At 53.1% G+C, this 438,436-nt stretch overlaps 158 protein-coding genes across 158 annotated transcripts; 85 read left to right on the top strand and 73 right to left on the bottom strand.

Moving 5' to 3' along the window:
• Positions 1-1,797: 1,797 nt before the first annotated feature.
• On the top strand, positions 1,798-3,590 carry CGGC5_v009897 (Non-reducing end alpha-L-arabinofuranosidase BoGH43A; the record flags this gene model as incomplete). The annotated part of the gene is made up of 2 exons (XM_032025544.1): positions 1,798-3,400; positions 3,463-3,590. 2 exons carry the CDS (start codon positions 1,798-1,800, stop codon positions 3,588-3,590), a joined length of 1,731 nt encoding a protein of 576 aa, XP_031877975.1.
• A 473-nt stretch (positions 3,591-4,063) lies between these two features.
• On the top strand, positions 4,064-4,990 carry GSTO1 (Glutathione S-transferase omega-1; the record flags this gene model as incomplete). Its single annotated transcript, XM_032025543.1, has 2 exons — positions 4,064-4,889; positions 4,953-4,990. 2 exons carry the CDS (start codon positions 4,064-4,066, stop codon positions 4,988-4,990), a joined length of 864 nt encoding a protein of 287 aa, XP_031877974.1.
• Positions 4,991-6,063: 1,073 nt separating this feature from the next.
• CGGC5_v009895 (putative proline dehydrogenase) lies at positions 6,064-7,162 on the top strand (the record flags this gene model as incomplete). Its single annotated transcript, XM_032025542.1, has 2 exons — positions 6,064-6,275; positions 6,340-7,162. 2 exons carry the CDS (start codon positions 6,064-6,066, stop codon positions 7,160-7,162), a joined length of 1,035 nt encoding a protein of 344 aa, XP_031877977.1.
• Positions 7,163-7,524: 362 nt separating this feature from the next.
• On the top strand, positions 7,525-8,493 carry P5CR-3 (Pyrroline-5-carboxylate reductase; the record flags this gene model as incomplete). The annotated part of the gene is made up of 2 exons (XM_032025541.1): positions 7,525-7,567; positions 7,622-8,493. The coding sequence occupies 2 exons, from the start codon at positions 7,525-7,527 to the stop codon at positions 8,491-8,493; spliced, it is 915 nt and encodes a 304-aa protein (XP_031877976.1).
• A 183-nt stretch (positions 8,494-8,676) lies between these two features.
• CGGC5_v009893 (uncharacterized protein) lies at positions 8,677-9,673 on the bottom strand (the record flags this gene model as incomplete). The annotated part of the gene is made up of 3 exons (XM_032025540.2): positions 8,677-9,388; positions 9,440-9,557; positions 9,658-9,673. 3 exons carry the CDS (start codon positions 9,671-9,673, stop codon positions 8,677-8,679), a joined length of 846 nt encoding a protein of 281 aa, XP_031877885.2.
• Positions 9,674-10,373: 700 nt separating this feature from the next.
• On the top strand, positions 10,374-12,291 carry CGGC5_v009892 (Delta-1-pyrroline-5-carboxylate dehydrogenase; the record flags this gene model as incomplete). Its single annotated transcript, XM_032025539.1, has 4 exons — positions 10,374-10,517; positions 10,575-11,047; positions 11,106-12,055; positions 12,119-12,291. The coding sequence occupies 4 exons, from the start codon at positions 10,374-10,376 to the stop codon at positions 12,289-12,291; spliced, it is 1,740 nt and encodes a 579-aa protein (XP_031877978.1).
• A 1,013-nt stretch (positions 12,292-13,304) lies between these two features.
• On the top strand, positions 13,305-14,670 carry fap2-4 (L-saccharopine oxidase; the record flags this gene model as incomplete). Its single annotated transcript, XM_032025537.1, has 2 exons — positions 13,305-13,514; positions 13,573-14,670. The coding sequence occupies 2 exons, from the start codon at positions 13,305-13,307 to the stop codon at positions 14,668-14,670; spliced, it is 1,308 nt and encodes a 435-aa protein (XP_031877938.1).
• A 327-nt stretch (positions 14,671-14,997) lies between these two features.
• CGGC5_v009890 (putative transcriptional regulatory protein) lies at positions 14,998-17,556 on the bottom strand (the record flags this gene model as incomplete). The annotated part of the gene is made up of 8 exons (XM_066152232.1): positions 14,998-15,506; positions 15,562-15,745; positions 15,807-15,982; positions 16,038-16,853; positions 16,906-17,088; positions 17,140-17,252; positions 17,312-17,434; positions 17,507-17,556. The coding sequence occupies 8 exons, from the start codon at positions 17,554-17,556 to the stop codon at positions 14,998-15,000; spliced, it is 2,154 nt and encodes a 717-aa protein (XP_066008503.1).
• Positions 17,557-20,199: 2,643 nt separating this feature from the next.
• Positions 20,200-21,853, top strand: mtr-15 (N amino acid transport system protein; the record flags this gene model as incomplete). The annotated part of the gene is made up of 5 exons (XM_032025535.2): positions 20,200-20,343; positions 20,408-20,669; positions 20,729-20,920; positions 20,979-21,370; positions 21,425-21,853. The coding sequence occupies 5 exons, from the start codon at positions 20,200-20,202 to the stop codon at positions 21,851-21,853; spliced, it is 1,419 nt and encodes a 472-aa protein (XP_031877898.2).
• A 588-nt stretch (positions 21,854-22,441) lies between these two features.
• CGGC5_v009888 (uncharacterized protein) lies at positions 22,442-23,928 on the bottom strand (the record flags this gene model as incomplete). The annotated part of the gene is made up of 2 exons (XM_032025534.1): positions 22,442-23,210; positions 23,276-23,928. The coding sequence occupies 2 exons, from the start codon at positions 23,926-23,928 to the stop codon at positions 22,442-22,444; spliced, it is 1,422 nt and encodes a 473-aa protein (XP_031877899.1).
• Positions 23,929-26,311: 2,383 nt separating this feature from the next.
• On the bottom strand, positions 26,312-28,557 carry rnf19b (E3 ubiquitin-protein ligase RNF19B; the record flags this gene model as incomplete). Its single annotated transcript, XM_066152231.1, has 6 exons — positions 26,312-26,324; positions 26,381-26,513; positions 26,859-26,872; positions 26,925-27,434; positions 27,485-27,799; positions 27,929-28,557. The coding sequence occupies 6 exons, from the start codon at positions 28,555-28,557 to the stop codon at positions 26,312-26,314; spliced, it is 1,614 nt and encodes a 537-aa protein (XP_066008370.1).
• Positions 28,558-30,255: 1,698 nt separating this feature from the next.
• On the bottom strand, positions 30,256-32,147 carry CGGC5_v009886 (uncharacterized protein; the record flags this gene model as incomplete). The annotated part of the gene is made up of 3 exons (XM_032025531.1): positions 30,256-30,908; positions 30,961-31,297; positions 31,350-32,147. The coding sequence occupies 3 exons, from the start codon at positions 32,145-32,147 to the stop codon at positions 30,256-30,258; spliced, it is 1,788 nt and encodes a 595-aa protein (XP_031877936.1).
• A 1,962-nt stretch (positions 32,148-34,109) lies between these two features.
• On the top strand, positions 34,110-36,003 carry HSPA12A-2 (Heat shock 70 kDa protein 12A; the record flags this gene model as incomplete). Its single annotated transcript, XM_032025530.1, has 4 exons — positions 34,110-34,384; positions 34,446-35,028; positions 35,076-35,913; positions 35,966-36,003. The coding sequence occupies 4 exons, from the start codon at positions 34,110-34,112 to the stop codon at positions 36,001-36,003; spliced, it is 1,734 nt and encodes a 577-aa protein (XP_031877901.1).
• Positions 36,004-37,675: 1,672 nt separating this feature from the next.
• Positions 37,676-37,966, top strand: CGGC5_v009884 (uncharacterized protein; the record flags this gene model as incomplete). Its single annotated transcript, XM_032025529.1, has 2 exons — positions 37,676-37,729; positions 37,781-37,966. The coding sequence occupies 2 exons, from the start codon at positions 37,676-37,678 to the stop codon at positions 37,964-37,966; spliced, it is 240 nt and encodes a 79-aa protein (XP_031877908.1).
• Positions 37,967-39,581: 1,615 nt separating this feature from the next.
• Positions 39,582-40,528, top strand: RTA1-8 (Protein RTA1; the record flags this gene model as incomplete). The annotated part of the gene is made up of 2 exons (XM_032025528.1): positions 39,582-39,750; positions 39,822-40,528. The coding sequence occupies 2 exons, from the start codon at positions 39,582-39,584 to the stop codon at positions 40,526-40,528; spliced, it is 876 nt and encodes a 291-aa protein (XP_031877937.1).
• An 807-nt stretch (positions 40,529-41,335) lies between these two features.
• On the top strand, positions 41,336-42,697 carry CGGC5_v009882 (Lysine biosynthesis regulatory protein LYS14; the record flags this gene model as incomplete). Its single annotated transcript, XM_032025526.1, has 1 exon — positions 41,336-42,697. The coding sequence occupies one exon, from the start codon at positions 41,336-41,338 to the stop codon at positions 42,695-42,697; it is 1,362 nt and encodes a 453-aa protein (XP_031877971.1).
• A 920-nt stretch (positions 42,698-43,617) lies between these two features.
• On the top strand, positions 43,618-44,100 carry CGGC5_v009881 (uncharacterized protein; the record flags this gene model as incomplete). The annotated part of the gene is made up of 1 exon (XM_032025525.1): positions 43,618-44,100. One exon carries the CDS (start codon positions 43,618-43,620, stop codon positions 44,098-44,100), a length of 483 nt encoding a protein of 160 aa, XP_031877956.1.
• Positions 44,101-45,054: 954 nt separating this feature from the next.
• Positions 45,055-45,841, bottom strand: CGGC5_v009880 (Frataxin-like protein; the record flags this gene model as incomplete). Its single annotated transcript, XM_032025524.1, has 2 exons — positions 45,055-45,327; positions 45,476-45,841. The coding sequence occupies 2 exons, from the start codon at positions 45,839-45,841 to the stop codon at positions 45,055-45,057; spliced, it is 639 nt and encodes a 212-aa protein (XP_031877963.1).
• Positions 45,842-46,312: 471 nt separating this feature from the next.
• Positions 46,313-46,948, top strand: aps3 (AP-3 complex subunit sigma; the record flags this gene model as incomplete). Its single annotated transcript, XM_032025523.1, has 2 exons — positions 46,313-46,381; positions 46,451-46,948. 2 exons carry the CDS (start codon positions 46,313-46,315, stop codon positions 46,946-46,948), a joined length of 567 nt encoding a protein of 188 aa, XP_031877962.1.
• A 139-nt stretch (positions 46,949-47,087) lies between these two features.
• On the bottom strand, positions 47,088-47,590 carry CGGC5_v009878 (uncharacterized protein; the record flags this gene model as incomplete). Its single annotated transcript, XM_032025522.1, has 3 exons — positions 47,088-47,192; positions 47,242-47,312; positions 47,365-47,590. 3 exons carry the CDS (start codon positions 47,588-47,590, stop codon positions 47,088-47,090), a joined length of 402 nt encoding a protein of 133 aa, XP_031877961.1.
• A 599-nt stretch (positions 47,591-48,189) lies between these two features.
• On the top strand, positions 48,190-51,752 carry CGGC5_v009877 (Leucine--tRNA ligase; the record flags this gene model as incomplete). Its single annotated transcript, XM_032025521.1, has 5 exons — positions 48,190-48,407; positions 48,465-48,552; positions 48,611-48,992; positions 49,041-50,940; positions 50,987-51,752. 5 exons carry the CDS (start codon positions 48,190-48,192, stop codon positions 51,750-51,752), a joined length of 3,354 nt encoding a protein of 1,117 aa, XP_031877960.1.
• Positions 51,753-54,372: 2,620 nt separating this feature from the next.
• On the top strand, positions 54,373-54,970 carry CGGC5_v009876 (uncharacterized protein; the record flags this gene model as incomplete). The annotated part of the gene is made up of 2 exons (XM_032025520.1): positions 54,373-54,742; positions 54,804-54,970. 2 exons carry the CDS (start codon positions 54,373-54,375, stop codon positions 54,968-54,970), a joined length of 537 nt encoding a protein of 178 aa, XP_031877959.1.
• Positions 54,971-55,892: 922 nt separating this feature from the next.
• Positions 55,893-56,234, bottom strand: dph3 (Diphthamide biosynthesis protein 3; the record flags this gene model as incomplete). The annotated part of the gene is made up of 2 exons (XM_032025519.1): positions 55,893-55,973; positions 56,040-56,234. The coding sequence occupies 2 exons, from the start codon at positions 56,232-56,234 to the stop codon at positions 55,893-55,895; spliced, it is 276 nt and encodes a 91-aa protein (XP_031877958.1).
• A 942-nt stretch (positions 56,235-57,176) lies between these two features.
• Abcd2 (ATP-binding cassette sub-family D member 2) lies at positions 57,177-59,480 on the top strand (the record flags this gene model as incomplete). Its single annotated transcript, XM_032025518.1, has 4 exons — positions 57,177-57,704; positions 57,758-57,973; positions 58,032-58,705; positions 58,754-59,480. The coding sequence occupies 4 exons, from the start codon at positions 57,177-57,179 to the stop codon at positions 59,478-59,480; spliced, it is 2,145 nt and encodes a 714-aa protein (XP_031877957.1).
• A 2,038-nt stretch (positions 59,481-61,518) lies between these two features.
• Positions 61,519-62,079, top strand: CGGC5_v009873 (Extracellular serine-rich protein; the record flags this gene model as incomplete). The annotated part of the gene is made up of 1 exon (XM_032025517.1): positions 61,519-62,079. One exon carries the CDS (start codon positions 61,519-61,521, stop codon positions 62,077-62,079), a length of 561 nt encoding a protein of 186 aa, XP_031877943.1.
• A 3,070-nt stretch (positions 62,080-65,149) lies between these two features.
• Positions 65,150-68,654, bottom strand: lacA-1 (putative beta-galactosidase A; the record flags this gene model as incomplete). Its single annotated transcript, XM_032025514.1, has 10 exons — positions 65,150-66,450; positions 66,504-66,727; positions 66,783-66,974; positions 67,029-67,285; positions 67,341-67,475; positions 67,528-67,903; positions 67,953-68,068; positions 68,130-68,316; positions 68,370-68,446; positions 68,538-68,654. 10 exons carry the CDS (start codon positions 68,652-68,654, stop codon positions 65,150-65,152), a joined length of 2,982 nt encoding a protein of 993 aa, XP_031877893.1.
• A 1,144-nt stretch (positions 68,655-69,798) lies between these two features.
• CGGC5_v009871 (uncharacterized protein) lies at positions 69,799-70,994 on the bottom strand (the record flags this gene model as incomplete). Its single annotated transcript, XM_032025513.1, has 2 exons — positions 69,799-70,417; positions 70,474-70,994. 2 exons carry the CDS (start codon positions 70,992-70,994, stop codon positions 69,799-69,801), a joined length of 1,140 nt encoding a protein of 379 aa, XP_031877892.1.
• Positions 70,995-73,786: 2,792 nt separating this feature from the next.
• Positions 73,787-75,477, top strand: CGGC5_v009870 (Uncharacterized protein; the record flags this gene model as incomplete). The annotated part of the gene is made up of 2 exons (XM_032025512.1): positions 73,787-73,840; positions 73,921-75,477. The coding sequence occupies 2 exons, from the start codon at positions 73,787-73,789 to the stop codon at positions 75,475-75,477; spliced, it is 1,611 nt and encodes a 536-aa protein (XP_031877941.1).
• A 307-nt stretch (positions 75,478-75,784) lies between these two features.
• CGGC5_v009869 (uncharacterized protein) lies at positions 75,785-76,060 on the bottom strand (the record flags this gene model as incomplete). Its single annotated transcript, XM_032025511.1, has 2 exons — positions 75,785-75,870; positions 75,937-76,060. The coding sequence occupies 2 exons, from the start codon at positions 76,058-76,060 to the stop codon at positions 75,785-75,787; spliced, it is 210 nt and encodes a 69-aa protein (XP_031877940.1).
• Positions 76,061-77,559: 1,499 nt separating this feature from the next.
• Positions 77,560-78,793, bottom strand: CGGC5_v009868 (putative secreted lipase; the record flags this gene model as incomplete). Its single annotated transcript, XM_032025510.1, has 2 exons — positions 77,560-78,542; positions 78,610-78,793. 2 exons carry the CDS (start codon positions 78,791-78,793, stop codon positions 77,560-77,562), a joined length of 1,167 nt encoding a protein of 388 aa, XP_031877926.1.
• Positions 78,794-79,790: 997 nt separating this feature from the next.
• Positions 79,791-81,084, top strand: CGGC5_v009867 (uncharacterized protein; the record flags this gene model as incomplete). The annotated part of the gene is made up of 2 exons (XM_032025509.1): positions 79,791-80,096; positions 80,167-81,084. The coding sequence occupies 2 exons, from the start codon at positions 79,791-79,793 to the stop codon at positions 81,082-81,084; spliced, it is 1,224 nt and encodes a 407-aa protein (XP_031877925.1).
• A 2,499-nt stretch (positions 81,085-83,583) lies between these two features.
• Positions 83,584-84,431, top strand: CGGC5_v009866 (uncharacterized protein; the record flags this gene model as incomplete). Its single annotated transcript, XM_032025508.1, has 2 exons — positions 83,584-83,962; positions 84,028-84,431. 2 exons carry the CDS (start codon positions 83,584-83,586, stop codon positions 84,429-84,431), a joined length of 783 nt encoding a protein of 260 aa, XP_031877923.1.
• A 335-nt stretch (positions 84,432-84,766) lies between these two features.
• CGGC5_v009865 (Arginine metabolism regulation protein II) lies at positions 84,767-86,423 on the bottom strand (the record flags this gene model as incomplete). The annotated part of the gene is made up of 4 exons (XM_032025507.1): positions 84,767-85,519; positions 85,613-85,741; positions 85,794-86,287; positions 86,363-86,423. 4 exons carry the CDS (start codon positions 86,421-86,423, stop codon positions 84,767-84,769), a joined length of 1,437 nt encoding a protein of 478 aa, XP_031877922.1.
• Positions 86,424-89,101: 2,678 nt separating this feature from the next.
• On the top strand, positions 89,102-90,643 carry DAL1-0 (Allantoinase; the record flags this gene model as incomplete). Its single annotated transcript, XM_032025506.1, has 1 exon — positions 89,102-90,643. One exon carries the CDS (start codon positions 89,102-89,104, stop codon positions 90,641-90,643), a length of 1,542 nt encoding a protein of 513 aa, XP_031877924.1.
• Positions 90,644-90,936: 293 nt separating this feature from the next.
• CGGC5_v009863 (uncharacterized protein) lies at positions 90,937-91,351 on the bottom strand (the record flags this gene model as incomplete). The annotated part of the gene is made up of 2 exons (XM_032025505.1): positions 90,937-90,992; positions 91,066-91,351. 2 exons carry the CDS (start codon positions 91,349-91,351, stop codon positions 90,937-90,939), a joined length of 342 nt encoding a protein of 113 aa, XP_031877939.1.
• Positions 91,352-94,044: 2,693 nt separating this feature from the next.
• On the bottom strand, positions 94,045-94,644 carry het-6-0 (Heterokaryon incompatibility protein 6, OR allele; the record flags this gene model as incomplete). Its single annotated transcript, XM_032025503.2, has 1 exon — positions 94,045-94,644. The coding sequence occupies one exon, from the start codon at positions 94,642-94,644 to the stop codon at positions 94,045-94,047; it is 600 nt and encodes a 199-aa protein (XP_031877944.2).
• Positions 94,645-96,273: 1,629 nt separating this feature from the next.
• Positions 96,274-98,258, top strand: betA-0 (Oxygen-dependent choline dehydrogenase; the record flags this gene model as incomplete). The annotated part of the gene is made up of 8 exons (XM_066152230.1): positions 96,274-96,525; positions 96,585-96,711; positions 96,955-97,010; positions 97,069-97,198; positions 97,335-97,421; positions 97,518-98,039; positions 98,159-98,163; positions 98,214-98,258. 8 exons carry the CDS (start codon positions 96,274-96,276, stop codon positions 98,256-98,258), a joined length of 1,224 nt encoding a protein of 407 aa, XP_066008577.1.
• Positions 98,259-99,355: 1,097 nt separating this feature from the next.
• On the top strand, positions 99,356-101,445 carry CGGC5_v009860 (uncharacterized protein; the record flags this gene model as incomplete). The annotated part of the gene is made up of 2 exons (XM_032025501.1): positions 99,356-100,457; positions 100,514-101,445. 2 exons carry the CDS (start codon positions 99,356-99,358, stop codon positions 101,443-101,445), a joined length of 2,034 nt encoding a protein of 677 aa, XP_031877942.1.
• A 230-nt stretch (positions 101,446-101,675) lies between these two features.
• On the bottom strand, positions 101,676-102,782 carry ssuD (Alkanesulfonate monooxygenase; the record flags this gene model as incomplete). The annotated part of the gene is made up of 1 exon (XM_032025500.1): positions 101,676-102,782. The coding sequence occupies one exon, from the start codon at positions 102,780-102,782 to the stop codon at positions 101,676-101,678; it is 1,107 nt and encodes a 368-aa protein (XP_031877952.1).
• A 1,188-nt stretch (positions 102,783-103,970) lies between these two features.
• On the bottom strand, positions 103,971-106,466 carry CGGC5_v009858 (uncharacterized protein; the record flags this gene model as incomplete). The annotated part of the gene is made up of 2 exons (XM_066152229.1): positions 103,971-105,392; positions 105,465-106,466. The coding sequence occupies 2 exons, from the start codon at positions 106,464-106,466 to the stop codon at positions 103,971-103,973; spliced, it is 2,424 nt and encodes an 807-aa protein (XP_066008570.1).
• A 705-nt stretch (positions 106,467-107,171) lies between these two features.
• On the top strand, positions 107,172-108,479 carry CGGC5_v009857 (D-serine dehydratase; the record flags this gene model as incomplete). The annotated part of the gene is made up of 3 exons (XM_032025498.1): positions 107,172-107,342; positions 107,395-107,995; positions 108,049-108,479. The coding sequence occupies 3 exons, from the start codon at positions 107,172-107,174 to the stop codon at positions 108,477-108,479; spliced, it is 1,203 nt and encodes a 400-aa protein (XP_031877951.1).
• A 112-nt stretch (positions 108,480-108,591) lies between these two features.
• On the bottom strand, positions 108,592-110,536 carry CZF1-0 (Zinc finger protein 1; the record flags this gene model as incomplete). Its single annotated transcript, XM_066152228.1, has 3 exons — positions 108,592-108,621; positions 108,909-109,499; positions 109,580-110,536. The coding sequence occupies 3 exons, from the start codon at positions 110,534-110,536 to the stop codon at positions 108,592-108,594; spliced, it is 1,578 nt and encodes a 525-aa protein (XP_066008571.1).
• Positions 110,537-111,408: 872 nt separating this feature from the next.
• Positions 111,409-112,063, top strand: CGGC5_v009855 (uncharacterized protein; the record flags this gene model as incomplete). Its single annotated transcript, XM_066152227.1, has 2 exons — positions 111,409-111,493; positions 111,609-112,063. The coding sequence occupies 2 exons, from the start codon at positions 111,409-111,411 to the stop codon at positions 112,061-112,063; spliced, it is 540 nt and encodes a 179-aa protein (XP_066008572.1).
• Positions 112,064-112,850: 787 nt separating this feature from the next.
• CGGC5_v009854 (uncharacterized protein) lies at positions 112,851-113,758 on the top strand (the record flags this gene model as incomplete). The annotated part of the gene is made up of 3 exons (XM_032025495.1): positions 112,851-113,041; positions 113,101-113,670; positions 113,722-113,758. The coding sequence occupies 3 exons, from the start codon at positions 112,851-112,853 to the stop codon at positions 113,756-113,758; spliced, it is 798 nt and encodes a 265-aa protein (XP_031877946.1).
• Positions 113,759-113,794: 36 nt separating this feature from the next.
• CGGC5_v009853 (uncharacterized protein) lies at positions 113,795-114,438 on the top strand (the record flags this gene model as incomplete). Its single annotated transcript, XM_032025494.1, has 3 exons — positions 113,795-113,830; positions 113,895-114,257; positions 114,307-114,438. The coding sequence occupies 3 exons, from the start codon at positions 113,795-113,797 to the stop codon at positions 114,436-114,438; spliced, it is 531 nt and encodes a 176-aa protein (XP_031877947.1).
• A 188-nt stretch (positions 114,439-114,626) lies between these two features.
• Positions 114,627-116,365, bottom strand: glnA2-0 (Type-1 glutamine synthetase 2; the record flags this gene model as incomplete). Its single annotated transcript, XM_032025492.1, has 5 exons — positions 114,627-114,657; positions 114,703-115,383; positions 115,434-115,486; positions 115,561-115,820; positions 115,900-116,365. 5 exons carry the CDS (start codon positions 116,363-116,365, stop codon positions 114,627-114,629), a joined length of 1,491 nt encoding a protein of 496 aa, XP_031877934.1.
• Positions 116,366-117,112: 747 nt separating this feature from the next.
• CGGC5_v009851 (Succinate-semialdehyde dehydrogenase) lies at positions 117,113-118,679 on the top strand (the record flags this gene model as incomplete). The annotated part of the gene is made up of 4 exons (XM_032025491.1): positions 117,113-117,517; positions 117,580-118,052; positions 118,103-118,514; positions 118,566-118,679. 4 exons carry the CDS (start codon positions 117,113-117,115, stop codon positions 118,677-118,679), a joined length of 1,404 nt encoding a protein of 467 aa, XP_031877910.1.
• A 722-nt stretch (positions 118,680-119,401) lies between these two features.
• yxbG (putative oxidoreductase YxbG) lies at positions 119,402-120,422 on the top strand (the record flags this gene model as incomplete). The annotated part of the gene is made up of 4 exons (XM_032025490.1): positions 119,402-119,451; positions 119,516-120,021; positions 120,085-120,121; positions 120,179-120,422. 4 exons carry the CDS (start codon positions 119,402-119,404, stop codon positions 120,420-120,422), a joined length of 837 nt encoding a protein of 278 aa, XP_031877891.1.
• Positions 120,423-122,152: 1,730 nt separating this feature from the next.
• CGGC5_v009849 (uncharacterized protein) lies at positions 122,153-122,607 on the bottom strand (the record flags this gene model as incomplete). Its single annotated transcript, XM_066152226.1, has 2 exons — positions 122,153-122,197; positions 122,260-122,607. The coding sequence occupies 2 exons, from the start codon at positions 122,605-122,607 to the stop codon at positions 122,153-122,155; spliced, it is 393 nt and encodes a 130-aa protein (XP_066008528.1).
• Positions 122,608-124,679: 2,072 nt separating this feature from the next.
• Positions 124,680-126,134, top strand: FLACCA (Molybdenum cofactor sulfurase; the record flags this gene model as incomplete). The annotated part of the gene is made up of 1 exon (XM_032025489.1): positions 124,680-126,134. One exon carries the CDS (start codon positions 124,680-124,682, stop codon positions 126,132-126,134), a length of 1,455 nt encoding a protein of 484 aa, XP_031877890.1.
• Positions 126,135-126,930: 796 nt separating this feature from the next.
• Positions 126,931-128,743, top strand: CGGC5_v009847 (Cytochrome P450 monooxygenase FUM15; the record flags this gene model as incomplete). The annotated part of the gene is made up of 4 exons (XM_032025488.1): positions 126,931-127,140; positions 127,191-127,488; positions 127,544-127,657; positions 127,824-128,743. The coding sequence occupies 4 exons, from the start codon at positions 126,931-126,933 to the stop codon at positions 128,741-128,743; spliced, it is 1,542 nt and encodes a 513-aa protein (XP_031877914.1).
• A 120-nt stretch (positions 128,744-128,863) lies between these two features.
• Positions 128,864-129,853, bottom strand: roqN-1 (Glandicoline B O-methyltransferase roqN; the record flags this gene model as incomplete). The annotated part of the gene is made up of 1 exon (XM_032025487.1): positions 128,864-129,853. The coding sequence occupies one exon, from the start codon at positions 129,851-129,853 to the stop codon at positions 128,864-128,866; it is 990 nt and encodes a 329-aa protein (XP_031877913.1).
• An 848-nt stretch (positions 129,854-130,701) lies between these two features.
• On the top strand, positions 130,702-131,295 carry atnD-5 (Short chain dehydrogenase atnD; the record flags this gene model as incomplete). The annotated part of the gene is made up of 1 exon (XM_032025486.2): positions 130,702-131,295. One exon carries the CDS (start codon positions 130,702-130,704, stop codon positions 131,293-131,295), a length of 594 nt encoding a protein of 197 aa, XP_031877912.2.
• A 624-nt stretch (positions 131,296-131,919) lies between these two features.
• On the bottom strand, positions 131,920-133,512 carry Mutanase-4 (Mutanase; the record flags this gene model as incomplete). The annotated part of the gene is made up of 4 exons (XM_032025485.1): positions 131,920-132,534; positions 132,588-132,992; positions 133,046-133,279; positions 133,336-133,512. The coding sequence occupies 4 exons, from the start codon at positions 133,510-133,512 to the stop codon at positions 131,920-131,922; spliced, it is 1,431 nt and encodes a 476-aa protein (XP_031877889.1).
• Positions 133,513-134,655: 1,143 nt separating this feature from the next.
• On the bottom strand, positions 134,656-136,108 carry CGGC5_v009843 (uncharacterized protein; the record flags this gene model as incomplete). Its single annotated transcript, XM_032025484.1, has 5 exons — positions 134,656-135,098; positions 135,153-135,217; positions 135,279-135,396; positions 135,451-135,820; positions 135,872-136,108. 5 exons carry the CDS (start codon positions 136,106-136,108, stop codon positions 134,656-134,658), a joined length of 1,233 nt encoding a protein of 410 aa, XP_031877888.1.
• Positions 136,109-138,106: 1,998 nt separating this feature from the next.
• uaY-11 (Positive regulator of purine utilization) lies at positions 138,107-140,562 on the top strand (the record flags this gene model as incomplete). Its single annotated transcript, XM_032025483.1, has 6 exons — positions 138,107-138,205; positions 138,259-138,307; positions 138,367-139,067; positions 139,119-139,297; positions 139,357-139,555; positions 139,624-140,562. The coding sequence occupies 6 exons, from the start codon at positions 138,107-138,109 to the stop codon at positions 140,560-140,562; spliced, it is 2,166 nt and encodes a 721-aa protein (XP_031877911.1).
• A 54-nt stretch (positions 140,563-140,616) lies between these two features.
• Positions 140,617-142,361, bottom strand: qa-y-6 (Quinate permease; the record flags this gene model as incomplete). Its single annotated transcript, XM_032025481.1, has 3 exons — positions 140,617-141,863; positions 141,921-142,197; positions 142,263-142,361. 3 exons carry the CDS (start codon positions 142,359-142,361, stop codon positions 140,617-140,619), a joined length of 1,623 nt encoding a protein of 540 aa, XP_031877905.1.
• An 863-nt stretch (positions 142,362-143,224) lies between these two features.
• On the top strand, positions 143,225-144,100 carry lvr-4 (Levodione reductase; the record flags this gene model as incomplete). Its single annotated transcript, XM_032025480.1, has 3 exons — positions 143,225-143,293; positions 143,354-143,642; positions 143,700-144,100. 3 exons carry the CDS (start codon positions 143,225-143,227, stop codon positions 144,098-144,100), a joined length of 759 nt encoding a protein of 252 aa, XP_031877906.1.
• A 131-nt stretch (positions 144,101-144,231) lies between these two features.
• qa-4-3 (3-dehydroshikimate dehydratase) lies at positions 144,232-145,239 on the bottom strand (the record flags this gene model as incomplete). The annotated part of the gene is made up of 1 exon (XM_032025479.2): positions 144,232-145,239. The coding sequence occupies one exon, from the start codon at positions 145,237-145,239 to the stop codon at positions 144,232-144,234; it is 1,008 nt and encodes a 335-aa protein (XP_031877904.2).
• A 522-nt stretch (positions 145,240-145,761) lies between these two features.
• Positions 145,762-147,279, bottom strand: ydcJ-1 (Uncharacterized protein; the record flags this gene model as incomplete). The annotated part of the gene is made up of 1 exon (XM_032025478.1): positions 145,762-147,279. One exon carries the CDS (start codon positions 147,277-147,279, stop codon positions 145,762-145,764), a length of 1,518 nt encoding a protein of 505 aa, XP_031877917.1.
• Positions 147,280-148,007: 728 nt separating this feature from the next.
• On the top strand, positions 148,008-148,999 carry CGGC5_v009837 (Meiotically up-regulated gene 14 protein; the record flags this gene model as incomplete). The annotated part of the gene is made up of 3 exons (XM_032025477.1): positions 148,008-148,239; positions 148,292-148,549; positions 148,602-148,999. 3 exons carry the CDS (start codon positions 148,008-148,010, stop codon positions 148,997-148,999), a joined length of 888 nt encoding a protein of 295 aa, XP_031877918.1.
• Positions 149,000-149,674: 675 nt separating this feature from the next.
• Positions 149,675-150,096, bottom strand: CGGC5_v009836 (uncharacterized protein; the record flags this gene model as incomplete). Its single annotated transcript, XM_032025476.1, has 3 exons — positions 149,675-149,758; positions 149,816-149,845; positions 149,899-150,096. The coding sequence occupies 3 exons, from the start codon at positions 150,094-150,096 to the stop codon at positions 149,675-149,677; spliced, it is 312 nt and encodes a 103-aa protein (XP_031877980.1).
• Positions 150,097-150,861: 765 nt separating this feature from the next.
• On the top strand, positions 150,862-151,987 carry CGGC5_v009835 (putative 2-hydroxyacid dehydrogenase; the record flags this gene model as incomplete). Its single annotated transcript, XM_032025475.1, has 2 exons — positions 150,862-151,404; positions 151,466-151,987. 2 exons carry the CDS (start codon positions 150,862-150,864, stop codon positions 151,985-151,987), a joined length of 1,065 nt encoding a protein of 354 aa, XP_031877981.1.
• A 555-nt stretch (positions 151,988-152,542) lies between these two features.
• On the bottom strand, positions 152,543-154,341 carry qutD-18 (Quinate permease; the record flags this gene model as incomplete). The annotated part of the gene is made up of 4 exons (XM_032025474.1): positions 152,543-152,603; positions 152,656-153,001; positions 153,051-154,145; positions 154,203-154,341. The coding sequence occupies 4 exons, from the start codon at positions 154,339-154,341 to the stop codon at positions 152,543-152,545; spliced, it is 1,641 nt and encodes a 546-aa protein (XP_031877955.1).
• Positions 154,342-155,736: 1,395 nt separating this feature from the next.
• CGGC5_v009833 (L-pipecolate oxidase) lies at positions 155,737-157,274 on the top strand (the record flags this gene model as incomplete). The annotated part of the gene is made up of 2 exons (XM_066152225.1): positions 155,737-155,926; positions 155,971-157,274. The coding sequence occupies 2 exons, from the start codon at positions 155,737-155,739 to the stop codon at positions 157,272-157,274; spliced, it is 1,494 nt and encodes a 497-aa protein (XP_066008364.1).
• A 213-nt stretch (positions 157,275-157,487) lies between these two features.
• On the top strand, positions 157,488-157,768 carry CGGC5_v009832 (uncharacterized protein; the record flags this gene model as incomplete). The annotated part of the gene is made up of 2 exons (XM_032025471.1): positions 157,488-157,690; positions 157,744-157,768. The coding sequence occupies 2 exons, from the start codon at positions 157,488-157,490 to the stop codon at positions 157,766-157,768; spliced, it is 228 nt and encodes a 75-aa protein (XP_031877983.1).
• Positions 157,769-165,403: 7,635 nt separating this feature from the next.
• Positions 165,404-171,634, top strand: DOCK1 (Dedicator of cytokinesis protein 1; the record flags this gene model as incomplete). The annotated part of the gene is made up of 2 exons (XM_032025469.1): positions 165,404-170,954; positions 171,003-171,634. 2 exons carry the CDS (start codon positions 165,404-165,406, stop codon positions 171,632-171,634), a joined length of 6,183 nt encoding a protein of 2,060 aa, XP_031877928.1.
• A 1,428-nt stretch (positions 171,635-173,062) lies between these two features.
• CGGC5_v009830 (uncharacterized protein) lies at positions 173,063-173,347 on the top strand (the record flags this gene model as incomplete). Its single annotated transcript, XM_032025468.1, has 1 exon — positions 173,063-173,347. One exon carries the CDS (start codon positions 173,063-173,065, stop codon positions 173,345-173,347), a length of 285 nt encoding a protein of 94 aa, XP_031877927.1.
• A 961-nt stretch (positions 173,348-174,308) lies between these two features.
• Positions 174,309-175,178, top strand: CGGC5_v009829 (uncharacterized protein; the record flags this gene model as incomplete). The annotated part of the gene is made up of 1 exon (XM_032025467.1): positions 174,309-175,178. One exon carries the CDS (start codon positions 174,309-174,311, stop codon positions 175,176-175,178), a length of 870 nt encoding a protein of 289 aa, XP_031877929.1.
• A 1,180-nt stretch (positions 175,179-176,358) lies between these two features.
• Positions 176,359-177,540, top strand: COP6-2 (Alpha-cuprenene synthase COP6; the record flags this gene model as incomplete). Its single annotated transcript, XM_032025466.1, has 3 exons — positions 176,359-176,688; positions 176,753-177,216; positions 177,279-177,540. 3 exons carry the CDS (start codon positions 176,359-176,361, stop codon positions 177,538-177,540), a joined length of 1,056 nt encoding a protein of 351 aa, XP_031877982.1.
• A 533-nt stretch (positions 177,541-178,073) lies between these two features.
• CGGC5_v009827 (putative transporter) lies at positions 178,074-179,864 on the bottom strand (the record flags this gene model as incomplete). The annotated part of the gene is made up of 4 exons (XM_032025465.1): positions 178,074-179,089; positions 179,184-179,485; positions 179,551-179,606; positions 179,709-179,864. 4 exons carry the CDS (start codon positions 179,862-179,864, stop codon positions 178,074-178,076), a joined length of 1,530 nt encoding a protein of 509 aa, XP_031877931.1.
• Positions 179,865-187,714: 7,850 nt separating this feature from the next.
• Positions 187,715-189,409, bottom strand: fcyB-3 (Purine-cytosine permease fcyB; the record flags this gene model as incomplete). The annotated part of the gene is made up of 4 exons (XM_032025464.1): positions 187,715-188,408; positions 188,460-188,858; positions 188,909-189,073; positions 189,144-189,409. 4 exons carry the CDS (start codon positions 189,407-189,409, stop codon positions 187,715-187,717), a joined length of 1,524 nt encoding a protein of 507 aa, XP_031877930.1.
• An 883-nt stretch (positions 189,410-190,292) lies between these two features.
• Positions 190,293-192,151, top strand: ITP1-8 (Itaconate transport protein; the record flags this gene model as incomplete). The annotated part of the gene is made up of 8 exons (XM_032025463.1): positions 190,293-190,456; positions 190,509-190,624; positions 190,680-190,859; positions 190,914-190,990; positions 191,046-191,161; positions 191,223-191,767; positions 191,819-191,907; positions 191,957-192,151. 8 exons carry the CDS (start codon positions 190,293-190,295, stop codon positions 192,149-192,151), a joined length of 1,482 nt encoding a protein of 493 aa, XP_031877932.1.
• A 61-nt stretch (positions 192,152-192,212) lies between these two features.
• nicF (Maleamate amidohydrolase) lies at positions 192,213-192,952 on the bottom strand (the record flags this gene model as incomplete). The annotated part of the gene is made up of 3 exons (XM_066152224.1): positions 192,213-192,350; positions 192,407-192,424; positions 192,473-192,952. 3 exons carry the CDS (start codon positions 192,950-192,952, stop codon positions 192,213-192,215), a joined length of 636 nt encoding a protein of 211 aa, XP_066008390.1.
• A 250-nt stretch (positions 192,953-193,202) lies between these two features.
• CGGC5_v009823 (putative transcriptional regulatory protein) lies at positions 193,203-194,531 on the bottom strand (the record flags this gene model as incomplete). The annotated part of the gene is made up of 1 exon (XM_032025461.1): positions 193,203-194,531. The coding sequence occupies one exon, from the start codon at positions 194,529-194,531 to the stop codon at positions 193,203-193,205; it is 1,329 nt and encodes a 442-aa protein (XP_031877933.1).
• Positions 194,532-195,642: 1,111 nt separating this feature from the next.
• Positions 195,643-197,154, bottom strand: hgo-1 (Homogentisate 1,2-dioxygenase; the record flags this gene model as incomplete). Its single annotated transcript, XM_032025460.1, has 1 exon — positions 195,643-197,154. The coding sequence occupies one exon, from the start codon at positions 197,152-197,154 to the stop codon at positions 195,643-195,645; it is 1,512 nt and encodes a 503-aa protein (XP_031877953.1).
• An 820-nt stretch (positions 197,155-197,974) lies between these two features.
• COX2-5 (Cytochrome P450 monooxygenase COX2) lies at positions 197,975-199,525 on the top strand (the record flags this gene model as incomplete). The annotated part of the gene is made up of 1 exon (XM_032025458.1): positions 197,975-199,525. The coding sequence occupies one exon, from the start codon at positions 197,975-197,977 to the stop codon at positions 199,523-199,525; it is 1,551 nt and encodes a 516-aa protein (XP_031877979.1).
• A 2,413-nt stretch (positions 199,526-201,938) lies between these two features.
• CGGC5_v009820 (Satratoxin biosynthesis SC1 cluster protein 4) lies at positions 201,939-203,590 on the bottom strand (the record flags this gene model as incomplete). Its single annotated transcript, XM_066152223.1, has 8 exons — positions 201,939-202,165; positions 202,222-202,292; positions 202,342-202,724; positions 202,798-202,865; positions 202,931-202,967; positions 203,049-203,233; positions 203,299-203,434; positions 203,498-203,590. 8 exons carry the CDS (start codon positions 203,588-203,590, stop codon positions 201,939-201,941), a joined length of 1,200 nt encoding a protein of 399 aa, XP_066008516.1.
• Positions 203,591-205,587: 1,997 nt separating this feature from the next.
• CGGC5_v009819 (uncharacterized protein) lies at positions 205,588-207,004 on the bottom strand (the record flags this gene model as incomplete). Its single annotated transcript, XM_032025455.2, has 3 exons — positions 205,588-205,949; positions 206,007-206,541; positions 206,603-207,004. 3 exons carry the CDS (start codon positions 207,002-207,004, stop codon positions 205,588-205,590), a joined length of 1,299 nt encoding a protein of 432 aa, XP_031877909.1.
• Positions 207,005-210,294: 3,290 nt separating this feature from the next.
• Positions 210,295-210,679, top strand: CGGC5_v009818 (uncharacterized protein; the record flags this gene model as incomplete). The annotated part of the gene is made up of 4 exons (XM_066152222.1): positions 210,295-210,331; positions 210,414-210,484; positions 210,535-210,607; positions 210,648-210,679. The coding sequence occupies 4 exons, from the start codon at positions 210,295-210,297 to the stop codon at positions 210,677-210,679; spliced, it is 213 nt and encodes a 70-aa protein (XP_066008432.1).
• Positions 210,680-210,687: 8 nt separating this feature from the next.
• COL4A2 (Collagen alpha-2(IV) chain) lies at positions 210,688-211,547 on the bottom strand (the record flags this gene model as incomplete). The annotated part of the gene is made up of 2 exons (XM_066152221.1): positions 210,688-211,011; positions 211,515-211,547. The coding sequence occupies 2 exons, from the start codon at positions 211,545-211,547 to the stop codon at positions 210,688-210,690; spliced, it is 357 nt and encodes a 118-aa protein (XP_066008366.1).
• Positions 211,548-217,680: 6,133 nt separating this feature from the next.
• On the bottom strand, positions 217,681-218,121 carry coaA (Coactosin; the record flags this gene model as incomplete). Its single annotated transcript, XM_032025451.1, has 1 exon — positions 217,681-218,121. The coding sequence occupies one exon, from the start codon at positions 218,119-218,121 to the stop codon at positions 217,681-217,683; it is 441 nt and encodes a 146-aa protein (XP_031877968.1).
• A 1,499-nt stretch (positions 218,122-219,620) lies between these two features.
• yanD-2 (Short chain dehydrogenase yanD) lies at positions 219,621-221,021 on the top strand (the record flags this gene model as incomplete). Its single annotated transcript, XM_032025450.1, has 4 exons — positions 219,621-220,522; positions 220,581-220,677; positions 220,796-220,833; positions 220,901-221,021. 4 exons carry the CDS (start codon positions 219,621-219,623, stop codon positions 221,019-221,021), a joined length of 1,158 nt encoding a protein of 385 aa, XP_031877966.1.
• Positions 221,022-222,338: 1,317 nt separating this feature from the next.
• CGGC5_v009814 (uncharacterized protein) lies at positions 222,339-223,549 on the bottom strand (the record flags this gene model as incomplete). Its single annotated transcript, XM_066152220.1, has 4 exons — positions 222,339-222,595; positions 222,658-223,010; positions 223,071-223,144; positions 223,220-223,549. 4 exons carry the CDS (start codon positions 223,547-223,549, stop codon positions 222,339-222,341), a joined length of 1,014 nt encoding a protein of 337 aa, XP_066008367.1.
• A 742-nt stretch (positions 223,550-224,291) lies between these two features.
• On the top strand, positions 224,292-225,029 carry CGGC5_v009813 (uncharacterized protein; the record flags this gene model as incomplete). The annotated part of the gene is made up of 2 exons (XM_032025446.1): positions 224,292-224,326; positions 224,396-225,029. The coding sequence occupies 2 exons, from the start codon at positions 224,292-224,294 to the stop codon at positions 225,027-225,029; spliced, it is 669 nt and encodes a 222-aa protein (XP_031877920.1).
• Positions 225,030-225,466: 437 nt separating this feature from the next.
• On the top strand, positions 225,467-225,903 carry CGGC5_v009812 (uncharacterized protein; the record flags this gene model as incomplete). The annotated part of the gene is made up of 2 exons (XM_032025445.2): positions 225,467-225,654; positions 225,711-225,903. 2 exons carry the CDS (start codon positions 225,467-225,469, stop codon positions 225,901-225,903), a joined length of 381 nt encoding a protein of 126 aa, XP_031877919.2.
• A 2,871-nt stretch (positions 225,904-228,774) lies between these two features.
• CGGC5_v009811 (uncharacterized protein) lies at positions 228,775-231,261 on the top strand (the record flags this gene model as incomplete). Its single annotated transcript, XM_066152219.1, has 9 exons — positions 228,775-228,797; positions 228,857-229,230; positions 229,279-229,499; positions 229,549-229,624; positions 229,722-230,181; positions 230,260-230,455; positions 230,512-231,093; positions 231,155-231,174; positions 231,237-231,261. The coding sequence occupies 9 exons, from the start codon at positions 228,775-228,777 to the stop codon at positions 231,259-231,261; spliced, it is 1,977 nt and encodes a 658-aa protein (XP_066008477.1).
• Positions 231,262-233,141: 1,880 nt separating this feature from the next.
• On the top strand, positions 233,142-234,813 carry CGGC5_v009810 (Retrotransposon-derived protein PEG10; the record flags this gene model as incomplete). The annotated part of the gene is made up of 2 exons (XM_066152218.1): positions 233,142-234,674; positions 234,745-234,813. The coding sequence occupies 2 exons, from the start codon at positions 233,142-233,144 to the stop codon at positions 234,811-234,813; spliced, it is 1,602 nt and encodes a 533-aa protein (XP_066008345.1).
• Positions 234,814-234,833: 20 nt separating this feature from the next.
• CGGC5_v009809 (uncharacterized protein) lies at positions 234,834-235,784 on the top strand (the record flags this gene model as incomplete). Its single annotated transcript, XM_066152217.1, has 4 exons — positions 234,834-235,301; positions 235,440-235,470; positions 235,633-235,672; positions 235,748-235,784. The coding sequence occupies 4 exons, from the start codon at positions 234,834-234,836 to the stop codon at positions 235,782-235,784; spliced, it is 576 nt and encodes a 191-aa protein (XP_066008451.1).
• Positions 235,785-236,366: 582 nt separating this feature from the next.
• Positions 236,367-239,825, bottom strand: CGGC5_v009808 (Transposon Tf2-9 polyprotein; the record flags this gene model as incomplete). The annotated part of the gene is made up of 2 exons (XM_066152216.1): positions 236,367-239,737; positions 239,807-239,825. 2 exons carry the CDS (start codon positions 239,823-239,825, stop codon positions 236,367-236,369), a joined length of 3,390 nt encoding a protein of 1,129 aa, XP_066008450.1.
• A 394-nt stretch (positions 239,826-240,219) lies between these two features.
• CGGC5_v009807 (Transposon Tf2-6 polyprotein) lies at positions 240,220-243,678 on the top strand (the record flags this gene model as incomplete). The annotated part of the gene is made up of 1 exon (XM_032021932.2): positions 240,220-243,678. The coding sequence occupies one exon, from the start codon at positions 240,220-240,222 to the stop codon at positions 243,676-243,678; it is 3,459 nt and encodes a 1,152-aa protein (XP_031881202.2).
• Positions 243,679-248,434: 4,756 nt separating this feature from the next.
• On the bottom strand, positions 248,435-249,384 carry lxr4-5 (L-xylo-3-hexulose reductase; the record flags this gene model as incomplete). Its single annotated transcript, XM_032021931.1, has 2 exons — positions 248,435-249,234; positions 249,291-249,384. The coding sequence occupies 2 exons, from the start codon at positions 249,382-249,384 to the stop codon at positions 248,435-248,437; spliced, it is 894 nt and encodes a 297-aa protein (XP_031881201.1).
• Positions 249,385-250,516: 1,132 nt separating this feature from the next.
• On the top strand, positions 250,517-251,840 carry CGGC5_v009805 (uncharacterized protein; the record flags this gene model as incomplete). Its single annotated transcript, XM_032021930.1, has 4 exons — positions 250,517-250,696; positions 250,762-251,264; positions 251,320-251,390; positions 251,449-251,840. The coding sequence occupies 4 exons, from the start codon at positions 250,517-250,519 to the stop codon at positions 251,838-251,840; spliced, it is 1,146 nt and encodes a 381-aa protein (XP_031881179.1).
• Positions 251,841-252,594: 754 nt separating this feature from the next.
• On the top strand, positions 252,595-254,587 carry pdh3 (Pyranose dehydrogenase 3; the record flags this gene model as incomplete). Its single annotated transcript, XM_032021928.1, has 5 exons — positions 252,595-252,613; positions 252,829-253,077; positions 253,131-253,655; positions 253,709-254,348; positions 254,398-254,587. The coding sequence occupies 5 exons, from the start codon at positions 252,595-252,597 to the stop codon at positions 254,585-254,587; spliced, it is 1,623 nt and encodes a 540-aa protein (XP_031881290.1).
• Positions 254,588-257,819: 3,232 nt separating this feature from the next.
• YUC10 (putative indole-3-pyruvate monooxygenase YUCCA10) lies at positions 257,820-260,019 on the bottom strand (the record flags this gene model as incomplete). The annotated part of the gene is made up of 7 exons (XM_032021926.1): positions 257,820-258,387; positions 258,442-258,698; positions 258,751-258,854; positions 258,912-259,091; positions 259,158-259,306; positions 259,355-259,593; positions 259,654-260,019. The coding sequence occupies 7 exons, from the start codon at positions 260,017-260,019 to the stop codon at positions 257,820-257,822; spliced, it is 1,863 nt and encodes a 620-aa protein (XP_031881285.1).
• A 4,814-nt stretch (positions 260,020-264,833) lies between these two features.
• On the top strand, positions 264,834-266,438 carry yjoB (putative ATPase YjoB; the record flags this gene model as incomplete). The annotated part of the gene is made up of 2 exons (XM_032021924.1): positions 264,834-265,991; positions 266,046-266,438. 2 exons carry the CDS (start codon positions 264,834-264,836, stop codon positions 266,436-266,438), a joined length of 1,551 nt encoding a protein of 516 aa, XP_031881286.1.
• A 102-nt stretch (positions 266,439-266,540) lies between these two features.
• CGGC5_v009801 (Transcriptional activator protein DAL81) lies at positions 266,541-268,821 on the bottom strand (the record flags this gene model as incomplete). Its single annotated transcript, XM_032021923.2, has 5 exons — positions 266,541-266,833; positions 266,898-267,095; positions 267,154-267,308; positions 267,375-268,614; positions 268,665-268,821. The coding sequence occupies 5 exons, from the start codon at positions 268,819-268,821 to the stop codon at positions 266,541-266,543; spliced, it is 2,043 nt and encodes a 680-aa protein (XP_031881211.2).
• A 743-nt stretch (positions 268,822-269,564) lies between these two features.
• On the bottom strand, positions 269,565-271,620 carry aclS-3 (Transporter aclS; the record flags this gene model as incomplete). Its single annotated transcript, XM_066152215.1, has 8 exons — positions 269,565-269,894; positions 269,942-270,928; positions 270,969-270,979; positions 271,033-271,116; positions 271,169-271,240; positions 271,291-271,377; positions 271,427-271,493; positions 271,573-271,620. The coding sequence occupies 8 exons, from the start codon at positions 271,618-271,620 to the stop codon at positions 269,565-269,567; spliced, it is 1,686 nt and encodes a 561-aa protein (XP_066008496.1).
• A 581-nt stretch (positions 271,621-272,201) lies between these two features.
• On the top strand, positions 272,202-275,426 carry hyuA-4 (putative D-/L-hydantoinase subunit A; the record flags this gene model as incomplete). The annotated part of the gene is made up of 5 exons (XM_032021921.1): positions 272,202-274,333; positions 274,382-274,485; positions 274,555-274,631; positions 274,683-274,886; positions 274,947-275,426. 5 exons carry the CDS (start codon positions 272,202-272,204, stop codon positions 275,424-275,426), a joined length of 2,997 nt encoding a protein of 998 aa, XP_031881288.1.
• A 269-nt stretch (positions 275,427-275,695) lies between these two features.
• CGGC5_v009798 (uncharacterized protein) lies at positions 275,696-277,396 on the bottom strand (the record flags this gene model as incomplete). The annotated part of the gene is made up of 3 exons (XM_032021920.1): positions 275,696-275,737; positions 275,797-277,235; positions 277,297-277,396. 3 exons carry the CDS (start codon positions 277,394-277,396, stop codon positions 275,696-275,698), a joined length of 1,581 nt encoding a protein of 526 aa, XP_031881289.1.
• A 1,154-nt stretch (positions 277,397-278,550) lies between these two features.
• Positions 278,551-280,166, bottom strand: CGGC5_v009797 (Heterokaryon incompatibility protein 6, OR allele; the record flags this gene model as incomplete). The annotated part of the gene is made up of 2 exons (XM_066152214.1): positions 278,551-278,611; positions 278,668-280,166. The coding sequence occupies 2 exons, from the start codon at positions 280,164-280,166 to the stop codon at positions 278,551-278,553; spliced, it is 1,560 nt and encodes a 519-aa protein (XP_066008468.1).
• A 1,658-nt stretch (positions 280,167-281,824) lies between these two features.
• ecdC-5 (Major facilitator-type transporter ecdC) lies at positions 281,825-283,611 on the bottom strand (the record flags this gene model as incomplete). The annotated part of the gene is made up of 5 exons (XM_032021916.1): positions 281,825-281,991; positions 282,044-282,467; positions 282,525-283,230; positions 283,303-283,365; positions 283,430-283,611. The coding sequence occupies 5 exons, from the start codon at positions 283,609-283,611 to the stop codon at positions 281,825-281,827; spliced, it is 1,542 nt and encodes a 513-aa protein (XP_031881168.1).
• Positions 283,612-284,761: 1,150 nt separating this feature from the next.
• CGGC5_v009795 (uncharacterized protein) lies at positions 284,762-285,927 on the top strand (the record flags this gene model as incomplete). The annotated part of the gene is made up of 2 exons (XM_066152213.1): positions 284,762-285,799; positions 285,883-285,927. The coding sequence occupies 2 exons, from the start codon at positions 284,762-284,764 to the stop codon at positions 285,925-285,927; spliced, it is 1,083 nt and encodes a 360-aa protein (XP_066008466.1).
• Positions 285,928-286,797: 870 nt separating this feature from the next.
• Positions 286,798-288,246, top strand: Xyl5-1 (Beta-xylosidase; the record flags this gene model as incomplete). The annotated part of the gene is made up of 1 exon (XM_032021914.1): positions 286,798-288,246. One exon carries the CDS (start codon positions 286,798-286,800, stop codon positions 288,244-288,246), a length of 1,449 nt encoding a protein of 482 aa, XP_031881309.1.
• A 386-nt stretch (positions 288,247-288,632) lies between these two features.
• On the top strand, positions 288,633-290,139 carry CGGC5_v009793 (Carnosine N-methyltransferase; the record flags this gene model as incomplete). Its single annotated transcript, XM_032021913.1, has 3 exons — positions 288,633-288,782; positions 288,863-289,126; positions 289,186-290,139. 3 exons carry the CDS (start codon positions 288,633-288,635, stop codon positions 290,137-290,139), a joined length of 1,368 nt encoding a protein of 455 aa, XP_031881310.1.
• Positions 290,140-292,339: 2,200 nt separating this feature from the next.
• Positions 292,340-292,825, top strand: CGGC5_v009792 (uncharacterized protein; the record flags this gene model as incomplete). The annotated part of the gene is made up of 5 exons (XM_066152212.1): positions 292,340-292,498; positions 292,549-292,580; positions 292,639-292,715; positions 292,758-292,767; positions 292,822-292,825. The coding sequence occupies 5 exons, from the start codon at positions 292,340-292,342 to the stop codon at positions 292,823-292,825; spliced, it is 282 nt and encodes a 93-aa protein (XP_066008344.1).
• Positions 292,826-295,151: 2,326 nt separating this feature from the next.
• CGGC5_v009791 (uncharacterized protein) lies at positions 295,152-297,111 on the top strand (the record flags this gene model as incomplete). Its single annotated transcript, XM_066152211.1, has 8 exons — positions 295,152-295,238; positions 295,294-295,337; positions 295,411-295,543; positions 295,604-295,655; positions 295,812-296,092; positions 296,258-296,587; positions 296,652-296,717; positions 296,800-297,111. The coding sequence occupies 8 exons, from the start codon at positions 295,152-295,154 to the stop codon at positions 297,109-297,111; spliced, it is 1,305 nt and encodes a 434-aa protein (XP_066008438.1).
• Positions 297,112-298,509: 1,398 nt separating this feature from the next.
• On the bottom strand, positions 298,510-299,758 carry GNT1-1 (Glucose N-acetyltransferase 1; the record flags this gene model as incomplete). The annotated part of the gene is made up of 3 exons (XM_032021910.1): positions 298,510-299,250; positions 299,313-299,393; positions 299,450-299,758. 3 exons carry the CDS (start codon positions 299,756-299,758, stop codon positions 298,510-298,512), a joined length of 1,131 nt encoding a protein of 376 aa, XP_031881312.1.
• A 1,690-nt stretch (positions 299,759-301,448) lies between these two features.
• Positions 301,449-302,674, top strand: gms1-1 (UDP-galactose transporter; the record flags this gene model as incomplete). The annotated part of the gene is made up of 4 exons (XM_032021909.1): positions 301,449-301,514; positions 301,566-301,595; positions 301,653-302,489; positions 302,540-302,674. 4 exons carry the CDS (start codon positions 301,449-301,451, stop codon positions 302,672-302,674), a joined length of 1,068 nt encoding a protein of 355 aa, XP_031881224.1.
• Positions 302,675-304,139: 1,465 nt separating this feature from the next.
• On the top strand, positions 304,140-304,613 carry CGGC5_v009788 (uncharacterized protein; the record flags this gene model as incomplete). Its single annotated transcript, XM_066152210.1, has 3 exons — positions 304,140-304,297; positions 304,436-304,459; positions 304,517-304,613. 3 exons carry the CDS (start codon positions 304,140-304,142, stop codon positions 304,611-304,613), a joined length of 279 nt encoding a protein of 92 aa, XP_066008472.1.
• Positions 304,614-308,875: 4,262 nt separating this feature from the next.
• On the bottom strand, positions 308,876-310,118 carry CGGC5_v009787 (uncharacterized protein; the record flags this gene model as incomplete). Its single annotated transcript, XM_032021908.2, has 5 exons — positions 308,876-309,176; positions 309,228-309,287; positions 309,349-309,731; positions 309,798-309,865; positions 309,920-310,118. The coding sequence occupies 5 exons, from the start codon at positions 310,116-310,118 to the stop codon at positions 308,876-308,878; spliced, it is 1,011 nt and encodes a 336-aa protein (XP_031881311.2).
• A 2,744-nt stretch (positions 310,119-312,862) lies between these two features.
• betA-10 (Oxygen-dependent choline dehydrogenase) lies at positions 312,863-315,408 on the top strand (the record flags this gene model as incomplete). The annotated part of the gene is made up of 5 exons (XM_032021907.1): positions 312,863-312,912; positions 313,270-313,669; positions 313,732-313,812; positions 313,865-313,922; positions 313,979-315,408. The coding sequence occupies 5 exons, from the start codon at positions 312,863-312,865 to the stop codon at positions 315,406-315,408; spliced, it is 2,019 nt and encodes a 672-aa protein (XP_031881223.1).
• A 734-nt stretch (positions 315,409-316,142) lies between these two features.
• On the top strand, positions 316,143-318,076 carry CGGC5_v009785 (putative acyl-coenzyme A synthetase; the record flags this gene model as incomplete). Its single annotated transcript, XM_032021905.1, has 3 exons — positions 316,143-316,206; positions 316,269-317,608; positions 317,756-318,076. 3 exons carry the CDS (start codon positions 316,143-316,145, stop codon positions 318,074-318,076), a joined length of 1,725 nt encoding a protein of 574 aa, XP_031881235.1.
• A 294-nt stretch (positions 318,077-318,370) lies between these two features.
• On the top strand, positions 318,371-319,048 carry CGGC5_v009784 (uncharacterized protein; the record flags this gene model as incomplete). Its single annotated transcript, XM_032021904.1, has 1 exon — positions 318,371-319,048. The coding sequence occupies one exon, from the start codon at positions 318,371-318,373 to the stop codon at positions 319,046-319,048; it is 678 nt and encodes a 225-aa protein (XP_031881234.1).
• Positions 319,049-319,124: 76 nt separating this feature from the next.
• CGGC5_v009783 (uncharacterized protein) lies at positions 319,125-319,716 on the bottom strand (the record flags this gene model as incomplete). The annotated part of the gene is made up of 3 exons (XM_032021903.1): positions 319,125-319,354; positions 319,415-319,589; positions 319,654-319,716. The coding sequence occupies 3 exons, from the start codon at positions 319,714-319,716 to the stop codon at positions 319,125-319,127; spliced, it is 468 nt and encodes a 155-aa protein (XP_031881228.1).
• Positions 319,717-320,030: 314 nt separating this feature from the next.
• On the bottom strand, positions 320,031-321,719 carry CGGC5_v009782 (uncharacterized protein; the record flags this gene model as incomplete). The annotated part of the gene is made up of 1 exon (XM_032021902.1): positions 320,031-321,719. The coding sequence occupies one exon, from the start codon at positions 321,717-321,719 to the stop codon at positions 320,031-320,033; it is 1,689 nt and encodes a 562-aa protein (XP_031881227.1).
• A 779-nt stretch (positions 321,720-322,498) lies between these two features.
• ltnD-2 (L-threonate dehydrogenase) lies at positions 322,499-326,010 on the bottom strand (the record flags this gene model as incomplete). Its single annotated transcript, XM_032021901.1, has 3 exons — positions 322,499-325,135; positions 325,192-325,676; positions 325,734-326,010. 3 exons carry the CDS (start codon positions 326,008-326,010, stop codon positions 322,499-322,501), a joined length of 3,399 nt encoding a protein of 1,132 aa, XP_031881238.1.
• A 605-nt stretch (positions 326,011-326,615) lies between these two features.
• Positions 326,616-328,763, top strand: prtT-6 (Transcriptional activator of proteases prtT; the record flags this gene model as incomplete). The annotated part of the gene is made up of 3 exons (XM_032021900.1): positions 326,616-326,718; positions 326,819-328,048; positions 328,102-328,763. The coding sequence occupies 3 exons, from the start codon at positions 326,616-326,618 to the stop codon at positions 328,761-328,763; spliced, it is 1,995 nt and encodes a 664-aa protein (XP_031881229.1).
• Positions 328,764-329,624: 861 nt separating this feature from the next.
• On the top strand, positions 329,625-331,426 carry prlL-0 (MFS transporter prlL; the record flags this gene model as incomplete). The annotated part of the gene is made up of 4 exons (XM_032021899.1): positions 329,625-329,801; positions 329,871-329,906; positions 330,123-330,480; positions 330,534-331,426. 4 exons carry the CDS (start codon positions 329,625-329,627, stop codon positions 331,424-331,426), a joined length of 1,464 nt encoding a protein of 487 aa, XP_031881231.1.
• Positions 331,427-331,959: 533 nt separating this feature from the next.
• On the bottom strand, positions 331,960-332,510 carry CGGC5_v009778 (uncharacterized protein; the record flags this gene model as incomplete). The annotated part of the gene is made up of 2 exons (XM_032021898.1): positions 331,960-331,966; positions 332,044-332,510. The coding sequence occupies 2 exons, from the start codon at positions 332,508-332,510 to the stop codon at positions 331,960-331,962; spliced, it is 474 nt and encodes a 157-aa protein (XP_031881230.1).
• A 1,629-nt stretch (positions 332,511-334,139) lies between these two features.
• On the top strand, positions 334,140-335,641 carry CGGC5_v009777 (uncharacterized protein; the record flags this gene model as incomplete). Its single annotated transcript, XM_032021897.1, has 3 exons — positions 334,140-334,343; positions 334,608-334,752; positions 334,815-335,641. The coding sequence occupies 3 exons, from the start codon at positions 334,140-334,142 to the stop codon at positions 335,639-335,641; spliced, it is 1,176 nt and encodes a 391-aa protein (XP_031881233.1).
• Positions 335,642-336,034: 393 nt separating this feature from the next.
• On the bottom strand, positions 336,035-336,994 carry nlhH-0 (Carboxylesterase NlhH; the record flags this gene model as incomplete). Its single annotated transcript, XM_032021896.1, has 1 exon — positions 336,035-336,994. One exon carries the CDS (start codon positions 336,992-336,994, stop codon positions 336,035-336,037), a length of 960 nt encoding a protein of 319 aa, XP_031881232.1.
• A 998-nt stretch (positions 336,995-337,992) lies between these two features.
• Positions 337,993-341,712, bottom strand: CGGC5_v009775 (Bifunctional cytochrome P450/NADPH--P450 reductase; the record flags this gene model as incomplete). Its single annotated transcript, XM_032021894.1, has 7 exons — positions 337,993-338,671; positions 338,734-339,508; positions 339,561-340,395; positions 340,447-341,139; positions 341,202-341,237; positions 341,291-341,409; positions 341,475-341,712. 7 exons carry the CDS (start codon positions 341,710-341,712, stop codon positions 337,993-337,995), a joined length of 3,375 nt encoding a protein of 1,124 aa, XP_031881193.1.
• A 4,153-nt stretch (positions 341,713-345,865) lies between these two features.
• HNM1-0 (Choline transport protein) lies at positions 345,866-347,687 on the bottom strand (the record flags this gene model as incomplete). The annotated part of the gene is made up of 6 exons (XM_032021891.1): positions 345,866-346,285; positions 346,348-346,667; positions 346,721-347,125; positions 347,189-347,268; positions 347,323-347,507; positions 347,577-347,687. The coding sequence occupies 6 exons, from the start codon at positions 347,685-347,687 to the stop codon at positions 345,866-345,868; spliced, it is 1,521 nt and encodes a 506-aa protein (XP_031881264.1).
• A 1,763-nt stretch (positions 347,688-349,450) lies between these two features.
• On the top strand, positions 349,451-349,921 carry CGGC5_v009773 (uncharacterized protein; the record flags this gene model as incomplete). Its single annotated transcript, XM_032021890.1, has 2 exons — positions 349,451-349,548; positions 349,675-349,921. 2 exons carry the CDS (start codon positions 349,451-349,453, stop codon positions 349,919-349,921), a joined length of 345 nt encoding a protein of 114 aa, XP_031881183.1.
• Positions 349,922-350,215: 294 nt separating this feature from the next.
• yesW (Rhamnogalacturonan endolyase YesW) lies at positions 350,216-351,991 on the bottom strand (the record flags this gene model as incomplete). Its single annotated transcript, XM_032021889.1, has 1 exon — positions 350,216-351,991. The coding sequence occupies one exon, from the start codon at positions 351,989-351,991 to the stop codon at positions 350,216-350,218; it is 1,776 nt and encodes a 591-aa protein (XP_031881185.1).
• Positions 351,992-352,947: 956 nt separating this feature from the next.
• CGGC5_v009771 (uncharacterized protein) lies at positions 352,948-353,604 on the bottom strand (the record flags this gene model as incomplete). The annotated part of the gene is made up of 3 exons (XM_032021887.2): positions 352,948-353,288; positions 353,346-353,405; positions 353,565-353,604. 3 exons carry the CDS (start codon positions 353,602-353,604, stop codon positions 352,948-352,950), a joined length of 441 nt encoding a protein of 146 aa, XP_031881237.2.
• A 909-nt stretch (positions 353,605-354,513) lies between these two features.
• CGGC5_v009770 (1-phosphatidylinositol 4,5-bisphosphate phosphodiesterase 1) lies at positions 354,514-356,079 on the bottom strand (the record flags this gene model as incomplete). The annotated part of the gene is made up of 1 exon (XM_032021886.1): positions 354,514-356,079. One exon carries the CDS (start codon positions 356,077-356,079, stop codon positions 354,514-354,516), a length of 1,566 nt encoding a protein of 521 aa, XP_031881180.1.
• Positions 356,080-358,717: 2,638 nt separating this feature from the next.
• Positions 358,718-359,790, top strand: CGGC5_v009769 (uncharacterized protein; the record flags this gene model as incomplete). The annotated part of the gene is made up of 4 exons (XM_032021885.1): positions 358,718-358,747; positions 358,827-358,855; positions 358,921-359,419; positions 359,476-359,790. 4 exons carry the CDS (start codon positions 358,718-358,720, stop codon positions 359,788-359,790), a joined length of 873 nt encoding a protein of 290 aa, XP_031881181.1.
• A 233-nt stretch (positions 359,791-360,023) lies between these two features.
• CGGC5_v009768 (2-dehydro-3,6-dideoxy-6-sulfogluconate aldolase) lies at positions 360,024-361,221 on the bottom strand (the record flags this gene model as incomplete). The annotated part of the gene is made up of 6 exons (XM_032021884.1): positions 360,024-360,117; positions 360,172-360,345; positions 360,395-360,457; positions 360,524-360,663; positions 360,736-360,883; positions 360,977-361,221. 6 exons carry the CDS (start codon positions 361,219-361,221, stop codon positions 360,024-360,026), a joined length of 864 nt encoding a protein of 287 aa, XP_031881182.1.
• A 642-nt stretch (positions 361,222-361,863) lies between these two features.
• On the top strand, positions 361,864-364,050 carry CGGC5_v009767 (Pantothenate transporter liz1; the record flags this gene model as incomplete). The annotated part of the gene is made up of 12 exons (XM_032021882.1): positions 361,864-362,076; positions 362,133-362,172; positions 362,224-362,283; positions 362,342-362,453; positions 362,512-362,646; positions 362,706-363,057; positions 363,126-363,171; positions 363,223-363,359; positions 363,413-363,526; positions 363,579-363,663; positions 363,717-363,821; positions 363,878-364,050. 12 exons carry the CDS (start codon positions 361,864-361,866, stop codon positions 364,048-364,050), a joined length of 1,572 nt encoding a protein of 523 aa, XP_031881266.1.
• Positions 364,051-364,400: 350 nt separating this feature from the next.
• Positions 364,401-365,890, bottom strand: CGGC5_v009766 (Uncharacterized protein; the record flags this gene model as incomplete). Its single annotated transcript, XM_032021881.1, has 2 exons — positions 364,401-364,935; positions 364,998-365,890. 2 exons carry the CDS (start codon positions 365,888-365,890, stop codon positions 364,401-364,403), a joined length of 1,428 nt encoding a protein of 475 aa, XP_031881265.1.
• A 545-nt stretch (positions 365,891-366,435) lies between these two features.
• On the top strand, positions 366,436-368,499 carry icl2 (Mitochondrial 2-methylisocitrate lyase; the record flags this gene model as incomplete). The annotated part of the gene is made up of 6 exons (XM_032021880.1): positions 366,436-366,542; positions 366,708-366,886; positions 366,949-367,375; positions 367,429-367,485; positions 367,584-367,984; positions 368,111-368,499. 6 exons carry the CDS (start codon positions 366,436-366,438, stop codon positions 368,497-368,499), a joined length of 1,560 nt encoding a protein of 519 aa, XP_031881269.1.
• Positions 368,500-369,113: 614 nt separating this feature from the next.
• On the top strand, positions 369,114-370,811 carry COX2-4 (Cytochrome P450 monooxygenase COX2; the record flags this gene model as incomplete). Its single annotated transcript, XM_032021879.1, has 1 exon — positions 369,114-370,811. The coding sequence occupies one exon, from the start codon at positions 369,114-369,116 to the stop codon at positions 370,809-370,811; it is 1,698 nt and encodes a 565-aa protein (XP_031881268.1).
• Positions 370,812-371,488: 677 nt separating this feature from the next.
• On the top strand, positions 371,489-373,697 carry PRD1-3 (Saccharolysin; the record flags this gene model as incomplete). The annotated part of the gene is made up of 3 exons (XM_032021878.1): positions 371,489-373,197; positions 373,247-373,450; positions 373,508-373,697. 3 exons carry the CDS (start codon positions 371,489-371,491, stop codon positions 373,695-373,697), a joined length of 2,103 nt encoding a protein of 700 aa, XP_031881267.1.
• A 225-nt stretch (positions 373,698-373,922) lies between these two features.
• On the bottom strand, positions 373,923-374,410 carry CGGC5_v009762 (uncharacterized protein; the record flags this gene model as incomplete). The annotated part of the gene is made up of 3 exons (XM_032021877.1): positions 373,923-374,024; positions 374,088-374,295; positions 374,364-374,410. The coding sequence occupies 3 exons, from the start codon at positions 374,408-374,410 to the stop codon at positions 373,923-373,925; spliced, it is 357 nt and encodes a 118-aa protein (XP_031881275.1).
• Positions 374,411-375,523: 1,113 nt separating this feature from the next.
• Positions 375,524-376,386, top strand: CGGC5_v009761 (uncharacterized protein; the record flags this gene model as incomplete). The annotated part of the gene is made up of 2 exons (XM_032021876.1): positions 375,524-375,671; positions 375,731-376,386. 2 exons carry the CDS (start codon positions 375,524-375,526, stop codon positions 376,384-376,386), a joined length of 804 nt encoding a protein of 267 aa, XP_031881274.1.
• A 1,441-nt stretch (positions 376,387-377,827) lies between these two features.
• On the top strand, positions 377,828-379,034 carry CGGC5_v009760 (uncharacterized protein; the record flags this gene model as incomplete). The annotated part of the gene is made up of 2 exons (XM_032021875.1): positions 377,828-378,942; positions 378,998-379,034. 2 exons carry the CDS (start codon positions 377,828-377,830, stop codon positions 379,032-379,034), a joined length of 1,152 nt encoding a protein of 383 aa, XP_031881273.1.
• Positions 379,035-379,115: 81 nt separating this feature from the next.
• On the bottom strand, positions 379,116-379,958 carry CGGC5_v009759 (UPF0659 protein; the record flags this gene model as incomplete). Its single annotated transcript, XM_032021874.1, has 2 exons — positions 379,116-379,642; positions 379,703-379,958. 2 exons carry the CDS (start codon positions 379,956-379,958, stop codon positions 379,116-379,118), a joined length of 783 nt encoding a protein of 260 aa, XP_031881272.1.
• A 706-nt stretch (positions 379,959-380,664) lies between these two features.
• On the bottom strand, positions 380,665-383,166 carry PPR1-0 (Pyrimidine pathway regulatory protein 1; the record flags this gene model as incomplete). Its single annotated transcript, XM_066152209.1, has 3 exons — positions 380,665-382,669; positions 382,828-382,922; positions 383,041-383,166. The coding sequence occupies 3 exons, from the start codon at positions 383,164-383,166 to the stop codon at positions 380,665-380,667; spliced, it is 2,226 nt and encodes a 741-aa protein (XP_066008554.1).
• Positions 383,167-387,199: 4,033 nt separating this feature from the next.
• Positions 387,200-388,069, top strand: trio (Triple functional domain protein; the record flags this gene model as incomplete). Its single annotated transcript, XM_032021870.1, has 1 exon — positions 387,200-388,069. One exon carries the CDS (start codon positions 387,200-387,202, stop codon positions 388,067-388,069), a length of 870 nt encoding a protein of 289 aa, XP_031881177.1.
• A 1,269-nt stretch (positions 388,070-389,338) lies between these two features.
• On the bottom strand, positions 389,339-390,817 carry swnT-0 (Swainsonine transporter swnT; the record flags this gene model as incomplete). Its single annotated transcript, XM_032021869.1, has 1 exon — positions 389,339-390,817. The coding sequence occupies one exon, from the start codon at positions 390,815-390,817 to the stop codon at positions 389,339-389,341; it is 1,479 nt and encodes a 492-aa protein (XP_031881178.1).
• A 638-nt stretch (positions 390,818-391,455) lies between these two features.
• Positions 391,456-393,130, top strand: puuB-0 (Gamma-glutamylputrescine oxidoreductase; the record flags this gene model as incomplete). Its single annotated transcript, XM_032021868.1, has 3 exons — positions 391,456-391,519; positions 391,567-392,153; positions 392,213-393,130. The coding sequence occupies 3 exons, from the start codon at positions 391,456-391,458 to the stop codon at positions 393,128-393,130; spliced, it is 1,569 nt and encodes a 522-aa protein (XP_031881176.1).
• A 25-nt stretch (positions 393,131-393,155) lies between these two features.
• BEA4-5 (Beauvericin cluster-specific repressor BEA4) lies at positions 393,156-394,754 on the bottom strand (the record flags this gene model as incomplete). Its single annotated transcript, XM_032021867.2, has 1 exon — positions 393,156-394,754. One exon carries the CDS (start codon positions 394,752-394,754, stop codon positions 393,156-393,158), a length of 1,599 nt encoding a protein of 532 aa, XP_031881250.2.
• A 1,395-nt stretch (positions 394,755-396,149) lies between these two features.
• CGGC5_v009753 (uncharacterized protein) lies at positions 396,150-398,525 on the top strand (the record flags this gene model as incomplete). The annotated part of the gene is made up of 2 exons (XM_032021866.1): positions 396,150-396,759; positions 396,826-398,525. 2 exons carry the CDS (start codon positions 396,150-396,152, stop codon positions 398,523-398,525), a joined length of 2,310 nt encoding a protein of 769 aa, XP_031881174.1.
• Positions 398,526-398,634: 109 nt separating this feature from the next.
• On the bottom strand, positions 398,635-399,500 carry CGGC5_v009752 (putative N-acetyltransferase; the record flags this gene model as incomplete). The annotated part of the gene is made up of 4 exons (XM_032021865.1): positions 398,635-398,967; positions 399,030-399,269; positions 399,328-399,379; positions 399,439-399,500. The coding sequence occupies 4 exons, from the start codon at positions 399,498-399,500 to the stop codon at positions 398,635-398,637; spliced, it is 687 nt and encodes a 228-aa protein (XP_031881175.1).
• A 2,250-nt stretch (positions 399,501-401,750) lies between these two features.
• CGGC5_v009751 (uncharacterized protein) lies at positions 401,751-403,661 on the top strand (the record flags this gene model as incomplete). Its single annotated transcript, XM_032021864.1, has 1 exon — positions 401,751-403,661. One exon carries the CDS (start codon positions 401,751-401,753, stop codon positions 403,659-403,661), a length of 1,911 nt encoding a protein of 636 aa, XP_031881172.1.
• A 420-nt stretch (positions 403,662-404,081) lies between these two features.
• On the bottom strand, positions 404,082-404,701 carry CGGC5_v009750 (uncharacterized protein; the record flags this gene model as incomplete). Its single annotated transcript, XM_032021863.1, has 2 exons — positions 404,082-404,226; positions 404,283-404,701. The coding sequence occupies 2 exons, from the start codon at positions 404,699-404,701 to the stop codon at positions 404,082-404,084; spliced, it is 564 nt and encodes a 187-aa protein (XP_031881173.1).
• A 2,504-nt stretch (positions 404,702-407,205) lies between these two features.
• Positions 407,206-407,589, top strand: CGGC5_v009749 (uncharacterized protein; the record flags this gene model as incomplete). The annotated part of the gene is made up of 2 exons (XM_032021862.1): positions 407,206-407,419; positions 407,483-407,589. 2 exons carry the CDS (start codon positions 407,206-407,208, stop codon positions 407,587-407,589), a joined length of 321 nt encoding a protein of 106 aa, XP_031881170.1.
• Positions 407,590-409,286: 1,697 nt separating this feature from the next.
• On the bottom strand, positions 409,287-410,856 carry CGGC5_v009748 (UNC93-like protein 2; the record flags this gene model as incomplete). Its single annotated transcript, XM_032021861.1, has 4 exons — positions 409,287-409,918; positions 409,974-410,320; positions 410,384-410,664; positions 410,725-410,856. The coding sequence occupies 4 exons, from the start codon at positions 410,854-410,856 to the stop codon at positions 409,287-409,289; spliced, it is 1,392 nt and encodes a 463-aa protein (XP_031881171.1).
• A 1,758-nt stretch (positions 410,857-412,614) lies between these two features.
• CGGC5_v009747 (uncharacterized protein) lies at positions 412,615-413,385 on the top strand (the record flags this gene model as incomplete). Its single annotated transcript, XM_032021859.1, has 2 exons — positions 412,615-413,074; positions 413,129-413,385. The coding sequence occupies 2 exons, from the start codon at positions 412,615-412,617 to the stop codon at positions 413,383-413,385; spliced, it is 717 nt and encodes a 238-aa protein (XP_031881263.1).
• An 83-nt stretch (positions 413,386-413,468) lies between these two features.
• Positions 413,469-414,854, bottom strand: CGGC5_v009746 (Non-specific lipid-transfer protein; the record flags this gene model as incomplete). The annotated part of the gene is made up of 1 exon (XM_032021858.1): positions 413,469-414,854. One exon carries the CDS (start codon positions 414,852-414,854, stop codon positions 413,469-413,471), a length of 1,386 nt encoding a protein of 461 aa, XP_031881262.1.
• Positions 414,855-415,594: 740 nt separating this feature from the next.
• Positions 415,595-416,869, bottom strand: CGGC5_v009745 (6-hydroxynicotinate 3-monooxygenase; the record flags this gene model as incomplete). Its single annotated transcript, XM_032021857.1, has 1 exon — positions 415,595-416,869. The coding sequence occupies one exon, from the start codon at positions 416,867-416,869 to the stop codon at positions 415,595-415,597; it is 1,275 nt and encodes a 424-aa protein (XP_031881260.1).
• A 1,867-nt stretch (positions 416,870-418,736) lies between these two features.
• Positions 418,737-419,426, top strand: CGGC5_v009744 (Flavin reductase; the record flags this gene model as incomplete). The annotated part of the gene is made up of 1 exon (XM_032021856.1): positions 418,737-419,426. The coding sequence occupies one exon, from the start codon at positions 418,737-418,739 to the stop codon at positions 419,424-419,426; it is 690 nt and encodes a 229-aa protein (XP_031881259.1).
• A 609-nt stretch (positions 419,427-420,035) lies between these two features.
• Positions 420,036-422,694, bottom strand: lepB-10 (Transcription factor lepE; the record flags this gene model as incomplete). Its single annotated transcript, XM_032021855.1, has 3 exons — positions 420,036-420,101; positions 420,166-421,872; positions 421,933-422,694. 3 exons carry the CDS (start codon positions 422,692-422,694, stop codon positions 420,036-420,038), a joined length of 2,535 nt encoding a protein of 844 aa, XP_031881222.1.
• A 3,340-nt stretch (positions 422,695-426,034) lies between these two features.
• On the bottom strand, positions 426,035-426,337 carry CGGC5_v009742 (uncharacterized protein; the record flags this gene model as incomplete). The annotated part of the gene is made up of 2 exons (XM_032021854.1): positions 426,035-426,209; positions 426,285-426,337. 2 exons carry the CDS (start codon positions 426,335-426,337, stop codon positions 426,035-426,037), a joined length of 228 nt encoding a protein of 75 aa, XP_031881261.1.
• Positions 426,338-431,681: 5,344 nt separating this feature from the next.
• Positions 431,682-433,866, top strand: CGGC5_v009741 (Uncharacterized protein; the record flags this gene model as incomplete). Its single annotated transcript, XM_032021853.2, has 4 exons — positions 431,682-431,733; positions 431,839-432,282; positions 432,424-432,633; positions 432,695-433,866. The coding sequence occupies 4 exons, from the start codon at positions 431,682-431,684 to the stop codon at positions 433,864-433,866; spliced, it is 1,878 nt and encodes a 625-aa protein (XP_031881157.2).
• A 1,418-nt stretch (positions 433,867-435,284) lies between these two features.
• Positions 435,285-437,240, bottom strand: CGGC5_v009740 (uncharacterized protein; the record flags this gene model as incomplete). Its single annotated transcript, XM_032021852.1, has 2 exons — positions 435,285-436,817; positions 436,881-437,240. 2 exons carry the CDS (start codon positions 437,238-437,240, stop codon positions 435,285-435,287), a joined length of 1,893 nt encoding a protein of 630 aa, XP_031881257.1.
• Positions 437,241-438,436: the final 1,196 nt, after the last annotated feature.

Here is a 438,436-nt window from a genome sequence, read left to right as displayed (position 1 = left end):
ATTAAAACGCGGGACGAGCTCGGATGGTAGATCCCGTGGCATTTTTCCGCACGTACGTCGCACCCTTCCAGCAAGTGCCGTCGTTACGAGCCACGCAGCGTGGCTGCAATTTACGCAGGGCAGCAGCTAGGTTATCCTTGGCAGTTCAAAGCGAACACGGGGTTGTGGGACCTGAGTCGCTAGCATGTTATATGACGATTGATGAGCCATATGCGATTTTGACGATGATAGTTTGATTTTGAAGATGATAGTTTGATTTTGACGATGATGTTGTGGACAACACCATCAACGTCGCAGTGAGATGATGACCTTCACCGCCGCTAATCAAATCAGATTGCTAGAGTTATTGATATGAAGACTCCTACACGGGACATCCTCTTTGGAAGCGGCAAAGCATTCGATTCAGTGGCGAATTAAGCGGCTTGCGCGTGTCAATGGAGCGGTGAGCGAGGTTTTGAGCACTTCCCAGGGATTTTTTCCACATTCCAAGACGCAGGTGTCATCGCCTGACAGCTTACTGGGTTCATGGGATTCGGACGCGTCATACCTTGTGTAACCGGCTGGCAGCAAACAAAAGGCACTTGGAACGTTACTTCCAAATCTCTCGCCCGTGATAGGCTGCATCCGCCGTTATTAGAGTGCATTCACTCGCTTCCAATTGAGAAGTGTTTGTTGATTCAGATGTGCATGAGATAGAGACGTATCAATAGAGAGGCATATCATTGGCCCACGGCTGATTCGTGTAACCTCGTCGATCATGATCGTTGAGTAAGTGCAATGAAACACGATCGGTGAACAGCATTGGCTGTTTCGCACTATGAACACCGCATGGTGAGTATGCAGAGTCTGCGGATGAAGGTAAAAGCCAAGCATAATTATGTTGAAGGATTGAAGAAGGCGAAACTGTCCACCAGCTACCTCAGAACCTTTGCAAAGATGAGAGTGATGCCTGAGACCAGCCTGGCTGTCTCTATCCCAATACTGCAAGACGCAATAGCGGACGGCCCCGATCAACGCGTGGGAGATCAGACGATGGTGTGCCTTCAGCGGAGAAAAGCTCTAGGCAGTATTATGTATAACACTCAAGAGTCTGATCATGAGAAGGCAACCCTTCAACTATGGTCATTGCGTTGACACAATTGAATCGCCTATTCACAGCGATTGGGCAGGGCATGTTTATAGGGCTCAAAGGGTCGCTTCGATGAGACAACAAACAACTCAGTTTTCAACTTTGGGTTGATTGGTGCTCTCAATTCAGCCTGGTCTAAGCAGGAGCGACGATGGGTTTGTCGGTTACTGTACATACATTCTCTTCGTCGAAAATGCGAGTCTCCATAAATATTCGAAGCTTGTTTAGATCCGAGGACGCGGACATTAAGTGCGATGGATGAGGTCATTGGGTGGCATTCCGGTACGCGACGGTCCAGCGGCACGCCATCCGGCGGGTTTTCCGGGGGTGGATGCGGGGTTTCGATCGATTTTCCGACCATTTCACCTACAACCCCGCTCGCCAACCATGAACTGCCGTCGAAGTTTTGCCGGTCTGGCGGTGGAATTGGCGGAATATCTTCTTGTCTCGTTCTCGGGTTCGTATGTACTTAGAAAGATAACCGACAAGCGGTACTTTGAGCGGCATATCCAGCGTCTCATTGGAGCGACTCAATGGACCACGGTAGGATAAGAAACGTATTTAAATGACGGATGATGCAGAAATAGCTAGGTTTTGAAAAAAAAAAAAAAACACTTGATAGGTTTGAAAACATTAATTCCACGGGTTACGTTTCCAATCTCAACTCAATGCGATTCTTCAGCCTCGCAGGGCTGTTCGTAGTCACGCTGGCGACTCACGGCCAGGCGGAGGTCAACCAGACCTTCCACAATCCAATCTTGCCAGGTTGGAACTCCGATCCCAGTTGCACATTCGTCAAAGAGCTAGATAATACCTTTTTCTGTACGACGTCGTCTTTCTTGGCCTTCCCTGGTGTGCCCGTCTACGCGAGCAAAGACTTAGTCAACTGGAAGCATGCGAGCAACGCTTTGACGAAGGCGGATCAGCTGCCGGAACTGTACAGAAACTCGGGCCAGTCAGAGGGCATATGGGCTTCAACTATCAGATATCATGAGGGAACCTTCTACCTGATCACATCATACGTCTCGTGGTTTGAAGGCTGGGGGCCGAAGATTCTCTTGTTCACGACCAAGGAACCGTACGACGACTCCGCTTGGACTGGTCCCCTTCACATCGAGAATCCGGCAAACGACATCGATCCAGACATCTTTTGGGATTCTGGCAAGGTGTATATGTCCGTTGCTGCGGGAATCTACATTAGCGAGATTGATCTCACGACAGGCTCTGCGACGGAACCACTCAAGGTCTGGAATGGAACTGGAGACCGTAATCCGGAAGGACCTCATTTGTACAGCAAAGATGGCTACTATTACCTCTTGATCGGAGAGGGCGGTACAGAGACAAATCACTCCGTCACTATTGCTCGCGGAAAGGAGATCGGAGGGCCTTACGAAGGTTTTGAAGGTAATCCGATCCTCACTGCCAAAAACACAGACGAGTATTTCCAGACGGTTGGACATGCCGACCTGTTCCAGGATGCGTCTGGAAACTGGTGGGGCGTTGCTCTTGCCACTAGATCTGGACCAGCATGGGAGATCTATCCTATGGGGCGAGAGACAGTCCTTTTCGCCGTCACTTGGGACGAGGGCGAGTGGCCAGTCTTGGACAGGGTGCGAGGCACGATGACTGGACCACTACCTCCAACAAACAAGAATATCCTAGGGGATGGACATTGGGCAGACGAGCCCGATGTTGTCGACTTCGCACCTGGCTCAGATATCCCCAGGCACTTCGTCTTCTGGCGCCCTCCCAAAGAGTCCCTATTTGCCATTTCTCCCGATGGACATCCGAATACACTTGAAATATCGCCTTCGCCCGTCAATCTTTTGGGGACACCAGACTTCAATCCTCAAGAGGATGGCCTCGGCTTCATCGCACGCAAACAGAGTGCCACGTTGTTCAACTACACCGTCGATGTTGACTTCAAGCCGGAGGTAGAAGAGGAAGAGGCAGGCGTCACAGTGTTCCTGACCCAGGTTCAGCACATTGATCTTGGAATCGTCAATATGCCAGGTTGCTCCAACACAACTTTGATTCCGCACTTTAGATTCCGTGTCGAAGCATCTGGAAAGCCCAGCATCACCGTGCCAGAGGAGGTAGTTCTCCCAGTTCCAAAAGCCTGGCGGTCTGATCCGGTGCGTCTATTCGCCTCGGCTGTTAGCGACTCTGAATACGTTTTCGGAGCTGCTCCAATCTCTAAGCCCGAAGAGTACGTTCAAATCGGATCTGCAAGCGGTTTGATCGTCTCTGGAGGTAGCGGTCCATTCACTGGTGAGTACAGCTGCTTCTGGTTCGAATTTTCACGGTTGCTATACTTATCCTTTTTACTACAGGCACAATCGTCGGAGCATATGCGACGAACAATGGCGGAGAGGGCAAGACACCGGCGTACTTCAGCCGATGGAGATACACTCAGGTTGCGCAGAAGATAGACAATGACGAAGTTGTACCAGTCAACTGAGTCTAGTAAGCCAAGTCAAGTCAGTCAAAAGGCCAGCAATTGCATAATCTAGCCTACTATTTCTAGTTCTACATAGCAGCGCCTTAGATGTAGTCTTATTAGATACATAGGCTAAGGTACTGTTGTAACTAGCTCTCATATTGAGCTTTAATTACTACTGGTTATTGTTCTGCTATTGCTGGTCGTAACTATCTTTCGACAACATATAACGGACGGTAAGCCTTTGATTATACAAAGAGTTGTGCTATTTGGGCGATAGTGGATCAGACTGCATCAGTCGGAGCCGAAACTGGACCGACAGCTGCCGCTCGGCCCCCACTAACTCGGCGCTGCCAAATCACCATCACGTCATGATTGGTGTCACGTCATACACCATAACCAACTCCTCTTCATTACATAGGTAGGGACGGAACTCTTCATAGACATCACCGGATCTCAACTGATAACGCAGTCTGAACAGAGCATCAGGTAAAATGCCGAGCGTTGACACATCAATCTACCCGAACGCCACAGGTGCAGCCGCCCAACTCGTCGCCAAGCATTCAGACGAACATGCACTGAAACTCTACGCTGGCTGGTTCTGCCCATTTGTGCAGCGCACGTGGATTGTGCTGCATGAGAAGCAAATTCCATACCAGTACATCGAGATCAACCCTTACAAGGAAGACCCAGAATTCCTCAGATTGAACCCGCGTGGGCTCGTTCCGACTCTGGCTGTCCCGGTTGACGTTAAGGGCAACGAGCAGAAGCCGCTGTACGACAGCACGGTTCTCTGCGAGTACCTAGAAGAGGCTTATGCGGGCAACAACTACGGACCGCATCTTCTCCCGGAGGAGCCTTACGAACGGGCGAGATGCCGATTGTGGATCGATCACATCAACTCGCGCATTGTGCCAGCCTTCTACAAGTTCATCCAGCATACTCCTAAGAAGGAGTTCACCATCGACGAAGCCCGCAGCGAGTTCCTGGGTCATCTCAAAACTTTCGCTAAGGAGCTTGACCCTGAAGGCCCTTGGTTCTTAGGGAAGACGTTTGGTCTCGTCGACATTATGCTGGCACCATGGGCGATGCGTTTGTTTCTGTTTGACCACTACAAGCCCGGTGGGCTTGGACTGCCACACGAAGGAAAGGGTGGCGAAGATGATGCGGTTTGGAAGCGCTGGCGCCAATGGTATGATGCTGTTGAAGGGAAACAAACCATCAAAGACACGCTGAGCGACAGAGACGCCTACATTGATGTGTACAAGCGGTATGCAGAGGACAAGACAAATTCAGAAGTAGGACAGGCAACCAGAGGTGGTAAGAGAATGCCTTAGACAACCAACTCAGAGGCATGGCTTATCAACTCGAAACCCCTGTCAGTCGCCGTTGTCGGAACGGACCATGTTCATACACAATGAATCATGCATCGAACTATAGTCTCTATGCCGGCCCGGTCTAAGTGATATTCGTGACTAAACAACAACAGAGCAATCCCTTCCTTTACTGAATTCGTCACGGAAGGATCGAGATAAGCCTTGGATCCTGCTGCTGCGCCGCTTGCAGTATCTCAGATCCGAGTCAACTGACAACGGGAGATACTTCCAGATACTCGTCGGTCTCGTCTCCCGGTCGTGCCCAGCACCAACGGAGGCGCTACCGGCCACACCCAAACGCCAACCTACCCCACACTGAAGACCATCGGATTTAGGGGCCGATTGGTTTTGGGGGTCTAGATCTCAGCTCAGCGTTTGGCATCATGCTGCATGCACCCCTATCTTGTGATACGAAGACCCAAGACAGATGGGCTATCTTACCCCGCGTTAAAGAGCGGGGTATCGATAAGCTGGCAGCCCAACTACCGCCCTGTTCAAGGCTCGAGTTTCCTGGATCAGTCAGTATACGCATTGGGTACCGGCGGACGTGTAAGAGAAGGGGGGGTAGTGATCATGTGTTCGTAATGGATGAGGAGTTCCGAATCGGATGGCTGGGTTGTCAGGTTGTCACGATACACTTTATGATAAAGAAGGCGCACCTTCTTTGAACCAAGAAGTTGCAAGTCTAGTCAGTATACCCAAATCATCAGCGAGAGTTTGTCTTTGAGATGTCTTCCCGCGCACCACTTATCAACACATGGACTCGTTCCAACCGCCATGCCTCTATTGCCTTCTCAAGGAGACCAGTCTTGACCCCTATGAGGGTAAGGCATGCCTCTGCCACTTCTCTAGTTGCTGAGAAGACGCTCTCCCCAAGCAAGCCCGCCACACTATCAGCTCTTCCAACACCAGTCCTTTTGAGATCACTGCTGGTCTCTGCGATATCCTCTAAGCCATACCTCCTCGGCCCATCTCTATCAGTTCTCTCCTTCCTCACAAGACCAAACAGAAGCCTCCTGTTTGATGTCGACCGAAATCCCGTACTACACTCCGTCCTGAAAACGCTCTTCTACAGACAATTCTGTGCAGGAGAGTCACCAGCAGAGACAAAGGACACTATGCGGCATCTGAGATTTATGGGCTTCCGTGGCACAATTCTCACATATGCGAAAGAGACTGTTTTTGATCACAAGACCGGCACCGAGCATGGCCTCGGTATCGATGCGGAAAAGGACACAAAGTCAGGGAACTGCTCCAACATTGAAGTATGGAGGAAAGGAGCGTTGGAGACGGTGGATTTGCTTGGCGAGGGTGATCAGCTGGCGTTAAAGTGAGTCCCTACCACCTTCTGGATTTTACTTTCCCGAAACAGCCCGCTAACATCGCGAAAACAGACTTACTGGCGGTGGACCGAGAGTGACGGCCGCTTTTGCAGCAGACGAGCTTCCTCCCCAGCAAATGATGGATGCTCTTGACGAGGTCTCTATCCGCTGCAAGGAGAGGGGTATCCGTCTCCTGCTCGACGCCGAATCTCAAAAGTTCCAGTGGGGCATCTTCAGAGCTGGTCTCGAACTGATGCGCAAGTACAACCGCGACGGCTACGCAACCATCTACCAGACCTACCAAGCATACCTGAAGAGCACCCCGGCGACCCTCGCCAAGCATCTTGAGCTCGCCAACAACGAAGGCTTCACCCTTGGCTTGAAGCTCGTCAGAGGCGCCTACATCGGCTCGGACGAGCGATCCCTGATCCACGATACCAAGCAGGACACAGATGACGCCTACAACATGATTGCCCAGGGAGCCCTCAGGCGGCAGATTGGGGAATACGGTGCACCGGGAGGCAAGCCGTTCCCGTCCCTGAACCTGTTCCTCGCCAGCCACAACAAGCACAGCGTCGTCACGGCCCACAAGCTGCACCAACAAAGAATGAAGGATGGTCTCCCGACGGTGCCGGTCGGTTTCGCGCAGCTCCAGGGCATGTCGGATGAAGTCAGCTTTGCGTTGCTGCAGCTGAAGAACGGCCAGGACCCGTCGCCGCAGGTGTGGAAGTGCTCGACGTGGGGGACCATGGGAGAGTGCGTGGCGTATCTTTTGCGGAGAGCGGTGGAGAACAGGGATGCGGTTTCGAGGACGGTGGACGAGTATGCCGCGCTCAAGGCGGAGCTGGGCAGACGGTTGCGATCTAGATCGTTCCGGTCTCGGCCTGTTGGCTAGAGATAAAAAGATATGTCCCTCTTTTTTCGTTAATCGGAGATTTTTGACAGATCAAGTGGATCACTGTTGCCTTGTGACTATCTTTGGAATGCTATCTTTGAATTGTGTAGCACGACCGGGAGTGCTCCCGTTGCTTCTCCACTTCCCCCACATCCTTGAGCCGGGAGGCTCCCGAGTGTGTTGCCTCTGGTGAGGGGAAGTTAGGGTGGCTTGTGATAGTCGTGAACGACAAAACTCAAATCTCGATGCGTAGGCGAGGATTTGAAGTTTGACCCTTGCATTTTGTTATTACTGTGACTCTGGTCAAACTGCTCGCTGAGCCATCGTCAATCACAAATTTGGCACAGCAACTACCGACAATCATGGCGGAATTGAAAGACGTCACCCTTTGCATCTTGGGCTGCGGTAAGTCTAAATCACCAAGAAGCGGTATACCAGTCACTGATGTAGATACATTAGGGAATCTTGGAATTCCAATTCTCAAGGCGCTGTTTGACGCCTCAAAAAGCGAGAATTACACGCTCCCCATCACCAAGTTCATTGCTTGTGTCCGAAGTGAGCAATCAGAGAGTGCTCTGAAGGGCAGATTCCCCGATGCGGGAGACAAACTCAAGGTCACGAGGGGTGACAACATTGCCGCCTTGAGAGCATCTCAAGTCGTCATTCTTGGTGTAGACCCCGGCGACGTGGAGTCCGTTCTTTCCCAGCCGGGCACAGCGGATGCATTGAAGGACAAGCTCCTTATCAGTGTTGCTGCTGGGTGGACGAGAGGGAAGCTGGAGTCGACTCTGTACGGAAGCGAGACAACGGCCGATAACACCGAGGGTCGAGCCTGGGTTGTGCGAACCCTTCCCAACATTGCCGCCATGGTCTCTCAGTCTCTCACCGCAATCGAGATCTCGGACCCTCCGGTCCCAGCCCCCTACATGGAGCTCACGGAGGCCATTTTTGAAAAGATTGGAAAGGCGGTGAAGATTGCTCCCAAGTTGATGAACGCTACGACGGCTGTTGGAGGGTCAACGCCCGCTTTCTGGGGCGTCATTTGTGACGCGATGATTGATGCTGCGGTTGCGGTGGGCGTGCCTAGAAACCTGGCTTCTACCATGATCTTTCAATCCATGCTTGGAAGCGCAACTTTGATGCAGAATGGCCTTCATCCGTCTTTGCTTAGAGACCAGGGCACTTCACCTGAAGGATGCACGATTGGAGGCCTGATGGTTTTGGAGGAAGGGGCGGTTAGAGGTCACATCGGCAAGGCACTGAGAGAGGCTGTCACCATAGCTCGATTGATGGAGACGACGCCTCATCTCAACGACACAAGGCGTTCATAGAGATATAGAATCAATGCTAAACAAACATTTCTTTTGACCATTTACTTTGGTTATTTCCTGCTCAACGCATAGCCGAGAGATGAAGCCGTCTAGCCCAAATAGCAGCCATGGCATCGACTTTTCATCGACATCTCATCAACCTGGATTGGTCCAGCAGTCTCGTGTAGCCAAGAAATGCACATTCTATTGTACCATTGAACCTATCCAATTTTGGAAAAAGGACCTGAACTCTAAGTTGGCCACGCAGCCAATACTGAATGCAGGAATGATCCTGATGCACCGCATGACTATCGTCGACGGCACATGCTCCTTCGTTTTCGCAACCCGGTTGGAGAATGGCATCTTTCCCTGCCTCTCATAATAGTCCAACGCGATCAAGTGTATTGGAGACGCCACCAGCTGAGACATCACCGGCACGGTCAACTGCGTGATAGTCGCCTTGGCATGTGGAGAAGCCGTCACGCTGTCCGGGATACCAGCCGATACCCACGTCGGGAGCGTAAACGACCCAAAGATCGTCACGGCATCTCTCACCAGGAATGTCGCCGTCGCGGCCCTCGGGAGCACTCGCGGCGTTGTCGACACAGCCGTCGCCCCGGAAGCAGCGGCGGACCCAAAGATCTCAGCGAAGCGGAGGTCCTTCCACACGCCGAGGGGTACGTTGACGAGGAACGTGGACGCGAAGGTCGCCGTGCTCACGGCTGCGGCTCCGTCGTACCTCTCCGCCAGCGTCGTTGCGGCGTTTGCTGTGACGTACGTCGCTGCGTACAGGGTCCAGACTATGCCCAGCGGCTTGCCCAGGAAGAAGGCCCGTGGGTGGCGGAGGGCGGACGATAGCTGCGAGCGGAGACCTCGGATGAGGGGCCGTCCGGTCGAGGTTCTCTCCACCACCGCCCTTGCTTTTTGTTAGTCAAAGGTTTCAGGGTCCGTGATCTATGTGTCTTACCGATCTAGTATCGTGACGGCCGGGGAGATCAGAATTGCGGAGAAGGCCCCGGCTGTGAGGTCCCCTGTCAACTGACCCAGGAGAGGGCAAGGGTCGTGTGCCGCGCCCTTCTTGGCCTCTGTGTGTCATTGGCCGAGATTCTGACGTTCGCAGGTCGAATATGCTTCAGGCGGTTCATCTCACGGGACGTGGGCAATGTGCTACTTATCTGCGAACACCTCTACGGATCCGCATTTCATGATATCGATACTCTAGGTCTATCAAGCAACACCAACAAGACCATTCAACTTAAGACGAACTCTACAGTTGGTGCACTCGTGTGACTATGAATTATACAGCTGGCAGACATTTCACATCGTTGCTCAAGCTCATCTGCAAGCTTTTTACAGATCAAGAGCGCAAGTATGAATGGCCGTGAGTACGAAGTTGGTACATCGGCGGCTGGGCAAGCGGTCCCTCTCTGACAGCCGGTCTCATGAGGCCGGCTCACGATACGATGGCTATCATCGGCCTGTAATCGGGCGTCACAAGACGCCGGAGCTGATTCAAGATCCCAGCCCCCGGTGTTTGCGGGGAAATGTAACACACGCGCCGCACGGCGGGGAAGCTGCATGTAAAGATATCGGCTAGGTGCCCGTCGAGCACCCCGCTCGGAGATCCGCCCCGTCCGATCTCGGCATCACGCACGGAATGACATCGATCTTAGACGTGATTGGTCAATGGCACTCGACGACAGTCGGGAGCATGGCCGGCATTATTGCTATCAAATAGAGCTCTCAGACGGCGAAAGTATGGGAGGTGGTGTATCTTCAGTATCTCAATCAGCTTCAGAGGAACGGCTTGTCGTGCTTGCGAATCATCCTTAGTCTGGTATTACGAACCTTTTCGCCCCCTCACCGCGAACCTCATACATTTTTATATCACACACTCGACAATGCAAGTCGCCAGCGTCATCGCAAGACCCGCGCGGTCTATGAGGGGTGCCCTCCGTCCTTTCGCAGTTCCCGTCGGCCTGCAACAAACAAGAACTAAGGCCACCGTGCCATTTAGACTACCAGACCCCAGAAATGAGCCTAACGTAAGTTTCCCACTCGCCCAAAGCAATACCTGAACAAATAGCTGACAATCGACGCAGCCTGAATACAGGAAAGGCTCGCCTGAGCGCGCCAAGTTGGAGGAGGCCCTGAACAAGCTCAAGTCTGAACTCCCCGCACGCAGCGACCTTTTCTACAATGGCCAGGTTCACTCCGCCTCCAAGTCTTTCAACACCGTTATGCCCCACGCCCACGGAAAGAAGTTCTCCAACTTCCCTCTCGCGTCCAAGGAGCAGGTTGCTGCCGCCATCGACTCCGCGCTGGAGGCTAAGAAGAGCTGGGAGAACACACCTTTCGTCGACAGGGCGGCGATCTTCCTGAAGGCCGCCGAGCTGGTCGTCACCAAGTACAGATATGAGCTTATTGCCGCTACTATGCTCGGCCAGGGCAAGAACATGTGGCAGGGAGAGATTGACGCGGCTGCGGAGTTGGCCGACTTCTTCAGACTTAACTGCAACTTTGCTGCTGAGATCCTCGAGAAGCAGCCTGAGCGTGGATCTGACGGCATGTGGAGGTAAACGACTACGCACACATGAACCTTTTTCTGCCTACCATAACTAACTCATAATTAGTCGTCTGGAGTGGCGCCCTCTCGAGGGATTCGTCTACGCCGTATCCCCCTTTAACTTCACCGCTATCGGTGGCAACCTGATTTCCGGCCCCGCGCTCCTGGGTAACGTTGTGCTCTGGAAGCCTTCGCCCAGCAACATCTACGCCAGCCAGCTTGTCTACAACATCCTCCTCGAGGCCGGTCTTCCTCCCAACGTTATCCAGTTCGTCCCCGGTGACGCCGAGGAGGTCACCGATGTCGTCCTCAAGCACCGCGAATTCGCTGGCCTGAACTTCGTCGGCTCCTCTGACGTCTTCCGCTCCTTGTACGCCAAGATCGGCGAGGGCATCGGCAACAAGACCTACCGCGACTTCCCCAAGATCGTCGGCGAGACCAGCGGCAAGAACTTCCACCTCATCCACCCCTCCGCCGACATCGACAGCGCCGCCCTCCACACCCTCCGCGGCGCCTTCGAGTACCAGGGCCAGAAGTGCTCTGCCACTTCCCGCGTCTACATCCCCCAGTCCCGCGCCGACGAGTTCCTGTCCAAGTTGACCGAGAACGTCAAGAAGATCACCATCGGCAGCCCCGACGGCAACCTCAACGCCTTCATGGGCCCCGTCATCCACGACCGCTCTTTCGAGAAGATCAAGCGCATCATCGACGAGAGCAACAAGGACCCCTCTCTGAAGCTGCTCGTTGGCGGCACCTACGACGGCTCCAACGGATACTACGTCAACCCGACCGTCTACCTCGCCGACTCCGCCGAGCACCGTCTCTTCAACGAGGAGATCTTCGGCCCCGTCCTGGCCGTCAACATCTACCCCGACGCCGAGTGGTCCTCCACTCTGAAGAAGGTCGACCAGGGTGGCGGCGGCTTCGCCCTCACCGGCGCCGTGTTCGCCAAGGACCGCACCGCCATCCGCGAGGCGGAGGACACCCTCCGCTACTCTGCCGGCAACTTCTACATCAGTAAGTCCAACCTTCCCAAGCTTGATTGCTTTTCTCCAGAGTATTAAACCATTTCTTCTCCAGACTGCAAGACCACCGCCGCCCTCATCGGCCAACAGTCCTTCGGCGGTGCCCGTAGCTCCGGAACCAACGACAAGGCCGGCAGCGCTGACGTCATGAGACGCTTCACGAGCCCGAGGTTGATCAAGGAGGAGTTCTTCCCCCTGACCGACTTCGAGTACCCCAGCAACAAATAAAAATCGCGCACGGGTGGTCGAAAAAAAATGGCGTGACGGGGCCTGGTGGCATGTGCATTCGGGATAGGCGAAATATGTAATTTAGAGAGTTATTCAGTAGTCCAATGACATTGATGATTACCGACCCATCACAAGCATCACCCTCGAGTTTCATAATGCTCCATTCTTCAAGTTTCAACTGGGCTCATCCGAGTGTTGACATACTTAGTCGGGCGCTGTGCAGGGTAGGGTGAACACACTGTACTCAGTCAAATTGTCATTGGCAGCACGTTTATGCCGGAGAGTCATGTAAACTACGGACGAAAATAGCCCGCGATTATGCGTTAGTTAAGCCTTATTGGGCGACAGGGACCACACCAACAGATGCAGCCTTCGTTTGCTGAAGAATTCCCTCCGGAATGTTCGTCTCTATTTCCTCGTAATTGCTGTCTTCTGCAAAGGACCACGCGGACCGAACTCTGCCATCGCTTGTCTCCGGACTTGACAGTACGTACCGTGATCCCATCTTCAAGCAAACACCTGGTCATCAGGTCTGGGGTCTGGGGAAGAGGGCCTGCCTTGGACGACGAAAACACGGGTGAGGGTCCCGATGCCGATACTCCAGCCCCACATCGGCCCGTTCAGCCAATGACGATGATTTCAATAAGTCGGAAGTGCTTCCGACTGTGTTCATGACGATTGTGAAGATATGCGGTTCAACACCCGTCTCGAGCAACCGGTTCGATAAGCGTGGTCTCGACCGCCACATGGGAGACCAGCCGACGTGGTCAGCATCGTAAGATCACGTTGGCCCGTCACTCGGTCCCCCGCATTGTCCGGGAATAGCTTCACCGCAACACCGCAACCATGGGTCCGAAGCCGGTCCATTTCCCGAACGGAACCGGCGGTGGACTGAACGGCTTAGACGGCCGCTGGACGTTACATACATCATAAGGAGCAAATTTCACTCGTAGCAAAGATTCCCTTGGAGTCTAGTACATCAGCTTCAACACGAGTCTCTCAGAACTATCACCATGGGTATCAGCAAGTCCGATCCTATCATCATCGTCGGCGCCGGTGCCTTCGGCCTGTCAACGGCCTATCATCTCACCCTGGCGGGATACACGGACATTTCTGTTTATGACAAGCACGAGACAATACCCCCGCAAGACTCTGCCGCCAATGACATCAACAAGATTCTGAGGGCGGAATATGAGGACCCGTTCTACACCGATCTTACCCTCGTAAGTTGCATCCTCCGAAATGAGCTGATACACTAAAAGGCTTACTCTCAGGCAATAGGAAGCTATCAAGGCCTGGAAGACGCCACTTTTTGCGCCGCATTTCCACCAGGTCGGCTTTCTTCACTGTGTCTCGGGTAAGGCCCCTGACAGGGCCATTGAGACGCTCAAGAGATTCCAAAAGGCCGCGGAAATCAACCCGGTCTTGGCTAAGCATGTTATCCCAATCGAAGGTGGCAAGGACATTGAGGAGAACGTCTGGCAGTACAAGGCCGGGCACTGTTCCGGCTGGAAGGGCTATCTCAACACGTTTGACGGTTACGTCCATTCTGGGAACGCCCTGATCGCCCTGTACAAGGCGACGCAGGTACGAGGCGTCAAGTACTTCCTCGGCCAGCACGGCGGCGTGAGGGAGATTGTTTACCAGAACACCCCGGGAGGCAGGAAAGCCACCGGTATCAGGACGCAGCAGGGCCGCCATGTACCGGCGAAGCTCGTTATCGTCGCAGTCGGCGCTGCTGCCGCGCGGCTGGTGCCAGAGTGCGGCAAGCAGGTGGTCGCCAAGTCGTGGTCCGTCGCACACGTCCATCTCACTGAAGACGAGACATCCGCCCTGCGTGGCATCCCCGTCACCTATGCCCGCGACTACGGCTTCTACTTCGAGCCTGACCCGAAGACCAACCTCCTCAAGCTGTGCCCCATGGGCGGTGGGTACGTGAACACGGATCCCAAGACCGGTGTCTCACTCCCGCCTTCGCATGCCGAGAGCGCCTTCATGCCCCTGCACGACCAGGAGAAGGTGCGGCAGCTGCTCCGAGAGACGCTGCCAGAGCTTGCCGACAGGCCTCTGGTGAAGCAGTCGCTCTGCTGGTTTGCCGACACTAATGACTCGGACTTCATCATCGACTACGTCCCCAAGTCGAGCTCGTCCGTGGTGTTGATGTCTGGTGATTCCGGGCACGCCGCTAAGCTTATTCCCCTGATCGGAGACTGGGTGAAGAACCTGCTCGAGGCCGCGGACGGGAAGCAACCCGTTGACAAATGGCGCTGGAAGGACGTCGGCGGCGATGACGGCAAGTGGGGAGACACTGTCAGCTGGCGTCTCGGAAACACCATGGAGTTTGCAGAGCTGCAGAACCCCAAGGCCTCCAAGTTGTAGAAGATATGTAGTTAATAATAGCATTGTGTACTTTGATACTTCCAACCTGTCAAGCTGAGAATGAGGTGTGATCGCCCGTCTGCTGTTGATGCTGCATATGTATCCGAGCCTCGGGGTCGCCGAGGAGCCGAAACGAGTCGTGACTTCCGAGGCCCACAGAGGTTGAGCAATCAGGAGGCAGCTGAGAGACAGAAACGGAAGGTCTCGATGGGGTTGGGAGACTTTGAGGTGATCCCGTACGTTATGCAAAGTCCTATCCTGCAGACATCATGCATATTGTGTTCTTCATGTGGGAGAGAAAAGTCAAATCGCTGTTGTTCAACCAGACTACCAAATGCTATGCTCGACAATTGTTTGGGACATCCATTCCGTATCCTCGTGCTCTATCGAATTCGCCATATCCAGCAATTGAGTCATGGTCAGGCCGCTATCAAAAGTCATTTCCTCCAGATTTCCCGGCAGCGACGAGGTATAGCTCTCGTTCTGGGACAAATCCGTAGCCAACGAGGAAATCACAGTATCGTGAGGGCTCGTGTCGTCAGCTATTTGCTGCTGCTGTTGTTGACATGGCGCCTCATTCACCGCGCCGGAGTCATCTGTTGCTGGCTGTGGGTGTGTTTGTGTCAACTGTTGCAACATGATTTCGAGTTGTTGCAGCTCTGCCTTCTGAAAATTTGCCACCGCATTCCCAGCGGCGATCATTTCATCAAAAACAGCATACGCCTTTTCAAGCGAGGGAACCACGCCTTCGAAGGCCTGCGGGTCGATTGCGGGTCCCAGCAATAGACTTCCCGTAGAGACGAAGATCGCCTCCAAGTCAAATGGAAGGAAGGTTTCTGGAGGTCCGTGTCAGAGAACAATGTAGAAATACTCGATTGTGATAAAGCTCACCCAAAAGACCCTGCGACTGTAGACAGTCGAGGATAGCAATCATCTGTTGGGAAGAGTCCATGCACATTTGTATCAAATTTCGCACCGTCTGAGATGATCCCAGTAGCTCGGTGCATTTACTCTCGGATTCGAATCGGATCTTCAAGAAGCAAAATAGCAGCGGTCTTGTAGCAAGGACGATGCACTGAAAAAGAGGATTGGTTAGCTTACGTTATGACCAGCAAATGGCTTTTAGAGCGACTTACCTGATGATGTAGTAGGTGTAAATGGGCCGATGTTCTGGAGATGCAACTTGTATCCCTCTCGAGTGGAAGCGCAAAGGACTGTTGAAGATCGTTGGCAACATGGGCCATACTTTCCAGGACGGTTTTAGTCCCCAGCATGAACTTGTTGTTGAGCCTCCCATCTCGACCGTATACCTCTGTTGAGTAACTTGGTTAGCCCGACTTCTGATAGTTATCGAGTTGGCACCTTACTTCTGTTAATACTGCCGATAACCTCAGACAGCTTTATCCTCATCCGCAAGGCCGCAGTCCTTTGCGATGAACCAGAATAGGTTGGCAGTTGGCACTGCACGTAATCATCGTGGATTGAAGGCGGAAGGCCAAAGAGGGACGTCATCTCTCGATCTAGAATATGTGCTGTGTACCAGATCCTTCGACACCTCTCGACATATGCCTCTCCCAGCACTTGCGTCGGCATGTCTGTGTGCATGCCCTCACCCAAGGCCATGCGTATGGCTTGGCCGATGAAGTTGTGGGAGGCATGCCGAAAGTCGACGCATTGCATGTACAGTGCAAGTGAGCAGAGAATCTCTATCGAGAGAGCAGCTTGCTTCAGCAAAACGCTAAGGTCGGGGAGAAGCTGCACAGCTTTTATAAAGTAGTCATGGCCTGGGGGCTTTCGGCTTCTGTTGGCCTTCGTCGTGAATGCCTTTCCAAAAGCGAGTATCAAAAGGAAATGGATGAACCAAAGGTCCGTAGGGTCAGCCCTTGGATTTGGGTCTGAGTAAAAGTGGTATAGGGATTTCATAAAGGACTCTTCATCGAAGAGGTGGAACATCTGGCTGCAGTGAAACTTCACTGCGTTGACCAGGTAGATGGCATAGTCCTGCGTTGGGAGGGCCGGCATCTCGGGGCCCTCCCCAATGCGGTAGCCATCCCAATCGAGGGTGTAGGCCGCGGCATCGAAGATGAGTGCGCTCGTGGGTAGAGGTGTTTTGTTGATGTATTGGTGCGTGATGTTGAGGACGCGACGTGTGAAGGACCAATTGGATGATGTTCCCAAGTAGACTGCATGGCTGTCAATGACCTATAAAGTCGATGTGCTTTGGGAATAACTCACATATCCTTCCTGTCGGCGCTGTCATAAACTCTGACTGCCCAGTAGACAATGGGTTGATGAGCGTCGAGGCCACCGGGTCCATGGGCGGCTTGGGGCGGGCGTCCTGCTGCTTCTCAGTGCCTCTCGAAGGTTGGGTTGAGTCTGGACCTTCCGCCCCTGCCATGCTTACATCGCTCTCAGACCCTGCAAGGAGTTAGTTTGCTCATTTCGGATGCGAAGCCAGAGATAACAGACCACTCTCGACTTTGTCGGCAGCCTGGCCGCCTTCGATCGAGTCCCGCGCCGGCTCATTGGTGCTCTTGCTGCGTTCCCATCGTTCGATCCGCTGCTGTAAGTCGATGATATAACTGGAGCGGCCGTGTAAGTGGGTGTTTAATTCTTCAGCGGACGGTGAGATGAGATTTACCCTCTGGTGACCACTATCCTCTGGTCGCGCTCATCGAATGTGCAGGACTGTTTGCGCTTGCCGCATGCATCGCATGGCTGCGACCCCGAACACTTGATCTTTTGCCTCCGACATCTTACACACCTGTCCAAGAGAGGGTCAGCGGAGCGGCCCAGAAAGTTGGCCGGCAGGCGCGCCGAAGAACGCCGAACTCACGCGTTTGAAGATCTTTTCGTAACCTTGTTGCGTCCAGTCCCGGGTTCCATTGCGCCGTTCCAATAACACAAGGCAGAAAAAACCTGTTCCCAAAGAAAGAAAATTCAATCAAACCGAGATATTGATACAGTCTTTGGACACGCGACGGTGGTGCGAGCCTCAAAGGGTGACGTGACGACTATCGTGGAACCAGAAACGCGGGGTAGCGATTCCGTGGTGGAGAACTAATTTTTTTTTCCTTCTGCTGGGCACTGACTAGGGGGCTTATCTGCACTAAGTTCCGCATGCTATCTAGTCTCTTAGACTGCGTCGGTGATAAAGCACGATGTGCACTATGTATGTGTTAACTGTCCGGCCGTTATGCCCGATAACGGACGCAGCTAAGAGGTATCAGTTGCCTGCAAGATACCCCTTTGAAGATAACAGTCAATGTTCCTCTTGTTGACGAGCACGACGATGCATCCGGAGGGCCGGTCGTATGTCGGTTTTCGGGGGCTAAAGACACGCACCCATGTTGTCAGAGTGCAAAAGTAGTGATAGGTATCTCTCCGACGGTGGAAACAACAAGAGTCTCTGCCAATGAAGCGAAACAACTGACAGACGCCTCGGCCGGTCGAATGCGGGGGAAGAGAACGAACGGCTTCGTTCTCGGTGCTCCGTGTTGGCATCTGCCATGTACATGACAAGTCAGTCTGCCACACTCAAACTAGCGTAGTGTCTCATTAGAGCCGCCGCGGCTCATCCGATATCAGTAGCGAGCCATTACAACCCTCCCAGCACTGCGTTAGTAGAAGGCTAAGAAAGGCCAATCGCGTCTTCCCTTATAGAAGTATCTGTTTATCATGTCTAGAGACAGCCCACGCCACTCACGCAGGCTTTCCTCTGGAAGAAAAAAGGCCGCGGACATGTGCTCCTGCACAACAATGCGCGGCGGCCTCTGCATTAGAGTCCGTATTTTTCGCCGACTAATCTGGCGACACTGGTGGCACACGCTCTGGTCGCTTAGACCGGGCAAGGTGGCAGCGCATTCTTCTTTGTACGTAACAGTTTCTCCACGACCACGCCGTCATCTCAACTGTCTCTGCGCTCCCCATGGGGAAGCGGAAAATAAGCGTCACCACTGCATTCCAAGTTCACACGTTCCCACCGGTCTCCAGACACGCGGGAAGCATCCGACAGTGACATCAGTGAGTCTGGCGCTTGGGCTAACTGTTGTCATCGTGGTGGTCACGCGGCGGCTCTCCAGACTCATGCGCCGCCGTTGATGCTGTTCGCGGTGGCGCAGAAACGGCGGGCCAGGTTTTTTTTGCGTCGGAGGAGGTCGGAACCGCTTCCGTTGGTACGGGCAGAAGACCGGATCCTCACCCGATGGTGTTTTACTTCGAGACACCCCAGGGAGGGTCCCGCAGCAACAGGGATTCGCGCAGAGCGAGACCCTGAGATAGACCAATGCCAGACGAGTCATAGAGCCGATCTCCGCTTTCGACGCACTGCGCCTGGAAGACCGGCTGACCGACCGCCTCATAATTCTTTCGTGGTGAGAAAACGGGTACAGCCGACCCGCAAAAGGCTGCCGGCTCGACCAGGGCAGAGAGGCCAAATAACCCTCTGCTATCTGCGCGTTTTAACGGTTGCCTGCTATCCGTACGCGTTATTGCCGATGGGAGGGATGTGAACTCAGCGCGCGCTGTATCCGTGTTTGCCCACGGAAAACCTCGCGGACCAGGAAGTTTTCGTAATCTGGTCCCGGCTGATCCGTGGACCGTGGGAGTTCCTTGTCATCCGTCAAGGGGTTGAGCTGAAGGGGGCTATCAGATGAATGTCGCCTCAAGTGCCTCCAGTATTCATTCGTACCTCCAGTAAGAGTTGTGTGTGCGTCGGAACGGGTCCCGACTGCATATTTTATCAAAATTATCGAAGCTTTTGACAATTGCCGGACAAAGGCCGAATGTGCACCACTGCGCGCGACCCTGAAAAGGAAGTGCCATTGCGAGTCATTTCTCCCTAGCATCCTTGAACATCGTCCCGCTGTGACGTATCTCCCAGTCGATGAAGTCCGGGGAAAATATGGGGTTTCTCTCAGAAATAGGTGCGTAATTTACCTCATGCAGTGGGTTGTGTCCTATCTGACCTATCTGGTCTTGTCCTCTTGTTGGAGGAACCTGTCTGTCTGATAGAAGCGTGAACCTTGCGTCGCTACCTTGGCACGCCATGCCCCTGACGGCATTGGCCTTGAGCTGGGCGAAGCTGAAGAGAAGCGGCTCCAGCGCTAGACCAAATCTTGTTCAAAAGCGCGTCGTTCCCAACTCCAAAATCTCGAACGCCTGGATGTTTGAATTATCCATCTTCTCGCAGTTCACCTCGAGTCGCTCAATTGCACTGGGCTTTCGATCCCTTGTCGTCTTGACACACTCATTTTGGTCGCACTCTATCTTTGTTGTCCTCCAAGGTTCACCTCAGCCTTCAATGTCTCACGGCAATTCATTAAACCTCTTCACCTCCTAACCGCCAACATCGGATCTCTCCTAGAGATTTGAAAAACTTCGACAATCGCACCCTCGACGCTTCAAAGTGACTGCTTTTCAAAAGACTTGAAAGATATTCTCCTGCGGTGACTTTGACGTTGTCCTTAGAATCGATCACATATCCACACTCCATCGACCGACAATAAAAACAAAAAAATGGCTACCACCATGCATAAGAGCAAGGAAAGCCACCTCGACGAGTTGGGCCAGGTCTCAACCCAGTCCCAGGTCGGCGTCGTCTACGACGACCCGAACGCTAGCTACGATGCAGTTTTCGGTGAAATCGGTGAAGATGGTCCCAACTACCGCAATGTAAGAAAAATTCGGGAAAAGAGACGACGAACCCCCGTACAGCGACTAATCTTCCGACCAACAGGTTGGGTGGCTTGGAACAGCCGCTCTCATGATGAAGACCCAGATCGGACTCGGAGTCTTGTCCATCCCGGGAACCTTCCACGTTTTGGGAATCGTGCCGGGCGTGATTGCGTTGTGCCTCGTGTCGGGCGTGACAACCTGGTCCGACTACATTGTCGGAGTCTTCAAGTTGAACCACCCCGATGTGTACAGCATTGACGACGTTGGTCGCAAGCTCTTCGGCCCCATCGGTCGTGAATTCTTTGCCGTGGTTTTCTGTCTCTGTAAGTCGCCGCGCACATGTGAAGCGTTAAAACGCTCAGCCCGCTAATATCTACAACAGACTGGATCTTCGTTGCCGGCTCTGGTATGCTTGGTGCCTCCATTGCGCTCAACTCGGTTTCCACCCACGGTGCCTGCACTGCAATCTTTGTTGCTGTGGCTGCATTTGTTGGTTTCTGCTTCGGTAGCATCCAAACGCTTGGCAAGATCACTTGGTTTGCTTGGATCGGTCTCGTCGCTATTCTCAGCTCAAGTACGCATAACCCCTGAATCAGCAACTCTCCATACGCACTTAGCTAACAACTAAAAAGTCTTGACTCTCACCATTGCGGTCGGCATTCAGGACAGGCCTGCGGCAGCCCCTCAGGGCGGTGTCTGGGTCTCCGACTATGTCATCGTTGGCAAGCCGACCTTCGCTGAGGCGTCCTCCGCTCTCTCTACCCTCGTCTTCGCCTTCGCTGGTACCCCGGCCTTCTTCTCCATCGTCTCCGAGATGCGCGAGCCCCGCCACTACTCCCGATCTCTCTTCATCTGCCAGGGTGTTGTTACCGGCACTTACATCGCCATTGGCGTCATCGTCTACTACTTCTGCGGCTCCTACGTTGCCTCCCCGGCTCTTGGATCTGCCGGAACCACGATGAAGAAGGTCTGCTACGGCCTGGCTCTTCCCGGTCTCATTGTGACTACCACTCTCGTCATTCACGTAAGCTACAACACACTCCTTGGCGTGCCGCAACACCAACTAACAATTCTCCAGCTCCCCGCCAAGTACGTCTTCATCCGCATGCTCCGCGGCACCAAGCACCTCACTGCCAACACCGCGAAGCATTGGATCACCTGGCTCGGCTGCACCTTCAGCGTCGCCGTCATCGCCTACATCATCGCCAGCTCCATCCCCGTCTTCGACGGCCTGGTCTCGCTCGTCGGCGCCCTCTTCGGCACCCTCCTCTCCTTCCAGCCCATGGGCTGCATGTGGCTCTACGACAACTGGAGCGCCGGCAAGCTCGACAAGAACCCGCGCTGGATCGCCATGGTGTGCTTCAGCGTCTTCGTCGTCGTCAGCGGCTCGTTCCTCATGATCGCCGGCGCCTACGGCTCCATCGTGGGCATCATGGCTACCTACAAGGAGTCTGGAGGCTCCAGCGCGTTCTCTTGCGCTGACAACTCCAACTCCGTGTCGCATTAGAAGGAGTTTTTGTGGTGGTGAAGTTAGATACCAATTTGCATTTATCAAAGTCAATCGTTACCAAAACAAACGAACCACAGCCTCGTGATTTGCTCGTGATGTGTTAAGGCGATACGAGTCAAGAATCGCTGTAAAGAGAGGCTCATGACCGTCTGTGGATAACACACCGAGTCAGCTTGAGGAGGTAGTCCGAATAATCCCGCTGTGCATGTTTACGACTCTTGCCAAGAGTCTCAGCGTCCAAGACGGGTCCAACCGGCACGGCGTAAGCTGTTCAACAGGCGACCTGCATATCTGCGTTCGAAGACGGCAATGATTTTCGCGAATCTCCACACTTGGCTTCGACAATCTTGAACCTCGCGGGAGTGATCGGGTACCTGCCGGCCATGTCGCATTGTCCGAAATGCCGCGCAAGAGCCGCAGATGCTTTCTGCCCATCTACAAACAACAGATAGCTTCTTCTCCAACAACGAATACACTTGAACAACCAAATCGAACGACCTCAGCAACCCACCCCAAATCCCAACCACAGGATCTTTCGTTTTCGCCCCTCCTGTCATCCCGGCCGGGCACACGTTGAGCGCGCACTTATTTCCAGACAATGTTCATAGAGCTGTGGGCGTGGCGCAGATCAGGAATATCCGCGGCCGAGAGCGTCATCATTCCTGCGCCCGAAGCCTTGACGATCACCTTGTTGTCGTCCTCGGACCAGCAGGCCCCCTCGTCGATATCCTCGCAGAACTTGTACAGCGTCTTGGTGGGCATGTAGCAGAACATCTTCTCCGCGTACGAGACGAAGGAATGCCCCATGGCGCCGGCGTTCCGGTCGCAGAGCTCGCTGGCCAGGTGCCCGGGCTTGTGGCTCTTGTAGACCGAGGGGTCCATCGCGATCTGCTCCACGAGGTCTGGGGAGCTGATCCATCTCCGGGCGAGACGGGCGTAGCGGTTCCTGTTTCTCTCCTTGACGGCGGCGTCGCCAAAAGTCCCCATAGCAGTGACTGTTGGGAGACCTTCCGTGACGAGGGTTTCGCTCTCTTCCATGTCTTCGGTCTCAGTTGCCCACTGTGGATCGAGAAAGGGGCCAGTCGGTGCTTTCGTTCCAGCCAACAAAGGGTCTATTGCCCACTTCTGGACTACGTGAGGATACGTCTCAGTGCGAAAGTTGAGGACCGGGTAGTTACGACAGTAGTAATCCATTTTCCGTATAGGGGCTTCGTTGGAGCGGAACTCTCTCATACGAAGCTGCATTCCGCTGAGATATTTTGGCTTTTGATTATCCTTGCCTCTGCCGATCCAGACGCATTTGCTCACGTCATTGACAGCACTCTTCAGGGGTAAGTCTTGGTTGGCGTAGTACCTGTTTCACTCTTAGAAAGCTGAAAAACATAACAACGAAAAGACACATCGGGGAAGTAAACAAACCATGGATTCTTCCTGCCGGAGATCTTCTCGCAAGGTGCTGCCCAGTTTCCCAGGGCGAACCCAAACTTCCTCTCAACACCCGGTATCTCCACAGTCATGAGCGCAATACAAGTTGGATTCATGTTGCCGCTGAGAAGGACGTATGAAGCATAACCCTCAGTATCAACCCCTGCGTAGCAGTGGATGCTGCCGGATGGGCAAAACCCCGGTCGGTATCTGGAGCCGATGTGATTTCCTCCGTCGCCAAACAAATGGACATCTGGCGCGTCGCCACCAGCGTTGATCATGGGCGGCTTAGTGGGGTCGAACGGGTGCGGCCCATCATTACCGATCCAGAAGTTAACCTTCGTGTAAATCGGCACGTCGTCCGGCGTTTCGCCCGGCGTGTAGTGCGGCCGGGTTTTCGGTTTCTCTTGCTGACTATCAGGCCACCAGCCGAAGATGACACCAAGACCCTTGACGAAATTAAAGAGACTCGACCAGGCATTGAATCTTTCTAGCCATCCCGGCGTGGTTCTTAATGCTACGGCTCCGGTGGGCTGGGCGGTGGGGGGGTCAGCGTTGAGCCACACAGTTGCCGGGGTTGTTAAACCCGACACATTGAATGGGATTGATAGACCCGGCACATTGGATGGGACGGATAGACCCGACATGACTTGTCTCCTGTTCTGAAGATCGGGGCTGACGAAAAACGGGGTTGAAAAGATTGGCCTGAGCCGACTTAGAAGAGGATTCTCCACGAGGAGCTGGAGAGTGTTTGGCAGGAGCACCTGGCGTGAGTGGCGAATGGTTGATCAATAAATCTTTTGTCTTCTCGTATTCAAAATCTTGCGCTGTTCGTCCAACGACTTTATCAATTCCCAAGCTTCCCTGCCTTCACGTGGTCATTATCGAAAGGGGCGTCACCCGATATCAAACTCGCATCAGACGAGGAGTCTGCGTAGTCCCTTTTCGTTTGTCGTCAGACAATTACTAAGCACCCGGTCTAGCTAAGAATCACAAGTCTAGTGAATTTGAACTTTCGATATATTGATATTGTGTATCATGTTGACATGTTGGAGGAGCGTCGTCGTTCAATATTGATGTGATGCCGACAGAAGTGTGGCCGACAAGGTGCGATCCAGATCAACAGCAATGGCAGCCAGCCCCCTGGTCTGTAGAACTACCGAAAACTCTAGGTAGACCTGAATCTTCGCTGGGCCTTCCCCGGAATAAGCCATGCATAGTGGCTGCGTATACCTTACGGCACGTGTATTTAAGATGGGGATATTCTCGTCTTTTTGTTCCCGGGATGTCAAAAGCATCAGACGAACCCTTGGCTTTGGCCAAAACATCCTACTTGCCATGATATGGTCCCACATGCACCCAAAAGCCTCCCCATGGAGATGGCCCTCCGCATCTAGACGTCGGCAATTCTGGGGGGCGGGGGAAAGCACTCAAGGTGTCGTCGAACAAAAGCCGGAATGGCGTTGTGCAGGTCCAAAACGTCTCTGGATGGATAGATTCGGCACGGCGTCTTGTGATGAATGGCACAGGCGCCAAACCTTTTGGCAATCTTCCGGAACACGGATGAATCCAGAAACAAAAAAAGTCAAATTGTACTTCGTCTGCAATCCGGGCTCATCCCCTGATGAACAGACGAAAATATCTTCCACCCCTCCGTGAGGGCCTGCGGCAACGCCCACCATCTGTCCCGTTACCTTAAATATAATCGGGCTGCATGGCTCCATATAAGCTCTCGCCTCGGTCCACAGATAGAGGGCACTCAGCAATGGCCGTCTCGATTGCTCTATTGGAAGAAAAATAGAACACTTGATTCTGCAGAGCCTACCCCCCGTTTCCTCAAAGGATACATGGCTTCGCGAGATCTTCACTTTACTCGGCCGCGGCCACTTGGCTCTGACAATGCGCGAAGCGCTTGCGGACTTCACCGCGCTTTATGACGGCTAGATCTAGATGTCTCCTATACAGCACGGCATCGCGTCCAGAAACTCTGGTTCCCTCTCGTGGATTTGTCTTGAAGATGGGCTGTGCCAAGAGGTGTATGACACAGGGCGAAGGCTCAAAGAGGCCAACTACATTTAGGAGTCAAAAGATGATTGCCGAAATATGTCTGCCTCCCTTCTGAATAATGCGTGATCTGGTTTTTATGTATAACCAATCTGCTCTTCCGTTGCTTTCTCCCTCCTTCTAGCGTCTTCTGGAAGGGTTACGACAGGCTGCGCGTTGTCCTTGGTCCTTGAACGAGCCTCGGTCTGTCAACACCTTCATGAGTACCAGTCTGCACACTCCCCGTCGTCCTCATCGTCCCTGTCGTCCCCGCTACTACTAGCAATTCATGGCGACACGGAAGGAGACGGCCCAGTTCGCGGGGCAGTGAGCTCGGCCCTGACGAAGTGATGTTAAACGTGACCACGTTATACTGCCTAATATTCGTGATATTCGTAGGCTTCCGGTATAATGCTTTGACGATGCAAAGAAACTTGAGGGCCGTTGAAATTAAAGTTATACTTACGGCTGCGATGAAGCAGACAGTGGAGGGATTCACCCCATAAATATCCATCTGATCCACGCGCCGTGGAGGTGTTCCTCTTCACATATCCCATAGGTGGCCATAGAGGTTTCCGCTGTGAGCCATCCTTGCCCTCGCATATTTCCTCGTCAGAGTCTTACAGCAAAGACATGCCAGTAGGCCAACCTACTGGACAAATGTATCTATAAAAGGATGGAAGGAAAAAGAGAAATGGAAAGCGAGGGTTGTAGATTTGGAGTCGCTGCTGTCGCCAAGGAGCTAGGCATTCAAGCTGCAGATCTGGACGATATCAGGCAAAGACGACAAGGGGTGACAGAGGTGAAAGGAGACGAGAGGGGACGACGGAGACGAATGGGCGGGCGGGGAACAGAATCAGCAACGGGTCAGTAATTAGCTCAAAGTAGGTATTGTATCTAGAACTGGGGGCTACATGAAAGCTACTGCAATCCCGGCCCAGATATCATGGGCTGCCGATGAAAAAGAATCCGGGGGATGGAGTTCTGTCAACTTCCCTGGCTGTTCGCAAATTCAGATGAAATCAAAAAGAGCCTTGCTGTGCGGAATAAAAGTACATTACTGTGTGTGTCAAAATATCATCGCCTTCCCACGCGCCTAGATGCACCTGGCCTTCTGCCTGCTCTTGACCCCCTCTCTCCCGCAGGAACAAAATCCTCAAGGTTGCTCGGATGAAACCGGCAGTGTGGGCTGTGTATGCTGTTATCCTCCAACAAGATGCGCCTGTGGTCTGCCCCGCACTCGTAGCAGAACTCATGCTTGCAACGTGAACCTGGGAATAGGTCATCCGGGTTAGACATTATTCTATCCGTCTCTGGTGCTTGGGGGCGCATCGTCACGTCAAATAGTCGCAAAGCCACGACATCGGACGTTGTGGCCGCGCTGCCAGACGGTGTAGCATCCCCAGCAGAACTGGAAGCGGCACTTGATGCCTGCGAATTTTGTTGGCTTCAGTATGGAGGGCTCCTCAGGGGCTGACGTGAAGAAGGATGGAAAAGGGTGCTAGGATCATGGAAAAGAACCAAGTTTACTTACAAGTCATGTGCGAACTGGCGTATAAGGGTTAATATGTGTCTTCTAGTTAAGCACGGGATCACTTACCATCCTGCGTTCTTTTCTATCGCCCACCCACAACCGGGGCAAGGTTTCGTCGTCCTACTCACAGTGACCTTGCTTTGGTCCTCTTCTTCTTTGCGCCGGGCCGCGACCTTTCGTGCCAGTGCCGTGGCTCTTAATGCCCTCTCTCGCTCGGCTCGCTCTCGTGCTTCCTGCTCTTGAATCTCTGCCTGTTGTTCAGCCATGAGACCCTGAGCCATGGCGCGGTCGGCGTCTTCCTGGATACGCTTTGCAGCATCCATCTGCTCGCGCTCCATTTCAATCCTCGATCGAAAGTTCTCGGGATCGCGAAGCAGCGAGTCATACTCCTCGCATGTCAGGTTCTCGTGCCACGTGACGTTGTGAGTAAAGCAAGATCTCTGGCCGCAGTGCAGGCAGGAAACAATCGGCTGCTCGGTGCCCGTGTCGTGAAGCTGACCGGAGCCGCAGTTAGCAGTGCACCAGATGAAGTTCTCAGCTTCAGCCATGGCTGCGCGTAGAGCCAAGGCTTCATATCTATGGACTCGTCAGTTTGGCTCCGTCAGGGTGTCTCAGGCATGGCCTACCGGGCGAACGTTTCCTCGTCTGCGTACTTCTGAATGTCGACGTATTCGAGGAGCTCTCGACACTCGGGACATCGGATCTCGGTCCAGAGTTTGCTATTCAAGTCTGATCTGATTGACATTTGGAGACATTCCAGGCATGCCTCTGGTGGGTGAGTACACATCGAAGTAACGCTAAGGATCGGGAAATCCGAAGCCTCTCTAATCTCTGCGCAGATAGGACACTCTCTTGATCCGCCCAGGTCATTCGCTGGTAGCCTTTGCCTCGTAACTACGACGTCTGTCGTGTCAGCGGCTCTCTGGTAGCGCTGACCGAAACTGTACTGGGTTAGCAGCAACGTCAAGCAAGACTGGACACCCTTCAACTGGCATGGAGCTCATCACTTTCTGGCCAAAAGGGCAGAGCAGGGGGTGATGGATGGAAGTATAAACCATGACTAGGCTTACCTGAAATCGTCGGCAGCGAGATCTGTCGAGCGGGATCCAGTGGCGACGTCATGGGTGCGCAGAAAAGCGACCGTCATCGCCTGCTCCTTCTGCTCGAGGAGGGCGATGTACGGGTTGTTTGTTCCCAGAAGCGAGGCCGATCTGGGGCGAATGGGAGGAGACATCATGGGGGGCGTGCTTGCAGCGGTGCTGTTGCTGCCGCCAGTTGTTTGGGGAGAGAAAGGCGTAGGATCAAAGCCATCTAGAATGGATGCCGCTGTCGGTCGATAGCCTCTCTGAGGAGTAGAAGACGACGAAGATGCTACCGCGAGGTCCCTGACCGCGGCCGTCGTCTTTGGTGGTGGTTGAGGAAAGTCGAAGTCGGCCATGATGTCAGCGCTAATGGTACCATAGGAGAAAGCTCTCTGCGAGGCTTCAGAGGCGATGATCGACGACGTTGCTTGGTCGTCGACATCTTGCCGTGGTGGAGTTGGCTGCTGTTCCTCCTGCTGGTCTCTGTCCCCCATCATCACTGCCCAGTCGTATAGAGGGGGCGGATCGAGGACATCTTCGACAAAGCTGTCCAAATGAGAGGGGTTCGGGTGCGCGTAGTAGCTGGGCGGCAGCCCGGCGTCTTGCGTGGCAAACATTCTCGTCACGGGAGTAGAATCAACGTAAGGGACATATCTTGGGGCTGGCGCCCTTTCTGCAACCACTGGCCGAGTCTGATTGTTGTTCGTTGCTCGCGGGCTTTCGTCTCCTCGACGTCTGGGTGCGCTGGTGTTTGCGTCGGTGGTGAAGTCTCCAGGTGGAAGATTCACGGCGGGAGAAGTTATCGTGGAATCTGTCGACGCCGCAGCTGTTGTTGCCAAGACTGGCTCTCGAAACAGACGAGATGCGTGAAACTCTTCGAGAGATCCTTGATCAAATCCATTGGCTGATCGCTCTCCCCTGGAGGGCAATGGCCCGTTGGACGACGTAGAGGACACTCTCTGTCGCGACGAATCGTCTGTGATGCCGGGATGCTGCTGGAACGAATAGCGCAATATTTGTGCCGGTGACGGAAACATGGTGGGAATGTGGCAGCAGGTTCCTGGGATGATCCTACTCGATGCTTGAAGGCGTCACTCGGGCCCTCAACCTTGCATCACCGTCCGAGCATGTAGTTGATGCAGACGGGCCACAAGGCAGAGTACCTTGTTACTGGTCGTTCTTGGATGGTGTTGAAGCCAACGGTTGGTCTGAAGGAGGGACGACGGATAAGTAAGGTGGCAAGCAGTAGGTAAATCTGGGTAATTCCAGGTGGTTAGCGATATTCGAAGTGTGCTCTGCTTGCCTACCTTATTCAACGGCCGATGTAGTTTGCGATTGGCAGACGCCGGGCCGTTGCGCGTCTGCAAGGTTGACTGTCAACTGACTCCTCTTCAGCAGGCAGGTTCTCTTCAGCAGGCACCTTTGCTGTATTGAGATGCAGCGGAAACTTTTGGTGGCTGAAAGATGACGGCGGGCGCATAGCAAACGAACCATAAAAGGCATCAGATGAAGCTGTTTGGGGCAACCTTGACGGTAAAAGCAGTTCCAATTCTGAGTCCAAGTGGTTCAAGGCCTGGCAAGTGGCACTGGACGTGCCTTCCGCACTGTTCTGATGTCGCAGGTGCCTGCCCCTGCCCGTTTGAGGGACCGACCTTTCAGGCGGCTTCCGCAGGTACCGGGCACCTTCCACGAGAACCCCGCCACTTGGGCGCCACAGTGAGGGGTTCGTTCGGTGTGTCCATCCGCTGTAGCTTGTCTGTTAGCGCCCGCCCCTTGCCTGGAAGGCCTAGGTTACAACCCCGGAAAGCCTGAACTGTGGCAATGACAACCACAATTTACACTTTGGAGTGATGTATGGGTTGGCCCAGGTGGCATTCATATCAGATACATACGTTATGTTAATTGGGTTGTCGCTGGAGTCTAGAACACCAAGCGACCAAGCTAAAGTACCGATACATCATGCGCATCGCAGGCCTCAGTGAAGGGTGATGTGGGTTGACAACGAGAGCGAGCTTCGTTGGACCACCATCCACCAGCTCCATTTCATTCCACTCCAGCTGAGCAAGCAGAGCAGCGCAAAATAGTCTTATTTGATGACACGATTTTCATTTGAAAGAGCCCGTCTAATCCTCGTCAGGAGCACCCTCGGCTCTGGCCATGGCTACTCCATTGGCTTCCGCTGGATATATCTCAAGCACCAACACCGATGGGAAATGTTCAGCCTTATGTCTTCCCTTCTGCAAACGCCCTCAAATCGAAGCTCAATACAGTGATCATGGGACTCCCAATTTCATCAATGACTGTCTGCGATGCATCTAGCCTGGCCAACGGAAAGTCGCCCATCCACCTGCCTCTGCCTTCTCGCGCTCGTTCCTGGCAGTGTATAGGTGGTTGAGTAGCGTTTGATCCCCATCTCGAATGAAGGCCTCCTTCTTGTCTTGGAGACCCCATGCCACCAACATTTGTTGACGCCGGACAATCTGAGGCTCTCTGATAGAATCCTTGCGCCCGATCTGACGCATGTAGAGTGCAGGGGTGATCGTGCAGACGTTGAGTAGGCGGTGGTAGAGCTCCTTTTTGGAAGGAGGCGGGTCCATCTTGGACATGCTGAACGCCTTGCGGTTCTGCAGAATGTTCTTGCAGTCCAGGTCTGACACGCTGTCGAGAAAGTCCGTGGATGTCTGGAACTCGCCTTCGGATCCCCACAGGATGTACGGATTGATGTCAAAGTAGAAGTGGTGGGTCGAAATCTGAATCTTCTCGTAGAGTTGCATGGCAGGCCTAACGCAGTTCTCTTCAAAGTTCTTGTAGAACACATCGAGCTGGTCCTTTTTGCAGAGAATTTTGAAAATGCCTGCAAGCTCAATCGTCATCTCACGCATCCTCTTCTCTCGCACGCCTCTGAATTCGCGAGAGCTCACGATGGCATTGTAGGCCTCCGCGGTCCATGTCCGAATGGCGAATAGATCTGGCGACTTGGTCAGCTACACAAATGGTTATCACAGCGGTATATCTCTCACCTCGCTTGGGCTCGACAGTGTTCTGCAGCGCCATCTCTATGAAACTGAGAGACTCCACAAATGACGCGCAGGAGCCGTACAGAATCTTTTGGAAAATGCTGTCGTTGAGGAATCTCATAATGATGGAAATGATCACATCCTCATCTGTTTCGGGGAACATTGTGCCGTGGACTAGATCCGCGTGGGTTTGGATTGCGTGCTTCAGCTTGTGCGCCTCAGTCGGCCGCTTGCGCGAGTTGGTTAGGAGTTCATCGACGCCTTTGGCATGATTGTCGAGGAGCGGTGCCATGAACTTGGCAACCCAATCGGTGATGCCCTCAACGAGATCGTCGTATTGCTACCATTCTGTCAGACTGGTGAGTTTACGGAAAGGTTTGGGATTCACCTACGCGACCAACCTCCTCCGGCGTGAGCTCCTTGCGATAAGGCTGCAGGCTGAAGATGTGCGACTGGGCGTCCCTCAACTGCTCTTTCAAGGCCGAGTTCTCCGTCTTGAGCTCATTGACACTTGAGTACAGCGAATTGATATCTCTCTCCGCGTCCGTGAGCTTGGGAGCCTTGACGCTCTTGATCTCCTGAATCCTCTTCTCCATTCTGTCTGCTCTTTCCTCGGCGATCTCTGCCTGAGCTTTCGAGGACCTGAGCTTCTGGCGTAGGTCGTCGATATCGCGGTGCAAACGCAGCTCCAAAGCCGAGGCAGGAACGTTCTCGTCACACCGAGCTTGCAGAACCGAGTCCTGCGACGAGGTATCTCTTGTAGATTGCGAATTGTCGGTTTCGAAGTTGATCAAGTCTTCGCACTCGAGAAAGGAGGCCGAGGTGGTGGTTGACGGGGGTGACAGCGCGCGCTGAGGGGGAGGAACGTTGGCATTGGCAAAACGAGTGGCAACGAGACCTTTGGGCAGAGCTTGTCTTGGTCCCTTGCTCTGACCTCCGTTCTCGAGAACGGTGGCAGGCATCTCAACCTTTGTGAATCCCATGGCGTCGGACTCTGAGCAGAGATATGGGCTCGGAGGCTCTGCGTTGACGGATGGCGGGTTCTTGAGGGCTGAGCTGTAGGTAGGTTTGATACCCTCGAGTGGTATGGAAGCAGAGTCAGCTTCAATGGGCTTCTTGTCCGGGACCGGGGGGGTTTGGTTGTCGCGATGGTGCGGGAGGGTCGGGTCCAGTTGTTTGAGGTCGTCCATGATGTCGACCGGGGATGCTGGGCGGCGGAAACAACGGAGGGGGTGTTCGGACGAAAGATCTAAGGCCCGAAATCGCATTTGGGGTTGGGAGGAAAGTGCGCCAAGATAAGATGAAGTGCAGGAAGTCTGCCTAGGCTGGCAGCAGTGCAGGTAGGCTGGAAGCTGCTGGCGCTTCACGACTGCCATTCTTTCACGTTCGGTGAGAGAAATGATTCAAAGGAAGAAACAACAGACAAGCCGGATGCAAACTTCAAAAACCTCCATTTGGCATTCACCATAGCTACCTATGGTTACTATCCACCTCTAAGGGTCGCTCCTGCCGCCGATAGTGTAGGGCATCGTTGAGGGAAGCTGCCCTCGGTCACAGTGGTGCTTCCATTGAGACACACCTTGGTGGGGCGAGGAGAAGCGTTTGAAGGCAGTGACGGCGACACTGTGCACTGGTGGAAGATGGCCCCTCGACAGCCTGGTACTACCTTATTCGTACTGATACAATGGAATGCAGAGCTGAAATGCGTTAAATGCGTGTCCGCCTATCCGTTTTCTTCTGTCTGCCAATGGCATAATTCGGCGACGTTAGACATGCATCAAACACCCTGAGCTACGGAGCTTCAAGCTAGCACGGGCTTCGCTAACGGACAGGTTCGCGCCTGATCCAGAGTCAACCCTGCACTGAGTGAACCCCGCTATGCTGCCTATCCCCGTGGCGATCACCAAACCTTGGAACAATCCATCTCTTCTGGCAAACGGTGAGTAGCCTGCTCACCCAATGTCATTGAGGTGAGTTCATGACAGAGCAGTAGACGTAGTTAGGGAGAGCATGCTTTAGGTCGGAAATCAACATTCTTATCCCCGGATTTCCTCATTCTTGTCGGCGGAGGCCGACGCAGCGTGAGCCATGAAGGTAAGCTGTCTTGCGTTGAAGTTGACAAGGATCAAGCCTGCTTGAGCAGCGTGTCCTGGGGTAGTGGGGTTCTGGAAAACTGGCCCCGATACGTACCGAATATCAAGCTTGCATGCTCAGTGTCCCGGTCGAAAGCCTAAGCATACCGTTGTCGGGCGGCACTAGCGTCTAGGTAGTCTTTGGCGTGTGACTTAACCTTCACTTGTCGATATCCCGTCCTCATCGATGGGATACTTGATAGGGTGGCCTCATTACTAGAAAGCGCACCGCCTGATCTCGGTGACCTCATCCTGGCCACGTTCGCCATAATGGGCTTTGGTTCGTTGAAACAAGACGAGATGCCTCAGTGCCACCTAAGCGGGAGGCTCTCTCCAGCCCCACATCCATGTCACGGAACCGTCCGGTCATGGCAAGAACCCAGGGCCACTGATGTCCCTGCCCTCCCAGGTCCTTCCTTCCACATCTGCTTCAACCAGGAAGGCGCCTTGGAAGGCGCCTTCCATGCAGAATGCTAGCTGTTCCTGCCTTGCCTGCCAGCCAGCCTCATATGTACCGAGTACCTTACCTTACCTGAGGCTTTACTCTTCCAAAAATGTACCTGCTTGAAGAAGTCCAGCTTATGCCTGCTGCTGGTCACGCCGCTTGCTTATCCCCACCAGAGCTTCTTCTCTCTTTTTCGAGGCAGATTTCCATGACCTTGCGGACTTTCAACCTGACAACCTTTGCTCTTTCAAACAGTCCCGTCGTTATTCTCACTCGGACATCACCGGCGCCTCTTCATCCTCACTCCGCAGTCCACACTGGTCACGATCGCAAGATTCCGCGTCTTTCGAGCGCCTCCCGAGTGCAATTCGCCAAGTCAGGCACACCAGTCCTACAGCCACCAAAACGAGGCCCTCTCTCCTGGGTCCTGGAACGTGGCAATTTCTTAGCCGGCTTCTTCTGCCTGCCTTTCTGCATATTTCATTTGCCATATCGCTGGTGCTACACCATTCCTCCTCTCCGCGGTCCCCGTTTCTTTCCTGTCTTTGTGATACCCAACAACAACGCGCACCACAATGGTCGACACCTTTGACAAGCTCGCTATCAGCGAGCGCAAGATCATCGTAGGCATCGATTTCGGCACCACCTATTCCGGCGTCGCCTGGGCGGAGACACAGCGCGCCGATCGACGGACGGCCATTACTATCTGGCCCATCAGCAAGACGGTCCGCGAGGGCGAATCTTCAGACAAGGTCCCAACCAAGCTCAGATATGCCGGCGACGAGATCCAATGGGGCTTTTCCATTCCCATCACTGCGCCGCAGGATGAAGTTGTCGAGTGGTTCAAGCTGTAAGTCAACTGGTTCTGGAGACGTTGACACTCGTCAGCAGGATGTGCTAACGTTTTGCAGCGATCTTGACCCCTCCCTCCAGAGCATGGGACAGGCCGTCTCTTCGGAGGCTAGGGGTGGTCGAAACGTCGACAAACTAGTCACTGACTACATATCTGCTCTTGGCGAGCACCTCATGTACACATTGAGGGAGAAGCTTGGCGAACAAGTCGTCACAACAACCCCCCTCGAGTTCGTTGTCACTGTCCCCGCCATTTGGTCCGACTTGGCCAAAGAGAAGACGAAGCAAGCGTGCCAGAAGGCCTCGGGTCTGTCCAGCTCCAAGTCACCCATTCACCTCGTCTCTGAGCCCGAAGCGGCAGCCATCTACGCTCTGCACGGTCTCGACCCTCATGGCCTCAAGGTCGGCGACACTGTCGTGGTAGTCGACGCTGGCGGTGGTACGGTGGACTTGATCTCCTACACAATCACCGGCCTAAAGCCTATCCTGGAGGTCCAAGAGGCTGCTCCAGGATCGGGTGCGTTGTGTGGCTCGACCTTCCTGAACATGCGCTTCGCGAAGTTTCTCAAGGCGAAGCTAGGCAAGGAAGAGGGCTTCGACGACGAGGTAATGGCAGAGGCCATGGAGCAGTTCGAGAAGAAGGTAGGTTCTTTTGCTCCACTAGAGCAGCTGATACTGACAACACGCAGGTCAAGCGCCAGTTCACCCTGGGTGCTGCCCCGGACGAAACCTATACGATCCCCGTCGGCGGTCTCAACAACAACCGAGAGCTTGGGATCAACCGTGGTCGTTTCGCCCTAAAGGCATCTGATCTGCAGACCATCTTTGAGCCCGTGGTTCTCGAGTGTATCAAATTGGTGAAGGACCAGATCACAACCAGCGGCGTGCCCATCCGGGCCGTGCTTCTGGTCGGTGGTTTCGGCGCCTCCAATTACCTCAAGGAACGCTTGCGCAACGCTATTGACAGGAACATTCAGATTATGCAGCCTCCGAACGCCTGGCAAGCTGTCGTCCAAGGTGCCGTCATGAAGGGACTTGCTCAAGTATCTCCCGACCGCCTTACTCAGGTCAGAGTTCAGAACCGGAAGGCCCGCAAGCACTACGGAACCGAATGGCGCACCAAGTACGACCCCAAGATCCATGGCCATGTCGAAAGCAAGCGTCACTGGTGTGGCCTTGATGGCTGCTACAAAGTGTACACAATGGAATGGTTCATCCAGCGTGGAGACAATGTCTCGGAGAACGAGCCATTTTACACTTCTTTCGTGTGGACTGGTCTCGTCAGCCAGGGTCGCATCAAGAAGATCAAGATGGACATCTACGCCGATCGCACACCTCGAACGGCTCCTGTGGCCCGCGACGATAACGTTTCCATGCTCGTGCACGTTGAGGCTGACGTCAGTCACATCCCCGAGAATATGCTCGCGCGTCGCCAGGGGTCTGATGGACAATGGTACTACGAGCTGAGCTGCAAGATCGAGGCGATGTATCTGTCCGCCTCGACAACCTACACACTACTGTACAACAGTAAGTCTCGCTTGCCCTTAACACTTGACACACGGTCACTAATAGTCCGCAGACTCTCGTTACAACACAGTTACTGCAGAATATGTTTGATTGCTTGGAGACGGATGTTATGTTGGAACTGAAAATGGACTGTAGTGCTGCAGAGGGCGTAATTCGTAATCAGCAACTGGGGTCTTTTATGTCTTCTGCGTGACGCAGAGAGACTCTGGTGAAGTATTTTCCTCCCTGGCACCATGACACATAGCTATAGTGGAATGTAACTGTCAATGTCTCCTGCGTGACGCAGAGAGACTCTGGTGAAGTATTTTCCTCCCTGGCACCATGACACATAGCTATAGTGGAATGTAACTGTCAATTGTTATGGTTATTCTTGTGTGAAGGTTTGTTGCTCGATATGTTTTCCTGTTAGTGTTTTCGTCTCGAGACATTGCCTCGGACCACGACGGCATCGTGCAAGGACATTTGTGCTCACAAATTACCGTGTAAACAATCAATCCCCATAACAAGAACATCAATAAGATCAAGAACCATGTCCTTGATCATTTTCATCATACATACGAATACTGAATGTTCCATGCCGCTGGTGATTGGCTTCAAGGCGAATGTGGTCCTTTCACCGCCCGTCACTAGTAAGACTCAGGCATTCGAAACCTGTCAAGATCAACTATTCCTCCTCTGACTGGCGCCTTGGCAGCTGCTACATTCATGTCCCCCGGCATGGACAAGACTCGCACATTCACAACATTTCAAGGCCGGGCATCGTGTGCGATGTCTTCGGAAACCGAGACGTCTGCCCACCCCGCCATCAATCTGGGGACGCTCGAACCTGGGGCAGCAGGGTTGCGTGACCTCGGTGTTTACTTTTTATAATTGGTGCTGTTGAGGATCTTGGACCGGTAGATACAGTAATGCTTTCCTTTAGAAGTATGGTGCCTATTCGGCAGGCTGTCGTGATTATGGATGTGCATAGTAAGCTGGAATGTCGAAATAAGCACACGCAGGGGGCCAAAGGTCGATTTGCAGGCCGCGGTCAATATATACCATCACAATGAATGGTCAGGGAACAGGTTGGAGGACTGGAGTCTGGACTTTTGAGCGCTGAAGCAAGCATCGTTCATGGTGGTGCGTAGAACTACGTTCCTGGATGCTATCTTGTCGGTGTTTCCTTTTTTGTTTATTACTCTTTACATCCCGTACACAAGTTTCAGACGGCCTTATAGCAATGTTCACAGTGATTCAAAGTCTAAGACTCGGAGATATCGATGGTAACGCCTTATATCGAAATACGAGGCTCCCAGTTATCGAGTCATTTGTGCAGGGTTATTCTACTGTGGTTTGTGTCACTAGGACGTTGATAACGGACAATGTTTCAGTAAACGCAAACCTTAGCAACTAGAGCGCTCTGGAGAACACTGCTATGTAAGATCCCACCGGCTTCTGCCCATCGGTCTTCGCAAGAAGGCCCCTTCTTCAAACGGCCTCATGACTCTACGATTTTATCGCAGTAAGGGTTTCTCTATGTGAGATATAGAGTTCTTGCAGTCCACCTGAAACTTTCTGAGTTTAGGGCGGACAGATCGGACTCGGAGCATTATCCAGCTGATCATAAGAAGGCATACTAGATATCTTGGGTATAAATGGCCATTGTTTCCTCCGTGTAATTAGGCTCAGATGCATTAAACTCAGCCTTTTGTTATCTGCACAACTTTGCTGATTCCAAGACCCTATCTTTACAAACCCTACCGTACGAAAAGCCTTCACCATGCGTCCCGCCTTGATTCTATCTCTCTTCCTCGGCGCCGTCATGGCTGTCGATGTAAGTCTCCTCTCTCAATGGAGTCATGACGAACACTACTGACATCCTTAGGACGTCTCGCGCGCTCCGCACGCTGTCCAGGCCAGAGCCGGACCAGGCGCCGGCCACGCCCTCCTCCATGAGGCATTCGTATACAAACGAGAGGGCAAGGGGAAAAAGAGCCAGCCGAAACAACCAAGCCCGAAGCCCGGCCAACGTCCTGATCCCCCACGTTTCCCCGGCGGCGGCCGTAGTTGAGATTCTGGTTGGCTCACCCGCTCCATCTTCGTTGTGCTTTGTAAGGACAAGACATCTGAGCGGACCCCATTTATCTAGGTTCGGGTGGTCTGTAGAGAACATATTTGCACCTCGGGAAGCGTTTCCTTTGGCCAGTGATCTAGTCGGGAATAGACCTGAACAGCGGAAGAAACAGGGGAGAAGGGAAGTGGTGAACAGGATGACCCGTGCTACACAAACGTTTCTAGATCATAGATTGACGATGGCAAAGCAATTCATCGCGAGGATTGCCCAGGGACCAATCGTCCAGGACCAAAAGTCCGGTCTTGTACTTATAATACCGTTTGTAAAGAACAGCCTGAGTTTGGCTCGAGGGCAACCTATCATTGGCTTTTGATAACCAGTTGTGATGTCAAATACAAATATTTTCATTGGGCAGACGATCAAAACCTGTATTAAGTCTATACTATATTATCGTCTTAATTAATAAAAGGTTTACGCTTAATTTGAACAGCAACTTAGTCGTAAAGGGCACTTTTTGATGTGACTGGTCGGAGATTATAACCGAATGGTTTTTCTCCAACCGAGTCAGTTTCGTAGCGACAACGGCGGCCATAACAGCTGGCTTCCCTGACCCATTTGTAAAAGAATGCTCATGATCAGACAATTTCGGAGGCGATGACAAGGAGAATATCGTATGCCGAGATATAGTCGTTACCCACGGAGGGGCGGCATCTTGACGGGGCAGATTGGGGTTCGTCCCAACAATCAGGCTGACCACGAGGGTAGCAGAAGCATACGAAGCGTGGGCCGATACTGTTGCATACTGCGGACTATCCCAACGGGCATGGTTCCCCGGAATCAAACACCAAAAATATGTCTAAGCCGTACGTCCAGGTGCTCTACGCGTGTATCCGCCCCGATCGACGTGCGTGGGGTGTTTGTTTCGTAGCAGACCCTAGCAATACTCGTAAAAAAGAGCTGCAGTAGAGAATAAGAATGGCTAAGCGGGCTTGCGTCAGCCCGTCAAAGGGGGGTGATCCTTATCATGGCCCTATGCCCAGCACCAAACGAATCAGAAAAAAAAAGGCTTGTTTTGAGTCGGGCCTGTTGGGCCACAGCCCTCCCGCTGCGGATACGCGTATGGGCGGAGCCGTGATTGGCGAGCCGAGACTGAAAGCCGGCAACAACACCCGAAGGGCTAGCAGGGATCAGACATCTTTACGAGTGTCGTCCAATCACGGGCGATTCCATCCACGTATACGTCCATATGGGGAAGCCGGGCGGGGCCTCGTTGAACGTCCAAAGCTTCGCCCGTCGAATGTTGCCTGGGCGAAAAACGCGTATGGAAGAGATGGCGACAGCCTCTCCAGACTCCGGTACACGGATCCGGCCTCGCGGACGGGAGACCAAATTTCCTTTCGTTTCCCAGACACCTGGGATTCCGCTATAAAGATGGCTGTACTCGATTCCCCTGTGCCTTGGCGAATGCAACAGCTGCAACACGAACACGAAAGGGAGAAGGAGTATCATCACCATCAGCAACGAGACGACTTGATCGAGAGACGCTGACGAGAGTCCTGTACCCCGAAACACCAAGAATCACCACACGGGAGGAAGCTGAGATTTATCCAATATGCCGGAGCTCCAGTCGCACAATGGTTACTACCTCTGGCACTATGTGCCCAGCATGGTGGCTGCCATCATCTTCGAGGTGCTCTTCGTCCTGGTTACCCTCTACCACGCGTGGATGATTGCGAGGACCAAGACGTGGTTCTGCATCGTGTTTGTCATTGGCGGCATTCGTAAGTCCCAGGCGGGATTCCTCGTCAATGTTTGACATTTGCCATGGGTACTAACAAGCGTCCTCTCGCAGTTGAAATCATCGGATACGCAGGCCGAGCCATCGCCCGCGAGCGCACCGCTGAGATCGGCCCCTACGTCATGCAGAGCATCACGATCCTCGTCGCGCCCGCGCTCTTCGCCGCCTCGGTCTACATGACGCTGGGAAGAATCATCCGCTCCGTCCACGGCGAGTCGCTCTCGGTGATCCGCGTCAACTGGCTCACGCGCATTTTTGTCGCGGGCGACTGCTTCTCCTTCCTGGTGCAGGCCAGCGGTGGCGGTCTTATGGTCAAGGACGGCAGTCAGAAGATGGGCCAGAACCTGATCGTGGCTGGTCTCGTCATCCAGATAGTGCTGTTCGGCATCTTCTGGCTGACGTCCATCATCTTCCACTCGCGCCTGGCCAAGTACCCGACCGAGGCCTCTGCGAGCGGCAACTCGCCATGGAAATCTGGCCTGTGGATGCTGTACACCGTGAGCTGTCTCATCATGGTGCGATCCATCTTCCGCCTGATCGAGTACCTCATGGGCGGAGACGGATACCCTCTGCAGCACGAGTGGACGCTCTACGTCTTTGACGCGACGCTCATGTTCCTCGTCATGGTCGTCTTCGGCTGGCGCTTCCCCAGTGCGTTCCAGATTCGTAAGAACGGCAGCCAGTCGACCTCGGACGTCGAGGGCTTCGACATGACGGAGCAGGACACGCAGCAGCGGTCGATGCGCAAGTCGATGAGGTGAAGGGCAAGAGCCAGCGAGGCAGACGTCCCATGTGGAGGACGGAGTAGTCCGGAGAGATTGTAATCATTGCCGGTGGATCACGGAGGTGGTGTAACGTCGGAGAGCGGCCAGGACGAGACAGGAAAGACTGGAGACTATCGGACAGTTCCTGAATAATAATCAAGGTGGCAGAGAAGGGAACATGGAAGGGCGGGAATAGGACGGCAGAACTGCGGTGTAATGGGTTTCGCCGTGTTCTTCATTGGCTCCAGGCAGGATTAGAGATGCAGTAACGACAGCAGGGAACGCACATTAGAGCAGGCGGCACTTTCCATTTAGGGCATTGATAGGGGGGGAAGGGACGCGTGGACAGGGCGCAGCGCGGGCTGATTCAGGGGCGGCCTTCGGTGCATTGAGCCCCAGAGGGGCCCTTTGGTAGCAGAGGTAGCACCCAACAAACGGGTTGGATTAGGGATACGGTCCACTAACAGGGATCGCTGTATTCTAGCGGCATCTGCCGAACCGCCTGGGCGCCTTCTTCAGGTGAGGTGGGCGGGGTTCACCTACTGCCTCCCTAAGCCTGTAGACTAAGCATATTCTTCCCCCACCAAAAAAAGGCTGAAGCAAAGAAAGTCCGCTTCGCATTCGCATTCTTGAAAAACATCACCACCTCATAGTCCACCTTTAAAAGAACCACCTGTCGCCGCACCCGCACGACCTCCTCTTGTCGCCGCGCCCTCTCAATGGCTTGTGTCCGGCCATTGACCCCCCGTCGACCGGTCCTCTAACCCCTCCTCCCCCCGTCCCGCTCTCTATACGCGCGTGAGGATGGCCCCCCAGACGCGCAACCACTCCCCGGCCATGGGCTCAACCAACGGCGACGAGGCTGCTACGCCAGCGGCAACCGCAGCCGGTGACGTCAAGCTTCGCCGGGCGCACAGAAAGTCTCGCAACGGCTGCAAGGAATGCAAGCGCCGCCATGTCAAGTGCGACGAGACGCGTCCGACATGCGTCAACTGCGCTACCGCCGAGCGGCACTGCTCCTACCTCGACTCCCTCCCGGCATCGGCCCGCTCAGCCGTCCCGGCCAAGCGAGTGCTCGTCGCCGGCGGCTACAGCCCGGCCCAGAGCCCCGGGAGCACGAGCGCGAGCGGGAGCCAGGTGCCCATGCTCGGCAACTACACCTCCGCCTCCTCGCCCTCCATCACCGCCGTCGTCAACGACTTCGTCACCCGCTCCGGCGAGTCCAATGAGGTCCTGCGCCCGGCTAACGGCCAGTTCTTCACCCTCGACCACCTGCGCCTCTTCCGCCACCTCCAGGTCGGCATGCCCACCTTCGTCGGCGAGGAGAAGTTCCTGAGGCCCATGCTGGACATGAGCATGGAGGCCGCCCTCGGCGCCCCTTACCTCATGGACATCATGCTCTCCCACGCAGCCATGCACCTGGCCGACACCGAGACAGACCCGGCGCGCGCAGAAGTCTACCACCAGCACGCCGCCCAGCTCCAAACACGCGGCCTCATGCTCTTCAACGAGGCCAAGGAGGAGGTCTCGGAGGACACCTGCATCCCCATGTTTCTCTTCTCTTCCACCGTTGGCACCCAGGTCCTCTGTGAGACTCTCCGCACCAACCGCGACGACTTCAACGCCTTCCTCGACCAGTTCGCCTGGTATCTCAGCCTCCACCGCGGCGTCAGCGCCGTCACCGGCCGCTCCTGGCACATCATCCGACAGTCCGGCGCCAAGGAGTTCATCGACTTCCTCGAGGCCAGGCAGCCCCACGCCCAGGTTCCCGAGATGGATGCCGTTCACCGCATGCTCGACCAGGCCGACCTGGGCCCGGCATCCCTCGAGGCCTGCCGGGCCGCCGCCGAGGTCCTCCGCCACGCCTACGCCATCTACCGCAGCATCTCCGAGCGGAGCAGCCACCAGTCCTCCGGCGTCATGGCCTTTGGCGTCCGCATCACCACCGGCTTCATCGACGTCCTCAAGCAGCGTCGCCCCGAGGCACTTGTCATCCTAGCTTACTACGCCGTGCTCCTCCATTGGTGCCGCGGGTATTGGGTGTTTTGCGATGCGGGTCAGTTCATGATCCGCTCCATCTCGGCGCATCTTGGCGATTACTGGTCGGAATGGCTCGCCTTTCCCAACTCTGTGCTCGAGGACTGCCAGCAGCAACATGCAGGTTGAAAGCCAAAAGCAAATCTCAGTGACACCTCCTGCATGGGCAGGGTGCAAAAAAGCAAACAAGTTTGACAGCTTTCGGCCACCTGATTCGCCAGACCCTCCCATCTGACGAACTCCTGGGGGAAAAAGACGGCGCACGGCGGCGGCGGGGTGGGGTGGTCTCATCCCATCCTCGGGCTTTGCGCCGCCGTGCTAGTCTCCGCCAGAAAGGTCCGAAACACCCCCTACCACCGAACGGCCTACTGACAGCCAGCCCGATCGATCATCAACGACGCTAACAACCCTCGCTCTTGTCTCTGCGCCAGCACTCCCAAGCCGGTCTTGCCGGTCTTGGAAACTTGACAGGTGCCCTAGAGCCTGTTTATAATCTTTCTGGCAGCACGCCACAGCAAAGAGACAGCAAGTCAGCAGCACCCAAGGAACCGGGAGAGGGGAAAAACAACAGACACACGGCCTGCGATCTGACGTGTTGGCTTCGTCTCAGTACGCCAGAGGCCCGAGAGCTTTTTGCTCCTGCATTTCGTTCCTTCTTTTCCTTCTTCCCTCTCTCTCCCCCCTCCTCCCAAGGAAAAGCCCAACCCAAACGCCGCCATGGTCGCCGGACATCACATGGGGGGAGGGGAGGCAAACACTCTATCAAAAGGCATGTGCCCCCCCGTCATCTTCCGCCGGCTGGATGGAGAAAGGAAGAAGGGAGGGTCGAAGCTGGTTCTTCCTGGATTCCTGGTTGTTTCCCACCCGACCTACACCACACATCCACCACCACTCTACTACTCCGGCCGGCCCTTAGCATGACTTCGCTTCCAGTCTCGTCTTTATAGTAAACAAATACCCAGACAGTAAGAAGACCATTACTCAGATACCCACCTCATCTCGGCGCTTCCCACAGCAGCAGCCCATCCTTCTCCCTGGGCACCGAGTAAATGTCGCTGCCCTTCCCAACCAACCGGTTCGGGCCCAGCTTCACGCTGGGCCCCTCGGCCACCGCCTCGACAGAAGCCACCCGCACGCCCGAGGCCACCTCCTTCCCCACAGGCAGCTCCTCCAACGACGGGCCCGCGTTCCCGAACAACATCCTCCAGCAGTCGGGCCTCACGCCCGGCCAGGTCATCGGCATCTCCGTCGGCGCGACCGCGGGGCTCGTCTTCTTCGTCGTCGCCCTCGGGTGGTTCTGGAACTGGAGGCGCGAGAGGCAGCTCAGGAAGCGCGACGCCGCGCTCGTTACCGCGATGCACAACGCCGACCCGGAGAAGCCCGAGGGCACGATGGGCGCGGCGCAGAGTGCGGGTGCTGGCGAGATGCTGGAGATGCCTGCGCCGAGAGGGTTGCATGAGATGCCGGAGACGCAGCAGGGCCCGGCGATTGAATTGCCTGCGCCGGTGGAGAGGTCGGAGTTGCCGGGGTAATGAGACGGACGAAGAGGAAACGAAAGATGGGGAAAAAGAGAGCAGGTCCTGACGACTGGCATACACGAACCGCCACAACGATACCCTCGCTAAGCAATACCTGTCGCTTTAGCACACATTTTTATGGACGCAACGGTCAGCAGTTGGACTCTGTCGTCGCTGGGAGGCGGGGTTATGTGAATGGGTGGGCGGATGTGGTGATGTGCCCGTGAGCAAAAGTATGGAATCGGGCTGGGCAGGTTTAATATAAAGAACATTGGGAGGAAAGGTGGCGACAGTCGCTGATTCATATCCCACGACGGCATGGCATCTGAAGCGAAAAGAAAGGCTCGCTTAGATTCGTAGATAGAGTAACAAAAAAAGACTCTACTATTTCAGGACACAAAACCTTCACGATCCTTAAGAGACGGTCACTGTGCTCCCACCCGGTGGATCAGTAAGAAATGCCAAAACTGTCACGCCATGAGGCGGATGATCCGGTCCGGTAGACCCAGACCTGCGGATTTGAATTTGGCGCAATGTTAGCGCTAGAATAGTTGTTTGTATACACGGCTAGAAATGCCATTTCCTCGAGCTTTGGTCAACTCCCCTCGTTTTCCCAGCGGAGGGGATGCTCCCAGCTTCCTCCAGAACACCCATGAAACTCCCTCCAATTGCCATGTTAAAGTACACACATACGGACACACACACAAACACACCGAGCTCGATACTATCCCGCCCGTGCAGACGGACGGACGCATGTTGAGCCGTCAAAGAGCCATCACGTCATGTCCGCGCTTGCAGCTCGACGAAAGTCCGCGCGGGGTCGCCCCCCGGGGCTCGGGAGGGGAAAGAAGAAAAGAAATACCGTCCCCGTCACCCAAGCTCCCACTCTCCCATGAGCTGATAGTACTGGATGCAGAGACGGGTCTAGACCTTAGGGCCACCCTTTTCGAGACCGTCTTGTTCGTCGTACTAGGACTGATCCTCGCCGTAGGTCGACGGGGCTATGCTAAGGTCCACGTCGAGCTCCTTGAGGAAGAGGTCGTCGAGAGTGCTGCCGTCGCGGGCGTAGACCCAGGCACCGGCGGCGGTGCCCTCCTTGTCGTTCTGGGAGTCGCCGACGACGACCCAGTCGTAGCGCTTGGGGCCGGAGATGGGGGAGGAGAGCCAGATCTGCTTGTTGGGGGGCTGCTTGTTGATTACGTAGGTTCCTGCGCCGGGGAAGGTGACGTTGAGAACGCCGGCCTGGATGTTGGAGGTGAGTTAGCGTCTTGTTTATGGTTGAATATCATGAGAAGAAGCCCGGGCCATTTTGGGGCATCAGTTTCGGGGGTATATGAAGGGATTTGGGAAAAGGTTTTCTGCGCAAGAAAGGTGGATGTCTGCAACGTACCGCATACTCGACGTCAACGCCCTCGCGAGCATCCTGTAGCTCCTCGAGCTTGGTGAGGACGGTCTCGAGGTAGGTGTCGGCGAGCTCGTGGTAGTCGGCGTCAGAGAGCTCGACGACGCTCGTCTTGACCTCCTCCTTGGGTGTATCAGGGACCTTCGGGTCATCCGTGTCAGGCATGATGCCGCGGGTCGCGACGGCGGAGGTGGTGAAGAGCTTGCGGGCCGGAACCACGAGGCCGGCGGCGGCAGCCGGTTTTGTGGCGTTGAGGAGGGCGGCAGAGGAGCGGCGCGGGAGGACGGAGGTGGTGGAGGTGCGGAGGGAGCGGGATGCCGCCCGGGAGAGCTTGGCGATGCTGCTGCGGGCCATTGTTGCGCGGTCTGTGGATTGCAATGATCGATGTCGCAAGATTCGTGGGTTGAGTGACGAATTGAGTCGGCGTTGATGTTCTGTTGAAGATCGAGAGTCGTTTCGATGCGAACGGAGGGAAGTGATGAAAGAGGTAGCTGCCGTTTGCTTCCCCACGTCACTGCAGCTTGACGACTGCAGCTTCGGTAAAGCGGTTGAGGGGATGCGCGAGCTTGGGACGGTAACTGATCCGTGCGCATTACCAGATTACATCAGAAAGTCATGTGCCAGGCACCGCGGCGCACCTCCGATTTTTGGGAGGCAGGTTCTGGAGCGCAGGGAACTCGAAGCAGCGAGCGGCTGGCAACGGCCACCCCACCAAGAGACTCAACCTCGAAGCTGTCGACAAGCAGCCCGCGGCACAACAACGGTGGCAGCAGCAGCAACACCTCAACATCGTAGAGACGGGATGCGCAGGCAGGATTGATTACAATGATCAACGCATTTCTGGTCTTCAACGGCCAGGGTCAGCCTCGCCTGACCAAATTCTATACACAGCTGGTATGCAATGCCGGCATCTTGCGGCAGGCGATCATCGTTCAGCTTCACCCAGTGCTAACGGAGTCACAGGAAACGAGCATGCAACAGCGCCTGATTTCAGAAATCTTCACCCTCGTATCAAATCGTCCCGCCGGCTCCTGCAACTTCCTCCCCCTCCCGCCCCTGCTCGCCGCATCAGGCACCTCCCACTCCTCCTCCGAAGAGCAGAACGACGTGCCCTCCCTTGTCACATACCGCAACTACGCGACGCTCTACTTCATCGTCATCTCGACGTCCACCGAGTCCCCACTCGCCCTCATCGACCTGATACAAGTCTACGTCGAGGCGCTGGACAAGCTGTTCGAGAACGTGTGCGAGCTGGACCTGATCTTCAACTTTGAGTCGCTGCACGCAACGCTGGGCGAGATGATCAACGGAGGAGTCGTCATCGAGACAAATCTGGACAGGATAGTGGCGGGCGTCAGGGCGCAAGGTACGGTGGCCAAGCGGCCTGTCAACGAGGGTCGCAGTGCGGGTATTGGCGGCGGCTTGGGTATGGGAGGCAACTTTGTCTGGCACGGAAGGTAGGAGTGGCCAGGTCTTCATGAGAGGAACGTAATACCATTATTGTTTTTGCGGAGGATGATGTTGTACATGGGCCCCTTTGCGTGCCGGGTATTCAAAACGCCGTGAACTCCTTCCGATGCATGCGACCTAGATATCTGCCTTATTTGGGGGACTCGGCGGACCCGGGTTCGGGTGCGTCTCTGCGACGCTCGTATCGTTTTTCGGCGTCGATGGTGCCAAACAGGTTTCGGAAGTGCTTCCGGATCTATGGCAGGTCAGCATAGGCTAGAGGCTGAGTGTAAAGAACATCGTACCTCCTCAGAAGGGCGATACTGCTTGCCCCAAAACTCGAACTCTGAAAACAAGAACGTCCAGCCCAGGAAACCTGCTGCTCGTCAGCCACAAATGTCGGGAACGCCTCTATGCTCTGCACCAACCTGTCACGGTCACCAGCTGAATAAGCTTGATAGCCTTGTCCCATCTTGGCCGCGCATAAACCAATGCCAGGCGGCGCTTGTACTTCTTCTCAAACCGGAGCTGTGCTTGAGGCGAGAGGCCTGTGAAATCGGGAGGCCAGACTTTTTTCGCGCGGTACGGGTTGGTGAAGACGTCGAACTTGCGGCCGGCCGATTCGGCGGTGCGCCGCAGTAACGTGGGAAGCATATTCAATGTTCTTTCACGGGGAATCGACGGCGAAAGCGGCTCAATGGCTGGAGTTGCGCATCCGGGCGTCTGAAAGACGTGGAGATCTCGGTGGTGCGGCGGCTGGATCTGCGACTGGGGAAGCTCTGCAATGAACCGAGCCACATGCGCCACACTTCGAGGCTTTCACTAGCCACATCTACAGTGACTCCCGACCGTCGGGGGGTTCGGTACGTACCTTTTACTCTTTGAGGGGACCGTTGAAACGAGACAGTGCTCCAACAGTGACTGGACAGTGACCAGTGGCCCGATGGTACCCCGCCATTACCGCACCGGCGCCAGCAAGCAGCGAGACCCCCTCCAAAGTCGAATCGCGGGGCACACTCAGCCTCGAAAAAAACATCGGAGCTGCGACGAAATCTGTGTGTGGCCGGTTGTGACTCAAGATCCTGCGATCGAACAGCAACCTCCCGTTCCGAACAGACTTACGCCGCAACGAGAGTGACTCCCTCCGCCTCGACGAGCAGAGTCACACTCGGTCCTTAAAACAAGCGATTGGATCGACCGGGTTCGTCCCTGTGTCTCCCCTCTCTCGATAAGTCAAATCGTCAGCCGCAACGATGGCGAACGAAGCAGCCAAGGCCCTCGAGGCCCTCCAGGTCTCCAAGACCAAGGAGCTCAAGGGAACCGAGAAGCGCGACTTTCTCATCTCCCTCGAGAAGAAGTACCAGCAGAAGTGGGCTGAGGAGAAGATCTTCGAGGTCGATGCCCCCTCCACCAAGGAGGTGCCCCTGCACTCCGTTTCCGCCGAGGAGCTGCGCAAGCAACAGCCCAAGTGGTATGGCGCATCGAGATAGATATGTGACGTGGGGGATTGTTGTTGACGAGGATACAGGATGGGATGCATGGCCTTCCCCTACATGAACGGCCGTCTCCACGCCGGTCACTTGTTCTCCGTGTCCAAGGTTGAGTTCAGCGCCGGTGTAAGAGAACCCCCAAAATATTAACGATTGATGGAATGGAAGCTGAGTAGATATCTAGGTCGCCCGAATGCAAGGAAAGCGCGCCCTGTTCCCCATGGGATGGCACGCGACCGGCATGCCCATCAAGGCCGTCGCCGATAAGCTGAAGAACGAGGTCGAGTGGTTCGGCCGCGACTTTGAGGGATACAAGGAGGAGGAGGAGGTCCTCGTCGACGACAAGCCCGCCGACGCCAAGGCGACCCGCGAGGACATCACCAAGTTCTCGACCAAGAAGAGCAAGGCGAATGCCAAGACCGTCAAGGCCAAGTACCAGTTCCAGATCATGGAGGCCATGGGAATTCCCAGGCAAGAGATTCACCTCTTCGCCGATGCTTCCTACTGGTTGACCTTCTTCCCTCCTCTTGCCCAGGAGGATCTTACCAGCCTTGGTTTCAGAATCGGTTCGTTCTGATGTTGTCTAAGTGCTGGTGCATTACTAACAGCCACAGATTGGCGCAGATCGTTTATCACCACCGAGGCCAACCCCTACTTCGACGCTTTTGTCCGTTGGCAGATGATCCGCCTCAAGGAGCTCAACAAGATCAAGTTCGGCAAGAGATACACCATTTACTCCATCAAGGATGGCCAGCCCTGCATGGACCACGACCGTGCCGAGGGTGAGGGTGTCGGTCCTCAGGAGTACACCGGCCTCAAGATGAAGGTCCTCGAGTGGGCTCCCAAGGCCGCGGAGGCCCTGAAGTCTAAGCTACCCGCCGACGCCAACGTTTTCCTCATCCCCGCCACTCTGCGTCCCGAGACCATGTACGGCCAGAACGCCGTGTTTGTTTCCCCCAAGATCACCTACGGTGTCTTCAAGGCTTCCGAGAAGGACTACTACGTTATGACTCTGCGTGCTGCCCGCAACATGGCCTACCAGGGTCTCTTCCTCCAGGAGGGCGTCGTCGACCAGACGGCCGATATCGATGGATCTGCCATGATCGGTACACGTGTCCATGCTCCCTTCTCTATTCACGAGGCCGGTGTCCGCGTCCTTCCCATGGACTCCATTCTGCCGACCAAGGGTACTGGTGTCGTCACCTCTGTTCCCTCAGACTCTCCCGCCGATTGGGTTATGACCATGGACCTCCGCAAGAAGGCCGCTTACTACGGCATTGAGCAGGAGTGGGCCGAGCTTGAAATCATCCCCATCATTGACACCCCCTCTGGTGACATGATCGCCAAGACTCTCGTCGAGCAGCTCAAGATCGCTTCCCCTAAGGACACCGTCCAGCTCGACAAGGCCAAGGAGACGGCGTACTCTGAGGGCTACTACAAGGGTAAGATGAAGATTGGCGAGTTCAAGGGCGAGTCCGTCGAGGCTGCCAAGCCCAAGGTCCGCCAGTCCCTCATCGACCAGGGTCTTGCCTTTGCCTACTCCGAGCCCGAGCGCAAGGTCGTGAGTCGCTCTGCCGATGACTGTATCGTTTCCCTGATGGACCAGTGGTACCTCGACTACGGAGAAGAGTCCTGGAAGAAGACTGCTCTTGACTGGGTCGAGAACACCGACGGCAAGGGTCTCAACACTTTCAGCCACGAGACCAAGAACGCCTTCCAGGGTGTCCTCAACTGGCTGAACCAGTGGGCGTGCGCGAGATCGTACGGTCTCGGCTCCAAGCTGCCTTGGGATCCTCAGTTCCTTGTCGAGTCTCTGAGTGACAGTACCATCTACATGGCGTACTACACCATCGCTCCTTACCTGCACAAGGACATCTTTGGCAGAGAGAAGGGCACTGGTGACATCTCCGCTGAGCAGATGATTGACGAGGTCTGGGATTACGTCTTCTGTCGCCGCGAGCTCGACGACAAGCTCCTTTCCGAGTGCAAGATCTCCAAGGACACTCTTGAGAGTATGCGCCGCTCGTTCGAGTACTTCTATCCCCTCGATCTCCGTTCTTCCGGAAAGGACCTGATCGGCAACCACTTGACCTTCTTCCTGTACATCCATCTCGCCATCTTCACTCCCGAGTACTGGCCCAGAGGTATCCGTACCAACGGCCACTTGATGCTGAACGGTGAGAAGATGAGCAAGTCTACCGGCAACTTCCTTACCATGCAGGATGTCGCCCGCAAGTTCGGTGCCGACGCTGCTCGTATCGGTCTTGCTGACGCCGGTGACACCAACGGTGACAGCAACTTTGAGGAGGACGTTGCCAACCAGGCCATTCTGCGTCTCTACACCCTGAGAGAGTGGTGCGACGATGTCGTCAAGAACAAGAGTGAGCTCCGCACTGGCGAGTTCAACTTCTTTGACAAGGTGTTCAACAACGAGATGAACGTCATCGCCAAGGAGGCCATCCAGCAGTACACCGACACTTCCTACAAGCTGGCCCTTAAGGCCTCCTTCTACGAGTAAGTTTCACGTCAATGACACACGATGCGAGCTAACACTACACAGCTTCAACAACGCCCTGTCCTTCTACCGCGAGAGCTGTTCGTCGATCAAGATGCACCACGACCTGGTCATCCGCTTCATCGAGCTCCAGTGTCTCCTCATCGCCGTCGTCGCGCCCCACTGGGCCGAGTCCGTGTGGGTCGAGATCCTCGGCAAGCCGACGTCCATCCAGCAGGCGACCTTCCCCGAGATTCCCGAGACGGACGCTGCCCTCACCGCGGCGCGTAAGTACATCTCCGTCACGGCGTCCAACGTCAACTCGGCCGAGTCTCTGCAGCTCAAGAAGAAGGCCAAGGGCAAGGAGACGTCGTTCGACCCCAAGAAGCCCAAGAAGCTCACCGTCTTCATGAGCGAGAGTTTCCCGCAGTGGCAGCAGGCCTACATTGACCTGCTCAAGGAGATGTGGAACCCCGAGACCAACTCGGTTGACGACAAGGCGCTCAACGGCAAGATTGCCAAGATGGGCGAGATGAAGAAGGCGATGCCGTTCGTGCAGGGCCTCAAGAGGCGTCTGCAGGCGGGCGAGCCGGCCAACGCGGTGCTCGAGCGCAAGCTCGCGTTCGACGAGAAGGCGGTGCTGGTGGACATGGTGGACGGCCTGAAGCGCAGCGCGAACCTCGTCGAGGTGTCGATCGTGGCGGTCGAGGAGGGCAGCAAGAAGGGCACGGATCTGATTTCCGGGGCGACGGTGGAGAACCTGCCGCCCAACGCCGAGGGAGCGGTTCCCGGCGCGCCCAACTTTTTGTTTGCGAATGTGGAGTCGTCATAAACGGGGGTTAGAATGTGTGGATGCCGAGGATGAAAGGACCAAAAAAAGAAGATACAAGATGAGTTAGATATCAATGTCCATGTGCTTTATCGTTATCTTGCTTTTGCTTTTTGCAATGCGTGTTTTGATGTGAGGCCAGAGATGTGCTTAGATCCGGACTTGGTGCTGTTTGGACCAATGTTTCTGATGGCTTTCTAGAAGGCCTGCCCTTTGCATGGTGTTTCTGTCTCTGGATTGATCTATCCTAGTTCCATTCACTCGCTCAACTCTGATGATACAAGGAGACGACAAGATTCATCGGCCTAAGCTGGGCTGGACATGGGTCACCCAGGCGGTCTCGGTTCCTTGCGAGAGAGGGCACTAGCGAGCAAGGCGGGAAGGGAAACGGCAGCTTGGCCCACGGAGGGAACCTGCTAGACAAGCTCCCGCTGCATCGGCATCGCGACCTGAGAGCAAGGCTCAGGTGCAGCTGCCAAAATCAGGGAATGCGGTGCGTCCTTTTCTTCTGCCCGCTCCGTGAAGCTGAGAGCCGGCCCCATCATCGTCACCGCATGGGCTAGCTCGCCTTGCCGGGCCTGCCAAACGGGCCTGACGTGACGACGATGTCCAGCGGTGTCTGCGGCTCTCATTCGTGGGGTTGTCTGGAAAAATGATGTGGCTTGCAGGCCGGGGTTGTGCAGCTGTTGTACGGAGACGTCGGGATGAAGAGGAGGCTGGTGTGTCGTTCTCGCGGGTTCATTGGATGGAGTTCGTTGAAGCGTGGCTGGGGTGCTGCTGGCAGCGGCGGTGACAGGGGAAGGGCAGAGCAACAAAACCTGGTTGGGATCCTTGCAAAAGATGGGCGGGACACGGCGCCCCTGTACCCTGCCACCCTCTTTTTTGTTTCCGTCACCGCGCTCGTGGCCAGTCAGGTTCAGGTCCCAGGAACCTGTGAAGTCAATTCGGGCATGATGTGATGCATGGGAAGAAGGTGAGGTGTCTGTGGGAGGGAGAGAAAGGGAAATGCCATGGCATTGGGCCTGAGGGGATGGGCCAGTTAGCGAACGGGCTGAGAGCCGATGCAGCCGCCCTCCAAGGCCTTTCGATCCTGGCAGAGTGTTGTTTTCTTTGCTGTTTACACTACCGGTGCACTTCGCTGGCAGGTCTTCTCGTCCGGGTATGACGCAACAGAGCACGACATCGGGTATCGCCAACTTTTTTTCTGGTGTCCGGAGCGCTGTGCCTGGTCGCTTGCGCGGCGCGACGATCGAATCTTAGCAGCAAAGGAAACAAGCAATCTGGGTTTCTGTGAGGGAGGGGATTTTCCCATTCGTTTGCTCATTCATGATTTGCCGTGTCACACACAAACCCCTCAATCTACCCTGGGCCCGAGATGACGAGATGAATGCTGAATAGTTTCGAGGTTTGCGGTGCGAGGACGGGATTTCGGCAGGGTGGGAGAGTGTTGGCAGGCGTCACTTCTTCGATCTGCTGATTTGCGCTTGAGGTGAGGTTCATCCCCATGCCTCTCCGTCCGGGCTGGGCTTCCTGGCTTTCAAATGGCAGAGTTTCTCGGTGTTCGTCAGAACTCTGTCACCCAGAATTAAGCTGATGTGCATCGTGGTTCTGCCAATGAGATGGGATGGCAGCTACATGAAACGTTCGGATGGGAGAAGCGCAAAAAAAAAAAGAGGTGGTGGGCGTCCATCACTTCTCGATTTTGTTCATACCGAACTTTGTCTTCTGCGGTTCCTGTTCGCTGGGTGCAAGTTTGAAGCAATCCCATCCCACCCCATCCCCAGCCATCGGGTAAATCCCGCTCCCATCACGACCACCACTTCACATCCCAGCCATCTCGCGTCGACCTCTTTCGAGGTTGTGCAAACTTTCGACGTAGGTAGCCCACCGGGTCGACCAGCAGGGGGGTTATGGTAAGGCGGGCTCAAGGCAAAACAGGGTTCCTGGTTCGTCGGGGCCGGGGGGAGGGGAGGTCGCCGGCCTTGCAACCCGTGGTCCAGAACCAGGAACCCAGGCGGTAGACATCACCGAGTCTTGCCTTGCTCGTCGTCGAATCGACCGTTGGAAAAAACAACCTGCTTCCTGCATGCACGGGAAACGGCTGCCCCCTCCCCCCTCCCCCCCCCCACACCTGGAAGACAGAGCCCAACCCTTCTCTTTACGGATACCCATGATGTATGGTGCCGGACGGATACCTGTTCGCCTTGCTGCGGCCAACCAAACACCACCCAGCTGGCAGAGTTCCATCCTGTCAGTCCCAAAGATGATGTCGTGCAAGCCTGGAGAGGAGGGGGAAACGCGCAGAAATCGCCATTCTTGGCATTGCTGCTGTCACCGACTCGCACAATGCGCAAACATACGTAGTCGTCGTACGGGGGGTGGTCTCTACTCTCTTTCTCTGCTCTCGCTCGTCACACCATCTGAGAAGTCTTGGTATTTGTGTGATTCTTGCTAGTATATATCCATCCCCATCCCGTCGTGATCATTCCATCCTCTCTTGTGCCTCATCCCCAACAACAACATCAACAACCTCGCTCTCCATAAGCCCAGCAGTCGCTTCCTTTTCACCTCACCTCACCACACCCACACTCCCACCAACCCCCCCAAAACAAACACAGCCAAAATGCGCTCCGCCTCCATCCTCGCCGCCGCCGCCGCCACCCTGGCCGCCGCCCAGGACATCACCTCCATCGTCCTCACCAACGGCGTCACCACCACAATCACCCTCCCCGTCTTCCCGGAGCCCACTCCCTCCGTGACCGTGACCGCCACCGTCCCCGAGACGACGTTGACCGTCACCCCGGGCGCCTCCTCCTCCGCGGCCGACGCCACCCCGGAGCCGAGCACCACCGTCACCGTCTCCGCCGGCACCTCCACCGTCGAGAGCGGCGTCACCACCACCACCATCGCCGTGCCCCCCGTCCCCTTCCCCTCCGTCTCGTCCGTCTCCGACCCCGTCGTGACGCTGCCTACCTTCACCGCCCCCATCAACAGTGAGTTTATTTCAGCCTTCCGTGCATTGTAGTGGAAGACGGAAGACTAACAAGTCAACAGCCACCCTCGCCACCTCCACCGCCACCCAGACCTACTACACCTCGGCCCCCAACGCGACCACCTCCGGCCCCGTGACGGTCCCCACCGCCGCCGCCGACAAGGTCGCGCTCAAGGGCTCCGCCGCGGGTCTCCTCGCCTTTGGTGTCGCCGGTCTCTTCTTGCTGTAAACGCAAAGCAAACTGCATAATGGGTTTCACGGGTTTCACGCTTTTAATGACGAGCGCAAAAATGTGTATGATGAAATTTCAAGGGACGGGACACACGGCGTTGGAACTTTTAATCATTTCTTGCATATGAATATTATGAAGGGGAGCGGTTTGATGAGGATTAATGAATGAGGGATTTGGGGTTAATTGTGGTAATTAATAGAATACCTGTTCAAAACACTTTAAGACTCCCGAATGCTTGAGCTTGGTGTTGATGCGATGACAATTTCACCTGGCTTTGGGCTTCTCCTAATGCATCCCCAAGGGCTTCCTGGCTGCCCATCCCAAGGTCACACCGGATCTGCGCCCAGTAAATGCCAAAACCCATACCAATCGACGTAATCCAGTTCGACGCAGAGTATATCTGCCCAAGTCTAGGTTTAAGTTTGAGCCAGGCGTCCTCGTCACGGGACACCGCTCTTACGATCCCCTCCAAGGCCCCAGATCAGACTTCAGCGACAGTCGTTCTTCCACAGCCTGCGGTCGAGTGCATGTTTCCCAGGTGCGACCATCTCATTACGGCGTAATCTCCCCGCCAACGAATCGAAGACGGGCTCAGCGTACGGAGAGTAACCCACGTGCGCCGTTCCACCCCGACCTTGTGCCACCGAACGGGTGTATCGTCCGATCAGGGCTTGCGGAGGCTGTACGGGAGCGTGCCGGTGTCATTTGGCCTGGCGGCCTCCCTTTTGCGGCATTCAGTGTGCGTTGTTGTCCCAGAGGACGGCGTGCTGTGGGTGCACGTCGCAGCCGTGAGCAGACGACGCCGGCTACCGTATGTGTGGTCTGTATCTCCATATAACCCCTTTTTCCTGTGCTTCCAGCGGAATAACCCAGCGGTTTAACACCCTTCAGGACGGAATGAACCATGTCGGTTCATACCTTAGGCGGCGACGGGGATCTGGGCGGAAGCCTCCTCGAGGGCCGGCTCGGGATCGTCTTCGGGGTCCTTCGGAAGGTCGTCCTGCTCTCCTGTTAGTCTCGACAATTTCCCCGCCTCCCGCGGTTGTCGCGTGATGCGGTATCCTACCTTGTCAAAGATGACGCGGATCATGAGGCTGCAGCTGGGGCACACGGCAATGTCCTCGTCGTCGCGCAGGTCGGCCAGCGCAATCTGGAACTTGTCGCCACACGGGCAGGGGTAGTGATAGATTTGCATGTCCTCGTCAAAGGTCATGTCCTCGATTTCGATCTCGTCGTAGATGGAAATGTTGTCGTCGGCCATGGTGTCGGTGTTGTTTGGCTGTATGGCAGTTGCGGATTGTAGGGGTGTGTGTCATTCGAAGTTGGTGATGGAGTCAGTCAGTTAGGTACGCTTTGCGCTGGGCAGTTGAGGGGAACCAAAAAAAAAAAAGTCATCGGAGGTGTTTGCCCCGCGGTGTGGCTGAACACTGTTATCCAGCAGCACCGCCACATGTGGTAGCCACACATTGTTGCCGCTGACATAAGCCAAGTTCCCTCTTCCCCAGGCACCAAATCACATGCAACCGGCATCCGATTCACATGGGAAGTTGGGGACGGGCCACAGCAGCATTTTCCGGGGTTCGCCAATCACAACGCCGGCTTTGCTGGAGCGGGCCCCTTTCGCACCAAAGGTGTCCACTGCAACTCCGGGGCCGAGGGACAGAGAAGCCACTGAAGGAAGCCAACCCCAGCCGGTTCCACTGCTGGACAAAGACGCGCGCAAAGGAAACACCCGAACCGAGTCGTGGGGGAACCTAACCTGGAAGTCTACTGGGTCTTGCTGCCACTGTCTGTAGGGCCGCTAGGTACCTACCTTCAACGCTGCTACCGGCCAGCGCCTCGTCGTCCGAAGAGAGCCGTGTGACCAGCCATGCTCCTTCGGCCGCCATTGTCAACAACGTCCTCCTTTTGCTGCTGACAGCGAACCCGTTTCTTTCAAATCTACACCTCCGAATTTCCTACCCACGATAACCCTGGACGACGGGCCGTTCAATCGACATCACCGCCGAATGCGCTGACCTCTCCAATTCCCCAGTCGCTGCCGGTGACGTAGCCGAGTAGCCGTTCGCCGTTTGCCGTCGCTCTCCCTCCACCAGTCCGCGACCAAAACACCCGATCCGAACCACGATAATCGCCTCTCCGGACCTCCCTCCCACGATCACAAACACCAGCTCCCCATCCCGGGGGCCCCCCTCGCCCAGCCATGGCCGCCCAATCCAAAGTCTCCCTCCTCCTGCCGTCCGGCGACCGCAGCGTCCGCAACATCATCGCCCAGCTCACCCAGCTCTACCTCTCCAACCGCACGCGCATCTCCCGCGCCGTCTGGATCACCCTCTTCGTCGCCCTCGCGAACCGCATCCGCCATGCAATCTCCGAACAGAAGGCCGCCTCCGTCCGCGACGCCGCCGCCCGCGAGTCCCGCCCCACCCTCGCCGCCCCCTCCGACGAGGACGTGACCAAGAAGCGCAGAAAGGTCGAGCTCAACCGCGAGTTCTTCCGCTCGCTGCTGCGCCTGCTCAAGATTGTCATACCCGGCTGGAGGAGCAAGGAGGCCCGCCTGCTCATCAGCCACTCCTTCTTCCTCGTCGTGAGGACGTTGATCAGTCTCAAGGTCGCGGCGATGGACGGTGCGATTGTCAAGAGTTTGGTCAAGGGTAACGGCCGGGAGTTCCTGATGCGCATCGTGTGGTGGATGCTGATTGCCATCCCGGCGACGTTTACAAACTCAATGGTATGCCATCAATTCTATGCCCGGCGATGGAGGCAGTCTACTGACCAACGCAGTTGTCCTACCACCAAGCAGAGCTGTCGCTCAAGTACCGCACACGGTTAACACAGCACATTCACGACAAGTATCTCTCCAAATTGACCTTTTACGGTATCTCCGCTCTCGACGACAGGATAAACAATCCCGACCAACTCATCGCGGTCGACGTCGCGAAGTTCTCCAATAGCTTGGCCGAGTTGTACAGTAATTTGGCAAAGCCTATCCTGGATATGGTACAAGACATCCACATCTTGTTATCGACTCTGATCCCCAGTACTGACTGACCTCCAGACCATCTACACCCACTCCCTCTCCCGCAGCGTTGGTGGAGAAGGCGTTGTCTCAATGGCTCTCCTCGTCCAGCTCTCCGCCAACGTCATGCGCGCCCTCACGCCCCCCTTTGGCAAGTACGTCGCCGACGAAGCCCGTCTCGAGGGCGAGTTCCGCTTCCAGCACTCCCGCCTCATCGACCACTCCGAAGAAGTCGCCCTGTATCACGGCCACGAGGCCGAAAAGGACACTCTTGACAAGGGCTACTTCACCCTCATCAAGCACGTCAACTACATCCTGCGACGCCGCTTCTACCACGGCTTCATGGAGGACTTCGTCATCAAGTACTTCTGGGGTGCCCTCGGCCTGCTGCTCTGCTCCGTCCCGGTTTTCGTCAAGATGCCCGGCCACATCTCAATGAACATGGGTGACCGCACCGAGAGCTTCGTCACCAACCGTCGCATGCTGCTCTCCGCGTCAGACGCCTTTGGCCGTATTATGTTTTCCTACCGCGAGATCATGGAGTTGGCCGGCTACACTTCCCGCGTCGACTCCCTCCTCGAGGTTATGAACGACATCCGCGCCGGCCGCTTCGAGAAGAAACTCGTCTCGAGCTTCGGCACCGACGACAACGAGGCCATCCTCAAGGGCCGTGGCACCGTCGTCGAGAGCAAGGACATTGAGTTCATCAACGTGTAAGTTATCCAGCTCCTTTCCCCGATTCTCATCACTAACTCCTCTAGCCCAATCATCTCTCCCAACGGAGACGTCCTTGTCAGAGCCCTCTCCTTCTCCCTCAAGCAAGGCGACCATCTCCTCGTCTTCGGCCCCAACGGCTGCGGCAAGTCTTCCCTTTTCCGCATTCTCGGCGGCCTCTGGCCTGTCTACGGCGGCACCGTCTACAAGCCCCCTTTCTCCGACATCTTCTACATCCCCCAACGACCTTACCTGTCCCGCGGCTCCCTCCGCCAGCAGATCACCTACCCGGACTCCCTCCGCCAAATGCGCGCCAAGGGTGTTACCGACGCCGACCTCATGTCCATCCTCTCCATCCTCGGCCTCGAGCACCTTCCCGAGCTCTACGATTCGGGTTGGGACGCCGAGGCCGAGTGGCGCGACGTACTGTCTGGCGGCCTCCAACAGCGTGTCGCCATGGCCCGTCTCTTCTACCACCGCCCCCGCTACGCCATCCTCGACGAGTGTACCTCCTCCGTCACCCTCGAGACCGAGAAGGTCATGTACGACAATGCCAAGGCCCTGGGCATCACCCTCATGACCGTCAGCCATCGCCGTAGTCTGTGGAAGTACCACTCCCGCATCCTGCAGTTCGACGGACAGGGCAACTATGTCTTCACAAAGCTCGACGCCGACAGGCGGCTGAAGCTCGAGGACGAGAAAGAGGACCTCGAGGTGTTGTTGCGACAGGTGCCTGAGATTGAGAGGCGCATTGCCGAGCTTACGGCCGCGTAGACGCGTAGGATAGATACATATTTGAAGGCGATTTAAACACGATGTTGGAAATCAAATACGAGAGGCGGCATCACTGTCGGCGCGAACGGTGTCAGGTCGGGTCGGATGGGAATCAATTTTTGCTGGGGATTCATGTACCACCGGTTTTGCAATTTACGTACATATGAAGAATAAGATCTACCTCTACTACTACGCAGGGCACTTGCGCTCAACAAAACTTGCCGTTTTGACACTGGCGATGTTCACTAGAAGTTGCTCGTATTGCATGAAGAAGATGATGCTGCCCTTGGTGCTGCGTCTTGAGGCATTGTATCATATTGTTATAGAAGCCCGTGATAACGACCGGCCAGTCGACAGTTCTTGATACACGGTGGATTAATACATACCTAAATAAGACAGTTTTCAGAACATAACTTTGCAAAAAGCCACGACAATGATGACCGACGGTTGAGGTCCACGAATCTGAGCGCCATGTAGCGAGACAATCGCAGGAATCAGAGAACGTGGAGCAGTTTGACTATGAACATGGGATAATTACAGATAACAGCAATGCATGGTAGACCAACAACAATGGCCACGTGCCAAGAGTTGGCTGGAGGTATCGAGGTCTAGCTATCGTCGTGTGTGGACTTGGCGCATCCTGCGGACACCGAGTCTCTGTGTACCCAACAGGAGTTCTGCTGCCTAAGGCAAGGAGAACCAGCTTCCGTCCAGTCTGGATATTTCTGTCGCCACACTTATACACCAAAGAGCCCGCAGCCCCGGAGATGAAATGAAGCAGCATTGTCTAGGGCACGTACACCCAGATGATATGTTCTCGCCCCGGTACCACGCGCGGGTGAGAATAGGAGACCTACGCAAAGCTGATCACGTTTGGTCAAGTTTTATTACAAGCGGATATGTGCAGCCGACCAGAGGTTTGCTTAAGTTTACTATGAGAGACGGGACTTTTGCCGAACTGCTTTCCCCCCAGACATATAGAAATACAAGTTGTCGCACAATAGCATTGTCCAGCCCTGGCCATAGTAGTGCCGGGATATGATTCCTTCCGGCATTCCGGCCTAGGGCTTACTGTCGAGAGCTGAGGGCTGAGAGCCAAGATCTGGACTGACTACGCTGTAGCACTCCAGACATAATATCAGGTAGCCAAGGTAGCCAGTAGCAAGGTATTCTTATGCATTGGAGTCTCATTAAGGCCTATTTCAAGGTCTTGATTTAGGTCATGAATCTCTGAATGTAGACCTCTAGTCATGTGGCCAGTTCATTCGAGCATCATTCACGGCAATAAGTAAAGTTCCAAGAATGGATTCGAAAGAAACAAAGTTGCACATGCCATGTTGATCCCGCGCTACGTCTTAACATCCGTAGGAATTAAAATTAGACTTGTTCATGCCACCCTGACTACCAACGTTCTTCCGCTTCTATTACTGCGCTACCGTGGCGGAGCGGTTGACAGCTGCTCCGCCACACGCCAGCGCCGTTCATCTGGTCAGACGCGGTCAGCACTCTCTCTTCCAAAGCTGCGTCTTGCGCGGCAAACGACCAATCACAGCGGTTGACGTTTTCTTCTGGGCAAGAACATGGCGTTGAGAAGGAATTAGTGCAAGTTGGAACCCCCGGATTATTGGCCATCCGGCGGGGTGTTTCGGCAGTGCGACTATGTAAATGGCACTTTTCGGGGACTGTGGGTATTGGTGCTGCTGACAATTACAGGCTAATACACGCAAAGCTGGAGAAGCATGGCTGATTCCTCAAGTGTGTACCGGAAGGACGTGATGCGGTGGAACAGGATCATTCCGGTGGGCTGTACAACAGGACTTGGGATATTGGCAAAACTGACCATAGCAAAGTATAGTTGAGATGCTGTATATAATTGAACAAGAAGCCCTCGAGATGAACTTTCTCTTCTCTCATCACACAGAAAACACAACACCCAATTCCAATATCCCAACTTTTCCTTTCATCTTTCCTATCTCATTTCCTTATTTCCTTAAGTCTCTATTCAAATCTCCAAACCAACCAAACAAAACCCGCAAACATGTTCTCCATCAAGACCCTCACCACCATCCTCCTGGCCTCCGCCGCCGCCGTCTCCGCCGCGCCCACCACCACCACCGGCAGCACCAAAGCCACCCGCACCACCCACCTCACCGGCGTAACCCACTCCGTCGTCGCCGGCCTCGGCGGCCTGCGCTTCGACCCGGACAACGTCGTGGCGGAAATCGGCGACGTCGTCGAGTGGCACTTCCTCCCGCGCAACCACACCGTCGCGCAGTCGAGCTTCGGCAACCCGTGCCAGCCGCTCGCCGACGGCAGCGGCTTCTTCCCGGGCTTCGAGTTCTTCACGCCCGAGGGCCAGGCCCCGGACGTGTTCCAGATTGTGGTGGAGGACAAGAAGCCCATCTGGTACTACTGCGCGCAGCCCGCCATGACGCACTGCAACGCGGGCATGGTCGGCGTGGTGAACCAGAACTTTGACAACCAGGACTTCTCGCTGGCGAAGCACAAGGAGCTCGCGGCCAAGGCGACGCTGGTGATTCCGCCGGTTAAGCATGTTGGCAAGGTTATTCCTAACCCCAACCCCCTTGGCGGCTTCTAAGCGCTCAGGTGATGGGGCACTCCAAGAGAGGGGTTTTCATGCTTCGCGGTGGTGATATATGCATGGCGAGGGATAGGGTTGCATTGAATTTGGTGGTATTGCGTCTTGGTCTGCGGGATTTATGTCTTACTTTGCTCTTTTACTTTGGATCTTGTTTGGGTAGATGATCACTCACTTCTGGTATATAGTAAACAAACTGTTGTCTTTGAAACCGAGTTCAACTGTCATGACAAGACTATGCTTAATTATTCGAACCAACAGGTACAACTTTCTAGTTGAGACATCGTATGCCCTTGATTAATCCTTGGTCAAAACATCAAGGATGCTCGTTTTTCTCGTTGGCGGTTCTTAATACCATGACCACAGAGCTCACCGGCCGAGCTGAGCGCGTGGAAGACAATCAAGGTCCGCAGCATCGGAGTTGCCAAAATGATGGCTCTACTGAAGGGTACGGGATAGCAGCCGAAGTGATTCTGAATAAGAACGAATTGAATATTGATTGTGGCGGTTATCGAACACCATGATTGTGCTCTCTTGACGAAGCCAATGATTGCATATCAGCTGTAAACAAACTACAAGGATGATAAAAACCTATGTTAGCCTGCCTATCGTTTCAAAATCCCAGATCAATCACCATATCTAAGCTCATTCACCCGACCGAACAAAAGAACTTCGTGTCATGGCTCGTCTTCCCTGTTGCATGCCAACCATGCTCGTACTGCCCTGGACCTAAGTAGCCTGCAATCATTGTCGGCAGGGTCAGTTGCCCAAGCATATTGTCGAAAATTATTGAGCTCGTAAACGAAGCCGTCAAAATCATTCACCTCGATGAGATCTTTGATATCAATCATCAAGTTCTGTGGCAAAATGCAGTCGAGCTCCTTCTCTGCAGACCACGTATCATGAACCAGTGTTAGCAGTGTCTCTATATGAACATTAAAGTGTGAGGGCAGTTAGCGCGGTAGTATCTTCTTACCTGAGAACATGCCAGTGATGGCTGAAAACAGGACCCGACTAACTTTTTTGATTGGCGATAAGGCCAGTATCATCAGGGCGAAAGGTAAAGCAAATTTCTCGCCTAAGCAGGATTGCGCCATGACGACAGCCCCGCGGCCTACAGTCCGCTCGTTTCTTCGGAAGCATCTTGTGGGCAATTCGTCGTTAAAGTGCTCCCGACGTATTTCGACAACTCTTGACGCTAGGGCAGCCCAATGTCTTTTCTCTATGAAGTAAGGACAGAACCGAAAAAGGCCGTGGTCGATCAATTTCTGGAGAGAAGTTTGGCTGCAATTTCCCTTCACCGAAAATTGTCCCTGGGATAGGTATTCGCCGAAGTAGAAGTCGGTCTCCGTCCTTGTTTGATATAATGCCTCAAAATCGGAAGTCCATGAACTACTGGTGTCACGGAAGAATTCCATGGCATCTCTGTCTCGAATAAAAGTTCCTCGAGGAAACTTTGTGGTATCGATCATGAGGACAAAGATTTTCGACAAGTCGTTCTCGTTTTTCGAAACAGGTCGGGTGCTGTGCTTGTAGAGGCCTAGTTGAATAGCGGACAGCAGCGAGCTCGTCCATGATACCAGATTACTGTCGCAATCCCTCATCTTGAACCATTTCAAATGATCGTAGAGTTCCATGATGCCGAATCTGGATCTACCGCTAAAGAGATCCTTCTCGCAACTCGACGTGTGATGACTCCAGTAGCTTGATGAGACCACCGATGTCGATGTGATCCCGCGCGAGTTGGCGTCATAAACACGAAATAGGTATCGTGGCGTGCGGGAAAAACCGACAGAGAGCCGTCGACTCCATCCAGGCTTTGTCGTCTTGAAAACCGTGGGGCGCGGTTCCATCTTCTTGGACTTAACTGAACAGTTCGGCACGTTAAACTAAGCGTAGAGGTGACGGTGTTGTATCGATTATGATGATGTGGACATTGTGTGCAGAACGCCCCTTGCTTCGCTTTCTGTGTCTGTATAAGGCATACTGCAGAGTGAATAAGAGGGAGCTTGACCAAGAAACAAGATTGTCTTCGTCTTGTTGCGATTTCTTCCAGTTCAGGTGTCGATTCAAGATAATCGCGGCCTCTTTGGTGGTCTGGTCGAGCATGTTGTGGCGACAGTCGAGGCTACCCAGGTCGGCGAGACGAGAAGAAACATAATCTGCGTTTGTAGTGCCGGAGGAAGCCTCATCGTACACTAGGAAGAGATAGCGCGGGGTCTGGTCGAATGAGGGTTTCAGCCTTTCTCCCCAGGCTTCGTGATTGGGCCCGGGGGCGAAGTTGAGGATTTCCCCTACACCGGGTCGCCACGGCGGCATGATAGAACGGGCTTGATGATCAAACCTTTGAGGCGGGATAGAATGTGCGGCAAAAGGTGTACCGATCAGTCTTCTTGAAGCAATTAAATGTCAGGAGAGATGCCTAGAAATCTCAAAGGATGACGAGGTTGGGCGCGCCTAGTCTGTCCTCAAATCTGCGGAAAAAGAAACGTTGAGGAGAATTGGAACGCCGACGGGCGTCCCTTGCTTGTCGCTGAGTTCGGCGGGGTAAGAGAATGACAGCGAACACAATCGAAACGAGAACGCTTTTTGACCAATGCTCCAACCCGAAACTCAGAAGATGTAGATGGATTTGTGCTTTGGATGGAGGCTTGGGCGGATTTGGGGCCAGAGTCTGACAAACCGCCTTTGCGGCCTACACGGAAGTCAGGGACGAAACGGCAAGGACGTGCTTGCTGCAGGGTAAATCCTGGCCGTTCGGGCTCCAATTACTCGCTCAACTCCAAGGCCAACGTCTTTTCACCGACGCCTAAGACAATAATAAGATAGCTTATCGCCGATCTTTCAATCGCCAAATAGTATCTCATTCGTGTGAAAACTCCCACTGTTGGACTATCATCGCTCTCAGCGACTGGTTCACCCGTACTGTTGTCTGCAATCACTCCATTTCGCAACCACGATTGAGAAATCAGAGCCATAATGAGGCAGGCGCAAGAAGGGTTCTCAAATTAAGTATGATGAAGCTCGCGCTATGGCATTACGGAGTGACAATACTTATACCGGCATATGGCTAATATGCGCCCTTTCTCTCCTGCCACTTCGGCTGAGGCGCCGCTTCAACCTTTCCAAAGCTTGTGGCACTAACCATGCCCACCTCCCACTTCAGTCCCTCAACCTTGGCGCCGTCCTTCTCATGGGCCCAAAGTGTGACGCCGAGGTGGTTGGATCCCTGATAGTTGAGAATACCTTCGGGAACAGGGAAGCGCGTCTGAGGACCAATATGGTGCACGAACTTGCCAAACTGATATCCATTGACAAACAGCTGAGCGCGGTAGGCGGTGGTAGTAGTGTTAGCAAAGGTCAGGGAGATCGGAATATCGTATCCTGTAGGAAGGTCAAGGTCAAAGGAAGCCGAGTAGTACGCAACGCCAGCCTTGGAAATGCCCTCAGTGGGGCCCTTGCTGTCCTCCCAAGAGCTTGAAGGGGGCTCAGGCCAGTGGTATCCTTGACGCTCAACGAAAAGTCCGCCCTCGTTGAGAGGACCACGCTCTCTGTCAGCATAGTCTTCGCCGCCGAGATTGCCGGTGATCTTCCACTTGATGTCAGACTGCTCGTGGCCGGCGAGGTTGTAATTGAGAATTCCGCGGGGGTTCTTCTGTTGCTCCTCATTGATGACCCAGTTGCCGTTCAGACCCATGTGATCAACAACAACGGTGAAGACGTATTCCTTGTCCTTGGTAAGCTTAGGCAACGTGAAGGTGCTGTTGTAGCCACCAGTGACAGCATTGCCGGGCCAGGAGCCGACGAACTCATCGTTCAGCCACACCGAAGCACCATAGGCGTTTCCACCCTGAGTGGTGAGGTTGAAGACATTCTCTTCGCCGTTGGCAGTGAAGTGCCCTCGGTACAGCAACGAACCAGTATGGTACCCGTAGTCGCCACCGTACAGACTGACTGGAGTTTTGAGCGGGTTCGCCGTGTTGTAGGTTTCCTCCAAGTCGGCGTTGGTCCAAAGATCGTCAGAGTAGTCGGACTTGATCTCTGGAAGCGAGTCAATGTACTTCCAACCCAGCTGGCTGATGCAAGGAAGCTTGATCTCGGGGACTTTGAAGTCAACGCTGGCAGTAACGACGCCTCGGTCGTTTTGCTTGAAGTCTAGTGCCTTGCCATTGAAGTTCAAGGTCTTGAGAGAGGACGGGGCGCCGCCAATGACCTCGATCGGGGTCGTGGCGTTGACGTCTCCAAAGATGTTGAGCGTGTCGCCGTCAACTGCAACGGTTCGGACCAGGTATCCAGCCTTGAGAATGACGTCTGAAGTAGCGTAGTTGCCTTCGGTAGGGGGAACCCAGAAGTTGTAGGCCTCGTTGCGGGCTGAAAGTCTGTCAGCAAAGCTTGCTCGGAGTATGAGGCTTGATGAGTCTCACTCAATAGGTATACGTAAAGGTCCCTGTGGACACGGACAACCTTGCGCTCGTCGGAGACGGCCCAACCAAGAACAGTGTAGCCGTCCTTCTGCTCAATGGTCACATCCGAGCCCTCGATCACATCATCGTCGGTAACATCACCCTGGTCACCCTCGACGGCCAGTTCATGGTGCTCATCAGCCCCACCGTAGACAACCAAAACGGTCTTATCCTCGTACTTCTTCCTGAATTGTTGTTAGTCATGTAGTTCATGCTATTCTTTCCAGATATGGAACCTACCAGGTGAAGACCTCGGCGGAGGAGTACACGATATTCTTGTCGCCAACAGGGTAGTCGCTGACATGAATCTTGGAGTCTCTCCTGGTCAGGTAAAGACTGTCGCTGAGCTGGGGAATCTCAAGCTGGCCGTACTTGACAGTGTCGACCTTCAGCTTGTAAGCCACAGTCTCAAGGGTGTCGTATTGAGTGTGTCTGTTTTCCGTCAGTCCAATGTCAATGACATGGAAGTAGATTTTCAGGAAGTACCTAGCAATGTAGAACTTGGTCGTGTTGGTAGTCGCAGGCGTGACTGTAATGGCATCATTGTTCGTGAACTCGAGGGAGGAATTGAAACGGTCGGCCTCAAGATACGCGGGGGAAACGTGGAAGAAGTTAGCTTGAAGTTTCGACTCGCTGTACTTCTCGCGAGTGAGGAGACGCTCCTCTGTGATTTGCGCGCCGTAGTCGTAAGAGGTGTAGCCATCGGAGTGGCCGAGGTTGCCCCAGTTGGTACCGCCCCAGGTCTACAGCCAGTCAGCTCTGCAACTAAGGTGTTGAAGATACTAGAAAATAACGTACCATGTAGATGTTCATGATGGTGACTCCGACAGCATAGTTATTCTTGTAGAGAACTCGTTCGAACTCGTGGTTCAGCAGACCAGCGCATGATTCGAAACCGGCACCGCCCCAGGGCTGGAAACCACCGCCTTGGAACTGCTTACTGTTAGTGCTTGACCTTTGGTCGCAGAGAATAATCATGTCATACTTCGACAATAGTGTAAGGGCTATCAGGAGCAATCTTGTTGTTCGTCGCGAGCCAGTCTGTGGGCAGGCCGTTCTCAGGCCACACAGTCGGGTTCCAGCAGTCGAAGCCAAGGGGGTAGGCATCGTGACCGTAGATATCGACCTTGGCGGGAGTCGAGGTCGTGATAGCACCAAGCTGCCAGGCCTCGTTGTTGACGTACGGTACCACAACACCGGCTGTTTTGAACTGGTTCTCAACGTAATTCCAGTAGTCGTAGTCCGGGAAGGGATAGGGCTCAATCGCTGCGTTGTACTCGTTCTCCATCTGGAATAGGCTGACTGGGCCTCCGTTCGTGATCTGAGCACCGGCAATGATCTTGCCAATCGCGGCGGTGTAGCTGATATCGTCAGCTATCTATGTCGACTCCTCTTTGCTAGTAGACTTACTTGTCGGTAGCCTTAAGGTAGGCCTCGTCGGCTGATCGAAGGACTCCTTGGACTCTTTGCAGCCATCCTGGAAAGCCTCCTCCGGACACCTCGGCATTGATGTATGGTCCCGGTCGCTATTCTGGTGTTAGGAGAATACTTTTGAAGAGAGAGAAAAGAGAGAGAAGACCAGCTTACGGCAAACAGATACAGACCAGCCTTTTGAGCGGCCTCGAAGAGAGGCTCCAAGGCGAAGATACCCTCAGCACGGACTTCACCTGGCTTTGCTTCCAGCAGTCCCCAGTTGACGTAGAACGAGATGGAGTTGTATCCGGCCGCTTTGATCTTCTGGAGGATGTCGAACCAAAGGTCTGGAACTGGCATTCTACATAAGGAATTAGAAACCGAGCTGGAACTCAATTGAAAAAGGAACTGTACCTAAAGGCATGGAACTCGGCGCTGAAGATCATCAGTCTCTCACCATTGATGAAAAGGCTCTTGTCGTCCCATGTCACCTACATCCGAAAGTCAGCCCCATTTTGCCAATTGAGTGATTTGAGGCTTCGGCAAGTGCCAACCGCACCAGTTAGCCGTGGCTTGACTCACAACATCTTGCTGCCTCCCATTGAGGAGGTGCATGTCTCGCGCCACAGCCCTACCACTGACTCCATTGAGCCAGCCCAGGGCCAAAAGCGAAAGGATCTTGACGCGTGAGAGCAACATTGTCAATCAATGCAGCAGTCTCTACACCGATCGCAGCTGGACACTGACGAGTGGGTGAAGGAGATACTGCATTTTTCATAAAGGAGCAGATTTGTTTATTATTACACGGAAATGCGCACATCCGCCTTCTCCACGCGAAGATCGGAATGTCACCATCCCCAACCTTATCCCGATGTAGCGGCGGAGGCGGCGGAATTGGAAGCTCATTAGTGGCCGGCAGATGTCAGGGACAGCCCTTCTCACACTCACAACCAGTCGACTGAGCTGGTGCAGACGCAGCTGTTCGCCCACTTCCCCTCTTTTACTCCAACTCTGCAAGTCCAAAGTCCGCAGAGGGCGACGAACATGACATGGCGTGCATGTCGTACATCATGAATCCATGGAGGACGGGAGCCGGGCTGGCACTACGAACCAAGCAAGAAACAAACACATTCGGTATGCCCCGGAGCTTTCACCGCATCCCCCAACCACAACCCCTGTCTTCCCCCGCTCGTTGCCCCGCGTTTGTCGGTTAGCCATTGCTTGGAGGGTGTTCGTCCCTCGTCTTTCAAGGCGGTTTTTACGCGATTGAGGCAAGGTGCTCCCTGCGGGCAGTCGCGCCACCTACAACGGCCCGCATGCCCGGGGCGTTCAGGAACACGTTGGAACTTCCGTCCATACAGAGCCCTGGAAGCAACTTAAGCAGAATAATCAAGACGGAAAAATTCCAGAGCTTCCCAACCTGGTGGTTTCACTGATTCACAGGGGCGGATCTGTTTAAAAACGCTCTATTCGCGTATGTGGAATTTCCCCTCTGCTCGGGGAAGTTGCCAAGCATGGCCAACCGAAGGGCGGCTGGTCACATGCAGGTTGAATTCGGGCACGCATTGAAAGACCCCGAGCATGATGCCCCAGTGACATTGCGTCAGGGACTCCTACACGCGCTCTTCCTTGGCGAGACAGTGGGCAAATCAGCGGACTCAATTGAGTGCCGGCCTTAAGAAGCACACGCATTGCATTTTGGGTGCATTTGTTACTAACATTTCATTACGGCGTAGTCTGTGTGCGTGTATGTCCCGCAATCGCGCGAGAAGATTTCTCTAGGTGCGAAATTCTGGCGTTCAAAGACATCAAACATTATATACATGAATCTTTCTGCAATCATTTATGCCTGCTTGAGTCCTAACAACTCAGTCAACTTCAACATGCTAACGGTGACCTTGTTCGTCGTGCTGGGAGGCAGAACACCAGCACCCATAATGAGCAGATAGTCGGGGTCCTCCTCCATGATGCGGAGATTGCGGGTGTAGGCACCGGCTTCCGGAGAGTCGTACGCAACCCAGGCGTTCGGGTCACCACCGCGACGGTTGATGAAGAGAGGCGCGCTGTTGCTGCTAACGACGATGGTGCCGTTGCAACCACCGACGGGGGACCAGACAACGTTGGGGCTGTTGATGGGGAAGACGCCGCCGTTGGTGCTGTTGATGTAGTAGTCGGGCGCGTCGGCGAACTTGCGAGGGTCCTTTGCGATGCGGTAGTAGATGGGGAACGAGTAGGGTTCGATGATGGGCGCGCCACCCCATTCGAACGTGTACATGTAGTCGCCGTTGCCGAGCTGGGTGACGAAGGGCATGCCGGGGCGGTCGGTGTAGGTCGGGTAAGAGACGTCCTTGACGACCTCGGACCAGTTCTTGAGGTCCTTGGTGGTCTGGTGGGAGATCTCCTGGCCGTGCTCGGCGGAGCGCTGATCGGCGTAGTAGAGAATCAGGTCATCCTCGAAGATGCTGCGACAGATATTAGTTATTGCGACAATATGGATGCATCGTTGCCGTAGACTTACAGAATAAAGGGCTCCCAGACGGGGGTCTCCTCGTTGTTGGGGATGGCCCGGCCGCCAGCAGCGACGTGGGACAAGAACTCCCAGGTGCGGCCCTTGTCCGTAGACGCGTAGAGGTCGATTTGCGTCTGGCTGAGATCCATGGGAATACTGTTGCCAGCCAGGAGAACAGTTCCGACGGGGTACCCGCCGAACTCCTCGCGGAGCTCATACAGGAAGGGTTGGTAGCGCAGACCCCAGTTGTTGACCTCATCGTGAACTTGGCCAACCTCTTCCCATGTGACGCCACCATCGAGAGACTCGTAGATGGGGAACCAAACCAGAGGAGGCTCGGGGGAGTAGTTCTCCCAAGTGCCCAGCAGGCGGCCGTCCAACAGTTGGACGGTGCGGGGATACAGGACCCGAGGGTCCGTGTAGTTCTCGGGCGGCTGGAAGATAAGATTCCGCTCAAAGGTCTCGAGGGCAGAAGCGATGCCGCAGGTGAGAGCGCCGACAGCGGCGAAGAGGGCGGACCGGAGCATCATGGCTGCGACTCGACGATCTCTGCGGGAGGCGATCGACTGAAGGACGAGATGCGGAGGGAGAGCAGATCGTTCCCCAGACCGATGCAATGGGGCCTTTTATATGGGTGACATCGAGAGCATCATATCCAGTGCTGGGCCCATGGCAACGGTACCAGAGACGCAGTCGCGCCGGGGATCGTGGCCGCAGACGAACACACGATGCGACATGGCCCGAGCTGTAAGCTGCCTCTCGGTAACCTCGGCCATGTGGCGAGATCCATAATCTTGTTGCTCCCCAGTCTGGAGTGGCCTGAATAGACTCAATGATTGCTGCAAGGACTGGACAGCTTGAGTGAGGAGAAATTCTGGGGACGCCAACGTGAATTCACGTTGGCGTTGCTAACAAGCGTGAGTGACTGGGGTGACCACTGCGAAGACAAGTTGTATGCGCTCCAAACAAATAGCTACCGGCCCAGGAAAACATCAGAAAACGCGGCAAAACATGCAAGTTTATGCCGAGCCTGCAGGAAACAAATTGGAGATGAGATGCGAGAACCGGGCCAATGTTCTCTCGAGCTATGCCACGATTAGCTGCTCATTTGGTGTACCCCAAGAGTTGAGTATGGGGATCGTGCGGGGGAATGGGTCAAGTACCGAAGAGCGGTGGCTGGCAGACCGAGATGCGCACCAATCAAATTTGGAAATGGTGAAAGTGGTGTGAGCCTGGCATCCCTGTCCCGGCGCAGCTGTGTGGAAGGATGTCGGTGATGTCGCGTTCGATGTAGGGCAAGGTAGCTGATGACGTTCGTCTCTATTATCAATGAGGTCCATTGCTTTCTCACTCGAATAGAGCTTGCCGAGATTGATATGATTGCAATCAACTTACTAGCTGGAGTCTTGAAAAGAGAATGGCTCTCTGCTGGGGTCTTCAGTTATCATGTGGGATACAGATGAACTGAAAGCATGGGCGGAAAAACAGAAGGCACATATATGGATAAATGGCTGGCCTGGAACATAGGACAGCCAAGCTTGGTATACATGGAGCGGATGGTGTATTGAAGATGTTGCATCCTTTTGAAATGGTGCCAAAAAGAAATAATGTCAAGTATGCACTCTAAAGAGGTAGTGTGTCGAGGTGAATGTTTCCTCCAGACCGTCCCATCCAAAGGAGCTGGAGAATTGCGGGTGCAAGGCAAATCTGAAGATACTGCAAACCGACTCGACTGTTGGGTTGTGAGTTCTCAGTTGTTGCGGAAAACAAATCTTCAGCAGCATCGTCGAGCAAGGCAACTATTGAAAGTCATCAAAGCTGTGGGATTCACCAAGTTCATGTCAAGCGACGGTATATATGTTGATTGACGTGTCTGACAGTTCAGCGTGCTTTTCACAGCGTAGCGAGGAATTGAACTCTCATGGAGTTGTTTTTCTTAAAAGTAAATCAACAGGTAGAGTTGATGCACGCTCCCTGCGTCGCTGAGAGAGAGGCGATGTACTGGGTGTCATGAGCAAGTAGAACTGCAAAAGTTGATTCACCTTGAAATGTATGTAATGAGAAGATGTATGCAGTGGTCTCGACCTATGACTGCAGTTGTAATTCACTAGGTACAGTCTGCTGCCGTGCAGCAGTAGTTTGAAACGATCAAGACGCAATCGGATGGGCTTGCAAGATGCTGAATGCGCTTGAATTACTGGCAGCATTGTCGCTTTGTCTTCGTCGCCTTTCTATCCACATCAGACTCTGATACACTAGGCTTGCATGGAGCAAGGAGAGTGATGCATTGGGCATTATAAGACTCCTGTGTCACGGGCTAGAGCCCGGATTGATATCTCCGGCTTTGCCGGAGCAGTCTCCGAGATCCGGCTCCGTTGGACCCACTATTCTGCCGGGGTACACCGCCTAACCCGGTCTGCTTCACCGCTGTTAGGCGCCTATCCCTGTAAAGTCTTTTCTTCCTTCTTCAGCTTAGAATAGTCAATCGACGGCACCTCTACGTTGAACAAGCCTAGGGGCCAGCCCCTTACATCCTGAAACCCATCGAATTCGGCATAAGAGCTGCGGCTTGGGACCGTTGCGTCTTTTTTGCGAAGTAGTGGTCGTCGAAGGTCACAATGAGAACCATTTGAACTTAGAGGATGTGAGTTGACTGATCTATGAGTGGAATAGGAGGGTCTTATCGACAACATACCTTGTTGTGAGATTGCTAAGTACCTTACGTGTTGATGCTATTGGCAACGGGTCGCTGAACCAACCCGTGACGCCGGGCGGACGACAAAAGGTCCGATCAACGAGCTCCATTTGGGCTATGTCTTGGATAGCTCACGAATGGGCCTATTCAAGATCCATGTAGGCAGTGTTGATGTCAGGATGTCCAATCGGAAGTAGTGGGGCAAAACACCGCCCCCTAGGAAACCCGAGAAATCTCGGATGCTCAGGACCAATTGCCAAGCTCCGATTCAGGGGATTGACATTACGATTGGGATGGTGAGATTCTATGACCAGAGCTAGGCAGATTGAAACGCGATCCTCTTTTCGAGTTATTTGCAACCCAGGTGGTCTGTGGTGATGCTTCCTAATGACAAAGGGGATACTCGTATGTGACCCGCAGCGTCGATCTTCTCGTTCCATGGAGCAGTGCCTGAATCCGAGGATAGACTATCTTAGATGAAGTCAGCCTCAAGTATCACAGCGTTTGCAAAAAGTTCAAAAGCCGAATGTTGTCCTCTGCCTCAAAGCAGTCATGAAACAACACTTTCATTCACTCAAATCGGTTTCATTCAGTCACTCACTTTATCTCCAATCCTTCCTTATCAAAATGCGCCTCAAAAGTCTTGGGCTCTTGCTGTTCCACAGCGTCTTGGCCATAGCAGTAAGTCTCTATGTTTGCACTAATGCATCATGGCTCTCTTTATAACCTGTTATGACAGCTAATCTGTGTTGTTCCTCCAGCAGGGCACCATCCCCAACACCCAGCCCATTAATGAATCAACCGCCTTCATAGGTCAACCAGCTACGCCGAATACCCTTACTGTGAAGATTCCCTTCTTTCCATCTGCATCTCTCATGCACGAAGACAGCGGCAACACCGGGTCGACCGACTACCCAGGACCCTTGGGAGGCAGCAACATGAGTCTGTTCAGCCAGCAGATCGTTACTGGTGTCATGACCTGGGGCACGAACAATACCATGACGATTGGTTATGCCAATTCAACAACGCTCGCCCGTGGAATCGCAGCCATTGACCCACAGACAATGGAGATCTTGGCTACTTGGACCCCTCCGGACTCCAACCAGACCCTCAGCCTGGGATACCTCGAGTATCTGCTCGAGACCGACGAAATACTCTTCACCAGCCAGGAAGGCCATGTATACCTGATTCGTCGTGATGACGACGCCGAAAAGGGAACCGCATTCACGACCGTTCGCAACATTGACTTGACCACAATTCCGGCGGCAATTGCTGATGGCGAGTCCTTGCTGAACGCGATGATGGATACGGCTGGGAATATTTGGTATACTACCGGTGGCATCCCGGGAATCGGTTCGCTGTATGCTGCGCAGACTTCTGTTACGCTCGGCTACATCACACCCGATAATCAGGTACATTCGATTCAGATGGATGGCCAGACTATCGAGAACGGCATTGCTGTCAGCAACACCACTGCCTACGTCGTCACAGGTCCCACGACCATTGGCACAGAAGGGGTGCCTCAAGTCGGATACATGCTCGCCTTGACGTCGCTTCCATTCTCTGGAGATGCTGGCTCTAATGGTGGAGTGCGAACTCTCTGGAATGCCACGTACGATGCTGGCAGTACTACAAAGCTGGGCGCCATCACTCGCGGTTCGGGGTCTACGCCGGCGCTTCTTGGAGACGATTATGTGGTTATTACAGACAACGCCGACGGCCGAATCAACCTCGCAGTCTACTATCAAGGGGCCATAGAGAAAGATCAGTTGCTTTGCACCGTCCCCCTCTTCGGAGAGAACGCAAGTGCCAACGATCTAGCGGCGACAACACACTACGATGTCACAACCGGATTTTACACAGTCGTGGTGGAAAACACATTCAACGGCACCACGATGTTCTGGCCGAATGCCTCCTCGACTTTGGACGATATCAACGGTGGGTGGAACAACATGGCTGGCATGCCAGGTGGCACATTTGCGGTTCAAGTCTCGGCCGATGCTTCCGGTAATTCCACAGCAGCCCCATGCTCTGTTCGCTGGACGTCTCCTATGACGGTTAAAGCCAACCCAGTGCTGAGCACGAAGACGGGATTATTGTACTTTTACACCCAGGACGAAAAGCTTGCTGACGAGGGTATGTATGTGTGGTATGTCGTAGCTTTGGACTGGCGATCTGGTGCGGAAGTCTGGAGAGCACGCATGGGCTCCGGTGGAGCGTACAATGATAACTGGCTTCTTGGTGGCTTGGGGCCCGACGGCACTTATTATCAGGCGATGCTTGGTGGGCTCGCCGCGATGAAAGATGGCTCCAACTGATACACCCTCCCACGGTCCCGGGTTGTTAGAGGACCGCACCGTAGTCAAGGTTTGTGGCACTGGTATTGGCTTCCCAGATACTCGGATGGTACTATCACTTGTCCTATAATTCAAAACTTCTTCCGCCCGGCCGTCATGGTGATGCCAAGCTCCATGTCTGCAGCATATACTGTGTATTAATGAATGGTATTATATACTGCGCATGATAGAAGGATCTCCTATCAATCAAATGTTCTTTTCCAATAGCAATTGACGTCGCTTCACAATCTCTCCGATGGACATAGGAGTTGTCATTGAGTCGAGGCTCTTAATCGCAGTCGTCGCACAGCGCCAGGCACTGCGCCATGCAACCAGCACGCTGCAAGTTGGTCTGGCGGTCAGGCGCGTTGTAAGCTGTAGGACATGGTGTTAGGATGGTCTCATTGATCGCTCAAACTCAGGGATTTGTGTTCAACTCACTGTCCCAGCACTCAGAGGTGCACGACAAGCAAGACCCTTGGAAGGGAGCTCCGGGGCTGCATGCGGCCATGACTGAAGGCATCACAGCCGCAGCAATGACGATGAAGGCCTTGGAGAACTGCATTATGGCGGTAGAAAAGTTGATGTGCTGGTTGATACAAATTTGCAAAGCGTCGAGTTGAGAGCAGATTGGTTGATGCGAGTGAAAACCAATGTGAGAGTGAAGCTGATGAGGATAAAATTCAAGAGGGTAGGAAGAAATCGTCTTGTATATATACACATTCCTCAAAATCAGTTTTCATGATGCTTCTGCTTGAGCGGCCGATGCCTGCTTGTCGGGCGGCCGATGCCTGCTATGGCTTTGTTCTTGGCGTGTGGTCTAACATCGTGTAGCCTTACTGGCAGGATCACGAAAGTCCCAAAGGACGTCAAATGATAGCTCAAGTTCCCAGACAGTGGATATCGTGAAGGATTAGGTCGTCCTGTTTCGTTAGCGATCCGCTGTCTAGCTCTATTGGGGTCTTGGCAAAGTCTGAGGACTGATCATCTAGCAGGATAAGATGTTACGCGGTTGAGCTGAGTCTCGTTCCGGATATCGGCGGATAGGAGGGACTGCTCTCAGCGGGCTTGAATGCGAATGCACGAATGAGAACCAAAGTTCATTTCAGCCGTCTAAACTGAGAGAGCATTTCGCTTGATATTTTAGCTCCATGCCGATCTTCTGTGCCTCGCCAGGCAGCCAAATGATCCACAGTCCCCGATGTAGGCGACGGACGGCTCACCGGGCCATCCCGCAGGATGCAGGCTCCATGTAGCCTTAAATGTGGCTGTGATGATCCTTTGAGGCAAATTAATCTTATCAGATCGAATGTCTTCAGCTGATCAGTCTGTCGTATGCAGCCATTTGTAAGACTCAACCATGATCACCGCTCTCACTAGCGTGGCTAGGCAACCGGCAGCAGCGAGATGACGTGGAGGAAGAGGCTGAGTGAGGGCAATGTGTAGACTGCAGCTGCGGTCGGGTTGAGCTATCCCTTCATACATAGACATACATCTAGGAGTGCGCTTATAAACTGTATGTGACATAGACAATTACTGTAAAGACCAAATGATCATGCGTTCCGTTTTCTTCAACTCATAAGCCGCTGATACCAAGTGCGTCGCATGATAGAGCTACTTGACACACCTAAAATAGTGAGATAGTGCGAGAGCGCAGTGGCACTACGTGGGGTGATCTACCTACGAGCAAGGAAATTTCCTATTCGGAGAACATTGTCAAAATTGTCAAATGTTATCAACCGATGGTTAACCCAAAAATAAATGCCCAATGCGTAGCATGTTAACGCATAGGCTGAAACGTCTGGACCATGCGAAGAAGTAGTATAAAATATTAAGTTGGCAGAAGGCCGGCCTGGATGACCAACGCGATCGGCCAAACTGAATTTTTGCCGATACTACGTTCAAGGCCACCTTCATGATTCGACGTCCCACTCTCTTGGCCTTGTGATCTGCATTCCACCACGACAAGCGTTTCAATATTGCTAACATAGGGGAATATTAAGATTACGTGCTAGACGTATGTACAGTATGGGAATATGTACAGAGAAATAGGGCTGACCCGAATTACCACCACCAGCCTTGCTTCTTCTTGACCCATCCGTGAACGACAGATGCAATGTCGAGGTTGTTCATCTCAAGGTGACCAAAGTGGCCGTTGCCCTTGATACCAATGTCACCCAACTTGATCCACTCGGGATTCCCTCCGACTTGCTTCAGATAGTCGATGATACAGTGATCGTAGGTGACGTGCACACTGGCCTCTCCCGTCAATGCCACATAAGGCACGCTGGAGATCTTGGGAAGCTGGCGCGCCGGTTCCTTCTGGCGGTAGCAGTTGCGAAGCGCCAACGTCTCATTACCCACAGACTCGATCTCATCTGCGAGCTCGGCCGAGTCCGTAACGGCGGGCTCGTAATCGACTTGAGTGTTGGTGAGACCCCACGGATTGGCAGAGCGGCCTCCAAGCCCATAGCCGTAGGCCCAGAAGGGAATTGTCGATGGCTCGAGGTTGATGCTGCCGGCGAGATATTGAGGGCAGTCATTGGAGATTACGAGAGCAAGCTTGGAACCCAGGGAATGTGACACCAGGTACGACTTGACGCCGATGAGAGATAGTAACTCGCAGCCAGCGGTGCGGATGGCCAGCTCCTGAGAAACATAACTACTTGTGTATGGGATGAAGCTTTGCTGGAACTGGTCGAAAGTAGGGTCGCCCCTCAAGCCGGTGCCAGGCCACTGTGTATGCAGTTGGGATTGAGGATAGGTGTTGTATTCCTTGACACCTGTGAAACCCATCTCGACGTACTCCACCGACATGCCCACATTCATTGTGAAGTTCGCCGGGTTGTTGGCGGTGGACCGTCCGATGCTGTTCGCGTCGATCAGATAAATCTGATATCCCTTCTGCAGGAAGTAAGTCGCCCACCCCGGGCGGTTGTCAGGGGTGTTGAGCCATGTGGTGGCGGAGATGCCACCGCCGTGAAGGAAGACAAGAGGGGTCGACCGAACTTTAATAATGGGCGTAAGCTTCTCGACATAGATCTGGCCTATGACGATGAAAAGGTTAGAAAAACGTGGATGGAGCTTCCTATCCCAAAGGCTGCGTTCTCCTACCAATTGTGATGTTGCCTGTCGGGTCCGGTGCGCTTTGGCCTCCCACGTAGAAGAACTCTCGATGATGCAGACTTTCCTGAGGGCTGCACTTTGAGCTGACAGCGTTCACGCCGGTGCAGTCGGCACCTGCAGCGGCGCCAGCGGCAGCCAATGCGACCGCGGAGAGTGCCGAAAGTCGGACCATGGCTCCTGATTGTTGTGGGCGAGCGTCGAGTTTGAAGAAGAGTTGACACGCGCCAAAGGGGGCCAGAAGTCGCACTAAGAGCGCGCACAGAATGAGGCGCGCGGAGACACGACCGGCGGCAAACACATCAGCAGGTTTTTCCCCCTCTTTCTTTTCTTCATGTTTCTGGGGCTCTTACGAACGAGAACGACTGTTAATATACGCTAAACGCTGGGACTTGTTCGTTTCTGTGTTGGTCCGAATCGAGGCAGACCGATCCCCCCAAATTGCGGTCCCCAGGCCAAGAACCTCGTGCAGGGCAATTTCGGGGAACGAGACGGCACCGGGGGAACGCCGGTCGGAGGTGTTACCCAACCGAACATCGCCAAGAGGAAAACCCCTGCCTGCCGTCCTCGCAAGGCGGAGTGACATGCCGGGAAGAACCAAGAGAACCTCTTTTCAAAGTTCCCCAGTGCATGCTGGGTCTTGTCCGATCTTTGACGCCATCACACTGTTTTTGGCTGTGCCTCCCACTTGCAGAGGCGAGGGGCCGAGGCCTGCGGTTCTCTGCGATGTTTGCGAGCGCCGACTGGCATTCATGACTCGCCATCGACTCATTCTCACCACACCTGCCCGCACCAGAGCCAACCTTGTCCTTGTAGCTTAATCTGCACGGCATGGCAGCTGAATGGTTATCGCGGGCTTTTCCAAGAATGCCCAAACATCGGCTCTTCCCCCATGCTGATCCCGCAGTTGCGAAATTCTTGTCGATACGACCCTCCCACGATCCCGGGACCTCGCACCCGGTAAGCGATGCTGAAGATCAAAGAAGGCCGGGTTTCCCACGATGTGAAACCATGCTAGCCCGCGCGTCTGGCCTTGATACACTGAAAATAATTTGGAGTGGTTCAGCCCATCTCGAAAGAAAGCTGCATAAAGCGGACCAGCCGCCCGCTCCCGTCGCGGGTCTCCTCTTTGCATGTTGAGCTCGGTTAGTTGGACGACTTGTTTTCTCGCCATGTCGAGCAGCAGCACGGCCTCCGCGAAGATCGGGAAGCCGCCCAACAACACCCGGGATTACAATGTCATTAGGGGGATCTACCGGCAATATGGAGTCACGACGCTCGACCCTGCTCTGGGTTACATCTTCGCCGCCCAGGAGCCAGCGAACGCCGTTCACGAATCGAAACAGGGCGCCATCATTGCCGGCATGGTGATAGTGATGCTTGCTATAGTGGTACCGACGACTGGAAGGTTGATTGTGAAATGGAGAGGAACGCAGACGAAGTTTGGATGGGATGACTGGGTGATTGTTGCAGCTTCGGTAAGTTGAAATTCTTTCAACTGTGGCTCGAGTGTATGATGAGGAGGGACCAATACTGATGAGCTGCCAGATACTCGCATTAGTCTACCCGATTCTTCAAATTCTCGTTGTCGTCGATGCTGGCGGCGGCCTTCACACCTGGGAGAACACCTACGACGACTACCAATTTTATTCATACTACCTCACCATCTGCAAGATCATCTACTATCCGACGGTCGGCATTATCAAAATCTCGATCACGCTCTTCATCCGCCGACTCGTCGACACAGCTTTCAAGACCTGGAGGATCCTAGCGGACATCTTCCTCGGCACTTTGGTGGCATTTGTCATCGCCTCCATATTCTGGAACATTTTCCTCTGCAACCCTCCTCGAGCTGTGTGGGACAGAGAGTATGCAGGATCTCTCGCAACAGCAGCTACTTGTGGGGACCAGTTCCTGGCAGCCAAAGTTCTCAGCATTATTCACGTGGTGCAGAGTGTGCTTCTTCTTGCCACGCCAATTATTATTCTGTGGCGTGTCCGCATTGATACGGGCAAGAAGGTCAGGCTCTTCATCATTTGGGCGGCGGGTGGCCTCACTGTTGCTGGAGGCCTGCTCCAGCAGACACAGCCCTTCACATCCACCGACATCTTCTGGGACTACACCATTATCCTTCGATGGACCGTGCTTGATATTTCAATGGGCATTGTCACGGCGTCATTGCCGGTATTGGACGCTGCGATCATGGGATCATGGCACGCAGCCAAGTCCACGCTTGGTCTTTCCAACGCAGATAGGCAGGGCACCAGCAAGAACACCACAAATCCGGAGCATACGAATCATTCCAGACGGAAGACGTATGCCAGTTCATCTGAGAACATTATTGGAAAGGAGGACGGGGTCGAGCTGGGCGTAGTTCAGCACAACAGACCCGACGAGCCCAGGGAAAGCTCGGATGCAGATACTACAGCCCCCGGCAGAAAGCACGGGGTGAACAACATGGTATGATGAGATGACGATAATTGCAACGTATTAGCGTAATAAATAAAGCATGACGCAGTAGATATTCTGCCATCAACACTCCAAATCTCAAAACTCTGCTCCCTCAGTTCACGGCGTGTGGCAATACTTGGTCACAGTGGCACAAATTAAGCGCCATTCAGTGGAGTGTTGACGATCTTTTGGCAAGTCTACCCCTTCGTGATGGTCAACAAGGACACCACGTTGGCCCGAGGGCTGACGACCGAGTTCTCGGAATATCCCTGTTATCCGAGCAGATTGACGATCCCCGCGTCCGTGCATTGTCTGTCTGAAGCCCGTGATGTGGGTGCCTGTCCCACCGGATGGCACTCTGTTGACCCATATCCAATTTGGGGTCCTGACTCAAGTCATAGCTTTCGACGGCAAAGAAAGAACTGCCGGCCGGTAAAACATCGCTTGCTCGCCTTGTTTGCCGTGGAGATAAGGGGGTTTCCAGATATTGAAAGGGTAATCGGCAACCCGATGAAAAATTCATCAGTATTAAAGGGTTCATGCTCGTTGGCGGAACAGCCGTCATGGGCTGGGATCATCCCGATGCAAAGGCTAAGAATACTGCTCTGTAGTTGCTTAGATAACCTCTCGGATTCCGCAGCTCTCCACTCATGACGGCGCAGGAAACATCACAGTCGGTTCGCTATCGGCTTTCCGCTGTAGTGAGTTGTTGATGGCTGTTCCACGTCGCTGAGGTAATCATTATGAGATGGGCCTCAGAGTATAGGTAGACTTCGGCCCCATGTATGCGACAAATTCTTAACAACGATGGAGGTTTTATGTCTGGTTTGACCGTAGCATCGGCGTTTGTAGCTGTGATACCCACCTTATTTAGTCGACCACTAAGCTTATTCACTCCAGCATTTTCCTGAACTGAATTTCAGGTCGCACACCGATGAAGTATGACTTTGCGAGATTAGAGTCACACGATGGGAAGTCTTTGGGGCTAATGAGTTTGTGCCTCTCGAAGCAGGACTACTGGCAAAGCAACGAACATAGCTGGACAAATTCTCGCATACTAGTCAATCACATTCGATCGCAAACCCAAAAGCCCCTCGACCATAGATTCAACTCATGTCAAGTAAGCCCGCCGAAAGGTGGTGTGAAATAATCAATAGATTGTTGCTGATGGTGGTCAGATGGGCACTGGGGTTACAACTCCCAAATAGTTCAAAGCCCACGCGCCGCCACAGCAACTAAGTGTGTCACTCAAATCATCGGTTGCTCCTGCCCTACTATCCAACCTTTCTGCGCCAGGCGGTAGAACCGATGTCATTGGACTTATGATCAAGTTTTGGCTGATGGTCAATTTGATCGGTGACGTCAATGCATCCTTTACTACGAATGAGTATGGCCTGCTGAGATGTTCCCGGTGTAAGTCTTCTTCAGCTCAGCCATGTCCTCCCTTCACACTCAATTCGTTACCCATCATCCCAAGACAACATTGAGGTTATTGCCGCCGAGAGCCGACTAAAGCTCGATGATCAGTCAAACTGACATCATTCCATCACTCCAGTGCGCACGAGGTTCTCCTACGGCCGATGGCAAGCGTCGACCGAAGCTTCGATTCAGGAACCCTCATCGCACGCCAAGGGCGCCTACAATGCTCATGGGTCTTAGAAGCCTCGTTGGGGAAGCGAGTAAAGTGCAATGGTGCGCGATTTACCAGAAATGCAAATGTCTGACATGTCGTAATGTTAACTTGTCATCGCCCCCAAAGTAAGACAGCCTGGAAGGGTTCGTGTCTGCAGCTCTTGCAGGCAGAGTCGACAGCTGGGGAACCAGAAGAGGAATTTGGCCACCTTCCTATTCTAGACAGTGTTGTCTGACCATCACGTACTTGGCAATCCTTCTGCGGCATGGAATGCGGGACCAACCGTTGCGAACTGTCCACTAAAGGGAGAAGGAAAATGCATACCGGAAAAGCGGCGTGCGTTCGTCGACTTTCTTGGGCCTTTCAGGTTTAACGATGCAACGATCCGATCCATTCGGCTCCGGCACATTGCGGGCTGGACCGCCGGAAAATATCCCATTGGGGCTGGGAAGCCTTGGCCTCTGCCTGATCACACTTTGCAGGGGCAATCTCCATGGTTAACTCAGCTCTTCAATTGGCTGTCTCGCACTTCCGCCCTGATGTGTGTGATGACGACGCAAGGGAGGCTCTGTGCCTCCTCGAGTGAGGCCATCACGAGAAAGTCTGGATTCTATAGTATCAATGATCAGTAGGCCCGATCAAGGTCCTACCATCCAGAAGGAGGCAACCCTCGTCCTTCCACACCTGATGTGACTTGGCGAAGGATGCTCATCGTGGCATGGCCATCGGCCTTTCCGCAATCCTTCAGGTCTAGGCTAGGGACTTGATGGCAACTATAAGTAGTTGGACTTCTCTACTCACGAACATAACTGAATATCTTAGCTCGGCATCAAAGCTCAGGCATTACAGACAAGCTCATCATCCTTTCGACCGTCCGCATCATGCGATTTTCTACCATTGCAACTATTTCTTTCGCCGTAGGGCAGGCCTACGCTCTGGTCAGGTCCCCGACCCCGACTGTCAGCGGCTCATCATATGTCGTTGACGGGCAGTACACGTTTGCCAACAGAGCCGTCTTCAACTTTGCGACCGGAACTAGTCTTCCGAGTGGGCTGTACAGAAGCACGTACTCTGTTGGGACACACACTTACGAAGCTGCCAATGCCGTCGTATCTGGTGGTTATCTTAACTTGATAGTTCCTGGTGGCCAAACTGCCCAGCCTTACAAATGTGGCGAGGTCGTCACTACTGTTGCGAACATCAAGTACGCTTCTGTTCGAACCGTCGCCATTTTCAGTGAACCTGCTGGTGTTTGCAATGGTAAAAACATCTCAGCTATTATTTCAACTCAAATTGTCTGAACCCATCAACTGAAAACGACTTAGGCATCTTCTACTACAAGAATGACACTCAGGAGACCGATATTGAATGGCTTTCGGATCCCAACTCGCTAAGCAACCAAGGCACCCGGAAGCTCTGGTTCACCAACCAGGATGCAGACCAAAACGGCGTCAAGACCTACAACGCAGTCACTCCACCCTCGGATGCTACAAGCGCCGAGCACGAGTACCGTCTTGATTGGACCCCGGGCCTGGTTCGATGGTTTGTAGATGGTGTGCAAATATGGAACACCACTAGTGATGTGCCCAACTCTGCTGCCCCGTGGGTGTTTAACAACTGGGCCAACGGAGACCCTGGCTGGAGTGTTGGCCCCCCCAAACAGACTGCAAACTTCCGCATTAAGGACGTCTACATGTACTACAACACCTGTTCCGGAAGCAACTGCTGAGTTTCAGTCGGGAGATAGTGGTGGATTGGCATTGTAAACGCTGTGGAGGAGGGACTGTTGATCGCTTTGTTTGTATTTCAACTTCCACTATGCTTCAATCTTATAGGCGTACCACCGAAATAACACTGTCTCTATCTCAACTATCACGGTTGTTTCTGTGCATCAGATCTAATTAAACAAGTGAATCATCTTTCATGGACAGGTCAAAGTCTTTTTTCGAACGAAGAAAAGAATTGGTTACGATCAAGTACGCTAATTCTCACACTCATTGCGTATGCATGAAAAGGTATGCATGGTTTTGTGGTGACCATTTGAAAGACACCCCCCACCTAAACCTACTCTGGGATGCGAAAGACAGAAAGCTCAAGACCCGCCATTTCATAATCCTCGGGATTATTCATTGTGGACAACAGTACACGTCCAAGCCCCTCGTTCCCAAGCAGAGAGTTGTAGATGATGCCGATGGGCGAGACAGGGACCATGACTGAGCAGTCGCTGATAGACAACAATCCTGGAGCAAGCCGCATCAGCCTCAACGCCTCGATTGCTGGCTGCCATTGATACTTCAACTCGTCCGGTATGTAAAGCGGGTCTCTAGCGGTCTTTTGCACAGTGGCGTCCATATCCATTGGGAATGGCTGCGGCCGACGGTCACCCGTCCGCAGAGCGTAAAGCATATGCATGAGGTAAATCAAGGCAGAGTTATAGACCAAGAGATCGGTCACCTGATCCGCCGTCTGAACCTCCAACGCTTTCGACAAAAGATCCTTCACCCAAGCCTGTGGTACGTCGTCTGCAGTTATTGGAAGCCACACTTCTGCTGCCGCTTGAGGGTTGGCAAGCTCCCAATTCCTTCGCCACTCGTAGAACCGTGCGAGCAGATCTCGAGTCCCCATTTCTACCTCGATTTTGTCGTCCTCTGAGAGAGTAGCAGAAGATGGACCCAGCGAGGCCCCCAAGCCCGGTAGTTCGATGTACAGATCTATCAAGATGTCGTACGAAGTCTTGCGAGTTTTCATCCAAGGGATAGTCTTCCATTTCTCTATGTTGAAGAAGGAGGGTTTCTTGTTGTTGAAGGAACTGCAGGACTGGCCATCATATGACCTCGTGAGCTTGCGCCGGGTTTTGTGGGGGGTTTCCAAGTTTCTTTCAACAGATATATCGTAATATGTGACACTTACATGCTGAGCCCTAATCTGGCGGTAAATTGTCAACATGGGCTCCTGCTGGAAGTACTCTGGCCCGCAATACTCGATGACCCGGACAACACCATAGTAGTGAGGAAGATTGGCATTCCCTTCAACGGCATACTGGGCAAATTGTCAGATCTTGTTGAAAGGCCGCGGGGAGTCTTGTACTCACTTGATACATGCACAGTACTATGATCGTAAAAGCCCAGCGCGCCATCTCCGACTTCGACTGTTGAAGCAGAGCCCCATGCAAGCCTCTGATGACCTCGCCATTCATCTCGTACCCATCTGAAAGCATCTTCGGCTCATTTACGGCTTTCCCCATAAAGGCAAGAGCAGTAGCCAGACAGGCTCGATAATGGGCCCTTTCGGCTGGCGTGGACGCTTCGGACATGGATGTTCGCAGTAACGGCTTCCAGAACGGGCCCCAGCGGTAGTTAGCGAGCAGGTGTGAGAATGCCATGGTGTCGCGGAACGCAGTCAAAGGCAGCTCCCTTGTCGTGTCAGACCGGACTAGCGCCGTCACCGCCGGCTTGGGCACCGGGACTAATTGCTGGCTGCCGCTGCTCTCGCCGACTGTCAGGTTCTGCATACGCAGGGGCAGCTCATACCCCTGGCATCTGTGGCCAGACTTAAGGCAGCGATCACACTCGGGACGGCCCTTATCTGCGGTAATGGTGTGGTAAGTTTTATGTTCTTAGGTCACAGTAGAGGGACTTTAGTCTGGAATGGATTGCCTACCACACTTTACTCGTCGTCGTCGGCAAGTGTGACAATAACCGCTGGTTGGCGCGCGTCCCATGATTCCCACGTGCCGTTGGACGTCAAAACAACGGAAGAAAGGGGGAAAATAAAGCCTCGAATCAACGCGAGGACAAGCAATGCCAGAACCAATTTCAGAAGATTGATGGTGAGCGTACGAAGGGCGACAAAGTGGTCGGTGGTCAAGTGTGAGATGCGGACAACTGGCTAATTCTCGACCAAACTTTCCCAATGAACAAGTTAAGCGCTTTTAAAGCAGTTGTTGACATTCAAGGTGGTGGTTTTGGACGTGCACCATGTGTTGAGATTCAGCTCGAGGCGCGCGCAGCTCCATCGGAGGCTTTTGTAATCATGTTGCAAAAGAACCGCGCGGCCCGAAGCGATTGGTAGCGTGTCAGCACTAAACCACTCTGAAATGGCAATTCGAGCTGACTTCGCTTATTGGGTATAGAAGCCGGCTAAGTTGAATACGATGGTAAGTTCTGCAACCATGATTGGCTGAGCGTTTGGGACGAGCCTCCCGATGCGGTAAGTTAGGTCGAGGTGCATGATGCTGCTGATGCCATTGGACACGCTTCTGAAGAGAATTGCTCGAATGTCCAACTGGTTTTGGATTGATGTCATTGACGCAAAAGTTCTTGATATCGTACATCCTGGAATGCCGTAAAACATGCTATTCGGGCGAAGTGTAATTAAGGCGTTTGGGGTCTCAAGGCTGCCACGGAGTGGTCCACTGTTCATGATCATGCATGCGGATGAGGACTTATCCGCCTTATTGACAACTCGGAGAGACATAATCACTGATCCTCGCGGACCAGAAACGTGATTGTGTTGATTCAACATTGTGAAATATTTCCGAGAATATCAAAAGTGCCGGTTCTACATGCGAGGTCTCAGCATAAAAATTGAAGGGCACGTTTTCCATTCTTTAGTACCGTGATTTGACTGTGTTCAAAACCAGTTGAAAGAATTCTCAGTTCCCCATACGGACACGTCCGCGGAGATACCCGATTTGCCAAGTCCTCCCAGCCATGCCTTGATGGGGTCGCTCGTATGCGATACAACGCCTTAAAGATCTCATGCTCACCGGCAGCTTGGAATCCAGTTCCACGGTGGGTACACAGCCTGCAGGCCTGGTCTACTAGATACTGAAACATCGGCTTGGTTGACATGACTGAAGTGCAGAACGAATCGTCACATAATGCTTACTACCCATAAGGTACCTATTAGGTCAGTCATGCTTTGGCTTCGGGTTTAACAATTGCTGCCCGCAACGAAAACGAGGGATCATCGGAGAACATAGAGAGAATGTCTGACTTGGTTAAGATTGTATCAGTCAGATTTAGTAGAGCTCCAGGCTATTCAGCCTGTTGGTGCGTAGCTCTCATCTCGTTGACTGGTAATGCGATGAGTTTCACACAGATTGTATCTTACTGTTAATCCTGACCGTGTACGTTTTTTGACAGCGTGTGTGCAATAAGTCCGGACGTCTCTCCTTTCTCTCTTTTTTTTTCATGCTGCTTGAGCTCAGTATCATTAACCCAAGTCCACCGGCGCCAATTATGCGGGACCCAGTTAGCCCCGTCGTCCCCATTGCGGCTTACTCGATAGAATAAGCTTCTTGTTACTCGATCGAATCGCGATCCGAAAGCTGATTGGCTGCACCCCGCACACTCGACGGACGTCAATATCTGAGCAACCGACGGGATATCAAAGCCAAGCCGACAAAGGGAATGTTAGGCTACCTGCAAGGAACGGACATTCCTTGGAAAATCGCGATCTGCAATGCAGCTGCGGGAAGGATTGCCCAAATAGTTGAATAAGCAAGTTGATGCCGCTCAGCGATCCTCGGCGCCTCCCGACTCGATCGTTTTTGTGGCACTGAAGCCATCCCACTTGAGCTACGCAGCAGCCCATACAAACGGACCTTGACCGAAAAGAAATAGGAGTTGGTAGAATATTGAGCCCCCAGTTGCGGAAAAATTAGGAGTGCTACGTGATTTCCCTGTCTGCTGATCAGCAGCCACTGCGCAGTTGCTCTCTACTTACTCTGCAGTGAGGCCTGCAGTGAAGCCTGCAGTGAAGCCTGCAGTGAAGCCTGCAGTGAAGCCTGCAGTGAAGCCTGCAGTGAAGCCTGCAGTTGAACCTCCCATGTGTCATGCCAAGTCTTTAGCTAGCATCCGAGCGAAGCTACAGACATCATGTCCCACACCTTCCGCGTATGCAACTAGAGTTCATCATGCGTGGATGTCGCAGGAAGACGACTAGAGCAGTTACTATACACGATCAACTGTGACAAAATGTAAATCTGCGCGGAATGCTAGAAGAACATGAAGAGAATGAAGACAAGAAAGCTCATGCCCTGCCAAGAAGAGAATAGACCTGAACGGAAGATAGATCATTCAAATCCAGATACAAGAAGAGTCCACCTCAAGCCGCCGACACACACATTACTGGCACACCTCCATTCAAATACCTACCTTAGAGTGCCAAGCCTGCCAGGAGACCCTAAGATCCTGGTCGGGAGATTCCATGCTTTCAACCTGTCTTTTCGGGAACATCGGACCAGAATATAGCTCAACCTTCTCACGATCCCCATGTGGGACCCAGATCTGATAGATATAAAGGCCGGTCCGGCCACGCTGATTTAGGCCACTCTCATCTTACCGTCGTTGTCAAGAAGACAACAGCAGCAACCGATATAGATCTCCCCCCATCATGGTTTTACCCCGGCTCTCCGGAGTGCTCCTCTTTGCGACATGCATTCAGGCCCTGCTCCCGAACAACTCTTCGTCAGACCTCCTCGTGTTTGCGTCGTCCCGCGTCGTCCTAAGCGGATCTGTGAGCGAGGCAACTCTTGTGGTCAACACGACAACCGGCAAAATCATCTCAGTCGACAATTCCGTCAGATCACCCTCCGAATTCCCTCCAGGCACCGCCTACACAGACTATTCACCAAAGCTCCTGCTCCCTGGCCTACTAGACGCCCATGTCCATCTCAATGAGCCCGGACGGACGGAATGGGAAGGCTTCTGGACCGGCTCTAGAGCGGCCGCATCGGGTGGTGTCACGACGCTGATCGACATGCCTCTTAACTCTCTTCCGCCAACAACCACTGTCGAGAACCTCATGACCAAAGTCAAGGCGGCCGATGGCCAGTGCTGGGTTGATGTCGGCTTTCATGGTGGTCTGATACCCAACAATACGCAGCACCTAAAGTCTCTAGTCGATGCGGGTGTACGCTCGTTCAAGGGGTTTCTCATTGAAAGTGGCGTGGACGAATTCCCAGCCATCGGTCCCAACGATATCGAAGCAGCTATGCATGCCCTTGCCGGCTCGCCTACCACGGTTATGTTCCATGCGGAGATGGTACCTCCCAACGTGACACTCGTCGGCTCTGGCGCACCATATACCGGTCCTCTCACGAGCTACCAAACCTATCTGGACTCTCGACCTCCAACGCTGGAGACCTACGCCATCAGTCAGATTCTGTCCAAAGCCCATATTGCACCCGATCTGGACTTGCACATTGTGCATCTGTCTGCCGCTGAGGGCATCCCTATGTTGCGTGAGGCAAGGGACCGTGGCATTCAAATCACCGCCGAGACGTGCTTCCACTATCTCAGTCTGGCCTCCGAGGAGGTTCCCGAGGGAGACACACGCTACAAGTCAGCCCCTCCAGCTCGCGACCTATCCAACCAGGCCCTTCTATGGGAGGAGCTCTCGCGTGAGAATGGCGACGGTGTCATCAAGACCGTAGTGTCAGACCATTCGCCCTGCACACCGGACCTGAAGTTGATTCCCGAGTCACTGCCTGTTGCCCCGCACAGCCACCAGGGCGAGGATGGTGACTTCTTCAGTGCGTGGGGAGGTGTCAGCAGTCTCGGCCTGGGTCTCTCCATTCTTTGGACACAGGCCGATTCTCGAGGTATCACCATCGAGGATATCGTCCGATGGACGAGTACGAATACGGCACGTCAAGTTGGCTTGGAACAGGAGAAGGGTGACCTGGGCGTGGGATTCGACGCTGACGTGGTGGTCTTTGATGATACAGCTTTTTTTGAGGTCAACACCGACACCATGTTCTTCCGAAACGAGGTCTCCCCCTTCGAAGGAAAGACACTCAAGGGAGCCGTGGACGAGACTTGGCTGCGCGGGCGAAAGATATTTGATCGTACAACGGGATTCGATGAGGAGCAGGGCCCGGTCGGAAGAACTATCCTGGAACCGCGGCGGCGAAAGGCTGTGAGAATGGTCTAGATCACAATGTGATCTGCCATTGGTATACCTTGTCGAGTATTTCGACCATTGCTAGAGGCGCCTGAATACGTTTTGCCGTATGTTTGTAGCATTGAATTCACCTTAGCTCCAAGTGGGTTGCCTGGAGTGACATTCGCGTTTGTACAGTGAACTATCGTCGGTGGGAAACCTTGCAACTTCAACGTATGTAGAGTAGTGTTATAAATGATATCATCGCTATGCTAATCCTCCCGAAAGATGTTCAAAAAGCCTCCATCAAGGTGGCCAGAAACAGAAATATCAAACGGTGGGTATCAGGCCTGAAATGGCCTCATTTCGCTGGACGTAATCGCTCGCTTGCTGTTCGTTCCTGCGTGAAACCCACGGATCAGTTCTTGCCTTGACCTTTTGATTCGCATTTCGTCGGGAGGTTGGCTACTAACCTGCGGGACAAGAAGTAACACAAGTATTTGTCAAGCCAGTGAGAGGCCCTTTGCAGCAGTAGCTGCCGCCGAGCGGACGAATGGTGTCTGTAGAAACGGATTGGCTGCAGCCGTTACATGACCCGCTACCATCGGGGAAGGTGCAAGCCTTGAAGCAACCAAAGTTTCTGCATTGGCTGGTTCCGTCGGTGACCTGAAGGTCGAAGAGCTCGGATTCGCCGTTACCACACGCCGCGAAAGCCTGAGCTGCGAACAGAGCAACGAGCGGCAAGAGTTGAACCTTCATGTTGGAAACGTTGACGAAGAGCGAGAGAGTACTGGTGGCAACGAGAGTGGTGTAAAGATTGCAGCGAAAGGGATGCGATGATCAACATCGCTGACATGAACCGAGGAGACACAAATCTTTATATGGAGTGCGTTGATAAACAATAGAAGCTGGATATTACGAGACTCTGGGAAAGTCTAACAAGTGTACCCCTGTCTGGAACCATGCTACATTTGGTAGCACATTCGTATCAAGGCATTTTCAAATCCCGTTCACTGTGGAGATATTCCGACGTACGGCTTCGGCAGACTAATCAGTCCGAATAGCGACTGGTCATTCTGATCATAAAGTTCTTTTCTACTCATAAGAGGCTGTGCAGATGATGCGTCCATGTTCCTAAGATGTCAAACAAATGGTCCGGGCGTCGTGATTGAGTCGCGCAAAGACGCCCTGTCTTGAGTAACCTGGCGGTCTTTACGTCGGCACAGGCGAGGGGAAAGGCAGATGAAGCGTCCGTAGGGCGTAAAAAGAACTAGCTGTAGAGTGCAGGTCGGTATATTCGCTAAGTGGTAAGGTTCAACCCCCAGGCAACTGTTTCGCCAGACTCCTTGATACTGGCGGCAACAGGGAGCCGTTACGGATACACGCTCACGGGCGCATAACCGGCCTGATCACACTCAGTATCACGACTCATGACGGCCCCCAACAGGCCCCGGGGGAGCCGACTATCCCAAACCTCCAATCCCTTGGCCTAATCATGCCGATCGTATTCTAGAATCTTTCATGGGGCGACCCTCCGCACCAGATTCATCCAGCATAATATCTACCAGATGAACCAGTACATCCTCAAGCATCCCGGCTATTGTTAGTGAGAATAGACTTTACGCGTATCCGGGTGTACGTGCGTTACCGGTAAAACGGCTCGCTTTCGAAATATGGCAACAGTCGTCTGGGGTACTTGCAAATGAGAAAGCACTATTCTCCGTGCCGATTCCGAGCGGCATAGGACATGATAAACGTCACGGACTGAAAAATTGATTCGCTCGATGAAGAGTTTGAAGATGTCGATTTATTGAAGCTGTCGATCTCATACCTTACTAAGCTTTTCTAGTGAACTGTAGTCTGATAAGTATGTGAAATGTTTCCTTTCCGATGAACAACCCGCACAGCCTGCGATGAGGTCCTGACCCAACGTTCAATTACCTGCAGTTCGATCGGCCACAATCGGCGAAAGTCCGATCACTGAAAGACACTGACAAGCGAGAAGCAAGCTCTCCCCAGCCCACGGAAGTCGCCCGTGCCCGCATTGCCAGCCGGCGAAATCTGATTTCCCGTCTCCCAGCCCCAAGACACCACGAGCTCAACCTAACGAGAAACTTAAATCGGTTTTGAATCCTTGGCTTGGATGAACAGGGTTCGAGGACGCCAGAAATCGCCTTCCTTCTCGAATAATGGTAACGTCTCCCGACGGTCAACGATGCTCCACTTCCACCAATACCGACTATTTGGTCATACAAATTCCCACTCAGTTAGCTGGCCCCTGTCAATCGGCCACACCTCGCCTCGCATTTTTCCGTGGACAAGTGCAGGAGATACCATTTCGAAATATGGCCCCTGGGGTCGGACAACTAATGGCACCGAAAGCCCCGCAAAAACGCAGATTAAATCGCCCTCAAGTATCTCACTGTTCGCTTTTCCAAGCCTGCCCGACTCAGTAACGAACAGCGCTCCGCCAGCTGAGCTGACTATGAGCTCTGTAGCAACGTTCTCGTTGTATTTGGTGAGTTCCCATATTTCTTCCGGGCTTGTCTGCTTGTCAAGTAGTCTCCAAGCCTCTTCCGAAGCGGGTCGCTTCAATTCGTCATTCACCAATTCAATCTTGAACAGTTCTTTGAACCCAGCTGCAAACCCATCTCTACTGATCGCGTTTGTGCTCAAAGACTTGGTAATAAAATCCGGAAATGAGTATCCGAACTTGGCCCTCACTTCTTCATTGGCTCGATCCACGGGATGGAGTTCTTGACTGATGCATGGACCGACGTTGTCGATTTTTGTTCCCTTCATGACCAGTCTCAGGCCGTCGGCACTGAAGTTGATTGACGGTTCAGCGCCATTGCAAGCATTGACCTCCGACGCCGCTGATTCCCAAAGTCTCCGACGAGACAAGACGCTAGTTGGTTCTGCAACCCAGTTGACTGCCCAAGATGGCAGCGTCGGGGAATTAGGCTGGACAAATCCATGCAGCAGAACCTTAAGATTCTGGTGCTTTGTGATGAGCAGTCTAGTCGCTTCGGAACATAGCTCTTCGGGCGAACGGTCGTAAGATACACGGATTTCTTGAAGAACACCGTGGAATAGTTCTCGCAGGGCGAATATCTTATCCCGCGGATCCGACGCCTTCATTCGAAGCATGTTTTGCAGTGAGATGGCCAACATCCACGGGGGCGGCTGCGACGTGTTGACGTACTGCAGGGATTGAAGAAGACTGAAATGGAGATACAATCGGTTGCTGACCTGATGATCAAAAATGTTCGGATATGCAATGGCGCGGACGGTCGAGAGTGGGCACAGCTGGCCAGTGACACAAAGGAAGGCGGAAGTAGTGTGTGTGCACTCTTGTAAAGTCCACATTCGAGACCAGTACGGTGCGCGAGAGATGTTGGATATGATTTCTTTTCTGTGACCTACATCCATGATCAATAGTCAGTCATGTCTTAATCAAGTGCGAAGATAATTTGGTGAAATTCCTTGCCTTTGGCAACTAGATTACCAACAATTGGGTGCAGCCACTTCATGAGTGGGACAAGCCACTCAGGCTCGTAGCCATTAGTCGTGAGGAAGCGAAGTAGCTGGATCATCCAAAGGCTCTTGAGATCAGGCGGTGCGCAGCTCATCCCGAGCCATAAGATGACCCGTGAGGCACGGCTATAGATCTCGGCCATCATCCCGACTTGTGTGCTTTTCTCTGCATTGGATGACTGATTGATACATATCGCATCGACCCAAAGTCCAATCTGAGCTACCGTTCCGCCGACGATGCGCTTCCGTAGAACTCTCAAGGCGGATGCACAGTTGGGCGTAAGAAGCAAAGTCTGGCAATTGTAGCTCGTAGACATGACTGTCATGCTTTCCGAAGGTGACTCATCATTCCAGGTGTAAGACAGAGTTTCATACTCAGGCGGACTGTCTAAGTTGACCTCAATCAAGTCGCACACAAGAGGTGCATCGGCATTCGTGCTGGAATGAAGTATGACCAAGCGGATGGATCGAGCGCTTGCGAGGGAACCATAGCGGTAGCTGTTGTTGGTGTTCATGGCAAACAGACTCGAGGCCTGCCTTAATTTTTCGATGCCGATGGTTGTTCTTGCGAGCGAAGGGAAGGGTTTGGATGAAGGTCTTTGATTCAGCTCTAGTCGGTAGTCTACTCGTGATGTTCACGACAAAGTGTAAGATCAGGTGAGAATGGCTCAGCCGCAGCTGAATTGTAGAAACATACGAACGTGGTGTAAAGCGCAATTATTGGATAAGACGAACCATGTTTGCACTGAGTCCTTTCATTGGTTGGAAAGGGGCGACGCACCTCGCCTTCGGACTAACTACTTTCAGACTGTCCTTCGACGAGCCTGGTCATGTAGCGATCATAAGGCGGTACGCGGTGCATTCTGAGTAGGTTCAAGAAGTCCGTCTATTCTGGCACGTAGCAGCTGAATATTCGACATTGATATCGACAGGATCATCAGTACAACTACTCGTTTGATAGGCTTGTCGAGCACAAAAGCTGTTTCATGGGGTTTAGTGTGGCTGTCTATTCAATGGAAAGAATATGGTACATCTCTCATTGACCACCCATTCACTCATGCGCCCGAGTGGGAGAAAACTGAAACACAATTTTATGTACGTAGAGGTACAATGTATGGTGATGAAGCCGCAGACACCATCGTAGCATGCTCAGCAGCCAACGCACACCTCGTAACTTAGGGAGGCAATGAGAATCACCCCAACCCCGGATGATTTACCAATACTTATAAATCCTTATCTATTTTTGGAGTAATTACTTGTCGTCTCTACTATCTCAGAGCTACCTCAGGACTACCAGCATCCTCATTGAATGTAGATAGCTTGGAAGAGCGATGGACTGCGACCTGGAACAGCAGCATTGTTATGAGAAATGTACGAAAATTCTGTGCGTTGAATCGTCGCGTGCCTATACAAACTTAATGTATTTAAAATCCGACGATCAGTCTACCGTTCAAAAGATTTCTTTGTGCCATGCTGAAGCCACGTGAACTCGAGAGGGGGACGAAGGGGGTAATCAGAATTTCATTTCCAAGCCGTTGTCGGAACGGACCAATGATACTCTGATGTTTCCTGAAAGTTTTATGAACCCGTGCCGGTCCAATCGCAGTCTAGAAAATGAGCAAGAATGGCAAGGGGGATAGTTCTTACCCCAGTTCCGCCAGGCTTTAAGGTTTGGTAAGGTTACTTCGCACGAACTCAAGGTCCGGATTGGTCCCGCGTCATCCGACCTTCGCTCACTTGAGCTTCTTAAAAACACCCGGTCTGGAACTTTTCAGGTGTGATGGTACTAGGTGTTCATCACGTCCGTCAATATGTCGCCAAGTTCCCAATGGCTTTGGATGGCCCTCGCGATGGCAACTGCCTCTGCGGCACAAGCCTCCAGTGTCATGGACACATATGACTATATAATGATAGGTGGCGGAACCGCGGGCATGACTCTAGCTTCAAGATTATCTGCAGTTCCGGAGAGTGGGGTTGATCTAAGTTCAAGCTGAAGCTGATGTTTGACAGCTAACCGTGCCCGATCATAGATACTGTGCTTGTTATTGAAGCTGGGTCCCTGTTCGTGTGCCCTGTTTATTGAAGCAAACTGTCAGAGCGTTTCTGACAGCTATGAGTACAGAGACAATTACGAAGCTGCAGTCATGATTCCTCGATTTTATCCAGGAGCATCTGGCTTCGCCCCTGGAACTAGATACGACTGGAACTTGACGACGGTGCCCCAAACATTTCTCCAAGGGCAGACTGTCAATCTGACTCAAGGGCATATCATCGGAGGCAGCAGTACTGTGAACGCGATGATCTTCGACAGAGGGATGCCGTCGAACTATGATTCTTGGGCTGCACTTGGTAACGAAGGCTGGGGTTTCGAGAACCTATTACCGTACTTCAAGAAGGTTGAACTCATGTCTTCAAATCATCAATCCTACTTCGTTTGCTAATGACGCAATGCCAGAGCGAGACCTTCACAGCAGCGACTCCAGAGCATGCCTCACTCTACGGCCTGACGCACGACCCAGCTTGCCATGGATACGAAGGGCCAGTGCAGTTAAGCTATCTCGCATGGTCGCATCCAAACAACAGTGAGTAGCATCTTCGACCTCATGTCGCGGATAGTACAAAACTTAATGATGCAGCCAACTTCCTCGATGCGATGCATGGCCTTGGCATAACCTCGCCGATTGATCAAGGATGTGATCCTCTTGGGGCCTACCTTACGACGCACTCGGTTGACCATCGAAATCAGTCGCGATCAAGTGCCCGAACAGCTCACTTTGACGCTACATCAACCAGGGCCAATTTGAAAGTGCTGACTGGACATCAAGTCACCAAGATAATTCTTGATACGACAGAGGGGAAAATGATTGCGAAGGGAGTCGAGGTAAGTTTATTCGCCAATCAACCCAGTAAGGCTAATCTTTGAAACGTCGCGCAAACAGTTTTCCTCGACCACCAGTGGCTCTCTCCAGAGTGCTGTTGCTACCCAGGAGATTATTGTGTCAGCAGGTGCTCTGAACTCCCCAAAGATTCTGCAGCTGTCCGGGATTGGCCCAGCTTCTTTATTGACTAGTAGTTATCGGGATTAATGTTACGGTCGACTTGCCTGGGGTAGGCGAGAACCTCCAGGACCACCCGTTTGGGCTGACTCTCGCGTCACGTCGGTTTACTCACCTGCTGTAAGCTGTTCTCACTAACTTTAAGACAGTGAACCCCGGTATTTCTGCAAACTCTGACCTTGACAATGCAACCTTTGACGCTGAGCAACGGGACCTCTACTATGCTGAGAGAAAAGGTAAGCTGCTCGATGACCACTTGTACTGCATGTTCTCGAAAGGCGCTGACTAAACGCAAACGTTGCTAGGTCGTTGGACTGACACTATTGCGGAAGCGCTCGCTTTCATCCCGCTTTACAACTTCACTGAAGCCGATTTGTCTAACAACCTCATTTCGTCTATTGAGGTGAATTCTACACAATGTCTACATGACAGTATCGACAGTACGGTGGTTGCTGGCTATGAGAAGCAGACAGGGTTGATTGCGTCGATGCATTCGAAAGGCTCCACCGCCGCAATGGAACTGCTCTACGTTGACGGAGGTCGCTCAGTCGTCAATATCCTAATGCATCCACTCAGCAGAGGAACGGTATCAATCACGTCATCAGACCCCTTTGCACCTCCCGCCATCGACCCCAGGTACTTTTCCCATCCTTACGATGGGCAGGTCCTTGTCGAGTCATTGCGGTTTAACAGGAAACTGTTGGCGACTGCGCCCATTCAAGCTCTAGGCGCAACCGAGACGCTTCCGGGAACGGCCACCGAAAGCGATGCGGACATACTGAGCTTCATCAAAGGGGTCACCTCAACGGAGTACCACTATGTAGGAACTTGCGCAATGCTCCCGAAGGCTCTGGGTGCGTCGTGGACGCTGAGTTGAAAGTCTATGGTGTTGATGGTTTGCGAGTCGTTGATGCGAGTATCATGCCCCTGTTGCCATCGGCGCATACCCAAGCGACGGTGTACGCAATTGCAGAGAAGGTGAGTATTTTCTAGTCCGAATCAACAGATTTTGCTAACACCCAGTCTAGGCTGCAGATATTATTTTGGGACATTCGGTAGAAGGTCGTGAATAATCAATCCTAGATTGTGGGACCACACTGCCTGAACCTCAAGAGTTGAGCATGCTGCCTCATCGCGCACGCGCCTTTGGTTACAGAGAGGTTTAATAGACTTAGGTTGTGTGACCTGGCTGTTGTTTAGATGCCACGGTGGCTGGCTTAGACCTGGCACAGGATCAGGAGGCTTGCCAATTATTGAACACATTCGTAATTCCAGTTTTCGCAATTGAGTCCCGAAACTTTGTTCAATCTTTGACAACGAATGTCTCTAGATCTCGGTGCGAAGATCTTATTCTGCATCACGTGTGTGCAGCCATTCACATTGCCGGATGTCGGCATTCGTAGAAATAGTTGGGGCTGGAAGCCGAAAAACCGCTCTAGCCAATGGTGTGTCGCTCGCAAAAGGGCCACGATCGATGAAGGATTCAATCCTGGTGTGAACACAACCAACCAACAACCGTCACAAACCACCAACAGACCAGTCCTTTGCATAAGCGCTGACTTATTCCCATCCAACAGCTCACAAGGCTGTTGCCGCCATGCCACTGCCGCCGCGATTCGGTGACGGCGGCGGGAAGAGTCTACGCGAAAAGAATTTGGACGCCTCTGTGAACCGATCGCTGACGCTAGTAAGTCGATATGGAAGACTAAATACACTTAGTTAACAGCCAGCCGGACAACTAACGTGCCTAAGAGATCTACCTTCACCGCCAGCGAGCTTTTGTGAGGACGAATGACCAAAGTTCCATCAAGCTGAACAGCCCTGCATGACACCCATGTCGAATACCACCAACTGAATCACGTTTGCCACCGGGGGTAAACAGGGGCTTGCATGTCCTTAGCGAACCATTTAGCGGGTACACAAACCGATTTGTAGCTGCCTAGCTGAGCTGATGTTTTGTCTCAGCAAGCTCCCGGCTGAAGACGCCGAGAGCCTCCTTAAATCCAACGATCTCCCTCTTTCTCTCAGCTCACCCGCCCGGCGCAAACACAGCTCGCCGTTGATCAATGAGGTCGGAGCAGAATCAGCGACAACAATCCCGAGGACTAGTGGTCTAAGCCTTTCAAGCGGCCAATTGGAGAGAGTCTAATCCGTCAGCAGTGCCGCGACTATGTCGTCGAACAGCACTGACAGCAGTGGGGGAGGCGGCGGAAAAGACGACGACCTCGAGCTGATCGTGGCCGTTGTCGCGTTGGTTATTTCCGTCCTCGCGTTCATCATTGCCATTTTCCAAGCGCTACAGCAGTATTATGCGTCAGCTACGGGGTATTCATCATGCACACCAAAGGTCATGGGAGATTGGGCGCAATTCACACGGCGCATCTTCAAATGGTACGAATTCCGCTTCGAGGTCGAGTTCGAGACCCCCGTCATCTTCGTCGCGCCCCCGACAAACCCGAGGGGACCGTTGGGAGAGCACAAAAACAAGGAAATCACCTACATGGTTGGAACGCCTGACAGCTACAAGAAGACGTACACTTGGGACCAAGACCAATATAACCAGATCGACAAGAGCTTGCGGGCTGGTGACACTCGACAGGCTATCCATACCGCCGACAACGAACTCGCCAACTGGTTGGGGCTCTTGATGGCAATCCAGCGCATGGAGAAGGAGTCGCGAACATGGCAGGACAACGAGTATTTCGGCCACACCCCACAATGGCAAGAACAGACGCAGTGCCATCCCAATCCGACCAGCACATTCGTCCCGTACACCCTCACCGTCGGCATGCAGAGGAAGAAGAAGTCCTGGGATAGCATGCCCGACAACATGAAGAAGCCATACGCCACCACGACCATCTCACATCTTGTCGAGATGGCAGCTATGCTGGGAATCTACTGGAAAGAGTTCAACAGAAACGAGGATCGCTACCGCGCTCAAGGAAACGGCTTTATGATCACTGGTTACGACGTGGATGACTTGGGGGTCGTCTTTACCTTCCAGAAGACGGGGCCGACTTGGTTCCATGAGAACCGCGTTGTCCCTCACAACAGCGTCAAGGAGCTCTGCTTTGGTTACTGCCCAACGATATTCCGCCAACACAATAGCAGCAACCACAAGTACACAGACGAACCGAAGGACATTGGTACCTTGCAACTAGGAAGCATGTCAGCCATTGCGGAGACTCTTGTTGTGCTCGGCTGCAATACCAACACCGTCAAGTCCTTCCGAAAGCCGACGTCTGATACCCGGCACACCCATCTTTTTCCTAGTAAGCCATATCCAAGACCCCGTCGACGCTATTACCAGAAGCTAACATATTCCCAGTTGCATTTGAGCTTCTCGGCATGACCGGCGTCGCCCTCCAAATCCCCGGCACTGCCTTTCGAATGCTCCCCAACCCAACGATTTGGCATTGGGATAGAAAGTCATTCTCACTGCGCACGTTTCTGGGCGACTTTGTCCACGGCATGAAGGAAGCGTCTTCCAGCGACGAAATGTTCAGTGAAGAAGTCGGATCATCCGTCGCCACCATTCACAAGGAAGCTGCCAAGATTGAAGACAAATTTCAGGAGCTAGAGGCACGCGACGGGCCGGAGGCAATCCTGAGGCGCACTCAAAATGTCGAAGAAAGGATATTCTCCAACGACCTTGTCATGTCTCTCCACTCCGCCATCGCCAAATGCGACGAGTTCCTCAAGAACCAAGAACGCATTACGTTGGTTCAAAACGTTGTACGCGTCCACTTCCAGGAGGTGCTGCGTATCTTGAACGATAGGGATGGAGAATACAAAACCGTTGTCGTAACTCCAGCTAGCGGTGGCAGGAGTGCCAAGGATGTGGTTCAAGAGCTTGTCGTGCCTGGAGCCTCACCCATGCCAAAGACACAAGAGGAGACCGCAGAGAGTCGGAAGGAGATTTCTCTACTCCAGAAGCTAGACTCAGCCTCTTCGAGCGAGAGGCATTCGGTCTTGGTCGAGATTTATCTGCTTTCAGTCCGAAGGAGAGTCATTGAAGTAGTTTGCCGTCATTTGAAGCACGAGCAGGCTCGAAGGGAACGAGGTGCAAGGTCAATCGCCTCAGAAGCTTCCTTGGAGCCCGGGCTCTCAAAAGACCAAGGGCAACAGATCAGCGATATCTGGTGCATGTTGGTGTTCCGCATGGTGTGCTGGCTACTTTTGCATGATTTCCACGGGAAGGATATCCAAGTTGAGAAGAGCGATGTGTTCGGTAGCCGTATGCCGGTCTACATCACTTAGACTCTAAATCGACTGGCAATAAGGGGGGATTCAATGACGATGGCATGTAATGATAGTTGACGAATTTCATGATAATCAAACCGAATCGGGAAGATCAAACACACTATGTCGAAAATTCAGCGGGTTATGATACCCTATGATGTGTGAATATTTACTCAAATTTCATTTTGGTCTCTATAGTCTCGTACACCTATTCCTCCTCGCACCTGATATCATGTCTCATCATTTACTCATTGCTTTCCATTGGCGCCATTCTCACGGCCACCCAGTTGAGAGCGAACGCTCGGCAAGATGTAGCGACCATAGTCAATGGCATCGTTGAGGTTGTCGTAGCCACGAATGGAGATCAACTCAGCACCGAGGTCGACATAGTCGAGGATAGAGTCGACCACAGTCTTGTGTGAGCCGACAAGTGCCGTCGAAGCGCCACGTGCGTTGGTAGCCGTGACCGTAGGGTACCACAGAGCACGATCTTGAACCTCCCCACGCTTGGCAATATCAAGCAGACGCTGTGAACCAACATTTTGGGGCTGACCAGCACTGGCGTCTTGGCCGTTCTTGCCCTGTCCCGCAGCAATATTGCCCTTCAGAGCATCCAGCGTGCGGTGAGCCTTGTCCCAGGCGAGATCGTCCGTCTCAGCAATGATAGGACGGAAGGTGACCCAGATACGGGGACGGTCCTTGCGGCCAGCCTTCTCCGCTTCCCCGTAGATGCGATCGATCTGCTCCTTTGTCTCCTTGAGAGGCTCGCCCCAAAGACCAAAGATGTCTGCCAAGGACCCGCCAATGCGGTACGCCTCATCTGAAGAGCCACCGACGGAGACTGGGATAGTGCCGTTGGTAGGACGGACCTTGTTGGTGAAGTTCTTGAATGTGTAGTACTTGCTCTCCCAGTCAAAGGGCTTATCAGACTCCCACGCGCGACGGAGAATTTTGATGTAGTCCTCGAGACGGCCGTAGCGCTCGTCCTTAGAGAGGAAGTCGCCCTCCTTGGCTTGCTCCGCATCACTGCCTCCAGCGATGAAGTGCACCACGACGCGACCCTTGCTGAGTTGGTCGAGAGTTGCCAGAGCCTTGGCGGCGACAGTGGGGTAGAGGGTGTTTGGTCTCAGGGCGATGATAACGCTGACATTTTTTGTGACGGCAGCAATAGTCGCGCCAATAGTGAAGGGGTCGAATGAGTCAGAGCCGTAGGGAACGAGGGTGTAGTTGAAGCCGTAGTCGTCCAGTGACCTGGCATAGCGGACCAGGAACTCGGGATCAACGCCCGCGCCAGGGATCGGGTTGATCTCTGTCGAGGCGTTGGGGAAAGTTACGCTGATAAACTCGGTAGGCATTTTGTGTGTGAAGTGTTGTGTCGGACTACTGCATGAGATTCTTCAAAACACTAGTGTTGAAGATGATGTGCACCGTGGTCTATATACATCCGTCGTTGGATATGACGACAACTGCACAGGAATCACGCCTTACACCCATTGCCGATTTCGGCAAGGCGGTTCTCCAGTGGGATGTCACCTCAACTCCATGTCGGTCCAGACAGAGTGATTATCTATGCAGCATGATGATGATCGTTTTTCTGGTCTACTTTGTTGACGAGAGCTTTTGGTTAAAGTTGTCGCTGGCGTTGTCGGGCTTGTTGCGACCGGTGACCAAAGCTTCGGCGATGCATGTGGAGCCCGCTCGGTGAAGGCCCGGATCTCGCCGGAAGCCCGCCGGAACATATACCACACACCGACGACTTCTGAAACTACCAACAGCAGCACATCAAGTTCGGCTCTACCCCGCTTCATTGTCGCACGCAATCCGCAGGGTCTGTTTCTACCCACCCACACCTCGCATGTCTAATCCACCGGCGCTTAGCCAACAATCTGAGCCCGTTGAATGATCAGGAGGCGCAGGAAAGTCCGACCCGGCGTTAATCGTGCCACTGACTTACAAATCAACTTGTCTGAGATTGTTCTGGAACTCATGATTGGCCTCTGCTGAGGCCGATACAAGTTGCCAGCCAAACCCCGCAAAGCACGTCAACGCTTAACTTTACAAAGCAGAGTGGCCCTGCCGTGTGATCTTTCTTCCCACAAGATCAGCTGCACGTTGTGAACGTGAAGGGCTTAGATTCCATGAAATTGGTTTTATTGATTCGAGTTACTTCCGGGTATCTTGGCTGGCGGTTAACAAAGCCCCGTTAGTCGTTGAGCAGATCGATCTCATATGCATGGTTGGCAAAATGGGGTCTATATGATGCAGACAAATAATCCGGAACATACTCAATATAGCTTACCTAGTAAGGTAGAGACCCGTTGACAATCCCATTGCTTCAGAGAAGGCAACTGCGTCATCGAGTGAAATGACCCGGCAGTGGAGAATGATATGGATCTTTCACGCCTGGCCTTGAGAGACTGAGACACTATGATCAGTGCGTAACGTCTTTAAATACAGTCAAAAGCTGCAATTTGATGACTCGAAAGGAAGAGAGTCAACCGAAAAGTACAAGTGTTGATGCAAAGCTCCGCGAACCCCCTATATCAATGCTTCAGATCCAACTGGAAGCTTTTCCAGTTCAATCGGCCCCTTGGTCCGTAATATGGATGCCAGCCCTCTTCATATAGTTTTTCACGAATCTCCCCGATTCTCTCCATCCGCTCTTCCTGAGTCATTGCCTCCCACTCCGCCGCTTCTTCCTCCGTTTCCTCCTCATCCTCATCCTCCTCGTCATCCTCCTCCTGCACTTCCCAAAGGCGACGGAGAACTAGATCCAGCCCCCCTGCCTTCCGATCCAAGAGCGCTTCGGGTGACCGACGCGGCCATGCGCCCGACTCGTCAGCCCGCCCTACCGTCTTCGAGACGTCACAGGGATCACATTCAACAGTCCAACCCGTGTTCCATGGTCCGTGGTACTCCCAAAGCCGTTGATCCATGATCTCAAAGTCGCGGGCGCCGTCAGTCGACACCTTCAAGCTTTGCAGCGGGGACGTGTTCCTAGGCCCAGCAGCTCTTGACACGACATCAAATATGGCCCGTACCAACGTCTCGTCAACTGCGATATTGATGAAATAGTCTCTTATCAACTCCTTTTTGTACGGAGTGTACACGCTTTCCGAATCGTCGAAATCTTCATTGTTCTCGATGCAAGGGGGAAGACAAGATCGTTCTTCAAGCCTCTCAACGAGTGTCTTGTCCTCATCGTTGGGGTTTTCGGGGTATTCGTCGTCAGTGTCTCCGCGATCGTCGACTTCGGAGTCGGAGTTGTGACGTGTGCCATAGCCAGACGAAGCGTCAGAGTCTCCACCATAGGCATTGGCAGAATGTTTCCATCGCTCAAGGTAAGGATCGTTGTAAAGACCTAGCCTTTCGCCCACTCGGCGCGTGATCTTTGGCCTCACCACTTTCAGCCTAATTCGCAACCTGCGGAGCTTGAGGAACTTTCCCAGGGCCCTGTACAAGGCAACCTCGGTCGCATCCCCCTTGGTGCGAGCAATTGTCAGAGCCAAATCTTCAATGTGTGGACTTTCGGCGAGAATCTGCTGCACATTGCCGATATTAAGCGGCTCAGCGGTGCCCTTCATCAGGTCTAATGTCTGCAAGGTATGGCTCAAGCCAGCAGGAAGTCGGTAGAGAGGGCTTCCGCCATCTATTCTCAGAGTGCGCAACTGCGACGAGAGTCCTCGAAGGAAGCCTTCCATTGCTCGTTGATATGGTCTGATCTCGGTAACCCTTCGTTCGACGCTCAGGTCAAGGCATGTCAATTTCTGGAAGTTGCAAGTCGCAAGGAGTCGGAATGCTTCCATAGTCACTCCAGCACAGAGGGAGAGATTCTGTAGCTGGGCGAAATCGGTACGCCTACTCCATGTCTCGAGCGGGCCACGCAACAGCCATGAATCCTCTGAATCCTTCCCATGCTTGATGCGCAGTGACGACAAAGAACCTGCGGTCTCCTTCACTTCATTCTCATGGTGATGTTAAAAAGGGCCCAAAAACACCGGCGGAGTGGAAGGGGATTGTGAGAACAGCATGCTAACCTCCTTTAAATTGGGAGAGATTCTGGTCAAAAGACCTAACACCGTCGCGTTGGCTGCTCTCCTTCCTGATCCGGGATGCGTGTCCTCTGTGTCGTCTTTGAGTTCACTTTGCCCATACCAGCATCGAACACCGTATAGACAAGGAGAGGTGGCCAGCTCCAAGTCAGCATCGTCGAGGCATTTGGCGCTGCGGAACGACTCTTCGGAACTGTGTAGACGAAAATTGCGTATCCAAAGCCTGCACGTGGTCGGCCTTTCGTGCAGAGCTTTCAGCAGCCACCGCGGAAACGGGGCGGAACATCCGAATTGAACATCGGTCAAAACGGACAGCTTACGGACGAGAGCGACCAGTGGAGCCCAGAGATGTTCAATATCAAGCCCGGTATTATAAGCCTTGGCAAGACAATGTAAGTCTTCGCGGTTTCTTTTCGGATACGAAAGATACCCGTCGAAATCGGCTCTGTTTTTGCGCTTTTCATACTCGTTTAAGGGCGGTTGCTGCCATATCTCACGAAGTTTATATTCTTCCGTGGGATAGTCGAGTACGTCGTCAACGACGAGGCGACGCACTGAACTCAGGGTTCCGTCGCGATGGAGGGCGTCAGAGCATAATTGAATATCGCGATGGAACATGGCGACTTGTATCTCCGGCTTCACCCCATACCTGTGGTCGAAGTCTTGCCTCTGGAAAACTCTGAATTTAATAGTGCGAACCAGGATGTGCTTAGCTGCCTCATGGCACGCCTTGCAGGCCAAGGCAAAAGCCACAACGGGAGCGACATGGTCGTCCTCATGAAGGTATTCGCAAATCTGGTCCAAAACTTCGATCGGGAGAGTTTTGAGACTGGCGCGTGGCCGTTGCTGGGTAGCCTCTTGGGGTGCCGACTTGTTTGTAACAGGGCGAGTGAAGTACTGGTCAAGAGTCGTTTGGGACCTGACCCTCTTGGCTTGGGAGCGTGCGGGCGCAACATCGCGTTCTTCTGGGTTTGCGGTTCGTTTCATGGCGTGTCGAGAACCCGTTCTGCGATGAATAGAAGATCACCGGGCTGAGTGTCGACCGTGGAAACTGTGACGGTCGGAGGCTTCCATTTTATTGCGGCTCCACTGCTTCACAGGGGCCATATGTGTTGTTGGGGGGATAAGAACTTAGATTAGCTATTTCTTTATGCACACTTATGCAAGTAAAACCTATGCATGACCTTGCTCATTAGTCGACCCTGTATATGGACGCAATTAAACCCTGTTAAATCATCATTTCGGCCGCAAGTAACTGGGTGAAGTTGTGGAAATCCTCACGAATATCATATTCAAGTTGTCTTGATGATTGTCGTTGGTCAAAAAACCACGGACGGTCGGACTTGTTTCCCGCGCTCAAGCAACCGCACCCGGAGAGTAAAGGTGCCGACTCAGCCACGTGGCCGTTCTCGGCGGTCCCGTGTGCACAGTGAAATCCCTCGCTGGTCAACCTATGCAACTATATCGGTTAAAGATCGGATAACTACGATACTCGTCATTTGGCAGACTCTTAGATACTGCATAGTGTTTTCAATCTTGGAACAATTGGGGCTAATCCCCCCACTTACTCTCAATTAGCCCCCCGCGATAACAGACCCGCGGGAAAGTCACCAAAGGTATTTAAGTCCTGAAGCCCGAGGCATTGTACTAGTTCGCCAGAGAATCGCGAAAAAGGCCGCAAACACAAGGACAATGGACTTTGGATTGGAAAACCACCGCACTTTCATTGGCAAAAAGGTCTCAGACCTGCCGTCACCATCATTGGTGCTCAGTCTCCCGGTCATCAAGAGAAATGTGGACAAGCTGCATCAAGATGTCGAGAAGGCAGGGGTTACTTTCAGACCTCACGTAAAGACGCTCAAGGTAAGTCTTGGACATTCTTAACGAAAATTTGAGGTTTTCTGACCATTCTCAGAGCACTGAAGTAACGAGATTGATGTTGGGAGACGGCAAATTCAACAAGACAGTCGCATCGACACTATCAGAAATCAGGGGCCTACTGCCGCTGGCGAAAGAGGAGATTTTGGAGGAGGTGCTCTATGGACTCCCCGTCAGCTCAGGCGTTATCCCTCTTTTGAGCGAGTATAGGAAATCGGTCAAGATCCTTCTCATGGTCGACCACGAGAAGCAAATCGATCTTCTGGAAGAATCCGCAAAGAAGAGCGCTGACGCACAGGCACCGTGGGACATTTTCATCAAGCTTGACGTCGGCAGTAAGCGCGCGGGCGTTCCTCTCAGCAGTGAACGTCTGCAGAAACTCATTCAAAGAGCGAATGAGTCTTCGGTTGTGTCACTGTACGGTTTCTACTGCCATGCCGGCCACTCGTATGGATGCAAGACGCAAGAAGAGGCGGCGGGTGTTCTAGCTGATGAGGTCAATGGGGTCATCAGCGCGGCGAAGTTGATCGTCGGGGAACAGCGACTGACTCTGTCCGTGGGCGCCACACCAACGGCGCATGTTGTCGGTACTCTTCAGACCGCCATCCCGTCTAACGTGACTCTGGAGTTGCATGCTGGTGAGCCCCTTGCCATGTTTCCCAAGCGGGAAATAGTTACTGACCTTCAATAGGAAACTTCCCAACCAATGACCTCCAGCAAGTCGCTACCGGCCTGGTGTTGATTGAAGACCAGGCCGTCAGGATAACGGCAGAGGTCTGCAGCGTGTATCCGGAGCGCAACGAGGCACTCATCAACGCCGGCACGGTCGCTCTCTCCAAAGAGGCGGGTGCGTTCCCTGGGTTCGGCAACCCAGTGGGGAAGCCTGGTTGGGCTATCGTACGAATGTCTCAGGAGCACGGCATCATTGGCGAGGTCCAGGCCCCCGGGTCCAAGAACGCTGAGCCGGAGCGTCGGGACATAGAGGCCAACTTCGAAATTGGCGAGAAGTTGACGGTTTATGTCCAGCACTCTTGCATTACGGCCGCGGCGTTCCACGTTTACTACGTGGTTGACGAGAATGATGTTGTGCAGGACACCTGGGTACCCTGGAAGGGCTGGTAGACGGTCAGGACTGTGTCCCGGAAACCAGAATAATGATAGACAAAATGTCCAACTAGGCACACTGGACTGTAAAGATGCGACGTTCAAGCGAAATTCTTTTGTCTAATGGTATCTATCCTGCGTTGACTCCGAGTCCAAATGCCTAAACCCAACATTGCATCCCAACGCCCATCGTAACCCCAATCAAGCAAACGAAATCCATATTTGGTGCTCATTCATCACGCGACAGACACTCCACGGCCCGGACCTCATAGGCGCAGCATCCTCCTCATCCCAAATATGCTGAAGTAATACAGACGTTTGCCGGATGTTTCCTAAACCAATCGACGCAAAAGTATGCCCCAGTCTTTCCCTCAAAAATGTTCTTTGCCCCTCATCAACCACGCAGGACCCAATGACAGCAATCGGCCAACAAAGACTAGTGTTTACCCTCACGGTTGGATCCAGCTGCGCTAAATGTGATAATGCCTCCGCAAGCGCCGTCTGGGTAGCCGCAGCCATGATCCCATTCTCATCCCCAGACAGAGGGTGAAGGGCCGTGTACAGATACAGAGTCACAGCTTTGTGGTACACGTATCCAGCCAGCGCGACGTCTGGGCTGACCGCCGGGTTCGGGGTCCAGGCCTGCACTTGGCTTTGTAGTTGGGCGAAGAGCATGAATTCATCAGCCGAAGGCCGCCAGCCTGCCGTGTTAGAACGGGTCTGTACTCGGCGGGCGAGGTCAAATATTGGAGGGATCAGAAGGATTAGGTTCAGCCAGGTACCACACAAGTTGCCGACATAGGATTCCGCCACGAGCTCCGTCGCCAAGAGGGCCATGTCGTTGTCCAGGAAGTATTGGTCACTGATCCGGGCGTCTATCGAGATCATGCTGAGCGTTGCTGTGTATACGTAGTATTCGACGAGAAATTGTCTCATAGACTTTGGGAGAGAGATGAGGAGGGGGAGTGAGGGTACGATGAGCGACTTCGCTGCGATGAGATGGTCGTAGGTCGTGCCGTTGATGTCGCCTTTGGCTGTCTATTGTGGCTATTAGGAACCATCTAGCCTCGATGAAAGATGTCATGGTAGCAAAGGAACGACAGCTGGGAGATACTTACCTCGATGAAACATAGAATCAGGGCAGCTATGCCCAGTAATAATGTTTGTTCCCTGGATTGCTCGCCCATGAACTTGGAAAGGTTCTGCTGGAACAACCGCAGCGATCGATCATAGTATGTGTTGGCGACACTGTCGAAGTCATTCAGAGACTTTGCTGCTCGATGAACCGCGCTCTGTGCTAGAAGAAGCTGCAAGACGAGGTCGCTCTTAAAAGCCATTGGTATCAACTGCTCGCTGAAGGGGTTCTGTACTGTTGAGCCGTTGGCCATACTGATTGTTGTGGCAGCCAGGTAATGGCTCAGCAACTCCATTGAGAAGCTATCGTTAGTTCCAGGCAGGAATGATAGCGTTCTTGGAACTTGCGTCACTGGACTCGCCGCAGCTCTCACAGGTGAAGCTGTCACCAGGCTCGTCGGAACCTCCGGGGTTTCTTCATCTTGACGACTACTGCCAGGGATGGCTGGCGTAGGAAAGGATAGGAAATCCAGTGATGCCAAGAAGTCGAGAGGGTTCTCTGGTGATGATTGCGGATCATTCGTGTCTGCTGCTGACGCTCGCGTTGGTGGCCGTGGACTCGATCCCGTCGACGCGCCGCTCGGTGACTCTGACGATTGAGATGGCGATGTGTTCTGGCCCATTGGCGAAGAGTGTGAGGGTTGATTGCTTTGGCGAGGCGGAGACTCCTGCATGCTGGGAGAGGCCTCTGACTGGGCAGAAGCGCCGGCAGATTCGCCGCCTTCTTGCCGCGCGGTCTCCGATGCGCCGGCCGGCTTCGGCGGGGCGGTCTTGGGGGCTGCAGACGGGGGCCATTTGCACTCGAGCCGGTTGCGTTCGCAGCCGCGGCACCGCGGCTTCGTCTCATCGCACTTCTTCTTGCGGCCGCGGCACGTCAGACATCCCGTGCGGACGCGGAAGATGGGCCCAGCGAGGGTACGGCGGGGTTTTGAAGAGTTCATGGGATCGGATCAGCATCGGGCAGGGCGCGCGTCACGGCGCCCAGGCTCTGTGTTTGAGACCAGAAAAGTTCGATGGAAGTCTGGGCCTGATAGCGAGATGACCCAGGGTATGTGATGAGGTGATGTGTTGAGGCGATATCCAGCTCCCCAATTGGCGACATGAAGTTGAACGAGGAGCTGTTTTGCATGGGCCTGATAAGGAAAGATTGCGGGGGTCGTTGGAGCGCGGTCCGTCGCATTCACGAAGACCCGCTGGCCCGCTTTTGGGCCGGAGCCATCGCGGTAAAGGTTCGGATTGGTCGGAACGATGCCACGCTACCCCAACAGGGACATCCCGACGAGAGATCAGGGGGATGACTTGTGTTGCATTGGAGGTTTGGAACCACGAAAAGGAGACTTGGCCAAGGCGAGACTGACGCCAAGGTTGAAGTGCGGAGAGATGTGCTTCCCCCAGTTGATCCACCTGTTGATGGTGTTGTGGATATGGGGAAGCAGTTGGCGCGCCTTTCTGTCTGTTGTGAGTTGTAACTTGTGAGGCAGAAATTCTAGCTGAGGGGGCGATATTCACCACTCCGTTGACCGAGTGAAATACGACTTGGGTAGTATGCGGTAGAGTGAGCGATCATGATGTCCATAGTCTGAATATCGCTGTCCATCCCTCGTCTCTGCGCGTTTCGGCAAGGCAACCAAGGCAAGACAGATGGCCCTTAGCTAACCTCTTCATAAGAAATACATCGGATAAGGGTTATAATTTCGGGACTGAATCGATCGTCTGAATGACAAACAATCGATACGCAGAGGCTATAATTCATCACTTGAGATGGTTAGGTTCGGTGATTTGAAGATAATTGGCTTATGTCTCACCCATCACCATGCCTAAGACGTACCCATACCTTAGCGACGATACTGGGCAGATCCAAAGCGTTTCATTTAGTTCCACAGCGCTAATGTTTTACTGTTAGCAGGCAGCTAAATTGCCGACTCCAATCAGAGCCAGCTTTTGAGTCGTAGAAAGCAAAGCCGTTTGCTAGCATCGCTTTCAAAGGTACGAATCCGCTGAGCTTAGCTTAAGTCCTCGTCAACCACTACTACCAGCTTACAAAGGCCAATGGCTACCCCCAAAATCAAGATGTCTTCCTCGACGTTTACAAGAGCATGTTTGGCAAGTACGAGGCCAAGGAAGACATTGCCTACGAGTACATCCTTGCGGCATTCAAAGTCTGCGTGGACAAGATACCGACAGCGACTACTGATAGCACGGTCCGAACACACGTCACAGGACACTCTCTTGGCGGGGCCTATTCCTCCTTCTGCTACGCTCAGATTCTCGTCGATGACGCCAAGCTCACCCAGGAGAAAATCCAAACGGGTGACGAATACATCTTCGGATGCCCCCGCGTTGGGAGCAACGATTGGGCAGCTATGAACCAAGACCTCGTGTCAAAGAAAGAAGGTCAGTCTTGGCGTACAGTGAACTACGAGGACCTCGTCCCGCAAGTCCCTCCAACTACCTTGAAGCCCGAGTAGCTGAACTTTCGCCATATTGATAACGGCTTGAGAATTTCCAGTCATCAGAGTCCCCAGCCTATCCCTAGTGAGTAAGGAGGCCCGATTCCACACATTCATCAGCTCAAAAGCTGGGAAGAGATCCTCAAAGCTGTCTATCAATGAACCCACCATCGTGGGTATCCTTGACGCAGAGATGTCTGATGAGTCTGCTGACACACGTTGCTAGTACCGAACTTCTACTACAACGCACTCAGTTACGCCATTAAGCATACATGATTAAGTTGATTCTGTGGTGTAAGATGAATTCCGAGGTCTAGTGCTACTCTGGGACTGTTAAGTCCCACCTAGTAGTCAAAGTTGTAGGGTGCTAATGGACTGCCCTTTTGTTCCAAACCATGTTTACTTAAAACTTGAGATACCTATTTGCAAAGCTTTCGTTACGTTCGAAGCTTGTGGGAACGGTCAAAATCCAGATTGATGCCTAATTTTAATATCGTGCCGGTCCAGACCCCTGTCTGCGGCAAGGGCTGAGTTTCGATCACACGCTACATCTGCAGTCAGCTCTAGTGTTTACTCAACCTTGACTGAGGCCCTGGGCGATTCGCTGAAACAGGCTCCCTTGTGGGCACAATGCAACAAAAGAAATAGGCTTACTTCTGCCTGAGAAATTTCATTACAGCAGCACAGCAATTTGCTGACGCACCATAAAAAGGGAACAGCAGTGAGACATTTTGATCATAGTTGCTCACTCATGACTTCACTAATTTTACCCGTTATGAGGTGAATGTGCAACTCGCAGTTCAACATGCATTCATCTTGGTTCGAGTATCCTGTCACAAGGCCGTATCCCTTTCGATGGTTCACACCCGCGGCCATCGGTGGTGGGCTCATTTTGGCAGTGGTGTTTTCCCTAGTCAATTTCAGCTCCAACGGCTTTTACCTCAAGACCATCTACACCGAAAGCCTTAACGACACCGAAGCATCATTCCATTCGAGGTATTATTTGACATCTCAAAGGGCGTATTCCTCTGACTAATTACAAACTACTGCTACAGATGGTTCCAGAAACGGCGTTTCAACTGGCAGAACGATATGAACGCTGAATGTCAGCCTCACCTGCTGACGGTTGGGAGCTCTTTCTTCACTTCTAATCTCGAATTTGACTACAAGGTTAAAAGCATCAAGCCTCGGCAGACCGATACCGAGCGTGTGATGGACCATCACGCAAATTTACCTGCCATTGGCTACAGGAATACGACTCTCGAAGACTGTCATCTCGATACACTCAAGATTAATCTCATCAAAAGCGACAACGCTCAGCCGCCTTCATGGTGGCTATCATGGGGGCGTTCGACAGTAGCAGCCAGCCTTCGCTGTGTTGTGATTTCCGACTCTGGTCTTGTAGATGTCACCATCGACGCTGAATATTCGGGCGAAAGTGACGTTATCTACGACTATGTACTCGATGATGATTACGAGACCCGTTCAAGCGTGTGGTGGGGGAGTCGGCTCTCGAACGCCTACTTTGGTGGCGTTTTGACTGCGACCTCTCAAGTCGTTGTTGGGGATGACCAGTACCTCACCTCTGCTCAGCTCTCCTTCACTGCGAACAGAACGACCAAAGAGTTGGTTATATCCTGAACACATGAGTCTCAACTTAGCTAACTTGCCCACAGCATTCGCTCAAATACCTTCTTCAACCTGCAGTGGTAGCTGGCCTTTTCTAAGGCCCAGATTTTGCATAGCGGGATGCAAGATCTGGGGGACACTGGCTATGACTCAAACGTAAGTCCGACTCAGGGACCTTTTCTCAGACTGCGTAAAAGAGAAAGGCCTAAAAATACGTTAGTTTTTCGTCGCGGCACCTTTTGCAGAAGGTCTGCATTACGGGAGAATCATGCACTCCCTGTTTGCCATGGATCTCGGTAACTGCAACGCCTCAAACATTCTCCTAGATGAGGACGGGCTTCAGTACGCGATCATGGCCCCAGACAACAAATTTCGAAGAGAGGGAGGCCTTCTCAACGACTCAGCAACCATTGGCGGCTTGAACCCAAGTCGTTTCAATGAAATCCCAGCCCCTGGTGCAATACTTGGCCGCGGCGGCGATATCGGTCTTACTCCATTGAATGAGACTTATGCGAAGTTCCGGTCAAAAACAGGTCCTCTGTTATGCAAGGATGCCACTATCATGGCCGAGTACCTTTGTTCGGTACCTCAGCAAAAGAGTCCTGCAGTGATGTTCTTGGCCATTTTATTAGCCGACCTGGTATTCCTTCAAGCAGACTGGAAACTGTTCCAACTGGCGGCTGGATCCGCAGCAACGCGCGGGAACGCGGATGCAATGGTTTGCAGAGGCTGTTCGACTACACGGCTGGGTGACACTAGCATAGAAATGGTTCCATTGAGGAGCGAGGCAGGGGAACCCGATGCGAAGTCTTCTCTGAAATCTAGATCTCCATATACGAGGCTGAGTGACCCAGACCTGTCCGTAGACCAAATAGGTAGATAATAATGCAATTGGTACTTGGCCTAGACACCCCTCTCACAGCTCCTCTTCCAATCAGCCCTATTATCGCCATCAGGCTACTTCAATGTATCGTCGAAACTCCCTGTGATGGTCAGCTTCATCCCATAGCTTCAGAAAGAGGTCTTACCAATCAGTGACTGCTTCCCTCCACACACGCAGCTCATGTTCTCTCGTAGCAGCAAAGAAATCCACAAAATCGTCCCCAAGGATCTCTCTGGCCAAACTATCAGGTGCCTTGAATCTGTGTGTTGCCTCAAGGAGCGAGTCAGGAAGCAACTCAGTCTTTGTGTCTTTGCGTTGGATCTTCGCGGGCGGGATGGGTATGTCCAGCTTCTTCATAACACCTCGCCAGCCCGCAGCCACGATCGCCGTCAGAGCGTAATGGGGATGCAGATCGGCTCCTGGGATGCGCACTTCAAATCTTGTCGCCGCTGGTTTGCATACCGGAGGCGCAATTAGGCGCACACTGGCAAGGCGGTCTTCGAGGCCCCAGCTGACATCTACGGGGGCCCAGAAGTTCTCCACCAAGCGCTTGTAAGAGTTGATCGACGGTGCTAAAAGAGGCATGATATCTGGCAGAGCTACGAGAATCCCGGCCAGGAAATATCTACCAACGTCAGATAGCTGTGCGATGTCTGGCCATGCGGCTGTTTGATCGGGGGGACCCGACCGAGCGAAGATGTTCTTTCCGTCCAGATTGGTTAGAGATACATGGATATGCCCTGAGTTGCCAGGCAGGCCGTGGGTTGGCTTGGCGAGAAAGCAAGGCGTCACTCCGTGTTCCACTCCGAGCGATTTGGTGATCAGTCTGTTGATATTAGTAGCAAGTTTGATAGCCTCAACATAAGTTCGACTCACTTGAAAATGGAAACTTTGTCTGCCATCTCGTCGATTGGGCTGACCGTTAGAGCCTTGAAGTGCGCATGACCGTTAGAAAGTCGTTCAAAAGTTGAACGTATCATTCAAACAACATAGGGCGACTTACAGCCTCGTAGACGCCGGGGCCGCTTTCCGTATGCCAGCCTTCCAACCCGCAGTTTGCCTTCTTGCTAAAGTCAAATATCTCATGGAAGTACTTCTTCGAGGCTATCGGACGTGATGTGCTGTAGCCAAACATGCCGCCAGTAAGAGGACGCAAGGCCGAAGGTGTATTTTTCTCCAAGAACGTAGACAGGTTTTGTCTGCCCTGTGGCAATCCATATCCGTCTTCTGAGGGTGTCTGAAATTTCATGAACTCGAGCTCCACTTCTCAACGTCAGCTCTATGGCTCTCACTCCACTGAAGAACAGCTCAAGGTCAATGAATCCGGGAAAGGGTTGCGTACCTCCAGCAAGGGCTCTACACCCTGCCTCTGCTAACTTATCACATAGCTGATGAATCATGCTACGCGGGCAAGCGAAGACCGGATTGTTGCCTACAGCAAAGCTCAACAGAAAGAAAGGGATGTCGTCTTCTGTAGGGAGTCTCCGGAAGGATGAAAGGTCGGGGAAAGCAACAAAATCGGCAAATCCATCTTCGCTTGTTGCGATCTTCGTCTCTGTCGTGAATAAAACATCGTGGATATCCCAGGCAAAGATGGCAGAACTCATGCCGAATCCGCCGGTAATACAGGACAAGAACTTCTCCTTGTCCATGATCTTGCCTCGAAGGATACCGTCGGCATCAACTCCTGCGACCCTGACCTTTTCATCATTTGCTAAAATAGCCTCAATGTTGTCCACGGTTGCAATAGTGCTGGCATGTGTGGCGCTTCGGAGGGTGCATAATGTGGCTTGTGAGCGTTGGTCCATTGCTGTTGACGGGAAGAATATGGCGTGCAGGGGATGATGTCAAGGTGCAGTTGGAGATCAAGGGGGTGTTCTTGACTCTTTTTAGTTGTCAAGGAGTAGAAAGGGGCTGGTACAAAGTCTTCCTTCTGATCGAGCTTACATGGATGTCGCCTGTTCTATGGATCCAGACTCGCCGCCCAGCAACATTGGCTTGCGGATTGGAAGTTGTTGAAGTGACCGTTTCACCCGGCCGGCTATGATCCGACCCCGAAGCCCCGATGTCCGTTATGTGCGGGGGACCTGATGCGGGGCGATCGGGCGGCGCGGTCCGAGACCGCGATAGCGCGGTTTCCCATGGTGCCATCGCGCTCATCACTCCATCATTGTTGAGCAGCACCATGTTTGGAGAGCGGTGAGATTGTGGTGACCCGTGAATACTGTCGGCCTTAGCAATGAACCCCCGTGATCGAGTCGGAGACGGCAAACCTTGGCCCGATCGGGGCTCATGATACCGACAACATTCCCTTATCGCGGCAACGATCTGAAGATGTCCCTACAGCTCGGGAACCACCATTTCAGCCGATTTCACTCGCCATCAATGATATGGCGAGGCTATGCATGCCGATAAGCTTTATATCAGGACTTACAGGCCACAATGCATCAATTCCCAAAGTTACGGTGATGCTTACCATAAACTTCCGATAACCATTTTCTCTCCTGGGCATCACCAATTGGTCTCCCTCGGATCCGAGCCATCCTTCTTCCATAATGTCTACCACTGCCATTCAAACGATCTCTCCGTCAACCAACAAGGTCCTTCTCAACACTCCCAGTACGAGTCTTGAAGATGCGAAGGCCATCGCCAAATCCTCTCAGGATGCCTTCCAAAAGTTCAAGCTGTTGTCTCTGTCGGAGAGAAAGGAGATGGTGATGCGAGGCCTACAGCTCATCCAAGAACGCAAGCATGATCTTGGGCGCGAACTCAGTGAGCAAATGGGTCGCCCTATTGCGTACAGCCATAAGGAAATTGAGACGATGCAGAAGCGTGCCGACTACCTTCTTGACATCGCCGAAGAAGCCTTGCGCGATGTACCTGGTCGTCCCGAGGCAGGGTTCAGGAGATGGATCAAGAAGGTCCCAGTTGGCCCGACTCTCGTGGTATTCGCATGGAACGTATGTCAATATTCTATGAACGGCCACGAATTCCTGTGTAACTGACCAAAGCCCCTTTCCAGTTCCCGTACCTCATCATCGTGAACGCGCTGGTTCCAGCACTCTTAGCTGGAAATACGGTCATCTTGAAGCCGTCGCCGCAAACACCTTTAGTCGGCACGCGAATCGCCGAGATATTTGCCGAAGCTGGTCTGCCTACGAACGTCCTCCAGGTAGTCCAGTCCGGAGATCCTGCCGTTCTCAACGAACTTGTGAAGATCCCCGAGATACAAGCGGTGAGCTTCACCGGCTCGACTGCGGGAGGGCTGGCTTTGCGTGAAGCCGCGGCCCATCGCACGATCCCTCTGAACCTTGAGCTTGGAGGGAATGACCCAGCATACGTGCGGCCTGACGCGGACTTGAAATATGTAGCAGCTCAGCTTGTGGATGGCGCTGTCTTCAATTCAGGCCAGAGTTGCTGCGCTGTGGAGCGGATTTACGTGCATAAAGACATCCATGATGCTTTTGTCCAAGAGCTGCAAGATGAGTTGAAGATGTAAGTCTGGTAGATAATCTGACTGGTGCATCCCCGCTGACAAAACCCAGGTATAAACTCGGCGATCCGCTGGATGCATCAACTAACGTTGGGCCGGTCATTTCACGAGCTGCCCAGAAGTTGATTGAACAACAAGTCGAAGATGCACTCAACAAGGGCGCCCGTGATGCCACGCCGTTCAATGCCACATTTCAGAACCCTTCCGCTGACGGCAACTATGTAATCCCGCGGATTCTCACAGGCGTCACACATGACATGATAATCGCGAAGGAGGAGACTTTTGGCCCAATCATCCCTGTGATATGTGTCCAGAACGACGATGAGGCAATTCAACTCATGAACGACACGGACTATGGCCTGACTGCCAGCGTTTGGACCACAGATATCCCTCGTGGAGAGGAGATGATTGAGAGTCTCGAGGCTGGCACCGTGTTTGTCAATCGTTGTGATTACCCCAATCCAGTAGGTTCCAAATGCGTGAGATCGTAAACAAGCTGCTAACGTGTGTTGTAGGATCTTGCTTGGACTGGCTGGAAGAAGTCGGGGCTGGGATGCACTTTGGGGCCAAAGGGATTTGATTTCTTCGTCAAGTTGAAAAGTTATCATGTCAAGCAGCAACAGGCTTAGGAGCTAGATGTGATATGGAGTTCTTGCATAGGTTATTCAGCTTTAGATCTCTGTACCACTCAAATGACGAAATTTTGTCCCGGCACAAAGCCAAATCCTCAAGCTTTAATCAGCATCGTTGACGTCAACCCAGAGATGTGCACGAACGTGGGCCCTTGATCATAAGAGATTCTCCCAATGAAAGATTATACGGCGATTCGCGGATAGCATGATGTTTGCATCAAGGCCAACGTGAATCAGCTACGCAAGGCACAATCAGCCTGTCCAACATTATGACCCTGATATCACTAAACAAATGAGGTCTTGAGTGTTCGGCATTAATGTGCTGCGCGGTCTCCTGTGAAGGAACGGAAGTTCGGGACGACCGCGGTCCGGAACCCCCACGTTGGCATCGGAGCCGTCTGATAAGCATACATATTCCAACACCCCAGTAGTCGGAGCTTTGATCGGGAAGCCGCCGATGGCGGTCGAAGAACCCCGCGCAAGGGGCATGGGCTCGGGATTCCGCATATCCACCAGAACGCAGCTTCGTCGCGGCCGGCGACATTCAGATGCGATCAATCTGAAGGACACAAGCTATATAAAGGCCTGGTGAGGATGCGTTTTATCAGTGAGAGCTCATTAGACATCAACCCGTCGGAAGTAGCCTGAACCTCCGTTCCCTTTTCAGCCTTCAGCTGTTTTGACTCCAACCTGCCCAGTCGTATAAGAACCACAGCATCATGTCAGGCAGACTCGAAGGGAAGAATATTATAGTCACGGGTGCCGCTGGGTATGTCACTTTTCTCCCATCATTTGCCTTCTCCTGGTAAACCCTACTGACATGTACATGGCAGTGGTATTGGCCTCGAAGCCTCGATTCTCATGTATAAGGAGGGTGCTTCGGTTCTGATGACCGACATCAACCATTCAATCTTGGATAAAGCCCTGGCCCGCGTGAAGGAGCTTGTACCCAAAGCCAGAGGACTTCTTGAATCACTTGTTGTTGACGTGTCGAGGGAGTCCGAGGTAGAGAAAGCCGTCGCTCAGTTGGACAGCTGGGGCGGCCTGGACGTCATCTTCAACAACGCAGGCATCATGCATCCGAAAGATGGTGACGCCGAAGAGTGCCCTGCCGACATCTGGGACAAGACGTTTGACGTCAATGTTAAGGGCGTCTGGTATGGAAGCAAATACGCCGTCAGATCTCTGCGCAAGCATGGCAAGAAGAAGGGCAGCATCATCAACACTGCCAGCATGGTTTCAATTGTCGGATCCGCAACTCCTCAGGTGGCATATACTGCCAGTAAGGGTGCTGTTATGGCTTTCACAAGAGAGATGGCGATTGTGCACGCTAGAGAGGGTGAGTACCGCGGACCCTGCACCATGTGATGCTTTCGCCAGCTAATGGTATGCCCATCCACAGGCTTCCGCTTTAATACCATTTGCCCAGCACCTCTGAAGTAAGCATTATTACACGAATACCTCAGCTGTTTGATTGCTATTCTAACACGACACAGTACTCCGATGCTTCAAGACTTTCTGGGTGACGACAAAGAGAAGCGATTCAGACGAGAGGTTCACTTCCCAACGGGCCGATTTGGAGAGGCTATCGAGCAAGCACAAGCTGCTATTTTCCTCGCCAGCGACGAGAGTAGCTTTGTCAACGCTCATGACCTGGTTGTGGATGGTGGACTCACGAAGGCCTACGTGACACCCGATGGACCTCCCACCGACCCCCCTCGGAACTTGGGAAAGCAATAAGAGAGTTCGCCGTGGTCAGGTCCGTCATTTGTGCGATGGACACGTTGATGATAACACCAGCGAGAAAATCCAGAAAGCTTCAGCTCCGATACTAGCTCCTGGGGCTGAAGAGTCTGGATGTTACGGACGTACGTGATGTAGTATCGAACAATAGGCTAATTCCAGGTGCGCCTGTTGTTCAACATAAGCGTTGAGATTAGGTTGAAGCTTTCCACGTGGATGAAATGAGGCTATAAGCGTTGATCGGTCGAGCCGACTTTATGCTGTCTTAAACTCAGCCCCGATCAACGCTAATTGACGTGGCACGCGCCGTTCGAAATTCCCGCCGTTGGGTCTTTCCGACGAGCCTGGCCTGGCCCTCAATTAGCCTAGCCGTGTGACATAGCGTGCCGGAAATCACTCGAGGGCCAGAATCTCGATCTGCTTGTTGTCCTGGGGTGAACCCCTCTGCGGCATTAAGTCAACGTACCCACTTCCGAAACACCCCCCCATGCGAAACACCCAAAAATAATGGTATCGCAACAACACCACCAATTTCAATTAACTATCAACGAGGCATAGTTGCAACCACTATGCAGCTTTCTGCCTCACTAGGGTAATCAGAGGCGCTGGATTCATCTGTATTAATTTCAACCTCGCTAGCCTCAATCTGGGCTTGCTGTATATCGCCGATAGTCGCAAACTTAGTATTAGGGTCGACTTTGACAGCCTTTCTCTTCCTTGCTGCACTGTTGTTAACTTGGGCCTGGAGAAGCTGGATTTCATGCTGGGCAGTAGCCAGCTGTATAGACTGCTCTTGGAATCCTTTTTTGACCTTTCTGAATAACTGGCGTTGTGTAGTAATACTTTGCTCTAACTGACTAAACAGCTGCAGTTGACTATCTAGATCCTTCACCCTCTTAGGTGTAGACCACGCAACAGCAGATCCAGCAGATGCTAATCCACTTATATCCTGGGCATCCTGGATGCTTTGAGCAGTCTTATTGAGTGGTGTTGATGGTGTTGATGGTGTTGCTGTTGTTGTTGAGGCCTTAGGCAACAGCAGGGAGCTCATGAGAGGCTTGGCTATAGCAACAGGCCATAATCCAGTCCACTTCCAGCCACTTTTGATGTTATCTACCGTCAGCCCAGCCAGGCGTGCTTTCTGATAGCAGGAAATAAAGTTCCTTTTGCCTATAATAGTGGAGTCGTTCCATTGGGTGAGATATCCAAGCTGCTTTCTATAGGCTGACTTAACAGGGCTGAAGACCGACTGATCAAGTGGCTGGAGGACATGTGAGGTGTGCGGCGGCAGAAACAACAGATAGATGTTGTTGATATAGCACTGCCACATGAATTCTGTTGTTGTATGGCTCCCATGCCCATCCAGAATAAGCAGTCTAGCCTCATCAGACTTGCTGGGGGTAGTCTGAGGGATGAAGACTCTCTTCAGCCACTCAACAGCAGTCTCATCAGTAGTCCAGCCATTCTTTGTTGCTGTGAATTCCCATCCATCATATGGGGTAAGATCTAGAGGGAACCACTGCTGCTGGACCGTCTTGCCCTTATATATAACAAGGGGATAGATAGCAATGCCCTCAGCTGAGATACACTCGATGATAGAAACCCAGGCTCGCGATCCGGGCTGCTTTTTCCGCACTGACTTTGTTGATACTCTTCCCAGCACCAGCCCATTATCCCCCTGGCCCTCAAGGATCCCAGTCTCATCCATATTATATCTGTTGGCTGGTTTAATGGTTGCAATCTGGGGGATGGCGAGATATTTGAACCAGTCCCTGATAATCTCAGTAGAAGCCCCATTAACGCGCCTAGAATCGATGGATCGACTTCTCTGGACCTTGATGGATGGGTTCCTCCTGATAAAGGCATTAACCCATCTCTTCCCTAGAGGTTGGGTATCTCCCATCGCAATGAGGATGCGATGGGCAAAGTCCCTCAGTTGCTGATGGGTTGGGGCAAGCCCAAGATCAGCCTGGACTTGCACCCAGCTGGCCAGCTTGGCCTCCTGACTAGCAGAGAGCCTCTGGAAGTCTTCGAAAGCAGCTGCTCTTGGTTGGCGGCCCTGGAGGCGATGGTGAAGAGTGGCGAGTGGGATGCCATATTCACGAGCTGCCTCCCTCTGACTCTTGCCATTGCTGACAGCGTCAATCGCCTGGCTGATCTCAAACTCGGTATACTGAGGCATATCGTAAAAAGGAATTTCTGTGCAAAAATTGAGGTTATTTGGATGAGGGTTTAAAATATTGTTGTTGGTGAAAGTGGGAGGTTAGTGGTGGCGGTGAGGCATTTTTGGGTGTTTCGCATGGGGGGGTGTTTCGGAAGTGGGTACGTTGACTTATGGTGTCTCGAGAACACCGTGCTAAATTTCCCGTACACCGAGACTCGAGACTCGAAACCCGACGGGTAGTTGCATATATCACAGGCACTACTGACGCGTCAAGTGCGTACCCACGCCGAGGATGGTCGGGTTGAACTAGACAGTGATCCAATTACTAATGCTGTGACCAAGGGCCAAATGTTGCCCGTGGATAGCACCCCTCCAAGGCCAATAGCAGCAATTCGTAGAGTGTGACACTCCAGTGCATCTTCTTGGCTGAATTCCCCTCTCTGATTCGGTTGATTTGCGAGTCAATATGGCTCGAAATGGGCTAGAAGAGTAAGCTGTGCCCCAGTGCTACGTCAAGCCAATGATTCGAGGCTGGATGTTTACGTTCCTCGCTGTGGCTCGAAAATATCAAGTGATGAGACATCCAATCAACGGCCCTGGTCAAGCGACTTTGCACCAATCCCCATGCAGCTGAAGGCGGGCATCCACTGGCATGCGTCTTACACACCACCTCAGGACGATTACATACTCACTGGTTCACGCACACTGGATGAAAAATAGGGACTTGTGAACGTGATGTCCGGGCGGAGTAAAAAACCTGAAGGCGGCAGTGTGGCATCTGTGATGAAGCGTCAGTCCTCACGTCTTTTGAGCGATCAGAGGACGGAATCTTGCCGTCCGGTCTGCGCGCAGGTGATAGTGTCTTGGAAAGGCCCACTTCAACACAGCCGGGCATATCCATGATGCATGCATGGGGAGTTCTAGGCTGGCCAGGCTGCAGCTTTTGCGTTTCTGTACGCTCATAGGGCGAACTGGTACGAGTCCTAAAAAGGAAGCCCAATTCACCAGCGGAGTTGGACCCTCTCCGTTGGAGCATGGAAAGTTTCTGCGTCGCATGTTCTGGAAGCGGATGAAATGGCCATGTCTTACTATTGAATGTCAGCTGTCCTACGTCCTTGTGAAACGAAATGTCGCCCGAAAGGTTCGCCGGACTGGGTGCGATGTTGGCATTCAAGATAGAATGATGACTGGGCGAAGATAGTCTCTCGGTTCGTGATCCGGGGAATTCCCCCTTGCGCCTAGCTCGAGGGACGAAGTGTGGTGTGTATGCCTTGCTTCCATCCCACCCCCTTGATGCAGGTCTTGATCTGCAGAGCCCATCTGCCATCACCCGCACGGCGCAGTCGGCTACACCCACAATCCTTCGATTCAGCCCGTCATCTTATAGCTCGAGACATGATGCTGATACTCCACTGTCGTGACATCGGTCCCTCTATCCTGGGACCTGGGTTACAGCAGCTCTATGGAAAACTCGACGTGCTAATCTGGGATGCACACGACCATCTACCCCAGCCGCGGCCAAAGTTTACTTCAGTGCATGATCACAACGATCCATTTTACTGAGATGCATGCACCGCGCCTAACACTGTTTAGTACGTACGAGAGGGGGCTACACAACCTGACAGGGAAGTGAGGATGCATCTTGAATTACTGTATGGAAACTTCAACACCGGTCTATCTCATCCAGCCAACCATAGCATGATACGTTTTGAATAAGGCGTGACCGAGTCACTTGTTACAGACACAATCGGCCCCCGATGGCCCGGTTCGTCCTACGATGCAACCCCTCAGGCAGTGAATTTGGTTCTTTTGAGCAGTGAAGGGGGTGAAGACATTTTACGAGCTACCTAGGTATCTGCCGCCGAAGGCGTTCGGACGATTAGCGGAAGGATTCCCCTCTGGCATGCAGCTAAAGTCGTGTTGCCACTTCAAATCGTCCTTCATATAATCTAGGGGATCTTGGGCACCCAATTGCACGGGTTCTCCCTTGACTCCCTACTCTACTCAGTACCCGTTCTTGCCTCTTCGGTGCGATTTCTCACCTCGCATTCTCACCTCACACAGACACTACTTAACGCATCTCATCCAGTATGGAAAGCATCGCAGACGCTTACCCTGAGTACAGCCAGACTTCACGGCTAGATGAAGTGCGGGCGACAGAATATGGCTACCTCGACGAGCAGGGCCACCTCTATCTTGACTTCACCGGCGCTGGGCTGGCTGCGAAGTCCCAAGTTCGAGCACACGAGAAACGCTTAGGGCAAACACTGTTCGGCAATCCCCACTCAACGAACCCTACAAGCCAGTCTGCCACGCGACTGATCGAAGATGCCAGAGCTCGGGTGCTGGACTACCTCAACGCCTCGCCCAAAGAATACACCGCCATCTTCACTCCGAATGCAACCGGCGCCGCACGTCTCGTTGCAGAATCATATCCATTCAAGAGAGGGACAAGGCTGGTGTTGACGTCGGATAACCACAACTCCGTCAACGGCCTCCGAGAATATGCCGGCCGAAACCACGCGCGAACGGTCTACGTGCCGGTCCGAGCCCCGGAGCTGCGGGTCGACCCGTCGGACCTAATGTCAGCACTCAGCCGTCGCAAGGGAGGCTTTTTCTCGTGTGGATCGGCACGCACGCGGCGCAGTGGCTTGTTTGCCTATCCAGCCCAGAGCAACTTCAGTGGCGTTCGACACCCGCTCTCCTGGGTTCAGGTCGCACAGGAACAGGGATATGACGTACTACTGGATGCCGCGGCGTATTTGCCGACGTCCCGACTCAATCTATCAGATACTGGCGTCAAGCCAGAGTTTGTGATTGTCAGCTGGTACAAGCTGTTTGGGTACCCCACCGGCGTTGGCTGTCTCATCGTCCGACGCGATGCATTGGCTCGGCTGGCCAACTCGCGGCCTTGGTTTTCCGGCGGCACGATTACTGCTGCGACTGTTGGTGTTCCTTGGCACACCATCGCCCCTGACGAAGCGGGCTTTGAGGATGGCACCCTAAACTTCTTATCGATACCTGACGTTCAGGTTGGCTTGGATTGGTTGGATGATGTTGGGATGTTCCTCATCGACACAAGGGTCAGGTGCCTGACTGGATGGTGCCTTGATCGGCTGCACAGGATGGAGCACAGCGACGGCTCGCCAATGGCTAGGATATATGGGCCAACAAACATGGAATCCAGAGGAGGCACCGTCTGCTTTAATTTCCTCGACATCTCTGGAAAAGTGGTTGATGAGAGACTCGTGGCAAAGGAGTCTGCAGCAAAGAAGATTTCACTCAGAACGGGATGCTTCTGCAATCCAGGGGCGGGTGAGACGGCGTTTGGTCTGGAAAAGGCAGCTTTGGTGTCTCTCAGCAAAGTTTACAGCAAGTCGTTGGACACATACATCCGGATGATCGCCCCTGTTGGTGCTGTCAGGATCTCGTTTGGCTTCATGTCAACCGCTGCGGACGTGGACCGTTTCATCAACTTTGCCCAAAGTACTTACCGGGATAGGCTTACCAGCACGGAAGGTCTTCCACCACACGAACATTGTTGACGGGGTAGATGGTATATACACAAAAAGACAGGATTCACCCGCTTAACCGCAAAGAGGCTTGGTCTCGCCCCAACCAACAGAACCAACGAACCAACGCACCAACAGGTGCGATGTGCTCCCCGCAGGCTGCGATCTCATGTTTGCCTGTCCCGTCCCGGCCCTTCCCGGCCCTTCCCAACATGCATAACCGCAAGGTGAATTATCTAATCCTGGCCAAAGAACAAGGGGCCATTGTCAACACGCGCCGAGACGAAAACAAATTTTGCCCTTTCCAACGGCGCAGCAACCCGTCTCGTCGAGAGCTCCGAGATATATGCAAGCCACTAATGCCGCCAGCCGCATTCTCTGCACCTTTTATCACTTATGGCCAATAATTGAGGGGATTTGAATCGTGGTCTTGCATGGCAAAGGTGGTGTTCGTCACCCAGAAACGGTGAGATTGGCCACTTCCTCGGTGTGACATCGATTCCAACCAATCCCATCTCACCGAGCGATAGTCTGATTGGAGAAAGGGTTTTCCTAATTCGGAATACCTTACGCCCGCCCCGGACGTCGTCGGGATCGGTCATACTGGAGCCTCATCACTCGACCTGAAGGCGTCTGCGGGAGGCGCAACGGCTTACATTGGGTGGTAGCATTGCTCATGCGGATAAACCACTCTTTTCCATGGTTTTGGGACGCGGTTTGGGATTTCCATTTAAACTGCCCATATCCCCCTGGTCATTTGACATGTCGACTCTGCAGCTTACCTTTCATTCAACCAAGCTTTCGTCCATCTCGACAAATTCCCGCTGCAATGAGCTCCTCAAAGCATTCGTGGCAGTATGCTGTCATAATCTTGACCGGCGCTGCTGCAGTGCTACCATCTCTGCACATGACCCCCTGGCAGTTGGTTGCACAAGGCCTCCTCGCCTGCCTAGCAGTGTCGTATTGCGCGATGGCATCATACAACCTGTTCATCTACCCTTACTACGTATCACCACTAAGGCATCTTCCCGGTCCGACGGTATTGATATTCAATCTTTTCCATACTCTTCTGATCTGATTGTTCTGCAGGATCACCACTTCCTATTGGGCCACACCGTCAAGCAGTTCCTGTCGGGTGATCCAAGGGAACCCTATGTTACATGGTTGAAGAGGTGGCCTAAGGAGCCCTTAATCCGCTTCATGGGCTTTGGCAACTCCGAGTCGCTACTTGTCACGTCACTCGATGCGTTTAAAGAGATCTACCTTCCGAAATCATACACCTACATCAAGCCAGAGTTTAGCAAAAGGCTCATGGCCCCTGTCCTGGGCTATGGACTGATCTTCCAAGAAGGAGACGAAGCAAGAACCCAGAGGAAATTGATCAGCGGTATGCTTTATCATGGTGTTGATTTCTCCACAAAGCACGCTAATGGGATTACCAGCGCTATTCGGTCTGACCAGCATCAAGCGCACCATTTCAACCTTTCAAAAGAAGGCCAAGCGCATATGTCAGTTGTTTGATCAGAAGATTGAAAACGAAAACGGGCTTGTTAATGGTGAGCAACTTCTCAATCTGTGAACCCGGTGGCATTTTCGCATCAATGTCAAACCTCAAGGCTCGAAAAAAGCCTCCTTTGCTGATTGACTCTTGTTGTCCATTAGTCTCCTCTGCATGGTCCAGTGTAGCACTAGACGTTATCAGCGAATTTACTTTGGGGATAGATTTTCAGACCACTTTGACACCATCGGTTTTCCACGAGTCTTACAACCAGTGCTTTGATTCTTCCACGTTCGGTTGCATCCTGATCGCCATTTACGCAATATTTCCTGCCATCCGCACGTTTCCGCTGGAAGAAAATCGCAAATACAAAGCCGCGAACGCCTTGGTCCGCTCTGAGATTCGGAAGCTGATACAAATGAGAGAGGCCGAGCTTGCCGAAAAACCACTCGACTCAGAGGACACACCCAATGTCCTTACACATATGCTCTTGGAGTCGAAGGCTATGGGCCATCCCTTGTCAGAAGATCAGATCCTGCAGAACATTCTCAATTTCTTCGCCGCCGGCCATGAAACGTCTGCTACAACAATGGTCTGGTGCACTCACATGTTGACGCGTCATCCAGATATCCAGGAGAAGGTCCGACAGGAAGTTACTGAGCTCATCACTCGAAAGCCGAACCCAGATTACTACGACTTAGAGAGCCTTCACTACACCGACAATGTTCTAAAGGAGACTCTTCGACTCTGCTCCCCTGGGATTGTCGCAGCTAGAGAGCCAGTTCATGACGTGGAAATCTGCGGGACTATCGTGCCAAAGGGCACCCCACTCGTGTTGATGCCAACAATCGTTAATCGCAACCCCATGATTTGGGGCGAGGACGCCGACGAGTTCAGGCCTGAGAGATGGGACAACCTCACGGGGGAGGCTTCGGATCCTCATGCCATGACTAGCTTTCTGATGGGTCCACGATCCTGCATTGGGAGAGCGTTCGCAATGTTGGAGATGAAAATGATTCTGGTCGAGGTGATGTCCAAGTTCGAACTCGAACCGGCTGTTGAAGAGAAGGATATTATTCTGGTGAACCCCAGCCCCGCTTTACGTGTCAAGGGAGGTCTAAAGGTGAATGTTTCTCGGTTGTGAAGGAAAATAGGCTCGATATAATATTTCTAGAAGATCTCGATGATGCGATGATTTGTTGGCGCGATGGATAGAGGGTCTGTGGGTTTCTTTGGGGATGTGTGAACCATCCATGAACATCTCCTACTTCTTACATATAGCAACGATAGCTTTCATAGTGACACCAACACAACTCTGGCCGTTTCTGTTCACTGAAACAGTAACGTCTTTCAGTATTGACGGTACCATATCCATTGCTTTTCTCTTATCTTCATCGCTCCAGTCCTTGAACACAGCGGGGCCAAACATCTGAACGATTGACGACGAGACCTCCTCTAAACTCTCCGCGCCCCAGTGAACAACCATTTCCTGAAGGTCAACCTCTTCAAACCCACCAGATCTCAAAACCTCTTCCGTATGAGAGGGTTTGAACCATTCGGGCTTGATAGGCACGCTGAATGGCTCCTCTTTTGGACGTATCTCACGTTGGAGCTTCCACAGGACGGGAAGGTATCCGAGCTCCTCCCAATTGGTGACAACAGCAATACCGCCAGGTTTCAGCGTGCGCCAAATCTCAGATGCGCCCTTCTTCGCGTCATCGAAGAACAAGAATCCGAGGTTGGTGACTGAGTGGGTGAAGGTCTCATCGGGGAACTTCAAACTTTCGCCAGGCATGACACCTGTTCGTACATGGTCGTTGTCCGGAAACCTGGCTTCCACGAGCTCAACCATCTTGGATGCTCCGTCGACCGCGTGGATTACAGGCCCTTTCCCATTGTTGAACTTCTGCATGATAACATCGGTAACAATACCAGTGCCGCATGCGTTGTCAAGAACCACGGAGTCGTTGTTGATATTGAGTAACGGGACGAGCCTCTCAGCGAGCTCTCTCGTGCAGCCACCAGTGCTCTTCTCATAGAACTCGGCTACCGCATTGAAGTGGTCCAAGGGCGTTCTGGTGTCGTCCGCCATCGTCGGGATAATGAAAACGGCTGGACAAGTCGAGGAAGGCGTAGAAATCGTGGATGAAAATGAACCTGGGCCAAGGACCTCAAGATCATGGATGATGAAGCTAAGGGTTGCCTGTAGCTGAATAAGAACGTCGTCGTCATTATAAGTTGTCGCACGGAACATTTTCGGAGACTTCATGCACGCCGAAGAGGGGCCCGGGGGTGAACCTTGATGGCACACCACCCACGCAGACGCATGTCAGATTAGACGACGTGGTATACCTTGACAAGAAAGAGATAGATTCGTCATATTGTTTGATTTTTGTTCTGTGGAAAGATGCCTTTGTGATGGCGGTGGTTTCCTGCCGCTCTTTAGCTCTCGCGGTTCGGCGGGACTCCGCCGACGCCACGAATGCGGGTTCCGCCGCCGGCTTACAACCGTGCCCCAAGGCACCGGTGCCCACGCGGACTCTCCGTCGGGGGTCGGACATCCATTCTTGCGAGCGGATGCACGCGTGCTATCATGAGACGGTCGGGGTGAAAGTATGTTGATCTGAGAGCTCCGCGTGTTGTAGGTCTGTGGCGGTTGTTTACTTATGTTCAGCGCTTGGTCTTGGTTGCCTCGTTGATGGTACAGGATAGAAATCAACGAGAGAACGTATCCAAATATTTCCCTTCAAGTGATTTACTGTTATCTATTCGCGAACCGTGATCTAGACGATAGTGCCGCGAATTATTGTTTTAATCAAAGGATGATTGATCAAGAAGCCTTTAATCACGAGGCGGAAACCCGCCCAGCTTGGAGCAAATGGCAAGAGAGTATTAAAAGAATACAAACGGACATAAGCAACACTGTTAAAAGGTGAAGCTTTCGATTCATCTTGATTCAATATCACCTCGAGGCTTTCTTCCACCAACAACCTCGTCTATCACAGAGCCATCTCAAATCCCTTACCGTTGACAACATTCTCATCATATCCATCTTAATAATCCGCTCAGGGACAAGAAGAAAACAGCCGTTCAAGTTCCAAAATGCCTAGCGTTATTGAATTTCTACAGTCTCAGCTCTTCACCGAGGTCCCGGTACCTACGAAGAAATTTAACGGCCAAACTATCATCGTCACCGGGTCCAACACCGGCCTCGGCCTTCAAGCAGCACGTCACTTCATCCTCCTCCAAGCAGCCAAAGTCATTCTCGCAGTGCGAAGCATACCAAAGGGCAAGGAAGCTTTAACCCGCCTAGAGGAATCAACGGAGACAAAAGGAGTCGTTGAAGTCTGGGAGCTAGACCTGAGCTCTTACGCGAGTGTCCAGAATTTCGCCGAGCATGCCCGCAGTCTTGAGCGCCTGGATGTCTTGGTCAACAACGCCGGCATCATGACGTATGACTTCGTACTAGCAGAAAAGGATGACAGCCTCATCACAGTCAATGCTGTGAGCCCGCTTCTCCTCAGCATACTGCTATTGCCTAAGATGAGGGAAACGTCCTTGAGATATGACAAGGAAACTGTCATCACCTTCGTTGGATCACTCGGCCATGCCAGGGTTGACTTCATCGAGAGCAAGAGTGAACACATCTTCAAAGACTTGGCTGTGGAGAAAGTCGCTCGTATGACTGAGAGGTAAACTCTTCCTGCCACGCAGATCGGCGAATTCAGTAAAATGAAGGACTTTAGGTACAACATCTCCAAGGTCACCCAGCTTCAGCTCGCTAGAGAGCTCGCGGAAAACGTCACCAAGTCAGAGAAGTTGGGCAACATCGTCGTTTCAGTGGTAAACCCGGGATTGTCTGACACGGAAGTCACTCGGAATCTCGGCTGGCTTCAGGGGAAAATTGTCAAAGTTGTGCTTAGCTTGGTGGGAAGAGCACCAGAGGAAGCTAGCCGTACACTTGTTCTAGCTGCTGAAGGCGGACCAGAAACGCATGGACAGTACCTTGATGACGGCAAAGTAGGCAGGTACGTGATAAGTGCTCAGATCGCCCCGTCTAGAAAAAGAAAATCACCTCTCGGTTCTCAACTGACTGCCAGTACACAGACCGTCGAAGTTCATTACGAGTGATGAAGGAATCAAGGTTCAAAATCAGCTGTGGAAAGAATTACTTGAGAAGTTGGACGCTATTGCCCCCGGTATCGTATATTCAATATGAATCAGTATAGAGCGCCATTGAACGGTGGCATTGGTTGCCGTACGCAATATTGTATGATATCTGGCTTAGAATAGACGCTAACAAGCAACTGTGCCTTATGTTTATCCCAAATGCGCGACAGCGTGTGTACCAACCGGTGCATGAGAGCCTCCCACCCAAGCGTTCCAGTTGTTGATACCTTCTGTGCACTCTTCGGTTATTGGCCGGCCATGAACCTGGGCGACAACGTCTGCTCCTCTGTGAATAGTCACGACGACTTCACCCAGTCTACCGTTGAAGGGTGCGCTGCCGTGGTAGACACCAACGCCGCCGTTCGGTACTCCATCATCATCCCATGAAGCCTCTTGAGGCACACCACCGATGCTCACCGTCACCGAAGCGGGCCCGGTGAGCAGTGCCGAGAACATAACCTTGTCCTCCATGATCTCCGACGGATGATGCAACTCCTGGCCGTGACTCGGTGCGTTGCCTGTGGTACCTCCACAGTCGCCTGCGTGGCCGGGGTGTATGCGGTACCACGTCACTACCCCCTCCCGGTTGATGATGGCATGGCCGTTCTTGTACAGGTCGATGAGGAAAGGGAGCAGAAGCCGCCAGCCGTCGTGAGGCATATCTCTGACGTAGTTGAACGGCGCCTTGCCGTACTCGAAAGCGCCAAATTGCTTTTCGTGGAGGGGTCCGATGTAATGGGACTCGCCGAAGTCGTTCCACGAGATCTGCCATCATCATTAGAATAGGTACTTCCTTTCCCTGTTCCAAGGATACTCACAATCTGCACATATTCAGGTCTTATTTGAAGAATCTCGTTCCAGCGATCGTTCCACAGATCATCGCCCTTCCAAGCCCAGTTCTTGTTCCAAGTTGGGAGGTTGGTGTAGAACCACGGTGAAACGGCAACCATGTACGGTCTGTTCCCCAAGAAGTGACGGTATGAAGCATCCAAGCCGGGATCCATCTTACGAGTGTTGCCGTGCGGCCATGCTGCCCAACTGAAGAGACCATCGGTGACACCGGTGTTCACGGCGTTCTCAGCGCCGATTGACGAGAACGAGGGCATGAAGAAACATCCGGTCGCGGCCTTGATGTCATGCCAGTCGGCAGCGTTACCGGTTCCCTCAAAGGTGGAAACAACTGGTTGCCATCCGCGCTTGAAGTACGCAGGAGAGGGTCCAAACTTTGGTGGACGTCAGCACGTGGCATGGAAGCGCTTTATCGAAGTGCACTCACCCGATTCAGCAACTCAATGACTCTCTCTTTGGGCCAAGCTCCAGCTCCCTCATAGTCGAACGACAGGAGCAGCTTGAATCCAGTCTGCTCAGCCGCGAAGAAGAACTCAGGGAGCTTCACGATCGCCTCTTCGTGGATTCCAAAGTTCACCACGAAGCCATCAATATGCGCCTCTTGAGCCAGGCCGATGTCGACCTTGTATTCATCCACGGTGTAATCGCAGGTGTTACTCAACTGTTGCTGTGTCAGCAAAGGCCCCTCAAAGTTTCAATCGCAGAAAGTCTGCTCACCATGAAATGCGCAAACACGGCCCGCTCGAACCCCTGAGGCGGCCCCTGCTGGTACGGCGGCCGGCTGTCCGTCGGCACCGGAGGCGGTGGCGCCGGTCGGGGCTCGTCGTCGTCGCCGGTGATGGCCGCGATCTCCGCCTCGATCTTCTTCTTCGCCTTGTCGAAAAATGCCTTCATCGTCGCGTGTGTTCGGAGGAGGAGAAGTTGCCCGCGCCGAGCCGTGACGCGCGCTGCGTTTGACCGCTCCAATTAAATTGACACGTGGAATGGCGAAGCCTCAATCTTGGCCACCGGAGAGGGTCGTTTGTAGCCCCATCTCTACGTAACCGAGCCTTAGCACGCATCCCGTCTTATCCGGTCTCTTGGAGGCCTCGATGTCCTTCACCATCTCGGAAAATTCGCTGGGTAACAACAATAGAAAACCTCTTGGTGTTTTCCGCGGGTCTATCTAGTTCAATGTCTCGAAGCTTAGAGACATGGAAGTGTGTGTTCAGGGCGCGAGTCATTAGGGAGGGTGCGCTGAGCCTGTCGTTCGCTGGCTGGCCACATGGATTTTACGTCATTTTTTAGGCTCTGCAACACGGACGAAGAGAGGGTGCCGAACACTACAAGGGTGCTGATTCAATTGCTTTAGGCTTGCGTGTGCCCATCGGATAGGTCCCCGATTTAGTTTGAGGAAGATAAGAACATGTGGACGCGGGATTAACATCTAAAAAACTAGAAATCCGAGAGCGAAACCAAGTGAATAAGGTAAAATAGGCTAAAGGGCATTAGGGTCTAGGTGAAAGCAACCTTTGTGGGATGGGAGATAGACGTTCTCTGGACGGGAGGGCACCATCCTCAGAGATAGAGAGAGATCTAGATAGGTAGCAACCTCGACAGAAAAATAAAGGAGGACAGCAAAAAAAAGATGTCCTCGGAGAGGCTCGAACTCTCGACCTTTGGATGTCTCTGCCTTCAGACAGAGTCATATTGAAGTAATATGAGACCAACGCTCTACCGACTGAGCCACGAAGACTTCAGCCACTGTGGGGCTTGGCTGATGGCGAGGTGGAGTTGACTAAGCGGCCAGCGGACCGGAAACCTCTATGCTCATTCCCGGCATCCCACGGGAATTGGACCTGGCGTTTCCCGTGGTGTTTCGCGTTGTACACCATCACGAGCTCTAGGAGCCTCGGGACATTAAATGGTGTTGTTCTGCAATTTGCACTCGCACTCACTCACACACTGTTGGCATTGTCATGGCTCAAAGGTGAGTGCATCTATTATTATGTTCATTATCTGTGTATATTCGTAATCATATCGTCATAGGGGGGTATTTCAAGCTTGCGGGAATCTCGTAACATCGGCCGGTGCCGACGACATCACAACCACCGTCGTCGTGACAGTTCCGTCCGGTCCTTGGTCCTTCACTATCCGGAACTTCTCATCGTCCGTCACTGCCGACGGGTTCGTGTCTGGCGTCCATGTGTGTACACTTCTTGTAACATTGATCTCAAATTCTCGCTCGACCATGATCATCTCTGGGATCTGAATCTCCGTGTCCCAGTCTCTTGCCGCTTCTGGGTCGTGGCTGATACTCCATAACTTCTTGCGTGGAGTGAAGGATGTTGGCGATGTCGGGGCGTGAGAGGAAAGCGTACTTGCGTCGCTCGGATGCGGCAAGAGATGGTCGATCAGAGGCTGCATCGCTGGGATGCACACAGCAATGATGACCACGTCGGCCTCGAGACTTGTCCAGATGACCAGGTCGGCGGAGTCATCTATAGAGATCGTCAACAACATCATTCTTGGATAATCGACAACAGTAAACTCACAGGTAAAGTCCGGGCTACCTAATGACTTTAATCTCGTGCATTTAAATATTGCAGTTATCAAAGCACTGAGAAAACCATCGTTAGCAAATTGGATATTTCTTGCAGACTCATTCAAAAACCACTTACACAGCGCCCAGCACTATCGATATCAATACTCCTAATAGTTTCCTTCTCGCGAAATGAAGCTTGCGTATCGAGAAAGCCACATAAACTGCGAGATATGCATTTGTTGCCGCAGATATCGCTAAGAGGCCGCCATGTTAGCAATGTCTCCATATGAAATAAGCTTCTAACTTACCACTAGTTGATATTGAATATTCCACGGCCATATCTGGTCCTAGACAAGCTTTCGTCATGAATGACATCTCAGCTTGTGACGGTGAACATTGTGTGTATAATCCCAGGACGTTTCCAAGCAGGCCTAGTGAGCAAAATGCAACAAGAGCCCACAGAAATAAGCGCTGTCCCCTCTTAGGTTGAAGGAGTCGGTTCATGAGAGCGACTACGGCGATTTTAGGCAGTATCAGAGCAAAAATGCCGAAGGAGAAGGCCATGACGGTCCAGTGCAAAATCTCCTCCTTCTGGTGGTCGCTCAGCGATGCGACGTGCCTCCCGTGGCCAATCGCAACGGCCTTTAATGTCGTCGCTGTCGATGTCCATCCCGATATCTGTGATGCTCAGCCAAAAATGTCCGATAACACGAAGACGAGCATTCATACCACCGCAGCCAGAAGAATTCCGTCGTCAAAGTGCACTTTCTTTTGAATCCATCCCCTCACGAACAGCCGCGACAGAGCAAACATCGTCGAGATCGCCGTCGCGGGCACGACGGACGCGACGATGACGCCGCCTATGCTGTGCGTGTCGACATCCTCGGCCGAGTCGGCGTAATCACGCGGCGGTAGCGGGAGCGGAGGTATCGAGGCACTGGTCAATGCTTTGTAAAGCAGGTGCATCGTGCGTGCGGACGCAGAAGAACGATCATTGAAGATGTTGTTGTAACATGGCCCGATACGGTCGATTGCGGGTTCGGTTTGTGTTTGGCGGTTTTTCGTTACGTGCGAAGGGAGATGCAACGTCGGAGATGAGGAGACGGCGGTCGTAAGCAGAAGATGAGGGGGAAGGACGACCATTATCCTCTTGGATTACGCCACTCAATGCGGAGGGCAAAATGACAAGATGAAACCTCAAAACTTTGTTCTAGAAGGGCTCGAGTGTCGAGGTCACCGAGGTTGTGGACGCTAGAGGCTTAGCGAGAGTCAGAGAGTGAGTCTATTCCTCTCCATCTGATTTCCTGTTTGGCTCAAAGGAAACCTTGTCTGCGGTGCAGCTGATTTGCGTGCCAAGGGTATGGTTCCCTCGTCACGCTCTCGACAACCGGAGCATCTGAGCCTGTGAAGGAAAGTAAAGGTCTGGGTCGTGGACGAAAACGGCATTTCCACGTACGATTTGCTCGTTCGGGTATTCCTGTCCCAGTTATCCGGGACTGATCTTCAGCACTAAAATCGGTTCCGGACGCCACAGGGGAGATGAAAGGAGGCGAACACTGCGCTGAGACTATTTCGTAATTGTAAGTCTGTCAACACGGAGCGTGTTTCCTTCCGACCTAGTGCTAGCAATATGTCCGGTCGAGCCGGTCGAACCGGTCCTGCGACATCGCGTTAAGCCGGTAGAAGCGAGAACGTCGGTCTCCGAAACGGTCTTCAATGATTACTATGCAGGGCTAGCGAGGTTCCCGTTGAAGAACCAGAAAGTCTCGCATCGTTCGACAGGCGACATTTGCAACTAGTAATTCCAACGAGATGCGGGCGCATGGGAGGCTTGACAGCCGTCCTTCCGGTTCTAAGGATGCCTAACCTGAAGCCACGAATCCTACTTCTCGACTTCAGAAGGACGTGCGACGGGCGTTGCTACGAGTGATGGCGTTTCCTGTAAGGATATTGATTACTATGCCTTGTCACATGACACCATTCTCAAATCAGCAGCATTAATTGATGACTTGAACACTTCCTAGTTACAATGAATAGAGTTGAAGCGCACAAATCAGAATAATGCTGCGAAGTGTACAAAAAGATGAATTCCTCATACGAGCTATAGAATTTGACTCAAGAAACTAGAATGCGCTCATCTCTACGCCTTGTAGTCCAGTCGTGTCGACCTTTGTACATTCTTGCAGACCATGTCACCGTCCCGCATTCTGCATCTCGTATTTGACTCTTCATTGCTGACTCTGTCAACAAAGGGCTTGTTTTCCTTAGGTGCATTTTCTGCAACCGGACAAGCTATTAATAAGGATAGCGCCCATCGATCCGCCCAACACCGTTGGCTGGCTTAGTAGTCTCTGTCCATCGGAGAGAGATCCGCCCGACTTAACTGGTCGTCGTCATCCAGGGCTTGTGGCTTTCCTGTTCGGATTGTCTTCCACACCCGTCGTTTTTTTTTTCTTTGCATCAAAATTCTTGGTTACAAACAGTCAATGTGTCCAATCTTCGGGGCAAAAGTCCGACATAGAACATCAACGGTTCTTGAACAGCTGATGTCGGCGTACCTCGGCCCACTCCTCCGATGCCGGCCGGGATAGCACCGGTAGATTAACGGGTCCTCCGAGTGCACTAACAATGGTTACTTGCCTGATAAAATGTGTCATCTGAGCCTGCAGGAAAGTCCCGATAGTGCTACGACCACTGTAGGCAGAATCTCTCCACCGTCTCCGCACTTGATAATGGTAGCGTGCCCACGGGGAGGTGGGCGCATTGAGCACTGTTACCCCCCTTATCAGCCATATTAAACGCTGCTGACACATTCCCCCGGACTCCACGATATCGGATCAGAGGTGACTCGCAGCCGTTGATTCTCGCTGAAAGGCACGCGATATCTGACTTTCTCCACATTGGAGATCTGATCGGGAGACCTTACCTTGCTGCTGGCTGGAACTTTCACACCTGCATTTCACAATGAGCAGTCAGAGGGCCAGCACACACACGGCGAAGCGCCCGCGGCTGGGCGAGCGAACGATGTTGGCTTGTATCGGCTGCAAGCAAAAGAAACTGAAGGTTCATTAACCTAAGCTGCACCCTGTTTCCTTAGTTTCTTCTAACATTCGTAGTGCGATGGACAAAGCCCCAAGTGCCAGAACTGCGTCAGAACAGGAAGAGGTAAGACCCTCAAAGAGACCTCAATGGCACATGAGCAGGTTCGGCTGACTGTCACATAGACTGCCTAGTCGAAGATCCAGGGACCGGCTTACACCGCCCGCGCGACTACATGAAGTCCCTTGAGGCCCGTGTAGCTTATCTGGAAGGTCTCTTGCAACAGGTCCGGCCCGAAGTGGCTCTCGACCACTTCGGTCCCAACGAGGGTCACGATGCCGATCACTCGGCCCCGCCCCCTACAGGCTCGACAAGTCAACCTATGCCCATCATGCACATGCCAACGGCTTTCCCAAGCCTGCCCGAGCAATCGTCCTTCGAGGACATGGACTTCTCTCGGGCACTGCGTGCACCATCAATAGATGCTGATGATCACCATGTCGACATGCTCTCCTCGGAAGTTGCTTTGCTATGTCTCAGCGCCGCTGGCAGAGAGCCTCACTACTTCGGGCCATCCTCGGCGGTCTCCTTTTCGCGGATTGTGAGCGCTACCATGGGTCTTGCAAGTAGAGGTGGTAGTTCACAGCATAGCCATGCGGGTCGTGCGAAAGGTGCGGGCTCCGAGGTTCCTCGCGAAGTTCCGTTGCGGCTGCCGTCGCCCACCTTGAGAGCCAATCTTTCTCAGGCTTACTTCAACAACATTCACCCTCAATACCCCTTTCTTCACAAGCCAACGTTCCAAATCTGGGAAGAGAGCTGTTTGAAAGCGAGTCTTGAAGGTGATATCAGTAGCGTCAGCGGAGTTTCTTTATTTTTCGTATTGATGGTGAGCTTTTCGGCAAAACGTCGATTCCTCGTGTGCTTACATCGACACTAGGTTTATGCGATTGGTTCTCTTGTACTCGGTCAGAGTCATTACGATGCTGCCGAAGCTTACTATTCGATGGCGCTAGACCATATTGCAGCTGTTTTAGATCTCGATAGCCTCGAGTCAATACAGGCTATCCTGTCTTGTGCGGTTTACTCCATCAGGTCGCCAGTTGGCGTCAGCTTATGGTTCGTGAATCGTCAGAGTCTCCTCCACTTTGCTTGAAGCTGACTGGCTGTCACTATAGGAAGGTTTCTGGTATGGCTATCCGCCATTGCATTGAGCTTGGGTATCACCGAAGTGCAGAGAAGTATCATAAAAACACGGACGCTCTTACGAAGGAAATGTCCAAGAGATGCTTCTGGGTGGCCTATGATATCGACAGAGTTGTGGCTTTCACCCTTGGTCGGCCAGTTGGTATTCCTGATGACTCTATTGATGTTGAGGTAAGCCATAGACAAAGCACTAGTTCCCTCGTACGTCACAAGAGGTGTCTGACAAAATCCTGCTCTAGCTTCCACTTGACATGGACGACGAAAACATTACATCGGGAGGTCTAATGGCCAACCCCCGTACAAACCCGACTGGTCCGCCAACACTCATGACGGGTTTCGTTCATGCTATTAAGCTTCGACGATTGTGGACAAAGATTAGTGATAATCTGTATCCTCCGTCAATACGGCGCTGCGGAAATCACTGCGGCCAGAGGGCAACTGTCGAAAGCCTTCGCCAAGAGTTAGATGAATGGCGCGTCAATACCCCCGACCAACTTGACTACTCCGTGTCTCATCCGCTATCTGTCTTCACGTCAAGATCGTGGTTTCAGCTGGCTTATGATCACTCCATCCTGCTTCTGTATCGACACTACATGATGGCACTTCCGGGTAGCCATACCCCTGCTAACTGCAACGACTCAACCAATGTTAATGATATCGAGGCAACTGAGAGGGCGTTGGAGGAGTGTGCGGTTCGTGCACGAGAGATGTGCCTTCTCTATCGTCGGGTATACCAAAGCTCTTCCGTTCAGTTCACCTGGGGAAGCCTTCATATTCTGTTTCTCGGTGGACTCACATATCTCTACTGCCTCTGGAGGTCGAAACGCGTCCGAGACTCTATTCGGCAGGCCGATGTTGTGACGACCTGCATGGCCTGTACGACTGTTCTGATTATCATCGCCGAACGGTGGAATCTGGCGACTTCGTACCGCGATATCTTCGAGACATTGTCACAACGAACAATCACCATGGTCTGCAACGACGGGCATAAACCAGGACCCACATCACTACCAGCGATCGGCCCGGGGCCAAGCATGGACAGTCATGTTCCAATGACTGGCACCAGTCCCTCTGGCATGCAAGACTGGATCAATGACTTAGACCCCATGGCTATACCTCAAGAGTCGGAGTGGTTGGTACAACAGCTTAACTTACTACAAGGGGTAAGAGAATTTTGAAGAAGAGATTTGGATCAGTCATCTGGCGATCGCCGCACCATGTTACCATTTCCTCTAGACCTGTTCACCCTCAACATGTTCCTGCTCCACCTGTTCCTTCTCTTGAGACATGTGAAGAACTAGGTTGCTCAATTCAGCATCCCGTGCCTCCAAGTACCTTTTGCGAGCCGGTCTGGCAAGTAGAGGAGCATCAGCTCCCAATAACATGTCCATATCCTCCAACGGGACACCCTTGGTCTCCGGAACAAACAAAAACGCAAAGATGAACGCAACTACCGTGCACGCCCCAAAGAAAAGAAAAGTTCCCCAGGTTATCTTGTTGATCATATGTGGAAGGCTGTACACAACGATGAACTGCGCCAACCACTGTGCGCAAACCGCAATCATCATGCCAAGCGTGCGGACTCGGTTGGGCAGCACCTCGGAGGCGAAGATCCACGGAATTCCATTCCAGCTGAAGCCGTAGAAAATGGCGTAAATGTAAATCATAGCCAGGGCAGTGCGAGCCCCGGCATCTGCTGAAGCTGTAACTTCGAATGAGCCGGACAACGCGAAGTAGCCCGCCAAATAGAACATGGCCACCATTGCCCCAATAGCTCCAATTAGAAGGGCTGGTCGTCTGCCGAACTTGTCAACGAAGAACATCATGAAAACAAGCGTCGTCATCATCTTGACTATGCCGTAAACCCCGGTCGCCAGGAGGCCAACATCAGTTCCGCTGAAGCCAATTGAACGCAAGATGGTTGGACTGTAGTAGTTGATGGCATTAATGCCAGTAAGATTCTGAAGTACCATGAGCAGGGCCCCGATGGACACACGCCACCTGATACCAGGAACAAGAAGTTCTCGGAACACCTTCCACGTGGACTGTTCCCCGCCATTGGCCTCGGTCTCAAGAGTGACGCTGACTTCAATCTGCATGATCTCACGGCTGATGTACTCGTGGTCTTCAGGCAGATTTCGAACCCAAGACAGAGCCTTTCGTGCTTGAGTCTTTCTGTTCTTGGTAACGAGCCATCTTGGAGACTCTGAACAAAACATGGGCATGGTGATGAGGAGCAAGCCGGCAGGGACAAACTGTACGGCCACCGGCACGTGCCATTGCGTGTTTCCCTGTGAAGAGATATTCTGTGCCACGCCATAATTGACCCAAAAGCCAAACACAAGCGCTGTCTGCAGCATGATTTCGAAGATGCCGACAAGCCTGCCACGGATCAAGGCTGGTGAGCACTCCGCGATGTAGACCGGGATCAATGTCGAAGAAGCTCCAATAGCGAGTCCAGTCAAAGCTCGGCCGCCGTCTACCACGAGCATCGTTAGCGATGAATAATAATCGGAAACTGAGCAGGTTATCTTACACAGAAGACCAATCTTCCCGATCAATTGCAACACCACGCCGATAATGAAGACGAAAGCTGAGCCCAAGATAACGGGCTTCCGCCCAAACCTTTCGGCGGAAAAGAAGCCAGCGATACACCCGAAGAAGGCGCCTGCTTGGAATGTTGAAACGATGTTGGACGAGAGATTGGCGATTTGATCAGCCGAGCTGTCTCCTAAGCCGTATGCCCTTTGGAAAGACGGAAGATTGATCGTGCCACCGATGAAGGCCGAGTCATACCCATACATTGCCGAAGCCTGTATCGCCATTCATCAGTTACACTGGCTTCAACTCTGACGCCTGCATTCGAAGCGTTTCTCACCCACGATGCCGAAAAGGCCAGGAGATACGGGCGATATCCATAGACTTCTTTCGGGGTGTCTGAGCCCGGGTCATCTTGCAGCGAAAAGATATTCCTCATTTTGCGTATTCTAGCCCACAAGAGGATAGATTCTCTCCAGCACTGAACAAAGAAAGGCGCAGACATGGTGCAAGCACATCAGGAAACTTGAGATCCTTTTATCCATTTATACCTGGAAGGCTTCTTCTACGATTTCTCACGCCTGGCGCTTTGCAGTTCAGGAGTATCGAAACTGGTAGAGCGGCGGCAGTTGCAATACCTACCATGGATCTGTGGGGAAACTCTTATCCAATCTCCCTGTTCACCTGCGTGTTTCTGCATGGGGATAGCAAGGGGATTGCGGGGTTAGAACGATACCCCGTGGGGAGACACAGGGGCTTCAACAACTCACGGCGACTTTGGCTTACGGTCAAAGGATTGCAATGTTTGTTATTGGCTCATATCGAGATGTTGGATTCCCCACATTCTATCCTCAGTAACCCCAAGTCTCCAACACACTTATGGTTCTGCTGCAGTCCGTACACCCAGCCTCTTTGTTGAGTACCGGGGAGTATCGGGGATCTATCCAGGTTTACAACCGACGCACTCCCACACAGCGCCGATGTCGCTCGCATCGCTTGTGATACGAAAACTCATGGATCGTCTGTTAAACCCCGTCAAACATGAGACTGTTGGTACTCGGGATCTAATTTCCGTTCCTTCAGAACTTATATCCGTGAGGGGTTGGATTCCTTTGACGATGCGGAGAAGCACCCCGCTTGAATCATTATCCTCCTTGCATTACTTCATGGCGAGAAAGAAAGAATTCTTGTCTTTGGGTAATCCTGTATCGGCCACAGTAGACTCCGGCCGTCCAAGCTCCTATCAAACTCCTTTCATATCACTACACTCCGTATCCGGCTTGCTCCAGACCACTGCCCAACATGGAGGAAAATGTACCCAAAGAAGCAGCAGCCACACATCTTCCGTCGCAACGCCTGCTGGGAAAGGTTGTATAGGTGACTGGTGCAGGTGGCTCTATCGGATTGGAAACCTCTGCACGATTATTGCAGGAGGGTGCAAATCTTGGTCTCGTGGACATTAGCTCAGATGCCCTCGAGCGCGCCGTCTCGCAGCTCAAGGTCAACATACCCGGAGAAACGATTGAGAATCGCATATTGACAGTCACGGCCGATGTCACTTCTGAGAAGGCTGTCGAGCAGTATACAACAAAGATTGCCAGTCATTTTCAACGTTTGGATTGCGCATTCCTCAACGCCGGAGTGAGCTATACATCGACGAGCATCTTCGATACAACCGAAGAAACCTACGATCGAATCATGCAGGTCAATGTCAAATCTGGTATGCATCCTCTATCTCCACAACCTGGTGATATTCGCACCTTTCTGACAATAGCAGCATTCCTGGGCATCAAACACACTGCCAAAGCCATGAAGGATTTGGGCACTGGAGGAAGCATTATCTTGACGTCGTCAATAGCCGGTCTGAGAGGCACCCCAGGATTGATAGTCTACTCGAGCTCAAAGTTCGCGTTGCGGGGGCTTGCTCTCACGGCAGCATCAGAGCTCGGGCCGCTGGGCATCCGTGTAAACACCATTCATCCCAGCGGCATTAACACACCAATGTTCAAGGCATCTTGGAGCCCAGAAAAGATGGAGGAGTTGAGAAAAGGTATGCCGTTAGGAAGATTTGCCGAGACTGATGATATTTCGGGTGTCGTGGCGTTCTTAGCTAGCGATGACTCCAAGTTTATGACTGGGGGCTTCTTGAAGATTGACGGAGGTTGTGTCAGTTTTTAGGAGCTCTGATATTATGCTCAAGGCACTTGCCCTCTGACCAGCAGTTTGAATCTAGATTCGTTCCCTTCTTTGAGAGAGCATCAGTGGCAGAAGAGATTTTTATGATTGAATTTTATCGATCCATCTTGATACTAGGCAGCTGAATGCACCTTCTCATACAGTGCCTGAATTGAACCTCTTGCTCTCTCAGCCATGACCTCTGGACTATTTGCTTCCAACCCCGTCTCTTTCAGAAAGCCTTCCACAGAGAACCAACCGTCCCATCCGTAATCCACCGCCCATGTCCTCATAATCTCGACCACAGGAAAGTAGCCAGGCTCTTCCAGAGGGAAAGGCCTAGCGCTCCGTGACCACGCCAGGCGTGCATCTTTGACCTCCAGACCGTCAAACAGGGGAGAATTATCTGTTAAAGGAGGGTCGAACCGAGAGCCATCCGACAGTTGCAAATAGCATAAATGATCCTTGGGAGCTTGTTTGAGGAATTGTGCCATTGATTCAGCCATTTCTGTCTCGCCGTTTTGAAGTTGACCATTACGAGCGTAGGGGTCGCCCCACAGACGACTATGGATGTGGAAAGAGTCGAGGCAGAGTTTGAAGTTGGGTCTGTCAACACATTTGACAACACGGAGGCCATCTTGCCATGTGGCGTGAAAGGCAGCGAAGGCGACTGGTTCGTATGCGATGTTGACCTGACTCTGGCCTGCAAGATCGGCCAAAGCTTGCAGCTCTGGTATGATCACACCATCATCGTTTGTCGAATGCTGGAGAAACTGCGATGGTACTTGGACGAACTTTGCACCGGCTGCCACAGCAAGGTTGATCCAGTCGCTGGCAACGCGCAGTCGTTCTTCCAACGGTGTACTGAGGTTTCCTTCGAAATTCTTCAGGGGATTCAGGCTGAGAATCTCAAGATTCCGCGACATGCAGAGATTCTTGATATGTCTAGCAGATTCCAGAGGAGAAAGACCGTTTGACGTGGCATGGTGGAGGAGGTCGGCATGCACGAGTTCTATGCCAGAGAACCCGCAGCCAGCAGCGGCTTCTATCTTTCGCTCAAGTGTGTGCGATGAATGCTTGCCAAGAGATACTGTGGCTATTGCCCATTTGTTGCGGAAAGGGAGTTTCGACATCATCTTCATTTGGATTTGATAACCTGAGGATTCATACTACCTTAGTTAGTGTGTTGCCTTCGAGCCAGCCCTCGTTGCATCCTTTTGATGTACCGGCAACGTGCCTTGCTCTAGCTCGAGATCGCCGCGCCGGGTAAAATCACACCCGCTCTGCCACGTCATCCATCATGAGAATTATCTCTGCGTTGGGGCTTCACATGTCCGATGTATCTAGAATCCTTCTGCATGCATTGATGAGGAGATGCCGGGAATGCGCACCTACAGGCAAGTGGGGCTCCTCCGAGTTCTGCCAACTGCATCATGACCATCCAGTCGCTGCTGTCATAGTGTGCCGGGGAGTGTCGGGTGTGGTTGTGATAGGCTGCTCCCACCTTCCGGTAGTTATTGCATGCTACTTTAACTGGCGGGTTTAAGCCCCAAGGAAAGCAAAAGAAATATCACAAATAAGTCATTTGGCTAACGCTGAATCTAAATGAAAGGATCTAAGAGTATACCAAGTCCTCGGCTTCACAAATGAAAGATGCACTCCGCCTATAGAAACCTAGAAACGTCCTGAAGACTAAGACCCAACTCTTCGGCGCACCTCTTCAAACTACTGCACTGCGCCTGAGCATATAATTCGTTTGCATCCAACACATGACATTTCAAAGCTTTCTCGTAGCCGCGTACGTCTGGTTTTGCTGCGTCCTCCTTATCCATGGCCGAGTCGCTGGTGCTGGTACTGGATTGAAGGTTGGACTGAAAGATGCCAGCGGCCGAGAACGGAAGAAAGTCTTCATAAGTAATTGGAAGAGCCTCCAGTACTCCAGCAGAGACGAGCTGGTCAAGTAAGGAGGTTGGGTCGACAGTCTCAAGCTTTGGGATACCAGCTAGCCTTTCTCGAGCACCCTCGGCGCATTTGTACTCCGAGTAAACAAGGCCCCGACGACGCAACTCATTCCAATTATCAGGGAACTTCTCGAAAGTCTCCTTGAAAATTTGGTCCACAGCAGATGGTTCGACCTTGTTCCCTCTTTGTGCCGTCGCCATGGCCTCGTCAAGAAGCGCGTCGTACAGTTTCCTACCCACAGGTGTGACAGCAGCGCCTCTCTCTTCAATCTCACCGAACCTCGCTTTGTGGAATCCGTCGACGAACTCATCTCGGCCAGAAACAGCGAATCGGATTCCCTCTTGCAGTGCTAGAAAGCTGGTTTGCCTCAAGAGAACGGGGCATTTCCTCGGTGGTGGACCCTCAATCCGGCTCTTCACGGCCATGCCAGCTGCAAGCATTGCCTCTTGGGCGGCGGCAATATCGAGGGCGCGAGGTGTGAGGTGGTTGATGTGTGATGACCGAAAGCAGGCAATGTCCGCCAAAATCGGGTGTTCGTCGCGAAGAAGAGCATACTCTTCATGTGTCGCTGCAGCCAAAGGCTGCCAGCTGAATGTGCGCAGAGCCTCGATGACGAACCGCTCTCCCTGCTCAGGGGTTAAGCGACCTTCTTGTCTAGACTCGGCGATATCGAGGAGGTCAATGAGGGCGTAGCTAAAGATGTTTCGTCTCTTGAGAAGGTTCAGTGCTACGCCTCGTGCAGAACCAGATTTCAAAAGCTCCGGGCGGAGAAGTGTTGTGAAGACGCGGAACGGGTTGCGCTCTAAAGACTCAGGCGATGTTGGACGGAAGCATGTTGCATGCATCGGCAATCCCGCAACAGACAAGTCATAGTAGCCGACCGCGTGCATGCCGAGAAGATTGAATATACGGCGGACGGTGTGTAGTTCTTCGGGTGTTCCAAGACGGATGGCACCATGTCTTTCAAGTGTAAGACGGTCGATGCTAGCGTCCATCGTTGCGGAGCCTTCGAGGCCCTCAAGCTTTCTTGCCTGTGCATCTCTGTTGACTTTCTGGACGATGTGGATGAGGTCGCCATAGAGGGGAACTTCGGCCTTGTACATAGTAGACATTGCGAGGGCAAAGGTGGTGCGGAGTGCGTCGGGGTCGACGTAGGCGGAATCCGGCTCCGGCTGTCCCGGAGGCACGGCACGGGATGCGGAGAGCAGATTGGCAGACATGATTAGATGCGGCAGGCTTCTCTCAGAGGAACTGTTGGCGCATGTGTAATTTCGTTGTTTCTCGGGCCGAACATAAGGCCAATATTACCGTTGATTAGTTAGACACGTTCTAGACAAGATGGTCGCTTCTTCTGTTTCCTTATAATATCAAACAAAGCTTCAAAGCGCAGCCGTCCCATGTTTCTTGCATCGCTCCTGGTCATACGATCAGTTCGGAAGGTGTCAATAAGTTTCACATGACGCTCATGGTTCCTCCCGAGCCTTGAGCCGACTGAACCCACATCAACACTCACTGCCTCTCTCACATCAGCTGGAAGCCGGCTCCCGAATCGCGCCGTCACCGAAGTCATCGCGGACACCTACCAATCCCTTCACCGGGTGCTGCCGATAAGCCCAAAGCAGGATTACGTTGATATGGAGGTGCGGGGCTTCTCCGTCCCGGACATGGATAAGGCGTTGTGAGGGGGGCGTGCAGCCAGGAATGACGGTTAGTGGCGGCGGCGGCGGCGTCGGGGGTTTCCGAGGATGGCGACATCTATTTGCTTATCCGTGCCATCCAACACGAGGGTCAGATTGTGCGGAGTAGACATCATTCAGCGGCACATCGTCTGCATTTCAGAATTGAGGCTTCAGCGATTTCAATAAATCGGACCTTAAGAAAACAGACACAAGGCCAGGCTCTTTGAAGCAACTCTGAACCTGTCCTCACCGTCACATTCCACACAGAAATGTCGCCCAGCGCAACGGAACCTACTCCCGCCCCGGCCCCCGCACCGGCACCGGCCTCGGCGCTGGACTCGGGAAAGTCGACCGGCAAGGTGAAGAGGCTCCATCAGATCCCCGTCCCGGAGTCGAAAGAGGCCGCACGTCAATGGCAGCTGGAACAGATGGCCGCTGCCTTCCGCATCTTTGCGAAGCTGGGCTTCTCGGACGGTAGCAGTGGGCACATCAGTCTCAGAGGTATGTGTGTCCAGGGAAACACGACTCTTTGTCGACTAACACGCTAGCGAAGACCCCGTAAGACCAGAGACGTTCTGGATCAACCCATACGGAGTGCATTTCGGCGTCCTCAAGGTGTCGGACATGGTCCACATTGATGAGGACGGCAACCGTCTGGGCGGTGCCGATAAGCCCGTGAACACGGCCGGCTTCATGATCCACTCGGCCCTGCACAAGAGGCGACCGGACATCAACGCTGCCTGCCACATGCACAGCCCCTATGGCCGGGCGTGGAGTACTTTCGGCAGACCAATCGAGATGCTCAACCAAGGTCAGAACTCAAGCCATCATCTACCTCGTCACTTTCTAACTTCTATGTCAAGACTCATGCATGTTCTACAACGATCTCTCCGTGTACCCCTCATTTGGTGGTGTTGTGCTCGCCAAGGAAGAAGGCCAGCGCATCGCCGACAACCTTGGTCCCACGAACAAGAACCTCATCCTTCAGAATCATGGCCTTCTTACTTGCGGTGGCACGATCGGCGAAGCCGCTGCGTTCTTCATCGCTCTTGAGCGTGCCTGTCAATCGCAGCTTCTGATTGAGTCCGCCATTGCGCCCGGAAGCAATGGTGCCGCAAGTGGTCTGAAGAAGACTTTGGTTGATGATGAGGAGGCCCAGTACACCAAGGACGGCACTGGCACACCTGAAGTCATGTATATGCAGTTCGTTCCGGAGTACCAGTTGATCTTGAAGGAGTCTGGCGGCGACTTCCTGTTGTAAATACCCCTGTTCAGATACAAACGCAAGCTTCATGATGCAATCATTCATTTCGTTCCGTGTGGCGAGGGGCCCAAAGGCGTGGCCATGATCTGATGTTGACTCTGTATTTCTCAATACCAAGACGTTATATGAAGCGTTCGCTGAGTTGCAACCTTAAGTTATCATTACTTCGTTGTCTAAGGTATTTTAACAAACACTACGGCAATAGTATGAGACTCACAAATACTCGTTGCTCTATATATATTCCTAGATAATGAAGTACCTCGGTCTTTGAGAATGGACAATTAAGACCTAATTCACACCACCCAACCCGGCGGTGTCTGTCGTACCAAGCCCGAATAAAACCATCTCCCCATAGTATATACGTCGTACACTGGTATCTTCCCTCCAAGTCCAGCATGAATTGCTTTGGATGATGGTGACATATTCGTGCACTCTAACACCACGGCCCTTATTTCTGGTCGACTCTTGATCAATTCCTTCGCAGTAGCCACCAACTCCGCCTCAATATCGGCATGGATGTAAGGGGCACCGTTTTCCCTAATAGTGTTTCGCAGATGACCTCCTGGAGGAACCCCACGAACTATTACTCTCGACATCCAAGAATCTGGTACAAAACTGGCTAAATGCTTCGGCCCAAGCTTCGTCTCATCGTATGTTAGAACGCCAACACAGCTATCTGGCGGCAACAGAGCCAAGACTGAGGGCAGTTGTGCCAGAGACGAGGTTGCTATTGGAATGGGCAACCTGGCAGCGAGACTTGGGACATCGTTAACATTGAAACCCTCCAACTCAATCGGAGTTCACAAAACTCACTCGGCTTGCGCCATGGCCAAGAAGCCACAGCTGGTGATGATCCCCACACAACCCCGCGCCGCCAACCGAAGACCCGCGTCGACAAATCGGTCAATGAAGGCAGAGTCGTATTGATCAGAACTGACGACCTGCGACACTTTGGAACCTTCAGCCATCTCACGAATCAGTGGGAACGGCCACGTCTTCTCATTGTATGGGTCACCCGGGGGACGGTGGATGTCTAGGTCGATAGAGATGAAGCCCAGGGGGGGGAGAGCATCCGGGTCCGCAAACTCGGCCATGTCGAAGTAATTTCAGTCGCGGAATGTTCAGCCCTTGGTGTTGCAGAGTCTCGCAAAGTGCCGTCATTATAGTCTTGGGCATCCAACTCGCAGCACGGCAGCTGTCGCTTCAATTGCAGTTATGGCCCCCCGCAAAGTCACACTCAATAAATCTTAGTCGTGGGCCTCATCGAGTTTCAACTGATCAATAATCCCAGCAATAATCCAGACATAAGATATTCAAAATGCAATCACCTGAGCAGATGCCGAAAACAGTGCTACACACACAAACTTCCCCCGCATCAAATACGTAACAGAAAGACGACAAACTGAAGTGGCTCCGGTCAATATCCCCTAGACTCGGCTCTTCCCGAGCACGACGCCAGCAATGTCACCGTGTGGGACACCCCTGCTCGGGAGAATCCGACCTAGCTTCATCCCTCCGTTCATCGGCCGCCCACCGGAGTAAAGCAAGAAAGGGACGAACCGGATGCTGTTATGCCACGCGACTTGCCTAATTTGATGGCAAAGTGGTGTGTCAAGATCAAGAATTATTCGCTATTCCCGGGACATGCGTTTCGCAGCTATTTCTAAAGCTGCCCAAAGCTATCGCTAATATTCTATGCTGTCTGGAGCGCGCGTCGCATCCCAACTTTTGTACCCCGCCATATTTCTGCCCCGCGTCTTACTTGCGCCATCTAGCAGTTTCTGTGATCTGTTCTTCATCTTTTTCTTGCTGTTGAATCGCATCACCATTATTTCCATTCCATCACAAGTTTGCTCACAATGGCTCCCACGCGCATAGACGAGACCGGCTCCAAGAAGCCCCGCGTCGTCGCCCTCGGCACTCCCAAGTTCGTCGGCGATGATTACCTCGCCGACTTCAAGACCGAATTCGACTACTCCGTCCTCGAGGCTACCAACCGCGCCGAGACGATAGCCATGCTCCCCGAATCCATCAAAAAAGACGGTCCCATCGACGCATTCATCATCCGCATGGGCACCCCGCCCTACGAGCCCTTTGACGAGGGCCTGCTGAGCGCGCTTGTGCCTAACTGCAAGATCATCACCTCCGCCAGTGCGGGCTTCAACGAGTTCGACGTCGAGTGGATGGCTTCCGAGAACATGTGGTTCTGCAACACCGTCGATGCCGTCGCTGAGGCGACGGCTGATATGGCCATGTTCCTGACCCTGGCGGTGCTGCGCAACACGAGCAACGCAGAGAGGAGCGCCCGCGCGGGCACGTGGAGGGCTGCGCCTGGTCTCGTGCCTGGAAGGGATCCTTCTGGGCTGACCCTGGGTATTGTGGGAATGGGAGCTATTGGAAAGGTTGGTGTCATCCGCGATCGAGTCACGGAGTTGCACAATGTCTAACATCCTCTGTCCGCAGTACCTGGCGAAGAAGGCGGCGGTTTTCAACCTCAAGATTAAGTACTACAACAGGCATCAGCTACCCGCGGAAGAAGAGGCCAAATACAACGCGACATACTGCAGCTCCCTCCACGAGCTTCTCGGGCAGTCAGATATTGTGTCGCTCAACTGCCCTCTCAACGACCAGACAACAGGCCTCATTGGCCCCGACGAGTTCGCTGCCATGAAGGACGGCGTTTTCGTCGTCAACACCGCGCGCGGTCCCGTCATCAACGAGAAGGCCCTGAAGGACGCGCTTGCGTCCGGCAAGGTTGCGCGGGCCGGCCTGGACGTCTTCTGTGACGAGCCCAACCCTGACCTCGAGCTGTTGAACCACGAGAATGTTATCGCGCAGCCCCATCTCGGAGGTCTGACGGATATGGCGTTCCAGAAGGCGGAGAGGGAATGCTTTGAGAACATCAGGGCGCTTTTCAAGACGGGCAAGCCTAATTCGCCTGTTATTGACATCACGAAAAGGAAGGCTGAGAAGCTCTCCAGCTGATCAATTTCCCTAATTCGCATTCACACAGGTACATAGAGCAGCGATGGCTGGGGTCGCATACATGAAAGGCTGGACGAGCAGCCTCGGGGCTTATTTCATTCGAAGGGATTAGGACTTCTATTAGTAAACGACATGCTTAATGAAAAGTCTAGATGATCGTAACCTCTTTGCATCTATTACCGTGAAAATACTACATCGTAAGTAGATCATTACTGGATGTGACTATTAAGTCAAACGTCGCGACACAGCAAAGGAATGGGCACTATAACCACCGCCTTTATACACACCTACCTGGTTGTGACTTTTCAGTGTCGCAAACCTCGAAACCTTCTAAATGAGTATGTTGACCTATAGACTCGTACCTGTGCACTAGAGAACTGTGATTCGGGAGCCCAGCTCTTTTCAAAATTCGTGGACTAGGCTATCACAATGGCCGAGACGAATGGTTTTGGGGTTTCACGTGTTATTACTATATCTGAGAGTATATCTAGAAGCCCTCTGTAGGCCCAGATTATGCATGTGTACAGTCGGTAGCCTCGCGGATTTTATGCGGATCTAGACCTTCTGGGCGACGGCTTGTGACTTGTCCTTTGCCACGTTGGAATCAGACTCGCTGCTGAGTTATACCGATTAGCTTGCGTTCTTAATCTGGAGAGTTGAATACTAACATGGACTCTTGGGCATCAAGGACGGCTGCCTGGGCTTGCAACTTCATCTGCTTGGCCCTGCGGTTGACATTCCACCATGGGCCCTTGAACAGCTCGTCCAGCTGCTCCAAGCTCTGCTGAGACGTTTCGGGGACAACACAGTAGACATAAACCAGTGAGAGGAAGCACCATCCGGCGAAGAAGATGAAGGCGCCCCAGTTGTGCGTCTGGCTGAGCAACGAAGGCATACCCTTGTTGACGCCGAAGAAGAACAGCCAGTGGAAGAGCTGGGAGAAGGCGCTGCCAAACGAACGGAGGTGGTTAGGCCAGAGCTCAGCGCCGAAGACGTAGGGCAGAACAAGCAGACCTGGAAGAGGTTAGAAAAGGCCTATTGCGTTGCTTTTGGAACACCTTACCGACGGCATAGCCGAAGCCATGGATGAAGATGGCTGCGATAGCCGCCTCGCTTGAACCAGGAGCAACTGTGCCTTCTTGACGGTACTTGATAAAAACACCAAGATACAGATCAGAGATCATCTGGATGGAAATTCCAGTGAACAAGCTGCGGCGCCGACCGAGGGCGTCGATGAAGAAGAAGCTTGCAATCAGAGTGAAGAAGAACTTCGCCATGCTGTACATGCCGCTGAGGAACAAGCTTCGCGAGGTACCTCCACTGACGCCCACCATGGCAAGGATGGGAACGAGGTAGGAAGTAACACTATTCGCTCCAGACAACTGCGCGAGGGCGTAGGACAGCACACACTGCTGCACGCGTCGCAGGTTCGTGGGAACAAGGAAGGCGTCCTTCATCAGAACCAACACACCGGGATTGCGTCCAAACTTCTGCTCCTCCTTGGCGATCTGGATCTTGATGTCTTCAATCTCGTGAGCCACGCGGGGGTGGCTGGCGGGGAGGCCTCGCAGGGTGATCAAGTTGCTGATTCCCTCATCGTCGCGTCTGGCGATGAACAACCAGCGAGGGCTCTCGTACAGGAAGAAGCTGAGCGCGATTAGGATCGCCATGACGATTGTTGGCGCGAAGAAGACGAGCTGGTACTGCATCCGGCCGACGGCGACGTGGACGAAGCTTGCGTAGACGATGAAGACGGAGACGGTCAGGGATAGAAGCATAGCCACGCTGAACCAGACGGCTAAGAGGCCGCGGATCTCTGTGGGGGCGATCTCAACGATGCTGACGGGTCCGGTGACCGTCAAGGCGCCGATGCCCAGGCCGGAGACTATGCGGGCCGTGTAGAGGGCGCCAAGGTGACCAAAGGAGACCGAGGCGATGATTTGTCCAAGAATCCAGATGCTCATGTACAGGCGGTACGACCACATACGTCCGATGCGGTCATTGAGGAAGAAGGAGAGGCCGGCGCCTATGCCGGCTCCGATGTAGACGAAGGAGATGAAGTTGGAGACTTGTGTAGGGTTTGTGGCTGAGGTGATGCCGAAGTCTTGTTGGAAGCCCGGAAGTGAGGGTACGACGGATGATGAGCCTTGGTCCCAAGCTGACCATTATGTTAGAGCTGTTCCCGGTGGGGTGAGGTATGTTGAAGGTGACTTACTGATGGGAATGCCGCTCGTGGCATAGAGGGCAGCCGTAAGAAGAAGATTACGGTTCGCGATGAGCTCTCTAGGGGACTCTCGGATTGCCTTGATGTACTTGGCGAAAGTCGACTCGGTGAAGACCTTTTTGATGGCCATCTTGATGGATGCGGTGACACTTGCAATCACGCCTAAACCCGCTCGTGTGTTTCGTTTTTTGGAGAAAGATAGACGGGAGCACCGATACAACTCTGAGACTCAACCGTGGAGTCGCAACCAATCACCGGGGTGTATCGTCAAGAGATGCAAGAGGAGGAAGGCAGGATATGTATAATGCAGATCGACAAGTCGACATAATGTTCTGTCCTGTCTATCGGTCAGGCGGACGTTATCAGCAAGCCAAGACTAAAGCAACAAAGACGGGCCCCAGCTCCCCATCCAGAACGCTGCTTTTCGTCCCAACCGAGGAGAAGAGAGACCCGGCTGTCAGGTTCGTCGGTCCTCGTGGTTGCATGCTGGAAAATCTGGGGTAGAGCAGGGAAAACGTGCTTGCGCGGATACTTCCATTCTGCTCAACCCCCTTTGGGCGTTGGCGTAGGCCCTCACGCGAGCCAAGCCCCTTGGGAGATAGGAATCTTCCCCTCAAAGTGAACCGTGCTCTCTTCTCCTCGCCATAATTCACTTGATTAACACGCGCTGTGCACCGGTTGACTGGGTGCGCCAACCAGAAGGCCCCTCGACCCTTATCCGGAACAATCCGAGCAGGGGGGGGCCAAGGGCGCGATGCAATGAGGGGCGGGTTGCAGTTTATCAGCTACCGGGACCGGACCTCGACGGCGTTAGCGGGGAGGCAACGACATGGGTTGGGCTCCGGCAACAACGCGGTAGCGTGCGTTAGTGGATGAAGTATCTCTGATAGTGACGCCGGACAGATAACGAAGCGGAGGGAACTCCACTCGCCGGGCCGTTGCATGTAGGGATTGTCTAACAGTTTATGATATCAAGGTTGTCTCATTCTGCCTTCTGTGTTTCTCTTTACATTCACCTCGCTACCTCCCGAGAACACGCTCTGATAGTCTCAGTCGGAGATTACCTGACTCACTGACATTTTCACTACCAAAACGCTCGTTGGGGGTTCAATCCGCAATAGGATCCCCGCGTCCCCCGCATTATTGTTGCCCTTGTCCGTTGCGAACCCCGACCGGCCGACCACGTTGCCGTGGTGCTACGGCGGAACCCGAAATATCGTGCCATACGCGTTGCAGCCGCGTTAATGGGCCTGATTAGAATCCGAAGTGCTTGATTGGACGCAGGTCCGGATATTCGGTCTCTTTTCGCCGCCATCAGCAGGCTAGGTTGTTGTTAAGCCAAGCTCATTGAAGACCATTTGTCTCAGTAGTTGCTGCTCATCCACGCACGCCCCTCTCGACTGAGTTCGGTTACAAGACTCCTTTGCATGAGCTTTGGAGGAAGCTGAGCGGAAACAGCCTCACTTTTTTATCTTCATAATCCTAGTCCCGCCCCACGAATAGACGCTGGCCGTAAACATCAATCATGGCGCCCCCACCAAAGAAAGATGATGCCATCATCATCGTCGGCGCAGGCATATTCGGCCTGAGCACCGCAGTGCACCTCTCCCGCCGCGGCTACACAAACGTGACAGTCTTTGATAAACAGCCGTACCACAAGTCACTGTACTCATATTTCAACGGGTGCGATGGCGCTTCAGCAGGCAAGTCCACATGTCCGATGCTCTTGACCATCGACCATCAACTAACAGCCGTTCAGATATGAACAAAATCATCCGCTCAGCATACGGATCTCAAACAGAGTACCAAGGCCTTACAATTGAAGCTCTTGAGGGCTGGAACGCGTGGAACGAAGAGTTAGCCACGGGAAAGACTCTCCCACCCGGCCTCAAAACCACAGACCGAGTGTTTGTCAACAATGGCAACCTCTCCGCTTCAGACTCGGCATCTCTGCCTCAATTCGAGCAAGACACCGTCGACAACATGGAAGCAGCAGGTCACAAAAACACCCAACTCATCACAATCTCCCCCGCCCACCAAAAGATTGCTGAAGAAAAGGGCTTCGCCTTCGGCATGGACCCCTTCCGCCGCCTCAAACGTGGCATGAAGGCAGCCGGCGTCCTCGACACCACCGGAGGCATGGCCGTAGCCGACAAAGCCTGCCGTTTCGCCCTCCACAAGGCCGCCTCCCAGGGCGTCAACTTCATCCTCGACCCCGAGGCCGGCGCGCTGGAGTCTCTGGTCTATGCGGACAACAAGGTCGCAGGCATCAAGACCCGCGACGGCAAGACACACGCCGCAAAGCTAACCATCCTCGCCTGCGGCGGCTGGACCCCGTCCCTGCTGCCCTCCATGGACGGCCTCTGCGAGACTACAGCCGGCTCCGTCGTGCTCCTCAAGATCCCCCGCAAGTCGCCCCTCTTTGACCGCTTCGCTCCCGAAAACTTCCCCACCTTCACCTACAAGATCCGCGACGGCGCCGAGGGCGGGCTGTACGGCTTCCCGCGCGACGAGAACGGCTGGCTCAAGATCGGGTACCGCGGAACAAAGTACACCAACCCTGTTGTTCAGGGCGACGGCAAGGAGCGTAGCGTGCCCGTCACGCGGTGGTCGTCTGCCGCGGGCAGTGGAGACGAGCGGATCAAAACGGTGCCACAACAGGCTCTCAAGGTCATCCGAGCCTTTCTGGCGGAAAACCTTCCGGAGCTGGGCGAGGCGGGGATCGACATTACGTTCTCGAGGATCTGCTGGTACACGGATAGCTACGACAACCACTTCGTCATCGACCACGTGCCCGGCACGGACGAGTCACTGATGGTGGCGACGGGCGGCAGCGGACACGCTTTCAAGTACCTTCCTAATATTGGCAACTGGGTGGGGGACGCGGTCGAGGGGAAGGGACAGGATCAGATTCCGCCCAAATTGTGGAAGTGGAGGCAAATCAAGGCCGATGAAAAGCCATACAATGTCTTGATGGAGGGGAGCAAGGGCGAACGGGCTCTGGGTAATGTCCCGCTGGCCGCGGAGGTTGAGGTTGGCGGTGGTGTCAAGTCAAAGCTTTAAACGATTCTAGATATCTATGAAGGGCGTTTTTATGGCGAGAAGCCATATATGATAAACCTTACTATTTACGTGTCTTTGGTTTAAAAGAGGCTCCGGCGCACCTATCTCCGATCTTTCCCATTCCCTCCACCTTTCTCTAACAACTCCTCTAGCCATAGACCGAACGACCAACAACGAACCTTCAACTCGATTATCAACGTTCTACCATACAAAATGCGTTTCACCATTCTCGTCATGGCGGTCACTGCATGCGCCGGCTTCGCCTCCGCCGGTATTCACCCCTACAGGAACAACGGCGCACCCGCAACTCCGGGAGTTCCTGTCCCTGGTTCCGCATGGGTCGACAACGACGCTCAGGCGATTCAGGACAACACTTGGGCGATCGAGGCCGACAAATCCAAGCTTGCCTCCAGACGGTACGTTGTTGCAGCTCCTTCAAATCGCCGCAAAGTTGTTAACAGTTGTGAAGGCATGCCCGCGATGTAAGGGCTTGAAACGCTGCCAGGCCGCTACATTAGGCACGCACGTATGCAGATTGCTCGCGACTCAGGCCTAATATTGACCACAACTGGTTCTTCGTCCAGCAGCGGACAGTTCGACAATGATTCGGGGGGCAGTGGGAGGGTCCAGCAGTCCTCTGTCCATTGGGTTAATTTGGGTGAATCGGAACGACACGATACCATCGTCTTTTCTTCCGTCGCTATGCATGATGCGTCGGCTTGTTGGCTTCTCGCAGGAGGGGATGGGGTTTGGCCGTTTCGTACCTTGTGTCGCAACCTTGTTGCGTTTATGAATGAATACACTTCATTTTTTCCGTGGTTCAGAAGGGTTATGTCTCGAGCCAAGTAAGAGTTGTTTTGCGGACACACAGGTATTTGCTACCAGAAAAGTTCATATTGGTCTAGAAATAACATAGAAGGCCAATTCACAAATTCCTTTTTCGAGGTAACCTTTGTGGTTGTTGAAACGAGTGCAGTACTAAAAGGTAGCTTCCCGATGACCTTTGAGGTCTTTTGCTCACCTTGTAGGTGGTAATATGACTGGGTGCATCAAAAAAAAGCTACAACCTTAACGGTATAGACTCATCAATCCAAATGGAAATGGAAGGCAAAACGGTCTGTACAGGTTCATGTTTCTGTCACCGAAACCGTTCCCGGCTCATACTCCCTCCCCCTTGGTATCTATATAAACCTCCCCGAGCATCAAGACTAAATCGAAATCTCTCTCCTTTCTTCATACGCAGCATGGCCTGATACCACCGAAGTGGGCTACGCAACCTTCGAGATATGCCTACTGTCCTGAGCCGAACCAATATCCTATTGCATCGCTGTCTTTCCTTTTCTGTCTTTCCTTGCTGTCTTTCCTTGCTGTCTTTCCTTGCTGTCTTTCCTTGCTGTCTTTCCCTATTGTTTTCCCTTGATGTTTTATTTTGTTCTGTTCTACTTTTCTTTTCTTTTGTCTTTCTTACAGATGCAACAGGATATCGGTTCGACTCGGGTCAGCAGCTATATCTCAAAGGTTGCCTGGCCCCCTTTGGTGAGTGTCACGCATGCTTGCGCAAATTTTTGGAACTTGAAGCACTGCTTCTTCTTTTTTTCTTTTTTCTTTTTTCACTTTGCATCTGCAACCAACGGTTCGAAACGCGAGGCCTCTGACTCTCTCCCTTTACTTGAGAGTCGGGGACCTTGCGTTTCGAGCCGTTGCAGTAGCAAATCTGTCCTATTCTTTGTGATGGAAGTAAGATTTCTACCGCACTATTCCTATGTGTAGATTACAGCTGACATTATCACAGATCTTCGCGTAGTATCTATCCCACTGCTGGACTTAGCTGTGGCGTATTCTTGTGGCAGATGATGAGGAAAAAGAATCGGTGTATATTAATAAAATGTTCGTTGCTGCAATTTGCCTGATCTTTTATATTTGTGATCGCCTGCTTGAGAGAAAAGCATGACGGCGAACAGGTGCTTGTCGAGGCTCTGTCAAGTTTGTCTGATATGTGATAACTCCAGCCAAGGCTTTCCGCGCCTCTGAGACCGCCCCGATAGAGTTTTACGCCAGGCACTGCTTCGAGGCAAAATCCCATGGCTGACCTTCACCAGGTCAATAAGAGCCACTACTAGCTAACCGAAAGACATGGCCGCCACGCACCCGGGGACAGCGTCGCCTCATCGGCCAACAAGCAACACCATACAACGTCGCATCTTTCGCCCGCATGTCTGAAAAACTGAATCCAGCCGTCAGACTAGGTCAAGTTATTTTCAATTGACGACAAAGTTTTATCTCAACCAGTGCTGTCGGCGTTTGAGAAGGCATAGGTACTCCCTGACGAAAGACCCCAAGAGGCTACCTGACTGTGTGATCCAGTGGAAAGGCAACACACACCTCACCTCGTGGTTCTATAGAAGCCATCCGCAATCTCTTCGCGCCTCACCTTGCGCGGTACCGCGTGGGCCTCCTCATCCTGTTGTGTACGATAACCACGCCCTGGAGGACGAGCGTTGCGTGTATAGAGTCTCATCGACGAGACCGCGCCGTCGACAGTAGTGTCAACACGTACAGGAGTGGTGGGGCAGACCTGTTGGACGAGGCCGACTTCTTTATTCTGAGCATGTCTAGTCGCTAGGAGGCCTGTCAAGAGCGCGCGACTGAGACCAGCATACTTCACGTTGATGTACAGCAGTGACAAGGTAATATAAACGACCACGTGCCACTGCTGGTATGAGTGCTGCAGGATGAACGTGTGATTACGAGCATGCAAGATGGACGTTAAATCACGGGGATGCGATTGGATCAGAGTGCCGCGCCCATCTGAATCGGCCGAAAGTCAAAAACCAAGATAAATAGGCGGCAACTACACGTGGATTCACACTAGGATCGCTGTGCCGCAAGAACTTAAGGAAGTCTTCCACAGTCGTCTTGGCAGCATATGAGAAAAGGGTGATGACGAATGCAGACATACATTGGCCCGGTCACAGACCGCGATGTGGTTCGGTCGTCTAGCGGAAGTTTTGGTGGCCGAGATGGTTCACACTTAAGCGAGGTTTTTAATGATACCTTCAAAGTCGCACGAGATGCTGCACGATGAACGAGACATGAGATGACGAGCAAGCGGATCGAACGGCAGACCACCCTTGTGGAAGAAGAAAAAACCCGATGATGTGAGTTAGCGAGGCGTATCACCCGAACACCTCGGAGGCGCGATGAATGAATGGTTCGACAAAGTCCATAGTCTTGCGGACGGCGGGCGTTGATCAGGCCCGATGGGGAATTTGTGGCAGATTATCGTGAAGGTATCCGTGGCATGGCAGGAGATTTTGCGCCACGCCAGCGCCACGTGGGCGGTACGAACCGAGCATTGGCAGTCAGTCAGTCTATCGAAGCGTTGTCAATGGCAACAGCAAGTACACTGTCAGATTTGCAGATTATCTTCTGCCTGATCGGGGCCTGCCAGACTAATCGGAAATGCCGTTCGACGGTACGGGACAGCGCAATCAGCGGTCGCAGGTTACCAGACCTCATTCGAAGATGGTCGTGATGGCTAGTGTTGCGGCAAAGGCAGGGAATGCCTGCTGGCGCTGGTGTCAAGCTGCGATGAAAGCTCTCCGTCGGCGTAAAAGGGGGCGGGGTGAACGTCCGAGAGCGCATGGTACCTTAGGTACGGATAGGGTGGAACAGCGTGCGAGATTTGAAGGCCGTGAACCCATGGAGCCACAGTCCGATCGGTGATGGCGGGGTGGATGCGGCGACAGCGTCATTTCGGCGCTCCGGTCGGAGGCGAGCCATGGTCTGTCTGCCCCAAAGAAGATCGGAGCCGGCGACGGCGGCGGCGGACAGAGACGAACCAAGGGAGCACCCATATTTCCCCGCCCGTAGCTCTCCCTCCTCGTTTGGGCGCGTCCCCCCAATGCCAAAACAGATCGAAGGCGAAGGAATGTTTCAACTTTGTGGTGCACTGGCCGCATGTTCCATCTTCCCGGGACAGGAATCCTGGAGGAGGCGTCTGTCGAGGTATCAGGTCGATGGGGCTATTTTAAAAGGGCGATTGCGCGAACGCGAAAACGATGCGACGCCGCGCTGATAAGAATGTCGCCGAATAGAGCCGGGGAGTCAGTCGACGACTGGCAAAAGGCCGACAAAACACACACTCGGCAGCCAGCCAGCCAGCCAGCCAGCAGTAAGTAGCGTGCGACGTTGGCCACCTCTGCGGCCGAGGCACGTGTGATGCGACGAGGCAATGGTTGAAAGCTTCTCGAACGCTATTGGAGTGTTTCCAAGGCGCACGAACACATCCCAAAGGCCTTGGGTGGCATCGGATATCGCGCATTCCAACCTCAACAGGTCCGAGCGTCGGTTCGGAGGTGAGAGCGGGCGTGGATGGCGGAGGCTGGTGATTCAGTACTCGGAGGTTGGACTGTGGATGGTAAGGTAGGATTCTGGTGACATTGGGCTCTCGGGAGAAGAGGGGAGGGTGGAGGGGAGTCGGACGGGACTCCAAGATGTCGGCGTCTCACAATGAGTGGTGGATGGGTACGCAAATTCATTGCGCTGGGCGGGTGCGAAGGGTAAAATGACACTTGGGGGCCATGGCGTGGGGGCCTGGGCAAGAAGACGGAGGTAATCAGAAGTTTGATGTCGTTTTCAGGTGAGCGAGGCTGCTGAGGAATTGAAGCAATTTTGCAAGAGAGAAAAACTGGAGATGCACAAATCGATGGATGGTGTTCGTCTGAATTAATGACGGGAAGGCAGTGCAAGTGGTGGACGCAGCTGGCAGCAGGAGCCAGTGACAAGAAGGAAGGCAGGCACAGCAGCAGCCTCCCTTCCCTTGCCGTCCCGTCCTGCACACAGCACCCGCCCACAGCAAACACTCACGGCAAGGCAAGAGCACGCACCTCAGCCAGCAAATGCAGGAACAACAACAGGTCACAACTGCCTTGCGCCGTCAGTCCACCTGCTGCCAGGTCCCGTCTCCAATGACTCCAATGGAAGGGCAGACCGTCGCGCGGGAAGGACGACCCCCGGGACGTTTATCCCCTCAGGAGGGAATAGTGTACGTACCGATCGTGGCATAGCGGGGGACTAGCAGCACTAGCACAGCTAGCGAGCGCCCGGGCCAAATACTGACACGGGCCGGGCCAACCACAAGCTTTTCGTTCATTAGAAGGATCCACCTGTTTTGTGTGATTTAGCCTCAGGTCAACTGGCATCTTCCCAAATTGGGGAAGGAGCCAGCCCAGCAGAGCAGGAAAGAAAGAGAAAGAGCAGCCACGACGATTGGGGTGGGCTTGCCAAACCAAACGCTGAGTTGGCTGAGGCAAACAACCAAACGGCCGCGACTGTTGAAAGAACCGGCAGCCAGCAGAAACGACAATAACAACGGCATTGCAGCAGTGGTGGCAGTGAGCGGGCGTGGACAAAGGAGACCCAAGGCAATTGAAACGTAGGCCATCGCAATGTGCTTTGTTGTCGTTGCAATCAGAGGCAGTCTGCAATCACATGCCGGCTATTTGTCCACACGTAGCATAGTACGTAGGACGTTAGGCCCGTCTCTCAGTCCCGTCTGTGCCCGTGGTTTGTTCTTTTGAATTTCTTCTTTCTGCTCAGCGCCGTCTGGGCTGAGCTCTAATTTTGAATTTTGAATTTTCCCTCCCAAGAAAGGGTCCAGGGTCCAGGGTCCAAGGTCGAGGCGCACCTGCATCATCGACCAGCGCATGACGCTCATCCATATCCATGGGGGGCGCGTTTGCAGGCATCTCGAGGGCGGGTGTTCGTCCTCTGCTGGACCGGTTTGAGGCGGGACGGGACATACCCTGCTGGCATCGTGGCTAGCGACACCACAGTTCGCTGTCAATTGGGGTCAATTGGGCCAGATTGTGATGAATCCCGCCCTACGAGAGACCTGGCTTGACTCGATGCGACCCTTGCCGCAGCGATCGCAATTCGTTTTGCCGGTCTCGCCTGAAGTAATAAGTCGTCGGCTTGGCTGGGCTATCGAGGGCCAACAAACAAACACGCGACATGTTTGGCCGCCAGTCCCAATATGTCGTTCGTTATGACTTGATCATGAACATGGTTTGGTAGCCTCGGAGCCTGTGTTTTAGCCTCTTTGCTTTGCAACAGCGTTGTGCAGGTGCTCTTAGTGCAGCAGAGAGAGAGAGAGAGAGAGGCGGACTCCTTGTCAGCAGCAGCACCAACTCGAGATGATCTGATCCTTCTATCTCGCAGTACATAGTCATTTGCAAAGTATGTGCAAGTAATCATAGCATGGATGCTATCAATGACTGTGCACACTGCTGCTAAAGTGCATATGCGTCGATGCCGCTCAGCCTTTTTTTTAATCTTTTGATTTTTTTGCTGCTGATTTCGTTGCATTCCTTCCCCGTCCAGTCCTCCCTCTGATTGATTGATGGCCCATGCGCACCCTGTCACCCCACCCACACCTGCCGCCCCTCGACCACTCACAACGCCGCCCAAGCTGTGGCTGCTCAGCCGGGGCCAAGTCAATTCTGGCCGCCCACCACTCACAGCGCGGCTCAGGCACATTCTGCCAGGGATTCCACGCGCAACCACGCACACTGAACCCAGGAGGCAGGCACGGCACGCATAGCACCTGCTGCTCCTGCTGTTGCTGCTGTCGCTGGGAGCTGCCCTACTGGCCGAGCAGGTGTTGACCACCACCACCACAATCGCCCTTGCCCTTTCCTGGCGGTCGCTCCTGTGTGCTTCAGGGGCTCTTGCTTTTGTTGGTCTGGGCAATGCCGTCGTTGCTGCCCATTGCTGCTGCCATTAGCTGATGCTCGTTGCACCTCCCAGATTCGTCCACAACAACCTCAGACAGAGAAATTCTTCACCTCCAAACGGAAAGAACCTGCCAACGACTGACGACCGTTGCAGGTATCCGATATTTGCACATTTGAATGACTTGACTGTACCTGTTCTTCTCTGTGTAATACCCATCTGCCACTTTTACCGGCTCCCTTTTGCTCCTTCCCGTCGTCGATAGCAGCCACGAGCACAGCACCGGACGAGCACGACCCCTCGCTCGCCCGCCGTCCCGCAGTTTGGTTCATTGCTCTCATTCCTGCATCTCAGACCCAAATTTCGCCCAACACGGGTGTTTTAGACACCTCCAACGGCCCTGGATCGCAAAGGTGACCACTACTTGGGACCCTGCTTCCTTCCATCGACTTGACTCGACTCGACTCGACCTTCCTCCCTCTGGCCTGTTTCTGTCCTGTCTCTTCCTCTTCTCTCACTCACGGCTGCTTCACTTCCTGTCCGCCCAATTCGCTTCCTTGCCGATTCTTCCTTCCATTGTTGATACCCCTTCCCCGCTACCTTAACCCCTGGGCCCCGGACCGTCGTCTCCAGCTGCCGCCTTCCCACAACCGACCCTCCTCTTTTTTTCTTCCCTCCGCCGGAATTCTCTTCCTTGCGCAGGAAATACGGATCCCCTTTGGAATTGGACTCCTCCATTCGCTCGAGACGGGACCGACCAGCAAGCAGCGCTGCTACCCACCCTCCCAACTCCCTACCCACGGCATCCTCGAAGTACCTAGCCTGGCCTCAGTCAGGTGCGACGGATTCACATTTCGCCAACACGCGCATTCTCACCTCCAAACCCCCGTCAATCGTTGGTCGATCCACGCCGGGCTTCTTTCTCGACCTTCTTTCCGTGTTCTTCGACACCCTCCCCCCACGACTACCTTGCCTCCCGCCTTCGTCACTCTTGACGCTCCTCGCAACGTATCGCCCGATTGCTGCACCTATCTGCGGTGGTCTTGCGTGCCCGACGGTTACCTGCGCCGTGCCTGAACATCACTCACTTTCGACCCGGCCCGCTGCTCTCCTGTCCCTGATGAAGCGATAGCCGATCGTCCCCACGAGGCCACCTCAACCACGCGCAGCCCTGCCAGGGTCCACACGTTCAAGAGGCCAGACCGAACCTCCAAACAGCCAAGCCAGTTGGCTGCTCTGCGACTCGAAGTACCCCGAATCGGACGCAAGTCGAGGTGCATCCGAACCAAAACACGACATCTACCCTTCTCCTACCTACCTCCCTCCTCGAACCCGACCCGACCTCGACATCGACGACGCTGCCTCGCGCCTGACGTCGACCCCCCGAGTCTTCAATGCCCTGGCAGCCCCTTCCCCGAATCGCCTTCGCCGTCGCGACATATCCCTTCGCCGCCTCGGGCCCGGCCGACCTGCCCCTCGAGATCGGCGATGAGCTGTACATAATCGAAGAGACCCCGGACGGCAACTGGTTGCGCGGCTACCTGGTGGCCCCTCCCAGTCTGCTGGCCGGACTGACTTCCGTCAAGGGTCAGACTCTCGAGGCCCGAGTCTTCAGCGGCATCTTTCCTAGGAGTTGCGTAGAGGTGCGCGAGGTCCTGGGCGAATCCGACGAGACGGAAGATGGCGAAGATGCTGCCAGTGACGAGAACGGCGACGTCCACATCGGAAGTGATTCGGGCAAGAGCGGTATTACACCGACGGTCGAAAAGAAGAAGCCGGTAGACGGGCACAAGTCGATCGAGAGCACAAGAGGGTCCAAGATTGAGATCAAGGGCCGCAAGCCACTCAAGGAACTTCCCAATGGCACCCAGGGGCGCCTCTCAGTGCCCGTAAAGCGCGACCCTGACGCCCCTCGACCTGCCGCCCCGGTGCCCATGCTCAAAATCGGCGACGAGACCCCAACATCAGCAGCAGAGCCCCTCATCGACGAAATTGCTAGTTGCCTACGAGAATGGCACTCGACCAACCTACACGGACTGCTTCTGTCGCGGCAGTATGGCCGCCTCGACAAATTGTCACAACTAATCACCACACTCAACTTTAGCAGACAACAATTCCTCCACAACGTCCTCACCGCACACGAGTACGACAAGCTCCGAGAAAAGACAGTATGGGATCTGGTCCGCGTCAACAAGCTATGCGGAGGCGAGGTTATCGTTCGCGACCCGACTGAACGCGGAAGGGTACTGACGGGCGATGATTCAGTGGTGGATGTAACCAAGCTCCAGTCCATCATGAGTGTCCTGGACGAGCCCCCGCAACCTACAACCGAGCCCACAGCCCTCCATCACTTGCTTGTGGATGTCAAGGGATTCGCCGGCGCATCTGCCGAGGAGACTTCGCTGGTTGTGTACCTCGTGGCTAAGCCTGTTGGTGGCCAGGCGACGGCCCTCTCCGAATGCTTCATCATTGACATCCCCCCCGGCGGAACGATAGGCAGTCTTGCCAAGTCGGGACAAACGAGGACAATATTCTCCGATCTTTCGTCGCAGGATATCGGTGACGTCGCGTCCGCAGAAACAGAGCTCTACCTCGTGGTCAAGGTGCGCTCCAGCCAACAAGTTATGCCCAGCGGAAAGCCCGATTCGCGATCGGGTTCTAAGTCCCGAGACGCGGGTGCGCACAAGGACCCCGCCAAGCCCCCCTCATCTAGTGGCAACAAGGCTTCTAGAAGAAGTCTCATGTGGGGATCGAAGACTGCGCGGGCCTTCTCGAGAGGTGGAGCAACATCACGACTCGATTCCGTGACGGAGACACAGGAAGGCCGTCCAGGAACTCAAGACGACAGCCAGGAGAGTGCCGCGCCACCTAGCACGGCCGGATCAAGGAGCCGAGGCTCTATGGACGCAGGGTCAGGTTTCCACACGGCAGAGCGGAGTGTAGGCATTGGTGTGCTGAAGCTCAACGCCGTCATGAAGCAGGATGAAGAAGTTGAGCAGGTCGTCAGCGTCTGGGCGCCCTCCCTCTCGCTCCCTACAGAGAAGCAGGGCTTACACGAGGACTGGGACATGTTAATCCGTGACCTTATGGACAGCCCAAGTGGTCACTATGAGAAGTCGCGTCGAGCCGAGCGAGTACAGGTTCACCTAAAGTCCTTCAACCACCCAGACGTCGAGACGTTGGTGAAGGTAACACCGACCCTCCTGGCTGGAGTCCGCAAGACGAACAAGATGGGCTTCTCTGGTGCTCCAACCAAGGCCAGATCCGACATCTACGTCACTCTTGACACCGCCACCTTGTCAAAGCAGAACCTCTTGTCCCGATATGCAGGGAATCCCACCACACTGTCTAGCAGCGTACACGGGAACAATCTGCAGGTTACACTCGAAGTACGACGTACCAGTGGAGAAAAGATCCCTAACTGCATCTACTCATCGTCCAACACCGAAGGCGTGACCACGTGGAAATCTACCGCAGTAGACAAGGGGGAACACTGGAGTCAGACCGTTCGGCTTGCTGTGCCACCACAGGATGTTTTCACGTCGCACATTGTCATGTTCGTATCCGAGATGCCGAATGCTCCGTTCGCGGTTTCCCACATGCCTCTGTGGAACCAAGAGGCCTTCGTCCGAGATGGCTCCCACGCCCTGCTTCTGTACAAGATGGATGAGCACACTTCCACAGCTCAAGCTGGCCCCTCCGGAAAGGGCGGCTACCTCTCCCTACAGTGGAGCGCCAGAGGTGATGACGAACACTCGGCAGAAGTGACCGGTCCTTTGGCAATCCTGCGCGTCGACTCTTACCTATGCAGCACCACGTTCTCCCAAGATCGCATCGTTTTGGGTTTGATCAAGTGGAAGGACACTTCCAAGGAGGACATCCAGACTTTGCTGAACCACGTCATCTTCGTCCCAGAAATTGAGATTGTCAAGCTTCTGAGCGACGTTCTTGATGCTCTATTCGGCATCCTGGTGGAACACTCTGGGAGTGACGAGTTTGAAGACCTCGTGCTCACTGCCCTGGTTAGGGTACTTGGCATTGTGCATGACAGGAGATTCAACTTGGGGCCTCTGGTTGATCAGTACGCCGAGAGCCGCTTCAACTACCCGTTCGCTGCAGCCTGTCTCGTCCGATCTTTCACTCGCCTATTGGAGAAGCCTACTGAGCCTGAGATCTCTCGGAAACTTAGATCTACATTCAAGGTCGTCCGTCACATTCTCAAGTTCATCACTCATGCGCGAGGCCAGCAGAAGGCTAAGGAAGCCGGCATAGGCATCACGACTTCCAGCTCTACTCCGGGCTTCACTCGCGAGCTGAGGAATATCTTCAAGGCCCTGGACGCCATGATGCGCAACCATGCTCCGGTCCTCGTTGGTAGTCAGACACTCGCCGTCCAACATTTCCACACGTGGCTTCCAGAGCTGACAGGACTGTTGACGACTGAAGAGATCCTTCACGTAGCGATCGACTTTCTCGACTCTTGCGCCGACGTCAAGGGCAAGCTGGTGCTCTACAAGCTTGTGTTGATCATCAATTACTCCAAGCTCGACATGTTCTCACACCCTGATCAAAAGTCCGCCCTCACTGCCAACACCGTCCGCTGGATCTCGCCTCACTGGGGCCATTCCGAGGACGTCACCGACCTGTGGAAGGACCAAGTCCGTCTTTGCTGCTCTGTTCTCGCCAGTCAAATCGACAACTTGGGTGCCGAGATCCCCGACTACCTCCCGAAGATTATCGATTCTTATTTGTCCATAGTTTCCACCAACATCAAGCCACGCAACCGACTTTCCCTTTTATTCCCGACATCATACCCCTTTCCTTCCAAGCCGATTGCGGAAGAATGCACCTTTGATGAGGCATTGATTGAGCTTTCCGCCATTCTCTCTGCCATCTCGAATTCACCAAGCGGAATGCAACTGGAATTGACAGAAGGCGACCTGACTGCATTATTAGAAAATACCCTTCGCGTGCACATGAGCATACTAATGGGCGAGGCTTTCCCGCCCGAATGGCTAAGCGTACATATTTACCACCACAAGTCCACCATGAGGACACTGCAATACCTGTCCAGCATCTTGCTGGAGTCTTTCTTACCACATCCTGACGAGGCCGAAAACTTCAACACGGAGCTCTGGAAGATGTTCTTCACGACTATGCTAAAGCTTGTCGGCAGCCCGTCCCTCGCGCTGGAGACGTTCCCCGAGCAGAAGCGCAGGGCTGTGTGGAAGATCGCCGGCGACGTAAGGGAGCATGGAGCCGAGCTGCTGAGGCGAACTTGGGAGGCAATCGGTTGGGAGACAAGCAGCGATGAGCGGGCTCGCTATGGTCTTTCCAAGATGGGCGGTTACCAAGTTCAATACGTCCCAACCTTGGTCGGTCCGATCGTCGAGCTTTGTCTTAGTGTGCACGAAGGTCTTCGCCGGATGGCCGTGGAGGTGCTGCAGACTATGATCGTCAGCGAGTGGACTCTGAGCGAAGACTTGTCCGTCATCCAGACTGAGATGATCGACTGCCTCGACCATTACTTTAAGTCAAAGCCCTTGACCGAAAGTATTCTGCAGAAGCTTTTCGTCAACGAGGTTCTGGAGAGGTTTGCCCCCCTGTCGACAATTCCCGACGATCCTCTCTACGCCGGTCTGCGTGATCTGATGGCGACCGTTGACGAGTTCCTTGACCTGCTTGTGGCTGTTCACAGCGGCGACGTCACAAGCGAAGCGTCGCATCTTATCAACCGTCTCAGACTGATGGAGTTCCTTCGAGACATGCAGAAGGAGGAGATCTTCATCCGCTATGTCCACCAACTGGCCATCCTGCAAGGCGAAGCGCGGAACAATTGCGAGGCTGGCTTGGCGCTTCGCCTTCATGCTGACCTTTACGAATGGGATCCGACCAAGCAAGTTCCCGCCCTGGACGACCCCGAGTTCCCTGCCCAAACGCACTTTGAACGCAAAGAGCGCATCTACTTCGATATGATCAAGTACTTTGAGGACGGCGAGGCGTGGAGCAGCGCACTCGCGGCTTATCAAGAGTTGCGAGTCCAGTACGAAACCAACATCTTCGACTTCGCCAAGCTTGCCCGCACTGAGCGTGCCATTGCCACCATCTACGAGACCATTTCAAAGAGCGACAAGCTGGTGCCCAAGTACTTCAAAGTTGTGTACAAGGGCCTGGGCTTCCCGCCTAGCCTGCGGGACAAGGAGTTTGTCTACGAGGGCTCGCCAACAGAGCGTGCAGCTGCCTTCACGGACCGCATGCAGGAGCAATACCCTTCTGCCCAGATTGTCACCGGAGGCGATGTAGACGACGTCGAAGGACAGTTCCTCGTCGTTTCCGCGATCACTCCTCACCGCGACCTCACTCATCAAGTCTTCCAGCGCGCTCGCGTTCAGCAGGTCATCCGCGACTACCTGTTGTCCGCCCACCCTCAGAACTTCTCCGTGTCTTCTAAGCGAAGCACCTCTGGACCTGTTCAGGAGCACTTCGCTGAGAAGCTCATCTTCACCACGGCCGACCCGTTCCCCACAATTCTCCGCCGAAGCGAGATCGTCCATACCGAGGAGATCAAGCTCAGCGCCCGCGAAACCGGTCTGGAACGTATCGTCAGGAAGACGCAAGAGATGACGATCCTCGAGAAGAGGATCGCTGACGGAGACGAAGAGAACGCACAGTTGCTCGTGGATGCTATCAGCATTTCGGTCAACCCTGATTCCGAGAACAGCGTTGCCTGCTACCGTCAGCTTCTGCCCGCTCCCCGCGAAGAGAATGACGAGGACGACGAGACGGAAGAGCAGGAAGAGGAAGAGGAGGTGGAGCTCGATCCGCAGGACAACGCGATCAAGATGGCGTTGGTCGATCACGCCATCATGATTAAGAGATGTCTGGCAACCTTCGCTCGGAGTTCAAATGAGATCCTCCACGAGAGACATGAGGAACTTCAACAATGTAGGTTGTCCTGTTCCGCTGCAAAAACCCTTGTACTGACCAGACCAGGCTTCGAAAGCACGTTCGCCCCCGAGATTGCACTCTTCGCGCCGCCTCAACCCTCCCGCGATTCATCCACCGCCTCTCCAACCTGGAGACGGTCAGAGCCTTCCACGGAACAGGTATCTCCTAAGCCCCAGAGCCTCGCTGGTGTCATCACAACCACTGGCGTGATCGCTGAAGAAGCGGCGACGGTAGCACCAATTGCCGTAAGAGGCCGCGGAACGCGCCTCAGCTTCCTTGGGGGCCGTAAGAAGGAATCTCCGGTGTTGCAACAGATCAACGGCGATGCCCACGTGAATGGGGAAGTTGACGACACTGTCAGCAGCCGAAGCCGCAGCTTCAGCAAGACCCAGGAGACCCAGAACCGCCGCACGAGCTTCTTCCGCGCCCCGTCTACGGAACCGCGAATCATGACCGTTAACGATGCCACGAGTGAGTGGGTGACGGATTCGGGCGGCCGTCAAAGCTCGGACATGGGCACGAACCTCACCGAAAAGGAGCGCGAGTATAGGGATGAGCGACCTGCGGAGCTCCTTGGCATCGTGAAGCGGGGCAGCGTTCGCAAGAGATTGAGCATGCTGAAGCTGGGCAAGAAGTCCAACAAGGCCGGCGCTATGGGCAGCGTGCACGAGGAGTAGGACTTCACGGCAGCGGCAGAGCAGCTGGGTTACATGAACAAGACGACGGGGAAGTGGCAGTATCTTGTGTCGTGAGTACGACTCGGACGGGAGAAAAGAAAAACAAGGTGTCTTTGAATCAGGAAAAGGGCGGATGTGTACAAATTTGTTCACGGTGGCCCTATGGGATCGGACAGTGGGCTCAGGATATTTATGGGCTTTTTCGCGAATTTCGCCGGCGATGAGAGGTTTGGGAGGGGCGATGGTGTTCTGGATATGTATCTGTAGGATCCCCCACATCTGCACGACAGCCACAGCGCAGCAGAAGCAGTTTCTTGTCTGGTTCTCCTCTTCATGAATAATACTTTCCTCTCCCATTTGTATGGGAGTCTCATAATTATCCGTCCATCTGTCAGTGGTGAACCTAACGAGACTGGTGAAGGCCCGTCACAGCTTCCAACACATCATTGCCGCTACACATCGCTTAGGACTGCGTGATCCACGTTCGGATCAAGACCCTCTGCTCTGCGCCCAGGGACTTTTGTTCGATCCATGGATCACCATCAGCCTGTCTTGTCGATAACCCACACACTGACAGATCGTTCCATCCATCTGACCAGCTTCCACAAGCCCACGTGCCCGCGGCGGATCTTCCTCCTCGGAAACCATCCGAGAAGTAACCTTTATCGAGGCTCCTGACATGGACCACACGACCCAACATGGCAGAAGCAAGCGGCCCGATAGTCCGATGGAGAGAGAGGAGACCTCCCCTCCCCCTGCCATCTACCACATTGAGCCACTATATTGGAAGACCTGCAGTCCGAATAAGGCATGCGCATCGATCTCGGCCCGCCCAAAAACAACGGGGCCGGCCCCCCGGCACGCCCTACATGATTCAGTCACAGCCCGCTCCGGTGCGACCCAAGACAGCTATGCGACCGCATGCGAGCATAGCTCCGGCCGGTTCCCGTACAAGCGAGATTTGCCGCCGGGGAAGAAGGGATATGGTGGTGGCACGTGGGTGATAGAGAACACTATAGGGAGATGGGCGGGGAGAGGGCCTTCGTGGGATGCCGATTGCTTCCCCTGGGATGTGTTTTGGGATCCTGGTGAGGGCAGGGTGCTATTGGGGTTTTCTTCCCCTTTTTGGGATGGGGATGGGGAGAGTGTTGGATCGGATTGGGAAGGACGGTTGAATATTGGAATTGGAGGGAGAGGACGGGTGGTGATGGGTTTGTATAAAGCTATTGGGCTTACAAACTATCTGCTGTAATTGAGGATGCCAAGCATCGCGCCTCTCCCTCTCTCTACAAGACCGAGGCAAGCTCCTCAAACAGCATCCTCACTCCTTCGTCTCCCTCTCTAAGCCGCAAACTAAGAACCGCCTCACCTCGCCTCGCGCCCCAAAATCCAAACCGCCAACCAACATCACAAACCCAGCATCCCAAAATGCAGCTCCCCCTCAGCCTCCTCGCCGTCGTCCTCCTCGGCGCGACGTCGACGGCGCAGAAGACGGGCCCGAACGGCAAGCGCATCTGCGTCGGCGGCGCCATCTCGTGCCAGTACGAAAAGGGCCGCTGCGCCAACATCTGCGGCGACTCCTTCGTCAACGGGCAGGGCACGCCGGCCTTCATCGACCCCAACTGCTCGTGCCCCGAGGGCCAGGCGGATAACAAGTACACGGGCGCGGCGTGTATCGATGTGGTGAGGGCGTTGGGGAGGTCGGGGTGCTAGAGGGGCTAGGGAGGGGATGTGTATGAGGAAGAAGAAGTGCGAGAGGATGTCTGGAGGTTTGATGGTGGGAAAATACTGGCTGGTGTAATCGCGTATGGGGATATTCAGGTACATACTTTTGAATGGCAATTGAACATCAAGTCTACCTTGTGAGGTAATTTGAGAGCGTTAGCCACATGAGTTCGGGTGAAAGTGGTTCTGAAGACGTTTCGAGGCATTGGTTTCTTTGTGATTAGATTTGGTATTTTCGCCTGATAAGCATGAAGCTTCAGATCTATCTATCAATTACAGAGTTTCCCACGCCGTCGATTTAGTGAGTCTATATTGTAACTTCTCCTTGGTGCGGGAGATAGTTTTCTGCCGTTTCTTGTCACATCATAGGAAGAAGGCCGCCCAAAGCTGCCCATGAAAGCTGAAAAGATCAATGGGAACATGGGAGAGATGAGCTTTGGGCTATCAGGAGGCCTCTCCGCGAGGGAAGGCTGGGATATGGTCCAGAATGGCGAAGAGTAAGACAGCCAAGTCCAAAGGGAGCCGAACGATCCGGCGTCGAGATTGTTCAGCGGCAAATACACATTGCGTATAATGTAGATGGATATTAAATAGAAGGTACTTGTTACTGAGGATAGAAATTGAATTTATTAAAAGGCGGTGGTACTCTCGTTCATCGTTCAACGGGTCGGACCTCGTACAATGGCGCTGTGCGGAGGGGACGAGACGATATGTCGTGAGAACAATATCTTGGCGTTAGTGCCCAGCATGGGGCTGAAGTCCCTTGGCTTAGTGTTCTAGACATGCCGAGAAGGACAGAGTGCTTAAAAGACAACTGTAATAGTATAAATAATCTGGAGTCGAGATGGCTTGTCCACACTCCAGACGTGCTTCTCTTTAGTCTTCATCATAAGCCGGGCACAATCACCCATCAACTCCTTGCCACTCACATACCGAAACAGTCCTCAAGATGCCCTACGACACCGAAGTCTCGACCACCGCCACCGTCTTCGACACAGAAGACGACAACGGCATCTGGACCTTCGCCGACCTCACAGGCGACGGCTCCCTCGACCTCGTCTACATCAAGACCCGCGCCACCGACAGCGGCAAAGTCGAGCTCCACGCCGCCAGCCGCAGCTCCGCCTTCCAGGACCGCACCGCCAACACGCCCACGGCCTTCGACGCCGTCGACGAGCATCCCGCGGCCTCAGGACACACCTTCCTGCTGCGCGACTGGACCGGCGACGGCCGCGCGGACCTCATCCTCGTCAAGACGCGCGACACCCCCGGCGGCAAGGTGGAGCTCCACGTCGCCGCCGCGGACGCGGACTACCAGGCCTACGCGCTGCAGACGGAGACGGTCTTCGACTGCGAGGACGGCGGCGCGTGGACCATGACGTACCCGCGCGGCGACCACCTCGTCTACCTCAAGACGCGCGACTGCGGGTCCGGGATGGTGGAGGTGCATACGGCCGGCCGCGGGGGCGGGTACCAGAGCCACGACCGCGGCGAGCCGACGGCGTTTGAGGCGGAGGAGAACGGGACGTGGTGTCTTGCGCCGCGGGGCGTGGATGATGGGGAGGGCGGCGGTGGTCTTGCGGACTTGTATTATGTCAAGACGAGGGAGACGGACTCGGGGGTCGTGGAGGTGCATGCGGCGACGGCGGAGTCGGGGTGGCAGGATCGCCCGCTTGGTATCGTCTCGAGCTTCGCGCCGGGCGAGGATGGACACTGGGTTTTGGCGGATTTGAATGGCGGGGATGTGCCTGATTTGGTGTACGTCAAGGTGAGGGATACCGACAGCGGTAAGGTTGAGATTCACACCAACGAGGTGTAGCCCTTTGCGATGCTCTTACCGCGGGCTTTTCACTCCCGTGAAAAGAGGCACGGGCGTTGGCTTGCTGAGGGACGAATTCCACGTAGGAATAGCGGCTTCGTAGCTCCAGGAGCCCTGGGTCGAGGGGTGGCGCATCCAGGGCTGACTATACTTCAACCTTCTCCATGCTATCTCTTAGGCCAAGACCGGCGGATGTCTATCATATAACGGGAGAACCGCGAGGAGTGTATCGATGTGATTTGCACGAATACGTTATGAGCCTTCAGAGCATATCGGCCTGCCGTGGCTGCTGATGCCAGGCAGAGGCAAAGCTGCGGCTAGATATAAAAACGTCAGCCGCATGTACGACTTACTGAGATTATACCTCAGAATGTCAGCATGTGTCGTGACCCTCTGGAGAAATAACGCAAGTGCATTAGACACATATTGATCTGTGATGCTTTGAGACTGTCGGATCCTCTCCATGTTATAAATCAAATCAACTGCATAATTCAGGACATAAGTCTTCCCTCGAAAGCCTGGGCCAAATTTTGACGTAACATGTATCTGAAGGAGGATGACCACATCTAATTCCATGGAAAGACAGTCTGGACAGACACCTAGCGTATTGGATATTTTGCTAGCGGGTACAGTGTTGCAAGTTGTTGCAATCTGAAAAGAACTTATGTCATTGCATGTCAGTCACTACACCATTACCGGACTACGTGAAGGAGGGACTTTCGGTGACTCTTAGATGCTTACGTCGGGCTAGACGAGGCCACCCCGGTACCTTCTTCATTTAGCTGCAGATCGCAAGGGCTCTTGGGCTCAAGCTAGAGGTGCCGTGGTCTGGAATCGCAGGGAATCTAAAAATACGGTTTAGTCTTGTTCGCCATTGTGGGATCATCTCACGGCCTGGAGCACCATGGTCCTGCCATCCTTCATGGCCCCCATGTCAGCGTCGGCCGCTCCCGAAGTCCCGTTGACGAAGTTTTACGGCCAATGAAGCATTTGAAAGCTACTCTTTGGTATCTTAGTTCCTGAAGCTAAAATCCCTGCTGGTGGGCTGCCTGTTGGAAAAGATAACGCCATCTTTTGTATCAAGTACAAAAGCGAGGGCGTGGACTAGCTTTATCTCGGCATGATGTCTCATCAAAGTCATCCATTCTGTAGTTTGCTCTTCAAGCCAATCCTTGTGATAATGGGTCACTACATCTCTACTTTGAAGAGCCGTATCCGAGCTTCGGACAGGCGAACTCGGAATCTAAAGGCTCTTCAGCACAAGCCCAATAGCCTTGCAGATTCTCCGGGGTTCGATAGCGATAGTGGCAGGCCCGAACAAGATCTAACAGCCATCCTACGACCGATCATCACTTCATTCGTGTCCGACATCGGCTGCATTGACCCTGCGCCAGAACCCAGTGAGGCTCTATGGGTTGCCATGCGAGCCTACGCCGATCAGCTGGGGGTAAACTATGACAAAGGCACTCACTCTTGGAATTGCTTCCAGATGGGGATTACCTATTCAGCTGTAAGCTTGACTACTGGCCATTCATGATGACGTGGCATTGTCAGTAAATACTGACGTACTTCAGGCCTGCTTGCCAAAGCACTCACTAGAAGTTCAAGTCTACATCGGCACGTATACCTGGCTTGGAATACTCATCGACGACGAAACCTCAAAATCACCAGAGGATTGCTCAAAATTCATTGAACGTTTTGCGGCAGGAGAGAAGCAGCCGACACCCCTCCTCGAGGGATGGGCAGAACTCATGCGTCTGGCATACAAGTACTGGGACCCGGTTGTGGCCAACTTCATCGTCACAGCCTCACTTAACTTTGTCAATGCAAACGTCCTCGAGAACCGGCAGGAGTTCAAGAAACTCAAGCCAACCAAGGGCGGCAAGAAGTGGCCCTGGTTTATGCGTGACAAGGACGGCGTTTCAGACGCGTATGCCCTTTTCACGTTCCCCAAGGATCAGTACCAAGACATGTCGAACTACCTAGAAATGATTCCTGATATGTCTTGCTATCTTGCTTTGACTAATGACATTCTGTCGTAAGTCCCGATCGCTATCTTTGCAACAGCTCGATTTCACTAATTCGATTGCCACCGGCCAGATTTTACAAAGAGGAAAGAAACGGCGAAGTGGACAATTATGTACACGGTCGTGCCTGGTATGAGAACAAGGAAGCTACTCAGGTGCTTGAAGACGTCATTGGTGAAGTCAAAGAGGGCGTTCGTCGCATACGTGTTGTTCTTGATGGAAGAGAGCCATACCTACAAGCTACTAACGACTATATACTGGGTTATGTCGCTTTTCACAAGTTGGTCAGGCGGTACAGACTATGGGAGGTCGGCTTGGGCGGGCATCGGGCGTAGGAACTTGGTAATGAATTTTGAATTTGGGGGTACGCAGCTCTCAAAGTGCTACTAGACTGTTGGTTGTATAGATGGACGAATGAGATGTGTGTATGTTGCTCGACGCTGACGCCCTCTGCCAGATACAAGAACATGCGGATAGGGAGGCCTTGATATAATCTGGCATGCCAGCTTCTGACGCGAACTTGCAGCGCATCGTATTGCCATCAAAGACGGTCGCACTCAGATTCAAGGTACTGTTATTGGCCCAGAAAGAAAGCCTCGTCGTTGAAATGACCTTTAAACACATCAAGGGGGCATAGCTCTCTTTTTGGACTAAGTGTTCTGTTTTGAAGCAAAATTATTGTGGTATCATGAACGTCACCAAAGCTTCAAGCAAACAATGTACAGAAAATTGCGCCCTCTAGACGCTTCATGATCCAAAGGCTACCGTCTTCGCTCTTCGAACGGCTGTCCCAGATACCTTTTCTCCTCTCACATTCGATCTATATCGCCCCATTTCCTCCCATTCAGGGCGCGCCTTGACGCACCGCTCAGAGCGTGTAAATGAAATCAGGTCGCTTGTCGCCGGCAACCCACTTGTCCTCATCCGACATCGACGCCCACTTAGCGTCCATCTTACCGGCCCTGCGAGAAGAGTTCTCCCGACGCAGGGCAAAGTGCATGAAGATGGAGCCGCCGAGCAGGAAGAGGACCTGGTACCCGAGGATGACGCTGTGGCCGGTGTAGAATCGGGGAGACTCGCGCTTGAGGTAGATGTTGGAGGAGACAACGCCGTTGAGGTTGCCCCAGCCGACGACCATGCCCAGCACGAAGGCGCGCTTGAGGGATCCCTCGGTGTTGTTGATAACCCAAGATAGAGTGTTGGAGATAGTTGGGTAGATTCCTGCTGCGCCCAGGAACGTTCCGGCGTATTGGACTTGCGGGTTCTGCGTCGAGATGAGCATCACGAAGCCGACGATGCCGATGGTCACGGTCGCCATGTTGCAGTATCCTCTGTAGCGCGTCTTGTCGGCGATGACACCAACAGTGACAGTCAAAGCGGCAGCAACGGCATACGGCGGCACGGAGAGAAGCTGAGCCTTGGTGCCGACGTGGCCCATACCGGTAAGAATCGTGGGCAGGAAGAGCGAGAAGGCATACAGCGGGACGAGGCAGCCCATGTAGATGACCATGTAACCGTAGGTCTTCCAGTCCTTGAGGCCGGCGTACATGTGGCGCTTGTCAAAGTCCTCGGCGGTGCGGCCCTGCTTGTCGGCGAGCAGGCGGCGCTGGACGCGGATGCGCTCGTCGGGGGTGAGGAAGCGGGCGCTCTCGGGCCAGTCGAAGACCATCCACCAGCAGAAGATGCCGACGAAGACGGTAGCGAGACCCTCGATGATGAAGATCCAGGCCCAGCCGGGCTTGTTGCCGATGCCGTCCATCTTGGCGATGGCGGCGGCGAGGAGACCGCCGAAGGAGCCGGCCAGGGCGGCGGCGGAGAAGAAGACGGCAGAGCGGACGCCGATCTCTGAGCCCTTGTACCAGCAGGAGAGGTAGTAGTTGACACCTTTGCGGGTAAGATTGTTAGCGGGGGAGGTTTTGGGGATGATTAACTTCGTGGCGGAGGGGTGGTGGTGGCGCGCATGAGGGGTGAAGCTTACCAGGGAAAAGACCAGCTTCAGCAATACCGAGGAACCAGCGGGCGGCGAGGAGGCCTGCGGTGTTGTGGCAAAGACCCATGAGGGTCATGATGATGCCCCAGACGACGATGATGCCGGTGAAGAAGATGCGCGGGGTGAGGCGCTTGAGGAGGGCGTTGGTGGCGGGCTCGAAGACGGCGTAGCTGATGAAGAAGACTGTGAGGGCGAGGTTGTAGTCGCTGGGTGCCATTCCTAGATCCGCTTCCATGCCGGCGAGACGGGCATTTCCGATGTTGGTTCGGTCGAGGAAGGAAAGAAGGTAGCTGGATGTTCATGTTAGCCGTAATGTCGATGAGAGTGCGGGCACAGCATTGCGGTTCAGTCTTACAGAAGTGAGAGCCATGGGACGAGCCAAAGATCGACTTTCCACATTAACGCCTTGTCCTATTTCAGTGGGAAAATACAGCGTGTTAGTTATGCAATGATTCTCTTGTCATCCGGAGCTGGCGATAGCTTCATCCGGCTCGGAGACGGGAAGCGACGTACAATGGCGGCCCGCTCTTCCGGCGTCTTGCCGTCATCGGGATCGGGCAGATCTGCGAGGGCGCGCGCCTTCTCGACCTGGGACTCGTGTGGTTTCTCATCCGAACTCTCGTTCACCTCCACATCGCGCTTTTGGTAATGTTCTGTCAAGCCTGCCATGGCTGTGGGTTTCTGTTGGGTAAGGCGAGGTAAGGGGCCGCAATTGTTGTTTGGTTGCTGGTGCCGTTGGAGCGGGTGCAAGAGAGCGGTCGCGAAGCGGTCTGTTGCCGTCTGAGGGGGCGACGGGATCCGAGGGCTCGTTTTTGTTTGCTCTACCTACCCCTTTGGACTGTTCGGTCAAATGCTCGGGTGGTTCAAGAGCAACGGCACGGACGGGTCGGGAGGAGAGATGGTTGGAGGAGGAATGAGGGCGAGTTCAAAGACGAGGTGAGAGGTGAGAGGCAAAGGGAGATCTGGTGGAAGAGAGAAGGTAGTGAGAGGGTTTTGATGCGGTGGAACACGGCAACCGGAGTGGAAGAGCAATGGGTGGGATGGCTGTGTCCAAACAAAACACCTCGATGGGCTATGAGGGGTAAAGTCAGGTAGCTGGAGAGACGAGGACCCGGGGTGGGATGAAACCTTGAGGCATCTTTATAAATGGCAGACCGGACGAAGGTGACGAGATGGGATGGACGAACCATGTCGCCGTCCGTCTGGGCCCCCTTCGTTTCTTTACCTATCACTCTACTCTCTTCATTGCCATGGCTTCATGTCCCCTCCGTCGCCGCCGAGTGCTACCTCTGCCGATCCACCCACACTCATACAAAAGTTGACGAAATCAGCGAAGGGGAATGAGATGCGCTAGTATGAACGACGACGACAACATGTGCAGATTTGGAGAACTGCCAAAAAGATTGGGGGACTTTGCGCAGCTCTCCGCAAAAAAAAGACATCACTGTGCGGCATCCGATGGGAGGGAAACAGGGTACATTGCTGCGCGGTACCCTGCTTACCCTGTCCCGCTGCCAGTGAGAACTGAGAGAACTGGGTGACCATGTCTCTCTTCCAGGCCCGGTCGAGTCGCGGCTGCATGTAGGGCTTTTCTTCCTTCCTTCTTTTCGCATTGGGTAGTACGTAGCCTGCAGCTCGAAGCTTGCCAGCGCCGTTCATCACCTTGAGACTGCTGCCCAGACAAGGGGTCCTGGGGACTGGGGACATGAGAGGCTGGATGTATGGCGTTCTCTCCCAGTGTTCGATGCAGCCGGTCCCGGCCTTCTTCCTGTCGTGTTCCAGCGGCGAGCGAGGGCGGTGTCAAGTTGCATTCAGCAGGCCAACTTTTGTCCGTACGACCGGATTACTTTACCTGCAATGCGCGCCCAGAGCTCTTGGCACTTACTGTGAGCCACCCCGAAGGCGGGTTTGTTACTAGTGATTGGCCGGCAGACCGGGGGTGTCCGGGGCAGTTTCTGGTGAAGGGGGGTGACGGCCGGGGGATGGGCGGTCATGGAGCCAAAGGGAGACCGGGGAGGGCATGGAGGCGAGGAGGAGGAGAATGGGGGAATGGGGGAGCAGATGGAGACGACGGGGGTCAAGCGACTGGACACGGAGCCAAGGCTAGAGGGAGGCGGGGAATTGTCTACACGGCGTGAGAAGAGAGACTTGTGAATGGCTCGTTTCGACCGTGAATAATCCAGAAGAAACATGAAAAGCCATGGGCGCCGAGACTGTGAACAAGATCCATGACTCGAACCTTGCAGGTTGCCTGCCAGAGTCTTGAGGTCCAGACACAATTGCAGGCAACTCACCCTCAGCTGTGCTGGAAGACACAAACACAACAGTAGCCACTGCTGCAAGTGCAGTAAATGCCCCGGTTCTAATGAATTGAGGGTGGGTGATTTGAGAAAAAAGGTAGCCTGCAGCGCCCAGTCCCATGCCCAGGCATCATGTTTGTACGACAGCGTGGCGCACAGAAGGTCCGAATGTTTGCTGGCCTCGTCTGGAGGCGCCCTAGGGTGCTCTAGGGCAAATGAGGATAAGCTGGAATGCGTAGAATATTCGACAATTCCCACTCACTAGCTCCCTTGTTCCCGAGAGACTTGACAAGAATGCGATGATGCGCACCCGTTTGGCATGGCGGTTTTGAGTTCTAGCCACCCGCAGCCACGAGGACACTTACACTCACGAAAGACTCGACAGGTTGTTTTAGTTAGAGCATCATACCATATAATCTCAACGAACATAGAATCCACACCCCTCTGCCTAACTTGACCGATTAGCTAGCTGTAGGAGGGCTGCAGAGGCCTACTAGGGTAGTAGCAGGGGCTAGTAAGGGGTTAAGTTAGGGGTAGCAGCAGTTAAAAAACAGCAGAATCTGAGACTTATAGTATTGGCGTATATAGCTAGAAAAAATATACTTTTTTTATACTTTTGCATACTATAATTAAAATAGAGAACTGCAGGTAGATTAACCTTATCTATAAGTACTTGAAAATAGCTATATTTTGCTAAGTAGAAATTATATTAATTAATAAGATATAACTAATAACTACCTTAACTCTTCTTACTTTAAGGTATACTAATAGTATTATTTTATGTTCTAAAAACCTTCCTCTCTAGAGGTCCCTATAGGTATATCCCTCATAATAATTAATATTAGTAAGGCTAATAATAACTAGCACTTTAGGTAGGTTAGAGATTATAATAGGGGTGCTATTAAGCTTACCTTAGAAAGTAAGTAGTTAATTAACTATTTTATTAGGTAGTTAGGTAAGTAGTAGTATAAGTAGGATGAGAAGCTTAAGATTAAATATAAGTAGTAGGAGGTAGTAAGCATCTTTTTTTAGGTTAATAACTAGGTTAAGATGCACTAAGTAGATTAATAGGTGTGAAGACTATACTATAAATATTATGAGAGATATCTTCTATAGTAGTATAGTATTAGTTAACGTCTATAAGTATATAAGCGTTAGATAATTCTTTATTAGCAACCTCTTTTTTAATATAAATAGTATAGTCAAAGTTCTCTTATTCTATATAGTTAATAGACTTAATAGGGATATCCTTAACTCTAATCTTTAAGATGTTACTACTATTAGGAATTATTATATTAAATAAAAGCTTTCAATATTAATATTATATTAAATAAAAGCTTTCTAAACTATCTTAGCTTTCTTAAGGGCTAAGCAGTAAGTAGTAGTAGCTACTACCTATATAACTATTATATGCTTCTTAAAGACTAACTACGTAAGTAGTTTACTACTAGTAGTAGCTTCTTTAGCAAGTTTATCTTACTCTATAGCTTTAGTAAGCTACTATTTAAATAGCTTATTAATAGTAGTATTAAGAGGTTATAAAAGTAATATTATACCTAGGGGGATTAACGCTAGCGTTATACTAAGTTATTTAAGTTTATTAGTAATTACTATAGTTTTATAAAAACTAGTGATATCTATAATAAGTAGGTGTTTCTTATTAGTAGTAACTTAGGTGTACTCCTTATTAATCTAGTGTGAAAAAAAGGTCTTATTATTATATATAGTATTATCAAACTTAATAGTAACGTTAAGGTAGTAGAGGTAGCCCTTACTAGCCTTAATCTTACTGCTTATTAAGGAAGGCTTGCTATAGAAGATTAACTTAGGCTTGAGGTGCTAAATCTTATCTATAAAGATATATAAGATTAGTATAGCTTATTGCTTACTCTAACTGCTATAGTTAGTTTTATTAGTAATAGTTTTACTACTAGAGATTACTTAGGTTAAGCTATTAAGGTATTTAAAGGGGATAAATATTTTATTAAGGTTAAGGATATAACTATATAGGAAGTACTAGCTAACCTCCTTATTAGGTATATATTTAATAGAGGGACCTTTTAACTTAGTAAGTATAAGCTAGTTAATATATTAATAGAACTATAGGAAGGAGTTAATAATTTTAATATACTCCTCAGGTAATTTTGAGGCCTACTTAGTAATCTAGTAGCAGCTAATATTCTAGTAGCAGTAGAAGCCTAAAAACTAGCTATATAAGAAAGTAAAAACGTATGAGATAAGTTAGTATAGGTAGGTAGTAAGGAATAGGTCTTAGGTAGTTTATTAGAACTATTTAGTAGAGATAATAAGGTTTATATTACGCTGCTTAAGAAATAACTAATAGAGGGTAGCCTTAAGGTAGGGAAAATCTAGCTAGTAGCATAATTTACATAAGGCTAGCTTAAAAATAGTATAACGCTCTCTATACTACTATATGATTATTAATAGTAGTATAATAAACTACTATAAGGCCTTATTATATATTAGCTAGCAGTAGATACCCTTAAGGTAGCTTTTATTATTACAGAGGTATTACTACTACTTAGGTTAGATATTAATATAGTAGTATTTGAGGAATATTAATACCTCACGCCTCTTATAATTAGAGTAGGAGTGCTAGAGTCTCTATATAAGCTTAAGTATTATATACTGCTTCTCTTTATATAGCATAACTTTAGGCTTACATAGCTTCTTTTTAGGTAGCATAATAAGGGATAGACCTAGCTGAATATTTAGATTAATCTCTATGAATAGGTGATATTAAGCTATAGTACCCTAAAGTTAATATATCGCAACATACCTAATACTACTAAAAGTAGGGAAAATTATAGGATAAGTGAGAAATAATATCAATAGAGCGCGTATTGACTGCTTGCCGAAAAGAGCTGATTTGGTGCTGTTAATAGGTAGTATTTGCGTTGGAAAAGGTGGTGTTTTGGGTTAGTTAGTAGGGTGGGCAGGGGGGTGTGGATTCTGCGTTCGTCGAGATTATACGGTATCGTCATGTGGATGATGAGACTTTTCGCCCTTCAATCGGGAAGGTGGGAGAACAGAGTGACAGGGACACAGACAGGGGGCATGAGAGCGGCCCACGCATTCACAATTTCTGCACATTTCCTGACCAACAAATCTTCTCTCTTCCTCTCCAACCGAGAGTCCGTCAACAAGCAGCAAACACCTGTCAGCCATCGCTCTCGCCCCGTTATCGCCGTCTCCATTTCCCCTCACGGAGCTCTCCACTCATCCACCCTAATAAGCATAACGAGACTGGAGGCACAGTTCGGACAGTGAGCGAGCTCTCGGCAGACCAAGACAACGAGCAGGGTTGGCCAGGTTCACAGCCCTCTTGAACCGCGCGCAAAACTAATACCCGAGAGCCAACAAGTGCCCAACTGCCCAAGTTGGCCAAGGTTGCCCCAACGCCCCCCTCTCTTCTTCTCCTCCCATCCCCCGCAATCCTTCCCTGGCGTTTCCCCGCACGAAAGACCTCAGCGGCGCGCGGAGAGATGGAGGCGCGATGATGGGCACAGGTCATTACATCAAGAGGATCCGGCAGTGGATCACGGATGGCTGCCAGTCTAGGGGAGCTGTTTCCGAAGGAGCTGGCAGCTCCTGAGGCTGCATACACTTTCTCTTCAGGCTGTGCCCTGGTGCCTAGCGCAAGGCCAAGAAAGTTTTCTGTGTCTTTTGCGATCACGTTCGTTCCATTGGCGGTGGTGCCCTTCATTAAGACTGACGGGGTTCTGTCCGTTGCAGCCACCAACAAAACTGATACCGGGTAAAAGACCGGGGCCCTGTATGTCTGCCTGTCACCTTTTGGCTTGAAAGCACATAATCAGCAAACACGAGATTCCCTAGCCTCCCAAGCCCGTGGAAACCCAATAGACGGACGGCTGCTAGGCTCTTGACCGACGGACAGCCGCATCGCCGTCAAGTCTTGGTGCACTTGGCACAAGTGTACACCTGAATTCCACAGCCCAGGCCAGTGAACATCAAGAATGGTCGATGAGATAAGCTTTGCAGCCATTCACGTTGATGGACACAAGCAGCATTAGCGCCGCCTGTGTGGCTATCGTGGTTTTCCATTACTAAGGATAAACCACGTCTCCATCATGTTGAACAAAAACAAGACGCCTTTCGATGCTGCTTCCATCCGGGGAAAATCTGGAGAGCGCAAGGCTTGCTTAGATTTCCGGAGAGCAGGAAATCTGGATCTTGGTGGACTTTTTCCCCAGCTTTTGATGCCAGTGTCGGCTCATCTCCGACAGAAAACAGACCACATTGGTCTCGGCATTGTGGCTCCCCTCCATCTCCATGATCTATCCCACGTTCTCCCTTGCACCGAATGGATCACGGAGCGGCGAATGGGAAGCAGTTTGCTGCCGACGTTCTGTGCCTTGTTGCCTCTCTCGCCTGGTACCAAATGGACGGATCAGCTAGATTCGGATCCAAGATGATGACAGGTCCCGACATCCGAAGCACACCTGCCACAGGCTGGTCTAATGCTGTGTCCATGCTCTCTTTCTCTTGCGCTGCTTCCCATTGTCTTCCGTCTTACTTGCAGAAACCGTACATGAAAGCAATCGAACACAATGTCAATCAATCCCAACAAACTCACTAGCGTGGGCGTTATCCGATGCACATTCCATTCCCCCAACCATGACAATCCTACACGGCCACGCGACGAGCGCCATACGGGTGCCGGTGAGACCAATCATCGACCCGGCGCAACCTAGCCACTCCGGGGCCGGGTGCGGGCGGACCTGGAGAGCGTCAACTTTATTCGAACCGCCACGAGGAGAGTTCGGCTTCATGCGGGTGTGGCAGCGCCAAAGTAATCCCGTGGACGTTTTCTATCCGGAAACGACGATCTTGACGGGTTCAGAGATTTTATGGCGTCTAGTAACAGCTTCTAGGTTTCGTATTACACTACAGTCCCAAGAATCTGGGCTAATGGCTGAAGAATGGAAGCATCACACGACCAAAGCCACGGCACACGACTTGAACCATCGAGGTTTAACGAATGCCACCTGTTGGAAAGGTTGGTCTTCGTTGATGGTCTGTTTACTTGCGGAGTGCATCTCACGACGTCGAATGCCTCCTCGGCAGCCCCGACTTCATTTACAGCGTTGTGTAAGAGCCCAGACTAAACGACGGTGCTGTGTTGATTCCTCGTAATGATCGAGGGCTCAGAAGAGATCGACATGCCCACGCCGGTCGTGCCAGTCGCTCTCACATGCATTTCCGTCGACCATCTTCTAACGCACGTAATGCAAAGTCCCCTATCCCATATCCGATTGTCCTTGCGACCTTGTCCTGGTCAAGTAGGTGACACAAACAACTGAAGTTTGCAGCCTCTCGCAGCTTCCCAATTTCCGCGGCCTCGGGCCCCTTGTCCGCTGCACGTTTCCTCTACAGACGCATGCTGAAGCCTCCTCGAGGGGCAAACATCCATACCAACCCCTGCCCGCTCGCTTCCTGCGGCTGCCTGACAAAGAAAGAAGAGTATGAGGCCATCTCCAGGGGTGTCTCCTTGAGATGGACTGAGGTGGACAATGGGCAAAGATCGCGGGATGCGACCGTCCGGCCATGATGTCCCGCCCGGACCTTTGTTCCCAACAGGAGCACGTCGCCGCCGCACGTTTCCAGTCCGGATCTGCCTCGAGACACGTGGTGTTTGCTGCGTTTTCCCTTGCCCTCCCATTTTGCATGCATCTTCGTCTGAACTACTGCGACCGGCACGCTCTTCCGAGATGGGCCCAAGAGATTTCCAAGAGATATTCCCGCCAATGGGCCCCGGACGTTGGGCTGTTGGTGCGTCTCGCACGGCTTCGTCTCCTGTAGTGGCCTGAATTTTGCTTTTTATTCGAGACTGTCTCTCGCGGATTCTCAAAAGGGAAAATGCTCTCTGACACACCATTCAATATGCGGTAGATATCAGTTGCCTTTGATGGTTCGCGTTCCGAACCCTGGTCGCCTCCTGCGCGCAACGGAGGGGCGGCGATGCAGGCACCCAGCCGATAGAATCTATTGTATGCTTCCACCCGTCTTCTGTCGCCATTCCAAGTAAACAGTAAGAATTACTATCAATAACCACTTGCTACATCTTTCAGATGAACCCAGTGTACTTTCGCGTCTCCTGCCCAAAACGAACCTCCGAGGCGCAGGCTCATCTCACCGCCATTGTCCTGTACCGTCTTTCCGACCAACAATAACCCATCACCTCCCTGAAACCCTCCTTTCCAGCGTCCGAAATGGAACATAGAGCAGTCCAGAAACAACAAAGGCCAATTCAAAGCCGATGTCGCCAGTCACCTCGGCGATCGGCCCCGTCCACCACACCTGCGCCATGCAGGGGACGACCAGGGCGAAGCACAGCACGCAGGACCCCAACGCCGCCGCGCCAACCGGCAGCTTCCTCGCGTCGTCCCATGCTTCCGTCTCATATCGCTCGCAGTCTGCCTTGCGGAACCAGAAATGTTCGACGAGGACGACGCTCAGGAAGGCGGCGGACCAGTAACCGATGAGCGCGATGAAGTTCTCGAGGCTCGCGAAGAAGTCGCTCGCTGCGCGGATTCCGACGGGGATTATGATTGCCGTGACGAGCAAGGCGAAAACGGACCGAGGCACGCGTTTTAGGGCGGGCGCGAGGAGCTGGAAGTTGAGGGTTATAGAGTAGCTCGTCGCTGCGATGTTGCCGAGGAGAGTGAAGGACAGGACTACGGTGACGATTTTGCCAAAAGTTGACGCCGGAGTTAGCATCGCTGAGAGAACGCCGCCGACGAGGTTTTCGTCATATGCTTGTTGCCAAGCAGGTACCAGGGGTATGGAGGAGGCAATGGCGGCGCCTAGTATCATGAGGAGAATCGTGGGGAGGGCGAGGCCAAGGTAAGTGTATGCGAAAATCTTCTTTCTGGTTATTGTGTCAGTGACTAAGTCGGCTGCGAGGCCTTGTGGGACTGACGATGATGTAGATGGCTCGAGATACGTCGTGAAGTCGGATGCAAGACATGCCCAGGGGATCATGTATGAGGCCACGATCATGCCGAACGACACGACGGACTGCGGCGTAGCTGGCTCAGTCGGAGCCCGTTCTCTCAAGTGAGAGCCGCCGCAGCCTATCGCGATTATGATGGCAATGACGGCGGGTATCCAAGCGAACCGTTCGTATAAGTGTAGGACGGTGAAGCCACAGAAAGAGATGACGAGGGCAAGCAGGGCAACGATAACGATCCCTACTGCCGGGCTCACGTTGCCCTCTCCCACAGCTGAGAGACACTGGCCGCCGATGACATCCATGATCACACAGAAGCCTGTCAGAGTTGCAAGATTGAGAAGCACGGGAACGGCTACGAGGTATCGGCTGACATGTATTAGTGAGAGATGCAGCGCCGCGGATAGGGGGACATATACCCGAAGCTGAAGTGCGCCTGTATCATTTGCCTCATGCCTGTCTTCGGGCCTAGGGTCGATAGATAGGCCGGTATTGGAGTTGTCAGAAGGGTGAAAAAGACGATGATGAGTGAGGCATCGCGGAGAGAAAGGCCATACGTCGCGCCTAGCATGCCGAATGTGATACTGATATTGACTTAGCGTTTTGCTTTGGTGGTGGCATGAGCGTTGCCTGGCTTCGAGGAGGTTGACTTACGGCAAGACATTGGCATTCATACACCACCAAAGGGTGAAAATGTTGACAGTTCTTGTGACGGTTCGCTCTTCGACTGGAATGGGAGCGATTCCTCGGACCTCAACGTGGCCGAGGGACATGAGTTTCTGGGCCCAGGCCCGCCATCCGCGAGCCTCCTCGGACTGCGCCTCGTGAATGGAGCTGGCGGTCTCAACGTCTTGCTTTACATCGTTTTCAGAATCTTGTTTCTCTACGCCTGTTGGCGTGTTGTGTTGGGTGCTCGCCATACTTGGGGCCTCTTCGTGGTAAAGCAATACAGAGTCTTCACAGAAACATTCCCAGCTAACATAGTGGATCCATCCGGATTTAATATTCTGAACAGAACGATCAGGAGTACTATGTAATTCATCGTAGAGTCAATGGAGGCTTTCTTGGCAATAACAGTCTTACTACCTGTACGACTATTCCCTGAAATTGATATCTATGTCCAGGCTCATTGACTTCCGTCTACCTTGAGAGCCTCTGGCGTCTTCGTTGCCGCACGTGGACCGATTGGAACATTTCCGTCTCTGCTCATGATAGCAATCAGGCAAAGCAGATTGCCGGACGCCAAGCAAATCCATCAGATAAACACATTCACATCACGATAGCCCGCATTTCCATATCGCGACCCCTGCCCTTGTAAGAGCCTCCAGCGACATCATCGCGGCCGATCAGGGCCCAGACGGAACGACCCCACCGCCCCCAGAGAGCCTCTGCTTATCACCCGCCACCTCATTGGCGATCCCCTCGTGCCAAGTTTGGCTCGCCCTTGTCCTTAGCGCAACCGGACTTACTCTCCACCGCTAATATCCGGATCGCCTGTGAAACGGGCCTCGGAAGCCGTTGCCGGAGACCCGCCCTCGCCCATTGCGAACCGGCACCGAGTGGTTTGGCCGAGTTGCTGGGCGTGGGTCTGCAGGGGGTTCCACCAATTTTTATCCTCGGGCAAGTTTTTCGTTGACCGACGGACGTTGTCCGGCTGGCAATCGCTTTCTTTCTGCCCAAGATAATTGCCCAGACCTTCGTCTCCTTATCATCTCTGCCATTCGAGAGATTGGGGGTAATTGAGGAGACCCATTTGAGTTGTTGTGAGCTTCTCCAGACTGGAGGACGACCGCCGGCCCCGTAATGGCCGAACCTAAAGACGCCAAGAACGAGTCCGGGACCGGCCCCGTGCCGGAGCCCCTCAGAATCCCGCTCGGGGATGCTGGGGTTGCGGAGCCGTACAGTATCTTCACCCGAAAGGAGAAATGGTTCATTGTCGGGATGGTTGCCGTTGCTGGGTTCTACAGGTACGTTGTCAGACTCTAAGGAGGCGAGTGGTCGCATGACTGACGCGTGCAGCCCTCTACCTGCGAACATCTACCTTCCTGCGATACCTAAGCTGTCAGAAGCATTCGGTAAATCTGTTGAGCTGCTTAACTTGACTGTTACCGCGTTCCTTGCAATGCAGGGCATATGTAAGTAAACCAACCAATGCGAGCGTTTCCGCAACACTAACGGGCTCAAAACCAGCCCCGATGCTATGGGGTCCGCTATCTGATCGCTATGGACGTCGCCCAGTGTTTTTGGTCTGCCTGACAGTCCTCATCGGAGCATGTGTTGGGATTGCTGTCTGCCCCACAGACGCGTTCTGGCTCTTGATCGTCCTCCGCTGCCTACAAGCGGCGGGTTGTGCTAGTACTATTGCATTGGGTAAGTGCTCGCGTGCTCACTTCAATGTTGATCAAGTGGATTAATGTGTAACAGGCGCGGGTGTGATCGGTGACGTATCGACACCGGAAGAGAGAGGAGGCTTCTTTGGCATGTTCAACCTTGGGCCCATGGTAAGTGCTATGTGCTCGGTCTCTCTGAGGCCCTTTCTTTGCTAATCGTAATTAGATTTCGCCCTGCATCGCTCCCGCGATCGGTGGTGCCTTGTCTGACAAGCTTGGATGGCGATCAATCTTTTGGTTTTTGATTGTGATGGCGGTTTGCTGCCTTTTCTTCATCTTACTGTAAGACAACCCGAATGTTCCATCATAACCCCCCTTCTGACATCTCCTCTTTCTCTCTTAGGTTCCTACCGGAGACTCTTCGTAACCTCGTCGGCAACGGTAGTGTCACCCTCGGGGGCGTCTACACACCACTGGTTCCTGTAGTAGGTCGCTCCCGCAAGAAGCAAAAGACAACGCCCTCGAAGCCGGGAGTCCGCCCCTCTATCAACCCCTTCGTCATCCTCGTCTACCCCGACGTTGCTATCACGTTGGCCTTCACTGGCGTTGTCTACGCCGTCAATAACACCGTCGTTACTACTGTTGCCTCGTCCTTTGCTAGGGTCTACCCGTGGCTATCTGAGACAGCGCTTGGGCTGTGCTACCTTCCCACAGGCTTCGGAATGATTGTCGGGAGCACCTTGACTGGCAAATTTCTCGACTGGGACTACGCCCGGATCAAGAAGCATGTGGAAGAGTCTGATGGAGCACTCGAGTTCCCCAAGGAGTATGCCCGATTGAGGACTATGCCTGTACTCCTTGTGCTCTTCTCAGGGGCGGTGATTGCCTGGGGCTTCTGCGTAGACAAAGGCGTACACATCGCCGTACCACTCGCCTTGCAGGTCGTTTGTGAGTAATCTCGCAGTAAGGGAGTCCATTTATCATGCTAACCTGTTGTAGTGGGATACACCTCGATCTCGATCCTCAACACCACGATGACGCTGATGATTGACATCTTGCAGACCAGGAGCTCAGCAGCAACCGCTTGTGTAAGTAACGCTCTCAATCAACGTCTTACATCTCTGCTGACTGTCGTAGACCAACCTTGTGCGATGCCTGCTCGCCGCTTTGCTTGTGGGTCTTATCGATAGAATGACTGCTGCCCTCCGCGTGAGCTGGAGCTACGTCCTTCTAGGAGGGGTATGCGCCTTAATGCTACCTCTCATGTATATCGAGATGAAGTTTGGCCCAAAGTGGAGGCTGACCCGGGACTTGAAGTCGATTGAGGATTAGAAGTGTGATAGATATAGACATAGAGCCGCCATCACCACCCAACTACTAATGAACCTGAATACTATGCCCCTAACCACCCTGTCTGTAGATGCTCTATTGCTTCAGCCTCCGTTACCACGTCGGCGTACTTGGAATCCAAGTCGAACAGGTTAGCCTTTTGGATCTCCTCGCTGCGGTCGCCGCATGCGGACCCCACCACCTATATACGGCTTATTAGTCTTAACCACTCATTACCTTAGTATAGATCTCACTCACCATCGGTCGGAACCCATTCTGCATAGCATCCAACGTAGTGGCCCTTACACACCCGCTAGTACTAACCCCGCATATGACCACTGTATCAATATTTCGACACCTCAACTCCGTCGCAAGCGTCGTTCCGAAGAAGCCACTCGCATACTTCTTCTTAATTACCGCGTCCCCCTCACTCGGTGTCAGGTCCTCGTTCACCCAATCCGCCAGGCCTTGTGAGTGAAGCTCGCTTCCGGTCTGCCACACTGCCAGAGTCTTCGCCTTGAGCCAGAAGAGCCCTGCGTCGGCCATGCTGGGATCGGTGTACTCCACCGCTGTCCACAGAACCGGCACACCACCTTTCCTGGCGGCAGCGACGAGGCGTGCTGCACTGGCGGGGACCTCGACTGCGGCAGGGTCGCCGGAGAGGTCGAGTGGCGAGCCAGGGGTCCAGTATGCTTTGCAAATATCGATGAGGAGGAGCGCAGGGCGCGCGCCCCAGCCCATGCGGTTACCGTACCCGGAGGCGGCATACGAGGCGGCGTCCGGATGACCTTCTGTTGCCGCCATTGCTATTGGTGTATAGTATGGCTAGAGTGCACGGGAATTGAGTGGGCGAATGTGAACCCAAGGCAGCCTGCAACACTGAGGGGACGTTGATATGTTTTCGTGAGGGGTTCCTATTCATGGCCCGCATTGGCACTCCAATTGCCGGAAACGGGCAAAGTGGCCGCCCGCCCCCGACATAGATATCGGCACGTCGCCCCACATTACCGGCAATAGCTGCCGGCGCCGGAGGATAGGCTTCCAGGACAAAGCTTCAATCAAACTGGCCAACTGATGTGCCGAGACCCTCCAGTAAGTCATAGTGTAAGTCCCCATTAAGGAAGGCCGCAAGCTCAGCTTCGAACTGGTCGTCTGGGCCGTCGGCGGTAGTGCTGCACGCCGCATCCAGGCCGCTATTATCCTGCCTCGTAGACATTCCCGCTCCACCGGGGTCTTTCCCCGCAGCTGGAGATGCTGTGTTAGATAGAGGGCTCGCAATCTGCTGGAGGCCCTTTCGCCATCTGCCGCTGGTGGGCCATGCCTCATGCAGCTCGCCAAGGACTTTCAGGGAACCCATCGCCATGCCCTCGGCCTCAGAAGGGGCAATGTGCGGGCAAAGCTGGGGATGGCGCCAGAGATACGAGGCCAAGGACCCGCATATGTAGACGCAGAATACGAGAATGGCGGGGAACCCTTCGTCTCTGGATCTTACACTGAAGTAGGCCTCCACCTGCTCGTGTAATTCGACTACGTTGGCGAAGAGGTCGTGGGACATGCCTCTCCAAAATTCGTTTGGGGCTTGTCCCTCTTGTGGCAACGCATCTTCGGTCGTCGACGATAGCGTCCTGATGATTTGATCAATGTAGATGCGGCGGATAACAATGTTGCTCAACCGCAGCACCATTACCACGGACAGGTAGGCAAGGTGCAATGACTCTGCTTTCCACCCCCGCAGATTCCATACACTCCATTTGTGCCTAGATGGCATCTCTTCCTCCCAACTCCGAAGCAAAGCTATCATCGCCGAATGACTACCCCCAGCCATCCAAGGTGCTTCGTCATCCGAACCGAGCCCCGGGCGACCTGCTCTACGAGCTACTTGACCCCAAAGGTTATGTGCTTGGATAAGGGTCGCGAAGAGGCACCGGCCAGGCCCTGTTGCCAACGAAGGGTTTGCCAGCGCAGGCGGCGTGCCGGGAAGAGCAGACCTTGTGGCAGGTACCACTCCAAAAGCAAAGTCGCTCTCGTCGCAGGGCAGATACGCTGTGATATCATCCAGCGAAAAGGGTGCCGGCGTGCTATACCCAGAATGCAGGTTCTCTTGGCTCTGTATCATCCAGAAGGTCCGCCTAGCTGACTCCGCTCGGACTAGCTGCTCGGCCTCGGCATCTGGTGGTAGCGTATAGCTCTCCTCACGGTGTAGCTTGAGTAGTGTAGCCATGCGAACTGCAACGCCCATATCCATGGAGCTTCTATCGCGATCGCCGTTGCCCCATTCCGCGATGGCAAGCAGGAAGAAGGCTTGGGTATTGTCGAGAGAGGGGCGATACATCTCTTCTGACGCCAGCGCCCGCGCTGCTTCGAGAAAGTGGTCTGTTGCCATGGTAGCAGAGCCATAGCGATGTACCAAAGAGGGAGTAAAGCGCGAAGATATTGATAGAATGCAGCAAAGGAGGAAGCGACTCGTGGATGCAGGGTTGCGGACAAGGTTCTCCTGGAACATGGCTTTCGGTATGAAGCCCAGCTGGAAGTAGGACGTCACGAAGGTTTTGCAGCCTTCGATTACTTCATCTTCAGGTGGAAGGGATGTGTTGCTTGATGATCGAGGCTGCGACAGTGAAGGAGGGGAGGCGTTTGGGCAGACAGTGTCGGCTGGGGTTTTTGGTAGTGGAAACGAGGCCAAGTCTCCTACAGTGGCCTCTTGGACTATGCAATCTGCGTCTCGAGCGGTTGATAACGCGCAAATGATGGCAAGATCCTCAACGCCTCCTTCAACTATATCGTCATGAGCAAAGTGGGTCGGCATTGGTACACGACGTCGAAACTCCCGGTCTGTGTCTCTTTCTCCTCGGCGAGGAAAAGAACAGGCTCGTGCCGCTTGTGTGCCAGCCAGCAGACATGCCTCACACGGAGGCTGTCGGTTTTGCTTGACGCATTTCGACCGAAGCCGCCGGCACCGCCGGCAGGCAGTGCCTCCGCGCCGTTTCACCGGCTTCGTTGCCGCATTGGCCGAATGTGGGTCTCCGGACTCGGTGGGGTTTCGGATGGTGGCCGGCGGGCTCTCTTCAGTGTTTGAAGACATAACTGAGCTCCACTGTAGCCGGCTAGAGGTAAGAGGCAGTCCGAGGGGCAGTTTTCCATTGCAATTGCCGCAGAAAAGGCAGTTGAACTGGAACAGGAGACAAATAAGCCGGCAGAGGGTCGGCCTTGACGGGCTGATAACAGTGGGCGCTATCTTGAAAGATTCGTCTAGGGAGATTGGCGAGCTGATAGGCATGAAAACCTCAGCCACACCCCCTCGGTCTTATCTGTGTTGGGTCTTATGCATTGCCGGCTGTTGCCCCGGGTTCTTTTCCGTCTCTACAAACTTCACCCAGTGTATTTTCGCCGCCTAGATGGCCTAGAGCCTCATAAATCTACCTGTTCATTCTGCGTGATGTCATTCTGCGGTCGTATCTCTGTTCTGTAGTTGCAAACCTGCCCAAGAATGTCTCTCAACTGCTGTAGCCATTGACAATACCATGGACTCCATTCCCATTGACGGCCCCATTTACTTTCCCGTTGACGCTTTTCCTTCCCAGGTTTGGCAGCCCTGCCTTGGTCAAGACCTCTTCCACCTCGTCTAGATGCTCGAGGAAGTGAGCCTTGGCTCCGTCCCACTGGTCTTCGGCGAGATGCAAACCCTTTGAGCCCTCGCCCTCAATCGCCCACTGGGTCAGCATGACCGGCACACTGATGTGGAACATGAAAGCCACCGTCCCCTCGCATATCCTATCTGGCTTCAAATCCTTTGTCGTTGCGTTCTGCCATGTCTCATACGTCTCACCGTGCGGCATGTAGCTCGCCTCATAGCTCAGACCTCCCGGCTCCAGGACGTGACTGCTCCCGCCGTACGTGCCATACAGCAACCCCATCATCTCTGTGGACATGTTGCGATGGTAGTACGGCGGCCGAAAGGTGTTCGATGTGGGAATCCACTTGGGCGTAAAGACAAGAAAGTCCGTCAGTGAAACCCCCGGAACCTTGGACTTGGCAGTGAGCACACAGTACACCGTCGGATCGGCCTGATCGTGATTGACGTTTGCCACATTGATGAACTTCTCCGTCGCGTACTTGTACGGCACCAGGTTCCCTCGCCATGTCACGACGTCGAAGGGGGTGTGACCCTGCCGGCAGGCGTGCAACGATCCCGCCAGCTTGTACACGATCTCCCAGTCGGACGAATCCACGTCAAAGGACGCGACGGGACTTTCAAAATCCTGGGGAAGCGCCATGCCGTTGGAACCGATGGGGCCGAGCTCCGGCAGCTCGTAGTGTGTACCGAAGATCTCCTGGATGTAACCGCGACTCGGGCCGTCGGGGAGGAGGACCCGGAAGCGGAGCCCGGCTTGGATCACCGCTAGCTCCCCGGGCCGAACCATTAGCCAGCCTAGCTCGGTTTGGATGTTGAGCCTCCCCTTCTGCGGGAGGATGAGAAAGTCACCATCGTTGTTACAGAACGCCCTGTTACTCATGGACGTCGATGCGGTGTAAACGTGTACGGCGATCCCCTCCCTCAACGTTGGGTCACCTTGTCCGCCCACTGTTCGGATACCTTCGACAAAGTCACGCCCATTTCGGCTTGACTCGCCTTCCCCTGGTAACTGGAATGGGTCCCATGCCTGCTGTCCCGCCACATATTTCACCTTGTCATTCAGAGGCGAGAAGCAGGCTTGCAGCAGGGGGTTGAGCTCTGGCGAGGGCACGACCTGTCGGTGAGCAACGGACGGCCATATGCGGTACATCCACACATGCTGCAGCGTCGCACGCGAGCTGATGAACGATGAACCGTTCAATTGCTCCGAGTACAGATCGAATCTGCATTTTTGAGGCGCATTCTGCCCGGGAGGCAGCGTTCCGGGCACCGCCTCTGAGCAGAACCGATTTCCGAACCCGGTTTGGTACCGGTGAGGATCCGAGTCAGTCGGCTCCGTGGAGAACGCCGAGGCGGCAGTGGCCCCGACCATGGCGCAATTGCTATTTTTTTGTGCGCTGGTGTGTGAGGGGTAGGGTATAAAGGAATCCACGCGGCTGATTGTGACTCGATGATGTAATGTGTTCAGCTGCAGGTCACTGACTAGACGTCCCTTACGTGAGTCGTCTTTTGGTCCGGCGGTCGTCGGGAGGTATTGAAGGAGACGTTGAAATGGAGACGGAGGCGAGTCGAGGGCCGGTGGGATTTTACGAAAGTCGATGGGAAGGAATTTGTTTCAGAAAGCTCAATATTAGACTCTGAAGAACAGGTGATGATAAAAGCTTCGGTGAGCTCAAGGGCGAGAAATAGAGCGGCCTGGGCCAGAGGTCTGAGCTGCATTCCGCCATCTCAGTGTAAGACATTCTGCATTCCTTGTCTCATCCTTTTCCGGCAATCACTGAAGCTTATCGGGGGTAGGCTTGCAAATTGCCGGTAACCGGCAAAGCGCGGGCAAACAATCCGGCAAGCTCTTTGTCCTTCCCCTTCCCCTCTCATCCTTCGTCTCGAGGTTACCGTAGCCCACTAACCCCGAGACGAATGACGGCATTCAGTCAGCGCGATGCTCGCTAGAGCTTCTGCTGATAAACTAATATCAGCGTGTCTTCATTTACATGCTGAGCGACCCTCGTCATGTCTTCTCCGGACCTTGGACGCAGGGTATATCGCCAAGAGCCTGGATCCGAAGATCGATTCTCCTCGGAGGCAGAATTTCTATCCGTTATAGCTCCAGAACCCTCAGTTCGGCTACAAGTTTTGAGACACATGTCTACGATAACCTCCGAACCCCTCCCTTGACATATTTGCCACACGCAATGGCTCTGATCCAATTCGTCACCGTGCACAGCACGCGCCTCTTTGCGATCCTCCTCATCGCGGCTGCGGCTCTAGCTCTGCATAAGCTTATTACCCGGCGCGGCTCCGCAAAACGCCGGAACCTCCGGCTACCACCGGGCCCACCCGGCGAACCGATCCTAGGCCACCTCCGCGTTATACCGACCGACAATCCGGAGTACGCTTACGCCGCTTGGTCAAAGGAGTACAGCTCTGATGTGTTGTACTTCAACGTGCTGGGACAGGATGTCGTGGTGCTGAACTCGGTCAAGGCAGCGGTCGACCTGCTCGACAAGCGCGGCGCGAACTACTGCGACCGCCCCCGCTTTGTGTTATTCGAGGAGATGGGATGGAAGAAAACGTTGACATTCCTCCGATGGGGTCCCGAATTCCGCATGCACAGAAAGATTCTCCAGAAGAGCTTTCAAAAGTCGAATATCCAGGTCTACCAAGACCTGCAGGAGAGAGAGGCCAAGACTCTGGTTGAGGGGATCCTGAAGCAGCCTGAGGCCTGGGAAACGGCTTTGAGAAGGTTCGCTACTGCCATTGTCATGAACATCGGCTTTGGGGTCGAGGTTACAAGCGACAGTGACCCATATATACAAATGGCCATCGACGCATCCTACGCTCTCGGCCACGGAGGGGCGCCAGCTGGCACTTTGGTTGATTTCTTCCCATTCATAAAGCACCTCCCAGACTGGCTTATCAGAGATCGATCTCTAAAGTTTGCCCGGGACTGGAGGTGGGCCATCAGACGGATTCACGACGCCCCATACGCCGCCGTCACGGCGCAAAAGTCCCCCGAGCACAGCCTCATTAAGATATTGCTCGACCAGAGAAATACGCAGTTAAAAAGCGGTTTCTCGGATTTATCAGAGGACGACATCAAAGGGGCTGCCGGGGCTGTTTATGCTGCAGGTCAGGATACGACTTGGTCTACGCTCGTGGTATTCGTCCTCAACATGGTTCTCCACCCTGAAATCCAAGAGAAGGCCCGAAGGATGGTCGACGACGTCGTGGGAGACAACAGGCTGCCAACATTTGAGGATCGGCCAAAACTGCCATATATCGACTACATCGTCCAGGAGACACTACGATGGTGCCCTGTATCACCAATCGGGGTGCCGCACCGGTCTTTACAAGATGATGTTTACGAGGGAATGTTCATTCCCAAGGGATCGCTTGTTTATGCTAACGCACGTGCAATGACTCACGATGAAAGTACATATTCTGATCCTGAATCGTTCAATCCTGATCGATATATCCCTGTCGAAGAGGGCGGACTCGGTGAGCCCTTTCCTACGGGGCAATTTGGTTTCGGTCGAAGGATATGCGTTGGGAAGCACCTGGCGGAAGCGAGTGTGTGGATTGTGGTCGCTTCTATACTGGCAACAGTCAGTATTGAGAAGGCAACCGGGCCCAGTGGTGCAAAGATCGTCCCCCGAATTGAGTTGACTAATGGGCTTACCAGCCACCCGAAGCAGTTTGAGTGTCAAATTGTCCCAAGAAATAGAAGCAAAACATCTTCATAGGTTGATGCCTAGCCACTGGGGCTGCAATAGACGTTGAAATGATCTCAATAAGGCTCAATTCTTTTTCGTCATGTGTTTTCTTCCTAATACGAACATAGCCTGCGCTCTCTTCCTTTATCTACGGGCTCCATATTGCAAAACCCCTTACTGGGTGGACTCTAAGCTTCCTCAACATTTACGGGCTCCATACGGCACCTGTTGAGCTCTGCGACGACCCTTCATTGCCATTCGTGACGTGGTCATTCTCGACGAAATTCGTTACCGCCTTCTTCGTGTCATCGTGGGGCGTTATCAATAACAATCTGACTCTTGCGCCATTAAAGTACGGAAGCTCATCTCCCCAAAACTGGACGCGCAACATCCCTTTCACAAAACCTCCCATTCGATCAAAAGCCACATCGCCGTTCTTTTTTATTTCGCGCATAAAATCCCCCTTCATTGTTTCCGACTCCTCAGATGGAGCTGCCGAAGCCTGGTCTGTTGCAACATGGAGTCGGCAAATCCAAACACTCAAGCTTTGGTCCATTTTTGCTGTTACGAATCCGAGATAAAGAGATATTCGTACTTCTTTTTGGGTTTCGTCCAAGTTCGTAAGGATGTTTGGGACGTAAACATCGTTAATATTTACGGCCCCTCCTTTGTTCACCATGTCCAGCCACATAATTCTGTCGTGGGAATCGGTTGCCAGCTGATGAAATCGAGCCCATGCAGACTGTAGCTTGGTTGACCCAAAGACTGGTAGTATACCATATCTTCCAGCCCAGGCCGAGTCTGTCAAATGTGACGTTTCCAGCTTCACCCAGGCCGGAATTAGCAATGGCCTTTCCCTGGGTTTGTGCCGGACAACGAGTGATTTTCGTCTTGAGGATCTCAATGGTTCAAAAAGTCCACGTCGAATCATAAGCGGATTAGGTGGAAATGGATGCCTCGAGACGTAAAGAGTTTTTCCATTGTCGTGGCCGGAGACCTGAATCCATGCCTGTGCTCTCTCGCTGTTTTCGACATCCAAGGCTACAATGTAGCCTGCCATACCTGTGTATAGCATAGGGAGTTTTATCGACAGGCCTACGTTCGTCATTTGATAAGTAGAAAGGCCGCCAGTTTCGTCGAGATTTGGATCTCTCCGTCGAAACCTGTGGGAGTTTCTGAATGCCAAAGGCGAAGGCGCGAGGAAACTGGACCAATTTGTTGGTGTGATCGCGTAGATCCATTCCCAGCAAAAGATTGTGTGGTCGTTATCCGACTTTACAATCTCTTCCTGGAGTCTTGTAAATGCCTTCATGCCCTCTCCGTATAGCAAAGGCATATTGATGTCGAAGAGGCCCAGCATGCAATAGGCAAGATCTTCCTCGCGAGTGACTTCCCTTTTGGAGAGCCAGGACATCTTCGTTGATGCACCGGCAGATAAAGGCGACATGATACTATCGTTGATGAGATAACCACGGTCGATGCCAGTGGCATGGTGTATTTCATCAGACAGTGACGTTTCTCGGCTTCCGATGCTGGTCCAATCGTATGCATAGAACACAACGCTGGTTGGGGCTAAGAGTTCCTGTAAGGTCCATCCTCGAGTGAACCAGCGACTTTCTCTGAACCGCTCCATCAGAGCATCCTGATCGCTTTCATTATTTGTCGTGCCCGTAGGAACATCCACCAAATATGCGTAGCATATCTGGGACTGGGCATACCATTGGAACATGGAGTTAATAGCCTCAGATAACTCTGCTGAGCTCGTCTTGTCGATGCAGTTTGTGTCAACCCACAGCCATTCAAGTCCATCGGCCTTCGCCTGCTGACAGGCTCCGTAGATCTTCGAATAGCCGGCTTTTCTGGACGCCTCTTGTAGGTCCTGCCATTCCTGGAACGACACCTCTGCATCTCCCCAGGTATGGGACAGTATGGCGTATGGTGGTATATCCGACCCTGAGAACTCCTGGAGCTTGAACGAATTTACGTCGATGAGGCGCATTGTGATTAATGAGGCTTGCTATAAGTCGCCGGTCTCAAATCTGGAAAAGGCGGCCGACCTCGTGACCCAGCCGGGAGATTGTGTAAAGAAACAAGAGCTTTTCGTAGCCCCCCCGACGCGAAACTTCTGAGCTTTAATGCTGACGGTGAGAATCAGGCGTCGTTGGGTAGGTAAAAATCAGTGGAACCACGGTTTTTACTTGTCGCCGATCCCGAGGCGGGCTTCATTGGGGCCACGCATATGCAAGTGAGCGGGACGTCTTGTTAGGTTAGGAACCCTCCGACCAATCAAACACTCTTGGCTTTTACGCAATATTTTCTTTACCGGTCATAAACGTCATGTGAAGGGCAGCCTGTGGGGGTCTTCTGCTGGAATTTAGACACGTTTCATCTTGTATTTGCTTCAACAACATCGCTCCATCTGCCTTTACCTGACATTGGGTATTTATGGGCTTATGTCTACTGTGTCACACATCTCCCGTATTGGCGTCTTCGGGTGGAAAATCATGCCAGGGCTTCTCTCTCGTATCTGGTCCGAGCCCAGCTTCTGGCCCTTGTTGTGCCGTCGCAGGATCACTCCCCAGATGAACTGGCGCGTGTTCGGTATGCACGCTACAAATACCGCGACGTAGACCTCAATGTCGGTCCACATGGCGGCTGGCATGATGAACGCTGAAGACGCCGTGTTAGCACCTGTCATGAGGGTCCTGGGGTCGATGAGTGCTCACCAGTTGGGTTGAGCGGATACTTGGCCAGCTCCTTGATCGTCAATATCCGAATGATGCTTACTACTGTGAGGCTTTGAGTTGTTAGCAGCTACCCACGACTCAGGGCAAGGGCAAGCTTACAAAAGTCCTAGGCTGAACAAGGACATGACGGCAATCTTCTTGCGCCGCTTCATGTTCAACCCCCAAATTTGGGAGGCCGGCAGACCCAGCATCCACAGGTCTAGGGCGACGTTTATAGTGCCCTGCCCAATGCCAGTGTGCTCTATGCTGATGCAATGCCCCTCTCTTTCTCCCGTCCAGAAGGTCCAGGCCAGATTGATGGGTTGGCACTGAAAAAGGGTGATGAGCAGGTAGATGATGCCTACGGAGAAATTGAAGGCATGCGTGCCCCAAACGACCCGTCGAAACTTTTCGTCAGGGAAAATTCTGAGGTACATAAAGAGAATCGAGGCTTTCGCTAGAGTGATGGTACAGTGATAGAGTACCTGCAGGACGTAAAAGTTCTGTGCGAGTGTCAAAACTACTGTTCCACGGAGAAGGGATCTCTCAAAAATGAGATTCTAAAGGTTCACATACTAAGAAAAAGTGCGTAATCTCATACGGAGTAAGACTCCAGAGATCTCTTCCAGCTCCAAACTTGCCCCCTGTGTGCACGCGTCAGCGAAGCTCTATCTTCAGTTGGCGTTTGGCCTTTGCTCTCGTCACTTACACAGCATGTCCGCCGAGAATAGCCCCAGTAATACGCACTGGAAATTCAATCAGCCCAACCGTCCTCCATATGATCCCTCGAGGGGTCGTGGATACGTCGCGACATGGGATAAGCTCACGTATGCCAACACGATAGTGGTATCGTCCGCCCCCCATGTAGCAAGTCGGGCGATCTTAACCGATACGCGAAGTACGACGGCCAGCGTGGGAAGCAGGGCAAATAAGATAATACGGGGCACTACGGTTGCGCCGAATTCGTCGTGTAGTGAGAAATCGCATGCGTCCTGGGTAATTTTTTGCGTCACTGCGTATAGAAGGGAGGAAGTCAGCCGGTTACTATCCAAGGGGTACGGATCCTGTCGTTCTTACCCAGGGCTTCCTTCACGGAGCAGCTTGCCGCAGCACAGCTCTCGACAAAATGGAGAAAGTCGGTATCTTGACACAGACATGCCTGGTCCGTTGTGCTGCAGTCTGAATTGGTGAGGCCTTCTATCAGGCATGGTAACTAGGGGTATACGTCTCAGCATCATCCCTAAAGTGAACGACCGCCATACCATGGATGTCTTACTGTGCAGTTTGGGTTATCATAGAGACGATCGATCTGCGCGAAGGTCGCCAAGGCGAGTGATAGGACGAGAAGCAGCAGCCGAATCGTGTACATGGCTGCGGCCCAAGAGTGAGCGAAACCTCACGCGTCAGACGGCAGATTCCTCACTGCCGGTCGACGTGGAAAATCGGCAGTTGTGGCTCTTTGAACGTGGGTTTTTGACGAAAAGCTACGCGGGTTTATCGTGGCATGAAGATGGAAGTTTCCAAAACGTGATGTTGACTGCCGATAAATCCTATCCAGGACCAGTTTCGAGCAAGACACGGAACTCCCACACGTGCTGCTCTGTCAAGCCGCTATCGGCATTCCTAGAGCCTCCTCGCATGTGGCGGGCCTCTCTCGAAAGGTTCCCTTGTCGCGTGGCTTGCGCCTTCCAGCCAGACAGAGCTTCTCCTTCGTGTGGTACTGGGTAGGTGGTAGCGGCAGGCGTCGGGGCTGCCAGGGGACATCACCGGATGGAGACTAGCCCAGCCGAGCGAGGCGAGAGCTCTACACTCATTGCGGCGTCTACGTACCCAAAGAGGAAAATGCCACAGCTTATCCCAGGTCATTTCCGGAAGTTGAATCTTCAGCATCTTGATCGAGACCTCAAAGGAAGCGCCATTGTTGGCGGCAAGGGCTGAAAGAGCATCACGCCTCTTCGCAGGTTTCGCCGGTCTCCTCACCGAATCGCCGACCCCGGCTGGGCAGCCATGGGGATTAGACCAAAGCTTCATGCCGGGCGATGTAGTTGAGAGTGTACCGTTCAACCGCCGATGCCCACGCCGACTCCGCGGGCTGAACCGGAACGCGCTCCAGATCTTACCCGCCGCAGACTTGACCCCTCCTATGCTATCGCGGACGGGCAAACGAACAAACACCTCTAAAATTCTTTTACTGAGCGCATAAGCCTGGCTTTTCTATCGTCACGATATAACAGTCCTTCCCGAGATCTCGTCGTTGAGATACCTGGTCCCCCATGAAGATCGTCAGGCTTGGCGGGCCGCGAAAGGGCCCCGACTCCAAGTGGATCCTCCGAGGAAATCGCCGATCGGCGTCCGGGGAATGATGGGTCTCGGTGCCGCGATCCACCCCGCCTTGGCACGTCCCGGAGATCTGGAAAGCGTCCCGCTCCAGGCCTTGTTTATCCCGCCTGCACACCCACCGATCGGCGCCTAATCAATCTCACATGTGTCTTTCCCTGCTTTTCACCTGCCATCTACCTTACTACCCTGCATCACCTCCCCAGCCCCCAGTATTACTTCCAATGGGCTGTGAGGTTGGTGGTCCAGGCTCGCTTTCTTGTTTCCCCCTCTGCGGATTCGCATTCTACTTTGCCATCTCACCTTTCCCATCCCACGGAGCTTTTGCGATGCTGAAACCTCGCCCGACACCGTCTGCATCCGCATGACAGCCGCGCGCCATGGATCGAAGCTTAGCCGTTCTCTCGGAACACGGCGCTCGGTGCATTTCAGCCGTGCTCTTCGGCTCGAGGTTCCTCACCCTCGGGCCCAAGCGTGTTTGTCTTCCATGCACATGGAAAAATGCGTAGCAATTCCGACTTAATGGATCCAAGCTGAGAGAAAAGCTTATGGTAAAGTCAACTTCGCCAAGAACAAGCGCTCGGAAATCTTAAAAGCAGTTGCTCAACAATGCTTACCCCCTCTTGGAGGCAATTTCTGTTATTCATAGGGAGTATCTCATTATTTAAGCTCGGGCTGTGTTAATTCGTTTGCCTCCCTCGAGCGCCAAAGCCCCAAAGCTTTCTTCTAGCCATGGCTCAAAATTCATCCCAAATGTTCAAAAGACGGCGACATGCTCATGTCAGTCCAATCAAACCCAAAGTCTCCCAAGGCTCGGAACTCCCCGAAAGAATCTTGGCTCCTCGCCCCAATTATGCGAGGACACCCAAACCCATTTCAATGTTGCCTCTTTGGTATGACTGTTTTCCGATGCAGCAAACACATGATAATCCCCAAAAATCAATGCTTGATAAGCTTCTATTCGCAATGGATATTACAATCCCTATTTCATGCGCCCGTTAAACCCAAAGTCCGCTTTCGTGAAAACATTTATGCAGCATCCTCCACCGCGGCGAACCGCTCCTCGGCCATGGAAGCCTCGGGATCGGTCCAGTTGACGGGCTTGTGGATGCGCAGGAGGCGCAGGAAGTAGTCCTCGATAACCAACAGGTTGAGGAGGACGCCGTTGCAGTTCCATGCAATGCCGCAGACGATGGCGCCGGCAACGGCGTCGAGGACGAAGTGGTTCGCGGTCGCGACGATGGCGGTGAGGATGAGGGCGGGGTAGGACATGCCGGCGGCGACGATGGCGAAGCGCTTCCAGGGGCGCGAGCGGATCGAGGGCAGCGGGAGGGTGGCGACGGTCAGGCCGATGAGGAGGGAGTAGCCAAAGTGCAGCGAGGGCATGGCGGCTATAATCATGTTAGCACGCCGTGATAGAACAGAGCCATATTGTGAGCTCGACTTACCATATTGGTTGCAGAACTTGTTAGTGGTCCAGACACTGCTCTCGCCGTCGGCGCTGTGAACTGTGTCCACGAATCCGAAGCTCTTGGCCTCGCCGGCATCGGGGCCGTTGTAGGTGGGGTCGCTCAGCAGGCGAGGAGGCATGCAGGGCCACAGGGTGAAGACGACGAAGGCGAGAAGGTTGCAGGTGGCCATGGTGCGACGGCGGGCCTCGTACAGCGCAGGGCCGGCCGAGTTCCACCTGACGTTCTCGTTGCCGCCGAGCTTGGTGGAGATGGCGCGGCGTCTGCGGGTGGTCGTGACGTAGTACAGGATGACGAGGAAGAGGATGGTGCCGGGAATGTGGATGAAGGAGTAGATGCGGTTGATCCAGTGCATGACGGTGGGCAGCTGGAGGAAGTACTGCTGGACGGGCACCTCGATAAAGACGTGCAGGCGCTGCTCGAGGTGGATGAGCTGCAGGGCGTGCTTGCGGGCGACGTCGACGGTGCCCTCGTTGAGGGTCAGAGCCGTGAAGGCTCGGCCGACTTGGTAGACCTAGTGTCAAACAATGTTAGGTGAGGCTGAAGACTGCTGACAGAAGAATGCCTTTGCTTACCCAGTAGATCAGGGCCCAGTACCACGCCTCCACCAAGAATGGGAACTTGCGGAGCACGCGGGAGAGGAGGCGGTCCTTGAATACTCTGGTGTTTGGTGATGATACCATGCGCTGGTAGCCAAAGAACTTGATCCGTCGCATGCGTCGGGGCGGCTCCTCCTGCGGCGTCAACGTCGATGATGAGCTCCACGCGCCGACCGAGAGCAGCGACTCTTCCGAGTCGGGTGTCGAGTTGCCGGAGCGGCGCTCGTCGGAGCGCTTGTGTTCGACATCGTCAAAGTCGGATCCCCTCCACCCCAGGTTGTCGTAGGCGTTGCTGTTTCCTGTGTTGCGGTTGAAGTAGGTCCCGCCGAATAGGAGGGTGATTACCACCAAGGGCTCTGCCACGGCACCGATACCCATATTTTCTGTCTCCTGCGCGGGTGTGTGTGGTGGTGGTGAGGTCGGGTGTGGTGGATGGGAAAAAGGTGAAAGCTGATGACGGAAGAAACAGCCGACCTGATGGGGAAGTTGGCGATGACTGAGTGAGGAGTGAGGGAAACTGGAGACTTGGCTGCGTCCAGGTCCGCCGGCGCCGCTTCCTATATGAAGAGCGGGAGGCTCGGGAAGGGGGTGCGTTGGTTCTCCCGAGGCGGTAGCGGATGGGATGGGAATCTGACGGACGAAGCCCACCGGGGAGTGGTTCGTCGAGGTCCAATAACAGACACGAGCGATCGGAAGGGGGTGCTTGTCGGTTACGTGAGATTAAGATTGGTCCCGAACTCCAAAGGGGGCGAACGGTGCTAATAAGCTATGCGACGTGGTGCTGCCTTGTATGCCTTATGCGGGTGATGGGGTGGATGAGGCAAGGTTGTAGGTGGTGAGTTGTTGATGAAGTAAGAGGAACAGAAGGAAGAGCTGGCGATGGGGGAATATTGAATGAAACGGTACATAAGGTACGGTAAGCCAACATGCATCACACAGCAGCAGCAGGCAGAAGGGCAGAATTCAGATAGGTAACGGGAAGCATGGGTGATGAGATGGAGCATGGTCGTAGGTAATAGCGACCATAATAGAACAGAACATTGGACATCGGCACAGTTTTGCGCACAACGGCCCTCAGCCCAGGCTCGGCACAACCCACCAAGCTGGACCTTGTCGTCTTTTGCCCGACCCGACCGCGTATGGATGGGATGGATTGTACTTTGCAGAGTGCCAAAGAAGGCCAAGAACACACAACAGTCGCAGACAAGGTTGGCGACCAGGGGTTCCCTCTGCCATTGCGCAGCGCTGCGAATCCCGCACAAATCCTCCTGAGCGGTCGTTCGCACCTCGCACCTCGCATTTCGCATTGCCTCCACTATGTCTCTGTCTCTCTCTTTTTGCTCATGATTACCTTACCTATCCTTACCTGACTGAGCCCTCCCCTCCCCTCCTCCCACCTACCCGTCATGGCCCTGGGGGGGACTAGACAACACCAGCCACTGTCCGCATCAGCGGGCTCCGCAAGGCTTCCGTCCCTGGCCGATTATCTTTGGGGAGGAGGAAGGCAAAGGCAGATCGTCTGGAAAGCCGCGCACACTCGCACAAGGGCTGTCGCGTGGGCTGGGCAGAAAAGCTCTGCAAGGTCTGCCCGAGACCCTGTCCATGACCACGGAATTCCGCGCTGCAGCCAATTGGCGAGCACGTTGTGGGCTTCTTTTCCCTTCTCATCTGGGGCCGGCGGACTGTGCTCCTGCGACATCCCTGACGTGGACGAATCGCCCGCCAAGTGCCGCGAGCGCCAAGACGAGGGTTACACCTTGCGCTTCTCTCTTGCTCACCCGTCTTCCGGTAGTGTAGGTAAGGAAACTTTGCGCGTACTTTGACGGGTACTTACCGCAGGAGTCTGTTCTGTTTGTACCCCGAAAGAACGGCTCCTAGCGGTGGTGGTTGGTGCATGTGCTTTTGTGGTGGCCAACGGTCTGGGATCTGCGGGAGCAAGACAGCAGGAACACCACGCAAACCAAACAAAAGAAGGGACGAAATGTCGCGTGCTCAGTCGACAGCAGCCAGCAGCGGCGGACGGGACGGGTAAGCTTGCGTTGGCAGGTCGCCGTTTACCGCTCTGACGTGACGTATGGACAGAGCTTGAATGCCCGGTGCAAAGCGGCGAATTGAAAGCTCGTTCATTCAAGAGAGACTTCTTCTTCTTTCATGCTTCGAAAAGGCCGAGGGGCTACAAGCTTCCGTTTCGTCTTCTGTCTCTTCTTCTGACTCTGCGGCCTTCAGCCAAGCGATGTCAGAGACATTCCTCAGGAACGGTGAACCTCCTGTTGCCCCCAAAGGACGACAAGCTCCGACGTCTGGATAGGAAACGCGGCTCTGTCACTGGACGCGCGAGCCAGGGAAAGTGGGCACGAGGGATTCTTGATGACGGCAGCGGGCGACGAAGAGACAGCAATGAGATGAGCGACACCCAATCGCGCAGGTATGGGAAGGGGGGCTGTGTGGGGAGGACTGCATCCGCGACATCCGACAATCCGTCTTGTCGTTTTGGTCCGTTCGCCGTCCACTCTCCGCCGTTCCACCGCATGGATTTTTTTCAGTTATTTGTGGGAGGGGGATGGATGGGTTGCCAACACGGGCGGACGGTGGAATCCGACAAGAAGGAAAAGAAGCAAAGAAAAATTCAACAGCCAAGACAGACATGACTTGGGACAACAGCAAAAACGCTGCCTGCCGCCCCCGGCTGCGCTCGCTCAATCTCCGCTCCGCTCCATGACCCCCTTTCCACTGACTCCAGCCTCTTTGTGGCATTGTCTTGGGGCGCACGTTGAGACTCTGGGGACTCTCTGCAGTTTCATTCCCGGCGCTCGTCTGACGAGCACGCGACCACCTACCAGGCCCAAGTGCGGTCCACGTATTGCACACACGCGACATCGAATCAGCCAGTCGATAAGGAGGGCCAGTCGGTGAGATTGAACGGGTGGTGGGTGGTGGCACTTGGTGATGGTCGCCGACGAAACAACAACACGCGCTGCTGCTTCATCCCACGGGGCGTCGGTCTTGTTCAACACGCCGCCGCCATACTGCCTTTGGGAGGAAGAGAAACCAGAAAGCCCTGGACCGTTAGACACCGACTGCTAATTTGCGATTGCTGGCCGAACGGGCTGATGGTGGGTGGCATGATGGGAAGAGAGGGGCCGGGGCTGCCGCCAATTCAATGCGCTGGCTCGATGAGAAAATGTCTTGGCATACATCATCACTTTGGCGTCTTGGCGGTCCATCGAAACATATGCTCGGTCTTTTCCCCCATCAACAAACAGTGTTCGCCGAGCGCTGAATGCAAGCTGCTTGGCTTCCCCGCAAAGCACCGAGTTGAGTCTCTGAGCCCCGTCGATGTTTTGAAGTGTTCGAGACACCGAATTCCTGCAATATCAAACAAGTGAAAAGCCTCTCATCATTGATGCGTGATGACAGGCGCTTATCAGATTGAAGGCAGCGGCCACTAGTCCTGTTCCGGAGTACACGCGTACACAGACTGGATCCCAATGATCATCCGTCATATACGCGGTCTATGCAATCCACACGGTCATACCGCGTATTGCTCAAAACGGAAGCTCGAGCAGTGGCGTGCCAGACCCTTGTCGTCAATTACGGCAGATACCGACGACGGCGCCCAAAAACTTTTTTCTCCTTGCGCCGTCGTCGGCTGACATCGCCGCTAAAGCATGGCGGCCTTGACCATCGGCGAAATCATCAATCCCGGTCCGTTATTACGGAACAACACAGGGCGGGCTAGGGCGGTTTTTTGTAAAGTTTTGCTGCTCTGAGTTGCGGAAAACAACAGGCCTCCGCTCCGGATGCTCCGGGGCGCCTCAGCCCTACCCCGACCCCAACCCCGACATGACCTCGGCGTCGGTGAGCTAAACTTTCCGACCCTCGGTGCCGACCTACTGATTATTATATAGGGGCCTCTTAGACGGCACCCCTCCACCGCTATACGGCACCCCTACGCGCCAAAGCACCCCTCGGTATACCTCGGTGAGCTGAAGTTTTCTTATATAATTAACAGAAAAAGTAGAGGTCTACGTAGCCTCAAAGTACCTTTCTTAACAGCCCTCTTAAGCAGAGCCCTCACAGCCAGCAGAGCCCTCATAACCATAAGAGCCCTTCTCACAACCATAAGAGCCCTCCTCACAACCATAAGAGCCCTCATGACCATAAGAGCCCTCGTAGCCATAAGAGCCCTCGCGGCCACAGGAGCCCTCGTAGCCATAAGAGCCCTCGCGGCCACAGGAGCCCTCGTAGCCATAAGAGCCCTCGTATCCATAAGAGCCCTCGCGGCCACAGGGGCCCTCGTAGCCATAAGAGCCCTCGTAGCCATAAGAGCCCTCGTAGCCATAAGAGCCCTCGTAGCCATAAGAGCCCTCGTAGCCATAAGAGCCCTCACAGCCAGAGTGTTAGAGGGGGACTTCTTAGCCGGAAGAGAGCCCACGGGGTGCTGCGGGCTAGGGGTGCTGTCTAGCGGGCGAGGGGTGCCGTCTAAGAGGCCCCATTATATATCTCTCATCGGCCCTGGAACAGGGGTTTCTTGGGGGGGCCAGACTGAAAATCCATCCAAGCTGGACACTCGCCGGCGGACTCGATGATGTGATGCCCTCAATTATTTCCGACCCGACTTTACCCAGTAGCCTTTAGGGTCGCCGGTGATCGGTAAACACCAATGAAGAATTTGTCCGGAGGCCGCTCCGGCTCGTGATCCTCGCAATACCACGTGCATACTTCGCCGGTATCGAGTTTATTTTCAATGGAGACCTTGTGGCATCCCGAGCATCCCGCAGGATGCCAAGACTCTGATCACCGTCGCTTGAAGCTTGTTGATCTGTCGCCTGCCGAAGCTGACTGTACCCGCGCGCTGAGTCGTATCTGCTGGTGCCAAGAAACTCACACGGAGTCTAGGCCCCTGAATTGCGGGCGCCATTGTGGTTGTTGTCGCTGGGGTATTTTGGCCCCAGAAGGACCCGATCCACGAGCTAGCTGTGCAACCTAACGGTAACATGATGATGCCCAAGTGAACCCATCAAGCCCCCAGAGTCTGACAGCTGAATTGGTTAGGGTGCTTAAAGACACTGCTGTTGAGGCACCGCGGCTTGATGCCATACATAAGGGCAAGTTGCAATAGCGGCCCTTGGCCTTCATTCTTTGGGTGTTAGCACAACCCTTGTATAAACGAGATGTGAATGAATTTCCACTGAAGAGAGTACTTTCGCACTACTCGAGAGCACATGGGCAAGCGCCATTCTCATTGCTTGAAACCAGGCTAATCGGGGTTGTAGGTGTTCAAGTTGGCAGACAGCTATAAGTGACTTCGAGACATGGGCTCGATGCTTTTTGGGGCCTATTAGTTGACCCCCTAACCCGTTTTCGGCTACCCCTGAAGTACGTAGCACCCCTCAGTCTATCTCAGTGAGCCAAAGGTTTGCTTAACAGCTAGCAGAGCCCTGATAGCTTGAAGGGCCCTCATAGCCAGAAGACTGGAGGGAATCTTCCTCGCTCACTGAGGAACACCAAGGGGTGGCGCGGGCTAAGGGTGGCGGATAGCGGGTAAGTTGTAGTGAATTGTAGGCTTCTTTCTTTCTGAGGGAAATAGCATTCTTGTTGTAACCTTGCTGGCTTGTCCACGGATAGCTACAACAGATTTTGATGGCATTTGCAGACACCTACATAGCTGAGACTGTGTTGGATGTGTACTATTGATCAACCCACATTGCCAGCACAGGCGGAACATAAATTCTTAGCCCTCAATCCCTGCATTCTCACCTGCTTCAAGCGTTTCTTTTCCTGTTTTCTAGCAAACTGCATATAATTAGCGCCCGCGTACCAAATGAACGTAAGGCAGGAGGGCTGGAGAGAAGATTACAAGCCGCACCAGCTTAAGCCTCCTGGAACGAAGGGTTGCTACAGCGTCTGCGAGACGTTCTTATAGATAAATGACAGAGTCAACACAATTAGTTCAGTCTAGTATAAACAAAATACCGATGTGAATTTGTGCCATAGACTTTGCCCAGCGTTTCTAATCAATCCACCTGCCTGGCATTGGTGGAACATAGCACTTAGTTTTCAATCCTATCATTCGCATTTGCTTCAGACGCTTCTTCTCCTGCTTCCTCCAGAATCTTTCGTGATTGAAGCGGCAGCAGTGAACCGGGCACCACGTTGACTGATCCAAGCATGGACGCCCTATAAAGTTCCCGGATTGACACAGTGTGTGAGTGTTCCCGTTAAAAGGCCACAACTCCACATACTGGCCACTGACATCGGCACTGCACATCCTCCTGTTTATCAAAATTCTTGCCAATGTTTCCATCTCTATCTCGCCCGCATCTGCAGCTGATCGCAATCTCTCATAATCATGACAACTCTTTCGATCGTTGTATTTGGGTCGTTGTGGCTCGGGATTGTCCATTATCCATTTCGCAAGAAGCTTATGGATTGTGTGACCACTGGCGACGTCCGTTCGTCTAGCTTTCCACAAGCGGAGCCAGTAACTCATGATTTGGCAACCTTTCTCCGGAATTATGATCAGATCTGGGTGAAAATTGAACTCCTCCAGCAGCTGGCTTGCAGAGCTACTTGAGTCCAGCCACAGCATGTCCATAGCGTAAAGGCGAAAAGGATCAGAGGCCAGTAGGTCTAACCCGCCAATCACTATTTCTCTAGGCTTGCGCGAGACAAACCAAGGCCTTGCTAACTTTTGACCTGGCATATGCAACTCGAAGGGTTGTGCGCGTATTTGGTGTTCTTCTTCCAAATAGCTTCGCACGTTTACCTCGATCTTCGCCAGCAATTCTAGCCATTGGGCAACAGCAGACTGGGTGTAGTCTAGTCGTCCATGATCCATGAGACACTGTAGAGCTGTTCTGCCACTCTTATCCGCATGGTGGACACCCCCACCGTTCTGGAGTATCCCAAGCACTAAGGCATTGCGACGTCGCTGCATTTCACTGGTTTCGGCCGTCTGCCACCACGCGCAAACCAGACGAAGCAATGATCCCAAGTACTCACTATGTGGCAATATTGTGACTTGCAACCCAACCGACATGAACCATTCAATCGCATCCAGCAGAAGCCCACCATCGTAGTGCCCATCTAAGTCTGGTCGGAGCACAATTTGCTCTGGCGTGTATTCTGCGAAATCAAATCTCGATATGACCGATCCAAATCGTCCAGGGCTTATCTTGCGTGTCAATCTAAAAGTAAAGAGTGTTAACTTTCGCTTTTAACCCAATGACAGCAACTCTGCCACAACCCTTGAACTAAACATATGTGCATCATCTGGGAAGGGTTGACCGTACGTGCTTTGAATCGCAAACAACTCGAAGTTGCATCCTTGAGAATGCAAAAAGCGTCCGATTTCTGTATTCCCGAGTATATCGGCCATCTGTCCATCCCATGGTGAATGTTAAACTCGATGCCGAAAGTTATTTCTCAAAGGAGGGGATGCCCACCGATACAATCGACTGTCCGGTGTCAGCGACGGTACTATTGATAGTACAAACGCCTTCGTCTAAGATAGCAAGAAACTCTTTTAATCCACCGTATTTAAGAACTGGGAATATTTGCATACGGAATGCCCGGTAAGACAATACGTGATGGACACGCAAGCCATAAGTTGGTGAACAACCTCCTAGCTGTTGAATGGTAAATTCTATAGAGGCTGATAGAAATACCGGTGTAATCCGGTAGGTTCTATTAGTCTTCTCAACTATCGTCTCTGTGCCACAGGCACTCCGATACATTCGCCGCCGTTTGGTGATTTCAAAGCATGCCGATATAATGCCTGGCCAGGAATAAGCCGCATACGAACTTGATGTGTCCATTGAAATCGGAAGTTTGACCCTTTCTGATGCGATTGGGGTGTTCGGAGGACGTCTAGACTGGGCGCTGATGAGTTGTTGGGTTGTTTGTCGGTTTCCAACCTCTGCGGCAGTATCGCCATCCAAGTAAGATACATCTGTCATCTCCTTGCCATGGGCAAGCGGCAAGTCGTTGTAGCTCGTAACGACATGTTAGACTGACGGAAGCAATATGACTTTATGGAAACTTACAACAGACTGGTAGTCAAAGAGACATTGAGCACCTGCAAAGACAACCCCAGCTGTCGCTCCAGCTCGAGGATCTCGTCCCCTTTGAGAGAGAGCCTGAGTCTCGCCCAACTCTTCAAAGACAAGTTTCCTTGTGTTTGTGATATGTGGCTCTTCCCAGTTATATCTTGAATCGAGGATATCCTGCGTAAGCAGACAGCCAAGACGTCGTGAAGGTGGTTATATCCCGGAGCCAAGTCACCCAATCGTTTTCGTTGATATTCCAACGCGTTGACCACCCCTATCGCCATTGAATAAACCAGTTGGAGAAGTTCCTTAAGACGATTGATCTCATGCGGTGCTTCTTTGACAGTGTCGAGAAAGGTTATGAGCTTCCGGGTTGCCTGGCTCAGCTGCATTGCCAGGGAAATCACCCCAACAATGCTCGCTGCCGCACTGAGGCCGTCTATTATCGCGTGACTTGAATTCTTCTTGATGAGAATGAAATGCAGCGTGAAGAGATGGGGAGCTTCACTGATGGCGGTGTTGCTTTTTAGAAAACGTCGAATATCAGTGAGGAAATCAGGCTGTAGGCGTCAATCACAGGAAGCTCGTCAGCGTGGCTGCGATTGATTGGCTTGAAATTATCCGGCGCGCCTAGAATTGCGTTTGGGGTTCCGCAGAGCAAGCCTTGCGAATGAAGAGTGATGCGATTTTTGGTGCCCAGGCTGTGTGCAGAAGAGTAAACAGTGGATCGTTTTAACAGGCCGTGAAGTTTCCTCAAGCCGCTAACCCTCACTTTCCCATCGACGGTGAAGTATCGCCATTGCTATCACTTGTGTGTCACAGCAACACTATACAAGAGGCCCCATATTATTAAGCCCATCCCTCAAGTCTTGAGCCGAGATATGGCAAATGAGGGAAGTCAAAAGAGAGGCCTGGATAGTATGCGGCCCAATTGCGGGTAGGGTTTCATTTAGCAGGTGACCGCCTACGGGCACACCTTGTTGACTGCCATTATATGTACAACTCTGGCAGTCACATGTGACCGGCATCACTACGTTTCTCATAGCCTAAGGTAAATGTCGTTTATTGGCCAGCAGAGCTCAGGTTCTCCAGGACCGAGCTGGATGATGAGAGGTGGTCTCTAGATAATGGATGCTTACGGGGCAGACGCTAGCAAACAAGGCAATGTTACCAGCTGCTGTGTCTCTGCTCAACATGAGGCGATCACCTTCGCTAGGTCCTTTCCCGTGCTGAGTCCCGTATATCTTAGGGGCACGACCCGAGATATCCCCGCTGCTCATAATCACCCCCCACGAGAGACGCCGTCGCGTAAGGTAAGGCGCCACTCAAGTCATCCGGTTGGGTTAATATCCTGAGTAATGATTGAATGCGCTTGTTTAGGAGACTTTTACGAATAACAAACCGCCAAATTCGACAGGGGATCCAGACGAGAAGCCCCCATCATATGATTGGCACCTCACAGAGTCAACCCGGATTGCGTCATCATCTGCCGACGCCCCCGGACTTATCAAGACCCCGGGCGGCGTCCGCCAACCTCAGCCGTCCGGGCCCGAGTAACGACCATCGCCGGGGCATTTCGGTACCGGCAAGGGGCGGCAATGAGAGGACCGAAGCATCGATAGCCCTCCATACGCCACCCCTCAACCCGGGGCTACTAGAGCTTCCACCGGACTATATGCACCCAGACCCCCACGACCAGTTATACCGCTTGCATCCCCTTCATATCATCTGCGCCGACCGCTGAGAGCCCGATGACACCCCGCTTCCAATTGGCACAGCAGCGCACCAGGAAACATAAGCCCCACGAGCTCCGCTTAAGGCGGCGTTCGACCAAAGAGTGTCGGCGGGTAGCCATGTCAGGGTGGGAACCCGCCTCGATCAAGTTTGATAATGACCTCACCATGTATTCCATAGCCAACACATATGCCTTATTTCCAGGGTCGTTACCTGAGATCGAGATAAGAGGATGTGAAGCCCATACGTTAAAGGCTTTGTATAGCTGAAGAGGACCTCGACGGCACATCAATTCTGGCATGTTACAAAGAACGTAGCCAACGATACCCTAAGGCCAGAGAACCGGCGTATGTAAGCTGGAGAAATATGGGAGGCACAACAACAACGAAATCGCACGCGACTTGATATTAACTGCCGAGTCGGTGTCTCTCCTATCGAGGGACACCAACTGGAAAGACGCGAAGGGGTTTCACGTCGCCACCGAAACGAGAGGACTCCTCACCCTAGCCGTTGACGTTGCAGCCCAAAGGAGAGACGCACTGCTGCCGTGCTGGGCTGCGAAATGCTGGCTACTGAAATCTCCGGACTGGTGGAAAGGGGGTCAAGAATAGATGTCGATGCAGATTTTTATCGGGTTAATCTCAAGGACAATTATTAGATCTAACTAGCCCCCGCGTGGACTGGCCTGTCCCATGTTTGCTTCCTCCTCGGGAGCGGAGGCGCCGACGTTGCAGGGATCGGCCCGGGGGAGAAACAAGCTTAGGAGGTTGAGGCTACTGACGTGGCCGTTTCGGTCCCAAGGTGGGAGAGTTCGTCTGCGGGAACGCCTAAGACGCAGGATATACCCCGAGATTGGATGGCAAGATGCTAATCCCCTTCGACGCCAGGGACCGGAACCGAACGCTGCTTCTATAGGGGTTCCATCAATGCTGCTGATATGAGCCCCATTGACGTATTACGGGGGCTACCTGGGTCAGAGCAATTTGCAAGATCTGTTGGACAGTGACACTAGCAGTAAGAAGAGATGACTCCTAGATTCGATCGGCTCGCGCCGGCCCCAAAACAGGAGACTAATATATTTATCCAAGGTATGCTGTGTTCAAAAAGTATGCATATCGCTCCTAAGCGCCTCCGCCTGGCCAGATACCGTGTACTCGTAGCTCAAACACCGCCAAATCAGCGTGCCGCCGCCGCCGCCGCTCACCGCTCTCCCCCTTTATGTGCTTTTGTGTTTCTTTCCCCTTCCAATTGGTATCAATTGGGGTTTGCTCAACCGCGGCCGCCGTTGTAATCGGCGCCGCCAGCCTTGCGTAACCGCTTGACGATGTCGTCCTCGTCCAGATCGCCCTTGTCGCTCGCGTTGACCGTTATGCTGTGGTGGGGCAGCACCCTCTTGACCTCGCTGCTCTCGATGCTCACGCGGGCCTTGCGCATGATCTTTGTGTTCTCGCCGATCCAGATGACGAAGGCGAACTTGACGCGCTTGCTCTCGGCGTCGTTGGCGTACTCGACGCGCACGTAGGCGTACTGCACCTGCGAGTTGTCCAGCTCCGAGGCCAGCTCGGTGAGGCCGCCCGTGCCCGTCTTGGTCAGGCTCATCTTGTTGCCGACGGCGCTGGCGTACGAGATGAGCAGCCAGTTGGTCTCGTCTTTGTCGGAGCGGACGGCCTCGTAGGCCGTCGCGATCTCGGGGGCGTCGAGGCCGGACATGACGGGCGGTTTTTGTGGAGGGAGAGTGGTGGGAGGAAGAAGGGGGCGGCGGGAGATATGTCGGTAGGTGGAGAAGTTCGGTCGGGGGAGGACGGCTAGGTCGGCGGGAGGAATTGCGTAAGGACACGCAAATTAGACGGAAGGATGTGGACGGGAGAGAGAGCGGTTCGTCTCTGGGATCCCGGAGCGGAAAAAGAAAGGGGGTTAGGGGGGGTTTGGTCGTGGAACTCGGTGAAGGGCAGGATTGGCGGTGATGTCGGGAAAGGCGAAACGACCCTGAGAAAGGCCAAGGTTGCATTTCCCTTCCAGCCCGCCTTCTTCTTTACCCCACCATTGGCCTCGCATGAACCCTAACGAATCAAGAGGAGGGGGAGGGGGCCTTGGAGGGGCTTCAGCCGGAAGAGGGAGGGCAGCCGGGTTTATGCCGAGCCACAGTCGGCGTGTTGAGCCACATGGAAGACACGCGCCACAGTGGAACCTTCGGAATCGGTTCGAGCTCACCGAGAATGTTCGGATTGCTCACCGAGACTCACCGATGATTGTACTGCCATCCCGGCACACCACATGTTTTACCCCCTTAAACTTCTCCTGATGTCTATTTCTTCATGCGTCCCAAGACACTGGTCTAGAGCTTCGCGGCTAACTGGAAGGTTTATTCATAGACGACGGTCACATTCACATCTCCAAACATCGTCTTTTGCCTCTTGAGACCTCTCGACCCTCCACGATGTCACTCCCCAGACTTGGCGTCCATCGGCCGTCGACCACGCTATTTGCGGACCCCAACGGCGTTCTTTTCTTAGCACAGACATGCAACACCGAGCGTCGTGGACCCTGACCCCGTCGCCGAGCCCGCTGCCGATCCTGCGTCAAACAAAGCTCTCCCCCTCCGTGCCTCCTTCTTGCACACATTCTTGGAAAAACCTCTTGGCAAAGGGGCACCGTGATGGTGGTTGTCCAACGTCGCACGCATAACCAAGTCTGATACCTAAGCGCCCAACCCTCAAGCGCACGCGAATAGGCGACGCCCCTCAGTCCGATCGTAGGCATTGGCGCGTCTCAACTTTGGTCGTCCGCCAGGTCCTCGGGACACCTCGCGCCCCGTGGGGAAAACCCGGTCAAAGGCAAAGCAATGCAGTGCTCCCACCCTCAACCCCCCCGACCCTGACATCGAAGGGGCGGGTTGGATGAGTGAGAGAATGAGCATGACATCAAATATTATTAACAAGCCCCGGTCCTATACAAACACTCCTGTCGGGAAAATTGAGCTAAGGGCGGGCGCGCAATCTCGTTTTATGTTTCTCATCCCCATAATTAACGGGTCCTCCGGGAGGGTACTTCATCTGCCAAACGTCACCTCGTAGCCGCCACTTTTTCCGACCTCGACAAGCTGACAAGCTTTCTCGCCAATCTGCCAATTTCGCCATCCTGACAGAAAATCCAATCGCCCCCGCATATCGACGGTCGCAGTAAGAGGTACGAAATCGCAACAGCCCAGCATGTCCAACACCTTGGCCGAGCAGGCCGGTTGGGAGGCCAACCCGCTGGCCTTCGTCTACCGGCAGACCATGATCACGCCAGCCGAGATCCCATTGGAGTTCGACCTGTCCGACGCGACCCTCATCATGACCGGCGCCAGCAGCGGCCTCGGCCTGGAGGCGAGCCGTCAGTTCCTGGAGCGGCAACTGGGGCGGCTTATCATGGGGGTGCGGAACACGACGAAGGGCGATGCGCTCGCCGAGGGCCTGCGACGGGAGTTCCCGATGGCGCAGATTGAGGTGTGGCATCTCGAGATGGAGTCGTACGACAGCGTGAGGGCTTTTGCGACGCGATGCAAGAAGGAGTTATCGCGGATCGATATCGTGATCCTTAACGCGGGCGTTGTCGCACAGACCTTCACCCGCTCGCGGGAGGGTCATGAGCTGATGCTTCAGGTCAACTACCTCTCCACGGCGCTGCAGGCCATGTTGCTGCTGCCGATCATGAAGGAGAACAAGCCGCCTGGCGAGCCGGGCAGGCTGGTCATCGTCAGCTCGGACACGACGTACTGGCACACGCCGGAGGAGGATATGGTGACGGGTTCCCTATTCAAGCCCGCCGACAAGGAGAGGCGGTGGGGCTCGGCGAAGAACTACCAGAACTCAAAATTCCTTGGGCAGTTGTTTATGGACAAGCTGGCGACGTATGTTAGTCCGGATCAGGTCATTGTGAACCTGGCCAACTCAGGGCTCACGGCCGGCACCAACATCATCAAGCCAGCGACGGAAACCTTCTTTACGGGGCTATTCAAGAAGACGCTAGGCCGCAGTGTTGAGATTGGGGCCAGGAGCTACCTCGATGCGGCGCTGGTAAAGGGGCCTGAGAGCCACGGAAGCTTTACCTCCGATGGAGTGATCAAACCGTAAGTACTGCCTGGGAGATGCCTAGGTCGTGTGGAACACGTGACTGATTCAGTATAGTTGGCCGGCGATCATGTACACCTCGGAGGGTGCTGGCTTGAAGGAGAGACTTTGGAAGGAGACTAAGAGGGAGCCTGGCTTTGCAGAGGCTTTTGAGGTGATTGAGAGGGGCATTTAACCAGGACCACTTTAGCGATTGGCGATTGTAAGGAACCAAGGGATAGGCTAGCCGGCTGGCGTTGGATCCATCCGTCGTTGTGTTTCGTGGGTTTCAGAATGAACACATGGTGAGGAAGACCCCAGAGGAATCGATGTAAGTTTGATGAAGAGATACGATGGTAATGGTGGAAGGTCAGCCATTAATCCTGACTATTATGGAGGATCACGAGTAGGAGTAATGAGCATGGAGGAGGATACGCAACGAAGGTGGGCAACGAGGGCGGATGGCGGAACGGCACGATGCGAACCCCCATCCTACGGATAGAGGTACGACGATGTTGAAAGCGGAAGGGAGACGTTTGCCAGGAGGGTTTTCAAGGGTTCTTGAAAGTGACGATTACTCCCAGAGGGCCAATATATATACAAGGTAGCCCTTGAAACTTCGAGACTCAAGGATTTGTACTACCTTAGGACAAGCCACTCCCATATTCACCATGCGAATTACATGGCGGTCAAAGACTGAAGAGTGCCCGTGAATGTGACTGTTTAGTTGGGTGGTTACTTATACGTGGGATGATAGCGCCGGACGATGACAGCGGCCTGCGATTCCTTCCTTGAGGGTGTAATTTATCCACAAAAGCGTTAACTCACAACAGTTTTGAAAGCGCCTACGAACTAACGGCATAATTAAAAAACGTGTTGTTATTAATATTAGGGAAGTCGTGAATGCCTGGGCGGTTGCCGCAACTTCTCTTGAAATGTGTGGTATTTGGCCGCAGGCAGTGGCGCTGCTTATCAACAGCACGCCTCCGGTCAGGAGTATTAGCGGCAGTCCTTGCCCACTCGTCGAATTCAAGAAAATTTATAATGACTGGGGCATTTACTCAACTTGCCCGTCGTCGCCATGGGGTTTCGACGGTAATGGGCGAGCCTCACCCACTTGGATGAGCTCCGGGCTCGTGGTCCGATGTGGGGCCGGCCGGCCGGCCCCCTTCAGGTCGCATCTCAATGGCACGCCTCCCTCCCCGTAAGAACTTGACGATTTTTTTTACAAAAAGTGACGAAAAATGTGACGAAAAATATAAAGTCTAGCAAATGAACAGACAAGTTGCACGGCTATGAAGACGATAGACTTGGGCATTAATAGCTTTCAGGTGTCAATAGCAATAACGCGGCGGAGGCCCAGCTGGAGTATAGATACTGTCTTGGTTTCCTTATGAGCCGAGGCCTTATATTATAAATCTTAGTAATCCACAGCTTCTCCCAGAGACTTGACCAATGACAACTACGTTGAATAATTAATAGGGGTCAGAGTGCGGATTTCTTGCTTCCTATTATGCAGCCAGACCGGATGGTTATGCGATTTCCGCTTGAGCTGGAGCAGATCATAATTACTCTGCAGCCCCTAATCCTCGGAGTGCCTGTATCCGGTTCCTCCGGTAATACGTAGGCATTAATCACATGTGGAAGAACCGTGCAAAGTAAAAAATATTGATGTGGAAGAAGTGTAACGCAGATGAGTAGAGACTCTATGTAGTGTACCAACCTCATAGACTAGAAACGAAAAGACGCAGACAATGGGAAATTCGAAACCTGTCTCACCAAAGACCGCGCACACATGTAATGCTGGTCGGCCAGGTTGGCTTGTCACGGCCGACTTCAGTTCCCCAGATCTCCATATTCAACTACAGAAATTTCCGCAATTCCAGTCTTCTCAAACTCCGACTTCGTTGAGCCGAGAGCCCTTGGCGATGGAATCGCATCCTGACCCAGCTCATCGATGTCCTCGTCGACGTCAGACTTGGAGTCACAGTCTTCGCCATCTGCGGTGTCATAAGGCTCGCCTATGGCTTTGTTATGTTCCTCCACCCAAGACTTTGAAATGGACCCAGTCTCGCTTTCGTCGCGAATGATCACTGCAGAAATCGTCAGTGCAAGGCTCAACTTACAACAAAACCCGCATCCATGTCAGACTTACTACGGCGCGCATATTTATGCACGAGATCGTCTTCGTCGGCGACCTTGATACCGTGGTCCCGCAAATGATTGATCCCACAACCACTCTCAATTGGGTTCTGGCTGAAGCTGCGATCGGGACAACCGGAAACAGGGCAACGTAGGATGAAGTGCTCTTGAACGCCATTGGTTACATACGAGAATATCCAGCTCTCAGTGTAACGGGCCTCGACAATGTAACGGCGCACAGGGCGATTCACGTCAGCTACTCTTGATGGAAGTCGTGCTTTCTTGCGTGGCCCCTCATCCGACACATCTGAGCGCCGAAGTTGGCGTTTGGGCCTTTCGGGGTCAGGGTTACTTTGCGACGGCATGCTAGAGTTGCTGCCCCGGGTTAATCTAGGCTTTTCGGGGTTAGGATTGTTTTGTACTGACCATGTTGAACGCTCCGACACAGAGCCGCTTATCCCCGCTTGCTGTTGGATTGGATCGACATGCGATGGAGCAGGCTAAACATCGTCAACAGATACACCTTAAGACAAGCTACAAAGAACAGATACAAAGAACTGGAATCATGAACATACAACATCTTCAGTCCTGATCGTACCTTCAAGGTAAGACACCGACTTTTGGAATGTAGACGGCTTGTCCCTCCCTAAATGATAAGATACCAGAGGACAGCCGTCGAGCGTATCGTAGTGGATGTGGGAAAAATGGACCCGAAAGCTGTCTTTAATGCGTTCAACAACCCACGGTCTGTCCTGCTCCTCAAAGTCGAGGGGCATATCAGCTAGAGCGGACTCCAGCGTCTTGCGTCTGATATCCTCTGTATCACGGATAAGTTTGTTGAGTCGGTTCGTCATGCCTTGCGTGATTCCGTCGTCAGCCCGTTTGAGTCGGGAGTCAACACTCATGATGGTCTTAGGAGACACTTGAGGCAAGCACAGCTGGCTGGAAGAGGCTCGGGGAGTTGGAGAAATTCTGACCAGTGCCATTTTCAAAAGATAAGCGCTGTTGATTAGAGAACTGAATGAAGACAGTGAAAGAATCTAGAATTTAGGAAGCTGAAGTTCTGCGAAATTTGTTTTTTATCATAGACAGGAGAAACGGAGGGTTTACAATTGACAATAGCGAGGACGAATGCGTACCAGACGGCGGACGATGGAAGTACCACAATACTTTGTCTGTTTGCGTTACAGGGGGGGATTAAACACCTTGGCGTTTGCTCTGCTTTCTTTCGATGCGTCTATTAGCAAACAAGATACAAGGGCCCTGGACCTTAGAATAGACAACGTGCGTAGACTAAAAAGTAAGAGGTACTTACCCTGGTTGCATAGCCCCATTCATTCATGAATGCCATTCATATTCAAAAATAGGACAGCTGAATACGTTAGCTTTTGCGACGTAGATGAAGGCATCGGTCCGAATGTTTGCCCCACTTGGACTGCTTGCACAAGCGATCCATTCTTCTTACCTTCTTGAGAGGCCTGCTCTCCTGATGCTCATCGTTTCTCCTATGCTGCCAAAGAATTTGTTTTTCACTTTAAAATCTCGAAACTTGGGAGTGGCTTCTGTTTTCAGTTGACACTATCGTGGGGAGACACGGCCAGTATTTTCAAGCTTTTCAACGACAACCCCTTGATAGCCTAGGCAGCTATGGCGAACCGTTCGCCGCAACGGCGCAAGCCAACGTCAGTAGTCCTTCACTTTTACATCAAACAGTTGACAATAAACTGAGAGTAAGCTAACACCTGTCGCAGGATATTGTCGAAGGACTGGGGAAGCACCGCAGTTCGTGCATCCCTTTACCCTCGTCATCAGGGGGCGCTCTTACGAGAGATCTGGAACCAACACCCCAATCCTTGGTATGATGAGCGATACCAAGAAGGCGGCTTCTGTCCATATTTGTACCTCAACGACGACGGAGATGGAGTGTACTTGGGCGAGCGGATAGATCTCAACCGTGTGGCAACACCCTCCAAGCCCTTCTTCGCCGAAGTGCCTATGACCAACAACGAGTTTGTGAAAGCAGCACTCAGTGGTCCAAGGGCCAAGACGATGTGGGAACGTATCGACACAGGACTGAAGAAGATCATTGAGACTGTTTTCAGGCAGGTTGTTCGGGATTGCAACGAAACGACGAAAGGTGGCCCATTCTACATCGATGAGATTGCCCTGGCATACCCTACGTATTGGACCGAGGTTGAGCGGAAGAAGTATGAAAGACTTGTCAGGGAGGTTTTATCCACCTTTGAAGATGAGTGTCTGCGCCAGGTTCGGCCTCAAATTGTGTTTCATGAGGAATGTTTGGCCGCCGCCAACAATCTCTTCTCAACCATTACACAAAGCGATGCCGTCATGGCCCCATTACCGACCAACCGCCCCTACTGGTGACGATTGACTTTGGCGGCCACACTCTGGCAAGTATTGTCAAACCCTCTGGGTATTCTGTCTGTTTCCTATTTGATTACAGAATGGATGTATGCACTGTGTCGCAAGACGGGACCATGATGATTTAAGTTACTTTTTGGTGGGGAAAACCTTCGGTAAGTTTTGAGCTTTGTTAATAGTAGTCGTCCGTGGTCAGCTGATTTAATTGAAAATGTCAGTTGAAAGAGGTGGCACTCAAATTTGGGAGCAGGAGATAGCTGCATTTGCAGTCCAAACCCTGGAGAAGAAACGAAACGCACCTCTTGCGGATCTTTCACCACACTATCAAGAAGCCCAAGGCAGACAAAATCGAGGCATTGAGCCTTTCTTACACGGATGATGACGGGGGGCACTTTCTGACCGTCCCTGCTGAGAAGGCCGAGCAATGCTTTTGGAAAGCCATGAGGGAGCCCCTTGAACGCGCAGCCAAGGAGATTGCCCGAGCTGCCTCGTTGAAATACGATGTTCGTGTGGTGGTGTACGGTGGAAGTGGTCAGAACTCAATTGTGCAGGCAAAGATCAAGGAAGCGTGCGAGAAAGTCGGGGTTAAACCCCCCTATTTCGCACAAAATGGCTCACGCGCGAAGGAGTAAGTTTACATCCCAGTCTGTATTGACTTAAATCGGCAACTAATTCTTGCAAAAGAACATGGAATGTCGCCAATGGGGCCGCGCATGCGGCAGCATACACATTATCTGTCGAAGAGTTTGTGAGCAACGGCGCTGCTTTTGGAATCCGCAAGAGTATTCTCAAGCCGGGTGCACGACAAAGTGATTGCAGCCCGGCTATCGACTGGCTGTCTGACGTGGCTGTTGCTCTTGATTCTGTTAGTGGATAATCCTCGTTCCCACGCACAAAATTCATATTACTGACTCTTCCTACTTTGACAAGCAATCTTCCAAATATTTCAAGACATGGTGTACAAGTAAAACAAGGCTCAAGATTATTTGCGACCCTTTCCTGAAGAAGGGCACCAAAGGGAAACGCAGGACATCAGACATCGACCGATCGTACGATGTTCTCGAACTGCCACAACCTCCTAAGGGATATTGGGGGTATCGTCTCAGTTTCGGCAAGGACGGTCTTTCCAAGACACTTGTCATGGAACTCGAAAGTCTGGGAAAAAGTGGAAAGCCACACGGGGGCTCCAAAATACAGCATTCCTTCCCACTTTACGTCGATGGCACGTCAAACTGCTGTCTCCTGGACGTAGATGTGGACGATGAGGGCCGCGGCCTCAGGCTCTTGGAAGATGGCAGGCTTGAGGCTTGTCCGCTGGAAGCCATAGATGAGCAGCTTCAACATATGGCCCGGGAGGAAAGTGCTGCGGGTGTCAAAAGGAAAAGACCCCATCCCCGAGTGCCCGGGGTGAAGCCTTCAGGGCACTTGCCGCCGTTCAAGAGGAAGGCCCCGGCTCCTTCTGCACAAACGACACAAACTCTCGCTGAAAGTTCAGACTATTCGTCTAGTAGTGATTCTGATACGGGAGCTCGCCCTTATGGGTGTCAAAAGGCAAGCACACAGCCAGGGGATGTTGGCCAGGCCCCCGCTACGTCGTCTTCGAGAACGGATGGTTTTCACTTAACGCCATACGAAGCTCTGAAGCAACTAGGGAAGCGATACGGGATGAGTTAAGACCATTTGCAGCGGCTGTGAACAGGTGCACTAGCAGGTTTAATGCGATCTTGGGGGCCGGCTTATCGCTTGAACTGGAGACGGTAATGTAACCTTTGATGGTTCACTGTGCGCAAGGCGTGATGTTTTGTAGCCTTTAAATGAAACTTCTCTTTCGTTTTTGTTGTAACTCATTCATTTCATGCCCATGTAGTGTCCATCGAAAACTCTCCGTACTACGTATGCTTGGGCCAGGATCTCTAGATAGACGGAACGCATTGGCAACGAAGATACGTTATAGGAACTAAAGCCCTTAGAATAAGTCCATATTACACTTGAAGTGCAGATTCTCCCCTTTCTCTTGTCAGCGCCAGATGTGTTTCGTCCTTGGACAGATCGATGTTGCCTCGGCTGAAAACGGACCTCTTACATCAGTAATATGTAGACCGTTGGCAAGGGCATCTAATCCAGGCGGACGTTTAGAAGGCATGGTGTGAAGGGGGCCGCCGCCGCCTCAGGCTACGAAAAGTTGCCAATACCCTCTTCTGGAATATGAGCAGGCCAACAGACGTGCATATGACGATAGGGGGAGAAGCTACGGATCGTTTGTCATTCATCTGTGCAAGCCAAGGACGACTAATGGGATTTCGTCACGGTGAGTTCATGCTATGACTCCATAGACCTCCTAGAACCGCGGTCTAGGCACTGGAAGTTCACGCTAAACCTGGAGGACCTCGGTGATGAGACATACCTGGTCGTCCAGCGGGACGAACTTGAGGGTGCCGTTGGAAAGCGGAAGTCAAAATGGCCATTGTCTGATCAATGCGTAGAAGGCAGACCTTTTTCGGGGATTGGCTCTCACAAGAATCGGGAGATTACGGCCAACTCCAAAGCAGATGTAGCTCGCCAGGTAGATACTCTCTCTGCCGTGTCGACGCGTCAAGGTGAGTCTCGAAATGAACCGCTCGAAATATCAACACAGAATGGCAAAGAGCAATACTAATCTAAGAGAAAGGGCGGAAACGGTGGCACAACAGTCAGGGAGTTGCGAAAGAAGGTAGAAGTATCCGGAAACAACACAAGCCACGGTCAAGGCGGAGGGGGAGACAAGCGTACGGAGCCGGGTGACATATGATGACACAGGGGCATTGCTAGCGAGGATAGCACCTCAAAATGACGCTAGGTGAAATTGTTCTTCTTGTAATATTTTGAGCTCTCGATGATGACCTGTACAAAATACAGAGGTGCTGCTAGAGCAGTCGTTCTTAACTTGTCGACGTGGTTACTTCAACGTCGGATGTTGTTTTGTTCAGCCAGGTGGCAACAATGAACTTCCTGTAGGCAGTGTGTGTGAGCCAGACCAACTTGAGAAAATTGAGCAGAGCCAGGGAAACCGGGCGGCTGTGTGATTGTTGGTCAAGCATGCCTGTGGGCCATGCTCAGCAGGCCTGCATGTAGGTAACCACTTTCGGCTGTCTTGCGGATGTTTGCTTGCGAACCCTAGTCCATGCATCATGTGCTGACACTAATCCATGGCTACCAGTCTTTGTTACGAAGTACCCATCGGTCTCCAACACAGCCAGTCAAGTGGCAGCCCGGTTACAGCAAGCCGCGACAGGTTACAGACGCTTTCCGATGTCCAGGCGCCATGACTGATACCAATCCCCTTAAGTAGAATCACACCTGCCTCGACTCTTACGTATCAAATAGGACAGTATCACCCATCTCAGTGACTTCAGAGCGATCAGGGTCGATCGGCTGGCAGTACAATAGCCTCATGGCCCTCCCTTCCCGACAATTATCTGATTTCTTGCTATAGTCTCCTTCAAGGCTCTGCCCTATGGCTGAACGGTTGATCACTGTTTTGGGAGTCACACATGCAAGCCGGATGATACATCCGTTTGCTCCGACTTGCACATTCCATTGCATAACTTCCTGCAGCATCGCAGAGCTGCTTTATCCCCCTTTTTCATTATTTCCGCACATCCCACTCCGCGGCATCGTCAATACATCCAGCATCTTCCCATCGATCTGTATCTAACCCATATCATACCATCCACGTCTAATCGGAACAAGTACCCCGTCCAAACACATCATGGCTGCCCAGTCGAAGCAGGTGTGAGTATGCATCGAACACATTAAACCTCATCGTAATTAGCTCACAGTTGTTGTTGGAGTATTCTGGGAATCGATTTGGGTAGCACCGGCGTGCGGGTGATGTTCTACCGTCAGATCGAAGATGACCATATTTTCGATCAGCTCTGGTGCAAGAATAGCCCAGCTTGGGAAACCAAGCGCTATGGTGGAGGCCAGATCAAGTCAACAATAAACCCTTTCGATGGCGGTCCAGTATACAGTCCAGACGCCCAGTGTCGTGGGCGACGACAGGTTTCGGTCAAGTGGGTCTTCGGGGACGGCAAAGGGTTGGACTCCAATCACCCTCTTCGAGCCGAACTGGACGGATGCTTTCGGAGCGACGATTTCAAGAAACGCTGCAAAGACGGATTAAAGTCTATCGTCAAGATTGTGGCCAAGGGGGTCGAAGAAAAATGTAAGTCGGAAGGTTGGCAAGTCACTGGGCTTGGCGTGTCTGTCCCAGCTACCTGGACATATGATGAGCAAGATGAGTACAAGGCTCTTCTGAAGGGCGCCTTCACCTCCAAAGCGATACAGCAGGTTCTTGAGCGCAATCTCTATTTCCATACCGAGGTCGAAGCATTTGCGCACTATTTGATGCATAACGCACAGAAGTATCGAGCTATCTTCCCCAAGACCGCAGACACTACAGTAATCGGCCTGGACTTTGGGGGATTCAGCATGGTTAGTTCACGTCTAGTCTAATGCGAAAAAATGCTGATCAATTCAACAGAGCGGTTGCCCCATCAGAGCCAGAGCATCTCCATGTGTAGACGCGGCAGCATTCTTCAGACTCGGGGATCCATTTGGTAAGCTGGAAGTTTAGATTTTGTGTGAAGTACTCAGAAACTCTGACACGCGGGCTGTCAAATGGGCTTGACGTGGCTGACCAACGACAACATTCAGGGGCTGGCGGTGGTACCGAGCACTGGGAATCTTACATCAGCGAGTTTTGCACCGAAGAAACGCTGAAACCCGACGGACCAGACAGAAAGAAGTCCTTTCTCGATGAAAACTTACGTGCCCAACTGCTGGAAAGTTTTCATCAGCAGATTGCCGAATCTGGCGTCGAAACATTTCGGGAGATGAGACTACACGCTAACATATCAGACTCTATCCCGGTCTTAATTCCTGAGTCGGTTGTCAAAGCCACTTTTGAGGCAGCTATGAAAGCTCCTCTAGACATGGCTCAGAAACACATCAATGAACTTGGGCGGCTATATGGCGCGTCTCATCAGTGCAGAGTGGTGGTGACTGGGGGCAGTGCAAGGCACTTCGAGGTTCAGAGACGGCTCCGACAGTACTGCAAAGACGCAGGGCTAAGGTTCAAGCCCATCTTCGCTTATGATACAGCAAACGGCAGCCCGTAAGTCATCGTCTCATTCCACTGCATCACCCTACCATAAGGTTGCTGACCGACACTCCCCTGGGTGTTTTCGAACAGAGCCTTCAATGTCGCCCGAGGTGCCGCATTGGCCACTTCCAAGTCAATAACGGTTAATGAGTACTTGAGCAACGGCGCGGCATTCGGCATCCAGATGCTGCAACGCGACTTGCAGGTGCCTAAACAGGTTTCTGGCGGCAGAGTCGCTAGTAACAACGACGTCTGGGATGACACTGCCGCTATCCTTTTCAATCAGGTACGAGAACCCCATTCAACTTCTAGTTATCTAGAACTGACATTGCGTCACTTCAGAAGCACCGTTCTGCAGACATCACGACGTCAGGCACAGACAGACTCAAGATCATCTGCGACCCATTCCATGGCCGTGGAAACAAGGCCGGCTTACTATTGGCCCACGACAGATGTTATGACGTTGTGGAACTTCCCATCCCCAAGAAAGGAACATGGCGATTCACTGTCGACAGCGTCCGGCAAGGTCACGATGGAGAGCGCATGTTCCTACAGCTGTCGAGACGTCGGCTTGGAGAGGTCTCAACAGAGGTCCCCGTCTTACACGTCGAACTCTACTTCGACCGAACGGCAAACTGCTACTTGATCTACGACGGGAATGGGAAGATCGACGATGCTCACCGTGGTTTGGCTCTGACAGACGACGATCAGTTGGTCGCTTGTTCTAGTGCCACAACCTCACCGCAAGTGGAAGAGGCGGCACCAGTGCCCGAAGGAACATCGCAGGCGAAGCGCATGATGAAGCGGACCCGGCAAATGGCTCCTATGGCACGCCTCCCCTTCACTCCAACCAAGAGAGCCAAGCCAGTCGCGACAAGCTCGGGTACGAACGATACACCGTCATACAAGGAGGCCAGGGAAAGTGTGAGACAAGCTGTATCTTACATCTTGAGAACAACCTAGCAGGTTGCTGACGTCAGGACAGCCTGTGAACGGGATGAGTGTGTAAGCATTGCTGAACTGACATATGTCCTGTTGTAAACTAACTAACTATAACGTATGTATAGCATCTGTGTGAATAAAACAGCTTAATTCCTTCTAAATTAGAGTCTAACGTAAAGGGTCTTTTAAAGAATAGATCTTAATACGCTAGAATATTATTAGTTTAAATAACTAAGTAGGTTAGAGGTAAGTTACTTTATACTTTCCTCTAGGCGTAAAGCTACTTTAGATACTTAAAGGTATTATAATATACCTCCTTAAGCTTAAAAAAGCTTAAAACCCTTAATTCTATATAACTAATACTATAAAATCTAAATATATATATAAAATATTATGAATAAGTATAAAGAGAAGTAATTAATAAAAGAAACTAATAAAAGAGATAACTTTATAGCTTTATTATTAAATTATAAAAAAGAAGAAAATCTTTCCTCTTATATACCTTTTACTTTATTTATAAAGTGCTTAACTAAATAAGTATATTATTTAGTATATATACTTAATATAGAGTAAAAAGGGAAATATATTCTTTATAAAGAGAAAAAGAAGCTATATATCTTTACATTACTACTTATTTCTATACTAAAGCTTTAATTCCTTAAATTTATATATAAAAGTATAGATAAAACTATACAGTTATAACTAATATTAATAACAATAAGTTATTAGTAGCTTCTTTGAACTTTTCTTCTCTAAAATCTTTATTTTTAGTAGTATTACTTTTTATAATAGCTTCTTAAGCGTTTAAAGTAATAAGAGTAACGTTATATAAAGTAATAATTTTATTATAAGTTTCTTACTCTACTTTATAACACTTATATTACTTCTTATTCTCTTTTTAAATTTAGTTATTAAGTAAGAGTAAACTTTTAACTTTACTTAAGTTAGAAGAGGTATTAAAAGTATTATCTAAATTAATATATTTTTTAAATATCTTTAGCTTTTACTTCTACTTAAAAGGTAATATATTAGATTAAAAAGTTATAATAAGAAATAAGCTTATAAGAAGTATTAAAGTTAATAGTTATTATTATATTAGAAATATATTATAAGTTAAGAATAGTTATAAGAATAAAGTTTAAGAATTAAAATAAAATATAATAGATATAAAATAAATTAAATAAAGTTATAATTTATTTTATAAATAGTAGTTTAGAGGTATAGTATAGACTAAGTTTATAACTATTATAAACTAACTATAATATATATATAGTTATAGTATCTATATAAATAAAATAGCTTAATTCTTTCTAAATTAGAGTCTAACGTAAAGGGTCTTTTAAGGAATACATCCTAACGCGCTAGAATATTATTAGTCTAAATAAGTAGGTTAGAAGTAGGTCACCTTATACCTTCCTCTAGGCGCGAGGCTGCCTCAATGTTACGACCCGTTAGGCACAACACGTTGGAACAACCCCGCCTGGGATCTCGGCGGCTAACGCGGAACATATGTAAGCAGTGACACAGGTGTAACCAGAAACCATCGGGAAAGGAAGAACTATGGTACAGGTCACGTGACTTCGGGAACAGTACGGACACAAGATAAGGATGGATATGTTGGATATGAGCTATCCTAGCTATCCATGGATATGTTGGATATGAGCTATCCCAGCTATCCAGCATCGTAAGGAACTGTTCGGAACCTGTATATAGTATGACCCTGAGCCTGGCTCATGGTCAGACCTCCATAGCTCTTCAGCAATCAACTTAGTATTCATCCTCAGGATACTCTCAGCTTACCTTCACTGCGAATTACTTGTTGAGTCTAAGACTGATCACCTTAGCCTCTGAAGATCTGATCTACTGTTAGCCTACGACCTATGACCCAGACCACGACCAAGTGTACTGTTATTACGTCTCAATCTCCAGCTTCTGTTAGCAGACCCTACTGTCGGATAGCTGACCGTAACACTTTGATTGCTCCTGTTCAGTAAGTTGACCATTGACACCTACTAACAGTACAGACAAGAATGTCTTCACGCGCCTCCGCCAAGTCACCCACTCCGGGAAGCTCTTCTTCCTCCAAACAGCCTGTCAAGAGCCTGGCTGAGGAACTCGAGGGAGCTCCGATGGCAGTGGACTCGGACGACGAAGTCACCCTCAAAAAGGAAACCTACGACAAGCTTCGAGCCCAAGTCAAGAAAGGAGACGACGACATTGCTAAGGTCCAGGCCATGTACAACGAAACCGCCAACGAACTCCAGGGCCTCAAACAGATGATCCAGGAGCTCGGCAACGGACCCCAGAGACTTACGGACCTCGAAAACGGAATCGCTCGCCTAGGAGGACAAGGCAGCAACCCTCTCATACAGGAACTACAGAACGAAGTCAACACCCTTCGGGCCGCTGCCAACATCGTCACTACCCCCACTGGAGGACGACAGAAACTCAAGCTCAGCGCCCCGATCACCTATGACGGCACCCCTGGACAACTCAAGTCATTCCTGATCCAAGTCAAGAACTACCAAAACTTCCACCATGGAGACTTCACCAGTCAAACCGAGAAAGTCGTCCATGCCGCCACTTACCTACGAGGACGAGCCCTCAAATGGTTTGAACCCATCCAGGAAGAATTCCTCAAGTACGAAACCCTGGACGAATGCTCCACCGAGACCCGAGACATCTACAGCAGTTTTCAGGGATTCGAAGATGCCCTACGATCTCTCTTCCAGGACCCCGATGAAAAACGACAAGCTGAAAGAGATCTCGCACAACTACGACAGACTAAGTCAACCAAGGAGTACGCCGCCATGTTCAGACAGCTCAGCATTCAGCTCGACCTCACCGAGGAAACCAAGATCTTCATGTTCTATCAGGGACTTAAAGACGAAGTCAAGGACGAAATCGTCAAGATCGATCGCCCCGAAGACTTCCTTCAGTACGCCGACCTCGCAATCAAGATTGACAACAGACTATTCGAACGACGCAAAGAAAAGGGCGAAAAACGACAAGGACCCAACACGGGACGCAAGTACCAGTGGCAACCCCAGCACAAGTTCAACAACCAGCGTAACGACAACAGGCCCCGCAATACCTGGAATAACACTCGACAGAGCACCGCCTATGGACAACACAGCGGACCTATGGATCTCAGCATGATGACCAAACCTAACGACAAGAAACCATGGAACCCCAAATGCTACAACTGCAACCAGCAGGGTCACATTGCAAAGAATTGCAAGCAGCCCAAGAAACTTCCCTGGAAACCAGTAGCCGAACGACCTCGACAAGTCAACACGATTGCAAAAGCCCCACACGCATCCCAGTCTTGGACCGGATGCTACGACGACGACTGCCGGATCCACCTCGAAGACAAAGAAATGTCAGGACACTACCCAAGGGACAGCAACCCTGGACAATCCGGATACGACATGAGTGCCCCGGATACTCGCCCCAGAACCCTGGCAATGATGCATTCCAGCAACAGCAGAGTTGCCAGAAAACCAGTTGAACAACTCAACGAGATGCTACGAATCCAGCGACTAGAACCAATCACCTCACATGTGAATAACCAACAGTCCCGCCACGAAGAACAACAAATCCAGAGAGAAATGGAACTAACCCAGCAGGAAGATGCCCGACAAACGCATCTACGCCAACAAGAATCAGAGGAAGAACCAGAACATCAGCATGATCCTCTGACAGAACAACAACTTCTCAGTATGACCAGCAACTGGACTTTTGGAGAAGGCGAAAGCTCACCCTATGACTCGGACGAACCTCGCGACGTTGCCCGACAACGTACTCAGACAGAGATCACCTATGGGTTCACCCCCAGTGTGGACGACTCTAGCTCTGAAGAGGAACCTGACGACCAGGAAAACAGAATCAAGCAACTCCTGAAGCACCAGGAAATCGACATGCTTCAAGACAAGCAACAACGCCACTTTTACGGCACCTCGGCAAATCAGCGAGATCGGGACTACACCCCTCAGCTACACACGGAAGACCACCCCGCGCTGAGAAGCAACCACCGACTTCACCAAACCCTCTTCTGGCCCCAGTGTTTCCACGACAGATGCAAAGAACACATGGGAGAAAAGCACGACTACCAATTCTACCCCAGAAGACACAACGACGAGCCCATCCGCGAGATTTACTCGACATCCGCCATGATCGGATGGACCATGGTACTGTTTGAAGATAACCTCGCAGTCTTCAGACCCAGCCCTCAGTTTCCTATGAGACGTCAACATGACAACGACATGAAGTGGGACGAATGCCAACAAGACGAATGCCACCAACATATCCATGGATAGCTAGGATAGCTCATATCCAACATATCCATCCTTATCTTGTGTCCGTACTGTTCCCGAAGTCACGTGACCTGTACCATAGTTCTTCCTTTCCCGATGGTTTCTGGTTACACCTGTGTCACTGCTTACATATGTTCCGCGTTAGCCGCCGAGATCCCAGGCGGGGTTGTTCCAACGTGTTGTGCCTAACGGGTCGTAACATCAGGTCTCCTCTCCAAAGGTCTTGTCCTCAAGACCCAGCATAAGTAGGTCGTTGGTCCCAGGTTGGGGATCCATCAATCGTGCTTTCTGATTTACCCATGATGCTGACACCATGTCAGGTCGTATTCAAAAACGAAAGGCTGTGTCGTCGCCTGATAGTCGTCCTGCCAAAAAGACAGTTGAAAAGAATTCTTTGCTTTCCGCCATCCTTCAAAATCCAATCGTCATGCCCACGTGTTCCTATTGCGAGGGGAAAGGTTTCGCTCGCTGCGAGGCTTCGCCATCTGATTCTTCTCGCTGTGCCGAATGCGTTCGCTTGGGCCGTTCTCGTTGCGATGTCTTAGGTGTGGGGGCTGCTGAGCTTCGGAATATCGCCACTCAACATCAAAAATTGGAGGATGAGCTGCAGGCTGCAGAGGAGAAGGTGTTGCGTCTTCGAAAGCAGAAGAAAATGTGGTTTGAGAAGATGATGCGTGCGGTGCGTCGTGGTATTGACAGTGTGGAGGAATTGGAGCGGGTTGAACGGGAGGAGGCGGAGGCGGAGCAGCGTCGACAAGAGGAGGCTCGTCTTCCTTCTGCTGGTTCCAACCACCTTCCTGCGGGTTTTATCGGAAATTGGGATACGGTTTATCCCGATGTGGCTTTGTCTCCTTCCTTGCTGGCTGAGTTTGGTTTGCTTGACTCTGTTCCCGTTGTTGCAGAACAGGGTTCTCCGGGGGTGTCCTCGGGAAGCGGTTCTTAGTTGGTTTCTGGTGTTCCTAGGCGAATAAATGGTTTTCCTTGTCGCGGTCGATCTGCTTCGGTGGGTGGTTTGGTGAAGCGATGTGGGTGCTTGATTCGCTTATATCCAGCGTTCTTCTGGACTAGTATAACGGGTGCTGGTGTGACTTCTCGTTCTTGGTGTTGTTGCCAGTAGATCGTGAGTTCTTCCGCTGCGTTGGTGATGTTTTTGGCTGGTTCCCATGTGTTGTCTTCGTGTCCGTATCCTTTCCATTTGATGAGGTATCGATACCCTTCTGGCTCCTTGAGGTGGTCTATGATTCGTTCTACTTCGTACTCTGGTTCATTGTCTTCCACGATGATGAGGTCGTCCGTTCGTGAACCTCGTGGGGCTGGTTCGAGTAGTGAGATGTGAAATACTGGGTGACACTTCATGGTTCCCGGGAGTTCGAGTTCATAATTGACTGGTGAGATTACTCGTGAGATTTTGAAGGGTCCGAGTTTTTTGTAGTCAAGTTTGTCGCTTGGTCGTTTTGTTTTGATGTTTCGCCGTATGAGGTAGGCGCTATCTCCCTCTTTCAAGGTTGGTCCCTCAATCCTTCGTTTGTTGCTAAACTTGGTCATTCTTTGTCGTACGAATTCGAGTTCCTGTCGTGCATTTTTCTGGATATCCTTGATCTGTCGTACTGAGGCGACGGCTTTTACTGCGGCTGGGCCTGCTCGGGGCTCTCCATAGGCGGTAGGTTCAAATCCATAGTTAAGATAGAAGGGGGATTCCTTGGTACTTTCTCCTACTGCGCTGTTGTAGGCGAACTGAGCTATTGGTAGTAGTACAACCCAATTGTCTTGGTCGTAGTTGACGTAGGCACGGAGGTAGGTTTCGAGGATTTGGTTGATTCGTTCTGTCTGTCCGTCGGTCTGCGGGTGGAATGCAGTGGACATTGATTGTTTGATGCCAAGGTGTGACATGATTGATTTCCAAAAGTTGGAGGTGAAGATCTTATCTCTGTCTGACACAATCTCTTTAGGTGTTCCGTGGTTGGCGATGATGTATTTGAGAAATGTGTAGGCACATTCTTCGGCGTTGCTTGTTTCTTTGTACGGGATGAAGTAAGCGTACTTCGTGAGTCGGTCCACAATGACGAGAACGCTGTCATAGTGTATTCCCGTGAGGGGTTCTCGAGACTTCGGTAGTTTGACGATGAAGTCGAGTGATATGGATTGCCAGGCAGTTTGCGGCACAGGCAAAGGTTGTAGCATACCATAAGGTTGGTGTCGAGCGGGTTTGCTTTTGAGGCAGACCTCACAATCCTTAATTGCTTTTGCCACACGTTCTCTAGTGACCTTTTCTCCATATTGTTGTCGTAGTCGTTTCCAGGTTTTCGTGATTCCTTGGTGACCGTGTGCGGGGCGAGCATGAAATTCCATAATAGCTTCGTCGTCTAGTTCGCTAGTCAGGCTAGTACTAGACCGCCCAGCCATCATCAAGAGTTTGGTTGCTGGCACGAGGTCTCCGTCGTTGTTTCCTTTGAGAATCACCTGGGTTTCTTCAGGTACCGGGACGTTGTAGTCCGGCCTTCGGCTAAGAGCGTCGGCTCTGCCATTGTCTGATCCTTTGCGGTGGATGATTCGGAAGTTGAATTCTGATAAGAATTCCGACCATCTAATCTGTCTTTTATTCAACACTTTCGAAGTCGTGAAGTGTGAAAGGTTCTTGTGATCTGAATACACAAGTACTTCGTGGGTGGTTCCTGAGAGCTCAGGTCTCCATTCCTTAAAGGCTTCAATGATTGCCATGAGTTCCTTATCGTGGATCTGATAGTTGAGTTCGGGTCCGTGGAGCTTGCGAGAGAAGAAGGCGCACGGATGTAGTCGTCCTTCTGAATCTCGTTGAGATAGTTGCGCTCCGATCGCATAGTCGGATGCGTCGGGCTCTACTTCGAACTGTTTTGTCGGATCTGGAATGATCAAGACGGGCTCACTGGCGATGAGGTCCTTGATCTTCTGGAATGCTGTTTGTTGTGGTTCTTCCCATGTAAAGGGCGTGTCTTTGCGGCTGAGGCTTGTGAGAGCCGTGTTGATCTTGCCATAATCTTTGATGAACTTGCGGTAGAAGTTGACGAAACCTAGGAATCCTTGGACTTCCTTGAGGTTGTTGGGTACCGGCCATTCCTTGATGGCTTTGACTTTGTTTTCTGACATGCAGACTTTGCCAGGGGTGATGGTGAATCCGAGGTATTCCACTTTTTGTGTGTGAAATTCGCTTTTCTCAGGCTCGACCAACAGCTTAGCTTCTTGGAGGGCTTGTAAGACGTGGTGCACCTCTTCTTTGTGTTTTTCAAGTGTTGGTGAGAAGATGAGAATGTCGTCGAGATAGACTACTACACAAATATCGACGTACTTGCGTAGGACTTGGTTGATCATGTTCTGAAAAGTCGCAGGGGCGTTGGTAAGGCCGAAGGGCATGACGAGATATTCGAAATGTCCTTTTCGTGTCCTGAAGGCGGTCTTCCATTCTTCGCCTTGCTTCATTCTGATCAGGTTGTAGGCTCCCTTGAGGTCGAGAGCTGTAAACCAGTTGGCTCCGTGGAGGAGTCGTCTCATTTCGTCGATGAGTGGCAGTGGGTAACGATTTTTAATCGTCATTTCGTTGAGCATGCGGTAGTCGACGCATAATCGTAGTTTTCCGTTCTTTTTGGGTACGAACAGGATTGGGCTTCCTGCTGGTGACGTTGAGGGTCTGATGTATCCCTTCTTGAGGTTTTCTTCAAGGTATTTGTCTAGAGCTTCCATCTCTGTCTGGTTGAGTCCGTAGATTTTGTTGAAGCGTGGTTCCTTCCCTTTTTTGAGGGGTATTTCGTGGTCGAAACTGGTGTGTTCGGGCAGTCCGGTTTCTAATTCGGCTGCAAAGAGTTTCTCGTAAACTCTGTATTCTTCTGGGATAGACAGAAGTGGATCATTCTTTTGTTCGAGATCCGTCGTTGTCAATGGTTGTGACGTGGCTTCTTTTGCCTTGAGGTAGCAGATGTATCGTTTTGCTGTTTCTTGCTGTATCGGCTCGTTTGAGGCCTGGTTTTGACAGGGCTGCTCAGGGACTGAGTCGTCGTGGTCCCAATGGAGTTGGCCTTTGCTCCAGTCTATCCGTGGGTTATTCGTTCGTAGCCAGGGTAATCCTAGCACTATGTCGTATGTCCCTAGATCGGCAATGTCGAATTGGATTCTTTCTTTTCGATTCAGGTAGCTCATCTCGAGGGGCGCAGTCTCATTGTAGATGGTACCTCCTTCGTACTTGAATTCTTCTCCTTCTGCCGTGTGTAACTGATAGGGTCGCTCTTTTCCTCCCCATTGTACTTCTAGCCTGTTGATGGCTCGAGGGGCGATGTAATTAGCTTCAGCTCCGCTGTCGATTAGCGCGAGTGTCGTTTGCTGGTTGATGGTAACTTCGAGTTCGATATTACCCTTATGTCCTTGTGACATCTGGTGGATGAACCTTTTTCTTGTTGCCTGTCGTGGTTCTTCGTCGGTAGGCGAGTCTAGTTTTTTGACTGCTCTGAGTGTCCTGGGTAGGTGATTTGCTTTCCTTCCCGTCGTGCTTTTGTGAGGCTGTTCTCGCGGATCTTGACTTGTGGAGGTCTGGGTCCGTTCTTCATGACTCTCCAGGCGCGTGCCTTTTCTTGGTAGTGAACCTGGCATTCGTCATGAAGAACGGACCCAGACCTCCACAAGTCAAGATCCGCGAGAACAGCCTCACAAAAGCACGACGGGAAGGAAAGCAAATCACCTACCCAGGACACTCAGAGCAGTCAAAAAACTAGACTCGCCTACCGACGAAGAACCACGACAGGCAACAAGAAAAAGGTTCATCCACCAGATGTCACAAGGACATAAGGGTAATATCGAACTCGAAGTTACCATCAACCAGCAAACGACACTCGCGCTAATCGACAGCGGAGCTGAAGCTAATTACATCGCCCCTCGAGCCATCAACAGGCTAGAAGTACAATGGGGAGGAAAAGAGCGACCCTATCAGTTACACACGGCAGAAGGAGAAGAATTCAAGTACGAAGGAGGTACCATCTACAATGAGACTGCGCCCCTCGAGATGAGCTACCTGAATCGAAAAGAAAGAATCCAATTCGACATTGCCGATCTAGGGACATACGACATAGTGCTAGGATTACCCTGGCTACGAACGAATAACCCACGGATAGACTGGAGCAAAGGCCAACTCCATTGGGACCACGACGACTCAGTCCCTGAGCAGCCCTGTCAAAACCAGGCCTCAAACGAGCCGATACAGCAAGAAACAGCAAAACGATACATCTGCTACCTCAAGGCAAAAGAAGCCACGTCACAACCATTGACAACGACGGATCTCGAACAAAAGAATGATCCACTTCTGTCTATCCCAGAAGAATACAGAGTTTACGAGAAACTCTTTGCAGCCGAATTAGAAACCGGACTGCCCGAACACACCAGTTTCGACCACGAAATACCCCTCAAAAAAGGGAAGGAACCACGCTTCAACAAAATCTACGGACTCAACCAGACAGAGATGGAAGCTCTAGACAAATACCTTGAAGAAAACCTCAAGAAGGGATACATCAGACCCTCAACGTCACCAGCAGGAAGCCCAATCCTGTTCGTACCCAAAAAGAACGGAAAACTACGATTATGCGTCGACTACCGCATGCTCAACGAAATGACGATTAAAAATCGTTACCCACTGCCACTCATCGACGAAATGAGACGACTCCTCCACGGAGCCAACTGGTTTACAGCTCTCGACCTCAAGGGAGCCTACAACCTGATCAGAATGAAGCAAGGCGAAGAATGGAAGACCGCCTTCAGGACACGAAAAGGACATTTCGAATATCTCGTCATGCCCTTCGGCCTTACCAACGCCCCTGCGACTTTTCAGAACATGATCAACCAAGTCCTACGCAAGTACGTCGATATTTGTGTAGTAGTCTATCTCGACGACATTCTCATCTTCTCACCAACACTTGAAAAACACAAAGAAGAGGTGCACCACGTCTTACAAGCCCTCCAAGAAGCTAAGCTGTTGGTCGAGCCTGAGAAAAGCGAATTTCACACACAAAAAGTGGAATACCTCGGATTCACCATCACCCCTGGCAAAGTCTGCATGTCAGAAAACAAAGTCAAAGCCATCAAGGAATGGCCGGTACCCAACAACCTCAAGGAAGTCCAAGGATTCCTAGGTTTCGTCAACTTCTACCGCAAGTTCATCAAAGATTATGGCAAGATCAACACGGCTCTCACAAGCCTCAGCCGCAAAGACACGCCCTTTACATGGGAAGAACCACAACAAACAGCATTCCAGAAGATCAAGGACCTCATCGCCAGTGAGCCCGTCTTGATCATTCCAGATCCGACAAAACAGTTCGAAGTAGAGCCCGACGCATCCGACTATGCGATCGGAGCGCAACTATCTCAACGAGATTCAGAAGGACGACTACATCCGTGCGCCTTCTTCTCTCGCAAGCTCCACGGACCCGAACTCAACTATCAGATCCACGATAAGGAACTCATGGCAATCATTGAAGCCTTTAAGGAATGGAGACCTGAGCTCTCAGGAACCACCCACGAAGTACTTGTGTATTCAGATCACAAGAACCTTTCACACTTCACGACTTCGAAAGTGTTGAATAAAAGACAGATTAGATGGTCGGAATTCTTATCAGAATTCAACTTCCGAATCATCCACCGCAAAGGATCAGACAATGGCAGAGCCGACGCTCTTAGCCGAAGGCCGGACTACAACGTCCCGGTACCTGAAGAAACCCAGGTGATTCTCAAAGGAAACAACGACGGAGACCTCGTGCCAGCAACCAAACTCTTGATGATGGCTGGGCGGTCTAGTACTAGCCTGACTAGCGAACTAGACGACGAAGCTATTATGGAATTTCATGCTCGCCCCGCACACGGTCACCAAGGAATCACGAAAACCTGGAAACGACTACGACAACAATATGGAGAAAAGGTCACTAGAGAACGTGTGGCAAAAGCAATTAAGGATTGTGAGGTCTGCCTCAAAAGCAAACCCGCTCGACACCAACCTTATGGTATGCTACAACCTTTGCCTGTGCCGCAAACTGCCTGGCAATCCATATCACTCGACTTCATCGTCAAACTACCGAAGTCTCGAGAACCCCTCACGGGAATACACTATGACAGCGTTCTCGTCATTGTGGACCGACTCACGAAGTACGCTTACTTCATCCCGTACAAAGAAACAAGCAACGCCGAAGAATGTGCCTACACATTTCTCAAATACATCATCGCCAACCACGGAACACCTAAAGAGATTGTGTCAGACAGAGATAAGATCTTCACCTCCAACTTTTGGAAATCAATCATGTCACACCTTGGCATCAAACAATCAATGTCCACTGCATTCCACCCGCAGACCGACGGACAGACAGAACGAATCAACCAAATCCTCGAAACCTACCTCCGTGCCTACGTCAACTACGACCAAGACAATTGGGTTGTACTACTACCAATAGCTCAGTTCGCCTACAACAGCGCAGTAGGAGAAAGTACCAAGGAATCCCCCTTCTATCTTAACTATGGATTTGAACCTACCGCCTATGGAGAGCCCCGAGCAGGCCCAGCCGCAGTAAAAGCCGTCGCCTCAGTACGACAGATCAAGGATATCCAGAAAAATGCACGACAGGAACTCGAATTCGTACGACAAAGAATGACCAAGTTTAGCAACAAACGAAGGATTGAGGGACCAACCTTGAAAGAGGGAGATAGCGCCTACCTCATACGGCGAAACATCAAAACAAAACGACCAAGCGACAAACTTGACTACAAAAAACTCGGACCCTTCAAAATCTCACGAGTAATCTCACCAGTCAATTATGAACTCGAACTCCCGGGAACCATGAAGTGTCACCCAGTATTTCACATCTCACTACTCGAACCAGCCCCACGAGGTTCACGAACGGACGACCTCATCATCGTGGAAGACAATGAACCAGAGTACGAAGTAGAACGAATCATAGACCACCTCAAGGAGCCAGAAGGGTATCGATACCTCATCAAATGGAAAGGATACGGACACGAAGACAACACATGGGAACCAGCCAAAAACATCACCAACGCAGCGGAAGAACTCACGATCTACTGGCAACAACACCAAGAACGAGAAGTCACACCAGCACCCGTTATACTAGTCCAGAAGAACGCTGGATATAAGCGAATCAAGCACCCACATCGCTTCACCAAACCACCCACCGAAGCAGATCGACCGCGACAAGGAAAACCATTTATTCGCCTAGGAACACCAGAAACCAACTAAGAACCGCTTCCCGAGGACACCCCCGGAGAACCCTGTTCTGCAACAACGGGAACAGAGTCAAGCAAACCAAACTCAGCCAGCAAGGAAGGAGACAAAGCCACATCGGGATAAACCGTATCCCAATTTCCGATAAAACCCGCAGGAAGGTGGTTGGAACCAGCAGAAGGAAGACGAGCCTCCTCTTGTCGACGCTGCTCCGCCTCCGCCTCCTCCCGTTCAACCCGCTCCAATTCCTCCACACTGTCAATACCACGACGCACCGCACGCATCATCTTCTCAAACCACATTTTCTTCTGCTTTCGAAGACGCAACACCTTCTCCTCTGCAGCCTGCAGCTCATCCTCCAATTTTTGATGTTGAGTGGCGATATTCCGAAGCTCAGCAGCCCCCACACCTAAGACATCGCAACGAGAACGGCCCAAGCGAACGCATTCGGCACAGCGAGAAGAATCAGATGGCGAAGCCTCGCAGCGAGCGAAACCTTTCCCCTCGCAATAGGAACACGTGGGCATGACGATTGGATTTTGAAGGATGGCGGAAAGCAAAGAATTCTTTTCAACTGTCTTTTTGGCAGGACGACTATCAGGCGACGACACAGCCTTTCGTTTTTGAATACGACCTGACATGGTGTCAGCATCATGGGTAAATCAGAAAGCACGATTGATGGATCCCCAACCTGGGACCAACGACCTACTTATGCTGGGTCTTGAGGACAAGACCTTTGGAGAGGAGACCTGATGTTACGACCCGTTAGGCACAACACGTTGGAACAACCCCGCCTGGGATCTCGGCGGCTAACGCGGAACATATGTAAGCAGTGACACAGGTGTAACCAGAAACCATCGGGAAAGGAAGAACTATGGTACAGGTCACGTGACTTCGGGAACAGTACGGACACAAGATAAGGATGGATATGTTGGATATGAGCTATCCTAGCTATCCATGGATATGTTGGATATGAGCTATCCCAGCTATCCAGCATCGTAAGGAACTGTTCGGAACCTGTATATAGTATGACCCTGAGCCTGGCTCATGGTCAGACCTCCATAGCTCTTCAGCAATCAACTTAGTATTCATCCTCAGGATACTCTCAGCTTACCTTCACTGCGAATTACTTGTTGAGTCTAAGACTGATCACCTTAGCCTCTGAAGATCTGATCTACTGTTAGCCTACGACCTATGACCCAGACCACGACCAAGTGTACTGTTATTACGTCTCAATCTCCAGCTTCTGTTAGCAGACCCTACTGTCGGATAGCTGACCGTAACACTCAAATGCTTAAGGGTATCATAACATGTCCTATGTCGACTTTAACTGTGGCTGGGCGGCCAAGCTACCATGAGAATTTGCTGGGCACTACGCTTGATCCTAGCGATATAATGCTGTATGCAGTAACTATAGATTAGGTAAAATACGCAAATAATTTATCCCAATATAGTGGCCGATTTGCAGTCCCCTCTGATACTAGGTTTCCTCGTTGTGACGACGTAGTCAATGTTCTCATTGGGCCTGATTATTGTCGTATTTTTGTCCGTATGCCTGTTATGCAGAGTGCATGAGTATTGGATCACAGATACACATAAATACTCGTATGACGAGAGAAGCGGTGTCAATGGATTGTTTATGCATGATTTTATACCATGGTATGGAAACAAACATGGTGCCAGCGGCGCCGGACTCGTACTCCGAAACCGGCGGAGATGGGCGGCCCAAGGGCTATACTATTCCTACGCTGTGTGACCTATGTATCTCTGTGCAACTGATGTTACTCGCGCCCTCGATTAGTTACTGCATACTCTTTTCTCTATTTCCTCAGAGATGTGTGGAAAGTGCCTGTTCTCCTGGCCACGCCACTTACACGCACCAATGCACTCTGCAAAAGTGACGGTCGAGAAATTGAGACTTCGAGGCCTGCGGGCTCCGTCACGGAGGGTTTGCCCCAAGCGGAAGTTGTCCACCGACAGCGTGCTAGGTGGTGAATTTGCACATATACCTGTTCCGTTTGTTATCATATGGCGCGCAATATGCGGCGGATCCACGCCCGCCGCCTGACCAGCCGCAGGCTTACCTCGCCTCACTCGAGGGAAAACATTTGCTTTTTCCGCCAGACATGTTTTGCGCAGCCACGAGGGACTTCTGAACGCGGGATGAAGCAAATGACAGGAATAAGAATTGCACCAATCGTTGAGGAATGCTGCAAGGTGTCAAACGGAGCGTCTAAGCACAGCCATCATCCAGGATCTCGTTTACAGCATGGCGCGCTAAGAATGCCCCCCACTCTCGGATCGTCCCTTGATACGCCGACATCGTGGTAATCGATGAGCCTCAACGGACCTCTCTGGATGTCCGATGCGTTGGTAAATGAGTTCCTTGTTCCCCGGAACACGATAGTGTCGGCGACCTACATGTCGCCCTCCTTCTTCCCTTCGCTCAACGCGTTGCAATACGGAGAAGTTTGTCGGTGCACTATTTGAACTTGTTGGTGGTATTGATGATACCCTTGCCCTTTGCTTCCAAGTGGATCTCATGTCTTCGGCTTGGGGAGAAAGCGGCTGCGTTCTATAGGCACAACTATTGGGCAGGATTCTGGGACATGATGAAAGCCAATATTCAAACTGAATTTCCGTGGATTAATGACAGTCGATTCTACCTTGCGTATGGAGGACTAGGAAGGCTGGCGTGCTGGCTACTAGCAGCTTTGTTCAGGCTTAGCTTAGAGCTGAGGTAGCAAGCTGGCTTGAGTGTTCTTAGTACGTTGTGTAGATCCCAGTGAAGATTTAACCAGAAATTACAAGGAGCTGCTTTCAAGATAAACAAAAAGATCGCAAACGCAGAAGAGAAAAGAAGCGGTGTCAGTATGCGGCGCAGATCGACACCTTTGGCTTGGTAGACGTGAAATGCGTTGGATTGGGGGAACATATGCCGAGCCTCGTTCTGTCGTAAGTAACGGTACGTAGACATACTACTTTAACCTGATCTTTTGGGCCAACCTATTCTGAGATTTGGGCGTGATGCAACCTGAGCCCTTGAATCGAATCTTGCTGTAAATTTCCTCCCTGTTCCCCAGAACACGCTAGTGTTGGTGACACCCTTAAACTTTGTGACCTCACCGCATCGTCGTTTGGCAAGACGTTTGGCAAGACGTTTGGTACTTCTGAGATCCTGTGCTTACTACCACTTCTTTTAAACCTTTGGTCAAGGGATGTAATATGCTCCAGGGCGCTCATCACATCAGTGATAGTACATGTACCGTTGCAGAGGGTGCGATAATGATAGAAACCACAAATATCAAGCCCATTGCCGAATGAGCTGCGCAGTCCTGCTGTAGTACCAACCGAGAAAGGAAGCATGCATTATGCATGTTTGCTGGACCCGCAATCCCGCTTGCTCATACAAACACGGATAATTCTGAATTTCTGACCGGTGAGCCATTTTCAAAGCCCGAGCTCATTAGGCAATCAGACAACGCGGATGCGATGATTGCCTTCAATAGTAACATCTTTATCGCTAATTTAGTTCAATTCGCGGGAAAGTGACAATGCAGACTTATGCATTTCAGAGACAGACCTTGGGGTGCATTCCGGCCGTGTGTTTCCGCTCTAGACCAAGACGACCCCTGAAGAACCGGGCCTAGCTTCGACATATCGAGAAATTGCGCCTCCATGATCATGTCAGACGCGAAAGCCTTTGATTGTGAGGGAGCTGCGAGAAGGCAGCCTGATGTGGACAAAAGGGCTCAAGATATGATTTCGTGGGCTCACAATTTCACTTTGGTAGGAGATCCGACGTTTCCCAAAAGCTAGTTGGACCTTGGCATAGGATTGGTTAGGTTGGTGTTCTCCTCCATGCGGTGCATATCGAAATGAGCCCTAGGCTGTTCAAGTCAAGTCAGCTAACGGACTGTCGAGCGACCATCAGCCAGAGAGTCTGTTGAGTCTCCAGCCCCGGATCGGCTGCCACGGAGCCGTGCGTGTAAATCAGAAGCGTGAGATCTTAAAATCAAACCACGCAGGTCTTTTGAGCGTCGTGAATCTTGGCTAGATTCCTTGAAAAGTATTTTCTACACAAAGGATCTGCACATATAAGTGTGGCTCCGCGACGTCTACGTGGCGTATTAATATGACGCATCTGAAAGGCCTTGCCCGTTGAACTTAAGCTTTCTTAGGTTTAATATGTCTATTCAACATACTGGTGCTTGTTTAAGCGTTTTAGCGAAGTCGCTGGGGACTATAAACTCTTATGTTAGAGCCGTAATAAAGATCAGTAGTTCCTTCTCAATAAAGGAAAATATCGGCATATAGTTAATAAGTCTTTATATTGTAGTTAAGATGGCTGGAACCAGACTCAAGCATAGATACAAGTAAGAGGTTATTGAAGACAACTGAGATGAAAGTAGACTGCAAGTGGAGTTAGATGTTTTCACAGCACCCTCAGAAATAAAGGGATTGATACACAGACACAATCCCATGATGCAGGACTTTGGAAAAAAGTGTTGCAAGCATAATGTCACTGCAAATGGAGTGTATTTGAAACCCAAACTCATCACTGCAGCGATCAGACACATTACCCGCAGTTGCCTAAGGCATATTCATGCACATGCCTTCCCTGCGCGGCTGTGATCCCAATAAAATGGACAAAAGTAGGTTTCGGCACGGGTATGATGCAGTCTGACAGTACTTTTGTGGGCGTGGCGGCCGATTAATGCTGTGATCAAAGTAGTATTGAAGTGACTATTTCTTCTGTCGCATAACGCGCTTAGCTGGCCATCCACTGGCCTCCATTGGCACTGACCAGGCATCCTGTCATCCATCCGCTCTCAGGTGAGCAGATCATACCAACAATGCCAGCAATCTCCTCGGCATATCCCGCGCGACCGCCGTACTTCTCGGCCATCTCCTTCTGCTCCTCGGTATCCCACTCCCGGATTCCGCACAGCGGCGTGAGGGGGTACCACATTGAAATGGCCTTCTTGGCATCATCAGAGGCACCACGGAGCATGTCCGTCATGGTGGAGCTGGGGTTGCAAGAGTTGACGGTGCAGTGCTCCTTCAGCTCGCGGGCCCAGGTGCGCGTCATCGCCTCGAGGGCACCCTTGCTGCCTCCGTACAGCGTCAGGTACTCGAGGCCCACCTTGGAGCCGATACTCGAAACGTTGACGATGCGGCCCGAGCGGTCGTTGGGGAGAAGTGGCTTGACGGCCTGGGTGAGGAGGATGGGGCCCAGGACGTTGATGGAGTAGACCTTGTGGAAGTCCTCGATGTTGACGGCCTCGAGGGGCATGGCGTGGAAGAGGGCGGCGCAGTTGACGAGGATGTCAACCTGGGGCTTCCCTGTCTTGGCATTGGGCGGCAGGTCGCTCTTCACGGTCTCGATAATCTTGGTGCAGCCCTCGGGCGTGCTGAAGTCGGCGCGGACAGGAACGGCCTTGACATTGTGTGCTTTTGAGAGCTGGGCGGCTAGGGTGGCGGCAGGCTCGTCGGAGGATTCGTTCAAGTAGATGATGACCACGTTGGCACCCTTGGAGGCGAGGTTCTGAGCAATGGAGGCACCGATGCCTTGCGTATTCTGTCAGCAACGTCCTCCGGGTAGTATCAGCAAAGAATGAACTCACTTCTCGCGCCACCCGTGATGACAGCGGTCTTTCCCTCGTGCACCCTGTACGGAGGGGCTTGGGTGATTGGAACGGTGATTTCTGTGGCAGTCATGGTGTCTGATGTTACGCGCAAGGAGCGATTCGTGCGGTGGATAGTATGCTGCGGTTTCCAACAAGAGTCTGCTCACAACGGCATGCAGAGTTCAACTGCCACTTCGTAACAAGGGATCCGGGACCATGGTAATTAAGGAAAGCAGGAGGGAGATATGACAGCCGGAACGTTTTACCCACGACCCTGTCTGCTGCGTCCCCATTTCCGGGTCCAGAGCGGATGCTCTAAACCAGTTGTGGCATATGCCTCCGACCTGAAGCTCTTCCCATGTCGAAGGGTTCCTAAAAGAGGAACTGTCAAGTGGTTCCCCATTGTCTGTGGGTGGACCATGGTACGAAGGGTGCGGGGATGCGATCAAATTGGCAGGATCATCACTTTTTCCTCGCTAATGAACTGGTTCGTGGGGGCTAGATCATGAGAAAGCCGCAGGATATTCTGCCTAGTGAGGGTCCTTTCTAGCAACGTTAGAGACGTGAATGGCTCAGTCTTCTCTTTCGATTCGAGGGCCTTGAAGAAGAGGTATGGACGCGGCGTCCAGCGTAGTATTCTTTCCACCGCTGAGCATCCGTTGAAAAGGGGGCAAACGTACGTTACCTGCCCATCCCGCAAAGAATTGCCTCACGGCTCCGTTTTCACTTCACCCTGAGCGTCCTCTCACAGTGATGGAGATGAGGAACTTGCCAACCAGCCCTGGCACTGCCCTGGAGCATGATACCCCACAGGTGGGGTTTCTTCAACGTTTTCTTCAGGGGTCCGTCAGGGGTTCGAGAGGGTCCTACTAGGTTGGGAAATGATCATCTCGGATTTGACTGCTGTCGATCGACACGAGTGCGCAGCTTTGGGATGGCAGCTCGTTACGGCGAGCTCAGCTCACCAGGCGGCTGGGATATCACGTGTTGCATATTGTTTGAGAAAGCTCATGCATCCATTGGCAGTCGGCATCAATTCCTTCTCGGTTAAGTGACAAGGTTATTATATTGCTCTTACCATTTCTTGTTTCTTGAGCGGAATTTTCCACGTGCGCTCACCAACATACATACGGCTGTTTGGCCACTTTCTTGAACGTCTTCAAGCTAAATCCTTGATATATCTCTGAACCGAAAGGATAGGCCATGCGACTGACAACAACAAGATGACGACCTTGGATCCAACGCAGCGTTTTGTCGACCACCTCGAGGGCACAGGCCTCAGCCTTTTTGTTGTATCCATTGTTGGCGGCATAGTCTCGCTAGTGGTGGTGGGGGCACGCACATATTTCCGGCTTAAGGAGAGAAACTTCAGCTTCGACGATGGCTTGATGCTGAGTGGGTTGGTAAGTTAGATGTTGGAGGTTCGACAATATGCGCTTGCTCGAAACTGACTAGTACTTATCGCTAGATTGTTTATCTCGCAGATGTTGCTCTTGCATGTGTGGGCGCCCTCAGCGGGTTGGGTAGACGCAATGCCGACCTTAGCGCGACGATGATGGTTGAGTCTATCAAGTACTTGATGATATGGATGTTGCTATACGTCATAGCACTATGTCTTGTCAAGTCCTCCATCTGCATCACTACTCTGCGAATTGCCACCACGATGCCCAAGTTGCGCGTTGCCGTCTATGTTCTGCTTGGGCTAATCATCGCCACATTTCTCACGACTTTCATCGGCATCTTGCTACTCTGCCGGCCAGTCGAGGCAAACTGGGACGCAAGCCTCATAGCAGACGGCCGCGGGGAATGTTCCCCTGTTACCTCTATGTTGGGCTTGTCATATACGTCAACAGCCAGCACCATTGCGACGGATCTGGCTTGCGCGGTTCTTCCAGCCATCATTCTTATGCAGACGCAGATGAGGCTGTCGACGAAGATCATGGTTGCAACTTTCCTCTCTTTCGGTTCTTTGTAAGTCATCCCTTAGAGGTTCTTCGCCTATCGCCTAACTCTAATCTCCCTCAAGTGCTTCAGTGTCGACAATGATCAGAACCCCTTACATCGACCATTACAATCGCCCGATCGACGATCTTGCTTGTAAGTCTATTGCGATACTTGGTTGACAATCGTTTTACTAAGTTCACTCGCTCCGTAGATCACATTGGCAACATTCCTCTATGGTCCAACGTCGAGACTGCCATCGGCTTGATTGCAGGATCTCTCCCCGCCCTGCGTCAGTTCGTTATGCGACATCGAGCTCCGCGAGCTACAACCAGAGGCACAGAGGGTTCAATCGGACTGCAGCCACCATCAGCCGGGCTCGTGACAATCGGTGGCTCTGGAGGGACATCAAAGATCAGGGGTCGGAAGGGCATGAAGTCTAACTTTGAGATCGATGAAGCCGACCAAGGCGATTGGACGCGTCTAGAGGAGGACAATGGGTCGGACAAGGACAGCACTGTGCCTATTCGGGGGATCCGAAAGGATATGACTTATGAAGTTGAGACGTCATCGGCCGGGGATAGCCAGCATTCTGGCAGGAAGTGATCAGCCATCGTGGTCACAACTTGAAGCCTACGATACTTGGCTCGGTTGCTCCTTCGGCATGCTGTTATCCACAAAAAACAACTGAGGGCGGAATATGCAAAGGAAAAAAAATCGAGGACGGAAAATCGGCTTTCTTAGCCAGGGGCTCGCGTCTCGTCTAGAAGAGTCTTTGCAAATTAGAGCCAACAGCATCTCCAGAACGACAGCTCTGATTACGCGGACCAATTAATATGCCAGCATTGGAGGTTTTTGGTGGGGGCCAAAATCTTCCCCTGCCTTTTGACAAGGGGCCTTGTCCATTGATCCATGATCATGCAACATTCCTGTTGGATCGTCAACGTGTCGACTGACCGCTACGAGGGAAGCGAACGATGCGACCTTGGTTCGGCACAAGCGGTGTCCATTCCCCGGAGGCTTTCAGCTCCAGGATTCCTATTCTATGAGGTTGAAATGCTTCTGAACTTGGTTCGCAAAAATATGTTCCCGAACATAGCAATGATAGCATAGATCAACCACGGATCAATTCAATCCAGCGGGACGGTCCGGCCGGCGGATTGTCATCCCGGACACTCATTTCGGGGATACGACGGTTTCCGGCGAAATTGCAACGCTGGTTCTCTTCTCCGCCTGGGCATGCACCAACTCCGAGGAACATCGTCCCACGATCCAGGCTGCGTAGCCAATTGGGTAAGAAACGTGCAGAGCTTACGGTTGGCAATTTGTGGGTCTTGTTGTACGAGCGGAATCTGCTCCGATGCTTCTCCAATTTCCAAGTGCGGCGCAGAATGCGGAGATATCACGCTTCTGGGATGCGATCTCAGCCTGCTGTGATGTCCATTCATAAATCAGAACACATAAGGCTGATGGCTTCCTCCGTGCGATCTCAATTCAAGCGAAGTCTTCACTGGCATGTATGAGCCGAGCCGACGGGATAACAGGCTACCGGTTCCTTTTCCAGCCGATATGATTTGAGATGTGATCGTCGTAGGAGGCGGCCTCGCCGGGTCGGTCATTTCCAACCGCCTTGCGGGGTACCGTCCAGAGCTCAAGATCCTCGTTGTGGAAGCTGGGCCCAACGCCAACGATCGGCAAGATATCGTTTGGCCCAACTCCACAAACACTATTGGCGGAGATTTCGACTGGAAGCTCGCTTCCGTTCCCCAGGTGCACGTGGATAACCGGTTCATCACCCTCGCCCAAGGAAAGGCTCTGGGCGGCGGAACTGTCATCAATATGGGTACGACCCTCCTTCTTCAGGGTATTTTCAAACCACACTGACCTCAAACCAAGGCCTGTGGACCCGGGGTGACAAAGTTGACTACGACCTCTGGGGTGAAGCTGTTGCCGATGACCGTTGGACCTATGATGGGCTTTTACCATATATGAAGAAAGCGGAGACCTTTTGGAATTCCACGATAAACCCGGATCAGCATGGCTATAACGGGCCAGTGGGAATACAGTCCGTCACATCAACAAAGCGACCATTCCCTCTTCGTGAGAAGGTGCTGCAGTCGTGGCACGAAATTGGCGTCGAACCCATTCCGTTGTTTGATGGCAATGCCGGGAACCCTCTTGGTGTTGCGGAGTACACTGAGAACAAGAGAAATGGTCGACGGGAGATTGCCGCCGCAGTGTACTCCCTAGAAATTGTGACAGTGCTAACGGATACCCAAGTCGCCAAGGTCCTCCTTTCTAACTCAACAGAGGGTCTGATAGCCACAGGTATTGAGCTAGCGAACGGAACCCATATTTTAGGTCGGCAGACTATTCTCTCAGCCGGTGCAGTTCATACTCCGCAGCTTTTGATGCTCTCAGGTACGTTGAGTGCTTCAGGCAATGCGTTGGCAATTGTTGACAAGGAACCTTAGGCGTAGGACCCCGTGATGAACTTGAAGCGGTGGGCGTTGACGTAAAGCTTGATGCTCCTGAAGTTGGCAAGAACTATGCCGATCACTTCCTGTCGCCGTCATCCTGGAATGTCAAGAACCCTGAGGAAGGCTGGGCGGTAGGATCTCCCGCATTTCCGACAGCGCGACAGTACAGCTGGGGAACCGCCACAGACTTCATCGTCTGCTCCAGTGTATCAGAAGAGGGACTCGCCAAAGCTATCGAAGAAGATGAGGGTGTCGCACCCGGCCCCGATCATCCTCTCTTGAAGCAAAAACGTACCTTCTTCGAACACTTCTTCCTCTACTCTGGGTCTGCCGACGGGTCAAAAGTCGCAATCTCCGGCATCTTCATCTTGCCGACTTCGCGGGGCTCTATCAAGCTTGCGTCTGGAAACATTACCGACTCACCCTTGATCGACCCGAATTATCTCGCGACTGCCGTCGATCGCTACATCGTACGTGAGGGTATTCGTCAGGAAATTGCTTTTGCTGGCAGCGACAAAAAGGTCCTTGGTCGTGAGATTCTGAACGGTGAAGCAGCTCCGGCGGGGTTTGACGAACCGTACACTGTGAACTCGACTGATGAGTACATCGACGCAAGGATTCGTGCTGCTGCTCGGTAATGTGACTTGTTCTGTTGTTCAAGAGCAGTAACTAACCGACACTAGGTCTGTTCATCATCCGATGGGCTCAACAGCAATGGGAAAGGTAGTTGATGGCGATCTGAAGGTCAAAGGGGTACGGGGTCTGCGTGTTGTGGATGCATCAGTCTTCCCGGTCGTTATCTCTGCTCATCTTCAAGTGGCCACATTTGCTCTTGCCGAGCAGGCTGCCGAAATCATCGCCAAAGACTATTGAAACTTTTATGGCACGCATTGATAATATGTCAAGTCATTAGTAATCAATATTTATAGCAAATAGGAAACTCTGGGCGTATTCTGTTTATGTCTACACCAGAAGTGTTCCAGCTAGGTTGTGATTAGACACTGGAGAAAATGACCTTTGAACCATGCCTGGGTTTTGTTCCAGGCATTAATTAACAATGATATCTCTCACTTCTCACGCAACACGGCCGATCTGGCATTCGGGCCTGTCTTGTGCCAGTGTCCCAGAACTAAGAATATAAACGCCAATTTGAGCGGCAATGCGAAGGGCCACTTCTCCTGGCAGCGGTCCCAAACCTGCAGCATACCCTTCAATGACGTTCAGACCTGCATCGGAGCCAACGTTCCCAGATGCCCGCAACGAAGACTCAATTGAATCAAGGTAATTTAAACAAGCTGCTTCAAAGGACTACATGAGGTTAGCGTGGTATCCGAAAAGATTCGTTAACGTACGCAGCGCTTGGTGGTGATAGCATTCCTAGGATGTCTATAGCCATGTATGGTTCTCCATGTTCGACAAGAACTTCGTAAACAGCTTTGCTGTAATCGTCTTTTAGTGACTGTTTCAGTTTCACGTGGTAAGTGAGATTGGTTTGGCCACCCATCAACGGCTCGAGCGATACTGGCTTATAAGTTATAAACAATTGCATCCATCCATGACAATGTTCTGAGGCGAACATTTTCCGCAGTCTCAAGGGGCCTTGCCATCGTCAGATAATTCTTCAATCGGCAATAGATCGAGAGAGAATCTTGACATAATGCTCACGATGCTGACTCTATTGTCAAGGAGATATGGCTGCCTGGTGCATGACGACGAACCAACAAAGGCTTTCAAATGGATGCCTGGTTGCTATTACCCCTTGGCCGCGCAAGTAGCAGGGAACGGCTGCTGACAATCAGTGTAGATATCGACTGGGAGCAATGAGAAGTAACTAAAGGCAGTAGCCCAACTCATCTCACGTGAGATGTACAGTTCTCTTTTGGATATGGTCGCGACCTCGTCGATCTATCACGCTGTTTGGGCCAGGCCTCTCCTCAGAATGAACAGCATTTTGCCAATGGCGCACCCAAAGACCACCAGTGACCCATGTGAGCGACGCTAGCGAATGGGGAGTCTGGAAGGATCTTTCACAATACCCACTGGCTCGTATGCAGGATATCTGGCTTCATGATTGGTTTCCCCGCACCATTGTTCTCATTGCACTACAGTCGTCTCACTCGTCAATCGCTTATTTTCAGCTGCAGATGCATAGCATGTTTCAGTCTCTGGACTCTTCCAGGAGAGAAATAAGACTCTTGCGCATTCTACCTGGTGCATGGTTTGACAGCATCAGACTGGATCTCGATGTCGTATCTCTCGATGCAAAGCCTCAATACCAGGCCCTATCGTACGTTTGGGGAAGCGAGGCCGACCCCAAAACGGTGACACTCCACGACCAGCGTTTTCAAGTTACTTCCAACCTATATAATGCTCTACGCAGGCTTCGGAAGTCGAGAGTTTCTGTGGCTTTATGGGTCGACGCCGTATGTATCAATCAGAAGGACAACGCGGAGAGAACTCAGCAAGTCTCGATAATGAACCACATCTACGAAAATGCTTTTGAGGTTGTCATCTGGCTTGGCGACAGTCTTTCGGACAGTTTGAAAGGCCTTGAGAGGTCTCCTGGTTCACTCGAAGACGGGCCTCGGTACGTTGCAAAGCACGCTAGCATTGGGAATTTCGGCAGGCGTGAACCCTTCGACAACACGGAAACGGAGGCTGCGGCAGCCTTCACTATCCTACAGTTACTGGGTGAACCCGGGCACTGGGACTCGAAAGAGATTTTCGCAGTGAACCAAGAAGGACAGTTTGTTGTGGCTGAAATATACCACGCAGCATGGCAGGCTTTCCTGGGCCTCATGAGCTGTTCGTGGTGGTCGCGGATGTGGATCGTCCAAGAATTCGTCCTCGCCCGGGACTCGCAGGTCGTCGTCGGCAATGTCGCTGTGCCCGGACACTTGATCACGGACTTCTATCACAGCTACATTTCTCATCTTCCATCAGGGTGTTGTTGTCATCTCACCGTCTCCTGGCGGATGACAAGCGATCTTTGGGGTGAAATGATGAACATTCGACGCGCTGACATGGGCCTTAACGCTATACGCAATCAGCACCGCGATCACGGAGCCCACGATGGGAATAGACTAACGGCCCTGCTTCGGAAAACCTTGTGGATGCTCCGGCCGAAAGAAGCGACGGACCCGCGCGACAAGATCTGCGGAGTGTTAGGTCTCTTCCCTGGCATTGGAATCACGCCCGACTACACGAGCGAAGCAGCAAAGTTCTTCTCTTATGCAACCGAGTTCTTCATCAGAGCCGAGGAGGGTCTGATGATATTAGCTGGTCCAAGGATGCGGCGCCCGGATATGCCATCTTGGGTTCCTGACCTGATAGGTGACCCCCAGGACAGGTACTTTCACAGTACAACCAGGAGAATCAACCTATGCGACAGATTTAGAGCCTGTGGGGGGTTGAATGTGTGGTATCGACGTGACGAAAGGTACCTGGAGCTAAGAGGGAGAAAGATCGGTCTGGTAAAGACAGCATCGCAGCCTTTTTCAGAAGGACATGAAGCAGAAGGGCTGCTTCGTTGGAAGCGAGAGGCAGGCATCTCTGATACCTTCCCTAGCAGCAACCTTTACCCACGAGGAGGCTCTCAGAGCGATGCACTTTGGAGAACCGTCATTAGAGATACGATTCTCGATTTCGAAGACCCGGACAACGACAGGCGCGCAACATCTGAAGACGCATCGTGCTATGAAGTCTTTCTAAAATGGCTGTGCGCAACTGGACATGACGAGAAGACCGAAATAGATCGCCAACAAGTCAACTTCTCGGGCTTCCAAGACGCCTTCTTCGTCGCTACTATCGGCCAAACCCTTTTCATAACGGACTCAGGGCTATTTGGGTTAGGAGAGGGAGTTCAGCCAGGAGACGAGATTTGGATATTTGCCGGTGGAAGAGTACCTTTCTTGATACGCCGCGGCAGTTCAAAAACACCTGGGGATGGGAGGTATACACTCGTTGGCGACTGTTATGTGCATGGGGTCATGTACGGAGAAGGGATACATGATGATATAGACCTTCAGCCTGTATTTCTAGAATGAGTTCCTAGTCCTATCTTTCAATCTTATGTACCGGGCCTGCTATGTTCGTCTTGTGTAATTCACAGGTTAGAGTGCAAATGAACCCCATTAGTCTCCTTAGGGGCCGTCTCTTCAACCCCAGGAGTCCGCCGATACGCCTCCGGGAAAATTCCCTCCAGCATTCCCTTGATCTGTAAAGCAACCACCTTCGAAAACCATCGGTGCTGGCCTGTTCCACCGGCGAACACGTAGATATTGTCCACGTCAGGTTGGCGCTTCCAGAGTCCACGAGTCTCTCCTTCGGCGTCTACACCCCACGTCGACTCCATCTTGCTGGCGAACTGCTCCGCCCCCTTTCCGAGGATATCCGGGAGACTCTTCCTGACATCCAAATTTCCGAAGCCTGTGCACCAAACAACAGCATCGGTCTTTACCTCACTGCCGTCACTCAAAAGCACGCCATCAGCTGTATAGCCTGCCGGAACGACCCCCGAGCGGATGCCCACTTGGCCGGTGGTAATGAGCTCAATGCCCTTGCCCATATCGACAAAATGCCCGCCGCAACGATCGATGAGATTGATCAAAAGGTCGCCTGTGAGTGAGTCTTCGACCTGCAGACCTGCCCTTCTTACTTCGTCATATCGTTTTCTGACGTATGTTAACGACCGGCCACAAAAACAGGTCTCGTAAAGCAACACTTACGGCTCTTCCATCGCCTGCATGCCGTGGCAAAGGGCGAGCAGAGGACCTCCAACTGCCAGAGGCCCTCCACTGACAACAGCGTCGCAATCTTCGATGGGGAGAAATTCGTACGCCCCGAGCCCCATGGGATGGGCGAAGTACGACATCGGAACAACGTAAGTTGGTGATCGCTGGATCATGGTCGTCTGGAGGCCGGCCTTGTGACAGTCTGGCATGATGTCAAATGCGGTATTTGCGGAGCCAACCACGATCACAGACTACAGCACTGTAAGTATGGACTGCTTTATGGTTAGTTGGATTGCCACATACCTTGGCCCCAGCGTCTACTAGCTGTTTTCCATTACCATACTCTGTCGAGTGGATGATAGCGCCCCTGAACTTATCACGACCCGGAAGATCAGGCACGTTGACCCCTGAGAATCCAGCACCTGTCGCCACGACGAGGCATCGGCATGTGACCACTCGCTCACATCCCCGTACGCCGTCAGCAATTCTTACGCTCCACAGCTTCTTGCCCGCGTCATACGAGGTGGCAACAATCGAGGACTGGTGAAGTATCCGTTGGTTTAGGTCAAATTCGTGAGCGAAGGCGTGAATCTGGTCGGCCAGCTCGTCTTTCGTCAAAGCATCGCTTGCCTCGTCGGGATATGCTGCGAGATGAACCAGAGTCAGTGTCGAAGCTTCAACATCAGGCGGCCAGCGTCTCGGGCACCTACGGATGTATGGAGTTTGACAGAAGGACTTGAAGGTGTGAAAGCGCATGCAGTCATATCTCAAGCGCCAGTTATCCCCAACCTGCTTGTTTCGGTCGACGACGACATAGTCGACGTTGAGCGCCTTGAGTCTTCCCGCCAGAATGACACCACTTGTGGCATGTTAGCAGAAGGTTATCTGTTATCGTGGAGGCACTCACGCGTTGCCTCCCCCGATGACGAGCACATCGGTTCGAAAGTCGGTCTCCGCGGGCAATGGTATCGAAGGATGCCGCAACAGAGTCTCGTCCTCCAAGTGGTCTTCGAAGTTCGTCAACCATGTGCTCATCGACCAGATCCTCCATTCTCCGTCAGCCCCGTCGGGGATTAGCATGAGCTTTCCTCTACATCGTGCCTTCGGGGATTCCGTGCTGAAGTAAAAGCTACAGTCGACCCACGCCTATTCGAGGTCAGTCATGCTGACGTGTACTTTCCAGCTCTGTCGCGAGAGGGAACGTACTAGCTCCTCATTCGCCTTCACTACTTGCGCTGCACCAAACTCTACCGCAGTGATCCTCCGCAGGTGGCTGAGCTCCACGAGCGCGGCGGCGACCGTCTTGCCGCCATTGAAGGTCCGTAGATGAGCCGTCAATGCGAGCGTATCCTTCCAGTGCGCCCCTGTGGTATTGCCAGTGAATAGCTTGGCAACGGAAGGTTGGTGTCTTCTCTGGAGGCCTTCGGACAGCTCAGTGACGACGCTCAATCCCACCTTGCTAGCATCAACGTCGGCCCAGTCGGTAGACGAGGTATTCGGAAGGACATCGTAAATTTGGCCCCTGATGTCGACCTTTGGGGGAAATTCGGGATACTCTACGTGAAGAGCCATGTCGACAACGGTTCCAGGGGACTGCTGATCGTGATACACACATGCATCCAACACCCAGGAGGGGCTTCTCTCCTTCTTAAACATCAAGGACCCCTCATCCTTTCGCAGGACCAAACACGTCCGCGCCAAAGACGATTCCCACGGACGTTCCCGCTAACGATCGGGCCGCAGATCTTAGTACGCCACCACCACCAATCGGGACGACTATCCCCCAAACACCAGATGAGGCTTTTGGGGAAGCCCGAGAGACACAAATGTCTCACAGCCTCAGCCCGACGGCGTTTTCGCTAGTCGGACGTTGCTAGACCTGGTTTGCCGACACCTCGCCTCTACGGCTGGCCGAAACGGCGCGCGCGTGGCTCGCTGGAGAAGACCACACAGGAGGAGGATGGATTCGCATAAGCTTTCTCCATCCCGCAGGAGCAGGTGCGCCCTTGTGGCCCGTCCTGCAGTCACATTCAACATGCTGTGGCACGCGTTGATAGGCGTGAAGCGGCCGATATATCTGACGGCCGATGACTCCGCGTCAATGTCCGGGCGCACAGCGTGTCTCACGTAGCTGCGTGGGCTAGTGCTTAGCCCTCGCGCTGCGCGATGCAACATGTCGGGGACTATTTTCTCAGGGGAGGCCCTTCTCGACCCCGGAAAAGCACTGACTCTTGCGGGAACTCGGGCCATTGCTAAAGTGACGTTGACATCATGGAGGAAGCGGGGTGGTGATGGGGAGGGACCTTTCAGCCGCTCCGAAGTCCTGCATACTCTTAAGTTATGGCTGACGAGAGCTGGGAACTTTCTATTAGTCGCATGTCCACTTAGGGCTGCGATTATGGCTTGAGTCTGGACCAAGCGATAGTAGGTTATTTCGAGGTCAGCACGCATGCATCGAAGGAGAACCTGCAGCTTACATGTGTGCGACGACGATTGTCGACCGTGATGGCGTGGTGCAATCAGCAACACCACCTTCAACATACCCCAATGTTTCATCAATCTTGATCAAGCCTATGATGACCTCCTTCACGACGTAATGTCAACATCCATATTCGTAAAATTCGGGGTAAAGCTGGAATAGATCGACTACTACCCAAGCGCGCACAACCCTGCGAACACGTTTCTGACGCCACAGCGACTCACGCCGCCCGATGTTTTGTGCCTCTCCCCCCTCAAAGTGTGCCGCTCGGTCCTCCGGGCCCTAAACAACCGGAATGGGTCAACGGAGAAGACGGCTTCCGCAATTCAGCGTCGGGGAGCCGATCCTACCTGATGTTCGACGACGCGAACACGAACGACACGCCGAGGCCGAGGCCGAGATGCGTTGCATTTGGACATCCTGCGACTGACTCCGGGGACAGGTGATATGCGCCACCATTTGTCTTTCACATAGAATTGAGGCGTGTAGTCGTTATAGACAGTGAATGCGTTGGCGGAGGCGTAATGATACTTTCCGTCAGTGGAAACGGCTCCTGGGGCTGACATGGGTGGCGCATCGGGGCAAGCCACGGCTGGCCCTCTACTAGTAGCTGACGGTAAATGCCGTTCACGCGATGCTTGCAGAGAGATATCGGAGACCTCTATTGGTACGGCGTTGTCGAATAACACCTTTGGTCATATATGGATGGTAGGTCACGTTGGTCATGGCATGAACCATTGGATGAGATTAGGCTTGTCCGCCGTATCCGGTGACCCTGAAGGTCTGAAAGTCCAGCCAGTGCTCCATACTTCACAAGAGTTCTAAACAGCTGTTAGTAAATAGATGTTGAGATTTTGTCGTCGGTGTAGGGCCGACCTGAAAGGAGCGAGCATGATGCTGCAGGTAAGATCAGAAGACCGAGCGGACCACTAGATGGGTATGATCAAAACTCGCAAAACTTCCACCAAGACTCCGAGTTTACCGTACCTCATATTCGCCTGTTGCCGAACACAGGGCACACATTTTACTAGTGCTGACCCACAACAAGTTCTAGAACAGATCATCTCTGCAGTGATATTGTGACGATGTCTACTGGTAGACGAACTCATGCGATCATAACTCATTCGACGTAATTCCAAGTTTCCCCCATAACTCCTTCGCTCCATGCGTTCTTCAAATCGCCTCCAACCGAGGTGAATGGCTAGAGACATCGATGATTGATGCCATTCGAGACCTTCAACCTTCCTTCGCTCATCCTCTTGCCGGGGTAGGACCGCTCACTTCGGGCAGTTCGCTGAATTTCCGCTCCTCTCACACGTCTGCCCCTCCTTCTTAGCACAGCTGCCCGAGGTGCAGAAGAGCTTGACGTTGCCAGCCTGGCACTCGCCCTTTGCCGTGCACGTTCCCTGCTGGGCCTGTGATACATTAGCCTCCCATCACTGAATCGCAAAAGGAGGGAATGTTGAAGCTTACCACGACGGTAGTCGCCAGACCGAAGACGGCCAGGAACAAGAAGTTTGAAATCTGCATGATGATGGTTTTCTTTGGATGGAATCGTTTTCGTGAAATGTGACTGTTGTGTTTTTCGTCTGAGAAAGTCCGGACGGAAGTGATACGTTCCAAATGGCAATGATCTACTATTTATCATTCAATATGTCTTTCTCACCCTGGCAGCAGAACAGCAGAACAGAGGAAGGAGCAAACACGAACAGGTGCCGCAGAATGCAATCTATTTGAAGCATCGTTAACTGCCAGTTTTAAGGTTCCAGAAGCTACACGAAGGGGGCAACGCCCAGACGGCGACTTTTGACGCTGGAACAGTTCGAAGGACCGCTTTTTTTCGCGCCTTTAGCAGTGAAGAAAGGCCTCTGGCAAAGGGCGAGAGCGCGCTGGGTGGGAAGAAGGTGGAACGACGGCGTGGGTTTTGATGCCAGTCTGAGACCGGACTTGGCCGAGCGGCAAGGTTGACCCATCGGCGCTGAGACGTGTCAACTGGGAAGAGGCGTGCGAGGGAGGCGCGAGCTGGGGCCGCTTTCTGGCGCTTGGTGCGGCGACTTTTATTGCTCTTTTTCCTCGGATACTGTTGACCTGTGTCATGGAGTCTTTTTTTCTTTCCCCCGAGGCCAGCATGTCGAGTCGGCGAAGTGCACGTGGGGAAGCGAGCTGCTCGCGATGGGCGTGGTGATGCACGCCAAGGGGACCGGCGATGGCTGGAACGATTGATCGCCCCCTCGGCGCGGGGGATTTCGCAGGCGATCGGCGGGGGGAGATCGTTCGGGCTGGGATGCGGCTCAAACGGGACGAAACCGGGGGCGATGTCACTTGGTGGCCATGTGGACGGGTAGGCCGGCAGTCTGGGTGGTGATGATCGGGTTGGGCGGCATGGACGTTGGGAATGGCTTCGATACGGGCGTGGTGCCGCCGACCGCAATCGCCCGGGTCAAACGGGCGAGCTGCGGTGGGAAGACCGGTTTATCGCGGCACCCGCGACGAACGGGTTCCGAGAGGCTCGCGGGATAAAAGTCCAAGTTAACGGCTCTGTAATTCGAACCGCTCCGAAACAGATGCTGGCAAGGGTGGCATACAGGTTGCGGAGCTCCACCACCACGGCCTGGAACCATTGCCGATGCTCCACTGACACTGTTCCGAGCAGTTTGGATAGTTAGTTATTGATCAGTAAATCATCCTTCTGAATCTGGTTCACCGAAAGGAGTAAGTAAGTAGCTCAAAGACCTTGATGGAGGTGCTGCTGAACGCTGTCAACCGATTTATCGTCTTCCAAACCTCCTGCTCGAAAGGGCAATCAGTGCCAGTGGAAGGCAGTTAGCCAGAAGATGCGACCAGGAGGGGCCCTGATTTATGAACAATAAGTTAAACTTTCCTGTCTACAGATAGACACTGTATAGAACTAGAGCTTTAGATGGTGGTATGGAATGCTGCGAGACGGAAGGCTATATATCTATCCAAAATGTGACAGAAGCAAAAGGATTGGCAGAGTTCACCAGCAACGGCTCGGGCCGGAGGCAGATCGGCCGACGCACATCATACAAAGCACACGGCGACACCGGGGGTCCAGTGTCGGTGTGTGCCCGGCAAGAACGGGGCACCCCGGACACGCAGCCCGTACCCCGGCAGCGCGACATGCACCGATAACAAGGAGACAACAAGCGGTCCACCCGGCCCCGTTCCGCGGAGAACGCGGCCCGGCTGCCGGCATCGCGCGCCTGCACCTGCCCGTTCCAAAACAAGCGGCCCCGATTAAACCCATTTCCAAGGTAAAACTTCGGTCATTCGCAATCCACATCACTGCAACTCTAAACCCAGGAGACAACCTCGGGGACAATTCTCCCGCTCTGAGCTGAATCGCGCCGTCATCGCATCGCTTCTCCGTCATCGGCATCAAACATCCAGTGGCTGAGCTGTGCCAAAACATACCAATTGAGAGAATCGCGCCGCCAGGCGGACGAGTACACAGGTAACACAAGTAAGACAAACACATCCGCCTCGTATCGAAGCTGAGCCAAGCTCCAATCGCTCTGCATCCCAGGACGATCACTACACTATCCCCTGTCTAGGTAGCGGGGCGCAGCAGCTTCCCCCTAGCTCCCACACAGCAGTGGAGTTCCACAGCGAATGGCACAACGTCATCTCACCACAGGGGCAGCGGCACAGTCGCACAGCTTCCCCATACGGCGGCCCTACAACCTCCTCCTCCCATCTTCCTCATTACGACGATCATTAGGCAACCGCCCCCGGTCACCTCGATAACCTGGAGCTGAGATCCCCCCGCCTTGCAGCTCCTACCTTAGCTCTCTCCATTCTGCATCTTTCCCATCTCAATCTCCTGGCGATAGCTTGAATCTCAAAGCTCAATTGACCAAACAACACGACATCAAACACCGCCAAGATGCCGGCCTTCCCCCGTTGGAACACGACTCACGATGACTATCCCATCACACCCGCCATAGTCCCTAATCGCCAACCTCCGCGCCTCACTCCCCGCCCGACAACTACAGCGACGGCCTCTCCCTCTACATCCCACACGACTCCCAACCCCGCGTCCTCCTCGGAACCGCCTTCCGACGCCACGACATCCGCCTACTTCGACCACTCCTCCGCCAAACGCGTCGCCACAGACCTCATCGTTACCAAAGCCCTCAAAGCCCAGTACCCCAACCTGCAGCTGGTCGTCGTCCCCGAGCAATTGGGCTACGGCGCCGCCACCTGCGACCTGCTCTCCTACGCCGCCGCCGGCTTCGCCTCCTACGAGCCCCTCAGCGATGACGGCGGTAACGGCACCGACTCCCTCGAATGGACCGTCTACCTGCCCCCTGCCCGCCGTATGGATGGCAACCTCGGCGCTCTCGCTAACAGCATCGTCTACGGCAAGTACCTCTACAAGTGGCAAGGCCACGAGTTCATCGTCTACCTCGTCGACGGCCGCGACGGCACCACGGGCTATGTCACTACCAAGAACTACTACGTCCTCGCCCCCGAGACATACCATGTCGACCGCCTCGTCCTCGCTGCCGGATCGTGGAGCGAGGACTTGCACGACGAGGTGTGGGTGTACGACCAGGGCTCCTGGCAAAAGAGCCGTGACCTCTTCGAGAGCACGAGGAACGCGTCGTGGGAGAATGTCATTCTCGACGCCGACATGAAGAAGGCGCTGATCGACGACCACCTGTCATTCTACAACTCGCGCGAGACGTATCAGAACCTCAAGGTCCCGTGGAAACGCGGTCTGATCTACCACGGCCCGCCAGGCAATGGCAAGACCATTTCCATCAAGGCGACGATGCGCATGCTGTACGAAAAGAAGATCCCTACGCTGTACGTGCGGACCTTGACCTCGTACGCTGGACCGGAGTACTCTCTTGGACAGATCTTTGGCAAGGCGCGTCAGTTTGCTCCCTGCTACCTGGTCTTTGAGGACCTTGACACAATCGTGTCAGACGATGTGAGGAGCTATTTCCTGAACGAGATGGATGGGCTCAAGGCGAACGACGGTATCTTGGTCATCGGGAGCACAAACCACTTGGACCGTCTCGATCCTGGTATCTCTGTAAGTCCGCCAGTACTGCTGTGAAGGCGCGAGCCAATGACTGACCGATTTCAGAAACGCCCATCTCGCTTCGACCGAAAGTACTACTTCCCCGATCCCGACCTCGAGCAGCGCGCTGCATACTGCAAATTCTGGCAAAAGAAGCTCAAGAGCAACAAGGAGATTGAGTTCCCCGACAAGCTCTGCACTGCCATTGCCAAGATCACCGGCAAGTTCAGCTTTGCGTACATTCAGGAGGCCTTCGTTGCTGCTCTTCTGGCCATTGCGCAAAAGGAGGACGACCGGAAGATTGATGATATCAAGGCTCTGACGGAGCAGCTGGAGGACGACTGGCTCGGTGTCGTTGACGCTGCAGCTGACGATGAGGGTCTGGACAAGCTTATCCTGTGGGTCGAGATCAAGAGGCAGATCGAGATCCTCCGCGAGGGCATGGAGGACAAGAAGTAAGCCAAACTTCCTGGCATTGTCAGTATTGCATCCCTTGGCATAATGAGGAGTTCCTGGCTGTAAAGAATAATGAATCAAGATGAATACCTTTATATCATGAGGCTACTGGCTTTGTGACGAGGGCCCTACGTCCCCCTGTGCCGAGGATGCGGCCACTCTCGCTGAGTGATACTGTCGTATGAGCTCTGGTCCTTGGGAGAAAAGTGACTCTATGCGCAACAACACAGGCCGAATCAGCAACTTTGCCACGTCATCTGCCTGGCTCTCGAGCCTGTACAAGGATAAGCGAAGGGTCTGGACTAGACTCCAGGCGGACTGAAGATCTGAAGACTTGGGCTGTTGCAGGAATAGGAAGATGATGAAGTTCCCGCAAAGTATGAGTTGGGATCGAGCATCTGCAGTCAAAAGTCAGTCTAATGATTGGTGTGACGGACAGCACTGGATTGAAGCTTGACTTACGGCGCCCCCAGAAACCCTGCAGATCCTCGGCCGTAACCTCTTCCATGAACTTCGCGAAGCCTTGAAACTCGGCCACGGCCGTACCAAACCAGCGGCAAAGGTTCGAAGAGGGGTCGCTCTTCGCCTCATTTGTCGCCGGGCTCATGAGCGCCCGGAAGAGAAGAGCCTGAGAGGCATGGTAGGCCAGGTGAAGGGGTGCTAGCTCTATTCGTCAGCCATTCTTGGCTCTTTGCTTGTGGAAGTCGATGCAACGTACCATTGTTGGATGAGCCGGTTGTTCTTTCGGGAGCGGGCATCAGCAGACCATGGGGTAGCATGTCTCCCCAGTCCCTGAGTGCCTCTTTCATCTCAAGCAATCGCGCGTGATCTGCAGCTTCCTCAGGCCCCGGTGGCCGTAGTCTCGGCACTTGACTGAAGGGTATGAGTCTGTCGAGCTCCCAAGGCCGGAAAACCATCCAACAGGGATGGTATACTTACAAACTATAATCAATCAGATCTCGCACCATTTTACTAATTTTCACCAACTCTAGAAAGCGCGCTCCGGTAGACACATGGAAACGAGCACTGACAGGGTCGACCATGATCTGGAGGTCTTCGGACAGATCTTCATCGCTTCGCAAATCTTCCATCGCCATCGCAGAAGTATTGAAGGATGCGGGATAGATGTGCGGTGGGTTCCCGTGGCATACGGCCGACCATACATCTGTGACATATGTCACCCACCAGAGCTTCCTGCGCAGCCTCTTTTCCCAGGGTGCGAGGGACCACCGCTGTGGGTCCTGATGTAGTCCGATCATTTGCGCTATAGCAACAGCCTCGGCCGTTGAGGTCCAGGTCCGCGGATGCTCAATGCTGTCGACATGGTTGGGCTTGACGTGCAGCAGGAGTAAGCTAGCCTGTAATTTGGCCAGGTTTGGGGAGTCGAGCTCTCGCTGTAGAGAGTCGGTCGCGTAATCGGCCAGCTGGTGTTGCTGAAAAGGGAAGGGTCCCTTTAGGCATGGGTCCTTCTTCTCGAAAACGGAGGCCAGCGCATAAACCGCCCCTCTGAGAGAGGCTGGGAGCTTGGTCTTATCGGAGGCGTACTGCCTTAGGAACCTCCCCTTGGAGAGGATCGGGAGGACGGGATGAACATGCTTGAAGTAGAGCCTGACCAGAATGGGCCCGTATGGCCCCACGAGACCCTCGATGGCGTTTGAGGCAGCCTCCTTTGCTGCGTTGTCCTGAGGCGCAAACTCATCTTGGAGCAGGCAGAAGTGGACTGGAGGGTCCCAAGGGTACTTGGTACCGGCATAGACTTGGATCATGTCGGCGTCGATATCATCCGGACTGCTCATGACGCCTGATGGGATGGAGTCAAGAACGTAGGTATCTTGCTCTGCGGCCGGACCCATGCTGTGGGCCGTCCGATTCTTGTTGTCTTCTAGGGTCCATAGTCCCCTCGCGCCTAGGCGAGAGCTGGGGACGGGAGAGGCAACGGCAGGGTCATGACTGGCTTCGCCGGGCGGTGAATGGCTGGTTGCAAGAATCGCATCACTGTTTGATGAAATATGATTGCGTCCCCGACTAGCAGATGCTGGTGTCGCCGGATGTGCAGGGTGTAGCAGCAGTGCATCGGGTGTTCGAGGCCGGGCGGGGGTCGCTGCTGTTGGTGTGGATGAGGATGGACCCGAGGGTGTGGTTGATGTGCACTCCAGTCCTCGCCCCTTGCAGAAAAAACCTGTCTTCAGTCAATCGGGTTGTTCGGGGTTGGAGGATGTCGATACGTACAAGGCGGCACAGATGTGATGACACACACGGTCTTCCTCTTCCGGCAAATATCGCAGGGTCTGTTCTTGCGACTCCTCCACTGCCTAGCGTTGCCGAATTCGCTCTGGACTTTGAATTTGCGTCGCCGCACATCCCGTGTACTGCCATTGGTTGACATACTTTGTGATTGGTAACAGATTGATGGACGAAACTCAAGATCGTAGATTGGGTTTGGGTGGGAAGTTGGCCGATGTTGGCTGAGAAAGGGGAGGAAGTTGGCCGATATCTCAGGGTCCAGTTAGCCGATGGTCGGACCTGCCTCTGTTAGCGGTCGTTTGTCATTGCTGTTAGTGGATTTCTGGGGTTGCATCCACCACTGCAACCCTAAGGCGGGGAGCGGCCGCCAGTCCATCCCCGTCACCCACGTGATGGCCTCACGACACTGCATCTTCTCGGTCGACTCACGACGGCTTCAATAAAAGATTACGTGCGAATGAAATCACGTCTAAGGTGTTTTAACTACTTCTGGATATCGATTAAAAAACAAAAAAAACTTTTCAGTTTTCTACGCTCTGTGCCCATATGGAGCATCGAACCAGAGCACCGTGCAGAAGTGAACAGAGCCATCTCATCAACGGTATATTTTTAGGTGCTATTCTACCGACCAGGCCATATGCCAGAAAGATGTCCCGGTAGCTGTTGCGATCCGAAGGTGATTTGTTCCCTAAGTAGGTATGGTCGCAGTTCCGAGAAGGAGCGACAGAAGGAAAGCAGCACCGAAGGAAGGCACGACCCTACACCATGGGAAGGTGCACCTGCCCGATGAGGAACCCTTCTTTTTCACCAGCCGAAGGCTTTAGGGCCCCGTTGAAAACCTCCCTGCCTCACCATTCTAGACTTCGAAGAGGAAAAAAAAAACCATTACACGTCCGTCTTTGTCGCGACTGTCTCTCCTGTCTTACCCCCATGGCCCGAAAGCACATCAACGACATTTGGTGTTTCTGCCAACGTAACATCCCACTTGCCAAGATGGAACTCCTGAAGCTCTCTCGCGGATGGTGCCGTCTTGACAAAGGAGTCTAGTGCCTTTGCCGGAAACATTCGGTGCAGCCCGGCGTAGACCAGTCCGCTGGACAGTAGTCCATACACGTACGACATGTAGTACAGCTCAGTTGCTCCAGGGCTGACTGTTACTGAGGTATCTACAGCTGCCACAAATCCAGGCATACATGGGACTACGCCCACCAACCACTTTCTAAGGTCAGCAAGGGTCTCTCCTTCGAGGATCAGTGACTTACTGCTACAGGGGCACGCCAATTACATCCAAACGAGAACCAATAGATGCTTCCCGAGTCGCCACGGTAAAGATCATCAACATCGATCTTCCTCTTGTTCACAATTAGGTAACTGGAGATCATGAGACCAGTCATCGGCGCAAGGAAGACGCTGTAACTCGACAATACTGTCAGGAACGTGGTGGCCGTGTTCACAAGCCGCCAAGGGTTGACAATGACACTGAAGATGGCCGTGAGATACGCCCCTCGACGGATGTTAAGGTACCTCGGGAACGTCGCAGCAAGGTCAAAGCCTCCGGCGAGGGCATTACCAGGTACGTTGACACCAATCTGGGAGATGACGAGGCACAATCCAGCGAAAAAGCATGCCGCTCGCGTCCCCGCTGTCTCGTTCTGCGCTAGCAGCTGTGCAAAGAGCGTTGGTGGATTCCAAATGGCCTCACCACCAAATCGATCCTGGGTCGCCGCTGTCACCAGTATGCCGATCAGCGAGCTGAAGATGCCGTAGAACGGGAAAGACACGGCTTGTCCCAGAATGGCATGCTTTGGTTGAGTCGCAAAGCGAGAGTAGTCGTTTTGGTTCAAAATTCCGGCTGCGATGGACCCAATCGTCGAGACAATGCCATACACCATCAGCCACGCCACACTATCCGGTACTCCGGTGTTGGGAAGGGAAGAACCAGATGTTATGGTGTCGCCGAAGCCAGCAGGTCCCATAGTCGCCAGGGCCCAGATGAGGAGAACGAGAAAGAAAACGAGGGTGATCGAGCAGGCGAAGCGAAAGAACATCTCGAGGCGGTGCGGGCGAATCCATATCACCGGCAAGCTAATCACACTGAAGATGATATAGGAAACAAATTGTGCTGTCGTCATGCCCGTGTCTGAGGGGATCGTGTTGGGGATGTGGAACTCGAGGCGCGGATCCCAGGACAGGAGGATGAGGTAGACGCATTCGCCACCGACCCAGGCTGTGAAGCCGTACCTGCGATGCTGTTTTAGTTCATGCGTTGCAAATGCTCGGGTTCCGTACGACGTACCAAACTGGAGTATATTTGTTAGCTGGAAAGAGATGGTTCAGGGCTGCAGAGACTGACCAAGCGACAGGAAGATTCGATTCCAGATCACGAATTGGGACCCCCACATCCCCCACACTGCCCGGCTGAAGACAGGAAATCCGACTACAATCATCAGCTCATCCCATATATCCAGTATGGAAGGCGGGCAACATACGGTGGTAGTAGCTTCCAGGGAGGGAGTTGATGATTACAACACCCGTTGCAATGAGGTTCCCCAGCACAATACCTGCAGTCCGTCAGCGAGTCATTTTGATTACGATACAATCCAAATCTCACATATGAAAGCCTGCCACCAAGTCAGGCCAAGCGGGATCAAAGCACTCCCCGTGAGGTAGGTGGTGATGTTGCAGTTCACCAAAAGCCCTAGTCAGGGGTAAGCCGACGTTCTTCACGCATTGGTGTGCTTGCTCACAAAAGTTATGGAACATCAGGAAACCCCATGTTCGCCTCTTAGACTCGATAGGGCGAATGTCGTCGTTCTGCCGCGTTGTTAGCATTCAAAACCAGCATCCGAGTGGTGGTGCCACCGTGTGGAAATGCGGAGGCGGGTCAACTCACGATCCATCGGGAAACAAAGGGGAGTTCCACCCTCTGCAGGAACCCCATTGTCGATTGAAATTATGGCGGCACAATTCTCTGAGTAGTGCGACAACAAGCTGCCTACGTCCGTCGTTTCTCAATCGACAATGGCGGCCCAAGGTGCAGAGCCAGAGTCATATAAATCTCCAGGCCCGGCATCGTTATCTCGGCATTGGATCACCTCAACCACGCGGCGCTAACGGGAATACTTATCACTGCCAATTTGACCAGGGCCTTTATCTAGGGCGTTGTTGCAGAGACTAGCTGGGGTGACCCTGTGCTAAAACAAGTTGGCCGATCGCGGTGGGCTTCGATCGGGCAACTTCCCGCAGCATGGGGCAGGCGGGAGAAAGCCGACCACTCAAGGGTGTTGATGGCTTCAATCCACTGACACAATGAAAACACGACGCCGAAGGTTCCCCGATCTAATCGCTTAGACCCCTCGGTGGAAATGTTGATGCTTCCATTGACATCGTGGCTCTCAGTTAAGCAGTCGGCCAACTAAGAACAGCGACCTACAATCGTCAGGATAAAAAGACACGCATTTCCTAGACGAACGCAACAAACGACACACCCTATCAGCCGGGCATTCACACACCTCGGCCATCATGTCTCTTTACCGTATCGGCGTCGACGTTGGCGGCACAAACACCGATGCTGCCATCCTCGATATCACAACCCCTAACACTCCCGGCCGCGGCGTTCTCGCATCTCACAAAGCCTCAACAACACCGGACATAACCAGTGGTATCGAGTCAGCAATACGAGAAGTCCTGACGACCTCTGCTGTCGATCAAAAGAAAGTTCTCAGCGTCACTATCGGCACGACGCACTTCATCAATGCTTTGGTCGAAGCCGACACCCGCAGACTCAGCCGCGTTGCTGTCATCCGCCTCTGTGGCCCTTTCACGAGACAGATCCCGCCCTTCTCTGACTTCCCGTCTGGCCTGAGGAGAATCCTAGACGGAGGGGTGTATTACCTGGACGGCGGGCTGGAGATTGACGGCCGAGAGATTGCGCCGCTAGATCATGAGCAAATCAGAAAGGCTGCGAGAGAGATTGTTGCTGCCGGTGTGCAAGCAGTTGCGCTCGTTGGTGTTTTCGCGCCTCTGGATCATGCTGGCGTGCACGAGGAGACCTGCAAGAAGATTATCCTGGAAGAAGCGCCGGGGTTGGACGTCGTCTGCTCTCATGACATTGGCCCGCCTGGCTTGCTCGAGCGAGAGAATGCCACGATTCTCAATGCAGCCATCCTCAGAACAGCGCAGAAGGTTACGCGTGGCTTCAAGCGAGCAATGACTCGTCTGAGGCTGGCTTGCCCACTGTTCCTTTCGCAGAACGACGGCACGCTCATCGATGCGTATACTGCAGCGGAGTATCCTATCAAGACGTTCGCCAGCGGTCCAACGAATAGTATGACCGGTGCAGCCTTTCTTGCAGGCCTGGACAAGGTCAAGATAATGACCACAGATCCTTCTGATGCCTCAGTTGCCGATGTCGTTGAGCCGCAAGTTTTGGTGGTCGATATCGGTGGCACAACAACAGATGTCTGCGCCTTACTTCCATCAGGTTTCCCGAGGCAGGCCCCTGGGTTTGTCGAGGTCGGCGGGGTGAGGACGGCTTTTTCCATGCCCGAGGTCGTCTCCATTGGTCTCGGCGGTGGTAGCAAGGTGCACGTGCACCCTACGTCAGGAGACGTTACTGTTGGTCCTGGGTCGGTTGGTCACTTCCTCACGCAGCAGTCAAGAGTATTTGGCGGCTCTACGCTGACTGCAACGGACGTTGTCGTGGCCTCTGGCAAGGCTCAACTCGGAGACGCCGGTCTGATCAAAGAGGTACCTGCCGAAACAATCGAGAAGGCGCGTCGGAGGATCAAAACCATGCTCGAGGGTGTCATTGAGCAGATGAAAGTATCTGCCGCCCCGGTGCACGTTCTTTTGGTGGGCGGAGGATCGCTCCTCGTCACGGAGGACTTAGACGGCGTCGAAAAGTGCATCCAGCCGATTCACCAAGGCGCGGCCAATGCCGTTGGAGCCGCGATTGGTAAAATCTCTGGAGAGGTCGACGTCATCGAAATCTTGGAGGGCAGAGATGAGAAATCTGTTGTCGCAGCGACTTGCCAGAAGGCAGTCGGCATAGCTATTCAGAAGGGCGCGTCAGCGGACGATGTGCGCATCGTGGAGGTGAATAAGATGCCATTGCAGTACGTCGACAACGGGGCTATGAGAATCCAGGTCAGAGCTGTAGGCAAGCTTTGCGTGCCGGAAAATCCTGTATTTCCTCCAGAGAGCGGCGACACTGCTGTGGAGGAGGAACAGGAGGACGAGGCGGTGAAGGAAAGCGTCCCCGATGCTTTAAGTCCCACAACAAAGCCATCACTCCATGTAGACCTCGAGACGTACCGACCGAATGTGGAAGATGGAGTTTGGTACGTTTCAGAGGTAGACCTCGAGCTGATTTCGACTGGCTGCGGTGTCCTGGGCACCGGAGGTGGAGGCCCGACGCATCATGAGTTCCTTAAGAGTCTACAGGCCTTGAGGACAAGTGAGACAGGCAAAATGCGGATCATCTCACCGAAGACATTGAAAGACGAGGATATGGTATGCTTTGGGTCGTGGTATGGCACGCCCAGTGTCATCAATGAGAGAATCGCTGGTGGCACCGAGATCCCGAGCGGTATTGACGCAGTCACCAAGATGCTGGGAATCAAGTCTCTCGACGGGATTTTCATCGATGAAATGTAAGTCCCCAATCCACACTTGCGTATTCACAGACTGACCAGAGTTAGTGGCGGCGGAAACGGCCTGAGTATCTTCCCTACGGGTGTACACTACGACATCCCCGTTGTCGATGGCGATGCCATGGGAAGAGCGTACCCAACGATGTACCAAGGTGAGTGACTCCTCTTCTGGTGACTAGTGTCGTGTAAAGAAGACTGAACTGACTCCTTTGTTTAAACAGCCACCCTGAGTGTGTATGGTCACCCCTTGACTCCCTGTGCTCTCTCAGACGCGAGGGGCAACGTTTCCGTTGTGATGGTGGGACCCCCTCTCAAGACGCTTGTAGTTCTTTACTAAAGTGAAGTGCAGAATACTGATACCCCCATACGTCTAGAGCGCTTCTTGAGGACCGCAGCGATTGAACTCGGTCTTGGATGTGCCGTTTGCGCCAGACACCTTCCTGGGTCGGCCATCAAGTCTCATGGCGTCCCTAACACAGTATCGCAGGCATGGTACCTTGGACGTGCGGTCCATATGGCCCGGAGAAGGAAGTCCAACTACATAGATGCCATCGTAAGCCTCATCTCAAGAACGCTCACTCTATCACTGCATGTCTAACACGTTGATGCCCAGTTTGATGTTTGTGCCGGCAAACTCCTCTTCACCGGCAAAATCATTGATGTCAGACGTTACGTCGGTGGAGGCTACACGATGGGCAGCGTCCTTCTCGCCCCCCTCGCAGACGAAGAGCGCGAGTCCGATGCTCGCGGACCATCGAACGCCGATCGCCATATGGTCATTCCTTTCCAGAATGAGTATCTCTACGCTGCTCTAACGGACTCTGAGGGATCCGAAAAAGACCAGGAAGCTATCTGCACCGTGCCAGATCTCATCTCCATCCTCGGCCAGGATGGGGAAGCGATTGGCTCACAAGATCTGCGGTATGGCTTGCGTGTGAACGTCATTGGGCTACCTGCGCATCCCTTGTGGAAGACAGAGACGGGAATGCCGGTGGGAGGGCCAAAGGCCTTTGGACTGGAGATGCCCTTTGTTGGGGTCGGGGAGTACACGGAGCCGAGGAGCGTCATTGAGGAGTTTGCGGCGAAAATGTAAACGAAACCTCATTGTCACGGAACAGGAAAGGCAGACTTATCCATCGGAAAGGAAATCATGCGGACTCAATCGTGTCTATTGCTATCGTGTTTCCTGGGTCAGGACATGATGGCAGCCCAACGGGGGGCCCTATCTAAAATCCAGACCAGGCAAAGCTATCCTTGATGCAGTAGACCTGTCATCTCTCGCAGAAGTGAATGCGACTCTCACCAAGATTCGTCCTCTCCAAACTGTGAAATCGTTCGTGTCCCGGTAAAGTAAGCCGTTCATCAGGCGGTGTAGTAGCACCAGATCTCCCGAGCGAGTCTCTCCTAGAACCAAGCAGTCAGTAATGTGAACGCAACCCAAACATCAGGAGCAGCAAACTTACCTTTCCATCATCCTTCAAGAACACGGTCTCGCACCATGGCGCATCCTCATCCGCCTCGTTCTTAGTCCAGTGGTTCTCCCACTCGACGACCCGGCCCGCCATCTCCGAGCGGAAGTCAATCATGAAGAAGCCCATCCGGAATGTCATCTTGAGCGAGCCGCGCTTGTTGCCGTTCTGGTCGTCGAGCACCAGCACAGCGGGCAGATCGGTCCTCTCGGGGGCCGTGTAGACGGTGACGACATGGTTGTCCTCGTATGTGGCTATGACCATGATCTGGTGCTTGTTCTCGGTGTACCAGATTCTCTGGCTGAAGCGGACGATGCGCTTTGTCGGGCCGGGGAGGTTCGAGTCTGTGGAAAGGCGGGGATGGACCTCGGGTGAGGCAGGAGCGGAGGAGGAGGGGGAGACGATGATCGTTTGGGTGCTGTCGTGGAATTGGGTTACGGTAGCTTGCGCGGAGGCCGTCACGACGACGACGGCGGGACCATCCGGGGTGGTAGAGGTGGAGGATGAGGAAGGAGCGACGGCCAGGGGATCGAACCATTCTGTGACTGTCGCTTTAGCGGTCTTCGTGACCCATGCGGTTCGAGCGGAGTTTGAAGAGGAGGATGGCAAGGAGGAGGAAGAGGTTGATGACGAGGAGGATGAGGACGACGAGGGCTGCATCCATTCCGTGACTGTCTCTTGGGAGGTCTGGGTTACCCAGGCGGTATGTTGAGCCTTGGAGGAGGGGGAAGTGGTCGATACCGCGACGCTGGATGTGCTTTCCGTTCCTGGCCAGAGGACCACGATGGTGCTTGATACCACGACGGTCGTGATGTTGCGAGTCGAGGATGATGATGACAATGCCACGGAGGACTCGGTCGTTCCTGATGAGATAGACTGCGTGGAGATGGGAATATTCGTGGTGGAAGTCGCGGTGGCAGGCTTCGAGGGCTCGGCGGTGCTTCTAGAGGCAGCTGTGGATGTGTCGGGGACGGCAGGTGCGGATGAGGAATCGGCGGTCGAGGTGTGGCCGATTGTAGAGCTCTGGGTGCCGGTGGTGAAGGGGGAGGAAGTCTGACTCGAGGAGAGGGAGTTGGACGAAGAAGGGTTGGGCTTCTCGGCGGCCGAAGTAGACCTGAGGGTGCTGGTCTGAGGAGGAGCGGGAGAGCTGCCATCGGGCGCGGTGAGACTGTTTCCACCTGTCGCGATGCTGCCCAAGGAGGTCGGGATAGACAAAGGGGGAGGGCGAGTAAGCAGAGAGCTCATGGATTGAGGAATCTCAGTAGCGTCGCAGGGAATTCCGAGTTCAATGTAGGTTGAGATAGTGGTCGTGAGCACGATAGTTTGCATCTCGCGACGGTCAAGGCCAGGCGGGTGAATGCTGGAGACTTGGTTGATGAGGGCTGAATGGGAAGCCTGGAAGGAGGATCTGTCCAGGCGCTTGTGGTGATCACCTGAAAAGAGGACAAAGTCAGTATTTCCTGAAGAAAAACAGCGAGAAAGAGAAATGCTCACCTTGAACATGGGCCTGGCAAGTGTTGACAAGTACTGCGATCGTAAGCATGTGCAGCAGGCCATGGAATATGGCCTTCCAGAAAGCCTTTTGCGCGTTCATTTTCGCCTTCTTTGCTTTCTTCAGGTTTATGGTATAGCGAGAAAGCGTGACTGAGCTTTTGTGAAAGATTGCGAAGGTAGGAAAAGAAGAAGGAATAGTGGGTGGTAAGAAAATCCCAAGGCGTCAACAAAGATAAGCAGGCGAAGGCGAGCCTTTGTCTTGCTAGACCGAGGAAAGAACGAGCAGCAATTCAGTATGAGAAAGAAGGTAGGAAAGAAAAAAGAAATCAGTTTTTTTAGTTGTTTTTCTTGCTTTGGCAGTGAATATGAGAGTGGAGGTTGATGCAGCTTTGAGATGAAAGATTAACCAAATATAAATAAGGTCAGTCATCCGGGGGAAAGAGGTCATGTTGAAGAACGTTCCTTCCTATATGTCAAGTATTTACAACCTGCTTTTTTCGTACTATCCGAAAACGCAAGTTCTATTGGGAAATGACTGCAGTATTCTCAACCATACAGAAAATAAGGCCGATTCTCTGACATTCCTTCGAGTCCTTTGTGCCCACAGGCCTCAGCAACATGCCGGTTATTTGTCACAACTTCAAATCCATCACGTCGAGATCAAACAGTACAACGTTTTTCAGTTCTCTCAAATACTGTCATCCCACGGCTGCATATGCATGGTCCTTGGACCCAACGGTGTCATCTGTTTTCGGTAACTTCAACTTTTCAAACCTCGTTCAGCGCGTGTAGACGCGCAAGATTCCAAGCCTCCATTCCTGTGCGACACTGAGATCCTTCTCCGTATATAATATGATTCAAATGAAACTGAAAACTTCATCCTTGATACTTTCCATTTGAAGGGCTTGCCCCTCCATGATGCCATGCATGAAGCACTCTCCCACAACTGAGTATTTGCCCCCAGTTTCTTTCCTTATCACAAACGGCACCTCAGACCCATGCAAAATACACACTAAGTCCCCCTTCTTCGCCCGCATGGGAACATAGCCAATCAGCCCAATATCAGTCGCTGCAAAGCGCCGTGACTCTGTTAGGGCAAGGAACGCTTCGAGACCAGAAATTCCCTTGGAGCGATTCCCTTGCAGTTGGAGGAGGTACTCCGGGACTACGTCTACTTCGAGGGTTTGACGAACAAATGACGCTACTTCCCCGATGATGAAGTCTGTGGGGGGCTCCTGGCCCTCTTTTGTTCGATCACAGATCAGAGTCCGCAAGAAGGGCGCCCAGGTCATTTTCCCATCTGCTCTTGTTGCGGCTAAGGATCCGTAGTCAACCCTAGCCTTAATGACGGGTTCACTGCAATGGTCCAACCTTTTTACCGATGATAACCAAATGTCCTTCGCCTCTTCGATCATGCATTTGTTGATGAGCAAGTGATCTAGCGATTCGAAGTGGCGCACATGGGCGTTTTCGCCGGCAAAGGTGTCTGGAGTACTGGGCGATGCCTTTCCAACTGTGTGGAGCGTATCGACGATCCTACCCTTCACATGGAGAACAGTCTCTTCGTTAGACGTCCACACCTGTTTGGGCAGACCTGCACTGGCATCGAACCTGACATGATTCTTGGTTCCGGTTAGGCTACTCTGAGGATCAAGCCGTTCAAAGTCCGGTACCCAAGACGGCGAGGAATACTGGCTACCAGCTTTGTCTGAGCTGCTACCAAGAGCTCGAAGGCTGTTGTTGTTGAAAATGTCCCAAAGCACGAAATTACGGAACACATCCCCTGGTGAGAGGGAGGAATCTTTTGCAAGATACGCACTTCCTGTGTCCTGACTCGTCACACCAAGCATGCCGAAGATCTTATCTTCAGAATGTGTGCACGAGAGCGAGCGGCTCTCGAGGATCAAGTCAAGCAACTTCAGCCTGTCTTTGCCATCGGGCCACGAACCGAAGATCAGCCACAGTACCAGACGTGGCAAGAAGCTCAAACCGTCTCTATGCCGAATTGATCGCGCTGAAGTCATCAAGGACATACCCGATACAATGCCGTCCATCGACTGATAGGCGGGAATGTTCTTGAAATAGGACTTGTGGAAAGCCATGGACTGCACTGCCTTCTCGAACACCGCCCAAGGAATGGACTGCTGGCCACAGATGACTTGACCACGCTTGGCTAATACAACCTCTTGGAAAATCCAAGTACGCTGAAACCAAGGGCGGCGGAGCAGATTGATGATCGGGTCCCAGTTGATTTCGTCTTTTTTGAAAAGATATCGCATCATGTTAAAAACCCCGAGGTAACTGCCTGAGTGGAAAGTTCCCAATTCTGACTCAACCCGACGCATGGCTTCCATAGCGCCTTCGACGGAGGGATCCATCTTGCCAAGGTAGATGAGTACTTGCGAGGCTTGAGAATAGATCTCGCCCATGAGCTTTATCTGGGCTGTTTTCTCTTCGTCATCGGACTGGTTAATGCAAAGCCGGTCCGTCCAGAGAATGCGCTCTCGGTCTGGAAGCCGTAAATCCGACAAGGCATCATGGAGATTGATATGGACGACCTCAGTGCGTCCTGAACAGCTCAATGGACGAGTGACGGTTCCATCGCCCCAGACATACGACAGGGCTTCATACCTCGTTCTCCAGGAAAGTTGGGCATGAATAAGACGGCATTTCAGTTCGTCGCCAGGAGCCCCTGGCTCGAGGACAAGCAGTCGGATCTCCTTTTCCTGAGTGGTCGGTCTGTATATCGTCTCATCGGCGCCATCCGGAGGCTCAACCAGCTTTGGTGGAATTACACGAAAGACAGTAGAGTCGCCAATGTCGCCAAACACACCACGATCTCTGAGCGGTTTATATGCGTACGAGATCATGAGTGTGAAAGCCATATAAGCTATGAGTATTCTTTTGAGCGTGATCTTCGAACGCAGAGCCGCGTATGGGCCGTCGTGGGTGGGTTGGCGTGCGGGAGTGTGTTCATTCTTGTTGAGCTGTGCGAGTACTGCTTTGAACTTCTTAAAGAGTTCTTCGTCACTTGGCGGTGATGATGGCCCAGTAGACAATGCTCGTAACAACGGATAAGGGCCTCTTCGGCTGATCCGGCGTAGAGATTGGCTTTGGCTTGCGACTACAAGCCTTTGCCTCAGCATAATGGAGAGATGTAGTACTTTGGGGAATGATAGTAATAGAGTGAGTGAAGTCCTCAGAGAGAAAACGAAGAAAGCAAGGGCAGCAGGCTACTATAATAGAAGAACCTACTAGCTGCAGACCTAACCCTTAGGGCATAAACTACAGCTGGTTGGGCACCAATTTGTTGCTGTTATCATGATGTGCCGAAGTCTTGCATAATGGCGTCCTCCTGAGTCTATCCTCTCACTGGCTGTGTACGCGGGAGCACTTGACAAACTGGATAGGCTAGGCAGCTGAACCGTGAATGCTCCACCGTGAATGCTCCACCAGCCAAGTACGGTTCAAAGTCCTTCGTCGGAATACCTTAATGAGATAAAGCTGCATACTGCCAAGGTTTAAGGTTGTGGAACGGCCCAGAGTACCGAACCACGGGTGGAAAAACACGAGTATACGTAGCGGCAGTCGCGGCTTTCTCAATCGCATCCCGAGAACCCCACCACTTCCTGGCTGGAGCCCGGCACTTGTATCCGTAGCTACCTGATTCACCAAGCCTTTTCACGGCGATACTTCCCTGAATGCCCCAGCTGAGGGGACCTGCAAGCTGCTGTGGGAGCTACTGTGGTGGGACAGCGGGAGCGGGCCGATCCAGATCTAACCTTATGTTCGCTTCCACCACTGAACTAGATATTTTGGTTCGAGGGGCAACATAAAATTGACTGGAGCTTGCATTACCGTGTGCCTGTCAAGAAAAACACCAGCGGCAAGGGTGGCATCGCTGAGCGCATGAGTGATGACTATGTCTTAGAACCGCGGTGCAGCTGTGACATTGGATTCTGCATTTTGTGATCACAAAAGAGCTAGACCCGGGGGAGACCGGAAGATCGGGCTGACTAACGACCAGCTGAACATCGCAGCATGACGCTAACGCGTGAGTAACCAAAATCGGCAATCTCTGCGAATGCAGAAATTTCTGCCCACGATGTGCTGGCCCACAGTTCCAAGGCCAGTAGGCCGTACATCTCGCTTCCAGAGCATAGGGAACTCGTTATTATTGTCCAGTTCCAGACCGCACTGTCATCGGACGTAAGTGTTGGCAGAGGCATCAATAAACCTAACACGCCTAGTCAGCCAAGCAGTAACCCTTAACTTACCATTCCGTCAAACACATTGGATCACGTGCTCTTGAACTCCTGAATAAATCTGCCCAGATCAAGGCATGAGATCCTGGCTACAGCATGTTATCATTACCTTGCAGAATCAAGGCACTGTACGCTCGCATATGAAAGGGTTGCTGCCGTGCTGGCCGATTCATTACGAAATGAGTTTGGAAGATTTGTCAATACTGCTGCATCGCTACTCATATCCACCGACTTGGTTGTCCGATGTTTCCCTCAAGATGCGGTCACATATCTCCCATCCTCCTCGGTGGAACCTTCGCAGCGAAGAGACGATCGATCTCGTCAAACGTCTTGCCCTTGAGTTCGGGAACATAGAAGAAGCTTCCGATAGTACCGAGTAAGGCAAGTCCTCCAAAGATAAACCCAACCTTTCCCTTGAGATTCGCCTCATCTGCACATGATTAGCTCAAGGATACTCGCTTAAGAGCAGGACAGATGCTTACCAGGGTTGACGAGATAAGGTATGGAGAAGTTCATGATAAGACCACAAACAGCCTGGGTCGCGGTCGCTAACGCGATGGTCTTGGCTCGCATCACAGTGCTCGAAGCCTCACCGAGAATGGCGAACGCCATTGCACCGACAGTCAGGAAGTAGACGAAGGCGTAGATGACAGTGCACGCGGCCTGCACCCACTTCGCAGCATCCGTAGGCACGACGTCCATGATGCCGATAACGAGGAGGAGAAGGGTCAGGGAGGCCATGCCGGACAAGAACACCTTGCGGCGGCCGCAGGACTCGACGACGAACCAGCTGACTATGTTTCCAAGGACACCACAAGCTGTCACGCCAACACCGAGATCGAAGGATTTGGAAACATCGAGGCCGGCGAGTTGGAAGAAGTAGGTGGAGTATCCTAGGACGAAAACCTGAGAGAAAGTACCGATTAGCAGCTATTTTAACCTTATTGAATGTGGAGGACTTACAATTCCAACCAGATGTTGGCAGAGGAAGACACCAGTAGAGATACCAGTGCGAAGGCGGTTCGTTCCCTTGAAGCAATCCATGAAACCCAACTCGGAAGACTTATTCAGAGCCTCCTCTTCAATGGTGGCCATGATCCCCGCAAGCTTCGAGTCAACATCATACCCCGCACCATACAGCTTCTGCAGCGACTGCTTGGCTTGCTCCAACTTATTCTTTCGGGCCAGGTACCACGGCGTCTCGGGGGCGAAGGGGAGGAAGACGATCAGAAACAACGCAAAGAAGAGCTGCGTGGCAAAGGGACCGCGGTAAGCCCAACGATCAGAGCGTTCTCCAAAGGCCTTGACAACCGCGTTCGAGAGGAGTTGTCCGAGAGCAATGCCCAAATTGACACCAGCCGTTGCAAAACCACGGAGTGCAACAGGGGCGAGCTCACTGCATGCCAAGGGGGCGAGGGTGAGGTAGAAGCCCAGGCCGGCGCCGAAGATGAGCTTGGAGGCGAGAAAGGCGCCCCGGGTATCTGAGAGGATCTCTCCGACGCAGCCGCCGCTGCAGACGATGATGCCGACGAGGAGGGAGTTCTTTCGTCCGATCTTGTCGGCCATGTAACTGCAGAGGAAGCCGCCGAAGAACTGGCCGACGGTGGAGATGACGTTGAAGGCGGATTGCCAGTCGGCGGGGAGGATTGCTTCGCCATTCTCGACGTATCTGATTGTTTCATCATTAGTTCTTTGTCTTGAATATCGTCAAGCTTTGTTTCTGATAATGTTGGTTGCGTACCCGAAGTCGCGGCGGAAAGACTCGACGGAAATCATGGCTCCGTTGATCTGGGCGTCGAAACCCCTGAATTGGCGTTTCGTCAGTCTTCCAATTATCTTCCGTAACTATCCCAAGATCGATCTCGTACCATCCTATAGCGGCCATAGCCCAGTAAAAACACCACCAAACGATGATCTTGTGGTTCTTGAAGACATCGCGAACTGTCAGGTCGTGTTCCTGTTGATTCGTGGTAGCTGCTGCAGCACCCTTGGGGTCATGCACATGCGACACACTTGGCTCCAAGTGATCCGCAGGGCCGGTCTTCTCCATCGCTGCTGTTATTTGGTGCCAGTTGCGGCAGTTGAGATGGAGTTGTGTGACTCTTTGACAGAAAAGGGGGTCTAGAACTTGAAGGGAGACCGAACGAGGATGGCAAGGCGGTGGAGAATGAACAGGGCGATCATGTCAAAAAGTCCGGGGAAGCCTTTAAGATTATATCCAAGTCCGGCTCATCGTTTCCGGCTGTCAGGTTACTGGACTTGCCGACTCGTGATGGTTGGTTGCATGGGTGCAAGTCGGCATGCAGATTGGTTACCAACTGAGGTCATCCTGACCGTCGTTTCTTGCTCAACTACGGCCGGCAAAAACACAGACAAAGTGCGACACTCCGCGGGCTCTTCAAGCAAAACTAGGCCGGTGCTAGTCAGGTCTGGCCAAGGGTTCGTTCAGCTCAAAGGTCAGACGACGCGAGTCCGCGTTTGGCCGAGGTGCAAATTCCGAGAGTGTGGAACGATTCCAGCGTGTGGTGCCCCGCAAATTCCCCCGCGATCCAGTTTCGGATTAGCGTCTTTAGGCGCCTTTTCTAGGCCTTGAAGAAGCATGTCTTTTCTCGAGCGATATTCCGCGACGTTTTCCCCATGTTTTTCTTTCTCCAGCTTCTACATCACTCACCCATCCCGTGTCTGTTGCAGCAACCAACGAAAGCAGCTGCGTTCCCCACAGAGTCAAACCATTGCAACCCGTCTGTTTTCCCCAGTTTATCTGTTACCTGATGGCTGACCCATCTCCCCCGGAAAACCACGTGTCGTTAGCGCCTGAAGAGTCTGTTCCAGACCGGAGCCAGCCGGAATCATCAACGAAGGCCAACACCCGCCCGTCGGCTAGGGGAACGGCATTCTATCAACGGAAGAGAGCTGTGAGGGCATGCCAAGTGTGCCGTGCTCGAAGGACGAAATGCGATAATCTGAAGCCGTCATGCTCGTTCTGCCTGAAGGTTGGGGCAACTTGCATACAGTCGCCCGTCGACTTGTCCAGCTTTGACCCAGCAAGTCTGAAGATCTTGGAACGACTGGATGATCTAGAGGAGTTGATGAGATCCGTCTCAGTTGAAGGGTCTTCAAATAAGACGAGGGTAGTTGAGGCCCCGGCCGAGCCACGTCTCGAAATCCCGCCGCCGGTGGGGCCTACGATTCAGCTTGGCATGATTATTCCTCCTGGCCCTGAAGAGGTCATGTCGTGGCACATATTCCAGACGATGAGGAGAGAGGCCACAGAAAACGACGGTGTGCTACACGTCGATCACCCTACCGCCGCTGCGAGCTCTCCGGCTTCAGTGCTGGGCGCGCTCGACATGGAACCAAGAAGAGTCAACGATCTGCTGGACAGCTTCTTCAGCTACGCCCATGTCAAGAATCCGATTCTCGACGAAACCGCAACGAGGAAAATGGTTTCGACAACAATTATGAACGGTATCGACTGGTCTGCCGAATCCTGCTTGTCTCTCCTTATTTTCGCGTTAGGGTCCATCGCAACACCTTTCGGCCCGAGTCACGAGACCATGCCCGGGACCCTGGCCCACGCCAACGCTCAATCGTTCTTCCAGGCGGCTCAGAAGAGACTCGGGATCCTATTGTCGTCGGACGACATCATTGCGGCTCAGTGTCTGTTCCTGTCAGGGGTTTACATGATGTGCATCTTCCAGCCCGTCAAGGCATGGCGGTACTTCGTGCAGGCGCTCGCCAGCTGCCAGCAACTCCCCTTTCTTACCCCTGAATCTCAGCAACGCTATCACAACTACGTCGAGTCGGGCAACGAACTTCACAACTACTCCATTGACACACTCCAGCAAGCCATCTACTGGTCCGCCTGGAAGTCCGAGCGGGAGATGAGAGGAGATCTCTATTTACCCGACTTCTCCCTCAGCGACAAGGAGCTGGCGTTCTACCCTCCCTTCTTCCCAACGCCACCGGCCCCAAGGGCAGAGGTCGAAGCTGCGAGTGACCCACGCCTGGCGCGAGAGAGGACCTCGTGGTACTTTTACCTCTCCGAGATATCTCTCCGCAGACTCGCATCCCGGATTAGCGCCGAAATGGTGGGTCTGCAGAAAGAGCATCCCACGCGCCAAGCATACCTCGCAGCCCTGGCTGAGGCAGTCCCGCAGTATGAGGAGCAGGCACGAGGTTGGATCGCGTCACTTACACCCGGCCTGTCGTTCAATGAGCCTCCTGAACAGGACGACGTGTGCAGATTCGTGCTCAGAGGACATGCCATCAATCTGTTTGAAAACATCTACTGGCCGTTTGTCACTGCGTATCTCGATAGCTTGGGCGCGAATCCGAGCTGTATCAGCGGGCCTCTGCCAAATAGTTGCATTGCTTTGGCTCAAAAAGGTCTTGAAATTCACCTTGAACGCCTGAGAGTGAACCAACCGGGATACTATCACCGCCATCATGGAACACTACCTCTCATGAGATCTTGTTCACGAAGTGCGTTAGTCCTGAAGGCGGCCGCTATGCTTATCGAGACAAGGGGTGGCAATGGGTCAGAGGGAATCTGTCAGATGCCTCCTGGTTGGGAAACTGGCGTAGATGGGATAGTCGACCTACTCGCGTTTTGGCAAGGTGAGGTTCCACAAATGTCAAAGATACGGAGGCTATTGGGAGAAACACGCGCGCTCGCATCCGGGACGTCCCCATCGGCATATCATCTAGGATCATAGAAAATGGTCCAGATTCACGGGTAAAAGCCTTGAATCACCCCACATAGCAATTCAGCCTAAATACATCCTCGATCGACGCTCGGCATACGAAGCTTGGAAACGGAGCCGATGTGACCTTTCTAAAGCAACCCGACTGCTGGGTCGAGCATCGGGAGTGAGCTCACTCGGAACAACTAGCTCCCCCGCCAACTCCCCGCCGCCATCCCTGCCCTTTGTCACGCGCGGGTGTCTGTACCCCAGATCCGGATTCATCCAGTCTGGCGTCACGAATAACTGGGGAAAGCGTTCCGGGGGCGACCCACTTCCACCCTCCATCGCGGAATGTCGCAGTTAAGCATCCGGGACTCCTCACTACCTGATGCGCGATGACAAAAGTCCAACGACGCCCTAGGGCCCAATAATCGGGACCGTTTCCCGGCCCGTTGAACTCGGTGCTATGACCCGGGTATAAAGGACTCCCCTCGAGAAGATCAAGAGGCTCTGCAAGCCATACCAAACCTCAGACCACATCCGCGATCATGTCACCCAGCACACCCAACCCCCCCTGCACGATGCTCCGCGTCAGCGGCACCAAGATCGTCAACGAGAATGGCGAAGAAGTCATTCTCAAGGGCGCTGCCACGGGCGGCATGCACAACATGGAGAACTTCATCACAGGCTACACCGGCCACGAGCACGAGCACCGCGAAGCCCTGACAGAGGTCCTCGGCAAGGAGAAGGCCGACTTCTTCTTCTCCCGTCTCCTCCACTACTACTTCACAGAGGCAGATGCCGCCCTCTTCGCATCATTAGGCCTCAACTGCCTGCGCGTACCCTTCAACTACCGCCACTTTATGGACGACGACAACCCGAGCGTGATCAAGAAGTCCGGCTTCGAGCTGCTCGACCGGGTCGTCAACTTCTGCGCCAAGTACAACATCTACGTCATCCTCGACCTCCATGCCGTACCAGGCGGCCAGAACCAGGACTGGCACAGCGATTCAGGCATCTCAAGGGCGCTGTTCTGGGAGTTCAAGGACTTCCAAGACCGCGCCATCCAGCTCTGGGAGGCTCTCGCCACTCATTACAAGGGCAACAAGGTGATCGCGGGCTACAACCCCCTCAACGAGCCCGCAGACCCCAAGCACACCCGCCTCATCGCGTGGTACGAGCGCGCCGAGAAGGCCATCCGCGCCATCGACCCCGACCACATCCTCTTCCTGGACGGCAACACCTACGCCATGGACTTCTCCGCCTTCACCCCGGAAAAGACCCTCCCAAACAGCGTCTACAGCTGCCACGACTACAGCCTCTACGGCTTCCCCCTGCCCGAGCAGTACGACGGCACCGACGCCCAGAAGCAGAAGCTCCGCGCCAGCCTCAAGCGCAAGGTCGAGTTCATGCAAAAGGCCGGTGTGCCCATCTGGAACGGCGAGTGGGGCCCCGTGTACCAGGACCCCGCGACGGACGCCAACGCCGCCGCGACCAATGAGAAGCGCTTCGCCCTGCTCAAGGAGCAGCTCGAGATCTACCGCGAGTTCGGCGGCATCTCGTGGAGCATCTGGCTGTACAAGGACGTCGGCTACCAGGGCATGGTGTACGTCGACCCGGAGAGCCCCTACATGCGCCTGATCCGGCCCTTCGTCGAGAAGAAGCAGCGCCTCGGCCTCGACTTCTGGGGCTGCGCCGACAAGAGCGGCATCGACGACGAGGTGTACGGGCCCTTCATTGCCAAGCTGAAGTCGACGCTGCCGGAGCACCTGCACAAGAAGAAGTACCCCAAGACGTGGACGTTTGACCGCCAGGTCGAGCGCGTGGTGAGGGAGTGCCTGATGAGCGAGTACCACGGCTGGGAGTTTGCGGAGCTATTCAAGGGCAAGACGGAGGCCGAGTTGGAGGAGCTGGCGGCGAGCTTTGCGCTGGAGAACTGTGTGAAGCGCGACCGGTTGAATAAGATTCTGACGGCAGACGCTGAGAGGGGGAACTGAGGCAAAGCATGATTATGAAAGTGACGACTACAGACGGGGAAGATTTAAATGGGGCTCTTACGGGAACTTTTGCAGCGGGATGAGCATCCAAGAGAAATGTTGCATGTCGGCTGGGTCGTTGGTGGTGATTTTTCACGTTGGTGGTCTTGGCGGCCATCAGGGTTCTCGGTCTCATACATTGCGCGTAATTCAAATTTTAGAAATTTCAGCCTCACTCACCAGACCTTTTCTTTTTTCACTTGATTCCTTCCAGGAAATCGTTTTCCTTCACTTTAATCGTCATTGTCTCATTTTACCACAACTTTCTGTCGTCGCTGTTCACGAACGCCGGTTTCTCTCACTCGTGACTCAACAGCCCACAAGCACGACGGCCTCTCCAGGCGATCATGAAGTTGTCTCATCCAGTCTCATGGATAATCACTAGCTTCGCTTGTGGCATTCTCTGTGCGAATGATGAGGCCCAATTAGGAAGCGATGTGATTGAGAAGGTGCAAGGTGCGATCCAGGATGGTGGTGCACAGGAGATTATCGCTTCTGTGAGTTTCCTGCTCAATATCGGCGTGATTCAGAAGGCGCTGCACGAAATCACAGAGAATTGGAGCTGATATCATGATAGATGCCACTTGACTCACTTACTGAGGTTCACGAAGTCTTGGTTACCCTCGCAGATGTCCCGAACAGGCCGAGTCAACGCCACGAGCAAGAGAAGAGGAATCTCATGAAGCGAATGAGCAAGTCTGACGGAAAGTGGGACACCAATCATCCTCGCCACCGTCTAATGGAGGCCCTTTTTGGATTCAGCCGTTACAAGGCGAGACAGATGGCCGAACTGAACCGATGGAAAGATCTATACACCCACGTGCCCAAGACCCAGAAGAGAGTATGCCTTAGCAAGTTCACCGAGATCCCACCCCTTTACTGACCGACTTTCCTAACTAGGTACTGGAGAAGGCGATCGGGTACACGCATAAGTTTGAGATTACGGAACAGCTTCACGGCGTCAATCAGAAGTTGTGTGACGAAATTGTGCAGGCCGCACTGGAGTACTATGGGATCTCACAGGAGGAGCTCAGTGCCCACAGCAAGGCTAAGGATGCCGCCAACCAGCTAGCCGACAGAGTCAGTGTCTCTCAGGCTCTGAAGCATTATGTCAGGGATTGGTCCACATCTGGCGAGGGAGAGCGCCAAGATGGTTTTCCCTGCATTCTTAAGACGATGCAGTCTCTTTTTCCAGACCGTTCTGGCACTGAACTCAAGGTCCTGCTCCCTGGGTCTGGCCTTGGGCGACTTGGACACGAGGTTGCTGGTCTGGGTGGCTTTGATGTCACGATGAATGAATGGTCCATGTTCATGAACCTAGGATACCGCTTTCTAGAGGCACACTCTGGCCCCGGATCAAAGTTGGTGCACCCTTTCATTGATTCGTGGTCACATCACGCCACAAACGCCGATATGCTTCGTGGCGTCTCCTTTCCTGATAAACGAGTCAATGCTAGCTCTGTGCTGCTCGTGGAAGGTGACTTTGTGTCAGAATTCAAGTCTCAGAAGGGGCAATTCGACTCAGTTGTCACATACTTCTTCATCGACACAGCAAGAAACGTCATGAGTTACTTTGACACCATTCACTCAGTGTTGAAGCCAGGAGGATATTGGGTCAACTTTGGGCCCCTTTTGTGGGGTACAGGCCCTTTTGTTCAGCTGTCACTTGAGGAAATTGTAGCTGTTGCCAAGGAAATGGGATTCGAATTTCTAAACGCCGACACATCTTGTGGAGATGCGACATTGGAGACGGATTTGATCAGGGGGAAGCAAGCTGTTTATGGTTTCAACGATAAGGCGTTGACAAGAAACGCTTATTCTGCTCAATTTTGGGTGGCGAGGAAAATCAGATGAGCTCTAGGCTGGGGCTAGTAGATGTAACACTCAATAATCAATTGATGTTGTCTCGAAATAGAAGATAGAGATTCGGGCGTGGCACGGAAACCTGATTAATTATTTGGGGAGCAAGACGCGAACACTGATGAATGAATGATCGCAATGAAGTGCTGAATAGATCAGTCTCCATGAACCACACAGTGGATGATCGTTGTTTCCCTCGGGGGGCCTCGTCCACTTAACACGGCTCTAGATGATTAGTACTTACATCCCCAGTTGAAGTCACTGTTGTACATTCAACCAGGCAAGGATGTCAATCTTGGATGTTAAAGTGATTGGACGCGTAGCGGGGAGGCGGCGAACTCCGGTATGTTCCGTGGGGGGCCTCGAGAGATCACGAGGCCCCTAAAGTGGTCTTGGACACCAACGTTTCGGCATTGTGGCCAGGCCATCAAACACGAGGTCTTTGACTTGTGGATCATCAATCGCCCTTGCGTCACCCCAGCGGGGCATGTGTAACAAGTAGGGGCAGGCCGTTTTCGTAAAGCGGATTGCTGCAGCGTGTAACAACCACCTGAGAGGGCTACAATTTGAGTTGCTAGGTCCGGTAATCAGTTCGTGCTTTATCACGACTTTTGCGTCGAATTTCGAGATAAAACCTCCAAGGGGTTACTTAAGTGACACAGGCACAGTCGCAGAAACTAAGCAAAGAGGTTTTCGAATCTCTACTGTCCCGTATTTCTTATCGATCGAACTGAACAACTTCCTGTCCCCGGGACACGCACGCATTAATACGGGCATTATTCATCAGTTGAGGTACATGATGAAACCGTTTCCTTACGGCTGCATAGTCTTCATAGCTGCGGCCATATGCTTCGTTATTAGGTATTGAAATGAAACCCCTTGATCTACATTCATGGTTGCTTCTTTGTGTCTAGGTGATACGGATAGAGAAAGTCTATGCTTGCTGTCATTTGTGGTATGAGATAATCGAAAGGGCCATGGGGCCTGATGACGCTTGTTATTCCATTCAAGTTTTTCAAAAAAAAGAAACAAAAAAACCAATAAGTATTCAATGGTTGTTTTATGTCATTGCTCAGGCACAAACAGGTCATCATATCGTCCTGACTCACTGTTGACCCCCGTTCATTAATACAAGGCCTGCCTGTGTAGATTAAGTCCTTGGAATTAAATGACATGGCGAGACTTTTGACTACACATGAGGCCAGGCCTTGCAAATTGAATTATGTCACTCTGGGTTGGTCGCTGTGCGCCAGCCATTGACTCAGATTGATGCCGCTGACAACACAACCAATGATGCCAGACATGCACAAAATGAATGAAACCCGCACGCTGAGACATCTGGTGTAGTTCCGGCAACAGACTAGAATGCGTTCAAGTCAATTGGGATACAAGCACAGATCTAGTCCAATTTGATGGTCTCGTCTTCATTTCCACAAATTCCTCCCTGATTTGCGTCATGTTTTTGATCTCACGATGCTCCATATAGTGCCTGATATGGCAGATAAGGTTTCCAGCTGCCTCGCTTGATTCTCTTTCATAAGGTAGAGATACTTAGATTCCTGATTCGGCTCACCGCCTGCGTGTTCACGCAGGAACCATCTATGAGCCAATCGATACCCAGCCTGCAGGCCGACGTCGGCACACAAACCCGTTATTCGAATTTTTGCGCGCACACAAAGCTAGACTTTCAACAACCCATACTCAATCGCGGACCGAACATCCAGAGCAGCCTGTCGATATTGTCAAATCTACCCACGAAGAGGACGTGGAGCGCTGCCGACTCCTCCGCTATCTTATGGAGATCCACCCGGACAGACCTGGGGGCCAATCAGATCCGTCGTCTGACTGCGTGCCGCGCCGTCCGCCCTGCCCCTCATCAGACACGTCATGTTGGGCACAGGGCCATTGCGGATGGACTGGGCATCATCATCCTTATTTCAACGACGTTCTAAACCTCCTTTCTTCATTCTTTGTGTTTCTGTGCTTGCTGCTGGCAAGCATTGACCTGAGAGCAGTATTGGCGGCGAAGCCAGCTGCAGGTGCGAAGAACCCATTCCAGGCTGATCATAATCCTTCACCCACTCCGACCTTTCAACACTCCAAAGAATCGGTTGAAACCTCGAAGTGTAGGCCCGCAAAGGACATATTATTCGCCTGTAACCCCATATCGCATTTCCTGAGGCGGACTTTCTGGATGTGTCTCGAACTCAGTCGGATTGCCCACAATCTAAGCCCGAGCTGCCATACCCTTGAAGACACACTTGTCTTCGATTCTGCGGACGGAATTGAAAGTTTTCAATCGGAGTTCTCGCAAAGGGGGCCTAAGAGAAAACAAATCCTGCTCTGGCAATGCGTATGTACACCACTAGGTCAACGTTGCTCTCAGTGCTAATGCTACCTCAGTGCCAGTGTGGGCAAGGCGGCAATCCTATCCGGTACGACAACTGCTGCAATTGCCACTACCCACGCTGTGCCTATTGCCCCGTGCGAAAGGTCAGAGCCTGACCAGGAGCAATACACCCAACTCGGAGCGCTCCATTTGAAAGTAGAGGGCGGCGCTCCCTTCGGGTGTACGTCTCGTGGACCAAGCGCATGATGATAAGGAAAGACAGGCACGTCCAAGTTCGTCAAGTTATGTTGAAGCCTGGCACCGGTCTGACAGCATTGTTCATCTAGGTAAACTTTCCTTGATATAACTCCGGCCATCGATCGATGTTCAACACAAACAAGATCGCTACATGCTGCAGAAGGGATATGATCGAGCAACGAGGAATCGAGAAACGAGAAGGAGACAAAACGACAACATCGATTATTCGGCTAGATTTGGCCGCGCGGAACGACTTGTAGGAAAACCCGGAGAGGGGGGAAAACCTATCTTATGCTTTCCATCTTCGCTGGCGTCAGTGGTCTCCATGGCGTTTGGGTGGGATGTATGGGGGTTGGAAAAGGAACAGTAGAAGAGGATGGGAAAAGTTTGTTTTACTTTCTTTTTAATCCGGCCCTTTGATTGTTGGACGGGCACTGCGCTCAGAGACGAAGAGCGATCTTTTCGACTGCAGTGATTGGAGTTTTTGGAGGCCCAGGATCTTCCGGACAGACTAGGACGGCCGTCGACCGGTATTGATGAGTAGTTACGTCTGTCAAAGAGTAATCTAGGGTATGTTTTAGCTGCTGAAATACTCTCAGCGAGACGTGTACTAGCTGCGAAGAATAAGAGGACTTCAAAGATCCCGCACCACGATCCATATGTGCATCCCTTAACATATGGCCCGGTGATCCATGCCCCTGTACAATCGCCATTACAAACATGTAAGAATCGAACACACCGGAATTGAAAGAAGTATCGATGAATAAAACACCACCCGCGCAACCATGCGACCGGCGGCCTATTAAAGAAACGGCAGCTGGTATTTGACCGCAGCTGAAAATGGGGCGCGGTCGAATGCTACGGTGGGGCGGCGTCCCGCTCGGTGACGGCCCGGCCCATCTCCAGTGAATGAAAGGCAAGTCGACCTGCGATATAGGAAGAAAAGTTCTTTGCATTAGGCAGATCAACTTAGCCCTTTACCGCCTGGTCATTTCGTCGGATTATGTCCAATACAAACGTAGGGCAGGCTCTAAGAGGAAGGCATCCGGTTGCCTGTGGCCTATTGGAGTCATACGCAGAGCCAACGTGACATCACTCGACCCCTGCCTATCGATCCCCGTTGATAAGAGGTCATTCTTGGGGGAATGTGGCTGAGCTTCCTGCGTTGAGCAACCACACCGCCCTCCGTCGCCTGCTTATGTTTCGGTGAGCCTTCGTCGGGCCTTTCTATTCCGAAATCCCAATGACACCAAGTCTCAGCTGGCCATTCTTTTTTGATTTTTTTTAAAATCTTTTTTTTTTTCTTTGGGCAAAAGCTTGCCGGCCCCATTCCCAGCGACTCGCCTCAATGGCTGTCCAACTGCCGCCCCGCTTGCCGCACACGTGCTGTAATGACAATCTCCGGATGCATCGCCTTACTTCCACATGGTTGGGCACCAAAAGCCGCCCGTGATATATTGCGGACAACCCCTGCCATTCTACCAGAGGGTGTACGAAGCGGTATCGTGTCTGGAGTCGTGTTCGCTGCTCGTTGGCTCTCCTCCTTCAGGCGCGCGCTGGCGCGGTCGTGGACTGAACTTGCTGGGGCGAACCGCCCCAGATTGCGACAATCTTCCAAACCAAATCACAGCGCGCTCTAACACATAGCTTCAAAGGCGAGTTCGGATAATGAGCACCATCGTGCCCCGTTTTGACCATGCGATTGTTTCGTGGTGTTCGAAGACGTTGCGACCGAAGGATTGAATGGCATACCCGAGAAGCTGCGTACGGCATGCAGTCATCATCAAGCCCAACCGGTCATGTCGGGCCGCTCTGCAGACATTGTGAGACGTGGGTGCTCTAGTTTACAGCTTTATTGGATCGTTTCCATCCATTTAACCGGGCGTTTGCTGTTGGGGTCAAAGTAAAACTTCAGGAATGACCCAATCGGTTTTACCTGCCGACTTCAGCATCGAAGTGAAGCTTCGTGTGAGGTGGCCAAAGCCGAATTCGGGGCTGCAGGCACATGCACGCACTCTGCACGTATATCAAGCAGAACCAGCTGGTAATGTAACAGAAAGCACACGATGTCCTCATGGCTTCCCCCTTGCGCGACATGTTACAGATACCCCTGTGTCTTTGCTCCAGCCATCATGTATGAAGCATGTATTCTCCGACATCACGGTCCCATCCGCGACAGCCATTCAAATGGATCAAGCCTGAGAAGAACAGAACATCCGATAATGCCTCTTGGATTGACCAGCAGCTCATGATCGAGAGCCCGGTCCGGCAAAGCTTACTTGAATTGTTTTTAGAGGCTCTTGATAAATCACCTCGACTATCTTATGAGCGGACGGTCTTTCGGCGGGTTTTCGGTCCGACTACGCTGGAGGATGTTCAAGCAGGCCGTTTTGCCTCCGAAATTGATCCAGCAGCATGGATGCACGATGAAGATGAGAAGAATTATCCTCGATACTACAACGGATTAATGTCTATCTTGAACCTTCACGAGGTCACAAAACTCAAGGTACGGGGTGTAAATTCACTATCTTGAGAAATATGTCTGACTTTGTGTGTCGTAGCGCATAGATGAGAAGGGCATGGTTGATGCCACAACGAGAAAAATGTGAGTGGCCAAGGGTCTTTAACTAAAGACATCTACACGTTTGGATTTTCAATACGTTGCTGATGCCAATCAGTTACATACCAAATCCTTCGGCCACTGCAATGGGCATCTTAGCTCTTCGATCATCATACGAGCAAATACCAGTAATCAAGCGCCTTCTGTACAAGTATATCAACTTCGAAGCATCTTTAGCTCTGAGGGCTACAGTGAGTTTGACCATCATTGCTTTCGTCAAGGATGTCTACTAATCGAAATGGGCCAAATAGGAAGGAGAAGAGTTTATCTTGGAGTTTCATATGCCATGCCTCGTCTGGCAAAGTGAGGAACCAAGAAAGGATGATCAACGCCGCCTAACAAAAGGGGGGCCTTTGAGAAAAACAGATGATCTGTCTTTTCTCTCATCGTTCAAAGATGGAGTTGAAATCGCTGGTAATGATTACTTATACGAGTGCCAGACCTCATTCGTAGTGACAGGGTGGGATATTTCTAGTTGGTCCGCCATCTGTTTGGCAGATTCCTACTTTGCGGATGAGACCGACCCAGACGATCCAGTCATGTTGGCCCATTACGTAAAGGACACCGATTCAGACGACCCGGGTCTCGATCCATTGAGTACTGGGAAGCTCACTGCCGACAAAGTAGCACCAACCGATCCACGGGAATACTTTCTTGTCGTTGTGAGGTATCGCGTGATGCGTCTTCTGGAAACTTGGACAAATGTCGAGTTCCAGCTTGGCGAGAAGATTCATCAATATGTGAGTATACCCACTGGCGGAATGCGAGCTTAACAAAGTCATCCTGTGAGAACCAGGGATGGACAATGCTGGGGGGGGGGGGTCATATGCGTCGTTTCAAATACCTTAACTTTGGAGTAGAAGGTTATTATGTTTAGAGCGTCTCAGCTAATGTTTCTATTCTAGCTTGATGCACCACATCTGTTGTTCAGGCAAGACAGTACGAATCTTGGCACAGCTGATCGAGACACTGCGGCCGTCGAAGGTGGCGAGGCATGGTTAAAAAAGACTCGCAGACTTCTTAACCGCTTGCTGAAGATGCTTAGGACGAGTTTGAACGCTTTTGATAAGTTCCATGAACGCGATACTGTTCGGATTGATGCGCAAGCCAAAAGGCCAACATCCCTTCATATGAGAGATTCTTTTCATAAGATCAATACATATGTAGACGACCTGAAAAACATTTTTGAGAGATTAACGAACCTCAATTCCGAGATCGACACTTTTGAGTCTGATGTAAGTATTACCCTGACAACGTTACTGGTGACAATTTGAATGCTTACATCGGGTTTCTCTGTAGCTAGTCAATTACATGGCTGTCGAAAACGTCAGGGCAATCAAGTTACAGCACTTAAATGTCACAATTGTGAGTTCCAATGTCCGTACATTGTCGGACGTCGTCTTTCACGCGATATGAATGATTGCTGACGCACAAAACTATATAAAAGCTTCAAGTCTTCTCCCCTATGGCCTTGGCAGGCAGCGTTATGCAAGCCGGACTTGTCGCTGGGAATGTGGTCATCTGGTTTGTCTTCTTGACGGTTGTTTTCACTGGCCTTACTTTGAGTCTCAAGCCGGCAATAAAGTGGTATGAAGATAGGAAGGTCCATCACAGACAACCTTCTCTTACACCGGCGGCGACGGAATCAGAGGCAGGGGTTCTCGACGGTAGAACCGGAACAGGCTTCTCGATTTCTTCGTATTCGACATTTTTGAGAGAAAGATTGGCCCGAAAGCCGACCGAGTCGCTTCCTACCTAAGGTAGGTTGTTGAGCTTAGCACCAACTTAAGTACTATTAGCAGTGGAATGCAAACAGTGTTATCAGTATCTACATCTTCTGCCAGTAACATACTTGGCTTTGCCATGCGTTCCATTGCCCTATGAAGCTGTACTAGGCTTCTACTTTAAAGATATGTTAAAGCCAATCACATGATTCAAAAGCTGGATGAGAGATTCCGTCGTGCCGCATAATTAGGTATTAGGTAGGTACCGTGCCGATCTCGGACAATTCGAAGCCGCCTATAGGGTAGAACTTGAGCTGCATGTGCAGTTCTTTTTCGCTCAGCAATCGACAGACCCAACCAACTCTGGCTCTCGCATCCCTGCCGACACACATTCTAGGTCGTCCACAATCTCATCGTATTCTTTTGCCAGACATTTTCGACGATTGAAAACGCCTATAACGACGACCTTCCTCGAACTCAAGCTTTTATCTTGAATACCAAAAGATCAGTATTTCGTCTGTTCAACTGCAGTCAACACTTCTTCCGCCTAAGGCCTATCCCGCAATTGTGCAGATGCTTCCGAAGAGAGATGGCAAACCTACCCATCCAGCATCCCAGCCTCGACGCCGCGCCGTCACGCATCGAGTCTAGGCGGGTTGCGTTTGAGCTGCAGCATCAGAACTATATCTTTACGTCAAAAGTACAAGAATTAGGCCCTAAGAAGAAGACGGTCACAGTCTGGACTTGTGTCAGTATGATTCTTTGGACGTTGTCTGCGTCAAATTTCTACTAACGTCAGACGCATGAGTAGTGTCAATGTGGTCATGGTCCGAACCCCATTCGATTCGAAGCATGCGCAAGCTGCAAAATCGGCCGATGTGCATATTGCAATCTGCGACAAGTAGCGACGGTTCACTGGCAAATGGAGTAGGGGATGGTATAGTAGATTAGCGCATTGTTACTGAGGGAGTGCAGTACAAACCCAAGGTTTCAGACTGTCGCCAACAGCTCATCGCAGCATCACTTGCTGGCGAGTGGTGACGCGAGCGGCTCCCCAGCTTGGAGAGCTTCCATGCTGGTGTACTTGAAAGAAGACACAGGACTTGCGCTGAAATATCGTCATTACCCCAGACGCGCGTGATCCCTTGGTGTGGGCGCAAACACCGGTGATTCGTGGCAGTAGACATCTTGGCTGCATTGTTCGGGTAGAGCCGGATTGAGTGGATGATCACAAAGCTAGCTAGACCAATTGTACGCAATTTGCTTGTGAGCTTCTGATTGATTGATTGACGCAACACCCAAGCCGTTTCGAAGGTCAAGGCTGGATGACAGTGATTAGCCTTTGGTGTTCCACCCTTCGTGGCTATTCATGCACGACAATTGGACCTTCGCTCTGCTATCACCATTTCAAAGGCATTGTTGATATCTATCCCTTACGCCAAGAGAACTTTGCATTGTTCAGACTTCTCCCGGTCGTAATCTTCATAAAATCCAGACCACATTACTCGGTCCGCACACCTTGGTCTGTCTTCCCTCTCCACGTCATCATCGGAGCATTGCGGCAAAGCCGCTTCCCATTGTTGCTTCGTCCTTGGCAACCATGGCTTTGGCAAAGGCCAGTCACTGAAGTGGACCAGGAACGACCTCGAGACCTCTCCCATAGCATTCCACTCCTCGTCTTCTTCGGGTGCCAAATACTTTGTATGGTCCTTGGCGCGAAACTCCCCAGTTAACAAAGCGAGACGGCGATGGGGAAGAATCATTGCTGAGTCCTTGAACATGTGATTGACAACCTCCATGTCGAAGTCTCCGGATCGTAGAGCCTCATCCATGATCTTCTTATAACGTCCTTCGTTCGGTTCGATGAGCATGACGTGTGATCCGAGAACTTGCTTCGCGATGTCGGTGCTCCTTTCGTTGAGCCAATATGCTCTCGGGACGGCGACGGGTGCTGCCGGGCTCAGGAAGTAGTGGTCCATCTTGTTCAGGACGAGTGAATCGGAATCGAAGGCGAGGACTCGGGTCCATTCAGTAAGCGCAAAGGCGTGAAACTTCGTCAAGCTCTCCCGCCAGGTGGCGTCGCCTTTGGTCGTCGAGATAACATCGAAAGCTCGCATGTGGATTTCCGGTCGTTCTTCTTTGAGTTTCGCTAAAGCCTTTGCCTCACGAGACGACTTAGTAGAAGTAGTTTTGTTAGCAAAGCAACGACATGTAGCTCTGGGTCTTCGTAACTCACTCCTTCAAGCCATCCTTTGGGGTGAATAAGAACCAAGTCTTCCTTTGCGCCATAGCGCCGCAAGCGTCCGAAGTTGATCACCTTAAAAACAAAACAGTTAGTGATTTTTGTTCCTTCGAGTTCCGTATTGAACACACCGCATTGCACAGGTAGTCGAGACTCGTCGCGTACTGAGCGTATGCAAACTTGGGCTCAAGTTGCTCCGTTGTCCAATATGGCTGCCAGGGTGGTGATTCGATAAAATCGTTGATAGGAGCAGGTCGATTTTCAGGTCCTAGAAACAGAATCGTCGTAGCAAATACGAAGATTGTGAGAATGACGGCGAGAAGAGCCTGTATCCTTCGGGGGAATGTCAGCCGTCTCAAGACTTGAAAGGTTCCCCTCCCTCGCTGTTCGGCCGAGGCCCGGCTGCCGTCGCTGGTGATGGCATCTAGCGTCCACGGCATCTTCTAAATCACCATATAACGTCAGAGAGCGACAAATAATCTAGACTCTCTGCATGTTGGGGCCCGTGAGATTAAAAGAATGCTGGTGCGGGTCTGACAATCAAGTAGGTGTACTGCAGTGTGGGGGTTTCCCCTGGACCCAACCACAAGACAATCCCTCGGAAATACAAAATGTGTACAGTTTTGCGCTAGACCCTTTTAAGGCGGGCACGTAAAGCGCTTGGCTCTTTTATGTTTACCGGCGCGCGTAGTTTCCGTTACTGGGGTTTAGCTAGGCTAGATTTCATGGGTACCGAAAAGACCCTTCCGCCACAATCCCTACGAGCACGAATAAGAACAAGACTTGTCTCGTACTCAAGCTAAGTACTTGATCGCCCCTGCAAGGAACACCAGACGGCGCTTTTGTTAGCCACTTTTGGACACGAGGCCGGAGACACTGCCCCAGTCTGTACACTTGCTTGTGCGCTGGGCCGAGATGCGCTACGGAATTACTTCTTTGTTTAAAAGCACTCATTCTCGGGGAAACAGCTGGCGAAACTCCTGTAGCATTTAAACGTGTTGTGTGTCCGCAATGACATTCTTGATAGTTGTATCTTCCACGAGTCATTCCACTAGCCTTTCAGATACCTACCTCAGGTACCGTCAAAGTTGTCGAATGGTTGTGAAGAATCAATTGGCAAAGTCGGGCTCGAACATTGGTAAATGCTCGTGGACGGCAGCCCATGTGCTAAGCTTGGGTTTCATGTGCATTTCATTCAGTTTTGCTTACATCGGTGCCTTCAGCGTTCAGCGGTAGTCTCATACACTGTCGCAGTTGATAGAAACCGAGACCGAGAGGCGGCTGGGATACATGTCCTGTGTGGATGTGACAGACTCTGCTTGAGATCTCGTATCCCTTTTGGTTGGTCAACCCAGTGTAGGCAAGTGTAGTTCAGCTGTGAGGCGCAGACTCTATCCTGTCTTGGCGCTAGTGGGTAACTGTCTTCAAGGGGTAATTTGCACCCGAGGTTCGATTATTATTTCCAGAACTGAGATACATGTGACCTCCATGCTATCGATAGTGTAAGTCAGATGAGAAGAGATTTACAATTGGCGAGAAAGTGTCAGATAATTGAAGTGAGATACGAAGGACTCACCATTTGTCCCCAATAGAATGAGATTGAACGCGATTGATGCAAGCCTTGGTTGGAGTTGTTCAGAATGCGCCTGGCAGTTTTCTCCATCATCGACAGCGGCTTCCACACCTTCAAGTACTAAAAATGGGGCGACGCTAGGCAGCAGAATAGACTCCGCATTGACGAAAATAGACCGCGTTTGAGCCGAATCACGCCGCCATCGTACCCAGCAGCAGTCGGGTGCATGGAGAGGCTCAGGAATCATTTGACCTAAAGAGAACTCAACCTATCATAAATCGTGATGCAGTGGACCGGTGTAAGCAGCTTAAATGACAGCGGGCTATGTCTATGAAACCCGATGGAGGATGAGGGCAACTCATCATGAATCATACCTGCCTAAGGGGCACAGCCTAGCTGCTAGCAGTGCCTTAATCAGGGATGCATGAACACATCCACTTTGACCTTAGGTCGGCATATCCCGCCGGTGATTCGGCCCTTGTTGTAACCAACAATTTGTCTTGGTGGTTTCCCATTCGAAAGTTTCTCCCTTTTTTCTGAAAAAAAGGCGAGTTCCGATGTGTGATGATATTGAGCCTCAGACTCGTCGTGCCCCCTGGGCAGCAAGCACCAGTCTGACACTGGTAGGTACGTTGTTTTTTGGCCGCAAGTTACAGAAACTGACCCCAATCAAGCTCGTCATTCAGAACTCTCTCTCGCTTCTCGTACGTTCCCAATCCTCTCATGTCTCTCAATTGACTGCTTATCGAAGTTGTGGATAGTTGCTGCACAGAATTCAACAGCCGAGCCTGAACGATCAATACCAATACGAGCCCCTTACGGCAGTGATACTTTCTGAGGCCTTGAAATTGATCGTTTGTGTTGTCGTGCTGGGCTTTGGAGGGGTACCGCAGCTAGGAAAACTCAGCAGAATACAGCTGACCACCGACAATCTTCGAGATGGCCATCTAAAAGCCGCGGCCCCGGCTGTACTGTACACCGTTGCGGCGGTGCTACAAAGCTTGGGCGCCCGGAATCTAGACGGCATCTCGTTCGTGGTTCTTTCACAACTGAAGCTTATCTTGACGCCCGTATTCTCTGTGGTAGTTCTTCGACAGTCGCTGACGATCTTGCAATGGCTGTGTCTCTTCACGATAGCGGCAGGAGTTGTACTGGTCCAAACAACAGCATCATCTACGGCGACTTTCGATTTAAAATACGGCCAAGACACGAGATTGGGGGCCATTTCGATGTTGATATCCGGGACCTGTGTTGCCCTTGCTGGCATCTTGATGGAAACAATCGTTAAAGTTCCCAACAGATTCATTGTCCGGAATGCCCAGCTTGCGGCTTACTCGTGTCTTTGCGCGGGCCTAAGTCTCTTAGTGCGTCTTACAACAACGACCAGGAGTCCTGTTAGTCATGAGACTGGTTCCATTTTGCAAGGATACCACATTCTTGTCTGGGGTTTCATTTTTCTCCAGGCAGCAGGTGGGTTCATAGTGGCATGGTCAGTTCGTGCCAGCAGTACTGTAGCAAAGACCTATGCTCAGACGATGGGATTCATGATCGCGTCTATCGGCCCGTCTTTGCTAGCAACACATACTGTCCCCCTCAGGGTGAGTTAATAATTCCACCATGAAATAACCTCTAACACAGTCATTTTCAGACTTTGACAGGAGCTGCGCTCGTAACTGCTGGTGTACTTGGCTCTTTCGGCGACTCTCGGAAGATTTCCAATGCCGTGTCTGATTCTGACGCATGCGAAGACGTAGAGAAAGCAGCATCTCAAATATCAAAGTAGATGAATGATATCTCTCAAGCTATCGATAAATCTATACTGCCTAATCATACGTGCCTACTATGTTTCAAGTTGTAGGCAACATCAATTGCTGAAATCAAATCGCTCGTTCTCAGACTGCCGTTGTCTGAAGTCATTCAAAACAACCGCCGAGAGAAGACCGAATATCTGCTCCATTATCCTGTAATTTTGCGACATACTTGGGCGCTGAGAAAACATTTCGTATGTCAGTCTTTCCATTCTACACACGTCAATGGGGCCTACTTGAAAGAGCGGAGTGCTCTTGGCGTAGATTCCAGACTTGAATTTTACCCCAAGCCCGAAATTTTGATTGTAAGGTCGAAAGAATCCTATCAGGCTTCTGTAGCAGGTCAGTCATTGAGGCTTGTAACTTGCAGCTTCAGGGCATTCGTACCTTAGTTGAGGTTGGCCCGACATGTGTTTAGCCTCAACAGCACCTTCACCCAAGTTTGCCGTGATCAAGGTAGCCGACTATGGCCTCAAGAATATGAACAGCATTCTGTCGTGGCTTTTGTCACTTCTGATGGCGGGTCGCTGCCACTTCCCCGCGGGATCAGCAACAAATGTACGAAAGTAAGCCCGTTTGGGGTAGGTGATCATACACGTCCAGTACAAAAAGAGACCGAGGTATCATCCTGCCGAGGAAATATTAGCGTGTTGGAACGTTCCAACATCCACACAGGTCAACATTCAGCGGCGCCGCAAGGAACAACAAAACAACACAACGTAAGCTAGCAGTGTGGAGCCAACCCCCGACTGAAGAATTTGATGTCTCTAGAAAGAACGCAGACCCTCCCTGTACACATTCCTGAGCATTCAGCCTCATCCCTTTGGACCCGAAATCATTCAGGTTAGCGGGGTTCCTGGCGCCTAAAGGTAGTGCGCATTCTGAGAGAGGCTTTCGATCAATCAGAGTCTGCGAATTGTCGCTTAGTTACATTCACGACTGAGCTCATCAAAGGAAAGCGGCACTCATTTGAGCTGTCGGGATCAAAGGAATGGGGACATAACTACAAGAGTGCTTGTCGAGGGGCCACGCGTGGGAGCGGGGCGGACGAAGTCAGGGAAGAAGAGAGAAAGGTTGCGAATAGCCTCAAGGTCACCAAAGGAGGGATTGATAACTTTGGTTGCTCTAGACTTAGGAAACGTCATGAGCCCGCGGGCTATCAACACCTCATCCCGTTGTCCTATCTCAGAGTGCAGACACGTGGCGTGCTACACGCTGCGGAAGGCTTATTTCGGCGATACTTACCCGTGATATCCGTTCACCTCATTACAAACGGGTGACACAATTTGCCGACGCGTCGTCTCATATTGCTACGTTCCTCCAACTCTTTCTGACAATTCCTATAACTATATCATGGGAAGACGCACCCGGCTTTTGTATGCGCAAGGGGATGGTGGTGGGCGTACTGCGAGTTGAAGTTCGTATTCAATAGAGAACACGATGGATGACTTATCAGTCGTCGTTGACGATGAGAGTCGTCCGCTACAAGCTACATACATACCACGAACCGGAGAAGCGATCGACATTCCTCCTGCCTACCAGCCTTCGCCGATAGGAGATCCTGGCGAATCATCTTCCTCCTCTACCCTCCACCTCGAGTGAGCTCCATTACCCTATCACAGTCCAGAGCTATTCTTCAGCAATTCTAATGCAGGTTGGAATTTCCATCTTTTAGCCCGCCGTTCCTCGTGCACTGGGCAGCCAGAAGCCCAACACCCACCGAATTCGGCCCGAAGCGGCAAGTGCCAGTCTGGCAATGCGTCAGTACATCGGACCTGTAGAATTTAGAGTGTACTTTACTTTACTAATCTTATAAGTTACATACGCAGTGCTCTTGCGGCGAAGCAGGGATTCCAATTCGCACAGCCTCATGCCGATATTGTGGCACGCCTCGGTGCGCTTATTGCCCGGTGACCAAGATCAAGATCAGGTCCCAAGGTCATGGGTGCCAACTGTGAAGGAGGTATTGAAAGGTGGTGTGGCAGTATATGACGTTGTGGCGGCATCCGTATGGTCCGCCGCGAAACAATCCAGATAGTCTTTCAGATTTTTCCTCGCATCTTGCCGAGGTTGACAAGACGTAAGACTACATGTAAGAGTACAAAGAAGGACTCGAACAGTCTGGTCTTGTTTCACGCACCACCTCGATTTCTTCTGGTCTCAGCTCAAATGACAGATTCTGTTCCATTGTTCAACAAGTACAACTTTGAATTGACTTCAACGAACCCTGTAACTGTCTTTAATTTTCCATGTCAGCATAATCGACCTCTCATTTCCGCTTGCCATCAGGTCGGTGGGAACGTTCGCACTGCAACCTCACTGGTTGGAGCGGTCGTGCATGTGTGGCTCAGCGATAGTGAAAACAACATTATGGATATGGATCGTCGCCTCATTCGGTCTGCATCGCAGCCAATAAGAAGCATGGTCTATGCACCCACACAGAGCCTGGGAGGCTTGTCCTTGTGAACATTGGCAGAATCACCTATCACACGATTGTTGCCCTGCTGTGTGAGTGAGAAGCATCGTCGAATCTAGTGGATGATCGCCGGGCGAAGTACTCAGTCAAAGGAAGGCCAGTTATGGCTACCTCGTAGTGGTGGAGTACATGTCCAAGACAACCCAATGCCATTGGGGTCTCCCGGCTTGTAAGACATTAGGCTCTACTTGCCCAACAAGAGGCATTTACTGAGACTTTGCACTGGAGCCTCACGATGTTAGCTTCTTCCTTCATCCTATCGCAACTGGCGATGAAGCGGTTTGAAAATTGGGTGTCTTAAGAGGACAAAAGCTTAAGTAGAAAAGCTTAGAGCCCCATCACTTAACCGCAGCCGTTGTTGATCCACGGCCTTATTATTCTTCTTGATACCTGTGATCAGGTTCAGTGCCTTTTCAGGAAAGCATGCCCTTCTAATGAGACCTCGTGCACGATCTCGGCCAAGTCGGCGCCGTAAAGCTCCTTCACGTCAGCCGAAAGATACGTTCCTTCCCACATTTGATTGGACGCGCAACATTGTACCTCGGGACACTGAAAATCTGTCGCTCGTAGACGATAACGACGATGGAACATCTGATATTCTCGATGTCTTCCTTGAGATCCAGGAGTATTCACAGAGAGGATGTTATGAGAAGCCCGTACTGGACGGCGTGTGTCCCGAGGAAACATTAAACGCTCTGCGCAGGGGTGATCGGGTTTATCCGGAGGTCGTCGTCGCTTGGCTGGACGAAAGAAACAAAGATCATGGACCGCGAATCACAAATGGCCTTGTCACCGCATTCCAATTGTACGAAAGCTTGAAACTTAGGGTAAGAACCCCAACTTCAGGGCTTTGGAATTAATCAAAACCTACCAAGAAGACGTTCTGTGCTAATAGGAAATTAACGGACAGCGTTTTGGAGAGCATGGATACCCTGATGTTGACATCAGAAAGATGTTGGCCGTCACTGTATGTTCTGCTGCAGCAGAAACTGACTGACTACGAGATATATCCCAAATCCCGGCGCAGAAACATTGGCGGCTTTGATTCTGACGGCTCCGAGAACATTTGCTCCAATTCTCCGAGACTTCTTGTGGAAACACTTTTCAGCTCAGAGATCTTTCAAGGTTACCATCGAGGCAAGCCCCCACCTTCTGGGAACCCGACTCCATTGATTTGATGGGTGTGATGGACTTATAATTCCACAGCCAGGAGCATTTGCGTTCGCGCTAGAATTCCACATGCCCTTTTTCGCGCTTCGAACTCACTCAATATCACAACTGAAAGAGATCGCAAGGAAAGGAGGTCAGCTCTTAGCCAAGGCAAAGGACCTGACCTTTCTGTCAACAAAGGAAGGATCCGGTAGCGACGCTATTAATACTGTTCAATACTTGCATCCAGCACAGGTATCCCTTATAGTCTCCGGCTTTTCTAATTCGACTTGGACAGCTTGCCTATTCGTTAGAGCAGGGAATTCTGACAAACATGAGGAGCAAGATCTTTCTGCTTACCGCCAGCCATCTGAAGAAGATGGATTCCTTTGGGATCCACTGAGTATGGGCCAGCTTGGCGCCGCGATCACAATACGGGACCCCAGAGAGTATTATTCTAAAGTCCTTAGAACGAGAGTCGAACAGGTGAAGGACGAGTGGCAGAGAATTCTTTCCTACCTCCAGGATAGTGTTCATCCATACGTAAGGAGGCTTTATTTTGGTTATAACTTATATGAAGTGTGAAGAACAGCAGCTAAAGTGCTTTTAAAAGCTGCAAGAATCCAAAATGCCAACGTTTCGAGAGAATCCTACACTCGATTCAGTCGAAGATCAGGCGAGAGCCATCGAGCAGATATATCAATGGGTTAGATCAGTTACCAGTTTACTGATTGATCTCATCGATATTCTTCAGAAACTTATCCAGAAGTGGTTCTTGTTTGCTAAAAAGGACATTTATCATTTCTACTCAACAGAGTCAAATCAGCTCAAGATCACTTTGCGAGAGACCGATGCACTATTCGAGTGTCTCAAAGACATACTTGCTGATCTCAAGGGTCTCAAAAGCAGGGCAGATGGATTCAAGAGTCAAGTAAGCATTTCAAATCTTCCGGGAAGTTGGGCCGGTTGCATGCAATTTTAAATGCGAACTCACAAAATATATGAACTTAGCTGGACCTTTATATCCTTGTCGCAGGCCACAGAGCCGCAGTTTTGCAGTACCAGAACGTTTCAATTGTAAGATACCTAACATCCAAGAAGAGATGTTCCAGACCACTATGCTCACTTCTTAACTCTCACTACATGCAGCTTCACTTTGTATCGCCTGTCGCATTATCTGCTGGGGTGATGCAATCTCAGATTGTCTCTTTCCAGCCTGCCTTTGCCTGTTTTCTCGTTCTTTGCCTGGGCTTTTGGGCCATAATTATTTGGGGGGTCAAAGCAATATCCCGTCCATGGAGTTGGCGTCGCCGATTGCTCCTCCTTACCAGACGGTATCAAGGTAGGCTTCCTCGGAAAGAGCCAGACCTCATTGTCATGGGTATTCATCGGGACTCCTCACTAGTTTGCCAACCTAGCCAGCCTCAGGCGGCCGGATGAGATAGAAAACACACGTTCTCGTAGTACATCAAATTGCGGCTTCAATTTCTTCCCTTATGATTGTCATGCGGGAAACCAGCGGTGTGAACACACACATGTGCAATATAATCTCCTCACATTGCCTTTTCTATCTATATGAATCTTGCCATGGTACAGTTCGTGGCATGCGCGAGACATCTTCGCATGTAGTCTCGGTTGACGAGACTGCGGCATGTTTGCGTCACACATGACGAAGCGGGAGGCCACTTGAGCCACGATACATCCGACCGCGCTCGCCTCAGAACGTTGTTCCACAAGCGAAGAGAAAAGCCAATTCTTGCCGGGTCACTCCAGGCAGAGATCGCACGCTTTTCATGCGTCGTTCTTTGGACAACACACCAACTACAACCATACAAGTGTACGGACTTGTCTGACAGGCATGAATTTGGTCCAGGTGATCTTCAATGTGTAAAATTTGACGCCTAACTCTCAAAACGGCTCCCATTCAGAGAGCGTCACAAGACTTGTCCTAGCACTACCTACCCAGATTTAGTTGACACATGATAGCTCGCCTCACCTTTCGGGCCCACGGAGATCATGCCATGTGGCAAATTGGATTTGTACTGCGCATATCATGGCTGCAGTCACCGACAATGGCTTCAAGCAGATGTGATCGGGTGCAATGATGGGGATGATGCAAACTACGAGATGGTGTCATGCAGCTTACACATACATTGTAGCTATCTATTGGCCAAGCGCGGAAGGACCTGCCAGATCTGTAGCTAATCGAGTGGCTCATGCAATGTCTTGAAGAAACCCGTGAAAGTGTTTAATTGGTTCTAAAACATCAGGTAGTTGTATTTCTGAATGCAGCCATACAAAGTGAATCCTGAGGAATATGCTCGTGGTATTGCATGTAAGTCACAACCCTTTTGACTTATCTCTCTCCAATATCTCTCTGTGTCCGTGAACTTCAGCAAGATATGTATGTTGCCTGTCCATATAACAGACTTGTTAACAAAAGAAGTTTCATGAAATTACTATATACATTAGGTGTTTTCTTTTCATTTGCAGATAGTACGGCATGCGTAGCCGCGTGGTTAGCAGGTTGGCATCCAACAACCCAGCACGATTAATTCCACCTCTGACTTTTGCCACTCTCCACGTCTGTCAGCAGTACAAACTCAGCTTCGGATCGTTTCGGCGTCAGTCGGCGAGCGATAGCGTTTGAACCCAGTGTATTGCCTGTCGAATCTGTCGCCCCTGATCCTGACGATGCGCCAGAAAGCTTTGATTTGATGGTCGTAAATGTTGCGCTCTTAGCTGTGAGTCCGGAGAGAAACTTGTAGACGGCAGGGAGGGATGCTGTGATAATTCCGGCGTAGAGTTCAATGGTACTCCAGTAAGCGGCATCAACATAATCGTAGGTGATGCTGTAGTATGTTAGCAAGTGAGTCTCACAGAGTCATAGCATGAGTCCTTACTTGGTGCTGTTGGCGAAAACTACCAACGTGCGAAGACGGATGACACTGGCAATCGTGACACTAAAGAAACAGTTAGTCAATACTGGGCTCAAAACACCCTCACAAAAGCTGTTGAACTCACAAGATTCCCAAAGAGAACACTACCATGACCATCAACTTCTTCTTCAGAGGCATCTGCAGAAGATACAGTTGATGCAGAGGAAGCACCAGGATGATGACGTCCAATACGATGTTGAACGCAGCACTTAACCAACCCTGAAGATGGATGTTGTTGCACCGACCCTGATGCTTCTCTTCCAACTGTAGCCAAGCATGGTTGATAGGCCAGCACTGGAACAGTGTCGCGAAGAAGAAAGCCGCCGCATAAGCCAGAACAAGACCCATGGTGACCCAAATGGCCTTGCTAAGGTTGTTATGCTGGAAGATGCGATTCAAGAAGAAGAGAATGGAAAGTTTGTTCATAGCCTGCGCCAGGAAGTAGAACAACTCGCCGAGGAAGTAGTACTGCGGGATGTGATATCAGTATATACTCTTGAGAACGAAGTATAACACCTAAGTATAATAGCATACCTCAAGAACATTCTCAATGTTCTTCAGCGGAAGAGTCCACATATCCTTGCCCAAGCCATTGTCGACCACTGGAAAACACAGTCAGCATTGCTTCATACCCGAAAACCCAAGCAAATTCTTACAAGTAAAGGCGAAAACAGTCGGCGGGACGGTAAGGATAACACATGCAATGATCGTCCAGTCATCCCAGCCAAGCTCTCTACCAAAACCAGGCAGGGCAGAGCAAAGACGCAGAATGAAAAAGACAAGCGCAAGTGCAAACCCAACTCCTGCAACAAGGGGCGGCTTCAGGCTCTCGTCTCGCACGGGAAGACCGCACATGGTAGCGGAGCCATTCTTCGTTTCTAAATGCGACAGAACAGTCAGTTATCACCCTTCCAACCGATTGGATACCCCAGATGTGACAGGCAGGGACTTACTCAGTGCGTCCTCATAATTGCAACCTTGCAAGACACAGACACTCAGGTTGGCATTGAGAGCCTCGTTCGTACAAAGGCAAGTCGTGTCCGTGAGTGAACAACCTGATGTTGGGACAAGCTCGGTCAAGCAGACGAGCTGGTTACCAAAGTTGGTATACGATCAGCGACACCATTTTTGGTCGACGCTAGTGGGGGATCTAGCGTATGAAAGGGGCCAGTGCTTCATCGTTTACTTACTGCACATGCCGGGTATAACTTCTTTGCCATGGCCAGTGCTGCAGCTGCGGCTTCTGCATCTGTCTGGGCCATGGTGTTTGAAGCCATGAAGGAGGCGGCTAAAACCGCAAGCATGGAGAACTTCATGATGCCGGTGTTCTGGGTGACAGCAACTCGGGGACGCTCTCCAAAATGGCACTGGTCGCTTGGCAAAAAGGCCTTAAACGGGGTTAAATAGAAGAGGGCAAGCACAGAGAAAAGGGTTACTTGACCACTTAAATCCCATGTCACACTCTGTTGTTCCTCCATGCATGAAATTGCCTCGCAAACACTCCTTTGATCGGATTCCTGGGGCAAAAGCACGCAGCACTACTCCTTCAGGCCCTGCCATGCTCAACGTCTTCCGCGTGAGGGCGAGTCATTCCGCTCTGACTTACGAAAGATCTGCCTGGATCGTCGCCCTGGCATGGGGACAAGACCAAAGGCCCAGCCAGACCCCGCCCAGCAGATGAGCACAACTGGATGTCCCTTGCACCGGCACTTGGGAAGAAGGACCGTATCCTGTGGAGCGCGTTGGGCTGCCAGGTACCCGGCCGAATGGGAAGACATGCCAGCCAGTTACCATGGAGGCGGTATGTGCTAACGGAGAATTTGGGCAGATAGCGCAAGAGATGCTTGTTGAAACGGTTTTCTGATCGTATCTGCGCCAACATCAAGACTTTCGAGAATTCTTCGGCGGGCCTTTTGTCTATCGTGCATGACCAACAACTCACGGGACGTAGCCAACTCCAGAGGGACGCGCTGGAACGCGTCTCGTATGCTTTGATACATTTCGCCAAACCCTGTGCTTTCATCCCACGCATCCTACTAGCTCCATAACTTCAATAAGTTTATTGTTTGACAGCGGAAGTTTGATGGCGGAAGTTTTTAGTCCGCACCTCAAGCTTTGAGCACTCAAGCCCCGTGTCATCCGTTGTTCGCTTGCAGACCGCGTATCTTGGACTGCCCCTTATGCCGTATTTCCTGGATCCCGACCGTTGAGTGGACAGTTTGCTGGGCATAACCTAAAATGGATAGCACGACTCACGAGGTTGCACTCGACAATGGACGACAGCGGATCAGAAATTGTAAACTTTTTAATTTGCTGTGGGCTACCACGCCAGCCAAAAGAGTGAGATCTTCGGCGGCCTCCACCGGGATCTTCCCGGCTTCAGCGAACTGGTGGCTCTGGTTCTGGTCCTGGTTCGGGCCGTAGTTGGTGGCATCGGACCACGGCCCTCACTGTGGCCAGTTGCTGAACAGACGTTTGGATGATGAAGCCAATTCCAAGACAATCGTTTCTCAATTTGCAATGGTTGCGCAGCGGGTGTTTCTCCCGGTCGAGCCGTTGCGATGTGGCTTGGAATGCCTTGTGCTCTGTCCTAGCGTTGCATTTCTTCGTTTCGGTAAACCATCCCTGCTGATGGAGACCCTTGAGCCCTACGTTGTCGGCGCGTATGGCGGTGTCAGAATAGGCAATTAAGGTAGCCGATCGGGAGTGTTTGAAAGCATCGCTTAGAAGTTGTCTCCTCATTCTTCAACGGCGTTTCCCGTACGCGAGGAGCACGCACTCGGGTCCCTAGTAGAGATGACGAAGAAGACCACGATGGACGATGGGGCTTGGAATCGACGGAAGACTTGGGAAAAAAGACACGACGAAGTCAATGACCAAAACGACAACGACAAACGTAACTCGACGAACAGCAACACCGAATCAGCTATTTCGGGTCGATCAGTGATAACGGACCCCGAGAACGCTTGCATACAGCCTCTTTCGGTCTTTGCTCATTCGTTGAATTTGGCTTTACGTCTTGGAACTCACAGTTGTTCGCATACGCCCCGCCTTAGTGTGGGATGCCATGCCGTGTTGGCCGACTGACAAGACAGGGGCCACAAGAAGAACGAAGCACCCCGGACTGCCCCCTGGTTTTCTTTCCGATTTGGGCAGAACTCTTCTTTTACGGGGGTTTCAAGGGGTTGCGTGAGTGCTGACGGGGCTGGACTGGGGGCCAAAGAGCGTTGTAACGACAATGGCACCCGCCAATGAAAATTGCGCGAGGGGATGATTGTCATATTCTAGAAATGAACTCCTGCTGGATGGGTTGTCAATTAATTTGCTGCTTTTCGTAAGTCACTTATCACATCACCAATGCCGATCAGCGGGGAAGTCGTCGAGAATGCAGCCCGGAACTTGGGAAACCACCAACCATACTTAAGATCCAATCCCGATGATACTGCAGCCTTGGCTCTTGAGACTTACTCGTTCTCACCAACTTACAGCCTTTGGGCGTCTGTCACTCTTTTTATCCAACATATTCCACCGGCTATTGCACCGGCTAGTCATTCATTTATAATAATTTGCGTTCGTTTTGAAACCTGCTCCCTGTCGCCATGAAGTTCCTCGCGCCCGCTGTGGCGCTCATTGCGGCAGTCAATGCTGCGTAAGTCTTGACTTTTCCTATCGTCGTCAGGATAATGCTCTTCCACGATGTTGGTGGGTGTCTTTGTCATCACCAACGTGGCTGCTTTGTCCACGGATCTTCAAAGTTGTCGGCACTACTGCGGATGCTCCAGTCGGCGCCTCCATCGAACTACCCTGTTATCTTTGGTCTCCGCTATCAGTGTCGCCCTCATCTTGTTTCCTCATGTTTCCTCTTTTCCTCTATCTTCGCTCTGCTGTCACCGACTGCTTTATTCTGGTTGTGGGGTGAATCCTCATCGGCATAGCATTGATTGTGCCCAACACCTTTCGTCATCATAGTTATGTTGCGCATCACTTGACTTACATGATATCGCAGTTTTGATGAGCCCCTCGGCCCTACCATCGCTGCCAAGGGCCCGGTAGCCAACTCCACCTACGACTATGTCGTCGTCGGCTCTGGTCCTGGAGGTGCTCCTCTTGCTGCTCGCTTGGCCTTGGCCGGCTTCAGCGTTCTGCTGATGGATGCTGGAGAGGATAGAGGAGAGGATGCCGCCGTTCAAGTGCCCGCTTTGCACGTTTTGGCATCTCAGCATGAGCCCATCCAGTGGGATTTCTTCGTCAACCACTACGAAGATCCTGTCCAGGCTCAAAAGGACACCAAGTTCTCCTGGAGAAAGACCGATGGCGAGATCTACGTCGGCACTAACCCGCCTGCTGGCTCCGAGCCTCTCGGTATCCTGTATCCTCGTGTCGGCTCCCTTGGTGGCTGCGCCCAGGTTCGTGAAATCATTGACATCTGTCTTTCGTACGATCTCACTGATTGCTAACGAAACTCTAGCACAATGCCCTTGTGACCATTCTGCCGCAGGACAGTGACTGGAACAACATTGCCACCATCACTGGGGACGACACCTGGGAGGTTAGTAACTCTCCAAACATGGCAGGAAATTCTAGTGCTAACTTAGAAGCAGGCGGACAAGATGCGCGAGTACTACAAGAAGCTCGAGAAGTGCCACTACCTGCCTGGTGGTAAGTCTAAAGCCCTCAGTTGACAAATCCATGAGACTGACATGTTCCCGCTGTAGGCCTCGACTCCTCTGTTCACGGTTACGATGGATGGCTCGAGACCCAGACAACCCCTGCGATTCTCATTGTCGAGGACCCCAAGGTTCTGTCTCTTGTCCTTGCCGCTGCCACCACCATGGGCAAGAACATCTTGGGCAAGATCATTACTACTGTCACCGGTCTTCTTGAGATTCTGGTCGTCGATGTCAACAACGATGCCCCCAGCCGTGACAAGAACGACGATATCTACCAGATTCCCCTCGCCATGAAGGACCCTTCCTTCACCCGCTCGTCCCCTCGCGACTTCATCTACGACGTTTACACCGCGAAGAACGCAGACGGCTCCAAGAAGTACAAGCTGGACCTGGCCCTGAACACCCTGGTCACCAAGATCAACTTCGATGAGTATGGCGACAAGCCCAAGGCCACCGGCGTCGAGTACCTCTACGGAAAGAGCCTGTACCGCGCTGATCCCCGCGCTACCAAGGAGGACGGCGGTGTCCCTGGCCGCGTCTTCGCCAGCAAGGAGGTCATTGTTTCTGCCGGTGTCTTCAACACCCCCCAGCTCCTCAAGCTCAGCGGTATCGGCCCTGCTTCCGAGCTCAAGTCTTTTGACATCCCTGTCGTCAAGGATCTCCCTGGTGTCGGCGGCAACATGCAGGACCGTTACGAGGTCGGCATCGTTGGCAAGGCTCCCACCGACTTTGCCCTCCTCAAGGACTGCACTTTCCTGGACATGAACGGCACCCATAACGGCGAGGACCCCTGCTTCACCAACTGGCAGAACGGCGTTGGCGGTCTCAAGGGCGGCTACACCACCAACGGCATTGCTTTCGGCTACTTCAAGCACTCTTCTGTTGCCGATGCTGACCCTGACCTGTTCCTCGGCGGTGTCCCTGCTTACTTCAACGGCTACTTCCCCAACTACGCCGAGCACGCTCTCGCCGATCTCAGCGTCTGGACCTGGCTCACTCTCAAGGCCCACAGCCGCAACAACGCCGGCACCGTCAACCTGACCAGTATCAACCCCCGTGACACTCCCAACATCACCTTTCGCAGCTTCTTCGAGGGCGTTGGCGGTGAGGAGGATCTCCAGGCTGTCTACGAGGGCATGAAGTACGGCATTGAGGCTTTCGAGAACCTCATCCCTCTCGACGGCTCTTTCGAGCGCATCTGGCCTCCCAAGAACGTCTCTTCCGAGGCTGACCTCAAGAAGTTCGCCCAGGATGAGGCTTGGGGCCACCACGCCTCCTGCACTGCCCCCATTGGCTCTGACGATGACCCGCACGCTGTTCTTGACTCCAACTTCAAGGTCCGCGGCGTTGATGGCCTGAGAGTTGTGGACGCCTCCATCTTCCCCAAGATCCCTGGCCACTACATTGTTCTCAGCATCTACATGGCCAGTGAGAAGGCCGCCGATGTGATCATCGCCGAGGCCAACTCTGCGTAATTTGTCTTTTAACATGGGATTGCCATCAAGGGCTAGTCTCAATCCAGGTCCCGTTGCCAGATTTGACCTAGTTGTCTTAACATCAAGTAAACATATTTTTTCAATTCAACCCAATGATTTCGTGGTCTCTGAGATGTGTCCGAAATGAACCTTTGATCAAATTACCAATCTCTTTAGGCAGACCTTCATAATCATTGAAAATAAGCATACGCTACGGCAAAGTTCATGATGAGAATTGAAATTGAAAAATCAAGCACACGGCCAATTACGATAACATGGAAATCGGTGTTGCGTCAGCGTCAAAAATGGGATTCACGATACCCACTCAGATTGTGATCCATCTGACTCAGATTGCCATGATCACATTTTCGTGATTGCGAGCCGTAAATCGAAATCCAGATCACTTCCTTTATGGGATATTCTGGCGACATCACGATTCTCTACTGCGAAGTAAACACGAGCGGGTCCACTACGTTTAGGGAGCGGTCAATAAAGTCTAACCTAACTCGGCCAAGAAAACCGTTGAATGAAGATCTGCCAACGACCCTTGCAAGCGCGATGCAGGAACAAAGTCATTTGGACAAGTCCGGGGTGTCTCCGAAAGTCCGGGGGTCTCGCTGGGGGAGCATCGGAATACTACATCAAGACCAAGGAACTCGCCTCATTCTGGAGCATGTCGTCTGACTTTCGAACTTTAACGTGTCGGCAGACAGTCAAGTCAGAGAAGAGTCAGAATGATCTACGGCAACCTGGAGACCGGGGCAGTTCCGAGTCTGGACCTCCTCACCGTCCTCTTCGGTAAGTTCACCCACAACCTCAGGCGCAGGACTCGTGAGTGCTCACCTTCAATGTCACGACAGACTCCGAACACTGCCTTGCAAAAGAAGATACGCCACTCCACGCCGAGGCTGAAGAGCCAGTCAAGTCTATCAACAAATCCGAAGCAAGGCTTCTTACCAAGCAAATCGCACATTTCCTTCGCGTCGAGTATGGCATAGGCAAGTATGGCCCGGGAAAAGATATCGTTGCATCCATTTGCAGCGGTCAGTCACGTTTAGCGTGCTTTTTCTTCGGCGTTGTCGCTGCTGGCGGTGTCTACTCAGCCGTGAGCTCAGCAATTACTTCAAATATCGACAGCTTCAAGAACGTTCTTGCCGACCCAGATACCAAGGTTCTGCTATGCAGCGCCGACACGAAGGAGTTAGCCCTGAAGAGTGGCATGAAACCTTCCAACATCCTCATCTTGGAATCCTACCCCGAAATCCAGTTGAAGAGTGCTGATGGCAATATCCAATGCAACTTTGCAGCCACAGGACCAAAGAATCTGTTGGACTGGAAGACGGTGACAGATCCAGAAGAACTACGGAAGACCCCTGTTTGCCTGATTTACTCGTCAGGCACCACTGGTGTCCCGAAGGGCGTCCTTATATCGCACGAGAACATGGTTGCAGAAGCAGTCCTTCCTTCGACCATCAACCGGCGTATCTGGAATGGATGGGCTGAGTCCGGCAAACTCATTGGCGAGCAACCTCTATCCGACGGGTACAGAACCCTCGCACACCTCCCACCTGCACACATTTCCGGCATCCAAGGCTACTTCGTCAACCCCTTTCTCGACGGCGGCATAGTCTACTGGGTTCCGAACGGACCATTCGACATAATGAAGTTCTTGGGTTACAACAAAAACCTCAAGATTACCACCTTCTTCACAGCCCCACCCATCTACGATGGCATCGCCAAGCTTCATCAATATCGGCCAGCCCTGGTTGACGGGGCGTTCCGATCTCTTCGCGTGGCATACAGCGGTGGCGCGGCCCTGATACCTCAATCTCTCCTCGCGGCCCGAGCCGACCAGGTCCTGGGAGACGCAGAGCAGGGCAAGCCGGTCTTGATCAGCCAAACCTGGGGCGCGACGGAGACGACAGGCGCGGTGACGCACATGCCGCCTGATAGGGCTGGCTGGGACACGCTGGGGAGCGTGGGGGCGCTCCTCCCGGGTGTGACGATGAGGATTGTCGATGAAGACGGCAGGGACACGCAGCCAGTGGGAGAGGCTCTCCTGAAGTGCCCCACGATGATGCTCGGATACTACAAGAACCCGATGGCCGACAAGGCGGCGTTCACAGAGGACGGGTGGCTCCGGACGGGTGACTCCGTGAGGGTTCAAGATGGGCTCCTTTATTATGTGGACCGCATGCAGGTGAGTTTGTAATATTCTCCGGCGTGTCTTTGATCACTTGCATCCCGATCCTTCCACCTGAAACGACATGGGAATCGGATGCATCCGAAGACATCCACTTAGTCTCTGAAGATGTCAGGATGTTTGCTTACCGTACTCCTTGTCTAGGATGCCATCAACAATGGAGCCTCCCGCGTGTTTCCCTCAGAATTGGAGACAGTTCTACGGGAGCACGCCGCCGTATCTGATGTTGCAGTGATCGGTGTGCCTCGTGGCGATCAGGGGAGCGTACCCAGAGCTTTCGTTGTCTTATCCCCACAGGCGACCAGCCAGGGAGCAACGACCGACATCATTGAGCAGCAACTGATCGAGTTTGTCCACCAGAAGACCGGCAAGGGTCTAGCTGGAGGTGTGCAGTTCGTCAAGGCCATCCCCCGAGCCCCTGTAGGAAAGATCTTGCGTAGGGAGTTGGAGAAAATGGCCAAGTAGATTCAGAAATGGAGTTTGTCAGTCGGAGGCCCTCTTTCAAACTGTTCCCCATCACGGGAGAAAGGCTGTCGTTGGTCACAACTGGACGTGTTCTGTATCCCTCTATTGAACCAACAACAAGCGTTTACATGTGTCTTGGCGGCGCGGACCCAGGTTGCTGCCTAGCGACGTGGACCCACGCTGTTGGTTGGCTCTTAAATATAAATCATAGACCATAATTCACGACATGAGTCAGCATTGTTACCTGTCTTCTCATACCAAACCTTCAGCCGCCTAGTCGAAACCCTGCACCAAATGTCCGAAGTGCGTCCACGAAGACCATCAACCGGTGGCAAGGCCCCAACCAAGGTTCGTGTTCATCTCGCAATCGAAGAGGCACCAAGCCATGACGGCACACCCTGCTTCAGCATATGGAGATATCACGATTCGCTCCACCTCCCTGAGGAATGGCCTCCCGTAACGCCTCCCGCCTCCCAACGTCCCAAGCGCGCCCTCCAGATCTACGACACGACGCCAGGTTCCGATGACCCGGTCCACCTCAAAGCCTTGGCCGAGACATTGTACGGCAAACTGGACATGTGCAACTTGGACGAGGATACCCGTATCGATGTTTGGGGCATGCCACTTCCTCTTGAGGCACCCGATGAGGACCGAGTAGCCAAGTGCCATGCTCACTCTAAGGTCGAGATTGTCTGGCGGAAGATTGATAGTGACGGGGAGTTTCGGATGCCGCCACGCAAGTTTGTTCCCCAGTGGCACCGGGTCATGCTCATTATAGACCGGCCCATGACCCAATGGGACGAAGACGAAGGCGGAAGCTTGAGCGTTGGATGGGATCCTCGCATAGAATATATTCAAGAGCAGGCAGGCTGGGGAAATTACGATGTGGTACCGGAGAGGAGACCGATTAGCTACGATCGTCGCCAGGTGACAGAAGAGTTGGAGTGTCTGGTATATAGCCTGTCTGGGTAATCCAATACTTCGCTCGAGAAAAGGACAGCTGTGACCTCATGATGCTTGACAGCTCTGCAAAAGCCCTCCTACCGGTTTAGGTTTTGTCTCCTTCCTTGTCATCTAGTCTCGAAACATACTCAATCCTCTCTAAAACCGGCCTGTTGTCTAGGAAAACCTGAAACCGAGCCAACTTTCCAGCCTCCTCGCCTTCCGTGACCAGGTGAGCGAGCGCAGATGCCGGGATCGTGATTGTTTGGTTCTCGGGGTCACCCCTGGCTCTGTACGATATTTCAACGGTGAACCAGACCTTGTCGTCTACCTTATCTGCATTTAGGCGTGAGATTCATCTCTTGAGGATACGTGAAGGGGGCAGAGACAACCTACCAAAGGCGACAGGCACATGCTTCATGTACGAGAGAGCACTGAAGGCGGGCACAAAGCTGTGCTGGATCTCTTCGATTCCGTGGAGAACGGGGCTGTTGGCGAACTGTAGCTGTGCGTCCTTCGCGAAGATCTTGGGGTGTTCCGTGATGTCCAGGGAGTCGAACGCCACGAAGTTCTGCGCAATATAGTTAGCTTCTCGATCACTGCCAATCCGTACAGGCCCATGCGATTTGACAGACGTTCAAGAGCCACGCCTCAACTTCATCTCGCGTGTTTGGCAGCGTCGATGGAACAGCACTCATGTTGATGAAGCAGGTTCAGGTGATGAAGCGAAATCAGACACGATATCTGGCAAGAAAGTGAATGAGCCTGTTCCTCTAATGTGTAGGTACCTCTTTTATACTCTAGCAGGCGCGCCTGTCTGTATGCGTAGCTGACACCATCTTCCCGCAGCAGTCAGCTTACAAATAACTCAGATTGGAATCCTTCCAGAGTGGGCTGCGCGATCCTTTTAGCCCTGTCCCCTCCTAGCTTAGAAATCCGAACCCCCCAATAGTTCCCTCCCAACATCCCCCTGCCGACATTGTTTCAATGGCGTCAACAGAACGCCCGATTATTAGTGTGCTGACGCGGGTTTAGCCGGCCCGTCAACTAGGACCTCCCCCGAGAACGGGATCTTGGCTAGTCCTCTGGCCCAATCCAACGCCAGAATAGGCGCCGTTACCGCGTCCCTCGACCACCGCAGCTTCTTGACGAGGTTTCCCAGACGGCGCACTGCGTGGCGGTTGCAGGTGATGGTGGTGTAGCCTGTCTTCCAGCCGAACATGAAGGACGAGCAGTTCGTCTCGTTCAAGGTCGGTTCTACTGCGAGTGCCACTTTTGGCAACGTGCCTTTGGCAACTTCGTCATGGACATGTGGTCTTCGGAAGTCCTCGACGATGCGGATTGGCAGTTGGAGATCGGCTGGTACGGGATGGCAAGAGTATTTCTCCAGCCGGGCGATGAGCTTCTTTCGACGCTCCTCTGTGGTTGGGCTATCCTTTTCAGACAATGGCCAGCCGTCTTGCTTGAGGACGCGTGCGAGGAATGACATTTTGTCATCCTGCTTCCCCCGTAGGGTTTCCTGGCCCAGAAGGATTTCTAACCTGGCAACTTCGTCTTCGGTGGAAGCGTCATAGACCATGCGCAGACATGTCTCTGCAGCTTCGCGGGTGCAGACGAGGGTGTGACCTCGCAAGATGGGGTAGAGGGAGTTTCCAAGTCTTGGTCCATGCTCGGCCTCGTCAGTGACATCTTCGAGGATCTTGGGACGCCATTTCCTCTGGGAGCCGTGATTATGGCAGATGTCGGTGGTTAAAGCAACGAAAATGGAGGTGTCTATGTTGAGAGTTGGTGTCAATGGCGGCGGGTTGATCGAGCTCCCAAGATCCAGCAGGTTCGTTATAGCAGTCTCCAGGGGCGGAGGAGCGTGATGTGTTGTCTCGGCACACTCGATAACTAGAGAAATCTGGTCGCCTCCTAAACTCTGCACCCCTCGGAGAAACCTGTCGATAGCCGGCTGGCGACCACTATAGATGTTTGGTAGGACCATCCGGATGCGATGACTGTAGCCTCCGTGAATCTCTCGGGCTGCAACTAAAAGTGACTTCACAGACTTGAGGATTTCGATCTGTGTTTCGTCGTCGTCAATGACTTCTTGCAAGTCGGGGTCGTCATCCTCGTCGTCTGGCTCGTCCCAGGGAAAATCTGCCTCGGCCATCTGGACCAGCAGCCCCCTTTCCGTGGAACTGAGAACCCTCAGCCACTCATGGCCATTGTCTACTATGGCACTCACGAAGACTGAGCTCTGGCCAGAGGCGTCGGTCTTACTGTACGGCACGGCGTAACGGAACCACGTCACTGAGCGGCACTTCTTGATGGCCGCCCAATGGTTCTCATAGGATGAAAGCTCGCCTTCGAGAAGCCTAAAGTCGCGATGAAGAGCCCCCTCGGCCTCGGGGTCTTTCAGTGGCTCCTTCGTGCGTTGCAGAAGCGCTTCTGCTCGGGTTTTCTGGTTCGAGTTTGACTGCCAGAACGTGCTGAAGCCGGGGATGTATGCATGCCAGTGGTTATTAACCTTTTCAGCTTCTTTCTCGACGGCGGATCGGAGCAGGTCGAGCTCTGCGCAGAGCAGTGCGCTGCGGTTGAGAATGTCTTCGGCTGCCTTGACAAAGCTTTCGTCGATATCTGAAGTTGCGACATGCGACGGCCTGCCATCTGAAACCCGGCCATCTTGGTGATCTGGCTGAAGCTGGATACCATGCATTTTTGCTGATGTAAATACCAAAGGTAAGGGGGAGATGTCCTTTTTCGTGCTTCTGGGAGGCCTTGTAACGCCTTCACCGACTCAGCAGCAATTGTTTCATTTATGGTTTCGGATGAACGGATCTTCAAAGTGGTTCTTAAGTTTAATTTCTCGTTTTCTGGTGGTGAAAAGGGTTGGATTTCACCGGAGAGGTAGGATGCAGATCGGCCGGGTTCGCGTCGTTGTGACGATGTGGATGAGTCATGATATGGTGCGAACTGCCGACTTCTTGGGCGTTGTGGAGCAAATTCTACAAGAAAAACGTCGTCTATGGCTCGATAGACATGTATCAGAGTCGCGCAAGCAGTTGAAAAGTCCAGGTGATGTGAGTTTTTGAGATGTTGGATGTGAACGATGCATGTGTCAACGGAACATGACGATGATGACCGTTGAAGCCTGGAGTGGAACACCCATGGAATAGCGGAACCCGAAGGCACGTATTCAGTGTTTTAATTGGATGGCAGAGGTGGACTGTACGGTGCGAGCAAAGACCTGGTCACTGGGCACTGTGGGGGCAGGATGACATAATCTGGGAAGCCTTACGTCAGCCATCCTTCCTCTTCCTCGGACTCTCACGATGGCCTCAACCCAATTAACCAGGACCACATCTCGGCTAACTTTGCGAATGGCATCGAGCATATCATTATCGTCATCATTAAATCTGTCTAAAAAAAATAACACCTTGTTTCCCGGTGTACACCAATGGTATATGGCTCGCTTATGCTGCTTCCACGCAATTTCTATGCAACGCTTGCAATCGACCACGACTCAACAACATCGGCAAGCGTCTGGTCACTTCCGACGTTACCTGGGAACACGACATAAGGCACTCCGCGATGCCTACTCGTTTCCTCGTCGCACCTCCACAAGGGCACACCCGGGGCGGCTTGGCCCAGGATGCGCGCCCTCCTCATCTTCAATCCCTTCGTCGCCGCGTCAGATGATGTGATGCCGCCCTTGGCGATCAGATAGCGCGGCCTAACGTCAATCTTCTCGACAAGCTGTACCAGCGCACGAGCGACCTTGGATCCAATCTGGAGCGAGCTGAGAGCATCGTGACCCTTGATGAGCTCTCGGGACGTCATGACGAGAACATCCTCGCCCTCGCTCAGCTTCTTGGTGGTTTCCGTCGCTGCGGCCTCGACGACCTTCTCAGCTGCCTCGTCAGATGCGACCAAATCAGCAACGTCCAGCTCGATCACGGCTAGCTTGTCACCCCGTCTCTCCCGAAGGACCTTCAGCTGGGCTGTCGTCTTCGGCACGTAGGACCCAGCGACGATCAGTCCACCAGGCTGCTTGGGCTCGGTGACCGACACGCCGAGGTCTGCCATGGTCAGCGGCGGAATGCCCGTGATGCCGAGACGCGACGAGACAAAGGCAGCGCCGGTACGGAACAGGTATCGCCTTCCGCTCTTGTTAGCCTCGAGCAGTCCTGCCACGAAGACGTGCATATCAGACTCCGCAGCGGCGTTGACGATGACGACCGTGTTGGATCCTGCAGCTGCTGAGAGCAGCTTCTTCGCGACGCCAGCAGGCCCACCGAGACGGATATCGTCGAGGGTCACCGACAGGAAGGAAGACTCGTCAAACCGATGACCACACTTCTCGAGGATGTACTTGCGGAGGTTCGAGTTCTTGTATCCAAAGGTGGCATCCTGCGCGAACGGTGTGTGACTGGCAGGCACGAGAACATCGCCCTCCTTGACGTAGTGAACGTCGTTGATGGTCAATCGACCACCCTGGAAGAAGAAGGGTGTCACGACCCACGCATCAAACTTGCCCAACGCCTCCTCAGCGGCCTCTGGCTCCTCCGGAAGATGGCCACGAAGAGTGGAGTCGCCTCTGAGCACAATCTCGAAAGCCTTGCCGGCCTTCTCGGCAGCCTTCTTCACGTTTTGGCAGATCTCCAGGATCAACTGGCGCGCCTCGGCGGAAGGAAGAGCACGCGAGTTGGTCAGAATGAAGAAGCCCTTGGGGTTGAGGCTGAACTCGTAATCCAGGGTCGCAGCATCCCAAACAGTCAACACGTCAATGTCGTTGCAGGTCTGCGTGCCTGTTGGGTCGTCATCCAGCGCGATAAGTACGGGGACTTCGCCGTTGTTGACAACCTTCTGGGTCGAGCTGATGACGTCGTCTGAGTACTCGGCGGGCAAAGCGTTGAGTGTCTTTTGGGCTGGCAGAGCCTCGTCTTGGTCAACGACCGGCGAGGCAGCGGCATCGCTCTTGTTTTCCTGCTTGGGTCCAGCGTTACCAGACACAGAGATACCGGTCAGCTCCCATAGCCTTACAACGCCAGCATCAGATTCCTTCGTCCAGCCATGAGCAGCGCCGGAGAGATACAGAGTGTGGGCGGCGGACGAGATCGGGGCGAAGTAAGTGAGGCGCTTCGCCTCGTCAAGCACAATACCGAGATCCTTGACGAAGATTGCCAAGGCAGAGTGCGGCGTCCAATCGGCATCGAGCATTTGAGGTACCCTGTTCTCGAACATCCAGCTCCAGCCAGCAGCGTTACCCAGGAGGTCGAAGACGCGTCTTGTGTCCAAGCCCAGGCGAGCAGCGAGGGCCATGGCTTCGGCAGCTGCTGCGATGTGAACACCGGCGAGCAATTGGTTGATAAGCTTGACCGAAGATGCAGCTCCAACACCACCCTGGACATGACAAAGGTTGCTGAAAGTTCCGGTCATGGCCATCAGGGGAGCGTTGACCTTCGAAATGATGGCATCGTCTCCAGAGCAGATAATAGTCAGGGTACCGTTCGCGGCACGAACGACGCCTCCACTGACCGGCGCATCGATCAAGCTGATGCCCTTGCCGAGGTTGGTGAGCTTGCTCTCAAGCTCCCGCACGAATGATGGCGGTACCGTGGAACTAAGGATAACAATGGCACCATCCGGGAGTACTTCAGCAGCCTTGCCAGATCCAAACAAGGCATCGTCAGCCTGGGCGGCATTCTGGACCATCAGAACCAAGAGGTCGGCGCCCTTTGCGGCATCGGAGGGGCTGCTGGCATTGGTCGCCTTGCCGCCCGTGGCCACAAACTTGTCAATAGCTGGCTCATAGACGTCGTAGCCGTGGACCGGAAAGCCAGCGCGAAGAAGGGATCCCGCCATACCCTGACCCATTGCTCCCAAGCCAATCATACCGATTTTAGAGATCTCCAGCGGCGTGCTGCTGGGAGTAAGCTTTTCTTGCGAAGTGCTGACCTGGCCAGCCTGCTCTTTCACGAGTTCCGGGTTTCCGGGGAGGAAGACGCGCACGAGACCCGCATCGTCATCCAAGCCGAGTCCTTGGGCGGCGCCTTGGATGTACAGCTGCTCTGCCGTTGATGCGAGTGGCACTGGGAACTGCAGCGTCCTCGCTGTAGAGACGACGATGCCCTGTTTCATTTGTTTAGTTAGCCATGCAGAAGCAGGGGGCCGGGTTTGGTGCTCACCATGTCCTTGACGAAGATGTTCAGAGCGGACAGAGGAGTCCAGTCTCCGTCAAGCATGTGCGGCACGCGGTTCTCGAAAGCCCATGAGTTTCCAGCCGCATTTGTGATGATATTATACACCTCACGGGTGTTGAGGCCAGCCTTTGCAGCGAGACCCATGGCCTCGGAGGCAGCGGCAATATGCGTGCCAACGAGGAGTTGGTTGACCATCTTCACCTTACTACCGGCACCTGGCCCGCCGGGAATGATGTAAAGTTTCTCCGACATGTCGTGAAGAATCTTGTCTGCGCGTTGCAAGGCTACTGACGTGCCCGCAGCGAAGATTGTGAGAGTGCCCTCGGCAGCACGCTTGGTTCCTCCCGACACAGGGCCGTCGACGACGAGAACGTCGCTTCGGCCCTTTTTGGCAATGCGATCTGGCAGCGCCTCATGGTACGTCGGAGGCACCGTTGAGCAGAGCAACACGGTCGCATGCTCCGGTAATGCTACAGAAAACAGGTCAATCAAACGCTGCACGGGCTATGACCAAGGCATTCACTCACTCTCGAGAGCACCCGTCTGATGATTAAAAAGTATGTCATCGATCTGCTGCGCATTCGCAGCCATGCAGACAAGGATGTCGCTGGTCTTAGCGACCTCCCTTGGAGACGCCCCAACTGAACCGCCCTGCGCGACGAGCTTCTCTGCGCTGGGAGGATACACATCAAAGCCTTGGACTTGGTATTGCGGCTTCTTCACCAAGTTGCACGCCATGCCGAAGCCCATGGCCCCGAGGCCGATGAAGCCGACGCGGGTGACGTCGGCGCCGTTGGAAGCCATCTCGAATGAATATTATGTAAACTTGGCTCCTTGGATCCGCGGGCAGAGGGTCATCCGAAAATCACAGCAACTTTCCCGAGACCGGCGGGAATATTGGAGTCGCAGCGATCTTATACCCTGACTGCATTCCCCAGGATTCGGTCAAGAGTCCGGAAATCAGCGGCCGGGAATGTCGCGCAGCCAGCATACCGCAGCGACAAGGGAACACCACATCCGAGGCCGTCCACACAACTCTCCACACGTCTCGTTGCCGCAGCCGCAGCCCCTCTTGTTAGAGGCGAGGCACACGACAGACAGATGGGACGAATAATGGAGCCGGCACTGGGCCACTTGACCAAGTGCAAGCACGAAAGGTCACTAACGGCGCCAACACTTCTCTAGCAAACCAAGGAGTGGACGGATTGAGTTTGAGCAGGTGGAGGTTTGGCCACCCCCGCACGGCACGAAGTCCGCCCCGCTTATAAACAAAGGAGATGCACGCTGCCCGGCGAATCTTTTCCCTCTTTTCTCCCCTCGGTCATCGTTCCGCCTGTGCGACTTTGTCCACTCCGTCCACCTTCCTTTCCAAGACCCAGAAATCTGCCCGGACTTCCTCCCTTCGGACCATGAAACGTGCGAGAATCGACGGTCCGGACAAGACCCCGTCCTCGGGGGGCCAAGCCGGCCAGCAAGTCCACATGCCAAAGATCTCCAGGAAGATACGCGCCTGTAAGCTCCGATGCCTCCGATTCACTTCCTCCGAGCTGTGTCTCCCCTGTTTGGCCCTGTCGCCGCGGAAGAAATTAGCTTGCTGATAAGAAAAACACAGGCCAGGAATGCCAAAATCGTAAGATCAAGTGCGGCATTGAGCCCGGCCAGCAGACGTGCGCCCGCTGTTCGCGTCTCGGTCTGCAATGTGTCGTCAACAAGAGCCTCCAGACCCTCCTGGACAGCGAGAATGAGTGGAAGACCAAAATGGAGATGCAGCTGCAAGCTCTCCAAGCCTCCATGATTGAGGTTCAGCGCCACCTCAACATGCCGCCGCTCATGCCTCTCCAGGGCTTTCACGAGGGCGGGGGCATGTCTCAGAGTCCCGTGAACGTTGCTGGGTCACAGAGCAGCCCCGGCACAGGCCCATCACCAATTCGCCCTCCAGACGTCACGGCGATGACGAGGGAGAATTCACCAGAGATCCCAACGGCACAGGACAATGGCGAAGATCAAGCTATCGTGAGTGCACCAATGGCTAGCCTCTTCGAAGTGACCAAGCTACGGAACATCCGGAGCGACCCCGGGGCCCGGGCCCACCTTCCGGTGGATCGGACCTCGAAACCCGATTTCTTCGACCAAGGCAAATTTAGCCTCCAAGAGGCGGAGCAGCTTTTCTCCACGTTTCGTGGGACCCTTAACGCCTACTTGTGGGGAGGCATCGCACTAAGACACGAGACCCTCGCGGCTACGCGCTACGCCTCTCCCCTTCTCACTGCGGCTATCCTCGCAGTAACCGCCTTACACGCCCAGGACGAAGGCCGTGCCTTTGACACGTGCTATCCCATCTTCCTCGAGCTGGCGAGCCAAGCGGTCTTTGACCGATATCACACGTTGGACGATGTCCGAGGCCTCTGTGTGGGGGCGTTCTTCCTGTCGGACTTGAGCTGGAAGCTGAGTGGCCTGGCCGTTCGGATAGCCACCGAGCTGAACCTCCATCAGTTCTGCGCCAAAGCGCTCAACAAGGGGTCATCAGAGTATGTCGAGCATGCAAGGCTATGGTACTTCTTGTATGTATGCGACCACCACTTCAGCATCGCCTATGGAAGGCCGCCAGTCATCAACGAGGACGCCAGCATCGTCAACCATGAGGACTTTTTGAAGCTGCCGGGCATCACGCAGGCAGATCATCGTCTACACAGTCAGGTTGGTGTCTTTATCATTTTGAGTCGCGTTTTCCATACGTTTGGCCCGGACAGGTCAAGACAAGTTGGCAGAGACGAGTTCGTCCAGCTAAAAAAGTTTGATGATGAGCTTTGCTTTTGGAAGACTAAATGGGAAACTCGTCTAGGTAAGTCCCCCCTTGCCCCCTTTTGAAAAAGCAATTTACTGACCATCCCCAAGAAGCGGATAAGTTCATCTCAAAGTATCCCGCCAAGGGCGTCATACTTCACTATCATTTCGCTCGTCTCCTATTGTACTCCGTCTGCTTACGCGGCCTGAACGCGTCGAACCCTTCAGACCAGTATGCCGTCTGCGACGAGCGCCGCAGCTTCATTAACACCGCCATCACGAGTGCTTCGGCCGCCCTGGAGCTGATTCTGACAGACACGGACATGCGCCGAGCAGTCATTGGCGTACCCCTGTATTTGTTGACCACCATCGCGTACGCCGCCATGTTCCTCATGAAGGTGTACATGCAATGGAAACCGGCCAAGGTGGACATACGCTACGACAGCGTTGTCGACCTAATTGAACGGATCGTCGTGTTGTTGAAGGAGCAAAGCCGTTGTACCCGCCATGTGGCCCACTACATTGGTCACGGCCTCAACAATATGCTGCAGAAATTCAAGGAGCGAGGTCCGCAGGAGCAATATTACATCGCGAGCGGGCAACAGCCGGGTGCTGTCGGAACCGCCATGCCAGGCCAGCCTGTGCCTCAATGGCCAGAGCAGATGGAGCCGACCGACTGGGAAGGAATTTTCAACGGGGGCATAATGAATTTCGGCATGCCGGAGCAGTATCAACAGTACGGGCTACTGAGCGACCTGAATTCGGGATTCTAAATGTCGTCATCAATAATAATGAAATCACGATATCCATCAGAAACACCCACTTACACCTCGCTTTTTGGCGTTTCGCATGCAAACATGCCTTCTCGTGATGCCTTGTCCCACGCGGTTGACCGCGAGCGGGCAGAAGTCCGCGCGCCGAATGCCTCGGACTAAACACCGCACCACACCCAAACACGGCATTTGGACTGCCGGAACAAAGGCCGCGCCGTCTTGGCCCCCTCACTTGGTGGATCTAGAACACGCGCTGGTGTCACCAACAGTCCAATCACGCCTCCCCGGCCCCAGCATCCACGATTAGGCAGACTAATCCTGCAAAACGCCAGACTATTCGCCCACACCAGGTCCGGAATGGGTTCGCTTCTGGTTCTAACGCGGGTCCACGAACGCCTCCCAGGCTCCTCCCCCAACAGTCTACCCCGTGGGGGAATAGGGACGTGTGCCCGGAATACCCCGGGCCCCGCCAGTCGCAAGCACAAGACACACGCCAGACACGACTCGTGTTTTTGACGTTATATATCAGACGTCTCGTTGAGAAGATCTTTTGCCACAGTTCAGCTGAAAGGGCCAGGCAAAAGTTTCATCGGTCTTTTTTCGAACCTCTTTTCCCATCCTACCGGTTTTTTGGTCGACCAACAACAAACTGCGAGGTCGCATTCTACCAGCGCATTGAACAGACTGCGACCCCTGTTTTGCGCTCCACTTTCTCTCACTCCTTTCCCAAGGCGGTCTGCCTTTTCGAAGAGGGAGAAACCTTACCTTTTCGCGTCTTCCTTTTTTTCTTCCCGCGGCTCAATTGATACGAGAACGACGACGACGAAAAGCAGCCGCGTTGGACGGGGAGAAGCAGCGACAATGAGCGAGGAGCACGATCGGAAGCAATCCGTCGAGATGAAGGAAGACAAGAACGCCGTCACCGTCGACGCGGACGGCGAGCTTGCGGAGGCGCTGAGGAACTACGTCCCCGGCACGCAGGAGGAGAAGGCTCTGGTCCGCAAGATTGACTTCTACCTGATGCCGATTCTCTGGATTGTAAGATTATTCTTTTTCTTTGTAAGGGATTGGTCTTTCCCCGGGTATTTTGCTGACTTGTGATGTTAGATGTACATCTTGAATTACGTCGACCGCACAAACATCGTAAGTTCTTTGTCGCCTCTCCCTTGAGCGAAAAATCACCGGCTGGCATCGAGTGTCGCATGGACCACCGCACCGATGTGGCGAGTCAGCCACTCATGGCGTCTTCTATGTCGAGTGTCAACTTCAGGAGATCTACTTCATCGATCTGGCAGACAACTTGAGCCTCTGGGGGATTCTATAAATCATGAAGGACACAATGCTGACCCCTATTCATAGGGAAATGCCAAAATCGCAGGCATGCAAAAGGATCTTAGCCTGACGGACGATGGCTACGCCTGGGTCCTGTCGATCTTCTTCTTCGGCTACCTCATCTGCGAGGTGCCTTCAAACATGATCCTCTCCCGCAGTCGGCCTTCTCTCTTCCTGCCGGGAATCATGCTCGTCTGGGGCGCGCTCTCAGCTCTCATGTCGGTCTCGAAAAGCTACGGCGCTCTCCTCGGCTTCCGGTTCGTCTTGGGCTGCATTGAATCTGGCTTCTTCCCTGGTGTCCTGTACCTGCTCAGCTGCTGGTACACAAAGGCTGAACTGGGCAAGAGATTCGCCATATTCTACACAGCCGCCGTTCTCTCTGGAGGTAGGCTGCCCTGATCACACTCACGAGAGAATATTCTCGCTAACTCTTGCCAGCTTTCGGCGGTCTCCTCGCCGGCGCAATCACCGCAAACCTCCACGACGCGCACGGCATCGCAGGCTGGCGCTGGCTCTTCATCGTCGAGGGTGTAGCCACCGTCGGCGTCGCCCTCTTCGCCTTCTTCATCCTCCTCGACTACCCCGCCACCGCGAAGCAGCTCACCCCCACCCAGCGCCAGCTTGCCTCGATCCGCATCATCGCCGACGGCATCGCCTCCGGCGCACAGAGCACGCAGCGCCTCACGCACTGGCAGGCCTTCGTCGCCGCCGTCTCGGACCCGCGCACCTGGATGTTCCTCGTCCTCTTCATGCTCGACGTCGGCGCCGGCACCATCTCCTACTTCATCCCCACCATCACCCTCACCCTCGGCTACGACACCGTCACCGCGCAGTACATGACCGTGCCCATCTACGCCGTCGCCTCCGTCTGCCTCAACATCGTCGCCTGGAGCTCCGACCGCCACGTCGAGCGCCGCTGGCACGTCGCCGTCCCGCTCGGCGTCGGCTTCGCGTGCGCCGTCGTCTGCGCCGCCGTGCAGACCCCCGTCGTCCGCTACGTCATGATCTGCTTCGTCGCCGCGGGCATCTGGTCCGCCCTGCCCCTCGTGCTGTCCTGGACTAGCGGCACCATCAGCCTGCCCGCCGAGAAGCGCGCCATCGTGCTCGCGCTCGTCAACGCGTTTGGCAACTTCTCGAGCGTGTACGGCAGTCGTATCTGGCCGAGCAAGGACTCGCCGGCGTACCACGTCGGCTTCGGCGTCACGGCTGCGTTCCTTGGTGCGGGCATGATTATTGCCATTTTGATCCCGATTATGATCAAGATGGTCAACTGGAAGGGCACCAAGGCGGAGAGGGAGCTTGCTGTTGCGACGGAGGTGGAGCGGGATTAAAGAGGGAGGCGGGAAGATACCTGATGTGTTATTTGTTTGGTTTTACGACTAGGATACCTTTTGAGGCTGCGAGCCTATGACGTTTAATGAGTAGCTTTGTGCGCTTTGCCCAATCACTTGTCTAATGAATGATGTGAGGTGGTGCAGCTTGCCTTGATGAAACTTGTTTGTTTGCCACAGAAACTCATGGATGATACAATTGCCAGCTACCACGGCCACGGTAACAAGCTGTTTCACTGCTGACTGACACAAGATCAAGAAACACACAGAGTGTAGAAACACAGTGCTTTATTGACGGAAATAAACAAGATTATTATTAAGGCAGCCAACATGGGTCCACCGCCGACTAGTATCTGCTGGTGGACTTCCTCTCAAAACTACATGGTAAAAAAACCAGTCAAACACGCAATAGTATTTCCTGGACCGTCCCGTTTGCTTCAGTCCCTCTCCGCACACTTCCAATCAGCCGCCAGCGGTATAGACTCACTCCAACACCGTTCAGTAGACGCAGTTTCACTCATATCCTGCCGGAGCTACATTCTAAACAATCGTCAGTACTCGCTTTGAACTTGGTTGCGGAGAATCAGGATGTCAGTGAGGGTGAGGGTGTTACATACGCCAAGGGAGCGACCGGGGCGGCGGTCTCAGCGGAGCGAGCCCCTTTGGTGATATATACGGTCTCTTTCACGACGACAGCGGGGGCGGCGGGAGTCTCAGCGGCCTGAGCCAGCCGGGTGATATATACAGTCTCCTTCTCGACGACGGGGAGCTGAGGTCGATCAGGCTCCCCGAGTCCGCTATCGATCGCAGGCGGAGCAGGGCTGTATTGGTCCGGGCTATATTGTTGACGGTATGGCCCTTTCGGTTGTGGGTTCTTCTTGGCGGCGAGGTTGGGAAAAAGGAAATCGAAAAAGCCCTGGAGCTTGACCTCATCCTCCTCAGCCCAGTCATTGGTGCCGTTCACATCCCGCTCGTACAGGAAATTCGGCTTGGCAGCAGGGGCCGTGGCGGTCGCGTCATGGGGAACGCGGGCAACGACGCCGACCGTAGCGACGGCCACTGCCATGAGAACGGAAGTCTTCATCGTAAGGGATGGGAATGATCTGGGAAGGTGGAGAGAATTGCAAACAGGAAATGCAGCTGAGAGGTGGTGGTTGGCAGTACGACATCTGGGACCAGAGAGGGGGGAATTTCTGTGCTTTTCATAGTTCATGGGAGCATCCGCCAACAGTGAAGGCAACAAACTCCACTGCTTCAGCCATAAACCCATAGACGAATTGCGCGATCCATATCGTGTTATTGGAGGAACCTCGCGATCCTCTCAAGTCCCGGAGAAGTTGCTGCACGTCGTGAAGGCAAAGCAGCCGCGCCTCCGGCACTTTCTTGCTAATCCGGCACTTTGGTTAGGCTTGGCGGCACATGCTTTTCCCGTTCACGAGGTGGAGGGAGGCTTGAGAAAAGGCTCACTTTTCTCGGCATACCCTTTGAGACGAGGCTGGCGATCAAGCTTTTGGTGTGCGTCTTATTGATGCCAATCACACATTTGGGTTCAATAAATGCCCAAGAGAGATTGTCAGCGCGACCTAGGCCAGTTCGTCAATGAGGTGCTTCGTCAATGAGGTGCTGAAGAATCTGGGAGGGCCTCTTCGAGTCCCACTTTACTTTAACTTCGCATCTTCAATTTATTGCCATTTCCTTTCCAAGGTTGGCCATGTGGCGTGCATGATATGAACATGCAGTATGATACCCGCCTAAAGTGAGGTCTGTGGCCAATTCTGGACTCTTTCACTGATATTCTAGACCAACATGTCAAAGGCGGTGGTATGAGACAGGGTTGCATTTTGCTAACTTCGCCTGAGAGAATTTCTTGAACTTCTAAAGTACCCAGTGCCCGGTTGAGCCGAGATTTTCCAGCCCATTAATAGAGCCAAACAAGCCGGAGTTTCGTGTGAGTACCGAATTGCGAGAGATGGCGTGAGTTTTCGGTTGAACCTCTGGATCTCAAAATCACATTACTGGCAAGATGAGGGGTGGGATTATGATGTTTGCTATGGACAGTCATGGGTGGGTGCATCATGCATGGTTCACAGCATTTGGTTTGCTAACATACCTAGGTTAAGAGAAACCACCATTTTGGCCAGGAGAGCATCGTAGCTAGGGCTCTTGTAGCCCGGAGATGCTATTTAGGGCAGTGGAGTTTTGAATCAAGCATACTCGCCATGGTACAAACATCTAATCAAACGGCATCTGTGAATCTTCATCGCCAAGTGACCAAATGGGTGTTTGATTCTCGCAGATTTTGGTTCTAATTGAGAGGGGTACATGATTGGATGATTTCAGTGTGTCTCTCGGCTTGTGCATGTATTGTGCGACAAGCTCAACCAGCGGTTCGCATTACTATCCATGGAAAAGCAGTCTGCACTGGCAAACAACAAGTGACACGCATGAGGAATGACTGTTGACAGAGCACAGTTCATAAGCTGACGGTGGGAAATACTTATTCCCGATGTCCAATATAAATATGTAGGCAAGTTGATAGATCTGCCCGTTGGACAGCCATGGGCACACATGATCTTGATCACGGGATTTTCAGGCCTCACCGTCGACATTCAACCCTCAGGGACGTGCAATCTGCCAGCTTCACCTAAAACCGTGAACTTAACACTAGAGGCAAAAGGCTTCTCAGTTATTCGGCGACAGCCAGACCATCAATATGGAACTAGAAGATGCCCGAAAGCAGCTCGCCAAATATTGCGTCTTGCTTGAAGCTCTCCGGATCCTCATGGACGACGATTACAACCAGACTGTTCAGAACCGGCCCATTCCTCCAGGACTGCTGGGGCTACCGCGGCCCACCCCGGACAGGAGGAACGGCATCCCCGAGACCTTCAAGGAGTTTCTCAACGCACTAGCAGAGGTTTGTAGCTTTCGAATCGGACCTGATATGGTTACTGCCATCATTGTAGAGGAGAGACCGTCAACAAAGTATGTGTTCCATGTCACACGTAACAGTTCGGCTTCGAGACATGATAAGAAGGCAGACAGAGAGGGGCTGTTAGGCTTTTTGAAGCAAATTCTGGAACAGATACGCGGCATTCAGGAGACAGATGAGCGTGTGTTTCTGCAGTCCGAAGCATACAAGCAACTGTGATGTACCGTCATTGGAGACAATATCATCAAGATCAAGTACTACCGAAAGCGACTGGGAAAGGCCGTGAAGGAGTTCATGGAAAGGTGTAAGCACTCCATACTGAACAAAGACCTCAAAGAGACACTCGAAAACATTCTTCTCGATATCGAGGCCTCAAAGACAAAGTCAGGAAATGGTAAGAGTTACCAAAACCTTCAGTAAATCTGCGATTTCCCACTAAACAAACGTCTGCTGCAGATCGTCAAGAGTACCGCGATCTTATTCTAAAGTGCGGAGTTCTCATTGGGCACGAGGGTACGCTCTTCAAATATTTGCGCGATGCAAATGTTAAGATACCCGACTGCTGGGGTGCCATTTTTCATTACGCAGAAAGACTTCAGTCCTATCGTACCAGTGTCAGAGCCTTCTTCCAAGCCAGGACCGAGTACGATGAATTGTTTGCTAACCCTGTGGCTAACCTCGTCCCACCCAAAACTGCAAGGCAAGTACCAGTCGAGTGGACTCTCCAAGATCTCACCAACTACTTCAACAGTAGCGAATACCGCAAGAATCTCTGGGGCTCAGAAGACATTAGGAAAGTGCACGCTGAGATTCAAAGGCTCTTGGGCGAGTCGCGTGAGGGGAACGAAGTCGGATTCCATCGCATCGTCCATGCGGAGGTCGCCCTAACACATTGGTTCTACAGCGAGCGGCCCGGAAGCGGTATTTTCTCTGAAAGCTCAGCCACCAGAAAATTCTTCGGCGACTACCACTATGTTGCGACGAGCAAGCCATGCTGCCTCATGTGCAAGCAATTCTGTGATTTGTACGTTGCTGGCATAAGATGCCGGCCGTTTCACACTAGGATTTACGCAAGGTGGACTCTTCCAGGCTTTGAAGATTGTTATACGAAGGAGGCCGAAGAGGAGCTACTGGGGATATACATGTCAATGGCTCATAAGTTCGAGGAAAATTGCTCTCTCATCCTGGCCAAATGTAAGCCCGAGTTCGCCAGAAGTTCGTTTGACGAAGAGGAGCATTTCGACTACGACGATTTCCGTAAGCGCACATCTCTCGCGGATTGAAGTATGTAATGTTTTCGGGGCTCTCAGGACATATTCCAGGAGATACAAACATGTTCTTGAAGTAGTCTCAGTGTAGTAATAACCACGGAATGGCAGAACCTGTGTTGTCAATACTTCACTAGGTCTACACTGACACTAGCCACTGTTGGAACACAAACTCGTCAGGGCTACATTTCGAAGACAATGTAATCCGTGGTTAGTATTGATTGATTTGAAAAGAAATTCTAGATACCTCTCAGTAAAATGGAGTCCTTATGGCGCCTATGTTGTACGTAGTGTGCATAGGAAATTATGTTGATTAGTCTAGCGGTACTATCAATCTGCTTTGATGACTCTTAACCCCGGCAGCGTGTTGGTAGATGTACCTCACGTTGCTGACAACATCCATCTCCATTACAAAGTTTTCGCTGCCTTTAGTCTATTCTCCTTCGCTCGCTGTGAGAGCTCAATCTTTGAAGCGTAAAGATCAAAGATGTGAGGCAGCCCCGGATAAACGTGCAACTCGACCTGAACGTTCGCTGATACGAGTCTGCTTGCGTATGTCACTGACTCTGCGCAGAACAAATCCAGCCCCCCGACATCGATGTATGTGTTTGGAAGGCCTTCTAGGTTCGTTGCCCTCGCGGCAGCAGCGTATTCTGGCACATCCGCCTCCCCTGCCTTCCCTCCCAGGTATGCATTCCACCCAAGTTGATTCTGCAAGTTCGTCCACGTAAGAAACTGACATAGCTCGTTGTCCTTCTCGACTTTCGTCCTGTCGTCCAACATCGGGTATATGAGCATCTGTTTCGCAAGAGGAGGCGACAGACCTCGGTCGCGCGCCATCAGAGCCGCTCCCGCCGCGAGTCCACCACCAGCGCTGAGCGCATAGAATCCCAGCCGCTTCGAGTCGATATTGAGCTTCTCGCTGCTCTCACTGAGCCACTTCAAGGTCGCGTAGCAATCTTCCGCGGGAGTGGGGTGCGGAAACTCGGGCGCCAGGCGGTACTCGACCGCAAACATCTGGACGCCGGTCTCTAGGGCACACGTCGCAGCGAGGAGGCGACTATATGGATCGATGTCGCCAGCTACCAGGCCGCCGCCGTGAACATAGATATACGCTGGGTGCTTGACTGTCGAGTCCACATCCTTGTGCGCAAACTGGTACACAACAATCTGCTCTCCATCGAACGAGGTGATCTGGTGCTGCGTCTCGACAATCTCCTCTGGTATCGGTCCCTTCAATAACGAGGCCAAGCCCACGTTTGTTCTCGCGCGCAGCTGGAGAGCTGTTCTAGCTTGCCCTGGAGGTCTGATGGCAAGCACCGGGCCAGCGGCCTTCCAGAATTCCCTGTCGAAGCTCAATCCCGGCATTTTCGCAGCTTGATGAGACGTTAGATGCTAGCTTGGGGTGGTGGCATCAAAGACCGATGGCAACTTCGGAGGACCGTTCGGACGAGGCAGCTATACAAATACCGGGGAACGCCTGGTACTTGAGGAAAGGAAGTTTCAAACCTTGGCAACCAGGCCGGGAACGCGGGAATTATATCATTCGGCATACGCACACTTCTTCCATCAGCTCAGCCACTCGTGCTGGACCCCGCGTGCAGGAACCATAACAACCAGAGTCGCGGCAACTTCGGACGACCAGATGTCCCATGTTTCAAATGACCGCGGGCCGCTGTGACGAAGTCTGTCCGAGCGGCATTACGGCATCGCAATCAATCGGTGACGACTGAAAAGCAAAGTTTTCCGTCTTTTTGCGCCCAGGCGAATTCATCCGTGCCCGCCGACCTCAGGCCAGGAACGAACAACGCCAGTCGGAGATGCGCTGGAACGGCGATGCTTGGCTGACTGGGTCGTGATCCTGCCACGTGCGATTGAGTTTGGCTATGCAGGTCGGACACATCAGCTTGTGCAGTGCTTGCGTGTCTAGCTGGCTTGGCTAGATTGTAATGCGTAGTGGAATAAGATGCATTAATATGCTCATTTGGGACATATGACCTGGATCGTGTCACCACGAACATTTCCCGCTGCTTTAGTGGTGATTGTTTGTGAAAAAGCAACATTTTGAGTCACACGGTCAGCTCCAGTGAAGGTTGCTATCGACTCGGCTAATGAAGGATATGCAATCGGTCCATGCGCCGTGACGTGTTTCCGGATGTAGTTGGAAATCCGAATGCGAAGGATCAGAAAGGAATCGGGATGGTGGGGACGGCTGCCTGTCACAGCGACGAAGTATTGGAGTAAGCGGGGACTTGGCAGGCATGGGATGGAGGAACTTGAGGTTGAAGATAGGAGATAATTCGTGATCATTTTGTCTATACTGTCTTAACTCCGAGTAGCTATGAAAAGTAACTAGGAAAGGTTGCTCAGTCAAAGACATCAGTAGCATACCGCTCGTTGCGGATATTATTGAACCACTCCTCCGCCTCCTCCTCAGTCATCGGCTTTCCGTCGTCTTTCTCACTCTTCTCATGCGCAGCCTTCAGCACAATATCCCTAACGCCCTCGGCGACGTGGTTAGAGCCACAGACATAGACCCGAGCACCCTGATCCCAAAGGTTGTAGAGCATCTCCCTCTCCTTCCAGATGCGGTGCTGAACATACTTGCACCCGTCCGAGGCCTCCGGCTTACGGCTGTATGCCCGGTAGACCGTGAGTACTCCTGCAGCCTCCCATCTGTCAAATTCTTCGCGATACAAGTCGTCCGCAGCCGGGTCGCGGCACCCGAAGAAGAGAATAGCGGGCGCTAAGGGCAATCCGTTGCCAATGAGGATTGCACGCTCCTGAAAGAAAGCACGGAAGGGTGCCAGACCTGTTCCGGCGGCGACACAGAGAAGTGGTGTCTTGTCCATGTTTGGGGGCAGCTTGAAGCCTCCTTGTGCTGGGCGGACAGCAATCTGCACCTTATCGCCTGCCGTGAGAGAAGAGAGGTAAGATGAGGTGACGCCGATGTGTCTGCCTTGACCTGAAAGTGCAGGTTCATCTAAAACCCCATAGGTCAGTGTTGCGACGCCGGGGTCTGCCAGTGGGGACGACGAGATCGAGCTTTGAATACCGCGTGGTTAGCACTGCGCCCTGAAAGAATATTACAAGTGGTGTGTACTTACTATTGACGAACCCGCATGGGCGGCAGCGTGAGAAGAAAGTGATTGAAAGGAATTGTCAACGAAGGAAAGCGCTCCGCAATATCAAGAACTGACAATCGCTTGATCTTGATCTCGGAGTCGTAACTGTTACCGGCAAGATGTTGAATCTCGTTGCGAACCTTTTCATCTTTTGCCAGCTGTGCCAGCCCTGAGATGTTCCTCTTAGTTGCAGTCTGGCACAACTCAACATAGGAGCTGAGAACATCAGAAACGGGAATGCTATTGTTGGTGGGCAGCGTGGTTGGACCCGAAGCCTGAATGGTGACGTGCGAGTCCCAGGTCAGATGGAAGCGGCGCATTACTCTGGCGACTGTGTCCTTGGGGTTGTGCGGGAGCACAGCCATATAATCACCTGCCGTGTAGCGCATGTTGGTCGGCAATTGAATCTCCACATGCCTCTTTACAGGGCCAATATTTCCCTGGACAAGAGGGCGGGAATCCAGGACGAGTGCATCTCTGACATCTTGGCGAAGAGTCGACGTTCGGGGCGTTGAGAAGGAGACTGAAATACCCGTGTCAGAGAGGTTGCTGTCGTCTGCCTGAGACTGGCCACCAAAGCGCTTCACCAGTGCGGGCCACAGCATGTCGTCTTCCCATGCCTCAAAGTCGGAAAACATGTCGCGGTCCTTAGCATCAGTCGTCCCGAGAGGAATCAGCTGAGTTGCACCACGCTCAGCTAGCGATGAGTCAACGAGCTTGGGAATACGCTGGTGTGTCTTCACCCAATCGGCATGTCCTAGACATTGTCAGTAGATGGCTTTGGGTACGAAATGGTAGGAGAGACTCACCACAACCGTAAACGGCATATGAAACGTTCTCAAGCTCTTTGCCCTTCAGGTTGGTCAACCAGTCAACAAAAAGTGCGGCATTGTGTGGCGGCTGTCCTTCGTAGGAGGATGTGACAATGACCACTGGACGATCAGTCGGCAGAGCCTCTCTGGCCGTGTCGAGGGAGTCGACCGTTGCACTGAACCCATGCGATTGAGCGTCACTGGCAAGTCGTTGAGCCATGAACTCACACGTGCCGGAGTTCGAACCGTAAAACACAGCCAGATTCCCGCCTTTCGAGGTGCCGTTGGTGCCGTTGCTCTGAGATGGGGTCTTCTCGGCTTGGGTCTTTGCTGCAGCCTTCGCGTTGGCCCCTGTAGCGACGATAGAGCCCGCCAAGCGCGCTTCAAGAAGCGCAGGAGTAGGTCCTTCTCTCAGAATCGCGCGGATGTAAAAGTCTTTCGGCTTAATGGTGAGCGTCTGGGCGACCTTGAGATCGTAGTTGGGGTTATGAGAGACAAAGTTGAAGTTCTGGAATAGAACCGCCAGGGCGAGCAGCATCTCTTGCCAAGCGAATGCACGGCCAATGCAACCACGCATGCCTGTGCCGAAGGGGGCCCAACAGTTAGGGAACTCCTTCATCAGACGGTCGAAGTTTTCATCTAGCATCCTCTCGGGCTTGAACTCGTCGGCATCATCACCGTAGACCGCCGGGTCGAAATGCGACTTGGCCAAGTTCGCAACAATCATCTCACCAGCTTTGACAGGATACTTGCCGCCGATGATCTCATCCTTCATTGCCTCTCTTCCGAAGCCCGGGATAGGAGCACTGAAGCGGAGAGTTTCTCGAAGTACCTGAGTTGAGGTCAGTACTGATACTAGGAAGGAGGACGTTGAACGACTCACAGCAGACAAATACTTTAGCTTGCTCACATGTTCCAGACGAATAGGACCGTCTCCGACGACACTGTCCACCTCTTGTTGAACCTTACGATACTCCTCCGGACGCTTAATCATCCAATACATTGTAAAGGCAAAGGTAGCTGCAGTCGTCTCGTGGCCAGCGACGAGGAAAGTGATCAAGTTGTCAATGATGCTATCATCCGTCATCTTCCGGCCAGTGACAGGGTCGGTAGTGTTGAGCATAGCCGTCAGCAGATCTTTGCGTCCGTTCGCACCGGTCGGGTCCGAACGACGGGTTTCTAAAACCTCTCTTGCTGTAGTGCGCAGCATGTTGATGTTCTGCTTGAACTTCTTGTCCTGCTTCTTGTAGAACACCTGAGGGAGGACTCGAAGACCCTTGTCGCCAGCTTCCTTCAACACTGCGTACATGGCAGTGATGAAAGGATGCGTTTCTTCGCGGTAGTACGAGTTGAATCGGAAGCCCATGGAACATAGTGCCACAGTGTCCATTGTGAGTCTCGTCATGTCTTCGCCGATGGGGATGGGCGTTGAAGAACCGTGTCGGGCCCACTTCATAGCCAATTGTGCGGCAATATCGTGCATGTCGTCAAACATTCCTCTGATAGATAGGGGACCGAAAGCTGACATCAGAACTCGATGGGCCACTCCCCAGTTCTCTTCTTCCACTCCTTTGGACTATGCGAAGTTGTGTTAGAGACTACCTGATTATCGATTTTGTTGACAGGGAGATTACTTACGGTAAACAGGCCATCGTGTACTGCTTCTCTCAGGATCTACGACATCTGGATTAAATAACCATCAATCCAAAATATAAGGCAGCACTCACCTCCAAGTCGCCCTCTATACTCTTCTTGAATCGCTTGTCGTCACAAATTTCGTTAACCAGAGCGTGTGTGTTAACCCAGACCAACTTCTGTCCGAGAATGTCTACTCTATAAATGGGGCCTAAATGAGAGTTAGCAGGGCGGGATGCAACGCTACTTGGTCAAGTTCAAGTAAGGGTTGCCCACCATATTTGTTAGCGAGGTGGAGGAACGATCCCAACGGGTACTCCATGTCAATGTCCGTAACATTGCCGAGGAGCGGCACGCGGGGCGGCTCCGGGATCTCGACGGTCTTGGCCGCCATACTGAAACTCTTTCTCGAAGACCTCCGTGATAGACTGAACACTCTGCGTCGCTTGTCGGGTGTTGGGTGTTGTTTGCTCTCAAGGGTTGGTTGGGCTTCCGGCTTGGTGATTGACGACATGATGGGTTACCGGTTCCAGCGACAGACTTTAAATCATATATAGCAGTTTCAACTCGAAAGACACGGCTTCCTGGTCTTGGACTATTTGACGTCGAGGTAAGGTCCCGCTTCATCGCTCGGTGCGCAGGATCATAACGACCGTCGGAGTGACGGAGACGGAGCAGCGGGTAGGGAGTTATTCCTTCGGTGTCCTCGGAGAGGTCGTTATGTGGCTGAGGGAGCAATATTCACGGCTGAGGAGATTAGTCCTCAGTTGTTTCTGAAGCAAAATCGTCAGGTTGCTGGGCTTCGTGTCTGAGGATCCGACCTATTCGTAATCTCGTCAGCGCCGCGGACGCCCGTGCCCGGGGTCAAGTGGGGCCCGATCCTGATTTGGGCCGTTAAGCGCCAGGCACTGGCCCGGCCGCACCTCCGCGGCGTCCGTGGCCCACTCTTTGCGGCACTGCCACATGGCATCACTCAGACCAGCCTGCAGCCGTTCGGGACCCTTGATTTCCATACCGAAGACATGTTATTTTCCTATGCCGTGACTGGATGAAATGTTGTTGGCTCTACTTAATATTGACGACAGCCCGTCTTCTTCCAGCCAATCATTGTGGGCACATTACATGCGCCCAGCCTTGGCGAAAGGAAGAACCGGAGCAATTCATCGTAGTCTAGGGTGCCGGAGATAGAGCGTGAATAGTCCGAATTGTTGAAATAAACTTGCGTCAAAATGCATCAAGATGATGGTGTAACCTATCATTTGGGTGTTCGATTAAACGCTTGGATCGACTACAAAGACATGCGACGTTGATTTACGCGCGTACCTTATGCTCGAATAAGACGCTGGTATTATGCTTGTCGAGGGCTTGTCGAGGACTTGTCGACGGAATGTACAAGGTGCCTCTCCAGTTCAATGTTAGCGAATATGATGAATTACGAGTAAGTCAACCAGGATGGCGGTAAACCTTTGAGTCTCAGTTGGAACATCGAGGATCAATCTTCCTCTGGCTGCAAAGATTGCCTTGCAAGTAAACTAGATTGCGTTTACTCCCCAAAGTTGAATCATCATGTTCCCTACTAATGCCTTACTTAAGGGCAGAGAACGCTTCACAGATTAGTGATGCACAGATATTTCCCACAAACGAAGTCCTAGATAAGTCCAATGTAGTTAACGCTACCTAAGGTAGGTAGCCAAGCTAGAATATGGCCGCAAACACTGTGCGCTTCCTTGTAGATTTCGATCGTTTTGCGTTGTGACCTTTCGCGTTATATTTTGAGTACTAATGTGGTGCATCGTAGTATTATCATATTCGGTTCTTCCCACCGGGAGGTGAACAGGGAAACATGCAACCCGTCTCAAATAGCAGCTTCGAACTTCGGACCGGTACAGACTGTGAACGGGTTATTGTAAACAATCATTCTTGGCCTGAGCGCGATACAACCTGTCGGTTCGCGACCACATGCGTCTCGCACTTAAGCTATGAATAATGTCACCAATGTCACTTGCGATTCAAAATGGGGCGATGGCAATACATAGGTAAAGTGATGTCCTTTCAGCCCCGCCTTGGAATCGATCAATTGCGAAAGGTATTCTTGTATTAAGTGTACAGGTTGACGCACACGACACCCGGCTGACATCAGGGAGCTACATCTACGACCGAGTGGGACAAGAAGTGGAATCGGTACAGTTGCGACGCGTCAGCTTCTTGCCCCTCCAAGTCGCATCACACTTGCAGTCCCAGCAATCGTGGTAATAACAATCCCCTCCCTCGTAGTAACAGCTCATACCGTCTTCAACGACGCAGACTTTCTGCGAAAAGATTAGACTCCAACGATTTCGATAGTAAGGAGATTGATTTACCCTAGCAAAAAGCTCGTTGCGCGGAGCCAAAGACACATTTTCTGGGGAAGCCTCGAAAGGGGCAGCTGTCGTAGCCGTGGCAGCCACGAGAAACAGGAGGTATGCAAAAACCTTCATGGTCGGGGGTTTAGAACGAGAGAATAGACAGTTTGACCTGGATGTAAAATGCGTAACGGAATTAGATCACTTGAGGTTTTCGGGCGATGGAGATGAAGTCTATATGGAATATACAACAGCTTCTCAGTCACATCATCTTCAGCCACAGATCGTGTTGAGATTTTTTCAATTAACCGATTTGTTGATTGCGTGTTGGAGTTATATTACCTCTTCTTGGCCGTTGCAGTGTATGGACGGTAGGATAATATTGCTCGGAAAAAGAGAGCAAGCGATTCGTGACCGATTTACATCGACCGTCTGCTAAAGACTACACATTGGCCTGTCAGCCACATTAACTCGCTTTAAGGGGGGTTGCAGCTTGAGGTAGACTAATGAGCTTTGCATGAGAACATGATGGATGTTTGCTGTTGCTGCGTTGGATTCTATGGCGATGTAAGTTCAGGTACCTGCAATATGACGACTACTCCAAGGCCGGCCTAGTTGCGGGCCTTGGAGGCCGTAGCTCTAGGCCTAGAGTCATGAGCAATTTCTTAGACAGCGTTCCACGTCCGGCTTATGTGATCTGATAACTTACGCACCAACCGCAGTTGACTATTGCTGTATCCACAAATTTGGGTTTGTGTCATTTGGGTCTGCGGGTTGCGCGTGAGCAAGGATATCTAACTGTCCGGTGTGGCTCAAAGCAAAAGCTTTCGGTCATGCCGAATGGATGTTATCTCCTCCTATTTCCATTCAGCCAATGCACATGCGGAATACTAAACGTAGTTGCTACAAATAGTGGTGGAGGATAAATAGTTTACGGCATGAGCCCAATCAAAAGGCTTGACTATTGATTTGGAGAGATTCTCGGTCGTTGGAGGCGATAGGCATCAGTCGATTCAGTCAAACTATGACACCGAACCTTCGCCTGGGACTGCAAGGGATTCTGTTTGTTGTCTCCCATCATCTTTTAGCGATGCTTCGATCTTCAATTCAGCTCCTGGCTGCGTCCACTGCCAGCTCAGTGTGTCATATCATGTGTCACTCGAACTAATCTCTAGTAATTTAATAGACTTCGTTGAGGCATCATGGGCCACGATGATTGTTTCAGGATTCTTTCACTTGTATGTACACTAAAGATGATTAAATAAAGGGAAGCGCCGTGTGGCCAGGGATCCGGTACATGACGAACGGCGGCGGAGAAGACCTCGTCCGGCCGCCCGCCGGCCGCCCACTCCCGAAATACTTACGGCCCCAGTTTATACGACCTACATCCTGATAAACCTCTACGCGCTATAAGGACGCACAGAGGTTTGTGAAGCAGAAAACCGACGGCAGGCTGTCTATAAAATGAGATGCTCCTTTGGGCACTCTGCTGCAACAATGCTCCTGTTCTTCATACCAGTCGAATTACTGTTCATACAGATTCACCCACAATGCAGTTTTCTTCTCTCGCAACATCTTTTCTCATGCTCAGCTTCCCTCTAGCTGCTATCGCACAACAGCGATGCAGTATACCCTTACTCTCTTCAGACACCAATAAGGAGAACAGCGTTGCGGTGAATTTTGATGCCGCAACAAACAAATACTCGGCGTCTGTCCCACCCGGCAATATGGATCTTGTCATACCAAGCCTCACCATCACCAATAACGGAGGGAAAAATCGGACTTTTTGCTTAGCCATCGACCCTTCCTCGCCTAGGACTGTTGATTGTTTTAGGGTGGAGCCGAAGTCAGCATGTAACATACCCGACTACCGCGGCGTCCCTTTCAGGCTTGACACATACTTGCTTTAAAGATTCAACCAGATGTTATGGTTTGCCTGTGCCGTTTGTGTAAAGCCTTCGACTTGAAACCAGAATATCAATCTATCGTAAAGGGCTCATGGTCTACCCGTGGTTCAAACTCCAGTTCCTAGCGAAATTTAAGACCATCTCCCTCAGAACAAGACCTTCAGGCACTTATTGCTTCAAGCAAGTATTTTCTGGTTGGATGATTAGTCAACCCAGCCCAACCCTTCTGGGACAAATGAAAGCTTCGCCCCTTTGAAAGCGCCCAAGCAAACTTGGACTCGGCGATGCAAAAGAAGTAAGGCCTGTCCTCGTCAAGAAATTCTCCCTGTTCTCGAACTCCGTGCGTCTGAGTGCGACACAAACTTCTCCCTCATCCGTCCCTTTCGGCTTAGGCTTTTCAATTCGCAGACGAGAGTCCCTATTTCCTCACAGCCATCTGGAACCTTCTCCTGCCACCGAAAGCCCAATCAGCCAGTGCGCCAACCAGCACAGCGCCGAATATCGGTCCGGCATAATTCATATTGTCTTTGGTGACTGGTAGAATCTGTGGGAACGGCATCCAAAGTACCACGTAGACCAAATAGCACAAGGCAAAGATATTGACTGGGATACCTGCGCTGCCAAGCTTAAACGGACCGTATGGTGGGGCTGGGCCTCGTGCTCTTCGTAATAACAGGAAAAGAATTGGGAAGAAATATGACACGTGAAGAGCTAGAGCTTGAAGAGATATCAGGGCGTTAAACGCGGTGCTGGAAGCGATATAGATGAGGGAAAGGCACGTGACGATGCCGAGGATGAAGAGCAATGCATTGACCGGGAGTTTCAATGTGGGGTTGATCTTTCAAAAGACTGTTAGAAGGGGGTTCTAGAGACGAGCACTTGGAGATGGAATACACTTACGACCGAGAAGAAGTCGGAGAAAGGCAGCCCGTTGTCTTTGGCGAAGACCCAAACAAGACGGGACACAGACGCGAGCATATTGAACAGGGCAAGAAAGATGATAATTACCACAAGTGAGATCAGGGCGTTGGTCGCAGATTTTGAGCCAGTTGCATTGTAGACGACGTAGATCAGTGGAAGAGGAGCGGTGGAAAGCGTATCCACAGGGCCGATGTAGAAGAGCAACACTATGACGAAAGCAACCAGCATGACCGAGTTCACGGTACAAGCAAGGATAACACTGCGAGGCACTCGAGTCTGGGCTTTTTTGACTTCGTCGCCTAAGCAAGTGAATGAGTGACTGATTCCAAGAGGCCTAGGCCACGGAGCTTACTCATGTGGATGACGCTGTCGAAGCCCGTGACAGAGAACGTTACTGTCAACAGCCCCAAGCCCCATGACACGCCAGAGTTGTTCCATCCAGATACATCTGAGGTCAACGTCTTGAACACGTAGTCATTACAGATACGCTGCCCCGAAGCGACGAGAACGGCGATGAAGGCGACGAAGAGAGCTAGGTGTAAGACACCGCCGAGAAGCTCGAGCACGTCGAGCAACTTACGGAACCAAAGGTTGAAAAGGAAAGGTATTATGAGAGTACCAATCATGATCAAGCTTGTGTGCCAGCGTTGCGGTTCATAGGCCTCGTTATTGAAAATTGCCAAAGACGTGATGATATTCGCGAGGATGGAAGGGGGACCTCCGCAGGCGAAGCACCACGCAGCAGTTGTGATCCATCCTTGTAAGCAAGTCAGAATTCTGCAAATGATTCCACCCGATGATCAAGAGATTCTGTAGGTACCTTGCAGCAGACCCCAGAATCTGTTTGCACCAGGGGCAAGGTTGGCAGACCAGCGGTATTGTGCACCGACTGTCGGATCACTGAACTTATGTGAATACCATGAGATGGTCACGCAAAGTGATGGCAACACTTACATAGATGCCAGCTCAGCAAGCGAGAACCCAATGGCGCACGCCCCAAAGCCAGCCAGGATGGACCCGTAAAACATCGAAGCCGGCCCGCCGTTGGCCAGGGCAAATTGAAAAGTGACAGCAAAGGACTCCCACGACGCTAAGATGATGACACCAAAGTTCACCACAGCAGAGTGACTTATGTACCGCTAGAGACCACATCAGTTTCTTCCCTAGCTTTTTGCCATCAAATAATCCGGCAGCCTGATCATACACACCTCGAGACCCTTGGGGTGCTGTGGCTCAGCGTGTTGAGCCGAGCTGTCGAGAAAGGCTTTCTCCCCATTATCTGCGCCACGGTTTGCATGCTCCGTGTAAGACTCATCCATATTTGCAACGTGCGAGGAGAAGTTTAAGTGCCGCCAATGACTAAAGAAAGTTGCACGAGGGCTTTTTAAAGAACGCCATGGACAACCCCGCGATTCACCGTCGTTCTGTTGTGACCCTATGTGCGGCGTTGTGATAGGTCAAGTCGGACTCATGCAATTGATTGAACACGCTTCTAGCGCCAAGAAACCTATTTCTATAGGGCGAAATGGAATTCCGATTGTAAGGTTACATGGCAGATGAAACATACCGCGTGCTATGCTTCAATTCGATAGACATAATATTTTAGCGTCCGTTCGCTACAATACGCACCCTTGGCTCATGCATTAGTAGGTTCGTAGCTCTGAATGTCTACCTGGGCTTTTCTATATTTACCTACCTGCTTATATTACTGTCCGTGAAAGAAGTTCACCGTGTTTCACACGCAAATGGCCTACTTGACCACTAGTCAATGGTCTACAACTATGTGTATCACTCTCCATGTGAAATATGTGGTCAATGTTCTGCAGCGTGGTCTTTTGCGGGCATTGGTCACTGAATAAGATATTTTCCTCTCTTTCCATGCCTTGTTATAAGAGCCACTACCTGTCTCATACCACTTATTCGCATTACAACGAGCCTGAGTATGAATCGGCTTTGATTTTAATCTGTCAAAGGTGCATTGCCAATTGTCTAATCAATGTAAAGCTATTGTGTAGCGGATTGACTTGGTCTTACTCATTGAAAGGGAAGCAATGGCTGTATCTTGAATATTGGAACGCCTATTGGTGGCCCTCTACTTTTCTGATAACAATTCCATACATCAGTTTGTCATTGCATTCAGCGTAGAACACTTTGCTTCTACCTCCCACGGGCCTCTGCGCTCTGTTTTGTATGTATTGAAAGTGACGGAGACCGTCTCCGAAATCAGTCCCATTGCTTGAGCCCCACTCAGACCAGTGGCCCCATCCACTTGTTCCTACTTGAAGGATTCGGTTGTCGTATTGCCATCGGCAGGTATCAATGGACCTTGCTAGCTCCGAATCCTTCTGTTTATGGACAGTGAAATTCATTGGTTGCTAGTTGGAATAGTTGTAAATCGAGAACGTACTTGAGTCGCCGTGGCCGTGGGTGGACTAACGGGACCCCGAAAACGATCAAAAATATCTGATGTTGGTTGACATCTGGATTATCTTACTCCCCACCAACGGAGTTGCTATCCGTTGGCACAAGCTTCTGACCCCCAGCTAGGCAGCCGAGAACACACCCACTGAGGTGCCTTCCTGAGGTGGACTCTTCAGCTAACTCCTCCACAAGCGACAGGGTCCAGGGTTGCGGCCCGAGGCTGTGACGGGGGTTGAGCTTCTAAATTCGCCGGCTGTACCGGTGCCTCTGACTCGAAAGACCCTGCGGTGCTCTCGAGACCGCAGACCCGGATCCTCTGCGTGTCAATCACGTCCAATCCGAGCAACGGCGTGGAGCTTAGGTGTCTACGCCCTGTCTGTCAACGGTCGGCAGCGGGGCGGAGAGATGGCGATGATCGCACGATGGAAGGGTTCAAGCTCCATCGTGCGATCCCCATTGAATCCTTCGCGACAAGGCTCGTGATAATATCTGCGGCGGTGACAGCGAGCTGTTCGTCGTCTTGAGATTTTTGGTATAAAGAGGTCTTCAGGCTCCGATGACAGACCAACATCTACTTGTCATCCTTATACACACCCATCTCTACCCTATCAATCTCCACTACTCGCAAACTTTCATCCCCAGCAGCCAAATTCCTTGCAAAATGCTCGCCAACAACATCATCGGTACCCTTGTCCTTGGCCTCGCTGCCACCGTGTCAGCAGCCAACAACAAGGCGAACGAGTACAAGAGCGGCGATTGGTAAGTCAACATCCCATTCAGCTTTACGATAGCCCTCGTCACCCGGCCCTTCTGCTCGCCTTTCCGCGTCCTCTGTCAGTCTTCACACAGCCTTCTAGAGATGATGAACTAACACCTCGCGACTAGCTCTGGATCGCTTAACTACGGACACACCGGCGTCAAGCTCGCCACTGTCACCATGGACGATTCCTCCCACTCCGTCTACCTGGCTACTGGCGCTACCTACGGACCCTGGCTCGCGTACGAGGGCAAGACCAGCAACGGCGGCTCTTGCACCGGTGCCTACCTCGGCGACCTGCCTGGCGAGTGCGTCAACCTCGACAACCACTTCTCCGGTCGCCGCATTCGTTGCGTCGCCAAGACTCTTGTTTGAAAGGTTGTTCAAGAAGAAGAACATGCTGCTTGGAAGAATAAGTAGGAGTTTTGGAGCGCCAGCCACGTTGGTCTTAATGTACGTGAGAAATTGTTGAATTCAATGTAAATACAGTGTGACTACTGCCGTCATGTATATACTGTACTCTTTGCATATGTGAAGATAAATAGCTACAAGAAACTCTGAATGAGTAATGTGAACGGGAATTGACTGATTGTTGCATCCCTCCTTCGGCTGTCTCAACCTGGGTTTGCCGACGAGGGGTTTCAACACCGTAGTGCTGAATTTTAGCTTCTAGGCACCCGCATATCTGATGTTCGGCGTAGGAGGCTCCTTCATATCCTTTCCAATGAAGTAGTCGACGTGACTAGACTGCATGTAGCCCTTCAGCGTCATGGCGTTGCGGTAAGCCGGGTTGTGCGCCAGAGTATACAGCCGGATGTCGCTCGGCTTATCCGTCGTAAAGATCAGCAACTCATCCGCGTCCGCATTAGTCACAACAACCTCCTCCCTCCAGTCGCCAAGGATGTCGCCAATGAACTGGGCGTACCTACCCGATAGAGTGCCTCCGTAGGTGCTGACCTTCAAAATTCGATCGACCGCAGATGTGTTCCAATTCCACTTTTCAAACTTGCCGTCGTTGAAGAGCTCCATCATCTCGTCTCCGTCCCACCAGAGACCCGTATGAGGCCAGGGAGCAAGGGAGGTGTCGGACTCAGTGAGCTCGTCTTCCTTCGCGTTGTAGACACCCATGAACGACCAAACCTCCATGCCCTCGTGATTGGGATCAATGTCTCCAGCCATACCTCGCGCATTGTCGCCGACCTCATCGCCGTAGTGTTTCCAGAGAATCTCGCCAGAGTCGGCATCGTAGTAGTACTCGTACAAAAGGCTCGGGTTGTCTTGCTGAACGCCATACCCCTGGAGGCCCTCGCGGTCAGGATCCATCTTGGCAATGTGGTAGCGGTCGCCGTGGACAACGCCCTGGTCGTTGAGCGAATAGCGAGGCTTTCCGTCGCCGTTGAGACCAAACCCAATCTCAAAGACTTCGTCCTTCCCATCGCCGTCCACGTCGATGATACGCGTGTTGTGTCCGTCTGAGTAATTGCCGTTACCCCGGTTCCACTGCCACTCTTGCGTGAGAGCTTTACCGTTGAAGGTGTAGGCCGCATAGATCAGATTGAAGGCTCCCGAGTCCTGGCGGTTCTTCATGTAGGCAACGAGATGGGGCGTCTCTCCATCAAGGAACCCAGCACCCAAGCGCGCACCCATTGGGCCGTCTTCGATGTAGTCTGTGGGCACAGGGGCAGTGGCGCGGAGGGCGCCGGTAAGTCCGTCGATGATGGCCATGAACTGATGGTCGTCGGTCTCGCCATCATCGAAAGTGGTGCCGTCTCCGAATTTGACGCCGTTGGCGATTCTCAGAGCGACTTCCGCCCGGCCGTCACTATCGAAATCGAATACAGTCGCACCGTCCCAGTGGCCCACATCAATCGTTGCAGATCCAGGTTCAATATTGTTCTGGTTCTCGCTGTTGGGCCCCAGACTAATCTGCCACAGAAATGTTCCGTTGCTGGTGTACGCTTCGAGGGACTGAGGCGACGTCTGGCGATCAAGGACAAAGTCCCACTCACCATCGCCATCCAGATCGCCGACCCAGACAAACTTGACGGCGCCCCCGCTGTTGATGGGGACACGAACGACGGGCTCGACGGCATTATCAGCCGGGAGGCTGAAGGATCCGCTGGCGTCTTGCTCCTTGCCGCTGATGACCGGCTTGACAAAGTAGGTATTGACCTCGTCTGGGTCGGCGGTAGAGTCGACAAAGTTGGTGCCGCCGGTGAGAACGGCGCTGTTGAGCTTCTCAGGGCTTCCGCCCGCGTCACGGTAGACGTTGAAGCCGATCCCGCTGGGGTCAAGACCTAGGAGCCGCCAAGAAACGAGGATCTCCTCATCGCTTCTGCGGACGGCGACTACACCTCGGCCGAGGTTTTCCAAGGGCCGAGCTGCGTGGGCCAACAGGCCGCTCAAGAGAGCAAGGATGGCGGGAAAGGTTGTTTGCAACTTCATGATCAATGTCTGAGGTAGGTACAGGAAGGTTGCTGTACTAGAGAGTTTGCTGGCTTGGGTCTCTATTACCAAGAATCAAATTCAAGAGAAATTCTTTCACTCATTTATATTTCTCGGTGGCCGGCTACCTCGTGCGTGAGCTTATTTTTCCCGCTGCAATATCGCGTCCTCGTCCTCTTGGTCCCGAGATGCAAATACGCAGTTTCTCTTCACGTTAACTCATGGTTTTGGCGCGCCGGTAGATGTCGTTCGGCCGCACGAACGACATTACGCGCAGACGGCATTTCCTCAAGCGAAGGGCCGCCATTGGAGGAGGAAACAATCCAGGTCTTGGCAGAGTACCACAAGATCACCAACCCCTGGCCTGATAACTTGGTCCGAATCACATTCCCCGGGGATCCTGTCCTGGCTTTAGGTCCGTTGGTCGTTGTCGGGAGATCTGGCCCGGAGCATCGGACGAACGCGCGGGAGAGGTGACTTACCCCACGGGGAAGTGTGCCTGCCAAGCCCCCGTAAGCTGCACCCCACAAGTTTCGGGAACGTTGTCGATCAGGTCCTTTCTTTACCGCAACCTAAGAGTTTTCCTCTTTGATATGATTCGGGTTAAGGTGAAGTTACCGAGCGCAGCACTTGGGGCTAAGTTTGACGAGCAGTTCCAGTTTGCTCCAAGGCGGGAGTCTGCTATCAACGCATGCAAATAAACTAGCGAAAATTCGAAAATGCCTTAACCGGCCATCCTGCTGACCTGTAACAGACGGCTATTTTAGCAATGCAACAAGCTGTGCGACCATGGAGGAATAATCACGTAACTCCAACCAAGCGATGGAGGGATAGTCGATCATCTTTTGGCTCAGTAACACTTTTGGCCTAGTAAAATGTCCACCTATCTATCCATAACTCACATCATCCACGAACTAAATCCCTCGAACCCGTTCCATCTCCAAACTCATTCTCGCTCAAGGATACTTCGACCGACAGCTTGAATCCGCCCCCGTCGCCCCGGCCCCCTGGCACCGCCTCCGCCAGTCGCAGTTATCGAAGCTCGACGCGCCGCCGTACGTCTTGACCTCGCACTCCTGGTACGTCGTGCTCGCGCCGTACTCGCGCTCCGCCTTGATCATGCTGCCGCCGAAGTGGTCGCACACGGACTTGGTCGCCCCGTTGTTGGGCACGCCGTTGCTGTCGTAGCAGTGGCAGTCGTTGTAGCTGGCGCACGCGGAGGCGTAGGCCGCGAAGGCGAGGGTGAGAAAGGCGGAGACGCGCATCGCGAGATGGGAGATGGTGATGGGTTGGGTTGCTTCTGGTGTGTTAGGGAATGGACGAAGGTTTTATATATGGAGGTGGGGTTGCTTACAATGAAGATGAAGGGATGGTCGATGCAGATTGAGATGGTAAACCGGTGGGATGAAGTCAGCTGGGTTAGCATTTATATGATTCACTCATTGTCTTGCGCTCTATCTATGAGTATGAAATATCGACTGGGCGGGATTATATGGCCCTGGTCAGTGAACGTTGAAATTGGACCTCGACTGACTCTGTCAACTTCCCCACATCCCACCAGGACGCCAAGCACATCGGCAATGCCCTCCGTATTTCTTGTTCGGTGGAGTCATGATTTTAAGTACGATCAGCACCGACACGATGTTCCTCCAATCGACTCTGCGCAATTTTATTGATATCCTGACTCGTACCTTGTCCTCATGGTGTGAGCTTCGCTAAAGTCGGGAGTCTCCCCCATATACCGCTACATATATGGGCCTTTGTTCTATTGAAATTTCTGCCTCTACCCAACTCGCTTGATCCGAAGGATATCAGAGCCGATAGCTTCCTCAAAGTCTTATCATATTGTGTGTTTTCAAGTACCCTAATGCAATGATACCCACGAATCTCTTCGTCACTGAGACGCCATGTAAGTGCATAGTAAGTAGGTAGATATTTAGGTAGTGGAGGCAAGAACACGAACACCGCGCTACGAATACGCGCACAGTACGACGTCTTGCGAAGTGCTGTATGGCGAAGCTATGACTCGCGATACCCTTGAACACCAGCCCGAGACGAGGGCCTAGGCTAGGTCCCATGGCATGATTATAATAAACACGCCGTGGAGGTAGACCGAGCTGGAGCACCACATCAAAATGCTTGAGATGTCGTTGGCCAGCAGACCCAGGGTTAAATGGAGCCGACGTCGTCGGTACGAAAGACTGGGATGATAGCAGGGAGTCGGAAAGTCTATTTCGACCTTCAGGACCACATCTCGATTGGATTCTCACCGCCAACATCCCAAAGATGGGTCGGAATCGCAACAAACAGCGACCAGATAAGAAAAGTTGACATCAATTCATTAGACTACTATGGTCATCCCTCATTATGCATCAACAATCTCGAAGCGGACGAGAATGGAGCACGTCGTCTCTCTGCCCTTCAAATCCAACATCCGGATAAAGACCCAGCCAGGTACGGTGTAAGCCAGCCGCACGGCCCCGACTGCCAGCATCGGGTTCCTCGCGAAGCTGTCGTCGCTCTTAATGAGCATTCGCAAGAACACCATCTCGTTGTCCTGGTACTCCCACTCTAGCGTCTCGTCCCAGAGCGGTTCCGTCGGTGGTGGGTTCTCGCTTGTGCAAGAAGCCCGTGAGCTTGTGTTGCCTGTACCCTGCTGTCTTCCTCTTAGGGGGTTCCATGGACAGATCATGCGGGTGTACAAGCGTGCAGGTGAGGTAGGGCTTGATGGGCTCGTCGTCATCACGCTTTGAAGGGATAGGTACGTCGGTGGCACCGCCAACGTGGAGACGCAGCTTCTTCTTGCCTCCCGAATCAAGATGGCCGGAGCCGCCAGCCCGGAGCGCGGCAGGCTTCAGGATGAAGCCCTCGGAACCACTAAAGAGGGCCTCGTTGAGCTGCATCGATGCGCCAAAGGTCTGCCAGTTGAGAGCGCAGATTTGAGCACCGATGCCCCAGAAAGGGACCGGATGGAGGTTCTTAGATGAAATACGGGTGCCCTTCGGGAAGACGCGCATGAGGTGCTGAGCGTTGTGTCGGGAGATCTTGTCGCTCGCCTCGGGCATGTGGGAGGCGAGGCCAGATTCGGACACATTAATGAGGTGGTGGTGAGGCCCGTCTTTGAGAATGTCCTCGTACCAGGAGTTGTCGACTGGCTTGACGGACTGGGCGTAGACGCCGAGCGCCTCGAGCTCGGGAACAATGAGCGTCTTTGGGGCAGCCTTCTTCTTGGCCTTGTAGGCTTCGTGGTTCTTTCTCTCTTCCTCATCCTCGTCGTCAGAGCTGGAGCTGCTGTCGTCAGGCTCGCCTGGGAAGTGGTACTCGACAATGAGGACGATCTTGTTGCCGAGCTCCTCGAGACGGACAGGGCTGTCGCCTTCCTGCTCCGCGTGGCCCTTCTCTCGCACCGCCTTGCTCAGCAACCTGTCGCCAAAGACTTCCTTCATGATATGAACGAGGCGCATCTGCCCTTCTGGGTCGCAGTGGTTCTCCAGAGACAGAAGGATGGGGGCAGCCGGGTTAGGATCTCTCGCCTCCTGGTCGACGACATCGCGGATGGTCTCGCACACGGCACGGAAGGGGATGTGAGAGACCAGGGTGTAGCCGTGGGTGACCTTTGGCTCGTCCTTGTTGTCGGGGTTGTCCCAGGCATCAATCTCGACGCAGCGTGCACCAGCGCGCAAAGTGTCTTCGTAGGCCTCGGCCGAGGAGCTTCCATAAAGCTGGTGGGCCAGGAGGTAGGTGTTGTGGCTGGAGCTGATGAAGTACTCGGGCAGCGGGTGGGACCTGTCAGTGAGTTCGCGCGGCACGCTGATGTGAGGCTTGTCGACGAGAGCCTGCAGGGCGCGGGAGGGCTGGTCCGAATCGATGTCCGCCTCCTTGGAGGACAGAACCTTCTGGTCGACCAGGAAGGACTTGATTGCGCGACTCACGCGCAGGCGGTGCTTGAGGTCGGAGTCGCGGGCGGCGTGGCCTCCACCGGCGAGGGTGGAGTGGTCCGTCTTCTCGCCGAGCTCTTCCTCATCCTCGGGGGCGCGCTTGGAGAAGGGATTGAGGTTGGCAAGCTTTGAGGTTATTTGCGCAGCCATGTTGAGGAGCGACAGGTGGGTTCTGACTCAGGAGGAAGGGCGGGCGTCTGTCGTCTGCGCTCGAGCTCTGGCGCACGGAGTAGGGATATTTGAAGAGTCAAGGTGAGGTGAGATAAGATGCGGAGAGGAGATGATGATGAAGGCAAGAAGACGCAGGGAGCGGCGGCAGGGAAAACAGACGACGTCAAGCTTGGCTGATGCACGCCGCGTCAGGTCGCAGCTGGTGTGGTGCCTTCCTTGAATGCGCCCCCAAATGCCCCTCAGCTCCTGCTCAGAATGCGCCGGCGCGATGGAAGGGTTCTTTTGGTGTGGAGCCGATAACTGGGGAGCTGGTTGAGCTGTGGCCAATGGAAGACGCCAGATATGACCTGTTCAGGTTAGCTCAGGCCTTACGTAAGACAGGTTAAAACGTGCCCCTCACCACCTTCTTGAAGTTCTTCGTCCACTGGTTCGTCTCATCCTCTGAATCCTTCCAGAGAACACCTCCCTCAGACGGGCATGGTCTTCTAGAACAAGCATCCAACTCTTCGACGCACTGAGAGCATCTGAAATGGACACACGGGCTATGATGTTGAAAGCCTGCGCCATCTTCTTCAAGCCTGTGGCGGCCAACGCATCTCGTCCGACATGGCCAACGCGACTGCGCGACTGCCGGTTCTCTGAGGCCGACGAGACCATTTCAGAGTCCGTTGCGACGATCGGCACTTTACCGCCGTCTTATCCTGGCTCAGCCACAGAGGCTTAAACACGGCATCCTGTTTCGCTGGCTAGCCAGCTGTTCTCTCGCCCGCCCAGCTGAGCTCAGCTGTCCGGCCCAATCAGCACTCCCAGAGACTCCAAGCCAAGCAGTCGACCCCACGATGCAGTGCCAGCGTCGTCAGCGCCCCAGGATCAAGCCGAATCTCCAACATCATCCTCGCTGATGGATCCACTTCGGCGCCGTTCTACCGGCTCGGCATCTTCCTGTCCGGAACGGCACTCAGGGACTCTTTCAGCCTTGTGGGTCCGTCACACCGTGAACCTGCAGCCAGACCTTTCCGTCCCCAGACATTGGCGTCTTCTTTTCTCCGATGCAAAGACGTCTGTTCCATCTCCTCGTGTCATGTCAAACACCACTTGACTATTCGAGATGTGCTGGTTGCGTCGTGGGAATGGCGGGGTCGTGACACTGCACAGTGATCTCAGTTTTCCGGAGAATTCGAAGAATCATCGAGGAATGATCGTGGCTTACAACCGACAATCGAATGCTGCTGATGGAAGCTTGGACGTCTCAGCCAGGATCCCCTTCGCCGTGTTCATGTGTTGCCACACGGAAAGGACCCAGAGCTTCAGTCTGGTCGCGAGCTTTCACTCCCATCCAGGCCGTCCCGGGGCATGTTGAGGCGCGTGCGTTGGTCTCTTGTACGCTAGCCCAACGCGGGACGCATTGCTAGGATATCTACTGGCGGGACAACCCAAGCTTTTCGATTCGAAACGACAAAGATATGGCCACCAATTCTGATTGAGCCATGGAAGCTGTGCGACCGAATGCTGTTCGCCAATTGCGCCCGCAGACACATTTTGCTCCCAACCCCTCGAGCTCCATTGGCGGTAGTGCATGCACCTCCAAGGGTCTTTGGGCGCCGTCTCGGTCGGTGATGGCTAGGCCCTCCAAAGTCTGGGGTCTAACGGGGAGGCAAACATCGAATTGGCATGGCTGGCCAGACGAACCACGGGTAGCGCAGCTGCACAGGGAACAAGCAGCAGGGGAGCTCGAAGGCGCCCTCCATCCGTCGAACCCAGCCAGATGGCTCCCTGCCGGCCGCTGTCGTCATCCTCAGCTTACCTTGTGCGTTATTTTTACCCGAAAGCGGCGAGCGGCACACCGCCAGACGCTCATGACGAGAAGCAAGCGACAAATCGTTTGATGGACGGGTTTTGATGGATGGCATGGCATGGCTGGGTGCATTGAGAATCATCAAGACAACACACATGCGACCGGGGACGAGAGGCGAGGAGGTGCAAATCGCATCGTGATCGACAGCGCAAAGGGCCACGGGATGAGTGAGCAACATCGCCTTCGCCTCCCACCTCCCACGCACCCACGGTGTCCTCTCCTCTCCTCGTCTCAGTCCAGTGCGGTCGCACAGCATGCGGGGTCCAGCAGCATTCCACCAAAGAACCCCCGTCCCATGCCTACGCGGGCCTCCGGCAGTAGTGTGCCCAACGATGACTCCCCAGGCATCCCAAGACCCTGCTGGCCTATTGCGTGCTCAAATGTGAGGGAGTAAGCTTCTGAGGGAGCTTCAGAAGGGTTGCCCATGACGTCTGAAGCTGCGGCGTCTTCCCAAGTTCCTTCTGCGTCGACCTAATTAACTGGGGGCGGGCTCGCTGCCTACTGCCGCTAGAGGGTGTCCGATTTGGGGGCCACAGGTTAGCTTTCCCCTCTCGTCGCAGAGATCGGCGCCTGGAGACCCGACGGCCAACGCCACACCCTTCTTCTCCCGTCCTCCACTTCTTTTTCCTCCATGCTACGCTGGTTCTCCAGGGTATTTACATGTGAGCCACCACGCCTTCCCACGTTTTGGCATCGCCCGTTCAACTTCGTCTTGTCGACTTGAGATATCCGGTGCAGTTGTGGCAGAGACTGGACGCCAAGATGGTCAACCCGGGGATTGTGTACCTTTTGGTGAGCAGCCCACGGACTTCAGGCGGCACTGCAGCGTTGCATTCCCCATTTCGTTCGCTAACCTGACTGGGATTATCAGATCTGCGTCGCCCTTCTTGTGACGGCCATGTAAGTCCTCCCCCTCCACAGATCATCAGCTTCATTCGGTTTCAATCATACTGACCATCGCGCAGCGTCACTCACGTCTCGAGCTCGAGACTCTCCCTCCCGACCGCGCCGTTTTTGAGCTTTCTCCCCATCATCCTGCCTATCATTGGCGCTGTCAATGCCTTCTACCGTCCTCGCCTTCTCTTCAACGCCAGCCAGTCGCTCGCACGCACCGAGCAGCTGCTTCCAACGATCCTGCAGAGCTTGCAGGGAGTCTTGACCACCGCCATCGCCGTCCTCTTCCTTCAGTCTTCTCTTCCTGGTGCCGACTTGAACTGCGGACTGTCGACCACCTGGCAGCATATGTTTGCTGGCAAGGACGAATCTGCCATTCGACGCATCCAGGACAGCTTGGACTGCTGTGGTCTGAACAGCGTCAAGGACCGTGCCTGGCCATTCCGGGCAGACGTGCAATGCGCCCAGAGATACGGGCGTGACACCCCGTGCATGGGACCATGGCGCGAGGCAACGATTAGGAACTCGAGCATCGACCTGGGCATCGTGTTAGTTGTCGGTGTCTTGCAGGTGCGTTTGCCTCATCATGTGCATTTGGATATTCACGGCTGACCACCTATCATCAGATTCTCACCATGCTCTACACACAAAGCGCCAGCAACTGGAGGCACGCGTGGTGGGCACAGGGCTGGCGACACCTCTCGGACCGCCCCATCGAGGAGCGTGAGCGCACCCGACCCCTCCTCACATCAGCCGCTGCCGCCGCCGCCGCCGAGGCTCCGAATGACAGTGGCGACGAGTCCGACGTGCCCGTGACATACCGTGATCTGAGCCCCCAGTACGGCACCACTGGCGAACCCCGTGGCCGAACCCGCACCGCCGCCGGCCGCATCGAGCCCTCGTCGCTGAGAAACGTGACGAACGTTTGGGAGGGCGACTAAAGCCTAGGCTAACCTACACCACCAATTCAATCAACCGCATGACGAGCCCAATTTTTTGTTCTTTCTCATATCTTGCGTGTAAGACTTTAGCATTGCGAGCGAGGGATATTGCACGGAGTTAACGTGTTTGTTTGTGGCAAGACTGCTTGGCACGGCGTTGGGACGGAATATTAGTGCTTAGTGTGGTACAAATCGTTACATCTTTTTTTCTTCATATTTTTGGGCTAAAATTTTTACTGAAGTCTTGTTGAAATCTCGTTCATTGACGCTGCTTGTTTTGACATACCAGCCAGAAGCAGAGCCAAGTCGCGGCCCGCCATGGCGAATCTGTCGATGGTGTGTCAGTATCAATCAAAGGTTTATGTGAAAATTTCTGCCTACCGAAAAGGAGCATGTCTCTTCGCAAACTCTTCAAGCAGATCTGGCCTCGGCTCCAACCCTCCCAGTCCGACGAACACCTTGCGTCCGTCTACGCTCGCCTTCTCGGCTGCGCCTGCGATCTTGGCCACGGTGGAGTGGAACAGCTCCGAATCGTATTGTCCGGGGATGCCCAGCCTAATCACCGTCAGTCGAGTCTTGTGTAAACGATGGTAGGAGGACATACTCCATGCAGAGGTCTGCGCATCCGATGAAGAGCGCGTCGATGCCGGGTACCGCGGCGATGGCCCTAGAGACAGTTTTAGCAAGGAGTCGCGCGGGAATGGTTCTTCTAGAGAAGCGGATGTACACGTACTCTACATTCTCCACGCCCTCTTTCGTCTCAATCATGGGCATGGTGAGCACCTCGTCGTTGACGACTTCGGCGATGGCAGCGTAGGATAGTTGCGTGGTGTACTGGGTCATTGCGGTGACCATTGTGACTGAGCGGTGGCCCTGGAGACGTAAGTCTCGTGTAAGCTTTGGAAGGGAGGTGGAGGTTGTGGCAGAGGACGAAAAGCAACTCACGAGGGGAGGGAACTTCGACGCGTCGACGCACATCTTTGCCTGTTCCACGGTGTTGACGTGCGGGACGATGACGGCCTGCGCGCCGGAGTCGAGGCAGCGCGAGATCCATTCCTGGGAGCATGTTGGGACGACTACTGTAGGCGTGATTCTGTGATCAAGAATAACATCCGTCAGTAATTTGCACAGTTCGTTAGGCTGTACCTATCCCCGAGGAGTTGTGATGGGGAAAAGGCTTGCTCACCCCACGTTCAGACACGACACAGCGATATCCTTCATCGTCTCCATGCTCATGGCCATATGCTCGAGGTTCATCAGCACGGCCGAGTAGCCCGCGCGCTTGGCGACGAGGGGCATCTCGGTGGAGAACGCGACGCGCAGGCCGAAGGAGTGCGCGAGGCGGTTCTGGCGCATGAGGCTCTTGACGAGGTTAGGGCGGACCGTCTCGCGGGCCAGGGCGAGCTGGTCGGGGGGCACTGAGGAGGACATTTTTGGCGGTAGGTGTGATGAGTAGTGTTCTGAGGACGTGCTGGTGGGAGATGGAATGCGCAAACAGTAACACACAATCTGGGTAGGACGGAGAGATGGCTGACGTCGTCGCTGTAGCTGTTTTAGAGAGCACAATCGCGTTGCTTCGTACCCCGACGTCGGCCGATGGACGCCGGCCGCCCCGGCGGACGGGGGTGCTTATCCGGGGACCGGGGGGTGGTATAGAATGATAAGAATGCGGGGAAAGCGATCGGGGGGAGAAGAAGGTGGGATACGTCGGACGACGCCCGACAAGAGGGGCGCAATGTGTGTTCGATGCAGCTTATCTTCGGGCAGGATGCCGAAAGATTGAGGGGATCCACCGGGGGCGTTGAGGTCTTGGCTTGCGCTTTTGATCTGCTGATACTGTTGATAACATGCAGTTGGATGGGAGATGTAACCAGGGGTCGAGTTGGTGTGGTGGCTGGTTATCATTAACCCGTGTTCTGTGGGAGGATAATAAAACTTACATTATGGAATAAGAGTTGTTGTCCAAGGTGTGCCTCGGTGTCGAAACTCCCACCGGTTCCTTACTATCTTAATTTGCGGAAGCCGTGTTTTGAAGACTTTCGTTGTTCAATTCGCACACAAGGCGACTCAGTGATGGACGGCAAGAAAAGCCACGAGGTCAACTCGGCCATGTCTCCCGCTGCTTCTGACATTGGCGTTGGCGCGCACGAGGCGCACAACGTCTCCTTTGGAAAGAAGATTTTGTATCACCTATGGGACGCGGATCAGCATCTGAAAAGTCCGCAAGAGAGGGCTCTGGTGAGGAAGTTGGATTTTGGGATTCTCATCTGTGCGACGTTGGGATGGGTGAGTCTCCTCTAGGGCCTCCTTGTCGTCTTTGGGGTTGCTAACGAGGTTGGTAGTGGATGAAATACATTGACCAGAGTAACATCACCAACGCATGTGAGTAGCCCCTTTCGAAGAGGGAGATGGTGTTCTGACAAAAAGTGATAGACGTCAGTGGCATGAAGGAGGATTTGAACATCAAGGGGAACGAGTACACATATATGCTAAGTAAGTGTTCAAAGTCGTCGGCGGAGATGAAATTGTCTAACGGAATTGTGTTCTGCAGTGTGCTACACCATTGCTTTCGCCATTATGCAAATCCCAGCAAACATGATCGCCCTCAAAGTCCGTCCTCGTATCTGCCTTGTGGTCTGCGAGCTCGGTTGGACAGCCTTCACGTAAGATTGCATCTGAAATCCCACCATTCCCTAAGGAGAAGCTAACCCAGGATGACAGCTTCGCGCAAGCTGCAGCCCAAACAAGCAACCAGATGTACGCCTTCCGCTTCATGGTCGGCCTCTTCGAAAGCCCCTTCTCGCCCATCATAATCTTCCTGCTCGGATCGTGGTACACCAAGACAGAACTCGCAAAGTGCGTCCCCCACCTCCCACATCCCACACGTCCAAACAGAATACTGACTCTACCCAAAGGCGCGTCGCCGTCTGGCACGTCACCGGCTTCTTCGGGCAGGCAACCTCGGGCTTCCTCCAGGCCGGCATCCACAAGGGCCTCGACGGGCACCTCGGCATGGCGGGCTGGCGCTGGATGTACATCATCTGCGGGTGCATGAGTCTGCCGATCGCGCTGTCCGTGTGGTTCCTGCTGCCAGACTACCCGCACAACACGACGGCGTGGTACATCACCGAGGAGGACAAGCAGCTCGCGATGCAGCGCTCTGCGAAGCTGGGCCGCGTCGAGATCACGGGCGTCATGGACCTGAAGCTCGTAAAGCGCATGTTTGGGAACTGGAGGTGGTGGGTGCTGTGTCTGATGTACATCTTTGTGAGTCTCCCCTTTGTTTCTGGGTTGGTTGAAGCGTGTGGTTGGAGGTTGCTGACAGTTGTTGGTAGTATGGGAACTCGTGCCAGGCGAACAACTACTTCGCCATCTACCTGCGTATGTCTTGTATTTGGAGGTCAGACAAGGGGCCAAGCTAACGGGTGATAGGCGAGAACGGCTACAGCGTTACCCAGCGCAACGTCATCCCGGCCTGCGCCAACCTCGTCACGATGGTGACCGACTTTTCGTGGGGCTTCATGTCGGATCTGACAGGGAACCGACCTATGTGGATGGTTGGCCCATTGGTAAATCTCCCTCTCTCTTCCCTTAGAGAGAAACTACTGACAAGATCTCACAGCTCGGCACCACCGTCGTCGGTTCCTCTATCCTCACCGCCTACCCCGCCTCCGACGGCGCTCGCGTTGCGGGCTTCTTCTTGGTTGCCTGCGGTTACGTGACTGCCGTGACCTGGGTGAGTACTTTCTTGTATCTCCTGAATGATCGTTTCGGCTGACTGGGAGCAGACCTGGGCCAACGAGGTCAACAACGGCAACGCCGAGGAGAGAGCCTTGACGATCTCCAGCATGAACGGATTGTTCTACGCAACCAGTAAGCTACCTGTCATCCCATCAGAGACTTTGCGACTAACGGGTGGTGAACAGACTCTTTCCTGCCGATTCTCATCTTTCCCCAGACCATGGCTCCCACGTTCGAGCGAGGGTTCCCTTCGATTTTGTCCTTTGCGCTTGCTGCGGTGGTACTCGTCCGTAAGTCAAACCCACATCCTAGAAAATAAATAGGAGTGCTAACGAGCGTTTGGTAGTTGTCGCGGACTTTCTGCACAAACGACAGCTCCGGCAAGAGGCTGCGGCAGTTGCGAACCAGCCGGCTTCCGAGGCTGAGGTTGCTGACCCTGTGGATGCTCAAGAGAAGGAGATTGAGAATAAGTTGGTGGGCGCTGTGGAGCCTGTTCGCAACTCTGCTACCATTATTTGAGGCTAGAAGATGAGACCGAGTTTGGTTGGTGTTTGCTTCAATTATTTCAGAGCAACCGTTGAGGATATCAGAAGGTATAACATTAGTACTTTCGTGGGAGTTTAGAGATCAATGAGAGATCTTTCATCATGCGTCGGAGCTCTGATGTCTTCATAGCGTGGTACTTTGCTGTCAAAATTTGTGACAGCCTCGATTCAATGATTGGGATGTACTCTTTTTCGGATTGAAATCTACCATCAAACTCAATACTCGGTTCAATTTGGGAAAACAAGACCAAGCACGTAGGACTGTCGGACTAGGACTTCGACTGTGATCTACTATGACATTTCCATTCTGTATGTCCAATTTGACTACCTGATTCCAATAGTTACAGGGCTACTCAAGTCTTCTCCCTTCTCGATCCTTTCCCTGACGTCAACAATCGTAGCACCTAGTCTGTCAATCCCCTCTTTGATTTCCGCAACTTCATGCCACGCCCAGCAAAGTCTGATACATCGGGCAAACCCATCTTCTGCCTCCGCCCGAGACACGCTGCTCTCGTCTCCAGTGACGGTGAACATGTGACCAAAAGCCACGCGCAACTGTTGATCCTTCAGCGCAATGGCGGCCACGTTCTTGGCAACGGGAAGGTCGTCTGGTAGTCTAAGATACGTGAAGAAACCCCCTGCAGTCGCTGCACCCGCGTCTTTGGGCGTGTTCACTTCCACGCGAACCCCGAGAGGAACCAAAACCTTTTCGATGGCTGCCATGAGCACGTAGTATCTCTCTCGGTACGTGGGAACGAGCGTGTCTTTGATATGGGATTGGAGCTGACCGTTTCGGAGCATCTTGTCGACGAAGGTAGAGGTGAGGTGTGAAGGAGCACCGCCTGAGCTTGAAGAACCGCTGATTTAAGTGCATTAGTCAAAGACAGAACAACAAGAGGAGGAATGACACTCGTGACTTACACCTCTCCCAGCTCCTTAGCAAAGGCTGGCGTGCTCTCCGCCCATCCGACTCGAACACCCGGTCCAATGACTTTAGAAAACGAGCCGTTGCTGAGAGTATTTCCAAAATGACTGCATCCGGGCATCTCTCGGTCGATATCGACGAGGCGAGGCGGGACAGTGGCTACAGCGTCGACTGGAGCAGCGGGATCTTCAGGCCAGCTCAGAAAGTCGTAGACATCGTCTGAAATTACAAGAGCGTCGTACTCGCGAGCAAGGCTGACAAGATCCCTCCGCATCTGCAGAGAAAGAGTCTTTGCGCTGGGGTTGGAAAAGGTCGGGACGAGGTAGATGACGTATTTGTAGATTCTTGGGTATGTCTTGCCAGTCTTGATCGTCGGGGCATCTAGTTCTCCAGAGACGTTCGCCTTTTCCAATGCTTGTGCCTCTGCAACTTCCAGCTCCCGGCGAAGAAAAGCAATGTCGAGACCTTCCTCATTGTCCTCAGGGACACCTTTCAGCTTGCCCTGGAACCCATTGTCTTCAAAGATAGGACACGCGAGGAAGTATGTCGGCTCAACCATGAAGATCTTCCGCGTGTAGAGCGGATCGGTGAATTTCAACAGAACGTTGGCCAGATTGCCCGAGGCTCCGTTGCTGATGCTTATTCTGTCGAGATCAGCTGGCGTCCCGTAGACCGAGGAGAGCCATTCTGCCACGCTTTTGCGGAGAGGGGGATGTCCGACGTGAGGACCGTAGACGAGCGCAGCGGCTGTCTCAGTGTCTGAACTGAGGACCTGGTTGGCCCCCTCGAGGAGACCGCTTGCGGCAAAGAGACGGGGTGAAGGCCATCCTAGCTGGAGATTAATGAGAGATGTCGGTTTGACGGCGGTGCTGGCGATGTTGCTGCCCATATTGATTGATGAGAGTGTTGCGCAGAGCTACTTACATGAGTGCTTGGAAACTTCGGGAGGACATTGAGGTGATCCTGCGATTGCCTGCTGGATATGATGGTCGGACAACACGGCTTACACGGCTGTGGACTGAGTTTCCCGGCCCCTCCCCCTCGTTGCCGGGAGTTTCTTATCGGGAGACGTTCCCCGATGGTGGCTGGGGACCCCTGCAACGTCGTCGGGCGCTAGGGGTGCACTCCGACAGGATCCCGACGCCCGACCGATGGATTGGCCTTGCCTATCGCCTATCACTGGCACGGCACGGATGGCGTGGTTGAGGCTCAGCATCGATAGGAAATAATGAGGGGATGATGGGATGGATTGTTGGTGTCCGACGTCGGGTAAGGTAGGCCGAGCGGCTTGTTGATCAGTGTAGTCGCGAGATGATGGCAAAAAGGACCGTTGCCCCCGCACGAACACAACGTAATGAACAAACCAGATTCTTGCTGGTCATTATTCTCGATTACTCTGTATCGCATCATAAACTCCATCAAATCCTGTGAAAGATGTCTCTGAAGTGGCCCGACGTCAAAGCTGAGAGCGATGCCTTCGCGGCGGAGGTCAAGGAGATTGAGGCGTGGTGGGAGACCGATAGGCAAAAACACATCAAGAGGTTTGTATCTTTCCTTTTAAAACCCCAATACATATCTTAATTTCTGCCTAAGCCACCCATCTATTAAATTCCTTTTTGCTATGACCAGGCTCACAAGCATTGTCGATCACAGTGACGGAGTGTTGGAGGGTGTTATTAGTACTTGTTCCGTCTAACTTATAACAGACCATACACAGCCAAATCTATCGCCGCTTTGAGGAATGTTGGATTTAAGATCGACTATCCCTCCAGTGTTCAGGGAAGGAAGCTTTGGCGCATCCTGAATGAGCACAACGACAATGGCACATACGAACTCACATTCGGAACAACCGAGCCCCTGATTGCCAAGGAGATGGCAAAGACAAGTACGAAGGATTACCATAACAACTGCGATGGCGTGTTTTTCCAGTCCGCTAACGCTGAGCAGTGCAAACTGTGTATGTCTCTGGCGCGCTTTGCGGGCTATCACAAGCCACCTGGCCCGGCGAAGACCATGCCGACTATCCTGCCGACCTCGTGCCATCTGTCGTCAAGCGAATCTTCAACACCCAGCTCTTCCACGACCAGCGACAGACACAGCTGAGAATGAGGTACAGCGAAGCCGACCGTGAGGCGCTCGAGTGCATCGATTACATGCTGCCCATTGTTGCCGACGCTGATATGGGATTTGGCACATTGACTGGATGCATGAAGCTGACAAGGAGCTTTGTAGAGGCCGGTGTCGCGATGATCCATATCGATGATCTGGCAATGGGTCTCAAGAAGTTCACCAATGGCGAAGGGCGGACTATCGTGCCCACGTCAGACTACTTGTCCAGGCTGACCACTGTGAGAATGACTTTCGACATTATGGGGTGAGTAATTGCAAAGCAATACCAAGACGGATGCGCTCTAATCACATTCATAGGGCGGACACTATGCTTCTCTGTCGGTGTGATAGCGACCATGCCGAGTTCATCACGAGGTGAGATACAACCCCCTTTCTTTCCCACTCCGGGACTTCCAACTTCCATTTTTGTTGTCTCTCGTGTCCTTCGCCACGTATGCTTACTTTTTGACAAGCGTGATTGACCCCCGAGACCACCCTTATGTGCTCGGCGCGACGAAGCCGGTTAGCTCCTTCATCCAAGCAATCGAGGAGGGCAAAGGATCAGGCAAGGATTACCTTACCGTCAAATCCGAGTGGAAGGCCTCTGCCGGTCTCATGACTTTCGATGAAGCTGTCAACTCCGTGGCAACCAAAGAACAATACGAGGTCTACATGACAGAAGTCGTCGACAAGACCGTTGCATTGCAGGACCGACGGGCTGCCGCCAAGCGTATCGTCGGTCAGGATATTACATTCGACTGGGAACTTCCCAGGACGCCCTTGGGCCAGTACATGTGGCAATGGTCCACCAAAGCTGTCATTGATCGATGCATTCTCGCCGCGCCTCTCGGTGATGTGACGTGGAGTCGTCAAGGTGCGTTTGGTTGAAACATCACAAAGCACATGCGTTAGAAGCTGACATTCTTATTAGACAAACCAAGTGCATCCTCCCGCAAACCCCCTCACTTGACTGGCGAATAACCGCTAACCCTCTTCCCAGACAAGAAAGACATGCACGAGTTCCACACAGCCCTCCGCGAGGCGTACCCGAACCGTCTCTTCGCCTTCGGATACACGGGTGCGTATGACTTCAGCAAGGGAGGGTACTCAACGCAGGAGGTTGAGACGTTCCCGGCCGACATTGCCAAGATGGGCATTGTGTGGCAGGTCCAGCCAATCTGGGCGACCCAGGGCCTCAGTCTGCACGCCAAGCAGTTCGCCGAGAAGTTCAAGAAGGAAGGGATTGCGGGCTACATGCGGGACGTTGCCGCCCCCTCCATTGCCGGCATGGCGACGGATAAGTACGGAAAGCCGACGTCGCGTGGGGGCTATCTTGCTGATGCCTTCTTCGATGTCGTGGCCGGAGGGGATATTACTGAGCTTGCTTGATATTAGGAAGGATACTCGCAGATCCCACTGGCATTACGGGCGGTGCATATGTGCTTAGTTGCCGCGTTGGATTCCCTGTCCGGCAATATGCGGTACACGGTTGCGGTCGCAACCCTTTTTCTCACGCTCAATGATGAATACGCAAGTTGCAGACGCGCAATGCAACGAGAAGCATCAGGCCGCACCCGGCAATGTGATAATTGGCATGCAGCGCGCATCTTTACTGAGCGGCGAATGAGGAGTTGTCTAATTAAAATGCTGGTCTGATAGCTACGTCGGACTGTGAGCCAAGACCTTTGCGTAACACAGCTGCCGGTTGTCCTATTGGATGAGACAAGCATGCATTGTCTCTCACGTCTGACATGCATCGCAGCTCACTGCTCCAGCGGGCCGCTCGGCAGGATTTATGCTTCTCCACAAACGAGGAGCCACGGATACACTGCCAGATATTGATTGCACTGTTTGTGACGCCTTCTGTCAAAGACTTTTCTAAGTGATGTTTCTGATGTTTTAAAAACATACTGCGTGCGTCGGATGGAGAGCGCATCGCAGCTTGGGATTGTCTCATCAACACAGACTGAACATTCTTCTCTTGCCCCAAACACATAACAAACATGAACTCTACTACACTCAATATCACGGTTGTCAGCGATGAGCCAGATCGCAAAGAAAGTCTGCTGGCATCAATCGCTGCTCAGCAAGTCTTTTTAGCCGCTTCTTTCTTGGTTGCCTGCTTATTCTATGCCCATCATTCACGCTCCAAGGGCTCTAAGCTCCCGCTACCCCCTGGCCCCCCCGGATGGCCCGTGATCGGGAACCTCCTCAAGTATCCAGACAGCCGAAGATGGCTCACAGAGTATCTTTGGAAGTTCAACTATGGTCCCTTGGTCTACCTCAATATTCTGGGAAAACCCATGGTTGTCTTGACAACGGTGGACGCAACACATGAGCTTCTTAACAAAAGGGCAGCCAAGTATTCCGGACGTGATCTGAGCGTCATGGCTGGCGACTTGGTGTCCAAGGGCTACAACCTCATCTTCCGCCAGTATGATGCTCAGATGCGTCTACATCAGAGGTTGAATGTAGCAGGGCTGAACCCACGGTCCGCTGCGCTATACGACCCAGTCCTGCGCCTGGAGTCTCTACAACTCCTTCACGACATTCTCACAGAGTCCAGGGCTCAGCCAGACTCTGAGGGAGATCAGACTCCAAGACCTGCCGACACGCAAAATCTGCGTCCCTTCAACCCAAGATGGTACTTCCAGCGAGCCAATGTTGGAAGTCTCCATGTCATTCTTTACGGAGACCGTCTTGTCAAAGAAGATCCCACTACTGCTGGCAAGATGGATTTCCTCCTCACCTGCCCGACACTTCAGGCACTGCAAAATCCACCGCTTGTCGACATTTTTCCTTGGTTGAAATCCATTCCCTATGCACTCTCTCCTTGGAAGCTGCGTGCCGAGTCCATGTTCAAGGAAGAGGAGGCTTACCACCTTCGCAACTTGCGCAACGCAGTCAACCAGCCCGGCTACAATGTCGCGAAGCAAGTGGCCGACAGTGCGAAGCGCTTGAACATGGAGCTGAGCGACACAGAAATCAGCTGGGTCATTGGGACACTGTTCCTTGCCAACGGTGACACCAGCCCGACCTTCATCACGTGGTTCTTGGTATTGATGATCAATTACCCTCGCGTCATGCACAAAGCCCAGCAAGTGTTGGACGAAGTTGTCGGACGTGATCGTCTGCCCACACACGAAGATCGCGCACGGATGCCTTACATCGACGCCATCATCGACGAGGTGATGCGTTACCGGCCCGTGATACCCTCTGGAGTCGACCACCTCTCCGTGGAGGAGGACGAATACATGGGATACAGGATCCCCAAAGGCACCATCATTGTCACATCTCAATTCTCCCTCGCCAGGGACAAAGCTGCCTTTGGCGCGGATGCAGAGGAGTTCAGACCAGAACGGTGGTTGGAGAGGAACGATCTTCCGATCATAGGCTTTGGGAACGGGCGACGCGTCTGTCCTGGAAGGCATGTCGCGAAAGAAATCCTATGGATCATGGTTACTCGTCTGCTGTGGGCGTATGAGATGGAAGCGCCCATTGACCCAGAGACGAAGAAGAGGAAGGTCATTGATGACAGGGACGCCGTACCAGTGGGCATCGTCATTGGACCCTCGCCATTTGAGGCTGTCTTCACGCCAAGAGGCAAGTGGGTGGAGGACATCATCGAGAATGACTTCAAGAATGCGGACTTTGACGTAAACAGGATCATGGAGGATGTGGCAAGGTCTAAGGGTCTCTAGGGAGAAAGAGGTTGACGTGGGAGTTGCGGGCTAGTGTGAGCAGTATGAAGGATGATACGATGAGGATCAATTTCCGACAGTCTTTCTTTCGCCTCGTGTATCACAGCAGATGATGAGATACTTGGTAGTTTTTGGGGCTTGGATGCTCTCCGTAGCCTAAGATTGCGAGATGCCTGCCTATTGGTAAGCGTTGCACTCAGCAGCGCTCCTCGTCAGGGGAAGATATTTATATCGCTCAATATCGATTATTCACCCTCAAAGCAGCCGTCACGCGCGCATGAAAGTATTCCTACATGAGGCAGGAAGTAAGAAAATCGACTGAGGCCCACTGTTACGTCGAGTCTTGTGACTTGAGATGCGCGGATGCGCGGCACATGCACCCAATCAGGCTTCCGCCCTGATCGATAGGATCGAATCCCCCTCTTCTTACTGCATATTTCAAAACCACTAGTTATATCGACCAGATTCGAATCTCGTGACAGAAAGGCGTTCTTATATATATCACAACATCCCCTGAATACGTACACTGCGAAGCGATCGGATTGGACACTGACCGAGGTGCTCTTACTGCTTTTCCTCCTACCGTGAACCCCTGTTGGGTGGGCTCGAAAATTCCTCAACATAATTATCACAAAACAACACGCACTTCGGTGTATGCTACTACGACAGCAGCCAGAATGACGATGACAAGCATGTCCCCCCCTCAGGAGCCGCCTCACCTGATAGCGGCGAAGGATGTCATGCCAATAATGAAGCAGGTCATCAAAGAGCAATCCGACAACTGGAATCATGTGGCCGCGACTTTTGACCCTGCATCGGCGACCTTTGACACTGCTATCCGGCCATTGATCAGTCTGGACAACGAGACGCAAGGTCGAATCGCTGTCATAGCAATGCTACGCTACGCCTCGCCAGATCAACTAGCTCGTGAGGCATCGGACGCAGCCATTGGACTCTTGCGACAGTGGGACTCCGAGAGGGTAGCGAGAAAGGACTTCTATCATCTGCTCAAGGCTGTTGAGGACAAAGCTGAGGAGGTCCACTTCGAAGATGCCAAGTTTCTCAAAAGCAACATCCAGCAGTTCACAAGAGGTGGTCATGGGCGTCTTGACCAGGATCAGGTGGCCGTTTACTTGAACAGGAGAAACCAAATCGATGAGATGAGACAGCAGTACAACCGCAACTATCGAAACGACGATGGTGGCATGTGGCTTTCCCTGGACGAACTTGAAGGGGTGCCTGCGGAGGACCTCACTCGCTTCTTGAGTAGACAACATTCCACGGAGGTTAGCGAAAAGAACAAGGCGTTTGTACGCTTTACGAGAGCAGACGTCAATGCCGTCTTGCAGTACGCCACAGCACCGTCGACCCGAAAGAAGGTCTACGTCGCCAATGAAAGGAAGGTACCGGAGAACGTCGACCTATTCAGGCAGGTCATCGATTTGCGCGACGAGAATGCGCGTTTACTGGGATATGAAAGCCACGCGGCCTTTCGGTTGGAGGCTCGCGTTGCCAAGACCACAACGTGGGTGAACAGTTTCCTCGATGAACTCGAAGATGTCCTCTTGCGAAAAGGGCGAGAAGAGATGAGGGCACTTTTGGATATTCGAAAGAAAGACTTCCCGCAAGACAACGACTCAATGCCCTCGTGGGATTACGATTACTACAATCGCCTGCTGCAAGAGCAGATCGATGTTAAACATGGCCAGATCTCTGAGTACTTCCCACTGGACTACTCCGTCTCAGCAATGCTGGATCTATTCGCCTCTTGCCTGCAGCTGCGGTTTGTTCCCTTGATGGCCGATCAGAAGCAGCATACTATCTGGCATGACGATGTCCAGGTATGGGCAGTCTGGGACGACAGAGAAGCCACCAAAGATGAGTTTGTCGGCTACTTGTACACGGATCTCCTCATCAGACCCAACAAACACCAAGGCTCGCAGAATGTCAATCTTCAGTGTGGGTATCTTAGACCGGACGACACTAGGGTCTACCCGGCGACAATTCTGATGTGCGCCTTTCCTCGTCCAACCACAACCGGCTGCGCTTTACTCAAGCATAGCGAGATTGTGTCTCTGTTCCATGAGCTGGGCCACGGTATGCACGATCTTGTGTCGAGGACTCGCACTGTTATGGTCCACGGACACCGCATGCCGCCTGACTTCTTTGAGGTCCCCAGTGTCATGTTGGAGAACTGGTGTTGGATGGCAGACGAGCTCAGGCATATGAGCTGCCATTACACCAGATTGAACCCTAGGCTTTTGAATGATTGGCGCCGAAAGAATCCGGGCCAGTCAGACCCGCCTGAGAAGATACCTGATGAACTTCTGGGGCCTCTTGTCAGAAGCAGGAATGTGAACAGGGCGCTTTGGCTTTTGCGTCAGCTGTAAGTCATGTCGCTCTTCGCTTTGCTGGTTACTGATCTAAGTTGATAGTGCTTTTGCCCGTTTCGATATGGCCGTCCATAGTCCGGCTACTCGTGAAGAATGCTTGGACCTGGATGTTGCCGAGATATTTAACGACACAATGGAGAGGCTCCGCCTGCTTCCCAATCCCGACGCCAAAGACAGAGGACATCCCCAATCGAACTTTCATCACATGGTTTCTGGAATGGACGCAGGGTACTACTCATATCTGTGGTAAGTACATCGATACAAAGTTTGACTTCTCAGGGAACTAATTCCGGGACGAAATAGTGCGGCAGTATTCGCCGCAGACATCTTTCACCACAACTTTGAGGAAGATCCGCGCAGCAAGGAGCGGTGGGGAAAGTATCGCCGGGGGATATTAGAATTTGGTGGAAGCCGCGACGAGATGGAGATGCTGGAAGAATTCTTAGGTCATAAGCCTAGCTCGAAGTATCTGTTCAGTAATCTTTCCGCCTAGACTAGATGAGCAATAGTGACACAATCCAGCTTCCTTTCATAGTCTTGCCAGATGCGCCATGAATCTTTATAACTGCAAGCCGGCTGGCTACCTGTGTCTCTTCAATATCGAATCAGGAGAGCGTAAAAGCATCAAGCCAAATGGACAAAGTATGGAATACTATTGCCATCCGGACATCACTCCAAAATAAGGAGCCGCGCCTAATTATCATCTCGCCCAATGCATTCAATCAGCCTCCGACCCCTCCGCACCACACTTCTTCTCGCAGTAATACGTCATCTCGTCACCGCCGATATGAACAGCTGCAGAGTGGCATCCCAGCTGCGTCTGTTGGAACCAATGAGTCAGTGCCAAATTCGAGGATGGAAAAGGATCAGCAAGAGTGCGCACCTCGTCATAGACACAGTCGGGGCAGGTGTCCCACCAGTTGCTGCCGGTGTTGCGATTCTTGTACATTGTGCAGGCGCACTGAGTCGCGGTGGTGTCGACCTCGTAGTCCTTGGACCAGCTGTAGCTGGGGCTGAATGGGGTTCCGCCAATGGGCGCCTCTTTTCTGTCCCGGACGCAGAATGCCCACTCGTGCATATCGCCGAATACTCTGTAATTGAGCAAATCAGCTTTGCTGTTCTGTGGCTCATGTTGAAGAGACAAAAGATTTTGACATACCTGGTAGCAAGGGACAGCAGTAGAAGAGCTGCTGTGGGAAAATGCATCTTGATTTTTCAACTCGGAGGGGGCTTTCCGTGAAGAGCTTGAGCGTAGCAAACTCAAGAACCCAAGTGGAAGGAAGTATCACATCAACATATGAGGCTGTAGACCAACTGCTGTACTCGGTCTGAATTAAACGAGACGGGCAATTTTATATCGGGTGCTTGTGAGACCCGAAGTCCGGGTGGGACTTCATAACCATGTAGTTCAACACCGCACTCCGCTGGCCGATGAGAAGCCCGGTATCCCACTCAAAGCATGCGAACAACACGTGCCTGGAGATCATCAACTTCTTCAGTCTTCGGAGGCCACACACGGCGATTATTACCGTGTGTGCCCAAAAAGATTGGAGAGGCTGAACATCGACGAAGCCACAAAACATCCATCACGACTCAACATCCTCCCCGATGTGCTTCAAGTTTATTATTCGTTTTCTGCGAATTGCATCGCACACAACAAGGCCCTGTTGGTGTCGTCAGAATGCACGTGGGAGGCTCAACCGCTTGGAGTGGTTGCACCGGGCCCACATCCCGCGCATCCTGTCCAGAAAGGGAACATCGCGAACCCACCCAAAAGGGATGATCCTAATCCGGGCTTTTCAATATTTCTGAGTCGTTTATTCCGATGAAACCTGCTTTGTTAAGCTTATCACGCACGTTTTCATCCCGCCATCCCGCCGGAAGATTTTTTACCGTTATCAAAATGGCTTGTGTCATCTAGAAATACGCTCTGCACGTGGAATCGTGATGATGGCAGCAACTGAGTCAGGTTGTGTGATCACCATGGCTTCATGCCGCACAACCGTGGTGTTTGCGGAACCAGAGGCTCGAGACATCCAGTTTTGTTTGTCGGGTCTCTGGGGATTTTGACTCGTGAGATGCGTTGAGATGGTTCCACAGGCGGTGCTGTGCAATATCGTGGGCTACCTTTTGGGATTCAGTGAGGATTCATGGCGGAGGGCGATACGAGATGGACGGAGGTGAAGTATGTCCATATAGATGTATAAAGACCGCCAAGTTCATCTGAATTCGAAGCTGTTTACTGCTCGGCATCGACTTAGATCCAAATCAATCCACCACACTCTTTCGACCGCACTCACTTACACGGTCTTCGCCAAGATGCGCTCTTCCACCTTCACCAGTCTTTTCCTGATCTCGGCTGCCAGCGCGGCGCCATTCTTCAACGAGCGCAGCCTCAACAGCACGAAATGGCACCCTGGCCGTGTTCTCCAACCCCATGAGGTTATCCTCTACGGCGAGGATCGCAGTAAGTGCCTTGTTTCCTCAACCACATCCAGCTTCGTCTGTGATACTAACACGCTTCAGTGGAAATCGTTCACCGCGACACCTACGACCACATGCTCAAGATCATGGGCGTCCTCCCCCGCGCCCCGCCCCTTGACGATGCCGACTTCCACAACCTCCCCATCAACAACACCCTCCTGCCCCCCATGAACATCACCCACCCAAAGCTGGACGCGCGCGGCACCTCCTGCGACGCCACCGACTCCATCGTCGCGGACAAGACCTTCGACTTCATCGACTGGGACGTGCAGATGTCCCCCGTCGTCACGGCGGACCTCACTTCCATGGACATCAACGTCATGAAGGGGTACACGGTGACCAACAGCGTGGGCGTCAGCGCCGGGCTCGACGTGACCTGGATCAAGGACAAGCTCAAGAACACGGTGGGGATCAACTACAGCCGCTCGTGGGCGACGCAGACGACGGTCAACATCAAAGGCACCGTCAGCCCCGGGTACAGCGGGTGCATGATCACGCGGCCGTTCAAGACGCGCCGCACGGGCAGGGCCTTTACCGGGTGCCCTGGCTCGCTGAAGGAGACGGGGACGTGGCAGGCGGACTCGTACAAGGAGGGCTCGTACGATGGCATCTCGTGGGTGTCTGGCACGATTACGATTTGCCAGAAGAAGGGATCCATTCCGCTGTCTCGTTGCGAGGGAGACGGTAGCTTTATCTGAGCTTGGTAGGATCATGGTACTCGATACCTGACGCTGGCATCTTTAATTATGCCATAGGTTGGCAGGAACAGTAGCTCTTTACTAATCACTGTTTTTTGTATTTAATTACATCCCGTTAATAAGTAGTCAGAGTTGGTCAATATTGTGTTGCTAGAGATGCTTGAGACATAGTTTCCGTGCTCCAGTGGCGATACGCATATTTATCTGAACTGTGGCTTTGGAGTGGCTGGGTTTGTCTATAATGCAACTCGCCTGCAATACGGAAAGGCGGCATGTTGCCAATGTGTAGACCAGTATTTCCGTTCTGCACAGTTCTGAAAGTCAACATCATGATATGATAGGAATATCTCTGCATAAACACACGCCTTAATTTTGCGAGGCTATTTCTATGGTATGTACACGGGAAGAACGAGCAATCGCACTTATGTGTAGTTGAGATGCGATGTAAGGCAAGACCTTGTCAGCGGAGTCATGATCATATCCATCTAGCATCCCGAAATCGGCTATGCGGCTCATGTATTATTCCCATGTGGGATGGGGACATCTGTACCTGGAGAGGTGCGAAATTTCCGAGCCCTGAAGCACGATCCGAACGAAACCTTGCGGCGGAACGTTCCATGAAGAAATCAACGAATCAAATGTGACATTTAGCAATACTGCTGACACTTGCCGTCGTCGTTGAGGCATTTCACAGAATCCACGATGCCGTGGGTTACCTGCTCAACCCGCCGGAGACCGCTGGGGCGCGTCGGAAACCACAGGAAACCAAAGGATGAAAACAGGCCATATCCCAGAGGACCAAAGAGAGAAAATTCTCCGCATCCCCGCTTACCCCGAGTCAGATCATTTTTTTCTCATTGCTTATTCAATCTCGAATAAGATCTCTCACCTTCCCCAATGGCTGAGATGGGAAAGAAATGCGGGAGGGAAAATCTGGTTCGACCATCCGGCCAGGCCTCCGCGACCCAGGGCCGGAGCACGCCGACGGAGACACGTGATTGGCTGTCGCGGGGGACCCGCCCCGGAGCGCAGGTACCATCTTCAACGGGCGCGCGATCGGGGGGGCTTAGGGGGCCCCTGGTCAGCTGCCTGTTCCGGTCAGGCGCCCGAACACATCCCCCACCACCACTGGAGCCACCACCATCAGTGCACGCGAATGCACATCTGATTTGCATCCATGGATCGGGGAGCTGCTCACATGTGCCTGCCGCGCGACAAACGACCAAAGACAAAATGCGGCGTCTGTCCCTCCTCTTTCTTTTCTGAATAGTCTCGAAGGTTCCTGTCTTGCGTCTTTCGTCAACCCGTATCGCCGTCGGTCACCCCCCAAAACACCCCTCGAATCGCGACTCCAAAAAACCCAAAACCCAAACATCACCAACCCCCGCCGCCACCCCTCTTGCACCCCGCGATCCGGCTCGCTGCCTTCCCTCCCTCCACCATGCCCGCCACGCAAGATCTCCCGATGGACCTCCCCATCGTCGACCTCGACGTCTTCCTCACCCAGCCCCGCGACTCCCCCGCCGTCGCCGCCGAGTGCGCAAAGGCCGCCAACGCCCTCATCACCTACGGCGCCCTCGTCCTGCACGACTCCCGCGTCTCCGAGTCCGACAACACCACCTTCCTCGACCTGCTCGAGGACTACTTCGCCCAGCCCGAGGCCGCCCTCCGCAAAGACGAGCGCCCCGAGCTCTCCTACCAGATCGGCGTCACCCTCGAGAACACCGAGAAGCCAAAGTGCGCCGTCGACGAGCCCTGCCTGCAGGTCATCCAGCGCCTCGCCCCCTCCGAGCGGCCCCTCGACATCAGCGCCCACGAGCCCGACCCGAAGTGCCGCTTCTTCTGGAGCATGGCCGAGAAGCCCCCCTACGAGACGCGCTTCCCGGGGCTGAACGCGCCGAATGTCGTCCCGGACGCCCCGCACATCCGCGACCGCTGGCCCGGGGCGATGAACAAGTGGGGTTCCTCGATGAAGGCCGCCGTCACGGGGCTCGCCGAGATGGCTGCCGTCGGGCTCGGGCTGCCCGCGGACACCTTCAGCGCGGCCGGCAAGTACGGCCCGCACCTGCTGGCGCCGACGGCGTCGGACCTGGTCAAGTACGGCAAGCAGGACACCATCCTCGCGGGCTTCCACACGGACCTGAACTTCCTGACGATCCACGGCCGGTCGCGGTACCCCGGCCTGCACATCTGGGCGCGCAACACGGGGAAGAAGATTGCGGTGAAGATCCCCGAGGGGAATTACTTGCTGGTGCAGGCGGGCAAGCAGATGGAGCACTTCACGGGCGGGCTGATCAAGGCGGGCTACCATGAGGTTGTGGTGAACGAGAAGACGCTGGCTGTGATTGAGCGCAGGAAAAAGGAGTTTCCCGACAGACCGCTGGTGCGAATCTCGTCGACGTGCTTCTGGCATTTGTCGTCGGACGTGGAGTTGTCGCCGATTCCCCAGCTGGCGGAGCAGGCGAAGCAGGTGAGGGCGCAGCAGTTCAACCTGGGAAGAGACGAGGGCGAGGAGGTGAGGTACGAGCAGATGAAGGTTGGAGAGCAAGTACAACAGTAAGTCGATCCCTTCAGACACCCACAAAGACCAGTAAACTAACCACTTCGACAGAGAACTGAAGCACATTGCCCTGATGGCATCAAGTTGATAGACTTAGAATTAATCACGCTATACCCAAATAATAATTTCATGACCCATCAGACATAGCTTTTCCCCCTTTTTGCTTGAATCAAGCCTTGTAGAACGCCTCTCCCTCCGCGACATCCACACCCTCCCTCGCAACCCTCTCCACCGCCGCCTTCGGGTCCTCGCTCCCATCAAGATGGTCAACCCAGCTCGTCTTAAAGTCCTCCTGCTCCGCAATCAGCGCCGCCACCTCCGCCACGCTCTCCCTGCTCGAGGTGCCCCTCGACCCCTTGGTCCTTCCAAACTCGACCTTGCCCGCCGGCTCCTCCGTCAGCGTGCCGGGCCGCAAGCTAACACCCGCGAAATCACTGCGCTTCTTTGATTCTTCCCAGAGGACCTCGTCGGCCGCGACCTTGGCCTGGAAGTAGTTGGCCAGCTTCTGGTTGACCGCCTGCGCGCCCGCCCACTCGTCGTCGGACCACCACGTCGGCTTCGTCTTGCGCGAGGCGAGGTACGAGACGAGTATGAACTTCTTGATGGAGGGGGTGGCCACGGAGGCTTTGACGAAGTGGATTGCGGCGTCGCGGTCGACGGCGAATGTGCGCTCTGCGCCGCCTCGTCCACCGGCACCTGCAAGGAACGTCAGTAATGTTACTCATGACTCGTGAGAATGGGGGCAGATCTATGTACCGGCACTCCAGATGACGGTGTCGGGCTTGACCTCGTCCAAGATGGCCTGCGCCTGGCCCTCGCTCTTGACGTCCTCGATGCTGCGCACCAGCACGTTCAGCTTGCCGGCCTGGCCCGCGCCGAGCTTCTCGATGGCCGGGACCTGCTCCTGCGCGCGGATGACGCTCGTCACGGTCCAGGACTTTTTGAGGAGGATCGGGGTGAGGTACTGGGAGACCTTGCCGTGGCCGCCGAGGATGAGGACGTGTCTGCTCATGGTTGCTGTCGTTGTTGTTGGTAGTGGTGATGGTTTAGAGGGGTTCAATTGGTAGGTAGGTATGTGCAATGTGGCAGTTCAATGTTTGTTGTAGGTCTTGTTAAGCTTCCGGTCTTGATTTAAACGGTGCGGAGGCCCGAGTTCATATAAGTACTGATGAGAAGCACGTCAATCATGCCACGGCTTTGAAATCAACCTGTACGGCCATGTTTCTCCTCCCCCGCTCCATCCAAGACAAACGAAAACCGGCCCCGCCGGGGGTTGGTCAACGGCAGCGGGGCATCCACGCACCGAATGGCAGTTCTCCTCCTTAGGGCGGGCAGGCCGAGTGTGGAGAGTCTTCTGTTCTGGGCAAAAGATTGTGCCATGCGCTGGGCTAATTCCGTGAGCGGAACACGCGGGGCTCGTGTGTTCCGCGGTGTCTTCTGTAGAGTGAGAAGAATAAGAGAATTGTTGGTCACGTCACCGCCGCGTCAGTGACGTAAATCCCGCGAAGTTTATTCGAAGCTCCGGTAAATTAACTCCACACTTCTTTCTCTCACCTGTTCGTCGGCGATAAGGAGCTGATCAATTGAGTTTTCGGCGATGGGACACATTGTTTGGGCGTCTTTACTCAGCAGTACATTTGTCATTCTTCCAACGTCGGAGCAACTGCTTCTCTTCACGTTGCATGAGATCGCCGTAAGGCGTGATTAATACTATTGATTCATCTATCTAGCAAGTCAAATTCCCCAGGGAACCCCAGCGCGGTATAATCAAAACTGTCCGCATCAAGGGGCACATTCGCCTGGAAAAAGTGCGGCGTGATGGGCTGGAATATGTCACCCGTAATACTCGTCCGCCACGACGGCGAGTCCTCTTCAGCAAGGTGAGCCGTCGCCTCAGCAAGCACATCAATCTCGCTCAGCGACTTCTGCTGCTGCGCGGCAGCATCCGGCGGCGGACGCGGGAACTCCTCCTGCGCCATCTCCCGGATCATGCGCAGCGTGTTGCGGTGCACGACAATCACCTCGAGCTGCGGCATCGCCGCCATCAGCGCATCCGCCGACTCCCGCCTCATCTTCCGCGGGGCGGCGGCATCTGCTAGCTTTGGCTCGAACAGCGGAACCTCCCTCGCAAGGGTATCGAACGCATCCCGGAGACACTTGGACTGCGGCCACCGCTCCGCCAGGATGGACAGCACGATGCTACACGCCCGCACCGCCTCCGACGCATCAGGCAGCTCGTACGCCGCGGTCCGCAGGTGCGGCGGCGTCGCGAAGAAGCAGTACAGCAGCGCGACGCCGCACTTGAACTGCGCGACGAGCCCGAGCCACAGCTCCGTGATGGGCGTCTCGCGCTGGAACCGCCGGAAGATGAGGCACGCCTGCACGCACGATTTCACCGTCCAGTCGCCCGCGGGGCCGGCGGCCGTTGCTTTGGTGGGCTGGTACAGCATCGCCAGACTATAATTGTAGATCATGTGCAGCCACTCCGAGCTGGTGAAGTTGCGCAGCGGCGAGGACGTGTCGGAGTAGCGGTGGCACAGCGCGCGCCAGCGGTCGAGCTTCTCGAGCACGCGCAGGCGCCAGTGGGAGGCGCGGTCGAAGTGCGTGTCGAAGTCGCGGTGCAGCGTCGTGTTGAGGATCTCGGACTGGATCTGGCGGCAGTAGACGACGTGCAGCGCCGCAGACACGCCGGTCAGCCGGCGGCCGGTGTCCGGGTCCGCGGGGAAGGACGCAGCGCAGCGCGCGGCGAGGTCGGCGTCGTCGACGTTGGCGTACATCTTGACGGTGATCTGGTAGTCCGGGACCGAGAAGGGGAGGTCGAACATGGTGCCGACGGCGCGGTCGAGGGTGTAGGCGGACCAGAAGACGCGGCGGCGCATCTGTGTGTCAATTTTCGCGGCGACGGAGAGCGGCGGCGGCTCGGCGTCGGCGCGGTGCAGCTGGGCCATGACGCAGTAGCGCATCGTCGCCGAGGCGATGGAGATGATGCGCTCCGTGGACGGGGAGTAGATTGCGTGCATGGCGAGGAGGAGGTACGCCTGGATGTGCAGGAGACGGTCCGGCTGCGCGAAGACATGGGAGAGGTACTTTGTAACGGCGGTGCGGTAGAAGGACTGGTGGCTGTGGTGATGGCGAACGGAGGTCCCGTCGCTGGTAGTGGGAGACTTGTCGAGAAGCAGGCCAATGGAGATGATCATGTTCACAAAGTAGGACGCCCAGACGCCGCTGGGGCGCTTGACGGGGTCGCGGAAGTCATCGAGGCGGAGGAAGGGGTAGCGGCAGTGGACTTTGTCGTGATAGACGTTGAAGAGGGTTTCCTCTGTTGGCCTGTCTACGCTTCCCTCTGCTCCATGTTGGCTGACAGGCCGGCGAGCAGTAGCTGTGGCAGAGCCATCCTGAAAGGTGAGTGGTGAGAGGTTGCTGTCCTCGTCTGAACGGGCAAAGGTCGCGAGGAGCCCGATTGCTGGTGAGCTTCTGGTGAGAGACGTCTCTCCGCTGCGAGAAGCAAACGAGACCTGACGTCGATGATGATGACCCTCTTCATGCGACGACGTCTGCGCCGCCCCTTCAGCTCGAGCGCTGTCTAATGCGAGCCCGTTGCGATCAACAACGTCCTGGAGCCGTGCGTTGCTCTCCTCGAGACGCGATATGCGCTCCTCCAACGAGGCGATGTCACCCAGCCAGGCCAGGGGCGTGTGTGTCGAGGATAAATGGTCCGAACTGCTGGGGCGTCACACACGACTAACAATCAGATCGACGGTTGATCTCCACGGTTTTCATTGGTTCCCTCCTTCTTTACTCAAGACAAAATGAAACTTTTGCGTCGTCTGGGGTAAGGTAGATGAGGTAAGAGAGAAACGGAACATGAACATTGAACGTACGGACGGGGATGGTAGTGGTAGGACGGCGCCGCCTCGCTGCACTGCTCGCCGGACCTGGCGCAGTTGGCACACGGCCTCTGATCGTCACATTTTTGCTACGCGATCATCATCGAGTTAGTTCGTCGGTACCATGGTACTGCGGCGTTTCAGAGAGAGACCAGCGGTTCGCAGCCGACGATCACTTCCAAGAAACTGGTTCTTGACTGTACTCACCTTTCGACGACGGCAGCGAGAGCAAGCCTGTGTCTTCGCCCGCTTTGCCGGCGGCTGATCGGGGTGTTCGCTGGCGGCGGTGGTGGTGGTGGGGTCGTACGGCAACCCGCTCCCCGGTGTCGCCATCGCACCGCTCTCACTCACTGGCTGCGAACGCTCTCTGGTTTGTCCCGTGTTTGGCAGCCCACTTGGTTCCGTTTCGCGTCCAGGGGGTGCGGTGGTTGTGTGTGGCGATTCGTACCATAATACACCTCAAGGGCCCAGCTACATCGTCATTCTCTTCTCAGTGAGCGGTAGCGAGTCGCGTATCGGTGAACCGTGAGCTGTGTTCGTCTGGATGAGGGGAAAGAAGAAAGGGGACTGATTGCGATGCGACTGCCGAGATGTGTCGATGCGACTGATAAGATACTCGGCGTTCCGCAGCGTCAGGTTCGGGTGATAACAGCCGAACCCCTGCATGATGTGGATCCCCCGCTCCGTTGAAGAAGCGCCGATGATTTGCTTGAAGATTGCCGTTCGTGATACGGCGTAGTGCCTCTTGGTTCACCATGTGGACGTAGGGATGGTCAGGTGACGGTTCCTAGGGGGCACATGGACGGGAAGCTGAGTAGTATCCATTTGGGTTGAGTCGACTTTGCATGGCAGAAATGACCTGGTCAGTGTGGACCTGGGGTTCAACAGCAGCCGCGACGGCGGAGACTGTGATGTCACTGGATCGAGATGCCTTTAACAACACTCTTCTCACCCTCTCCAAGGCTGTTCTTGGAATCGAACAAAACTTTGAATGAGATCGTCATCAAGTGGCGACTATGGTCTTGGTTACAGTCAACGGATCTTACAATTTCAAGTTTCTTCCGTCTCAACAAGTCGACGTAGATGTGAAGCGCCCTGGGCGGTTCTGGAAAATACGCGCAAGTTGAACAATCGACGGTTGCTCAGATGCATCCTACCTACTTTGTGTAATTAATCGTAGCACTGACGACGGATATTTCGCTAAATTACCTTACCTGGTAAGTGTCGAACCTGCCAATCTGATCTACTTCAACATCGGGACTAGTCAAACAGAGGTCAGTGTACTCAACCGCCAAAAGCTCAGGTCCGAGGGCCAGACAAGGCGGTAAACCGTCTCGTATCTTGAGAGCGAACACGACGTGCATTTGGAAGACGTCGTACATCGCGTTCGATCCAGGACGTTGACCAACTTAAGCGCCACATACGTTTGCGGTTGTAAAAAAAACGATGCGGCTCAGAATAACGGCATGGGAAGAGTACGCGATGAGCCTCACACACAGCCACGGAGACGTCGACAACAGATGACCCGGTTAGGACTTCCTACCGGAGTATCCGAGGCTGCGACACTCCGTGGTAGTAGATGCTACCGTCCTGCCCTGCGATCCCACCCAAAAGCCTCACCAGACGATACATTGGAGCCCTTCGGATTAGGTAGAGAGCAGCAGTTCAAGGTTAAAGCCGCCTTACGGATAAGGCGAACAACTGGCGGAAATGGGCAGCTGATCACCAGTTCCCACCAGAGATCCTCAATCCTCAAACACCATCCCGGCCAGGCGGTGTGGTGTGCGCCGTTGCTGGGCTAAAAATACGCACCATGATGTGCGGATTTGGGACACGCGAGCTTGCCGTCTTTCCCGTCGTGGGCTGCTTTTCTTGCCAGAGTTGAGGGTGCCCGCCCTCTTCGATAACTGAAAGATCGTGGCTCTTATTAGCAGCATTGAGATTAAAGCCGTGTTTATGATATCACGACAACCGCCCAATCACCACCACAGCCGCGCGATCATCCATCGGTGTTTCTATCCCCTTTGGTCCATCTCTGACAGTGGCATCTTGTTTTTCAGCCCGGCGGCGGACTTCGGACGAGCGTCGACGTGACGTGGCCCCCACCACAACAGGCGATTGTAGGGTAGATGCATAGATGGACACGGGGGGAAACAGCCAGACTGCTTGCTGGGCAGAACGATCGTGGATGACGAGAAGGAAGAGCCATGCAAATTCGGTCTCCCGGGTCGCCCACTCCCCGGACCAAGGCAGGCCTTAGTTGCCTGTATGACCTCGGTGGGCCGGCGGTGCGCTTAATCCCCGCGGAAAGAGGTTTGCGAGTGTTTTGATAGCGTTGACTGCCGAGGGCTCGCCTCCTTCAACGGTCATGCCTTAAGGCTGCAGAACCGGTGGGTAAAACTTGGGGGAGGAGAGCATCCGCACCGAGGAAACCGAGGGAGATGAGTGCAAGGAGGCGCGTTGCACGCTTCGCTGTCGTAGGGCAGAGCAGATGGAAGGGAAATGCAGGCCAGGCCTGACATGGCATGGAAAGTGGCTCTATGGATTCGCTGGCATTATTGGCAATTGTCTCCAGTCGCATGTTTTTCGTTATCCTTTCTGCCCCCTTCGCCGGGTGCCGAGATGGAGATCTCACCAACATGAGGCTCCCCTGATTGTCTTGCTTGGCGGCAGGTCGGTCTCAGAAAGGACAGCGGGCAGTCAGCCAGGGTGCCAGGGATGCAGGAAGAGGGTTCGATCGGCGGGGGGTCGGAGGGATTACGACGCGGGGATCATGCAGTTTCCGAGAAGAGGTTGGGGCGGTTTGACAGGTGACGCCGCGACGGGGATGTTCCGACGTCAGGTTAGGCTGGGCTGAATAGGTAGGAGGCTCAAAAGAGAAGACGTAAGGTGGCAGCAATAATGGGCCATCGGCGATAGTCTTGTTAGGCATTTTCGACTAGTAGGGCTTTAAGTGCGATTTGTCTCACGTCAATTAGCCCACCACCTAACATCTTTATGTGGAGGGCACTATGTAATGTGTAATGTGTTTGTGAGTTTTACGTCAAGGCCCGTCTCTTCCTCTAACTCTGACCGGAGTGACAGAATGATCGCACGGTCTTTGGAGCCGTGCCTTGTCTCTTCCCGCCTGGGCACGATGGATAGACACTTGGGCTACAGCCCAGCCAGGAGGATTTTGGGCTTGATACCCGATCGTACCTTATTTGACTGGTTCGGGTTTGATAGACGGCTCGCCCAGAGAGTTGCCGAGGTGTCCCCCCGTGCCCCCAGACGGAGAAGAACCTCTTGAGAAGCACAACAGTGAGGGTCCTGAGGGATAGACATGGCTTGCTGGCCACCAGAACCCCCGGAAGGGCAGTCAAAAGGTGGGACGAAAGGAGGAATCTTGGGTTTCATTGGCCTGAAGAACATCGACTCAAACATTCCATGTCTGAAACCGTGCTGGCAGCACCCTTGCGGGGAAACACTACCGAGCAACCACCGCGCTTGAGCCTCCAACTGGCGTGCAGGGATCAATGCCATTGTGAGACGGAGCCGACCCCTGTAGATCCCTGCTTTTTCCCTTGGGTGCCCCTCTGTGTCCCTCCCTCCTTGTCCCGACACTGCGTCACGTCAGCCAGAGGTTGTAAGGTTTCTCGGATGATGGACGCACGCAGTTACCGCTGTAGGGAACTGTGCCAGAATTGTGTGTGCGTGAAGGGACTTGACTTGGAAAGGGAACAAGGGGGAGCGGGTAAAAAAGATACACACATGAAAAAAAAAAGAGGGGACCCACGCAAAACCCAGGACATGGAGGGAGGGGACCGTGGGATCGTTTAAAGGGCGGATGGCGCGCGGCGGCCGGGTCGATTTTAAGGCCCTTCCTCTCGACTCTTTATTTCTGGGGCGGGAAGCGCAACTTTTTATTTTGGGACTGACATTGTATGAGATTTATTGATTGTTTAATTTGTGTTGTTTGAATACGTTTTTACGTTGACAGCTCTGTGGCTTGGCGACGATTGTTGAGCCGCTGGATCGACTTACATCGCACACGACCATTCCATATTACCTTCTCACGCCCTACTACTCATACAACATACAACAACACTATTACCACCGGCCGGTCTGCCCACCTCCGCCCGCGCGACACAGACCTGTCGACCAACTCTGATCCATCTGAACTGGCCACGAAGCCATACAGAGAGAGGGAAGCGTCTTTCTAATCGGCTCTCGACATTTACTCGAAGGGACTGGGTTCGACAACAACGACTACTACTACATGAGATAATCCTACGACGAAACGGCAGACAACATACCCAAGACCCAAGGGGCAACCTACTACAGTACCACATATACCAGTTCTACGACAGAGTAATCACTACACATCATGGCCGGCCTTCTTCCCAAACTCGGAGGCGCCCTCGGCGTCTCGACAGACGTGCCCGTACTGGGGCCTATTCTCGGAGACGGAGGAGCAGGACAGACGGGCGCTCCCAACTCATCAGTGAGCCAGGCGACGAAGGCGCAGACATCGGCACCAGAGTCGTCGGCGCCGCCAGCCTCAAGACCACCACCGCCACCACCACCACCACCTGCTTCAGCGCCGCCAGCAACGACATCATCAGAACCACCAAAGAGCACGCCTTCGCCTCCATCAAGGACACCGACGCCCTCATCATCCACATCACAAACACCCACAGTTCGCCCTCCCACCACCTTCATCATCTCAACAACAACCATCCCGTCCTCATCCACAACGCCGTCGCTCTCAGTTGTACCACCGCTCCCATCACCAACATCCATTCCCCCCTCCCTCGCGCCTTCAGAGCCGCCCGTGGTACCCATCTCCACCCCGGAGGTCCTCACGCCCTCACCGGTGCCCTCCTTCATCCCCCCTCCACCAGCAGAGACCACACCTCTGTTAACTCCCACGCCGACACCGACGCCGGCGCCCAGCACGATCGCGGCGCCGAGCCAGGCGCAACAGTCCGGCGGCAACGGCGGCGCGAAGCTGATGCCCGCGCTGCCCATCGCGCTCGGCTCCGTGGGCGGCGTGCTCATCTTCGGGCTCATCATCGGCATGCTGTACCGCAAGAGCAAGTGGCCGTTCCACAAGCGGAGGAACTTTGCCGAGATTGACGACCTGGAAATCGAGCGGCAGCAGGAGATCGAGAGGCAGCAGAAGATGAAGTGGGATCCGAGAGTGACAAGGACGTTTAAGCAGCAGCAGGCTGCGGCGGCCGGTGTGAACTTTTAAGAGGTTCACGGGACGCCGGTAGTATTCAAGAAATTAAATAAAAATATGAAATATCACACCTATCAATGGCGCTTTGAGAGTACAGGTGATGTTCCAAGATCCTCGTATGATATATCTCGTACTAAGATCTTCATCCCGTTGATGATATTCACGCCAACACGTCGCGGCCCTTCGCCTACCACAGCATGCCGCAGGAATCTCTGGCCTCATCAATAGACGTTATCTATCTCTTGTGTGCTCCCAATGAATGGCAGCCTAATTGAGTTGAGAAGAATGTTGGCCGCGGCTCCTGCTACCACTGCACCGGTGCCTCGAGAGCACGGGCTGGTGGCTCCGCCTGTGCCCGGCCTGCGATGGAGCAACTCGGCTGTTCAAGTCCCGACTAACGTATTCCGTAAGGATTACATTACGTGAATTCAAATAACTCTATTCTAGATGCCGGGACACATTGAAAAGTGAAGTGCGGCTTATTTCGGCAAAGATTCCCTCCCAATTAACACAGTCAGACTCATCACCGGCAAAATCGAAAGTTGTCGCTGCGACGCGCGGCATGTGAGTCGGACACAGGAAACCATCACAAGAGTTCGGAGGCCTCGCACTGAGGCTGAAGTGTGCTCGTCCGCGTCTCATTGGCCCGGCGCTCCCGCCGCCGCCAATAGAGAGGATAGTTCGTAACGGGCTTGCTTCACACCCTCTTCTTCAACGAGATGAAAATTGTAAAAAGGCTGTCGCGTCTGGCGGGAACGGCGAACATGTCCGTTCTGAGGAAGGGAACCGGGAACTGTAATTCTATTACCTCGCTCCAGAACTTCGGACCGTTCGACTTCAACAGAGTTAACGAGGAGGGCCATGAAACTGGGACAGCGGCATCTTGATCGACGAACAGGGAGATGCCTTGAGGGAGTGATATAAGGTTTTGGAGGAGCAGACACACGCGGCGAGCCGCAATCAGGGTTACCAGGTCGAGAAGAATCGGCTTGCTAGTCATGGAACGCGGCAAGCGCGAGTTTCACGCCGTCAAGAAGTCGAGAGCGGCCTTTTACTTTACCACCTATCACATCTCTTCGTCCGCTGCGACCCGACAACTGAGATGAACGTGTGTCGTCTGAAAGTTTACGCAGAGTAAGGCGGAAGTCAAAAGAGTCAGTCGCTGCACACATTGCCACCTGACTCATCGGAAGGAATCGTAATCTCAGTCACTTTGATGCGTTTAGTAGGTAACGTATTGATGAGATAGAAAACAGTAATCAAGCGCCGGCTAATTATCTTCTAGTGCTCGAGGAACTCCTTGACCTCGTAGTTCCTCTTTGCGTAGCCGAACCAGAGGCCCAAGATGATGATTCCCAGAGCAACCAGAACAGGGGAGGCGTAGTTCATTTCGTCTGCTTGGGCAGGGAGGTAATACGGGAAACAGTAGAAGATGAGTGCGACTACCGACCATGCGAGCATGACGATGTTCGCCAGGAGGCCGAGCTTGGGATACCAGAAGGGGCCATGCTTGAATGAGGAGCGGCCTTGCATCAGAGCAAGAACCACGGGGATGCTGTAACTGATGTACTGGAGCAGAAGGCCGGTGGAGATGAGCGAGTTGAAGGCGAGGTCTGAAGCGAGATAGAGACAGCCAAAGATGGCCGTGCCAGACGCTGAGAATATCAACGACCAGAGTGGGGTATGCAGCGGTGAGGGCGCAATCTTGCTGAGGTGATGATGCAGCGGGAAACCAGCCTCGCGGCTGATCGTCCAGGCAAGGCGAGACTGCCAGGTCTGGATGGACCACATGGCGCCAATGGTGGTGATCATGACAGGCACCCAGAGCCCGACAGCAGCGGCCTGGCTGCCCGTGATACGGTAGAAAAGGGCGAGCGCCGAGTTGTCGTCGGCTCCGTCGAGGTAAGGCACGTTGATGAGGACCGACATGACGACCAGCAGTCCCGAAACCAGGCCGACGACGATTGTCCACATCAGCGCCTTCGGGATATCGGTGCTGGGGCGGGGCATCTCCTCAGCCAGATGGGTGGTGACGTCGAGGCAGGAGAAGCTCCAGTTCGCCCCGTTCATGCCGATGATGAACGCGATGCCGTTCTGCCACCCGGACACGTTGATCTGCGTGACGAAGAAGTCCTTGGCAGAGGCGTGTTCCTTCGACATCGCGAACAGGGTGATGAAGATCACGACGATGGTGGTGCAGCTAAAGAGTAGCATGGTCTTTGAGATTTTGGGAAGCGCTTGCTCGAAGCTCGCGCCAAAGAGCGTGACGATGTTGAGGAGCTGGAAGCCGAGGAAGCCCATCCATCTCTTGTACTCAAAGGTCGGGTCGAGGAGCGTGATGATGCCGCAGATGCCGACGGGGACGGAGAGGCAGGCGGAGGAGCCCGTTGCTACTGCGGCGAGCCAGCTGATAACTGCTGTGATGTACGATAGGAATCTCTTGTACTTGGGCGGTGCGAGGCGATGGACCCAGATGTACTGGCCACCGGGGTGAGGCATGGCAGAGGCGAGCTCGGCGAGCGTTGTTGCTGTTGCTAAGCCGACGAGGGCCATTACTAGGAAGCCCCAGAAGAACAATGGTGATCCTCCCATGGGAAGGGTGCTGCCGAGAACCAGCAAAAGGCCGATGGCAGTGTTTGTGGTGCCGTAGCCAATGCCCAGGGCGGAGAGGGTTGTGAATGGCTTCATTGTCTGCACGGTGACAGCGCCGTTCGTGATGGAGCCGCGCTCGACGGCATCATGATCGGTCTTTTCGGGCATGACGGAGACTTTGTTGTGGGTTCCCGTTGAGGAGGTACGTGCAAGTGAGGTTTGATTGTCCATTATTGCAAGATCACACGCGGGGACGAGGGATAATGCTAGGGAGAAGTGGTCGTTATCAACTCGTGATCATGAGTGGTGGTTAGTTGTGGGAATGTCTTGGAAGTTGAGGTGGGGTTTCGGGAGTTATATGCATGCAGCTAGATAATATCTACCGCAGAGTCGAGAGTCACACAGCTACAGCCATGGGCTTCATCTCTCGGAGCGGGGTTATCTGTCAATCAACCAAAAGATTCGCAACGTTAACAACACATTATCTGAGGTTAAGATAACGATGTCGTGGGGGAGGCATCTGGAATGCGGACCGTAGACCACAAAGCCGAGGATAACATATCGGCCGCTATCAGTTCGCTTTCTCGCACATACCTTCCGCATGGGGAAAGGGGGAGCGGCGCCGCTACCGGCGCGGGCCCCACAGCCCGGATGGCCATCGGGCGGTCCCCCGCACCGTTGGGAGGTTGGGCTCAAGAGGTAGCATTTCTGAACCTCCCACGGCATCTTTTATCCGGCTGTATTAATGAGCTCCTATCGATGGCTTCTTGACCAGGTGTTCTGTAGGCATACGAGTCAAAGTCACAATGGACGAAAACAGCACCAATGACAGCGCTGGTCGTCTGCAAGATGAGCTTGCTCCCTATCTAAGTATGCAAATTAATCTTTCCTGAAGCATAGTTAACCGTCTATTACAGACCCTATCATGTCAAGATTTCTCTTGAACATATCCAAAGCCATCTCGCAAGACCCAGGCCTGCCTAAGCCCAACCCGACAGTTTCAGCATGGCAGGTTCCCGTGCACCCAATTGGGTCAATTCAGTCGCCCACCCTTCCTAAGCAAACAGATTTTGCTGTGATCGGCTCTGGTATCACAGGATGCAGCGTCACCAAGACACTTCTTGAGCACCAGGCTGCCGGCAATTCTCACGTCACGGTCTTGGAAGCGAGGACCCTTGTCAGCGGCGCAACCGGTCGTAATGGCGGCCACCTGGTCACAGCCTCTGGGCATACCTTCTGTCCACTGGCCAGGCAGCACGGTGTTGAGGCAGCAAAGCAAATCACACGTTTCAGCATTCTTAACATCGAACGGCTGATGGAGATGGTGAAGGAGATGGAGCCAGAGCTGCAGGAAGCTTGCCAGATTCGTGATGTGCTTAAGGTCATGGCCGTCGGAGACGAAGAGACCTGGAAGGCGGCCAGGCAGTCGGTTCTAGACTTCCAGCAGGCTGTCCCCGAACATCAAAGTTATCACCGTATTATTCAAAAAGACGATGTTCCTGAAGTAAGTTTCTCAAGATTGAGCCACACGTCAATAATCACAGTTAAGCTGACATCATGCAGAGATGGAACATTAAGAATGCATCAGGGGCGGTTGAACATGATGCTGGTGCCATTTGGCCCTACAGACTTCTTACCGGTGTGTATGATCGCCTGCTCAAACGGTACTCTGGGCGTCTTGCGATTGAGGCAAACACGCCGGTTTTGGGTGTCGAGTATTCTCCCACAAGCGACTCGCAGCATCCTTATCTAATCACCACCCCACGAGGAACAATGCGAGCTACGAAGGTGATCCACTGCACCAATGCGTATGCTTCACATCTTCTACCAAAGCTGGCAGGTCGTGTATACCCGTTTCGTGGAACGATGTCTGTTCAAAAGCCTGGCCCTGCTCTAAAGAACTTAGGAGCCTCCAGATCCTGGAGCTTATCGCACGAAGCTTCCTTGGATGCGGAAAGCGGCTTCTACGACACCGGGCTGTACTATCTTCAACAGAACGCCTTCACCGGGAAGATCTGGATTGGGAATGAGACGGCATACATGAAGGATATTTTGACTTCTGATGATACTTACGTTCCTGCCGAGGCAAAGAAAGCTTTATCTACTGTTCTTCCCAAATTCTTCCTCGACGGTTGGGGCTCGGAGACGACATCAGAGATAGAGGCCATTTGGTCCGGTATTCAGGGACACACAGCAGACGGCCTGCCAATTGTTGGTCAGATCCCCCAGCCCCTTCTAGAGACACCAGGTGACGATGAGCAGTGGATGGCTTGTGGATTCAATGGGTACGGCATGGACAAATGCTGGCTGACGGGCGAGGCTTTGGTCAAGATGATCTTCGGGGAGGACGTCAGTGACTGGTTCCCACAGGCTTACATGGTAACCGAGGAGCGGCTGCGGAAGGGTCTGACCAGCGACAAGACGTTGCTCAAGTTTGCCCAGATTGCAAAACCAAGTGGCGTTAAAAGTGAGAAGTTGTAGACCTTTCATTGCTATCATAGATACATCATCCCATCATTGTTCCCAAGTTCTTCTCATGAGCCACGTCCAACCAGTAAACATCAGTACTTCCACTATCCAACGCCGACCAGATCTGATCAATCAACTCAGATATCACTCGACTCTTCCTCAGAGGTAGTATGTGCGTGTAAGCAGCCAGTCGCGACAGCACGAACTTCCGAGCCCGGGCAACCTCGATCGAAGCCGGATCAATTGCCAACACGTCCAAGTCGCCCGCAGCCACAGATGCAGACTGCAAGTGCTGTGGATTTCTTCTCAACTCGCTTGAGCAAGCAACCATAATGAACGGCTGCGCGCTGCGCGTCCGAGACTCGAACGGTATTTCCCTCAAAATACCCAAGATGTGCATTGCAAGCTTGGTCAACCATGTCTGCCTCTCCTGAGCGGTCGGTGTCTTGTCGGACGGTAATGGCCGAAGTAGATAGTCCTTGTCCCATGGGGCATATCGTTCGTTTAGTAGGTCGGGGAACACACGATAGAGCTGTAAGAGTCCCGTGCATCTATATGCCTCGTCTATGAGTTGCAGGTGCTTTAATGGTGTTTTTGGGTCGCCTGGATCCTTGACTTGGGATAGGTCGGGCGAGCGATGGGCTAGAAGTACACGTTCGAGCTTACGCGCATCCCTGAGTGCGGTTCTAAACACATCGATATCATTCTCGGTGAGGAATTTGACTTTGGAGATGCGCTTTCGGTATTGAAAGACGAGAACGCCAATGTCGGCGAGTATTTTGACCGTATCACGGGAGATACCAGAATACGGGTGTGGTTCGTCCGACTTGGTGGACTCCGCCGGCCCAAACGGAGAGTTTCGATCGTAACCACCCAGCTGATGGCTGTCTGTTAGATAGGCCAGCAGCATTGCCCAATAGTCCATAGTGTCGCTGAAAAACGAGATGGTAGCGTCTCTGCCCGTGTCAAGCATGATGTCTTGCAGGATATCGCAGCTCGTCCTGAATATGTCTGTGGCGAGGTTCTGTGGAGTGAGCCAACTGGATGTGTGACCCAATAGTTGAGAGGCGAGCAGCATAGCTTGCTTGTGTTTTGGTAAAGAGTCATGGCGGAGCAGCTCGAGGGCTTGTGCGTGCTCGCGGCGAGCCACTGGCAAAAGGTGCGGGAAATCTTCCGACAGACAAGCTGCCGACATGCTTTGGATGGTATGGTAAAGGGCTCCCGAAGACTGCCACGAGGTCTCGATAATGTTGCGCATGACGTTCGACTTGCTATCCCACGCGCAATAAAGTGTGATGACCTCGCGGAAGAAGTATTCAGAGAGTGATGTTGGGATGTTGACAGGTTCCTTGGGGATTTGGAAGGCTGAGTCTCGATTTGGCTGTACAAGGGCTGTAGTTATGGGCATGCTGTAGATCTCCTTGTTGCGGTCTTCGAAGAGGCGTTGTTGGACTTGGAACCCACTCAATCTTGTCTCAGGGGGAAAGCTGGCTTCTGCCAAGAAGCAATCTCTCGGTGTTTCTTGATTGTTGGATGGCGATGACGATTGATCGTTGTCAGCGTCTAGAGCGGAGCCAAGAAATATCGTCTCAATCGACAAGTCGGCTGCAGACGCCGGTCGCTGAAATCCTAGCATGGCATCCGTGATGGTGCTCAAGCTTGACAGGTCCGGAGGCACAGGGTGATCCCAATGTGGGGTGAACCCAAACCATGAATTCAACTGGCGGTTGCCCTCAGCGCTTGAATAAGTATTATCGAGTGTCTCGGCATCAAGAGGAGCTTTTGGTGAGACGGATGAAGCTCGCTGTTTTGGTGAGTCTGCTGCTTCGCTCTGCTTGCTGGCAGAGTCTTCTGCCCGAACCTGTGGTCTCCGCGACCATCGCACATTGAGTGCATATCCAGGACATTGGAAGCCCCGCTCTTCACACCTAGCGCACCCGGGCTTCCTTTCGTCACACTTTGTCTGCCACGACAATGTAAGCGATAACATTGTCGGAGGCTGCTCAGTGAGTCTTACCTTCTTCGCCTTGCACCTAAGGCACCCATTTCTGGATTTTGAGTGTCTGACCTTGGATGAGGACCGCATTGCGTTGGACCACCGCAAGATTAACATGCGCAGGGCAGCTGCCGATTGCTAACAACTTTGCAGTAGCGAGAGGCGTAGACTCGCAGCGGTTGATGCTCGCAAAGTGCATGGAGAGGTAATGAACGGTCCGGCACCGGCATTGCATGGGTGATAAGACCGGGAGAGATAAGCCATCGTCGCCCACTTGTAATGGCAGATATCGGTCTTTTTATCTAGATGCGGTCACATCATCCCTGCTTTTGCGGTGTTCCCCGCAGGTGATCAACGCTAGCGGGATCCGATCCGGGTCTGCGGGGTTGGTTGGGACCAGTGAGTAGGATGGCCGGGGTTAAATGACCCTGGTTTCTGATTCTGCTTTCTCATTCTCTCATGACTTCTGCTGGGTCAGAATCTGCATTTATTTCTTATTACCATGATGTATGGTGTTGGCTATAGCCATTGGAGAACTTTCTGCTTACTTTGGAACTCCAGAGTCAAGCACTGTCGGCGCGCCCACGGGAAACAGACGTTGCCAAGGGCTGGCCGCTTGCCTCTGAACATCTGAAAAGGTAACACTGTTCCAGTCGTATTAAAGCACAGTGGAGAGCATAGTACCATCTCTGAAGCTGTCTAATGTACACTGCCAGCCTTCTAAGATTGGACGAGTCAACGACTCAACAGACGCCAATCGGGGGCGGAGTAGGGTGATTTGTGAATTCCTGCACTGCCTGTCATATTTCCTACAGCCACAAAATCCCAGAGACATTTCATTTTGCGCAGAAAATAGCTGTGCGGCCGACCCACACTTGTCGTGGCACTATTGGCTCAGCCCCGAGTCTGTGTCTTACTGCACAGCCCGAGGCTGTTCAGGGATGGAAATGGTGATGGATACAAATGTCCCTTATCTCGAACCAAAAGTTTTGTCGTATTTCATGCCTATCTGTGGACTACAAGATCTCTGAGACGATGGCCAGTACTTTCAGAGCAATTGGGAGCAGCGACGACGAGATTGAGCGTCTCAAGTTCACGCTCGTATCTGAAGATTCCAAAGGCCACAGTTGCCAGTATTGCAGTGTTCTCAGCATCAACTTCCGCAGGTTGATCGATGGCCGCGTGGAGGCAAGTTCCGATTCCTACTTAGATACGACAGAACGGGAAGTCCGCAGAAAAGCAAAACTAGGTTGCAGCTTCTGGGCAATGATTTGCGATCGCCTTGCCCAAATGACACTGACACAGAAGGCAAAGAACATCCTGGGAGGAATGCCCGACGATTTGTATTTCTCAACAGATTCTTTATGGGGGTGGAGGAACAATCGCTTCCTTGAGGCCCTCGAAGGCGAAGAGAAGAGCGAATTCTTACGACTTTGGCGAAAGTCGGGAGTAGACTGGCACTACGCCTTCGAGAGACCTTGCGACGGCCTCGATTTTGCCTCATCCCTTCGAAATCAATCGCGAGAGAATGCGGTCTCATCAGACCTTTTGCGACTCAACTTTTTCAGCAACGGCGATTACTTCCGCTTGTATCTCACATTTGGGCTTTTTGGAGACGCCTCGTTCTTGGTTCTGATTCCCCCGTGTAAGTTGTGTTGGACTCCAATCAATTCCACAGCTCGTACATGTATGGACGCTAACTTTAGTAAAGCCAAGAAATTCGGAATTAATGCCAAGCGCATGGACATTGCTTCACCCATGAACCTAGAGCCTAGCAGTCCCATGACAGTGGATCTGATCAAATGCTGGCTGCAAAAGTGTGAATTTCAACACCGATGTGGCCTTTTTGATCTGCCATCTTCGATGCCGTCCATGATTTTACGGGTGGTAAGTAGGGACTCTGCAGTCTTGGTCGAGGTGACGCCAGGAATGAGAAAGCGCTATCTCGCACTGTCCTACTGCTGGGGGCAAGGAACGCAACGACTCTTACTATTTCGAAGCAACAAACCCATCTTGACCTCTGGCACCGGTATCAAGATATCGCAGCTGGATGCAACAATCCAGGATGCTATGATCACAACATATGAGCTTGGCTTCGAGTATCTTTGGATTGATGCGCTTTGTATTGTTCAAGACGACGAAGACTTTAAAGCGAAAGAACTACGGAAGATGGGTGATATATACCGGAACGCCGCCTTCACCATAGTCCCGTCCGCAGCGGGCGATGTTCGCGAAGGATTCCTCAAAAGACGACTTTCGACCCTTGAAAGAATTGTTCCAGCGGAAGGACGACCTCAAATTGTCTTCATGATGAAAGCCGAATGGAAAGATGAGCGCTCGAATGAAACGACGCCGTTTTCTGCCATTCTTCAAGCGAAAGAACTACAAGGCGACAAGGAGCCTTGGTACCACAGAGCCTGGACACTCCAAGAAGCCCTCTTTAGCAGACGCCGACTACAGTATCACGAGAAACAAACAACATGGCGTTGCTACTGTGCGGGAGAAAAGATCCTGGATCATGATGGCTGGTTTAGTCGAAGCAATGAAGGAAGTGGGCATTACCTATCCGAAGTCTTGGGACACGTCACGCGCATGCTATGGAACCGCCAGAACCTGCCTCATACCTCGGTGGTCTTTGGGTACTGGTACTCTCTAGTGTACGAGTATAGCAGTCGAGCGTTGACGTATTTTACGGATAGGCTTCCTGCTATATCCAGCACAGCAAGAGAGTTTGCCTCGATCTTACAAGATCACTATGTTTGCGGGCTCTGGGCATCTGACCTAGCGTTAGGGCTAGCATGGAAAACAGCCGTGAGCTATCTATCTTATGACAACAAGTCGGTGAAAGAGCCCTCGTGGAGTTGGGCGTCTTATATCGGCACCGCAAGTTGGAACCGTGGAGAGTGCAAAAGAAGCCTGGATTTTCAAGTAGTCCGGTTCTCTGAACTCCCGGTTGATCCATTTAGAGAGTCTGGCTCGATCGAGATTCACATCCGTGGCCTTCTCATGCCCTTCTCATACAACTTCTACCTTCACAACGAGGAATATTCTGTCGAAATGGACGATGACGTTTCAAAGAATCCAGAATTAACGGTACTTACCGACTATTATGAGGATTCCAGGTTTGGGGACAGCCCTGAGACCGAGATTCACTTGCTGCCACTTATCGTCACCTGCAGTCTAAAGGTGCAAGGCCTTGCCTTGATAGAAGATGCCCAAAGACCTGGAAAGTATCTCCGCGTGGGCTTATTCATAAGGAGAAGGATTTGGGCAGTGCCCGATGATTATCCTGAAGACCACGACATCGAAGAGGACTCTGAGTGGCCCGACGATGCGCCCGAGGATTACCAAAGTCAACTGCGTAGTGCGTTTGGAGGAGAAAAGAACATTAAGGAGATTATACTGATATAGAGGCTTTTCTTCTTGGTCATTCCCTAATAATTACCTTCCATATGATTGGACGAGTAGAGTGTTTCGCACCCTTTCCACTGCTGGCGGCCTGACATGACTTGCTCCTTCTCTACCTACCATCGCCGGGCTCTGCATGGGGCTCACGAATCATAGTAAACAATCTAATAGCGTCCCCATCGTCGTCGCAAATCATTTCCTTCTGGAACTTGAAGCCCCATCGTCCGTATATAGCCATGTTGGGGATGTCCTTACTTGACTCAAGATAGCACTTCATATCTTCAGCATCCGCTTGGTCCGTAACCATCTTCATCATCTTGGCGCCGACGCCCTTACCCTGTGCCTCAGGTAGAACGACCATGATGTTGAGGAAATAGTAACCTCTAGGGTCTGTCCAAAGCTCTTTTTGGGCTTTAGCTTGAGCCTCTTTCCAAATGTAGTATCTCTGTAAGAAGACGAGGGCATTAGCATCTCCAACATTCTGTAAGAGCATGGAGAGTGTGTTACCTTGACATTGAGACCACCGCGTCCATACCACATGTTGTAACTTACTTGTCCAAACCATAGACGCCACCCCTCGAGCCAGTCGTTCCACGTTGATGGTGCATCGGCCGGCTGAGGGGGCAGCCACATTGCCACACCAAGTACTTTGTCATTTCCCTCCTCTTTGGCTGCGTGGAAAATGCCATTGCGCATCCCCCATCGCATGCGAAGGGCTAATGACTGGTAATTTCTCTCCTGACTGAACTATTGATGACCAACTGTTAGTGGGAGGCTCTGGATCAGGTCTTCCAATGCTACGTACTTTGGACTGGTCGTAGACCCACGTGTTGTATGGATCCCCAGCAAAAGCTTGTCTGCGTGACCCTGTCAGTCATTCTGTCATACATGCTCACTTTGCTCTGTTCTCACTTACTGAACCGCTTGGACTGCGCCAGGGATATCTTCCTCAGTGAGGGTTGTGACGCGGATCGCCATGATGAATGATGAGTGAGGGCCCGGGAGCGGCGCAAATTCTGGACGACGCGCGGTGAGATGAGATATCAGAGATCAGATTGGCAATAGTCTTCTTTGTGACAGGTCGCGTGACCGAAAGAACCCGTTGACTATTATTCACAGCAAAATGTGCTTCCAAGCTAGCCCGAACGCGGGGTTGTCGCCGTTTGGCTTCGGAAAGGCCCTGCGGGGTCGAGATAAGATCGCACAGAATTGCCCTGTAAGGTTAGCGGGATGAGATAAGTGATGATAAACCCCGCCATCGGGGACAGCTCAGCGCCACCACGCGTGGCATTCACTCCTACGGATTGCGATAAATAATTGATCGACTACATCTGATCAACTTGACATGACTGACTATCTCTGTGACTGAACAATTACTACAGTTGCGACAGCCGAGATCCGAACGCGAAATATTGATGATTAAGAGCTGAAGAGCGGCAATTGTCCAATCGCATCTAGATGCTGTCACTGCGCCAGTGCGGTGGCGCAAGGAGCCTCAACACGACGACAATGGTAGGGTTACCCTCCGAGGAGATGGACAGGTGCTTGAAGCAAAAATCGGACGAATTCGAAACCTTCATCACGTTGACAGGTTCGTATGCGGCCGCAGCTTATTCGACAGCCAGACCGCCTTTATTATTTTTAACCCCGCGGTCACTCCGAGGGGACCTCGAAAGTCAGCCGCGGCCCTCAAATGATGCTGGCAAACTTTGGCGCATTGGTGTTATTGACCATATCAACCGGTATCTGGTATTGAGCGGCGTGGGTATGTAGCTCAGAATCTTACAGGTGCAGATGAGGCTCCTTTTCGAGATGCGATCGTTTGCCGATCGGATGATCACACGAGAGATGAAATTACGGATGAATGTTTGCGTGTTGTGAACAGCACCACGGGACGACGCAAACTAAACCCGGAAGATTCACCCGCTTAATTCGGTGTTACTAATTACGAGCCGAGCCGTTGGGGGAAATTCCGGCTTAATTGAGGCGGATCGTGGGCATGAGGAAGAAACGAAGGCGTTTCTCACCAGAGCACGCTTGTGTAGAGGAACGGAAAACAATACTGTTGGCGATGGATGAAAAGGGGAAAAGGCACGAAGAGGCAATTGTCGAACATGGATCAGGCATAGTTCGGATGAAGAGGGAACACGTGAATCGTCAGTTGCGATTGGTCTTGTTGTATCCGTACTTGGTGTACTATGTAATTCTTCGGACTGTTATCGATTCAAGTTGATGGCCAGATTGATTAGTACAAGGCTTAGTGGTGTTTCGCAGTCAGATGGTTGCCGGGCTGTGTTGTGTGAGAAGAGCGTATCGTCATTGTCCGATGTGTCTGCTGGTGGTGGGCGGAAACTCTGAATCCCGAATGGCCGCAGCAAGCGTCAATTAGTGCGCGGTTGAGGCGGCTTGCTGTCACACTCCATGTTGCCTCTCCCGTCGTCCGAATTGCGACGGTATTTCTGGAGACTCGTTCAAGACGTTGCAGCGACGCGTTCTTCAGCTCAATGCAAAAGTCTATCTAAAGCAACAGCACAGAGGGCCAGACTTTCAGGGTCGAATCAGGTCAGATGGCGACACTGCGACCACAGAACATAACCACGCGTTCCGTCAGCCGTGGGCCGTGGGGGCGCTGGGCCTTGGGGGGAGCAGCATTTTATGGGCCTTTCCCCCCAATATAAAAAAAGCTGGGAATTTCAGGTTTATTGCGTGTCGATCACTGCCGCGGGAGGATCGGAGCAGCCATGATGCAACCGATTCAGGGGCGCCCTTGCTCTCCCCGTTGAACTGTGGAAACTGGAAAGACTGCACTGCACCTGGTAACTGGACACTCACTGGACACTGGTCACATTGGACTGGACGTTGCCTCAGGTAAAAGAGTGGAGAGGCGGCGGCAAGTGTGAGCCCCTGACTTGTTGCATTGCACAGCACAGCACAGCTCACAACATTGATGAGGAGCACAGCGAAGTGTCCTTTTTAAGACTCGAACTGCACGTCGCAGATCCCGTTCGTCCTGTCTCATCATCCCAATTGTCACTCGTCGCGTCGTCTCAATCCCCCCCCCGGCCGTCATCTCAACTCGCCCAAACTCTCTTTTTTCCACGGCCAGGCGATTGACTCAAATACACTCACTCACTCACTCACTCACTCACGCACATTTAATTGCACTTGCATGCCCCCGCGAGTGCACTCACCCGCCCGAGCAAGACCGCTCCAGCAGACGCCATCACCATGATCAACAACGTCTGGGACAAGTCTGCGCGGGCGCACAGGGGCCGCGAGCAGGAGACGGAGCTCCTCCCAAGGACAGAGCAGGATGGCCGCGACTGGCGCGAGGGCGACGACGAGAAGCAGCAAAAGGCCCAGGGCGCGGACTCGAGGAGGAACAGGGACAAGATCAGGTCTCTCGACGGTCTACGCGGCATCGCTTGTCTAATCGTCTTCAACTACCACTTTTTCTGGCCATGGACGCCCTTCATCATGCTGGGAAACGGCGCGTTTCCCCCAGGAGCCCCTGAGCCCTACGTTGGATGGCACCAATTGCCCATCATCTGTTTGCTGCATCGCGGCCGCCCCATGGTCGCCATCTTCTTCGCCATCTCAGGATTTGTACTCTGCAGACACATGTTGAGAGCCATCCACGAACGACGTGTCGAGGCCGCCTACAAGAGCCTCGCTTCGTCCGTCCTGAGGCGTGTGTTCCGTCTCTACATCCCGCCCACCATCAGCATGGCCTTGGTGGCCCTGCTGGCTCAGATGGGCGCCTTCAAGTCCGAGAACGCCATCTTCAAGGGGCCTGATTCGGCCTACATCAACGGCACAGTCACCTTCGCCCACCCGCAGCTCGGCGAGTCTTGCATCAACGGAACGGTCGCCGCTGCCGGCCCTAAGAGTGTCGCCAAATACCTTCATCTTCAGACCCCGCTTACTCTTGGTAACCTGACCAACCTGACCGCATCATCAGACCAACTCTGCTTGAACAAGACGTCCCAGCTCTTCATGCCAGCCATGCTCTACAGCTTCGTCGACAGTCTCGAGGTGGACCTCAAGCCTGAGAATAAGTCAGCAAACGCCACCCTCAAGCAAGTGGAATCCACTAAGCCGCGGCCCCGCGAGGAGAAGACTGGGGGTGGACACCTGGAGAAGATCTGGGGAAAGCACAGGTCATCCACCCAGGAGCAGGCCGAGAAGGACTTGGCCGAGGCCGCAAAGGCCAAGAACCTCACCATCACCCACAACATCACCTGGGTCCAGATGGGCGGCTCGTGGGAGGAGCACCCCATCATCCACGACAACATGACCTACGCCATCAAGAACTTTACCAGAGTCTACGCGGAGTGGGCGAACCCTTTTAACTTTGGCCACTACCACACCCGTTACGACCCTCACACCTTCACCATCCCCATGGAGCTCCGCGGCTCCATGTTCATCTACCTATTCCTGCTCGGCACGGCGGCTATTAAGGCGAAGTGGAGGATGGGCATCGGCAGCTTCCTCTCCGTCTACAGCTTGATCTTCGGACGCTGGGACATGGCTGCCTTCATGGGTGGGATGGTGTTCTCCGAAATTGACATCCGGCGTACGTCTGATACCCACGACGGCTCGCTCGGGTACCCCGGCAAGGGCGACTCCCGAGGCCGCCGAGCAACCCTCCTGCAGAAAATCATCTCCGCAACGGCGACCCGTTGGATCACCATGTTCGTGGCACTTTACTTCCTCTCCTACCCCGACGCCTCGGCCGAATGGACCCCAGGCTTCGTCCTCCTCTCGTCCCTCGTGCCCCGCTACTATATTCCCCTCTCCGGCTGGATGTTCTACCAGTCGATGGGAGCAATTCTCCTACTCCCCTGTATCCTGCGCAGCCCCGTCCTCGTCCGCCTCCTGGAAGGACAGGTGGCGCAGTACCTGGGCAGGATCAGCTTCTCGCTGTACCTTGTCCACGGCCCCGTCCTGCACAGCCTGGGCTTCTGGCTCATGCCGAGGCTTTTCGAGAACTTCGGCCGCGTCCAGGGCTACGTCCTTGGCTGGATCATCCTGATGAGTGTAACATTATATCTGACGAACTTATGGAACAAGAAGATTGACGGCTGGAGCACAACCGTCGGCAGAAGGGTAGAGAAGGCGCTGATCGACTCGGCGTAGGCGTTGAAAACTGTCAGAGACATCGTTGCTCTGGATAGAAATTGATTTGGCGTTTCGAATTCCATTTGGGTTCTTCAGCTGGCGTTGTGAGCGAAAGTGACTGTTTTGACTTGTTCGAGTAGACGATGCGATTTGATATAACCGTTGCGAAAGCGTCTGGCTCGCTCGGCTATCGAATCTTGGCTTCAGGGGTCCCAGCGTATGAAGGGCAGGCGTTAGGGGCGGCTCCGGCTGATGTTCTGTGCTTGATGTATTTTGGCCCCGAGATTTTATCACTGGAACCTTGAATTGTCTCTGATGTTGGATGTATGAGATTAGTAGAACATTGACTAAGAATGTACATGAAGTCCCTAATTCCTATAACACAACTCAGCCCCTCGAGGCCGCCGTCAACAGCACACCCATCCCCTCCCAAGCCAATTAGACATTTGCAGAGTTTCCTAACTGACGGGACAACAAGATCCAGTCACCACACGACGTAGCATTAGAAATCAGACGCGTCTTCAGGTCCACGCGAAGAATATCATTGCCGGTAAACGAGACTGGCGTTCCTGCCGGCACCGTACTAGAACAAAACCATCAGCTACCTTCAGCCAAAGAGGTCAGCACAGTCAAACATACGAATTGTATCCCGTGGTGACGGCGGTATACTGCCAATTGTACGCAATATGGTCGCACGAATGCAGCAGGAACGTGGGCGTCTGCGTGCTGTTCGTCGTGGTCGCGTTCTGCGGCGCGATGATGGCGTCCCAGAGCTGGTCGATGTTCAGCGTCGGGGGCCCGAAGGTGTCGTCGTAGCTCGTGACGTTTGGCGCGACGACGGCGGCGAGTTGGGCCTTGGTGGAGGTGATTGGGGTGTCGAAGATGGCGAGCCAGCGGCGCGCGATGTCCCAGGCCTCGTCTTCGCAGAGGCAGGAGAGTTGGACTTTTGAGTGGGAGGAGGGGAGGGAGGGTGAGTTTGTTGTTGTTGTCATTGTCCTGCCGTGCGCTGTAGCTGCGAAAGCGGCGAGGGGTAGTGAGAGGAGGGTTGATGGACGCATTTTGGATGAGGTAGATGTTGAGAGGTGGGGATGTAATTCAGGATCCGTTGATGCCAACTGCGTGATGGGCCTACTTGAATGAATGGGTGTTTGTTGGCTGCATTGGCTCCGTCCGCTACGAGGACTTTCGATCCCTTCTATGGCACACTGTTCAGACTTCATTCGAATGCAGACGGCTGCGAGGGACAACGTGGTAGAGCATGTGAGTGACTGGAACGGTGGCTGGCCCGGCGACAGGCTCGACGTGTAAGTCGTGAGGAATGTGGCGTCTCTGCATGGCAACATGGCACTGAAGGCGGCACTTTTTCAGCACGCCACGAGGGCCTCCACAACTGGCCATCAAATCACTCTAAATCATTCTAAATTCGTGCGGGAACCAAGAACAGCTCTGGGAAAATGCCTCCGGTACCAAATGGATTGTGTTTCCTGGGAAGAAGCATGCGTTTATGCGGACTGGCTAACTGCCTTGCCTGCCGACACTCGCGAGAATCCCAAGCTCTTGCGTACATAAAATGGGGATAGAGGGCTTTGTTTTCCTGGTTCCGAATGCTGGCCGCATACAGTTTGGATTAGCTTGATGCGCGGTGGAAGCTTGACTGCCACTGTGAGATTTATCGTGTTGTGACTAAACACCAGACATCGTGGATGGCAAAGAAGTGAATACCTAAAATGACTGCGGGGGATCTCGATTTTCTGTAAAATGACTCTGCTGGAACATGGTATAAGAATTCAGACTGCGCGCAGGCGGCTCGCTTGCACGAACGTAGTCTACGGGACAGAACGGGAGATTAGACAAACCACCGACGGAAGATATTGCAACAGAGAAAACCGCCGGTCAAGACGTTGAGTACTAAAGTCCTTTTGGGGCTAAAGTGAGACAACAACAGCAGACTTACGGTCCCGGACTGCAAAAAGCTCTAGCCATATGGTTCAATCCCGTTGGAGTGTCGAATCAGTCTTGTCATTTCAAAAGAGTTCAACGTTTGAGACATGTACATACCGTGTGCTTCCCGTAGTGCTTACTCAGCGCGCGCAGCCAAGACGAGACCGCCGATGTCAGCTGGCGAGTGTGATCATAATGCCTCACATCACGAAGACAGTCAGTGTACTGTTATATGCATTTGTTCATTTTTTCAAGTCCCTTGCAGCTATTACCCGCAACATCATTCCTAATTTGGGAAATATATGTTGCCGGACCTCGCTGGGTGGCGCAGCGGGCCGGGCGGGAGCTGCCGGATGGGCGAACGCGAGCATGTCAGCTTAGTCTCTTGGCTGTTCCTGGCCCAGACTTCCTGCGGGAAGATCTTCCGTGGAAGCAACCAATCTCTACGCAGTAGCAGTACAACTTCTCCACAGCATTTCTATCTGTGCTTTCAACGGACTTGTAAGGGACACCTATCTTGCCCCTGTTCTGACTTCGTTCCCAGCTCTAGTCCTAGAATGGTGAAATGAGAGCATACGTCCAAGAGTGGAGCAGTGATCAACTGAAAGTCAAACTTTTTAAAAGCGCCCGGTAGTCTCTCATTCTTCCATGTATCGATGATCAGATCATTTGATGGAAATGCACCGACCGAAGAAGTTCAACAAGCCAGCATCCTAGGATGAAAATAACGAGTGGGTGTGGATAACCATCGTCTCACATCAGCACCGTGACATGGAAAGAATCAACGTACATAGTAGGATTCTTCCTGTGGGACAAGGATCAACGACTGCTGTAAGGAGCCGTAATGCCAATGATAGCCAGTGGGGCATGCAAATTCCGCTTCAAGATACTCCTGAGGCCGTCACTGGGCGGTCGATATCTTTCAAATCGCTTCTGCGTTATGATTTGCTTATAGAACATCTCAAAAAGATGACACAGCAAGATGAATCTTCATCGCTAAACGTATATCCAATTGCTTCCTTTTCTTTCTCACAACAAATCATACTGGCAATGCCAATCAAAGACCATCACCTTGACCACCCAGGAAGATGTTGCTTCATCCTTTCTCACTTCTGTGGAACATCGTGAGGCACAATACGCCCGACAAGAAACTAAAACGGATTGCTAACCGGGTGAGGTCTTTAGTTTGATCGCTTGCCAAGTGGGATTTTCCTTGGTCGCTTTATACAGCCAATCGGGGCCATCTTGGCGCTTATGTGTGTACTCACTTTTGCAACTGGTCAAGCTGTAGCTAAGCGGCTGTGTTACAACTTTTTCTCAAATGACAACATTCAATAGCCCAATCGAGATAGTTTCAAAGTTGACTATCGTGACATGTGGAGCCGGTACTATCAAATCATCTTTGTCGACTCGTAATGATGTGTATTGTGAGTCTGGCTCAACTAATGATGAAGAGCGCATACCAGGAGATGGACTGTCAGTCGAATATAAATATGTATGCCGTCCTCTCAGGACCTTCTACATTTTTCAACCAGCCTACATCCACATCTTCATCTTTCCTATCAACAAATCAGTTTCCCAAAGACCAAAAGTTTCACACCAATAAACCCCCTCTTTCAAAATGCTCATCTCCAACATCTTCACCACCGTCCTCACGGCCTGTGCCGTCCTCGGCTCGACCGCCGCTGCCGCCGATTTCAAGGTCAAGAAGAGCGGCAAGACCAACTGCTCCGACGGCGGCGGCCCCACGCGCGAATACAGCCGCGGCAACTGCAACCCGCTGTACAGCACCGACCACGGCATGAGGGTTCTCGAGCATAACACCGCTTGCAAGAGTAAGCTACTACCCTCATTATGTGGTCTTCGTGACGGAGTCATGACTAACTTGTCGTAATCAGTTCGATGCTACCCGGGCGGAAACTGCGACGGCGGCGTGAAGAGGGCCTTCAGCTCCCACCAGTGCCACTCGCTGGAGGGATGCTGGTCTTTCAGAGTCGAGTGCTAAAGAGGGCACTCGTACTTGAGCCAGACTGGTTGATCGAGTGATGGCCGGGCTCAGGATGAAAGTCCGAGGACGGGGGACTAGGGTCTGCATTTATGAATCATCTATCACTCCTTTACAGCTCGACGAGCATTTGAATAACCAACTACATACATTCTTTTGTTAATTTGCACAATTTCAAGCATAAATGTGCATGTTATGGAGGCATCGGAAGCGTTCAAGAAATCAAGAGACTTCGGACACCTCATCATCGCCATCCTTAGCTGGGGTATCTCAGACTGTGAGCAATAAAAGACCCGCCGAAAACAGCCAGATTTCTTGAATCAAAATCTAGGGAGGCTCTACGCCAAGCCAGGTCAAAAGCGACCACCGTTTATAGAAAGCCGGACTCAACTCACACTCAGGTGTACAATTGCAGGGGTCAATACCCAAGATATAGTATACAAATAAGCGAGCGAGGAGAACGAAAGGTGATACAAGGTGTTACGAGCAGGGCCTAGTTCAATGAGTGTCTCATCCTCTGTCGAGTGGTTTTCCAAAAGCCTGACTTACACTGCTAGACTTTCTGACGTGAGCTTTTTCACGGATAGCGCTGGTTCCATCGCCTTCAGAGGCTTCGGAATTGGTTTGAGTCGTAAGGAAGGGCATTTGAAAAAGACACAAGACTTTACGATTAACGCCTACAATGCGAGACCTTCAGAATTATCTACAAGAGGCCTCCCATGTCGCTATTCAACTGATCAGACAACAAGAACAAATCCATGAATGAGCTAGGGTCAAGTACCTCCAGGGATATGTCTTCTGAGTTGCCGTACAGTCATGTTAACCAGTTCTTTCTATTTGGTTATTCCTTACAAATGGAACCGGAACACTGGACTTGGCTTCCCGTTCTTTTCAAGTATTGCTTCGTATATGATGTGGGTGAAACGATTTACGATATTCTGATCAAACTTCCGTCATAGCTGAGTAAGGTGGGCGAGTAATTTGAGTACCTACCTAGTATGCATGACTGAAATATCAACGGCTAGTGAAGGATGGAAGATTGCGCTTTCCCCCGCCGCTATTTTCCACGCTAGGTCCTGCATTGAACAGCCAACGAAATGATCGGAATAAAGAGACATAGATGTTGCATGCCACGAGGTTTCAACGAATCTAATACAATCCTAGAGCGGTATGGCATTCCGACGAGAGTATTTCTTGGTGGCGCTTTATACAGGCCTTTGAAGACTGAGGATGAGATTCATTCTAGGTAAAGGCATGGTGTTACAAGTGAGATTGGGTACCTGTGAGGCAGCGTGCTCTGAAATGATATGCGACTGCGTGCAGGTGGCGCTCATTCTACCCTCCGGTTCTTTAAGATCTCAACCGCAGAAGAGAAGACAGGAAGTGAAGAACGAAGAAGCTTCCATCTCGCCTGACGCCTGATTTCGCTATATACAGCGGTTACTTTTGTCCTTCAAGTTTACGAGCCGGATCACGGAAAGGCGGCAACCAAGCCCCAAGTGATCAATCACTTCGAGAAGTCTGAAGCCGAAACAAGTCTAAACTTTCATGTCTCAAATTCTAGTGAAAGTGCAGTTGTCCATATGTTTAATGAAGCTATTATCAGTGTCTATGCCTGCACTCCAGCGAACGCTTCCGACGGTCATGACTATTATCATACAGATATTGCTAGAGAAAGGGAGAGAAGAATCAGTCTCTCAAACCTCCTCCCTCTTCCCCTGCACCGTAACCCTCTCCACCCCAAGCTCGCTCTCCGTCCCGTCCGAGTTCTCAATCACCTCCTGCACCTCCTCCTCCCCGCCCGTGTTCCAGTTTCCAAACACCGCAAGCAGCGTAAACGGGATCGTGACGCCCCACAGCGTGAACCCCAGGATCATCTGGTTCTTGTTCGGCCAGTGCGTCGCGCCCACCGCATAGGCAATCGTGCTGCCAATGCTCTCCCACGAGCGCAGGATGCCCGTCGTGCGCGCAATGTCGCCGTCGCCCTGCGCGCCCTTGATCTCGGCCATGAGCCAGTAGATGTACGTCTGCAGCATCTCGTAGAAGAACTTGAAGAACATGTACACCGTGAAGGCGGAGTTGAAGAAGGCGCCATCGCCCAAATCGAAGGACGGCGGGTCGGCCATGGAGGAGAGGCGCGTCTCGATGACGGCGTTCCAGATCCAGGCGGCGGTGACGAAGACGAGGATGACGAGGTAGACGGCCTTGGACTTGGCGGAGCGCTCGAGGCTTTTGACGTCGAGGATGGCGCCGGTGATGAGGTTGGCCGCGGCGCCGACGACGGCTGTGAGGAAGGAGGCGAGGGCGCGGGAGCGGACGGTGAAGTAGGCTGTGTGGATTCTGTCAGCGGTCGAGATGGACAAGTAAGAGAGATGGAAACCCACTTGTGAGGTAGTTGCCTTGGTACGTGGTGCCGAACTGCCCTGCCAGGAAGACGGGGATGAGCAGCAGCATGTACTTGTTCCTCAGCTGCTTCCAGATCGCGCGGGCTTCAGTGGCGAAGTCTGTCTGCTTCATGTACGGGATCTTCGTGCCGTCTGTTCTGACGACCTTTTGCGGCTGGGAGAGCAGCAGCGCAAACGGGGCTCCTAGGGATGAGATGGCGACGAGGCCCAGATAGGTCGTGTAGGTCACCTTGCCCTTCTCAGATGTCTTGATGTTCAGCGCCAGGGAGATTGCACCGCCGACGAGGGGGCCCATCTGGCGAATCCCCATCCAGATACCAACGTATCTAGAATAAAATAAGTCAGCAAAGGCTAGAATCTGGTTGTCAGTGTAAGAGCGGAAGACTCACCGGCCTCGCTTCTCCGCCTCAGGATATCCGACGGCAATGCTCGCCTCCGACGCCCATAGTAAACTAGCCCCTATGCCGCACAAGGCCGCGCCGAGCAACAGAAACCACTCGTTCCCGTAGCGGTTGTTGCAGTAGAGGCCGGCTGCGTAGGGCGTGTAGAAGGCTGCGCCGATGAACAGGGTCCACTTGGCAGTGAGCTTGTTCGTGACGCCGCCGGCTATGAAGCAGCCCACGGACATGAGTCCGTATGTGAGGGCATTCGCGGCATTATTCAGGAACGGCTGTTCGATAAGTTAGTGAATACGAACTCTTGAGGCTGGAAATGAAAATCAGGAGCTGACCTTTGCGTTTCCTCCGGCCCCCAGGTTATTCAGCGCCGTCCAGATGCCTGGCTCGCAGAATGCCACGAGCCCGACGATGATGATTTGGAACAGGCATGACCGGTAGAACTGGGCAAGCTTGACGAGCACCATTTTGAAGTGCTCTCGCTGATAATCTCACGTACAAGAAGCAAGGACAGTCACAGTTCACGTTGATTGATTCGATACGCAGGAAGTAGTACAGTTTAAACCTCGAGCAGCAATGGCACCGGACGAGCACGCCATGACCCATCGGGAATGCGATTTAACAGAGTTTTGCATCAGCGTTGAGCAGCGCAGCAAAGATAACGAGAATAGAGCACGCAATTATTCGGAGTGGACACGGTGGGTATACAATAACCGCATCAGAGGCCTCGAATTTCGCATGCCCCCTGATGAAGCGTGGGATCGGAGGTGGACGTCAACATGCACGCGAAATGTTAGCCTCAATGCTTAGATCCACTTCTACCTGCCGAGAGATACGATAAGATCAATTGGCCAACTGCATTGGTTCTGCAGGAGAAGGATTTTGGGGGCGATTGTCTCTGAGGGAAGAAACGGTCAGGGTTCGGGATCACGCAATGCCCCACGTGGATGGTGTTGAATATCCCCGAAGGCTAAGGCAGATTGACGTTCTTACCACCTCCCATTCGCTTGAAAAGCCCATCACTGATAGTGAGCAATCGGATTTGGTGTCCGGAAACCTTGAAAATCATTAGACGGGGGATACGCTCCATCCAAATAATCTCGCCACGTGCTGCCGGATACGGCTATTTGGGTGGTGTGTGGCTAACTGACGATTTGAGTCTCTGGGATCTTCGACACTTGCAACGACCGTGACTTTGCAATTAACGAATGTTCGTGAAAAGGGAAATCTTACTGGGCCTCGGAATGAGGACTAGCCTTCATCAGGGGCGTCGAGGTAATAATACAGATAGTGAAAGCTAGCTTTCATAAACGTCTCTAAGGTTTGCAACACAGGTCCATTAAGATGGGAAGCTTAGTACCTATGCTGTATACTTTCCATGTAAGTACTTACATAGTATTAGCTATGTTGTACCGACGAATGAGTTTCGAGTCTAGCTGAAGAATGCGTTTCTGGTTCTACAGCAAAGTCAAACGCATTAAGTTACCATTAGACGCAACTCGCCATCAGATAGGAACTGTAGGATAAGATTCGCTTGCATAGTGCTATCCAAACTTCATATCAAAAGCCAAAAGAAATTTTCCGATGTAAAGAAGCTCGTCTCCACAGCCTCACGGGCCGGGTTCCGTGGAACACACGGGGAGGTCTTCGGGAACCGGCTTCCAAATGTGGAGTCTTTGTGCCGAAAATCTTCGGGACGTGGCCCCCCACGCCCGTTCGGTACCGTCCCGGTGGTTTACGTGGCCCGTTTGGGGGGGGGGGAGGGTTAGACTTAGACTTCCCACGCGCAGCCGTGGAATCCATGAAATCCTCTCACCCACACACATTACGCAGTAGACCGCATCACCGAGAAATCCGGGGGTATCGGATTGATTCCGTCGGAAGCGCCTCACTTCGAAATTAGAAACAACTTCTCATTCAGTAACCCATCCGAGGAAACAAGAAGAAGCAGCAAACGTTCTTGTTTCGTTTCTTGCTATCGGCCCTATTTGATAATCATCCCGTCGTCCGTTCGATCGTCCCATATCTCTTGCAAGCAAAGCACCCCCATCCAGCTATCTTGGTCTCGATAGTCTCACCTCACCACCCCTCGCGTAGTCCCACGCGACCAACGTCCATCCGTCCCACCCACCCACACTCGCCTTACGCCAAGACAAAGATCTTCATTCAACGGGGCATCCTCCGGTTTTTACAAAAAAAGAAACAGAAGAAAAGACCGAAACAAAATGCCACCGTTCCAGATCCGCCCCTGCACCCTCGCAGACGGGCCTTCCCTGGCCCGCAACAACATGTCCGCCTTCTGGACGGACCCGAACTGGATCCTGCTGTGGCCCAAACACATCACCCTCGACTTCCTCATCGAGCAGGCGGCTAAGCGGCTGCCGAACAACCTCCTCCGCGACCGCGGGGCCCTGCGCCACGAGGTCGCCGTCGACCCCGCCACCGGCGCGCTGCTCGGCTACGCCCGCTGGGAGCTCCCCGCCGCCAAGACATCGACCTCGGGCCCGGACGGCAGCGGCCGGCCCGAGTGGGCCGCGGCGCAGATCCCGGACGTTGGCGCGGAGGAGAGGAAGGCGCTGAAGGAGAGGGCGGACGGGGCGTGGTGGGAGCCGATTGACATGGAAGGCATCGACGATGAGAGCGTCAAGGTTAAGGAGCGCATACTGGCGGAGAAGCCTTGCTTAAGTGAGTCTCTCTTCCTTGAACCAGCTGAGGAGTATTTTTCTAATTAGAGTCCAGGTCTCGACTACCTCGCTGTGCACCCCGAAAACAAGGGCAAGGGTATTGCTACAGCGTTAGTCGAAAGCGGTATCAGGCAGGCTGAGAAAATGGGGATTGATGTCTTCATCCTTGCCTTCCAGGCGGGTTTGAATCTGTACCTAAGACTGGGCTTCAAAGAGGTCGAGCGCGTCGTTCAAGATGACTCCAAATGGGGTGGTAAGGGTGAGTATACAGTTTATCTGCTTACCTACGAAGTCAACAAGGGCAGTAGTTGAATACATGTGCCATCGATCATTGAAAAACCAAAAGAAATCGAATTTGTACAATTTGTTCTTATACACCACAGCTACCTATTACCCTAAAACCTAGCCTCGACCTTCTCCTCGGTGTCCTGCAGCGCCCACTCGCTCTTCTTGGTCCTGCTCCTCACGCTCGCCGCCTGCTGCGCCGTGAACCCCTTGGCCTCCACGGCCGGGTTGTACCCGAGCTTGTTCACCTTCCCCACGGTGGCCGAGTCGACCTTGGGCGCCTCCTTGCCGTCGGCGCGCTTGTAGACCGTCACGACGACGGCGCCGCCCAAGCCAAGATTATGTTGCAGCGCGGCCTTGGTCCGCGGCACGGCGCGATTGTTCGCCCACCCGCGCAGGTGCCACACCAGCTCGGCGCACTGCGCGATGCCCGTCGCGCCGAGCGGGTGGCCCTTGGAGATGAGCCCGCCGGACGGGTTGACGACGTACTTGCCGCCGTACGTGATGTCCCCGCGGCGGACCAGCTCGTGCGCCTTGCCGGGCTGCGCGAGGCCAAGCGAGTCGAGGACGATCATCTCGTTGGCGGAGAAGCAGTCGTGCAGCTCGACGACCTGGACGTCGTTCTGCGTGACGCCGGCCTCGGCCAGGGCGGCCTTGACGGCGTGCTGCGTCATCTCGAAGCCCATGAGGTCAATGGCGGAGCGGGAAAAGAGCGAGGGGGCGTCGGTGGCGAGGCACTGGCCCGCGACGAGGACGGCCTGGTCCTTGAGGTGGGGGCGCTCGTCAAGGAAGGCCTGGGAGACGAGGACGGCGGCGGCGCCGCCGTCGGAGGTCGGGCAGCACTGCAGCTTGGTGAGGGGCGCAAAGATCTCGGGGGCCTTGAGGATCTGCTCCTGGGTGTAGACGTCCTGGAACTGGGAGTAGGGGTTGCGGGTGGAGTGCTCGTGGTTGATGCGGGCGATCTCGGCAAAGTCCTCGGGCTTGGCGCCGTGCTTCTCCATGTACTCGCGGCCGGCGTTGCCGAACATCTGGGCGGCGCCGGGGGAGTTTGTGATGCCGCGGGTCTCGGCCATCATCTTGATGGAGGTGCCGGTGGGGTTCTCGCGGTCGTTGAAGAAGCTCTGCAGGCTGCCGGGCATCATCTTCTCGAAGCCGACGACCAGCACGCAGTCGGCGGCGCCGGAGGAGACAAAGGTGCGGGCCATGGCGAGGCCGGTGCTGCCGGTGGAGCAGTTGTTGTTGACGTTGTAGATGGGGATGGAGGTCATGCCGAACTGGTAGAAGACGCGCTGGCCGCAGGTGCTGTCGCCGTAGCAGTAGCAGGCGACGCCCTGGTCGACGTCGTCGTAGTTGATCTGGGCGTCGAGCATGGCCTTGACGCCGGCCTCGAAGCCCAGCTCCGTGTAGTCGACCTTGCCGCGGGGCTTGATGAACTTTGTCATGCCGACGCCGAGGACGTAGCACGGCGCCTTTTCGCGCTTCTGTCGGGGAGCCATGTCTGCGGTTGGTGTGTTGATGTGTTGGTGTTGTTTGTTTGGTGTTCAATTCGAGTTCGACTTGGTGTGTGAGTAGGGGTAATAACAATCAATGGAAAGAGACAACAACAGTTGATGGGTTGATGTTGGAGATATATTCAAGCCGAGCCTATGTGAAGTGGTATGTCAAGTGACATGTGCTTCAATGAATGAAGTTGCAGCAGAAGGGAAGCTTTCGCCGCCCCCTCAGGACCCCGTCCGGGCCCCCGGGATGAGCTTCTCCAGGTTTTCCCCCCCTTTGCTCCCCCCCAAACGGCCCCAATTCCGCCCTCCCGCAGCCGCCAAAGCAATGGGAAGCAGTGCTAAGGACAGCTTCGATGCGGGGAAACAGCGTCTCGAAGCAGCACAATGCCGAGGCCCCGGGCGCCACAACGTCGAGCCGCAGCTTGCTGTCCCCTGTCTTTGTCTTGCTCAGGGGCCAATCAGGGGGCATGCCGAGGTAAATCGGCCCTGTAACAGGGGGTCTAGCTAAGGTACCTCCAGTGTGAGTGAGTGCCCCATGCGGTAACCTTCTCGTCGGTGCTGGGACGGAGCCATGACTTCACTGACTCGAAGCTGGTGATTCAGTGACATTCTCGTCTCGAAATCATCTGACTGCATTTATCAAGGGTTTGTCTAAGGAATGATTACTAACTAAAAAACACTTCTAAAGATTGACTCCATCGTGACCATCATCATCAACATCAACATCAACAAAGACTCTACTCCATCTTCCCCTTCACCCACTTCTCGACCCGTTGCTCAATCTCGGGAACATACAACCACCTCATCTGGCCCTCGCCCTCTTCGAACCAGACCTCGTCCCTCCCAAGCTTCTCCATCTCCTGCGGCGGCAACCTCTTGTTGTTCAGCTTCTTCGTCAACACCACCAACTCCCCGAGCCTCTCCCTCCTCATCGCCTCCCAGAACCCGACCCCCTCCGCCCACCCGATCCGACCGCCGCTCTCCGTCACCCTCTTCAACACCAGCGCCAGACTCGCCGCATCCTCCAACGCCATCGACGCGCCCTGCCCCGTCGTCGGCGGAATCGCATGCGCCGCGTCTCCCAACACCAGCACCCTCCTCCCCTCCCCCGCCGACGTCCACCGCTCCAGCGGCGGCAGCATGTAGAAAGGCCACACGTTCATCGTCTCGTCCCGGATCGCCCCGAGCGCAGACCTCACAATCCCAGGCCACCGCTCCTCATCCCTCCGCAGCCGCGCCTTCAGCCCCTCCTTGTCCGCGAGGAGCTCCTCCCGTCCGCGCCCGGCCTGCGCCTCGTCAAACGGCACCTGCGTCCCCGCCAGCATCTCCCCGCCGTCCGGCCGCTGCGGCGCCAGCACAAACACCCCGTTCGCGCTCGCCACGCTCACCGGGAACTCGTACCCCTTGTCCGCTGGGATGCGCAGCTCCGCCGTCGGCACCGCGAACGTCAGCGCCGCGAGCCCAACATACCCCAGCTTCGCCTCGGGCGCGACGTGCGCTCTCCGCACCTTGGAGTGTATCCCGTCCGCGCCCACGAGCAAACCCGCGCTCCGCCTCCCGCCGCCCTCAAACTCGAACTCGACGCCCGTTTCCGTCTCCGCGACGACCTTGACAAAGCGCATCCCGTGCTCGATCCGTACGCCGCGCTCCCGGCACGTGGCCGCCAGCAGCTCCACCAGCTCCTGCCGGAACACCCGCACGGCGCGGTAACCGAACTGCGCCTCGCCGCCCATCGGGTACCGGTCGACCGTCTTCTCGTCGCGATCCTTGTAGTAGACGTAGTCGAACGGGTACGCCTGCGCCAGCAGCGGCGTGTAGAGGTCCAGCCCGTCGAGGATGCGCAGCGCGTTGGGGCAGAGCATCATACCGCCGCCCGCGTGGTGCGGTAGTGGTGTCTCTGGGCGCATCTCGTAGATTGTGGAGGGGATGGAGTGAGATGCTAAAGCGAGGGCGAGGGCCATACCCGCGATGCCACCGCCGATGATGGCGACTTCGTCTCTAGTGGAGGACATTTCTTGCGCGTGAGATGTAAAGTGTTTATGTGTGATCTTGTGTGACGTGAGAAAAGAGTGCAGATGTATGTCTAAGTTGTGATGATGCTCCAAGTGATGCTAGACAACAACCCAAAAGACCTCACCGTCTTTATACCATTTCCCATCGCCCATTTCTCCCTCAAGACCACATCGTCCCCCTCCATCTTGGTAATCCCAAAAAAGCCACCGCGGCAATCCTTTCCTCCCTTTCCCAATGAACGCTCCAAAACCACCAAAAAGCAGAGCCACTCGAACATCGCCAAGCTAACCACCGTAAGCCGTCTCCACTTCTCGGCCGACCAACATTACGAATCGCCAAATGCAGTCTAGTCTCCGTCCTCTCCTCCGCGCTGTCCCCACTCCGTCCCGGGACCCGGCCGAGTCCCGGACTTGCCGCACCTCTCAAAAGTCCGAAACCGAACCCGGTGAAGGGGTACTCCCCGTTCGCCCAAACAACAACCCCCCTCCCCCTTCCCTCCCTCTCTTGATGCAATCTATTTTAGCATCTAAGGAGGGACATAGCTAGTTATCCACCAAACAAAACAACTGTGCTCCCCCAACCAAACCACACACCACCACCACCCACCCGCTACACACCCCCCTACCCCTCCAAAAACCCAAACTCGTAACATTTATCAGGCCGAAAGGGCGGCCAAGCGAACACTTCCCTCCGCCCATGTCCCCTGCCTCACAAATCGCCGTGCCCTTTTCCCTGTCCACGGTTCAATCACCTCGGCGCTCCGAGCTGGTAAATGGGTAGAGCAGCAACCTCAGTCCGTACTGTACATCATCATCCCCGCTTCCCCCGCCCCCACTCGGCCGACAAACACTCGCACACACTCACGAGCAACAACATGTGGGCCCGCCCGAACCTTCCTCGACTTACACACACACACATACAACACCTAAGGTACACACACACACACATGGGCATACCTCCCGCGGAAGCACCGACATCATGAACATCATCATCGTCACCATCACAACACAGAGATCAATCAAAATAGCCTCAGCTCTCTTCCCGAATAACCTTACAGACGAACAAAACCCAAATTAGAACAACCAACAGAGGTGAGGGAGGGGCGTACCTCCAAACGGTTCAAACGGCCCCTCCTCCATAACCCGCTCTGCTCTCTTTACCTCTCTCTGACGGCTACCACAAATCGTCGATTCCGTCATGCATCCCAAATCTCTTCTCTTCTTTTTTTTTTTTTGTGCTGGTAGCCAGAGCCGTTCGATGCTTTTGCTGACCTTATGCTGACATCTCATCTCCAAAAAACTCTCCTCACAAACCGGACATGGGACATCAAATCGCATTCCACCTTTCCTTACCTGTTACCCGTCCGCGCAACTGACTCGGGAAAGGCTCGCCTACATCCTTTTTCTCTTTTCCCGGCCGGTGCTATTTCCGCTCCGAGCTCCGTGTGAGTTTTCGGTCGGTCCGTGGAAAGTTGGCGCTTTGTAAGCTTTTACCGTCGGGCGGTGCAACTCACTCAACTCGGCCGGGCAGTGGTCATCTGTCTCGGCCGATATAGCAGGCTCAGCGGACATCACGGGTGAGAGGATCCCGCGATTCGGCCGATACACCTAGTGTGTCTCTCTGTTGCTCGGGGCACTAGTTTGCGCCATGGGGATGATCATGATCCTTCCTGTATCGGCCGAGAAGCTGAGAAATGCCAGGCTGGTGAAGTGGCTTGCAATAGTATGGACATGATGTGTATAAGAGAAGCGATCGAGTTGCTCCCCAATCGCCTCCAAATTCTAGCATCATCAACTGAGCTTACACGCATCTTTCCACACAAAGCCATTGTTACTATCCATCAAATCACATTCATCCATCACCAATATGCACTTCCTCATCCTCGGCGCAACAGGCCGCAACGGCTCCCTCATCCTCACCGAAGCCCTCTCTCGCGGCCACACCGTCACCGCCCTCGTCCGCACGCCATCCTCCTCCTCTCTTCCCCCACAACCACAACCCAATCTCACCCTCGTCCCCGGCAACCCCCTCTCCCTCCCGGACATTCGCACCGCCCTGCAAAACCCAAGGGCCCCCGATGCGGTCATCGTCGCCCTCAACCCCCGGCGCGTATCCGACTCACCCTTCGCCGCGCCGCACCCAGACACCCCCGACTCGCTGATGCACGACGCCGTTCGCAATGCCTTGGAAGGCATGAAGGCCGCCGGCGTACCCAAGATCGTCATCAACAGCATGCAGGGCGTCGGCGCCAGTAGCGGCAGCCTCATCATGCCCTTCCGCGTGCTGTTCGAGCACACCAACATGAAGTACACCCTCGACGACCACCGGGCCGTCGACGCGCTGGTCACCGGGAAGCAAGGCGAAGGCGTGGACTGGGTGATGGTCCGCCCGCCTATGCTTACCGAAGGGGATGCCTTGCCCGTCAAAGACTACGGTGATGACGGCAAGGGTATATGCTGGATGCCCAAGATCACCAGGAAGAGCGTCGCAGTGTTCATGGTCGACGCCGCGGAAAAGCCTGATTGGAACCGCCGGGCGCCGGTTATTGCGAACTAGTCGGAAAAGGTCAGACGAAGGAGTAGTCCACTGCGTTTCTATCAGGTCAGAAAACGTTGGCTGGATGAGCCTTGTATAATGTAATGCTTGCTTGGGAAACGCCACCCATGCCCTCCCTTTTTGGTGTCCTCCGCTGCTTTGGTATCGTCGGTATAGTAATATTTACAAGTTTCTTTCGTATGCTTTTTCCAACCCGCCGGGGCGTTTTCGTGTTTACTCTCTCCACTGCCGGGATGGCCTTGGCCGCCCATTCCCCAGCATCCCTCTCCTTCCTTGCAACGCAGTGCAGAAATACACTTGTTGTGAATTATGTCTGCTGATGTTGATGCTGTATCGGCAGATGTGCTCGGGTCAAGTAAAACATGTGATCGGTGACCGTATGGAGACAGCGTCGCAGGCCATCGCTGCTCCGTCCCGCAAAAGGCGCGACGACTCCGTTATTTTTTCCAGGTTTCTGTGCCGCGGTAGGATGGCGGCGTCGTTTGTTGTAACGTCCATACTAGCAGACCCAAACCCCTCCAGAACACCATGGGTTCCATTGCGCGGAATTCGTTGGGGTTATCCGACCCTTTGGGTCGGATCCCTACTCCTCAACCCCGCACATGTTTGTTAGGAAGGTCCCGGTATCATTGGGTTCCAGTAATCCAGGTCCCAATCCGCATAATCATCCGGAGTCTGCCGACCACGAATCAGCCCAGTCCCAGCCTTCCCACAGCTGCCAGCCGCCATAGTCACTTACCGCAGCCGTCGACGCATTCGCATGGAACATGAATGGCGCTCTCGTCTGCATGTAGGGGTCCATTGGATCGGCTGGCGCCGTAACTGGCAGGGACATCTTCTCGGGATTGGTGTTGGTGGCTGTCTTGCAAGCGTCCAGAACGCTTTGGAGACTGCGTCGAATGTCCTGCAGTTTTTGCTCCTGGTTCGTGTATTGCACCGATGATAGAACAACGGAAAGTGCAACAATGTCCTTGACGTCGTTGCCGCCAACGTTGCGGACGAGCAAGTTGAGCGTTTTCTCCACAGTCTTAATCAAGCGCGACGGGGACCAAAGCGCAAAAGTCTCGGTGCTGAACGCAACACCGTCGTCCATCGGATCGGGAGACATGGCCACGGTCGATGAGATCCCCAGAGTGTTGCCATTGGCGTGCGACTCTATCGCTGCTTTGATGTAAAAGCACACACTGAAAGCTGCCTGCAAGATATCCTTCTTCAAAACCATGTGGTACATGTCGCTGATGTCTTGGAAGTGGGTGAGCAGGGGGTCGAGTTCGTCGAGGTATCGCATAATGACCATGGATGACCGTAGATATGCTCTGGAAATCTGCGACGGCGCGTCTGGCAATCCTAGGGCGAAGGGGCGGTAGAGTGCCAACAAGGGCCGTCGCACGTGCATGTCGAGTATGACCCTGGATCGCCACTGCTTGCTCTTTTCAACCTCGTTCAAAATGCCGTGGCGCGGGAACAAGTAGTTAATGTCCTCCAAGAATCTGTCCAGTTTCGTTCCAACCTCGAGAACCTCGCTGTAGTCCCTGATCGAATCGACGCGGTTGATCAAGTGCGCAACCTGCATTCGTACCCCTAGAGTCATAGCAGCATATACCTGCATCTGATTATCGGTGAGCTGATCGATTGGCTTGCTGGGCGGCAGCTCTTTCATCTCGAAGAACAGGTCCTTGTCGTCTAGGTTTCGTGGTGGTCGGCAGGTAAAGTCTCCGTCGCGAACGAGACACGAGAGGTTGCACGCCAGCGACAGGTGCAGGTCCATGTCGAGAATCGTGAACCACAGTCTCCTCCTCAGCTCGCCGAAGAACACCGGTACTCTCGGTTCAAATTCCGACGGGTCTCGGTGCAAGCCCATCGTCATGGCCATCCGAACGATGTATCCCAACTGTGCCCAAGAATCCTGCGGTCGCGGTGTTGTCATTCTCTGCGCGTGAACCAGTAGAATCTCCGTCTGCAAAGTAGTCAAGTCAACCAGCTGCTTGCCCTTCAAACCGTCCAGCCATGACCTGACAAGCGCACATGCCGTCGGAATGTGTACGCCCTCAACGCGTTCGTGGCCAAGCCCTTTCGATTTCGTCTCAAATCTTGAACCGATGGACAAGACCGTCAGAAGCTGGGGGAGAAAAGCATCCCCCGGCAATTTGCCTTCCCAGAATAGCTCATGTTGCTCCTTAAAGGTGGGTACGTGGATCATTCGGTAAATGGTCTCGGAGGTGTCGATGTAAGACGTCAGCAGTCTGTCGCAGATGGCCTTCTTGGGCAGAATATCCTGCATGCGCTTCATAACAGGCACTACCGAGTCGGCAAAGACGGATATCGGCGATAGTGACTTTCGGTACTCTTCTTGGATCCTCTTGTGAAGCACCTGCAAGCCATACATGATGTCTCGAATACCGTCGATCTTAGACTGGTTTGCCATGAAATCCTTGGCTTCGTCGAACTGGGAGGGATCGGTTAGGGGCACCATCTAGGGGAATATCGGGTTAGGGGATGTAGTTACCAGGTTCAGCAAGACACGTACGCTATTCTGACCAAAAAAGCGCGTTCTCAGAGCGCCTCTCTTTACCGTCAGTCCTCGTATTGTCTCTGGAGATAGCGGCAAACGCTGGCCAGCTCCGCTGAACTCGGTGCCTGCCGGGCTCTTGATCATGAACTGCTTCTCCAAGCGGTCCAGTCGCGAGGTGAGCTCCTCTAGTGCAGAGTGACCGGTTCCCTCTCCATTGCGCTGAGGGGCGAAAGATGACGATTCCGCCGGGTGCGGTCCTGAGGAGGGCGCCCCGGTGGGAAGACAGTTCCTCTTTGGCGGGCGTTGGATGTCACCAACCTCGGCATCGGAGCCGTCGGACAACATGGACGAGTCCTGTTCGGCAGCATACTTGCAGTTGCGGTGTGACTTCTGGCATTGGGAGCAAGGAAGATTTCGGTCACATCGCAGCTTTCTCTTACGACATTCGGTGCACGACTTGACGGGTCGCGGCCTTTTGACACTGCGCGATGCCGACGCCGTTGCCGCCGCCGAGGCTGCTGATGGGCCGCCCGCAGGTAAAAGGCCCGATGCAGGCACAGGCGTAGGTGCAGAGCCAGGAACGCCGCCGCCGAGCGTCTGATGGGCGGGTTGAGAAGGAGATGTCTCGTACGGAGGAGGTGCGGAGTGCATCGGGCCCATTGGTGAAGCAACCGCAGTGAGGTTCGGATTAGAATGCAGCGTCGTCGTGGTTGTGGCCGCGCCCAGTTCCGGGGCAGACGAGGTTGCGGCGGCCATCTGAGCCGTTCGTTACAATAGTCCCAGAAAAAATCTCCGTTCGGCACCGGTGTAGGAGGATTCTGGCGGTAGCGCAGCGCAGCACACAAAACGGCACACCACAGCAATGCAGCGGCGGCAGCAGTGGCTGGCTTCGATATTTGAAGCTCAAGAAAGCCCGTCGGCTCGGAGTTGTTTGAATCGGCGCGAGCTGGTTGTGGGTAGATTGCTTGTCAGGAGTAACAGCAACAGCAATAACAGCAACAACAGCTACAGCTCTAGATTGGCACAGTGGTCAACCTTGTTCTCATCGAAGGTCCCGGGCGCGTCTGGGGTCGCCTCGGATCCGGAGTGTGTTGCTTGTCCTTGACTCTGACTGGTGTCGAGTCATTCGCAGACCATACATGCTGTGACTGCGCGGGTGAGAACTGAAGGGGGGTGTGTGGCGTGGGCGCAAGCGAGAGAACGAGCGACGGGTCAACGGAAAGGAGTTGCTGCTGGAGGCGTGTTGTTGGTCGAGCTTGCTTGTTCGCTTGCTTGCCAGCTTAGTAGTGGAGGTGTACGGTGTGTAACCGATGGGACGGGATACGGGTGGCCGTCTCTCTCTCCGCGTGTCTTTTGTTCCTTCGTAACTGACCAGTGTCTACTGGGGTTTGAACGACGAGTCCGAGATTTGTCGTCAATGAAGCAGACGAAAGCTCCGGATGTGATGGAGGTAGCAGGTGAAGAAGGAAGTGGAGGAGAGGAGAAAGGAAAATTGGATTAGGGAAGGAAAAAAAAGAGACCAAAATTGCTAGTTGCAATGATCCAAGCTTCCTCGGGGCTTTGGGGTATGGTGCGGCGGTGCCGTGCCGTGTGGTCCAGTCAAGACCAGTCCAGTGAGTGTGCTTGCTCTTGCTTCGTCTATGGCAGCAAGGTAAGGCATGGACGGCAAGGCAAGGCCCTTCTTTCTGAAATGTGTCGGACGTGGATACCTGGGAGGTATTCCGTGGAATAAGGTAATAACGGCCTGGATAGCGCCTACTTGTTGGTTTTGATTTTGCCTCCTAGATCCCTCGCGTTGGTGGTGCGTGAGCTTTGTTGAGGCGTGGTGGTCGTGGTGGTGCTGTGCGTGTTGACCAGGATAAGAGATGAGGGACGATGGTGCGCCTTGCTCTGGCTTGCCATGAATGTGCGATGGATATGTGTGTGATGCGTGTGCTCTCTTCTTTCTCTCTTGTCTTCCTCTCTCTCTCTCTCTCTCGCTCTCACTCTGCTTCCTCTCTCACACACAAAGGTCGGGAGCCGGGGTTGAGTCTCGAGAGCGGCGTGATATGCTCAGGATGGCCGAGGAGAGATGGAGAAAAGTGTCGAATGTGCAGGGACACGGTGCCCTGGTCAGGCCTGGCCTGGGCTGGGCTGGTTCGCAGTGGACGGGACGGGAAGTTTGGAAGGTTGAGGTAAGGTAGGCCCAGGGAAAAGAAGGTCGAGGTGGTGTGGTTAGTGATGATTTAGTGATCCACCCCCCTTCTCGGCGGTTGTTCCAGGCCACTTCAGATTGAAGGTGAGAGGGAGGGTACGTAGAAACCTGGTCTATGCCGGGGTGAGGTAGGTAGGGTACTGATATCCTCCTTCAAAGAACGATTCTTGTATCCGTAAGACCAAACCCCTCCTCCTCCTCTTCTGAAGCCTGTCGTCTGCTGTCTGTCGTTTATGCTGGAACGGCAGGCCGGCTGACAGCGGATTACTTGCGTCTTGTCGAGACGAAGTCGGCACGCTGCTGCCTGTCTGATGAAGGTCTGATGAAGATGAAGCAAAGGCACGATCGATGCTGCCAGGTACAGGCCACGTAGGTATATAATTACCGTATCTGCGGCCTACATATTCGTACAGCCAATCCATAGCCTAGCTGCTGTAGACACACCACGGGATGCAGCTGAGAGGCACCTCCGTCCCAGCAAGTGGGCTCCTGGTACTGCATTTGCAGGGAACGGGCAGAAAAAAGGTGTGAACGAGCAGAAAAACGCCGGCGGACCTCGATGCCAAACGACCTCTGTCGACCTTTACTGGCGCAGAGTCTTAGTCTCTGCACCGTAGAGACACCGGCTGAGGGGCACCACAGGGCCACCACAGGGCCTGGAACGAAGCTGGATGAGGGATCGGCGTACCGGGTACCCTTGCCACTGGCCAGGCCTGCCAGGAAGTCGCTGCATAGCAAGGTACCTCTGCATCTTAACTAAGGTGTCTTGGTTTTAGCGTCTTCTGCCTTGTAGCTAAGGTATTGCAGTATGATTTGCTGCTGCGTAGCGGCGGCCATGCATCCCAGGGTGTTCTGCTGCTGCTTGCTGTTGCTGGCTGCTGCTTCTGCCGCCGCCGCTACGTGCCCCGGTACGGATAGCCTGTCTCGTCCTGTTCTGTCCTCTCGTCTCTTGACTGTGTGTGTGTACTTGCAGCCAGCCATGTCATGCACGTCGGAACCCGGGATGCTTCCTTTCCTCGAGCCGACCGTCAGCGACCGACATCCCTTGAAGCTTCGCTTAGCGCTCGGGTGGGGATCGGGAAAACCTCTTTCTTCAGTCGACGATGCGGGTATTGTTGCTGCTTTGTGGCTGTTGTGATGGTTGTCCTCGGCGTGTAATTCCAGGAGGTCAAGCCTCCTTTGCTTTGAAAGGTCGTCCCAGTTGGTTGTATGTGCTCGGTGGTGCGGTGCGCATACGTACGTAAGGTACCGAGCACAACACTTTCCTATTAGCATTGGTGATATGCGCGTGTACCGGGTACTGGGCTGTAAAGCTGAGATGAAGGAGACGGGTGCCAGCAACTGAGTGTGAGGGCCACCCAACAAGATCGGTCAGATTTTTCATGTCGGCAGCTTCGGTACGTACTTTATTTTTATCTGGCACAAGCGGGAATCGTATCGAAAAATCAAGGGTCGTACAGTATTTGCAGTCTGTCGTGTAAGAGCGGATGGAAGGCATGGAAGCATATGTTTCCAAGGCTCCATGATATCCGCACCTCGTACGGGACTCCTGACCGCATAGAAAAGCCATGGATTTAGACGGCCGGGGCCTGGTGATCACGGTACTCGCGGCGCTCTGCCAAATGCACCAACATCAGATGTACCCCCAGTAATCACGTCGCGTGTCTTGCGAACGGCTCCAAGCGTTCCCGGCCAGAGACTCCAAAAATACACGTGATGTCAAGGTAAAAAAAGGCATCCAGACACCCTGAAAACCGCTGGGAATCCACACTTCCCGGGGCGCAGTGGGTGTCACCAAGCGGTCTTGACTGCACCGCACAGCCTGGAACCTCCCTGACACGCCCGATCCACCGAAGCATCGTTCTGTCCCCGCCGTCCGAAGGTTGTGTCGTGAGTTGAGATTTACCCGTCGACGATGAGGAGGAGCTGCACTAGCCTGGTGAGGAACTTGGAAGAGCAAGAGTCGGACTCAGGGTTTGGGGGTTGAGGTTGACGGGTCGACGGGACGGCCAAGATGAAGTGGACGGGGTGGATACTGCTGATGGGCCTGCTGGTGAAAATCTCCCACCAGCGAGATCTGGATGTCCAGTCAATCCCACCGAGACCAGACGGAGATAAATGATGATGAGCCTGGCAATGTCAGAACACGTACGTGCATGTCCGAGGTATGTCCTGATTCTCGGTTTTCCGGTTCGAGCCCTGCATGGTTCCTGTAGATACCAGCAGATATCAGAAGTTCAGGACCGTGGCGGCATGGTTGTACTATAGTAGTGTGTACCAACAACCCACCAACACTTGAAGATCGCCATCGACAGTCAGGTCCAGCAGGGCAGGCGTGTCAAACGCCTTGACGAGCCAGCCAGCGACGCCCATGTACGCATCAGTATTCGTACAAATGTGCCAACTTTCAGCCGGCGGGACGCACGAGGTCGGCGACCTGCGGCCACCACTCTGTGAATAGCACCCGCGTTACTGCATCTGGGAATTCTTCATGCGGTGTGGCCCTGCGTACCAGCGTTCCCGGTTGCTGCAAACCACCATTCGCTGAATAGAAAGCCAAATGATTTGACAGGGCTTGTGTGCGTGTGCTCCAACAGCAATGATTAGTGGTGCGGCCGTCTTGCTGGTGGTGGTGGTGGTCTCCTTGGGGGTGGTGGTGGGTGCCGGCTGTACATGCTGGCTGCTCCGGCCTACCTTGCGCTGAACTCTTCAGGCCATGCCGGAGTCGAGTCCGAAGTCAACCGCATCCCCGTACCCTTCCTCTCCCCCCTTCCCTCCACTTTCCACCCCGTCTGAGGGTATCTCACTGACAGGTCCAACCTTGACGCGACGCATCTCGGACTGTGACATGATCCTCACCTAAGCAACTCAATGTGCGCGACGTGGGTGACTAGTCGCCGCCTCGCCGCTCCGCACGTTCTACAGCTAAACCCTTCCCTGGAAACATTGCGAGCGCCTCAGGCTTAGGCCCTGTGCCATGCCATCCCGCGCCCGGTGGTGATGCCCGTGTAGTTGGTGCTGGCCGGTGCTCATGCTGTTACCTATCGCTAGGTGGTGTTTCCGATGGGGCTCTGGGTGGGAGAGTCTGGCGCCTCAGTCTGTTCCTTCAACCGCCGCCAAGCCGAGCTTCCCACGTCCATCTTTTCTTTCATCAGCCCGTCGTCGATCGCCAGTCGTCCCCCAACCCCCAGGGCCCCAGTACCCATCGTCGCCTTCTTCTTCGTCGGCAATTTCAACACCCATAGCGTGTCTGTAACGGGACATGCGTGTTCCAGACAGATTCATCGTTCGGATCCAGTTGCTGGTGCCCATGTGGGGGGCCATGGGAAACTTTGATGGTCATGGGACTTCACTACATCCGTAGCCTGTCACCTCCAAGTTGCTTGCTCGAATTCTCCGCTTGAACGAGAAACAACGACGGGCGTCGACTGTCCTTGGACCGCAGGACAGAGATAGAACATGCGGGCGTGTGACTGTCGCAGGTCGCGCGGGAACAAGGCCAAGGGCACACGCGACTGATTCCACGCTTTGGGACGGCATGTTCCATTACTCATCCCATACTGGGTGACGATCAATCCATGATACACACCCATTCCTGCTTTTTGTCGGCTGGAAAATTGTGTGAGACCTTTCCCTCGACAATCGCACCGTCCAGTCTCGTGCTGCCTTCCTGGGGCCCAGATTTGCCCCGCGAAACAGGCTGTGCATGCATGCAAGTCTTGATGCCAATCTCGGTCTCGCCTGTTTGTGTCCATGACGAGCCATGATGACTGTCGGCTCGAGCCTAGGGCAGCCAAGGGCCCTGAGCGGCGCATCCAGGAATTCCACTCAACCTGCCGCCGCAGCGGCCGCTGGTGGGATGGACATCTGGATCTGGGGGACGGGTTTCATTATGGACTGACCCGTGGGAAATAAGGTAGGTCGGCTCCGTGAATTAGCAACGCTCTGTTAAGACACACAAGAGAAAAACTGCCCGATCCGGCCTGGCAATCGAGATCTCCCGAACTCTGCGGCGCGTGTCTGGCTCGCTACCACCAATTATTGTCGTCCAAGATGATCAGATAATGGAACAAAAGGTAGAGAGTCTCGACCCTGTGGCCCAGTCGCTACCGAGTCGGCCAATGGCTACAAGACACGGTCCAGCGATTCCAGACAGGGCACCACACCGTACCGCCGTAGGCACCGTAGGTAGTGTACTCCGTCCTTCCAAGGGCACAAGATGAAATGCTGAGAAGTTGATTGATGGAACAAGGACCTCGACCAAGACCAGGAGTCCCAGCATCTGGGGCGCGTTTCGGCGTTATCTCTTCCAGAAGCCAGCAGACAGCATTCCCAGTGGAGCGGCCTGCGGACTTTCAGGGACGCTTGCCGTTAACAATGAGGCATCCATATCCCTGCCCTGCACGAGGTAAGGCCTTGAAACCGGCCAGCACGACATCAGGTCGTAATAAAGTAGGTACAAAGTACCCACGACGGTCCCCTCAGATTCAGTGTTACGGCCCCATTGGGCCCCCATATGGCAGCGGAAAACTCGCTCGTCGGCTCCGAGCATTTCTCCTTGAGGGGGTTTCCGACCACCTAGTGTACTCTGTAGTTGCCGGAGGTGCTGCTAGGAAGAGACTCGGAAGCTAAGTCTGGAGTGCGCAACCAGGTGCACTGACGCCCCCGAGACTCGGGACGAAATTCAAACAACCTTGGGAGGCTGGACGTGCCTTGACTTCGGTTCCGGCATCGCGTTCGTATTGTATGTAAAGAAGTACATTCGGGTTACCTGGAAAAGCAACGTGCGGGGGGTCATGGTAATTCCATATTGCTGCCTGGGGCCAATGAGCATTTTTGAGAGTGAACGCATTGTGTCTCTGGGTCGACTGCAAGTAGCGGGAATCCTCCGCTACTCGGCCGACATGGTTTTTTTTATTTTATTTTTTGGTTTCCTTAGTTAATGAATGGTGGTGGTGGGAAATGCGGCTGCTGCACAACAAGTGGGTGGCGTCAAAATTGGTGCGACGGAACGACGCGGACTGAACGACAAGTGGGCTGCTCGATTGATTGCAGAGGTTATTGTCAATGTTAGTGGCGTGCGGCAACAGACCCTCGAGGGCGCGGCGCGGCGTCAGTAAGTTCAGTCGACGTCAAAGAACGACGAGCCATCCCCCTTTCCGTGTGTTTCCCGCGAGGAGTTCATGTTGATGCAAGAAGAAGCATATGTCGGCAATGATGAACCTTAATCAACTTGATCAGACTGGCGAACAGATCGCGTGCGCAGGCGGTAAGACACTGGAACGCGGCTTTTGAGGTTGGGGCGATCCTTCGAGCCCAGGACAGGGCAGCAGTTCGTCGGTGGAAATGGGCGGCCTTGCATGACAGTAGGGTTTGCATCCGCGTCGTCGAGGCTTTTTGAGGCGAAGCTTGATGGCATCACGATGGTTGTCAGTTTCGGCTCAGACTTGCCGAGATTTGGGGAGTCCTTGCTTGCGTCGGTGGACGGTGAGTGGACGGCGTCTGCTTTGGTCGTCACGGTCTTGGGATTGACGACTTGGATGGCAAAGTGATACATCGGATGACGGACGACTTGCCAGCTGGACCGCATACCTCAAAGGCTTGTTTGCCTCTGGGGTGGGAGCATTTTAGGGACGGAAAGCAAATCTCTGATTCAAAAAGCGGTTCTCGAGGGTGATGCTGGATGGTGATGTTTGAGTATGGGTATCGTCGAAAGTGATTGCCATGAAAGCAAACGATCAACCCTCCCTCCCTCCATCGGGGCTTTCCCCAGGCTTCATGGATGGCTCCGTTGATGGTACCTTGGGTGGGTGTGGGAAGCATCTTGATTCTGGATCGGGAGAATGGACAGTTGGGCCTTTGTCTTTCCAACGCCCGTTGTTTCTGCAAGTGTCAGTTCACCATGTCTCGCCATCATTCCATGGCGGGTTCAGGAAGTGAGCCGCGGCCTGACGAACGAGCCGGGTGCCTGACGCGGTCCCTTGCAGGAAGGATGGAGGCGGTCTCTTCCAATAGAGGCTGGAGGTGTCCGAGGTGCACAGGTGTGTGTAAGTAAGTGCGTGGCTCAGGCTGGTAGCATCTTCAGAGTGGTTCGCCTTCTCCACCATTCCTCGTGACAGCATGACATGCGAGAGTATAAGCGGCAAACCCCGGGCCGGGGAGTGTTCTGGTAATGTTCGTTCTTCGTTCCATCGGCGAGAGACATGGTGTCAAGGCAGACGGGAGCCGGTGTCTTGCTCTTGTTCGTGTCTTGATGCGAAAGTGTAAGTACTTGGTTGTCAGTGCCGCCGCCGACTGATGATTGACAAATGACACTGGATGATGATTAGTGTTGCGGCCGCGTCAAATCGTCCAATGGAAGCAACCTTGTCCGGGCGACTGAGCCGGGGCATGTCCTGTCGTGTTGCACAATAACTAAATGCAGCATCACTTGCAGTCTGCAGACGGGTCGAGCGAGGGGCGAGCGAGATGATGTCGAGTGTCCCATCCAGGCGAGAGGTGAAGCGAGGGACGAGGGTTGAGACAAGAAGGAGGATGATCTGGCGTAGGAAGCAACGATTGGCTTTCCCTTCCAGGTAAGGCAGGAACGGATAGGTAAAGTGAGATAGAGTTGGGTGGAAGGAAGGCGCGACCCGCGGAGTACGGAGTAGCGCTTGCCTTCCATTCACCTCAGGGCACACTCGCTACCACCTCACCTCGTACTGCCTAGGAAGGCAGCTAGCTACCTAATTACCACTCTGTGTCTGTACGGTCCAGCAGGTACATACCCGCCCTGCCCTGCGTTCCTTCCTTCCTGCCTGCCACCATGGAGCAAGGCAGGAACGAGGTTAGCGCTACGGGAGCCCCGAAGGAACTTACCCAGGAAGGCACGAAGGTCGGTTAGGTTGCCTTGGCTAGCGCATATTCGCCGGGAATAACGGCCCCCAAAAACGTTTTGTTTCATTGGCAGGGAAGCCGAGCAAGACATGGCCGAGACACGCAAGTACCGTTCCATAGAGAATCTGCCGAGGTGATACAACACATTGCTTATTTCTTTCGCGAGGTATCTTCAGTGTTCACTACCTGGGGGCCTAGCGAGGCCTAGTGAGCCTAGATTTAGATTTAGAGGGGTGGCTGGCCAGAGACTGGAACCTGATTGAATTGGCTCTTGCGGCTTGCCGCGCCCTTTCGCTCATCATTAGCGAAGCTTCGCCGAGGCGCCGAATGCTAATTCAGAACCCAAATGGCAACTGAACGCGTTACTTGCGCGCTTCTGCGCTTTGTAGGCGACTGCATTGCGTTTGAATAGGTTATTTTGATTTCTTACTCTGGACTTTTCGGTTCGATGTCTTCTCCAAATTCCAACATTTGCTACCTGACAGGCCTGAGTATGAATGCGACACAATACTAGTGAATTGTTTTTGTCTTGTCAGTGGTGTGCTAATTATTATTACCCCGGTCGGAATAGCTCCCAGAACGAGCGAATCGCAGGCGGCCGGTTCCTTTCGCGTAGATTGCCGTATCGCAGCCAGCCTCAATCGAGAAGAATTATTTCCAGAGAACCATTGCCATGTCGGATGCTGATGTCTTTGACCTGTGGTTCGACAACTCGGTGCAGCAGGGTGAGCAGGCCTCTTGCCAGCTTTGCGTCTGAATACCTTTTTGCTTGTCGTCTTGTCTGTTAGAAAACTCCTCTAAGGCTGTTTTCGTCTTTTGCCGCAATCCAGGGTCCTTCAAGCCGGACGATCTCCTGTCGCAACCGCAGTCGCAGTCGCATCCGCCGCCGCAGCCTGCCCAGCAACAACAGCAGCAACAGCAACGGCCCCAGTTCCAACCTCCCCCGCCTCCTCCTCCGCGACGAAATCAGCAGCAGCAGCAACAACAGAAGCAGCAACAGTCTACGATCCAGCGTCCGCCGCTGCCGCAGCCGCAGCCTGACCTCCGACGTCAACCTCCTCCTCCTCCCCCTCCCTTCGCCGCCGACATGTCGGTCGCCAACACCACCAACGGCAAACCGCAGCCGCAGCAGCGCCCCTCGAGAAGCCCTGCCCCGCCCCGCGACGAGGAGGCCGTCTCCAAGATCCCGAATCTCCTCCCTCACGAGCGCGTCTTTCCAATCCAGATAGGATCCGAGTTGTTCAAGCTGTCCGGCGCCTCCATATCGTCTGATGGTGCGTCCACGATCCCTGCCTTCCCTGCCAACGCGAATCCGATCCTCGACATCCGTCGGAAGGACCGGCCTCGTGCCGCGACCACCCGCGATACCACCGTATATATTAACTTGCCTGACGTGTGCTGATCTTATCTTCCAGCTCCCTCCTACTTCTCCCAGTACTTCTACTGCCAGGTCAAGAAGGCGAAAGAGACCGGCGAGGACCTCTCGAGCGCCATCCGCACCCTCTACATCGACCGCGACCCAAAGACCTTTGCCGACATCTCCCTCCACCTCCAGGGCTACCATGTCAAGCCGCGAGACGGCACGCACTTTGTGCGCCTCTTTGCGGACGCTCAATTCTACAGCTGTACAGTCTGCCCCTCCAAGAGCGGCCCTGCCGGCGCATTGCTAACATGTATCACCTCCAGTACCGAAGCTGATATCACAACTATACGAGGAGTCAATCTTCATCTCCATCGGCCACCGCGAGTTCCAGATCCCCCGCGATATCTTTACCGACCCGGGCAACTCCCCCAACTTCTTCTCTCTCGGCTTTGCCGTCTTCTTCTCGAACCCAGAAGACCTCTTCCCGGGCCTCGACCGCGAAGGTCTCCTCCGCCCGCCCTCCATCCTACCCCCCTCCGTCGCGAACCGCTCCGCCGACACCTTCGCCGAGATCCTCCACCTCCTCCGCGGCTACCCCGTCACCATCCGCAACGAGACCCACCGCGCCGAGCTGCTCCGCGACTGCAGATACTTCAACTTCAAGGGCCTCGAGCAGAAGCTCATCCCTCACAACATCAGCTACAACCAGTCCCGCCGCCGCGAGGAGATTGTCCTGCGCCTCGAAGACATCCTCAAGAGCGGCATCAGCGTCGCCGCCGACGCCTCCTCCGCCATCTCCTCACCCTCGGGTGACCACTTCGCGGGCTGGGTCAACTATGCCCGCCCCTACGTCGACGACCGCGCCGCCGAGCTCGTCCTCGAGATTGGCGGCGAGAGCACCCGCCTGCACTTTCAGCCAAACTCCATCCGCGCAGAGTTCTTCCGCGACACCCGCGCCCGCGTCGCCCGCATGTTCGAGGTCGTCGCGACCAAGCTCAACCTGCCCCCGACCACCCAGCCCCTGGGCCTGCTCATGGCCTCTGGCGGCGCGGGCAGCCAGCCCCCGACCCCGGGACACACGCCTCTCAGCGAAGACCTCGTCCGCGTAATCATCGACCCGGACACCTCCATCACCCTCGACGGCAAACCGCACACCTTCGACACCCCCGCTCCCGCAGACGACCAGGCCTCGTCGACCTCGAGCACCGGTCAAGGCGGCGGGCACGAGTCTCCCTCGGCGTCCACCGCTGCCGCCGGCTTCCTTCCGAACTCGCGCAAACGCCGACGCATCGACTCGTCTGGCTACGCCGCCGGCGGCAGCCACGCTGCGCTGGCGGCCGAGGAGTGGGTCGTCAGAACGGGCCAGTGGCGGCTCAAGATCCAGGGCACGCGCAACGGCAAGAGCGGCGTTGAGTGCGTGCTCGTGGCCGTCAAGCTCGACGCTTACAGCTCCGAGAGCGCGCGCAATTCGGCCAGGGGGTTCCTGAACGGGTGATTAATTTGCTGAAGAATTGCGTCTCAAATCTTTATATATATCAGTGTGACAAGTCGAGAGGTTGTCTAAGATCTAGGAAGTGGAGGCGAGGGGGGAAGATGACAAAGTCACTCATGCTGAACGACGTTATGATATAATATGTTTTACATATACCACGGAAGGAAGGAAGTCGGGACTGTAAAGGGAAACATCCACGACAAAAGTAAGGCTTTGTTTTATACTTCTCGGGCTTTTCTAGCACTCATATAACTCTGGTAATTCAAACGGCTGTTTATATAGATAATACATATCAGCTTTGGCTCTACACCTAACATGTGCCGTGAAATGCCCTCATGTTTCTGTCATCCTGAGTTCTTCGGCAGAAATCCAAGGCGAGCGCTAACATCGGCGTGCCCCCCTTTCCTATCCTGGATACTTGCAGACCGACGACTCAGACTCACCATTTCGAGCGGCCCTTACGCAATCGCTGCTTCTGAGATGAAACCTAGCATAGCTTTAGCCTTAGTTCACGAGAAGGTAGGTAGCAGCAGCAAGGCGTCAAGCAAGTATTTCTTTCCATAAGACGTTTGTCCACGAGGTAGACATAAAGACCAGCCAGCCGGTCACGCTTTCATTTCGAACACATATCAAATCCTCGCGAGAACACTAAACCTACTCTTACACCTTTCGTATCTTCAACAGAGCACAAGCAAGCATGCAAAAACGGCCAGTTAGTTTAAACAGTATAAAAAGCAAAGTTGAATTACCGCGTCGAAACGAGAAATATACTATCCACCCCTTCCTTCTCATCAAACGGGGCAACAAGACAAACAGCACTTTTAATCGTACAAAAACAACAGAAAACCCGTATGATACGTATACTAAAAAGGGGTGTAAAGGTAACAACAGACAATAATCCTCAACTCCTCATGATTAGCCCTTCCCTTGCCTTTCCGAAAACGCCGCGACAATGCAAATGTAGAAAGGAGGACCGGCCGTGATGAGGGTGAAGAAGGAACGCGAAAATAATTATCCAGAAACCAGGTATTCGCACGCAGAAAGAAACGCCCCATGCCGTGGAAAACAAGACAAAAATCCTTTCCCACTGTTTTGGTATCTTTCCCATTGGGTCCGCCCCGTTCCCACCGGAAAAACGCCGTCATGTCATGCGTGTGTGTGTGTGTCTGTCATTTGTGTGATGTGTGTGTGTGATGTTTTCATGTACCGGCAGACCAGCCCAGCGAGTCCCGTGTAATCCTCCAAATCCGGTTCTTCATCTCGGCCGCCCTCTGGAAGGGACTGAGCCGCTGTTCGTCGACCCCGTTGCGGGCTGTATCAGCAGGAGCGACGTCGATCCGCGTCGGCGTCGTCGTGCTAAGCCCCCGTTGCGAGTTGCTGCTGCTACCACCGCGCGGGTCCGTGAAAGGCGCCGAGGGACTCTATGCCTTGGCCTTGGGGACCGCCTGGCCGGCGGGGGCGCTAACGTCTCGCCGCTCCCCGGCGCCCTCGATCATCTTCTTGCGCGGCGTGGCGGTGCCCTGCGCAATGGACTTTGCGCGGCCGCGGCGCTCGCGGATGCGGGCGAGGGCCTCCTCGCGGGTCATGGTGGGCGTCATGGCGGGGTTGTTGACGTCGAAGGACATGTGCGACTCGCCCGAGGGCGTGCGGGCGCGCTCGTAGCGCGGCACGGGGCGGGGCTTGTCGTCGCGGAGGGGCACACTGGTGGTTGTGGTCTTGGTGTAGAAGGCGGCGGCGGTGTGTGGGCGGACGGTGTTGTCCGGCGTCGGGGATGGGCTGCGTGAGGCGCGAGATTCGGGGCGCGCTGGGGTGTCGGGCATGGTGGGGATGGACGGGAGAGGAGCCGTGTGAACCTCACCGTCGGCGCCGCCATGGGGTGCGTTGAGCAGGGAGGCTAGAGACATGCGCTCTTGCGCGAGGACCGCGAAGGCGGGGGGGTCGAGGGATGGTGTGCGAGAGAATCTTAGGGGGGCGTCAACAGGTGTGGGCGGCTCGTTGGGGGAAGCCTCACTGTCTTCGTGCTGCGGCTCCTCCTTCTCTCTGCGAGCCTCTACCTCCTCTGCTTCTTCCTGAGAAACAGTGCGGAAGATGCCCTCGCGAGGGCAGAAGATGGTGCTTCTCCTCTCTTCTCTTGATCTCTTCAAGCTCTCGGGCTTCTTCGGCACGTCGTCCGAGGCGGGGGACGACAGCTGAGAGGATTTCAGAGATGGCTTGCGGTCCGACAGCGACTCTCGTGAATCGCGGAGGATGACCAGGTCGCTAGCGTCAGCGATCTCAGCAGGGGCCATCAGCCTCCTGCGCGGCGACAGAATGCTCGGCCTGTTGGAGGCCAGGCTCTGTCTGGGGGATGCCATGCTATGCCTCTTGCGTGCCTTGGCATAGGAGCAGCACCGGTTCTCGCACTCGGCCTGCATGAAATCAACCATCTCGTACGCGCGGTCCGCACGCTGGCGCTCCCAGGAAAGCTCGAGGCTCAGCTGCTCAATCTCCTCCTCGGTGGCGGCGGACGAGACAATGTCGACCGTCGAGAGCGAGAAGCGCGGCCTCTTCTTGGGTGACGAGAACTCGTCCTGCGCGGCGTCGTTCTTGGGCAGCGGGATGCGGCCTTCCGCAGCGATGCGGGCTACTTCCTCCTCCTTGGCGAGCGTCTTGAAGGCATCACGCTCCTGCTCGAGCAGCTTGATTTTCTCAAGGGCCTCTGTCAGTTGCTCCTCCATGCTGACCATTTGGTAGCGGGCCTGGAAGGCTTCTTCTTCTCTCGCCTTAGAGCGCAGCTTCTCGGCGTCGATGTTGTCGGAAGCCGCCCTCCACCCTTCGCGGGCGGCCTTGAGCTCTTCCTGCAGTTTGATGATTTGCGACTCGTTCTTAAATGTCTTTTTGCGGGCCAGCTTGATCTCCTTTTCCCAGGCGGCTTTGGTGTGTGCGTACGTCTCCTTTGCGCGGCCATATTGCTCCTAATCACAAATGTTAGAACACGGGGGCTGCCAACCTCGGAATCGCCGGGCGGGGTTTCTCACCATGACGGTCTCTAGCCTCTCGCTGACGCGCTGTTCCCTCTCCTTGCCCTTCTCGAGTTGGACGCGCAGCACCTTGCACTCGTCCTTGTAGCGGCGAGCCTCGCCCTCAGCCTCCTCGCGGCCGAGCATGGCGCGCTTAAGGGCGGCGTCGGCGGTCTTGCGCTCGAGAGTCTTGGTCTGATTGGCGAGAGAGTTGAACTGGGAAATCTTTTCGTGGACGGAGCTTTCGCGGCCTTCGCTGCCGCGCGGCGAGGGAAAGAGGTTGCGGGCATCGCGCTTCTGGTTGGCGCGGTCTGGTGTGATTGGGTTGAGCGGGAGGCTCGGTGATGGCGACGCCGGGGCGTCGGGGATGTCGGCCATCTTGTGTGTTGTAATTTGTGTATGCGTGTATGTGTCGACGGAGCGATGTTGGAAAAGGTGCGTGCTGGGTGTCTACCAACGTAAATCCCCTATCATGCGGGATGATGGCGGTTTGAGCGATTTTGGAAAATTGCTAGATAAGCCTTTTCTTTTTTTTTAGTCTGGTCCTGGGGCGGTTTCAGGGCGCGAGGGGCAGAGTCACACAGTCGTCGCAAAAGTGCGATGATGACGGTGATGGCGTCGAGCGAGGTAAGGTAAGCTGGGAGAGGTGCTTAATGAAGGTGGTATCATCTAAGGCAGGCCAGGCAAAAGCAGAAAAGTAGCACTCAAGGGATCTTATCGACCCAGGATGGCGGTTGCGGGTGGGAGCAAGGCCGTTGCGGGTGTTTACAGCGGCGCTGCAGGCGGGTTGACTGGGAGACGCGGCGGATTGGAGTGTGAGTGGGTGGCCCCAAGCAGATTCGACGCCGTAGCGAAATGGGCGAGATGGGCTTCATTCCCGGAAAGGGATTGGGCGTGAGGGACAATGACCTAAGCAAGCCCCACCGTTGGGCCCTTTTTCAGTGTCACTGAGTGCAGCCCCGGGTAAAAAATTGCAGTGTCGCGTTGGTGAGATGCTTAATGTGGTAAGCTCAATAGACGCAGACCCCACACAGCGATTGCCCCGCTAAGAAGCATGCAGCTAGAGAAATTGAGCTTCGAATCCGCAGAAGTGGGAGCACACGAGATGATGCAAGCCGATGCCGATTGGGCATTGCGGTAAATGAAGTCCATTTCTTTTTGGGAAATCCCCATCGAGGCCCTGTCTTCCGGTGCAATGTCTCAAAGACTCAAGGTCTGTTGCATTTGCATTATGTTGTACAAGTCGGGTTCCTTATGCAATTGTTTGTGTTGGTCGTGAAATATTGGCGAGGTGAGACCAGGCCCACAGCTTCTGGAAGCTTACCTAACTCACGGCATCCGGAGGCCGTCGACAGCAACAATAGGGGACTTGGGCACTATATTCGTAACTCCCATCTCCAAGGAGTCCCCCAAAAGCACCAAAGGCCCGTCTCTTCGGATGGCTTAGATCCGCCACGGCCTATCACACGCCGTCTAAAAGTCACTTTTTGGGGCCCATGTCCGCCGTCCCCACGCCCACGGTGCAGCCATCCTCGCTCGCTCTCGGCATCAACGTCGATATTTGAACAGCTTGC

The sequence above is a fragment of the Colletotrichum fructicola genome (genome assembly GCF_000319635.2).
Source record: "Colletotrichum fructicola Nara gc5 chromosome Unknown KSG_Nara_v1_contig05, whole genome shotgun sequence".
Taxonomy (NCBI): domain Eukaryota; kingdom Fungi; phylum Ascomycota; class Sordariomycetes; order Glomerellales; family Glomerellaceae; genus Colletotrichum; species Colletotrichum fructicola.
This window is presented reverse-complemented; position numbering and strand designations above follow the sequence as displayed.